Source organism: Rhinolophus sinicus, linkage group LG04 (assembly GCF_036562045.2).
Source record: "Rhinolophus sinicus isolate RSC01 linkage group LG04, ASM3656204v1, whole genome shotgun sequence".
In the NCBI taxonomy this organism is placed as follows: domain Eukaryota; kingdom Metazoa; phylum Chordata; class Mammalia; order Chiroptera; family Rhinolophidae; genus Rhinolophus; species Rhinolophus sinicus.
Genome location: NC_133754.1, coordinates 160,275,329 through 160,804,460, shown reverse-complemented (window position 1 = coordinate 160,804,460; position 529,132 = coordinate 160,275,329). Strand labels below are relative to the sequence as shown.

General features: G+C 46.2%; 3 protein-coding genes, 1 long non-coding RNA gene and 1 pseudogene across 11 annotated transcripts; 3 read left to right on the top strand and 2 right to left on the bottom strand.

The window, feature by feature from the left end:
* Positions 1-71,869: 71,869 nt before the first annotated feature.
* On the bottom strand, positions 71,870-104,364 carry GALNT12 (polypeptide N-acetylgalactosaminyltransferase 12). The gene is made up of 10 exons (XM_019729214.2): positions 103,914-104,364; positions 91,043-91,212; positions 87,697-87,886; positions 85,518-85,703; positions 82,680-82,797; positions 81,095-81,271; positions 78,861-78,992; positions 76,817-76,930; positions 74,667-74,813; positions 71,870-72,314 (listed from the first exon to the last, which is right to left on the bottom strand). Exons 1-10 carry the CDS (start codon positions 104,276-104,278, stop codon positions 72,174-72,176), a joined length of 1,740 nt encoding a protein of 579 aa, XP_019584773.1. The 5' UTR covers positions 104,279-104,364; the 3' UTR covers positions 71,870-72,173.
* On the bottom strand, positions 99,574-103,444 carry LOC109446134 (large ribosomal subunit protein uL6; annotated as a pseudogene).
* Positions 104,365-116,948: 12,584 nt separating the features above from the next.
* ANKS6 (ankyrin repeat and sterile alpha motif domain containing 6) lies at positions 116,949-167,201 on the top strand. Of its 8 annotated transcripts, none has more exons than XR_012495863.1 (16): positions 116,949-117,346; positions 124,165-124,667; positions 128,400-128,444; positions 129,125-129,329; positions 130,296-130,402; positions 132,173-132,321; positions 133,603-133,801; positions 134,760-134,809; positions 137,683-137,886; positions 139,009-139,162; positions 141,090-141,259; positions 147,955-148,138; positions 153,559-153,626; positions 155,480-155,513; positions 155,914-156,030; positions 161,402-163,402. XR_012495863.1 is itself a non-coding variant. In XM_074330760.1 (16 exons), exons 1-15 carry the CDS (start codon positions 116,994-116,996, stop codon positions 161,504-161,506), a joined length of 2,613 nt encoding a protein of 870 aa, XP_074186861.1. In that variant the 5' UTR covers positions 116,949-116,993; the 3' UTR covers positions 161,507-161,529; positions 163,259-163,399. The 8 variants fall into 8 exon arrangements, 5 of the variants coding, with proteins under 5 accessions (XP_074186861.1, XP_074186859.1, XP_074186860.1 ...); XR_012495864.1 differs by having other exon boundaries at positions 163,259-163,397; XR_012495865.1 differs by lacking the exon at positions 161,402-163,402 and adding an exon at positions 157,197-160,462.
* A 54-nt stretch (positions 167,202-167,255) lies between these two features.
* LOC141571157 (uncharacterized) lies at positions 167,256-178,927 on the top strand. Its single transcript, XR_012495862.1, has 3 exons — positions 167,256-168,430; positions 168,520-168,696; positions 175,742-178,927. It is a non-coding gene; the product is annotated as an uncharacterized LOC141571157 (long non-coding RNA).
* Positions 178,928-187,303: 8,376 nt separating this feature from the next.
* On the top strand, positions 187,304-519,690 carry GABBR2 (gamma-aminobutyric acid type B receptor subunit 2; the record flags this gene model as incomplete). The annotated part of the gene is made up of 18 exons (XM_074331530.1): positions 187,304-187,825; positions 303,428-303,565; positions 367,944-368,045; positions 380,246-380,311; positions 386,252-386,452; positions 395,830-396,066; positions 429,849-429,909; positions 442,188-442,268; positions 445,666-445,816; positions 448,835-448,967; positions 461,334-461,441; positions 468,880-469,002; positions 501,638-501,748; positions 506,127-506,351; positions 508,562-508,744; positions 512,134-512,263; positions 514,256-514,373; positions 517,080-519,690. Coding segments are annotated over 18 exons (2,856 nt in total), but the record flags the coding sequence as incomplete, so codon positions are not given.
* Between the last annotated feature and the right edge of the window lie 9,442 nt (positions 519,691-529,132).

The window sequence follows — 529,132 nt, the reverse complement described above, 5'->3', positions numbered from 1 at the left end:
GGTAGTAGGAGATACCAATACATTGGATGAATGACGGGACACAGTCTTCGGTGTGACATCACTCCAGGCACTGTGATGAGATGTGGAAGAAATGAACCAGCCTCAGAATTCCAAAGCCCTTGTGGTGTGTGGCAGGAGGGAGGGCACAGAGCAGACTATCCCACTTGTACGGAGCTTAGCACAAGTCCTGGCACTGGCAAAACCCTCAAATGGTGGCTTTTTATTATTAAGATTCTCACCAGGCACAGCAGTGTAAGATCTTTGAGCAAGAGGAGGCACCACTGAGGTCCGCTGAGACTTGGACACTTCTGAAGTCAGGCAAGCCCCAAGGGCCTTTCTTCCTGATGCACCAAGGAGCCACCTGCCAACATGGGCTGTGGCTCTGTGGTCAGTTCCTGGTTTCCATTTGGTGCCCCTTGAGAGGTCACATCTGCCAAGTGAAAGGTAAGTTGAGTTAGCCCTGCAGAGGAGATGAGATGGGCACAGAGATGGTAACTAAACTTTACTGAGCACTGATTATGTCCCAGGCCCTGTGCTACATGCTTTGCCTGTGTTATCACATTTAATCCCCACCACAGCCCTGGAAAAGTGGTACTGCAATCATCCTCATTCAGAGATGAGGAAGCTGACATTTAAAATGTGCCCAGGCTAATGCGTACAGGCGCCAACACCCATGCTCTTCACCACTCAGTCACACTACCCATCTATAGACAAGAGGATTGGACCCACTTCCTACTCCCCAAAACAAAATCTCACTGGAGACACACAGCACTCAGGCATGAAAAGGTTAATGCCAGCCTAGGCAGTGAGGGCTGGAAGAAAGCTCTGGCCCAGGGCTCAGGAGCCTGGGCTCCAGTCTAGTTCTGGCCCTGGCTACAGAGTGAAGTTGGGCAAATCCTACCCTTGTCTGGTTTTTTATTTCTCATAGTGGACGTAGTGATCGTGACATGGCCAGTGGCTGTGAGTCTCTAGGAGAGAACGTACATGCCTGAGCACTCTGTCCCCTGTAAAGTGCTGTGCCCATGTGAGGGGCCAGGTCGGGGATTAACGTAAGCAATCTGAAGAAAAGGAAGAAATCAGTATGGCAGTAGAAGCTTCAAGATGGGAGTGAAGTTAACCCAGGCTCTGGGGTCTGCTGAGCATTTGGGGAGCAAACAGGGAGAGGGGAAGGTGATACTCTGAGGGACACACACCCAAGTAGTAAGTGGATAAGAACTTCCTGGGCTGGAGGGAGACAAGTGGGCAGGGCAGGACTAGAGTGCTAAGACCTTGCAAGCAGGCTGATTGATGGCTGTGCACGGGGCTGTGAAGGCCAGGTGAAATCATTGGTTTCCCCTGAGCATTTTGGAATCCCAGAACATTTACTGTGCTCAGAGTCCTGAAAAACCTGATCCAACCGTCTCCCTTCTATCCCCATTTTATTGATGAAGAAACTGAGACCCAAAAAGAACATGTAATTTACCAAGTCGCCTACCCAGTGAGTGACAGATTGACAAGTCCCAGAGCGAAGGAGTAAGAGAAAAAGGAAATGGGCAGGTCTACGGATGTTGCAGAGTTCATAGAGAGTCAGAAGCTCCTCAAGGTGATAAATTCCAAGTCACTAGGGAGATAGACCCCTTATGATGCTGCCTTGGTGAATCCTGGCTCTGTTACTTATGAGCTATATGAAATGTGGGCAAATCTGGGTCCTTTCTCCTAGATTGTTGAGAGCACGCAAGGTCTTACTGAGATATAAAGCATTTATCAGAGTATCTGATGCAAGACAATGCTCATTGGACGTTAGCTTCCGTTATTGGTGGTGGTGATATTCCAGCAGGAAGTGTGACTGGTCAGAGAGGGGCAAGACCCCAGCCTCAGCCCTCTCTAGAGCTGATGGCCCCACATGGAACTAACACACAGGCAAAGTACATTCTAACAAAATTAATCGCTTTAGGCACCTTCCTTAATCTGTTCATACTCTCTGTAAATACAAATTCTCTCCCATTTGCAGCCATTCTGTGCTGGACATACCTTATTTTATTCTGACTTACTAACCATGGAGAATTTGCCTTCTTAGTTCTATATTTCTCTATTGCTTATAAAGTACCATATAAACTATCATTGACTTTCTTAGAACTATATTTCCGTATTGCTTAGAAAAAGCCACATCAACCACAATTATAAAATAGTTCTATGATTGTGTTTGACAGTTAAAACCAGAGCTGTGAATTGGTGGCCATGGGCTCAATTTGGCCTACAGGTATGTTTCGTTCAGCTTGCCTGCTGACAAGCTCCAAATTAGCAATATTTGATAATGTGGTGATTTTATATTAAAATCCAGATTTCTAGCTTCTTTTAAAATTTTTGGAAAGCCTGGCAACATGGGACCTACATTCCTTGTGCCAGCAATTGATTGGCATTGGATAGGGGCTTCTGCCTTCATTTAAGGCAATGGTCTCCACTTTGCCATCGTCCCCACCACTCTCTATGGTCCCCCAACACCAAGACTGAGAATCATTTGCCATTTGTCATCACACATTCATTCTGCCTTTTCTTATAAAAAATACAGAAAAGTGGAATAGATTGATTGCTCGTGTCTCTGTTAAAATTGGGTAAAAAGATGATATCGATAGATAGATACAGATGGAAGATAGGTGTGTGTGTGTGTGTGTGTGTGTGTGTGTGTGTGTGTGTGTGTGTGAGGGAGAAAGAGAATGCTCACATCATGCTTTAGGAAAGATGTGGAAGAACATTTCTATATGTTTAATATACAAATAAAGCATATCTACATTGAAAAAAAATGAAGCTAAGATGATATTATGAACAAATCTGGTCCCCTCAGTTATATATGTTACTTGAAGGATGCAGGCATAGCTGCATTTTGATTGGTGGGCTCAACTGTGGTCCATTTTATCAGTCCAAGACACATATGCATAAGGCAGCAGGTTCCTTTACTACTGTGTGCACATTTCATATGTTGTTGGTTCTCTGTGAGTATCTGATAAAATCTAATTCACTGGAATCTAAAGATGAAAGTCCCCAAAGCACATTTCTCCCCTAGAAATGACTGGAAAGAGATATACATTAATATTGTTAATTTTGTACCTACTTCACCTGAGAAGTGAGACCGTATCCATAGGCAGTAGCGCTCTCATTTTGGAGTTGGGCCTGGATGTAAGAACTGTGAATTCAGACTGATGGAGGCCAGGGAGGGTGTCCGGTCTGGAAGCTGGAAGGGGTCCAAATGGTCTCAGCCGCAGATAATGGGAGGGATGGAGGCAGGACGCCAAGCAAGGCATTTCACCTCCTGCCAGACTGACTGTATTTTGAGGTTTTAAGCGATTTTCTTCCATTCAATGGTAAGCTGTAGAAATAGCCAAGAGGAAACTTTGTGTCATACCCACGCTGGTCTAAATTGTTTACTGCGGCTTCAGTACAGTTTGTGAGAATGGGACGTGTGGAGACGTAGGGATCTTTTGTCCCAGCTCTTCCAGGTCTCAGCTAAATTAACTGGCTCTTCCATTTTCCTATAATCCATCCAAGCGTCCCAGAAAACTCAGTCTCCAAACGTATTCTCCAGACTGTCTCGAACAGCTGGAAGGGGCATAAAAATCAGTGAGAAGCATCCCAAATTTGGGTTTGGGAAGAAGTTACCAAGGACATAAATACACGTCCTTTTGAACCTGTTTCTTCAGTATAGGAGGATGACACTTCCATTGTGGACTTGTGGTGAGAGAGTTCCCAGGAGGCACCCGAGGCTTGAATCCTCATCTGATTTCAAGAGCAGAGAAAACAGAACAGCCTTAACTAGCTGACTAGAAAAGAAGTTACTGGACTAACCAAAGAAGAGGGCTGTCTTTTGGGTAATCAAGAAAAAACATGGACCATTTAAACCCACACCTGCCTTCAAGGAAGGACCCTTTTGTTCTGATGAGCACCTTGATGATTTTGGATATGCACAGGGGGTTGAGGGTTGAAAAGAGCAGGTTTGTTCTGCATAAGAGAGAAAGATGAAATAAAAAATCTTGACAATCCTGGAGGGAAGAGGACAAGGAAACAGAGAGGGAGAGCATGTCAGACACTCTTAGATGCCACTTTCAGTGCCTCGTCCCTACCTTGTTTCCCCGAAAATAAGACCTAGCCGGACCATCAGCTCTAGTGAGTCTTTTGGAGCAAAAATTAATATAAGACCTGGTCTTACATTATATTATAAGACCCGGTCTTGTATTATAGTAATATTATATTATATTATAGTAACATAAGACCAGGTCTTATACTAATTTTTGCTCCAAAAGACTCATTAGAGCTGATGGTCAGGCTAGGTCTTATTTTCGGGGAAATACAGTATAACCACTGCCATTACCATTTATGTGCACTCTAGGCATGATCCTCCAACGGCCAACCTGGCCTCTGGAATCTACTCTGCCCACAGCACAGCAGACTTCCAGTGCTGGGGAGTTAACTCTGACCCCAGCAGCTCTCGACCAATGACTGACTGGAGCTAGTGGATAAAGAAACATCAGCTCCCTTTCCCAGTTGGTGGGAACTCACAGTCCCCTGCCCCGCTCACAGCCCCTTGTTCTGTGCCCACACTGAGCACCTCTTGCTTCCCCCCGCAGGCCTCCCTGTGGATGCTGTCATGCTACACCTGCACTCAGTGTGAACAACTGGGAAACGCAGTGGACGTAACACCCCACAAAAGCACATTTTTAACCAATGGAAGCTAGCACATACATTTTTCTCCCTGCTTCTCCCAGATGCCCTGTCCCGAGAAAGTCATGTATATAAAACGCATCTCAGAAGATGGTCTCACAAGACTGAGTAATCTTCCTCCTTCCCTGCCTCACTCCTTTTTCTTCACTTCTGCTCCCTAGGATGTTACTCCCTAATACCACAGAGACACCTAAGGCTGCTGCCTGGGTACTTAGGATAAGATAGGTTACGAAGCTTATTCTCACTTGCTCACACTCATGTATCTTAACAAGCAGTTGTCACTGCCAACTCCTAGGTCCAATTAGGGTGATGTCACCAATATAAAGGACCAGCATTATGACCTGTGGCCAGTCAGGATGACAAGGTCCCTATGGATTATATAATAGCAGAAGAGTGAACATAGCACTGAGGGAAAAATATAAAAATACAAGTGTATACTATCCTCCTTGTCATATGAAAGCAAATTGCTTTTGATTTTTCCCACTGATAGGGATCATGACGGCATTTGCCAGATCACACTGCATCCCAAGTACCACAGGTTATGTTGATATATGCCAGTAAAGATCCCACATCTGGCAGGGCAACTGCAGTTAAGGCTACATCTGGGCAAGTATATGGCAATTCACTATTATCCACCACAACCCATTTGGCTTTTGCAAGGTCCATGCAAGTGAATTAGTGGAACTATAATGGGACCTACCACCGCTGCACCATTTAATTCTTAACAGTGGCTCTAATCTCTGCAGTACTTCTTCGGAAGTGGTAGTGCTTTTTGTTTACTCTAGAGATGGAGAAAGGAAGGTGCTTTCAAGGACTTCCACTTAACTTTTCCTACTAGACTCCACAAGTAGCTGACATAAGGTTTCCGCCAGAAACTAAGTATATTGATCCCAATTACATACTTGAGAAAAGGCCTCAACATATGTGGAAGGCACAAGTAAATTACGTGAACAGGTAGCACAGACCCCCATGTCAGCTACCACTTTGTACCAACATCCTTTCTTCAACTCACACTTCTGGCTTCATGTGTGGTTTCTTGCAACCAATAAACAGAGGAGGAAGGAACTCAGGCTGCTTCACAGATGAGTCATTGTGGTATGTTCGTGCTAGCTGAAAATGGACCTTTGCTGTACTGCAGTAGTTCAGGGATGGCCCTAAAAGACAAGCATGAAGAGAATCCTTTCCAGTGGGTAGAACCATGGGCAGCACACTTGGCCAACCACTTTGATGGAGGAAGATGTGGCCTGAGTTACAAATATATATAGGTAATAGCCAAGGGATGGTAATAGCAGGACTGAACCTTTTCACCCTGTCTCCTGGTGACCCACTGAAACCCTAGGTTCTTCTGGGTAGAGATGCACTTTTCTACGGGAAGAATTCTCCTAGGGGACACAATAAAGGCACTGAACTTGAAGCTGAGACTCCCACCTGCTCACTTTGAGCTGCTCATGCCAATGAGCCAGCAGACAAAAAACAGAGAATGGCTATATTAGTAGGGATAAGGAACCTGATTAGCAGGAGAGGAGTAGCAGCATCTACCTTACGTGGGTAGAGAGGAACACAGGTAATTTCCTGGGGATTTCTTGGTGCCTCCATATTTCATGAGGATGGTAAGTTGGCAAATAAAACAATCAAGGCCACTAAGAGACCAGACCCTTAAAGGATAAAGGTGCAGGTCAACTCATGAGGTGAGCGACTCAGGCCATCCAAAGTGTGTGCAAAACATAAAGGAAATCTAGAATGGGCAACAGAGGAGGGGAATGGGACTGGCTACAGCCAGGAGACTACAGCATATTTTACTAACTCTCTTACCTAGCATCTTTTCAGAGATTTCAGTTGGCTATGATCTTGAAAGAGACTCTGACTGATTGGACTTGCACCTCTCCTCTTATAAAATAAGAGAGAACGTCTTGTTCTCACAATATTGAAGGCCCTATATCATAGTATAGGAGCTGGATCTATTGGGAGAGCATGAACAAACCTAAGTGGTCCAAGGAACGGACTGTATTAGATATCTCTAATGTACCACTTCAAATCCTTTCAGCATTACCTGCCTCTAGGTGGTCATTTGTTCCAGCCACAGGCATTGTTTCAGAGATCAGCTTAGGACAGACTAACCAACCTGACATGCCTTAACTTACACCCATACTGAATACCTTTCTCCTCCTCCTTTTGGACTTCTCCATTGATGGAGATGGAATCCTGCATGCGATGCTGCAGGATTCATTTAGTGCCCGCACATAAGCAACTTGAAAATGCAAAGGAAATAATATGTGGCAAACTTTTGAACAACAGGGGGTGGAAAACAGTGAAGAGCAATTTCTCCCTTCCTCTCCCAGGTGAACTACCCTGAAAAGCCGCTTCTCAAAAGAAAATCCCACAAGAATGAGAAATCATTTACATGTGATACGTATTTGCTCTTCTTCCTTCCCTGCTTCATTCCCCCTTCCCTCATTCCGGGGATTGTACTTCAGAAAACAGCACACAAGTCTGTGCTTCAAGCTCTGCTTTCTGAAACCCAGGTTAAGAGAGAAAAGTAAGAGCTTACAGGCACCATCAAATTAGAGGCCAGTAGCTCTGTGTGATGAAGCAGCAAGTGAAACATTTCCAATGTGGGTGTGGCCCCAGAACATCTGAGGAATTATAAACCCAACGTTCAGTCTGGAGTTGTTTGCATTTCAGCAACGGAAATCTCTCCTGCAATTCCCCTTCCCCCAGCAACAACAACAACAGAAGGCTTCAGTCAAGTTTTCCAAACAGATGAGCTATAGCCAGAACTTAGTACAAACAAGAACGTAGCATCAGAGGTAAGCATAAGCAAATTACCTTTTTGATAATTTGCTTAGATATTGAGGATGACTTTGGGCTTCAAACAGTCACAGAATGGGGGGAAGCAGAGGTCATTTCCAAAGGTCAGAGAGGATTCTAACATCTGACATATGAGCAGTATAGTGTATCCAAAATGAGACATATACAGTCTGTTTAAGTCGATAGACTGTCCCTTCCTGGCTATGTGACCTTAGAAAAGTTACCTAACCTCTCTGTGCCTTAAGTGTCATGAATTGAAAAACAGTTATAATACAGAGTTGTTGAATGCATCAAATTAAGTGACTCAGCTACATAGCTCACTAAGCATTTTTCTATTATTTAGTGCTTTTGTGTGTCCAACATAAATAAAAGGCCCAGATTTATAATCATAAAATATCAGATCTATAAGAGTGCTTGGAAATCTTCAAGCCAGCCTCCACTCATGCCCAGAGAGAGGAAGGAACTTTTGTACAGCCATAGTTAGTCTGGGGCAAAGCCAGAGCCAAATGTCCTGATTCCTATTCAATGCCCTTTTCTCTGCCTTTTGGGGTTCCTGTTTCCCCATACGTTTGGAATCAAGGTCATTACAAATCAGAAAGACAACAGGAAGTGAATGCTTCATTCATACTATGTCCCATAGTCTCTGCATGCTCTGCAAAGTGCTGCTCCAGAAGTGTCACTCTGCCAGTCAGCGTTAGTCAGCCACGGTCCAGACCAGTGTTTTTAACCTGTGCTCCACATACAGCACAATCATTTTGTGGGGAGAGGGTTCAAAGTGCAGATTTGCCTAATCTCTACAAAACACCTACCAAATCAGAATGTCTGCAGGTGGAACCTGGGAACTGGAATTTTAAGAAGCGCCCTTGGTCTATCTCATGCACACTGAAGTTTCCTTGCCGTTGGCCGGAACTGCCACATCCATATTTTCATAGCATCTTGGTTCCTAAACTGGCATTTCTTGCATGAGGACACTTCCCTGTTCAAACATAACCCCCTCTACACTGATGCATTTGCTGTTTCTAGCTCAGACAGACTGCCAAGGCCTCTCTTGGATGGATTTTCCCATTCACCACACCATTGAAAGAGCAAGAGAGCATATGTTCTACTGAGTTAAGACCTTATGATCCATGATTTTGGAGAGGAAGCAGCTCAGAACCAGAAGGGACCTGGCACATAAATCCAAGCCCAATCCAATCAGAGTCTCTGTTGTGCGAATGTAAAGAAATAAGACAGTTAGAGGATCCCCTGGGTACCGTTCGGCTAGAGAAAGGGGCCTATCAGAGTAGATGTGGGCTGCCTACCCTCCATCCTGCTCCTAAACCCTCATCAATACACCACACAATGGCTGTCATTTCCCCAATATCTATAAATAGGGTGTGGTGAATATGGAAGCATTAAAGTTAACTGCTACTTTGTCTCCAGTAGGAGGAGAATTGATAAGCGTGTCCTGGTGATAAGCCAGAAAGGGCAGGACTGACATCTGTCTGAAGTGACAGGAGCTTTATCACTGATTAAGAACTGAGGTGCCCAAATGGCAGGTCACACCTTGCTTTTGAGAGCTCTGCTGGGCTTGACTGCAAAGCAGCTGGGATGGTCCTGGATCAGCAATAGGTGGCAGCTTCCTCTTTCCACAACCTTATAGGTTCAAGTGTTTGGTCAGTGACAACCCTAGGAGGTGTTTGGAAATGTCTGGGTAAGGAAGTTTCTTTTGTCGCAATGAATGGGGACGTTACTGACATTTGGCAATGCAAGAAGCAGTCTGTACAACAAAGAAATATCCCTGTGAAATGCTAGTGGATTCTGGCTTTCAAACTCTTTGACCAAGACCCTTGGTCTCACAATCCCATAAACACAAACTTCTGAAACAAAAGTTTCGTGTGTTCAATATTTATCCTTCCTATATGTAATGATCTTAGGTAGTTTCAACTCTATTTTGTTCTGTTCCATTGGATTAAAAGAAAAAGACAGGCTGATCAAATCCTATTACATATATTTCATAGCCTACAATGGGCCACAACCCGTACTAGGGTGTGATCATTTCAAAACTGTTAATCAGCACGAGTGGGTGGGAAGATGGAATGAATCTTACTGCAAGAATCATTTCTCTGCTCTCAGCCACACCACTTGACTTAACAAATCTCAGGGCTAAAGTGTAAGCCCTGGTGACTTCTGATGAGCTAAATGAGTCTTGCTCTGTCTCCCAAAACCAGATGTCCAAAGAGAGACAAATATTGTCCATTGCTGAGGCCCAGCGTTTTTACAGGGCGCTGCTCTGGGGTAGGCGGCCCATGTGCTTTGCATTTCCCCACAATGGGAACAGATGGATCCATTCCATTCATAAGCTCTTGCTTCACAGTGGACAACAGAACTAGCCACAGTGGAAGTGAGGTGAGGGTGGATTGAGGACCTCACCTTCTCTGAAACACAGCCTGGCGAATGGGCAATCTGGTTCTCCAAACTGATCCATCCTTCTCTGCCACCACATACAAGCAGGCCCAGTTCGAATGAGGCAGAAGAAGAACAAGAGTACATGCCGCCCAGGAGACCAACGTAAGATCAGGCTTGAGGGGTGGGGCCTGTGACACTTGTTGGTGGGATAACCAGCCACCATTTGACGACCTCCTAACCACTAACTAAAGTCAGTCACAAACAAAATACTCTGATCTTAATTGTTTGTGACTAATTCTTCCTCTAATATATTTACCAGACTCTTAACAACCATCATCTCAACATACTACTTTAAATGGTTGGAAAGTCACCACTTTCAGAAAATATGGCCTTTCCTTGTCTTTTCGTGGACAATCAGTCCCTCCCTGTCTTGGTTTATGCTTTTCCTGCTTCCTGGATTTTGAGACTCAGTGTTCTCTCATTTACAGCCCTTGAGTAGAATACCACACATTCCCTCTGCAGGACCCTGGTGCCACCACGGATGCGCATGCCCATTCAGAACCTCCCCACACCACTCCAGGCCCCAGGGAGCCCAGCTCTCCCACTCTTAATAATATGTGATATTTCAAATGTTTCCCCACCAAAAAGCCGACAAAAAAAATGTCGACTTGCCCTGGCCTGAGCAGGTCTCTATTCTTAGAATCTAAACAAGATTATAGCAACCCTCATATATAGGGACCATTATAGTTCCCTCACCACTTATCGTTATCATCACAGCAATCCTAAAGGTGTCAGGGCACATCTTAATATCCCCATTTCAGAGATGAGGAAACTGAGATTCAGAGGGGTTAAGCACTAACTTTCTCAAGGGCAGTAAGATAATAAAGGGCTGGAACTTACCCTTGGGTCTTCTGGCCTCACATTCATATTCCACCCATATTCCGCTTCACTCCACCATCTCAGTAAAGCACCCAGGCTGTCTGTGTTCAGAACTCTGTCACCTACCTCTCCATCCAGGTGATAACATGAAAAGACAACTGAAAGATTTCTCCTTCACATGAGACATCACAGGAATCTTGTGGGAGGTATAAGTTTAAGGTGAGTCCAGGGAAATCCCGACCTACATTTTTCACCATGTCAACACTTGTGCTTCACATATAATATTTGCCAAGAGGGACTGCTGTTGACGTGGGTGCCTTTTTGTTTGGTTGGGGTCAGCTCTTCAGACCCCCAATTCCAATAGCTGCTTATGGTCTGTGAATAGAGAGGAAAGAGTAGAGCTGGCATTGGCTCTTCAGCAGACAAGACCATGTCCAAGAAGGAACAGTGTTCTGGAAGAAGACAGCAACTCATGCAGAACTGTGAAGCTAGAAGTGGGGGTTGACCTCTCTACGAGCTCCGAGTCTATGGTTGTTTGGTGAAGGAGCAAGTAGCCTCTGGACATCAGAAATTCCTGAAAGTGTGTGGGGTATTAAGCCCAGGAAAATGGCTGATGGCTATACTGATCACGAGAGTCATCAAGAAAACGGTGCTTTGTCGATTCTCTTTAGAAAAGTTCAGATGTGTAAAACATCTCAGAAGAGACTCTCGTCAAAATCAAATCAAATAAAAAGTAGCTTTATCTTTTTTACTTTAAAAGGGCAAGCTTTAATGACTATGAAAATTATCAGAACAGCTCTTTGCCCAAATTTTTACATATGTGTGTTACAATGGATTTTTTTGAAGCCAAAATTTCCTCTTTTATGTTTGTGAAACCTCATGAAATGGAACACCTACCTTCTTCAAAAGATACTTTGAAGCCATAAAAAGGTTCATACACTTTGACTCAATAATCCCCTTCTGGGAAGCTAGCCTAAGAAAATACGCTGAAATATGGAAAAAGCTATATGCAGAAAAATAGTCATCAAAGAGTTGTTCAGTGAAAAACTGGAAGTAGCCCAAATATTCAAACAGGAGAGGGAGGATGGTAAAATAAATTATGGCATAAGCCTTGAAGAAATATTCTATAACTATTAAAAATGATGGCTATGAGGTTTATGAAGGAGCACAGAAAATACTTGTGATAAAGTAATGGGTAAAAAAGTTAGGAAAAATATTTGCACATACATGGTTTGTAAACATAGGAAAGGAACATAAAAATACAGTTGCCACACTGTCAAAGTGGAAGCCTTATGGATTTCTACCTTGTTTTCAAATTTCTCTAACATTATTCTATCTCCACTTTTTGAAAAAGTTCAATACCTGAAAACAAAGCAAAGAAAAGGCAATAGATTATATTAATGCTTTCAGTAGGAAGAAACATCATTAGTAAAGGTTAGGGGCATAAGTTAAGATGAGAAACTACCCATCTTATTGCCCAAATTATTAAGTGTCTTTAGAATGTTTTCATATTTTGTGAAATAAATGTAAAATATATGCAAAAAGCAAACATAAAAATATACTTTTGTCCAAGGCACAAAAAACACAAGTTATATTACTGCAGAAACCATGCAGGGTTTAAAGATTCCCTTATTTCTATGTTTTCAGGTTGCTATGGATCTACCTATGAGGGGCTTTTTGTCAAGAAACATTGCAGTGATGCTTAGTATCTTTCTGCATTTTTAATTTCAACTGTTAGTACTCAACGTGCCATGATCAGTTGGAGATGGATGTCAGATTTAGAAAACAAATCTCATTTTCTCCCTCCACTATCCAGGATACTTAGAATCATGGAAGAATTAGAAAGAACCTCAAGGTCATTCAAGTAGACATCTCCTTGACAGGAGCACATGTCCCAGTGATGTGCAGGGTCCCAGACACACTATGTAAGGGTGAATCTGGAGTCCAAGTGCTACCCAGCGACAAAATAAAGCCAATTTACAAAGGTGAAAAAAAAAAAAAATCCCAAACCTAACCCAAATACCTGGGGAAATGCAAACTGGAAATGTAAATCAAAGGAATGTAGCTCTTACCACCATTTAAAAAAAAAAAAAAAGAGGCAGTGAGGAGACATAAAGGCACCTGCTCCAGTTATCTATTGGAATAGTTGCCATAACAAACTATCCTAAAACTTAGCAATTTAAAACAAGAAACTTTTTATTGTATTTCATGATTTTATAGTTCAGGAATTTAGGCAGGGCTCAGTTGAGACATACTTTTTTTCTTCATGGCATCGGAGGGCATTCAGTGGCACTCAGCTGGGAAATGAGTCTAGAGGATCCAAGGATTCCCTCACTGCCCGATGCATTTGGGATGGCTGGCAGGCTGGACGCTGCTGGATCTGCCACCCGCAGCTCCTACACCAGGCCTCCCTTGCATGGCAGTCTCCTTGGCACGGTCAGAGCTCTTTAATGTGGTAGCTGGCATCTCCCAGAGCAAGCATCGAAGAGACCTACACCTAAGCTGGGAGGCTTCTTGCAACCCAGGTCAGAAGTTCCAGAACATGACTTCTGCCACATACTATTAGTTAATCACTAAGGCCAGCCCAGGTTCCAGGGCCAAGAATTAAACTCCACCTCTCAATAGGAGAGATAGCAATGAATTTGTGGTCGTCTCTGGGCTACCTCAGTATCAGTTTACATACATTAAACTGGGAAGAAAATTTTAGGGAGGAAGCAGTGCAGACAAAGGCATGGAGTTCATGCATACATTGCTGGTGATGGTATAAATTGATACAACGCTTTGAGAAATCACCTTGCCAATATGTATGCAATACGTAAAATCACTCATCCACATAGGCCCCCAGTCTCATTCCTGGGCATCTATTTGTCCTAAAGAAGTAATTATAGCAGAGACATGAAAGATTTACTGCTATCTAGCAGAATGACAACAATAGACAAAACCTAAACGTTCAATAGGAGGAGACTGATTAAGGCTTAACATCACTCTGAAATAGCAAGTAGCTATTAAGAATGTTAATTATAAAAGTTTTACGTGGAAAATATTTATAGTGCTGTGTTAAAAAAATATAAATGTTAAATGCTTGTAAACAGGAATCAGACAGGAATAAAAGAAGGGAACAGACAGGAATAAAAATAGTTTCATTAGGGTAATGACATTAAATCATTATTTTTTTCTTTTAGATTTTTTTTTTTCTTTAAAATACAAGGGAACCGAGAAATATGTTAAACAACAAACACCATGGGGGATGCAAACAGCAAAATCCAGACTGTGGAATACTAGCTGTCCAGGACAGATGACCAGTTTTCGTCAACAAGTAAATTACAAGGAAAAAAAAAAAAAACAGGAGGAAGGGGAACCTAAAAGTTTAAAGAGACTTAAGAGACTTGTTACCCAATTGGAATGTATGGACATTATTTCAATCTTGATCTAAATAAATGAAATGTAATGACAACATTCAAGAGACATTTGGGGGGGTGGGTGTTGAGCTCTGGACTTTTGTTCCTATCAAAGAAATATTGTTTATCTTGTTAAAGGTGGTAATGGTATTGTGGTTAGCTTTTAAATCCTTATTATTTAGAGATAAATACAGACATGTTTACAGATTAAATGATATGGTATCTGGGATTTGCTCCAAAAAAATCTGGAAGGGTGGGAAGCAGTGCGTAGGGTAAAGATGAAATGAAACAAGGACATGGTAGGTAAGGCTGGATGATGGTTGGGGTAGTAGTATTACACTGTTTTGTTCTGTATTTCTTTGAAAGTTTCCATCATAAAAAGAAAATTATTTGTTTGTGTATTTGTTTCAATGTCCTTTAATGAAGGGACAAGCCAGGCTACCTCAGAGCCATGAATCTGATGATGGTGTGGAGAAGATGCCTGGTGAGCAGTGGGGCTCTTAGAAATCTAGAAAGAGGTTCTTAGAGACAGGAGACCTAGCCCTGGTCCCAGATGGGCTGCTTCCAGCCTGTGCCCTCTCTGAGTCTCAGTTTCCTCCGCCATTCACCAGGAATAAAGATCTTCCCTTTCACAGTGTAGTGAGGCTCCCCTAAGGAGCCCCAAGAAGCTGTCTGACACCTGCTGTGGGCAGGAAAGCTGCTGGGAACTGTGCATATATTAGGAGGAGAGATAAGGCACAAGCTCCCTGGCCTGTCCTGGTCAGCGAATGGGCATGAGGTGACCTTGGCTAATTGACTGGCTGATTACTGGTCAGGACACAGAAAGGGAGGGCGTGTCTGAAGCCAGAGTCCTGAAGAGGAGCCCAGCAGGGCACTTGTCATCCACCACCCGACAGCAAGCCCTGGGGAGCAGGGATAAGAGCTGTCCTGTCCCCAACCTTTCGCTAAAGAGGTGAGGGGTCTCAGAACTGCAGAAGGCCATGAACTGCTGACAAGCCCAGGCACAGTGTCCGGATGAGAGGGACAGAGAGGAGCCAACTTCAATGACCACCTCAAGGCACAGAGGGAGACTGGGCCTCCAGGGGGCTAACCTCTATATTTCCGGTTCTCTGGGATGAGGCTGCCGGGCAAGAACTCCTGGATGTCTGAAGGAGGAACGAGTGGCCTTGAGAAGGAGGGAAGTCCCTGAGGCTGGGGGAAGCAAGCAGTGGCTATAACCAGGATCAGGACTCTTGACTCTTTCCCAAGGAGGAAGGCGACAAGCCTGGCTTTAAATTCCAGCTGGGTGCCCATGGGCAAGTCACTTCCCCCTCTGACTGGCAGTGCGTCCTCTACAAAGTGAAGACAGTAAGACCTGTCTCATAAGCTTATTAAGCAGATGAATCTAGACTGGCATCGGGAAGACCTTTAACATTCATTCAGCCCCTCCCTCCAAACAGAAGCCCATGCAGCAGCTGTCTCCATATTCTAAGCAAGGGTCTAACTCCAAGGGAGACATTCAGGATTCAGAAGCATCACGGGGGTGGGGGGTGGGGGGTGGGGATTCACCAAGAACTCACTCTCTATAAAGCAGGGGTTCCTCAGTCCTGGCTGCCACTGGCATCATCTGGAGGCTTTCATGCCTGATCCCACCCCTAGACGTTCTGATGTGCTTGGTCTGGGGCGAGGGGATTTTTAGAAGCTTCCCAAGTGACTCCAGTGTGCAGCCAGGGTGAGGTTTCCTGCCATGGGGCTTGTGACACTCCCGACAAAGACCAAGTGAATGAGAAAATCAGCTCTTTCCTTATGGCACTTTAGGGCCAATTGCAGCTGGATGGGGAGGGGGAGGGGTCTTAGGGTCCAACGATTTGGGAGATTAAAGAAAAATTTAACCCCTTGGACACTGGGGTCAACTCTGGAATGCTGTCACATGTTTGGAGCTTGGAGAAATGGCCAAGCCTGGTTTAAGTTTGCTTTTTTAATAACATGGTGAATAGTTCTGTGTTGGGTTTCTCCGCCTCCCCCCATTGTTTTGCAATGACTTTTGTTCAAAGGCTTGAAAAATTTGGTGTACCATGTCCCTCTAATATAGATGTCTAAGAATAAATTAGAAAACATTTGAAATACATTGAAATATATTTAGGAAAAAATGCCATTTTGTACTACAAGGATTAAGGGTCTATAGAAAGACGCCTTTCAGAATAAATGTCAGGCATTCTTTTTGGATGAATAAGTCCCCACAGAGGTCCCATCATGATTGGTCAGTTCATCCCCCAATTCTACTCATAACTGCTCATTGATTCTGCGTGAGGCACTCTGAAATGGAGTTGGGGCTCCAACACATGCAGGGATAGAAACTCTTGGTCCAGTCCTGGGAAATGGATGCTTTCTTTCTTTTCTCAAGCCAGAGGGATCTGGCAGCGTTTTCTCAGACTTCTCTCTTTTCCCCTTGGACTCTTCCTGCCCCTGATCTCTGATCAGCAAGGATTGCAGAGGAGGAAGGAGGACATAGTGCAGTGGTTCTGAAAGTGTGGCCAGGGAAGACCAGCGTCAGCATCACCTGAGAACTTGTCAGAAACACACATTTTCCTGCCCACACAGCAGACCTACTGAATCAGAAATGCTGCAGTGGGGCCCCAGCCATCAGTGTCATAACCAACCTTCCAGGAGCTTCCGACCCACTAGAGCTGAGCACCACTGACTAAGAGCACAGGCCAAACATGAACAAAGTGATTCAAATGCCAGCTCTGCCACTGATTACTTTGGTCAGTCACTTCACCTCTCTGATCCTCTGGTTTCTCATCAGTAAAATCAAAGCGATAACAGCACTTACCACGCTAGGGTTGTTGGAGGATTAAGGGAGTGTTTAACACTGTTCTTCGCAGGGCTGGGATGAGCATGAGGTGAGTGAGGCACCTGTAGTCCTGCGAGTACCTCCTTAAATTCTGCACCCATAGATGGTTCACTCAACTCACCCTCATCCCAGCCCTGGTTTTTGATATTCCAAAAGTGCTCTGTAAATAGCTGCTACTATTTTATATTATTGAGGGATCGGAAATTTCATCCATCTTCAAAGTCTTGTGCAGGCAGAGTTCTGGAGCCAAAGTCTTTAGACAGTTTGGTGTAGAGGAAAGAGCACCGGCTTTGGAGTCCATGGGATAGGATTTGAACTCTAGCAATGCCAGGCAAGGAGAGAGGCACAGAGCAGAGGCAGGGCAAGCCCGGCTTCCCAAGACGGGCTCCTTTTACTGGGCAGAGCTCTTTCTTCCTTCTTTCCTTTTTTCTGAGAGAAGGCAAAGGTCACTCTTGACTTTGGGCTCCCCCGTTTGTGATCATTGTATTTTCTGTATCAGTAGATATTGAAAAAGCATTTGACAAAATCCAACATCCATTTCTGACGAAAAGTTTCAGCAAACTAAGAATCAAAGGTGAATAGACGGGGAGTTCCTCTGCCGAAGCACAGCCACGAAACCCACTGCTAACGTCTTACCTAATGGTAAAAAACTGGCCCCTCGCCCCCTACGATCAGGAACAAGATAAGACTGTCCATTGTCACTGCTACCCGGTGTTGTGCCAGAGGTTCTAGTTCATTAAGGCAACAAAAAGACACAAAAGGCATCCAAATTGGAAAAGAAGAAGTAAAACTGTCTTTATACACAGATGACATCATTGTCGATGGAGAAAGTCTATAGCAAACCTACCAGAACTAATAAGTGAGTTTAGCAAGGTTGCAGGATACCAGTTAACATACAGAAACCAATTTCATTTCTATAGCAACAAAAAAATTAAACATTGAAACTAAAAAACAATGCCATTTATAATAGCGTAAAAATATGAAATACTTAGGTATAAATCTGATGAAAGATGTGAAAAACCTATACTGAAAACTATAAAACACTGCTGAGAAAAATTAAGCAAGACCTAAATAAATGGAGAGATAGCCCATTACTGAATCCAAGGTCACAAAGATTTACCCCTGTTTTCTTCTCAGAGTTATATAGTTCCAGCTCTTACACTTGGGTCTTTGATTCACTTTGAGTTGGCTTTTGTATATGGTTTAAGGCAGGAGTCCAATTTCATTGTTTTGCATGCGAATATTCAGTTGTCCCAGCACCATTTGCGGAAGGCTGTTTCCCCCCCCCTCCCCCCCCATTGAATGGTCTTGGCACCATTGCAGAAAATCAATTGATCACAAACGTGAGGGGTTCTCTCTGGACCCTCAAAGTCTATCCCACCGCAAATATGTCTGTCTTATGCCAGTACCACACACAGTCTCGATTGCTGTAGATTTGTAGTAAATTTTGAAATCATGAATTGTGAGTCCTCCAACTTTATTCTCCTTTTAAAATATGTTTTGGCTTTTCTAGGATTGCACAACTGATTTTTGTAAAGATATAAAGGTAGTTTAGTGGAGAAAGCACAGCCTTTTCAGCCAACAGAGTTCTGGAACAATTCCATATTATATGTCCTTGATTTTTGCACTCTCTTCTGCCTGTGACCACTGCTTTTGGCTCAACCACTGGTTTCTGAAATGCTTCTATTCTTCTATAAGTCCTTTTCTTATTTTTTCTCAAAAACATAAATTTAACTAAATTTCATTAAATTGAAATCTTAGTCGGTGCTTTTTTTTTTTTTTTTTTTTTTTGGAGGCTGTGCCTCATCATTCTATTTATTTCTGAAACCTGGGGTGTGAGCAGCTTAAAAGGAAAAATTAATGGGACCAAGGAGGCTCCTTGTGAATCTGTGTTCCCTGTGCCTTCCCCAGACAAATGGCCTCCTTCCCCATGGCGGGGTCTGGGGCAGGGCCTGAGTATCTGCAAGGCCATCAGGCACAGGGCAGCTTCTCTCACTTGGTTTCTAAAGGCGTAAGGAGCTCCTGAGCATTCTCACCCACTTTGTCCATTAGCATAACATATGTCTACAGGACATGAATCAAGTATCCGTCCCGCTAACCAATGGAAACAGGCCTCCGAGGGTCTGGATTTGGCCAATGGTGGGGCGGGAGGAACCGGGAGAGCTCTGTGAAGCAGCGAGTGCTCACAGTGTGCTCCCCAGGCCAGCACCTTCAGCATCACCTGGGAACTCGCTAGAAATCACTTTCTCAGCCCCCATCCCACACCTGTGGCATCAGAACTCGGGTGGGGCCCAACAACTCGTGTTTTATCTCGCCCCCTTCAGGTGATTCTGAGGCACCTGGGAAATTAAAGCACTTACCTGCTGGCCCTAAATTACCCAGATTTCATATCCTGCTTCTGCCATTTGCTACCTGTTACTTAAAATCTCTGGGTTTCCGTTTCTTCATCTATGCAATGAAGATGATAATGGTATCAGTCTCCTATAGGCTGTTGTTCAAATTAATGGAACAAGCCATGTAAATTATTTAGGAGTCACTTAATAATCATTAGTTTATAAATGTGAATTTACCTTGCCTTCCTTGTTACACTCTTTGTCACGTGTAACAGTTGTATGACACTTCTTAAAATTTCTCAAAGATATGTATCTGATGGCCCTACTCACTTTTATAAGAAACAAGCCAGGTATTATCATCATCTTCATTGCCCATGTAGAAACAGAAGCCCAGGTGGTGAACTGTCCTTCAGGGGTCACAGCGAGGAAGTTATGGACCTGGAACACAAAGCACTTCTGACTCAAACATCATATCATGTGTTCTCAGAGTGCAGGCCAGCAGTGTGAGTTGATGTCGTACGGGGCGACCTGCTCGCTGCACCATTTGTCATGCGGGGTCTTTGCTCCCGCTCCCCATACAAGAACGCAGGATATGGTGAGGCCAAAAAGGAACACCCACGGAGCCATAGGTAGGGGAGTCATACCACTATATTCTCTCTGGCGGCACTATACTCTCACTGGAGGCTGGATCCACACTGTCCGCAAACCGCCATCCACGCTTGCCAGCCCAGCCGCCATCTTCTTGCTAGCCCCCATTCTTCTCTCCTTCTCTTCTCTCTTTCCTTTCCTCGTAGCCACAGCAGTTATATTGTGGCCAATGGCTCACTGGTTACAGCTGACGGCCAACTAGCCACAGCTGATGGCCATGCAATCACAGTTGGCCATTTACTACCTGAGCCAGCACCTGTCTATGTGAGGCCGAGAGCCTGGAAACTACTCTCTGGGGCTCCACCCCCACAGTTGACATAGTTTAACTGTTCTAATTTAGGAACCTGTGTTTGTCCACTACAGGAAGAAGATATGGTTAATGGTGATGCTGTTAGTTATAAAGCCGAACCCAACTTAGTACCTTACTCATCACTGTTTCCCGAGAGTCCTCGTTTCCGAAAGGCGAGAGGCCGCTTGGTGCGGGGGAACTGGCTGACACCGCTCCGACTTCTGGCTGTAACATTTCTTAGCTGAGCACATGACCTTGAACAAGTCACCTTGCCTCTCGGAACTCCCTTTTCCTCTTCTGTAATATGGAGTGTTATCTCTACCCTGCCCCATTCCCAGAACAGCCTTGGGTCTCAAATGAAATAGTGGATGTGGACGCACTTTGCAAAGTGTAAAGTGCCTACACAATCGGGAGACAGAAGCGGCAGAGGTGGTAAAGGAAGAGTTTGCTGAAGACAAATCCTGCCGACCCCGCACCAGCGCTCCAGAGCCCTGTGGTCTGGCAAGGCCAAAGCGCTGTGGGCGGTAGGTGGAGACTGGCAGAGAATTAGTCAGGATGTGCGGTCTGACCCTTTTTAGGGAGCGGCCTGCCAGGGCAGGGGGAGCTCAGAGACCCTGCCAGGCAGAGCCACAGACATATGCCATCACAGGTGTGAACCATCAGCCTTGAAAAACCCACCGCTCCCTGCTTCCTAGTTAGTCAAAGGCGCTGTGGAGTCCACGTGAAGTGAAACAAGTTCTCGTCCCAGCTGCTGGTTCACAAGTTGACCCTGGGCAAGAACTTCACTTCTCTGGGCCTTCATTCAACAACACAACGTGGCTGGTTCTCAACTATTCCACCACCCTTTTTATTACCCCTCTTACATCTACTAATGTTTGCATCCGAAAAGTTTCCTTACCAGGACCCTAATGAAGAATGTTTGCCCTCTGGCAGCTTCAAGGCACACAACTGAGCTTCCAGGAGTCGATTTCCCAGTGGTTGAGTGTTGGAGCCGGGGAACCAGACTCCTGGATGGGAATCCAGCCTGGCTGTGTGATCTCGAGCAACTTACTTAACTCCTTTGACCCTCAGTTTCTCCATCTGAAATACAGGGATTAAAAACATACCCACCTTCCCGGGTTGAAGATTAGTGAGATGATGGGTGTGAAGGGCTCTGCCCACCTCCTTGCAGAAGGTAAGCTCAATGGGAACCTGTGATAATTATCGCCAGCAACCTCAGCGTACCGAGGGACTGTTACCCTGAGTTGATTTCAAGGAAAAGCAGAGACACCTGATACTGTTAGGAGCCTGTGAGCCTTCACACTGGGTTCTGTACTATTTCTTTCAGGCTTGTGGAAGAACTGGAAATAGTCCGAGGACCTCTACCCCCAGGGCCCCCAGCCTGGGAACTACTGGCTGAGTGGAGCAAATCATAAAGCTTGTTCCAGCTTTGACAACGCCTTAGCTATGCTGAAGGTCAGCCAAACCTCTTAAAAGAAATGCACATGGTCCACATGGTCAGTGGCAGCTGCGCCTGTGGTGAGTCCAAGGCAGACCCCAAAAGGAGTGGCCAGAACCCAGATCTTCCCTCCCAGGGCCCCTGAAGAAGTGTCATACATCAGAGGAAAGCTTGCAGCCTCCTATTCAGCTCATTGGGGACCTGAGCCTCCATGTCCCCTCCCACCTCTCTGATCTGAAAAGGCCAGGAAAAAAAGAAATGGTTATTTCAAAGGCTGGGTGAGCTCCCTTTGCAAAAGGGTCAGAGAGCCTGAGATTTGAGTCCCTCAAGGACCTGTTAAGAGCGAACTTTGCCTGTTTCTTTTCCTTCATTTTCCTTTTCCTCTCCTCGCAGGCCTGTTCTAAATAGATATCTTGGAGGTCAAGATACAGGATGGCAAGGGGCAAAAACCCAGCCACCAAAGGGAGAGAGAAAACTCTGGAGCTGGGGGTGGGTGGAAGCGATTTGGGGGGTCAGCTATGCTGGTGATGTCTCCCAGGGCACATGCCACGCTGATGGGCATGCGTGACTAGCCTCCCCTCTGTGGACGCCTTCACACCCATTCTCTCACTGGCTATTCACACCAACCCCGTGAGACCTCCAAGGCAGGGGTTCTCATACTCTTATTCCCATTATACAGAGAAAGAAACTGAGAGCCAGAGAGGAGGTGACAACACAACAAATCAGTGAATTTTTATTGAGCAATTATTAATTTGCTGAGAAGGTACTAGAACTGTGCATGCATTATTTAATTTAATCCTCACGAAAATCCTGTGAGGTAGGTACTATCATTACTATCCCCATTTTACAGTTAAGTAAGTTAAGGCACAGAGATATCAAGTAACTTCAGTTCTGTTGTACACCAGAGCCCACACTTGTAATCATTGGCTATCCTTGCCCTGCCCAAGGACCACACGAGTCAGTGACAGGTCTGGAAGCCAAGCCAAGCTCAGTGCTCTTCCCCTGCCACCCCTCTGCTTCAGTGTGGTCAATGCAAAGATGGTGATTCTAAAAATCAGGTCTACACAAAAGGACCAGCGATGTGGGAGGAAGCGAGCACCACATTACGGAGGTACCTCCCAGCCAAAACCACACAACCCCTTGGTGGGGTGTGAGGGAGTTGTTGGGGCTGGAGGTAGGGTTCCTTTCTGACACGAGCATCTACAGTGCCCGAATGGAGGAACACAGAAATCCATTGGAGTTGACACACAAATTTCCCCCAAAGATTTCTAGGTCCCATTTTTTTTTTTTTTTAAACATTATTACGTTATTCATTCATTCTCTTAAGCTACAATTTACTGAGGGCCTACCACATGCCAGACGCTGTGTCACCTAACAACAGACAAGACAGCAGCCTCTGCCCACCTGGAGTTTAGACTCCAGGGACCTACACATCCCAGGTGTTCCTCCTGGGACTTCCTCTATGAAACCAAGATGTCCCATTCTGGACCTTGGCTTGTTCTCTTTCCCGTCTACCAGCTCCCGGTGCTGGGATGCCTTCTCTGCTATTCCCAACAGCAGGGTCACTCCTTCTGCCAGGCTCCCATGGCCGCTGCAAGTGTTTACATATCTCATGGGCAGTTGTGCTGATCTGCTTTGAATTTCAGGTAGATGTTGGGGGAGTGGGGAGTTCCCCCACAAAACCACAAGCTCATGGACAGCAGGGATGGCGTCCTATTCTGGTTTTCCGCTGCCAGCCATCCTGGCACAGAGAAGATGCTCATTCATTCAGCAAATGTGCACTGAGCACCTACGAGGTGATTCTGCCCCTGGATTTACAACAGAAAACAGAACAGGCCAAAAGCCTGCCCTCATTGACATTCTAGTAAGAACTTCTAGGTGGACAAATCAATGACTGAATGAATATACATCGAATCCTGAAATGTCTTTTTGAGACCCTACACCTAAAAAAAAGAAAAAAGGTGCATTTCAGGACTGTTTGTGTATCCACAAGGCTAAATATTTACCTAAACTAAGTGAGCTCTTGAAGGAACCCTACCTTCCTCTGTGGTGTGAGTGTTTAAAAATCACCGGAAAGGGATTGTGTTAGAATTAATCTTTGCAAGACGACCTTGCTTTGGGCATCCAGAGCCATTATTGAGGTATTAATCTGAGGCTTGGATGAAATAAAATAAACTAAACTTTAGAGTCATAGAAATGATTCAATTTGAGGAAACACCGGGTCCAGGGACAGTAATAACAAAAATAATCACAGCAAACACTTCCACAGCGCAGACTGTGTGCCAGGCCTGGGAGAAGCCCCTGGCTCCTGACAGATGACAAAGCTATGTCGGAAGGAAGGGGGGGGCGACGAGAGGGGTGACCCTGACTGGCGCTGACCCACAGACCGGGCTATTGTTCACTGGGGCTCAGACCATCCTGGATCCACAGCAACTTCGCAGGCCCCATGCCTTTGAAATTCCCAGGAATTCAATAGTGGAAAAGACAAGTCTCCCCAAGGGAAAGGCAATTTAACTCCCTAAAATTGGAAAATTGTGCTCGGGAGAAGAAATTCCTTGGAACTAAGGAGGCTTCTTTACTCCCTGAAAAGAAGATTAAAAAGCATGTTTATTGAACACCTATTATATGACAGGCACTGTGCTAGGATTTGATGTGAATGGTCATTTACTCACTGCTGGGAGTTATTCAAATGAGAGGCCGTAGCCAAGAATGAAATATATAGATACTGTTTGTGCCCAGGGCTGACATGCAGCCAGGATATTCCTATATAACTGTTCTGCTTGTTTAAATATTTACATATTTCTGTTCTAGCTGGTACAGAGCAGCTGCACTGAGACGTAGAGTGCCCCCCTCCCTGCCACACCGACCCCAGGCCCTTTTCCCATCCTTCCCCCATTTCCCTGTGATCCAGCTACTTCGGAGTGACTCCAGCACAGCTGGGAGCCCAGAAGACCTGGCTCCCATCATGGTTCAGCCTGATCTGATTGGCCGGTGACTGCTAATGTTCTGCGTGTCACCTCTTGCCTGGTCCTCCTGGAGCTCCCACACCATAGGGTGTCTCACTTAACCCCAAGCAGCGCTGTGAGGGGACAACTATTGACCCTGTCAGACTCCTCCTTCCAGCTCCTTAAAGGTCACTGCCCTCTCATTCCTCACTGTATCCTGTTGTGAGCTGATTCCAGCCAGTAATTTCTGATTTTTCCCACCCACTCACTACCCCTGAATTGTTTCTCCAGCCTGGACCTCTCTCCTGAGCTGCCCATGTGGCCAGCTGCATGCTGGATATCTCCCTGGGAAGTCCTGCTACCACCTCAAGCTCAAGGTCTCCCCAAATAACAGAGGTCAGCTTCCTTCTTCTTCTGAGACCTTTCCTTTCTCCTCTTCCTCCTCCTCCTGTGGTCCCCATTTCTCTCATTCATGCATATGCATTCACGCCATAAACATTCATAGAGCATCTGTCACATGCCAGGATGAGGAAGAGAGCAAGTTAAATCCTCAAGGAGCCTACAGTCCTACATCAGGTGTCCAAGCTAGAAACCTGAGCATCACCTGAAACTCCTCCCTTCCTCACCCCCAGCGGGAACCTTAAACAAGTCCTGCAATTTGCTCCTTTCCCTCCGTCTCCACTGCCAGGGCCTGAGCCCAGATCCTCAATCTTGCTCATCAAGGTAACCATCAGCCTCCCTCCTGTGTGGCCCTGTCCAGTTCTTCCTCTGCAACACAGCCAGAAGGACGTCTCTAGCACATATCTCAATCTTCCCCTTCCTCAGGTTAGAGCTTTCCATGACTCCTTGCTGCCCTCATGAGAAAGCCCAAGCTCCTGGTCTGACGTTCAAGGCCCATCTTGACCTCTCTTGTTCCAGCAGGGTCGGCCTGGCAGGAGATGAGCTGTGGGTGGTGGAGCCATTTGTTCCCAACCTCCTGCTGAGTCCTTATTAGCCAGGACACATGCACCCAGACCGCCATACACAGACAGAGATATGTAGGCACAGATACACACACCCTCAGAGGCACCCTGAGACATACAAAAGCAAGCCCATTTATATCTACATACACACAGATAGATGTAGTTGCAGATTTAGCAAATAAAAACGTAAGGCATACTTGTGCTAAAAAATAATTTGTTGTTCATCTGAAATTCAAATTTAACTGCACATCCTATATTTTATCCGGTGACCCCACAAATCAAGAAAGGCTTACACAAACACCGACCCCACGCAGAACACAACTTAAACACTTACACATGTGACACACTTACAGTTCATTTTATATGTGAACATGCACTTCATACTATCATGCCTCCAAGACTAATGGGCATCCTGCCACCTGAGACCGAACCATGGCAGGGCCATAACACCGGCCAGCTGTGGAGAGCTCTTCAGGGAAATGTTTATTCTGAGAATAAAGGTCTAATTGACAGGAATTCCTGGACGTCCAGCTTCTGGAATGTTGTGTGCCCAGAGTAATCCCCGTGGAAATCAAGTTTCCATTGAGCACAATGCCCTGACTGGTAGGGACGGCACTGGGGAGAGGGGTCTGTGAGGCCTGAGCTTCTCATTCCCGCGTGTGCTTTCCACAGATTTCCAGAACACAGTTCAGTGCCTAGAAACTCCCTTTCCAAATAGGATCTCCTCGTTTGGCTCAGAAGGTGGCATGGGGTAATGGGAAAGCCACGGATTTGAAGCCAGACAGAATTAAGTTAAAAAATCTCACTTTGACACGTCTGTATGGTGTGTCTTTAGGCAAAGTCACTGAGCTTCTCTGAGTCTCCATAAGCTCATCAGTATAAAGAAAATGTTCCATTAATGAACCAACTCCTCAGGTTATCGCGAGAATTACTAAGTAACATTATGTATGTGGAAGACTTTTTTTTTTTTTAGAGTTTTGGATAACAATTAGTTATTATAAACTCCTATTGTTAAGGACATAAACAAAAATCAAACAAATGTTAATGGCCATTCAATTCAGAGATGGAATGGCCTCTCCAGTTGTAAGTGAAGCACAGAAGAGAAGGTGGTAAAACATTGGAACAATTAAATTCAGGCAGTTAAAGAGGGTGGGAGGAAACTTTGAGAACTGATGAATATATTTATGGTGTAGATTATGGTGGTGGTTTCATGGATGTATACTTATCTCCAAACTCGTCAGATGGTCTACATTAAATATGGACAGCTTTTTGTATGTCAATCATACCTCAGTAAAATGGTTTTAAAAATAATAAAGTCAGTCATTAATATCAATTAAATACTGTAGAGTCACATCCTAGGTTAGGTTCTAAATTCAGCACATCCAGGGAAAATGGCATGTGTTCAAAACATTTTGAAACCCTTAAGGATTATGGATACAATATTGTGCAGATCAAATAGTAATTCTAACGCACACTAGAAATTGAGGACTACTGAAATAGAAAAGGTAAAGACAAAAGGAACTTCTCTATGCCAATGTTTTGGCAATGTCTGCTTTTAAAATGACTAGAAATCCCTAGTGGTGAATGGCGGGGTGAAGAATTCCGGAGTTTCTGCTTGCCTGCAGGGTTTCCTCTATTGTTTTTAAAACATTGAGATTCTCTGTGGTAGACATTAGTGTTGTCCATCAATGTTTCTGGTTATTTTCCACCTTTGAACACAATAGGATTGGATGTCCCTGCTTCTTTGAGGTTGGGGAACCATGTGACTTGCTTTGGCCAATGAAATGTGAAGTGGCATGTGTTACTACTGGTAAGAAGCATTAAAGTGCTGGGAAAAAATTCCTCTTCTCTTTCCCTGTTGCAGTGACCAACAACATTCCAGACGGTGAACCCTGAGGACTTAAGAGAGGCCAATGAGGAGCAGAGACCCCACCAACCTACACTGGATATGTAACATGAGTGAGAAATGAACCGTTGCTGGTTTAAGCCATTTATATCTGGGAGTGTCACTGCAACAAAACCCAGCCTAGCCTGACTAATACGCTTTATAGTTTTAGTACATATTAATGGATTCATTTGTTGCTGTAAAGACTTTTTTGGAAGTGGCATTATATCTTATAGGGGCTGGAAAGTTCTAAGTAAGCTGGGATGTTAAATGAGCCTGATGCAACTTCACTGCAATTATACCTCGTTTCCTTCCAAACAGAATGTGTAGTAGCTTAGCAAGTCAAAACACATACTTGCAAACAGAGTAGCTAACATAATGATGGAAGGGAGTTGATAATCCATTCAGGGAAAACTGGGAGGATTGTACTTGGAAGCTTTGCCAAAAGCTAGGAATGAGATATTGAATCATAGATCAGTGAAAGCATTTAGGAGTGGGTAATAGAAGAAATTAGTATCAAAAGGCTCTGGAGCAGAGGGCTGGGAGGGAGGAAACCAGCGTTTATCAAATGCTTGCTGTTGTGTCAGACGCTGTGCTATAAGCACTGAAAATATAATTTTGTTTTTTATTAGTCTCACTAAAACTCAATGGACCAGAAACTGAGGCTCAGAGAAGTCAAATAAATTGTCCATCGTCACATGGTAGCAGAGCAAGGATTGAAACTCATGTTGGCCTTGATCTTACTCTTATTGGAGGCATATGGAGGCTGAGGTTGGCAGGACACACTGGCCACCATTTGCTCCAGGCATGGTCACAATTTTGTGACAACAAGCTAGCATTTAATTTCCCAATAGCTGGGACATGAAGGTCTGTTGGCGAGGACTGGGGTGTCCAGAGGGCCAGCCCCACACAGGGTGGCCCTGCTTATGACTTCCTGCTCGGCACCCACAAGGGTCCTAGGCTTCTTGGGAGTGTCCTTTGAGGAGGAAGCAGCATCCCAGGCCCAGATGCAGACAGCTGTGTGCTTCTTCCAGCCTAGGGTGACTCATGCTGGGACAAGAAAGCTGCTTCTTTGACTGATTTCACTGTCCCCAAATTCTAATCTGAGGAAAGCTGCCTTAAGCTCCCTGAACTCAAGACTCTGGGAGCCTGGCGCACAAGAGTGGTGGTGGTGACGGGGGACTGATGACATCCAAAGAGAGCAGGGTCCAGAACAAAGAGGAAATTCAGGGCGGGAGATCATGTTTTCTCCCTGGCAAGGTTCCTGCAGCCATCTGGCTGAGGGGGCTGTTCTTCAAACCTCTGGACTGTTTGTTTTTTAGGAGTTTGCAGCTGATTATTTTCATCAATGCCCTACAACCAACTGTACTGGCTCCCTTAGCAGAATACCTGTACAGCCAGTGTGTTCTCTTGGCTGGGTTCACCGTTCCCCTTGCAGGGAACCGGCAGCGTCGCTCTTCTCTTGTCAACAAGTGACCCCTGAGCCAGGACAGGGCCTTCACCACTGGATGCCTGGGTCAGCCCACCAGATGTGCCAGCTGAGGTCAACCAGTGAGACTGGAATGAAGCAAGGGCATTTGGGAGATTAGAAAGCCCCTGGTGGCCAGACCAGCTGCAGTGGCCTTTGGTATTGTCATAGCAGCTCTGAAAAGACAGTGCCAACCTTTTCTGGGCATCTCCACTGTACAGAAGACAGGATGTAAAGATCTCAGAGAGGCCTGAGCTGGGGGTTCAGATGCAACCTCCATTACTCCTGCTGTGTGGAAACTCGGCCTCTGTTTCTTCCTCTGGTGACCAGAGAGAGTAAAGCTTTATGTCTCTGGGCAAACGCATACACATGTAATCATACACGTAAAAGGCCTAAGACAATGTCTGTACGTAGCAGGTTCTCAATAAACACTATTAGTCGCCTTCTTTTATTTCTTCAAGCATGTGATAACTGACCTTTCAGCTCCCCTGGCTCGAAGGACAGGTGAGAGGGCTGGTGGTTCTCGTTGTGGGATGCAGAGAATGGGGCTTTCCCTCCAGAGACGATGAAAATGACCCATGTCTTCAAAGTCACTGCAATGACTACAACTGATCACTTTTTACCTAGAAAGTAAACTCCAAATGGTTTGGTAAGATGTGACCTCGGTTACTCAATATGCCTTCTGTACGTCTGCCCATCCTTGTGGTCAGAGTGACGGGCTAGGGCAGCTGGGCAGGAGAAGAAACAGCGGTTGTTCTGCTCAAGGAAAGAGACAGTCTCACCTACTGTAGGAATCACCCAAAGCTCCATGTGAAAGTCGGGCACCCCCTTAACTGAGAATCTGGGTTATAGCAATTTCCAAACTGAACATTATTTTTCATCCTTTATATTTTACCTTCTCAACACTTCTCACTTCTGCCTTTTGGAAGTGAGGGGATTCCTGGCTTCCCACTTCCAACCCTCTTATTGGGCCCACAGCTGAGGCACCCCCAGCTCTGCAGTGTTCCCTTTTCTCAGGGTGGTGAAAGGACTCAGCCTGGGTGGGCCTGGCAGCTGGGCCTTCAGGGGAGGCTTTGACTCCTTCCTGACACCATTGCCAGCCCTACAGCCCATTTCCTCAGATCACGTAAGTCCCTACACTCTAACCCCAAAAGACTTGAAGCCTTACCCCAAACCTCAGTCCTATGGCTCCCAGACTTCCTCAAAAGACACTCACTGCTCTAGAACCTCCCATAGTTCCCACTTCTCAGCTCCTGCTCACCTCTGGAGCTGCTGCAGGCCCCTCTCTGGACCTCCAGATGCCACGGCTTTGAGCCCAGCCCCAGATGGGACCCCTTTCTGTGTGGCTGCACTGGACTACACCAGCTCATTTGCAGCAGCATCTCACTGCCAAAGACTATGGTGCCCAGGAGGGGGGAGCTAGCTTTGATGAACCCACTACACCAGGACAAGAGAGTTATATGAAAGAGCAAATGACAATATAGTGTGAGAATTGCAGTAGCGATGCACAGACCATGGAAAGGTTATTCCAGAGGACAAGAATCCACTTCATCTCCGTCAAGGGGACGGGGGTCAGGGAAAGGGGTTTGGGAAGGCTGCGTGGAGAAAATGTTGTCCAGCTAAGAATTTAAAGGCAGAACAGGAGGAGAGCAGAGTGGGACAGTCAATTTTTCATTGATTCAAGGGTCACTTCTATCTTTACCATAATTTGTCCCTTTCGAGTCTGTCTACTTCCAATTCACTTCATTTGTACGTCTGAACTAAATATTCAAGGCAGAATCTTGACCTAAGTTAAAAACTCTGGATTTCCTTCAGTAGAATAGTTAGTAAGGGAGCCGAGGATGTGGAGTCAGACACCCTTGGTTGAAGCCTTTCGTCTCCTGATCTTTCAAAGGGTCTCTGACATCTCTGAGCTTCACTTTCTTCGTCCCAGCACCTCACAGGGCAGCTGCATGGCTCAGATGAAACCATGAGTGTGAACCTGCTTCATGAATGGCAAACCCCTCTGCCCACGTGAGAGTTCATCAGGGCAGCAAGACCTCCCCATGGGCTGACCCAGCAACAGCTCCCCAAGAAATCAGGGTAGCTACGAGAAAAAAACCTTAGTCTTCATGTCTCCTCTCTTTGCATGCCTGTAATTCCTGGGTTGGTTGGTCAACATGTGCCTTACAAATGAGCTCTTACCAGGCCTGGCATTTCATACCTGCTTTCTCCTGCCAATGTTTTTCGGTAGAGAAATCCCACTTGTGCAACAAGGACACACACTCAAGATCCCTGTGAATGAACTTTTGTGTGTGCCAGACGGGTCAGTTCAATGGCAAGGTGTGTGTGGTTGGAGGTGTAATTTTTTAAAAAAGGAGGGAGGGAGCTATGTTTGAGGGGAAGAGAAATGCTCTCACTTGCCCAGTGCTGAAGAAACCTTGGTGAAGGTATTAGCATGAAGGTGGTAGCATGTTTGTACACGGTGCTGACCTGCTCCTGACCTCTCCAAGAGAGGCCCAGGGAAGGAGAGCTCTGGACGGGAAACCAGAGCTGAAAGGGGCTTTCAATTAATTTTCAACTACCTTCCATGGGAAAACAGGAAGAGCTTTCAAGGCAGAGAGCTCTCAGAGGCTGAGGTTCTCAGAGTTAATGGAGCCCCACTGACTTTGAGGGTGGGAGGGGACAACTGTGGAAAGAAAAGCCAACCATCGAACTGGCTGAAAGAGCCACGTCCTGAGCTTGGGCTGAACTGAAGGGACAGAGGAGGAGCGTTGGACCTGAGTCAAGGAAGTTCACCCCTGACGATGCATTGCGTGCAGCCCTGGATAAGTCACTTCCATCTGTAGGCCTCGGTTTTCCGTTCTGTGAAGATGTGGGATTGGATTGTGCCATCTTTCCAGAACTGACTCACGTAGTCTCTGATGCAGATGCCAAGTGAAGAAACTCCAGGAACGGGGTGGGGGTGGGGGGGCGGTGACTGGTCACTCGATTCCACACCCTTCCCCTCTCTGTTCACTGGATTTCCCATCATCGTTCACACTCATTTAGTGAGTATCTGACAAACAACAAAAAAAGACAGTGCAAAAAAGACTGCGCACCAACACTTACAGTTTTACAGTGTCTGTTCACTCTTCCCAACAGCCCTGTAAGAAAATAACTACGTTTATTGAGTGATATTATGTGCTGAGCCTTATTCTAAGTCCTTTACGTATTTCATCTTACTTAATCCTCAGCATATTCACGCGAGGTAGAGGCATTATGGTCCCGGTTTCATGAATGTCCCCTTGCCCTGCCACATGTGAGCTGGATCACTGACGGGCTCCTCTAGATACTCAATGACCTGGAGCCTCTGAGCCTGACCTGGGTACTCTCCGCCTGTTTTCACTAGGCCCCTACTTCTTCCCAGCCATCCTTGGCTCTGGTCTCCCTCCTACCGGTGGGGGGCCTTGAGAAACTGTCCTCCTGATGCAGCAGGAAGAGGCCACTCGGGTGGGCTGGGTGCTGAGGGAGATGCTGAGTTACTTTCCACAAGTCTGCTCCTCCCCAGAGAAGGGCTGGCCCACCCAAGTCTCCCAGGGCAGCCTGAACAAGTGTCGGTTTTAGAAATTTGGCTGAACGTTCTTCCTTCCTCACTGGCTCAGAGGATCCGGGGTCATGTCTGCTGGGCCAAGCCCTCCACCTGCGTCCTAGATCCTAAGGCCTCCCTCTCCCGCGCACCCTTCCCTCCCTGGCAGCCCGGTCTCGCCTCTGTTGGCTGCCTCCCATCCACTGCAGCTGAAGTGCAGCAGAGAGAGCTCAGACATGGAATCAGGAGACTGGGAATCAAATCTGTCTCTGGCTCTTACCACGTGCATGACTCTAGATGGGTTAGTCACCTGGCTGAGCTTCCACTTCCTTACCTGGAAACTGGGTTTTTGAAGATGACAAACGGTGCTTTCTCTCAAATCTGGCTTCTCACTGTGCCTCCTCTTGCCACCTCTGCTCTATCTGGACCTGTGTCCTGTCTGTGAATTATTTAACAAATTCATTCAGCAGATAGGCTGCACGCAGAGTACAGTCCCATGAGAAGCTCCACAGAGGTCCTGCTCTCAAGGAGTTCGCAGTCCAGTGGGGCAGGGAGACAATAATCAGGCAATTACAAGATAGAGTCCTGACCATGACAATGCCAGAAGCCAAGAGTGCTGGGGCAATGTGAGGAAAGGCATCTAACTCAGGCTGGGGGTGCCTGCAAAGGCTTCCCAAAGGAGGAGACATCAAACCATGCTCTTGGCGGGTGTCCCTCCAGGTGTGTCTATGTGGTTAATCGCTATGTCCCACAGTCTCATATAATGCCAGACCTGTGGTCACTGCAGGAGAAATTCTAGTTGAATGAATAAATAAATAAATAGATCAGTGGAGGACTGAGTTCCAGAAAGGATTCTTGAGGAAATTCAGAGAGGTGCTGTGGCTGCCTTGAATTCAAACCAGGACTTGGCCATTAGCAAGCAGTAGTAACCTTGGGAAAGTCACTTCATCCCTCTGAATCAGTTTCCCTACCTATAAAGTGGAGAGAACACCCATTGATCAGGATTAATGCTTAGGGAGACTATATGTTGTTTTTATATACTTACAGATATTCCATATTTTGTGGAGATTATATCCATAATGTATCTCTAAGATGCCTATTAGTTCCTCCCAAACCACATTCGTGTTTCACAGAGCTTTCCTTGTTCCAGCCCAGAATGTTTTTGTGTTTTTTGTGTTTTTTTTTGTTGTTTTTTTTATTCCAGGTGACCCAGTCCCTTCTGCAGACAGCTGACGGAGCCAGTGGACCTCTGACCCAAGCTGGGCAAATCAGACTGTCTCTCCCGGGAATTTGGAATACCGAGCCCTAGTCAACTGACATGCATTCATCAAGTATTTGATAAACAGCCTGCTTTAACCCTGCCCTGAGCTTGAACAACGGTAAGTATATTTTAGCTGATGTGCTACAATGCAAGATGAGAATCTGAGAATTTGGGGGATGTAGGACACTGTCCCCCTTTCATGTCCTGTATCACTGCCCACCTCATAGAGCCTTTGTAGACAAGTCTCCTCTTTCTTACAAGGTCAAGGCGGACTTGCTCCTGCCTTCCCCACAGCACCTAGCCTAGTGCTGGGCACTGAGAAGGTGCTCGGGAAACAGGAGTTCAAACGAATTGTGTTGGATTGGAATGGAAACAAACTAGGACTCATGAGGGAAAGAAAGCAAGCTGGTGAATGCAGACAAATCCAAATCATAGGAGGCATATTTTCAGCAATTACAGATGTTTAACTTGTTGCAGAAAAGGCTTGTGAAAACGGGAAAATAGGAAAAGGGAAATGACTTTGTCTGTGGCTAAGAGTTACAGAGACGCATGTGTGACTTCATACCAGGAAAGGCTGCCTATGGGATCTGCGCATAAACTTATTGGGTTGCCTTACAAGGCTCCCTGTTTGGGGTGTGCAAGCAGAGACTGGGTACCACTTAGCAGCTATTCAGGCATTGTACGTGGGGGTTGGATTAGATGACCTGCGAAATTCCTTTCAACTGGGAGTGTCTAAGTTTATGCTTTTATTTGTTGGTGCGCACTAGATGAAATTGTTAGTCAAAGTTCTAATGATTAATAAGACCTCTTGGAAACCTTGGTCATGTGTTCTGGAATAAATAGCAGAGAGCATCCATGGAATAATTGTTATGATTTATCATTTCAGTTTTTATTATACAGTTTTATTAATGTTGGATAAAGTTTTAAGAAAAGCTTTTTTGCCCTAAAACTGTTACTAGGTTGCCTGTCAGCTTCAAAAGAAGAAAAATGACCAATAAGAAAATTGTGTAGTCCTAGTGTTAATCTAGAAGTGGTAAGAAGAAGCAAAGTTCCAGCAGAATGTGTGACATGTGCTCAGCATATGCACATGTCCTGCTTTCGCTTTTTATAGCCTTCCCAAAGTCACCAAGAGGACAAAAGCAAGATGAAGACTTGGATGGCTTGCAGAATCCAGTTGGAACTTGCTGTCTATGTGATACCAGGTGACTGAAGAGGGATAGACAAAATTGTATATGGAATGAGAATTCCCCCTGCTCCATAACAATACCTCCACTGGTCACCTCCCAATTTACTTCTCCTGTCATCATAACAATCTATTCCTTGAATAAGCAGGGCCATTCTCAGAAAAAGGCAGAAATAGAAGAGCTGGAAGGACTCTTTGGGGGTTCCATCCTGCTCCTGTCTTTTTCTTGGGCCTTTTGGCATCTTGGTGCTTGCTAAGTAGCCATCCCCAGGTAGACCCACCATCAAGCAGGCATGTAAATCCATGCCAGGATCCACACACCAAAGTTAGAGAAGCACCTACATGGCAAACAAGAATGACCAAGGATTCCACACTAGATAAATGCCGCGTCGCGCAACGATAGTTGTGGGGAGCGAGGAGGGCGGTGCAGGGTCAAGAAAATACAGTAGTCATGAATAGAGTCTAAGCAGACCAAGGGACCCCCAATGTAAGGACTGGAAGCGCCGAATCGGGCCTCGCATCAGCTTTTATTAGTTCGGTGGGGAAGTAAAGATAATAAAGCTTGTCAATCTCAAGATTGGTGAATCCTATACATCATAATAGGAAACCGATTTAAGTCAGTCACCCTTGCCTGCAGACAGCTGGACCATAAGTCTCAACTTCCCCAAGGGACAAAACCTATATGTATATGAATAGATGGAGAGCACACCATTGAATCACTTCCCGTGCAGGTTTTGGGAAGGAATGCAGCCACAGAGGCTGAGGCTTTCCTTAGCCTGAGGAAGGTGGGGGGCTGTGCCCACCGCTGTGAACCCCATGGGTTCTCCTGTTGGTCCCCACATGACTGCATCTGGCTTGAGTTGTTCCTTCCGTGAGGAATCTTACTCGTCATTGACTGTGCAGTCATCTTTCTGGGACCAAACAGGGAGGCATAAGGTGCAAACACAAAGGTTTAGCAAAGTCGCTGAAAGGATCCTCTTACAGACTCTCCTTTCTTTGGGGGCCGGTTCAAGGAACCAAACAGTTAAGCTGCTGCGTGGCAACAGACAAATACCTCTAACAGTGATTTTTAACCTCGGCTGTGGGAACTTATAAAACCCCAAAGCCTGTATCTGAAACCATTAAACTCAGGATCTCTGGGGGTGGGACACAGACATTAGCATTTTTCCTTTAAAAAAGTGAGATATACTTTACATACTTCTAAAATTTATAGAGCTTAACTACACACCTTGATGAGTGTTTAAACATGCATACACCCACATAGCCTACACTCTTATTAAGATATGGAACATTTCCAGCACCTCAGAAGTTCCCTCCTGTCCCTTCTGATCAATGCTACCCTCAGACCTCAGAGCTCAAGATGTGACCATTGTTCTAACTTTTCTACCTTAAATTAGTTTTGTTTGTTCTAGCATTGCATATAAGTAGAATGATATGGTATGAGTTCTTTTGTGTCTGGCTTCTTTTACTTAGCATACTGCTTTTGATATTTGTTCATGTTTTATATGTATCAGTAATCCATTGTTTAGTTGTATTCCAGTGTATGGATGTAGACAATTTATCTCTCTACTCAGTAGTTGATTTTGGTTGCTTTTAGTTTTGGGTGATTCTAAATAAAGCCTCTATAAACATTCAAATACAAGTCTTTGGGAGGACAGATGTTTATTTCTCTTGGTTAAATACCCAGGGGTGAGATAGTTGGCTTATTTCACAAGTATAGGTTTAACTTTATAAGAAACTTCCAAACTGTTTTCCAAACTATAACATTTTTACATTCCTATCAGGATGAAAGTTCCAGTTGCTCCACGTACTTATCAGCACTTGTTGTTATCAGTTTATTTTTTAATAAACTTTTCATTTTAGAACAGTTTTAGATATACAGAAAACTTGCAAAGGTAGTAAAGAGAGTTCTTATATATCCCTTATTAACACTTATATTAGTATGGTACATTTGTTACAATTAATTAACTATTAATGGCACATTATTATTAACTCAAATCCATTCTTTATTTTGATTTCTTCAGTTTTTACTTAATGTCCTTGTTCTGTTCCAGGATTCCACCCACAATGCCACATTACATTTAGTCATCATGTCTTCTTAGCTTCCTCTTGGCTGTGACGGTTTCTCAGACTTTTTTTTCTTTAATGAACTTGACAGTTTTGAGGAGTATTAATTATTTTTTAGGATGTCCTCAGTTAAGATCTGTCTAATGTTTGCCTTAAGATTAGACTGGGGTTAAAGATTTGGGAAGGAAGACCATGGAGGTGAAGTGTCATTTGCATCACCTCTTATCAAGCATGATGACTTCAATCACCCAGCTAAAGCACTGAGAAAAAAGTCTTTCAATGTGCGCATGTATTTATTTACCTTTTCCACTATTCCTAATTCCTTCTGCAGTGTCCATTCTGCTATTATCCAATCCAGTGAATTTTTAAATTTTCAGATATTATTTGTTTTAGTTCTAGAATTTCTATTGGTTCTTTTTGGTTGTTTCCATTACTCTATTATGATTCCCCATCTGTTTATTCATTATGTCCATCTCTTCCTTTAAATCCATGACCGTGTATTGATCATAGCTATTTTAAAGTCCTTACCTACTAATTTCATCAGCTTATCATTGCTTGACCTGTTTTTACTAACTGTTCTTTCTTCTAGTTTTGTGCACATTTCCCTGCTTATTCATATTTTCAGTAATTTTTGTTTGCTAAATATTGTGGATATTATTTTGAGAGTCTGGATTGTTATCTCCCTTTAAAGAGTGTCATGGTTTTATTTTTCTGGCAGTCAGAATAGCTGTATTCTAAAGATAGAAAGGCAAAGTCTTTCTGGGGTCTCAACTGAATGTCCAGGGTATTCATCAAGGTCTCTCTAATATGGGTAGTCAGAAACTTAGTATGTCAGCTCTGTGACACTACTGAAATCTCTGTTGAGCTCACATCCCTCCAGTAGCTGTTTCTTGCCAGGTCTCTCAGAGTTCCACTCATTCATGTATAGCCTACTACTCAGCAAAACACTTAAGGGTACTCCATGAAAATTTCACATCAGTATTTTTTTAAAGTTCCTTAAATGATTCCAATGTACAGCTATGGTTGAGAGTTACTGAGTGTTAATCCCCTAATTGTGATGGAGCTAGAAAAAAATCCCCTGGTACCGAAGAAAATGCAGAACCACTCAATGTGAACCAGTCCCGGACAAAGTCATGAAGGATGTTGATAAAGGAGCTCTACCCTAAAATAGCTCTTACTTGGGAGACAGAAAGGAACAGAATCCAAGACAAATCAATAGACAAGTTTAGTGTATTTTCTGCCCTTTAAAATAATCAGCTATGATAGTTCACTCTTAATCTATTTGAGTAGTCAGTCTTCTTTAAGATTTTCCTATTATTTAAACTGCAGAAACTAAAGTGATATTTGGTAAAAAGAATTCCTGATGCACAAAAACCATGAGGTGGAAGAAGTTAGATCAATCCTTAATGAATTCCTGTCAATTGTCAGGTTTCAAGCTCAGAGGATATAAAGAGGAATAAGATGTCATTCCTGCCCCCCAAATAGCTCCTAACCTTAGTTGAAATCCCAGTATATATGGAGCCAAATGAAGTACATTTCAGACTCTGATAGGTTGATGGGATGGCCAAGGTACATTCAAAGTGCTGTTAGGAGGATGGATATTTCTAACCTTGGGTCCGAAAGCCTTCACAAAGGAATAGCTTTTGAGCTGGGTCAGATTAAGGATAAAAACGGTAAAGTAGGTGGCAAAATGAAGAAGGGAAGGGTATTCTAGGCAAAGAGAATATGTATATGGGAGAAGAAATAGAATATTGGGGAAAATTTCAGAAGTTCTGTGTAAACAGATGAGGAGTAGAAGTGTAGTTTTTAGAACAGCAGAAATAAGATGCCTTCACTTTCCCCATCAGGTGAGATGAATCAAATTTAGGAAATTAAAAAAAACAACAACAACTTATCAGCAGTTCCCAATGACTTGTAATGGATCTCAGCTTTTTGGAGGCTAGAGTCGATCCTGATCAGAAGTTTAACGAAAGTCTGTCATAGTGGGGGAAATCTGAATAGATAGCGTAAAGGGAACCAGAGATGTCTGACCACGTGAATTTCATCTAAAGAATGCAACCTCACTAAAGTTACATCTTCTTGCATTTTAGCATAAAACTGTTGAAAGGGATCTTTCCACAGTTGGTAATAATTCTCATTGTTTCATGTATCCATAGGTTCTTAGGAAAGGCCAAATCACTAAGTGAACTGGAAAGCTTAAGGATCAAAGACACTTGGCCAAATGTGTTTTAGAGATCTCCCCTGCAGCTGGAAAACATGAGTCTGAGGCTGCCATATACTGTGCATTGTGCCCTTGGGAAAGTATTTCATTTCTTCAGTTACCCCTCTCTATGAAATGGGTACCATTGCCTTCTCACCCTCCTCTATCTTGGGATTCTCAGGAAAGACCAAATGACTTACTCTGTGTGAAAAACTCTTATAAGGTTTAGAGCAGACTCTGATACAAAGGGCTTTATTACTAATAATAAACAAGAAGAATGTGTAACAATGACCAGAATTTCCTGTTGAGACAACAACTTCAAGAAACCATTAAGAAGGTAGGATGTTTGTCAATTCTATAATGAGAGCTATGGGCTGGTATTGTTTCAACAGTCTCCAGGGAATGAAGGGTTTGGTAGCAATAAAGAATGAGCTAATTTGTCCTAAAGATTTCGGTTCTTTTTAGAATCATTTCAGTCGTCCTTTATGCCTTCCCAAGATTTTTCCTACCAGTCCTGCCATGACTGATGAGAATTGAGTATTAGTCAATTGATTTTTTTTCCTTAAAAGAATTTATCTTTCCACATGCTAAGACTCATATAATTCAGGTATGTGAACACCACCCTACTCCAAGGCAGCTCCCAGGCACAGTGCTGGGCCCTGAAGAACATCTATTTCCTCTGTGACCTCAGAAGTTTGTTTCTTTTATTCACCAACACAAGAGGGAAATGCGTGCCTGACACCAAACCAGTTTATCGGAACACTTTCATTCCCCTTCTGTCAGCTTAGGACAAGAGGCTTTCATGTGGGTACCAGTTGGCATTTGTAAATTTGTGTGGGCATACACACTGCCCTTCAGAAATGCAACAGAAGGATTCTTTCTTGTTGGTCTAATAATGCCTGGTGGTGATTTTGATGACCTTTGGGCTGCCATTTTCATTTCATGTCATCACACAGAGTAGCCAAATGCCCTTCTTCATATCCTGCCACAAAGAGCCTGTGGGTTCTGGTTCCAGATAGTGATCCAAAGCTTTCCATTGAACTTCTTCTCCTTCCAAATTTCCACTAAAATAATCAAACTACTACAATAATGGAAAAGACTGCATCACCACTGGAAACTTGGAAAGGGTTCCATCTTTGGCCAGAATTTTACAGGACTTCTCAAATTTTAATGTGCACAGAAATCATCTGGGCATCTTGGTGAAATGCAGATTCTGATTCAGTAGGTTTGGGAGGGGACACAAGAACTTGCATTTCTAACAAACTTTCAGGCGATGCTAATTCTGTTGGTTCCTGGACCACACTTTGAGGAGCAAGGAATCGGAAGACAAACACGAGCCATTCTCTCATAGCTCAAAGGCAATGGTTAAGGAGATACAACTAATGAATGAAAAGTTGAAGAGAGAGCCAAGAGCTACAATGGAGCTTCTACATATAAAAGAAAAGAAGAGAGGACATACGAGATTGGACAATTATGTTCGTGAACTCATCCTAGAAAAAGTGTTGTATACCTCATTGCTGAATATCACTACGGTCACCTTCAAAGCACTCCCCTTGGGAAGCTATGCACTGAGGCCAGTGCCTAGTCCACCCTTCAAAGCAATTGTGGAACTCTTTTTCTGGAATGGCCATCAGAGCTGTTGTCCTATTACCCTGATGTCCTGAATGTAATCAAAATGTCTTCCTTTCAATATTTCCTTTATCTTCAGATCAAGAAAGAAGTCATTGGGGGCCAGATCAGGTGAGTAGGGAGGCTGTTCCAATACAGTGATTTGCTTACTGGCTAAAAACTTCCTCACAGACAGTGCCATGTAAGCTGGTGTATAGTCGTGATGCAAGAGCCATGAATTGGTGAAAAGTTCAGGTCATTTAACTTTTTCACGCAGCCTTTTCAACACTTCCAAATAGTAAACTCGTTTAACTGTTTGTCCAGTTGGAACCAATTCATAATGAATAATCCCTCTGATATCAAAGAAGGTTAGCAACAGCCACATCATTGCAACATATTTGTGAGCTAAATTGTCAGACCTTGTAGACGGAAAAAAATGAAGTTACATGTATGTTTCAACTTTATAAATACTTACAAGTCTAATTCATCCTATCAGTATAGCAAAGCAGAAATACCACATAATTTTGATAGATGACAAAAATCATCTGAGAAAAATTTAGCATTCTAGCATCATCATCATCAAGAGAAGGAATATTTTCTTAGAGTGACAAATGTACTCAGGTAAAACCAAATCTAGCAGGATGCTTGATAATGAAATATTAGAACCATTCTCATTCACATCAGTAACCAGAAGAAAGTCCACTTCCATCAGTGTTATTCACACTGTTCTGCAAATCCTGATCCAAACAACCAAACATAACAATGAAAGTAGGGGTGACATCAGTGAGGGTTATGTTCAGTTTCATGTAATCATGACTAAAACAAAAGACAAGTGTCTTCTCCCCTCACCTACGTGGGAGGAAGCAGATTAGGCTGGCGTAGCAGCAATTCCAGGACTCCAGAGACCCAGGCTCTGTGGCCTTCGGCTGCGTCTTCACAGACGTGGTTCTCATGCTGCAGTTCTGCTCTAGCTGTCCCCCATATTTGATGTCTCAACCTCATGACTATTTTATGCTTCCTTGGTCCTTCCATCCCTTCCCATCTATGTTCGGCCCACATATGCTCTACTAATTTTACCTATAATTTGGCACGCAGCTACTTGCTTTTATTATTCTCTGAGGCAGAATTTACATTTTTAAATAATATAGCAATACACATTACATAAAATAAATTTATTACCTTAACAAATAAAGCTGAACTAGAATAATAAACATAATAACGAGGGAATTTTTTAAATGAGTGATAATATAAACTTATGCTAACAAATATTAAATTGTATCATAAAGGGGCAAGAAATTTAACAGTGTGCTAGCAGCTGAAGAAAAGACAAAATAGATCAATGCAGAAAAGAAAGTTTAGTAATAGTCCCAGCTACATATAAAAAGTAGTAAATTCTAATGCTGTTTTTCCTACACCAATGAGAACAAAAGATGTATTTTGGCTCAATTTGCCAACCACATTGAAAAAAATAAAATTGGACGCCTACCTCCCACCATTCACAAATTCCAGATACGTTAAAACTGTAAAAGTTAAAATTAAACCATAAAAGTATGACAACATATTTATGTACTTAAATAATCTTGGGTAGGGAAAAGACTTTCAAACCTGCCAGCAAAGATGGCACGAAAAATGAAAATATCAATCAATTGAATCCTAATTTAAAAGGTCTGTATAGTGATTTTAAAAGGCCGAAATTTAACTGGAATAATGAAGTAAAGAGGATCTAGAGCAGAGCTAACTAGACTAACTGAGTCTTTCATCAGGTCTGCTGGGAGGGGTTGGTAGATTGCACCAAACTCACACTACGGTTTTGTCTGTATGCCAGCGGCAAGTTGATGCACATATAATTTTTAATTGTTCTAAAAGTATATGGTCAACATGGATGACCCTTGAAAACATTATGCTAAGTGAAATAAGTCAGACCTGATAGGCCACATGTCTTACGAGTTCTCTGTTACGGGAAGTCCAGAATAAGCAAATCCATAGCAACAGAAAGTAGGTTAGTGGTTGGTGGGAACTGAAGAGACAGAAGAATGGGGAATGACTGCTAAGGTCATTGTGTATACAGTATATACAGTGTATACATAATGTACACAGTGGTGATGGCTGCATAACTTTGTTAACATACTAAAAACCATTGAATTGTACGCTTTAAGAGGCCACATTTTATAGTGTGTGACATATCTCAATTTTCTTTTTTTTAAAGTATGTGCTGCAATTTACTACCGTGAGTGGGTTCAGTTCTTCTCAATTGATCCTGTTGTTGTCTCTGTAACATGGTGAGTTAAAAGAACTCCCTTAGGGTATCATTAAGGCATGGTGTTTGAGGAAGACTTACTCAAGGGATCTTTCTACCCTGATGGCCAGCGTGGGCGAGCCAGGGACAGGCCTCTGCACTTTTTGATGCAGACCCCAGACAGGGCCTCTCCCATTTGGATGAGCCATCCATACACCCACTACCAGGGGACATCTAGCCATGCATCCTCCAAACAACCCCCCAAATTCTGCTTTTGGTTTACAAATTGGAGTAAGTATGTGCTGAACCTCCAGTGGGTGAACTTGGTCATCTGTGGTTTCAGAGAATTCCTGAACTTTTGGTTTCTAAACTCATGAGGACTGGGATCTTCTCCCAGAACTACATCCACATCCCTTTCCAGCAACTCTGTGTCAGAGGGCCCTTTGTCCATCAGATAAAGAGGAAGTCACGGACATGACTTATCAAGGCTGGAAGGAATCTTAGAGATTAGTCAGTTTAACTACCTCAACTCCCACCTCCTACAATCACTAGTTAATGGATGAGGTCCAGAGAGGAGGAGTCATCCCTAGATCACCCAACAAATAAGTGAGGAAACTAGAATTAACTTAAATTTCTCTGTCCCAGTTCCCAAAGCACATGTGTTGTATCTCCAATTATTTCTGATGCAACATTGGCCTTAGTAACTCCACTTCCAATTAAATAGTCTCCCACACAGTGAAAACCAAATGGAATGGCACAAGACCAGCGTCAGAACAAGGGATCTTAACCCTTTCGGGATGTTCCTGAGAATGTTAACAATTTGAAAGCCGTGATCAGGGCAGGTTCCTCAGGCATACTGCTGAGAACATGTACCTTCTCCAAGTTTCCTGTGACTCAGTAAATGTAGCCTTGTTCATAGCTGCAGGTGGAATAGGAGGGAACCAACTAACCTGCAGAGGAAATTTCAGTCTTATAAACGGAGCACCTTTCCTCCTTGTCTTCTCTGTCAAGGCAGCAGTTGTTCCTATGATGTCAGATGCCCTTCAATTAAGTATTCATTCATTCAATCCAAAAAACACTTCCTAAATATCTAAAATGTGCCTGGCCCTGTGCCAGACCCTGGGACATGGAAATGGGTCAAACATACATGTGAGTTCAAAGAGTTCCCAGTCTATTGAGAGATGTTCCAATAGGATCAGCTCTGATGGAAGGGGAAGGTAAGAGTCAGAATGTGCATGGAATGCCAAGGAGACACAGGTGAGGTCATGATTCTGGTTTGGGGATCAGGGAAGCCTTCACGATGTTGATGACATTTAAGCTGCATCTGGAAAGTCTTCAAGTGGCAGAGGAGGAGGGAAAGCTCTTCTGACATAAGGAACAGGTGAGCAAAGGAACAAAGCATGAAGGTACACAGTGTGTTTGGGAAAGGGGAGGAGACCAGAGTTTCTGGAACACGGTACCTGGAGCCACGTTATGTTGGCCTATTCCCACTGAGCCTCCATCACTGAACTATGAACTTCTTGGGGTCAGCCCAGAGACTGTGCATTACCCCTTCTAAATTTTCAGCACCTCACTCAGTGTCTGGAACCTAACCAGATCTCAGCAAAATTTGTCCAAGTAAATGACTAAGTGAAAAAAAGAGTTAACCAGACACTAACTATACAGCGGATGTACATCAAATAATGTAAAGCTCACATAAACCTTATGAATTTGGTATTCTTATTATTAATATTATTATCGCCCTTAAGTAGAGGGAATGACTGAGGCACAGAGCATGAAATAACTTATCCAAGATCAATTCTCAGCTAGTAAGAGCCTATCTGATCGACAACCCCAGATCTCTGCCAGGTGAATGTATTCTCTGTGTGACTGCTTACTGTCTGTCTCTCCACTTCACTAGGAGCCAGATATATTCCTAGTCCCTGGAATTTGCTCTCTGAAATGCTCGTCTTATGACAGTGAGGATGAATGATGGGAGAGAGAGCCAAGGGTCATGTGGTAAACAGCCTTGACTACCAGGCTTGGGATCCGGGACTCGATCTTAGAGATAAAGGAAAGTTTCCATAAGCCAACAAATGGGCCCCAGGTCCCTTCAACACTTTGCAGGGAAATGAGCCTCGCATGGACTTAGAAACCAGGACAGATCTCCCAGGAAGAGAAAAATGGAACCCACAACTCCTTTGTCTGTATCAAGGTGGGTACAACCAGGTATACGAGAAGTGATGAGTGAGGCAACAGCCCTGATGGGTTAAGTCTTTCTCCATGTGATAATCTCAAACATCTGGCTCTTTTCTATACTCTAAATTTGGAACAACTAGACCTACACTTCCTCCTAATCAAGATAAGCCTAGGGCTGAAAATCCAGGCAATTGTGCTAGGTCATTTAATTGCCTTCCTCTTGGAAACCTTGAACCAGCCATAGTGAAATTCTCTGGGCAAGACAAAGAATAAAGGTCAACGCCATGTCACATCCTGATGCTTTTTACAGATCTCAGGAACCACAGGAGAAATCAGTTCCAGTCAAAAGAGTTGTGAAATTTTTTCAAAATGGAGTCAATATTTTAAGATTCTCCAGGTCATGGAAAAATATACACTAAGAACATAAAAACAATGCAGGGTCTCCAGCAGCATGAAATTTATTTCTCACTGTTGTCTAAATAAAAACAGACCACTTCAGTCACAGAGCTGTGTTTCTTAATCCACCATTAAATGATCTGTTTTAAAGCTAAATGGGAAAAATACCAGTACAAGTTATTCTGACTTCTCTTGGCTGCCAACAATTTTGTTATTAACCATCCTTTTCTTTTTCAGTTATTTTTTTCCTGACTTTAAAAGTAATACATAGTCATTGTTGAAAATTTTAAAAATAAAGAGGTAAACAAAGAAATAAAAATCACTGCAACCCACCACAAACAAGTTTCTTTCAAGACAAAAATTGAGGTCACCCTGTACATGTAATAGTGTATTCTTTTTTCATTTAGCATTCATCAGTTGCCTAATCCTGTATGCCCAATATTCTTCAAGCATGTCATTTTTATCAGTTATATTAGATTGCTCAGTGTGGATGTGCCATAATTAAATTAAGTATTCACCAGACTGTGGACACTCAGGTAGTTTCCGGTCTTCTGATTTTATTAACAATTGTGTGAAACGTCCTTAAAGTACAAATGTCTTTGGCCTACTCTCTAAGGGTTTTTTTAGGAAGTAGAATTACTAAGTCAAGGGGTAAGAGAAACTTAAGATTCTTGATAGATATTACCAAATATTAATTGGACGTCCAAATGCCAAGGCATGGTTCTGGGCCCTAGGGATACTGCAGTGAACAACAGACAAACTTGGTGCCCCGGGAGCGATATTCTAAAGATGGTACCAACTTGTTTTCCCACCAGCCATGTAAGGGAATGCCTGGCTTCTCACCTCCTCACCAGTGTGATGAACTTTTAAGAATAAACCTTGGGTAACCCAATAGTCAAAAAAATGTTCTTTCAACTATTGTTTTAATTTGCTATTATTTAATTAACATACTTTCCCATAAATGTAACAATCATCTCTATTTATGTCCGTTTTTTTGTATTAAGATGTTTGCCCCTTCTTATTGGCAAAAGCTTTTAATGTGTTCTAGATGTTAACTTGCTGCCTGCCATATTTACAAATATTTTTCATTTGCATTCTGGATATTTATGGTGCTTTGTAACTTTTCATTTGGTGAGTCCTGAGCACCTACCAGGCATGGAGGACAGAAACAGATATGGTTCATTGTGGAACAGGCAGTCCTATGGGGGAGACAGACCCGCTTTATGAGTGAATAAGGCAAAAGAGTGAGGGGACAGCATGCAGGGATCCCTCTGGTGGCTGAAGACATGGCAAGTGTCTTAGGAAGAGCCCTGAGGAGCAGAGGATGACGTGGGTATGTATCCAGGGAGTGCTCTCAGGAAAAACCTACAGGGAGTACGGGAAGCAGAAAGGGAGGGGACAGGGCTTATCACGAATGTGCTCTCCTGGGAAGTCCAACCCAGCCCTGATTCACAGCTGCCTCGGGAGCACACAGCGCACAGCAGATTCTTTCCTTGAGGTGAGGGTGGGGACCCCTTTGTGAACCACCCACCAAATCAGACGTTATTTATGAGATGCTTCTGGAGAGTGGGAAAACGTGGCCTGCCTGGTAGGTGGCTCCCCAAAAGAGGCAGCTGTGAACATCAGCTGTCAATGCTGCTACAGCTGGAGATGCGTGTAGAGCCTGGTAAAGGGGAGCTGGGCACCGATGGCATGTCCTACACCTGTCAGTGAAGCTGAAAGGCAGTGTGGACAGAGAGGTGTGGGGGGGTTACCATCAGCTTTGCAGTCAGCAGAGATCAGTTTGGCTTCAGTGTGGAGACCGAACACAGGGAGAGGGCAGGGGTCCAGGAATGATCCAGTGAGTTTGGAGCGTGCAAAGCACACACTCCCCCACTTTGAGGAGTCACTGTGACCATGAGTTGCATGCCAAAGGCTCTGAGAAATCCTATCATAGAGAAACTTGATTAACTTGTTCAAATCCACATTTCGAAAGAAATCACAGAGGAACAAATGAACAGAAAGGACAGTGTAACAAAATAAAGGGTCAACTCCAGGGGAGAGAGAAAGGCCTGGACTACAGTGATCCAGAACTACAGATAAGTGGGTGTATTGAAAACACATTCAGGAATTAACAACCACAGGACTTAATTGAAGATTGAATGTGGAACAAGAACGAGGGAAATGTCAAGGACGACTCCTAGGTCTAATTTGAGCATCTGGGTGGTGACACATCATTCTTGGAGAAGGAATGGGTCTCACACCAAGTGGGAGGTTAGGTGATTGGGGCAGGGAGAGAGGACCACACATTCTCATATAAATATTACCCTTAGATATTTTAAGTTAATAAATGCCAACAAAATGTGGAGCCATGGGAAGAGCCCTGGACTAGAGACTTGGGTTCTAGATCCAGCTTTACCAGCAAGTGATTCGAGAACCTTGAGCAGATCCCTTCACTTCACTGAGCCTCAGATTCCCCACCGGAAAAATGGAGATAAATCCTGTTCTAACTACCTCACGCTGTCGTCATCCTGATCAAATGAAATAATAGAAATAAAAATGCATTTAAAGTGGTAGAATTCAATCCAAACACAAGAGTATTGTGATTATCGCTAGCAGTCACTAGAGGACATCTCAGCCATAATACCCTAAGGACGCAAGTCAGAACAAGACATGAAGTCAACAGACCCAGACACATAAATTTAGAACATGGCTATGTTATAAAACTAATTACACAGATTCACTTATAATCATTCCAACATTTTTTCAGGCAGGAAAATTTTTGTTTGTTTGTCATTAAGGTCTCTCCCTCTTCTCATTCTTACTCAACTAGGGCTTTCAACCAGGGTCACTCCCACTCCCGTTAAAACCTGCTCTCAAGAAATCATCCACTGATTGGCATTAAAGAGAAAGTACCAATAAAGTCTGATGGGTGTTCTTTCCAAGGGTGTTTGCCCTCCTCGCCAGAGGATCAAATCCTTTGCCGAAGGCAGTAATCCCTAAGGGTAGAATTGCGGGCCAAAATGGTATTGAAGCTGCAATAAGATGGTCACAAGAAGACAAAGACGGAATGATTGATTCATAGAGACAGAAAGAAGCATGGTGGCTGCCTGGGGCAGCGGGGTGGAGATAATGGAGAGTTAGTGTTTAATGGGGACAGAATTTCGGTTTTGTAAGATGAGAAGTGCTTTGGAGATGGATGGTAGTGATGTTTGCACAACATGAATGTACTTGAAGCTATACACACTTAAGAATGGCTAAGAGGGTAAGTTTTATGTGTATTTTACACTAATAATAGTGAGGAGGAGGAGGTATTGAGGAGGTTCAGGGTCACGTCATATAAATTTGTCACAACCTGTAGAAGGCACAACACCAAGAGTGGAGTGTAATGTAAGCTATGAACTCTGGATGATGATGTGTCAGTGCAGGTTCCTCAGCTGTAGCCAATGCAGCACTTGGGTGCCGGAGAGCGGCTGTGCGTGAGCGGGGCAGGAGGTTCATGGGAAATCTCTAAACCTTCCACTCAGTTTTCCTGCGAACCTAAAACTACTCTAGAAATAAAATATTTTTAAATAATAATAATCATAACAATAATAATAATTAAGAGGTATTGAGGAGGTTTGTGATGCTCGTCCTGGTGCTCAGGCAATCACCCTGCAGAAGGAGCTTGTTCACACACACACGTACACACTCAGCCCTGCCTGGCCTTCTCCTGTCAGCTGGGCGAGGAGAGCTGTTCCCAGTCACTTGGGCCCATTTGGGGTTCACTCTGGCGCTTTTAAAATTCAAAGGAATCTTTGTTCTCATTGTGGAGCCATTCCTAATCCCATTTAGCTCTTACATAAGACATACTCTGAATCTGATATATGGGGGGGGGGAGAAACATTACCCATTTTACTCATTTTGAATAAACTAAAAATAACTATTCTCCCCATTTCCTGGATCCAATAAAGATTATTTGGAAAAGACAGAGGAAAGAAAAACATGGACTATGAAAAGGAACCCCAGGCTGGGCAGACAGAAGCCTGACTTCAAATCCTGGCTCTGCCCCTCATCTGCTGTGTGATCTTGGGTGAGTCCCTGCCCCTCTCTGGGCCTCAGGCACCTCATCTTCCAAATGAGAAAGTTGCATTGGAACCTCTGGCCTATGAGATTCCCCTCAACGCTGACATCCTACTTTTCTGTGAGTCGCAAGACAGAAAGTTGAGGCATTTTATTTTTCTAGTCATCCAGTAGATGAATCATTTTTATTATTCAGAAACTTTTCCAAATTAATTTTGATGTGATCCTGTGTGGTAAGAAATAGCTAATGCCGTCTCCTCTCTCTTTCCTGTTCAGTGTCTAAAAATAGTCATTTTTACTCAGTCTCCATTTCCTCAACTCTTGCTAACTCCCCTGCAGTCTACTTTCTGACACCTCAACCCTTTGAAACTGTTTTGTATCAGATTCACCATAACCTCCTGCGGCTAAATCAACAGACAAGTGTCCGTCCTTCACTTCTTCCTCCCACTTCTCAGAAACATTTCAACATAAGTGACCATCGTCTCTTGCTTGAGACACTCTCCTCCCTGGGGGTGAGAGGAAAAATGACTTTGTCTGCCCAGAGCCCTGAGTGTCAACGCCGGGATATGCACCATGACGTTGGTGCCAAAGCCTGGGGCCGCAATGCTGTAGGTACTACGTCACGATTTGCAGGGATTCGCTTTCCCATTGTCTTCATTGTGCCACCAAATTCCAGATTCCCTGGGTGATTCATTCATTCACTCATTCATCAATTTTTTGTCAAGGGCCAATGATTTACCAAGCACTCTATTGGTAAAGGGAATATGGGATAACCAGCAGGACCCCTGCCTCCCAGCATTTATGATTCAGTGGAGAGTCAGGCATTGAGCAGGTAAATACAAGGTGCATTTACAATTACAAACTAGATGAGTTTTCTGAAGAAAAGTACCAGGTGCTATGAGGGATAAGAACCAGGGGGACCCACAGGATGTCAGCAAATGCTACTCGAGGAGAGTGATGCTGACACTGATCTGAAAGACAAGAAGCAGGTGGGAGAAGTGGTTGGAGAGGGTGGGGGTGCTACAGGCCCAGGAAACACCCCCATGGGGGCCTGGTGAGGGGCAGTATCTTGAAAGGGGGACCCAGGCACCTTGGCATTGTCTGAACCAACAGCATCCTGCTTTTACCTAGAGGTTTTGGAGTGGCTTTAGGGGGAGCAGATGGAGACTCTGGAGGAGCTAAACCCCACCCCTACCTGCAGCCACCCCTTAGCACCGCCACTGGGACCAGGTCCAAAGGATGCCATAGCTGTTCCACATAAGGGCCTGTAAGGGGCCAGAGTGAGTGAGAGGGCAGAGCAATTGGATGAGAGGATATCAGGAGGGGCTGGATCCTACAAGGCCTCAGGAGACACCCCGAGGAGTTATATAATGCTTTAGAAAAAATATTATGTCGATCTGTGGAGACGGCGGTACAGGTTGGGGGGAGAACGGTCACTCGTGGGGAGGCCAGTTCTTTTGTGCTGACGCTGCTAATTTTCAACAGACATAGAATTAGAAATATTTTGCCAGAGAGGAAGGAATCAAACCCTTTTCCTCAGCTTCTTTGTGGAGGGTGAGCGGGTGCTCCTATTATCAGGTGGCTCACTGGGCCCTCAGAGGGGATGTGGTCCCGCCTCCCCGGTCACAGATGAGGAAACTGAGGCTGGCGAGGTAAGTGACCTCCTAGGCGGGACCCTGCAGCCAAGCGACACAAATGGGACTCAGACCTTGTCTGCCTGTCTCCAGAGTCCACACTTTGTCCACGTATGGCCTTTGGATGCCACCTGGACCACCTGTAGCTTTCCCAAGGGCTGGAACCCCCATCCCTAGAGGCCCATCTCTGCTCCTTCCCCTGTACCAAGCTGCCTCTTTATGGGTGGCAGAAGAGAAAGTGTCCCCTAAATAAATGCCGTTACCAGACTGCTGTGAACAAAACAATGTCCCTGTGGTTGGGAGTGGCCCAAGGCCATGTGAGGAAAGCTGCCTTCCGAGGACCAGCTGGTGTGGGAGTTGGAGCATTTGCCGGCGGCCCACTCTCCCAGGAACATTAAACTCAGGAACGCGTGTTGGGCAGGAGCCCGTGGGAACAGTCCTGTGCGCCTTTCTCCAGGGGCCGCCTCAGCCACTGATTTTGCTCGTAGCGAAATTCTTGCTCCGCGAACATCTGTATTGTGCAGGGAGCTGGCGCCGGGGCTGGCTGCCACAAGGGCTCAGGGAGAGTCCACAGATTCTGGGGCTGTTATTTCTGACCCCACAGAGACTGAGTCTCCCAGGCTCCACATTCTGACCTTGGAAATCTGGAGCAAGTTAGGGGGGATTCAGACAGATGTTGCTCTTTCCAGTTTCCTGTAGAACTTAAGTGAAACCAGGAGGCATCCATCTCATTTAGGGGAGGAGATGAGATATGCGAGGAAAACAGAGGAAATAAATACATGAGGTGTTTGTTTGCAAAGCAATTATTTGTTCCTTGCTCAGCGCTCGTCAGGGGGAAGTTAACCTCTGGCAGGGAAAGGGGCAGCAAAGCAAGTACTCCAGCAGTTCTGTCTTCCACCCTCACACCTGCCACAGCCCCCACCCTAGGATGCCCACAGCCGTGAGCCTGGGGTTCTCTATACCTGATGCCTTGGCACCCTTCTGAGCTTTTACACGGGCTGGTCCCTCTGTTTGCAATGCCCTTCTTTACCTCCTTTTTCTGGAGAAACTCTACTCAACCCTCATGCACCAACTCAAACAATAACCCTCGTCCTCCCTCTCTCCCGCCTTTCCAAGCCAAAATGGTGGCTTTTTTTCAGGGTTCGCCCAGCACCCTGTAAATGCCTCCACCATGATCTTGCTATGTATATGGACTTGGAGGGCTGCTACACACTCCTCCCTTTAAGGGTATAACTGGGCTTTGAGTGCGTTGCTCCACCTCTCCTCCCAGGGCCTCACCTAGTGCAGAGTACGCTGGGACTCACGGCTTTGCACTGAGCACATGCATTGTGCCAAGGTGAAAGTTCTGTTTCTATGTAAAAAGGGGTAAATGGATTTTGGAAACAACCAGAAATCTTTTCCAAAATAACAACTAACAGAAAGCGGTTTCTTTTCTTTTCTTTTCTTTTTTTTTTTTTTTTTACATATTTTAAAGCTCTAGCATTTTCACTGTATATTTGACCATCCCAACAAACCCATGAGGACATTGAGTCTCAGGTGTGGGAATGTCTTTAGGCAAGGGCACCACAGGCAGTGAAGAAAGGGGACAGAAACCTGACTATGTGGCCTAACTGGGGATTTCAATTTAAAACTTCCCAAACACCAGAGGAAAAGGAAGCTGACTGGGCAGCTATTTATAGGGAGAAGATCTGGGGATCTGCCTTGAGCCCGAGCTCAGTGTATCTGCTGTGTTTTATATCTGTCCCCAAAGCTGCACGAAGTGAGGCTAATGTGCAGAGCAAACAGGTGAGTGGTCAGCTTTCCCCAGGCTAGACCGCTGCCCCTGGAATGCTGTGTTCTGGGGGCCTAGCTCTTAACGGGAACATTGAGAAACTGAGCAATGGAAGGCTGTCTGGGGCCGAGATGGACGAGGAAGAGTCTGGATACCGTGTCCTGTGAGAAAAGAACCACAGTTGAACGCTGTGGAAAAGGGCAAAATCTGGGGGAAGGGCGAAATCGTATCTTCTCGTCTCTGTCTCGGTGAGGACTAAGTGTGAGAGAGGGAGAAGGAACGGACGGCTCTCCGGGACAGAAGGTGGCACTGTGAGTGCCCACCGGCATGTGCCATGAAACCCAGCCTCCCTCTTGGCAAGTTCAGAGCAGCTACTCCTCCCCTTCCTGAGGCTGGAGTCTCCCCGCTCCCCAACTGCAAAAGGTCCGGGGATCCCGCATTTGTCACGTGTCACATCCAGTACCTGGGATGGGTGCCAGTCTTTCTCTGAGACACCCTGCCTGGCGGCAGATTTCTTTTTATGTTTCTTACTACTGTTTTTTGTCTTCTACAATGAAAGACCCTCCCGTTTATATGACATCAGTGTAAAGTGACTTGGAAAGTGACCATTCCCAAGGACCAGTGCAGGGAGGTGGAGAAGGCGGGGTGAGGATGGAAAACAGATGTCTGAGTCCTGGTTCCAGCTCTGGCACCAATGCCCCAAGTGACCTCGAGCACGTCTGCTTTCCTCTCTGGGCCTCAGTGTCCACACGTGCGAGTGTGAAGAGGAGAGTGTCTGTGGGGACTCAGTGGGATGATATTGAACGTGACTGGCCCGGTGTTGACACGCAGAAGAATCTCCACAGTGCTTGTGACTCACCTGTACCTCGCAGGGCTGTTTGGGGTTCAGTGAGAAAACACATGCAGAGCTCCCTGCTCCGAGCCTGGCACAGAGTGGGTGCTCGATGGCTCATGTGTACACTCTGCATGATGGGCTCAGTTGTGTCCCTCCAAATTTCATATGTTGAAGTCCCCACCCCCAGTATTTCAGAATTTGACTGTATTTGGAGAGAGCACCTTAGGAGAGAATGAAGGTTAAGTGAGTTCATTGGGGGTAGGTCCTAATCCAATGACTGGCATCCTTATACAAAGAGATGAGGATACAGAGAAGCAGAGAGGAAAGACCTCATGAACGCAGAGATAGAAGACGGTCGTCAACAAGCCACAGAGAGAGGCCTCAGAACAAACCAATCCTGCTAACACCTTGATCTCAGATTTGTAGCCTCCAGCATCGGGAGAAAACAAACAAACAAAAAAGCCTGTTGTGTAAGTCACTCAGCCTGTGGTACTTTGTGTGGTGGCCTGAGCAGACTAATATACTCTGGTTTCTCCAGATTTGTGCCTTTGTCTGCACCTCTTTGCTGTTCTGTCCCAGTCATGAGGCCCAGGGAATGACCTGGGGGAGCCTTAATGAGCGAGCATTGGAACTTCTTAGAGTTGAATGTGCCTGAGAGTCACCCAGGGAGCTTGTTAAAACACACATTGTTCAGTGCTTCTGCAGTGAGTCCTGAGAGTCTGCGTTTCTAATGAGCTCCCAGACAATGCCCGGGCTGTTGGTCCACGGCCCACACTTTCAGTTGCAAGGGGATGAATGGGTGGTAAATCTCGAGGGGTGAGTAAAAAGAGAAAGTCTGCTGCCCCCTAAGTCCTAGACATAGGTCACAGGTCTAACTCCTTTCCCACCCTCAGAGGACAGGAGCTGCTTTGGCTGGAAGGTGGAGATGTGGGGTGGCAACATTTGACAGCTTGTAGGTGACCTCCTAAGAGGAAATAAGCCATGCGCAGGCTATTTCCTGCAGAGGACCACCTGCTCTGCTGTCAGCAGGAAGGGACGTCCACAGTCATCCAGTCCTTTAGTCCAGTACCTTCTTACACAGGTAAGAAGACCGAGACCCAGACAGGGCATACAATTTGTCGGGCTCAGTGCCAAATGAAAACAGAGGGTCCCTTGTTCAAAAAGTATTAAGAATTTTAAAACGGTAACAGTGCAGCAATAAACCAACTGTGGGGCCCATCTAGGTGCGGGCCCTAGTGAACAGGTCGAATGCCCCTCAAGCTAGCATGACCAAGTCAGAGACGGTCCCACAGCAAGTGGGGAGCTCAGCTCCATTAAACCTTAGGCCTCCTGAGCCCCTCAGCCCCCTGCCTATTCCTCTTTCTATCACATACCTCTGCCTCACTCTTACCCCCTAAGTGTGGCTGGCTCTGGAGGTTAAGCTACTGCCAGGCAGCAGAGGGAAGGGAGGTGAGGGCCTGGTCAGCTCCTTCCACCCCAGGGTCTCTGGTTCTACGATGCTGGGCAAGGAACACCTGGCCTTCTGGCTGCTTTCCCAGACCTGGAGAGTCCTCTGGTTCTGTGGGCATGGCCCTTCTCGGCAGTTCTGTGCCATGCTCAGCTGATGGAGCAGGGCTGGAGACAACACCAAGAAGAGGGAAGAGGCCTCAAAGGCAGCTCTGCCAACCTCACAATTTCACACTGTCTCCGCCCTGGCCACCGGCAGCAGTCAGGGCGAGGTCATTCTTTATGTGAACCAACAGAGCCTGGGAAGTGATTGAAAACGGCACCACTTTTAGGAAGTAGGGAGAAGGAGACACTGAGACAGCAAGTCTGAAGAGGAGGCCACATTATGGGTTATTCCATGGTTCAGGCAAGAGAAGACGGGCTCAAACTGAGGCAATAGCAATGGGGATGGCAGGGAGAGGACTGGCTAAAGAGACAGGCCAGGACTGAAAGCCTTCTGGTACTCCTTGGAAGTGGGGAGTGAATCTGAAGCTGAGCCCTGGTTTTCTGGCTTAATTGCCTACAAAAATGGTGCTGCCAACAAGTGAGATGGGTATAACAGAACACTTGGTTATAACTGGCTGAAAACCTAATCAGACTGACCTCTAAAAAATAGGAAAATAGGACTGTACTGGTTCATATGACTGAACCATGTGAGGGTAGATTTCACTCCTTTAGGCACATTCAGGGACTCAACCCACATCATCAGGTTACTCTCTCCCTCCCCCTCTGGCTCAGGTACTCTGTGCTGACTCTGTTCTTGACAGTTCTCTCCACATTACACAAGATGATCGCCAGCCTCATAGTCACAAGATGGCTGCCAGCACCTCTCTGAGCTACATCCTTCCAAGTTTAAATTCAATAGAAATACGAGGTGTGATCAAAAACTACGGTGAATGCTGCTGCCGAGTGCCATCCAACGGAAAGGCGGGGATCTTCAATATGGGAAGCAGTGCATAAGAGTGTGTAATAAGTGTCAACTTGTATGGTGCAGTCAGTCAGGTGTGAGCTACAGTTGAGAGAAGGTGTGTTTTAAAGTGTGCCATAAATTATCCCCCATCATGACAATGCTCCGTGTCACACATTGCTCCTGGTATATGGCAATTTCTGTAACATAAAAACATTACAGTGTGTTCTCATCCATCTTATTCACCAGGTCTGGCACTGTGTGACTTCTGGCTCTTCCCCAAAGTCAAAATGACCATGAAAGGTAAACATTTTGAATCGACTCAGGACATTGAGGCAGCCACGACAGAGTAACTAAAGGCATTCATGAAAGAGGACTTCCAGAACTGCTTCAGAAAGTGGGATAAGTATCTTCGAGGCGAGGGGGAGTATTTTGAGGGGGATTAATGGCAATGTGTCTTTTACTGTAATAATTTTATTTTTATTTAAACATTCACCCTATCGTTTGATCACACCTCATAAACAAGAGTTGTGTCCTAGCATTTCCATGAAAGTTCTGAGATTCTCTCTGATTGGACCAGCTTAAGTATGTGCTCACCCATGAACCAATCATTATGGTTATGCTAATTGACTTAGACCTGATCCACGGGCTTTGAGGGAGTCGTATAGACCGTAGAAACTGAGAGGGGCAGCGGTATACATCCTGAAGAAACACTGGGGCTCTTGCCAGAGTAAAGGAAATAGATGCCAAGGAGATAAACTACCCCTTCTCAGCTTTGTGGACAGCATAGGAGGAAGAATAGCAGGCAGGGGGAGGAAAAGACAGTGAGTCCAGATTAGAATGTGTTGTGTGCAGAGTTAATGGTACAACCCAAGGGAAGTGTTCAGCAGGCAACAGGGTAGGGAAGGACCCAGGCTTGAGAGAGATCAGTAAGTTGCCAGTGCGCAGGTGGAGAGAGAGAGAGAGGCTTAAGTGCATGAATAATTCCATGGACTCCGGGAGCCATTCCGCACTTAGCGTCAGGAACAGCAACTCTGGTCTAGTGAAAGTCTCCTCCTCTCTTTGCTCTTCCCGACTACGCAGTGGAGCTGCCCCAGCTTCCATCTTACCACACTGGCTCTCCCTTCTTGTTTCACATTATTTTGCACCTTCCTCTCCCTTAGTTGACACCAGGACCTGAACATATCTGATAGTGGTCTGAGTTATTGATGCCACAAAGGAGAGAGATCCATGCCAGGCGTTGGTGCCAGGCCACATAACAGAGCCAGGCACCTCCAGAGCTGACGAGCATGTACTAGAAATCACACAGGCCAACATCTCACTAGGAGACAGAGGACAAGCCCTCTCAATGGGGACAATGTTGATGACTCCTCCCAGTCCTCCTGGCAATGTTCTCCCCAGGCCATGATGCTGGGGGACCTATGACAGCACTGGAGGGCATCAGATGGGGAGAGATTTGTGAAATGTTGCAGTGGGAGAAGCGACTAGGCAGCCACCTAAGTCTTGTGGCATGGTCTGTCTCTGTGTCCTGGTGGCTTCATAAAGATAATAAATGTCTTTAGTGTCACTGCAAGCCGGCATGGTATCTAACTTCATTTTTTTACCTGGTGACTCCTGTGCCATGACCACTGAAAAAAAACCTGCCAAAGTGTGCCTACCCGATTTCCATTCTTCCCTCCTTTCTTACTATCAAAACCTTAAGTTTGTGTAGGATGACAATATGCCAGCTAGAAAAACTGCACTTGTCAGCATCCTTTTCAGCCAAGGGATGATGTGACTCAGGACTGGACAGTGAGATTGTTTCATGTGGATGATTACTCAACAAATATGCATTCTCCTCTCCTACAGTGAACAGAATATAAGTACTTACCCCCTGATGGATTTAGCTACATGACTTATGTGGAAATGTTAGCAGAGGACTAAGCAGAGGCCTTCAATTTGCTTGCAGTTTGGCTTCCTCCTTGCCCTGATGACTTGCTCTGAGAAAAGCCTGCCTGGGTAATGGCTGCTTGTTCAGCCTGAGTCCCAGAACAAGTACACTTGGAGCTGACCTAGAGCCAGGAAAGCCGATCCACGTCTGGAGTGCTGCCCAGCTGAGTCTGGCCCAAATTGGCTTGTTATACTGAGTTTGGGGGTGGTTGTTATACAGCATACTGTGGCAATAACTGACTGATGCAGAGATGGGAAAGGTCTTTCACAGGGCACAGTCTCAGCTAGCAGGATGTTTTTTATCCTGTACCCTTCTCCTTCTCTTGAATGAGACAAACTCTGATTGGAAAGGGTGACAGGAACATGTGAAGCACGGCCATGTGGAAAGACAGGGTGAGCCTCCGTCCCTGATAATGCCACCAAGCTGCCACAACAGCCCTGAAAATGCCAAACTCTGGCTATCTTCTTACACAAGAAAACTAAAGTCTATAATTTGATTAAGCCACTGTTCTTCATTTCTGATACTTACAACTGAATGCAGTTCCTAAATTATAGACACAAGTGACTGTGGGCATTAAAGCCATTCCTGTGTTTGAGATCACTCAGGGAGAACATGAGGGGTCACAAGAGGGCCCCATGGGACCCCAGGGAATGTGGCTCAAGAATGTCGGAGAGGAAGCACACAGAAGTGACTGAGAAGAGTCTGGGGCAGATGGAGAGCTAAGAAATGTGGTGGCCAGAGCTACAAAGGAGAGGCAGTGCCAACAGGAAACAGGGATAGACCAGACCAAATACAGTGGTGAGATGCAGACAAATGAGAAGGAAAACTTTCAAAAGGATTTAGCAAGGTCCTTGACCTTGGCAGGGCTGGGGACAGAAGTCAAACCACACAATGTGATAGCATTGCAGCTCACTCTTGGGGGATAGACACTCGAGGAAGGATGACGCAATGGGAGGAAACTGCTCCTGGGCCAGCTGCAGGGACCATTTCTCGTTCTTGTGCCCAGGTTGAAGTCTAAATTCCTCAGTTTGGCATCCAACACCCCCACGACGTGGATCAGCCAGGGCCTGGCCTTATCTCCTAGCCTCCCTTCCCACGTTTTAATAACACCATTCCTGACCAAGCTGACCTCCCCTTGGACTGCCTTTCCCCTCCCTGTCCACAGCCTGCTCAACCTTTCAAGGTGGCACAGATGTCACTTCTTTACGATGAACACAAGAGAAGCCTCCCACCTGCCTGTGCTCACCTTGAGTCACAATTGTCAGGGTACAAGTGGGTTTCACTCGTCAGGGTGGGAATGCTGGGGTGCAGAGTGTCTGTGTTTCTGGCGCATGTAAGGGGGCCAGTAGCCTTGGTGAGTTGTCATGGGCTGGTGACAGTGGGCCCTACATGAAGCTCCCAGGTCAGGGAGATCACACGGGCATCTTCAGGCCCACATCTATGCCTTGCCATGCCCACAGGGCCGCTTCTGAGCACTCAGGAAGAAAGCAGAACAATCAGCAGAGAAGCTGAGGGCTTTCTTCCCTTCCCTCTGGAAACTCCGAGAATGCAGCTGCTTCCTTTCTCTCGTTTTAGAACAAGAAGACGCAATTGTGACCAAATTTAGAAAACAACCAAAAATTAAAATAAAATATAACCCATATTTTAAAGTCCATTTTGACAGCTCCACCCACTCTAAGGAGTGTCTCTTCTGAGCATCGTGGCTGAGGGACCAGCAGCAGAAGCAGCAGCAAGGCCAGCTGCAATGGCACGGTTTGGGAGGCTAGTGGGCGAAGGGGGACCTTTTCACCAAAGACAGACAGACCTGCCCACCAGGAAATGGGGGGATAATAAGATCCCAGAGGGAGGGCAGGGCCAGGCATGGGGCAGATGGGCCCAAACTCAAGGAAGCATCCTCTTGGCTTCTTGTTTCTGCCGATAGCTGGAGAGGAGGGATGCTTTCGGAAGCTACCAGAGACCAACCACGAGGGATGGGCCCCTCCTTAGCACTATGCTACTTTTAGCACATTGTTCTGCTCTGTTCTGTGGGGAACAGAGGGAAACCCAGAGAACCAAACAAACAGTGTCACCCACCTTCTATACTAATGATAGCAACAAGGTACTGGGTGAGTACTATGTGCCAGGAGCTGTGCTAGGAGGGTTGGGTGGTGGTGGTTGTTGTTGTAATATTGTTGCCAGGCATTCTACATGAGTCATGTTGCCGCAGAAAGAGTATCATAAGGGGGGGTGGTGCGGAGGGGAGGCAGCAGGAAGGATTTTGTGGGCCAGAGTGAAGAAGATGAATCTGTCAGGGAGAAATGTAAGGTCCTGCTTTGCAAGTATGGCATTCAAGAGTCAGTTTTAGTAACGCTGTCAGGAAAGCTACTGCGTCCTTCGGCTGCGTTAATAAAGATAAAGAGGCGAGAGAGGTGATACTCTCACTGAACTCAGCTCCCATGAGCCCAAATGAGACCCATTCTCACTGAGCCTCTTCCCCTACAAACTGGAGCAATAAAATACCTCCTTCAGAAGGCTGCTGCAGAGACTGAACAAGGTGATGTGTGAAAGCCTACGACTGCAGTGCCTTATAAGAAGTGTACCCTTCACAAATAGTCAGAATTGTTGTTAAACCTTGGCATCTCAAATGGAGTTGAGGTTTCCTCCCAGAGGTGTGAAGAATCTGGGGACGCATACCATCTTCATGCATCTGAACCCCTGTTACGGGCAGAGGAAGGAGACTAATTCTGTATTTCCCTAAAGGACAAAACCATGCTCCCTTGGCAAAAGCCAATAGTATTAAGCCAATTTCAGCCAAATAATAGGAATTGGGAAAACGAAAAAAGACTGGGAGGAAATACAGTTGATCCTTGAACAACACAGGGGTGAGGGGTGTCAACCCCCCACCCCACAGAGTCAAAAATCTGTGTCTAACTTTTGACTCCCCCAAAACTTAACTAGTAATAGCCTACTGTTGACCGGAAGCCTTAACGAGAACATAAAGAGTTGCTTAACACATATTTTGTATGTTATATGTGTTATATATTGTATTCTTACAATAAAGTAAACTAGAGAAAATGTTATGAAGAAAATCGTAGGGAGAGAAAATATATTTACAGTGCTGTATGTATTTATTTTTTAAAATCCACACTGTAAGTGGACCCACACAGTTCAAAGCCGTGTTGCTCAAGGGTCAACTGTACTTCCAAATGGTGCTGTTTCTGGGTAAGGGAAACTTAAAAGTGATTTCTTTATATTCTTATGTTGTTCCTAAATTTTCAGCTGAGCATATATTTTTGAACAATCTGGAAAAAGAAAGTGTTAAAGAGAAAAAAAAAAAAAGACGTTTGTCAGGAATGCTGTTTTAGGAACGGGAAACCTACCAAGTGTGACTCTTGTTTCCCAAACTCTAAAACCTGAAATCTATTCCCAATAGAGGCAATGCAGTAGGAGAGCATCCTCTTGGCCTCTCTTGGGCCACCCCTGCCCTCCCCGTTAGAGGACGAGGACAGGTACCTGACAAAGTATCACTGAGTCTGGTTCTGGGAGTAAAGGGACCAACTACTCCAACGGAAGATATCGCCAAGGGTCTCAGAAGCCCATGAGGTGGGGAAGGATTTTTTCAGCGCAGCATTACGGACAGCTGGGTCTCAGTCTCTGGGCAAATAAGCATCAGAGTGTGGCAGAGTTAAGTCTTCCCTCAACTTTTAGTTAAGAAAAGAGCCTTGAGTTGGATTCTAAAAGGCAGGAGTGAGTGGCAGAGGCGGGGGAATGGGGCAGACATTGGAACCGACAGCAGCAGATGTGGGTTCTGGTGCAGGCCTTGTCTCCCCTCGCTGTGTGACGCTGGGTAAGGCCCATCCCTCTCTGAGCCTCGGGGCCCCTCTTTATAGTTGGAAGAGGTTGGGCAGAATGAATTCTAAGCTGTTCTCCAGCTCAGAATCAGCAGCTGGAAGCCACAGGCCTTTAGCCACACTTTCTCAGTCTCCATTGCCCAGTGGACCTCAGAAGCCTTTCAATCCCATTGTTCCAGCCCTCTCTTTAATGAAGCCACATCTGGAGTATATCTCCTCTGATCCCTGTTTTGTACAGTTCTTCACAGCTGTTTCCCCATAAATCAACTGGTTCTGCAGATGAGTTCCCAGAATTGTCCAGAATCTTCCCCAGAAAAGGCAGTTTTATTTCCCTTCAGCTTCTGGTTCCAAAAGGAGCGAGCTGAGCTCAGTCCACTTCAGGACAAACTCCCTGAGCCCTCCACATGCTGTGGCCCCTGGGGTGTTGCAGGGTGGCCAAGGCCCATTCTCTTGTGTCACTCATGGGCACAGAGGTCGAACTGCCCTGGGGGTTCCCTTCCTGGCTCCTCCCAGGGAGCAGTGCCCCCACTCTACAGCAAAATGATTGGACTGAAATGACCCCTAAGACTTCCTGCAGCTCTTGCGTTCAAAGTTTTCCCAGAGATGAACTAATTCTGAGAGGAGAGTTGGAAAGTTAACTTCCCCGCAGATAGAGAGGAAAGGCGGTCTGGGGAACCACCGAGGACTTCCTTTGCTCCCTTGTTTTGCCCCAGACAGCAAAAAGCACAGAATCTGGGACTAATGTGAAGAGCATTCATTCTGCTGGCAGGGTCTTAGATACCTCTGCTGTTTCTGACAGCCGCTCGGGTACCCCAGGACATGTCTGGGATGGGGCAACTTGGAATCTTTAGTCAGTAAATGGTCTCCAAGCACCTGTTCTGGCTGGGTTCTCTGCTCCAACTTTGCCCACTTCATCTCATTTAGTCCTCACCACCCCCTTAGAGTTAATTAGGTACTAGCATGGCCTCTATTTTACAGATGAGGAATTGGGCCTCAGAGGGCTTAAGTGATTTGTCCAAAGTCACACAGCTGGCAAGTGACTGAATAAAATTTATGTGTAGGTTTGTCCTTCTATTAATACAAATCCCAAGCTCTTTGAAATCTATTCATGACAAATGAAGCCAAACATAGGTCCTTAATTATTTCCCTACTAACAAGAGTTTGGACTCAGACTCCATTTGGGAGAATTTTTAAAAATGATTTTTACCAACTGTACTTAGCTTAATTACATGCACTTTACTCCAAAAACCTAATATTACTCAAAGTTTATCATAAAATCAGCAGTCCGCTGTCCTACCCTCCCCACTTTTCCCCACCCTCGCTCAGATCCAACTTTCAAGAGGCCTCTACTGTCAACATTTCCAACTAGCTCTACCAGCATTTGCCTCCATATTTCAAATAATATTAGCTCTGCTTTCTCATGATTTTTCAGCTTTAGACCATTATTATTGACTACCTATTATGGAAAATGAAGGTTCTTACACCATTGCACTCACTCTCTCTCCTTTTCTTTCTCTCTCTCTCTCTCTCTCTCTCACACACACACACACACACACACACACACACACACACACACACACACACAGCCCCTCCCCACCCCAATGGATTACTGTTTTATTGCCTTCAGAGCATCTGGGGCAGCCTGAGCTGGCCTAGGCCTCTCTGCAGGAATGGAGACTAGAGTCTTGACCTTCGGTTAAATGCAGTAGATTTAATGCAAACATCTATCTCACACTCCCTCCCAGAACACCAGTGAAAACCACATCCCACAAGGATGGTTTGACAAACCGAGGGCTGGTAGCCTGGAGCAGAGAAGGTGCAGACACACATTCTCCCTCGTTGAGTCTCTGAGGGGCAGAGACAGCAAACACGCTGGGTGAGCTCCAAGGGGGATCCAGAGCAAGAAGGGAAGCTCCAGGAACAGGACAGAATGGGATGGCCTTTTACAGGCCTCAGGTCCCCCCGTCAGCTACACTGGCCACAGGGAGCTGCAGCCCCCACTGGTAGCGGACAAGCTAGGGTTGGCTTACCATGTGTTGGGGACAAGGAAAGACTCCTACATGAGGAGGGAGTTTGACACATGACTTCTAAAGTCCCTTAACATGCTATAACCCAGTGGTTTGCTTCCTTTTATAACAGTTGGCAATTAGAAAGCAGTGGTGCTTTGCAATCACTCTTGAGTTAATAACTGGAGCTGCCCGATTGACACACCCATCTGGCAATTTTTTTTAGGATGCTGAAATAACTAGTTCAACATTCTGATGAGCAATCAGTTCCACTGACCCTTGCCTTGTAAAAGAAGGTTCGAGATGATTCACAGAGTAATCATAACACGGCAGATGGGACAGGACTCTCAATCCCACGGGTTTTAAGCACTTTGGAGACAGATAAGTGCTGGGTGGAGCAATACTGTAGATTTGGCCACAGACTGTGAGCCTCTCTGGCTTCGCAGCAAGAATCTCAAAGGGGAGACTGAAGAAACACCCCCCAAATCCTGCCTTCCCCTTCTTGCCCATTTGAAAGAGAAAGAGGGCAGAGTGTGGGTGTGGGCAGAATGGAATTATACCTGGACAACCTAGAGGAGCAGGGCCGAACCCCCAGCGGCTGGGCACTTGGAGCTGTTTTGCTCCCTGACTTGGCACTTTTGAAAGAAATGTGCTTGCTCAGAGATGCGAATCCGCTGGGACCTCCCATACTCTCCAAGCAGGACCGACGCATTAATTCTCATGCCGTAACTGGCAGTGTGGGGTAACTGGACTAAGAGTGAGGCAGGGGCTGTGTTCAGGGTTTATGAGCTGCACGACTTGGGTGAGTCGCTTTCCCTCCCCTCGTCAGAAGGACAGAGCACTTACCACTGAGCTCTGGAGTAAGATGCTTGGGAGCAAATCCCAGCGTAGCCATTAATGAGCGGTGTGACCTTAGACAAGGTCCCTAACCTCTCTGAGTCTCAGTGTCTTCACCTTTAAAATGGGGGTGGGTGGAGGTGCAGGAGGGGAGAACTAACACTTAAGAATTGGTAGCTTATTTATCTGAAGTGCTTAGAGCAGTGCCCAATTCATGATTATGGTTATAATTATCAGCAGTTGCAAACAGAAGACAGCAATCTTCACCCAGTTTACCTAATACAATCAAACCAAATAATACCCTTCAAAACAAAACACTAAAGTTGTGTATAAGTGTGAGAAATTTGGTACACAGTGCATTAAACCTTACAAACATTAGGAGACTATACGAGGGCAGTTTTTCTAGCCCCGCTTGTTAAATAAACATTGTGTCTATGATATAACAAGACATGTGGCAAAGTCTTTAGAACTTTTTTTCAAGATAGGCAATAAATTTTATTTTATGATTTAATATAATATAGCAAAGTCAATTTTTGAAGATACAATTTTTTAAAAAGTGTATCAACTTAACACTTTAAGAAAATATCACACTCAGGCCAAATTTAGAACAACTGATTACTAAATGGAATGATGGGTATTGGCAAAGAAAATGCTGTCTCTAACTTGCTGTGGGATCTTGGACAAATCACCTCCATCCCTGTCCTCAAGTTCCCCCACACTGGCCAGAGTGATCTCTGGGGGTCTTCCAGGTCTGCACCCTGTGGACCTATGATTTGGAGGATCTTTTAGACCAATAAACTTGGCCTCAACTATAGCATTGTCATGTTTCCTGAGCTGACACCACCATCTGGTGTGCATGTGAGAGCATGACACTAGTGATCAAACAACTAGAAGCTTCCTTCTCTCTCTCTTTTCTCATTTGAATATCTTGCTACTCAAAATATTGTCCAAAGACCAGCAGCAGTCTGGGAGCTTCTGTGAGAAATGCAAACCCTCAGGCCCCATCCCAGACCTACTGAAACCAGAATCTGCCTTTTAACAAGATGCCAGGTGAAGTCGACTAATCCAAGATGGTGGAGTAGATAAACACCGTGCCTGCTTCCTTCCATGAACACATTAAAATTAAAACGAAATCACAGAACAATCAACCTGGAGCACCATCTGAACTCTAGCTGAACAGAAGTTTTATAACTAAGGATATAAAGGAGAGACATAAAGACTGGTAGGAGGGGCAGAGACGCGAATTGGGCTGGCCCAAAACCTTTGTTGTAGCGGTTGAGAATCAGGAGGGGTATCTCGGCTGCAGAGGTTCCCCCTGGAGGAGCGAGGGATCCCAGCCCCACACTGGAGTATTGGTGCCGGGAAGAGGAGCACCACATCTGGCTGTGAAAAAAGGTGGGGATTCCCACGATCAAGTGGGACGGAAGGCTGCGGGAAACCCACACATCCTCCTAAAGGGCCTGCACACAGACTCACTCATTCACAGGCACTTACTTTGGGATCCAGCGGAGGGATGGTGACTCAGGGGCATCAGAAACATATGGGAGCAGACTGAGGTGTGTGGCTTCAGGTGAGGGCTGAAGGACATTTGCCATTTTCCCTGTGTGGGGCCTCCTCCTATGCAGCCAGTAGTCAGGCGCCATCTTTTCTGTGTTGAGCCCTTCCCCACAGGACCAAATCTAAATCTGATTGGCCTGGTGAGCTCCACAGCTCCACCCTGCTGACTCCCTGGGACCCTACCCCACCCAACTCCCCCAACGCCAGAGCAGCCAGCCCTGCCCACACTGCACTCTTTCTTGGAAAGCTATCAGAGTCTACAGGACCAGGCAGGTGGTGATTGGCCTAGTGTATTCTGAGACTCTTGCTGAGTAGCTCCAGGCTCAGCACTGGCACCAAACCAGAGTCTACATTAACCTGGTGACCACAACTCTTCCCATTCTAGTGACTCCCTGAGACCCTGCCTCACCCAACTCGTGTGCCATATGAGGCTTTATCAGTGGCTGGACTTTAAGGGAGTCGGTTGGTGGCAACAGGCCTCCAGGTGACCTGGCTTTTTGCAGAGCTACCTCAGGCCTGGTACTGGTGTCAGCTGTCTTCAGTTCACAGCGTGAGCTCTCCCACATGCCTCCAGTTTTAGAACAGGCAATGAACAACCGTGGGTCACTTTGTAGCTCCTACTAGGTAGTCCCTGGCCTGTCACAGGCAGTGGGTGACCTGGGCCTGCACCAGAGACCATCCCAAGAGGCCCTAAAACCAACATACTTGGAGGTTGGCTTCAGATCACAGCAGAGCACCACCCAATTAGCCCCACAAGCGGCACACCCAAAGGGCAGTCTCAACAGGCACCAGAGCCCACTGGGGTGAATCCCATTCAGTGGGGTAAGCCCCCTACACAGCAACCCATAAGGTGTGGACATGGCCAAAACCCACAGCCAATTAGCCTGAAGGCCATTCCCACCCACTGACGTGCCAATAGCAATCAAGGCTCAACTATAACAGGAGGGCACATACATCCCACACAAGGGACATTCCTGGAGCACCCAGAGCAGGTGACCAGGGAGACTATCAGGGCCCCATAGGGCACCTACTACATAAGGCCACCCAGCCAAGACTGGGAGACATAGCAAATCTATCTAATACATGAAAACAAACACAGAGAGGCAGCAAAATGAGGAAACAAAGAAATACATCCCAAATGAAATAACAGGCAAAAAATTCAGAAAAAGAACTAAATGAAATGGAGGCAAGCAACCTACTAGAAGCAGAGTTCAAAACAATAGTTATAAGGATGCTCAAAGACCTTAGTGAGAATTTCAACAGAGACAGCAAGCATAAAAAGGATATAGAAACCATAAAAAGTCAGAAGTGAAGAATACAATAACTGAAATGAAGAATACACTAGAAAGAATCACCAGCAGACTAGATGAAGCAGAGGATCGAATCAGTGATTTGGAAGACAAGGTAGCAGAAAACACCCAATCAAAACAGCAAAAAGAAAAAAGAATAAAAAAAAAAAATGAGGATAGTTTAATAAGAGACCTCTGGGAAAACATCAAGCGTAACAATATTTACATCATAGGGGTACCAGAAGGAGAAGAGAGAAAGCAAGGGATTGACAACCTATTTGAAGAAATAATGACTGAAAACTTTCCTAAGTTGGTGAAGAATATAGACATACAAGTCCAGAAAGCGCAGAGAGTGCTAAACAGGATGAATCCAAACAAGTCCACACCAAGACACATTATAATTAAAATGGCAAATGTTAAAGACAAAGAATCTTAAAAGCAGCAAGAGAAGGGCAACTAATAACTTATAAGGGAGACCCCATAAAATTGTCAGCTGATTTCTCAAGAAACTTTGCAGGCCAGAAGGGATTGGCATAAAATATTCAACGTGATGACTTTTGTAATTCAATTGTTTTACCCAGCCACTTTCTTTCTTTTATAATTTGTTTTCCACTTGATTTACTTTGGTTTTTCATAGACATATTCATAATGTGAAAATTATAAAAACCTTAGCTTCATTCCAAATTTGAAAATATTACACTTATCTTTATTGTGTGATAAAATAAGCTAGACATAATAAACAAAGTTAAATATTATTAGAGCTTCTTTCTTGAATTGTTTTTTGAATGGGAAGACTTCTAGAGTTCCCTCAGTATTTGTAATGCTGGTTTTTAAATGGAATTTAGTTTATTTTAATGTTAAAAGAAAATAATCATTGATACCTATTGTATTATAAATTTTGATCAAGAATAGATATTGGATTTTATCAACTCTCTTTCACTATATATAGAAATACGATTTTTGTCTCCATTGGTATGGAGAATTATATTATTATAATTCCTAATATTAAAACATACATTTTGTATATATACTGCAGGGTTCATTTTTATAATGTTTACTATATTTGAAGGAATAAGTGCAATTGGTATATAAAATTTTTTATATAATTGGCAGGTTTTATAAGCAATGACTTGAATATTTTATAAAATAGTTGGAAGTATACATTCTTTTTCTATGCTCTGGAATATTGGAAATATCTGATCTTTGAATTTTAAGTAGAACTCACCTGCAAAACTATAGGCCTAGCAAGTTGTTTCTTAGGGGTGATTATGCTTCAAAAAGTTCCTCTGTTTTTCTCCATGAGAATCTGTTAATTTCTATTTATAGCTCTTATAGTTTCTCTAGTTTCCAAAGATATCCATTTCATCTTAATTTTCAAATTTACTTTAACAGAGCTGAACACAATTCAGATTCATATTACTTGTATTTGTAGTTATTTCCTCATTCATATTTTTATTTTATAAATTTGTGCTTTCTCCTTCATTACTTCATTATTTCTTATTCCCATAGCATTGCTCTTTCATATTCATTAGTTCTACAGCTTGTTTTGTCTAAATCATTAATGTCTGCTATAATATTTTAAAATTTAATTTCTTTTGCTTCTCTAAAGTTAATTTCATTTATTTTCTTTCTAACTCTTTGTATTGTATGCTGAATTTGTTTATTTCATTTCTTGTAGATATAAAGGGTGTGAATTTTCCTTTAAGCAGTGTTTAAGCAGCATTCCTTAGATATTTCCTAGGTAATACGTCAATTTGCTTTTAAGTTTTGTTTTAAAAAATTATTTAATTTCTAGTTAGTAGGTTTATTTTTCCTTTCTGGTGTTATTATTAGTTATTAATATTCTTGCAATAAATAATGTATATAAAAATGTATCTAAAAAATGATGCCAGGTGATTTCATTCACACATTAAAGTGTGAAAAGCACTGCTTAAATAGGAGAAAAAGGAAGGTAGTGCAGGAAATTTAAGTTTTCTCATATATTCAACCCATAAAGAAATCCAGAATTGAGCCATATAAATAAAACAAATCCTTTCCAACTGACATCTAAGAAGCTTTTTACAGGTTTTCAAAAAGGAACCTTCTCAGATAGTAAGTAGGCATCTGACACAGGGATGGGAATCCCTGAACTTGCGTTTCAAATGCACCTGCATTGTCTACATTGTTTCTGACATAATAATCATACTGGTGACCAGAACAGGAGGCCAATTCACACCTTCCAGTGGGGCAGGTGGGGACCCATCGAGGCTCAGACTCCTCACCCATAAGTGAAGGGAAAGCTTCCTCAAAATATTGTAAATTGCTTCCCAGTCTCTGATAATATATCCCTTGATACCCCCTAAAATATCTGTATTTTTCTTGGTTTTTCCATCCTGAAAATTACCAGATATACGCTGATGGCAGGAGTAAGACATATGACTTCTCGAGCAAAGGTAACTTACTGCAGTGCCCAGTGAATGCAGATGCAAGTACACATGTCACCTCCCTGCACTCATGGATTTGGTCAGCGTTAATGTTCTATCTGCCTGGGAAGGGCTGACACCCCTTCACGGAGCTCAGACTGACACTGCAGAAAGGGTGGCAGGAGGTGGGTAGGATTCTTACCTTCATTACAGGTTGAGCAGGGCATCTTGCCTGACTTACAGGTTACCACAGTGGGGAGGGGAAGGCTTGGCCCCACAATGCCTTACATTTAGGAGAGAACTAAGCTGTGCTGGAAGGGGTTCATACCATATTCCTACCTGCTGAGGAGCTACCGTGTTTCCCCAAAAATAAGACCTAGCCGGGCCACCAGCTCTAATGCGTCTTTTGGAACAAAAATTAATATAAGACCCGGTATAAAACCAGGTCTTTATAATATAATATAAAATATAATGTAATACCAGGTCTTATATTAATTTTTGCTCCAAAAGATGCATTAGAGCTGATGGTCCAGCTAGGTCTTATTTTCTGGGAAACATGGTATTTAATCCCATAAAGATAAAATAGCTAAATTATTTAATATTTATTTTTGAATAAATACCTATTGAAGTTCATTATGTTTCACATTTTATAAAGTGCATTTATGAAAACAGAAATTTAATGACCCCATACTATGTGCCAGGGACTATGGTAAAGCCTCAGCTTCTCTATGTTATTTAATCCTTACACCTACACCAAGAAACTGGTTTCATTATTCCCATTTTACAGATGAAGAAACTGACATTCGAGTGGTTAAAATACATCAGACTGACCTAAGCCAGGTCAACTGGAATTCTTTCTGGGTAATTGTTAAACTGAATCCCACACAGAGAGGAATGTGTACAAAAGAGCCCGAGACACAGGCTAATACTTTTAAATCAATTGCACGTGTATCTTCATCGCTCACATCTGATAGGTTGCAAAAACAAAGATCTGCAATGTTCTCATACACTTTTTTAATCTTTCATACTGACTTCTTCACATTGACAAAAATCTCAGAAATGGATCTGGGATCTTTCCCAAACCAGAACTACCGAGACAAACTTTCACAGCAGCTGCTACAGCACAAAATGAATTAAATGACCAAATATTATTAATGAATGAACTTGAAAACTGAATTTACTATAGAACATTAAATTTCTCCCTGACACTAATGTGTGATAAAAACTAAAAATGATATAAACAGGTTTTAAAGTTCAAGGGGTCATTACTAAAAGTAGCCAGCCACATCACAGCGAGGCGTTGCCAAAGTGCACCCCGTGTGGTATAAGTTTCTGTTAGCCCAGTACATCCAGTTGCTCCTTTGAGATTTCAGCTTTGGTTAGTCCACTATGGCTAACACAAACTTTGGAGGTTTGACTGGGGTTGTAACTCATAATCAAATAGCATTCTTTAGTAAATCAACCTACATTACCTCAATGACCGGAAGGAATCAGTTCAGGGTTCCCACTGTCCATCGGTCCACAGTGAGAAAAATCTAACTCAACGTTTCAGTTATTATGAGTTTATGCACATAAAAAAAGTTTATTACATGAGTCTAATCACTACATATGCAAACATCTTCATACCTGGAAATCCTTCCAAATACTGAAATAAAATATTTACTTTTTCGCCAGGGGGAATAAAAAGGCACAACAGTAGAATATACATCTTGATAGAAAAATATTTAAAGTTTTTTAATTCTCTGAATACCAAGAGTTAACATTTTATCATTACCCTTAGAAAACAGGGTATTTGGGAACAATTTTAAAGTTTTCAAAATCAGTACAAAGCTTATTCACATTCTATTAAATCTAATATCACTTTAACAAACTGTACAATGATTTCCTTATGAAGTAGAGTAGCCAAGTTTTTGGTGAGTCTGTAACTGGACTTAGCTAAGTCTCTGTTGGGCACAGAGTCCAGGGGTCCCCCATCTCCTCTGATGGTCTCCTGGGTACAACGACATTTTATAACATGCTTTCCTTGAAGAACCATTTCTGATGTTCCGAGTTGGTGCAGTCTCGTAAAAGTGGTACAAAACTGTCACTGAATGCCTTCTTCTCAGCCTGAACACATTTCTTGGACTGTACGTGAAATAAAGAACCATCCTACAAAAGATAATAGGCATGGGATGTTCAAGAGAATTACAAGCAATTCCTCAGAAAGTATCTTTTTCTTAAATGCTCAGAGTGAGTTTTATCATTTCAGATATGTTTATTGAGCATTAAGTGTCTGCATGCATAAAGGCAACCCAGGACAGTCCATGCATAGAGATGTCCAGGTGTGTACAGACATGTCAGGCTAGCCTTTCCCCGAAGCTCTTCACTGTCCCTGACTCCACTGTCAGGGCCGATGGTGCCACCTGCTGGCTGCTGTGGGGATCGGTCAGACCTTACCTCTCGTCCTTATAGTTTTTCTTTTCCTTCAGGAAAATCAGGACTAAAGATCTTTTATACGATCTCTTCCTTGTCTCTTAGGTCAACTAATTCCATCCTTGGTGATGCTTTCTTTTATGTACTTAAACAGGAAACTTGGCTTCAGTCCCAGCTCAGCTATAGACCAGCTGGGGGAGTGAGGCCAGTTACCAGAGAGGAAGCGGGTTCTATAGACAGTGCCAAATCCCAAACACCAAAAGAAGACCCTCTTTGATGCTTCCCTCTTCTCTTCCTTAATGCCTTTCCCTTTTCTTCTTTTTCCTAATTGTTGCTGAGTTAACTCAGCAAATCTTCCCCTCGGGCCTGGAGTTTCTCCTTCCCCTCCACCTCTCTCTGTTGTAAGCTGTATGCCCCCAAGGAACTTAATCATGGCCAAGCAACAAAGGGGCAGAACAAGTGACAGACCTGTTCCAGGGCAAGAGAGGCCTGAGAAATAAAATTACATGCAAAAAAAAAAAAAATCTCAAAAATATTAACCCTGAAAACCTTTAACAGTGCTCGTAAGTTGCCTGTAGAGTAACAAGAAAGTAAATACAGACCTACCTCCTTTTATTGGGCTTTTTTCCGGGAGGCTTCACAGATATTGGATTTTTTACAAACTCAAGGTAAGACCCTCCACCAGCAAAAAGACTAGGACTCACTGAAGGATCAGATGATGGTGAGCATCTTTTAGCAATTAAGTGTTTTTTAATTATGCACATTGTTTTTTAGACACGATGCTGTATCTTACTTAATAGACTGTAGTGGAGCACCTTTCATATGCACTGGGAAACCAAAAAACCAAAATATCCGTGTGACTCGCTTTATTGAAATATTTGCTGTATTGCAGGGGTCGGGAACCAAACCGCAGTATCCCTGAGGTCTGCTATCAGCACTCCTCCCTCCCTTCTAAAGAGACTGACTTTGCCTTAAATGGTCAGTGAAATTTAAGCTTATGTGTTTAATGACATTGGAAACCAATTTTGTGGTCTCTATCTTGCGTTACTATTCCTTGAGGGCTTATAATGGCTTCTAGTTGAAAGAAAGAGGAGAAGGAGGAGGGCGTTACAGAGGACCACAGACTTTTGGGGTTTGTTCTGAAGTATTTTCCCTCCTATGTTTTTATATCAGATTGACAGCACTATGGTGCTGGGCTTTTCTGGGTAGCCTGCAAACTTCATTGTTAACCAAGACATTTTCTACAGGAAAACGTACTCCAACTTCTAATCATACTTAGAATTAACCCATTTATAAGCAGTCTAGATGAATCTTTCCATCCCTGAAACCAGGCTGGAAATGAAAGCTTCCCATAGAGATAATTCTTTTGAATTATTTTCTTTGGCTTTATTACCTCCAGTGCTTTGTAGTGAGTCAAAGGATATGAGTGACTTATGAATTCCATCATGGGCTTACTGCAAATATAGTGGGGCTAGTGCCTGTGAGGCTTGAATCAACACTCCATTCCAAGTCAACGACTGTTCCGATGGAGAGCCAACTCCATCAGAGAGCTCTTTTCTTGGTGATTATACTGCAAGTAACAACTAATCACTATAGAGCTTCCCAGTTTCGAATGAATATTCCTGGCCGTACATCTAATCATCACACGAGGCTGCTATTAATGCCCCCATTTTAGAGCTGGGAAAAAGGAGACTGAGAGAAGTGGAATGACTCATGATGGGATCTAACCTCCCACCCTTACACTTTGGCGTTTTGTGTCACTTGTTTAAACCCCATTTCATCTTTGAATGCATTTGTGACAGCTCCTCTTCCCATTTCAGCCTGCTGCAGCTCAAGCTGTAAAAGGGATGGAAAGACTGAAAGACAGTGAGGAAAGAAGAAAAGTGTGGTGGCCACTGGACACCGGACACCATGGGGCTCTACCAGTGCGGCCACGGGCTTGTGGTCCCTGTGAAGTTCCCGGTCTCCTGTACGTCGCTGTGTCCCGGAGACTCGCCAAGACTATGCCAGGGAGCATGCTCTCCTTCCATGCTCCCCTCTGCAGCCCAGGCGGCCAGCAGCAAGGAAGGAATGAGACAGCTCACTTACCTCCTGCAAGATGAATTGCTGGTTCTCTGGGGCCTTTTCCTCACAGAGACGCGTGATGAGAATATCCGTTCCTGCCTGTACAGCTACACAGGCCTCTGGCTGGTGGGTGTTATAGCGAATTTCATTCTGGGACGTGTACTCGAAAAACTAAAAATGGAGCACAAAACAGGCATCCGTTATCCTCTGACGTGGAAAGAGGGGAATCGTTGGTTGAGAACCTGGGGTCACGAGAGCATGGGAGCCGGGGTCCCTCACTCTCCCCTCCTCCGCCAATACTAGACTGATCAGTTGGCCTCCTACGTGTCCCCTCAGCACTCCGTCCACCCTGGTGTGGCTCTTAACGAGTGTGAATGGGGGGGGCCTTTTCTCACGCCTGCTTCAGTTGCTAGATAGTGAGGGTGGGGCTGGTGCCTGGGTTACCCCACACCCACTGTGCCTAACTCTGTGCTGGTGTGGAACAGCAGGAAAGAAAATGGACCGGTCCCAGCGCCAGCACTTGGGAGTTCTGTGTGACCTTGAGCAGCCAACTTCCTCTCCTTTTCTTCAGTCCTCTCCTTCTCCTCTCCCCCAAATACAATAGGTGCAACCATGCCGTAGAAACTATGAAGTGATGTGCACAAGCGGGGAGCATGACTGCCACGGGAGACTTGGTTCTTCCAGAGCAATAGATTTCCAACTCTAGTGTCTAGAAAAAAATACTGATTCTGGTCCCATCCTGGAGAGGGAATGAGGTTTCCTTCAGTCTGTGAAGGGGGCTGGGAAACTGCATTTGTACATTTTTAACAAGACATTCAGCCAACTACGTGCTGAATCCCCTCCCTTCTAGGAGATTCTGATACAGGAGCAATACCTCTCAAATGAGTTTCCCAGAAAGCTGATTAAAACAAACAAAGAGACTGGGGTTGGGAGAGACAGGATGAGCCTGAGAATTTGCATTTTTAAGCTCTCAGGCGATGCTGAAGGTACCAGTCGGGGGACCGCCTGTGAGAAGCAGTGCTCTAAAAAGTGCTGAAGAACTCAAGGTCGTAAGGGTCTGAATTATGAAAGTTTACTGTTGACCATCGGGACATAATATTCAAATGGAATTGGGGGAAACTTTGAATCCCCACCCCTTCATCTCTCTGACACCTCTTAGGACAGTAAGGCTTTAAGGGTCCAGAACCAATGCTTCGCTCATTTCCTACATCCTCCACCGGCCCCAACCTGTTGGATCCATCTGCTTTCCTGGGCCGGGGTCCAGTTCTGGTCCTCAGACCTTCCAGGATGTGCTCCCCTGCCCAGCCTGAAGTATAGCAATTAACTCAGACAGATCTACCTGGGCCCCCCACTGGGGTAACTGCCCTACACACCACTTTGTGCTGTGGCACAGCCTCAAAACCTGTAATTCCATTTAAGAATGAATTCTAAAGAAGTCACCCAAAATACAGATCTGTTGGTTTTGTCCTTTCTTTTGACCACAGATGTTAGTGGCAGGGTTATTTATAATCACCAAAACAGGGAGGCTGGGGATCAATAACTAAATCGTAATATGGCCACACAAAGGCATATGGAGAGGCCATTAGGAATGACATTCTCAAAGGATGTGTAATAACACAGAAAAGTATGATGAACTATGGAACACAAAACACATAGACATATGATAACTACTTAAGACACATAATCCAAAGGCTATGCATAAAAAAATGGGAAGTGGGCGGCCGGTTAGCTCAGTTGGTTAGAGCGCGGTGCTCTTAACAACAAGGTTGCCGGTTCGATCCCCATGTGGGCCTCTGTGAGCTGTGCCCTCCACAACTAGACTGAAACAACTACTTGACTTGGAGCTGATGGGTCCTTGAAAAACACACTTAAAATAAATAAAAGTTTAAAAAAAAAATAAAGGAACTATGTTTTAATTATAACAGTGGTTGCTCTGGGTCCTGTCATTTACTATTAGCTTCTACATTTTATATTTCCCAAATGTTCTCTAATAAGCATATATTACTTTCATAATGAAAAATAAAAGCCAATATTTAATTTTTTTTAAAAACGCCATCAATTTCTCCTGATTGCCCTCTTCCGAGGCCCACAGTGGTGACCCCTTGAGCACAGAGCGTCCCGCTGTCCTCCTCCCCCCGCCTGAGGATGTCAATCCACAGAGAAGCAGCACGTACCTGGTTCTGACCCATCCCGTGACAGAGATACAGAACAACCTGGTGTCCCGCGACTTCGTGGTCATTGGGAGGGTTATAGTCAAAGCAGTGATCTCTCAGCCCTTTGTTCTGGAGCTACACAAAACAGAAGGGTGGGATTGTGGTCCAGATTTATACACAACAACAGCTTCCACCCCTGGCTCTGAGGGAGGGGAAACAGAGTGAGAGGAGGGCCTGCCTCAAGAACCAGAGTCAAGGGTAAGAGCTCCTTACATTTCGAGTTTTATTACAATAAAAGTGCTTTCCCATTCTATACCATAGGCAGGAATCATCACCCCCATTTTAAGATGCTAAACCTGAGGGTCAGAGAGATTAACATTTTATGGCCTGAAAGCTCATACCTCTTCCTTGCTCGTTAATTCAGCCTTATTGCTGCACTACTCCAAATACAGCTGGGTTGTCGCCTCCCATATATACCAAGGAGCTCCTGCTAGTATTATGTATCTGCAAAGGACATTCCGATGGAGAGACTCAGCATTCCCCAAATCAGAAGTCCACCATTCTAGACTACAGGACCAGCATCATACAAAGAGCCAATGACTTGTCCAAGGTCCTACGACAAACAGACATTCCTGAGTGTTGAATCCAGGACCTCTAACTCTGAGTCCAGTCTCTCTCCATCACTCAACATTTCCTTATCTAACGTCACCTCTAAGGTGTCTTCTGGCTCTAAACCCCTGTAATCGCTCTAAGAGCAAAACACCATGAAAGGCTCCATGCCTTTTATCACTGAAAGTTGGATGACCAGACATCTTGTGCTCCTGCTATGATGCAATTTGAGGACAAAACACCCCCATGAAGTGTTCTTGCCAAAAAGGTTGATCCGACTCCAGTCAACCCATGAGAACTCACATCCATTTTAAAGAAATACAGGGTGGGGGGTGGGCGGGGGAGGCAGAATTTAAAAGTCATCACAAAGAAACAATCAGACACTCCAAGGGTGAGGCACCCTACAGGACAACGGATGCTATAGCACCAGGGGGGTGAAAAAAACAAAGGAAGAGAACTGGCTTAGATTAGAGAGACTTAGGAGAAAAGACGCAGAGCATACGCAATGTGTAGACCTTGTTAACATCTTAGCGTGAACTTGCCAACTACCCTGAGAGAAATCTGAAAATTTGGGGGAATCTGAATAAGCGCTGGATATTTAATGACACCAAGAAATTATTTATTGTTCATTTGATTAGGGGTGATACTAGTCTGTGGTTTTGTAGAAAGATGTCCAAATTTTATTGAGATGCATGCTGAAGTGCACAGGAGTAAAAGGACATAATGCCTGGGATTTGCTTTAAAAAAGGAAAAATGCGGAAGGGTGGAGCAAAGGGGCAGAGGAAAGGGAAAGCAAGAGAGGCAAAATGTTGATAATTCTAGAATTTCAGGGACAGGGATCTTTATAGCACTCTCTCCACATTCGTGTACCGAACATTTTCATAATGAAAACTGAACTTAATGCATTAATACCCTGCTTGTGTTTATCAACGGTTTCCAGGATGGAACACCAACCGGCACATCCGATCAACACAACAAAGCAGAGGAGACGTCCCTGGTTCACTTGGTGCAGTTCCTAGCAAAAGCCAAAGACGCTGGACATTTCAGCTGGCCTCTTCCCACAAACATTTCTTTTAGGTTTTTTGAAATAACAGAAGTGCTTTCCCTGCTACTGCCTCTGTGGATCCCTGCACTGGGAATTATTAACTGGTCTGGTCACTGAGAGTTTAGGAAATGTGATACGGTGCTAGTAAAAACTAGGACATGGAAATACCAAGTGAGCTTTAGTTTTCTCGTCTATAAAATGGGAGGCTTACACTTGCCCATTTTGAGACTGGGCTCCCAGGGCTGCCATTCTGGACCTGAACCCCAGATACTCATGGAGAGAAGGAAAGGCAGTGGATGAAAAGGGGGAGGGGCCAGCAGTTTCCATGAAGGGGCCTTTCTTGCTCAGGGCTTGTTGATCAGACCTGGGGGTCCACGATCTCCCTGCTTACCACGGGCCTGCCTCACTCACCATCCCAAAGAAGCCAGGCCTGTCTTCAGGCACGTGCAGTTCGGGATAAACGGTCTCCAAGAACCACTTGAAGTCCTTACACTGGAGCTTGGCACGGAGCTGCCGCCTCTCTGTCACGTCCCCAAAGGGCTCCTGAGAAAACAACAAAATGGTGAGCTCCTGCAGGTCACGGTGTTTCCTATCAAAGCCCCTCGCTCCACTGACATTCACGCACTGAGTGAGATTTTACTGAGCACCTACTGTGTGCCAGGCCCTGTGCAGGGCACGGAAGATAAAAAAACACAGTGGCAGCACTCTAGCAGGTGAGACTGTCACACAACTATGTTCCCAGGTACTCTCACTACTGGGAGGTGCCACCAGGTACACGAGGGAAGGACACAAAATACCTGCAGATGGGATCAAGGGGCTAAATCCCGGGCCACATTGGATCCCTGGACCTGTGTGTCACCAATGAACGCAGGATCATAGACCAGGAGATGTCAGTAGCACAAGTACACCACGACATCCTGCATCACTGCTCCTCTCTGAACATTCCTTGCAAAGTATTCTAGATGTAACCATGAATGAAAACCTTCTCATGTGCTCCATATAGTGAAGTCTAAATACATACTTACAATGGTAAAAACAAAATGCTACAACAAATACCTATGGAAGTTCAGTTTTCCAGATAAAACCAAGGATTTAAGGACTTCTGAATAATGAAATAAAACAAGCATCTATTCAGCATGAGAAACGTGCAGCCACAAGAGAAATGCTGAGTGCCAAGGCACCTTACTGCCCTGCACTACGATGTTAAACTATTACAATCGGGTAAGTTAAACGTTTAACAGAAATGGTAATGATAAGGGAAAACATTGGAAGAAAATTTCAGATTTCTGCTTATTTTCCAAAAGTTCATTCTTTGATGAGAGTCACTGTGCCGTCATCTTCAACTAAACAAACGTCCATTTCCATAATCGAACATCAGGTATTCAGATGAAAGGTGAATGCAGTGCCCCTCCAACATATTACTCTTTGGGAATTCTCAGGAAGAGGGAACTGGGGTTTCCAGACTGGGTGACAGGGAAGAGCAGATATTTCTGCTGCAGCCCTGGCGAGACAGAGGAAGCCATGACCCTGCAGCCCAGAGGCAGAAAGAGGCTGAGAGGGGGATGAGGGGTCTGCAGAGCAGAGCAGAGCAGAGGTCCACTGGAGTATGCATGCCCGAGACCCAGTTCTGCCGACATCAGCTACAAGGCCTAGGGCACATTCTTGAAATCACCCTTTCTTTGAGCTTCCGTTTTCCCTTCTATAAAATGAGAATTTCAGAGCTGCCCTGAAGGGCTGCTGTAAGGAACCAGAGGAAGAGATGTTCGTCAAGTGGCAGGAAAAGAGGTCTTGGCGCTGAGCGTCCTGTCTTGCCAAGCAGCCCTCTTGGCTATGGGAACGCAGGGTAAGGGGGCACCCTGTCCTGGGGTGTGCATTGCTGGCCTATGCAGAGGCAGTAGACCTATTTGTTACAATTTATTTGTAACCCTAAGGTCAGTACTGGTAGTGTTTTCATGCATCAGGGACTTGAGGATACACGCAGAGTGGTGAAAACTTTGAGTCCCTCATTGTGTATGCTCCCAGCTGAGGTCGCGGGTCAGCTCTCACCCGGTCAACAAGTGTCCTGTTCACAATCTGTTTAGTGCCCCATTTTTCACATGTTTGTGCTTTGTGTTGGTGATTCCACTGTTTACAATGGCCCCCAGCGTAGTGCTGAAGTGCTGTCTAGTGTTCTCAGCACAAGGAGGCTGTGATGTGCCTGGCAGAGAAAACATGTCTGTTAGACGAGCTTTGTTCAACCATGCGTGACAGTGCTGTTGGCCGTGAATTCAGCGTAATGAATCCACAATAATATAGTAAATAAGCCATCTTGAAACAGAAACACACATAAAACCCAGGTATGCATCGATCAGGTGACCAAAATGTGAACTTGTGAGAGGCCAGCCGGTACCTCACCCTGTATTTCCCCTCGGAGCCATGGTTCAGGATTCCCAAAGCCAGTGTTTGTGGCGGCTATATAGAACACAACTACTGCAAAAAAGGAGAACTAGCTGTGTAATTACAGGCGAAGGAATAAAGTGTTCCCACGCTTGTATCATGAGCACGCAATTGAGTCTCTGTTTCTGGAACCAGGTCTACTATGGGTATGGGGGCTGCTTTTGTTCAGAAGAGGCCAGATGGCATGTGGGTAAGCCCAGGGAACTCACCAAACGGGCGTGGGGGTTTCGATGGTAGTAGATCTCTTTAAATTCATCCATCCACACTTCAGCTGCACGGACACTGTTGGCCAAAGCCTTTTTGCGGGAGTAGGGAGCTTGCTTGGGGAAAACGTGGCCAACGTGAGAACACGGGTGTATCTCCAGGGTCCCACCGCACTGCCAGATCTGCACACAGAGCAGAGCAGAGGCTGGGGTGGGCGAGCAGGAATGAGGAGCCAGTGCCCAGTGCCTGCCGCGAGGAGGCCGGACACGGAAGTCATGACAAACGCTGCCAAGCCCTCACCCTTCATGGGGCAGGAGGCCACTTCCCGCCACACTCGGAACACAGAATGCAGTCAGAGGAAGAAAGCAGACCCAAAGACAAACAGGCCCTCAAATCAAGAGCCCAGAGTCCATGCACTAAAGCTCATGCACTTGACTCACAGGGGCACCCATAGCTGACCTCGCAGGGGACCCATTTACTCATGATGTAAAACACAGGCTAATTACCTGATTTCCTAACCACAGAAGGTAGGAAAGCAGCAAGTAAGAAGAGAGGTTTGGAAGGAGGAAAGGAAGAGCTTCTAGAGGCAGGCAGAGCAGCCTGACACCTAGGGAAAAGGCAGAAAGACCATTAAAAGCACACCCTAAAACTCAACGGGCTGAGTCATCTGGGACCATTTCATGCCGGGGCAAATGGCCGTGGACTCTCCACTGTCCACAGGAAGTATGAGCAAGGATAGCATCTGGTGCTTATGATAGGGGCATGAGTCCTTAGTGGAAGGCCCGATTCTTGTTTATTAAATAACTTTTCAAGCAGGAAACCATATAAAATATCATTAAAATTTTCCATTGAAAAGCACGAACATGGACACAGGTTTTGATACTTAAAGTGCAAGGTTTGGTTAACTGGAAAATCCACTGACATGCTTGGGGTTTCTCAAAGGAGTAGCATCTGTGGGTCACGTACAGCAGAATTGGGAGGTGGGCTCATGACAATAGGCAGATTCCTGGTCCCTACCATAAATTCATCAAATCTGTCCTTCTGGAGACTGTTCCCATAAATCTGCGTTTTAAACACGTTTCCCTAACAATTCTGTGTCAAAGTTTGAAAGTCACTGTGCTCAATAAAGAGGCCACTTCATAAATAGTTAAGTAAATCAAGTCTCCAAAACGATGGGACCAGGAGGAAGGGGCCCGAGTTTTAGCCTAGTCTCTGCCACTCACTCCATGAGCAAGTCATTTCCCTTTGCTGAGCTTCAGTTCCTGCCCCCTATAGGGACAGAAAAGAACTAGGTGACTGCAAAGGCCCTTTCCTGTCCCAAATCTATTAAAAAGTATATATTTTTTAAAAATTCAAACAAGAAGGCAAGCATGTTTATAGGATGCATGTGCCATTATCTTTCAGGATCGCTGGATAAATTGCCAATACGGAGGAAAAGTCTACCAGGCTCTCATAAAATCCTGCCATTCCCAAAGAGAGAGGTGGTGGGGAGGGACAGGGAGAAGAGGGGAGAGAGGAGAGAGGGAGAGAGGGAGGGAGAGAGAGAGAATGGGTTAACAATGAGTCCAAAGAGAAGACTGGAATACTTACCCTAAAGGAGAATTCAAGGTTTTCTCCACCCCAGACTTCCATTCCTGTGTCATAAGACCCCAGATATTCAAAGTATTTCTTACTCACAGCAAACAGCCCACCAGCCATTGTTGGAGACCTAGAAGAGTGTGAGATCCACATTGCAATGCAAGCAGCAGGAAACCATCACAGTTAGTTGAACTACCTTCCCATCACAAGCCCTTCAGCCCAATCGTCCATCTCTAAGGGTGCCCTGAGCTCAGGCTCTGCCTGGTGCTACGCTGGGCCTGGAGGCACCAATGTACCCCCACGGTCCCTGTCCTGGGGCAGGGCACAGACATCTCAACAGGCAAGGACAGAACTCTGTGTATGATAAATGTGTTAACTAAGGTCACCCCGAGCCATGTGGGAACACAGAAGAGGGCATGGGGGACAAGGCGAGCTCAGTTTCCTGGAAGAGGCAGGGTCTGAAGAACAAAGGGGAGGTAGCCAAGAAAAGGAATGGAATGACTCTCCCAGAAGGCACCAGCATGAGCAAAGGCCTAAGGGTGAGAGAAACCCTGTGCTTTTAGAAGCATAGACAACCAGGAGAGACGAAGAGAGAGACCATGGTCCCCAGGAGAATGGCAGGCGCCAGGCTGTGGTGGCCTTGGTCCCACAGTCACCGTGCAGGCACTCACAGATGCCCTCTAGAGGCCAGTGAATAGAAGATCATAATAGGCAAGCGACATTTTAAAGCCCCCCCCCACCCCCCCAAGGCTGTTCCTCTCCAGATTGAGTGGTCTCCCCTCCAGGACCCAGACACCAGCTTTGGCCTGCTTCCTCAGCCAGCCCTGTTTTCTCCCTACCAGCTTCCTCTACAAACCAGCACTGGTTTCATAAACAGCCCGAGGCTTCCATCCTACCACAGCAGAAGGCTGTAAGGTCAACACAGGAAAGAATAAATATGGAAATGGGGAAATATGTAACAGGAAGAGTCCAAGTTAAACATTTTTAGATCCTCCAGCAGCACATCTGGGCCTTGACAAAGCGCTGGCTTTCCTTGCACTCCAATCTCTCAGCCTGAGAAAAAGACAGCCAGATTCCTTGTGGAAGGGAAGGTTCTAGATTATAAAGCACTTTCACGTGTGTTCATGCGAAAAGGCTAGGAAATAGGCAGAGTGGATATGCTCGTACCTATTTCACAGGTGAGGAAACTGAGGCCCAGGGATATTACGGGAGGGGGAGGATAGCTGCCTACAATGTCCTTACACAAGTGTACGAGGGCGGTGTGACCCTGGACAAGATCCTTCTCACTCTGGCCCTCAGTTTCCAAACCTGCTCAGCGAGAGGCTGGGCAGGGTGCTCCCTACGAGCTCCTACAGAAACCTGGGAGTCATCTTTGATTCCTCCCTTCCCCGTTCCCATCCAATTTCTCCCAATTCTTCCATGCAACATCTCTGGAGTCTATCATTCCCTCCATCTTCTCCTGCCCTGGAAGACTGCAAGGCCTCCTAATAATGTCCCTGCCTGCAGCCCTGTCCTCTCCAGGTCCCCCACCACCTGGCATCAGCGTGATCTTTAAAGAATTCAACAGGCAAAGATCACTTCCAGCTAAAATCCCTTCAGTGGCTTCTAGCCTCTCGGGGTGACGTCCAACCCTTTTCCTTGGCCTTCAAGGCTGAACATGACGTGGCCCCATTTCTCTCTCCAGCCCCATCTCTCGATACTGTCTCCACACTCGTCCTACTCCAGCCAGCAGTGGGTCACCTCAAGGTCGGGGCTCAGGTGGAAGGATTCAGAAGCCCAACTACCAAACATGGGTTGCAGAGCTGAGATACCATCTCTGGCTCAATACACCAGCGACAAAGCTGAAGTCTGATCTCCATCTGCCTGACTCCTACATCTGTCTCCCAACTGGTCCTGGACTTGGAAGGCGGGAAAGAAGCCAAACTATTATTTCAACACCTCAAGAATGAGAGCAATTAAACCCCCCTTGAGCCTGCTCTACTCAGACCCTGGCTCACCCACTGGACAAAGGTGACTCTGCCACTCCCAGGCCCACTCACCTCCCAAACCCCCCATCCCCTCCTGCCAGTTCAAAAGGTGCCTAACAGTGTGTCCTCAAAATGTTACATGTGCATTTACCCTAGGACCCAGCAATTCCACACCCAGGTATGTGCCCCAAAGAACTGAAAACAGGGACTCAAACAGATACTGACACGCCAATGTTCACAGCAGCATTATTTACAATAACCAAACGGTGGGAACAACCCAAGCATCCCTCAACAGGTGAATGGGCAAACAAAACGTGGCTGTATATACAATGGAATACTGTTCAGTCACAAAAAGGAATGAAGTTCTAGAGGAAACTGGCAAACATGTTAAGTGAAAGAAGCCAGACACCAAAGCACAAATATTGTGTGATTCCACTTATACGAGGTGCCTAGAACAGGGGAATTCACAGACAGAGAGCAGAAGAGAAGTTACCAGGATTTGGAGGAGGGGAGGGAGGTGAGTCATTGCTTAATGGGGATGGAGTTTCTGCACAGGATGATGAAAATGTTCTGGAAATATGCAGAGGGAATGGTTGCCCAATATTGTGAATGTGCTTGACAGCACTGAGTTGTACACTTAGAAAGGGTTAAAATGATAAGTTTTGGGTTATGCATTTTACCATAATTCTTAAAATATATATATATATGAAATCCAAAATATGTATGTGCATGTGTATATACCAATAGCAAAGATTTTTAATAAAAATAAACAAATGCTCTGGAGGAAGTGGGGGGTGTTAATAGCTAACTATCCCTCCCAAGGGCCTTCACTGACATGTGGGCCAGATGCAGTGAGGCTCGCTCAAAGAAGTCGACCCCTGACCTGATGACATCGACAGGGGACCGCATCCGCATCCGCTCCCTCTGGGGCACCATGTGCCACGTGAACACCAGCCTCCAGTCGAAACCGCCGATCTGGGGCTCCCCAGCGTTCCCCAGGTACTCAAAGGTGTTCCAGTCGATCACATCGATCACAGGGCACACCACTGCAGACTCCTCTTCATGGATCCTGCAAACACCCAGAACACCCCATCTCTCCATGTGGACGGCGCAGGAGGGCAGTGAGGACACAGGAGAATGAGCTCTCCTCACGCTTCCACAAGGAAGGAGAAAGGCCTGCTTGTCTGCAGCCACGTCTGGCACGTGACTATTGTGGGTAGTGCTTGGGGGACGGTGGGGAGCAAGGATCCCTGCCGTAATATAAAACATCCCACAGCTTTAATATTCTGATGCTATCTACGGATATTCCAGCTAAATGTGACTCCCCCTATGAAAGTCAAGACATGTAAAAATCAAAGGTAACTGTTAAAACAGAAGTACATTTTCAATTTCTCAAGACTGCAAAAGGTTCCTTCATTTAATCACAATGAATCATAAAGAGAAAAGAAATAATTAATTTCCCTGCACAGGGATGCACCCAAACCAAAGGGTGGCTTTGGAGTTGGAATATAAATTCTAATCCTGCCCCTTATTTGCTGTGTGACATTAGCTGAGTCACCTAACCTCTCAGGGCCTGTTGCCGCATGGTTAACACTGGAACCATACCTACTCATAGGGTTAATGTGAGGACTCGCTGGGAATGTTTGTAAGATGTCTGGCAGAGAACCTGGAACTATTGCTATTCTTTTCCTTTAATCTTTATTACTGTCAAATATTACATATAGTGGGAAATGCTATAATTTTCTGTTGCAGGTATCAGCCTGTGTGTAGCCTCAGGTATTCTCTCCACAATCATTATTACGAGCTCAACCATCCTTCAGCATGCTTCCAAATTGTACGGTTTTTTTTGTTTGTTTGTTTTTTTTGCATTTGACAGCACACCAGGAAAGATGAACTGAGACTGGACCATGTGTAAACACTACATTTCTCTGGGTTATGTTTTGGGGGCTTTTATCTGGAATTTGACACCTAAAAATCATAAGAGTCACACAAAACAATGGTGTGAAGAAACAGATCAGCCAAACTTGAGCTGTAAGTATTTTTAGAATAAAGCAGTGGGGCCGGCCCGGTGGCTCAGGTGGTTGGAGCACTGTGCTCCTCAGGAGCTGCCATGAGCTGCTGTGAGTCAGGCTGACCGACAACTGGCAACCAATCAGAGAAAGTGGCCTTGAAGACAGGGCCACACTAGGACTTTTCATGACCTAATTTTATGTGTGTGTGTGTATATATATATATGTGTGTGTGTGTGTTTATACACACACACACACACACACACACACTGGGGGGTCCCAAGAAAATGTATACAAGTGGACACTTTGGTCGTATCGCAAGCAGTAGTTCGCCATAATCAGAAGTGTCTGGATGGTGAAGATAACCACTTTGAGCACCTCTTGTAATTGCAGAAGTCAGATGTGACTTGTATTCTCTTTTGTTACCGGTATATATTGAGTATTACAATTTTAATACAGTGTTCCTTTCTTAAAATGTGTATACATTTTTCTGGCATCCCCTGTGTATATAAAACTATATTTTATGGCTCTATTGGCATAAAGACAAACACAATCCAGGTTAGATTCATTATTATGGTATTCATTCCTTCCTTCTGATTTTAAAGGAAATTAACATAAAAACATGTTTGCGGGTCCTTTGAAGTTTCATGGGCCCTAGGCATTGTAGGTAGTGGGCAGAACAGATAAGTCAGCCCTGCTTGAAGGAAATACACCAAGATGTACTTGTACTCTGTAGAAGCATCATTCTATTCAACTGACATTTTTCTTCCTAAGTATTCTACAATAAACGTGTATAACAAGTAGTAATAAAAGCAAACACTCATATAGGACCTTCTACATACTGGCACATTCTAAGACCTGTATGTGTATGAAATCATTTAATAGCCTCCATAATCCAATGAGAGGTAGGGGCTGTTATCACACCCAGTGACAAGGGATTCGCCCAAGGAGCACGTGAACCCAGGCGTCCCATGACCTTTCACACGGCGGTGATCAGTTTGTTTGTGCTTCTGTGCAGTGTTGGGACCCTCCTCATGTGGACGGCTCACGCACCTCTGCAGCAGTGGCTCCAGCCAGCCCTCGTGGCACTCACAGTGGCAGTCCAGGAAGGTCAGCACATCACCCTTCGCCGCGGAAGCCCCCAGCAGCCGGGCACGCACCAGGCCCTCCCTCTTGTTGGCACGGATCAGGCGCACCTTGGGCAGCCCCGACAACTCATTGGCCAGTCGTTCCTTCAGGTGCTCTAGGGAGGCAAGCGGGACAATGGGGTCACCACTGCACAGCCCACGCCAGGTCCTTCCAGAGCCTCCTGACCCCAGAAAGAAAGCTAAATAGACACGAGCCTCCTTTGCCCTGCCACGTGGGACGTTCTCACCTCACCCAGAACCAAGGCTGGAACAACCAGAAGGCTGGGGGAGGCGGGGGTGGCGCAATTCCACGACCACCAAAGGCTGCCCATCAAAACACACACACCTTGCATTGTATGCTTGAAATGGGTGGTGTGGTATGTGGATATATCTCAATAAAGCTAGTATACCCCCCAAATACATTATTCCTTAATTTGTGAACATTTAAAAACAAAAAGCACAAGAACCACTCACCTACAATTTTTCTGAAAAATTGTTTTAATATAAATTTTGTTAATTTATGTGAATTAATCATGTAATACGCTATAAACTTTTCATTTATAAGGAATTATGTTAACGGATTTTTTTTTATAATACAGTGATGGTAACATAATTTTTCTGAGGAGCACATCTCCATTAAAAGAGTAACAGTAGTAACGATAATGGCAGCTCAAATGAGAGGGCCTACTGTGCTCATTGCTGTCTAAGTGACTTATATATAACTCAATTGCGTCTTATAACAGTCCTAGAAGGTAGGTACTACTATTATCCTCATTTTATAGATGAGAACACTGAGGCCAGAGAGGCTAAGTAACTTGACAAGGTCAAGGTCACAGAGCAAGTGAGCTGAGGACCCATGATTTAAATGCAGGGACTTTGGCTTGAATCCACAGATTTAACACTACCTTCCAGCGTTTTCTAGTACAATTTCTCATCCTTCTTAAACAAATCCAATTTGTCAAGAGGATGTGCCCATCCCATGTTGCAGAAGAGAAAGTAAGTCCTTATAAGTTGAAAGGGTGTGCCCACAGCTAGGACTGGCCCCAGGACGCCCCCTCCACACACAGGTTCCAGGACTAGAGGCCCTAAGGTGGAGACCAGTAGACACCCCCCCAGGCAAAATAAAAATGAGAGAATCTCCCCACATCAATGTGAGTTTTGCTTCAAAGTCCTCAATCATCAGTGAAGAGGAAACTTTTACAAAATGTTCCAGGTTGCTTCATATAGTTTGTGAAAATGTTTCCCTAAATATTCTTGCCACTCAAAAAAAAAAAAAAAAAAAAACAGAAAAAGAAAACACTCATCGGTTGGCTGTTTTTAATTCTAAATATAACTGCAAATAAGCTGATGGCGATAACAAGGGAGGTGACCTCCCAAGCAAAGGTAACTACTGCAGTGCCCAGGGAACGCACGGGAAAGCGCACGTGGAGCCTCCCTGCACTCATTATGGGTTTGGTGAGTGTTCATCTTCTGTCTGCCTGAGCTGTCTCCCCACACCCTGGGAGGGCTGACACCCCTCCACGGAGCTCAGACTGACACTGCAGAAGGGGCAGGAGGAGGCAGGCAGGGCTCTTACCTCCATGATAGGTCGAGCGGGACATCTCACCTGCTTTCCAGGTTACCAAGATGGGGAGGAGAAACCCTGGCCCCACCGTGCGTTTATGAGGGAACTGACGGGTGCTGGAAGGGGCTCGTATGGTGTTCCTGCCAGCCACGGAATCTCAGAAATCCTATTTAATCCCCTGAAGATCAAATTTTAAATCTGATATTTGCTTCTGAACGAAGGCATTTCTGAAATATTTTCAGCACCTTGTAGTTTTTTTTGATATTTCATAAAAAGAGACGTTATTTAACCAGCGCTAACAATATGCCAGGCACTGACCTTGCTTTATTTTATTTAATCCTTACGACCACCCTACAAGGTAGGAACTATTATTATGTCATTTATCTATGTTCATAAATAATATTAACATGTTATAAAACAAGGGCTGACGCTGAGGTTGAAACTGGTTATGCTCCTTGCTCAAGGCTGTACAGCTATGAAGGGTTGAGCTGGGAATGAAGCCTGTGCATTGTGAACCAGAACCGCTGCCGACACACACCGATTTAAAACCCTGGAGGAAATGACACAAGGAAATGGAGACAAGTGCCTACTACGTGCTGGCTGACATGAAGCTCTGTTCTAGACATGCTCTCACTTATTCCACACAACTCTCTGACACAGGTGTGATAAACCCATTCACAGATGAGATACTGAGGCTCGGAGAAGACAAATGAGCAGGGACTTGTCCTGTTCCCCCCCCAGAATCCCCAGGGCCTAGAACAGTGCCCTAAGCACAGTAGAAACTCAACAATTGTCCACTGAATAATAAAGAGCCAGCCCGGGACTGCATGTGAACTGCTGGTCCCCAAGGCCTGCAGGGAGCTGACTACCTTTTCAATGGAACACATCTCCTGAGCTTCCGTTCTTCTCCTGTTTGGGCTCTTTTTGATCTCATCTCAAACTCAACATGTCCCAAACCAATCACCTTCCCCTTCCTCTCCCAGATCTGTTCCTCCTGCCCTGTAGCTCTGGGGACGGCACCACCATTCATCCAGAGACCCAAGCCAGAAGCCCGAGGGTCCACTGTACCCTTCAGCCAACCTCCAGGCCACCTCCCTCCCCTCTCCTCTGCTACCACCTGACTCCAAGCCTCAATCTCTCACTTTGATCACCTCTACAGCCCCCTGGTGCCCCCACCAAGCTCCTTCATATGCCATTCTCCACACTCCAGCCTAGAGGGATCCCCCAAACTGCTCTCTTGCTTAAAACCCTGCCTTGGCTCTCCCTGTCCTTAGGACAAAGTCCAAGCTCCTTGGCCTCCTGCACCCTTCCCCAAAGCACTGGTGGGCCCTCCATCCTTCCTGAACTACTGGCAGATCCTACACAACCCACGCAGCATTGCACCGCCAAGCCTTTCCACATCTGTGCCCTCCACCTTGAAACGCCCTCGCTCCTCCTTTGCTGCCCACACTACTCAACCTTCAGGACTAAGATCGACCACCCCCTCCTGAGCACCCAGGCAGAGTGAGTCCCTCTCCTCTGTTTCCAGTAGCACTGTGTGGTAGTGCCCTGTCATCGTAGCTGTGCCCCTTCCTCCTAGGGAAGGGCTGAACACAGGGGGACACAGGAAGCTGGTCCTTACCAGGCCTATTCCACGTGTCCCATGTCACACTCTCACCTCCCAGGCACTGCCATGGAAATCCTCCAAGAGCCCTTGTCAGGGGTTTACCTCTATCGCTGTAATCATCTACAAGGATAACTTCTTCTAGAAGAATGTCTGGGGACGTCTCGAGGACACTGTAAACTGTTCGAAGAAGAGTTGACCAGGCTTCATTATAAAATGCTATGACAACGGAAGTTGTGGGCAAATGATCATACTCGTATTTCTTCTCTTTGCACCTGCAAATATAACACACAACTTCAGGCATCAAGAACTCACTGCTGATTGTAGGTACCCAGCCCACACCGGTGCTGGGGATGGAGCAATGAAGGGGACATAGGTCACAGTCTTGAGGGGAATGGGAAATAATCTGCTGGGATCTTCCAGAGCCCCCCATGTTCCACCAGGAACCCCAGCACATCCCAAGAAAGGCTCTAAAATGACATCCAATAAGCTTGAACTGGGGAATACGGGTTTTAAGCTTTAAAGCAATTTTCAGATTTGAGCAACATACAAACTAAGCAGAACCAGAAGGGAGGGAGATTGTTACTTCTCCCTGCCCAACAGCTCTCCCATCTGTCCACTCTTTTCCAATCCCACTGCCAGGCCTTTGCTCAGATTGTGCCCTCTGCCTGGCATGCCCTTCCTTTCTCCTTTACGTGGCAAGCTGTCTGTCCTCTTTCAAGAACAACTCAACTCTATCCTCCTCAGGGAAGGCTCTGGGACCCCGCCTGGGGCAGTGGCTCCCTGACTCCTCGATTCTCCTCCAGCACTTCGTCCAGGCCTCCATTTCAGCACTTGTCAGTCACGTGGTCTGGTTACTCACGCCCCACTTGAGTCTCTCCCTACCTTCTCCCAGCATCTTCCCTACACTTCATCCCAGCAGTGTCTATGGGAATGGGAAATAATATGATGGGGTCTTCTAGTGCCCCGCTCCCATGTTCCACTGTAAATCCCAACAGATTCTAAGAAAGATTCTAAAATGACACCCAATAAAAGGAATACCAGAAGGACCAGGGTTTGAATGCTGGGTTTGGAAATTCAAGAAGAGGATAAATGCTGAAGACCAGCTACGCTACAGGCGGAAAGGGGAGGCCTTCCAGACAACATGAGTGGCAGACCCAAGAGATGGAGAACCAAGCAGGACAAAGGGTGAAACTAACATCTCCTAACTACCTGCCATACGCCAGGCACCATACCCCTGGGCCATTACCAGTCAGTCACCAAATATTTTCTGATGGCCTACGACAGGCCAGGTAGGCAAAACCTCTGCTCCCACAGCGCTTACATTCAGGGGGATAATAATCAAGTAAGAAAACATCAATAAGTTTAGAAAGGGATTATACTACAAACAAAATGAGGGTGACGAAACAGCAACTATAAAGGGGAGTGGGGAGAGAGATGGGGAGCAACCACAGAGCAGGTCATCAGGTAGGGCTTCTCAGAGGAGGTGACATTTAGGATGAGACCCGAATAATGAGGGACCGAATCCCACAAAAAGCCAAGGAAGGGCCTCTTGTGTATACAACTTATTGTTTTGTAGTTTTTTTCCTTTTATCTTATTATAAAAAATTTCAAACATGTTAAAAATGGAGAGAATACTGTAAGAAACTCCTGTGTACCTTTCACCTGACTTCAACAATTCTCAACACCTGGTTGATCTTGATTCAACTATGTCCTCACCCACTTCCCCATCGCAGATTATTTTTAAGGAAAATTCAGCATATCACAGTGTCCATAAATATTTCAATACATATCTCTCAGAGATAAGGATTCTTGTTTTATAATAAATGCAATATCATTGTAACACCTTAAAAACTAAGCAATTCCTTAGTGCCATCATATCCCTGGTCTACAATGAAAGTTAAGAGCCTAACGGTTGGAAGATATACCATTCTTTCCTGAACCAGTAAGACAGACAAATAACCATAGAAAACACTGATTTTAAGATACATCCTAACTTTAGAAATGTTTAAATATTTTTGTCAAAAAGTGCCTTAGAATCAATGAAATGGGGCACTTTATTTAACTCTCACAACCACTTCCTATGTTAGTATTTATTGTTTCCATTTTGAAGATAAGGCTCAGAGAGGTGGAGTAACTTGGGCAGTTCAGAGGGCCTGTGAGCGTGTACGTGTGTGCGTGGCGGAGAAACTTGTGCCAGGGAGCTTGCCACGGGTCTTGTTATCTTGCTCCTTTTACCCACCAGGAGGCTCAGGTGGGCCATTAGAATCTAAATAAATCCTTACAATCACATCTCCCCGCCTAGCCCTCCCTCCTACCTGACATGGGCAATTTTTTCTCTCCTCCCTCTCAGGGTCTTCCAAGGAGCTCCATGTCCCTTTTCCTAAATGCCGGGACAGCTTCTGCAGCAGCCCAGGCTCTGCTGTCACTGGGGTGGCTTTTCCACATGAACTGGTTTATCTAAGACAGGGGTGTCCAAACTTTATTCAACGTTTTTTACCAAGGGCCATATGTGGTCAAATACACAAACAGCCGGGCCACTCACTCAAGGTGAAGTACATATTGCCTCACCTGGTTTATTTAAGTAAACTAAATATATTTTTGGAATTTGTTACGGGCCAATTAAAAATGGATTGTGGGCCGCAGTTGGCCCGCGGGCCGCAGTTTGGACCCCCCTGATCTAAGAGTCTCTGATAGAGGGGCTTGCTCTTCACAGCTGCCTTTACATTCTCTCCTTGCTGCATGCAGAGGCCCAGCTCTGAGCACCTGAGGAAAAATCAGACAAGGCTGGAAGCATGCCAGCACTGGTGTCCTGAAGCAACAGGGCAGCCCCACCTGCCTGTCAGTGGGACCTGAGCCTTGGATGCCATGAGCTTCCAATTCACGGAGGCAGGGACTTAGGACTGTCCTCCACAGAGAGGAGTCCAGCCTACACACCAGGGGAAGAGAAATAGGCTCTGTCTTTTGAAGGGAAGGATATCAAAAAGTTGGGTATGTTTTAAAACCACCACACACGAACAGAATGCAGCAGAAGAGACAGTATGTGATTTCTAAGACCAGGTCATGAGACACTGAGGTTTTCTCTTTTTTCCCTCCCATGGACCATCCGTCTGGACAAGCCCAGCCGCCCTGCAGTGAGGATAGTCAAGTGGCCTAATGAGAGGCAGAACTGAGGCGTCTGACCAACAGCCAGCACAAACTTTCCAGCATGGGATGTGCCTTCTTCAAAGCAGACCCTCCAGCCCCAAGCAAGCCTTGAGATGATGAAAGCCCCTCAGTGGCATTTTGACTGTGATCTCATGACAGACCCCCAAGCCAGACCCACCAGCTAAGCCATACCCAAATTCCTGACCCACAGAAATGATGTGAAATAACAAATGTTTATCGTTGTTTTAAGTCACAAAGTTTTGTGGTAATACATACACTGAAATAAATCACCAGGAAACTCAGGCCCAAACTAAGAGACATTTTATAAACCAACAAGCCTGTACTCTTAAAAACGTCAGTGTCTCGGGAGACAATGAAAGGCTGGGGAACTGTTTCAGACAGGAGACTAAAGAGACATGACAACTAAATGTCATACTTGATTCTTGATTAGATACCAGATCAGGAAGAAAAAAGTTGGGATAGTTGGAAATATCCAATATTGTATAAATTTCCTGAGGTTTGATAATTGCATCACGGTATCATGACATAATATCCTTATTCTTCGAAAATACATACGGGCGTAACAAAGAATAAAAAACTATTATTTGTAACATACTCTTGAATGTGTGTATTACTACAGTATTCATATAGGAAGAACATATGTCATGAGTAGACCTAGGTAAAGGATATATAGGAGTGTGTTTGCTATTCTTGCAAATTTCTTCTAGGTTTGAATTTTTCAAAATTAAAAGTCTAATGCAAAAAGAAGAAAAAAAATTTAATGTTGCAAGGGGTGTACCCAAATACCAAGCTGATTCTGATCCATAGATATGTACCAAATCTTAGAGACCCTGACAAAGGCCTTCTCCTATCTCATTCTTTTCTTCTTTCACCAAAGCAGCTGCCCTCCTCCAAATATGTTATAGCAAATGAAAAACATACACATGCGTAAAATTATTAATAAGTGTCTGGATTTCATAAGGCCCTGAAAACTAGATGGGGTGCAGAGAAAAGTACATAGCCCACTACAAGCATCAGAAAGAATTAATTGCTTATACTACATGAAAAAAAATGCGTTTTTGTAAAACCTAAAAATATATATTTTTTTAATCTTTAAAAGAAAGTTAAAGGTAAAATTCAGTTTCAAACATACAGATCCAAAGAGAAATGAGTGAAAATAAGGATGATGAAGTTAGGTTTTCAAAAATGAAGTTTATTCGACTTAAAGAACTGTCCTTTAGTGTGAAATCACATCCCCACTGTTTTGGATTAAAATTTATTTCTTCTTATGATGAGAACAAGTAGGAGGGCAGAAAAAGCTTTCCTCGACCAAATCGAGTTGGGACCGTATGTCAGCCCCTCCTCAGTATTTTTGTTTATGTGTTTTCACTACTCTGGGACAACCCAAAGCCCGAGACCACTGTTCCCAAATGTCTAGGTGGGCTCTCTATTTGTGCCCCCTTAAACCACAAGAACACCGGGTACCCCTTTGGTAACATATACTCAGAGCTTTACAATGTTCCTCTTCTCTTTGCTCTCATATCAATACATCTAAGAACTTCTCACCTAAGGAAATAGTCAGAAATACCCTGAAGGAGGCTTGCCATAAAAACCTCTCCTGGTAACATTACTTATAATAGCAAAAAGCTGTACACAATTTCAACGTCAAAAACAAATATTTCAATAAAGTGCAGCAGGACCACATGAAGAAAAGCCCCATGGCCACCCAAAAACACATTTTCAGAGGATATGTAACCATAAAAGAGAATGACCACAGTATAATGTTAAATCAAAAAAAGAGGATGAAAATCTATACAGCATTATACCAAGTCTATACACAACGTGTGTGTGCACGCTCATAAACAATAAACAATAGAAAGAAATATGCCAAAATGTTAACAATGGGGATCTCTGAGTAGGGAGATAAACACTGATTCTTAATTATTCATATTCTTCTGCATTCTAAAATTGTTCTACAATAAACCTGCATTATTTTTATAATCACAAAGAAAGATTCTTTTTAAAAGCTGGGTCATATTTCTTTAGCTCCCCATAACAAATGCCTTCATCAAACAATAATTTAATATTCTGGCCTCTTTTTCTTGGCCTGATAGCGTTTCTTTCTTTAAAACATCCCTTAAAGGCATTCTCCTTCATGACATTCAATGTATGCTTCTGGAATGTCTCTAAGCTTGCTTTCAGGAAAAATACTTTACCCTTTTCCTGACTGTGCATCCTTCAATCAGACAAGGACCGCTATGCATTACTCGGGGTTCCACTTCTGCCTAGGGGATAAAGGGAAGCTCAGAGCCAAAGTCTCTGCTAAATCAGAGAATTTCCCTAACTTTCTGGTATAATCCATGTGCTTTGTGAAGGCAGGGGCTGAATGGTGTTTTGCTCTGGATTTTCGGCATGCCTTGTACTGTATCTGGTAATAACAGTAATGTGTATTGAGTGCTTACTACACGATAGGCAGTGTGCTAAGCATTTTACATGCATTGTTCCATTTGACCTTCACAACAATCTTACTGAGGGGGGACTACCCTAATCTCCATCAGCACAGCACACGTCTAGGTAGTATCTGCATATGAGCGTCTATGTAGCAGCTGGATACGAATGAATGGGTGTGATAAATGCCTCTGGTCTTCTTTTACCTTTGCATTCAGGTGATCACAAAAATGTCTTTAAAAAGTGAAAATTCACATCCTTTGTAGAACAGGCCAGGGAGGTCCTAACATCCATGGGTATGTTTTACCTTCCCCAGATTCCTTTCCCCTTTCTTCTCCTTACACACTTTTAATTCTTTCAGGAACCACGCCTCCCGGACTCTCAATTTGTGCGGTTTTGGCAGGGCTAAAAACACACACATATATATACACACACATACACATACATACACATGTGTATATACACAAGTGTATACTTACACATGTACACTCCCCCCACTGGGAAGGTCACATGCCCCAGGCCTGAAAAATCAACATTTTCCTGATGACATCAGTTTATTCTCTGAATCCACAGCCCAGAACGATCTGGACACAGTTCTCACCGCAGACTTTTCTGTGATAGACGTCAATATGCTTTCTTTTATATTTAAATCAGTTTGCCTTGGGTTTTCAGTCACTTTCAACCAAAAGAACCCTGACTAATAGAGAAAATAACTATTTTTTAAGTGAATATAGGACTTCCACTTCTGGCAACATGGAAAATTAAAATGTCTGGGGAAACCATCCTGGTATAGGACAATCAAAAAATTATTGATAAAATACTTTTAAAAAATCTCTTAGGGGTATCCCAGTTTTGGGTACCCCCTCTAGTAAGAGAGCTGTACTTTCACTTTAATAAAAATCTTTGCTCTTCTACCTCTCCAAAAAAAAAAAAAAAAATCTTTTAAATGTATGTCTTAGCTTACAGAAAAGGAAAAGATATCCTCAGAGTCCAGAAAATATGAATCTAGATATTAGAGTTATCAGACACAGAGCCTAAAATAAGTATGCTGAATACGCTTAAATAAATAACAGAGGACCTCAAATGAATGGCAAAGAAACAGAAGGAGAAGCAAATTTAACTCTATAGCATAGACATCTCACAGCAATGGTGCAAGCCAGTGGACAATGGAATATCATGTTCAAATGCCAAACTATTAACCTAGAATCATATACCCAACAAAACTATCTTCCAAGAACAAGAGCAAAATAAAAACATTTTCTGATAAATTACACTGAAAATTTACAACAATAACCTTCACCACAGTAGTTAGTGCATGGTAAATCTCAGGAAGCAGAAAAAGAACCTTAGAAAAGTCTTTAAGATCCAAAGACCACCATTTAGAAAAAAATGATGGGCAGAAAAAAATGGGACATTTGTGGTTAAATGCAAACAAACAAATATTGCATTTTTCAAATGTGTTGGTAAAAAAAGCAATACAGAATTAAAAGACTGGAGTAAAATGGCATACAAATTGGGAAGAAGGTGATTAATGTTAAAGCATTCTAAGACCCATAATTACTGATTAACTTTAGACCTTGTTGATTTAAATATGTGCTCTCAAACTTACCACAAAAGATTAGAAACATAGATAGTCCCCAACTTAAGTCCCAACTTACCAGTTCAACTTATGATTTTTCAGTTCTATCATGGTGAGAAAGTAATAAGCATTCAGTAGAAACCGTACTTCAAATTTTGAATTCTGATTTTTTTCCTGGGCTAGTGATATGCAATACAATATTCTCTCATGATGCTGGACGGAAGCAGTGAGATGATTTTGCCCAAGTGTAGCCTAATGTAAATGTTCTGAGCATGTTTAAGGTAGGCTAGGCTAAGCTATAAGCATATTTCGAAATACAATGTTTTCAACTTACAATAATTGGGATATAACTCCATTGTAAGTTGTGGACCATCTGTAGATAATATAACTGTCAAATTAGTAGAGAGAGAAAAATGGAATGAAAAGGGGGTAAAACCTCCATTAACTCAAAAAGTAGCATAAAAAAAGAAGGGTAAAACACATAGAAAAAGCATAACAAATAGAAAGCATAAAATAAGACGGTATAATCAAATCCTAAAGAATTAATACGCACAATAAATACAAATGGACATAACTATGTAGTTAAAGTCAAAGACTGTCAGTATGGAATTTTTTTTTTTTTTTAAATAACACAAAATCTAACAACATGCTATTGAGAGACACAGATAAAACATAAGGAGACAGAGTGAAAGTAAAAGGATTGTGGGGGCAGAGCCCCAGAAAGTAGTTTCCAGGCTCTCAGCCTCACATAGACAGGTGCTGGCTCAGGTAGTAAATGGCCAGCAACTGTGATTGCATGGCCATCAGCTGTGGCTAGTTGGCCATCAGCTGTAACCAGTGAGCCATTGGCCACTAATATAACTGGTGTGGCTATGCTAGCAGAGGAGAAGAGAATGGGGGCTAGCAAGAAGATGGTGGCTGGGCTGGCAAGTGTGGATCCAGCCTCCAGTGAGAGTATAGTGCCGCCAGAGAGAATATAGTGGTGTGACTCCCCCACCTATGGCTCCGTGGGTGTTCCTTTTTGGCCTCACCATATCCTGCGTTCTTGTGTGGGGAGCGGGAGCAGAGACCCCGCAGGCCTCCCCGCATGACAAATGGCGCAGCGAGCAGGGTCTCCCGCATGACAAGGATGGAAAAAGGTATTATGAAAATACGAACCCAAACTAAACATGTTCTAGGCTTAAAGTATTGATTCAAAGAAAGGGTGTCACTCTGCAGCCAAAAGGTGGGTTTAATAAGAATAAAATATCCTGCAGTTTGAGGTCTTGTTGGGTAAGCAAAAGAAATATCTAACATCCACATCACGTGTGATGTTTTTCCAAAGATAATCTCGTTATCAGAACAGACAAGCAGGCTACACACTCTTCTACAAAAAGAGAAATGCTAACCAACTCCCTCCTGCCAGCCCCAGCAAAACATACTGTTCCCCCCTCCAAATCAATACATGACTTTTATTGCATCTTTAAAATATCACAAGGAAGTCTGAGGAATCACTCGACATCTTGGTGTTTCTGTAGCTGGACAACTTAGATCTTTCATCAGCTTGCTGAACTGTTCCTTTTTCAGAAACATAGATGCCATCCAAAAATTTTCTGATATCCTTTTTCTTAACTGTTGTGGCTTGTTGAATCAAAGCAGCTGAATTTGATACAAGTTTAACATCATTTCCTTCAAGAATTAACTCATCTTTCTGGGCTTGAGATACTGAACAAGCAATACCTGACCTCATCCGAACCCTGTGGACGTGTTTTTCACCCAAGAAATTTCAGATTTCAACAAGAGGGTCATTCTCCTGAATAACGACGTTGATGGGGAAGTGAGCACACACAGACCTCATCTTGTAACGGAAGCCCCATGTAGTAACACCTTTGATGCTGTTCTGTACACGACCACAGAGAGTGCGAACAGTAGCCAGTTCCTTTCTATTTCCCCACCGTTTGTTAACCCGGAGCCTCTTCTTTTTCCTTCCAAAGAGACTGAGTTCTCCATGGATGTAATTGCAGTCCCTCCGCAGGGTGCCTCTGGGGCCCTTCCCAACAACTGTGCGTCCCTTCAGAGTGACATCCACATTTTCTGGAATGTCTATCGTCTGATTGCTGCGAAATACTAACCAACTCCCTCCTGCCAGCCCCAGCAAAACACACTTTTTTTCACAAACATACTGGGGTCTAACACCATGTCTGGAGGAATTAGAGCCAACACTCCAAAGTGTCTCTATCAGTCTGGCGCTATCTAAAAGTGACCTCTGGAGTAGATATGGTACCAAGGCCTGCAGATGCCAGGAAAATCCAAGCCAAATGGTCCCTTAAGAGCTCCCAACTCCCTGCCTATGGTAATAGATTTAGCCACTGTACAGCAAGTCCTCATTTCACATCTATAGGTTCTGTGACTTTAAGCAAAAGTATGTATAACAAAACCAATGTTACCACAGGCTCATTGGTAAAAACAAGAGTTAAGTTCCTACAGCATCTCATCAACATTAAAACAAAATGACATTTTAAAAAAAGGACATTATTCGAGGAACTGCTGTAATGTAAAGACTTCGGTTAAAAACATGTGTGGACTTATGTACATACTCATGTTTCAGTATGTAAAACACCCATATGTATATATCTGTGGGGACAGAGTCCCAGAGAGCAGTTTCCAGGCTCTCGGCCTCACGTGGAAAGGTGCTGGCTCGGGTGGTAGATGGCCATCAGCTGTAACCAGTTAGCCATTAGCCACTAATACAACTGCCATGGCTACGCTGGCAAGGGAGTTGTTTGGTTGGCAGAGAAGCACGGTGTTGTGCAGGGCGTCCGGTGGGGTCTCTGCTCCCGCTCCCCATACAAGAACGCAGGATATGGTGAGGCCAACAAGGAACACCCACGGAGCCATAGGTAGGGGAGTCATACCACTATACTCTCACTGGAGGCTGGATCCACACTGTCCGCAAACCGCCATCCACGCTTGCCAGCCTAGCCGCCATCTTCTTGCTAGCCCCCATTCTTTTCCCTCTTCTTCTCTCTTTCTGCTAGCGTAGCCACAGCAGTTATATTAGTGGCCAATGGCTCACTGGTTACAGCTGACGGCCAACTAGCCACAGCTGATGGCCATCCCATCACAGTTGATGGCCATTTACTACCTGAGCCAGCACCTGTCTATGTGAGGCCGAGAGCCTGGAAACTACTTTCTGGGGCTCTGCCCCCACACACGGATTGCAACTAGCAAGTGGGGTTGGTTGGGAGAAAAGCAGACGGCAGGTTGCACATCGTGTGGATCCTACTTCCTGTGTCTCCAACCCAGCCACCAGCGAGAACATAGTGGAATGACTCCCTTATCCATGGCTCCCTTGGTGTTCCTTTTTGGCCTCACCATATCCTGCGTTCTTGTGCGGGGAGCGGGAGCTGAGACCTTGCATGACAATATCTTTCAAAATCTATTTCTATACCTGGAAAAATTTTAGGCTACATAGCAAAATGTTAATAGTGGTTCTCCCCCAGGTGGTAGGTTTATAGGTGATTTTTATTGTTTTATTTTTTGCTTCTCTGTAATTGCTAAAATTTCTAGAGTGAACGTGTATTGTTTTTATAATTAAAACAGATACATAATTGCCTTCCCCCCAAAAGAGAAGAGGGGATACAAGTTCTGGATTCTCTTTCAGCTCTGCCCAGATCTGCCTGTTACCTCGGCTTGTCCTCTCAGGTTCCTGGATGCTGCCTCAGGGCCTTCCCCTCCTGTGTGTGACATTCAAGGATCTTAACCACCCCTCGCTTCTTAATTAGAGTCCCCGGACCAACCCTCCCACACCCTCCCACCCCAACTGTGAACTCATAATCTGCCATTCTGGTTTCTCAGGCTAAATCCCAAAACCCTGATTACATCCTCAGCCCTCTGTGAACTATTAAAATCATAAAAGTGAGGCTCCATAAAAGGCCCTGATACTACTGGCCACACCAAAGTTACGCCTCAAGGCCTGGCCCGACTGAGAGCAACACAGATCAAGCTCACTTTTCTCTCCAGCAGCAAGAGTAACCCAACAGGCCTTGCTGCGGGAATTAAAGGCAGGAAGCATTCATAGTCCTTATCAAGCTGCGTTGGGATTAACTTCCCAGGGTCAATGCCACAGCAGGATATATAAGCAAATCTTGATAGGACACAGGGCAGCTGTGTCACCATGGAGACGGGATACCATAAGCCCCACAGGTCATCCACAGTGTTTCAAAGCGATTTCACAACTTGGGACAAAAAAGGAAGCTGGAACCCAGAAAAGAAAAACTTGACAACCAATCCCTGGATGACTCTTAAAAGTGACGTTCTGAGTATATTGTTGGCAAAAGGGAAGGGAGGAAAAACTGTTTAGAACTGAGTACACAGTGTGTTCCCAGGTGTTAGGTGTTTTATTAATTCCTAGGTTGTGTTATTTCTACTCATTCCCTGTTTTGCAGATAGGGAAACAGGCTCAGAAAGTCTAGATAGCTTGCCTAAAATCACAGAGCTGATGAGCAAGAGCCAGGATTTTATATCACATGGGCTGGGTTTGACCCCTGGGTCTGACCTGAAAGCTTCCCCTAGACCTTGACTCAGTGGGCACCCTTGGGAGTTTCAAGGACATAAACCTGCATTCAGCGCCATTTGGCTGAAGTGGGGAAACTGCTACCCACCCCAACAAACAAACTTCTCAAAAAGATTAACAGTGAAAATGCATCAGGCAAAAGCATGAGGCTAGGGAAGAGCGGATCCCCCAAAACAGAGAGGTGCAAGTCCATCCAAACTTTGCAGAGGTAGGGTCTCCTAGGCATTCATGCTCTCTCTGGCCAAGGACCCACAGAGCAAGTCCTTCAAATCCTGAAGTCAGCACAGTGCCAAGGGGGCCAGGAGAGTCACAGTCCCCCCAAGTTCCACTATTTTCTAGCTGTCACCTGTCAAGGCTCAGGGAGGAGTGGCAGGTGCCTGGTGCACACAGCAAGGCTGCCCTGCTGGCTCCTGTGGCCCCTTCTGAGCCCTCTTTTCCTCAGTCTTTAAGGAGGGGCTCAAGAGGCGACCTGGAAGATCCCTACTAACGGAGGAAAGGAGGGAAGGAGGCCTGCCAGCTTGTTCCCTTCTCACCTAGGCAGTGGGCACAATACTCCCAGCGAGCAGCTCCAGTAGGAATTCGGCCTTTGATCACACAGGCTCTGGGCCTGCACCACCCACAGGAGTGAGATGGGCTGGAGCACTGCCAGAAGGTGCCCTTCCCACCCGGCACTCCTTCCTGCCATCCTCCTCTGCTCAGGTGAGAGGGAAGGAGACTTTGCTGCCTGTGACGTGGCCTTTCAGCCACCTTTCACTCACCTGCTCAGGACACCCTCCATTCCGGTTCATTCATGGGCCCAGGCGCAAAGATAAGTGATTGGAGCCTGTGTGGAACCCCAGGAGTCCTTAGCTTCACCAAGGCAGGGGGATATGGGCAGAGCTGGACTGAGGGTGTGATGGGGCCCAGAAGGGAACCCAAAGGGGGAGTCTCATTTTAAACCCGTCTGCTTAGCCTCAACCCGTACTTTTCAGGACCCAACGACAGACCTTCTAAAGGGGTAGGGAGCCAAGAGACCACCTGGGAACAAATTTGTCAATTGCTGACATTTTCTATTTTCAGTTTTTAAAACTTTCTTGCGTCCCTCCCCCCATATGAACCCCTCCACTGCCATCTCCGGAGAAAGACTAAATGAGTCGCGTGATCCCCAGGTATTTGGAAACCCCACTTCCACCCGCCACTTCACAGATACAAAACCTAGGGCCCGGGGACTCGGCGGGCAGGTCTCCTCCCGCCACCTGCGCACTCACAGCGGGTTCCAGCGCTCCGGCAGGCGGCGGTGCAGCGAGATGCGGTCGCTAAGGTAAATGTTGATCTGGTGCAGCCGCAAGCTCTCCTCCTGCAGCCGCAGCTCCTCGCCCTCCAGCTGCAGTCGCACCGCCTCTCCCCGCGCTCCCAGAGCGTCCTCGGGCACTGGAGGCCGCGGCAGGACCGGGTCGCGCCGGCCGGAGCGCCTGGTGCGCGGGGTTTCGGGTTCAGCCGCCCTGGCCCCGCGCTGCGCCCGCAGTACCGAGCCCAGCCCGACCATCGCCAGCAGCGCCAGCAGCACCAGCAGCGACTCCCGGCCGCGGCGCAGCCCCCGTGGGCAGCGCCGCCGCACCGCGTACCCCAACATGCGCCCGCCAGCCGCTGCCAGCGCTAGGCGCGCCCGGAGGCTGCGGCGCAGCCCGGGACCCGGATCCCGGAACCGCAGCACCGCCCCGCCTCCGGCCCGCCCCACCTGCGCACCGCCCCCTTCCCACCCAGCCGGCGCTTTGGACCGCGGCCCCCGCGTCGCCGAGGGTGGCTGTTCTTTACCTTGTCCCCACGTGGGACTTGCGCCTTCCTGCGGAGACTTGCGCCTTCCTGGTTGGGCTGGATGCATTATTAAAAAGATAACGGCGTAAAACCTTTAGCTCAACACCTGGCATATCGTCAGCGCTCAGTAAATGTCGGCTGGAGGGTGCTTCAAATTTTACTGCTACTGCTACTATCTCCTATGACCCTTGCTCAGTCTACTAAGAGGGGTATAGGATTATTAACTCCCTTTTACAGATGACAAGACTGAGGCACAGCAAGGCTAATGGACACCAGGCTGTCCAAGGAGACCTGCAGACCCGGACTAAGACATACTGTTAGGATCTCTTGAATAACAAACCCTCCTCTGGTTCCTACTAGTCGATATTTGTGTTACTGACCCTCAGTTTTCAGGTGCCTACAAGCTGATCAAAACAACGAACTATCCCCTCAGGAAAACACACGCCCTGACAACCATAATATGATCGCACACACCCCAGGCCATCCATTGTTAGATATCCCCAGCTTTGGCTCCAGGTTTTCTTTTGGGGGATTGAGTGAATGAGGGAGCCACTGGGGTGCCGGAAATATTTAACTGGTCTAGACTAAAATGAGACATGAGGCTCTCTCCAAGGTGCAAAATTTGAAAGTGAGCTAAAAAAAAAAACCCTCAGTAGTTAAAATAAATAACATTTTTAAAAATCAAAATAAATGCAAAACTCCATGAAAACAAAAATCAAAATTTTAAACAGTAAAGGCAGACTCTGACCCTGTGTTTGCACAACTCACCTCACTCACCCTAATCCCAGCCCTGATTCTATAGTTTGATTTTGGCAGGGATCACATGGATACATACGTATGTAAAAATTCAAGTTCTTGAAAACATATGCACTTGACTTGTGAAAGTTATGTCTCAATTAAACAGGCAAGACATGAAAACTACATTAAAAGACAGAATGAAGAAGGAAAGAAAAGAGGAACCCCTGCTTCCGGGACAAGCACTGAAGTCCTCAGCTTGACTGGAGAGGGAGGACCTCAAAATGTCACTCCAAATTCTGCAAAGCCTATCTCAAGCCACTGGGGGGAAAGAGAGGTAGGGCTTCACCACTCCAGGTCTTTGCACTTGCTGTTCCCTCTGCTTGCTGTTCCCTTTGCACTTGCTGTTCCCTACCTGGCGAATCCCTACCCGTCCTTCAAGGCCCTGCCAAAAGATACCTTCTGTGAAGACCAGCAACTCCACAGACTTTTAGGCAAATGTATTAGAAGATTACATCATCCTTCTGTGTATTAGTCAGGGTTCCTCCAGAGAAACAGCACTAGTAGGAGCTATATTAAGTGATTTATTACAAGGAACTGGCTTATGCTATTGTGGGGGTTGGTTAAGTGAGTCCAAAATCTGTAGGGCGGGCCATCAAGAAGGGCGGGCTGAAACTCTCTGGCATGAGCTGAAGCTGCAGTCCACAGGCAGAATTTATTATATTCTAGGGCAAGCTCAATTCAGCGTTAAAGGCCTTTCGACTGATTAAATCAGGCCCACCTACATAATCTTCACTTAAAGTCAACTGGTCGTAAATTTAATCATATTTACAAAATAGCTTCACATCTAGGTTAATATTTGATTGAATAACTGGGGATTAAAGCCTAGCAAGTTGACACATCAAACTGACCATCTCTATTAGTTTCCTAGGGTTGTCATAACAAACTACCACAAACTGGGTAGCTGAAAACAACAGAAATTTATTCCCTCACAGTTCAGGAGGCTAGAAGTCCAAAACTAATCAGTCCTGTCAGCAAAGCCGTGTTCTCTCTGAAGTCTCCAGGGAAGAGTCTGTTCCGTACCTTTCTCTGAGTTTCTGGTGTTGCTGGCAATCCTGGGCACTCCTTGGCCTGTAGATGCCTCACTCCAACCTCTACCTCCACCGTCATATGGCATTCTTCTAGTGTGTGTCTGTATCTGTATCCCTTCTACTCTTCTTTTAAGGAAACCAGTCATATTGGCATTTGGCCCACCTCATCTTAACTTGATTACATCTGTAAAGACCTATTTCCAAATAAGGTCACATTCATAGGTACCAAGAATTAGGACTTGACTATATCTTGGGGGCGGGGGTACAATTCAACCTGTAACACCATCATACTTTGTTACAGTGCTCGGTACATTGGTCTGTGTTTAACTCAACCCTGGCCTTGTAACAAAAAGAATGTAGGGACTTAAAAGTATGAGCTGTGGTCACTTTATGTTCTCAGAGCTTGGTCCACTGTCAGACACACAATAAGTGGTCAGTTAATGGCAGGCTTTGTGTCTCACCCTCACGTGCATAGGCATCGGCTTGAATTCACCGAGGAGGTATCTGATGGAGGGCACAACCTGGTTAAGGGCAGAGAGAGGTTACTCCCAAAATACAACAAACGTGAATTCTTCATGTCTCTTTGCTGGAACGGCGTCAGTAGTAATCTAATCTGGGAGTTTTTAAAGTCCCCAGAAACTCCAGGAGACCACCCTGGAAAGTAAAAAGAAGGCAGACTGGGTAGGGCTTCGGTTTTCTTCCCTGAAACCAGAGCATTGACATGTTTATCTGCTTGATACCTTATTAGATTATAGCACCCTCCTCCTTAATTACCTGAGGAACTGGTTACAAGAACAAAGGAAGAGTGTTGTCCAGGCTGACGGCTGGTTAGTGACAGAACAGGAAATAGAATGGAATGAAAAGGTGTGTCAGAAACTGCTGGATATCTGCCAATACCCATTCTTTTCTTCCTTAACAGAATGCTTGATTTTCCATTGGTTTGTTTCTCTGGGCCGCAAATAAAGACTAGATTTCCCAGCCTCCCTTGCATCTGGACACAGCCATATGACTAAGGGTGCTGCCAATGGGCAATAAGTGGTGGTGTCAGATGGGGCTTCTGAGTAATGTCCTGAAAGGAAACTTCCTTACCCTCCCTTCTTCCTGCTGGCTAGATATGAAGACTGAAGCTCAAGCAACCACCTTGGGTCATGAGGTAAAAGTTATGCACTGAGAATGGTGAAACACCATGGCAGAAGGAGCCCAGTTCCCTCACATTGTGGACACTGAACCAATCCTAACAGCCTCCTTCCAGACTTTACGTGAGAGAAAAATAAACTTCTACCTCATTTAAGCCATTGTTTCTATGGGCTTTCTATCTTATGCAGCCAAATCTAATTCTCACTGGTCCAGAGGATTAATTGCAAGAGAATTTCCCCCAAATCTGGCTCTTATAGTGTGGTGGTTTGAAAACAAGGCTGCAAATTCTTTGATACTCCCTCCCCTTGAATCAAGGCCAACTTATAACTGCTTCAACCAATAGACTATGATAGAAGTGAAGCTCTGGGACTTCTCAGGCTAGATATTAAAGGCCATGAAGCATCCACCTTGTTCATGGGGTCACTGTTCTCGGAGACGTGAGCAGCCAGGGAAGAAATCTGACTATCCTGGTACCATGATGCTTGAGAGGCCACAGGTAGACACCCAGTCAAGAGTATCAGCTGAGCCTAACCTTCAGCCATCCAAGCCAGCGCAGGCATCAGATGGGTGAGTAAAGAAGCCATCTTAGAAATGGCTCCTCCCTAGCCATTCAAGTCATCTCAGCTGTGGTCAGGACATCATGGGACATAGAAGAGAGGTGCCCTTTTCAAATTCTTGACCCACACAATCCATGAACATCATTAGATGGTTGTTGTTTTACATCCTGAAGTTTGGGGATGGTTTGTTACTCCACAATCGATAACTGAAACAAGTGGATGATTTTAATCAACGTATTTCAACAGGAAATATTTATTGAGCATCTACTATGTACCAGGCACCATGCTAAAGACTAGGCATGCTATAGTGAGCAAGTGTCAAAGATAAAGTTGGACACTAGTGAAAGTGGTCAGGCTAGATTTTCATCAGAAATATATGACCAGGAATTGCAATAGTAAAGAGGGTCCAGTGTGAAGTGATTTAACTTTGATTTGTGCAGAGGTAACTGGGCATTTTAAGTAGTCAGGGCAGTGAAAAATTACAAAGGGTTGGTCAGTATACATGCTGACTAGGCCAGCCGGGTCTGTGGGCGGGCAATGATCAAAGTTAGGATTCTATCCTCCCACAGAGACTAGGAGGCCTAGTCCTTCCTGATGGTTATATTTTAAGGAAATGGCTTTCAGGTCCTTGAGAAAGACACTCCTGAGTTGTAAGAGACACATATATCTCAAAGGAACAGAGAAAGGATTCACAATTGTAAGTCCTTTTCAGTAAATGCTCTAAGAAAGGGTTGTCAGGGGCCTATGGTTAGCTAGAACAAACAGTGAACTCTTTGGGTAGCCTGGAGTTTTCTAAGGTAGGAACTTAAGCGGGGCTAGTGTCATGCTAGAGATACAACCTTGAGCTGTTAGAAATTATATTTGTGTTTAAGACTTTTAATGTGAGGGGAGGTGGGTGGATAAAATGATTTGTCTTGAGAGTCTAGTTTTTACAGGCCAAGGCTAAGGCCTTTAAAGGTCGAGCAGGAGACTTAGAGGAGCCTGGCTAGAGTTTGGTTAAGGGGAGAGTCTTTGTCACGAGACAGATATTTCTGACATCATGGTGCTTAGAGTATAATGGAATATGGAGATATTAAAAAAGATAACTTATTAGAGTTGTGGTTAAGTGTTTTGAAGAATTACAGGGCGCTAAGAGGGTTTATAATAACAAAGCCTGGGCCAGTTATGGGTATAGGAAGGCTTCTCTGAGGAAGTAATGTTTACATAGATGCCTGGATGTTAAAGTGGTGTCAGAGCTTTGAAATCATATTTCAGGTTAATCTGGAACTCCCTCTGCTGGTGCCCAGGGAAGGGAAAAGAACGGTTTTATTCTACTGTAGAAGGACAGAGTTTGTTGGCTGTTTTTGTTTGTTTGTTTGTTTTGTTTTTTTAACATCCTGGGACGATGGTCCAAAGCTTTTTATCAAACATTCTCTATTCTGAAGGGGGACCACAGCCAAAAAAGTTAAGAAGGAGAAATTTAGTCAAATTTTCTCATTTTACAGGCACAGAGCAGGGAGAGGGTCTCAAACAAGCTGCTGGCTCAGGCAGAGTTAGGATCTCACCTGCCATCATCTTCAACTCACAGCCTCTGGTTACTGCTCCCCCTGGAGGAAAGGGCCCTTCCGTGAGCATCTCCCCCAGGTTCCAGGAAGGGAATGGGACTTGGGGTGAGCCATGCAAAGCAGCTCCCACCCAGGACAACTGGCTGCTGCTACCAGATCAGTAGGAGGTGATTCCACCCACAGAACAGAGTCTACTGGTGGGTGCCAAAAGGCAGGTATGATAGGAAAGACCTGGAGCTGTGCCTTTTGGCCTCTGTCCAGACACTTAACACATTTAAGATCTGTGGTTAGATTAGAAAACAGACAAGGATTACAAATCCTAATGTCTTGGATCGGCTTACCAAATGGGAATGTTTCCCCATAGAGGTTCAGTTGCGGAGAAAAGAGCGATGGAATTAGGCCTTACAACACATGGGTTCAAGTCCCAAGTAACAGATAAAAGCTGTAATTTATTAAGCACCTATATGTGCCATAAACTGTCTAGGCTTTATTTTTCACATACCACCTCATTTCACCCTCATGACAACCTTGCAATGTAGACAGATGAGAAAATCAGCTCAGAGAGTGAAGTGACACACAACATGCAAGTGGCAGAGCAAGGATTTGAGTCCAGGTCTCCTGAGTTTTGATTCAGGATTTCCCACCACACAACTCACTGGCAGGCTGCTGTGACACCAAAAGACAGCTTAGATTGGTGGGTAGGAGCATAGCCTTGGAGCCCACTTGCTTGAGCTCAAACCCCAGTCCCGTCACAGATTGCTATGGGGCCTTAGACAAGTTACTTAACCTCTCTCAACTCATTTTGCTCATCTGTACAGTAGTGGTGATAATAATAATACCTCCTGAGTAGGGTTTTTGGGAGAATTGAGTCATATAGTCCACACAGACAGGCTTGCCGGGCACAAAGCAGGGTGGAAAGAATTTCTGCAAGGGCAAAGGAAAGATGTCCAGTACCTTGCTGCTCGGAAGGTAGTCCTTAGACCAGCAGCACTGGTACCACCTGGGAGCTATCAGGAATATAACAGCTTGTTAACAGAAGTAAAGTGATAAGAATGGTCCCTGCCCAGAGTAAGCACTATATAAATGTTATTAATGATGACAAGTTGGCATCCATAGAGGGCAAATCCAGCTGGGACCTTAATTCTTTTCATACCTCTTACCAAAATGAGTACCTTGTTCTTTGCTTGGGTTTGTCATAAGTTTGGTGCGGGAGGGGCTTATTTGTTTTTTGACCAAACCATCTCATCTCATCTCATCTCATCTCATCTCATCTAATCTCAATCTCATCTCATCTCATCTCATCTCATCTCATCAGCTGCTTGACCAACAAACAGATTTCTCTAGAAGGCACTTTTGATCTGTTGCATTAGCTCCCTTCATGGGGGTCATTACATCATCTTTTGAACTTAATATGATATATGGTAGACGTGGTATTTCAAACATTAGTGGGAAAAAATGGCTGATTCAATCAATGTTTGGGACAACTTGATAACCATTTGGAAAAAATAAAGTAAAATCCCAACCTCACACCTTACCCAAAATAAATTCCACGTGATCAAAAGATATCAAAGTAAAAAAATAAAAAATCCAACTATGAACATACTAGATGGAAAAAACCTGAAGGACCAGTATAGAAAAGATTTATAAATTTGATTACTACATAAAAATGTTTAAATTTTGTAAGGCCCCAAATACTATATACTCAAAAGATAAAAGACAAATCAGAAAGAGGTATTTGCAGATGACATTTACCTAGTGTATGTATCAACAGGGAAATAAAAAGAACAAACAGAAATAAAAATGGCCAGAGGATTTGAATAGACAGCAAAGAAGAGATATAAATGGTCTATAAACATATCAACATGTTCTCTATTTAAAATGTATGTAAGTTAAACTTACTCTGAAATATTGTTTCACCTATCAGATTGGCACAGATTAAAAAGGTTATTCATTTCAGTGTTGGCAAGGCTGTGAATAAACAGACAACTCCCATACACTGTTGGTAGGAATACAAACCAACATAACCTTTTGGAAAGCAATTAGGCAACATTTATTAGAAATGTTAATATTCACATCCTTTTGATTCTGCAATCTCACATCTAGGAATTTATCCAACAGAAATAAGGTCACAAGTGCTCAAGAGAAAAGCATACAGGAAGCTTAATGCAGTATTGTATATAAAAGCAGAAAGTTGGAAACAACCCAAATGTCCATTAACAGGAGATTATAAAATAAAGTATGGCACATCTATACACTAATATACCACAGTTTCATCAACAAGAATGACACCAATTCTAGGTGTCATTACAAATGTGCTTAAGGTGCATTGGTAAGTTAAGAAAAGCAAGTTGTAGAGCTGTACACATAGTATGATCCTATTTTGGTAAAGTAAGTTAACATATACTTAAAAAAAAAACCAACTCTACAGGAATATTCACCAAACCATTAACTGTATTACATTTACTTCTGACAAGTGAGATTCTGTGGCTTTTTCATTTTCATTCAATTTATTCAGTTTTTCCAACAAATATTTATTGGTCACCTATAACTTGACAGGCAGTGTGCTAGATTCTAGGGATACGGTAGTAAACACCCAAAGCCATTGATCTAAAGGAGCTAGCATTCTCGATTTTCACAACATTGGAATTCTTTACAACAAACATTCTTTATCTTATCGGGAAAAAAATGTTAGACATTTAAAAGTAAATAAAAAGATTATTTTACTTCCTAGCAAGCCCACTTTACCTCCCTTCTAATCCTCTGTGCCCACCTCTGGTCTCCCTGTCCCCCGCTCTCTCCAGTGTTACCTCTCTTTTCCTACAACTACCCAGACCCCACCCAGTCTTTGGGCTCAGCTTGTGACCACACCCTCTGACGAATCTGTCAGTGATACCCCCCCACAAACTGTGATACCTCCCTCTGAATTGGCAATGAAAGCTCACAGACCACCCTGTTCTGCAATCATGTGTGATTCCCTAGGAGCTGAGGGGGAGGGGCCCTATCATCCAATACACATAATGCCTGGCACACAGAAGGCACTCAATAAATGTTGGTTGAATGGGGATCGTGTCGGCAGTGGAAGTGCACTGCTCAGGTCGCCCTTCAAGAGAACTTGCTGGGGAACACAGATAACTGACAACCTCCGGAGGCTATGCCCTCAGATCCTCTCTGGAATTCTTGCTGAGGCTCTGCTTCCCTGGGCTTCTCCCTGTCAGTGACCAAGCATAGTGGGGGTACCAGAACCCATCCTTTCTGTTTGATGCAGGACCCCTTAGTAGGCCACCTTTGCTTGGGGACTCCCCGTCGACCTGGCTGCATGGCAGAACTGTATGGCAGTCTGAAGCTCTTCCTATCCAAGCCCCCTCCCTTCCCACTCTCCTTTCCCAGTTGTCAGACCTGCATCATGGTCTGAAGGCTCTCCTTCCCTTTCCCTCTTCCTTCCCTCTTTATCCTACACAACCATTTCTCCCAGGGGGAAAAAACGTCTGGGCATTTGATGCTCAGAGGACCCAAAACAAACACAGGGATCGATGAAAAATTACCAGAGGAGAGCTGATAAATAATAAGAATATAAACACACTCACATAAGAGATTATGAACAGAGATGTGCTGGATCCATGCTTCAGAAACTGTGCACGTGAATCACCTAGGGATCCTGTGGAAATAAAGATTCTGATTCAGTAGGTCTGGGATGGACCTGAGATGCTGTGTCTCTACAAAGCTGCCAGGTGGCACCAATACTGCTGGTCCAAGAACCATACTTTGAGCAGCAAGGTGCTGGAATCTTTATTTGCCCTGCTCTTTCTCCTCCCTGCTCTGAACCTTGGAAGCCCATTGTGAGGACGCCATCAACCGGCTCCAAAGGAACCTCCGATTACAAGTTGGATTTGGCCAATGAGGAGCGCAAGCAGGAGATCAGAGGGCAGAAGGAGGATGAGGTCCGAGGGTTTTATTTCTCTGGCGATCGCTCCCTACTGGGTTGCTGTGGGTTGCTTGTGTTCCTTTACCAGAGGCCATAGCTCCCATCAGGTGGATCTCTCCAGGTTTCTCTCTTGCAGAATTCCGGTAGCTATTCTCTCCCATACCCCTGGGGTGGTAATGGCTTCCTACTATTAGTAGTCTCTATTGGAGTACTGCACCAATCCTTGTGGAGCTTAGTAAACCTGGTCCACACTTCTGGAATTAGTCTTTTAGTAAACGTTCCTCATTTCCTCAGCCAAGGGTGCCTGACACCTGTCTCCCGCTGGGACCCTGACTGCTACAAGCACTGATCAATGCGAGATTTTTAAAAATAATAGCAGAAGACTGGAAATAAGTTCATTGTGCATCATTAAAAATGATTACATTTATAGTACATCTGCTCATGGTGTTACATGCAACCATTAAAAAAATGTAGTAGATCTATTTTCACTTAAATGGAAAGATGCTTAAATCATTTGAAAAAAACAAAACTCCAAACTGCAAGATTCAGAACAGCATGCATAGTATGAACCCATTCATTTAAAAAGTAAAATATGCATTTGTTAAGGCTTGGATTGCAAGTGACTGATGACAACCCTGCTCAAAACAAATCTAGCAACACAACACAAAACAGCAGGGGTGGGAGGGTGGGATTTCTGCCTCCATCTCTTCCTATCAGTTGCCCCTGCTTTCCCGCGTGCTGTCCTCACTCTCAGGCAGGCTGTCTTCAAGTGGGGACAGAGTAACCACCAGCTTGGCTTACCACATCCCAACATCCGGGCAACTGACGACCTCAGCAGAGAGGGCCTCATTCCCAGTTGCTTTAACAAAAAATCCTGGCCTTAAGCAATCAGGACTGGCTAGGACATATGCCAACCACTGAACCACATGGACTGAGAATTGGGGAAAGAGTCTCCCCAAAAGAAAGAGGGTGACTCTTCCCCGAGAAGGAGAGGAAGGGCAGGTGTAAGCAACAAATGTCCATGCTAGAGGGAGTATTTGTTGTGGACATTTGTTATCCTTTGTGGCTGCCCAGCTTCTGAATCCCCTTCCTATGCTGGTGAGTCTCCTACTTTCTGGGATGCCTGTACTGGAGCCTACCTCCCCCTATAGATGCCGAAAATGCCAGAAACACTTTCCCACTCTCCCTTTCTGCCAGGCAAAATACACGACCCAGGCTATTCAGACACTCCCATCTCAGGCTCTGACTCTGAAGCTGGTGACACCAAAAAGGGCCTGTGCAGACACCACCCTGATATAGGGTGCAGCCATGGCATATTGGGATGTTGTTCCTGGTTGTGGGGCCTCAGAGACTGGTTCTCATGGGATCCCCAGAGCTCATGGGATCGGTGAGCTATTAAGAAACCTTGGGTTAAATCCCCTTTCTGCTTAAATTCTTCAGGGGGTTAATTTCTGCTGCTTGCAGTCAAAAGCTTGATTAACATCTATATAAATGTTTGCATTTTTTTAAAGATTAAATGTGAATATTGGTTATCTATGGGGAGTAGGGCTGGGAGAGTGGGGGAGGAGGGAAAGGGGCTTTTTCTTTATGCCCTTTTGTACTGGTGGAATTTATTTTTTACATGTATATTAATTTTATAATGAAACAACTACTTAGTAAAAAATATAAGAAAAGACACCTGAATAAATAGAATAAGACTAGGATTCAATTGCTCAGGATTTTCACAGAAACAAATGTCTTCATTAGACCTTCAAAAGCAAGTCGTTTTCTCTTCTATTGGGGTGAATGGGGCCAAATCCGGAAATGAGTGACAGTGTATACCACCTCTGACACTGGGCCGAAGTGATTTGCTCTATCCCTGTAACTCACCTGCTCAAACATTTTCCATGGCTCCCCACTACTCACAAAATAAATCCCGCTGTCTTTATCCTGGCACTGAAGTGTTTTACAATCTGAGCCCCGTGGACTTTTGAGATTTTTCCTTATTTTTACACTTTGCCTAGAAGTATACTGGCTCAGATCTTAAGGGTATTACCATCTTCTTCGATCTGCCAATATCATGATTCACTCCTTCCTCACATCCTCATCGAGTTTTGCTCTGCATTATACCTCTACATATGAGACTTAGTTATTTAACGTCACATACTGAACACCTATTGAACGTCTGGTCTTTTGCTAGGCTTTGGAGTCACAGCTCACAATCTATGGGAACCAATTACCCTGTATCAGAATGTTAATGTTATCATGATGAGCAGATGGTATCAGCAATTTGCAGGCAACGCTGCTCATTCGAATCTTTCCCTCTGCCTGGATAGCACTCTCTCCAAATGTCAACATGACTTGATTTCTCAATTCCTTCAGGTCTCTGTGCAAATGTCACATTCTCAGTGACACCTTCTCTACCCATCTTATTATAAAACAACATCCCCTCCTCTGTCCTATTGACTTGGATTTATGTTCTTTCTATTTACTGTTTAAATAGCACTCATCACCATCTCACATACACCAGACTTGCTTGTTTGTGTAGTTACAGCCTGTCTCTTTCCACTGTCAGGTCCAGGAAGACAGGAAGTGTATTTTGTTCTCTGCAGCTTTTCCAGTGCTTAGAACAGTTCCTGGCACATAGTAGGTACTCAGTGAATATCTGTTGAGAATAGAAAGAGAACTAGACTACACGTCAGAAGACGTGGGTTCTAGTCACAGCTCTCCCGCGGGACAGTCATGTGGCCTTAACAAGACACCTCTTTCAGCTTCCATTGCCTCCTCTGTAAATAGGGCATGATCTTGCGGCGGCTGACGGGATGGCTCTGAGGGTGAAGCAGTGGGTCTCAAGCTTTAGCTCGCATTAGAATCACCTGGGGGGCTTCTTAAACTACACATGGCAGGCCTCCATACTCAGTTTGTAAGTCAGTAGGTCTGGCGGGAAGTCACAAAGTGCATTTGTAGCAATGTCCTCCATGGTAGCTGATTCTAGAACCACTGTTGAAGAGAGACAAGGTACAGAAGGCGCTTGTAGCCCTAACGGCCCAGCCCAGGTAAGGACTGGCACTACGGGCCCGCAGGACGTTGTGGGGAGACAGAGTAGACCCACCCCTTCCCTAATTCAGTCAACAACTATTTAGGAAGCGTCGCTGGCTAGGTTGGTGCGATGGTGGACCTCAGACCCGGGCCTAGACGTCCGGCGCTCGCCGCATCAGGAAGGCTGGGCAGCCAGTCCGACCTCCGTACAGGAGAGGAAGTCTCCGGAGCCGGGGAAAGGGACAAGCGGCCGCGAAGAAGGCAAAGGTAAGCCCGAGAGCCCGAGCCCTAGACGCTGCTCCGAGCTTCCCGGACCCTGCGGTCCCTTAGCACCCCGCGACGCGGCGGTGGAGGCGCAAACTCGCCCCCAAGCGCGCGCCCGGCACACAGTAGGCGCTCCGCCCCGCTCCCGCGCGCGCCCGGCACACAGTAGGCAGGCGAGCCGGCGGAAGGGGGCGCCAGCGCGCGGTATCCGGGGGGCGGAGTCAGCGACGCCGGCGGGGCAGACGGGCGCGGGCCTCGGGCCGCGATGGGTGAGGGCGGCCTGCCCCCGGCTTTCCAGCTGCTGTTGCGCGCCTGTGACCAGGGCGACACGGAGACGGCGCGGCGGCTGCTGGAGCCGGGGGCAGCGGAACCGGCGGATCGCGGCGCGGAGCCCGAGGCGGGCGCGGAAACGGCGGGGGCCGAGGCGGCCGGGCCCGGGGCGGCAGCGGCGGCTGGAGCGCCGGTGCCTGTGGACTGTTCGGACGAGGCGGGCAACACGGCGCTGCAGTTCGCCGCGGCCGGGGGCCACGAGCCGCTGGTACGCTTCCTGCTGCGCCGCGGCGCGTCGGTCAACAGCCGCAACCACTACGGCTGGAGCGCGCTCATGCAGACGGCCAGGTGAGGGGTGGGGCGCCGGGGTGGTGTCCCCCGGTCCCGGCTCAGGCGGCCGGCCGGACCTGCCCGGCGGCCCCGCAGCCCCGGAAGGTAAAGAGTCAAGGACTCCTTGGAGAGAGAGAGAATTGGAATGGTAAACTTTGAGCAGCTTTGGGATACAACGAGAAGTGGAAGCGCTTTTTACTAACATGAAACCAGAATCTTAGGAACACTGGCCTTTCAAAACAATCTGGACACTGCGAGTAGACTCTTAAGTCTCAGAATCATAGAGGTGTTCATTCATTCCTTTTTTGCAACAAGGGTTTCCTAAGCACCTACCTAGCCACTCTAGCTTGGTGAGGGGGACACTGCGGGACCAGGTAAAGTCCCCACTGGGAGCAGCTCACATGCCAGTGGGAAGGCCAGACTAGGGGACAGGCTTGATGGGGAAAGTTCAGGAAGCTCTGGGAGTAGCAGACCTAGTTTGGGGAGGTGGAGGAAGGTTTCTGGTAGGCATGATGTATCTATATTCAAGTGGAGACCTGAGGATGCCTAAGAATTAACCAGGACAGAAGAAGTGGGCGGTGGCAACCAGGTGATAGGAGGCCCATGCAAAGGTTTGGAAGTAAAAGTGAACTTAAGGCATTGCTAGGGCCGTTAGAAAGATGTTGTGAATGGGAGGGGTCTGGGAGACATGGGAGATGAGCTCTCCCTGGAGAGGAGGAGGCAGATGCTAGGCAGCAGGGCTGAGAAAGGTGAGCTTATCCTAAGGGCACTGGGAGTGATGGAAGTTTCTAGGCAGAGTGAGTGACAGAATCAGATTGTTTGGGAAAGATCACTTTCACTGCAGTGTGAGGATGGATTGAAAGGGTGGGCTAGAGTTAGAAAGACTGGTTAGGAAGGGATTGCAGCAGTCTAGAAAGACTAAATAGTTGTTGTGGTGGCTTGGACCAGAGCAGAGACAGCAGTGAGACAGCGAAGAGATGAGTTTGAGACGTGTGGGCATACCTCAGCGATATTGTGGGTGTGGTTCCAGAGTCTCGTGATAAAGCGAGTCACAATCTTTTTGCTGGTGGAAGGTCTTGCCTTCAATATGTAAAAAAACAACAAAAAACCTTCAGCATCTGTGAAGCACAATAAAGTGAAGCACAGTAAGACGAGGTAGGTAGGCCTATACTCAGACAGCAGGGTGAAAGGACTTGAAACCCTGGTAGAAAGAAACTGGTACACAGTGAATTCTCTCAACCATCTACTTAGGTCCCACCCACCTCTCAGTTTCTTGCAAAAGTTCTCCAAGGAGGGAATGCAAGTCATCTGTTAATTGTAGCGGATAGTGCCAATTTGCTTTCCATACTGGTGTATTAGTTTCCTATGGCTGCTGTAACAACTTACCACAAAGCCAGCAGGAATCGCATCACTCCGACCCCTGCTTCTGTCATCACTTCTGACTCTTCTGCCTCCCCTCTTCCGCATTTAAAGGACCCCTGTGATTCCATTGGGCCCACCTGGATAATGTAGGCTACTGTCCCTTATCTCAAGGTCAGCTGATTAGCAGCCTTAATGATGAATAATTCTATCGGCAACCTTAATTTCCCCTTTGCCATGAAGTCTAACATAGATTCTGGGGATTATGAATGATATGGACATCTTTGGGACCCCATTATTCTGCCTGCCACAGCACTTGCACCAGTTTACCCTCCCAGCTGCAGTGTGTGTGAGTGCTTGTTTTTCTACAGGCTTACCAACAGTAGGTTACCAAACTTTTGGATTTTTGTGTCTGATGGTTGAAAAATCTTAGCGTAGCTGTGATTCGCATTTGTTAAATTGTGAGTGAAGTAAAGCATCTTTCCATATGTATGAGCCATTTGTTTTTCTAAAAGGCATTGAATACACAACCTTCTTACCCATAGTGGTCTCATTGTGACTCGACGATGTTTTATTTCTCTGAGTTCTTTTCCAAGTGTTACACAGTTGTTCTAATCTAATTTAATTTGTATTGTTGGAATAATTTTATTCTGTATTATTTTGAAACATACCGTTTTCAACTGCTCTGTGTATTCCGTTCGTGGGACGGTACTGTAGTTTGCGTAACCATTCTCCAGCCCTTGGGCATTTATTTCTATCAGTCTATAAACACACTTTGAAAAACGCATCCCAGTTAGGGAATGCATGCCTATTCATGTGGGCAGTGCAGTGTTTTATGCTCTTACCGGCAGGTTGGGACCCTTTGTCTTAAGACATCTGATTTCTCGCCCAGAGCAGTGTGAGGTGACGATAAAGCCTTTTGGGCTGTCAACCTTTCTTCTGAGGTTCCGTCTCTCTTAATGGCCCCATCCATTCTTCCAGGCTTTAGAATACCAGGTTAAAGCCTCAGCCCTGGTACCTGTCTGTGCCCTGACCAAAGTCTGCTCATCTGTGTCTGCCATGCCCTCCCTTGAATCTATGCCCTCTCTCCTTCCCCTCTGCTTTAGTCCGTACCACACCTTTGTAGTGGCCTTCCACTGCTGTCCCTCCAGGTGTACCCTCTCTCATCCTCTGCATCGCTTACAGATCCTCCTGAAATGAATGGCTGTGCCTCTCCTGTGCACTGGGGCCAAGATGATTTCATCCAGGCTTTCTGTGTGTCTCCCGGCATTGGTTTTGTTGTTGTTGTTTTAGTTATTGTGCAGTTACTGTGTGCCAAGAATATTACCTCCATTTTACAAATGAGAATCTGAGATGACAAAATTTCCTTGTGAGCATACAGCTAGTCAGCAGATTTGGGCAGTCTGACTGCAGAGCCCTCGCCCTAACCACATACAGGAATTCCTTCTGCCCCAGTGGAGCCCTCCTCTGTCTCCCAGCTTAGCTTCTTCTGGGAAGCCTGCCATGATATTTCCCTGTTTTGTGGCCTCTCGGCACTGGGAAGGCCTGTGCAGTAAGCGCCTGCTACCCCACATTACAGCTGCTCCCCTTCCTCAGTGACACTCACACCTGGCTGCACATCAGAATCACGGGGATGCGTTTCCGCATCAGATCCGTGAGTTCTCTTGTGTTCGTGATTCAGAAGACCTGGTGGGGCGGGAGGGATGGAGGGGAAGGGACTCTGCGTAAGAAGAGGCTCTCTAGCGATTCTGGGAGCCACTGATCGTGCCTCATCTCTGACTCCCACCCAGTGCACAGGGGTCCCTTAGCCACTGAGGGCCTTGCTGAGCGAGGTTTGTGACTGCAGCACTTGGCAGTGCTTCCAGGGTGTCTCAGAGACCCTCGTCGCCAATTTTTGCTATTAACCAAGTTCTGCAGGATGGTCAAAGTCATCTTATTAATTTCATCTAATTAATTTCTGTTAATCTCCTGGGGCAGGAGACTCGGAAGAATTAACCTAAACTCTGTTAACTAATAAAATCTTGAGAGAACTTTCCTTCTTCACCACTTGGTACTGTTTGCTGAAACCGGTGGTCCTTGTGTGATGACTTTGTCACTCGCGCATCGAGAGGCTCTTGGGTTAATTCCGTTCCTCTTTATTCCTCCATTTATCCTGTAGGTGCTGTTTTGGGAGCTATGACATACTTTCTTATTTACTCCTATGAGAATATGGTAGAATATGACAATCCTGTGAGGATTAGAATTGACTCTCGACCTTTAGCTGAGTCAAGACAGAGCCTGGTACTTTAAAATGTATTGTCCCTCAGTTGGCAATCCCGACCATCTGTATTCAGGTTTCCCCTCTGTCCGTGTTGGGTAGTGTTTGAGCTGTCTTCTGCCTCATCTGTAGGTGGACTAATGTGCATGGAGACTTCCTGAAGGATATACAGTCTGTCCATCCCTCGGATCAGGGCGGGCAGGTGCATAGCTGTGCGCCGACATGGTCCAGTTCGTGCTCTTCCTCCCTGAATCTAGATACGCCTCAGAGTGTCTCAAGCCTTTGCTCCCGGCAGCCACCACTTTTGGTGAAAGAGCACCTATTCGTCATCCCAGCTCCTTGTTCCAAAGCTTGTCGTTGGATCAGACCCTGCTCATCCGAGGTCCTGTGCCTGGACTGCAGTTTGGTCTCTTGGAGGATGTTTTACTGTAGGATCAGAAAGAGTTACATGCATGTTTTTTCCTTCTTCTTAAACCTTTACCGAGCACTTACTTTGTGCCAAGCACTGTACTCAGTGCTTTAAATGAATTAACTCATTCAATCCACACAAAACCTTAGGAAGTAGATTCTACTGCCATCCTCATTTTATAGATGAGGCATTGAGGTTCAGAGAAGTTAAATAACTTGCCCAAGGCCACACAGCTAGTAAGCTCCACGCCCAGGCAGACGGCTCCAGAGCCTGTGCTCCCAGCCATAAATCCTGTACGTGACCATTTTCTGCTTGGGGTTGGCCACCAGGAAGCTACTTGCCAAATTTACCTTTACCTGCTAAAGGGACAAGTTGCATGGTGTTTACTTTGATCTGACATCATCCTTGGCCTTTTTACTTTCCTCCTCTTGCCCTTCATTTCTCTGCCTCCCAGGGCTTTGAGTGGTGGCAGTATATGCCAGGTCTTGAAACACAGGTGTTAATTGCAGAAATTTAATTGGCAGTCATAGCAGCTGTTCAGAAAGCCCCAGCTTCCCTGTCTTCAGTAATTACCTATCAGAAACTTAGCATCCACAAAATTATCTCAGCCTTCGCTAAATCCTTTTATATTTTCAACCTAACTGAATAATCTCTTGGGCTTCCCATGAGTTCAGGAAGCATTCTAAATGTCAGCATTTCTGCTGAAATTCAGCCTTTTTCTTCCTCCGTCAAAATGTGTTATACCAGAAGAGTGGGGTTTGCTATTTTAGGGTCCAAGCTCAAGTTTTGACTCTGTCACTTTCGAATTTATGGATTATTGCTTTCCATTCTAATTTTGATTTCCTCATCTGTGAAATGGGTGGTTTATCTCAGAGCTTATTAAGATCAAATAAGATAAAAATGTGATAGTACCTTGTAATCTGCTGTTAGGAATTATACTAGATTTTATCTCTTGCTTGGTGACTAAATAGCGTAATCTTTTAAAATACTCCAGTGGAGGGCATTCCAGTTCTTCACTCATTTCCATTGCCCATCTCTGGTCCTCTCCTTGGTTATGCCAGTCATTCATTCATGCACTCACTTACTCATTTGACAACATCACTGAGCTCCACTCTGGCAGCCCCCCAGTCCTGTCTGTGCAGAGTCTAATCATTGGTGAGTATAGGTGAGCCTGGCCTGAGGATCCTGTGTGGGAGTTGGGACGAGATGAGGTTGACAGGTTTGGCAGGCCTTCGGGCAGTGGGAAGGGGCCGTCAGATTTATGGGTTGGGAATATCATTTTAGGTTTGGGGACTGTCATGGAGGATGGGCAGGAATGAACAAGGCTGGAGACAGGGAGACAGATTGGAGTTGCAGCTTTCTGCATTTGAGTTTATTTCAGCTTGACTTGCCCTCTCTCTGCTCTTGGAGAGGAGACAGATAGGCACAGTGCCCCTACAGCTGGGGGTGGAGTGGGGGCAGTTCACCAAGCTCTCCCTCCACGGGCTGCGCTCTGTAGGCTAAAGTGACCTGGTGCTGTTAAGGTTCATATCCCAGAAGGTATTTGTTAAGTTCAAACCAGAGTTCAGCCTTGGCTCTGCCTCCACAGGGAGGAGGGAGGCCCTGGGTTTGGTTGAGCGACAAAACCCGCTTTCGGAAAGGAGGGGTGCACAACAAGAGATTGCAAAGCTGCCTCACAGGACGCAGAGGTTATGCAGCCATCATGGCCTTGTAAAGCCTGGCACAACCAGCCCGTCTCTTGTTATTCTTTCCTTGTTAGTCTAGGGCCCCTTCCAGCTCTGACACACACAACTCGGAGCCCAGAAAGAGTATGCCAACCAAAAATGCTGAAAAAAGGAATTTTTTTTTGCCTTCTGGAAGCAAAAGAAGGAAGAGATTTTGCTGGCAAGAGGCATCTGTTTCCCTCTTCCTGATATTAGAGAGTTGGTGGGCACATGTTAGTCTCGTGTCCCAGCAGGACCATAGCTCAAGCTTCATTGAGGGGGGTCTGGCCCAGGCCCAATTCTCAGCCCCGGACAGCGGACATTCCTGCCAGCAGGTGGCAGCAGACCTCTGGCGAGACTTGAGAGTCCATCTCTGCTGACCACAGTCACACCACACCTCTTGGCATAGGGTCTGCTGCCTCATCTCAAAGGACCTTCTCTGTGCGTACATTTGGGGAGGGGAGGCGTAGACATGAGTCAGACATGGGTCCTGCCCATGTGGAAATCAGCGTAGGCAGAGAGACAGATTCCCAGGCTGCAAAGCAGAGTAAAAGGACCTTTCTGAGACGTGGGAAGCAGTGTGGTGTAGGGCACAGAGGGAGGGCAGCAGGATTCAGATAGACCTGGGTTCTGACCCTGACGCAGCTCCTTACCAGCTGGGTAACCTTGGCATGTTGCATAATGTAAAATGATTACAGTGATATAAGCTACCATTTATGTGGTGCTTCCTTTGGCCAAACACTGTTTCTAGGTGCTTTGTATATATTACATATTTAGGTATATCAGTTCAATCCTTAAACATTCCCTCTCAGTAGATACAGTTATATCCCCACTTTACCGATGAGCAAATGAAGGCACAAAGAAGCTAAAGTTCTTTCTCAAGGTCATGCAGCTAATGGATGGCAGAGCTGGATTCGAACCTCGGCAGGGCAGTTGCTCCCCTTTGTGGTGGGGCATATGCAGGGCCAGAACAATGCCAGGCATCAGAAGAAGGGCTGTTACACGCACCTCTTAGGACTTAAATGATTAAGGACAAATGAGGATTACATAAGTGTCTCCTTATCTGTGCTCCATATTGAGTGTCGCTAATTTTCCATCTTCCTGGCAGATTTGGGCATGTGAGTGTGGCACACCTGCTTTTGGATCACGGGGCTGATGTCAATGCCCAGAACCGGCTGGGGGCCAGTGTGCTCACTGTGGCCTCTCGGGGTGGCCACCTGGGCGTGGTGAAGCTGCTTCTGGAAGCTGGTGCCTTTGTGGACCATCACAAGCCCTCAGGCGAGCAGCCGGGGACAGGGGACAGCAGGGACGAGCTGCTGGATATCACAGCTCTGATGGCTGCCATCCAGCATGGGCATGAGGCTGTGGTGCGTCTGCTGCTCGAGTGGGGTGCAGACCCCAACCACGCTGCCCGGACTGTGGGCTGGAGCCCGCTGATGCTGGCAGCGCTCGTCGGAAGGCTTGGCGTGGCCCAGCAGCTGTTGGAGAAGGGGGCCAGCCCTGACCACCTCAGCGTGCTGGAGAAGACGGCCTTCGAGGTGGCACTTGACCGCAAACACAGGGACCTTGCAGATTACCTGGACCCACTGACCACCGTCAGGCCCAAGACAGGTCAGGCTGCCCCTCCCCAGCCCCACCCCCCACCATGGTGTCACAGAGCACCCCAAATTGGGTTTCAAAGACTCAAGCCATGGATGGCCCAACTGAAGGGCATGCAGAAATCAGAGTCCAGCCTGCAGAGCAGTGGGGCTTCCGATGTGCTGTGCGTAGGATCAGTTGGGAGTGCCTGTTACATGTGAGGTTCCTGCCCCCCCAGAGAGAGATTTGGTAGCTCTGGGAAGAGCCCAGAAACCAACGTAGCAAGGCCCCTCCTCCCTCACCAGGTGATTCTGAGGGAGGTGTTTCTGGGATTCTTCTAGAACAGGGTCAGCAAATTTCTTTTGTAAAGGACCAGATAATAAATATGTTCGACTTCGTGTGCCATCCAGTCTGTGTCGTAACCGCTCGTTTCTGCTAGAGTGAAAGCAGCCATGTAAATGAGTGGGTGTGGCTATGTTCCAGTAAAACTATAATTATAAAAATGGGCAGGTCAGGTTTGGCCCGGGGACTGTAGTTTGCCAACCCTGCTTCAGAACAAGGTGCCTGAGCTCATCTGTGATCAGTCCCCAGAGACTAATTCACATAAAATTCAGGCCATGTTTGAGGTTTTTTCCAACACCTATTGATGTGTCCTGCGTCCTTTTTCTTTTTGCCATCTTTCTGGCATTTAAAGGGCTGTCTAAACAACCCTTAACACACCTGCCACAGGACACATTGCGTTGCAAAACCTCTAGTTCATCATGAGCAGTAGGACCGTGCAATGCAATGTCACACACAGTGTCAGTACCCGTTTTCTGGGATGCGTCTGACTTCAGTGATAATGGCCGAGGTGCCTGCAGGCTGTAGTGACCGGCTGCAGTGACCGGCCGCAGTGGATATGCACATAGGGCTGAAAGGTGAAAATCTGAAGAGAAGGCCAGCCAGGGACCGTGGATGGGTTGCCTGAATTCACCAAGCTTCCCTTTTGTTGTCCATAAATGGGGGATGGGAGTAACAGCCACCTCACAGGACTGCTGTGAGGATTAAGTGAGGTCACCCCGGCCCACATGGATTGTGTGAGAGATGTTGGCAGCTACCATCACCCTTGTTACGGTTGTGATATTTGACAGGATTGGGTCATGGCCATGAGTGCAGACTTCCCCATCGAGCAGATCTGGGTTTGAGGCTAGTTCTCTACTTTGTGGCTGGGTAGCCTTGGGTGTATGTTCATTGTCCTTTCAGCACTTCCGTGTCCTCTGTCATAAAACAGTTGTAATAAATGCACTTGTAAAGTTCTGTGAGCAATAGTAAGATACCGTGTTTCCCCGAAAATAAAACCTAGCCGGACCGTCAGCTCTAATGCGTCTTTTGGAGAAAAAATTAATATAAGACCTGGTCTTATTTTACCATAATATAAGACCAGGTCTTTATAATATAATATAATATAATATAATATAATATAATATAATATAATATAATACCGGGTCATATTAATTTTTGCTCCAAAATATGCATTACAGCTGATGGTCCGGCTAAGTCTTATTTTCGGGAAAACAGGGTAATGCCTATAAAATGTATATCCAGTGATTGGCACATAGATAGCACTGAGTAAACTGAAGCTATCGTAATAGGTTTTTATTGATCATTTGTTTATTCAGTTATTCTACAAACATTTATTGAGTTCCTACTAAGTACCAGGCACTGTTCTCAGTATCTGGGATAAGTCAGTGAGCAAATCAGATCCAATCCCTGCCCTTGAGAACATTGGTAATAACCAGGAAACAACCTATTAAATAAAGTAGGTTACATAGTACAGTAGGTGTTTAAGTGCCACGGGGTGGGGCAAGGTAGAGGGTTAGGAGTGGCAGAGTGGGGGTGATGCAGGCTGCAGTATGAAGTAGGACGGTCTCAGATGGCCTCCTTGAAGAAGTGACATTTCAGCCAACTGCAGGAACTGAAGGAGTGTGCCACCCAGGCTCTGGGAAAGAGCCTTCAGGCAGGACGGCAGTAAGGACCAAGGCTGTGTTATTAATAAGGACAGGTTATTAAAGAATGATGGCCCCCCACTCCTTTTGTGAGATGCCAGGAAATCCATCACACTGGGGCCTTAGGGACCCGCAAGTCTCTCCCTTGACTTAGCTGTAGGACAGGTTGCCCTGGAGGCTATAACTGTCATTGTGACACCCTCCCTTCCCACACTGTGGGGTTGTGGCTGGGTCCCCAGAGCTACTCTGACATCAATGCAAAAACTGGAGCACAGAGTGAGGAAGGGACCAGCCCAGGGTCACTTGGCATCAGGGGCACAGCTATCCCAGCCTCCTGGGGTCAGGCTAGACTGTTAAGTGATTCATTTGTACCAGATAGTTGCTTAGCAACCAACTCTAAGGCCAGGTGATGCGCTCTTTTCTGTCAAAGGCTCTTGGCATGAGAAGGTGCTGGCCCATAGCACATTAGACTCTGAAACACTTACAGGAACACGACATATTTGTTAAAACTAAGATGCAGAATTATTTTGTAATAGTATTTCATAGGCAAAATCAGACACTTGGTTCTGTGTCTGTACTTCCTTTACGAGCCCTGGAGTTAAGTACTTACCCTAGCTGGGGTGGCGGCTGGTCACTAACTAGTAAAGATAACAAAAATTGCTCTTTGAATAGAGCTTAACCTTTTCTGAAGCATTTTCCCATCTATGTTATTGATCCCTGCATCTGTCATGTGGTCCCCACAGGAGCATATTATCCCCATTTTAGCAATGAGGAGACAGATCACTCTAGAAACATACACTCGTTGTGACATGCTGACCCCAGACTCAGTGCCCCTTGCACCATTGTTCAGCTTCTTCCCAGCTGCCCAGACGGGCTGGTCTGGACCAGAGATTCAGCCCAGAGCCACAGGTTTCCTCTCCTGCGTCTGCTCCCTCCCCAGAGCAACTCAGAGGCGGCAGGAAGTCCTGCCTTCCACCACCAGCGAGGGGACTGGTCATGAGGACGTCTGCTTTCTGACAGGAGCAGGGCCCCCACTAGCCCAAGTGTAGAGGAAGGTGACAGATGAGCAGATGAGGGAGGGGCTGGCATTGGGTGGATGCAGCAAGGCCCAGCTTTGGGGGTGGACAGGGGCACCAGTGTCCTGCACTAGCCCAGCAGCTGGGCTGCGGTTTTCAGCTTGAAGTCAGGTGGGCAGTTGCCCACAGGAAGCTGTGTTTGCAGGTCTTGGGCAGGGGTGATTCTCAGAATGATACGCAGATTGCTTCTTATTTGGGAAGGAAAGCAAAACTGAACGTTGGCTCCCCTGGAGACCACATCCATGACCTTCCTCTGGGCTTAGCTTCTCAGTGTCTCGGGTCCTCGGCTCTGGAATTATCTCATGGTTATCCATTTAAGAGAAAAAAGTCGTTTCTGTTTACATTTTTCACAGGAGTTCAGATTGTTCTAAGACTGCTTTTCTATCATATCTAAGAACAGGCATCCCAAAGTTTGGAATGCCTAAAAACTTTATGAGTATGGGATCAGGAAACGGTCCACTGGTCATTAATGTCATTTTGGCCAAATGACCTCCCCAGATCTTGTCTCCAAATGCATTTTCGGACATTCTTTGATAATAACCTTCCAGAAGGGCTACTGGATTTGTCCATTACTTAGGTCTCTGATTAGATTGCTTTTGAAAAGTAGATCATTTTAAAAGCTAGGCTGCGTTGTTGCACCCTTGTGACTTTCCTGTTACAGTAAACCTTTCGGTACTTAACTTTCAAAATCTTTGTTTACCCAGATGAGGAGAAAAGGCGACCTGATATTTTCCATGCATTGAAAATGGGTAAGTGCTTTAGAAAATCTTTTTGGGTATTTCAAAATTCAGTGCCACATTCTCCCAACCTAATATTTCTGGTCCTCTTCAAGGCCACCCAGAGTATTTGAGAAACAAACAGGCATTTTATTGTTTTCTGACTCTGGTTTCCCCCAGGAAAGTTCCGACCCTAGAGGCTGATTGTTACGAGTATTACGAGTAATTCCAGCCTGCCCTCCCAGGCTCTTCCGCCTCTCCAGCCAAACCTGGTAGTTAGGTCCTGGCTTTTCCCTACCTCTGAAACACCTGGCTACCCACCTCCCCACTTCAGGCTCTTTGTGATGAAGGACTGTTTAGCCTAAAATTTCCTCTTCTGATGCAGACCCCATGTCCAGGGAGCCCTCCCTGATCCTCAACCCCCAGGCAGACCTGAGCGCTCCTTCTGCATGGTCATTGCCCTCCATCAGTCTCCTTCATCTGTCCTCTGACGACATCACGACTTCTCTCTTTTAGTAAAGTTATCTGTCCCGCATCGATTGAGGGATTTGAGAGTGGAGGCTACCTCTGACTCATCTGTGGAACCCCTATAATGTCCAGCAGCCCGTGACAGAGGCAGGCTCAGCACATGTTTGTTATATGAACCCACTAGATATACATGAGCCCGCAGTGCCAGGCCCATGGATCATTAGGGTTCTTGCTTCTGTTTGCAGGAAACTTCCAGCTGGTCAAAGAGATTGCCGACGAAGACCCCAACCACGTGAACCTGGTCAATGGGGATGGGGCGACCCCCCTGATGCTGGCCGCCGTCATGGGGCAGCTGCCTCTGGTGCAGCTGCTGGTGGAGAGGCATGCTGAAATTGACAAGCAGGACAGCGTGCACGGCTGGACGGCTCTCATGCAGGCCACTTACCATGGGTCAGTGCCAGCCCCACTCCCTTTGCGGCCAGGTTGATAGGATGCTCAGGCTGAATGGGCTTCTTGATAGGGGCTTTCTGGTCCTGAGACCCACAGGTAAACCCCAGGGCTCTGAAGACGTTGGGACAGGCACAAAAAATTAAAGCCGCACAGGCTCATTCTTTCCTGTGTTCCTGCCCTTCTGTATCTAGCTTTTCTATGACCTCATCACAGAACTTCACCAGGGGCCATGAAAAACCAGGCAGCAACAATGTTTTATGCCGAAACGTACGCTTTTGTAGATTGATTTCAGTTGAACAGAGTGGTTAGTTTGTTTGAGGTTTTCACATTGATGTGTGAGCAGCCGCCCTAAGTTGTCCCTATTGGAAATGCACATGAGCCATTCATACCATTGGCTTCTCTGAGACATCCAATGGGGACACTTGTTTTAACCCTCTCCTTCTGAACAAGCATCAGCATGCACTGGTGCTTCTGAATCTCTTGTCTTCTGTCATCCCGTTGCCCTCCTGGAGGCCTCCTCCTTGGGGCGGCTGACTGAGAGGCAGGGGTCTGCATGCCGTCATGCAGCTGCTGAGGTCTGCTTCCAGATTAGGGCCCCTTCCTTGCCTGCTTCAGGGGTCCGGAGCGTTTTCCTGCGTCATCTCCAAGTGGTTTGTCTTCTTACTTGACGAGCCTCAGGCTCCACATCAAGCACCTTGGCCAGTGCGGAGCTCCTGATCTGGGTGGGGGCCTTGGTGCCCAAGTGGTTTTGGGGCAGAGCCCTCTGTATTTGTCTTGTTCATGGTAGGAGCACTTAGGCTTCCTCGAGAGTAGGGAAGGTGGAGCGAGACGATTGGCAGCTTTCCATGCCCTTCTTACACGCTCAGACACTGGGCACTCTAGTTACTATCATGTCTTGTTGCCCAGGAGCAAAGCCACGCTTTTGCTTTCAGTGGGCCTAATTCTGACTTTTTCTTTCCTCCCCAGGAATAAGGAAATTGTCAAATATCTGCTGAACCAAGGGGCTGATGTCACGCTTCGTGCAAAAAACGGGTACACGGCCTTTGACCTAGTGATGCTGCTGAGTGATCCTGGTGGGTTGTTTCAGGAAACGGGTTGTAACCCTGCATTGCCTTTCTCTGGCTGGGAAGCCGGATAATCGCCTGTGTTTTAAGCACTTGCTAATTCAAGGGGGAAGACACTCTCAAGCTCCAAGAGCTCACCATACGGCCCTAGGCAAGTCTGTCCCTTGCCAGCAAAGGCTGGGTTAGGGTACTCCCTGAGACCTCTCCCACCACCAGCTCATGAGAGTCTCCAAGAAGGGAAGGCCAGCAAGGTGTGTGTCTGCCTTGGCAGTCCACACGAATCCCACAATGGTGTCTGTGCTCTGGAGCCAGAAACTGAGGGGCTCAGGAGTAAACAGAAAAAAGCCCTTTGCCAAGCAGAATGAGAGACGGAGCAGCGACCCCTCAGCTGAATTTTGTAGGTGGAGGCGGCCTGGTGAAGGGCTCTGTGCCCAGGGTGTCGCCCTGACTAGCCGCACACCTCTCTTGGTCCCGACTGGTGCCCCCTGCTCCCCTTAGCCCTTCACCAAGTGTGGCAGGCCCTCTTCTGGGAACTGGGGCTTCCAGTGAGCCAGTTCGAGGGGCAGGGTCTATCTGTTTATAATCCTGGCGTTTCAGTCCAGATTGGGGGAGAGGTTGGGAGGCCCTCCTGACCCACAGGCTTTGAGCCCTGAGCTAGATCGCAACCTGCTGGCCATGGGGAGAGGACTTTTACCTCCACAGCCCCATGTGGATTTACTCCTGCTGCTGCTCTTAGGTATGGGGGTGACAGGCCACGGTGTCCTTTCTCATCACTAGTATTGCCACCACTACCACCTCTCCCCGCTGCAGGCCCCACACGGCACAGATACTTGGTTCCACTTCATCCTTGGAGACTGTATGAGGGAAACAAAGCCTTACATCCTCTTGTCGAGGGGAGGTGTCCGAGGGAAGGTGACTGAGACCAGGGGAAAGACTTGATCCAGCTCGAGCGTTAAGGCCCTCTGTGCAAATCCAGTGATCTCACTCACGTGCAGAATCAGTTTCCACGACCTCAGGCTGGACGGCACACGCTTTTCTCCGACAAACTCTTCTCTCTCACTGTGTTTCTTCTCCCTTGTTCCCTGCCCATTTCCCCACTCCTTTTCCCCATAAAACCATCTGTCTCTAGTGGACTTTTTTCTTAGTGGGTTTTTTTAAGTGAAGTTTTTGCCTGAAATTTTCAAAGAAACGCTTGCTTATTATATTGAACACTTGGAGAGGAAAAAAATGGTTGTCAAGAGAAGCCATTAACCATGTTAATAGTATGTAGTAATTTCTTCTCAATCTTGTTTGTTGCCTTTTAAAATAACCTTGTTAAGTTAATAATAACTAGTGATACTTAACCACTCTTAAGCATTTGCCACATACCAAGAATTCCCTCAAATCCTCCAGACCCTTTATGTAGTGGGTACTAATGTCACCCCTTTTACAGAGGCACAGAGAGGTTCCCTAATTTACCTGCAATAACACAGCCAGAGAGGGGCAGAGGCATAATTTGAATCTCTGCCCTCTGGCTGCAGAGCTTGTACTCTTTAAAACATACTACCCCGCTGCCTTCCTAGGGAAAGAGGGCTTCTGGTTTTTCTTTCTGATCAAGTGGATTGAGCCCTGCTGGCCTTTTTGCCAGCTTTTGAAGGTTAGATGGAGAGGCAGGTGGCTTGATCCTAGAGTAACACAGGCTCCAGTTGAGTTCTAAGGCTGACAGGGGTCATTATGGACCCACCCCCAGAGCCCGAAAGACATATTTGCAGGTAAAAACGCTACCTTTTGTGCCCATAGACACGGAACTTGTTCGACTGCTGGCATCTGTGTGCATGCAGGTGAATAAAGACAAAGGCCGGCCCAGCCACCCGTCACCCCCACCCCACTCGAAGGTCCGCCAGCCCTGGAGTGTCCCAGTGCTGCCCGATGACAAAGGAGGGCTTAAGGTTTGCCATTTCTTGTCTTAAAGGGCTTCAGACGGGTGGTGGGGTGGAGGGGTGCCTACTACTTCCTCTTAAGCCAGGGCTTACTTAGGTTGTGGGTAGAGGCTGGCAGGGGTGAGAAGTAAGATGGGGTGAGCAGTAGGGAATGGTGGGGCCCGGGGAAAATGGGTGACCCTAACCGCTTAGTGCATCAGTGGCTGCTTTACAAGAATGTAGGTCCTTGTTGCCAGATACTCCCATTTTTTTCAGGAGAAACTAGAAATTCAGATTTTGATGTGGAAACTCCATTTATAAATGTAGGGAATTTTTAAAAAATCTGCATGCCATAGTACTGAGCTGGCCAGACTGAACACCTCCCCTCCCAGGCCATCTGTCTGTGGCCTCTGCTTTAGTATGTAGAACATTTGCCGATTGCGCCATTCTGGGAATCTCCCTGTGGTCCCATAGGCCCCCGTCAGCTCCTTCCTGGAAGCACCAAAACCAAGTTCCAGTTGCTTATTTCTAACTGCAAGCCTAGTATCTTTCTTTGAATTTCTCATCTCCCCATCCTGCTCTACTTGTTTGAAATCTAACTTATTTCCTCCGCCCCGACCCCATCCTGTCTGAGGTCCTCGTACCTCCTCAGATCTGCAGACTTGGCATGCCTTTTGCATTGCTGGCTCATTCAAGCCCCCGATTCTTCCTCACGGTGCTGTCTGCAGAGATCCCTTCGTCCCTGCCACACTGCCATCTCTGTAGGCCGGGCCTCCCTTTGGGTTGTGCCAGTAACCTGCAAGCTGTCACGGGATTATGAGGATGCCCTGGGAGGCAGCAGCTGTTCTCTCTCTAGGGGGGAAGCTATAGGAGCAGATGGCCAGGCCTTGTTATGGACACTCTGGCACCTCTCACGTTGTCACTGGAATAGGTGGAAAGAGGTTGCAGTGTAGCTGTTAAGATGTCTGGTGTTGCATGTGTCCATCTGTCTGTCCCCGACTCACTGTGAGACTTTGAGCCAGAGTCACCCCTGTCTGGGTCTCCATTTCTCAGTCTGTACAATGGGTTGATTAGGTGAGGGGTGGCAATTTGGGTTCACTGCTACCTCCTACCTATTCAAAATGGCTCCTAACAGCGGGGTCAGAAAAGATTTACAGAGCACCAGGGCTTACTGGGAAAGGGTGCTGTGGTTGACTGGTAATGCCTGCCATTGGCCCAGGAGAGGAGAGGGTACACAAGTGTAAAGTGTAGTCATGGTCCCTGAGCTGGGTGTTCCTGGGGCATGACCTCTGCTCTGCATTCTCTTGGCAGTCCTGGTGGAACCGAATGTCCAATCGGTTCCGGAAGCTCAAACTGATGCAGACCCTGCCCCGTGGTCTGTCCAGCAACCAGTCATTGCCTTTCTGTGATGAGCCGGAACCAGCTCTGGACTCCACAATGAGGGCGCCCCCCCAGGACAAGACAAGCCGCTCGGGACTCCCTGATGTGGCCCCCACCATGAAAGACAATGGTAAGAAAAAACTGCAGATGCAGTAGAATTTCCAGAATGGTCAATCCTAATTCCTCTGCCCTATGTCCTTCCTACTTCCCAGGCTGATGTCAGAGGTGAGATGAGGTTGGACTGGAGCAGTGGCTGGTCTGGCAAAGAAGAGACTTAGGCAGGCACACAAATGCTATGAGCCTGGGATAATGGGGGAGCTGGTGGCAGGAGTCCCAGGTTTCTGTCCCACACGCTCTGCTAAGAGACCTGAAGCCACAGATACCCTGTTTCCCTGAAAATAAGACCTAGCCGATCAGTGAGCGCTAATGCATCTTTTGGAGCAAAAATTAATATAGTAAAATACAAGACCTAGTATATTGTATTATATAAGATCTGGTCTTATAGTTAAGTAATACCGGGTCTTATATTAATTTTTGCTCCAAAAGACACATTAGAGCTCATTGTCCGGCTAGGTCTTATTTTCAGGGAAACATGGTAGGTGATTCTCCCACCTACCAAATGTGCTTGGTCTGTGGCACTGAAAGTGTTCTGAAATAGAACAAGATACCTCGGGAGAAGAGGGTTAGTGAGCTTCCTGCTACAGGAGCTTTTCAATAGATTGGATGACTTTGCCAGGATGCTGAAGGAGATTCCCATAGCGATTGGGAAATTGGGTAGATCAGATCCCTTCTAACAGACTCTCCACACCCAGACCAGCTCCATCGGCACCACTGCTTCAGACAGACTATTGAGCTGGGTGCACCACTGTCTGACCCAGCACGGCAGTGGTTTATGGAAAAGCTGAAAACATGCTCTGAGATACATTTTTAATGCTTTCCTTCTATTCAAATATTGAATACCAATTATTATTAAATATTTAATCACCCAGGAGAATTGGTTTACCAGGATGAAGGCCAACCTGGTCACTCATCCTCACGCCGTACACTCATGGGGGGGTCATTTCAGGAAACTTCCATTTGTCTCTCAGGTCCTGCGAGCACGAGAGGAGAAAAGGAAGATGTGTTATTGACGACCATGGTGAGTGTGGGGCTTTTCTAAAAGTATTTCAGGTCTCTTCCGATCATTAGTTGATTGATTAACAAGGAGCGATGTGGGCATTTGTCTTCCTTTGTGATGGAGTTGCTGTCAAAATGTATAACAATGGGTACAGCTCTGGCACCAAGGAGGAGTCAGAACAGGTGCCAGCCCTGAACTGTGGGTAAGGCTGTGCTGGTGTTCTGTAGCCAGAGGTAAGCCCTGGGCACATTCTCAGGGGAGGCAGCCCTGAGGATGGGCATTGAAGGGGCAGGAGTTGATGGGCGCCACTAGACTCACCACTTTGGTTATGGACTGCAGGGAGAGAGGAGTCATGGGATTTTCCAGCCTGAGTGAGGCCTCAGTTTCCTCATCTATAAGCTAGAGCTGTATCAGGACTAGGTTCAGCTGTGAGTAACAGAAAGTCCCCAGATAACAGTAACATAACTAAGGTAGCCGCTTATTTCTCTCAAGTCAGTGATGTTCAGGACTGGTACATTGTTCCATGGAGTTAGGGACCTAGGTTCCGTCTACCTGTTGGTCTCCGAGACATGGCTTCTATTACCAAGGTCACCTCTTAGTCCAAGATGGCTGCCAGAGCTCTGGGCATTACTGCCTCATTGTAGCCAGCAAGAAGGATAAGGGAAGAAGAGATGGCGCCATCATGGGTACATGCCAGGTGTCTTGAAAGAATTTTCCTAACTCACCTATCACTTCTGTTTACATCAGATCAGCCAGAATTTAGTCCCATGGGCACATCACGCTGCTCAAGAGTCTGGGAAATGAAGTCTTTGTTCTAGGTGGTTGTAAGCCCAACTTAAGATCAGGGATGTGTAATAAGGAGGATATGTAAGGTGGGTACTGGGAGACAGCTAGCATCTCTGACTAGAGAGATGCTGTCCCTCATGGCTGTGGGGTTTAAATAAGAGGTCAGTTATCTGCTCTGTGACCTTGGTCGTGTTACCTCACCTCTCTGGGCTTCCTGTTCCTTTTCTCTGAAATGAGGGCCTCCTTCTTGGGGTTAGAAACTCAAGTCCATTGAGCTCTGAGACCCAGTGTGGAGGCCGGCCAGGAGAGGGCAGTGTTGGAGAGGAGAAGGAGCAGAGATGGTCCTGGAGGATGCCCGAGCTGCCCGGGTCCTGACGGCCCCGCCACGCACGTCGGTGTCTCTACACACGGGCTGTGGGAGCTCGTACTGCCGGACATTGGCTAAGACTATTAAATAGTAATCATTCTTTTCAGTGTGAAGGCAAATATGCTGTTACTGAAATTGTGGAAGATGCAGTAGAATATAAAGAAGAAAAATAAAATCACCCTTGATCACACATACGATCATGATTGACATTTTGTGGTATAGATCGTTTGAGTATTTTTCCTACGATTTTTTCGCATCTATGAATATAATGTCATGTTATATGTAATAGTATCAGCACGGCATTTACGAAGTCCCAGCCACTATTTGCAGCCTTTACATATATTCCCTCATTGAGTCTCCCTGACAACCGTGCAGAAGGCACACTGTTATCTTCCCCATGTTGTGCTGAGCCTGGTCATGACCATCTTTTCCATGTCACTGAACACTCTTTGGCCACATCGTATCTAATGGCTTCGTTATACAACATTGCATCGTGGCAGTGGGTCTGACTGAGACGTGGAGATTGGCCTGGGGAGCTTTGGGGTTTCTAGTTTTCTGTTACAACAGCTCTGATGAGGGTATGAATGTCATCGCCTTCCAGAAAGTGTGCAGCGCTTTGGACTCTGACCCGAAGGAATGATAATGTCCATTAGCGGTGGGTTTGCAGTTGGGAGTGACCTTAGTCACCTTCCAGTCCCATCCCCCATTTGCTGGATGAAATTGCTAAAGTCTAGAGGGGCAGCCCTTGTTCACCGACTCTCAGACAAGCTCAGGACAACCAGTGTGGGAACCCAGGATGCCGTCCCTTCTGCCCTGGAGCACTCCCGACCGCCTCCTCATGCCCTGTACTGTAGAGGGCAGCAGACTGCCCACCTGCCCCTTGGTAGATGGAGGCTGGCCTGGGCGCCCTGCTGAGTGGGCGTTTGCAGCCATCCTTGCCGGAGATGCCCTGCTTGGAGGCAGGTTTAGCTGTGGGATGCCCTTCCCCGCAAAGCACCATCTGGCACCAAGCTCAGTCTTTTCTTAATTAAAGTTAGAGTGGACTGTGAATGCTTTTCCTTGACAATCCACCAGTCTTCATTGCGTGGATTTTAAACTGACCCCAAATCACATTTTCAAAATTTAAAATTCAATTACAGTTAAAAATGTCAGCAGTAGGAGGTGTGGCTGGAGAGTAGGATGGGTGTGGTGGGTGGGGAAGGGCGTGTTTGCTGGGCTCACAGCCAGTTAGCCCGGGCCTCCCAGTTCTCTCGTCTCCTGCCCCTGCCTCCTGAAAGCCCCAGCTCTGGGCACACCAGTCTGCTTGCAGTTCTGTACACTTGTCCTGCTCGTCTCTCTCCAGGCTTTTCCACATTCTGTTCCTTCTGTCTGCAGTGCCCTTTCCCAGTGCTCACTGGGCCAGCTTGGACTGGCCTTCGGGCTCAGCTCAGGTGCCCCTCTCCCTGCCGTAGGGGGTACCTCCCCTGTGCTCCCCTACTCCCCAACATCACTTGGCTTCGCCTTGGCTCTCCAGGCCTCTGTCCCTGTTCTAATCTTGCTGCTGTGGATGGATTCAGGAGCAGAGCAGACGTGGGTATTGCTCGCTTGCTGGAAGGAGAGCTGAGAATACCATGTGGGTTTCCGGCTTGGGTGGAGGGATAGATGGTGCGTTTCTCTGAGAAGCAGGAAATACCGGGAATCTTCCTCCCAGATGCGGGAGCCCTCTGGGGCCTTTGTCTAACCCACAGCCTATCTTTTTCAGCTTCGAAATGGAGCCCCCTTCACCAGACTCCCGAGTGACAAGCTGAAGGCAGTCATCCCCCCTTTCTTACCCCCTTCCAGCTTTGAGCTGTGGAGCTCGGACCGGTCCCGGACATGTCACAATGGAAAAGCAGACCCCATGAAGACTGTGCTGCCCCAGAGAGCCAGCAGGGGCCACCCTGTGGGCAGCGGGAACACAGACACCGTAAGTCACCCAGCAGACGTGCTTGGACGGTCACTCACCACTCACTGAAATCGTGATGTGTTGCCGGCAGAAGGGCTCTCAGACCCATGGACGCAGAGGAGTTAAAGCTTTTCTTTCGTTTTGTTTTTTAATGAGTGATACCTTTTGTCTAATGAAAGCCTGTGAAGGAACATAGTATGTAAACAGATTACAGTGTCAGAGTGAAGGGAATAAAAGTGGGAGTCCCTGTTCTCTGTGCTCTCGCTGGAAGCCTGAAGCTGAAGGGAACACAGTTTGAAGACCTGATCTAATCTGACCTTCCCTTTAGTAGGTGAGGACACTGGGACCCAGAGAGGTGAAGTAATTTGCTGAAGATCACCCAGCAAGGTGGGGTGCGCCTCGGACCAAAAATCAGATTCTTGGCTGTTAACTTCCACACTACATAATTGCTCAGGTCCATGACCAAGAGCCAGCACTGGGAGGCAGCTATGTACATGACTGATGTTTTCTTGTACCCAGAAGCAGTGTGACTTCTGTCCTCTGGACCACACTGGCCCTTGGTGTCTCTGTAACATACTAAGGTATCCTTCTTGTGGGAGGTTATCGCCGTATGTGTAGACTGTCCACATGTGGATACGATAAATGGGCAAAGCAAACACGAGGATTTCAGGCCTGACCCGCCACAGTGTGCTGAGTGATTGGAGAAGCTCAGGGCCTCCATCGCTGCTGTAAAACGGGACTGAGCCCTGTGCTTGCAGCTGCCTCCCTGGGCTGACATAGTATCAGATCTCTAGAGGGAGACCAAGAACCTGGCCTCAGATGCTCAGAATGGGCAGCGTGGGTTTGCATTCTGTCCACAATATGGGAAGAGTTGAGTGATGGTGAAAGCAGGGTGCCCTGTGGGGAGGATGTCACAGGGGGGCTCAGCCTGAGCTGAATGGTCAGGTTGTCAGCAGCTAGAAGTGAACTCCCATCCCCTAGTGGACGTCAGCAGGCTGAGCACCGGTCGGCAAGGACGTGCCGGCGGGTGCGGGCATCGGCTGGGGTGGGCTGGCTGAATTCCAGGTCCCTCCCCTCCGTGGGTCTGTGTGTCCAGAGGAAGGAACAGCAAACCCTAACCATGACATTCACCTGTTCTTGCAGACTCCCGTCAGGCCAGTTAAATTTCCATCTCTCTCAAGAAGTGCAGCCTCTCCTACCAATTCTGGAAACTTCAACCACTCACCTCATTCCTCAGGTGGCTCCAGTGGGGTAGGGGGCATGAGCAGGCACGGCGGAGAGCTGCATAACCGCTCAGGTGGGTACCCAGGTGGGGCCACTCAGGGGCGGTGGGCAGATCCCTGGGCGCTGAGGATGTAACCACCCCCGTGCTCGCTCTGTAGGTAGCCCCCGAAATAGCTGCATACACTGTGTCTTCTCGATGTGGCCAAGGGATTTTTCAGTGAATACACAGTTCGGAGTTTCCTTTATGCATTTTCTTGGTGGAAGGGGTAGTAGAGACAGAGGAAATAAAGTCTAAAATGCTTTATATTGTTGGAAATTTTATAAGAAATTAGAAGAAATGCATGGTGTTTTCATGGTGTTTAAAATCCTTGAAGGTTAAACCTTAGCTTCTCATCCTGCCGTTTCATTGAACAGATGAGGAAACTGAAGATCAGAGTGGGCAAGAGATTTGCTCAGGGGCACAGAGCAAGTTGGTGACAGTTAGGACTCAAACCCGAGTGCCCCACAGTTATTTTGAGCTTCCAGCACACTTTCTTGTCCTCCCTGAGGGTATTCAGGATGAACCAAAACCAGCTTTGCAGGAAGGGCACCCCTGCTTTATGCCGTTACAGAAGAAGTGCATGCTTCTTGTGGAAAAGCTTTTAAGAGCAGATAAACCAAAAAGATAATGATGATAATAGTAGTAGTAGTAGTAATAAAAAAAAATAAGAAAGGTAGAGTCTCACCCACTAAGATCGCTAACATTTTGGTGTATATCTTTACAAAGCACTTTTATGCATATTGTATTTATGAAAGTGAAGCAATAATTTACTGAGCACGTAGTATGCGTCAGGCATAATACCAGGCCCTTTAAATGGATCATCCCCAAACAACCTGCAAAGCTGTCATCTCCGTTTTACAGATGACAGAATGGGCTCAGTCAGCCCAGGTCACTCAGCTGTGAATTTGCAGAGGCAGGACCCGAACCCAGGCAGGCTGACATCAGAGCATAGAATGCTCTGTAACGTTTTTCTCTTTGCACATATCACCATATTATGAACACCGTTCTATGTCCATAAGCCTGTATCTATAGCATCTTTTAAATAACCAAACAGTCTTCCATTCGCGTGAGATGTCACACTTTTATATAACCACTTCCCTCTTATTGAACACTGGGGCTGTTGTAGATGTTTGCTTCTGTAGATAGCCATGCTAAGTAATGCCTTCACACTCCTGTATTTGCATACTCAGTTACTTGCTTAACATAAGTACTCCAAATCAGAGTGGTGGGGCCAGTGGGTTTGCCTGTTTTCAAGGCTTTTGGTATGTTTTGCCTTCCAGAATGGTACCGTTTATACATGTAAAATATTGACAGCAGTGCCCGGCACCTAGTAAATGCTCTGTAAGTGTTAGTTATCAGTGTTCTCCCTCAAGCTCCCTCCCTAGGCCTGGGTATTAGCACTTTCCTGTTTTCTTTCATAATAATTCAAGGTTGTTAGTAGATTTGGGGAACCTGGGAGAGAGAACTTGGCAATCAGGGTTCAATCAGGGAAGCTGACATCTCTGAGTATTATGCAAGAGGAAGGCACTGCACAACTGCAGGAGTTGGGGATGTAAAGCTCGGAAAGGGGGAGTTGGAGGGCAAGGGGGGAGCCCTGGCATGGCTGGATGGCCGAAGGTGCTGCTGGGGGTCTGCAGTGGGAATCCGGGGCTGGGGGCCGGCGTCTGCGCCTGATGGAGGCTGGCCAAGCTGGCTGTGGTGCAGGGGTCAAGCTAAACTTGCCTACACTGCGTCTTTACAACCTGTTAACTGTGACACCTTCATCGCCTGCTGGCCACTGCATCACGGCCGCTGTCCAGTTCTCACGCAGAGTCCTCCTGTGGTCAGCCCTGAGCCAGAGCCACACGGGGAGGGCGTCTGGGAAACGGTTCTGGCTCAGCCCCATCGGCACATGAAGCCAGTGCACCCCTGTGGCAGTATGCTGGACCTGTGGCGGTCATTCCTCTTCCTGTTTCCACAGGTGGCAGCATAGACAGTGTCCTGTCCCAGATCGCTGCCCAGAGGAAAAAAGCAGCCGGACTCTCTGAGCAGAAGCCCAGCCATCAGTCGAGTCCTGTTGGGCCAGCGCCCGGGTCCAGCCCTTCCGAGCTCCCAGTCTCCCCTGCAGGCGGTGGCGGTCCGGGTGGCAAGGTGCTCGTTCTGTTTCCATCTCCCCCTGTTAACTCTCATAGATTCTGGCCTAACATGGCCCACATGCTGGGGAACGTGGGTGGTGCCACAGTTCTGGGACAGGACTAAAGACAGGCCCCTTCGAGAGGCCACTCCTGGGCTTTCTGAGATGGGCTGGGGCATGTGGGCAGTTGCTGAGGTTACACTCTGTGCCCTCGCTCGTGTTCACCTCCCACCTGATCTCCAGGGCACCAGCGGATTCCTCATCCAGACTCATGTTGCACATTTTTGCTCATTGATTAGAGCAAAAGAGTTCAGAGTATGGGTTCAGGACCACAGTGCCGGGATTCAAATCTCAGCCCCACACTTCAGCGTGTGGGATGGGGCCTGGCCCCTGGAAAGCCGGAGTAGGTGTCGGCTGTGCACGTTGCCATTAGTGGCACTACTTCCTAATTCATCGTGCACGTCTCGGGTGCATCTGCTCTGGGCCAGGTACTGCTAGCACTGAGGGTCCCGCAGTCAACAGGGGCTTTGGTGACCACTGTCAGGGTGTCACTCCAGACACAAGCAGTCTCCCCTCACTGTGGTAGAGGCTGTCATGGAGAAGGGAGGATGCCCTGCCCGGCTTGAGAGTGTCAGTGACGTGTAACGGAGACCCGAAGGATGAAGAGCCAGATGGAAGGGGCAGGGGTGGGGCAGGGTGAGAGACTGTTCCAGGGTGAGGGGATGGCATGTGCGGCACTCCATAGGCCAGAGTGTGGTAGAGGGGAGGAGCGGAAGGAAGGTGGGTGGGCAGGAGCGAGCCAGAGCCTCCCCTCCCCTCTCTGGCACCATTCCTCCATTGATGTCGCCCTGGAGCCATCACCACATTGTTAGCAGCTATGGAGTTTGCAGTGGCTGAGAAACCCTAAATGCCTCTCTAGAACGGGAAGTGTGTGAGTGTCTTCACAATGCCCACTCCACTCCTGAGCCCTTCTGCCTGGGTCGGTTAATGGAGGGAGCCCCAGAATGTGGGTTCCTAGTCATGAGTGTGAACTGGCTCCTCTCCCAGGTGGTTCTCCAGGTGCCTCCCCTGAGTGATGCAGTGAAGCCCATTTCCTCCTCTCAGAGGACCCCAAATCCAGCCACAACCCCACTCTCTATCATATGTTCTAGAGCTTAAGCTTTCTCTCTGAGAAAAGGTAGATCACCTAAGAGCTTCACCCCCGACCTTTGTCTGGAAGTGCCTCCAGAGACTGATGTTTTAATGGATGAATGAGAAATAATCTTTATTTTATATCCAACCGTAAGAGTTTACACAACTCTGTTATTCAAAGTTCCTTTTGCTGTTGGACCTACATACGGTTCCTTTTATAACATAGCTCCTGAAAAAGTTTCTCTCTCCCCAAAGATTAGCATATTTCCATTATATTGACCATTACTTGTGTAATAGGATCTATGTAATTAAGTTCCTTTTAGAATTTGGCTGTAGAAAAAAAAAGTCTCTATTGATATTTTGATGTATTTTCTTTCCTTAGTAAGAATTATATAATTATTGTATTCCTCTTTTTGCCTTTGCTGCTAGGAAACTCAGCTACGCATTAAAGTAGTCTGGGTTTTGATGTAGTTGTCTTCTCTGTGGCCTAAAATTTTCTGTTTCTATTTTGATGGTCTTATTAGATGTGTTAGATATTACTAGCTTCCTTTAATTGATGATGGAAATAGGTAGGCCTCTAAGTTAGAAATTATATTAATTATTATCGCTCTTGACTGCAGCTCTCATATGTAATCTATATACAAGTATATTCTGTTGAAAGAAAAATGTGCCAAAAGAGGCACTCAGGAAAAGTAAACTGGGGAAACGATGCAGGTCGATGATCACCTGAGTTTCTTCATACAATAGCATGCTGTGACCTTCAGGTTTCTGCCCCACCCAGCATAACTGAATGAGACTCTCAGGACAGGGTTTGGGAACTCTGTTATCCTCCCCAGAGAGTTCTGCAGCCAGCCTAGCCAGGGCTCTTAGAAACCACTGCCCTAAATCAAAGGACACTAGGAATGGGCTTTCTGTCAATGACTCCAGCAGCAAAATGGAGACATGAAGTGCTTCTCAAAGACTCCCTTAGGAAGGATTAGAAATTAGTATTCAAAATATGAGCCTCCTGAATCTGGTATTTGTACTTTGCTTAAAACAAGCACCACTGTGATAGTGGAATATTCACAAGGCATGGCTTCTAGCATGCTCGCAAATCAGCGAGCCTTAGCAGGCACAGAATGGGGAGAATCAGAGTATTTGTCTACACTTTCCAGATCTCTGAAAGCCCAATGGCTTGGTGGGTATATCAGCTTTCTTTTCCCACCCTAAGGCTCAATGTTTTAAAACAAAAAACTCGTGAATCTGTGGGTTGGGAGTGTAGTCTGGACTTAACTAGGTAGTTCTTCTGGTCTGGGGCGATAACTTACACGTCTGGCTGTTGGCTGGGGTGACCAGCATAACTGGGCCATGTGTGTCCACAGCAAACTTGGCTGTGTTCTCGTGGCAATCAAGAATGTTTGATTGAAGCCCTAATCAAGTTGTTTAAGCCAATCAGCACACCCAGTACAGGAGAACACACAGAGTTATGTAGCAAAGGGTATATAGCTCCAGAGAGGAGTGGAGATGAGGCCATTAACACAATCGACCTGCTACACTGGGGACATAGGGAATAGTTCAGCTATTTCAGAACATCCCAAATAACCTTATATTGACCTGCCCCTGCCCCAGTAATGCTGCCCACAGGTCCAGAGTATCGTGTTTCTTTGCCTTTGGTTGGGATATATCTGTTTTGTAGGGATTTACTAATTATCTCGTGCTTTATCAGAACCTTTATTATTGAAGGTCTTTCCTTATCAGAAAAAAAGCAGAGGGGCGAATTTTTAATAATATAGGTAGCTAATTGACAAAGTCTTTCAAAACCTGAGAGGGACTTCTTTTTTGCACTTTGGGATGTAGTTAGTTAGAGGGGAGTTAGCAGGAGAGGTGCACCCATTTTCAGGCATAAAAACTGTTCATCTTAGTCTCTACTATTGTACTCAAGGTATCCAATTTTTAACAAAAGTTACAAGACATACGAAAAGGCAAGAAAATCTACATTCCCAAGAAACAGAGCAATCATGAGAAGAGTGGCCCTGCACTATGGCTCCGGTGTTGGAATGATAATATCTGACAGGGAACTGAAAAGAGCTACCATTAATATGTTAAAGGCTCTAGTGGAAAACGTGAACAACGTGTAAGATTGTGTAACTACTTCAGCAGAGATATGAAAACTATAAAAAAGAAGCAAATGGAAATGCTAGAAGTAAGAAGCACGTAACAGAGATGAGGAAAGCCTTTGGTGTGCTCCTCAGTAGACTTGATGCAACCAGAAAAAGAATTAGTGCACCTGACAAAAGAGAGAACTGGACACGAAGAAAAAAGAGAAGTTAAGGCAAAAACAACAACACCAAACAAACCAGAACACTCAAAAGTTGTGGAATAATACCAAATGCTGTTCCAGATGGGTAATTGCAATCTCTGGAGGAAACGAGAGAAATGGTGGGGCAGAAGGAATATTTTTAAACAATGGCTGAGAATTTCTCCAAATCAATAATAGATGCCAAACCACAGATCCAGGAAGTTCAGAAAACACTAAATAGGATAAATATAAAAATGAATATACCTAGGTAGCCATGTCATATTTAAACTACTGAGTAAGGAACTCTCAAAACTCAACAATAGGAAAACAACCAACAAATTAAAAAATGGGCAAAATACCTGAGTAGATACTTCATCAAAGATAGACAAATGGCAAACATATTGAAAAGATGTTGAACATCATTAGTTATTAGGGAAATGCAAATTAAAACCACAGTGAGATAGCACTATACACTTATTAGACAGGCTAAAATTCTTTTTTAAAGTTTTAAAGATACAAGTGCTGACGAGAATGTGGAGGCACTGCAACTCTTTATTTAATGCTGGTGGGAATGCACAATGGTACAGCCACCTTGGAAAAGTTCAGCTGTTTCTTATAAAACTAAACATATGTTTAACCATATGAGTTGGCTATCTCAATCCTAGGTATTTACCCATGTGAATTTTTAAAAACTTTTGTTAATGCAAAAATCTGTTGGTGAATGTTTATAGCAGTTTTTCATAATCACCCTCAACTGGAAACATCTCATCAGCCAGTGATGAGCTGTGGGACATCCGTGCAATGAAATACTACTCAATAATGGAAGGGAACAAACTATGGGTAGCATGCAGTAACCTGAATGGATCTTAAAGGTATTATGTTGAGCCAGACCCCAAAGTCCACATATGGTGTGTTTCCATATATATGAAATTCTGGAAAAGGCAAAACTATAAGGATGGATAAAGGATGAATTATTTCCGTGGGTTGGGATGGGAGAAAGGATTGATTAGCAGAGACAGCGCTGGGAATTTGGGGGATGATGGAACTGTTCTGTATGACACACAACGCTATGCAGTTGTCAAAACCCATAGAATGGTACACAACAGAGTTATGTCTACTGTATGCAATTCTGAAAAAAAATAAAATCAGCCAGGAACCAAGACGGAATGCAGACCGTGACAGCAGATCTAACTATATTATGAATGACATAACCACACTAGGAGGTGGGGAAAAACTCATATGTCAGGTGGATACAGTAAGGCTAAAGTAAAGACAAAAAGAACCATATGCAAGTGTTGTACTCTTGGTGATCTTTTTTTTTTCTTGCAGGGATATGGGTTAAAGTCTAAAACCACTTTACAAACGTACACTTCTTGCATACATATATACTTTACGTTTATACTAAGGTTGAACAAATAAATAAATATAATAAGCTCAGTTTTTAACTGTCAGAGATTGAAACAAAGGGAAATGCTAGAAAAATCCCTGTGCATGTTGGATAGAAGTGAGCGGTGTCAGTATTAGTATGAATATACATGCTTAGAAGTATATGTTATACGCACAGGCTGATAAGCAATAAGTGAGGGTCTGTGTGCATATGTGGGCTAGTATACGTCATGTATTTCCTTGCTCTGGCCACTGAGAGGACCTAGAAGCAGTGATAGCCCAGTAGCAATGAGAAATCTACTGCCCAGATTTTGTTTTCTAAGTACCAACCTCCAATAAAAGGGACCAGGGCCTTGGAGATATTGTTTATTCCCATAGTGGGTCAGTGAAAAATGCCTGAAGCGTTTTGTGGTATTGAGAAGAAAGGAAATGCTTTTGAAACAAAAGGGGAAGAAAAAAAGCCAGGGTATGTCACAAGGACACCGGAGCCAACCTGAAAGGTTTCAGTGGCCAAAGCTGGAACAATTTGAGCAACTATAAGTAATGACAGTATTAGATTACAGCTAAAGAATAAAATAAATATCCGTGAGCCCATACTGATATCAATAAATAACTGAATAAATGGGGGAGAAGGAACAACTCTTACAGAAAAATTCCAAATAATAAATGTGGAAGGAATAAGGGAATTAGCAAATCACCATTAGAACAGGAGTAATTGTTCTAGACAAGATACACCAAAGAAAAAAATGCTAAAATTAGTGGGTAAAACTTTAAGGAAAAACAATATTTAGCTCAAAATATCTCCCCCACAAATATGTATTAATTAGAAAGGGAAAAATAGTGACGTCACGATGGAGAAAGCTGGCATCACCTTAATTAGATGATGAAGGTTAACACCATCAGTAATAAGATGCTGATACTTTGTGCCTCCGGGTACCATGTGCTAAGAATGGCACATCACCTCTGTGGCCTGCCCAAAAATTCATAAGCAAATCTGATTATGAGAAAATATAAGAGAAACCCACATTGATGGACATTCTGTAAGTACCTGCCCAGGACTCTTCAGAAGTGTCAAGGTCATGAAACAGAAGGCAAAACTGAGGCGCTGTCACAGATCGGAGGAGTCTAAGGACACGTGACAAGTCAAGGCAACGTGGGATGCTGGACCGGACCCTGGAGCAGAATAAGGGTGTTAGTGGAACAACCAGTGAAGTCTGAGCCAAGTCTGTAATTCAGCTAATAGTCCCAATGTTAATTTTTTAGTTTCAGTCATTGTACTGTGGTTATGTAAGATGTTAACATCCGGGGAAGCTGAATGAGGAATACACAGGCACTCTCTGGTATACCTTTGTAACTCTTCCGTGAGTCTAAAAGTATTTCCAAATAAAAAAGACTTTTTTTTAAAGCTAAATCTCTCTCTCACGCACACACACACACACACACACACACACACACACACACGGGGAATGATGTTTTATTTGGTGAAAGGTGGGCAGTGACTGGAAGAGGAAGACCAGAAAGGGACTCTTGTACATTATACCTGGAAGCCACACTGCCATCTCAGAGGGGGTTAGCTGGGACGTAAGGGCCTCCGTCAAGGACACAGTGCTTGTAGGCGCAGAACTGGCTCCATTTCCTGACTGCGTGGGCCACTTTTTCCATCCCACCCCCTGCCTCTCTGCTCCAGGGGAGGATTCTCCTACCACTGTTCTGATAAAGCTGTTTCTGCTTTGCGCGTGCGTGTGTGTGTGTGTGTGTGTGTGTGTGTGTGTGTGTGTGTGTTTAACGTAGATTCCTAGTCCTGATGAGACATCTCATTGCGTCCAACATCACCAGTATTTCCTATTGTGGGTCTCTGTGTTAATCATTTCTACCCTCCAGGTGATAGCTATGTATTTGTCTTACTCTGTTCTGCAGAAACTGGAGACGAGCAAAAGGCCTCCGTCTGGAACGTCCACTACCTCCAAAAGCACCTCCCCCACCCTCACGCCCTCCCCTTCACCCAAAGGCCATGCGGCTGAGTCCTCGGTGTCCTCATCCTCGTCCCACCGGCAATCCAAGAGCAGCGGGGGCTCTAGCAGCGGCACCATCACCGATGAGGGTGAGTTCCCGAGGCCCCGAGACCCCACCCTTTCCTCTTCACCATGGTGACCTGGCAGGTGCCTTTAATTGCCTTAGCCATCTTTCCTCAGGTTTATTTGTTACCAACAAACAAAAACAGCTCTCTGCCCCTCTTCCCTGAGTCTACCGTGTATTTTTTCTTCTCTGTGCTTGGTGAGCTCATAGGTATGCTCCCTCAAATACTTTTTGAATGTCGGGGAGTTTTGTTAATATACACAAACATACACCCATAGAAATGTTTCTCTAACACCAGTTATATAACATTCCCTGAACCTTGTACACATCAGAATTTTTTCAGTTTCGAGTCATGGAATCTCCAAACTGGTTTAAGCAGAAACAAAAACAAAACGTGATAAATGGTGGGCTCCTAAAATGGAAGTGTCTGGGTGTGCTTCAGGCATGTCTGGGTGCAGGTGCTTTGGGAGGGTTTCCCTGCATCTGTCAGGTAGGCTCTCTCTAAGTGGTGGCAAGGATGTCCCCCAGCTGCTCCAGGCTTACTTCCTCTTCCTACTAACTTAGCAACCCCAGCAGAAAGAGTGCTGCTTTCTTAGTAGGTTCAGCAAAATCCCAGGGGTAAAGGTCATTGGCTGACCTCGGCTATATTTATAACGACTTGGGTCATTTGCCCATCCTTGACAATCTCTGTGTCTGTGGGGGTGGAATTGTGCTGATTGGTCAGGGCCAGGTCAGGTGTCTGCCTTTGGAGCCGGGCTCGGGGTCTGTCCTGCCGACGCTGTGTAGATTGGAAGAGGGAGAGAAGTGGTTCCTCAAAGGAAAATTGAAGTGCTGTTTCCAGAAAGAGAAGGAGGATGGGTGCTGGGCAAGCAAACGCAGTAGATGGCCACTGCAACCAGGAGAACTTTGGAAGCCATGTGCTTGAATCACGAGGCCCTCCCTTGGGGATGATGAGGGAAGGAAGATGGAGCGGACAGCAGGGCAGGAGCAGCGGCCCTGCAGTGAGGCCCAGGAGAGAGGGAAATGTCATCCTTTAAAACTGCCATCTGGGAGTTGGCTCCTGGGAGTGGGGAAGCGGGAAGGAGGGTGTGGAGCTTTGATGAGAGCTGGGGCTCAGGCAGGTGCAAAGCAAGGAGTATAAATCAGAGAGGTGAGGAAATCTCACTGTGTGTGTGGGCCTCACCAAGGCATTTGCGGACACCTCACTGCAGCTGCTGGAAGGACATACTAGGCAGGTTCTGCCCAGCAAGTGATAAGTTGAAATCAACTGCATAGGCTGCAGTCCGTCCTGAGTTGATAAATGCATGCTGCCATTGGCATCCCCTTTATTTGGGGTCTGCTTTATTGTTTTGTGTTATCGAGTGCAATCATTTATAAAGCCTCAGATATTCACTAGCAGTCCCATGCCTCCCTAACCATGTTTTCTGTTGTAGAGTCTTAAGCTCCCCAATCATGAATTATCCCACTTCAGAGGCTTTCAGGAGTCAAAACCCCTGAAGGTATAGTTAGGTATTTGTACCCCACTCTTTTCCCTCCCATTCATTATTTAAAAAGGTTTGGAGAGCCCTAGTTGGGATGAAAAAAGAAGAGGACCTGACAATGATTTCTTTTTAGATTAATTTCTTTTCCTTCGAAAGCCTAGTTTTCCCTTCTGGAATTTCTGAGTCCTGAGGCAGTGAGACCCTTGTCCCTTGGGCATTAGATTGTGACAGGACAGAGGCTACAATCCATCCTCAAACAGCTCTTCTTTATGAGGTTTTTGTGGGAAATGTGTGGCCCCGATCGAGGACTGCACGCAGGCCTCTGCACTGCCCATCTTCACACCTGTGTCCCTCTCTTGAGACTCCTCCTGCTGGGAGCCGTGAGGCCTGTGACGGAAACTTCTCAGCCTCACGTTCCTCCCACGCAGGTTTCTGGGGCAGGCACTGGGTGCCACAACCTGTGCTGGGTGTTAAGGTAACTCATAGTCAGTCAGGGGAGTGAGATGCATTCAGCATAATCACAGTAAAAGACTGTAACAGCAGATGGGATGAAACCTGTGTGACCTGCAAAGTACAGAGTACCGTGGCAGGCGCCACTGAAGAGCAAGCCCTCGGGCTGGGCCACCAGGGCTGAGAGGAGACGGGGCATGGTGAGCCAGAGCTGATTGCCACACTTATAGAAAAAGATGAGCTGGGGATTAAACACAGCTATTAAAAGTCAAATTGTAACAACCAAATATTAAAAAAATAGAAGACAAAAAAGGAAAAACACAAAACAAATTACATGTGATTTTCATTTGCATTTCTCTGATGGTTAGTGATGTTGAGCATTTTTTCATGTGCCTATTGGCCATTTGTAGGTCCTCTTTGGAGAAATGTGTATTCAGGTCCTTTGCCCATTTTTAAATTGGATTGTTTGCTTTATTTTTGGTGTTGAGTTGTATGAGTTCCTTATATATTTTGGATATTAGGCCCTTATCAGAGGCGTTGTTTGCAAAAATCTTCTATTCAGTTGGTTGCCTCTTTGTTTTGTTGATGGTTTCTTTTGCTGTGCAGAAGCTTTTTAGTTTGATATAGTCCCATTGATTTATTTTAGCTTTTATTTCCCTTGTCTTTGAAGTCAAATTCATAAAATCCTCTTTGAACCCAAGGTCCACAAGTTTAGTACCTATGTTTTTTTCTATGCAGTTTATTGTTTTAGGTCTTATGTTTAGGTCTTGGATCCATTTTGAGTTAATTTTGGTACATAAAACTGAAAACAGCAAAGGAGCAAGACAAACAAATGAAGAAACAAAAACTCATAGACACAGAGAATAGTTTAGTCACAGACCAGAGGGTAAGGGGGGAGGGGAGTGGTAGATGAGGGTAAAAAGGATCAAATATATGGTGATGGAAAGAGAACTGACTCTGAGTGGTGAACACACAATATATAGATGATATATAGATGATGTAATACAGAATTGTACACGTGACACTTATGTAACTTTACTAACAATTGTCCCCCAATTAACTTTAATAAATAAATAAATAAACAAATTAATAAAATTTTAAACAAATTACATGAACTTATAATTAAATTAATTATATTAAATATAAAGATATGTAGTACTTCAAAGAAAATTATTTGCTGGTTTGTAGTGCATTTTACTGATATCTATGCTCTTGAGATTATATTGTTTTACCTGTATGGTGGCAATATTATATAATGATGTGTTACTCCTGTGCATCTCTTCCCAATTCCACTTTCAGGAACATTACCTTGGTAGGTTGAAATCGGCTATGATGGGGGTATTTACACCATTGAAATCAGCAAACACCGGCAGTCAGTCAGGACTTGATTTATTGTTGCATAGATCATCTAGACATAATCTAGACAGTGATGGGCAAAGTGGTGATTATGCAGGTTAAATGTAAAAGTGTCACGCCTGTGGCCATTATATTGTGAATAGCACAAAAAATTTGAGAAAATATTCTTCGGATTCCAAGATTTGAAAACCATTGTCTTATTCAGCAGTTGTTCACCTGAAGTTCTAGCATACATCTTCGTCGTTTCATTTCATCTTACATGTTCATGAAAACAGAACCGGTCACCAACCTCATGTTGGAACTACACTCATTGGCTCTGGGTACAAGAGTAGGGCAAAAATCAATGAAAGAATTCAGTGAGGTGCCTGAAATGTAATGAAAACATTGGCTATTGGAATTGCTAACAGAGAGTCTTGTATAATTTATTATTATATGTCAATTGTGTGTTACATACTCTTTATTCCAGTAAAACCTATAGTAAATGTATGTACCTACGTACACATGCATACATTTGCCCCCAAGAGCCAGGTGTTAAACACGTACCAGCCCCTCACTGTGGAGGGAGATGGCCTGGGGAAGGAGCAGCTGCAGCACAGGTTTGCTGTCACGAAACTACAGTGGATTATGTCTGGGTAGGAACTCGAGTCACCTCGTACATCCTAGCTCAGTAGCAGATCTTCTGTGAGGGCTTCTCCAGTCCCCTGGGTTGGGTCAGCAGTCCTCTCTGACCCCAGATCCCCTTGTTCATGCCCATCATCGTAGAGCTCACCACCCATGGGAGAAATGGCAGAGCGGGAGGAGTAACACAGGCCCGGTAGCCAGACCCACAGGTTTGAATCCCAGCTTTGCCGTAGACTGGCAGTATGACCCACTCAAGATATGGTCCCCAACCTTTCCGTGCCTCCCTTTCTCATCTGTAAATAAGGACGGTAATAGGGTCTACCTCATAGTGTTGTTGTAAAGAGCAAATGGGTCAGCCATGTACAGGGTGCCTGAGGGTGAGCAACGTGCATCAGCTCTTGACCTCTTCATTAGGACTCCGCAGCCACATGGAACCACTTCACAGCAGGGACCTTTCCATCCTTGCATTCCCAGCATGTGGTAGCCACTGTTGCATGAGTGAATAAAAGCAGGAATGCTGGCCTCCTACCCTCCAGTCCACTCTTCTGTGCCCTGCGCCCACTGCCCCGGGACCTTTGCACTTACTGTTCTCTCTGCCTGATGCTACCTGGTGCTTGTCCCTTGATACCTGCACATCTCGCTGCTTCACATAGTGCTCAGCTGTCACCTTACAAAAGGCCTTCCCTGACCACCATCTGTAAAAGGCCGCCTCCCACCCTCCCTCAGCCCCTCCCAGGCCTCTGTGTTCTTCCTCGCTGCCTTTGGCCTGTCAACCTGCTCGCTGCCTCTGGCCTGTCAACCTGCTCGTTGTCTGTTTCCGTCCCTGTTGAGTCCCCCGGATAAAAGCAGCGCTTCCTGCTTTTATTCTTACTGAACGTGTGAATAAATACTCCTTCAAGCCCCCCAGGCGCTGGTCTGGTTTCCTTTCTTTACTCTCCCTGCTTTGATATCTCGACACCCAGAATCTTCTCTTTTCCCCTGGTCTCTGCCCCTCGGGCTCCGCTGCTCCACTAAGACGTCCTTCCTTCGGGAAGCTCACGGTCTCCACACACTTGTGCCAGAACAAACCCTGCCTCTGGTCTCTAGCCCACCGGCCAGTTCTCTGAAGTTCCTCCTCTGACTAGCTGAGGACTTGCTGGCATTAGCATTTACTTCCGGTGTAGCAACCAGCGGTCAAGGAATCATAATTGAAAACTGTTCTGGATGGAAGGCGGAGTCTTAGTCCCAGCAGCTAGAACTCCGAGAACTTGGTGGTTGCAGCTGTTGGAGAGTCTGCCTGGCCGTGAGCAGGGCTGTCTTCTGTCTTCACAGCTCCATTTGGGGCTTTGGTTGATGCCCAGGGCCTGCCCGGAAGGGAAGAATGTGGCCTCCAGTTCCATATGCAGGCTCGCAGCTACATCTGCTTTCTGTGTCAGGCTTTCTTGTAGAATTGCATTTGAAAAGAGATTACCGCTGCTTTATGAAAGATTTAAGATCACTCTTTTGATATATTTACCAAATTCTAAATTGTGTTTTTCCATATCTTTCTTGCTTGAAGATGAACTGACTGGAATCCTTAAGAAATTGTCACTTGAGAAATATCAGCCCATTTTTGAGGAGCAAGAGGTAAGGATGTTCTTTTTGAGTGTCGGTTTAAATTTTGGTGTAAAAAAAAAATTGTCTAAATATGTAGCTTTTCATTCTGCCGGCCTAGATTGATCTTTTTCAGTGAGACAGCTGAAGAAATAGAATTCGTGTTCAGCACATTTAGTTCAGTTCATTACAGTGAAATCCTGGGGACCTTATGGCTTGTTGTAATAGAATTTTGTAATTTTGAGCACTGCTCTGTCTCATAAAGTTTGTGTCTGTCCTGCATACGCTTGCCAAAGGGGATTGACGGGTAGGCTTTTAGGTTTAAAGCGGGTCAAAAGCAAATCCTAATTAAATATCTGGCATAGGAGTCTGTGTTAATCGGAGAGCATCCCTGTTTGCTTAGAAGCACTCACAATCACATATTTAAAATATTATTATTCTGCGTTTCCCAGTTCTCCAAGTGTTAAACATAGAGTTACCCTATGACCCAACAATTCCACTTCTAGGTAGGTATACACCCAAGAGAATTGAAGACGTATGTCCACACAAAAACTTGTACACAGAAGTTCATAGCAGCATGATTCATAATAGCCAACATGTAGAAATAACCCAAATGTCCATTAATTGATGAATGGATAAGTAAAATGTGTTATCTTTATACAATGAAATATAATTTGGCCGTAGAAAAGGAATGAAGTACTGATCTGTACTACAACGTGGATGAACCTTGAAAACACGATGCTTAGTGAGAGAAGCCAGACACAAAAGGCCACATATGGTATGATTCCGTTTATATGAAATGTCCAGAGTAGGCAAATCTGTGGAGACAGAAAGTAGATGAGTGGTTGCCAGGGAATATGGGGAGGAGAGAATGGGGAGTGATTGCTCATGGGGATGGAAATGTTCTAAAATTGAGTGTGGTGATGATGGTTACACAACTCTGTACTGAAAAATCACTGAATTGTATACTTTAAGTGGATGAATTGTATGGTAGGTGAATTACATCTCAATAGGCTGTTTTAAAAATTCCCGTTTGGGCCAAATAAAATTCCTCGGCAGCCCACGAGCCACTAGGATATAATCACTGGTTTTAGAACATTCTGTTGCCTAGTTTAGTGCAGGACAACTGGCATGAATACAGTAGCAATCACGAGTATCACTCATTGTCCCCGATAAGCTCGAGATGCAACTGAGGAGTTTGTATTTTGATTCAAGAAACAGAGTAGGATGCCGTGGCTTTCTTCCTCGATTTACTTTTCTGCCCTATCCTTCCTGCCTCCTTGGCGTTTTAAATTTGAGCAGTGATTTTTCTCATCATCAAGAAAATCTTTCCTGTTTGCTGATGGCTGCTTGCTTTTGTGTTATTAATGTTCTGTGCCTTCTCGGGGGCTGGCTATGGGGACTGGGTGTGGGGGTCTCTGCCAGGGGTCTGGGATGGAGGGGAAAGGGGAGTGTCCTGTGGGACCAGGACGCGGGTTTCAGCCAAAACCACGCCACTCTTTGATTCAGCCCCTCAGCACCTTGTGAGCTGTAAAGCCCGAGAGGAGCTAATCGTTGTCGGAAAGGTGGGGGATGCCTGCATCTTACAGAACGCTTAGGGGTGGATAAGGGAGCAGACCCTTCCCCACTGACTCAAACCTGGTTCAAGATTTTTTTTTAAATCCAGGAAAGTAAAATGACCATTAAACAAGAGAAGGAAGGATGGCATGTGGGGTATTTGGGGCACAGGCCAGGATGACAGAAATGTCAGGATTTTTCCCATAGAAACCAAGGGCTGTGTGGCTTTGAGAGACCCTTATTCTGAGCCCTTCTCCACCTCGGTTCTCCGTGTCCCTTCTTTCCATATTGCTTCTGCTGGTTTTATTTTTTCATCTGTCTTTCCACAGTCTGCATCTCTCTTGTCTTCTGGGGGGAAACGTGGTGAGTACCGCCATACACCCACATTTTCTGTGCAGTCGCCAATATTGTTAAAAGAGCAGCAAAACTGGAATTCACTTTCTAACAGCAGGACTTGGATTTTTACCCACTTTAGCCGCCCAGATGCTGCCTTGGAGACTTTCCTTCCTTGTTTCATTTTCGGGGTACCTTTCCAAGGTAACCCTATCCTGAAAATCCCAGGGCTAGCGCTGAGGAGAGTTAGTTCTTTATGATATTTTCCACTAAACTTTCAGCATAAAGCAGGAATCAGAACTAGTAAGTCCTAATTAATTCACTACTAATAAGCACTAATAGCTCATAATCATGATATTTCTCTTGTGGTTGGGGAAAAATAGGTGTGGCATCACACTGATGGCAGCGAGTGCTGCTTCTTTCTCCCCAGGTGGATATGGAAGCGTTCCTCACACTTACCGATGGGGACCTGAAGGAGCTGGGTATTAAGACAGATGGATCCAGGCAGCAGATTCTGGCAGCGATTTCGGAACTGAACGCAGGCAAGGTATTGTTCTCAATCTTTTTTGTTTGTTTGTTTTCTGTTTCAAACCGCTGAGAGCCTCGCTAGGATCTTAGGCCCTTGGTATTCCCAAGGACCTTTGGGGTCTAAGTTCATGTTCTCCCGCATACCTAGCAGAGGCTGACCCCACTTGCATGCTTCTCATGGCCCAGTCATTGCTCTCCACCTCCCAGTGTGGCCTGTTCCTTTTCCAGATCTCTCTTCTTATACGGTTGTTTCTCCTTAGATTCAGCTAAAATATTCTCTCCAGTAATATCAACCCCCAGGGCTGGGTATTTGCCTCCAGAACACAATGGGAGCAGAACCATTGGTTAAGACATATCCTGTAGTCATGCCGACCTTCATTTGAATTGCAGTACTTACTCGCTGTGTTACCATGGGCAAAGCATGCACCACTCTGAACCTCACTTGCCTCGTGTGCAGGGTGTGGGTGATGGCATTGTAACCAGGACTAAAATGCCTAGTGGAGCCCCTGGCACACGGACCCGGCAATCAGTGTGGTTATTGTTGGCATCCTGCATTTTGGTCTAATGTTAAATTTCTGTTTCATCAGCTTTAAAGCTGAAGAATAGTAATCCCCTCTCACCCCCATTTACCCAAAGGCACACATGTGCAAAAAAAACAAACAAGCAAACAAAACACATGAAAAAAGCAAATCACACTCACCTTGCAAACATTAGTCGTCCAGTGTATCGGGCTGTTCACACTTCTTTGCCTTCTCTGCCTTTTTCCTTAATATGGGCTGGATTTTTCTGTCTCTCGTTCCAGCAATGTGTAATACTTGCTTATTTGTTGCTTTTTCACACTTTACCTAACAGCTCCCCACTTGTTGAGCAATAGCGCCCTGTCTGGGATTTTGCCACTGTAAATACTGCTGTAGTGGGCATGGCTGCCTCTTTCCTTTATCTTCCCGGGTTTTGTTCTTCAGACTGTGTTCCACAATACAAGGTTATGTCAGAGAGCGGGACTGGTATTACGGTTCTTTCTGTATACTGCTAGGTATGCACAGAAATATTGAACAGATTTGTAGCATCGACAGCAAATAAATATTCATGTAGCACTTTATCATTCACATACATTTCCTCGGTTAATGGGCTCATTTGGTCCTTTGGCTGAGGAAGTACAGGACCCTTCTTCCTCCTACCCTCCAGAGGCCTGAAGTGTGAGCCAAGAAGAGGATGGAGGTGGGGAAGCCATGCTTATACAGGAAAGGTTCTGGATGTAGAGCCAGTGAGGACCGTGGAAGCATGAGAGGGTAGAGGAGCTGGGTGTCCCTAGAGCCTGGCCCCAGCTTGGTAGACGGTAACTACTAATGCTTCCAGAACCCTCCCTCTGCCCCCGGTGGCCATGGCCTCCTTGGCCCAGGATCTCTAAAGGAAGACAGGCTGGGCTGGTTTGAAAATCTTAGGAAAATTAACTGGAATCATCAGAGTGGACGATGTGGCATCTCGAGAAGCTGGGATCCAAAGGAGAGCATTTTTCTTAAAGCTTGTATAGACCGGAACAATTTTTTATTTTCTCTGAAATTCATCACCCCCCTACTCTACGTATTTCTGTAACATCCTATGCTAAACAGGACCCCATGTAGAGACGCAGAAGTGACAGCTATCCATGGTTGTCTTAGTCAGCTTGGGCTGCATAACAAAGTGCCATAGGCTGGGTGGCTTGTAAACAACAGAAATCCACTTCTTGCGGTTTGGAGGCTGGCAGTCCAAGATCAGGATGCCAGCACGGTGAGTTCCCGTTTGGGTCCTCTTCTAAGCTGCACGCTGCTGACTTGTCTCCTCACATGCTGGAGAACAGAGAGAAGCAAGCTCTCTCCTGTCTCTTCTTATAGGGGCACTAATCCCTGCCCTCACATGTCATGTAAGCATAGTCACCTCCCAAACACCATCACATTGGGGGTAGGGTTTCAGCATATGAATCTGGAGGTGGGGGACATAAACATTCAGTCCATAGCAGGGGTCTTCCTTGTGGAGGCCCCAGCTGACCAGTTCCCATCCAAGAAACCCAGGTGCTTCTGACATGCCAAGCCGTGGGAACTGGTTAATTTCATGCATGTCCTTCCCACAGGCATGTGCCCTGCAAAGTCAGGCGATGCCACTGGGGATAGGTCCAAGGGGAAGGAGCGGGTCTGAACTAATCACCGGAGAAAGAAAGGCCATGGTATTCGAGGGCAAACAGTCCCAGACAAAGTCCTGTGGAAGTGAGGACCATGTCCTATCGTGTGTCGTAGAGCCACGGCATGACTGGGAGAAGTTTATTACAAAACCAAGTTCATCTGCTGCTGCACCACCCAGGTTCCAACGAGCGAGGAGGTCCTCAGGCGGAGGGTGGCTTCCAGGAGCCCTTTGGATGCCCTGGGCCTCGGCTGCTCTGGGCTGGACCTGCCGAACCCCAGCTGCAGGGGCTCCTGCCTCTTTCTTGACTGCTACAGGGCATGTGCTTTCCCTTCGAACATTCATCCTTTTTCTTCTGCAACCCAGCCTTGGCCAAGAGAGTACCCATTGTGGCTCAAATGCTCTGGGCACATTTGAGAACCCAGGCGGACCTGTGAGAGAAGGGATGCCCAGCTTTCCTCGCTCACTGTCTTTTTGGCTCTGGTCTGCAGCATGCCGGAGGGTTGTGGAATCACTTTAGTGTCTCCCAAGCACCATTTTAAAACAGAACAGAGTAGAAAATATCAACATTCTTTGCCAATAGGAAGGGTCAAATTTGTTTCATATATTTATGTGTAACAGGGTTGTGATATAAAGCATGTTTCTTACACAGTCAGAAAAAGTTTGAACATTTTAGCCTAAATTAAAAAAACAACAAAACACAATAATTGAAAACCTGGCTTAACCATAAAAAAAAAATTAGTAAAGCACTGTGGGCCCTCAGCTTGCGAGCCATGTAACTTTTGCATAAACCACTCTAGTATTCAAGTTGTGATATGTATGCAAGTCTGCTTATTACTTTGTTAGTTTCACACAGTTTTATATATGTTGGAGAAGGTTCCCAGAAATGATGACCTGAGTTTCACCTTTAGTTGGTCCTAAGCCACTGATCCTTTCTGTTCCCAATTTTATCATAGCAGTGCATATTCATTTTACTAAATTTACACAATGCTACCAAGGTCAACTTTTAAAGAAACCTCGATCTAACCACCCAGAGGCCAATGCTTTTCACATTTGGGAGGATCACTCTGCAGTATTTTGTGCCAAATGTTTTTCTTTATGTGGCTGAGGTATATTTGGATCTGTAAGTTCACATTCTACTTTCTTCGTTTAACATTAAATATATGTAGTTACCCATGTCATTAAGAACTCTTTATAATGTAATAAATTTGCATGGATGTACTAAATTATTTTTTTAAATTCCTACTTATTGGATATGTAGATACCCGAAGTTTCTATGCTAGTGTTGCAATGGGCAGCTTTGTGTCTAAGGCCTTTTGGTTATCTGCTCAGAATAGATGTCTAAAAGTGGAATTACAGAGTCAAAGAGTCTGATTCCAGGTATTTGTTATCGCTTCCTGAATTACTTTCCAGAGAGAGCCAGTGAACATCCCCAGCAGCTGTAGGGGTGAGAGTTTGGTTTGTTTTTTAAATTTTTATTAATTAGATAAGCGAAGAAAAAAAATATGTCTATTTTCATTTGCATTTCTTTAACTACTAGATAGACCAAACACTTTTTTCTACTTTTAATGGCCATTTGCCTTTTCCCTTTTGAGAATTATGAGGCAGGTCCTTTGAAACTCAGGGGTTTTTAAAGGGCAGTTATCATTATCATCTTCAATCGGTTGTGGATACGGGACCGGTCATGGTTTTCATCATCCATGGCTTCCTCCTAAGGTTAGGAGATGGAGAGTGCTGGAACTCTGGCTGGCCCTGACCTCATCTCTCAGGCAATTAAGGCTAAGGTGGTGGTGTCACCCCTCCTCTTTATGTTTTCACCCTCTGTAGTTTGCACAGTGTCACCTCATTCATTATCTCAGGTTGAGCCTCATCAGAGCCCCAGCATGTGGCATTATCCGCATTTTACAGGCATGGGCACTCAGGAGCAGGGAGTCATGCCTGAGACGCCCCACTAGTGAGAGGTGGAGTGGGGACGCCACACCCACTGTTCTGTCCTCTGCCCCACAGCCTTCAGGTTTGTGCAGATGGAATCCTGACAGCATTTGTCCAGCTTATTGAAAATGTCCTGGGAGGACTGGCCTGAAGGGAGACTCTCACTGCCTGCTCAGGTGTCGGGGAGGGCACGTGAGGGCCCGTGGTCTCTGCCTGGGAGTCTGGAGAGGGACTCCTCAGGGTTTGGGTAGTTCATGAGATGAAAGAGAGAGTTTGAAGTCTGGGCTCATTCAATGGACTTTTTCTTTTTCTTTTCACTCCTGGCAAAGAACAATCTGCCAGAGATTATTCATTTTTAATTTGCTTTACATTTTGACCACACTTATTTGTTGTTTTTAAAAATACATGTTTAAAATGTATGTGTGTGTGTGTGTGTGTGTGTGTGTGTGTGTATATATGTTTAATCCACACTGCTGCCTTTTGAGGGCAGGACCTGTAGGCCTCCTGCTGCCCACACAGGGTCTAATGTCAGCAGCAACCATTTGAAATGCTATTATCCCCATTTTATAGATGAGGAAATCAAGGCCCAAAGAGATGAAGTATCTTGCTCAAGGTCACCCAGCTAGTAAAAGGGGTTTGAACCGGGCTGTTTTAGTCTAGTCTCTGTTCTTAAGCTCTGTGTATCACTGCTAAGGTATTCAGTGAAGATGTTCTCGGGGCTTAAGGAAACATCCACATCCCCTCTCTTTCTCTCTTTTCCTGTCTCAGAATGTGTGTGCAAGGGGCAAGGATGGGGAGATCTTGCTGGGGTGAGAAGTGAATCACAGTGAGGAGGAATCTGACTTCTTTTGGGCAAGGGGGCGTAAGCCTGTTCAAATTCTCCCTCGTAGCAGAAAGAAGTTTGGCTCCCACTGAATTCCCTGGAAATGCGAGGGCTGGAAAGACTCACAGAGTGAGGCAGGGGAGGAGACCCCCCCCCCGCCCCCCGTTCCAGGCTGCGTGACCCGGGGCAAGTCAGTCCTGCTTCCTGGGCCCTACCGTCCAGCCTCGCCCAGGGGACTGGCTCCTGGTATCTCGGGGGCCTCTGCAGCCCTTGGCACGCTGTGGTTGTGGGTGCTGGGGGAGAGCCTGACTCAGAGTGTTTTTATTAAACTTGGTACTCTCTCAATTAGGTAATTTATTTTCCCCAAGACGCCCATGGGTTTTTCAAGTATGAGTTGAGCGTTAACAACACTGTGTCAATTGAATTAATGGTTAAGAGATTTAACAAGACTTTCTGTGTCTGTTTTCAATTTCCTCCACAGGGACGTGAGAGACAAATTTTACAGGAAACCATTCACAACTTCCATTCTTCCTTTGAGAGCAGCGCCAGCAACACCAGGGCCCCTGGAAATAATCCCTGTACATGACCCTCCCTCCTGGGATCACCAGTGTGAGCTTTTTGAATCTCAGTACTGCCTTCACACAGCCACCTTCAGCTCTTCCGGGTTCCCTGACACACACCATGCTTTGTCACACCGCTGTGCCTTGGTCACGTTGTTCCCTCTGCCTGGAACCCCCGTCTTCCCTACCCTGCTGTAGTAGTTGGTGGAGTTCGTTGCTGTAACAAACTCCAACCCAGTAGAGACTTATTCTCTCGTAAAGTCCAGTATGGCTGCTTCTGCTTGGCAGGTGGTTTCACACAGTGATTTGGGGACCCAGCTCCTTTCACCTGTGGCTCTGCCATTCCCAGGGCCTCAGAGTCCTTGCTTCTGGGTGGCAGAAGGGGAAAGGGATGGTGAAGAAGACACAGCCATTTCTTAACTGCCTTGCTCTTAACTGCTCATATTCCATTGGTCACCGGTAGTCACATGGCCGCACCGGATACAGAGGGCCCTGGGAAAGGCAGTCTTTGTTCAAGGAGGAGCTCACAGCAACAACTCTATCCTCAGTTGGGGAGTGCATGTTGGCAGACGATTAGCCTCCTCTGCCACATCTTCCCTTAAAACTTCTGACTTGCCCTTCGCCATGCCAGTCACCTATCAAATGAAGCCTCTTGATGCCCTTACGCAGAACCAACCCCTCTAGCCACTGGGCTCCCTTACTGATTTATATATACCTCTGCTCTAGCACTTCACTGCACCTACTGCATACACCGTACGACAGGTGTGCAGGATGTCGTATGTCGAATGCATTTTTCTTCATTGCAAAGACAGCCTTTTCTGTAGGAAAAAAGAGGAGGCTCCTTGTGTGACCTTGCAGGATCGCGTCTCTTTTCTGGCCGTCAGTGTCCCTATCTGTGGTTGGGCAGGATGATGCTGTGATGCTCCGCACCGCTCACCCCATATCACTGCAGGGCTTTCCGCACTTCAGTGGGAGCAGAAGACCCTAGTATAGTACATGGTGGAAGGACTTCAGTGCCCACATTTTCTAGGCAAAGAATTTGGAATTTCTTCTAGACCCCGTTAATGCTACGTTCCTCAGAAGCGCATTGGCCCATGTGGTTTTCCACCATGTTATATTAGAAGGGCTCTGACTTTTAAATGTAGCTCTCTGAGGTGTTTCCAAGCAAGTCATTAATTCGTCCAACCCTTGCTGCAGTTGTGTCATTTGCTGGGTGCCAGGGATCACAGAGATGAGCCAGAGCCAGTCCCCACCCTTGAGGACCTCAACTGGCAAGAGGAGACATGGATGGATGATCCGATCCCAGACTCAAGGGGCAGGATGGTGGTGTGGAAAGAGCTTGCACTCTAGACCAAGCCTCAGAGTTCAGATCCAGCCCCGTGCTGCCAGCTGTGTAGCCAGGGGTGGGTTACTTAGTTGGAGCTTAGAGCCAGTGTGCATGAAGTGCTCGGTCTGCGGGATGGACCCAATAGATGGCAGCCTTCGCAGAATTCTCTTCTTTACCATGAACTCTGCCAGCCACGTGCTGGCTTCTTGAGAGTTGCAACCTCTCATCTCTTCCTCCTACAGCCGTGGACACCCATTCCTACTCCACTGGCTTTCAGCGGCGGTCGTTCCCGCATTGCCCAGAGCCTGATCGTGTTCTCCCTCTGCCTGTCAGTCCAGTGGGTGCTGTTCCTTCTTCATCCTCCCATTCTCTCTCCCACCTGCTGAAGCCAACTTTCCTCCTGAGTTAGCCATCACTGACAGAAGCCTTTATACTTGTTCTTGTGTCCCAGCCTTCTTTACGGAGACACGGTCATTGGGCACCAACTGTGGGCGGCAGCTTAACCTCAGTCATCCGTCCTCACTGTCCCCCTGGAGGCCGGCCTCTGCACATCGGGGAAACACAGGGAGGAGTGAAGCTGCATGCCTGTTACACACCCAGGAGCAGAGCTGACTTAGAACGGATCTGGTGGGCTTCCCCACAGACTCCTAGAGGCCCCTGGTACCCTTTCTGGGCCATGATCCTTTTTCTGGTGACCCTTCGCACCCCCCATGTGTCCCTTTGTCCAGGAGGCTGTTCCCCTCCATGGTGTTTCCCTTGCCTGAAGACCTTCGTCAGCATTTCCCCAACTGTGTTCCTTGGAAGACTAGTTCCACTGAATGTTAATACGTTTTTAATAAAGAAAAAGAGGGGTGTATGTGTGAAATTGGGATAAAGCTCTGATCAAATAGGATTGGCAGACACTGGTTTATAACCCAGTTACATGATCGTCTTTGCTGCAGGACATCCGACAACCTTCAGCAGTGAGTGTCAGGCCTCTTGAAGGGGCCGTGTGGCTTGTAGCATTTCCCATACATTTGATCACAGAATGCTTCTTCATGATGCGCTTGGAAGGTGAGTTCCTTGGATACTAGCAGGGAAACCCTGCTTTGACTGGGACAGTGGCAGCCATGAGGCCTCACTGCCCCTGGGCATGGGCCAAGGGGGTGCTCAAGGCCTTCCGTTGGGTCAGGGGTCTTTGGTAATGGCTTCTCTCCCCAACAGCTCTCTGCAGAGGTGGCCTACTTGGCAGTGAGACACTGAGGTGAGAGGATCCTGGCCAGGACCCTGCTCAGAGGACTCACCGTCCTGCAAGGGAAAGGGCACTGTTTCCCCGCGTTAATGGAGTCCTGCCTAGCACTGGTCGCTAAGGCCTGCCCACAATGGCCAGGGGAAGGCTCCTGCTGCCTTGCTTCAGTGCCAGACGGTTGAATGGAGACTGCTGAGTTGTACTAGGAAAATGTGTAGTTTTTCATTCATCAAATGTTTACTGAGCATCTACCTGTGCCTGCCCCAGGCTGATGCTTTAGATATGAAAACACTTGCCTCTGCCCTCAGGGGACCTACAAGCACGTAAATATAATGTTGTAGTGCCATGTGAGGAGTCTTCCAATAAAGGGGTGTGCTACGTCCAGGGCTGGGAGGATGTCGTCAGTGACACCTCAGGCTTGTCCAGAGCTTGAGCTGGTCTGAAGGGTGGCAGGGAAAAGAAAGGGCACCCCAGGTTGGGGGCTCTGTGTTCAAAGGCAGGCAGCATATTTGTGGATTAAGTATTGTCAAAGGGTAAGTGAGATGCCTGTTTTTCTGATTTCTGATTCTTTTTGTGTAGCAGCAATTTGTTACCCTGGGAAGAGCACTGATGGTAGAGTCAGAGCCAAACCCTACCCATGGGTTTTGGCTCAGCCACTGCTTACTGGATAGCATCAGGCATATTTCTTTTGCTCCTGGAACTTCTGTTTCCCTTTTGGTTACAAGGGACTAGCATTTCCCAAGGTGCTGCGTATCACAGGAAGGTGAAGAAGCCCTTTTCACACCTGTGGAGTTCTGCAAATGAGAAATCTCCAGGATGGTTGCCTGTTTGAAATCCCCTCTCCCCTCCCACCTGCCCCGATGGACTACTCATGCCTGGGTGGCTGAGGCCGGAAGCAGAGGTAGCAGCAGCTTAGACAGCTCTGCTGGCATCGCAGCCCTAGGATGTGAGGGTTGGTGCTGAATCCCCACCCTCCAGCTGTGTCTGACGCTGGGACTCCCAGCAAGGTGGACAGAAAGGAACAGAAAGGCCTTCCAGCCAGTCATGGAAGCTGGCCCCGCAGGCAGAGGGGAAGCAGGAAAGGCCTCCAGTTTGCTCTTGCCTTAGAGCTGCTCAAAGACTCTGCCGTGAAAGCCAGACCCGGGCTGTGCAGCTGTGACATCCACACTGGCCTGTGTTTCCAAGAAAGTGCCTCTTGCAGGCCTGGGACCCATCATGGAGAGATTTTGCAGCTCAGACTGGAGGTACTGTGTAGCACCATCCATGCCCATCTGTCCTTGTCCATTTCACACAAGATAATCACTTCTTATTAACTAGTAGAACCTGTTTAACATGTAAGGTGAATGTTGATGCTTTCCCTGAAAAGTCGATACCAAATTCTGCAGGATTGGCCAGAGATGGTGAATCTGCTCCCTGGGGAGGTGGGTGGTGAGTCATCTCCCCTGGGGTAGGTCTTACCAGGCTCCCCACTGGCCTAGGGGAGCTTTGCTCCTCTGTAACATGCAGCCTAAGAGGGGATTAGACCCTGCCTTAAATCTCAGCCCCTCGCCTGAGAAGCCAATCTCTGTAGGCAATAAGTCACCAAAGCTCGGGCATGACAGAAGGGAAATAAACAGAGTCACCAGTGACGGAAGAGAACAAAAGCCCAGTTCACTTGTCTTCAGTTTCCTTCCAAAGCAGAGACCACCTCTTCCTGCCACTCAGGGCTCTCTCCTCAGGGCCTCTGCCCTGTGGGGTGAACCAACTCTCACCAGTGTAAGGTCCTTCCCAGGTTTCCCAGTTCCTGTTACAGCCCCCTCCCTAGGGCCCACAGACACAGGGCATGGCTGTCCTCTTTAGGGAGACCATGTCCCCACCTTCCAGATGGCTGGGGTATGGTTTGGCCTTAACCCTACGGCCTCAGCAGGGGCACTATCTTTTGGTAAGAGACCAGGATGACATTTTGTTTCAGCCCTGCAGAGTGGGTTCCATGGTCATCACCCCCACACATTTTTTTATAATTATTTCCATATTATAAAGGGACTTGATTCTTTGAAGGATTTTTCTTTGCCAAATGTATATTAAATAATGGTGAGTTTGTCTTCTCACTTTGATTTTGCTCATTGAAGGTATAAAACGCTGCTCAGATTTCTTCCACTGGTAACTTTTATGGAGTCCGCTCTTGTGGTGTGCCAGGCGCTTCTGTAAGTGGCCTTGCTTCCTTCATAATAACCCTGTGAGGCAGCCTTAAAATTCCCTGTCTACCAGTTCGGTGGCTGTGGCACACAGATCTTAATGAGCCTCACCAAGGTCACCCAGTTAACAGTTGGAATGCAGGTCTCCTCTCCTTCTCATGAAGAGTCCACGTCTTCTTCATGCTGTCTTCACGCTCAGCAGACGGAGAAATGTTCAATTGGTATAAGTTCAGCCAACTAGAAAGCAAACAAATCTTGATAGCCTATACGGCTTGTTCACAATTTTTTTGGGGGGTGAGGGTGGGGGAAGAGGCATTTATACTACAAATAGCTTGGAGATTCTCTTTGTTTCTTCTAAGAATTCTTGAAAGTCAGGGGACTGTCTCATCTCCACATTTCCTGGTATTAGAATCTCACGTCGGTGTCCTCAGTCCTTTAGAGCATTTGGGGAGAAGAAGGTGGCGTGGGTCCCAGTCCTGAAGCAGGTGGAATGAAGCCAGTGAGGTTGGTGGGGCCCCAGAAGGTGGAGCAAATATACTGGGGAGACGGTGGGTGTAGGGCCAGCTGTCCATGAGAAAGAATATTCCAGGGACCAGGGCTACCTGGAAGGAAGAGCATCACTCCAGATGGGCCTCCAGAGGCTGGTCCAGCCCAGGCAGCTGAGAGGGGGATTCAGAGTTCAGATGAGGACTGGATCAGGTAAGTGGTTCCCAAATGGCCCAAGGGTGGATGTCAGGTGAGAAAAACAAGTACAAGGCAACGAGTGTACCTGATACTAAATATATTCATTTTACAGGGTTGGCCTTGGGCCTAATGAAAGTCCCTACTGCTTTTGGGAGAGGGGGTGGTGGTGATGGCAGTTTTAGTTTTACTAATATGTGAAATCCAAAAGTCTGAGAGACACTGTTATAAGTCACCTTTCAGGTCCCTTCCAGCCCCATGAGTCTATGAAAATCTACAAAAAAGAGGGGGCGTATTTCCTCAATAAGTTAAACAGAATTATAGTATAACCCAGCAATTCTCCTACCTGTGCGTATATATATAAAAAAAAAAAAATTAAAAATAGGTATTCAAACAAAAACTAGCAGGAAATATTCATAGCAACACTATTCACAATAGCCAGAGTGGAAACAATTCAGATGGCCATCAGGATGAACAGATAAACAAGATGTGGTACATCCACACAATGGAACGTTATTTAGCCACAAAAATAATGAAGTACTGATCTGTGCTACAACATGGGTGGTTTTGAAAACATTATGCTAAGTGAAAGGGGCCAGGCACAGAAGACCCCATATTATATGATTCTCCTTTTCTGAAATGTACAGAATAAGAAAATACATAGGTACAGAAAGCCAGGGATTGGGGAAATGGGGAGTCACTGCTTAATGGGGAGGGGATTTAGAGGATTTCATTTTGGGGTGATGAAAATGGTCTAGAATTAGATAAGGTGATGGTTGTACAACACTGTGGAAGTACTTACTATCACTGAATTGTACACTTCAAAATGGTTAAAATGGCAAGATTCATGTTATATGTATCTTACCATAAAGAAGAAGGAAAAGGGGAGCCCATGACCTAGCCTTCAGTGTGAAAGGTATGTAACCACCCCTGGGTCTTCCTCTTCCTCTCCTTTCCCTCCCCCCCACACAAACGCACACTTTTTTGTCCCCTTCTTCAGAGGGGTCTAGATGGATCGAGCGTCTGGAGCCAGAGCCCCACTCAGAAAACGCTTCACGAATGAAGTGGGGCCACCTCATTCTGGGGGGAGGGCGTGCCCCTGTGGAAGGTGGGCACCTTCTCTGAGGCACCAGGAAGCTTCGTGGGCTCCGCCATCTTGCTGCTTCTCTGGCTCTCATTTCCTGTCTCCACAGGCTGTGGAGCTTCTGCACTTCACTTGCGTGCAGCTCTTTTAGCAAAATAATTGTCTCCACTTCATCACAATCAAAAGCACTCCCTTTGAGTTGGCAGGTGAGTTTTCAGAAGAGCTGCTGTGTTGGCATGTACACCTGCTGCCCGGACTTCAGCTGTTGCTGCCTCCGCGGGTCCCCAGCCCTGTGGACTCCCGCTTACCTGCCTCTGCTACGAGCCTCCCTCTGCCCAGTCCCATTTGTCCCCTTCTCTGCCGCGGGTCCACCTGGAAGCCGGTGCCTGAACCTCATGCTGCAGCTAGTCTCCACTCAGCCTGCTCCCGGGAACCCAGCCTGTGAGCAGGGGCTCTGTAAGTGGTGAGGTTGTGCATGTGGGGAGGAGAACTTCAGCCATAAAGAAGGTTCTGGAACTGGAGGCTGTGCACCAATGCCGTTGCAGCTTCTGTCAGTTGGCTTCATCGGTGAGGCAGCATCAGGGCAAACTGATTTTACAAACTGCTCACGAGGGCTAGTGGTCAAGAGCCTGAGTCAGATGGAATCCTCTGAGGGAACGTCCGTCAGGCCACCTAGGGCTGCAGGCTCTCAGGAGGCCATGTGGTGGTGACAGCTTCCCCAGGTAAGTGGACCTGTTTCCCCCTTGTTGGAACAAGCATTGACACACTGTGGGGACAGAACCCCAGAAAGTAGTTTACAGGCTCTCGGCCTCATGTGGAGGGGTGCTGGCTCGGGTAGTGGATGGCCGTCGGCTGTGGCTGATTGGCCGTGGGCTGTGGCCGGTTAGCCGATTGGCCGCTGGTATAACTGCTGCGGCTACGGAGGAGAGCCGAGGAACAGAGTCGAGGAGAGTGGAGGAGAGTCGGTCGGTTGGCGGAAAGGCGGACGGCAGGTTGCGCGTCCGGTGGGCCCAGCCTCCAGTGAGACCATAGTGGTATGACTCCCCTACCTATGGCTCTGTGGGTGTTCCTTTTTGGCCTCACCATATCCTGCATTCGTGTGTGGGGAGCGGGAGCAGAGACCCCGCAGGCCACCCCGCCTGAAAAATGGCGCAGCGAGCAGGGTCTCCCGCACGGCACACACTCATTCAGTAGATGCTGATGGAGCACCATCATAGGTGCTGGGGATGCACCCGGGAGCCACGCGAAGTCCCTGCCTTTGCGGAGCTATGACCCAGTGGGAAATGACAACAGAAGAGCTCACAGGGCAGTGTGAGCATTGGCTGAGATAATGCAGGGCAAGAGCTCAACACAATGCCTGGCATAGCGTAGGTGCTCATGGGGCATAGCTGCTTTTTTCTTTTTTTTTTTTCAATTACTGTTAACGTTCAATATCATATTAGTTTCAGGTGTACAGCCTGCTGGGTAGACATTTTAATAGCTCATTTTCTCTCCCCACTCCTTGGGGGTGAGGACCACATGAGTTCTTTGTCACCAGTTATAGTGCAGGGAACACTGTGCTCTGCCGGGGTGCAACTCCCTGCAGCTGCAATAATGACCCTAAGCTGGTAGCAGTCAGAGGAGCTGGGTGATGGACGTGAGCACGGGGCAGGCAGGAATGCACCCGACCAAATGAATTGCAAGAATGAACAGGAAATACTTGTTTATTGAATAGCAGTGAACTTAACACACACGTAATTCAGTTTATGACCCACAATTGTATAAGGAAGAATACAGAGCAAAGACAGAATTGGACAAAAAAGCACAAGGTTCAGACTGTATTCTTTAGACCTGTGTAATAGCTCTGTTTTGATCTACTTGCTGGCATGTGCTTGACCAGAGATCGCTTAGCATTCCTGGGTCGTATTGACTATTTTAATTTGAAAAGTTTATTTTTAAAGAATTGCAGAAGTCATTATCAATGCATATATTTTGATGTAACAGGATGATAGTTTCACGTCCTCTCTTGAGAGCCCCAGGATCAGGCATAGCTTTCACTAGAGCCCTGTGGGGGTTCCAGGATGCACAGACTGGAGCTGGAGGCCCAAGGAACCCTCCTGACAGAAACTTCCCACCTGGAAAATCTCTCCAATTGGGCTCCTGCTGACATTTCCAGCGGGCTCTCCAAGCTTCTTGAGCTTTGGACAGCTTGTAAGTGGAGGCCTGGGGGAATGGCACTCTGCATGATTGATCGTCATTAACACTTGAATGGTGCTTTCCTGGCTACAGCCTTGGTACTCAAAGTGTAGTCTTCACCAGCAGCTTTGGCACCCCTGGACACTTGTAACACATGCAGGCATGCCTATGTTACTGAGCCCGAATCCGCATCTCCCCAACGTCCCCAAGGTATGCGTGTGCATGCTGCATTGTGAGCAAAGGTGCTGTCCAGGCTCCTGCCGTGCCTTCATCTCGTCAGTCACAACATCCTATGAGTACCATGATCCTGTCACCTCTTACACGGAGAGGGAAACAGGCTGCAACCAACAAAATGGCCTGCCCAAGGTCACAGGATTGTTAAAGTGACCCAGGCTTCTCATCCTTCCTTCAGACCCAGTGAGCACTTACTGTGGTTTTACGTATATACTAATTTAATTCTCTCATGCATCTGGAAGTGCCATTATCACCACCCATTTTACAGATGAGGAAAGTGAGGCAAAGAAGTTAAGTAACCTGCCTAAAGATGTCACAGCTTGATCTTTAGACTCAAAGCATGTATGGAATTGACCACATAGGAATCGTAAGCAAGTAGATGGTCTGCAGAGCAGGGCGTTCATAATCATCCTGGCATAGTGGACCCCACACCATAAAACCTGGGTTGGGTCCTGTTGACGTCACTGAAGGGTAAGAGGGCAGATCACCTCACCTCTGAAGCTTTGGTTTTTCCATTTGAAAAATGGAGGGTGTAGCAAATGCTATCTGGCAAGGCTGTGGTGATAGAGTGAATGAGGGAATAAATGCTGCAGTGTGTTGTAAACTGTAAAGTGCTGTGCACATGCTAGTTAGTGGGTTTATTCTCCAGGGACCTTGGCACATTGGTGGAAGAGGAAGAAGCTCAGAGAACAGGGAAGTTGCAGTAGGTGGAACTTCGGGGTTGTCATGGGAACCAAAGCTCTGAGGCTGATCAAGGCAGGAAATACCATCTGGTTTTAAACATCAAAAAGCCTCGACTCACACTGGACTTATTTCTGTAAACAGCAGAATTCACATCATCCTGTAGCAGCAATGTCAGCCAGAGCAATCTGGAGATTGTCTTTCCCTTGATTTCGCTGGTCAGATCTGGACAAAGCACCTCAGGTATTCCTTATTCACCAGCTGTCACTTCCAGAGAAACGTGGACAGGTCACTTAGTAAATCTGAGTTTAAATGGAAAGAAAACATGGCTAGGAGACACCCTCACATCCCCTCCCTGACTTTGCGAGCACGAAGGGAAGGCTGGAAAAGGTGCCCGGGGATGGCAAGGGGAAGGCCTGGGACCCCAGTCAGAGCTGACACTGGCAGGGCATTTGGAGAACATCTTCACGTCTTTCCTCCAAATTCTGGGTGATAAAACAGCCGAGAATGGGATGGCGCCTGCCCAAGGTCACACAGCAAAGCAGTGACAACACTGAAACTTGCACCTGAAGTCCCCCAACTCTGAAGTCGCTGTTTCTCCACTTCACCAATCACACCTTCCTTTGATATTCGTCCCATCATCATAGTGTTGCTCCCTGGGAAACATAAGGCTTGGGATTTCTCTGGTTCCCCCTGGGCTCTGTGAGATGAGAAGCAGAACATTTCTCGAGTCCTACACCTCCTAGGGATTCATCACAGGAAGCCATCATTTCTTTGTTGTTTCTGTGGGAGAAACAGGATTTCTGTAAATCACATGAGCCCAAATGAATCAAGGTGAAATGGTAAAAACAAGAGGGCTATGCCTTTGAGTTTTCAAAGGCTAGAGGAATATCCCAGTTTCATTGCAGCCCCCAAATCCAGCAGAGGTCTCCTGGTGATGAGAACGGCCACCACGGGGGCTGCTGGGAATCATTTGAGTAGAGAGCACCCCTGGGAATCTAGGCCTAGGGTGGCCGCTACCTTGCTGTGCAACCTGGCTTGCCCTCTCTGTGCCCATTTTCGTACACCATCAGGCAGGTTTGACGTGGCCTTCCAGCTCTGACATTCTGTGACTTGATGACCATCTTCTAAGAAAGGAAAGGAGCGCCATTCTTACTAGGGACACCCTGATGCCTTGTTCATCAGCTGACATATACCTGAGCTGAGAGACACCAGCACCGGCCTTTCAGCTCCTTGCTGGCTGGGTCCTGGGAGTTTCCTGTGAGACAGGGCTTGGAGGGAAACAGTCTCTGTCAAGTGTCATGGGCAGGGGCATGTGAGACCACTGACTCCAGTCACAGCTTCAGCACCCTTAGCTTAAGCTGACAGGTAGCCACCAAGTGTAGCAATGACAAAGACATATCCAGTTCACCCCACCATGCCCTCGGACACCCAGCCTCTGTCCTGAAGTTCCTTGATCCTGTGTCCACTGACTGGTTCGGAGATGGCTTCATCTCCTGGGAATGGAGAAGGCAGCTGAGGAGCTGGAAAATCTCCTGGCCCTACAGAGCCCCACTTCTGGGGCACGGCTCTGGCTGTTTCTGGGTCCCCTTGTTTGATGGGATGCTGCACCTCCTGGGACTCTCACTCACCCTCGGAGTAGGTGACGTCCTCCCATCCCTTTTCCACTTGCTCAGAGCCATAAGAACTACGTCATAGCTATCTCAAGGAGCCCCTAAATCTCAGCAGCCAGGTCTGGGGATCCCAGGGGCTGTCAGGACGGCACAGTGCCTGAGCTGTGGGGAGGGAAGTTCTGGACAGCACCCTCTGCAGTTTGTTTCCAACCCGGTTCCCAGGGCAGGGAAATGGGGACTGTGGCTCTTCACATTTCCCAGGAGTTAGTGTTTCAGTCTGAAAGAACTTGAGAAAAACCCAATAGAAGCCCTAAAGTTCCCACACCAGATAGCTCCATGTTTCCAGTCCAGCTGAGGACAGAGGCATAGCAATTGTAGCTATTTGAGCCTGGGAACTGACTTAATCTCTCTGAAGTTCTGAATCTCTCAGTCTTCCCATCTGTAAATTGGGGATAATAAATTTATCTTCCTATGGTGGTTGTAAGAATTAAATTAAAAATAAATAACCCGGTACCTAGCACAAAGTAGGTACTTTAAAACATCTAGAACATTTGAAAAGCACTTCCATTTCCACTCTGATTGAAGCTTCTTAGGAAAGGTGTACATGATAAATCTCATTTTCCAGGACAGGGTGAAACTGTAGCTCTAAGAAACTTGGTGACTTATGAAAAATGACAACTCAGCTGCATGTTAGACAAGGGTCTGTCTAACATCTGAGTCCAGAGCTCTTTCTGTCTCTCCACAACCGTGAAATGTATCACTTTGTGAACTCTTTAAAGAAATTATGGGAATGAAAATGAACTTGACACATGCATGTTTCTTTGAGACGTGTCACCTGAGGAAAGTGAGAACTGAGAAATGCCAACTTTCAACTTTTTATTTACTTCCTCTTCTTGCCATTGCCTGAAAGGACCTGGTTTGGGAACCAATTTTGTTACGTGCATCTTTCCTTCATATTCGGCCTTATTATTCCCAACTGTGCTGGTGTTTGCGAAGACAGTGTCTAGCGTGTTCTCTGGGAAGTTAACACCCCGAAAACAAAGGCTTCTTTGGTGGTGAACACTCAGTCGACGGAACAGAGCAGAGAACATCTCCCTGAGACAAAAGCTGAAAATTGGGCCACATAGGAAATCTGGAGAAAAGACCAAGTTTCTTCCTGTCTCTCTACAGTTATAGGCTAATAGAACTGAAATACAGGAAACCAAGAGCTAGTAAGTGGGGACATACTTCTTAGTAAGATGCAAAAAGCCCTAGGGCTAATACTAATAGTAATGGATTTGCCTACAGGTAAGTTGAAGGTCATCTTTTTACTGAAGGTCACAAATTTAACGAGAGGAAGAAGATGTTTGAAATATCTAAATCTGACAATGAATTTATATGGGATTAATAGCTAGATTCTATAAGAAATAATCTGCAAATCAAGAAGAAGCAGTTTCAGAAAAGCAAAGACTTGAATGGTTGACAAGTATATGAAGCGATGCTCAGCCTCACCAGTAATTGAGAGAAATGCAAATTACAACAGCCAGATTCATTTTTATACCCATCAATCACAACAATTAGAAAGTTTGATAATGCTAAGTATTGGCAACATGTGCACCAGGTTACACAGGCACAGCCAGCTGGAGAGCAGTCTGGCAGGTGTTCGGGACGGGTATGTGCCTGCTGAGGTGCCAGCCTGAGGCTTGTGTGCTCTGAGGTCCATTTCTTGCCCTTCACCTGCTGTGCTCTGCATCATGGGGTTCTTATCAGATGACTTCCCCTGGAAGGAACCAACAGGAAGTTGGAGGAAGGGGAAGTCAGGGTATTTCTTTTCCTCCCTCTCAGCCTCAGGTGGCACCTCCTCCAGGAGCTCAGCTTTTGCTGGACAGGTCAGTTATGATTCCAGCTTTATTCAGTGACCTCTCCTCGCGCTGGCCCTTCCACTGGAGAAGGTAGCCGTTTATTGCTGTTGCTCGCCATCCCCATGGAGCTCCTCGGCCTTTCATTCCCCGAGTAACCAGTTCCCTGCATTCAAAGCAGCTCTTTAAAATACTTCCATAGTTCCAGTTTCCTGGTCAGGCTGATTCTCATCCCTGGGATCCAGCAGTCCTAGGTACCTACCTTAGAGCGACTCGCCTACAGGTGCCTCAGGAGGGCTGTGCATGGCTAGCTACAGAGCGGTGTTGGTGAAAATGCAGCGGTGGAGCAGGCATGGGCACCCATCGCCAGGAACGGCTATTTTACAGGGATAGACAGGATATGACATGACCAGGCACACTGCGGGAGTGACCATGTCGGAGGCTGAGGAAGGAAGGGGGATTCGGGATGAAGGAAAAACAAAAACGAGAAGGGTGCTAATTTGAATGAATGGATGATAAATGTGTCTTGAACTGAGGATGTGGTTAACTCAACCTCTGCAAATGAGGTTTAAAAGATGTATAGTATGTCCTAAAAGGATGAGTGGGAAAAGAATGTGACAGGCCAGGCAGAGGGGATAACCTATGAAAAGGAGCAGAGGCCTGGAAATGGCTCATCCAGGGATGAGGCAGGAGTGCTGTGTGGCGGGGGCCTGGGTCTGTGGTCAGTGCCGTGCCTGGTGGCATCACAGGGTGTCAGCTGCAGCTGAGAGATAGTCAAGGTTTGTCCAGGCTCTCATAGTATAGATGGGGAAGCAGGTCCAGAGGGTCAGAGTCCGGTCCAAGGTCACGGCATGGTAATACTGGTGCAGAGCCAAGGTTTCCAAGCCCCTATTTGCGGAATTTCCTCTTCTTTTCTCTCCACTGTGTCCTTCACTCCGTGTGGGACAACGTACTGGCTCTGAGGACACAGCCCCTGCCCTCAAGGGTCTCCATACATGGGAGGGGAAGGGACACAGGGTCAAATAGCCCTGTTGTGTGGCATGGTGGTCTGTATCACTGGTTGTCCCAATGAACTGTGTCTCCCAGTATCCGTGATGTTTTGATGTCCTCTCCCCTTGAATCTGGGCTGGGTCTGTGACTTGCTTTTCAACAGAACATGATGAAGGTGACACTGTGCCAGTTCTGGGCCTAAATCTTAAGGCGTGGGTTTTGCTTTTGCTTCTCAGAGCCCTGAGCTGCCCTATAAAAACTATGGCTACCCTGCTGGAGAGACCACATGGAGAGCCCAGGTGCAGAGGCCACATGGAAAGGGAGCAGTTCCAAGCCTGACTGGAGACATAGAGAATTCCAAATATCCCAGCCTCCTCAGCTGAAGCCCAAGCTCTGGCCAACTGGATGCAGTCATGTGAGTGACCACCAGCAAGACCAGCAGAAGAACTGCCCACCTGAGCCCAGCCCAGATAACAGTCATAAGCAAACAAAGGGGCTGCTACTTTGAGCCCCAGAATCTATGCCAGCAACAGATTCAAAACGTGGTATCGAGTGCAGAGTGAAATAAAATGGAAAAGGACAGAGAACATGGAGGGCCTGAGGAGTGAGAATGAATCTGACCCCAAGGATCTGAGAGCTGAGCAGAGACTAGGAGAAATGATAGAAGGTGAAGAAGATGAGTCTTGGGCATCAGCAGATCCCTTTCTGAGGACCTACTACGTGCCAGGCCCTGGGCGGGGGCTGAGAAGGAGACAAAGGACAGACACAGCCTGGTGGAGAGGCAGCCCTGAGCATCACAATGATGGTGTGAGGTTGGATGTGCTCCGTGGTCAGAGCGTTCAGAAGACAGAGGGGTCATCTCCTCGGAGGGAAGCCTTCACGGAGAAGATGGAATTTAATTTGGGCCCTGAAAACAGGGGAAAACTTTCCAAGTGGAGGGTTTCACGTGCACAAAGGCACAGAGTCGGGGTGTTTGCTGTTAGGGAGCCTAAAGTGGCCAGTACGAAAGCAGATCAGATCACCTCAATGAGAGATGGCAGTCCTGCTCTGTCTTGGTAAATCCCCCAAACACATGTATGCAAAGATATGTTAAAATCAAAGCAAGCCCTAGTAACACTCTGGTTAAGTGAGTTAGGGAGAAAATGAACTCAAAGTGAGTGAGATTTCGCCCAAAGTGTTTCACGTTATCATCATGGATTGGGAAACAAATGCCTAAGAATAGACACACCGTTAAATTTTCACTGATCATAATGTCATTTTCATGAACATTAAAAATGTAGACTTCTGGCTAGAAACAATTTTTTAAAAAAGTTATTTGGAAGGGTGTGGCATCTCTTTTCACAGCCCTTTGATATTCTGCCAATCATTTAGGGCAGGTGGATTGGTTAGGGTACCATAGTAGGAAGTAGGGTATCAGGTAATAGGGTAGAAGGCCCTGGGGGTTTTCAGACCCAGGTTAGAATCCCAGCTTTGCCCCTTTTCTAGTTATAAAGTGCAAAGCACAGGATCGGGCACATGGTAAATGCTCGGTACTTTTTAAATTAAAATTGCTCACGATCAACAATCATCCCCTTTTAAAAAGAGGAAACTGAAGCCAAGGGGCTTACCAAGTGCCAGCCTGTTGGGAACAGTATGCAGTTCTCGTCTCTCCTTCTCTCCTTTTGCACCCCACCTCCCTTCCCTGTCCCGAGAGATTGTGCTATCATGTGCCAGGGATGCTGAAATGAAGAAGATTGGATTCCAGGGCCTAGGACTCCCTTCCGGGTTGTTTCTGGAGGACTTGCAGGGTGACAATAACTCCAATGACCCCCTTGCAGACTCATACCAGCATAAGATGATGTCCAGAGAAGAACATGGAAGCCACAGGGGACCTTGCCAAAAGATATGGCAAAGAAACAACATGAAGCATCTGGTACCCACTTTTAACAAAGAGAACAAAAACAATATGAGAAGCTAGGAAATCAGTAATTCGCTTAACCTTGAAGTTGTGGTGTGGTGGGAAAGACCAGTTGGCCCTGAAGTCCACATGTATAGCCCAAAGTTTGTCACTTTTCCTGTGCTGTCTTGGTCAAATCACTCAATCTTGTTAAGACCCAATTTTCTCTTCTATAAAATGAGCATAAGAATGCATCACAGAATAATTGGTGAGATAATATATGCAAATGGCATTACACACTAGATTATATTGAATAGATAGTCAGGGGGTACAATCCCTGAAGCTGTGCGTCTGTGTCTTCCTCTGCAGAGAGATCTGTAGCTCCCTCAGATTCTCTAAAGGGTCCCTAACTCCCTCCACATAAGTTTATTTTTTAGACATAAGGGTTTTATTTGGTTTCTATTATAAGATTAAATCTAATATTGGAAAAAAATCAGAGCACAGATAAAAAGAAAATTGAAAAGGAAAAGCAATAGTAAACAATAGAAACCAAAATGTAGTAGTTGTTTTTTTTTTTTTTTTAAATCATTTTGTTGTTTTGTTGTTGTTGGACTTTTTTTAATGAACTGAGTCATCCTCTGGCTAAACTTCTCAAAATGAAAATATAGGAGGGAGAATAATAAAAGCAAAGGCAATAAGAAAACAGCAAAGTGATAAAAGAAACATTCTTTTCTTTAATAAAAGGAATACATGTTCATGGAAGAAAATTCAAACAGTACAGAAGGAGATAAAATAAAAAATAGATCTGTTTTTCCCCCTCTATTACCTTTCACCCCTGGTCCTATTAGCCAGAGGTCACTGCTCTTGTCAGCAAGAAACTTTTTATTTGTTGTTTTCCCATTGTGAGTGATTGTATCTGTCTTTTAAAGGAGAAGATGGAATTTAGAGAATTCCCAGAGGCATCTAATTTGCTAAAAGATAATGAACATTGTATAAAAGAATTAAGTGCTTTCCTGGATCCTGACAAAATAAAGATATCAATCAAAGAAACTCCCCAAAGGAAGTCCAGATGGCCATGCAGTTGAACTTTATCATGCTCACCGGCCGGCAGTCTCCATGCCCTTGAAATACCCAGGAAAACCATCCAGTGGAAAGCAACACCTGATACCTATCGTGAATTCTTTATCTAACGGACCGAAAACTGGAGAAAATCCTGTAAAATCGTTACCTTGTTCAGGTTCCCTTTTGAACACAGGAGCAAACCTCCATCGAAACTAATCCTTTAAACATAGATACAGATTCATCCAACGTCGGAGGGTCTCCCGCCCACTTGTGCAGGTGGCTGTAATATCAGGACAAGTCAGTATCACTGATCACAGAAAGTGGATCATCCTATAGCATTTGACAACGTATGTTATATTTCCCAACTTTAGAAGTGGGTGAAAAACAATAGAAGGTGCTGGGTTTTACTAAAATCACCTATGAAATTTGAATGGCTGGACTATTACGACATTGGCAGAGTAATTAAAATATCACCAAAGTCAGATGCCAGTCTGTGTGTGTCCTTTGTTATTTAATATAATATACAACTTGGTTGGGGTGGGGAGCAGAGGGAATAACTGATTTCATTAGGAAAAAACAAATGAAAAGACACTGTTGTCATTCAAAGAGGGAGGCTTGGAACAAGATTGGCGGGATAGGATGTACTGCTTCCTAGCCCAGTGTGCTCCTGAACACCAGGCCATAAATCAGATCCTTGAAAAGCAAATCCTATTTACCCTCTAGGAGGGATGTTATCATTGAAACTTGCTTTGCTGATCAAGGATTCAGCATTAAATTATTCCTATATAACACCTCCTTCCCCCTGCCCCTCTCCCCCGGCAAGCTATACCAGCCACAGGGAATAGAGACCTCTGTGGCTGATTCTAGCCCTCCCCCACAGTCACCTGGCCCTCAGTACCCCACCCCCCCAAACAGTAATCCTCTTCCCCTTGTGAGGAACCTCATGAAGAGCCACACTGAGACGACAGCCCCTGGCCACCTTCTCTCCCCACAGTAGAAACACGTGCAGGTGTCCAGGTAATAATGAATAATGCATACCTATTTATTCAACAAACATATTGAGCGCTTTGGGTGTGCTTATGGTCTCACACATGGAAAGAGACGCAGAAATGTAAATGAACTATACAGTGTAGTGTGGTGCCTGAGAGTCATTCTAGAAGGCGCTGAGATAAAAAATGAACTAGTGTATTTCATCAAATCTAAGACACCATTATTTTGTGTATCACCAAGAAAGAAAAAAAAAAATACTGTCAATTATAAGATGCTATCACTGGCAAGGTGCACCCGGATTCCAGAGATGAATAAAAATGTGTGCCTTAGAATGGATGAAATGTGGTAATTAACTTTTAAAGAAGTGATAAGTGATATCTCTCAGCATGAGCCAAGCCTTACTATGGGAGCTGAGGAAAAGCAGCAATTGTTTTTTTTTCTGGAGTGGCTAGAGGAGGTATCACAGGAGGTGACATTTGATTTGGGTCCTGAAGGATTTTGCCAGTGAGAGAAAAAGTGGGAAGAACATTCCAGGTTGAAGGAATAGCATGAGCAAAGATATGGAGGCAGAAAAGGGCAGACATTTTTATGGGTCAGTGAATATCTTCTAGGTAGTTAGAATATAGAAGGTGTGGGGAAGGAGAGCTGGTTGCTGATGCTGGAAACATTGAAGTCAGATTGTAAATAGCCTATAATCCAGTCTTGGGAGTTTGTGCCCCATAGATAACAGCGAGCCATGGGATCTTTTGAGCTGTGGAGAGATTCGATTAGAATTAAACTATGGAAAGGTTAGTCTGGCAGGGAAGATGAAGCATAAGTTGGACAAGAGTAAGACTTGAGGCAGGGATATAAGTTAGACTGTTGCAACCAGCCAGGGTGGGGGTGCGGGGAGAGAAATCCAAGGGGATGCATGTAATGAAGTCAGACTGTAAAAGGCTAAGGCAACCATACTGCACTGAGAATAAAATATCTACAACCACATACCACAATATGGATGAATCTCGCAAACGTAATGTTGAATGAAAGAAGCCAGACACAAAAGAGGACTGTCGGTGATTCCATTGATATTAAAACCAAGAAAAGGCAAAAGCCAGTCTATGGTGTTAGTAGTCAGGATGGTAATTCCCCTGAGAGATGATGGTGACTGGCAGGGGATCCAATGGGGGCTTTTGGGTAATGTTCTGGATCTTGATGCTGTGTACATGGGTGTCTTCTCTTTACGAAAATTCACTGAGCTGTGCTCTTAAGACTTGTGCAGTTTTCTGTATATGTGTTATATAGTTCAGTGCAATCAGCCCCCTCTGCCCCAAACAATTAGGGCCATGGAGAGAAACGGGAAGTAGGAATCCAGCATGGAGGAATCTGCTGGAACATGCAGACCCTCAATCCCAGAATGAGCTGAGGCTTTGGGAGAATATCATGGACCAACCAAGGGGCTCTTGGAGCAAGCATGGATGGATGATGAAGAGAACGTCGAGCTTTCTCACCTGCAGGCCTGTGATGGAGACACAGTAGACATTTTAGTGGAGTGAGCATAATTAAGGGGGAGACACAGGTGAGAATGTCAGAGGGAGCCCAGATTCTTTCAGTGAGCCCGTCTCTAGGTCCATGAAGTACCTGTGAGGGCAAGGCAGGCAGGAAACTGGATGATTCAGGGCGAGCATCTAAGGACCTTTGGGACATGAGTGAAAGGAAGGCCTGGGGTGGCGGATGCAGCAGAGTTTTGCAATTCCAAGAGGCTAAAAGGGTGACTTCAGCAATAAAGGATTTGGGTGTTGATCCTCAGCAATATTTGGGAATAACATTATACAAATGACGTGTGATAACAGAGAAGAGAGGGGTGGTCCCTAGGAGTGGCTGTGGGCTCACCAAGAACCAGCCCAGCCACAGTCACCTGTATTTGTGGAGTAACTGGTCTACATGTCAGAGAAATGAAGGAGACAGGATGCATCAGGGTATCAGTAAGGGCTCCCACAGTATTGGGCTGCAGGATGGGGAAACTTGGGCTGCAGAAAGCAGACGTTGGGGGAATTTTCAGCAGGTTTAATCATAGGATGAGCACGGGCAGATGGCCCCCAGGATGGGCAGTCACCAAGCTCTGTCTTCTCCTGTTTAACATTTTGACCAATGCTTCAGATTAAGAAAGAAAATCAGATTGTCCAGTAAGCATGGCAGTGACAGAGAGAGATGGCGAATATGAGAGAAAACAGATCCTAGCTAGAAGATGCCCTCAACAGACTGGAAGACCAGGACATAATCACAAGTGGAATGCTTCAATCCTGTCCCTAGGCCCCCAAATGAAACCACCGATGAATAGGATGAGAGAGATCTGGCTTGCTGTTCATTTGAAACAGCACAACACCCCCACAGAAAACACACCTGGGGGTCTCAGAGAACCACAGCTTCCTATGACCCCTAGGTGTGGTGTGGCTGTTAGCAAGATGCAGGTAAACTCTGGACTACAAGGGCAGCAGGGACAGCTGTCCAGAGGCCCGAGCACAGAGGGCTGGCTCTGCTATTCTACGCGCTTCTCGGCCCATGGGGAGGATTTTGTGGTCAGTTCTGGGTACCACCTTTGAAGACAGCCATGGGCAATTTCAAGATTGGTGGCCAGGGAAGGTTGAAGAGTCTGGGGCCACTGCTCCTGAGGAAGAGAAGGCTTGGTTGTGGGTGGGAGTGAGGAAGTGCTTGGGAGCGGTCTGGTGAGGGGCCGCCATGGGTGATGGGAAACACTGTGGACTCCAGGAGCCGATTAGGGTCCAGAATGAATGCTGTGGGAAGGCTGATTTTGCTGGAGCCTAAGAAATAATGTAGAAAAAACCCCAGCAATCAAATAATGGAGTGGGAGCCTCAGGAGGCACAGAGCTGTCCATCTCTGGTGGTATTATCATGAGTTGCATGTTGAATAAGGGCCTGAAAACTAAGGGAGTTAATTGTATGTAAAGTGCTTGGACCAGTGCCTGGCACATGTGAGGGCTTCGATACATGTTAGCTGTTGTTGTGGTTATTTCACCCTCACAATAACCTTGTGAGGTCATTTATTTCCATTTCACAGATGTGGAAACTGAACCTCAGGAGGGTAAGTGACTTACCCAAAATTGCAGCACTAATAATTGGCAAGCCAATATTTGAACCCAGGACTACCTGACTCCGAAGGCAATGGTGAGTTGTTGAACCAGATTTTACAGGATGCTTCCCGGTCTAAGGCTATGTTCCTAAACTGTGCCTCTTGCCTGTATGTGATCCTCTTTGTAAAAGATCTGTTTTTGAAACCTCTAAATGAGAGGGGCTTTTTGCTGCGTTGCCAGTCTGTGTCCTTCTGGTGACCACTCAGTTATGAGCCAAATTTCCGGCCCTTGTCCTCGTGTATTTAGGACCTGTCCAGCCGACATGGAGCCACCCTGCCACTGTTCCCAAACCACACGAGGAGCATGGGTGGAAGAGGTGGCTCCAGGCTCTACTGGTCCAGCCTGGCTTGGCATGGACTCCTGAAGGGTTTAGTCACAGACTCTCTCCAAGCCAGATGCCCTCCCCTGATAACCTAGAAGGAGAGCCAGCACCATCTCTGACTCAGTGGGGAGCCCTGGCAAAATTGTTTGACCTCTTTCTGCTGTTGACCTTCAGCAGCATTCTTTACTTCTTTAAGGCTGTTTCCTCCTCAGTTACATAAGGGCATCTTCAAGGAGAGGCCTGTGGAGTAGAGGCCTGTGCAGGATTGAGGTCAGACAGACGGTTAGAGCCCTGTCACTGCCGCTGCCGAGTGTCATTAGACACATCATTTCATCCATCTGGACCTCAGTCTTGTAATTTGCAAAACTGGGATCCTAGCGTCTATTTTTCAGGCAGTCATGAAGATGAAGGTGATGCATACCAAGGTGTCTGGCACAGAGTAGGTAGGTGTTTAATAAATGGTAGCTATTATTATTACTCAAACTGTGTCACCAGATCACATTTCATGCCTGATACCCAATTTTGTGGTTTAAAAAGCATGCCTTGTGAAAAGGGAAAAGCAACTTAGATTCATTCAACTAATACTGTTTTGAGCCATCATTCATAACTTACCCATTAAAAAAAGAAACGAAAACAAGCAATGTGCTTTTGAAAAACCCCAACTGAGTTACTTGGTTGACAGAAACATTTCAATGTAAACACAAACAAGAAATACACAGGTGATGTTTGCAAAGATACCTTGTGATTTTTTTTTTGGGATTTTTTTTAATGGGAGTTTGAGAAGAGACAGTCCTGGGTAACAGGTCAGACTGGAGACAGGGTGTTGGAAACTGGACCCAGTCCTGGGAGGAGGCAGCTTCAGGAGGGCAGATCTGAGCAGCTGGTACCAGGCTGGCAAAGGGTGCCCAGCCCAATGTAGAAGGGGGACAGACACCAGGAGGAGGCCTGGTTAACCTCCCAGTGTCAGGAGCCTGCTCAGAGGGATGGGATATCCTTCTGGGAGGCAGCTAGTGGATCATGAAGCCCCAAAATCTCCAGAAAGGGAAAAGGTATCATCTCTCAACACAGCCCCAACCTCTGACCTGCAGTTTGGAAACTGGCTTTTGGTTCTTGTGTGTAGGGAGAGGACATGGGAAAAAGGATCGCTAAGGAGGCAGGGTTTTGGAAGAAGAAGAGAATTTAAGTCATGCAGACCTGGGCTGACATTCATCACTTTCTAGGAGTGTGACCATGTTGCTTTGTAAAGTCCCTACTATTTCTCTTGTAAGGTAGATGAACTCGTAAGGATCAGGGTTTACCCATAGCCCTGGGACTTGGCATGTGCCAACGCATTTTATTAAGAAGAAGAACAGTCATTAACCAAGCCATTTCTCACCACCTCCTCTGCCTGCACCTGGCTCTCTTCACCACACCTAGCTTATCATAATGACGTCCTAATTGGTTTCCCTGCTTCCACCCTCCCCATGTGCCAATGATTCTTCACTTGGCAGCCAGAGTGATCCTGTTAAAATATATTAGATCATGTCACTGCTCCATTCAGTACTTTCCAGTGGTTCCCAGTTTGTCACACTGCCTCGGTCCCACCTGATCCTGCCTGCCTTTGACCTTGGGTGCTACTGCCTTTCTCCTTGCTCACTGCACTCCAGCCACACAGGCTCCCTGACCATTCCTTGGACATGCCGGGCACATTCCTGTCAGAGCCTCTGCCCTTGCTGTTCCTCTACCTGGAACGTCATTTGCATGCCTTGTTTACTTACCTACCTCCTTTAGGCCTTTGGTGAAAAGTCACCTCCGTGTGTCCTTCTGTGACCCCCCCCCATTTCAAATTGAAGCCCCACCCTGTTAGTCTCAAACCTCTTTCCTGCTTTATTGTTCATAGCACTTTTCATAAGCTGACATACTAAAACATCCACTCCTTATTTCTATTTACTGTCTCTTTCTCCACTAGAATGTCAATTTTATGAAATCAGGATTTCAGTTTGGCTTGTTTACGCCTCTATCCTCAGTTCCTAGAACACTGCCCAGACACTGCGAAACATTGTTTGAAGGAATGAATGATTATTATAAAGTAGAAGGCTAGAATTCAGCTCTAGAGGAACACGGACTCAAGGCTGGTGACCAAGGGCAGGAATTCAGAACCAGGAAGCACGCCAGGGACCCAGTTGCTCAAACTGGAACACAGGCCAGGGTAGGATCTGGGAACCAGAGGGAGGCCCAGACATCAGAAGTGGGGCATGAGATCGGAGCTTGGCCCGAAGCCAGGCTGATGGAGAGTGAGTCTGCTGCTCTGTGGCTGGTCCCAGGCCACATGTCTTGGGGCCAGGTCACCCCATAAGTGGAGACAGAGGGCCTGAAAGGCAGGTTGCCAGGCAGGGCCTCAATCACTTAGTAAATGTCAAGCAAAGTTATCCCAGCTTTCAACTATTCCCAGATGTAGGTGTCAGCGGATACTCCATATTGGCACAGCTTACAAGGAAAACACAAATGACTAAGGGAAAAAAAAGAAAAAAAAGTGGAAATGCTCATTCAGAAACCTGAGCTGAGAGGCTGAGGAATGGCAGATGCCAGAAGCCTATGCCTAGAGGATGTCTGTGATGTCAAGTGCGACAACAGCTGATCGAGCATCTGGGGATTACATTGTCCTCTGGAGATATATTTTGGTGGAGACGTTCAGGTGAGCTCTGTCCAGGCAAACCCTCCAACTTGGGGCGGAGAAAACCCTAAGTGGAGCCAGCGACGAGGTGTCTGCAGAAGCCTAGAAAGAGGAATTGGGGCAGGGAGAATTTGGCCTGATTTCCCCAGAGCTGTCCAAGGTCCTCTCCAGGAGTTGGGCCCAGCCTCTCTTCTCCCTCGTGCTTCCCGAGAACCTAGCCGATGCTTCAGGGCTGTCCCTGACTCACTCCTGAAGAGAAAGTTTGTGGACATAGTCTGATCTAACTCCTTCAGCATATGCCTTAGGGAACCGAGGTTCAGAACAATCCAGAGTTAGGGCAGTGCCCCTCTTGACTGTTGGAGAAGCTGTTTCCCATCTTTGTTCTCACGGCACTTTGTAGAGAGCTTCTGCTGCGGCAGAGTTCCGGCCCACCCTGGGTAGCTCTGTGGACTTCCAAAAGCTGTAGAACCTGTCTGAGCCTCAGTGCCTGTAAAAGTGTGTATGGTAAACATAGTATTCAATTTAGAGCCCTGTTGTGAGAATTACGTTCATTCATTATAAGACATGGAGTGTTTTGTGAAGGGTAAACTCCCAACCTTGTTACAAGGTCGTCAACATCACGTTGGTTCAAGGTCAAGAATGTCTTTTGATATGATGTCCTATTGTGTCCCCCTCATGAATCATCCCGTTGGATTTTTTTGTTTTAATGACCACGATTCCTATTCTATTCTTCCATCATGGAGAGACACAGGGGGACCAAGGCCCTAGGTCAGATCACAGGACTGCTTTGCTTAAGGTTAGCCAGTGTGGCCAGTGCGACCTGGCAGAGAGGGCTAAGTCGTTTGGAGCGCGAAGCGCGGCCCACGAACGCGCTCTTGCCTGAGGATGTGCTCCCACCCGGGGAGAATTTTAGGGCGGAGCCCTTCAGCAGTGGGTACACGGAGAGGTCAAATGCCTGGAGGGGGCGGTAGCACTCGCAAGGTGAGGACTCCAGTCTTGCCTGGGTTTGGCAAAGCGGCTGCTCAGTCTGGTGGGGAAGAGGGGGGCCCTCATCCAAAGCCCTAAGGGCCAGTGGGACACCCGCGCACCAAGAGGGTGTTCAGGCGCCTACGGAGTCTTCGGCCGCCCCTTCGGGCTGGGTCAGGGACTCCTGGGCACCCTCGCAGAGCTGTAGAGTGTAGGCTGCAGGTGCCTCTAGGACGCCTCCGTGGCGCGCTCGCTGCCCAGACCTTCCCAGCTAGACCTCGGAGAAGCAGTCCCAAATCACAGTGCAGGTGCTGCCAGATGCGCTCGGCGAAGCGGCGGCTGCCACTCCTCGTTTCCCGAACGCTGTCCGTAAGCGCTCAGGTTCCCGGCGGTTCGCCGGCAGCGGCAGCCGGGGCCGCGGAGGGCCAGGGGCGCGTGTGTGCGTGTGCTGGGAAGGCGGCCCTCCCCGCTGCCGCCGCAGCGCCTCCCCCTCCCCCGGCGCGCACGGCCCGTCCCCGTCCCCGGAGGCGGCCCGAGCCGCCGCTGAGCAGCCTCGCCTTCGCCTCCCGCGTTGCGTTTCCTGCCGCCCTCCCTCCCCCGGCCGGGCTCCAGGGGCTGCAGCCGAGCGGCTCCCGGCGGGAGAGCGGCTCAGAGCGCGAACGGGGGCGGGCGGAGGCGGCCCGGTTCTGCGCGGCTGTGCGGGAGAGAGGCGCGCGCGGAGACGCGGGCCCCCCTCTCAGGATTTGCTCGCTCGCTCCCCGCCTCCCGCACTCCGCTCGCTCCCACCCCTTCTCGGCGTGATTGATCCGTCACGGGCGCCGCCGCTGCCGCCGCCGCCGCGGCCGTTCTAAGCCGAGCCGGAGCCCGAGCCGGGGCCCGAGCCGGAGCCGGGGCCGGGCCGGCGCCATTGCGCGGGCGCCGCGGGGAGAGCTTGGCGCGGGGCGGCGGGCCGGGCCAGGCCATGCGGGCCGAGTGAGCCGGCGCCCGCAGCCCGCGGCGCGGCATGGCTTCCCGCGGAGCTCCGGGCAGCCCGGGCCGCCGCCGCCGCCGCCACCGCCGCCCGCGCGCCTGCTGCTGCTCCTGCTGCTGCCGCTCCTGCTGCCGTTGGCGCCCGGGGCCTGGGGCTGGGCGCGGGGCGCCCCCCGGCCGCCGCCCAGCAGCCCGCCGCTCTCCATCATGGGCCTCATGCCGCTCACCAAGGAGGTGGCCAAGGGCAGCATCGGGCGCGGCGTGCTTCCCGCGGTGGAACTGGCCATCGAGCAGATCCGCAACGAGTCGCTCCTGCGCCCCTACTTCCTCGACCTAAGGCTCTACGACACAGAGGTGAGTGTCCGGCCGCCCGCGCCGTCGGGGCTATTGGGGGCAACTGGCTGCGCGGGCGGGGGGTGTTGGACAGAGGTGAGCTTCGGTCCTTGGGCAGAGCCCCGATTGACCTGCCCGTGCCTGCCTGGAGAATCGCGGGCTGGGACTCAGTGCTCACGCCCGGGGTCCCTCCGGGCTTGGCTGGCCCAGCTGCTACCAATATTTGTTGAGCACCTCCGTCCTCTGGGATTGTATGTGTGTATGTATGTGTGTGAGGTGTAGGATAGAAGGCTAGGGTCTCCTTTAGAGAAAAAGGAATGGAGAAGGTGGGAACTGGACCCCCCAAAAGGCCTGCAGTGGTTGCCCCTGCCCAGGTCCCGCTTGTGGGGCTGTGGAGTGCTGGGTGGGAGGAACAGGCATTTGACTGTAAACGGGGCCACTTGGGGCTGGAGAGGCCACGGGCCTGCTCGCAGTCCCCCAAGAGCGCCGAGCGGCGCCCTGAGGTCCGGATGGCTCCGGGACCTAAGGGGCGAGCGCGTGCAGCTGGGCTGGGCGCGTGGTGCGCGCCAGCAGCTCGTAGACCGCACCGCGCGGGCAGGTGTCGGGTCTCCAGCTCTGCAGCGCTGCTACCTAGATGTGGCGGGCGCTGCCTGTGGCTGGAGCGGTTTTTTGAGGAGACCCTTCTCGAGCTAGTTGCTCAGAGAGTGCCCTGAGCAGGTCTCGCCCCGGACTTGCGGGGCTGTCCAGCCGCCCTGATGCTGTTGGCCTGGCGGCTACAGGCGCAGTTTCTTCTGGCGCAGACTTGAAGTACGGACTTGGAGCGCAGCAGCCGGCTTGCCCTCCCGGCATCCTTCTCTGAGGGGAGCCGAAGAGCCGAGAGCCTCCTATCCTAAGTCCTCTCCCCACGCCTTCGGCTTGGGTTCCGACTGAAGCCCCAGCGCGGACCTTTACTGCAGCCCCGGAGGCTGAGATGCGCAGAGGGCGCTTGGAGGAGCGATCGCCGGCCGCGCGAGGTCGGATTTGCGAGTTTTTCCGGACTAAGGAAACCCCTACGCTCCGGCCGCAGAATCTGAGACGCGGCCTGAAGGGGGCAGTGATTTCCTGTGCAGTACACTCGGTTGGCGCTTCTTCCACCGCGCCAAGCCGGGCCGAATCTTGGGCTTGACCCCGGCTTCCCGGGGCTCTACCGGCGCTTCTGCTAGAGCCCAGGTGCAGACTCGGTTGGAGAGGAGGGTCGCGCTGCGGCCCTGATGGTGTAGCCTGGGCTCTGCATCCTTCTCTATCTGGCCCCTTTTTTTGTCCCAGAAAAAAAGAAAAGAGCAGAAATCTGGATTACGTTTTATCCCCCTCTCCGTGTCCCCCCCCCCCCTTCACGGATGAACCAGCCTGCTCTGCGCTGTAAATAAAAGGTGAAGGAACGGGTGACAGTTGGTGGCGGTGCGCGCAGCCTGCTGCAAGCGGAGAAGCTTCCTCTGCCCCGGGAGGATTCAAGCTGGGGTCTGTTAGAGCTAACCTGGCTGTGGAATCATTTTTGAATGACATCCCCATCGCCCTCGTCTTTGCCCGAACATTTCGCGTTCTTTGGGTTCCTTGCCCCACACACGTAAATGAGAGAGCCATGAAATTATACCGAGGCATATCTTCTCGGCACTGTTTATTGCTTCCATACATATATTCTTTTGGAAGGGACACAGGAGAGCCGGTTCTTTGGAGAAAAAAACATTTGTAGACAGGGCAGCCCTGCTTGCATCATCACCCAATAATGTCAGCTGCATAATGTTTTCATCATCAATTTATCCCTTCAGAAAGCTTCCTGAAAGAGGTTTCATAGTATTATAGCTTGTTTGTAGATGCAAAGGGATGGTTTTCAGGGTGTGGGTTGAAGCTTTTACATTTTATTTTTCAAGTGTGTCTTGATGACTTTTTGAGTGAGAGGGCCCAGAATCAAGAGGATGAGGCAATCAGAAGCCTCTTCAGTTCCTGGGAATATGTAGGAAGCATTGGAAAGGAAGGCAGAAGGTTACTATCAGCCTCATGCAAATAGGGATGCATCTGTAGCTGTGCGAAGGGGCACAGAGCCTGGGCTTTGGGGTGGGTTGGACCTGGGTCTAGTCAGAAACAGGTTATCTTCCCCCTGGGTGACCTTGAGTGAGGTATTTAATCTCTCTAAGCCTAGATTTCCACATCTGAAAAAGTGGGACTATTATATATACTCTGCAGGGTGGTGATGTGACGCTTAAGGGAAATAACAGGCCAGAGTGGAAAATGCCTTGAGCTGGCAAGCTCAGTGGCCAATGCTCTCCCTGGCGTGCTGTAAGCTCTACGTAAATGTTTCCTGCCTCCTTTGCTTCACTTTCTTCTGGTGTGCATTCACAAGTAAGACGTTGAGATGTTAGGTGTGATAAAACGGTCATCATTAAGAGATTATTTGTTTTCCTTGCTTGTGAAATCTCATGAAGAGTGAGTAAAGTTATCATGAGAAAAAAAGAATTCTGGCTTACAATCAAATCATTATGTTATCTCCTGCTATGAGGTGTCACATTTGGGAGAACGCCCAGGTGATAGAATACCTAAGTTTTTCAAGTGGCCCATCTTTAGAACAGAGGTCCTTTCTCTCAGAGCCAAAGTAAAGGAAGGATCAGTCTGCGTAATTGCAGCAAAAGCTCCAGTTATCTAAAGGGTGTCTGGGGCCTGTGTTAGTGTCTAGGGCCTGTTTTATTCAGATAGGCTGTCTTTGCAGATTGTGTGTACTCCCTAATCACTTGCTGGCCATGTCACTTGTTCTCTATAGACTTGAACACAAGATGGATGTGGAGAACGGATTTTGGCTGGCTTTGCTGACATTATCTGTCAGTCAATGGCCAGAGACTGTGGGCAGCTAGGATGGACCTTTTTCCACGCAGTCTTCAAAGAGATGGAGGTTTAGCAAGGAATGGGTTAATCTGATCATTGGGACGGGCTTGTCTCTATCAAGGAGGCTCCTGTGTGCATTTATCCAGGTTGACCCTCTACTGTAATTAGAATAGTTACTGAACATTCAAAGCCCCACTCAATGCCATGTGTTTGTAATAATGAAACATCTCAGCAGAGTATCTGCTAGTCAGGACCTCTTTTCTCTGGTGTGCCTCAAATCACTTTAGCAAATACTTTGTTTTCTAAGTAAGATTTGAGTATATAAAAACAAGCAAAACAACTGAAAATACAGGCAAAAAGAAGCCTCGGAAACCATATACGTAGAAGCATGAAAATCACTGTACCAAGAACCTGGGCTAAGATGTTTATTGCATTTTTGAGTATTAAATTTTCACTCTGAGCTTCCTGCCAGTCACGGTAAAAAGGTAAACATGGTGGCTTACATTTCTTACCTATTTTCTTAAAAGACTCGGAGGGACAATATGTTGTTTAAAAAAAGAGCAAGTTTTGCAGGAGCTTCAGAAATGTTCTTCATGTGGTTGTTTCTCATTCTTTGGTAGCCACATTAATACAATAAATAATAATCAAGAAATGAGTTTTTAAAAATGTTGGCTTTTCTGATGAGATTCTTCATTTTAGAAAAATGAAAATTAGAGAAGCATGAACAAAAATACTAATTTCCCGTAATTCCTACACAAAGATAATTACATCTAATAATTAACATTATTCCCTTCCAGTTGCCAGTGTTCACTATTTTATGTACTTGAGATCCTACTCTATGTGCCCTTTTAAATTTTGTTTCATTCAGTTAACATTATATCATGGGTATTGCCCCATGTCCTCAAATCCTCTGTGCAGAGATGATTTTTAGTGGTTGTATATTATTCTGTCCTATGGGTGCACCATAAGTGTTCAATCATTCCCCTCTTGTTGGATTTATATTTTCCCACTTGTTACTATTTTAAGTTATTCTGTAATAAATTTAGGAAAAGTTCAGGAACCAAAGGAGCACAGGCCAGGTGTGTACCTCTCAGGAAGTCTACACTGATGCACGGATCCAGCTGAGAAAACCTAGTGATTGGTGGGCACGTCCTTCTCTTGAACAGCTTTGCCAAATAGCTGTTCTCTGTGCTATAAAAGGACGCAAACAACGTTGGATGGAGGACAGGCTTTTCAAGGAGGTCTGAGTACAGCTCAGCAGGCATTAATTGAGTATCTACTGCAGTTGTTGGTGCTGCAGAAAGGAGTAAAACCCAGCCCTGGGCTCAAGGGAGGAGTTGGTGCATACAGGAGAACAGAGCAAGCACTTATTTGTCATTTTTTCAATTTATTTTATTTTTTTAAAGATATTTATTAAAATGTAGCTAACATACAATATTATATTCGTTTTAGGTGTACATCATTGTTATTCAACATTATGTACCCAAAGAAATGATCACCATGATAAGCCCAGCAACCATCCGACACTATACCATCCTATCACAATATTATTGACTATATTTTCCATGCTGTATGTTACATCCCCATGACTTTATTTGTTTTATACCTGGAAATTTGGACCTCTTATTCACCTTTCCCCCTTTTAAAAAAATTTCAATTACAGTTGACATTCAGTATTATTTTATATTAATTTCAGGTGTACAGCATAGTGGTTAGACATTTATATAATTTAAGAAGTGATCCCCCTGACTAGTCTAATACTCACCTGGCAGTATACATAGTTATTACCATATTATTGACTCTATTCCCTGCGCTTTACTTTACATTCCCATGACTGTTTTGTTAAAAACTACCAGTTTGTACTTCTTGATCCCTTCACCTTTTTTACCTTATCCCCTAACCTCCTCCCATTGATCACCCCAACAAATCTAGTCCCCATCTGACACCATACATAGTTATTACAATATTATTGACTATATTCCTTATGCTGTACCCTACATCCCCATGACTACTGTGTAACAACCAATTTGTACTTCTTAATCCCTTCTTCTTTTTCACTCACCCTCAACCCTTCTCCCATTTGGCAATCACCAATATGTTCTCTGTATCTATGAGTTTGTTTTTTTATTTGTTTTGTTCTTTAGATTCCACATATAAGTGCAATCACATTGCATCTGTCTTTCTCTGTCTGGCACTCCACTCAGTACCCTCCAGGTCCATCTATGCTGTTGCATTTGACAAGAACCAATTCCCTTCCATGACTGAGCAATATTGCATTGTATTTATGTAGCACTTCCTCTTTATCCATTCTTCCATCGACAGCCACCCAGGCTGCCTCCACATCTTGGCCATTCTAAACAATGCTGCAATGAACATATGGATGCACATGTCCCCTCGAAGTAGCATTTGATTTTCTTCGGATAAATACCCAAAGTGGGATCACTGGGTCCTTCTTTGTCTCTTGTTATAGCCTTTGTTTTAAAGTCTATTTTGTCTGGTATACGTATTGCTACCCCAGCTTTTTTTTTTTTTAAATATCCATTTTCATGAAATGTCTTTTTCCATCCCTTTACTTTCCATCTCTGTGTCTTTCAATCTGAAGTGATTCTCCTGTAGGCAGCATGTGTAAAGGTTTTGTTTTTTTATTCATTCAGCCCTCCTATGTCTTCTGAGTGGAACATTTAATCCATTTACTTTGAAGGTAATTGATAGATATGTAGCTATTGCCATGTTATTATTCATAATTTTGATCCCCCCCCCCCCATTTAAAAAAAGTCCCTCTAACATTCCTTGTAATACTCATTCGGTGGTGATGAACTCCTTTAGCTTTTTCTTGTCTGGAAAGCTCTTCATCTGTTTTTCAATTCTAAACGATGGCTTTGCTGGGTAATCTTGGTTGTAGGTCCTTGCTCTTCATGTTGAATATTTTGTACCAATCCCTTCTGGCCTGCAAAGTTTCTGTTGAGAAATAAGCTGACAATCTTATGGGAGCTTCTTAGTAAGTTACTAATTGCTTTTCTCTTACTGCTTTTAGGATTCTCTCTTTGTCTTTAACTTTTGCCATTCTAATTATAATGTGTCTAGGTGTGGGCCTATTGGGTTCATCTTGTTTAGGACTCTCTGCACTTCCTGAGTTTGTATGTTTATTTCCTTCACCAGGTTAGGAAAGTTTTCAGTCATTATTTCTTCAAATGGGTTCTCAATCCCTTGCTTTCTCTCTTCTCCTTCTGGTACCCCTATGATGCAAATGTTGTTATGCTTGATGTTGTCCCAGAGGGCTCTAATTAAACTATCCTCATTTTTTTTAATTCTCTTTTTCTTTTTGCTGTTCTCATTGGGTGTTTTCTACAACCTTGTCTTCCAAATCGCTGATTTTATCCTCTGCTTCATCTAGTCCGCTGGTGATTCCTTCTAGTGCATTCTTTATTTCAGTTCTTGTAGTCTTCACTTCTGACTGTTTCTTTTTTATGGTTTCTGTGTCCTTTTTCATGCTTGCTATCTCCTTGTTGAAGTTTTCACTAAGTTCCTTAAGCATTCTTATAACCATTATTTTGAACTCTGTATCTGGTAGGTTGCTTGCCTCCATTTTGTTTAGTTCTGTTTCTGGAGTTTTCCCCTGTTCTTTCATTTGGAATGTATTTCTTTGTTTCCTCATTTTGGCTGCCTCTCTGTTTGTTTCTATGTATTAGATAGATCTGCTATGTCTCCCAGTCTTGGCAATGTGGCCTTATGTAGTAAGTGCCCTATGGGGCCTAGATAGTCTCCATAGTCACCTGATCCAGGTGTTCCAGGAGTGTCCCTTGTGTCGGTTATGTGTGCCCTCCTGTTATAGTTGAGCCTTGATTGCTATTGGTCTGTAAGTGGGTGGGATTGACTCTCAGGCTGATTGGCTATGGGGTTTGGCCACATCCACAGCTTACAGGCTGCTGTGCAGTGGGCTTACCCCACTGAGTGGGATTTGCCCCAGTGGGCTCTGGTGCCTGTTGAGACTGCCCTTTGTATGTGCCACTTATGGGGCCAATTGGGTGGTGTTCTGCTGTGGTGTGAAGCCAGCCTCCAAGTATGTTGTTCCTGGGGCCTCTTGTGAGGGGCTGCAGTGCAGCCCCAGTACCTGTGACCAGCTGGGGACTACCTGGTAGGAGCTATAAGCAATCCGTTGTTGTTCACTGCCTGTGCTAACCCTGGAGGTGCATGGGAGAGGCCATGCTATGAACTGAGGATGGCTGCCACCAGTACTGGGCCTGGGGTAGCTCCACAAAAAGCCAGGACATCTGAGGCCTGCTGCCTCCTGCTGGCTCCCTTAAGGTTCAGCCCCTGATAAAGCCTCATGTGGCACATGAATTGGGTGAGGCAGGGTCTCAGGGAGTCACTAGAATGGGAAGAGTTGCGATTACCAGGTTAATGTAGACCGTGGTTTTTGGTGCCAGTGCTGAGCCTGAAGCTATTCAGTAAAAGTCTCAGAGCATACCAAGGCCAGCTGCTGCCTGCCTGGGGCCCAAGGACTCTGATAGTTTTCCAAGAAAGAGTTCAATGCAGGAGGGGCTGGCTGCTTTTAGAGAAAGTGCCTCCAGCAGTGTGTGAGTTGGGTGGGATGGGTCACAGCTGAGTCAGCAGGGCAGAGCAGCAGAGCTCACCAGGCCAATCGGATTTAAATTTGGCTTGTGGGGGGAGGGCTCAACATAGGAAAGATGGTGCCTGCCTGTCGGCAGCACAGGAGAAAGACCCCACACAGGGAAAGTGATGACTGTCGTCCAGCTGTTGTTCTGAAGCCACGCACCTCAGTCTGCCCCCAGTATGCCTCTGACACCCTCCCCAGTTACTGTCCCTCCGCTGGAGCCCAAGGTGAGTGACTGTGAATGAGAGACTCTGTGCATGGGCTGTTTAAGAGGATGCCTGGGTTTCCCGCAGCCTTCCATCTCACCCGAACCATCGGAATCCCCAGGTTTTCACAGCCAGATGTTATGGGGACTCCTCTTCCCAGCAACAGTACTCTGGGCAGGAGAGGCCAGTGTGGGGCTGGGGTCTCACTCTCTTCTGGGGGGAACCTCTGTGGCTGAGATATCTCTCCTGGTTCTCAACTGCCACAGGGAGGTTTGGGGCCAGCCTATTTCATGTTTCCACCTCTCCTACCAGTCTCAACATGGCTTCTTTATATGCTTAGTTGTAAAACTTATGTTCAGTCAGACTTCAGAAGGTTCTCTAGGTTGATTGTTGTATAATTTAGTTATAATTTTAATGTGTTCATGGAAGGACACAGGCACAGTGTTTATCTATCCCACCATCTTCATATATGTCATTTTCAATACAAGATAAAAAGTGATTGTGGTGATGGTTGCGCAATTCTGTGATTGTACTAAAAACCATAGAATCGTACACTTTAAAAGACTGAATGTTATGGTATGTGAATTATAGCTCAATATATCTGTTCTTAAAAATAAAAAGACAAAAACTGACTTCTTTTAGGATCAGGCTCACATCCTATAACCCACTGCCCATCATGGTACCTGGTGCTTAGTAGGTATATTGTTTAAGACACTTGTTGCCAGTGACAGAAACTCAATTTTAACTGGTTCATTTGATTGAAAATGCTGGAGTGGGTTGTGTTCAGGCACGGCTGAACCCAGGGACTCAAATGATATCTTCAAAAATCTCTCTCTCCCCCTCTGTCTTGTAACTCTGATTTCCTCTGTGTTTGCCTCATTCTTGGGCAGGCTGTCCCCATGTGGTGGCTCAGATGGCCCCTAGCAGCTGCAAGTTTACACGTTCTTAGTTTAGAAATTCCAGTAAAAAGAGTGTTCCTCTCCCAACAGTTTCAGCAAAGATCCCAAGCTTAGCTCTTAGTCATATGCCCATCCCAGAACCAATCACATGACACTGATGGGCCTGGGACATTCACCGGCCTTTCATGGAGTTGAAACTGACAGTTAACAATAACATGTTTAGGAATTAGATCATACAGTCTAGAGATATAGGCATAGGTTTTAACTAAATGTTTCCATTGCTTTAGTTGTCACGTAGCTTATAGTTAAAGTTTAAGAAAATGTGTTAGTCACTTATAGTCAAAGATTATAAAGTATATTAGGTCCTAGAGAACTTCCTGTAAAGTTGGTTCCAAGAAAAATGTTTGAAAATACCTTGATAATGAGATAATAGAAAAATGTAGTTAGTTAAATACAAAACAATGGTAACTTAAATAATAACAATGGTCACAAAACATTTAGTTTCTGCCTTTTGCTTTAAAGATAGTGTCACTGATGCACAATCATGAGATATCTTGCAGAATCTTGCTAGTTGATATTTTGTGTGGAAGGCCTCGAATTCTGTGTCAGGAAGGTTGGATTTTATTCTGGAGCTGTGATGAGCCGTGGGAGGTTTTTGAACATGGATGTGACATGATCAGGGCTAATAGGAATATAGAGCCTGGGTGGTAGACAGATGAGGCTGGAGACTGAGAAGCCAGGAAGCTATTATAGGAGTTGAAGGGACAGATGCTGAGGCTTGAACAGAGATGGAGAGCCAGTGAGGGGATATGGAGGAGAATGGACAGCACTGAGACCTGGCAGGGCAGGAAGGGCAACAGAGAGGGAACCATGGGGGTGGGGGGTATCTGGCATGCAAGACAGTCACTGCAATCTGTTGTGCTATAGGGAAACGAGGAGAGAGTATCCCTGTGGGGATGAGGCTGAATAGCCAATTCTCACTCCAGAACCTTCATCTCCCATAGCTTCTAGCACCTGTTGTATGAGCTCCCTGTATCCATCTTGGGTACCACTCACCTCTTGGTGACCTTGAGCAAGCCACTTTGCCTCTGTTTCTTCATCTATAAAATGGGCCTAATCCATGTACTAATTGCCTTATAGGGTGAGTGGGGGAACAAATGAGACCATCCAGATAAATAGTCAAATCAATGCTCGGTATACTGAGAGTGCTTGGTAAATATTCACTGCTATCTTTTCACCATTGTCGTTATTCCTGTACCATATGGGGATAATTATGCTGACCTCACAAGGCTGTAATAAGGAATAAATATAATGGATGTAGAACCTCAAAACATGATGTAAATGTAAAGAAGGGCTATCTGTAGTCTTGTTTTCCAACACTGGTTGCTGAGAGGTGTGTTGGAGAAAGAACATGGGAGCATTCAATCTTTATTAATGTATATCTCCCAACACATCTTCCACTGTGCTGTTTATCAACACCATATTCGTCTCTTTTTCCCCTCTGGACTGTAGCTCCGTGAGGGCAGGGCCAGTTCGATTCTCCAGTGTCTTATATGCAGTGGGAGTCAGTGAATGTTTGCTGAACCGAACTATAAGTGAATACATTAGAATCTGCTTTCTGAATTAGCATCCCATAGAATGAATGGTTAGTCTGGATCACTTCCCCAGGTCTTCGCTCTCCCCACCCCTAATACCACAGGACTTAGGTGACCCCATATATCAGGATTAACTTGACTGCCAAGCTGTAGCTGCCCTCTGCATGCTACCACCAGCACCAACCCCTGAGCTTCTCTAGTATGAGGGCAGTGCCCTTGGCCATGCCAGCCCCCGGCCAGTTCCTCAGCCCTAGCCAGGTGCCTGTGGAGGTGGTAGGTGGAACTAACATACTGGAGCCTGTTTAGGAGTTGGTATTGGGCTAAGAGTTGTAGCTTGCTAACTTTATCTCAAAGGGGTCTTTTGCATGTGTTTGGCTTACCCTCCTGTGGGCACAGAGTAACATCAGCTTCTTCACGCAGAGATCTGAGATCTCAGCAGAGAAATGAGCAAACTGGCAGCATCAGACAGCGGTGCAAATAGAGATGCTAAATAAATCATGTATAGGATAGATGTCATTTGTTAGTCAGAGTGGACTAGGCTATCCTATTAACCAACAAATCCTAAAATCGCTGTTGCTTAACACATTAAAATATACACATTGCTCATTGTAAGTCAGTGTATGTCAGAGGTCCTCCTGGGTGGCTCGCCAAGTGGGAGCCAGGACGCTTTTGTGTTGTGACTTTCAGATCTTGTGGCTTCAAGAAGATGGGGGTATGGAGGAATCCTTGGGGAAGGCACATGGGATTTTTAACCATCCTTACTTGGAAGTGATACATATTATTTCTACTTCTCTTTCGTTGACCAGAAATAGTCATGGGTCAACCTAACTTCAGAGACTGGGATATATAAAGGAATGTGTGTGTGCCATGGGCACTTGTCATTCTGGGTCTTTCAGGAAGTAGATATCAAGATGGATTTATAAGCACAAGAGCTCTTGAGGGTAATCCCTGTGAAAGATGAAAGAGGAGGTAAGGAAACCCTCAGACCATGATGCGTTTCTGATACCTGTGAAATGAGAGCGGGAAAGAAAGAGAGTTGGGAAGAGTCTCAGATTAGGGCGCAGCTCTCAGAAAGTTGTGGCCAGCCCAATGGGGTACTCCAGAGCAAAGATTGCCCAATTAGAGGGTTCCCATATTGTCCCAAAAGAGCCAGACTCTAGAATCCCTGCCTATTTCTGTCACTGGTTGTTGGCTGCTTGGGGAGACTGTGTCCTTAGATTAATTTGATGCTGCAATGGCTCTTGAAGCTATGCCGAAGGCTGTTAGCTGACTGCACTCCTCCTGTGGCTTCTCTCTTCAAGGAGACCTGAGTGGCCCACCTCGATGGCTGCCACAGACTCCACCTCTTTCTGCTTCAACACTTTAATGCTCCATGTTCTGATTGAGAACTTTCTGCCAGGCCCTGTTCTAGGTCCTGGGATATACAGAGATGGATAAGACTGAGACCTCACCCTTGAGGGGCTCACTGTCTAAACAGGTGGCCAAGACAGAAACCATTACACATAGTGTGACCCAGCCATGGGCGGGGACAGCAGAGGATGCTGGGAACACATCCCCCTGATGGAGGCACCTGCTTGGTCATTCCCCATGCTCTTTGGGAGTGACATGTAAGTGACTTTTTATTGCTCATTTTTCTGATTATTTATTTTGGTTCTAGGAAGGTTAGAAAATTAAATGGCACAGTTTGCCCAAGGAACATCTGCATTCATCTGCTCCTTTATTTTATTCTTATTCTCTCTGCTTATGTAACAATGTGCAGTGAGGATGGTAAGATGTCTTCCTCTCTGTACCTTCTTAGGAATGAGTAGGTGTGCCAGTGTGAGTCCCTAATGGGGTCGGTGGTCTGGGTTCCGGTGCTAGGTTAGTTGCTGAGACCACAGGGAAGTCTTTGCTCCTCTCTGTGGACAGCAACATAGATTGAGGATCTCTGCTCCCTTGGAAGCGCCAGAAGGGCAGGCACCGTGTGTGTCTGGCTCCCTCGTGCCCCCTCCCTCACCCCACCACCAGGCACTATCTCAGGGCCAGGCACAGAGCAGGAGCTCAATAAATATTTATTGAACAAACAAATAGATCTAAAAGCTCTTCGGTTCTAAGAGTGTTCATGGGTGTAGTTTTAACAAATTGAGGAAGTGCTTTGTATGCCAAGCCATGTGGGGTGCTTTTGGGGGCCCTGTAGTTGTGGCGTGGAAAGGGTAAAGGGTACTTGTTGGGTGTTCCATTAGAAGATTGTGTGCAAAGCTGGTATCAGCCTCCTCTTCCCTGACAAACACACACAGCATCTTCCAAGACACATCAAAACCTAAGAAAGAAGTATTTTTCAGCATCTGAGAACTATTAGGGTTTTAGGAGATCGGTTTATTGGAAAATACTCTAGCCAACAGTTGGTGGGCATAGGAATCAAGTTCTGACATCCCAACTTCTACGTTCAGGGAATATGAGCGCCAACCGAGGCTGGACTGGGCTCTGGTCCTAGCAGCAATCGGGGGAATGAAGCCAAGTCATCAGCCTGGTGAGCCAGAAGATCCAGCAGCAGGTCTGGGTATAGTGAATAAAGACGGGCCCTGGGGTTCCCTGAACAGCAAGATTTATTCCAGGCTCTCTGCTCCTGGGCTGGAAGCTTCTGCTCTTTATCCTTCCATAGTCCTGACTAACTCAGGAACCGGTAAGCTCAGTCTGGAGGTAACCATCTCCTGATCAGATTTGGTCTGGACCCCAACTAAACGTCTAATAATGTTCAGTCGATAACCAATGTTATTAGAACCATGTACAAAGTAAGAGTAAATTAGTTATGAGCTGGAGTTTAAGAGTCTAACAATTCTTGCTTGGATAAAGGGCATGAATGTTGTGATACTCTGTGGGGCTGATTGGGGCATTCTTTTGCCAGTTTTCTGCTTTTCCAGGTTTTTTTTTTTTTTTTTTTTTTTTAACCGTCTACATTGCTGGAAGGATGAAGTGTCATTGTCATCTAGAAAATTAGTGGTAGATCCAAAGTACTGAGCAAATGGATTCATCTGTCTTCATCAGTGCCTACGTTCCCCAGCTGCTGGCTGGAGCAGACCCCTTCTCCTGCCATTTGGCAAGGATATCATCAGTCACGGTTCTGCTAAAATCTAGCCAAAGAAGGACTTTGTGGAGTGATACATTATTGCTGCTTTCATGGCCAGGGTCAGGAGGTGGAAGAGAGAAAATGATATTTTCATACTCTACTCATGATCCACTTGACTTTGTTCAGAGGGAGCTGATTTTGAAAGCAACAGCCATCCTTATAATAATCACTATATTATCTAAATCGCTTTGTTTCTAGAACTATCCATTCACTGAAGCTTTTCTGAGAATGCCCAGAACTGTGTCAGGGATTCTGGCAGATGGGACATATGATCAGAGCCATGCTAATGCTCCCACCCAGCCCAGCGCAGAGTACCCTGACCATGACGGAAGGAGAACTGGCTTGCTAGTCACTCCACAAAGCGTCCCCTGGGGCCCAACCGACCCTTCCCAGCTCCTTGCTGGATTCTGGGAGTTCCAGAAACATTGCAAAGCCCTTAGAGAACTTCTAACCTTGTCATAAACAAAAGCTAAGGGAATGGAAATATTTAGTTGCAAATGTGTAGAAGGAAAATAGGATATAACAGCGACAGTAACACACCTTTATCCCGTGCTCAGCGTGTCCTCATGTCACGTGCTTTGCATCATCATCATTTAATCCTCACAACAAGCGGATGCGGGGTACAATTATGGTCTGCATTTTGCAGTTGAGGCTCAGAGAGGCTTGTTTAATATCACAGCCCACTCAGTAGTGAGCTGGGATTTCCATCTGGATGGTCAAACTTTGATCTTGGCAGTGCTGAGTGAAACAGCACCTTCATGTAGTTAGTTATCCTCCTCCTGGGAAAGCAAGTGGCAAGTATTGTCAGTAGCTGATGCTGATGCTTGTGTGTGTGTGTGTGTGTGTGTGTGTGTGTGTGTGTGTGAATTTCACCGACTGCTTGCCTTTCCCTCTAATTCAGCCCCACCCTCTCCCATTTCCCTGTCCGCCTCCTCAGTCACACACAGCAGACTGTGCTCTCTGCTCCCTTTAAGCTTGTCTGTCTACACACCTGGCTCTGCTCTCTGCTGCCCTTGTGCCTGTAGAACTTGTCATCTCCCGTAGTGTTTCCTCAGGGTGGTAGTGTTTACGTCCCTGTGTCTCTCCTGTTAGACTCGGATCACCTCGAGGGCAGCCGTGGTGCTTCTCTTACACATGTAGCTCATCCTTGCGAAGCACCTACCAGGCCTGGGGCCTGGCACAGCTGTGTACTCAAATGCAAATGGGGAGGCTGCCGAGGCTCGTTGCCGTGCAGCCTGGAGAATGCTGGTGCAGGTGCAGGGGCTGTTCCCCAGGTGCAGAGCACAGTTAGAGACACCGACCCAGCACTCCCGTTAGGTGGCTTCCCTGCCTGATGTCCTGCTGGGACTCACTGTTGTTCTGGGGATGGGAACAAACCACTCCTGGTGGCCTTGGAGGGCCTGCAGAGTGTGCCGTGCCCACTTGCCAGCTTCAGTCTGAGTACTCTCCCCCTCCCCCTGGGCCCAGACACACGGTCCTGTCAGTTTTTCGGGTGAGTATGCTTCCCCCTGCACAGGGCCTTTGCACAAACAGTTCCCGCCACCTGGAATGCTGTTGCCACCACTCGTCATCGTTAGATACCAGCTCAAGTGTGCTTTCTCTACCTTTGCTGATTGGGAAAAAAATCCCATCACATTTTCTTTAAGAACCATGAACTTTTCCTTTCTGGTGCTTCTTACAATTATAATTTTACATTTGTTGGATTGTTTTGTTAATGTTGGTGTTCCCTTGTTCCTCAGGGTACTGTGAACTCTGTGAGTGCAAAGACAGGTCTGTCTTGGCTCACCATAGTACCCAGCAAAGCTTCTAGCACATAGCAGGTGCTTAATAAATATTGTGGAGTGACTGAATGGATGAACGCTGAAGCATTTGTGAGGCTGATCTGGACCTTTATAATACTTGCTCTGCGTCGTCCAGTGCCTGTGAGTGTTGGGGAGACAGCCGGGCACTGTGGAAAGACCATTACATTTGGCATCAGACAACCTGGGTGTGCATGCTGGCGCTGCTACCCTCACCCCCACGCCTCTCTGTTCTCATCTGGGAAATGGGGATCATACTTTCTCAGAGGGCTATTTTGAAGGATGGCATGGAACATTCATGTAAAGCATTGAGCATAGGAAGCCACATTGAGTAGGCACCCACTACATTTTGCTATTTTATTGTAATGTATGTGAAAATGTAAAATGCTATGTAGTCACATTAAAAACTGGATCTTTTTTAAGTTGGAGACTGCGTTTGAGGCCAACAAAAACGTGGGTGATCTGCGTCTGAGCGTCACTGAATGGGTTTTCTAAGTTGTCTCTAAGCCCCATCCATTTTCCGGAGAAGCTGAGGTGCACTGAGAGCTCAGTGGTGAACCTCGCCTGGGCCTTGGGGCTAGGCTGTTGCCCCCAGAGAAGCCCTTGTAGCTCTGTGTTGTCATTGCTGGCTATTGTCCACTGACTCACGTGGCTGCAAGCTGGGCTGCCCACAAGGACAGGCACGCCATCTATTTAGCACCTGTCATGTCCCAGCACCTTGCACTGAGTCTGCAGAGGCTCAGTAAGATCTGTGAGTGATTGAAGGTCTGTGTCCGAGCATCTAACATGGCCCCTGGCACATTGTGAGTGCATAGCAAATGCTTTTTGCATAAGTGGTGCTAAATAAATGTAATATCTCACAATTTTAGATAAAATCATGACTGAGCCTCTACATGGAACAGAGGGAGAAGACATTATCAGGCATCTGTGAGGAACGGATTGCTCCAATTGAATACTGGATTAGAAGGCAAGAAATATCTTAGTGTTCCCATATGATGAGAATGCATTTCCCTTCAGGCTCCAGGGACATATCTTTTAGCTTAGAAGGCAGGGTGGTTCAGTGGAAAGAGCTCTGCACTGGACATGGGTGACCCATCTCTGGTACTTACTAGTGGATGACCTTGAACTAGTCATTTAGCTTCTGTACACCTTAGTTTTATCATCTGTGAAATGGGAATAATCATATGCCTCCCCTACTTCTCCATGGGGGGATAGGAGGAGGGGAAGAGAAATAGATTAAAGTGAAAGGGCTTTAAAAAGTTGTAAAGAGTTACCGATATAAGATACACCGAAAACTAAGCACAGCGAGTAATTAATCCTGGGTTGTTCTCTTAGAGCCTTGGGATGTTACCAGTAACATCTTTATAAAAGATGCAGAGATGTTCATGTGGGTGATACATTCACCTTCCTACTAAAGGAGGGCCTCCTATTAAGTCATAGCATTATGCAAGTGGTCAGGCAGGGGCTGAGAGCGTTTGACTTTAGCAGGATGTCTTACAGAAGCACCTAGAACAAGAGGTAGTTAACATAGCTTCCTCTCACCTGTCAGATGACTTTGCGGGTGTCAGACCCCAGACCACAGCTAAATAAGGGTCCTAGAGTAGAAACTTATGGGCATGGGAGTTGTGAGGGTTGTCTGCTGTGAGCACTGATTTGGGATGCAGGTCAGCAGTGGGGGCCCAGACCTCAAATCAGGGGTTGGTAGGTTTGGGGACTGGGGCAAAGCCTGGCACACCATCTCGAAATATGAAGCGCCCAGATGGGACCAGTGCACAGCAGCCAGGAGTCAGTGGCTGGGAGGCCCACATGCAGAGCTAATAGTACTTATTTTCTCCAGAAGGAGCTTTGTCTCTCCCCAAGCAGATGTGCAAGTATTCATTTGAGAGCTCAGATTTCAGGCAGGGTGGAGATGATGAGTTTGGCTAGTAGGTATGGGGGCCCTATTTGCTCCCCCTTCCCCAGCTACCACATCCTCAGAAGAATGACCGCTGGGCTCCTGTGCATGCTGGGATTTTAGACCATCCAACTGGCTTTGCCCTGGCTGCTCCTGACCCTCTGTGAGCGGTGGCTCTGGTCGGCCCTAATTCTAGCCTTGTGGTGTGACAGTGGAGAAAAAAAGTGACTGGTTCTCACTGAGCCCCTACTATGCACCGGGCACTGTGCTTGGTGCTTTCACGTGTGTACCCGAGAAAGCAAGGTATAGCGGAAAAAGCTTGGTCTCTTGAGCTGAAGAGGCCCACATGCAACTCTCAGCCCTCCTGGGTGACCTTGGGTGGATCGATCGCTTCTCTTGGGGCCTCCCTTCCCTGATGTGTAACATGGAGACTTGATAGCAAACAGCCAGCTTTGTTTTGAGGACTAAATAAGATTAAAGTGTATAGATCTAGTGGCCAGTGGGTGTTTAGCAGATGCCACAGAGCGGGGAGCAGGGTACCCAGTGGGGATATGGCACACTTCTCTTCTGGTATGCGGTCGGGCCAGAAAATTGCAGGACTGCCTTCTGAGAGTTGCTGTGGGTTCTGGTTTCCACGGATGAGGCCTCTGCTGTGTTTGAGTCACCTGGATGGCTCTTTTATTGCACACTTATAAAGCCCGGTGCTTATAGTTCAGGGAGGTGGGTATAACTGGAAGAAGGCCTGCTCTGGTCTACTTCTGTCTATAGACCACATCCTAGAAGCCCCTCCCTTACTGTTAGAAAGCTTCGAGCTTGCTGGGGATCAGTGGTCCCCTTGTCTGAAGAACACAGGCACCTCTTGGAGGGAAAGGAATGAGACTCTGATCCTTCCCTCTGAGGTTTGAGGGGTGGCACAGCCCTGAGCGGGGCCCGCTGCAAGAAAGAACAAAAAGAAATCCCAGGGAAATTTGCTTGGCGTGAGGGCTCAGGTCTTGGGGTGTCGAGGGCAGGCTGGTCTGGAGATGGAAGCTGATGCTGGACTCCTCTCTTCTCCCCTGACACCATGGTCACAGGTGGGGTAGTCCTGGGCATGGTGGCTGTGTGTATAAATGCAAACTGAAGATGCTTACTGTTGAGACCTGTAACCCTCAGTTTCCATCTTGGCTCTGGCACAACTGGCTGCCTCAGTGGCCCCATAGCAGCAGGCTGGAACTGAAGGGAACTGAGGCTGGAAGCTGGGCCTGGTTCAGACGTTGGGCTCATGGGTCCCTCAAGGGGTGCAGATGAGGAAGACTCACCAACCCATCAGCACAGACCATCTGGGGGTCCAAGGAGCCCAGGGCCAGGTGTGGCCGGGAGAACCCCTGAACTGCCTATTTCTCTCATCTTTGAATATTCTAAGAAATGTGACCTTATTTGTTCCCCAGTCTGGTAAAATGTGAAGTGCAGTTAGTTTCTCATTTAGTTCTGATAATAACCTTATTTAGTAGATACTAGCCCAACAAATTAGATAACAAGAATTACAAATTTTATGCAGTGCTAGAGTTTACTATTTCTTTCAAATGCGTCATCCAGTAACAGCCTGGTAAGAGAGAAATTCTTCCATGAGCCCCATTTATAGATGGGGAAACTGAGGCTCAGAGTGATGAGCCCAGGGTGAGGCAAGAAGTAGAGACTTACTAAGTCTGCCAGACTCTGGTCACACTCTGGTCTAGCCAGATGGGGTCTGTGGTCCTGTGGTCTTGACTGGGTTCACCGGGATCCATCCAGAAGCTGGGGCAGTCATCCATCACAGCTGTGACTGAAGGCCCTTCGATCAAGCCCTGGAGAGGGGGGATGGTTATAGATGGTGAGGTGTGTGTATAGATGCTATCAGCTTCACGGATGATAAAGTGCTCCCTATTTCATCTTCCCGAGCACCTCAGGAAGAACTGCCAGAGGTGGCTGTCGGCAAGAGGGAGGCAGGAGCTCAGAGCGGCTGGCAGTTTTGACTAGTATCCGTACTGCACGTCCCCCTCCAGCTCCACATGGGAGAGGCTGAGCTCCATTTAGGAAGAAGCACGAGCACCTGCCTCATGTCAGGCTGTGGCCTCAGAACAGGACTCACACGTGACCCCTGCCCTTAGGAGGTTTACAGGACAGTGTGGGCAACTCATATGCAAGAAAATAACCCTAGCAGAATTTTTCAGAGCAAGCACTGACTCTGGAGCAGGACCACCTGGCTACTACTTACCCGCTTTGTTAATTTCGGGCAAGCCCAGTGTCCAGTAGGGTGACAATCATAGTACCTACTTCATAGGATAGTTATAAAAATTAAATCAGTTAATGTTTGCTGAAGACTTCATCCACTGCCCAATATAGAGTTAGTGCCATACAAGTCTTTGTCAAATAAAAGAAATGGTACAAGACTGATTTAAATCTACTCTTAAGGGAGGCACAAGGAGCACGAAGGGAAGGCACTGACTTCTCCCTGGGTGCAATCTGGGAGGGCTTCACAGAGTAGGTGACCTAGCTGGCCTTGAAGGACAAAGGTGGAAGATGTGGGAGAATGCTGTGGAAGGAGATCTAACAAAGGTTGGGAGGTGGGACTTTAAGGGGATAATGCTGAGCCAGTCAGTTGTTGCAGGCATACAAGTGACCCAACTGCAAGACACATTGTGGAGAGAGAGATGAAAGATCTGGAAAAACAACCATCTTTGGGCCTGCGTTGTCAGAAAGCATATTTTTAAATCAATCAGTGCTCAGCGAGTGCCTCCTACAAGGTGCTGGTTTCTAGGACTTGCTGTCAGCAAAGAGGCTTCCTGTCGGCTAAAGCTGGAGGATGCACCCCTCCACCCCACCGTTCACTTGGGAGCAGGATAAGGGCATCACCAGGGGCATCACCAGGGCACAAGGAAAAGGAGGTGGGTTAAGCGTATTTAGAGTTAAATCTTGGCATTGTCATTTTTTGGGGTGTAGCTCTGGGCAAGCCAGCTATTCCACGGAGCCTGTTTTTCTTTCTGCACAAATGGGATGTGGGCACCTGCCTGGCAGGATGGCCAGAAGGCAAGGATGAGAGGACTTATCCCCAAAAGCCCCAGCTGGGGCTGTGCACACCACCGATGCCTGAGAACATTTACCAGCAGTAGGACCCAGCCTTGTGTGACACGGCTTAGATTCAGTAGTGAGTCTGCCATGAAACCATTCTAATTTTAACAATTGAAAAATGACTCAGGGTCTGAAGAGGGCCTGGGAGTGATTTCAAAGCTTACTCCAAGTTGGGTCTGTAGGTGGACTAATAGATGCAATCAGCTTTACGTTTCTCTTAATGGCTTTCTTGATGAAGGGAAGCAGCGAGTAGCAGCGATTGTACTGGAATAACTGTCGTAGAACCTTGGCAGCCAGAAGCCAGGTTGGCAGGCCTGGCCATGCGGGCTGAGGGCAGAAGACGGGTGTTGACGTCCCGAGGCCTGTCTGTCAGGCTGATGGGCCACCAGTCTGGCTGCAGAGGTTTTCCTTTCTGACATGGGATGAGCCCCAGACTGTGCTGGTCCTGGTGGACCTGTCTTTGAATGTGGCAGGATATCTAGCAAGAATTAGGTATCTACTCCATTCCTGGAGACAGAAAAGCTCCAGGGGGCCACTGTCATTTTGGATTCCAGTGATTGAGCAGACCATCTTGAGAGGATCACGTTTTTGCTGCCCAGCTGGGACTCCGAATGGCTTTCCTTTTGAGACCTGCCAGATTCCAGCCCTTTTCCAGCCTGCCACAGCTCTCTTCTCTGAGCAGTGATGGGCCATTCCTAAAACCCATTTGGGGGGAAGAGATTCTGAACAGAGCAGTGCAGTGGTTTTCTCACACCCACTGATAACGAAGTATCAGACTCAATTATAAAGTACCAGACTCAAGTGTAAAGACTCAATTAGATTTTTATCGAAATGGATCTGTTCTGGGTGTTTAGAGAAAGAGAGCTGTAATGGCTTAGGGGGAGTTGAAAGGAAGGAAAGGATGTGTTCAGCATACAGGCGCACATCCTAGAAGGCTCCCCCCCAGGGTCTTTATGTGGAAACTGGGTTCTCCGAACCTCAGTTTCTTTATCTGTAAAGTGGGGGGAGGGGCACCAGCTCTGTCTCCTCTCACAGGGTAATTTTATGCTTAAATCAGATAATGGTGCTGGAAAGGAGTTGAGAAAGTCAAGATAGGGATATCTGAGATTGTGAAATATTTCTGTAACAAAGCCCAAACCGTGGCAGTTGTCTGAACGAGGGAAGAAGGAAATCATGAAAGCTACAGAAAAAGCAGTGTTATGAAAATAATGGGAACTAAAGTAGGTCTCATTTAGGTTTTAGGAATAAATAGGGCAGTGGATGTAAAGATTGAGCTATCTATTCTTGTTTTTTAGTCAGAATTTACTTTTCAGGGCAGATCATAGGCGGTTGGAGTCTTTCATCCTATATAAGTTAGAAGGCAGAATGTCAGAGATTTAAAGCCTACCAGAACACACAAATAAATATATCCTGAACAGATTTTCTTATGTGGTTTAGATGTGTATAAGAAGCCAGTTTCAAAGCTTTCCGATCTTTGTGTGGTATAAATAATCGTAATTGACATAACAGTGTTAGGAAGAACACAGCAATGCCACAAACCCCTAGCATTCTGACTCTTCTGGAGAAAAGCCAGGCTAGGAGACATCTGGAATAGAGAATATTTTAAATGATACCGGCCCCTCTGCTGGCTGTCGCAGTTCGCTTTCTCCAGTCCAGCTCTTCCTGTTTGGAGCTGTATAAGGTCTTCTAGAAATCTGGGATGTGGGAATCCTACTTTATTATGTAGGTGCCCTGGGAGCAGACATGAATTTGCCTCGTTAGACCACAGCATGTCGTAGCATCAGCCCCACCAGCATCTTTAGCATGAACACATTCCATGGACTTAACCTCTGTTCTAAGCACTTAACGGTAGTAAATCATCTATTTCTCATCAAGGCTTTACGCGGTAAGCATTTTTATTGCCCTCATTTTTCAAGTGAGAAAACTGATGCACGGAGAGGTTCAATAATCTGTCTAAAGTTACATGGCTAGTAACTGGCTCATTCAAACTAAGGTGGTCTGATCCTAGGGCCCACATCCCTATCTACTGTGCACCACCGTCTTTGTGTCTGACTTCTAAAGGGACCTCAAAAGATCAACTGTCCATTCACCTCCCTTCCCACAGATAAACTTATCATTATCCCCATTTTACAGATGAGAAAGTTGAGTCCCCATGTTATAGGTTGAATGTTTGTGTCCCCCACAATATTTATATGTTAAATCCTAACTCCTGCTGTGTTGGTATTTAGAGGTGGGGCCTATGGGAGGTGATTTGGGGTCTTTGGGAGGCTCTGCCCTCATGACTGGGATTAATGCCCTTATAAAAGGGACTCCAGAGAGCTCACTTGCCTCTTCCACCATGTGAAGTTGTACCAAAAGGTGGATGTCTCTGAACCAGGAAGCAGACAGACCCTCACCAGACACTAAATCTGTTGGTGCTTTGATCTTAGACTTCCCAGCCTCCAGAACCATTAGAAATTTCTGTTGTTTATAAGCCACCCAATCTATAGCAGACCAAATGGATGAAGACACCCATGCAGAAGGGAGCCTTGACTTGCTAAGCCACACAATGGGATTGCAGGAGAGCCAGAACTAGAACAGGTCTTCATCACAACAGTGACTTCCTCCAGAAGATTTTTGCCCTGATTTTTGTTTATTTTTCCTTTTTCTGAGAGAGTGAGATCAACATCAACATCTGGCCCACCTGGGGCTCTTCCTTCTCATGCCTATTGTGCTTTGCATTCTCCCCTCTAGAATCAGCACATCCTCCTTGTGTTGCCAGGCTCACCCTGGCAGGCAGGACCCTTCCCCAGCGTGCCCCTCCACAGAGGGCTGTACACGTGTTACAGGTAGGTTGGCAGAAACCCTCACTAGCTGTGATTCCAGTGTGGGTGCTCAGAGGGTGGTCTGAACAATTAGGAAAGGAAGTGGTGGTCTCTGGGGGTCACTCTCGTTTAGCCAAGAATCTGACCTGCTGGACTGACCTTGCTTACTCTGTCAAGAAAGTTACTGAAAGTTACAGTAGACTGGCTAGGTACAGGGAACTGGGAACTTTGCAAATGTGAACTCCACGAAGGTATTTGACAAAAATCTCTTGTAATTTTTCAACTAGGTAGAGAAGATGGTCCATTTAGGTGCATCTGTTGTTTGCATCTCAAACCCAAAAGGTGTTAAAATGCAACTAGTCTGTGATGGTTTTCCATAGGAGTCTGTTCATTGGGCCTTTACATTTTAAATATGTTGATACACACATATATGTATATATACACACATATACACACATGTACATATACACACATGTATATATATACACATATACACACGTATACACACACACACATATATACACACACACATATTTTAAAGAAGGTATATATTCTTCTTTAATCAGTCATTTGAGTAAGGTAGTAGATGTCATATTGGTCAAATTTTGCTGATGGTGTCAAGCTACGAGGAGTAGCAAATATTTTAGATGACAGAACCAGAAAACAAATTTCCTCTTGTTACGTTCACCCCATCGCTTCAGGATTCCAAGATTTATTTTTCAGGATTCGCTGTATCACCTGGCACTTGGGTTCAGGACAGGACCAAGTTGATGAGGCTTAAAGGACTGTAAATGTGCAGAGACTGAGGCCCTGGTTGGCCCTGACTCGTGATCTCTGGAGGAAGGGAGCAGTGGGAGTTTGCTGCTTAGCACATGTGTTGCTATAAATTCTGGCCACACAGGTCGGCAGGCTGGAGTCCCTGGGTCATTGAGGATGGGGCCTCTTTCAGGGCATGTGCCGGGAAAGGCGGTGCCGGTGAGACCATCGAAAGTGGCCACAGACTAGAGAGAAGGTCCTACTGGTGACCTTAGCTTTGTCTTAGGTACCCCCCCTGTCTTCTACAGATGCTTATTAAGACTGCTGTGTGCCAGGCACTGCAGTGGGCGCTGGTGGGTAGTATCAAAAATGGTCTCTGTCTTCATGGAACTGATGAGTCAGTGTCTTCGGTAATATGTGTGTAGTTGGTGCCAGGGGACTATGGGGTGGTGCCATCAGGCTGGCTGTGGGTAAAATCCAGACATCCTGTGGTAGGCAGCCATGTGGCCATGAGCTGGCCAACACAGAGGTATGATGACCAAAAGGAGGAGCCAGGAGAGGAAGGGCCATTGTACGGAATAGTGCATTGTGCTTTGGGTGGTGCAGTTTGAGGAGGAGGTAAAAATGCAGCAGCTGGCCTTGAGGAAAGCACAGGATTTCATTCTTAGGGCAGGGAATTCAGGCAGAGGTCATTGCATGGACAGAAGACAGATTTATAAGGAGAGCAGCTTTGCACTGGGGTAAAGTTTCTCTCTACCACAGACAATGTTTTTGGTAAATGTTATTGTAAAGTATTGCAAAACATACTTGGTTTTGATCTTTTGGGATAGGTCCATTATTTTGGAATCTCAAGCCTCCTTTTCCAGAATGAGAACAAATGAGGATCAATAGATATCATTGAATACCATGAGCAATTTCTGTTTGGGGACTTTTAGTCAATAGTGCGCCAGTGGAGTCCGTCTCCACTATTGAACTTTTCCCAGCTGGGAAGGCAAATGCATACTTACAAGATCATTTGCATCTTTTGAAAAACCATCCTAACGACAAACTTTCATATTTGGAGAGCTTGTGTTAAATGGAAAAAAAAAAGAGATAACTTGTAGTGTTTTTATCTTATTGTAGAAGTCATTTATGTTTATTGTAGAAAAATTGGAAAATGCAAATAAAAAGAAGAGAATAAAAATCACTCACAACCCCACTATTTAACATAATCACTGTTGATATTGTGGCATGTATCATCACACTTTTTGAAAAGCAAAATTCAGATTATCTGCTGCTTCCTACTTGTCCTTTTTTCTTTAACTTTGTATCAGAAGAGTTTTCCAGGCCATTTCAGAACCTCTACGCCCTATTTTTCGGTGGCTTCCCAATATTCCACGAGGCCATGGTTAATTTGGATAATCTTGTGTTTTTGAACATGTGAGTTGTTTCCAGTTTTTTTTTTTTTTTTTTTTTTTGTGTGTGTGTGTAATTTTAAGCGATGCTGCAGCGGACATCCTTGAAACAAAGTATGTGTCCCCATCTTCACCTTCTCCATGATTAGTTCTTTAGACTAAGGGTATGCACAATTTTAGTATTTTAATGCGTTGCTCTCTCTGCCATTTCTGGAGAGCTTTCTTTGTACCAGAGACAGGTGCTTTACTGTGCATCATCTCATTTAGCTTTCATAACATAAATAGGAACTATTATTGTTTTTGTTTTGAGATAAAACGTCTGAGGCTTAGAGAGTTTTAGTAACTTGCCCAAGACCTCAGAGCTAAGACATACAGGGAGGGGATCAAGCCCGCTCAGCCGCCTGCAGGCCCCACACAGAAGCCTTAGATAGCAATGCTTAAGGGTGTGTGTGGGGGGTCGGCTTTCCTGGAGTATATAACTGGGAATTATTATTAAATAAAAACAAACGAAAAAAAGTTCTGCCAGTTGGGCGGTTGATAAGCTTTTATTTTGCACTTCTGTGTTTATCGGAAAGGTTGAATGTATTTCAATGTTCAATGAGCCCTCTGTTTTAGTGAATTGACATGTCATATCTGTTGCCTGTTTTTATTAAAATGGGTAGCTCTTTCCTACTGATTTGTGAAACTGCTTTTTATATATATTAAAATTCTTCTCCACTCCATGTATGTGGCACATATTTTTTCCAGTTTTTTCTCTTTCTTTTTAATATTATGTTATTTTTTTAACATAGGGGTTTTAAAAATTTCACATAGCTAGATTTATTTATATCAATGGTTTCTGCTTTTGGTGTCATGCTTAGAATGTCCTGCAAATATTCCATGGCTTTATAAATAATCCACTTAGGTTTTCTTTTTTGTACACTAATGGTTTAATTTTTTAATATTCAACTCTGGAATATATTTAGAACTTATTTTTTAATGATATGAACCTCTAATGATGCATATATTTTCCCAAATGATTAATCTACTGTCCCAATATTATTTGTTGAATAACTTACTTCTCTACTTAAGGAAATCACACTGAAAATGCTTGCTCTGTTTCTGAATTTTCTTTTTCCCATAAGTATGGGGCTTCTGGGTCAGTGCCCCACTATTTAAATCACTTTAGCCTTATATTATACTTTAATATCTGATAAGGTAAATCCTCTCCATAATAGTACTTCTCTTTCCAAGTATTTTCTTACTGTCCATACTTGTTTATCCTTATGCTAGAAACTTAGAATCAACTTTGTTGAGTTCTAAAAAAAATAATAATAGAGTTGATATTTTGGTTGAAACTTGGTGAACTTAGAGATTGATTTGGAGAAAATAACAAATTTTACAGTATTGAGTCTTCACATTCAGGAACAGGGTACCTCTTTTCTTTCACTCTTACCTCTTTTATATCCCTCTGAAAAAATTAGGAGTTATTCATTCATTCAACAAGTATTTCTTGAGCAGCTCCAGACTGTAGACTTTGTCATATAAATCTACTCATTTCGCTAATTGCTCAGTGTTTTCTATCTTTGTTACTATTGTGAGTGATATCTTTTTATTTTGTAATGGTTCCCCTTCATTACTGTATTTTCTAACTAATCACTGCTGGTATGTAGGAAACTGATTTGTGAATATTACTTTCATAACCAGCCACCTAACTGAATATTCGCATTGGTCCCAATAGTTTCCCAAGGGTTTCCTTGGGTTTTCCAGGTACAGTCATGCTTTTTTGCAAGTAACAATACTTGTGCCTCTTCCTTTCCGATATTTTTACCTTGCTCCTCTGTCCACAGATTGAATTGTCAGTTTTGTGATCAGAACTGGGCAGAAGTCATGAGCATAGGCAGGCTTGGTTGATGGACTGACTGCTGTTTTCCTATTGCTGGGCACGCTGGCTGCCGTCTGTGACAGACTTTGTTGTGTCCTGGAGGTACCTTCTCCGCTCAGGTACTAAGAGGGTTTGGTTTTGTTACTGGAGAAGAGAAATGAGGGCTGAATTTTAAGTGCCTTTTCAGCATCCACGTATGAACTGTTTGCATTTCTGAGTCTTTTCAGCAGGCAAATGGACAACTTTGTGTCTGTAGCTTGACTGTAAACCCTTGAGGGTGGGGACTGTCCTCAGGGTCATCTACAGTCATTCATCCCCAGCCAAACTGAGACCTTGTGGCCGAACAAAACCAACCCAGTGCTGCCCGCAGCAGGTGTTCAGTCAACATGTGTGTTGGAGCCAGACTGGCATATTCAGTCATTGGCCTGTGTTTTAGGAGGATGCTAAAGATTCCTCACAATTTGGAGGTGGGATGGCAGTGGAGCCTCACCTCACCTCACCATGTGCACTAATTAGGAGGGCATCAATATGAGGAGGCATTTCATCCAGGTTTCCAGATGAGGTGAGTATCCTGTTTGCCTCATGGAGGAACTGAATTACAATGCCATAGACATTTAAATTGCGGGCCATAAAGTGCTTGTCAGGTACTAATTGCAGCCTTCCTGAGCTCTGGTATTACCAACCTCATGATTATGCCAGCTGCTGGGTGGCAGGCAGGCTTTCCAGCAAAGCACCTCCCAGTAAAGATGCTGCTGGGATGGGGCACATTTTGTCTGGGGAATTAGACCTGCTTTCTAAATAAATAAGTGGTTAGGGTGCCAGGTGATGAGCAGGACAGTGGTTGGAAGTGCCCCCAGGACAGGATGAGTTGATTTGGCCAAAACCAAGTTATTCTAAAACAATTTGGTTGAAAATACTATGATCAAGTGAAAAGTAGGTTCAAAACGATGAGTTGGCCAAAAGTGAATAGTCCCTAACACTGCATTTTCCTGTCGTGGTAATTTTGGTACACTGTTTATTCAGCAAATATTAACCATCTCCTGTGAGCCACGTATTGTTGTAGGCAATGGGGATATGCTTGTGAACAAAACAAAGATCCTCCATAGAGAGCTTAAGCGCTACGAACAATGCATAAATAAATACTACATCTTAGTTAGCTGGCCATAAACCATGCCAGGTGGTCACGGTACTAGAAAGGCAAAATAAAGCAGATTATGGGGATGAGTGGTAATGACTTAGGGGCTCCCGGGTGAGCTGCGGTGTGTAGAAAAGGCCTCTCTGAGGTAGCATTTGAGCAGAGATTGGCTGGAGGGAGACAGAGAGCCCGTGATGTTGTGATATCTAGGCCAGTGGAAGAGCAGCTGTGGGGGCCCTGAGGCAGCCTGCTTAGGGCATTTGAGACCAGCCAGGATGCCCTTGGGGCTGGAGCAGAGTGATGGAGGAGCTACAGGATCAAGCTGGCAAAGGGGAAGGGCTGGGTCCTTGGGCTTTATGGCCATGGGACAGTCAAGGATTTTGAGCAGAGAGATGATATGATTTGACTTGTGTTTTAGGCCCATTTTCCAAACTTTGTCTTTAGGCATTTTGGGTTCATTTCTCTCTCTCTCTCTCTCTTTTTTTTTTTTTTTTTTTGGCAGAGTAGGCATAATTGGCTGAAAGTGACAGAGATATAAAAGGAGAAAAAGTAGCCAACAACTACCACAAAAACCAGAAAAGAGTTTGGAAAATTGGCAACAGTGCTTGAGGACCTATAAGATGTTAGAAACCCATCTCAGATTATTAATATGGGGAAAGCCACTGAGTAGGACTCTGCACTTTTGACCAGATTGTTGTCTGACCAGATCAGGCCTGCATCTGTCCTGGGGCTGCCGGACACCTCCCTTTGGTCAGGAGCCTGGGTCTGGAGGAATGTACATGGCTCAGACCTATCTTCTTGAGCTGAAGATAAGCACTACAGATGGCAGGGCTTGGGCAAGGGCTTCAAGCAGTGCACTAGGCCTCTTGGCCATGTGAGCCAGTCATTTCATCGTTAGTGCTACTCCTATTTTATAGGCCTGTGAGGCAGGACGGGTTGGACCAAGGGCTTATGTTACGGTGGCTTTCACGGCTTTCGTGAGTAGGCATGCTCTTCCCCTCAGCAGAATGTCAAGGAAATCCCTGTCGTTTGGGGGCTGTGTTGATTGTTGATGAGTTTAAACCATTTGTCAGCTCAGGCTATGTCACTGCATCTGGGCTTGGGAATCCTGTGGAGGGTTGGCTGCACTTCATCCAGCAGCAGATCATTAGTCTCCTTTTGTGTTCCAGGCACTGTCCTGGGCACCAGAGGGAACCTCTGAGCAGAGCTTATAAAGCCTTCCTGTTCCCTCCCTAGAGGATGATGGAGACCAAAACGACCCAACATCATGAACCGTGTAAGGCCCACAGCACCCGGAGGACGGAGTGTCTGGCTGTTAAGCAAAGTTTATAAACCTTTGCTTCTTTCTGAGAGGATTGATGTGGGTGTGTGTGAATAGCATTTGCAGTGGTGACTTGTAGGCCCCAAATGAGGCTTTGTCCTTCCAAAAAGCATTACCATTTATCTCCTCCTCAGCAGGGCTCCTTGTGACCTTCAGAGATAGCAGCTGAAGAACTAACGCTGAGTGTAGGTCAGGCAGGGGCTTGTTCACTGAGCAGTGCTTTATAGCAAAATCAAAGTGATATCGGTGATGACACGAGGTTTCCATGTGCAGTTAGGCCTCCTTTCTTCACGATTTCAGGATAGGAATTGTACTGCGGCAGTTATTTTCACAGAACCAAGGTTTCTACATTTAGACATCAGAAACTGTTTTCTTTTATTATAAACCATTGGCCATTTTGTGTTCCTTTCTAAAATATTTTTATTCCTTTTTTTAACATAACATTTTTTTTTCATATGTGTTCTCATTGTAGGAGAAAAACCAAGAAAATACTTATAAGCAATAACGAATTTCTCCGTCAATCTGCTCCTTTCTGAGACCAGCACTATCAGCATCCCACCTTCTAAGAGGTGGTGCTTTTAATTTAATCTTTTATAGGTGATTCAAGATCTTCATCTTAAGTCTCATTAGTTGCGATCTACTTCACTCTGGGGAGTTAGGTGGGGCATGTCGGATTTTTGCCCTTGTACTATGATTCTTGCGTATAAAAAAAGGGCTGTGTGTGATTATTGATTTTGTTGTGTGTTTTTTCATTCTCTTGGTGCCTGCTAGCACTTTCTGTTGCTGTACGGAAACCTTCCTTGTATTCCTTTTGCCTCTCTCCATGCACCATAGTTTCTTAATTCTAAGAGGCACGTCTTCCCTTGACATTTTAATGTTTTTGAAACTGGGGTGTGTCTTTCCAGCATGCGGAGGAACACATTCTGGTGAAGATTATCATCATCCGTGTGGAGCTAGGTCTCATCTATTTTCCACCTCAGTTGCTATGGCCACTTGTTTCGTTAGAGACCTTCCACTCACTTGAATTTTAACTTGCATTTGGATGCGTACATTAGGGCTTATTATGTGTTCGGAAAGATTACACTGTAATGAAGTAATACAATTATTGGGAATGCAGAAGATTGCCTGTCACACGCCAGGCAGGGTGATCAAAGGCAGCAGAAATTGCCAGATCTCTCAGAACAGATCATAGAATCTTCAGAGTGAAGGGAGGTAGATGTGACCAAATTTTGTGTAACGGGGGAATATCAAGTGCCGAAGATTATGAAAAGCTTAGGACTGATTTTCAAACGAAACTGTTTAGTTTCCATCAATAGATAATTGAATGAAGGAAAACTGAGACTACAAATAACCTAATGGGAAATTCAGATGAAAGCCCCTTATTCTGAAGATTGCCTGAGAATTAGTCGGTCAGTTTGAAAGGTGCTAAAGGGGTCAAGGTCAGGGAATCTGGGTTATGAACAGCAATGTGTCAGCTTTATGCTCTGCGTGTCAGGCCCAGGCAAGCACTGACGTGGAAGAACCTTGAGAATCTTAATCCGACAAAGGCTTAGATTAAAATTTAGAGTATGATACTGAAGGACAAAGTGGTCTGGATAAATCTGTGCTTTTTGTTGAGCAGTAAAAAAATTTCTGTGATTTCACTTAGAATGGAAGGAAACCTGTCACATGCTACAACGTGGATGAACCTTGAGGACATTATGTTAAGTGAAATAAGCGAGTTCCAAAAAGATAGATACTACTATATGAGGTATCTAGAGTAGTCAGGTTCATAGACACAGAAAGTAGAATGGTGATTGCCAGGGTTTTGGGTGTGTGGGGAATGGGGAGTTATTATTTAATGGGTGTAGAGTTTTAGTTTTGCAAGATGAAAAAGTTCTGGAGATTGGTTGTTCAACACCATGAAAATACTTAACATTACTGAACTATACACTTAAAAATAGTTAAGATGGTAAATTTTGTGTTATGTGTATTTTACCACAACTGAAAAAAAGTATATTTGTGTTCTTTTGGAGAAGGCACCACCATCCCATAGTTCTATAAACAAGTAATCTTTGACCCCTCCCTCATGCCCCCAGACCTTGTAGATTTTATCTCCTATTTCTCCAACTTTCACCTTCTTGCTATCTGTTCTATTACAGCCTAAGCTACTATCAGCTTCCCCAGACCGCTGTGATGACCTCTTAAACATAGTCTCATGGCTTTCTTTCTGTCCTCAAACACTTTTCCCGATTGAACTGTTCAAAGTCTGATTGTATCAGGCCCTCAGTTAAAAGCCTTCAGTGTGATTAGGGCAATACAAATCAAAACCACAATGAGAAGCGTTTTCACATTACTAGAATGGCTAGAATCAAAAAGTCAGATAATAACAAGTGTTAGTGAGGATGTGGAATAATTGGAACCTTCAGACACTGCTGATGGGAATGTGAAATCGTGCTGTCACTTTGGAAAAAGTCTGATAGTTCCTTAAATTATAGAATTGCCACATGACCCAGGAATTCCACTCCTAGATATGCACCCAAGATAAATGAAAACATGTCTACACAAAAACTTGTACATGCATGTTTATAGCAGCATTATTATTTATAATAGCCAATAAGGTGGAAAAAGTCCAAAGGTCTGATGAATTGGTAATCAAAATATGGTATATCCATAAAATCATACATTATTTGGCCATTAAAAGGAATAATGTGCTGATATATGCTACAACATGGATAAACCTTGAAAATATTATGATAAGTAAAAGAACAAGCCAGTCATAAAAAGACCACATATTATGTGATTTCATTCATATGAAATGTCCAGAACAGGCAAATCTATAGAAGGAAGTAGACTAGTGGTTGCTTAGAGCTGGAGATAGAGGGGGTGGTTTCTGAAGGGTATAGGCTTTCTTTTGGAGGTGATGAAAATGTTCTAGAATTGATTATGCTGATGGTTGCACATATGTGTGACTATAATAAAAACCATTGAATTGTATACTTTGACTGGGTGACTTGTGTGATACATGAATTATATCTCAATAAAGCTTTTTTGTTTGTTTGCTTTTTAAAGTCCTAAGTGGCCTCCCCGTGTTCTTACGAGAAAGTCCCAAATCCTTCAGTTGCCCCTGGGGTCTTGCCTGATTGGCCTGGACCTTCTTCCCTGTCCCATCTCAGCTGGAGGCATGAAAAGCTGCCTCGCTGGGCTGCATCCTGTCCACCCCACCCAGTCACTTGCTCAGTTGCCCTAGATGAGTTCTCCTAGTTCGAGCTAGTTGAGACCCCAGCTCAAACCTCACCTCCTGGAGGAAGCCTTTCCTGCCTCCGTGTACGAGGTTCCCCATGATATGCACTTACTGCTTCCTGCACGTCTGGGCTTAATTGACTGTGCATGCCAGCCTCCTGTCCTCGGTTTGTTCTCTATGTTCTGTGTCCTCAAGTCTTAGCAATCATGCTTCATAAGTTTTTGCAGAATGATGAATCAATAACGTCTTAGGTGTTAAGATGTATGGTATTCATGTTCTGCCTTCTTCCTAAAATGACTCAAGGCACCTTAAAACAAAACAGAATGAAATTGCAGCTCATGAAATGACTTAATTGAAATATTAATTAAAATATTAATTTTAATTAATAGTACATAAATAAATAAATAAATAAAAATATTAATTAAAATAGTGTGTTCTATAACCAAAAAGAGATAGACTGATCCGTGGAACAGAACAGAAACTCCAGAAGTGTGCCCAAATAAATGCAATCATTTCGTATACAAGAAATGTTATATGTAAAATAATTGAGAAAAGCTGGTTTATTCAACAAAGGGTGTTGAGGATGACCGGTTAATTACATTTAAAAAGTTAGAACGGTAAAACAACTCAATTAAAAAAATGGGCAAGCACAATGGAAAAAACTGATAAATTTGAACACAATATTTAAAGACATCTGAAAACCAAAGCCACCGTTATATTAACTTGGGCTCCCAGGAAAAAGACTCTGATATGGAGAAGTACCTGCAGAAGGTTTATTGGGGAGTGCTCTGGGGAGAGTCACATGTTATCCAGAGAGGATGGCAGGAGTGGGGAGATAGAGAGGCAATAGCATTGCGGTTTCAAGCCTCAGGTCATCCCATGGGGAGCCCTGGAGCTGGAATGGCCCTTAAGCGCTGTCCCAAATTGAGGTAATGGGCCTGGGTCTTTGTTTCCCTGCATTGCCAGTCACTGGCTGCGGGCTGCCCCCTGGGATGAGGCGGTTCCCTGAGGCTGAGAGCAAGTTCCAGTAAGGGACTCAGTTAGGAGCCAGCAGCAGCAGATATTCCCAGCAATGGTGGGGACAGGCATATGGGCCCAGCAACGTGGACCTGAATGGAGCCCTCCAGGATCCACTACAGCCATAAACAACAGCCAGCATGAATATTTCCAACATAGACGTCTTAGGTCAGACGCCCCGGAACACTCACTCTGAGCAGAGATGTACACGCACGGCTTACTGCATGCCGGGGAATTTTCTGGAACACACCTGTGAGGGAATGAGGAGGCAAGATGGGGCTGGCAGAGAAGACGAACTTCCAGGCATTTGAACAGAGGCCTCACCTGATCGCCCAGGGAGCTCTACAACTAGGACAGCCCCCAGATTTGTTCTAAATCGAGGCAAGGGTACAGGGTCTTTATACCCCTGTGTGGAACAGTTACTGGACACAGGACCGCATGGAAACCGGGGTAAGGCAGCTCACTTTGGCCAAGGGCAGTCACTGGAGAGGGTGCAGTTGCGAGGTCAGCAGCCAGCACTCCCCACAGCTGGGGACAGGTGTCTGGGTCCTGAAGAGAGATCTGGGCGGTGTACCACAGACAGCATCCACCCCGTCCGGCGCTTCCGCCACTTGCATTCACTTTCTTTGACTAGTAAGTTCACCCCGTCTGGACGCCTTCTCCAAAATTCTGTGCTCTCTTTTCCTAGGAAACTTCCAAGAGGAAGTTACTGAGATATATTTCAGCTCCCACCACTAGGGCTGGTTTTAGGGGACACCGGATACGCATCATCTCTCTCCTTTGTTATCTATTCTGATTACCACAGCATCTCTGCTGATCTAGGTGGTTCACTAGGTAAGGTGACCTTGAGGGCTGTGGGTCCCTGAACACCGTGTTTTTCTCAGGCCAGGAGTGCTGCACTGTCCACTTACTGTCAAAATTGGACAAAGGACCACTGAGAGATATCTCAGTGGATCACCTAGGGACATAACCACTGGGTGGGTCTGTAGACCTAATAGACTCATTATGACCTGGATCTGGGCCAGAACTCCTTTTATTGGCTATAGCCCATATCATTCCATTCTAACGGTGATGGGGTTGGGGGTGGGGCATAATGATCCTTTGGGTCCCCAGATATCAATATCAATTCAGACCCTGTGTTTAACGATCTTCAAAATGTGTAGGTCTTTCTCTTTCCCAAGTTTATGATTACTGGAATAAATTCTGTGCATCCCTCTGGGGAAGGACTGAGGGAATTGTTATTACAGGTACTTACTGTGGTGTTACAGGGTCCTTCTGCATGGGAATCCCTATCCTCTCCTTCAGAGGTTTTCTAATCTGGAAAACTTCTCAGGTCCATAAAATAGGCAAGGGATTATAATTAGTTTAGTGGGACAGCTGCCTTCAGCCTCCTGATCATCCAGTCTTGATTTTTCACTTTTCGGTGGTATAAATTAAGCAGTACTCTTGTTGGCTGCCTAGCTATCTTTCTCCTAGGAACGCTGTGTTCTGGTAACCATCTTCCTAGCTCTCTATGGAACAGGTCCCTCAGACTGTCCGTCTGATCTTGCCGCTTATTATAATCACACCCACCTGGCTTCTAACAGTTAAGTGCTGCCGACTGGCCTCTTATTAGTTGGGATCGACCCTGTCATCCCCACTGTTGTCAGGGAGTCCAGTCTGTAACAGCATTTTCTGCCCTCAGCTCTGGCCTACAGAAGAGAACCACCACAGAGCATCTCGTGATGCTGCTCCCCTCCACGAGGTACCCCCCCACCCCTACCCCAGCAGAACATGGTCTCCTGGTAGCTTTTCTCGCCTTGGTAGTCTGTCCACTCTAGTATGCTCATTTCTCTACACTCTTTGGTCCCTTCTTCCACCATCCTCATGGGAGTTTTTGCTTCCCTTAGTGTGGGCTAGGAATGCAGGTGGCCCCTAAAAGCTGAAATAGGCGAGGAAACACATTCTCCCCTCGCAGCCTCCAGAAAGAACCAGCCCTAGTGACATCTTGACTTTAGCCCTGTAAGATTTTGGACTTCTGTCTCCAGAACTATAAAAGAATATATTTGTGTTGTTTGAAACCACTAAGTTTGTGGTGATTTGTTACAGCAGCAATAGGAATCTAATTCAGACCTGAACAGGAAATTCACCAAAGAATAAATATAATACAAATGTGGTTAAAATATATGTACCCTGGTTACAAATAGATATACTAGCTATCAAAAATCCAGAGTAAAGCAATAAGACACCACTTTAACCTATCATATTGGTAAAGCTAAAAACTGTTGGTGAGGATTAAATATGTATTTTCATATTGCCGGTAGGAGTGTTGTATAAATTGGTATAGCTTTTCTGGAATGTTATCTGAGAATATTTATCAAATGACTGTAAAATATATATCTTCTTGGATTTAGAAATTCCATTTCTATGACTTTATTTTAAGGTAATGTTAGGAGTATAATCTATGATAGTGAAAAATGGGAAACTCCTAAATATTAAAGGAGAGAGGACTGGTTAAATAAATATTGATATATCTATACAACATTTTCTGTATCCAGTCTTGACATAGAAAAATATTAATGACTTATTGTTAAATGAGAAAGGCAGGTCATGAAGTAGTATGTACAATATATATAATCCAGATTTTATTAAAGTATGCATATAAACTGTCTTAAAGGATATGCACCATAACTTTAATAATGGTTACTTCTTTTTTCAAAAAGATTTTAATTAAAAATATAGCTAGCATACAATATTATATTAGTTTCAGGGGCACACCATAGTTATTCAACATTTATAGACCTAAAGAAGTGATCACCATGATAAGGCCAGTAACCATCTGACACCGTTCTATGCTATCACAATATTATTAACTATATTTCCCATGCTGTAGGTTCCTCCCCATGACTTATTTGTTTTCTACCTGGAAATTTGGACCTCTTATTCCCCTTCACCTTCCCCCCTTTTTAAATTTATCAATTACAGTTGACATTCAGTATTATTTTATATTGATTCCAGGTGTACAGCATAGCGGTTAGACATTTATATAATTTGAGAAGTGATCCCCCTGACTAGTCTAGTATCCACCTAGTATTATACAGTTATTGCCATATCATTGACTATATTCCCTACACTTTACATCCCCATGACTATTTTGTAACTACCAATGTGTACTCCTTAATCCCTTCAACTTTTGCACCCTGCCCCCCAACCTCCTCCCATCTATCACCCCAACAAATCTAGTCCCCATCTGATACCATACATAGTTATTACAACATTATTGACTATATTCCTTATGCTGTACCCTACATCCCCATGATTACTGTGTAACAACCAATTTGTACTTCTTAATCCCTTCCACTTCTTTCATCCACACCCCCGACCCCCTCCCATCTGGTAACCATCAAAATGTTTTCTGTATCTATGAGTTTACTTCTGTTTTGTTTGTTAACTGTTTTCTTAGATTCCACATATAAGCAAAATCACATTGTATCTGTCTTTGTCTGTCTTACACTCCACTCAGCACAGTACCTTCAAGGTCATCTATGCTGCTGCAGATGGCAAGAACCCATTCCCTTCGATGGCTGAGCAGTATTCCATGTATATATGTACCACCTACTCTTTATTCATTCATCCATCAACAGACACCCAGGCTGCCTCCACATCTTAGCCATTGTAAACAATGCTGCAATGAACATATGGATGCACACCTCCCCTCTAAGTAGCGTTTGAGTTTCTTCAGATAAATGCCCTGAAGTGAGATTACTGGGTTCTTCATTGTGTCCTCTTATAGACTTTGTTTTAAAGTTTATTTTGTCTCGTATAAGTATTGCTACTCCAGCTTTTGTTTTTGTTTTTATTTCCATTTTCATGAAATCCCTTCTTCCATCCCTTTACTTTCTGTCTGTGTGTGCCTTTCAATCTGAAATGAGTCTCTTCTGGCAGCATATGTAAGGGTTTTGTTTTCTTATCCATTCAGCCCTGGGGCTTGGGGTAGCTCTGCAAAAAGCCAGGACACCCTGAGGCCTACTGCCTCCTGCTGGCTCCCTTAAGGTTCAGCCCCTGATAAAGCCTCATGTGGTACACGAGTTGGGTGAGGGAGAGTCTCAGGGAGTCACTAGAATGGGAAGAGTTGTGCTTACCAGGTTAATGTAGACTCTGGTTTGGTGCCAGTGCTAAGCTGCTAAGCCTGAAGCTATTCAGCAAAAGTCTCAGAGCATACCAAGGCCAGCTGCTGCCTGTCTGGGGCCCAAGGACTCTCTGATAGTTTTCCAATAAAGAGTGCAATGCAGGAGGGGCTGGCTGCTTTTGGAGAAAGTGCCTCCAGCAGTGTGTGAGTTGGGTGGGACAGGGTCGCAGCTGAGTCAGCAGGGCGGAGCAGTGGAGCTCACCAGGCCAATCAGATTCAGATTTGGCCTGTGGGGGCGGGCTTAACATAGGAAAGATGGCGCCTGCTTGCCAGCTGCTCGGGTGAAGGACCCTTCACTGAAAAAATGCTGACTGTCCTCCATTCCTCCCCCTAAAGCCATATACCTCAGTCTGCCCCCCGTATGTCCCGAGGCCCCCCTGAGTCACCGTCCCTCCACTGGAGCCCAAGATGATTGCTTGTGTGTCTGTGTGGGCTGTTTAAGAGGACGCCTGGGTTTCCCGCAGCCTTCCCTCTCACCCGAATGGTCGGAATCCACTGTATTTTTCACATCCAGATGTTGTGGGGGCTTCTCTTCCCGGCACCAGTACTCTGGGCTGGAGAGGCCAGTGTAGGGCTGCGGTCTCACTCTCCTTTGAGGGGAACCTCTGTGGCTGAGATATCCCTCCAGGTGCTCAACTGTCACAGGGAGGTTTGGGGCCCAATCCGCATCTCCGTCCCTCCTACCAGTTTCGACGTGGCTTTTTTCTTTATATTTTTAGTTATAGGACTTCTGTTTGGCTAGACTTCAGATGGTTCTCCAGGCTGATAGTTCTGTAACTAGTTGTAATTTTAATGTGTTCGTGGAAGCACACAGGCACAGTGTTTATCTACTCCACCATCTTGGATCTCTAACAATAGTGGTTATTTTTGATGTTATAATTTAATTTCATTTTTAATCTATATCAGAAGTCAGCAAACTACAGCACCAGTTTTGTTTTGCTTTTTTGTTTTTAAGTCTGCAAGCTAAGAATGGTGTTTACATTTTTTAAAAAGTTGTTTTTTTGTTTGTTTGTTTTAAAGAATATGTGACAGAGATCATATGGTCTGCAAATACTAAAATATTTACTATCTGGGCCTTTATAGAAAAAGTACTGACCCCTGATCTATATCTTCTAATTTTCTGCAGTGAATACCACTGTTAAAAATGTAAAACAAACAAAAAAGATTTATAAAAATTTCCATAGTGTAGTAGTTTAAAGTAAATAGATCATTGGAAAATTTTAAAAAATACTAAAGGGAGGATCATAAAATGAAGAAATGAACAAAGTAAGTACAGAGAAATGTGTACAAAAGGTCTTGCACAATTGCTAAAAGTAAATCAGAAATTTGGCCCTGTACTCTATAGTGGCCAAAGCCGAATATATACGTGATCCATAATATCAAAACACCCCAGCTGCTCAAGAGAAGTATAATAGTTTTTCTTGTCTGAGACAATACCACCTCTGAAGCTTTATAAAGTGAATTTCTGGTGTGATCAGATTTGGAGTATTTTGCCAGAGGGAGAATAAATTCACTTTGAATATAAGGAAGAATAATTCTCATGAATAAAATTCTTAAATTTCAGGGCATGACATCCTTATGCTGCTCAAAGCCCTTGTCTGCTTCCTTTCTGTTTCTTGTTGGTTTCATAAGGGTGTTCTGGGTGAGTGAGTTGGGGCCCACAACTTGTACGTATGTGACCTGTGATCACTGTGAGCCACAACTGTTACTATGTGTCATTCATGAGGTCACATGTCAGGTGGTCACCTGACCGCCACCAGTCCCAAAGCCAGGGCTTTCTCCCTTCTGCATGGCTCGAACAAAGTGCTCTGCACACATAGACCTGAAGGAGACTGCCACTGGTTCCTTGGAAAAGCATTTTTTAGGATGCCACATTGAAGAAAGATGGCTGTTTGCGCAACAGATGCTGGTTCTGCCTTTGGAGAGTTGACAGAGTGATGGATTGGATCAAGCATTTGTCTGCATGTGGAGGGGCTGCTGTAAGGCAGGTCCTGGTGACACCATCTAATGGGAAACGTTAGCCCATTTTACTTGTGTTAGCAGTTCATTCCAGCATTCATTCATTCAACAACGACGCATAAGGCAGTGGGTCTCCACTGAAGCTGTGCATATAGAGCACCGGGGTAGCTTTGTAATTAAATATTGTTGCCTAGCCTCCACCCAGACTTGCTGAGTCAGAATGTTCTGGAGGTGGGGCCCCAGGCATATGTATTTCTAAATATCTCCCTTGGAGATTCTGATGTGCATCTCCAATGGAAAAACCACTGGTGGTGGACCTTGGGTTTGGCATTTGAATATTGATTTCCTTGCTTACTAGTCACGTGACCATAGGTGACCGACTTCTCTGAGCCTCAGATTTCTCATCTGTAAAATAGATTAAAAGGAACACATGTAATATATGTAAAGTACCTAGCATGGTGCTTAGCACATAGTCAGTGCTTGACAGCAGCTTTTGTGACTATCATGGTCAGAATTATCATTATCATTGAGTTGGCTGAGTTGGCCCTCATCTTGAATCCTGGTTCTAATAACTGAACATTGGTGTGTGTTTTTGTGTGTGTGTGGCCATGCCTTCTTCATATTCCTTTCTCCTAAAACTGGGTCCCTTCCTTATATCTGAATACCTGGCCTGGGGCCTCAAGTCCTGAGAGACTGCAAACTCAAGAGCATACAGGGGCAAAGAATATAAACTAAGAAGAGAGCAGGGGTAAGAGAAATTGACAGGGGTATGCTTTGTGAATTATGCTTGTCAGAATAGTTTTTAATTCCATTTAGAAATATGCTCTCTCTATTTTTCTTGGAAACGCATAGTCTTTTTGGTTTATGTTTTATTTTCCCACCTTTAATAGAGCCATGGGTACAGAGAAATATTTTTTCACCATAAAAAAACAACATTTCAAGTGCAATGATAAATGTCAGATGACACTTACTGTTGGATAAAGACAGAGCGTCATGGGAACATGGTGGATGGGAGAGCCCCGCCTGTCTGAAGGGCAATGAGTCCTCAGCTTCAGCTGATCGTTACCATGGGAATGTGGCCCAGTTTGACCAGATCTACTGATGTTTCAAGAGAAGCCAGAAATTTGGATTTTTAAAATGTTGGCTCAATTTAAAAAAATAGCTCTGTGTGGGGCAAGTAAAGCATATTTTAAGGTTGAATATGGCCCAAGAGTGGTCAGTTTGCAATCTCTGATCCAGAGTCAAAGAATTGCTTGTTCTTGCCAACACCCCATACCCACTACCTGTTAACAGACCTCCCAACTGTCAGTCGATGTTGTCTGGATCTCCCTATAGTTCATCTTTCCATAATCACTTCCCAATGTTCTTCTGTCCTGCTGGGACACCCTCATTCCTAAATGCATTCGGGAAATGGGTCTCTCCTCTGATAGGTTTTCTTAAGAATGGATGAAATGAGTTAAGGCATACTGGTAATTGGCTCGATGTTCTTTGGCAATGGAAAAATATTCCTTGCCAATAATTTCTCTCAACACTTTTTCAGGCAAAGCAACATACGGGGTAATTATTTTTAGATCAGAAATAATTTGGGTGTTATAATGTCAGTGTACGTAAACCTGGTAAGATTATGGGAAGGTTTTAAAATGAGTTTTGAAACTAGTGACATATAAATTAAATGTTGAAGTACGTGCCCACTTATTACTCAAAATATCAGCTCGACTGTTTTTTTTCTTCTCTTTGTAATAGCTTAGCCCAGTGATGGAGCCTGTCAGACGGGATTGCAGCCCCTCGGCTTCTGCTCCCTGGTCCTGCATTTCCTTCAGGTCTCCCTTTCCTAGTGTATGGCAGCCATTCGTTTCTGTAAGCTGGAGTCTAGGGGTCATCCTGTACACCTTTTCTTCCTCTTCAGCATATCTATTCTAAATACTATCTCCTGGATCCAGTTACTTCTCCTTGTCTCTGACACTGCCCTGCCCAGGCCACCATTATCGGCTCTTTGGTGATTGCACTGACCTTCTAACTGTCTCCCTGTATCTGCTTTGACTCCATCTCAGTTCATTCCCTATGCTGCAGCCAGATATGATTTTCAGAACTGAAATCTTATATATCACCCCCTTACTAAGGACGCCCCTTCGCACTCCCCCGCCCCCGGTGGCTCACATTGCTCTCTGGTTAAAGACCAAAATACTTAACATCGCTTTTAAGCATGGATCGAACCCCACATACATCACCACTCTTATCTTTTACTTTGGTTCCCTTGCTCTGTGGGTTCCAGCGTCTGCACCTTGTTTCATGTCTTCATACATGCTGCATAGTTCTCTCTTCATGGACCACCCCCACTGCCCCTTGTCTCCTGAACCCCAACACATCCTTTAGAGTTCAGCTCTGACCCCCCTTCCTCAAGGCGTCTCCCTGTCCCTTCATATCAGCTCCTCCTCTTCTTGTTCTGTGTTCTCTAACAGCCTGTGCTTTCCATAACACTCTTCAGCTTATAATCATACGGGTATTTGTGTAACTCTCACACTAGTATCCGTTTTCATCACTAGTTTGTAAGCTCTGTATTAGCACATTGTTGAGTCCCTGTTCTCTGCCACATAGAAAGCACTTGATAAATACTTGTTGAGTGAATGAATGAGGGTAAAGAGAATAGTTCTTCCTCCCGTCCTGGGCCTTCAAAGGAGCTCACATGTGAGATGGATACTTAAAAAGACGACTATGCTGGAGGTGAGGAGGGCTGTGATGGAGCTGTGCGCCAGCTGCAGAGAGGCCCAGAACGAGGGCACCTGAATGGTGCTCAGCTGTGTTTCACAGTGCCTGGCGAAGAGTGGGCACCAACCACTGCAGTGATTTTCTTGAGCACCCCTACCAGAGCTCCATAGGTCTGTCTTCCTCAGCGACTGTAGCTCTGTGTCTGTACACATTTTGTGTGGGCATGTGAAAGAGACAATTATGGCTGTAAGATGGAAAGACCACTGAATTTAGAGTGTAAAAACCGGAATATGAGACCTGGGACAGTCACCAATGAGCTTTGTGACCTTGGGCAAGTGACTTAATCTCTTCGAGCCTCAGTTTCCGCACAGGTGAAATGGGAATATGGAGCACATGCGGTGTGCTTACATGGTACTTGCATACCACATGCATGTAATGTTAGAACTCAGTTGCTCCATGAGCTAAAGGAAGGCCCTGTGTGTGGATCCCTCTCCCTTCTGATTAGAAAAAAGGATCGTTTAGCTATTTATGATGCTGAAGACTGGCATTTTCCATGGCCTCAGCCCAGCTATTGAGACAAGCAGAGATTTGAGGTGTGTGAGTGTGTGTGTGTGTATGTGTGTGTATATGCATGCACACGCACACATGGCTCCACACTGAAAACCTCTGGGGAGTCCCTTAGGTATGGAAGGGACAGGCTATACTAACAGCCACCAGGGACATAAGGATGTTATCATAATCTGCTGGCTTTTGAATGCATATCCAGAAAGAGAGGTTAGAAGTTTCTCCTTGTAGAGCTGGCATAGAAAAAGGGGGAGAGAGTTGAAGATACCTGATTCTACCTAGGAACCTCAAAAGTTGCATTTCTTTAAATCTTGCTCTAATTTAATTGGTCTTTTCAACCAATATTTACTGTGTATTCTATTTATGTGTCATGTTAATGCCAATGTTAGTTTTATTTCAGCCACTTATTTATTTAAAAAGAGTCCCGTTTTGTAGTAAAGAAAGAGAACCAATTAGAGGATCTTGCCATCTCTGAGGCTATATCAGAAACCCTGGCCGCACTTTAGAACAGCCGAGGAGTTCAGAAAAACAGAACAAAAACAAACAAACAAACAAACAAAAGAACCACTGATGCCCAGGCCACCCTAGACCAATTAGGTCAGTATCTCCGGAGGTGGGGTCCTGGCATTAGTGTTTTTCAAATCTCCCCTGGTGATTTAAATGTGCAACCAGGGTTGGAACCACCACTCCTGGAAACCAAGAGTCCTGGAAAGCCTGGTTGTTCAGACCTCAGAGCCACCAGGTAAGGCCATGTGGCAGCAGCTCTTCTAACCTGCAGTGCCCTGGGAAGGACCAACATCCTCAAAATGTAAACCTGGAAAAGGAGAATGAGAATTCCCACTCACGTAGGAAACACTGGGGAAAGGCTGTAGCCTAATTGAGGAAGATTAATAGGAAGTGGATTTCGGGGTTGTTTTGAAGGGGAGCAGAGAAGAGGGGGGCATGTGAAAAGGCCTGGCTTTCTCATTGGTGCAGGGGAAAGGAGGCTGCTTGGAAAAGAGGACAGCTCTGGAAGCACTGATCCAGGTTTATGTCCTGATTCTGCTGCTTGTGGCGTGAGCGAGTTGCTAAACTCTTGGGGACTCAGGGCCTCACCTATAAAATGAAGTTAATTATGCTCAAAAAATGCCCTACACCTGTGAAATGATTGACTCCTTTAACACCTGAAGTGGATGAACAGTAGAAGAGTCTGTGCTGGAGCTGAGAGCGCCGAGGCAGGATCGGAGGGAAGGTCCATGGCTTTCCGTATCCCTTAGGTTTTAGGACTGGAATGAACTGAAATTAAGCAGATGACACTAAAAATAGTTACTGAACGGCATGGTGTGCCAGGAACCTTTCCAGACCATTGAGAACAGAGATAATACACATACTGTAACAGCTCATTCTCTAAAGATAATGAACTATTTGAACTTATTTTATGAGGGAAACTTGTAAACCTACAGTGGACAGAACAGTATAAGGAACCCCCACATACCCATCACCCGACTTCAACAACTGTGTTTCCCCAAAGATAAGACCTAGCCGGACCATCAGCTCTAATGTGTCTTTCTGAGCAAAAATTAATATAAGACCCAGTCTTATCGTAAAATAAGACTGGGTCTTATATAATATAACATAACATAAGACCGGGTCTTATATTAATTTTTGCTCCAAAAGACGCATTACAGCTGATGGTCTGGCTCGGTCTGATTTTCGGGGAAACACAGAATTATCACCTCGGGGCCAATCTTGTTTTATGATCATCCCCATCCGCTCTTCCCTTCCCTTATTATATTGAAGCTAATCTCACATATTAAGTCCTTTCATTTGTAAATATTTTTATCTCTACAAAATAAGGACTCTTAAAAGACATTATTACACCTTAAAAAAACCAACATTAATTCTTTAATATCAAAATATCTAGGCAGAGTTCAAATTTCCAATTGTCTCATAAATGTCATGTTTTTGAGTTTATGTTGATTGTCCTTGGTTGATATATCTCTTAAGCATCTTTTAAAACATTATAGTAAAATATATATAACATTAATCATTTTAGCCATTTTTAAGTGTACAGTTCAGAGGCCTTAAGTACATTCACATTGTTGTGCTACCTAGAGATAGATCATTGCCACTGTATCTGCAGAACATTTTCATCATCCTGAACTGAAACTCTCTGCCCCGTAAACAATAACTCCCCATGCAACCACCATTCTACTTTCTGTCTCTATGAATCTGACTACGCAATATAAGTGGAATCATGTAAGTGGGATTATATATAGTATTTATCTTTTTGTGACTGGCTTATTTCACTTAGCATAATGTCTTCAGTGTTCATCCATGTTGTAGCATGTGTCAGAATTTCATTTATTTTTAAGGCTGAATAGTAGTCCATTGTATTTTTGTATCACATCTTGTTTATTCATTCATCCATTGCTGGACACTTGGGTTGCTTACAGCTGTCGTCTATTGTGACTCATACGGCTATGTACATGGGTGTATAAATATGTCTTAAGCATCTTTTAGTCTATACGTTTCCCCTTCATCTCCCTTCCTCTTTTCTTTTTCTTTTTCTCTTTATAATGTATTTGTTGATGAAACTGGGTCATTTGCCCTTGTAGTGTTCCCCACTATCTGGGATTTTGCTGATGACCTCATTAACTTTTGGGCTGGCGAAGGTATTTTAAAATTTATCAATTATGTTGTACTTATTCAATGTCAGGCTCAATTCTAAGTACTTAAAAAATGAAAACTGAGTTAACCCTATGAGTGAAGTACTGTACTTTTAACCTCCATTTTAAAGATAGGGAAACAGGTTAAATAGAGATTGAATGACTTCACTTCGGTCACCCAGTTAGCAAGTACAGAACAGGATTCTGCCCTAGGCAGTGTGGTTGGATTATGCTACACTGCTACTCAAGCTATAGGGTAAGTTAGTTAGAAGGAGATCATGATTTTGATTCCTGAGGAGACAGGAACTAAACAAGTGAAAAATTAAAACACACGTGCACACACACGCAATGAAACCAGAGATGGAAATTCAGGTCAACAGGGGGAATGTTACATGACCGCACCTGATTACCTTCCAAATGAGTGAGATATACTGTGAATGTCAGGGGCAGGTAGTGGAAGGAAAAACTTCTTCATAGCTCTCCTGAAGTCAGTATAAATCTAGACTTATGAATCACCTTGGGGTATTTTGCTAACATAGCTGTGAATTCTTATTGTTGGAGAAAATAACCAAAATAGATGGTCACGGTATTTAGCAGAAATAAAGCAAGGTAAATGGCCTCATCTGTCTTCCTGATAGCCCCTGGATGCCCCCTTTGTAAGAGCTTCATATGTTTTTGTGATTGTAAAGTTGATACTTATTTTGGAAACAACACAACACTATTTTGGAAAAATGGAAAAGAAAGTCATTAATCCTACCACACCATCAGGTCTATTTTTCTCAGTCTAGTCTTCCTGTAGGCAGAAATATATAGATATTTTTTAGTCGTTGCAGTGCTTTAAAACCGAGCGTCTTATTTCTAAGTGACTGAAACCTTAATCTCTGGGCTTGTGAATCGAGAGGAAAGCATTTTCCTTCTTTGGCCGCTGTTTATATTCCCTGCTGCAGTTAGTTTGGGGTAAAAGCAAAACCCAGGCGAGGCTGAGATTCTTTTGTAGCTGTGCAATTTCTAGGAAGGACTGTGAATCGAGTTGGAAGCAGCAGGCTGTGATGGTAGAGGCACGGCCCAGGGGTCCGGAGAGCTGTCCTCTTCCTGCCCTGCCACTGTCTCAGTGTGACCTCGGAATGGGCATTTCCAGGGCCCTTACAGGGTCAAACTGGGTGACCCCTATACCTCTTGTGCTTTGACATTCAAGGCTTCTTGGATGCTAATAAAATCATTTTAAAAAACAACACCAAAAAAAAAAGAAAAAAAGAAAGCTACATTTGTCTCTGAGCTGTGAAGGAGGCTTTAAGGTTATGTTTCTGAAAAAAGGAACACATCTTTTATGGGGGAAAAAAATTGGTCAAATTGAGTCCTCCTGACTGGAGAGTTAAATCAGCTAGATTTAAATCAAATCCTCCCAGCCCTGCCCTGTCGTCACTGAGAGATGAATCAGGAGAAATCTACCTTTGAAACTGACCTGGATTCTGAGACATCTATCACTTTTTAATGGACCTTTAGGATGTAGACTTTCCTTTGGGCTCTGTGTTTTCTGTGGATGCCTGTGAATGAGAAAAAAATGATAGCCAGCATGACCCATTTAAAAAGAGTCGTATTTAGGAAAGTGGAAAATAATTCAGACATCAAGAAATCGGGGAATGATTAATATTATTACCAGGTATCAGTTCTGTGGGGTCATCCAAAAGGTGGACTATCAACCTCGAAGAAACGTAAAGATAGTCTAGTCCAGCTGGCTGGATGCTAGACTGACTGCATCTGAGTGCCCTGGGTGATGGGGGGAGTTGTCTTGCTAAAAATTCAGGTTCCCAGGCCCTACTCTTTAGAGGTAGGTAGGGTGAGGCCTGGGAATCTGGATATTTAAAAGCTCTTCCATTGATTATGATGCTAATTAAGCTGGGTTTGGTAACCCCTGATCTAGTCCAAACCCATCTCATTACAGAGGAGGAAACTGAGACCCAGAGAAGGGGCAGGGGAGGAGTTACCTGATGGCAGAATGAGGCCTAGAGAAATTCTATCTAGTACCATATCATATCCCCCTTAATGTGGCAAATGAAGGTGATGTTGAAACGTGGAGATGCATTTTAAAAATACTCTTGAATGGTAGACACATATCCTGCATGATTATAAACATGTAAATATGGATAGAGTGGGGAAGGGGACTTAGTGAAATGAAATCCATACTCTGTAGACCACAACTGTTGGCTGTTTCCATTCCAGTTGTTGTGAACTTGCTTGGAGAAAAAAAATAAACATTTAAAGAATAATTAACATTTTAATTGACAAGTAAGAATGCTGCTCATTCTTACATAAGAGAAGTCGTACTTAAGTAACTGGGATCTCCTTCTCAGTGACTGAACCCTCATACCATGGCTAGCACCCAAGGTAATCAGGTCAAATATCTGAACATCATTTGGGTAATAACTTTTACATTTATTTAACTTGCTAACAAAAGATGGGATGGAAGACCTTATTACCCTCTTGCATTTCTTCTCAATGTAATTAACCTAGTTCTCCCTCCTGTTGGTGGAGTGAAGAAGGGAAAGTAGGTGGCCTATTCATAAAACTGGCACATCCAGCACTCTGGGCATTGAGGGGGGTAGGGCACAATTTTCTTATACTCCTGCCTGGTAACAGGCACAGGGCCAGGTGCGGATTTCATGCATCTCCCAGGCCCCTGTTATTCGCAGATGAGGAAGCGGAAAGTCCAAGGGCTCACAGCATTTGCCAGAATCCCAGAGCTAGTGTGGGGTAGAACTGAGATCAAAACTTGGGGCCATCTGTAGCCAAAGCTCACTACATCTTCTGTGATGGCGCTTGGAACATTTCCTAGGCTGAGCTTTTCTGGAGGAGAGCGGTTGAGCAAAGAGGAAGAGTTGGAGAAAGAATACAGCAGCCTGAGATAATGCTAGTCTGGCATTATCAGGTAAATGTAAAATTACCTAGTCAGGTACTAGAAGGCAGAGAATTCCAGTAGGCATGCAGCCTCCACTTGGTATTCCCAGTGATGGGGAGCTCAGTCCTTTAAATGAAGCCTTCTCCAAGGTGTGAGCTCCATGTAGCCCAGGGACTGTGTCTGATTCTTCTAGCATCCCCAGCACATTACCTCCCGGGTTTCCCCGAAAATAAGACCTAACCGGACAATCAGCCCTAATGCGTTTTTTGGAGCAAAAGCTAATATAAGACTCGGTCTTATATTATATAATGTTAGATGAGACCCGGTTTTATATTATAGTAAAATAAGACCGGGTCTTATATTAATTTTTGCTCCAAAAGACACATTAGAGTTGATGGCCTGGTTAGATCTTATTTTTGGGGAAACACAGTATGAGCATATGTTTGTTCAATGCATTTGGGAAGCATTGCCTACTACAGGAGGAGTATTATTCCTTCTATTGCAACTAAATGTTGTCCGTGCCCCTTCTACTCATGGTAGTTGGCACTTCCTTCTGGGACAGACCATGAGTGGTCCCTCAATGAGAAGTCAAGTGACTTAGTTCCTAGTGCTTGAGGTCACACAACCATTCTGAGCCTCAGTTCTCCTGAAAGTATTAATAAGACAGCACTGCTAGTAGTACTGATGGCTGAGGGCCTAGCTCTGATGCCCATGTGGCTGGGATGGGTGTGGGAAGTCCCTCTTGGAGATCATCCTCTGGGAACCCTGCCAGCCTTGGGACCCTGCCAGCCAGTGGCGGACAACCCATGTTAAGGCACATTGCAATACCGAAAGAGCATCTTAAGGTCACATATAAGTAGGGGCCTGAGGAAAAGGTCATCAAAGGCCAGCTGAGCCAAGACTTTCTATGATATTCTTTCAGATGATTAAATTTAGGGCTTTCGGGGATGTATCAGGTCCCCAAGACCACCCTCAGGCTCATCGATGTGCTAGGGGGACCACAAGACTCATCACAGAGTTGTATTCACATTCTGATTTATTACAGTGAAAGGAGAAAAAGAAAGTCAACCAAGGGGAAAAGTACATGGGATAAAGTCCAGGGGACACCAGGTGGAAGGCTTCCAAGAGCCTCTCCCAGTGGAGTCACATAGAACACACCGAATCCCAATAAATAGGGACAATGCCAGTGCAATGTCTACCAGGGAAGCTCATTAGACTCAGAGCCCAGGGTTTTTACTGGAGGCTGGTCACCTAGACACCCTCTGCCTAGGACATTCCAAAATTGCTTAGACTCTCAGAGGAGTTTAGTATGTTTAGTATAAATCGTATTGTTTGCACGAACATTTTAGGTACAGCAAGGTACTCTCATCAAGGGATGGGGTGCCCCTCCCCAAATCCATGTTCCTGGATGCCAGCCAGGGGCCAACCTGATGAGCGGGCCTTTCTAAGGGTAAGTCTCAGGCCTGCTCCATTCACCCTTTTCTGCACAGAGGAAATGTTGCCCAGTGGTCCTCAGCAGGCGTCCTGGAGCCAGACTGCCTGGGTTCACATCCTGGCCTGCCACTTGCTCTGTAGGTGATCTTGGCTGAGTTATATAACCTTTCTGTGCCTCTGTTTTCTCATCTGTACAATGGTAATAGTACCCACCTCATGGTGTTGGTGGGAGGATTAAATGAATTAGTCTACGTAAAGCATTTGAACTGTGCTTGGCACATAGAAAGTACTAAGTTACCCTAGCTTAGCTGCTATTATTATGACTATTGTAATTTAAGGCTCTGTGGTACTAAATATACACGCTTATTTGCAATTAATGGGCTTCCCAAAGGAACCGGACTCGTGTTAACTGGAAATGTCCTACCCACGCTGTGCCTGGTCCAAGGCAGGGCTGGGGAATGTGGCTTTCACATCCACACAGACATTCAGAGCCTAGGGTGAGGTGGGGACTCAGTTACTGCTGGTCTCCTGAGCAGTGGAGAATTCACACTGGAGAAGATCCTCACCAGGGTGGTTGACGGTGGTGGGAAAGGCTGAAAGGCTCGCGGTAGCCCTCCAGCAATCCGACAATGGAACAGAGTGAACTAGACCACCTTCCTCTAGCTTCTTCCTCTGCAGTGGGAAGAGCACCAGCCCAGCTTCTAGTTCCAGCGATGTCACCAGCTTGCTGAGTGACCTCGGGCCAGCTTCTGCCACTCCTCAGGGCTAGAGAAGAGGTTCCTGAGTCCTCCAGCTCTGAAAAACTGTGTTTCTAGGGGCCTCAATGGAGCTGAATCTGGGTTAATATGCCAGCAAGTTCCAAGGTTGCTGCATTAGAACCCAGGACTCCTTTTAGCCTGACTCAAGCAACCTAGACACGCTTCAGTTCCTGGCCTCCTTTTCCACAGCCTCGTCCTTTCTGCTCCTCGCTGCCCACACTCTGTGTCTGTAACCGGTCACTACCTCTGCTTTGGAGGTCAGGATTTTGGCTGGATCCCTGACCATGTGTTTCTGTCTGCCAGCGGCTGGGAGTTGCAGTGCCCTGGGAAATGTGTTTGCATGGTATCCGCACCCCGACTCTCTCTCTAGACCCTTCTTTTCCCTGCTGAGTGCCAGCAGTGTAGAGGTACAGATGGGTCATGTGCTCTGTCCTCCAGGTGACGGTGCAGTGAGGGACGTATGGCAGGCTGCTTTGGGTGGGATGTGGGGTTGCAAGTGACAGAAACTCAGTTCAAGCTGATTTCAGGGGAAAGAAGGAATTGACTTGGTGAGAATGGAATCGTTCAGAGGCTTTGATGAAGGCTGGCTCCAGAGGCTCAGAGGCTTTTGACAATGATGACACCTGAACTTGGTCCCCTCTCCCCTCTCCTTTTCGATTCTGTGTTGGCTACATTCTCTTATAGCTTTTCTCCTCTTGGTGGGAAGGTGGCAACTAGAAGCCCTCAGCAACGCCAGTAAAAAAGCGATTCCTTTGGCTCTTAGGGCAGGCAGAAGTCCCTAGATTGAGCCTCAGTGGAGCTGTTGGGCTCAGTGCCCTCCTTGCCCCTGTCACTGTGACCACAGGGGTACACTGGCTCTCATGGACTGAGAATGCAGGAAGGATGTTCCCAAGGAAAATATGGGTTCTGTCTCCAGGAAGAAGAGGGCACCGGCAGTGAGTGAATTAGTCTCTTCCTTTAAGGAATTCACTGTCTTCTTGTTAGAAGCAGACACAGAGACAAACAGAAATATAAAAAAGGGCTCCAACTAAAATAAAGGCAGAATAGAGTCTCTGCTCCATTAAAATCTTGATATCAATAAATTTAGGGTGCAAAGATAGAGGAAGCAATGCCCTCTACACAACTGGAACTAAAATACCTGTGTGTGTGTGTGTGTGTGTGTGTGTGTGTGCGTGTGTGCATGTGTGTGCGTGTGTGTATGTGTATATGAGTGTGTGCGTGTGTGTATGACTGAGTGTGCATGTGTGCGTGTGTGTGCATGTGTGTATATGAGTGTGTGCGTGTGTGTGCATGTGTGTGCGTGTGTGTATGAGTGTGTGTGCATATATGTGAGTGTGAGTGTACATGTGTGTGTATGAGTGTGTGCATGTGTGTGTGCGTGTGTGTGTGTGTGTGTGTGTATCTAGGATGGGCAGAGCATGAGGGTGGATTTCATGTAGGAATGACCAATGTCCATCACTGTTGCTGCCCCATCCACAGCCGTTGGGCACTCCCTGTACCTCCCCCCCCCATGCTGCCCTGACAACCCACATTTGCCAGGCTCTTGCAACACGGACTGTCGGGAGTCCGGGGATGAACACCCCAGCTCCATGGCCCCTCAGAAGCCCCAGCAGATTGAGCGCAGTTGCTGACAGCAGGAACCTGCGCAACAGAGGACCCTGCGTTGTTTCAGTCCCTTTCCTGCTTTGCTCCTCCCTTACCTTACTGGTGCTTTTTGGAGTCACCTTCTGCAAAAAAAAAAATCCTCATTTCAGGGTCTGCTTCTGGGAGAAACCAGCTAAGACGGCCTGGATGAATAAGATTTGGATGGATGGAGGTGGCTGGGTGGAGGGGAGGAGGAAACAACGCAGGGAGAAGGAATCGTGTGAGAAAAGTGGAGATGGAACAGTGAGCACAGAAGAGAAACAGTGGATTCAGCTTGGCCTGAACCACACTTTTCAAATCTTTTTGACTGTAATTCATGGTAAGACGGGTATTTTACAGTGTGATACGGTACATTCACACCTACACACACACACACACATTTATATACACACACATATCTAAAACAGAGTCATGAAATGATAACTTCCTGTATGCAGTGCACTTTGGTATTTCATATTCTGTTCTATTTTTTAAAAAATTCCTTGTCAGGACCCACTAAATGAATCTGATGTCTCACTCATACCGTGGGAGCTGCAGTTCAAAAACACTGGGCTAGAGGAACGGCTGTAGGAGTCAGAATAGTGGGGCTGAGGAAGAAAGTTAGCTCTCGCCAACCCTCAAGGGAGCTTGACTATCTGGCTGAAATATTTGCACTTGATTCTGGAACCATAGGAAACCATTGCAGGCTTTTGAGGAGCGGCCTGGTAAATTCCTAGCTGAGCTACAGAAAGATTGTTACCACAGTGTAGAGATGGGCTGGAAAAGGCAAGGAGACTGCTTAGGAGCCTGTTGTCACGGTCCAGCTGGGAAGCTAAGGGCTCTGCCTTAGGGCTGGGGCAGGGGGATGGCGGGGAGGGAGCAGTTGGTGGAGGCAATGGGCCTTGGTGGCTAATAGGACGTGAAGTCTGAGAAAGGAAAGAGGCTTTAGGGGTGCCTGGCTGGCTCTCTGGGAGGAGGGTGGGGCCATTGCCTTCCTTGGTTTCCGATGAACTATTTATCAGGGCATGAAACTTGCATTAGTATTATTCCGGTCTGAGAGTCTGAAAATGTCATAAAGAACTTGTTGAGTGGTCAAGCAGCTTGACTTAATGTGTCCAGGAAGCGGAACTGTTCCCAGGGCTGCCATAAGTGCCAAGTAGCCGTACTGGAGGAGCCTTGCTTGCTGATGGATTTTATTCTTCCAACTCCTCGCAGAGCCCCTCTTCTCCCCTTGGGTGATGCCATTGGGGTCCTCCCAGCCCATCGACCTACTTACTGCATGATTAACATAGAGCCAGGAAGAGGGGCTGCCGGATGGTGCTGTGTTCCTTCTTTCCTTTCATTTACAAAACACCTGGCCAGGAGCCATTGGACTCTGAGGATGCTTATTTGGTTCTTGTTGGGGGAAGCAGATACAGAGACACACATAGAAACATATAAAAGGGGCTCCAACTAAAATGAAGGCAGATAGACTCTCTTTACCCCAGTGTAAATTCTTGTTTCCACTGTTGTAAATTAAAGGACCATAGAGGTATGGATTTATTTCTGGGCTCTCTATTCTGTTCCATTGATCTATGTGTCTATTTTTATGCCAGTACCATGCTGTTTTGATTACTATAAGCTTGTAGTATGATTTGATGTCAGGTATCGTAATACCTCCCACTTTGTTCTTATTTCTCAAGATTGCTGTGGCTATTCGGGGTCTTCGATGGTTCCATATAAATTTTAGGATTATATTTTCTATTTCTGTGAAAAATGCCCTTGCTAGTTTGATAGGAATTGTGTTGAACCTATATATTGCCTTAGGCAGTATGGACATTTTAACTATATTAATTCTTCCTATCCATGAGCATGGTATATGTTTCCATTTATTTGTATCTTTAATTTCTCTCATCAGTGTCTTATAATTTTCTGAGTACAGATCTTTTACTTCTTTGGTTAAATTTATTCCTAAGTATTTTATAGTTTTTGAAGCAATTGTAAATGGAACAGTTTTCTTAATTTCTCCTTCTGATAGTTTATTATTGGTGTATAAAAATGCAACGGATTTCCGAATATTAATTTTGTATCCTTCTACTTTACTGAAGTCATTTATCAGTTCCAATAGATTTTTGGTGGAGTCTTTGGGATTTTTCTATATATATAGTATCATGTCATCTACATATAAAGACAATTTTACTTCCTCCTTTCCAATTTGGATGCCTTTTATTTCTGTTTCTTGTCTGATTGCTATGGCTAGAACAATAAATGGTGCTGGGAAATCTGGACAGACACATGCAAAAAAATGAAGTTGGACCACCTCCTTATGCTATATACAAGAATAAATTCAAAATGGAGTAAAGACTTAAATGTAAGATCTGAAACCATAAAACTCCTATAAGAAAATATTGGAAGTAAATTTGCAGACATTACCCTTAGCAGTATTTTTACTGATATATCCCCTCGGGCAAGGGAAGTAAGAGAAAAAATAAACATGGGATTACGTTAAACTAAGAAGTTTTTTCACAGCAAAGGAAACCATCAATAAAACAAAAAGGCATCCTACTGAATGGGAGAAGATATTTGTCAATGATACATCTGATAAGGGGTTAATAGCCAAAATTAAAAAAAAAAAAAACTCATTCAACTCAACACCAAAGAATCAAACAGCCCAATTTAAAAATGGGCAGAGGCCATGAAGAGACACTTTTTGGAAGAGGACATACAGATGGCCAACAGACACATAAAAAAATGCTCAACCTCACTAATCATTAGAAATATGCAAATAAAAACCACAATATAAGATACCACCTCAGTCTGGTCAGAATGGCTATCATCAATAAATCAACAAACAACAAATGCTGGTGAGGATGTGGAGAAAAGGGAACCCTCGTGCACTGTTGCTGGGATTGCAGATTGGTGCAGCCACTATGGAAATCAGTGTGGAGGTACCTCAAAAAACTGGAAATGGAACTATGTATGACCCAGCAATTCCACTCTTAGGTGTCCATCCAGAGAAATTCAAGACGCTAGTTCAAAAAAATTTATGTACCCCTATGTTTATTGCAGCACTATTCACAATAGCCAAGACGTGGAAACAACTGAAATGGGGTGAGGATGAGGGAGAAGGTGAGGGGATTAGAAAGCACAATCGGTAACCACCAGATTGCCATGGGGATATGAAAGACAGTTTGGGGAATACAATCAATAATGTTGTAAAGATTTTGTAGGGTGTCAGGTGGGCACTTGTCTTATTAGGGAGACCACTTCAGGGACGGTGTAGATGTCTGACCACTGTGCCGTACAGCTGAGGCTGAAGCTGAACAACAATGAATGTCAACTATATGTATATACATATGATCACAGGATATGGAGAACAGCATAAGGAATAGAGTCAGTGGAATTGTAATAGCTATATACGATGTCAGAGGGGCAGTAGATTGAGGGAGGGGGTTATCACTTTGTGAGGGGTGTAAATGTCTAACTATTACATTTTTTTGTACGCCTGAAACTAATAAAAATAAAATAAAATAAAATGAAGGCAGAATGCAGTCGCTATTAAAATTGATGCAGTGTTGTCAGAAGGAAGAAGAAGGAAGGGGAACTAACTTTTTAAACATCAACGATGTGTCAAGTGCATGCTAGTTGCTTTATTTACATTGGATAATTTAAGTTGCGTGTGTGTGTGTGTGTGTGTGTGTGTGTGTGTTAACACAAATCTTTGGGTCACATCCTAGACCTACTGATTTGGATTCTGTTTGTGTGGGGGTGGAGGGGAGAGGAGGGAAGCCCAGGAATCTGTATTTTAATAAAGCCTCCAGGCTATTCCTATGAGTGCTAAAGTATGAGAATCACTGAGGAGGTAGGCCTTATTATCCCCATTTTACAGATGAGAAAACTGAGGCTCCAAAAATTTTAGGAACTCAGTCAAGCTCAGTCTGTTAATACCTTACTCCAAATCCCATGTATGAGACTTACCGATCTACTAGTGGTTCCCTACATCACCTTGGCCTGTCTCACAACCTCTTAGCCTCCACAGTGTGGTTCCTCCCGCCTCACATAGCCTGCATATCACCTACTCTTGCACTCTGCTCTGGAATCTCCTCCAGGAAGTCTTCCAGGATGTTCTCTTGCCCTCCATTTTCTTCAGTGGGTTAGATGTCTCCCTGCCCTGGGTTCCCAAATCATAGCTTGCCCAAAGTCTAGGATGATCCTTGTCTATTTGTGGTACCCCACCCCACAAGAAAGCATCTCTCACATTGCCTGTATGCCCAGTATCTGGAACATGGTAGGACTGTTCTGTCTGTGGTCCCTCAGCACCTCTCATGGAGTGAATGTTAGATTCTGACTGGCAGCAGAGGGGGGCATCAGGGTGGTTTCATGTAGGAGGGCACACTGGGGCTGAGCCTTGCAGGATCAGGAGAACATGGGAGTAAACTGCCACTTCATGCTGCTGGCAGGTTTCCTCAGTGTTGGGTAGTTAGAGCAGTTGGCGTCAGCGCTTTGTCCCTAAAGCCCATTCCAGGTAGTTATAGGTCGTGCAGAGAGGAGGGCATGACTAGTAGTGTCTGTGATTCTATCCTTAGGCTTGAGTGAGGTTGGGGGTTGAAATTAATTCCAGCACACACTACTCCGGCACCCACTGGGTGCTGAAGGTACAGCAAATTCAAAGGGGAATAAGGCCCTGGTTCTGTTTCTAGCAAGGGGACTTCTAGCTGTTTTGAGAAAAATACTATCAAATTGTTTAAATGTTTTGCATACAGTTGGTTGCATTTTCAAATGTTCAAAACTTTAAAAATTATTCAAGTAAAATGGAAGGTTAAATGTTGAAATTAGTGGAATTTAGCCAAGAATCCCTTTCTAATGCAAAGGAGGTGACTATGGAGGAAAAGAGATGAAGAATTGGGGGAGCTCAGAGCTCCTTGCAGGTGATGGAAGAGGGCCTGACCTGTGCTTCGTTTTCTGTCTAGGAGGGAGGAACTGCATGGTGGGAAGTGCCTGGTTTTCTCCCAGGCTGGGGAGGGCAGGTCCAGATCAGCAGGGCACCTCCTGAGGCAAGGCTGTTTTTTATGTGACCTCTGGGACCCTCAGAGAGAGCAGCTGGCAAGCGAGATGCTGACGTTGCAAGTGGGCAGCTGGATCTGTGGGAATGGGCTGCTGGGGCAAGTCTGAGGCTCTCTCCAAAGCAGAGTGTGGGAAATCAGGATTTTCTTGAACCATCTTAAATGGGTCTTGTATTTGAAGTTTTTTTCTCTGCAGATGCCTGTGTGAGAGGAATGGTGGGTGATCAGACATGAGCAAAAATTTATGCCAGGTTAATGAAGTTGTTTTGTAGGAAAAGTGGGTCACTGCAAGGTGTGCTGTTTCTCCTCTCCCCAGGAGGGAGGTCAGTGCTGGTCCCCAATGTCCATTCCAGGGCAATGCCAGCTTCCTGGCAGCTGCCATCCTCAGGGATGTGATGGTATAGGTCAACCCAAGCGTGCAAGGCCATGACAGGTGTCAGCACGCGCAGTGGATAATTTGGATGAATATGGCCTGTTTCTGCCCTGATTGCTGGATGTCTAGGAGCAAGAGGTCCTGCGAGGGGAGGACATGGCTTTGAGACATGACAGGCAGAGGCTCCCAGCCATCTCCATTACTGTGCCCCGGGCAGAGCAATCCACTCCTTTTAGTGCCCATGGGCCATCACAGACTCTTCCGGAAGGAGGAAAGGAAGGACAGCATAAGGGATGTGTAGGAGCCAGCATTGGATAGAGGTGGCGCCCTGGGTCCAGCCCCATCTCCACCCAGCCTCTCTGTTCACTTCCCCTCTCCAGGTCTCATTCTACCCTACTTTAACCTGGCAGGATTGAAATAGATTATCTCCAAGTAAGCTCACAGCTCAGACATGAGTCTGTGACTAGAACTGAACTGTAAGCGTTTCTCATTAATCTAGAACACCTCTTAGGTAACTCTGTAGAGTTATTCTGTGTTTTGTCCTGGGTCTCTCTTTCCAGGTCTTTTCATCTCTCTGTTCCCATTTAGGACTCTTATTTTTAGCTCTTCGTTTTCCTTCCCACCCTTCTTCAAAAAGGATTTTGTCAACAGACCTGAGTTTGAATCCAGGCCCTACCATTTTTGTCTTCATGACCCAGGAAGGTTATTTTAGCTTAAAGCCTCAGTTTACTCATATGTCAAAACAGGAGTAATAATAACAACAGCAACAATAATAATGTCTATTCTCTGGTTAAGTTATTAAATGAGATATTCATGTGCACTCTCCAGTGTATCATCTGGCATATAGTAAGTGTATTAGATTTCTACTGTGCCTGTCACAAATTACCTCAAATTTAGTGGATTGAAACAGATTTATTATTTTATAGTTCTGGAGGTTAGAAGTCCAACATGGTTTTCAGTGGGATACAATCAAGGTGTCAGCAGGGCTCCATGCCTTTTGGAGGGTCTAGGGGAGAATCTATCTTCTTGTTATATAGAGGCTGCCTACGGTTGTCGGCTCATGGTCCCCTTCCATCTCCAAAGCAGTAATGACCAGTTAAGTTTTTCTCACACAGTACCACTCCGATGCTTTCTCATCTGCCTTTCTTTTCTACTTTTAAGGACGCTTGTGATTACACTGGGTCTACCCCCAAAATCCAGGATAATCTCTTTATTTTAAGTTCAGCCAACTAGCAACCTCAATTTTATCTGTAACCTGATTCCCCATTGCCATGTAACCTGTTAACAGGTTCTGGGTATTAGGATGTGAATATCCTTGGGGGTGGGGTGTGTATGTGTGTGTCATTATTTCTTCCAACCACAATAAGCATTCAATAAGTAATAATTTTTATTAACATCACTTCTCTTGCCTTTCCTTTAGGAAGCAGGAGTGAGGGAACACAAGATAAGTGGAGCAAAGTTTCTCAAAATAGCCAAATGTGTCTCCTCTTTTGATATTCGGTATACGCAGAGGCGGTCATTCCTGTGTGTAGATTTCACCTTCCTACCAGACTACTTGCAGCAGAGAGATTGGACTTACCTGCGTCAGTGCAGAGGCCAGAAGGTTGGAGCACTTGGTACAAGAGGAAATTTTCAGTTCAGAGTCAGATGTTTTTAATGGTCATAGCTCTTCAAAGTTGGGATGGGTCACCCTTGAAGGGAGGGAACTCCCTGTCCTTGGAGGTGTGTAAGCAGAGTCCAGGTGACCTAGATGATTGTTGCCAAATGTTCCTAACCACCAGTTTTCCCAGACATAAGTTAGCACTACTTGGCAGATTGGCCCAAAGTACCTTCCACTCCTGAGATGCTTTGCTTCTGAAATTCTTTTATTGCTTCCAAAATTCTTTTTGCTTTTCAAAAACAAAATGAACTGTCTGTTTAAATCCCTGTAGCTCCTTCACCAGGGAATGACTTCTCTCCAAGGGCGTGCTTCAATTTCCTGAGAGATCTTGGGGACAAAAACCCTGTGCTCACCCTGAAATGACCAGAGGGCCTTTCTTTACAAGTTATAGGCGACTCAGGGTCAGAGAGAAGGCTGGGCAGCCCCACAAGTCATTGCTCTGCCCATGGAGGTAATTTCTGATAAATTCTTGGCCTTTCATTTTCACCAAGTACTTTGATGGAAAATTGAAATTGGTTCTCTTTACTTAGTGCATCTTTTAATTTGAACTTAAATTGCCAGTATTTCTGGTATAACCTAATACATTGTCATGCCACTCGCACCATTTTTCATAATGAAGAAAGGTGGGAAGCACTTTTTTCGGTGAGGTTTGCCACCGCCTGCCTTGGAATCATTGTTGGAACATATTTATGATGCAGAAACCCAGCTCCACTTCAACACGCAGAATCAGAATGGGGGGGCATGGTGGGGTGTGCGAGGGAGTTGGGGTGACAGGGGCACAGTGTGGCAAGGCTGCAGTCTGTGTGTGAAGCATGCTGCACAGGTGATTTCTAATGCATATGAAAGTGTAAGAACTGCCATAAATGCAATTAAATTTCTTCTCTTAGCTAAAGAGAGGAAACCTTTACTCCGTCTAAGAAGACCATCTTTTACTTCCTCTTCTGCTCTCATCTCTTCCTCTTGTAAATACCTGCAAACCCCCTCGACTCCAGCTACATTAAACGTGTCTTCCTTCTCTGAATGTGGCCTGAAAGGTCACATCTTGCTTTGGTCAGGCAACTCCTTCTGGCTACTCCGTTCCTTTTATGTCGATGGTCACGTCTGACTTAAAACCCAACCGATAGGCACCTTTTCTGGAAGTCTGCCCTGATTCCACCTCAGGAAGCAGTCACGCCTTTCCCTTTGTTTAAGCTGGAGTATGACAGTTCAGTGAGTTAGGTGGACGGTGCTTGGTGGTATTTCTGGCTCTGTCTCCCACACTGCTGTTCCGGGAATACCTTGATGGAGTTACGCTCTCCCTCTGCAGCGTCCCTGCCATTACCTCATCCTCCTTATCCTTCCTAAGCCCAGACTCTGGCACCTGGGGGTCACTCTCTAGATGGATGTGGAATGAAGGGACCACTCTTCCACGTCTCGCCTCCTCCACTTGCTCTGGTGTGCCCTCCCAGCCTCAGTGCCTGTCCCAAAATGCCCTGCGGTTGCTAGAAGCCCTGGGTGTGCCAGTTCTGTGAATCCCTGATGAAAATAGAGACAGAGCAGTATGCTAATCAGGGAAAGATTGTCTTTATGGAGTACAGCTGATAAGATAATTTGCATATTCTGGTTCATTGTTGTATTTCAAGTAAGTTACATTATTCCTTAAAGGAACTGGGGCCGAGTAGCCTACAGAAAGGAGATTTATCAGAAGATGCCCTTCAGGAGCAGTCTGGGTCCCAGAGAACAAGGATCCTAGGGAGGCGGATATTTTGGGTTCCTATAAGGAAGGGCTTTGACTGTTGGAGCTGCCAGAAACGAAGAGGCTTCCTCCTGAGAGGTAGTAAGTTCCCTGTCACTGGAGGCATTCAAGCAGAGGCTGAATGAGCTCTTGCCCAGAGGTTTGACAGAGGACAAGAGTCATGGCTCTTATACATTTCATCGCCAAGAGTTATTGATTCTCTGGTTTGGCATTTCTTCCTCTAGTTCTGTGATGTCTACATTTTTGGTGGGTATGGAATTATTAGTTTGTTAGTTTATATTTTACTAATTTACTATTTTATTTTACTAGTAATAGTTTATTAGTCTTTTAGTTGCCCGGGGCTGCCATAACACATGACCACAAACGAGGTGGCTTAAAGCAATAGGAATTTATTGTCTCCCAGGTCTGGAGGCCAGAAGTCCAATATTAAGGTGTCAGCAGGACCGCGCTCCCTCTGCAGCCTGTGCAGGAGGCTCCTTCCCTGCGTCTCCCAGCTCCTGGTGGTTCCTGGCTGTGGCCGCCTCACTCCTGTCTCTGCCCCCATCTTCACATGGCCTTGTCCTCTGTGCGACTCTCTGTGTCCTCTCTTCTTAGAAGGACACCAGTCATTGCATTTAGGGCCCATTCTACACCCAGCTCGATGTCATCTCAAGATTCTTAGCTAATTACGTCTGCAAAGATCCTAACTAAGGTGACATTCTGAGGTTCCAGGTAGACATGACTTTTGGGGGGACATTACTCAATCCACTGAAAACAGATACAAAACATTCCACTGGGCAGTGTGCTCACCTTCTAATGCTGTGCCTCAGGAAGTTCCATGTTCTTGTATAGACTGTATACATGTGTATAGACGCATGTGTAGCCTGAAGCAGTGGGAATAATGTTTCTATCCAGGGCCCAACGTGGTGGGACCCAGTTGGGAGGTGAGCTGATGCTTTTTGCCCTGACCCTCATCCTCTGGGCACCCCTGAGGTCAGCTGCTGTCTTGTGAATGCTGATGGGGCCCCCCCTCAAGGCTCTGCTGTGCTGCCCTGAGTCCCTGTCTTTAGGCCACATGGGCCCATGTGGCAGCTATGAAAATGTGCCTCTGCCATCCCCAGTTGTGGCAAACATAATTGACCACAGCTCCAGCTGCGGCCTTCTGAAATCATCACCACTTTTGTGCTGAGGCCATGTTTCTGTGGACTGCTTCCGCCAGCACTGCTCCCAGCTGAAAAGGGACCCTAGGGCAGGCCCATTCCTGGGAGACACGGGACAGCTCAGATGGCGCCTAGGGCTCAAGGACTTCTTATCGGCCTTGGTGCAATGCAGTCTAAGACGCTTCCACTGACCACCCTACCTGCTTGCCCTCTGGCCCGCAGGCAGGGTCAGACCTGCATTGCAGTCTGATGCTCTCCCTGCCTCTCTAGCTGCTGGTCCATTTCTCTTACAGGCACTTCCCCTGATGTATCGCTTGCACATCTAATCCTGTCTTGTCATCTGCTTCTCAGAGGAACTGGACCAGCACAGGATGGATACCTCAGCCTCCCTCCTTTGGAGGGATGCTTCTGAGAACCATTCTAATGGTTCCTCAGTTGCCCACAGCAGTGACCCACTCAACAGCACATCCTGCACCCACTTTTTCTTCTTGCCCATCCCACCCGCCCTACTCCCTGCTGGATCGCCTCTCTGCCCTCCAGCAAGCTCTGCTCCCAGAGAAACCAACACAATCCCAAGATGCTACCTGTTTCTAGGAACCCCAGACTTCCTACAAATCATGCTGTATTTAACATATGGACTCGTACAAGTTTAGACCTGGACACAGCTCCTTGTACAGATGGGACAGCATTGGCCCTGGGGAGACTGAGCCACTGTCCCTGACATTTTTTCTTGTGAGGGGAAAGGTGAAGGGAGGGGTTGTGTGTCCTTCAATTTTCCAATTTTGTCTTGCAGGATTCTAGATTCCCCTCTTATTTCTTTTCTCCTTCACTGTATGGCTTTTGAAGTCACTTCTCTTTTCTATGATCCCCTCACTCAAGCATCACCTTCCTAAGACTGTCTCCCCACACCCTCTCCTTACAAATCCATCCCCAATGGTCAGTAATCAGATCCACCGCTATTTATTCCCAAGGTTTTCTTATGTAGGGCGGACTTCCTTTTTCTAGGGGAGTTTTAGATCAGCTTTCTACCTGCCGCTAGCTCCTCTCTCCTCTATACACTTTCCCCCAAACTGCTCTTGTTTTTCATACTTGCTCTCACTGAGATTTAGAGTTTGTTTTTCTACTTCCAGGTAATTTGAGGTTTGGGAGATCTCTGTCTTCTAGTTATATTGAAAGTGCACATTTTTTTGTTCTTCTTGTTCTTTATTGTTTCTTGGAGGCAATATTGGGAGTTTTGGACATAAATGGAGGCTATTACCTCAACCACCTGGAATCCCACTTGCCCCTGACCTTTTTGCTGCCTTTTTCATGAAACTTCTTGCCCCAGACTGAGGTCCTCTGACGAGCTGGATGGAGCCAGCTCATACCGGTTCACAAGAGCTGATGTTAAATTCTCAGGAATTTCTCAAGCTGGCTGACTTCATGTTGGTAGCTAGAAACTGGCAATGATGGGAGAATTCACACCACGGAAATTGGTCAGCACTACGAGGCAGGGCCCCCACCCCCACTTCCCAGGGGTTTGTTAAACATTAATCAGCGCAGCACTGTGTGCACAGCACTTGCCTGGGCATCTCCTCCAGAGCACAGTGCAGGGCTTTGCACAGAGAAAGCTCCAGTGCATGTTGAGGGAATGAGCGAGACCTACTGAGTATTTTAGTCTCTTCTTGCTCTATGAAAAACCATTCCAAACTTAGGGGCCAAGCGGCCATTTTATTCTGCTCAGGAAATCAGACAGGCCACAGCAGGGATGACTTGTCCTGCTCTGTGACTTGGGAGGACTTGGTCGGCTCGGTTGACTCAAAGGCTGAGCTTAGGGGAGACCGTTGACCAGAGGACTGACACATAGCCTCTCCGTGTGGCCAGGTTTTGAGCGGGAACATCCTGTTATCCCAAGAGAGAAGCCAGGTTAACATCTGCGTGGCCTTCGTCACCTCGTCTCAGCAGTCACTTAGCATGACTCTCATCCTGCACTATTGATCAGAACAGTCACAAGTCCTTCAGACCCAAGAGGAGGAGACATGGACCCCACCTCTAAGGGGACGTCTAGCTAGGAGTTTGGGTGCCATCTTTTAAAACTGCCACACTGAAAAAGACAAGGAGATACATTTATGGAGCACCTACTATGTGCTAGATACTTTATACACATTACCTCCAGTTCTTCACAACTGCTTTGAAGGTATTGTTATTATTTCCATTTTGTAGAGGAAGTAGGTTCGAAGTGATTAAGGAGCTTGCCTAAAGTCACACAGCCATAAATCACTGTGACCTTCCCACTAGGACTTACTTCATTTGTGGAGTGTGCTGTGACTTTTGTTGGGGCTGAGGAGCGGGGGAGGGGGAGACAAGGAGAGATACGACCTGGACTTGTTTCAGAGAGCACAGAATAAACTCAGTCTGGCATGCATACACCGTGGGGCGTTTCAGCATCCAGCCAGCTGTGACTGGGTGTGAGCGGTTGCTTCACTGTACCTAAAAGTCAGCCGAGGCCATGTGTGCTCAAAGTGCTGAGTAATTGCTCTCATCCAGGGTAATTCAGCTTCATAACCTGAAGCCTGAAGTCAGTAGTATGGAGTGCTTTAAATTAGCTGTAAAATTTCAATCCAATTGCTAAACTGCCTAACTTATCAAGTTTGCTCATTGCTAGTTGAATGCATGCATAATTAATGTTTTTTTTTAAAGTCTGGATTAAAAGCTGCTGAAATCAGATCTTTTTCTTGAATTAGATTCAAATGTCACAGGGAAATCTTTGGTTTTATGACGTAACCTACAGCAGCACACAAGTTTACAGAATTCTTAGCTGAGCTCTATATTTGGGAAGTAGATAAGTTAGAGGGCCCAGTTCTTCTAAAATTGAAATTGCATTGTCACTAATTGAGAAATGGGTCTCCATTAATGAGAAATGGGAATAGTAGTATTGCCATGACGATTCTTATCAGCATTAATAGCTAACATTTGCTAAAATATTTTAGAATGTAAGCTCCATGAGGGCAGGCATGCGTCTATTCCATTACTTGTTTTATCCTCAGAGTGTCGAGTAAATGGTTGCTCGCACATAGTAGACACTTAATAAATACTAGTTGAATGAATATGTGAGCTAATGTGATGGGAGCAGCACCCTGTAAGATAGAAACTTTTATTATTCTAATTTTATAAATGAGGAGACTGAGGCTTAGAAAGGTATATTGTCTTTTCCAGGGTCACACAGCCAGGAAGTGTGAGAGTCAAGGCTTGAACCCAGATTTTTGGACTCGTTGCCCTGTGTTATAATCGGGGCCTGTCCTGTAATTCCAAGGACCTTTTTGTAGTTCATTGGCCCAGATATTCCAAGCACATTTCAGAGAAGTGTGTGTTCTCATTGGCTTACTCGTGTATCCATCACCATCAAGGAAAATGTCCTAAACCATGATTGGTTTAGACTAACCGCCAGGACCCCATCGAGTGGCGGCTACACTGGGGGAGGGGGTGAGCCCCAGTGAAAATTGGGGTCTGTTAGGGGAGAGGAAGATGAATGCTGGCTACACAGGAGACCACCAATGTCCACTCTATCCGTTTTTTAGAAATTGGTGGGTAGAGGATGTTGAAGCTATTAGGTGTACAGGAAAAGGATGACCACCCCTTTCAGGTTTGATTTATATTATCGTCTTGAGGAAAAGAAAACTGCCTGTAATTTAAGGCGTGCCCAGCAGTCAATGTGCTTGCTCAGCTTAATGGTTAGAATCAACTTGGGTGTAAACAAGAGCAAGAAGAAATTTTAGGCTCGTCCTCTGATCACTGCTATTCTTTCCTGTGAAAATTACGATTCTTTATTAAAACAATAGCATAAATGGGAATAACCTCTATTTCTTTTTATAAATAAAGGCACACATAATTTTGGAGCACATTTGAAAATATATAAATGTCAAGTACAAATGAATTGCCTCGCTCTTTCAACCTCGACTCAGTTCCTGTTTAGATGAACACAGGAGTTCAGTACCAGGTGTGTATAGGAATTATTTCTTCCCTTACCCAGAATGGTTTCTTAGAATCTGAAGCCCTGGTTCTGACTTAGATTCAGTTTCAAATTTGGCAACCAGTTTAGCAGTGCTCAGAGGAGAGAGGGGCTCAACCCTGATCTTATGTGTGTGTGCTTGTGTATTCCTGGGCTGCACAGGAGGAAGCTGGGAAAGCTGCAGGTAAGAGAAGCTGGCTGGTGAGGAACCCACACTCTGTCATGCAGCAAACCCCTGCCCTTTCCTCTTAGAGAAAAATATCTCGAGCTGTAGTTGGCAGAGACGCTGGAGTGGGGGCAGTGTGTGAAGGCAAATTCCATTTTCAAGGTGGTTTGGATCACACATCGCAGAGAGCAAGGTGTGATTACTTGGAGGAAAAGTCAAGTACAGTGGCGTAGCGACTAGAAAAGCTTTGGAACAGCAATACGTGTACTTTTTATGAAAAGAGAAAGGAAGAAAAGTGTCACCACCTAAAGTGGGCAATTTCACAGCAAGCTCAAGTGTTTCGCAGCCAAGCAGTGTCCTGGAGCTGGTCAAACCCTAGCAAATGCCCAGAGAGGGCTCTGACCTCAGCAAAGGTAATTCAGGGGTAGTTTGTAGCCAGAGGGCTGCCTAGATAATTGGCTACCCTTATTTTAACATTTTATTTGTATCTCTCTTTATAACATGTGGCTTTAAGACAACTGAGAAGTAGCAAAGTCCTAGGTTTGCAGACAGCCCAGACTTCTGGTTCCTTTTTTTCGTCTCACTTTCCTGGTCTTTACCCTCCTCATCTGTAAAATTGGGCTAAAATTAAAGCAGTTTATCCTTGGGTTCAAGGGTGGTTGTTTTAAACACCTATAAGTCATTATTGTTGTATCTCACCTCTTGTAACTTTTCCAAGTGTCCATTCTGATTGCTACTTGTTAATGTTGCAAATGGAAAGCTACATTTTTCGAAAATTCTCTATGTGAGAGAAGCATCCTCATCTGATTAAAAGCCTTTTGGCTACAATCTGCAGAAATAAAAAAAAGGTCTTCAAATAGTTTTTCCAGCAGAAAGTCTGGCTGCCAATGTCCAACTTCAGGCCCAATTGGACACACCATTTTACGACTCCAGGCTCTGCCCCGAATGCCACGTGACCTTGGACAACTGAATTTCTCATCTGTAAAATCAGTTTTTTGCTTGGTAAAATAGAGGGGCTGGACCAGATGGTCCTGTCCAGCTTATTCGGTTTGTGTGTGATTTTCATCGTTGACTGAGTCTTGGCGGTGGTGGTGGTGGTGGGGGGGGGTTGCTGCTAAGAGTCTCAGAAAGCAAAGAAGATGGTGGTGGGACTTCACAGATTGTCAGCTGGCATGCCTCCCCTTCAAAACACCCTGGCTTGGGGCTCGCCTGTCACCTGCCCTGTGTGCATGCTTCCATGTGATGAGGTGGTTGCTGTTTGTTGAGCTGCTCACAGCGTTCAGTCAGGTGTTTAGAACGAGGCTAACAGACCCGCAGGTGGCACAACTTACAAGGCCCTCTGACATGCAGTCGTCCGCATGATTGTTCCAGAGGATTCCTGCGTTAGCCAGAACAATGAGTAAGAGATTGGGGACTAGCTTCTCCCAACTCTATTTCCTCTATAGTTCCTAAACACTTGACATTATAGCCTGTTTCTTGAGTGCACTGTGGCTGCTCTTCCCCAACTCCCTCTCTGGGTCCCAGCATCCTTACCAAGGAGGCAAGAGGCTGCAGAAGGAAATGATATGGGTTGATCGATCCCATCTTTCAACTGCTTGGCTTCTAACGTCCACAGCTTATTCAAGGAGGAAGCCCATAAGTCCAGGTGGGCTCAGAGCATCACGTGGGCATCTGGAATGGAGCCGCCCCTCCAAATTGGCCTCTCACGGACGGAGGGTAACCTACCTAGAAACCCGAATCTCACATCCCTTTGGCTCAGCTACCTCGCCTCATTTAAGCAGGGGGATTTCACCCTGAGGCAGGTTAGTGTTCCATGTCCTCCCTCCTTATTCCCAAGGCAAGATGCCCTCAGTGGTATCTTAGACTTCACGTCCTCATGACTTCTCTGTTGGCTCTGCTCTGGGGGGAATCCAAAAAAGTTCCAGCCAGAGGCCAAAATGAATGCTTGTTGAGTGACTGAATGCTTGTTTCTCTTCCTCCAAAGAGAAAGCATTTTAGATCCCTTCATGATGGATAGAACAGAGTAAGCAACTTTATGCAAACATGCAAGTGGGACTCAAGGTTCTCATATTTGGTGTTTCTTCAGATAACAAATGTAACAGCAAGCACTTCTCTAGAACTTATAATGAGCCAGGACTTTTTAAGTATAGGCATTTCCATCATTGAACTGAAACTTCATAATCCTAAGAGGTAAGGATTGTCACCTCTGTTGAACAGTTAGGGAAATGGAAACACAGAGAGGTTAAGTAACTTGTCTAAGATCACACAGAGAGCAGTAGAGCAGGATTTGAAGCCAGGTTCTTAACTACCTCACTAAGATTTCACCTTGACCTAAAACAGAAGTCAGACCCACTTCCATATCCTTTTTTAAAGTAACAGCTTAATTGAGATATGATTTACATACCATACAATTCACCCGTTTAAAGTATGGAATTCAGTGGTTATTGGTATATTCACAGAGTTGTGCAACCGTCACTATAATCAAGACCATTTTAATCATCCTGAAAAGAAACCATGTTCCCGTTTTCCCCCAATTCCCCTAGCCTTTGTCAACCACTAATCTACTTTCTGTCTGTATGGATTTGCCTGTTTTGAACATTCTCTGTGAATGGAATGATACAATATGTGGTCCTTTGTAACTGACTCTTTGACTTAGCATAATGTTTTCTAGTTCTTTTCTAGAGCTTTGCCTAGACTGCCTGCAATGCCCCTTCTCTGGCTGGCAGGGAACACTCCTTCCACTGCTCTCCTTGAACTCCAGTTTCTCTATTGATGGCACGTCCCTGTTCAGGCTTTGGAGAAAGGTGGACTTGATATGAATCCAGATCACTACATAGTGTGTGTCCTTTGGCAAGCCACTTAAACCTCTCTGAACCTCAGTTTCTTCATCTGTGAAATGGGCATAAACCAGTCTCTGCTTCTGGAGGTTGTTTGAGGATTAAAAGAGATAGTTGCATAAATACATTCCTCCAGCCTATGACTGGCCATGTAGAATATGGATAGGGTTGGTTTTAGCCTGTCTTAACAATTCAGAGGTTCTTTTGAGCCTGTAGTTGTGTGTGAGTTGTCAAAGAGAATGATCCTAACTATCGCTTCCTCTGAGTAGAGCCTTCCAGTGTGCAGGGTGGTTACCATGTTATCTCCTGTGACTCTCTCAGCAACCTGTTGAGGGGGCATCATGGCCACTCCCAAAGAAAGGCCTAAGATCTTCCCCACGACCCCCAGGAGGAAGTGGCAGAGGTAGTTCCTTGTCAAGTCTTTGTTCTCTCTGCCCCATGGTCTCCCCGCACTGCGCTTTAGGAGAGGGGGCCACCTCCTCTCAGGGGCCCAGGCCACATGGCATCTGACGACAGTGTACCATTGGCAGGAGGAGGAGGGATTCCCAGGAGACAGTGTGGGCAATGGGGTGTCCCGTGCGCTCAGACCCCTGAGCTGGGTGCTGACCATTTGGGGTTTCCTTGCCTAAATAGGTGAGTGGAGATGCATGTAAGGATGGGCTCAGGGAGCGAGCACAGGGGTAGGTCTGCAGCATGGCAACTGGGATGTGGGCTAGATTTCAGCCCCCCTGTGGGGGCCTCCGCTAGGGACCTTTACCTATGGCCCAGCAGTGCGTGCTGGCCCAGGTACCTGGTTCCCAACAGCATCGTGGTTCCACAAAGGATAATGCTTCCGGGTGGAGGCAGCCAGCAGAACCTCAAGAGGCTTGGAGGAGGGCTTCCTGGGAGGTACGCCAGGCCAGGTGATGAAGGAGAGGTCGTGCATTGCAGAAAACCCTGCAGAGCAGCAGGCTGGTTGCTCCGCTCTCACATTCTCCAATACACATGGGAAACTGAGGAGCAGTGAGGGAAACAGCCCTTGTTCAATGTCCCACTACAAATCAGTGCAACCTGCCTTCCTGTCTGCTCTTGCTTTGGGCTCCTGGCCTGGCCTGCCATTCATTTTCAATGCATCTGCCAGTGCCCACCCTCTCTGAAGGCATTCTGTGCTTCTCACCTTCGTCTGCCCATCGTCTCCCAGTGGCTCCTGACTGCCTTCCCTTCCTCCCTCTCCCCAGCAGCGCTCTTACTCCCCACTCTGCTTCCCACCCTAACTCTCTCTGTCTTTGTTGCAACCACCTACCCACCCACCTTTTGTTTAACATCTCATTTCTTTTCTACTAGAAGACAGTATTTGAACAATTACGATAATTGAGGTTTTTCTCGCTCTCAGTTCTGCCCAAAATATATCAGTCTTCCATGGAATTGGGGTGGGACACCCGTCTCAGTGGAGGCCAAGTTCAGGTTCCCTGTGGCCTACCACAGGCTGAGAGGTCAAGGTGTCTTTTCCTTCCCTTGTTCTTCCTGCACCCTTGTGGTGAACTCATGTCCCCTGAGACTCCCGCCTTACTGCTGCTAGGAGGTCCTTAACACACACCCATAATATTTGAAGGTTAGGCTAAACCCCCCTGGGGCTCCCCATCACCTTCAGGAGAAAGTCCAGCTCCTTCACAGTTCACATGGCTTCTGCCTTCTCACGTGCCCTGCTGTGTCTGCTTCAGCTCTTGCCGTTTCCCCAGCGTCCTTGGCTGTCCAGCCATGGAGTCACTTGCAGATCGGTGCACCTGCCGTGCTAGCTCACAGAGTGGAGGGAGGAATTGGCCTCTGTGGTCAGGCTGTGCCTTGGAATCCTGGCTCAGACACTTCCCCACACGAGGGCTGGGAAGCTACAAAATCACTTAGGGCTTCAGGGTCCCTGTGTGAAAAAGCCTCAGAGGAGGACTACGGTAGGCTGACTCGTGGGCCATCAAGATGCCATGTCCTAATCCCGGAAGCTGTGACTATGTTACCTTACACGGCAAAGGCACTTGGCAGATATGCTTTCATTAAGGATCTGGAGATGGGGAGAATATAGTAGATTATCTGGGTAGGCCTAATGCCATCATGCCATCAGAAGGGTCCTTAGAGGGAGCCAGGAGAGGCCAAGTCGAGAAGGAGATGTGACAATGAACATGGGGGTTCCGAGTCAGAAGAGATTTGAAGATGCACTGCTGGCTTTGAAGTTGGAGGAATGGGGCCTCACACAGGACACGGAATGCAGCTAACCTCTAGAAGCTGGAAAAGGCAAGGAGCGATCCTGCCCTTGAGCCTCTCAAAGGACAACAGCCCCGCAAACACCTTTACTTTAGCCTAATGAGACCCATTTTGGACTTCGGACCTTCAGAACTATAAAATAGTCATACGCGTGTGTTATTTTAAGCCATGAAGTTTCTGGTAAGTTGTCACAGCATCCATAGGAAGCTCGTGCAAGTACCTACCTCATAGGCTGTGAAGATTCAGTGAGTTAAGATAGGTGAGTTAGAAGACTGTCTGGCGTGTAAGTACTCGGGAAGCGGGAAGCGTTAGTAGTTGTGATTATTGTTGTTATTATCACATCTCTTCTACAATATTGTGTGGCCCACCCGGAATAGCCCCCTCTGATCTCTCCCTCCCACCGAGCCCCAATCACTTGACTATTCTGTTTGCCTTCTTGACGCTGGTCAGATATCACCTTCTTCAGGAAGTCACCTCTGACCCCTCCCTCCCCTCATTGGAACCAGACCACACCTTCCTCATATCCTCACTGCCACTTGTGCTACGCCTCACAACCCCCCCCCCCCCCCCGCTTTGTGTTGTACTTCTCTGTTCTTGAGTCCATCTCTCCCCAAACTGGACCATTCATTCATTCATTCATTCAATAAGTGTTTAGTAAGTTCTTTTTATAGGCCAGATACTGTTCTCAGTACGCAGGATACATTTCACAGAACAGACAAAAATCTCAGCCCTCGTGGAGTTTACATTCTACTCTAGTGAGGAGAGACAAACCAGCAAATCAGTCAGTTCTACAGTCAGCTAGAAAATAAGTAACATGGAAAAAAAGAAAGTGGGTACGCAGGATGGAGAGTGTTCGGTGGTGGAGGTGTTGCAATTTTATGTGGTGTAATCAGGAGGGTCTCACTGAGAAGGCTACATGTAAGCAAAGACTTGGAGGAGATGAGGGACTGAACCATTTGGACACCAGGGTGAAGAGCCTTCAACACAGAGAGAATGGCAAGTGCAAAGGCCCTGCGGCTTGGTGTATATTGTAGGTTGAATTATGTGCCCCCAAAAGATAGGTTGAGTCCTGACACCAAGTATCTGTGAATGTGACCTTATTTGGAAATAGGTTCATTCCAGATATAATTAGTTAAGATGAAGTCATACTGGAGTATGCCATCATCCAATATGACTGGTGTTCTTACAAGAAGACTAAAAGAGACACAGAGAGACAGAGACATACAAAGGGAGACAGGGATGCCATGTGACAAAGGAGGCAGAGATTGAAATGATGCATCTGCAGGCCAAGGAATGCCAAGGATTGTCAGCTGTCACCAGAAGCTAGGAGAAGGGCACAGAGCAGATTCTCCCTAGGGCCTTCTGAAAGAACATGGTCCTGTTGACACCTTGATTTTTGGACTTCCAGCCTCCAGAACTGGGAGGGAATACATTTCTCTTGTTTCAAGCTCCTCGATTATAGTAATTTGTTACAGCAGCCCTGGGGAACTAACACAGTGTGTTGGAGGAGCAGTGGAAAGGCCAGCGTGGCTGAAAAGTAAAGGAGGTGACATTAATGAGTACCTGATCAGGGGCAGGTCACATGGGTTTGGAGGCCCCTGTAAGGACTTTGACTCCAAGTGAGAAGGGGCATCATGGGAGGGTTTTGGGGCCAAGGAGTGCCATGGTCTGACATATGACCTGACTCTGTCCTCGTTTCTCTAGCAAGTCCCCCAGACCACGGCATGTACCTGGCACCCAGCAAATGTTAATCCCTTCCTTCCACTCACAGACGGGAGTTTTGGTTTGGTGGTTTTAAAATATATGCATTGTAGATGGGATGAAGGAAGAGCGACCAGGCTCTTGGAATACGGAGGTTGCTCTGATCGTTATAATGTTTAACTTGATAAAAGAATACATTTTTTGTACCTGGGATGTCTGCATGCATTTTGTTGCTGTTTTTGTTTTTAATGGCAAGACAGTTTTTTCCTTAAAACCTTATAGTCAGTTGTTTTGTATTCCGACTTTAAAAGTGTGCATTTTTAATGGAAGCCCGTAAGGTATTGATTTTCAGATTCTTGATGTGGCTGATGTATCCCATAGATAAGCTTCCATTTCTTCTCCATGAGGCTTTCAGCACCAGCTATCTGTGGGCACGTTGTTATGGGGGAGCATTGATTTTTGCCTAGTACAATATGCCTACTTTTTGAGGAAATGAAAATCATAACAAATGAAAAGCCATTTTTCAAAGTGACTTTGATTCTTGTAGTTTATGATTCAAAACATAGGCCTGGGAGAAGGGATCTAATTTTCTGTGCTATTTATTTGGCTCCCCATGTAAAGGAACGCATTTCTACTGAAGGAGCCCTTAGTAGGCCCACTGACTCTGATCATAAAAAGGGTGGTTTTCATTCTGTAAAGCGCTCTGCGGTTGACAGCGCTTCTCTGGTTCACCCTTCAAGCACTAGCAGCCTTCTGGGGCAGAGGGTTCACATTCCATCTCACAGATGGGGGTGGGGGGAGACAGAAGCTCAGAGTAAGAAGCAGAGTCTCTTTCCTGCGGTCACAAAGCAGGATGCAAGGTGTGTCCAGATTTGATTGGATGTTCAGTAGACTGAAATAAGTCAAGACAAGTGTTCTCAAGGCAGAAATGGATGGGAAGACGTACAATGCTGATGCTATGGTAATAGAACAAGAGCTCAGCACCGGAGTACAGGACAAGGATGGAGCCCCTTGAGTCCTGGTTCCCTCTGTAACCGGCTGAATAACCCCAGCTAACCTGCTCAACCTCTCTGAGCCTCTCTAAAATGAGGAAAATTGTCCCCATGCTGCCACCTCCTCAGACTGCATTCCACAGGAGATAGTAGAGAAAGTGCTTCATAAATTGTGAAGGGCTGTTCATAAGCCAAAGGTAATTGCCGTGCCAATAAGAGCTTTGATTGTAGAGTCCATAACTTCTGGAACATTAATAACTGTAATAGCTTTTTTTTTTTTTTTTTTTACTGAGCCATTACTGTGTGCCCGCCGCTGTGCCTAATGCCGCCCATGAATTATGGTATTTAGTTCTAATTATGGCCCTATGAGGTAGGCTTTAATGTTAGCACATCTATTTTGCAGATGAGAAAACTGAGGCTGGGAGACGTGAAATAATTTGAGTGTAATGCTGAGAATCGCACCGCTTGGTAAAGCACAATTTAAGCTGGGCTCTGCATGACTTCAAAAGCTGTGAGCCTCAACTCCCTGCATTGGAGTGATAACAGGGTCCTGACATGGGCTGGTGCAAGCCGGTGAGTACAGATGGAAACATCTGTATTCGGTGGGAAGGAAGCATCAGGCCCAGTGTCAACCAGAGCCAGTGACTCAGAGGATTTGAACGCAAATCCGAGGGTTCCTTTTTGCCTTTTCTGCTACCAAATTATCATTTTCCCTTTTGTCCCTTCTTGCCCTGGAGAAAATCTTTTTCCCCACACCATATAAAAATCACGGGGTGGATTGGCAAAGAGAAATTGACAATTTCTCAAATGTAATGTGTGAATTTTCCTTTTAATGTGGAATCAAAGAAAACCATAAAAGACATTTTGGGGACAATTGGGAAGTTCTTAATATCAATTTTATCTTAAATAATATTATTTAATGAATATTACTCGTTGTATAGTGGGAATGCTATTATGTGGATAATGTCCTTATTTTTAGGCAATCCATCCCAAAGTCTTAGGGGTGAAGCGGTCTTATGTTTGCAACCTATGTTCACATAATTCAAGGGAAAAAGAAAAAGAAGTAAATGTGGGAAAATATTAATGATTGGTGAATAAATCAAAGGTACATGGATGTTAACTGTACCATTCTTTCAACTTTGCTATAGATTTGAAAATCTTTAAATAAAATGTAGCAGTGGAGGGAAAATAAATCAAGGGCTTGGTGGGGGGATCGCCATTTGCTGACCGCCTTTTGTGGACTGGCTCTGGGCCAGGCACTGGTTTGAGCTCCCTCATTTGTTTCTCACAACTTCTCTATAAGGTAGGTGTTGTTACTGCTATTTGCAAATGAGCCAGTAAAGCACAGAGGGTAAGTAGCCTGCACAAGGTCACACAGCAGGTGAATGGTGAACTGCAGGTGTAGCTCTACCTGAAGCTTTCGAAGCTTGCAGCTAGACCACAAACGAATGCTCCTTCCTCCTTTATCCTTTGCCTCTTCCTCTCCTGGCTCTTTCATGAAGGGCATGCGTACTGTAGAACTTACTTTTTATATACCAACAGGAACCTTAAAGGCTCAGTAAAAAAACTACCCTACACTATTAATCAAGGCCCTCTATCAGAACCAAGGAAAACAGGAACTCCAAGTATCAAGAGCTTCAGGCATTGACCAGCCTCCCCACAGCAAAGAGAGTTCTGGAAAAATAAATGTTGACATTTGATACCACAGGAGCACCAATTTTCAAAGGCACTTTAAACCAAAATTGACTTCACAAACATCAATATTGAAAAATCAGACTTGGATTCTGATGAAATATCGGTCTCTAGATGTTTATTGACTTGGGTAAATGTTGGCATTTTACAGCCCAGAATTAAAATAAGAGAATTTTAGAGCTAGACAAGACCTCTGAGTTCATCCCATTCCCTGCTAAGATCTCTTTCTGGACGCTGCTTAGCTGGACATTGTTTTTTTATGTTTAATTTTCACCTGTTAATCTGTGTTTGATTTTATAAGTCTCCCCCAAATCTTGGTCCCATGGGCACAAGTTCTAATAAATATTTTATTTTCAAAAAGAAGAGCTAGGCCAGGCTTAAACTAAAGCTGTCACTTTATTATGGAGAAAACTGACCTGATAAGGGACGTAACTGGTCTGAGGTCACAGGCTTGGGATCAGAGCTGGGCTTGCAAGCCCAGGGCACTTACCTCTGCACTATACTTCCTCCTCTGTTCCTTTCTTTTTTGGATTCCATCAGTCATGTTGGGTGTAAAGGAGCGAGAAGTGGTTAGCCATGGCTTGTTCACCAGCATATGGGGGGAACCATGTTAATTGGATGTCAAGTGGGGAAGAGAGAGAGGAAGGGAGGAACGGAAGGATGGAGAGAGGGACGTGGGAGGGAGGGAGAGATATATTCTTTTCCTTTGGATGGAAGCATCTTTTGTCATGGTTTTAGGATAAGATGCAGAACAGACCATTAAATTAGAGATGCTATTATTTCATCCTAACATACTTCTATCTGCCTAATTAAATACTGCACACAAACCCCCAACTATTATGATCAAACGATCCCACAAAGTCAAGATTACAAAGAGGGCACAAGACTAGTAATTATGCCAAGGCTGGCTATTATTCTTAAGCCATTTAGAGGGATTTGTGGAGTAAAAGTGATGCCTTTCGTGAAGTCTGAGACCAGAGAGCTGGGGTAGCAGGATCAGTTCTCCCTGAGGCCTGACTGCTGTGGGGAAATGGGTCTCTGACATGGGTAAAAGACACATTTCTTAATAACAGCAAGAATTAGAATAACAGCTACTTTTTTGGGGAACACTTTCTATGTACCAGGCACTGGGCTAAACTTTTTATATACTATTTTTCTTTTAGTTGTCGTTGACAACCCGATGAGATGGGTGTCATTCCATTTTACAGATGAGGAAACCAAGGCTGGTAAGAGGACTAGCTCAAGGTCATGTAGCCTGTGGTGAGAGGAGCCAAACTGGACACAGTTCTCTCTGGCTGTAAGTCCAGGTCTCACATGGCAATCAAGGCTTCCAGGGGATGGTCCCAGCACCTCTCAGCCTCACCCCTCTGCCATGTGGACACACAGCCCTGTTCTTTCGCATCTCTTGGTTCACACTTTGCCAAGTGTGTTCAGTCTTGAACACCTGCCTGTTCTTACCAAGGCTGGTCGTTCAGCCTGAACCCCTCCCCCAGCTGTCTACTCAGGCACAGCTCCCACGCTGAGCCTATCTTCACTGTGAATTTAATGCTTGGTTTTCTGAAAACTTTTTGGGGTAACAAATGACCTGAGTCTTCCGTATTCACCACGAGAGAGGTAAGGATTTCAAGGTAAGGATTTCGAGGTAGTCTAATGGGAGAATTGAGGCCAAAGAAATCTATTTAAGAACCCAAGTTATCTGATTGTGCAAATAAGCCAGAAAAAAACCAACTCCTTCTGCTGAAGCTTGGTATTTTTGTGTGGGCCCCGCCGTGTGTTTAATGCACACACTTTCATTTTGAGTTTAACAAGCACAAGAATGTAACTAGGAAATCAGAAACCTTAGGGGTCCGTCAGGCCCCAAACAAGCAGTGTCCCTAGCTCACCCCAAGCTTCATCTGTACCCCCGCGTCCAGACGTCCGCCTCATGCTGCCTTTTATTTCTCTGTGCTGTTTCACCTCACTCTCCAGACCCTCAGCACCCCCAGAGCCCAACCCAGAGCTGTGGCCCTCTGTGTATTTGGTTTGCAGCAGAGCTTAGTATTCAGATACACACAAGTCTGACAGAAACTTGCAACCATCCGTCGTAAAGAGGATTTATTGTGGGGAGTTGGGGATGTTGTTTCAATGCAGCGCCACAACTCACAGTGATTCTCTGTCTCCCCTATGCCTCCAGAATGTGAATGGAGTGTGGCTCCGAACCGATGTGAGGTACCTGGATAGGAAATGTGGGTGTTTAAAATGAAACACGCCATCAGAGCTCTGCATTTTGAAAGTGGTGAAATTTAAAATGCTTAAATCAGAAACTTTTGTTTAAAAATATGGAAATATATTCATACCTTAAGACCTCACTTATCCAGAGGGCATGGATCCAACCACCTCACCTATCAAGAACCCAGCCTGGATTATGCAGGTCTCTGAACAGTTGGGAAAAGCTTTGACTAAGACTCATTCAATTTTTGAATGGGAGCTCTACTTAAGGCTTACTCTGTGCCTGCTATACTTGTTCTGTGTGCTGTTCTCAGCAACAGTCCACAGCAAGTCAACCAGTGGGTTGTTTGAGCAGAGAGCTAGCAGCAACAAGTGACTACCTGACTCCGAGGGTGGGAGAGGAAATAACATCAGATGAGCATTTGGGTAAACAAAGTCACAGGCCAGGAAATTGAGTCATAGGCCAGGATGTCATAACACCTGACATCCTGTGCATTCTGGGAGCTTCATGTGCTCCTGGCAGGTCAATGACTTGATTTCATAATCATCTTTGAGTTTGATAAGTCACTTACCCTCTTTGGGCCTCAGTCTCCTCCTCTGTAAAATGAAAATAGTGATTCATTGGGTTTCTGTCTGTCAGGTGCTGTTCTTAGTTCTTTACACGTGTCAATATATTTAATTCTCACACCTTACTAAGAAGTATGTGTTGTTTATTAGCACTAAGCAACTGAAGCACAGAACGGAAGTAAACCTGCCCAAGCCCACAGAGCTCATAAATGGCAGCCAGGCTCTGGAGTCACATTCTGGTTATTATCCTGGAAGCAATAACCACCCCTCCCTCACAGAGCTGTTTAGAGGGTTAAATCAAACTCGTGTGAAGGCACCTCCAGTAGGACAGTTGCGGGCAGACGCTGAGTGGTTTGAGTGGCAAGAACTGGGGCTGCGTACAGCTCAGTCTTTTGAGGACAGCAGGGCGTCCACACGGATTGTTCTCGTAGGGTGAGATTAGAAGGAAGGGAAGCGGGGAGGAGCTTCTTTTACCTGCTTGGTATGTTACCATCTTGTTGGAATTTTCTACAAGCGTATGTTACCTTAGCGATTTAAAAAAACTGTTCTTGAGGGAATAGAGAAAGACTTGTAAACAATAAGAACATGTCTAAAACCTGCAGGTATGTCTAAATGTGTATTCCATTTTAAAAACGAGTCTATCAAAAAAGACTTGAAAGTTTGGGCATTTAAAGATACGCACTTGACTTATATAGAAATTCACTCCCGTGGAACAGTCGATGCCATCTCATGGTTCCACTGTGGACGTTGACTGTTGCTGTGCCAAGATGGGCTTGGTCTTCCCTTGTTTCCTCAGTAATTCTCGCATCGGGAGCTACTTCCGTGCCTCTGAGGGTTGTAACTGTCATCCAGTTCATCTGCATGGACATGAATGGTGCATCCCTGTGTGTCTGTGCCTGCTCGGGGCTGGTGTGATCCAGAGGTGAATAATGTCTCAGGAGCCCATTGGTGAGGGGGACAGAGGTGGGCCAGCTACAGAGGGCTGAACTGAGAGACAAGCCTGGGGCAATGATCCATTCTGTGGAGGGATCAGGGAGGAGGTGTCAGTTGAGCCAAAAGAAGAATTTTGATAGAAAAAGCTTCAGGCCAGAGAACTGTTCTGGGCCAATAGAACAACATATACAAAGGCAGAGAGGAGGTTTATTTACCCTGAAAGTCTATTTCTGGGCAATAAAATCACTGAGACCTGTATTAAAATGAGCCAGCCCCTGGATGAACTGAGTTTACTCTCAATTTCTGGTCAAGTTATGTAGGGCTGATCTTTATGTATTTCCTTCCTTCCTTCCTTCCTTGCTTGCTTGCTTCTTTCCTTCCTTCCTCCCTCTCTCTGCCCCCTTCCTTCTTTCGTTTTCTTGGGGTTTTGTTGTAGGCTGCCAGGGAGTTGTTTTAATTAGGTATAGTGAGACCTGCTGACGTGGAAATGACTGTGATGAAGGAAGGAGTTTAGAACTCGCGGTTTCCTAGAAACCGAATGGCGCAGGCCACAGGGGGAAGCACCAGATTTGGTCAGGAGGCGGAGGGAGTGACGGGAAATGTGGGCATGGGCCTTTATTGTGTTTTCCACAGGAAGGAACAGTCTAGGCAGTGTAAACAGCTTAGGATTGGCTAGTTTAAGTAGCTTCAGCAAGCTCTGGAGCTTAGGGGCTGTCCCTAGTTGTCTGGTACCTGGCCTTGGGTGATTAGGGTAGGTGGATAGTGGCCCAGAGTGTGAGAGCCCTGCAAAGTGGTTGGGGGTATGGGCTCTGGATTGGTTTGCATATAAAAGGCTCATGGCTAGTGTTTACTCTCTCTTGGAACTGGCTAACCCTGGGAGTCAGCAAGTCCCCAGATGTCAAAGCATCAGAATGCAGAAAATAAAAGACATAGTTAATCCTCCTTCCTCCATCTCCCTGTTCTTTCCTTTCTTACTTCTTTCATTCTTCCTTCCAACTTTAAAACATGTCACAAAATATTTCCAACATATAGTTAGAAAAAACAATATAGCTTTTAACTACAGCTCAGATTTGAAAAATGTGAATATTTTCCCTCCAGATCTTATTTTTCAAAGAACCAAAGCATTGCAAATGTTGCCAAAACCAACTCTTTGCTCTTCCCCAATTCAATTTCCCCCCCTTCTTCTTTCCACAGAAATAACAACTGTCTGAAAGTTGGTTGTATTTTTCCCATCTCTATTTTTATATTTTACTACAGATGTACATGTCCATAAACAAAATATAGTATTTTTAAAGCTTTATATAAACATCATACTGTACATAACATTCGGTATCCCATTTTGTTGTACTCATTTTAGTTTGTCTTTTAATAGGTGGTTTTAATTGGTTTATATTGTGATTGCGGACATATTTCTACGATCTTATTTTGGGTGTTCCTTCTGCCACCCCATTTTTTTCCCCTGCTGACGTCGTAATACCCTTAACATTTTAGCATACGTTCTAAATTATATTTCTTTTTTCTCCTTAAATCTAAAGCTATTCAGTATCTTTCTCCTCTACTGAATCTGACAAGAGCTGTAACAATGTCTAACAACCCACTAAATATCTCCTCTGTATTTTCTATTGTTTCCTAGAATCTTGGTTCGACTAATTAAAATTTTTTGTTCTTATGTTTGTTTTTTCAGTTGGTAATTAACTTTGCCAACAAGTCTTAACCAATGTCCTTCCTCACCATTGTTTTTTGGCATCTCATTCCCTCTTTTGGGTTCAATTCTTGCTGAGTTCATTCTTAAGTTGTACTCAGTGCATATGGTGGGGATCAAAGGTGGTCAACTCTCTTAATATTTGGATGTTTTAAATGTCTCTGTTTTCTTCTCACTCTTGAATAATAGTTTAGCAGGGTATAGAATTCTAGGCAAACAGTTATTTGCCTTTGGAACTTTGTCTTTCGGATCTCATTGCTGATGAGACATCTGCTGTCCATCTGGTTATTGACTCATTATAAACTGTCTTTTTCTGTAGCTCTTGAGGCCTATGCTTCCTGTCATTTCCACTGTATTCTACTAGTCAAATCAAGTCACAAGGCCAACCCAGATTCAAGAGGCAGGAAACTAGAGTCCACCTTCTGGTGGGAGGAGCTGTAAAGTCATATTACAAAGGCTGTGGATGCAGAAAAGGCTGAATAATTAGGGCTTTGCATTCAATCTGTCACTCTGTTCTATTCCCTTGTCCTGCCACCATGAACATTCAGCTTCATGTGGCCTGCAGTGCCAGGCAGCAGTTGATAGAACTTGGTTCAGCTTTTCTCATGAGTAGTGGAGGCTGTTCCCTATCTGCTTTGCTTCAAACGGTGAGCTTGGCTCTGGTTCCCCGTTGCACTGAATGTGGCTCTTCCCCCTGCATTTCTGGGGATGCTGTGAGTCTCTGTTTTCCCGGAGAATTCTCACCACCAGGTTCCTTTGGTTGTTTTTCACCCAGAACCCATCAAGCCTGCAGTTTCATCTCCACCCACCTTACTGTGGTTTTTGTTGTTTCCCTGAGAACTGAGTCTTATTTTTTGAGTAATGTTATATATTTAAATTTACCATTTTTGTATTTCAGCTGTATCATTGTTATGTGTTTGGTGTGGTGGGGCGGAGGGGACCTCAAAATGTGAATTTGATTTGCAATACCACCTTGGCTGGGATTTCTGTTTACTTTCTTCATAAAATTGTGATTGTCACATTCTTCAGAAAACAGATGAGGTGGTGACAGCCACATTAGAGTGACATAATTGTGATAGGACAAAAGCTCAGACCCTCGGGGTTAGAGGGTCCTTCCAGTGCTTTAATCCTTCAATCCCTGTGTCACAAGTGGGCATCTGATGCCTAGACTTCTCCAGGGATGAATGGCCTGCCACCTCTTCTTTCCCTCTCTGAATAGTCCTGGTTTTTTAAAAATTGTTCCTTTTTAGCTGATGTCTGCCACCTTATAGTTTCTCGGCCCCAGCCCCCCATTCCTGTTCTGGCTTTTCCTTCTGGAATGAAGCAAACCACATCTGTAATCTCTGCTTCTGAGAACCCAGCAGAGTATGGAGGCCACAACTGGGCCCCAAGTGAGTTCTTCTCCAGGCTGAACAGCTCCAGGTTCTGCAGCCTTGATGAGTGGGATTTGATGGCCCTCCTCTCTACACAGGGCCGCCCCATGGATACTCTGCACATTTCCCCGTTTCTCTCATAAGCAAGGCCTGGATGGAGCCTTGAATGAATATTTAGACTGATCAACCAGAAACTGAGCAGTTCTGATCCCTATTTCCTTGATTCTGGGACCCATTCTCCTATAGGTGCATCTGTGAACTATGTCATGAAATCGACTCACATGACTCCTCTGTCATTCATTCATTCACTCATCCCTTGGGTGGACCAAGGATGCAGTGGTGAATAAGACTGCTGTGAATCTTGGGGCCTAGTGTGGGAGCCAGGTATAGTATGACCATGGCCACGAGGGTTAGGTACATGGTGAAGTGAGCTTATGTAAAGGGGGACATAACCAGGTTTGGGAGGAATTAAAGTGTGCTCTGAGAGCACGTCCTCATTTTCTTAACATTTCCAAATCCAGATTCTCAAGAAAGGAAATTTCTGCTTTGGCATATCATTGTTCCTTGACCCACAAGGTTATAGGTCACTGGCTAGCCTATGGCTTGGGTTTACATACCTTGTCCAATTAGCTATGCCTGGCATGTTCAGAATCTTTACACACCATTCATTCATCCATCCATTCACCTGTCCGTTCATCCATCCACCCATTGATCCATTCCTTGGGTGCACTGGGGGTGTGATGAAACAATCCATGGCAATCTTCATTGCTGGGGAAGCTCAAATAGGAGTTACATAGGTCAGGGATGGGGTAGGGGTGACAACAGATGTAGCAGCCCTGTGGCTGGATAGAGAGTGTTGCATAGAGAGACTGGGGCATGAGGGCAAGCATAACAAGGTAGGCAGAGGAGGTGACAGACTGTGCAGGGCCTTGTAGACAATGGGCAGGGTTTTGATCTTTATTGCCATCTTTATCCTGGATTGGTGTGGGAGGGGCATGAGAAAGGTCAGTGTAGCTGCCAGGTAAAAAGTAGGTAGAGATGGGAATAGCCTCACACGGAGTGGATTGGACCATGTTGATGTTGGAGATGGAAAAGAATTGCTGGATGTGAGAAAGACTTGGGAAAGAAGTGGAAGGTAAAGGAGAAGGTTATGTCAAAGATGCACCTGTGTTAGTTTCCTGGGACTGCTATACAAAGTACCACAGACTGGGTGGCTTAAAACCATAGAAAGCTATCCTCTCACTGTTCTGGAGGCTAGAAGTCCAAGCTGTCAGCAGGACCATCCTCTCTCTGAAGGCTCCAGGGGAGAAGCAGTCCTTCCTTGGCTCTTCCAGCTCCTGGGGGCTGTTGGCATTCCTTGATTCCCATCGGCATCACTCTAATCTCCTCCTCTGTGATCACATTGTCTCCTCCTCTTCCAGCTAATCTCCCTCTGCCTCACTCAGGAGATTTACAGCCCATCTGGATATTCCAGGATAAGCATCTCCTCTCAAAATCTTTAACTTAATCACACCTCTTGCCATATAAGGTAATGTTTACTCTTTTACCACACAAGGTCACATCCACAGGTTCCAGGAAGTAGGACATTAACAGACCTTTTTGTGGGCTACCCTGCAGCCTACTCTAGTGCTTAGGTATAACAACTAAATAAGCCAGCATTTATGTGGTGCTGACTGTGTTCTAGGCGCTATGGTCTAACTGTTTCATATACACGGGCTCATTAGATCTCATGGCAGCCCTATGGGATAGGTACTGCTGTCATTCCCTCTTTATAGATGAGGAAACAGAGGCTCGAAGAGGTCAGACTACCCACTGTCAACATCACCACAAAGCCTCAAAGCTGGGATTTGAACTCAGGCAGTCTGGTTCTAGAGTCCTTGCTCCTAATCAGCGGGCCACACTGCTCGCAGCTCTGGATGAATGGAAGGATGGGGACGCTCATTGAGATGAGGCATCCTGGAGAGGCTTAGCGGTGGAGAGGAGGACAGGAGTTTGGTTTGAGACGTGGGGAGCCATAGCCCCTGATGTCCACACCCTCCGTCTCTTCCTTCTTGCTAAGTCCAGCCTCATGTCTGGGTTTCTGAGTATTGAGACTCCACACACAGCTCCCCTGCCCTTTCAGCACGTGGAACAAGCCCTGGGAGGCGAGCCTTCCTCAGAATCACCAGCCCCATTGTCCAGCCTTCTGGCCCTGAGGACTGGCTCCGGAGCCCTTGGTGCCCATGCAGGCAGCAGGCAGTTTGGAGGGCATCACGATGATGCTGAGGTCTATAGGGTCCTGCCAGTGGTAACTATGGAGCCTGGAGCCCAGCTGTGCCCTGGAGCTCAGCAGCCCCGCCTCCTGAGGGAGTGGAACCAGGAGGCTGCAGTTTGCCCTTGCCATCATCCCTCCAACTACACTCTCCGCCAAACACCCACTTTGGAGCCTGTCCTTTAACCCTGGTCTTGCTGCTGCTTAGGGCTTCGGGCTCAGCCCACCCAGTTGGGTTATGGCTGGGAGGGCTATGCACTCTGTTATGTGGGTAAATCACCCAGTTAAAAGTCATGAGACCTGTTCCTACCTCACCTTCCTCTGAAACATGGGTAGGCTTCAGATTACATGGATGGAAGGAAGGGGCATTCCAGGTGTAAGAAATTGGAGGAAATGTAGGAAGCAAAGGTGCAGAGCTGGGAAATATGTATGCAAGATGACCATGATGGAGGGCACCTGAGGCAGGTGGTGGAGGGGCTGGAAGGGTTCAAATTCCAGAGTATCTCGTATGCTAGTGTGGAAGGCACGGACCAATGGTTTTGTAAGAAAGTGTTCTGTTTCAATCACAAAGATTCTCTGCTTGCACATGTTGTTTGTACTTTAAAAAAAGAAAAAGAAAAGTGCTGCCTTCAAATTGAAGGAAGAAGGCAGTGTGTGTGCTATGTGAGCAACCCACACCGTCCGGCCATAAAGGAGAAACAGGCAAGGTAGCTGAGGGTTCACAGCCAAGGGAGCAGAAGAGCACGAGGAGCACAGCATGCAAAGGTGCAGAGTTGTTCCGATTCAGACCAAGTACTACATCCCTACAGGCCTCTCAAACTGGAGGACACAAAACACGAGCACCCAAAACATCTTTCTGAAGCAACGAGTTTATTCCAAGATTTGGAAGAACCAACTGCTTTAATAAGAACCATCTTCCTCTAAAAGAACAGGAGAGGGAGAAGGGCCCCAGGACAAACAGTGCAGTCTCCGAAGTCCCACCCAGGTGGGGGCCGAGTGGTGGACCTGCAGCAAGGGTGGCCTCTCCTCTTGTCCCCCAGGGGGCTACAGGCCATCCTCCAAGCTCACCAGCAATTTGGGGTACAATGCTTCTGAAGGCCACGGTGATGCCAGGTACCCTCCTGATATGAATCCCATGCAGAAGACACCATGGCAGTTTGCACACCTCCATCATCCGCTGGACCGAGTCCTCTTGCCCAGGGCTCCGTGCACACACAAGTGTACTTCTTGTACTACTGCCCGCTGCAGTTTCTGTCCTGCCTCTGTCCGATCTCCCCCACCATGCGTCTGGTGCCCTTGGACTTCAGCATCTGTGAGTTCAGCATTTAAAATGCAGGGAGTTGGGCTTGACCTCCCTGGAGTCCGGTCGTAGCCCTGCCTTAGCTGTCACAACTAAGTGGGCTTCACTTTATTGTGTTTGGACAGCCCCTTTTTGGACAGCCTAAGGTAGAGCTTTCTTAAGCAGTTGCAGTACCTCCTAGCCACACCCCCCCCATCTGTGCCTGGCTTCCTCTGGGGTTCCGCTGCTGCTACTGCTGCTGCTGGGGCTGTGGCTGGCGAGGGAGACCCCAGAGCTACTCGGGGGGGCTGGACTAAGGGTGGGGGTCCTCCACCACAGCCTGAGTCTGGGAGTGTCAGTCTTGGGCTTCGTGCTGGCTCTGGGAGAGGTGGTCCTGGGCTTTGTGCTGGGTTCAGGAGTGACAGTCCTGGGGTTTGGGCTGGCTGGCAGACCAGCAGACTCTTTGGCCTTCTGCCCTGACTCGTGGTTGTCAGGCTGCTGCTCTGCCTATTGGAAACTGGAGCACTCTGGCTGAACCTCAGCCAGGGCAGGACTATGGTCAGGGGAATGGAAGGGCCTTACCTGGATGGTGCGACACTGGAATTTGGGCTTTTTTGTGTGGAGGATCAGGTACGTAGCAATGACGTTGTTGAATGTCTTGTTAGACAACGCGTCCTGGATCTGGTCCCACTGAAAGCCAAGGTTCACCATCTCCTTTGTTACCCAGGGGTCTATGTCATCACTGGGTGGCTCACTATAGGGCCTGAGTTCCTCCTCTTGACCCATGTTTAGCCCCGAGTCCGCATCATGTCTATTCAATTTCCTCTCTCCTAGGGCTTGAGGGTTTTCAGGTTTGTTGGAAGTTTTCCACTTCAAAGGATAGAAAGAATGGTACGGCGTACTTCCCCTGTAGGACCTGCTGGCCCAGTGGCCTCCATGTGCTTCCCTCAAAAGGGAGGGTCCCAGGGACCACCCCATACTGCATCACTCCCAGCCTCCAAATGTCTGCTGCAGGACCATCATACTCGTGGCCCAGGAAGAGTTCTGGGGTAGCATACAAGGGGCTGCCACAGTTTGTGCTTAGTTTACTGGCGTTGAACTGGGTACTGAATCCAAAGTCTGCGATTTTTGGCGTCATTTTACTGTTGAACAGCACATTCTGTGGCTTTAGGTCCCTGTGAGCAATGCCCTTCTGGTGGCAGAAGTGCATGGCTGGTACCAGTTGCTGGAAGACACCTCGGGCCACCATGGGTCTTCAGGTAGTCCAGCATGTTCCCTCTGCTCACATGTTCCATTATCGGGAAGAATGATTCCTCGGTGTCAATCACCTCATATAATTGCACTATGTCGGGATGTTGCAAGGCTTTCAAGCAGCTGAATTCTCGCAGGAGAAGCCTGTGGAGGTTGGCAAAGCCCTGCTGTTTTACAATTTTGACAGACACCTCTGCCCCAGTGGGGATGTGCTGGTACAACTTCACCTTGGCGTAGGTGCCCTCGCCAATGGTGTTCAGGAGCTTGTAATGGCCATTAAGGGGCTCCTGGTCAGCAGAGATGGCTACAAGGTCATGTGACATGGTGACCCAGCTAACTACACTCACTGACGCTACTAACTATGCTCACTATGCTTACTAAGTATGCTAATAGATAATAACTATACTAACCATGCTGACTAAATATACTAACTATATAAAAACAATATTACTAACTATGGTAATAAACAATAACTATACTAACTACGCTGACTAAAGGTACTAACTATATCAACAATATTACTAACTATGCTAATAAACAATAACTATACTAACTATGCTGACTAAATGTATGAACTATAGTAACAATGCTAACTATACTACTGTACTAACAATCTAAGAAAAAAAGAATACTAAAAAAATTTAATGAAAAAAATGAGAAAACAAATTGAGAAAATTAAAATTTTAAAAATGAGAAAAAAAGAACGGAAGAAAAATGGGAAAACAGAGCAAAGAAAAAATAAGAAAGAGAAAATTAATAATAAAAAAAGAAAAAATGAGAAAAAGAAAACAAGAGTGTAGAGGAAAAATAAAATGGGGGAAAAAGGAGAAAACAAACTAAAAGGTCCAAGTCCAACAGGTCACCATCAATCAGCTTCCTGGGTTTATACAGACAAAACCTCAGCCCATCCAGGGCCTTATAAAGGAATTTTTTTTTGTAATTACATCACATTGGTGTTTTATGAGGTCAGAGCCAGTAACTGACCAATCACGGCTGAGGATAAACCACAGTGGTTTTTCTCAATTTTTGGTCTCAAAACCCCTTTACTCTGAAAAAAAAAAAGGGGGGGAAGGACCCCAAAGAGCTTTTTGTTTATGTGGGATATTGAAGACTGATATTTATTTTATTAGAATTTAAAATCTAGGATGCTCAAAAAAAAAAAAAAAAAAAAAAAGACGTATATTAGAATGTTCTTCCCAGGGTAGGGGTAGGTGAATAGTGTTGCATTTTGAAAAGTCCTTAAGATATGATATGTTTTCACTCCCTCAGCCAGGAAATGGTGCAGCCCTTTGAGAATCACTGCTTGGGTGTATAATGAATTTAACTTTTTATGTAAAATATTCATGTAAAATCTATCTACAAGCAATTGTTCTTAAAACCCATCTTCTGCTTATTAATACTATGGGTTAGCCAAGTAGTTCCCTCAGAAATACTTTTAGGTGTCTATTCATTTTGGATACTTTAACATTTTGTTTGTTTTTAATACATGGAACCTTGTTAAAAGTGAAAAAAAGGAAAGTGGTAATAAAAGAAAAATATTGAGGGGATCACTTCATAGATTATATAAATGCCTAATCCCTGCACTATACACCTGAAACTAATATAAAATAATATTGAATGTCAACTATAATATGTATATCATCACAGGATGTAAAGTGCAGCATAGGGAATATAGTTAATGGTATTGTAATAGCTATTTACGATGTTAGATTAGTAGTAGACCTAGGGGGGTTATCACTTTGTGAGGGGTGTAAATGTCTAACCATTGTGTTTTGTACACCTGAAAAATAATAAAAAATAAATAAATAATGGTACCAGCCACATAGTGCTTGCAATGTGCCAGGTGTTGTTCCAGGCGATTTATATGTAATTTACTCATTTGATCCTCACACCAGCTCTAGGAGGTAGGTCCCATTAGCCCCATTTACAGCTGAAGCAATGGGTGCTGTGATTAGTTAAGTATGCCCAAGGCTCATGGCTCGTCACCTGTCATGTGGTTTGAAGCCCAAGTTAAAGACAGATCTGAAAGTGGCAGAGTGTCCTGGTGCCACTCCTTACCAGAGCTGCAGACGGCAGCAGCAGTCTCTAGGCGCCTTGAAGATAAATTAAGAAAAGCAGAAGCCCTTTAACCTGCGGAGGAATCATGGTGATTGCTGACCCTCAGGTTGGGCTTGGAAGTTTCCAGATCACGTTTGTGTGGGCATCCCAGCAGGTCTGTAAGGCAGGTAACTGTCTCCCTGGCAGGTAAGGCAGGGGCCATAACCCCAACGTGGGAAGGAAGTCCCCAGGCTCAGAGCGGTGACTGCTCCCCGCTGCAGATCTGTGGGAAGTAAAAACCAGAATATTCTTTCTGATGATCTTGTATGCTACCCTAGAAGGTCTGTTTTACAAAATTAATTAGCTTTGGGTCAGTTTCTTATCCCAAACTATTTGGGATTTCTAAGTTGCCGTTAAAGAAAGCATGGGTAGGGGAAATAAAGTCTTCTTCTGGTTTTGGTTCCCAGTGCATCGCCTTAGCTCCACCGATGTGCTCAGCACAGGGCTGGGATGTAACATTGTAGACATTATCCTTTCCCATGAGAGAAGGAAAAAAACACCAAACATACAGCTGGAATGTGAAGAAGAGGGAAAGAAGTATAGTTGGAAGGCTCAGTAAGGGTCTTGAAAGAATAATGCCAACTGTGGGGACAGAGTCCCAGAGAGCAGTTTCCAGGCTCTCGGCCTCACGTGGAAAGGCGCTGGGTCGGGTAGTAGATGGCCATCAGCTGTGACTAGTTGGCCATTAGCCACTAATATAACTGCTGCGGCTACGCTAGCAGGTAGGTTGGTTGGCAGAGAAGTGGATGATGGATTGCGGGTCGTGTGGCTCCTGCTTCCTGTGTCTCCAACCCAGCCACCAGCGAGAATATAGCGGTATGACTCTCCTATCTGTGGCTCCGTGGGTGTTCCTTTTTGGCCTCACCAGACCCCGCATGACAGCAACCAAGGGGGAACCAGATGAAAAATCAATTACAACATTTCCAGGAATAAACTACTCTCTAAAAAGTAATTAGAAATATTAAATTTTTGCTCTAACATCATGAATGAACACTGGCTATTGAGCAAACATAGTAGAGAAGTTGTTCCAGGCCAAATTCTTTGCCTGAGAAGGTCCACTTGGATCGTGGTTGCAGCAGGCAAGGAGGACGTTGCCTGGAAGAGTTATTTGCAACCACTGGGGAGCTTGGTCCCTGAAGCAGGGAATGCCTTGGCAGATGAAATGAGGCACATTGTATGAGACAGACCAGAGGGGCGGGATTTATCTATTTACCTGCAACCCATTCTTTCTTAGTCTACATTTATTAGCAGTCTTATTAGCAACAGCAGTAACAATAATTCTGGCAGCAAATCCTTTGCATTTGCTCCATCCTCGAGTTTCCAGAGCCTGCGTCGTCCAGTGTCTTGGTTGTCTCTCCCTACAATTCTAGAGGCAGGTAGGAAAGAAATCATTGTGCTTTCTAGGACAGGCCTACTCTAACTGTGGGATCTAACTACAGACTGTGGCCCTCCATTTTGTGGATCCAGTGGCTCTTTGGAGGTGTTTAAGGAAGGTAGAGACTGTGGCAGGGGCAAGGTAGTTTGCTAAAAATGAAACCAAGCATCTCTATGAGAGATTCAGTTCCCTTTTACGTTTCCCCTCTCAAATTGAATTAACAATTTCGAATTGTTCTCAAGTGCTTGGACGGGTTTGTTTGTATTTTACTATTGTTGTAAGGAGTATTTCCTGAGTGATCTTAGAAAAAGCAGTGGCTCAAGTAAAATCTTTCTAAAACCAACTTGCCAGCCCAGCCAGGGGCCTTCCCTCTAGCTGGATCATGGTATGGTGGGGTATTATTATTATTTTTTTAAATTTATTGGGGTGACAATTGTTAGTAAAATTACATAGATTTCAGGTGTACAATTCTATATTACATCATCTATAAATCCCATTGTGTGTTCACCACCCAGACTCAGTTCTCCTTCCATCACCATATATTTGATCCCCCTTACCCTCATCTCCCCCCCACCCCCCTTCCCCTCTGGTAACCGGTGGGGTGTTATTGGAAATCACATTCCCAGGCAGCTGGCAGGCGGGGAGGCCCCGACACCTCTGTCCTGGCCTGCAAGTTTGTCTGTCTGTGGACGTGCTGAGCATCTCCCAGCATAGCCTCACACTCGGGGGCTCACAGTCTCCCACGGGAGATGTGGACAACCCCGGCAGTGCTCACAATAACCAGCTCTGGGCCCACAAGGAGCTTTCATGGTGTCATAAAGGACATCCCTGACTGTGAGATGCTATGCTTTCTTTTCTTCTCCTCCTTCCCTGTTATCATGTCCTTTTAAAAATTAAATCGTGGTGCCAGAAGGTGTTAGGATTTGTTTGTTCATTTTGTTTTGTTCTTTAATGCCCTTACTTGAGAAAGTAAAATTTGACAACATACAATAGCATTCTGATTTGTTTGTTTTGTTTTTTGGAATTGTGTGTTTCATGGTAGCCAGGAGTCTGGGCACTGCCATTATTGGTGATGCTCCAGAAATGTGTGTGAGGTCCGTGGGCACAAGGAGGAAGTGGCCAGTCCTGTTTGCTGGGATCAGGGAGGGTTTGGGGCAGAAAGGGACACAGAGCTGAGCCTTGGACGGCAAGGTGAGAGGGTGCTCCCCAGGGCGCTGGCATTCTGGGAAGTGGGGCTGGTAAGCAAAGGCAGACAGAGCTGAGATGCGCCTTAGAATAATGCTGCCTGCCAGCTTGAGGAAGGAGTTCAGGTAGGGAGAGGTGAGGCCAGCCAGGTGTCTGTGGGCTGATCTGAGGGGCCGTGGTGCCAGGTGAAGGCATTTGAACTAAGTGCTTTTGGCCATGGAGAGCCATGAAAGCCTTTGAGCAGAGAGGGACGTGGTCATCTTTTCATTTACAGAGATTACTCTGGAGAGATGGTGAACAACAGAGGTCTGGCAGCAAAGGGAACAGGTCTGGCAGCAAAGGGACCTGCCAGTGGTCTAGGGGACAGATGATGAGGAGCACGTGGCAGTGGAGGCAGAGAGGATGGCACGTCCCACAGCTGCTCAGCAACTAGAACCTTCAGGACTTGAGGCTGACTGGATGCTAGGGGTCATGCAGAACTGGAGTCTAGGAAGACTCCAAATTTTCTGGAGGACTTATCGGGGAAGTTACTACTAATACTGATGAAAATATCAACAGGAACAGTGACGATCAGTGTTTACTCAGCTCTTACGTGTACTGAGCCCTGGCTGCACACCATCCCCAGGCAGAAGGCTTCCAGAGAGAGCAGTTCTTTCAGGCTCTGAATCTATAGCCCATCTCTTATCCATCACATCTGCGTTCCACCTTCTGAGACATTGACCATGATTGAGAGGAAGGTGGTGAGTCCAGGTTCGGGCCTGTTGGTCACCCAGGTGGAGACGTGCAGTCTAGAGCTGAGAACAGGCAGCATGGATGGAGGTAGGAATTTAGGGTCATCATCTGCAGGATGGGGTTGATGCTGTACCAGGGGTAAAATCGCTGAGAAATACTGCCTGGGTTTTGCCCAGCAGAGAGAAGTGGGGCTGTGCTGCCTTTCCAGCCCACCACACCTCTCTTCCTGCAGGAGCCCCTGGGATCCTTGAAATGAGCAGATTTCAGGTTCTGCTTGGCCCTTTCTTTTCCTTTTTAATTTTTTTTCTTGAGCTTTTCATTATGGATGATTTCAGAAATATATCGCAGTAGAAAGAGTGGGCTAAACAGCCTCTGTGAAGCCATTGCCCACTTCAGCAATTCCCAAGCACGTGCCTGCCCTTTCCTGGTCAACATCCTAGCATTCAGACCCCTGCGTCCAGACACACTCTACTTTGGACCCATATCTCTGTCCTTCTCTCCGACTGTCTGCTTCAGCCAGACTGGCTGGGCTGGCAGATCCTCAGTGCGCCCTCACAAGGTCTGGTGTGTGTTATGGGTTTACATCTGAGCCTCTTTGGGCTGGTCATGGTATGTCTGTAACCTACGCAGAGCCCGTCGGCATCTATTATATACAGTGTGTTAGGGTCATGGGGCCACATATGCCGCAGGACAGAAGTGGCACCCATCAGCCTGGCATTCAAGGTGCTGTAGACTGAATGTGTGTCCCCCCAAAATTCACGTGCTGAAACCTAGTCCCCAGTGTGATGGTAGTAGGTGGGGCCTTGGGAGGTGATTCGATCATGGTAGAACCATCAAGGATGGGATCAGTGCCTTTATAAATGAGACCCCAGAGAGCGCTCTCTTGTGAGCCTTCTGCCGTGTGAGGACAGTGAGAAGGCTGTCTTCTGTGAACCAGTATGGGGGCTCTTGCCAGACACCAAATCTGCTGGTGCCTTAATCTTGGACTTCCCAGCATCCAGAACCATGAGAAATAGATGTTTGTTGTTTGAGCCACCCAAATGGTATTTGTTATAGAAACTCAAGTTGACTATGACACGAGCCATTTGTAATTCAACCCCAATCAAGTCAAAGGAAATCCCCAGTCCCCTCACCCTGTGTTGAAACTCTAAGATGACACATTTCCTGGGAGGTGTTGTTGTGTTTTAATTTTTCTATTGTCTGTTTGGGCAAACCATAGGGACCTCTATTAGGGCAGAGCTTTTTCTGCCACGGAGGGAAGCCTCGAGCTCTGATTGTAGGTCTTGAGTGGGGAGCATCCATGTTATGGGGGGGGGGCACTGTTGCCACGGCAGACCACTTCATCTGCTCTAGTCTCCTGGATGCCACTCTTCCGCTGAGCCTCCTGTTTGAACAAACTTTTCTAGCTGCCCAATGTACAAAATCAGCAGAAGGGAACTCCTGGTTAAACGGTGGTGGGAGCCCAGAGCCTGCCCAGTGGGGTCATGCCATGTGCTTCGAGGGGCCTCCCCAGGCATTGAGTTAGAAAGCCCTAGGTTGGAGTTATCACCCTCAGGGCCACCCAGGAGCGGGACCCTCCACATTTCTCACCACTGATATAACAATTGAGGTTGCTCTTTTTGACAACATGGCCCAGAGTCCTAAATCAGAGTCAGGCCCAAGAGAGATGGCCCAGGCACGGTTCTTGCCCTCAGGTATGGCCCACTCCCAGGTGGGGAAGCCGGGCTTGTGAATAAGAGACAGAATGGAACCCACAGAGAGGGTGTGTGTGTGTGTGTGTGTGTGTGTGTGTACTGTGACTGGACAGAGGAAACAAACCTGTGCACCCCACAGGCCTGTGGCTGAGGACGAGTATAATGCCACCTCACAAGTTAGCTGTGCTCGTGATCGCTGGATGAGCTTGCAGGCCCACGCCTCTACCAGCCATGTGGCAAACCATTCAAGGCCCTTGAATGTCAGCTGTGTCCACGCCCCTGGCTGGGCAGTGCCACCAGCGCTGAGCAGGAAAGTCCGCCGCCCCTATTCGAGGCAGGTCTGTTACACAGAGACGGGTGACGCACAAGCTTGGGGATGTTTTTTTCTTTCTGCACGTGTGAAGTTGTGGTTTTTCAGTAAACGGCAATTAAAACTAACATACACAAAGAGACAACAGTGGCACGTTTTAATTTATTTATTTCAGCTGACTGCATCAGCCGGCCCCTCCATAAAATTCCTTTGTTGTCTTCTATCATGCACCATGTTAACTATACATCTCCCCCTGTAATTTTACATTCATTCTGTTTCCAGAGAATGTGGAGAATTTAGTGAGAGTGTGGTATCAGGATGGAATATTGCCTGCTTTGTACCTGTCAAGTAGGTGATGCGTTTCCTGAGCTGTGGAAAATTAAGACAGACCTATCTCCCTTCCAATTCGAAAGGCTTCTCCTCTAAGATGCCACTTCCACTCTTTTTAGTCCTGGTCCCTTACCCTCTACCCCCAAAAAATCCTTAAGCAAGATGCAGATAGCAATAAAAAGTGCCTAGTTCAGTGCCTGGCTCTTAAAGCTATATATAAACGATTACACTTTCCTACTCTCCCCAGTCATGTGCCCTCCCCTTCCTCTTGCATGGTTTTATTCCTCCTCACCTCTCTGAGCAACTTGCTGGAACTTTCCTTGCCTGTGCCATCACCCCAGGTGACTCAGGGAAGTGCTGCCACTTTGTCTTTGGTGCCCCCTGGCTCTACGAGGTCATGGGTAAGTGCTGAGACAGGCTGGCTCCAAGCCCAGCTCCTCTTCTGTGTGTCGTTGAGTTGGTTATTATCCTCTCTGAGTCTCTGTTTCCAAGCCTGTAAGTGGGGATGCTGTGAACATGTAGGTACTTGAGAGGATGTGTGTGAAGAGTATAGGAATTGCCTCACGCACAGTGAGCTTCCTGAGTTGAGAGCTGTTATTATTTCCGTTGTTGGTATTGCTGCCCTGGTGGGCACTCCGTTCATGAGTCTTGTCCCTGGCACGTTTGTGTTCACAAAGTTCCTGGTTTAAAAATAAAATTCTGTGTGCTCTGTTGTTATGAGGGAGAATCCAGCACATTCTTTCATCTGTTTTAGAGCAACATGAGTGGAATCTTGGTGGATGGGGGAATCCTGGGCCAGTAGGAGTTGGGGATCTGTGTGATCACCCCCTTGTGTTCCCCAACAGTAGAAAGCAGCACTCAGCTCAAAGGACCTCTACAAGCCCTTCCTGACCTTCCATCTCCTAAAGTATGCGTATCTGGGGACCAAGCATAGCATGGGTGTGGGCCCTCATCACTCCTGCTTGGGGAAGGCAAGTCAGCCCGAGGTTTCTAGCGAGGCTCGGTATGGGGGCCACCCCTCCCTCTGTGGTACTTGCATAAGCCCCACGTTTGGGCTTTGGTGAGCAGAGCTGCCAGTTCCAGTGCCATCATGAGCAGGGATGCCTGGTGTGATGTCCCATCTGCTGCTCTTTAGGGGAAGCGTCTTGACAGAGTCTGTGAAGATTCTCCTCCATCCTGGGAGGCGGCCAGTGGAGGATATGCCTGGCAGAACACAAGTGCGAGGATGGAGACTGGGCACAGGGTCGGGAAGTCCAGTTGTGATGTCAACAGATTGGCTTGAAGTAGAGAGGGGCGGGTCCCCATATGGTGTTTGTCGTGACCATACCACCTGCTTCTTACATGGCAGGGCTGGGGCTAGACCAGGCTTGAAGAGGTATAAAAGTGGGGTGACTTGTGAGGATTTCTCCCCGTGTGGCACTGCCCTGGGTTCTCCATTGTTGTTTAACGTGAAGCCCAAGAAGGGAACTCATAAGTCAGTGCCCACCCCTAAGGCTGCCAGACTTCTTTCATACCTCCAGTGTGTGTCGGGGTGGTGGTGGTCAGCAAGCATTCCCAGGGTGCCTCATGCATGCGGGAGCAGTGGGGCCCCTGAAGAGAGTAAATCTAGTAGCTAACATTTATCGGGTGTTCACTAGGTACCAGGCACTCTTCCTAGAGCTTTGAATTAACTCATTTAACCATCACACCAGCTGTATGCAGTAGGTACTGTTATTATCCCTGTCATGGAGGTGGAGATGGATGCACAGAAAGGCTAAAGAATTGGCCCAAGGTCAGTCGGCTATCCAGTGGGAGATTTTAACCCAGCCACCTGGCTCTAGGTTCAGACCCTTGACCACTATGCTGCAGAGGTAGAGGATGTAGCCCGGTCCTTAGAAAGCCACACTCCAGGGCCTGCCCTTGGCCATTCCACCCCAGAGGGTGCTGGCTTAGCCCAAAGAAAGGGCATCTCACCGAGCAGAGGCTTCCAGGAGGAAGCAAGGTACACTGGGCTTGACCAAGCACAAAGGGTGTGGACACGACTATGGTGACAGAAGCCACATGTGGTCTAAGGAGGTGGGGGCCTGTTGCTGGGTGAGAGGAGCATAGGGTCTGGGGCAGGAGGGTCTGCCCCAGCTCCTGCAGTGACTTGCTGTGTGCCCTGGGCAACTTCTGTCTCTTCTTTCCACTTCAGTTTCCTCACAAATAGAGGGCAGAGGGGAGCTGGACTTAGAAGCCTCCAGCCTCCTGCCTGCACAAAATCTGCCCTCCAGACACAAGACCATTCCGTGCTTCTGTGTAGTCATTATTTAGTTTCATTGTGATTTCTTTTTAGTTTCTTTGTAAAGTGTCATTTGAAAAACGTTTTCCTGGCCTGGCAGAGCACAAAGGTATGGGTTCTCTCTCCATACCGAGGCTCAAAGTATAGAGAGGATGGATTTCTCTCCCATTTTACCAATGAGGGACCTGAGGCCCAAAGAGGCCGTGACACCTGTCCCGAGAAAAATATTATTACCTTCGTGCTTGTTTTTTTTCAAATTGTGGTAAAATATACATAACACCAAGTTGACCATTTTAGCCATTTTTTAAGTGTACAGTTCGGTAGCATTTAGTACATTCACATTACTGTAAAACTACCACCACCATCCATCTCCAGAACTTTTTCATCTTCCCAAACTGAAACTCTGTATCCATTAAAAATAACTCCTCAACACCCCCAGCCCCTGGAAACCACTATTCTACTTTCTGTTCCTATGAATTTGACTACTCTAGGTGCCTTGTTTAAGTGAATCATGCAATATTTGTCCTTTTTTTAAAATTAAATTTATTGGGGTGACAATTGTTAGTAAAATTACATAGATTTCAGGTATACAATTCTGTATTACATCATTTATAAATCCCATTGTGTGTTCATCACCCAGAGTCAGTTCTCCTTCCATCACCATATATTTGACCCCCCTTACCCTCATCTCCTAGCCCCCACCCCCCCTTACCCTCTGGTAACCACTAAACTATTGTCTGTGTCTATGAGTTTCTGTTTCTCATTTGTTTGTCTTGTTCTTTTGTTGTTTTTGGTTTATATACCACATATCAGTGAAATCACATGGTTCTCTGCTTTTTCTGTCTGACTTATTTCGCTCAGCATTACACTCTCAAGATCCATCCATGTTGTCACAAATGTTCCTATATCATCTTTTCTTACTGCCGAATAGTATTCCATTGTGTATATATACCACAACTTCTTTATCCAGTCATCTATCAAAGGACATTTTGGTTGTTTCCATGTCTTGGCCACCGTAAACAAAGCTGCAATGAACATTGGAGCACACGTGTCTTTATCTCTAAATGTTTTCAGATTTTTTGGGTAGATACCCAGGAGAGGGATTGCTGGGTCATGTGGCAATTCTATTTGTAATTTTTTGAGGAACCTCCACACTGCCTTCCATAACGGCTGCACCAGTCTGCATTCCCACCAACAGTATATGAGGGTTCCTTTTTCTCCACAGCCTCTCCAATACTTGTTACTATTTGTCTTGTTGATGATAGCCATTCTGACTGGGGTGAGGTGATATCTCATTGTGGTTTTGATTTGCATTTCTCTGATGATTAGTGATGTTGAGCATTTTTTCATATGTCTATTTGCCATTTGTATGTCCTCTTTGGAGAAATGTCTCTTCAAGTCCTCTGCCCATTTTTCAATTGGGTTGTTTGTTTTTTGTTGTTGAGTTGCATGAGTTCCTTGTATATTCTGGATACTAGCCCTTATCGGAGGCACTGTTTGCAAAAATCTTCTCCCATTCAGTTGGTGGCCTCTTTATTTTGTCAATGGTTTCTTTTGCTGTGCAGAAGCTTTTAAGTTTCATATAGTCCCATTCGTTTATTTTAGCTTTTACTTCCATTGCCTTTGGAGTCAAGTTCATAAAATGCTCTTGAACCCAAGGTCCATAAGTTTAGTACCTATGTTTTCTTCTATGCAGTTTATTGTGTCAGGTCTTATGCTTAAGTCTTTGATCCATTTTGAATTAACTTTGGTACATGGTGACAAATAGCAGTCCAGTTTCATTCTTTTGCACGTGGCTATCCAATTCTCCCAGCACCATTTATTGAAGAGGCTGTCTTTGCTCCATTGTATGTTTTTAGCTTCTTTGTCAAAAATTATCTGTCCATATTTATGTGGTTTTATTTCTGGGTTCTCAATTCTATTCCATTGGTCTATGTGTCTGTTTTTCTGCCAATACCATGCCTTGTAGTACAAGCCAAAGTCAGGAAGTGTGACACCTCCATTATTGTTCTTTTTTCTTAAGATTGCTTTGGCTGTTCGGGGTCTTTTGTGGTTCCAAACAAATCTATTTTTTGGGGTCTTTTGTGGTTCCAAACAAATCTGATTTTTTGTTCTATTTCTTTAAAATATGCCATTGGGATTTTGATGGGGATTGCATAAAATTTGTATATTGCTTTGGGTAATATGGCCATTTTAACTATGTTGATTCTTCCAATCCATGAGCACGGAATGTCTTTCCATTTCTTTGTGTCTTCTTCAATTTCTTTCAAAATGTCTTATAGTTTTCAGCATATAGGTCTTTCACATCCTTGGTTAAGTTTATTCCTAGGTATTTTATTCTTTTTGCTGCAATTGCAAAAGGAATTGTTTTTTGTATTTCTTTTTCTGAGATTTCATTGTTAGTATATAGGAAGGCAATGGACTTTTGTGCGTTGATTTTGTAGCCGGCAACTTTACTGTATTCGTTGATTGTTTCTAATAGCTTTTTGGTGGAGTCTTTAGGGTTTTCTATATATAGCATCATGTCATCTGCAGAGTGATAATTTAACTTCTTCATTCCCAATTTGGATGCCTTTTATTTCTTTCTCTTGCCTGATTGCTCTGACAAGGACTTCTAACACAATGTTGAAAAGCAGAGGTGATAGGGGACAGCCCTGTCGTGTTCCTGAACGTAGAGCAAATGGCTTCAGTTTTTCACCATTAATTATGAGATTAGCAGAGGGCTTGTCATATATGGCCTTTATTATGTTAAGGTATTTTCCTTCTATACCTATTTTATTAAGTGTTTTAATCATAAATGGATGTTGTATCTTGTCAAATGCTTTTTCTGCATCAATTGATATAATCATATGATTTTTGTCCTTTATTTTGTTTATGTGATGTATCACATTGATGGATTTGCGGATGTTGAACCATCCTTGTGCCCCAGGGATGAACCCCACTTGGTCGTGATGAATAATCTTTTTAATGCATTGTTGTATTCGATTTGCTAGAATTTTATTTAGGATTTTTGCATCGGTATTCATCAGAGATATTGGTCTGTAGTTTTCTTTTTTTGTGCTGTCCTTACCAGGTTTTGGTATCAGGGTAATGTTGACCTCATAAAATGAATATTTGTCCTTTTTTATCTGCCTTATTTCACTTCCTGCTTGTTCTTTTTAAAAAAATTTCAAGAACAACTGCATTCAAATAATTTTTCTAAGCTCGGGAAGGATCTGTTAAACATAATAATAATTGTAATAATAATAATAATTTCACAATAAGATGACTACTCATGGAAAAAATAATCATGTTTTTTTTCTGCATGAACATGAATAAACCCTGAAAAATCCTCCTATTCTGTTTGTGGGATTTATGAAGGTAATTTTTCTTTGCCCTCCACCTGGGAAAGGGCCCAGGAGGCCATGCCAGGTGTTTTTGGAGCAGAGTCCTGGGGAGGGGTTGGTGTGGAGGCCACAGGCATCTTATTTTGACCCTGCGTCTGAGCAGGCGTCCTCTCATGCTTTCGCCTTCTCAGCATTGCTTTACTATTTTACAAAGAAGGGAGGTCCAGGATGTGAGCCCCCTACCAGGGTTGGGATGGGCTGCCATCTAGGGTCTGCACCTCCCCTGGCTTCCCAAAAGCTTCTGCTCCTGGAGCTTTGCCAGCCTCATGGCCAAGGGGTCCTGTAAAGGAGATTCCCCAGGATGGATCACATTCCTAAATGCACTGGTCCCAAACTGCTGGCTTAAAATTCACAGGAGCCTGCCCTGGGATACCCCCCTGAAATGAACCCTCCTCCTGGGGCCACCCCACCCCCATCCCCAACCAGCACTTCTTCTATGGGTCTTCAAAAGAATTCCTCTTCCCGGAGCCTCCTGTTCCCTTCTCAGCACTTGGTGCTATCTGTTTTCTGGTCCATCTCGAGCGAGGCTTCAAACTGAAACCTCTCTGCCCCTTTTTCCAGGCAGGGGGAGCTTCACATCCTCCAGGGTCCGGGGGCAGCCCTCCCCGTTGTCTGGGCAGTACCTGATGGATGGGCTTGGGGACCACTTAGCAGGCTCTCAGCCAGTGTGTATTTGTGGGTGGGGGTGGAAGACAGGCAAGAACTCAGTCCTGGGGCTACAGACCTGGGAAGGCACGTTAGGACTTCATACGTGGAAGAGCTGGGTATGAGAATAGGGTGTTGAGATGGGGAAACAGCTATGCCCAAGTTGCCTGTGCCGCTAGGACCCCTGGAGTCAACTTCCAAAGGAGGCCAGCATTGTGCCTGTGGGATCAGGTGGCCTGGGGATGGGAGCTGGGGCAGCAGGCCTGCAGTGGGTGGGTATTGGGGATATCGCCTTTTGAAAGGGCCTCTGAAGAGAGGTGCCTGCAACAGCTCAGCTGCAGAGAGGTGGGAGGATTTGTGACAGCAGTGAGGAATTGGAAGTTCCCCTGAGCTGAGTACACTGGTCAGTGTGATGTGTGGCAGTAGCCCAGCCCTCATCCATCAGGCAAGGGAGTGACCGCCATGTCCCCCGCTGGAGGACAAGAAAGGCACGTAATTAACTCCAGCTGAGTCGCTGCTGATGGAGTAATGCGTGTGCCTGCAGCCCATGGCGGTGATGAGCCCATCCATGCCTGCAATCACCGTTCATCTCCAAACAGGCCACAGACCTCTGGGGGAGCCATGGGGACAACTCTGGCCCGTGTCCCAGGAAGTACTGTCGGATTTGGAGATGTGGCTCCCCAGGGAAACAATGGAGTGGGCTTCCAGCCAGCACCTCACCTGCGTCCAATTCAGTGCTGGACTTGGCCCCAAGTCCCCTCCTGGCTTCTCCACCTCAGTTCCCGGTGGCCCAGGACTCACAGGGCCCTTGGAGGAAGCTAAGACTCCCCTCTCCCTCTGCAGTTTCCCTTCCTCTTGTTCTGAATCTGACCACGCCCCTCTGCCCCTCTTGCTGCCCTGCCTTTGGCTCCTACTGTCTCCCACCTGGGCCTCTGCACTGGTGTCGTCACCCATCCCCTCGCCCAGCCTGTCTTCCCTCTAATAACGTCCTTCAAGTGGCGGCCAACGTTGTCCATCTCAGCCTGAAGGTGTCATCACCGTCTCAGCTCTGATGATGTCATTATCAGGTTTAAGCCCTTTTGAGACGTCCCCAGGGTGTAATAGGTACAGCAGTTTTCTGTTTGGGATGATGACAAAGTTTGGAAATATGTGTAGATAGTGGTGATGGGGACACAACATTGTGAATGCATGGAATGCCACTGAATCGTATACTTAAAAAATGGTTAAAATGGTTTAAAACAACCCAATCAAAACAAAAACTCCTCAGGGCCCCCAAATAAGGTACAACCCCTTGAACTGGTGCTCAGGACCCACGAAAGGCTGCCCCAACCTCCCTTTCCAATCTTACTTCTCATTTCTCCCTTTCACCCACCCCGGTGTCCCACCCCAGAGAACCACTTGCTGTTCCCAAGACTGAACCCACTTTTCCGGTCTCCTCGTACAATTTCAGGATTCAAGTCTATTCCTTTGCTTGGTAAAATAATTCTTGCTACAATATCCTCCTGCAGGCTTCTGTAGGAAAGCTCACAGTGACAGGCAGCTCACTGCTTTACAAGGCATTTTACCCATCTCTAGACAGCTCAGATTGTAAGAGACAGACTTAGGGTTTGGAGTGTGATGGAATGGTTTTAGTCCTGGCTTCTTACTAGTCCTGTGACCTTGAGCTTGTCAGGTAAGCTCCCTGAACTTCTGTTTCCCCCTCTGTTAAATGAGGGATAATAATGGTGTCCACCTCCTAGGGTCCCTGTGAATATTACATGAGATGCATTATGAATAGTAAATGAGATAGTGCATGTAAAGATTCTAGCATAGTGCCTGGCACATAGGTCAGTGTTAAGGAAATGTTAACTGATATGTTTAAGTTGAACTAAAATCTTGCCTGGAGCATAAACCAAACCACAGACTGTTCGGGCAGGAAGGGATTTGAGAGATGAACTGTGGCAGTCATTTGTAGGTAACCTGCCACCTACACGTAGCTGGCTTTATTCTCTCTTTGGTCCTGGTCTTCCTCCCATTCAGGAGGCCATGGAGGTGACGCATTTACTGCGTCCCGTTGGCATCAAGCCTCAGAGCCTGTTAGTTAATGGGGCCCTGAGAGGTGAGCTGCACTGTGGACTCACGGCCTTCCCAGGGGTTCTGGGCCAGGGGAGCGGCCCATGAAGCCTCACACCTGGCCCATTACCCCCATCTCCCAGCTGGCCCCCTTGTCCCCCATGAAGCCTCCTCTCCACGGACTGCTAGAGGCATCTGTGTAAAGCAGTTTCCATCTTGGCACTCCCCATTAAAGCTCTGCAGTGACTCTTGCTTCCTGAAGAACAAAACCACACCTGCCTGATGTTCACGGTTCCCCAGGGGGCTGCTCAAGCCAGTCTGACCCCACCCATCCCGCCTCCTGCCACACCCTTTCTCCACCCTGCGCTCCTGCCACACAGCGGTGCTCCGTTCCTCCTGCGTGCCCCACACGTTCCATGTCTGAGCCCGTGCTCGTGCCGGCCTCTCTGCCTGGCATGCCCTCCTGCCACCTCCTCTCTGCCTCATCTTTCAAGGCTCAGCTCGAGTGCCACCTTCTCCAGGAAGCCTTGGCAGAGTATCTCAGTGTGATTTGAACATTCCTTCCTGTTTGCATGACTGTATCTCTACCATAGTTCCCACTTTTATCTTGCCTTGTGTTCTACTTTTTCTTTCAGTCTTCTCTTTCCCCCATAAAATGATAGATCCCTGGTGGCCGACACCATACCTAACCGTCCCTATGTCCCCAGCACCTACCCCTGGATCTGGCTTTTAATCACCCCTGTGAGTGTTAGTGGAATGAACAGGAGATCTGTAACTCCTGATCCAAACCTCCATGACACCTGGTACCATGTTTCGCTAAATTATTTCTATATCTTTCATCTCCTCTGGGTGGTAAGTCCCCTGAGGGCGGGGACCGTGTCTCACCCATCTGACACCCCTGTACCTAGCCCAGGCCCTCAGCAAATGTTGAACCAGTGCGCCTCTCAGAACGATGCAGGTACATATGTGGAGTAGAAAGGAATGGAGATTGCTGGGTGACATGTAGCCACAGTGCTGTCCCTGCTCAGCAGGTGACTGGGGCCCCCATCCCTAGGGAAAGGGCTGGCAACTTATAATATTTGTGCAAACCTGAGGAAAAGAGCACCCCACCTCCACAGGCAGCACTCATGCGATTTATGTTTGTGACCCTGACTTTTAAAAATGTCACACCTGCATGTGCGGGGGGATTTATTGACAGCTCATTAGGAAACGCAGTTTGTATCTACCAGTCTCTGAAAAACATTTTGTAAATTGGGTAATTGGGTTTACTGGTGCAGAGCAGAGATGTGTGGTATGGCTCCATCATCCTCAAATAACATAGTCTGCAGCCAGCCAAGAATTCAGCGTGACAGCTCAGGGAGAAAACAGAAATGCCAGTTTTTCTCAGTATCCAGAATGGACAGTCTGGCTCTCTGGAGACTTTTAGAAGCAGATGGTCTGTCCATCACCCTGGGGAAAGGGTGTGAAAAACTCAAGATGGCTGAAGTTAATAAGCTCTTTGGGACTGAAATGCGGATATGACTACTTTTATTTTAGGCTGTATCCACCAGCAGGGGCTGTATCTGCCAGGCAGCAGTAATTTCGTCCAGCCAGTATGTATTAAACACCTGTCTGGAGCCAAGCCCTTTGCTTAGCATGGGGACAGAGGAAACAAAGACAGCCGAGTGCAGCAAATCTGAGTTATATCTGGCTATGTCCCTTCTGCTTTGACGTCAGTGTCCTAAATGATAGGGGAAAAATTTTTACACGTATAGCATACTTTCTACCTTTTCCCATAATCTTTTTTGTCTCTCTTTAAACTCTTTTCACCTTTCTCTAATAGTTTCCCAAGTGTTTTGATTTCTTATATTTCAGAAGTTTTACAGCGGGTAATTAAGAATGTTTATTACTCCACGCCATCTAATTGCAGTAACAAACACCCCTATAGTCCAGTGCTTTCATATATTAAGGCTATTTCTTTGCTCATGTCATAGTCAAGTGCAGGTCAGAGGGGTGTGTGGTTGGGTCCTCTGGGAAGCAGATACCCAGACAGAGTGAGAGGCGCCCTGGGAGGAATGTCTGTGAAAGAAAGGGATCAGAGGAAGTCAGAGCAAGTCTTCAGACTGTGGGGTGGATGTGACCTCTGTGAAAGGATCGGGGGAAGGAAGGAGGCCTGGGTAGGAAGCGACTCGGGCCGTGGTGCATCTCTCAGGAAGTCTCAGCCAGACCAAAGGGGCTCAAAGATTCCTAATGGGTGAGTCTTGTGCTGGCCGGAAATGGTGAGCCCCTGTGCCACAGCTGCACTGGGTCAAGGGTTGGGGCTGCCTGGGAAGAGTGAGGCACTGCCCAAAGGCACTGTTTCCCTGAGGCTGTCAGCTTTGTGAGGCTGCTCTCTTCGCAGACAGTTTCTTTCGAAGCAGTGGTGCCTCCTCCGTGAGGGCCACAGGGATTCAGGGTTGGGGAAGCTCCACTGCTTCTAGGTCCTTGGAGTTTCCCACTCACACTGTGGATGGAAAAGAGAGCACGGAGCACATGGAATGGTTCTATACGCCAGTCGTGGCCGTACTGCACATCACCTTTGCTGGCATTCCATGGTTCAGAACTCAGAGGTCACGCCTCGTTGCAAGGGAAGCTGGGAAATGTAGTCTCTCTGTGGGCCCAGGGAGAAGAACAGAACACACAGATATTACAGCATGGGCTCTGGAGCCTGACTCTCTGGATTTGAATCCCAGTTGTGCCCCTTACTCAAATTACTCACCTTTCTGACCCTCGGTTTCTTCATCTATTAAAATATGGATAATAATAGGACATGCTTCATAGGATTGTTGTGAAGTTTGAGTTAATATATAGATATAAATAAATTAGAATAATGCCTGGCCTAAATAAATGCTATATAAGGGGTTACTATGTTATTATTACTCCTCCTATTTCCAAATTTAATTTGTCAGTAAACATTTCTTGAGTAGCTACTCTTTTCAAGAAATTTGTATATATCACAGGGACTTACTTGTTTCTCCTAGTACTTAGTAGATGCTCAGAAGATGTTTTAATTAGTGAATTTCAATGGAAGAACTACAGTATCTGTTTAATTTAGGTGGCCATGGTGCCGGGCTAATTTTTAAGATAAAATTAGCAATAATAAATGTAAAATCTTGTTCTTTGACTCAGAAAGTCAACCACAGAAGAACACAAAGAGGGAGACAAATGGTTGAGAACACATCCTGGGTGTGAAAAGCCTACCAGTTTAAAAATGGCTTTCTGTCTTTATAAAAGCAATATGTGCTTTAAAGAAATTTCAAGTAAAACAACTAGGTACGAAGAAGAGAGTGGAAAAAAATCCCTCAAAATCTCACCATCTTTAACATTCGATGACTCTTATTCCAGATATTTTTTTATGCATATACGTAGAGAAATGGACAGAAATAATTGTATAAAATAAGGCCGTTACTACATGCTATTTAAAATTGATCTTAAATTTTATTTATTTGAATGTAACAGAAGAAAAGAAGGAAAAGTAAAGCAGAAGGAATTGCTCAACATTCAGCAATTTTGCCTTCACCACAGAAAATATTTGTTTCTGAACTATCTAAGGGTAATAAAAGATTATGAAAAGCAGTGAGGTTAGAATCCTGGCTTTTAAACTCCAGTTTTCAATTTTAGATGGTATCGATTAAAGCCCTTCTGTGGAAGAAGAGGAAATTAGCCGTTTTACATCTCCTTTTCCCTCCTCCACCTTGTGGATTTTATGTTACATTATCTTCACATTGCTGGTTGTTTCATATTAAATGGGCCCAGCAGTCACAATCACTCCTTTTCATCACAAGCCCTCCATTCCTGAGATCGACATTTAGATTCATCTTTTGGCTGGCTAGATTTTACCATAAAGTAGTTTCTTTCTTTCTTTTTTTTTTCCTTCCCAACAAAGGTTCATAGGTGTTTTGTTACTAAGATTATGCTTGTTGATTTAGCAGTTTTTACTGACAGGAAGCTCTGTGAGTGCGGAATAGAAGGCATGCAGTCTGAGGCTGCATTAATAGAAATCTATGCTCAGAATGTGTGTGTCAGGGGGAATTGATGGGGGGTGATCATTTCATTCAGTTTCACATTGTGGCTAGATGTGCTCTGAACAAATCAATGAGGGAAAGACAAACAACCCAGCAGAAAAATGGGCAAAGTCACCAGTGCAAAAGAGGAAACAGAAACAGACTATAATCATATGAGAAGATGGCTCATTCTCTTTAATAACCAAGGGCACAGAAATTGAAATGACGTGTTATTAATAAATACCAGATTGGCAAAAATTAAAGTTGGTGAGGATGTGGAATCTCTTAAACACTGCTGGTGGAAGTGCAAATGGAGAAAACCACTTTGAGAAAGTGTGGGAAACTCTGCGCTTCAATGATTCCATTTCCTGGCTTATGCTCCAGAGAAGCTCTGAATGTGCGTGCTGGGAGACACGTACAGAAATGTTCAACTGTCTTGCTCACAGCGGCAACCCAGCAAAACACTGGAAACTACCCAAGTGTCCATCAGCAGGGGAATGAACAAAACAAAAACTGTGGCATATTCATACGATGGAATACTACACAGCTGTGAACATGAGTGAAATACAGTTATATCCAGCCACAAAAATCTCCCAAACATAATATGAAGCCGTAAAGGCAACTTTCAGGCAAGACCTACAGCATGAGTCACTTATACATACATTTAAAAACAAGTGAAATGAAGGGATATTGTGTTTAGGAAACATATACATGTAATAAAGCAGTAAAGAGAAGCAAGGACGGATAAACACAAAATTGAGACTAGGGTCCCCCCCTTGGTTGGAAAAGGGGTATTTGCAGGGTGGGCACACAGGGGCTTCAATGTAAGCTGGGTGTTGGGTATCCTGTGTACTCATATTACTATTTTTCATACCTTATATAAGTTATAGGTATATGGAGGACTGTTTTATATGAATGAAATATTTAATATAAAACAGTACTCTGCCTGGGATTGAATCGTCCCATTTACGTGACCTTGGACAAGTTATTTAACTTCTCTGAACCTCAGTTTCCTTATCTGTAAAATGGAAATAATAATAATGCCCACTATATAATAATGTTGTGAAGCATGAATAGGATAATTTACGTGAAGTTCTGGGCACAGTGACTAACACATAGTGAGTGCACAATGCATGTTGGTTAATGTAACTTTTCTGTATGGGGCAGATAGAGGTATTTGTGGCTATGTCACAGAAATATCTGTCCTCTGGAGCCTTTCCAGAGAATGGCCCACAGATGAGAGGGTGTGAAGCCATATCATATGGGGATGATTAGAAGGAAGAGCTAAGGGTAGTTTAGTCTGAAGACATCTCTTGAAGTCAGGCTGGCTGAGTTCAGGTATCTGAAGATCTTTCATGAGAAGAGAGGATGGTAAGTGTTTTATGAGATTCTAGACCAAGTGTGGGCAACCTGTGGCCTATGGCTCAAATTTGCTGCCTGTTTTTGTAAAAAACTTTTATTGGAACGCAGCCATACTTATTCATTTATGTATAAACGAATGGATGCCTTTGTGTTACAAAGGGTTGAGAAGTTGCAAGAGACCATATGGCTCACAAAAGCCTAAAATATTTACTGTCTGGCCCTTTAGGGGAAAAGTTTGCTGAACTCTGCTCTAGAATGAGAATTTGGAATGGAGAATATAAAAGGAAGGGCGATTTCAAGACCCAAACAAGAACTTTCTCACACTTGGCAGAGCTCGCCAATGATGAATTAGTGAGGGAGTGAGACACCTGCCACGGGAGGGATGTGAGCAGATGCTGACTGCTCCTGGAGTGAGATGCATGGAGGGGACATTGTGTCGGGGGCAGGTTGGACACTTTAGCTTTTAAATTCTCCTTCAATTCTGAAATTCTGCATGGAGTGATTCCCAGTTTCAAACTGGTCGTTATTAACTTGGACATTTTCTTGGCATTTTTACATCTTTAACTCTCAGCAACATTTTCTTTAAAACTTTTAAGTCAAAAAAGTATTTTTACTCCTTAAAAATGGGATTTAAATGAAAATGGATTTTATTCTAGAGTCCCACTTTTTCATTTTAAAAAATTGATTTTTCATAGCCTTTGGATCTATTCCCATTCATTGGTGCCGAATTTTAAGAGTCTATATGTGCCAATTGTGATTTCTCTGTGACACGTCCGTCTGGCCAGGAAAGGGGAAGCCGCTGGGAGTGAGACAGTGGAGGGAGTTTGGAGGTAGTGACTGTGAGCTTAGATGTGAAGTCAATGAAAGAAAAAGAGGAAAAATACTAGAGGGAAGAAGGGAGGTAGGGGAAGCAACCGTTATGGAGGGCCTACTGTGTGCCAGAGCCCGTGTCCAGTGGCAAAACTGTAGGTCAGAGACTGTGGTGGGTCATTAAGCTTTCAACTATTGCGTGGCAATATGAACCGTGATGGAATTTCCTCCTTGTCTGCATGTCAGTTATGGCCATGCCATACCCTCTAGAGTGAGTGGGGGGGAGTTCCTAGTGGGGGTGGTAAGGGAGAATGAGGACATGATAAAGCTCCTAGCTTTCTTCCAGGGTGCAAGAACCTCCGTATAGGGGCTCCAAGAGCAATTCATCAAAAGCCAAATCGCTCCAAGACAACTTGCCATAAATAATTTCTCAGAATCATGGTTTTGCCCAGTGAGCTCACTAAGCACCATCGGACAGACACCTTACGTGTAGATAGAAACGCTTCGGTAGTTCTCTGGCTCAGGCAGGTGTTGGTCCACAAGAAGAGGAGGGTAATCAACAGGCATTAGAGGAACATCTCCAAGTGTATCATTTAGGAAGGACTGAACTGTGAAGTATGGGTGACATGGACTTCCTCCTGAGCCAGAAGGACAGATCCTTGTGAAATGTCTGCAAGGAATCCCTTGGGAAACTCCAACTTCAAGAACTTCCCCAGGGATTTGGGGAATTGATCGTCAGGCAAGCTGATGTGCGGTGGGTTAACTTTCAGGGAGTGGTGGCCTGTCTTGTGTACGCTCAAGTGACGGTCTCAACCAGACTTGCCTGTGTGAGGCTCACCTGCCCTTCCTGAGGCTAAATATGAAAACCACACACAGGCAAGAACCTATGGGGTCGTCTCCTTCATGGTTTTCGTTTTTTGCTACTAGCAAGGAAATCCTCCTTCAAATTAAGTATCCTGTGGAAGCTTGATGCTGTATATAGAATAGATACAAGGAGAGTTGCTGGCCCCCAAATGTCTCTTCTGAATCCTAGGGACTGAGTTTGAAAACCCCCATACTGGTCCACCAACCAAGACTGAGCTTTGGTCAGCTGGGAAGTCCATCTCTTTGGGACACTAATCAGGTCAGGTAAGAAGGTACAGTGTTAGAAATGAGCATGAGGGAGAGAGCACTGAAAATGGGGCAGATCTGTCCATGTGATTTTAATTTTGTTATTCACAGCAAAAGTGCTCTCCAGGGGAGCAGAGGAAGTGTGCCTGGTGCCTCACAGGTTGTTTCCCCGGCCTCAGGTCAGGAGTGCTGATCGGGAGGAGGCCTGGGCTTACAGCTTTATCCTGAGGAGAATGGTCCTTTCTAGAACACTGCTAGCTTGAGCCTTCCCTCTGCCCACTGAGCTGCGTCTCTAGAAGATGGAGAAAACTCTGAACTGGGAATGCTGAAATCCCTCCCCTGATCCTGAAAGGACAGTGGACAAGTCCCTTCACCTCTTCAGTCCTCAGTGTCTGCATCTGAAAATGAGGGTACAGGGCCGGCTAGATTAGCAATGGCCAGCCCTGTTTGGATTTCACACCCCAGCAAAGGCTAAAGGAACGGGGTGGGTGGAGGCATGGAACAGAAACTTACACAGGGTGGAAAACCTTTTATTTTGCCATGTTAGGACATTAAAAACAAAACCCTCTTACTATCTGTAATTTTATTAACATAACAGAAAAACATTTCAACACCATACAAACCACAAAGGATCTTATCTATAAATTAAGAATAGTTCTTTATATGGAACACATTTAACTTGAGGGAAGATCTCACTATAGGATTCTTATTTTTCTCATTTTACTTGCTGTATTAGTTTTCTATTGCTGCTGTAACAGATTACCACAAATCTAGTGGTTTAAACCACAACCACATATTATTGTTTCACCGTCCATTGGCCAGATGTCGAGGCACTATGTGACCCGGCTAGGTCCTGTGCTTGGGGCTTGACGAGGTCACCATCAAGGTCAGCTGGGCGAGGTTCTTATCTGCAGGCTCAACTCATTCAGGTTGCTGGCAAAATTCAGCTTCTTGCGATGGTATGATTGCGGTTCTCATTTCTTTGACATGTATCCCCCGTCATCTTCAAGCCAACCATGGCACATGGAATTGATCCCGTGCTTTGAATCTCTGATTTCCCCTCTGCTAGCTTGTGTGATGACATCGGGCCACCTTTCAAGTCAGCTGATTTGTAACCTTAATTACATCTTCAAAGTCCCTTTTGCCATGTAACATAACGTATTCATTAGAGTAAGACCAAGAGGCAAAGTTCGTGGGGGCCCTCACACCCAGCCTGGTGAAAACTGAGTCCAAGAAACATTTTTGAACATTGGAAGATTCTTCTCACTCAAATACTGGTTGTCAAATATTCTCAGGTTTTTGAGTTGACATATTCAGAAGTTGTCTGTTTGTGAGAAGCCAGGGTGTCATTATTAATACAGACTCTTGCACAGACTAGGTGCTGGGGAAATGTTTGCTGAGCAAACAAGTATTAAGTTCATTGTTGCTAATATTATTTTAATGCAACTTTGATTATGAATCTTGTGGCTCTGTGTTCTCATTGTCATTAGCTACAGATTAGAAAACAAGTTAAAACCATTACCAGAATGTATTAAAATGGAAAATGATTCAGTAAATCATGGTAGAAACAATTAAAACATGAACCGCTCTGTTATATCGGCTTGTGCTCCGCTGAGGGTGGAAAGGATTGTTTTCCGTCAAGGAACGGGGACCATTAAGAGAAAACCCCAAGAAGCAATAAGAACTTAATCTTTCTTCTCTTCCTTCCTCCCTTCCTTCTTCCTCCCCTCCCTTCCCTTCCCATCTTTCTCTCCTGTTCTTTTTCTCTCTTTCTTTCTTGGCAAAACAATTAACTTGCCCAATTTTAAATTTAAATTTAAATATTGAATTCTTTCCTGAAGTTTTGCAGGCTACAATCCAAACTCCCTAGGCAGTCATTCAGATCCCTCCTTTGTCTTAGCCCAGGCCACTTTGCCCTCATCTCTCAGTATCAAGTGCCGCACCCCCAGACCCCCTCCTGGTCCCCCCCCCCCCGTGCTCCCCATAGCCTGGATCTGCCTCTCCCCCAGCACTGAGCACTGCCCACCACGTGACACGGCCACCTGTGCCCCTGTCTCACTGCCTCTACTAGACAGTGAGCTCCCTGAGGCCAGGAACTGCGTTGGACTCATTTTTCTATCCTTATGGGCACCCACCATGGGTCGCAGTCCAAAGTCTCTCAAATAAGTGAGGAAGGAGCAAGAAATACTAACCCACTCTGCTCCTATATTATAATCACTTCAGGGGGAGGGAGAGGGAGCAGAAAGAAAAAGGAGGACAGAGAATGAAAAGGAAGACAACAATGAGGAGACAGATGTGGAAGTAGAAAAGGGGGAGAAAGAAGGTCCTGGGAGAACATCAGCGCGCTCCTTGGGGCGTCCAACAAATCCTTACGCAGCCCTTACGAAGGCTCCCAGCTAAGCTCTGGCGAGACAGACAGCAGTGCACACAGTAAAGTCCTTGCCCTCAGGGGCCTTGCATTCTAGTGGAGAGGTCAGCCAATATGCAGGCAAACAAAACACAGACGGGATGATTCCAGGTAATTTTAGGTACTATGTTAGGGCAATCAATAGGGTGGCCTATTAGAGAGTGACTGGAGATGGGACCGTTTTGGGAAGAGGAGACAGTGCCCACTCCACTGAGGAGGTCACAGCTCTGCTGAGACCTGAATGATGAGAAGCAGTGAGCCATGTTGAAAATCAAGTGAATATTACTCCTGGCAGAGAAAACAGCAAGTACAAAGGGCCAGGGGCAGAAAGGAAATTGCTTTTGATTTCAAGGAACAGAAAGGAGGCAGGGGAAGCTGTACTTGGCGAACAAGGGGGAGAGGCAGGGCTAGCTGCCCTGGTGACTTCTGGCATCCATTATAACAAGGAGGGTTAAGAAGATCATACCAAACTTGTAAATAATACAGAGTTATCATATAACCAGATAGCCTAACACTCAGAGCATTTTCTAAGAGCCGTGCTTAACAGTCAATGAACTAGGGGAATTTAAAGCCCAGACATCTTACAGTTCTCTGAAACTGATTAAGATGTGCTGGTTTTCAATTATTTTCTTTTTTGTCTTCAAAGGTTATAGTTTTATTGCCCTGTAGGACATTAACCAGGCTTGTATCTAATTTAGCAATCTTATTTTTCCATTCACTATTAAAATTCCTAGCTCTCAAATTTTCTTTTGAATCCACTTTGTCACCCTGCAGATCCCCTTATTCATGAGTTAAATATAACAATGACATGTACCCACTGCTGATTTTCATGAGAATGATGCGTTTAACCTTTTGAGAGTTACATTCTGACAGGAGTTTGGGTTTTCAGTGCACGGAAAGCAGGAGAGTAAGAAGGACTAATTTATGTTTTCCAAAAGCCCCTCAGACTGCTAGTTGTCAAATGGGCTTAATTGGGGCCCAGCGGGAACAAGAAGCCCAGTTAGGACCCGGAGCCTCTGCCCAGGGGAGAGATGCCGAGGCTTGAAGAGAGAGGTGGAGGTGGGGAGGTGGAAGTGAGCAGTAACTGATGTCCGACATCCATGCACATTTGTCCTTGTTCATTTCCATGGTGGACCACCGGGATCGGTCGTAGTGGCCCGTTTTCCTCTCCAGTGTGTGAGCTCCTTGGCGGGGGGCTGTGTCCAACTTCTGTTTCCTCAGCATCCAGCCCCAGACTGAACACTGAGCAGTGCTTGCCATGTGTTTGCTGAATGAATTCTTCTCTTTAGATTCACCTCTTTCTCCTCCTCCTCCTCCTCCTCCATCTCCTCCTCCTTTTTATTTGATTGTGATAAAATGTGCATACCATAAACTATGCCATCTTAACCATGTTTAAGTGTACAGGTCAGTGGCGTTAAGTCCATTCACAGTGTTGTGCCGCCATCACCACCGTCCATGTCCAGAATGTTTCCATCACCCAATAAACACTAACTCCCCTTCCCCGCTCTTCCAGCCCCTGGCAACCACCATTCTGTTTTCTGTCTCCATCAGTTTGACCACTCTAAGTACCTCATATAAGTGGAATTGCAATATTTGCCCTTTTGCAAATATCTGGCTTATTTCACTTAGCATAATGTCTTCTAGGTTCATCCACGTTGTAACATATATCGGAGTTTCCTTAATTTTTAAGGCTACATAATAGCCGATTGTATGTATATGCCACAATTTATTTACCCATTCCTATGTTGGTGGACATTTGAGTTGTTTCCACTTTGGGGCTATTATGAATAATGCTGCTATGATTGTGGGTGTACAAATATCTGTTGGAGTCCTTGCTTTCAATTCTCTGGGGTGTATACCTAGAGGGGGACTGCTGGATCATACAGTAATTCTGTTTAACTTTTTGAGGAAGTGCCACACTGTTTTCTGCAGCAGCTGTATCATATTACATTCCCACCAGCAATGCACAAGGGTTCCAATGTTTCCACATCCTCGCCAATATTTGTTATTTTCTGCTTTTTTTATAATAGCCATCGTAGTGGGTGTAAGATTCGTCTTCTTTGAAAATATAAATGCCTATGGAAGGGTGATACCCCAGTCTGAGGCATTTTGGGGCCCTTTCCTCTGTGTGCTCTGAAGGGAGCTAGGTGGGAGCCAGAGGTCCTAGATTTAGAGGGCTCCCAGGGGGAGGACAGCCAGGATGGGGGTACCCAGATCACGCTTCACAGAGCTCGCAGCATGGGCTCAGGGCTGGCTTAAAGAGAGGACCCACGATGGGAGAACTGAAACCCAGAAGGCTTTTCAGGAGGCAGGTTTGTTTGTGTGAATCTACTGTTGGACTCTCGCCCCTGGGGAAAGCTCTTTCTAATTTGAGCTTCTCTTTCTGTGTGTTGCTCCCCAGTGTGATAATGCGAAGGGGTTGAAAGCCTTCTACGATGCAATAAAATATGGGCCGAACCACTTGATGGTGTTTGGAGGCGTCTGTCCATCTGTCACGTCCATCATCGCAGAGTCCCTCCAAGGCTGGAATCTGGTTCAGGTAAGGTCGGGGCCCCCTTTGGCTGGGGTACTGTCTTTGATTGGCAACCAGTATTTCGCAGGAATGGTTCCGTGACTAACATGGTTCCCATGTGGCCAGTTCAGGCCTCCCCACTCTTTCCTAAGTGATTGCATAGCCTCCCACTGTCCCCACCTCCTGGCCTGACCTTCTGGCCTGTCCTTGCATGGCTACCACAGTGGGTCTCTAAAGTATAGCCCTAAAACCACCTCTGTGTGTTTGAAATATTTCAGTGACTCCCTAGCCTGACTCACAGGGCCATCAACGTCCAGCCAATCTGCCTGCCCAGTGTCATCTCGTGTCCCTGCCACTCCTTCCATGCCTCAGTCTCTCCAGACAATCCACCTTTCCCCAAATGCACCCTGGACCTTCAGGCCTCGGAGCCCTGCTCTCACTGTTCCCTTAACCAGATGGCCCTTGATCTACTCCCTACCAAACCTCCCTCCCCCACTGAAATTCTCTTGTCCATTAAGACTGCCTTTCTCCTTGGTTAAGCCTTCTCTGGGGCTCCTAGCCAGTTATTCACTCTACGCTGGCAAATATTACGTATACATTGTAGAATGCTCCACCAGTGAGTCTGTGGTCTGTTGAGGCAAAACTCACCAGTGCTAGCTGTTATTTGGAATGCAAGAGAGAAGAGTACAGAAAGTTGTGACCACCTGGGAAGAGTGCTGACCCATGGGCATGTTTTACTTCTTTGATCCATCCATCCATCCAACAATATAATGGGAAACTTACTGTGTGCCTAGAATTTTGGTAGACACTGGGATATAACGCTGAACAGGACGGACGTGGCCCCTACCCTTTTGGAGCTTACATTCTAGGAGAAAGGCAAGCAGTAAGCAAGTAAACAATTGAGTAGTAGTGCTAAGAGCTACTAGCACTTGTATAATGTGTCTGTCAGGTTTACTACACACCAGACACTGATCTGAGCACTTACATGTGCATTAACTCCTTTAATCCTTGTAATTGCTCTATGCTGCAGGCACTATTATCATCCTCATTTTATAGATAAGGAAACTGAGCCACACAGAGGCTAAGTAACTTGCCCCAAACTGGCGGTTCGTTAAGTAATAGAGCCAGGATTTAAACTCAGGCAGTCTGGTACTTGAGATAAAATGGTGGTAAGGAAACTGGGCTTTGACAGAAGTAAACAGAGTGATGGGATAAATAGTGACTGCCTTGGGACAGTCAGGAAAGGCCTCTTGAAGGAGATGACATTTGAGCTGAGACCTGTACGGTGAGAAGGAGCTGGCTGAATGAAGGGCATCCGTGTTGATGGGTGGAATAACAAATGTAGAGAGCCTGTGATGGGAAAGAACCTGCCTGGCATGTTCAGAGAACAGAAAAGAAGACAGAGGGGCTGGAGCATGGGGGGTGGGCTGTCAGGGTGGTCAGAGTGAGAATGAAAAGGGCAGGTGCTAGACCACAGTGGGATCTGATTTCACTCCACTTGCTCTCATTGACTAAGGACCCCTCTGAGTCTGGCCCTGCTTGTGTGGGGTGCTGGGGGTAAAGGAGAGGAGGGAGCCCGCCACAGCAGAGGTGTCATGAGGGAGGGTGAAGTCCCCGGGAAGGGCCATCTGCTCAGCCCGGGGTCAAGGAAATCTCAGGGAGGTCATGCTGAGCTGGCTATGAAGAAGGAGAGCGCGTTGGACAGCTAGGGACATGGAGGAGAATGTACCTGTCAGAGGAAACTGGGTGTGCAAAAGCAGGAGGTGGGAGTGTGTGGGCGTGGGCAACAGTGAGTCATGCGCTGTGGCCCAAGCAGGCCACGTTGAATGTGGGTGGATGCGAGGGAGGAGGCCAGGAAAGCAGCTCTGTGTGCTCTGGAACAAATCTAACCACTTACCCGGGAGCCAGCACGGTTCAGTGTGCCCTGGGAGCCTGCCTTTGGGCTCCGCAGTGCCCACAAATAGCATGAGACCCTGGGCAAGTCACTTCTCTGCACTTGAGCGTCCTTTCCTGAATGTCAAGGTGCATACAACACACCCTGCTCGTCATTCTGAGCTGCCACTCTGAGCCTCAGTTAGAAGAGACTGACCTCATAGGGCTGCTGTATGGATTAAATGATTAAAAAGGGATTACAACTGTTCCTGACACAGCCTAAGCACTGAGTGTTCCTTGTCTCATTGTTGTTGTCACCCGTGCCTCATCGCCTGCCCCTTCTGGGTTGGACACCCTGAAACTTAGCACCCCCGGTCTTTCCTGCAACACTGTTCCCACCACCTGAGACATCCTATTCTCCCCATGTCCAGTATGTCAGCCCTACCCATTGTTAGAGACCCAGTTTCAATGCTGCCTCTTCCAGGAAGCCTTCCTCACTGCACGATGTAAAGTAGCCCTTTTAGAAATTCCTTTTCTCACTTCCCTTTTACATCTAGCGAGCATATACACAGCTGCCCCCCATGGCCCTCTGCCTCCCCTCTCTTAGGGCTCAGCAGATGCAAGGACATGTTTAGCTGGGCTGTGAGCTCCTTGAGGATGGAACTGGGCTTGAGTTACTCCTGCTTTTCCTGGTGCGTAACGCTTCAGAGACCTTATTAGATGCCTGCCGAATGATCAGAGGGTGGAGGGAGGGAGGAAAGGATGGAGGGACAAAGGATCCGCAGATAGACATTTGGCCTAGATGAGAGAGCCAGCTCTCTGGAAAATCCTCACCCAGAGAGGAATCCAGGGAGCTTCCGGACCCTCTCGTAGCCTCACTGGCACTGTCTGGAATTCTCCATGGGGCTGCAGGAACAAGCACAACGTTGAAAACTCTTGGCTTCCCAGCCAGAGCTACCTGGCTTCAGCACGAGCCTCCAGCCTAGCGGAGTTGACAGGATAGGGAACCGGGTTATGAGATGGAGACTGTCTCAGTTATTTATTGCTGGGGAACTGATCACGCCCACCTTTAGTGGCTTAAAACAACAGTAATCATTTATTATTTCTGGGGGTCAGGAATTCAGACCCACAAAATGGCTTGTGTCTGCTTCATGACGCTTGGGAAGCAGCTGGAAGATTTGAAGGCTGAGCGCCGGCATCATCTGAAGGCTTGACTGGTATTGGAGGATTGGCTCCCAGTGGGGCCCCCTCACGTGGCTGGCAAGTGGGTGCCTCTCCCTGTGGTGTCTCCATAGGGCTGCTTACGTGCCTAATGGCAGGGCAGCTGGCCTCCCCCAAAGCAGGTCATCTAGGAGACCAAGGCAGAGGTAGCACAAAGTCGTTTAGGACCTAGCTTCAGAAGTCGCACGCCATCATTTCGGCCATGTCCTATTGATCCTACACGTGAGCTCTCATTTAGTGTGGGGGAGGGCTGCGCAAGCTCTAGCGGGAGGTGAACCTCACAGGGTCCATCTTGGAGGCTGGCGGCCACAGAGACTCAGCTCTGGGAGGAAGGCAGAGCTCATGCTGCCCTGCAGGAGAGGACTTGATGCTGAGTCCCTTGTCTGCTGGGCAGCGCTGCTCATCCGTCAAAACCCCGGATAGGTACCACCTCCTCTGTGATGCCTTCCCTGATCCCTTTCCTTTTGTTCCTCTCCTCCCCAGCCCCAAAAGTGAAATGTTCCTTCCTAAACAATGCCTTTTGAATGGGGGCCATCTCCCCGAAGGGAGCAAAAATTGGTTCTTGTGGGGAGGGGGAAAAAACATCTCACTCTTTTTGTGTATAAAGTGCAGACACACATACAGTACATAAACAGGTATATAGTATATCTCTGGTATTAAAATTTCAAGAGTTGGGCAGAATTAGGAAAAGAAATTACATTTCTTAGGAGAGTGAAGGTGAAAAAGAAGGCTGAGAAACATGGTTTTACATCGCTCCTATATTGCGTCCGTTATTCTGTTATTAAATGAATTTCATTTTGTGGAAAATAGTTTGTTCTGTGTCCCGGTCTTCCCTACTAGACTATAAGCTTCTTGAGGGCCGGGGCCCCCATTTTCTTAATCTCCTGGTTCCTAGTGTCTAGCGCAGGAGGTCCTCACTGAGTGCTGAACTGAACGAAGCTCAGGAGAGAGGCTAGGAGCCTGAAACCCTCCAGGCAGACTTTCTGTCAGTGTGGACTTGACCATGGGGCAGGGGGAGGGAGGGCTTGGGAGAAAACGCAGGTTGTCAGCCACTTCCACAGAATCTCCTTCATTGTTGACCGGCTCCTGGGGTGATTCTCACGCACAGGCCACCACTGCCCTAAGTGTCTGCTACAAGACACTGGGCTGGATCAAGGGCTCCAGCTGTGCCTGGGTGGGGGACCCTGAGGGGCTGGGAACTTGATAGCACCTGTCAGTTTGGAGAGCAGAATTACGGGAGAGCCACCTTCTCCCAGCCTGTGGAGCTGGGCAAGGCGGATGTAAGAACAGGACCTGGATCCTGACGGGGAGTAGCCCTGAGCCTGATTTCTGCCTCTCCTCACTCTCAGGGGACACAGCCCCATTTATGATGGACCAGACTCTGGGAACTCTCCACCCCTCCTCCCCTCTGGGGAGGCTGGGGACCCTCCAGGGCATAGGCTTACTCGCAGAGATGGTGGAGGGCTAGATGAGTGGGTCTGCCGTCTCTCAGGGGATTCGATGAGTCCCTTAACTTATTCAAAACTGGGCTCCGAAACAGAGTTTCACAAATGAGAAAATGCATGTAATTTGGGTAATTGAAAAGGAGCTCTGACTGCCCTTTAGGGGAACAGTACTGGCTGGACAGAGCCAGCCTGGAATACGTAATCAGTTGTTGCAGTTTCCTGGTGCTACAAAAATAGGGCTGCAAGCAACAGAGGGGTGAAAAATGCATCCTGGCGCTGAAATCTGTTAAATTTAACTTTTGCTTTTGCCAGGCTGCTTGATTCATGGTGGCTGTGCCGATGTTTAAGTCGTGACATGAGTCACTTAGCCCCTGGGCACGTGAGCTCCTCCAACTAGATGCCAGGACCTTCCTAGAGTCCAGGGTCTAACTGCAGGCTCTGTCCCTCTCCAACCTGTCCGTCCCCGCCCAGACTGGGGGGTCATATCTGGGCCTCACACTGGGAAGGACCCTCCAGGGCATAGGCTGGGCGGCATCTGGGAAGGGCCTGTCCGGCCATCGGAGACTGAGCGTGTTCAGACCATAGAACATGCAGGATGCTTGGGAGGAGGAAGGAGTCTTGGCCTTCAGAGCTGTGGGCTCCTTGACAGATACTGCGGGCTCTCTGTGACGTAGGTGGGGACAAGCGAGAACAATGCGTCTGCGTTCCCTGCAAGCAAGCCCTTGTGGCTGGAGGCATCCAGCATGGATCAGGCTGCCTGGCCGCGAAGTAGTGAGTTCTCTGTTGCCCGAGGTTCCCCACGTTTTCTGGTCTCAGCTAGACCTGCTGTTCGGGCAACTTGATACATAGAGTAGGCATAGACCAGGCTGGTGGCTCTCAAACTATGTTGTAAGAATCACTAATGGGGGCTGGGCATGTGCTCCTGTTAATGCAAATTCCCAGCTCTGCTCCCAGCAGGTCCAGGTTAAGAGGTTTATCAAACCCATCAAGGACTGGAGACCCCATTCCTCACCCTCACTGCGTGTCAGTACCAGCAGCTCAGGTGATTAGATGCAGTGGGCTCCAGGGGACTTACGAGGCCAGGTGATCTCTCAGGCCAGTTCCTCTCCCAGACACCGGTTCCTAACGAGCTCTCCTGATCCACAGCACTGCAATGTATGCTGCCCCTGAGGAGGAGACAGCAGGGAATGCCGCGGGGGCAAATATCCTAGTGCCGCCAGGACACAGGCCGTGGTGTGACAAGAAGGCGCTCCATCACCTTGCAGTGCTACCCACCCACTTCCTGCTCCTTCCTGCCGCTGGCCTCATACGGGCTGTTTCCTCTGCCCCCGGTCTCTCCACCTGGCAGGGACGTGCTCAGCTTTCCTGGTGCAGATCGCCTTCCTCTGTGAACCACCCCTCCCGCTCCCCTGTGCTCCCTTACCCACATGCCTTTCCCACGGGCATTTGCTGCCTGTGCCTGTGCTCACCCTGGCCTGGAGCTGCCTGAGATCAGGGCCTGTTCTCCGCCAGGCTCAGATACTCAGTGGTACCTGGGGAATGTTGGCCGAGAGAGTTTTGGAGTTCCTGCCTTCCAGGCCTCAGGCTGGTCCCTAATCATGAGGGCAGATCATCAGAACCTGACACATCTGGAAGGGCCCAATGGCTCTCGAACCAATGGCTCTATAGCCCCTTGTGAAAGAAAAGCTAAGGGAGACCTGAAATGGTCTCTGGCTTGGCATCAGCCTACATTTCCCATCTCTGGGCCTGATGCTTTTTAACTAGTGGGTTTCCTTTGAAATTTTTTTCAGACCCCCTCAGAATCCTATCCTCAAAGATCTGGAGGTGGCTTGCTTCTGACCCTACATTGCACTTTTTTTGAGCCATTCTGCAGACCTCCCACAGGCTTAGTCTCTCCTTCTGAAAGCGTGGGCCTGGAGAAGAAACTGGAGGATTTAAAGCTGGGTGGGAAGGGTAGAGGCAGGGTAGCTGGAACAAGAGAGGGAGGCAGGGCCCAGCAAAGGTACAAGAGCTGCGGCAAGAGGGGGTTTGACCTCCTCAGAGACGGGAACAAAACTCCTTCCTTCTTGAGAGTGAGATGAAAGCTGCCTCAGCTCACAGACAGAAATAGTCTAGCTGATGAAAATAAAGTCAGATTCCTGAAGGGATAAAGGGCTGCTTGCAGGAAAACGCAAACACTATTTCGTCAAGAACCGTATCCCGCAGAGCCTGTCCTTTAAAAGGCAGCCACAATAGATTAGTATGAAATTGTAGATGCATTTCTCCTGGCGCCATCCCAAGCGTCCCCTCAGCAGCCCACCCTGCCTGCCGGCCGGCCTTGGCACTCCCTCAAGGACCTTCCTGGGAAGGAACATTTCAGTCTGTGTGGTGGGGCTGTCTCCTCGGAGAAGCTCAGGCGAGGGGGTGGAGGTCAGGAGGGCATGCAGAGGGGAGAACGTTGACTCTGCATTTGTAGAAGTGTTGGCAACTGTATCCCAGCACATTTAGGACTTGATTTCTGAAAACCCTAAATCATGCTTGGTTTTGACATTAAAAAAAAAAAAAAAATCAGTGAAAACTCTCAAATCAGGCCCTTTGCTATTTCCTGAATTCCAGCATTGCTCTAAACTGTCAGTGGATGCCATTTGTTTCATAGGAACAGAAATTTTGTCAGCGGACTTGATTTTCTCAAGTGATTATCTTATTAAAGCTGTAGGTTGCCTGAGAAATCAAGATTCTTCCTTAGCTGTGGGATGTGGAATTTGAGGTAGATTATCAGAATGGCAGAGCTGATAAGGTCTTAGCCATCATTGGATCCAGTCTGTCCATTATAGAGACTGGGAAATAGAAGCCCAAAGTGGGTAGGACCTTGCCCAAATTCTCACTGTAACAGCAAAGTTGAGCCCCATGGCTCACTCTCAAGTGCTTTTTAATCTATACCATGGTCTTAGTTTATCTCTCTCAGCCTCACTTTTCTCTTCTGGAAAATGGGAATAGCAAACTAACCTTCTGTGTTTCATGCAATTGTGAGAATCAGTGAAGGCTTTTCTTTGTGTGTGTGTGTGTGTGTGTGTGTGTGTGTGTGTGTGTGTGTGTGTTTGTGAAAGCACTTTTATAGACTATAAAATAGTGGCTGCTGTTACAATGACAAGGGCTCCTCTGCTCAGATCAGGCCTCTGATTACGGTGATAAGCGTTTAAAACTCACCTGCTTTGCATCAACAACAAAGGTTGTTTAATCTGTCACTGAGGACGCTGAAACTAAGGCATCAGGTGGGATGGGAACTCTTCAGCAAGACACTCAAAGTCCACACAGGGTCTGACATTCAGTCCCTGTGAGTCAAACAGCAGGCCCACCCACGTGGTGCCACACCCTTGCTGTGGAGTGGGTTCCGGGCTGTGCACCTGATTGAAAACCATTTAGGAGCGGCAGTGTCATTCGGCACTGTTGGAAACTTTGCTGTGGCTGCTATCGAAGAAAGAGAATGAAGGCCAATAATCCGGGGCTGGCCATAGCCATTTCTTGACGCTGGTCTCCAAAGGGGCCATTTAGCATCTTAATAATCTATGAGATGCTTCCACCTTCTGGATTCATAGAAAAAAAGGTGGGGGAGGGGAAGAAAAAGAGATGTTAAGGGCATGCTCTATGGAGAGGGGTGGGAGATACCCCAAGGACTAGAGGCTATGGATGGGCCTTCCTGGCTGTGTCGTTGGATGCCTGGGACACTAAAGCTGGGTTCTGAGAGCCGGTAGAATGTCACACGTAAGATAAAAAGTTGGAAGCTTTTCGTTTAGATACAAATGGGCAAGAGGAAGTATGAGCTGTCAGGGCCAGCAGTACCTGTTGAGGGGCAGGGCAGGCGTGCTGTTGTCAGCCATTCACTCACTCATGCTCCTATTTATTTACTCATTCCCCCACTCAATAAATCCTGTGCCTGCTGTATCCTCTCCCAGGCTCCCCAACAGTGCAAATTCCAGTGCCCACCCCTGCCACCTCAGGACAGGTGGACATGGCAGAGAGGCGGTGTGCTGCAGTAGCCAGAACAGAGGCCTGGAATCCAGCAGCTCTGGGTAATTGTCCCTCCTCTGTGTCTCACTGACAGAACAGGCTTGGGCAAATTGGCCTCAGTGAACTCATCTGCAAAATGGGCCATTTGAGAGGGCCAGACAGGACAGGAACAGTAGAGCAGGGGGAGGCATGTTGCAGACTGTAAGCCCCCTGCAGATGTAAGGTTCATATTGTTACTACTGACGGTTTTGCCCCCTGAGATGCCAGCCGGGCCCTGGGAACTCCTGATGGTTTATAGGTCTCTGTTTGTGTCCAGATTCAAAGTTATGTGGATGAAATGAACTATCGCAGACCAGGAAGGTGATTCAGAACAGTAAAATTAAAACAGAGAACCTGCAAGACAGGCCAGAGAAGCCTATGGCAGCTGTAAGAGGCACACACGCTGCTCTTTTCTGGTGGCATTTTCACAGCAGCAAAGGCAAAGACGGGCATGAGGCTGTCAAGAGCATGGCAGTTCCCAGTCTATTCCTGCCAAGGACCCAACTCATATCTTTCCTGTCCAGCTGGTAAAAGATTCAATTCAAGGTTCTGACCTTTATTTTTAATTCAAGACCCATGGTATCTAAAGTAATATCAGTTCCCAGCGTGTAACTCCAATGGTCTCATTGTTTATGCGTCTTTCACCACCTCAAACCCTTTCTGGGAATGCGCAGAGTGTAAATAATTCATTCTAAATAAATAAATCACCCGCGCGACTCGTGTGAGAGAGATGCTGTTAGTAAGCGCCCCGACCGCAGGTTCCATTGAGTGGAGTCTGGAATTACAAGTTGAGTCTGGAAAGAACTGGAGACGGCGTTAGAAAAGGAACACCCTCCAGGGGGACAAACATGTGAAATGGGTAGAATGCCAACCTCATAGGATTGTCGTGAGGGGTAGAAGTAAATGTGGAGCGGAAAACGTGGACGGGAAAGTCTCGGGCACACGGGAACCAGCTGCTCACCCTCCCCAGGCCCTGTCCTGCATCTAGGAGCCTGGGCCTTGGTGCGCTTGTTAGCGCTGGGAGGCTTCTGCTGTACTGAGGGGTGGGAACCCCTGCCTTAGGCCATGACTGGCATCTCCCGCTGAGGATGCTAAGAAGGGATTCAGGCGCCAGGTGAGGCAGTGTTTCCCAAATGAACCCAATTGGTGGGCTCATCAGGTGGAGGTAGTGGGGGTGGGATACTGGTTTCCTGGTTAAAAATCTGATCCCCAGGTCCACTATCAGCATCTCCAGGGACGAAGCCTGGGAAGCTGATTTTTAACTCGTGACCTGGATGGTTCTTATCATCAGGTAAGTTTGGGAAACACTGGTCTAGAGAGTCTCAAAAGCCGTGAGGTCCACACACCAGCAGCAGCGCCTGGGAGTGTTTTGGAAATGTAGATGCCTGGGCCCCACCCTAGACCCGCTGACCCTGAATTCGTGCTGATCTAAGGCTCCTCTCACCCAGGACTACTTGGGGGTCTCTAAAAGGGAGGCCAGGTGTGTCTGCTGAGTGGGAAGGGTTTTGAGGGTACGTGCGTGTTCAGACCCTTGGCTTAAGGGAAATACCTACTGATTCAGTCCCAGAATCCAGTTTTGGAGTGTCAGAGTGAAAATACAGGTGCTGTCAGTGTTTTCACCAACTCTGGACATCCCTGCGGTCAGCAGGATGGACCACAAGGTCCGTGTCAAACTGTGGTGCAGATGGAGTGTGTCCGGCTCAGGCCTCGGTCTGACACGCTGACCTGGGAGTCTCCTTCAGCCAGCAGACTGCTGACCCCATCGTGGCCAGCAGTGCACAGAGGGGACCCGTGGCTCCAAATAAGGAGCAAAGGAAAGAGCACTGGGTCAGCATGAAGGCCCTTGGCTTCCTCCCCTGGCCCGGCCATCTCCCGAATGGGTGGCCTCCCACCAAATGCTTCCCCTTGCCGGAGCCCGAGCATCCTCTCCTGTAAATGCTCTGGTAATACCAGTGCCTTTCTTGAGCTTGGGTTCTGATGGGCTGGGTTCATATCCAGACTCTGACACTTGTTAACTGGTAACCCTGGACAGGTTCCTTCATCTCCCCCAGTCTCAGCTCCTCATCTGTGACCTGGCAGTGGCACTGCACTAACCCTGAGCTCGTTGGCAAATGAGCTGAGATGATGCCCACACAGTTCCCTGTGCCATACTTCACATTCCTTCTCCCTCCTGAGGACTCCTACTCAAGCATGCAGGCAGCCTCCTGGTCTACCTCCCACGGCCCTGGGACCTGGGGTCAGTGCCCTGGGATTAGCTGTGTAACCTCTTTGCATCTCTTGCCTTCTCTGGGCTACTGTAAAGGGGAAGGGTTGGGCCAGTCAGTGGGCCATCTGACCTTGATAATGCTATGTCATTATTCCTTGTATCCCCTGTGATTCAGAGCCAGCAGCACCTGCCTTAAACCTTTGGGTCCTGCCTATGACTCCTCATTCAGGAGCTCAGGGTCTGGGGCCTGGTTCCCTTTCCATCCCTAAGCCACTTAACCACTTAGAAATCAACTCCATGCAGAATAGTGATAACAGCCTTGAAGTTTGGCCAAGTTCTCAGCTTTGATGTCTTTTAATGTCCACCAGGCTTTCCAGGTAGAGAACCTTCCATTCCACAGGTGAAGGAAGTGACCCCAGACAGGTCAAGCAGCCTGCATTGGGCCATGGCAATGCTGTGATGCCAGCATGTCTGTTAGTTCCCTCTCTGGTCCCTTTGCCTTGTGCTAAGGGATAGAACCTGCTCTGTGCTGCTCTGGGACCTTTGCCTGTGCTGTTCCCAGTGCAACATGCCCTCTCTGGTCCTCTTCCTCCTCTGGCTGAGTCCTTTTTATTGTCTGATATTTGGTTCAAGTGTTACCTCCTCCAGGAAGCCTCCCTAATCTTCCCCAACCCTGCTCCCCAGCTGGAGGAGGTACCCACCCACTCCCTTAGCATTTTCTTCACTCATTTCATCTTTGCCCTTTTGTCAGTATATTACAGTTCTCTCATGAGATTGCCCGCCACGCTGTAAAGTCCTTCAGGACAGTCCCTGCTTGTCTGAGCCTTGGCTGTACCCCAAGGGCCTTGCACAGGACCTGGAGCTGAGCAGGTGCTCAGAAATCATGAATGGACACATCTTGCTGGCCTATTACAAAACTAATCTGCAATCCTTCTGGCCTCCATTTCTGTGGTCTTTGCCGTGAGCCAGGTACCTAAGCGCTGCGCGTAAATTAACTCGTTTACTCTGTACACCAACCCTATGAGCTGGATACTGTTATTCTCCTCATTTCACAGATGAGGAAACGGAGGCACAGAGAAGTTGAGTGTCTTGCCAAGGGATTGCCAGGACGAAGTGGCTCCAGAGTCCAGGCTGGCAGCCCCTCGGTGCGTTCGCTGCCTCTCACACATCCCATTTAACCCTCAAGGCAGAGCAGGCATTATCGCAACTAGGCTTGTTTTCAGAATGAGGAAAATAAGATGCAAAGAGAGCATGCTTCCTACGGTGAGCAGACCTCAGGTATAGGAGTGGGGCTGCCAAGGCCTTGGACGCTCTCTCCATGTCCCCAGGGTCTCTCTCCAGCCCACCTTGGCAAGGAGCTTTCTGCCTGTCAGCAGATGCTGACCCAGGCTGTCGTGACCCTCTCAGTGCAGGCCTGTGTTCTTGTGACTCACTCATCACACGCACGCACGCACGCACACACACACACACGCACGCACGCACGCACACATGCACACACACACACACACACACACACACACACCACTTTTAAACTTATTACTCATCCAGTAACTTGTTATGTATAAAAAAATAAATGGTTCCTTTGAACTCAGAAAATAGATGGACTGGTTGTCGGTGAAAATCAATAACGATGCTAAGCATTTCAAGCATGCAGGGCTTAGAGTTCTACTCTGGGTGGTTTTATAATGAATATGGGTTCCTTTTTTTTTTTTTTTTTAATAGAGCATAGCCTAATTTCGTTTTGAATTATACAGAAGGCTTTTGTTTTGAATCTGTTTACTAAGAAGATTAAATAATTTATTATTTCCATGATGAAGAGATTGAGCCGTATAAAGTAGGAAGCACTCAACTTGAGAAAAACAATCCTAGGTTAGATGACTATTTAGATTCTGTCCAAATGCCGATATAAGCATAATTTTCTCAAATTCCCCCTCTCACCCCAAGTTCCCACAGAAGTTGTTACATGGCCGTGTCCTGGTTACTTCAAAGATGATGCATTGGCTTTGTGTACATCAGGCAATGGCTCCTGGGTGTCGTCTGAAACTCCAGGCCCATTGCTAGAGTAATGAGTATGCAGACCCTCAGCACAGAAAAACAGCTGTGGCCCAACCCAGAAGCCTAGGCTAGCAAAAAGGGATCTTTCCTCATTTCTCAGTTTAAACATCACTTTTCTAGGAAGGCTTTACAGCCAGATCACTGCCTCCAACAGAGACAGCCATAGCACCTGTCTCTCCCTGCCTTGCAACACCATCGCAGTTTCAATTCCCTGTTCAGTGTTGAGTTTGCCTGATAATTGTGAGACATTATCACAATTGTGAGACATTATCACAATTATGAAAATTGTGAGCTCCTCTGTGAGTGTGCACCTGCATCTCCCATTGGCAGTTGGAACCCCAGAGTCCAGGCCTGGAATTTAGGAGAAGCTCCAGGAATCTTTGTTTTTGTTTCGTTTTGAGGTTCTCCCTTTCTCAGTCTCTCCCTTTAGTGTAAGTAGCAGTATGAATTCATGGATCTTTAAAAATATGTTAAATGGTATATAAATGGATGGTATTCCAATCAATTGCAGACATTGTTTTAATGCAGTGGTTTTGCTGCTCTACTTATGTTTCTACCTTTCCTCCAAATTTTCTTGCATTTTGAAAAATTTCAAGCCTGCAAAAACAGTTAAAAGAAAGCACAATGAATATCATATTCCCTTTACCTAGATTCATCAGTTGTTTACATTTTGCCATGTTTGTTTTCCTCTCCCTCTCTTGCCCCCTGTCCTCCCCCACACTCATTTATTTGTTGAACTACTTGACAATAGTTTGCAAACATGACACTTCACCCTTAAATATTTCGGCACGAATCTCCTAAGAACAATTATATTCTCTTACATCACCATAATATAATTACCACATCTAAAAAGTTAACAGTGATGCAATAATATTACCTAATATATGGTCCATATTCAAATGTCCCCAATTGTCCCCTAGACATCCTTTTTGCCACTTATTTGTGGGAGTGGGTGGGAGAGTGAGAAGGGATCAAGGACTCCTATTCCTGCATTGTATTTGTTGTCATGTGCTTACTCGCTTTTAATCTAAAACATTCCTCCTACTTTTTTTTCTTTCTTTCAGGACATTGACCTTTTTAAAAAGCCCAAGCCAGTTGTTGTATAAAAGGTCCCACAAATCCCAAATCTGGACTTGATTGATTCTTCATGATTAGATTCAGTTTAAATGGTTTTGTCTAGAATGCTATACTTTTTATACCGTATTCCTCCCAATGCATCACGTCAGGAGGCCCATGTTTGAACCAGTATTACTGATGTTGCTCAATTTCATCACCTGGTTAAGGTGGTGTTGGCTACGATTATTGTGAAGATACCTTTTCCCCCTTAGTAATTATTCAGTTGTCTGTGGGGTGAGGCTTTGAGACCACGTAAATATCCTGGTACCCTACAATCTTTTGCCCAGTGATTTTTAGCACCAATTGGTGGTCCTTGCCTGAGTCACTGTTAATTACATTGGGGTTACAAACGCTCATTTCTCATCCTCATTTTCCTTCCACAAGCAAGCTGACATTCTTCTCTACAAAAGGGCATTCCCTTTTTGGATGCTTTCTTTCCCCCCTCCTGCCTCCTTCTCCCCTTTCCTTCCCTTTCTGCCCTTCGCTTGGGCACTTAACACTTTACCTGTCCTAGACTCGAAGCAGCCATTTCTCCAAGCATCCCTGATGGGGAATCATATTTAGAAGCCAAGGTCTGGGGGCCAGGTATGCTCATTGCGACTGGGATTCACTGCGTCTAGATTTTTTTCAGAGGACGAGGCTAGCAAATATAATTTTACTGTTTTAAACAAAAATGTTGAAACTTTAATCTGACCACGAGGAGATAATCAGACAAATATAAGAACATTCTGTAAGTCACCTAGCCTGGATTCTTCAAAGAAGTTAATGTTGTGGAAAATAGTAAGAACAACACAAAGGAGAGGGTTGTTCTTAAATGAAGAGACTGAAAAAAATAACAACTAAATGCAAGTCATGAATATTGATTGGATCCTGAATTTTAAAAATGTGCAGGGCATTTTTGGGAAATTGAAGGAATCTGAATGTGGACTATACGTCACATGATACCAAATTACGGTTTATTTTCATAATGTGATAACAACACTGCAATGACATAGGAGGATGTCGTTTTTAGGAAATGCATCCTGAACTATTTAGGAGTAAAGTGTTAAAACGTCTATAAGTTAATGTCAAATGTTTCAAAAACAAGACATTATGTGCGTGTGCATGTATGTATATGTGTGTCTCTGTGTGTATATACGCATGTGTGTGTATACATTTATATGCATATATGTATTTAGAGAGATAGCAAGAGAGGAAAGCAGATGAGGAAAATAGTGAATGGTAAAAGATGTATGGTGTTTATTGTTCATTTCAGCATTTTTGTAGGTTTGACTATTTTCACAATTAAAGAGTTGTGAAGATGTGTGTGTGTGTGTGTCTGTGTATATAGATACCTTTTCTCCCTATGGGGGGGAAAGGGAGGGGGGACTCTCTCCCTCCTCAGTTGGACAGTAAAGATGTGTTAGGAAGACCCTTTCCAGATTTTTCTCCCTGTGATTATATTAGCAACTTGATATACTCTTAAGTGCCTTCATTTTTATTTGTTTTCAGTTTTTAGAGATTGATTTTTTAAAAAAATATATATGCAACTTTTATATGATTCTATAGTCAAAGCTCCCATTCAGCTTCCTCTGTTCTGTTCCATGCCACCCCCATATTAGTTCTTTTTCGTTATCCTTCCAGTGTTTCTTATTGCAGATGTGCACAAGTACGCATGTGTGTGTGTTCATTCCTCTTCTTCCTTCCAACACAAAAGGGAGCACACTATATATGTTAGTCTGTGCCTTGTTTTTTCACTTAAATTTTCCGGAGCTCACTGTTTTATCATGACGTAAAGACACTTCTTATTCCTTGTACAGCTGCATAGCACTTCTTTGTAAGGATGTACTATAGTTTGTACGTAGCTATAGCTATGTACTGTAGCTAGTCCGCTATTGATGGACATTGGGTGGTTTTCAATCGTCTTGGCCATGTATCTTATTTGTGCCAGTGTAAATTGGGGATGAATTCCTAAAACTGGGATTTCTAGGTCAAGGGAAAATGCATCTATAATTTTTCTAGAAAACACATCCTCATTGAATGAATGGGAATACTAATGAATGAACTTGATTAAGAAGAGCAGAAAGTAAAAGGCTGATATCCAAATGGAGACAAACAATTCTAACTAATTCTCTTTGTGAAAGAAGCTGATTTAAAACCCTTCTGGCGATGTTGTCTCTAGTCCAGCAATTTTCATTTTCTCACCTAAAGAAAAGAAGACTTTCTCCTTGGTTTGTAAAGTAAACATGAATTACAAAATCGCAAAACCTTAGAACTGAATTAAAGAGCTACCTTGTGCAGTCTCCTTATTTTAACAATAAGGAACCACAGGCCCAGAAAGAGGTGGGGAGCAACAGATAGATCAAGAAAACCCAAATTCAGTTCAATCCCATCCGATTCAATAAAGACTAAGTGAAATATCTGCTTTGTAATAACGCATACTAGTGTCTACCAAGAGTCAGATGTGAGATTGTACCACAGAGAGCCCCCGAGATACTACATAAAGAGCACAGTGGTTCAGACCCTAGGTGCTTTCTGTCACAGTGACATCTCCTTCAACAGAACTCTCTGAGCGTAAATGATTTTGTTTCACATTGTGTGTGTATTATTTTAGGGCATTCAAATGTAGTCATGATGATAAATTGGATCAGGTGGAGGATTTGACTGGCTGGGTGCATTCTGGCTGCTGACGTGGGTGGTCATGTTTGCTGAGGGTAGTCTGAAACTACAGAATCATGGCGTTGGGAGCATTCTGTTTTGATTCCGAGCAGGCAGCATGGAGCGGCAAATGAGTTTAGCCCCGTCCAGCTGTGGACTTGGGCTGTGAGCCTGGGCAAGTCCCTTTGTCTTCCCTGGTCCTCAGTGTGTAAAATGAAGAATTGGACAAGCCCAGGATGGCAGATAAATGAATGATGTTGGTGCCATTACTTCCCCCTCCTGTGCTTATTGCAGACGTAACTAATTGATCACCCCATGCTCTTCACAGACTTAACCCACTTCTCTCAGTTGCTACTGTCAGCCCCCATTGACGATGTCACATAGGCTTACATGTGTTTATCATCTCTAACTTGGATGGTTACTTAGGGTTACCAGATTGAATACAGGATGCCAACTAAAATTGAATTTCAGATAAAGAATAATTTTTTAGTACAAGTATGTCCCCAGCATTGCTAAATATGGCAACCCTCTTACTTAGACCATTTCTACTTCTACAGTTATTTCTCTTCTTTTCTATGTAATTAATTTCTTTCATTGAGACACTCACCCTTTTTTGGTACTTGTGATAGAGTCCATTCTCCAGTGCCCAGGTGAGAGTCTAGCTCATCCTATGTTGTTTAAATTCATACTATGACTTAATGTAATGGAAAATGGTGGAGATTTGAGTCAATTTTTTGTTTCCGAGGGCCAGATATCCTTCTAAGACTCCTTACTGAACCTGCAATCCTGTTTCCCAGACTTCGTCTTTTGCTTGTCGCTTTCCTGATTTTGACAAATCTATTTACCACTTGTATCATGAACTTATTTAGTATTTTCCTTTAAAATGACTCATTTTTTAATTTAAATGCCATGAATGGAAAACTAGTATCACTTACTAAGAAGATAGTATAAAAGTAAATAAAGAGAAAGCATACCTATTAAGATATGAAATATTAATCTGGGGCTCAGCAAAGCTACCAGCAGTGCCCATAAGACACAAAACACCGACCAATGCAAATTCTCTGCCGATTTGGGATTTGGGAATCCCTTTCATGACCCCAGTAGATGATTCTTGAGCATCTTTTTGAATACCTTCAGTGATGGGGAACTCAGTACTTTGCAGGATTTGGATTCATTCTTGAATACCTTATTATTAACTATTTCTTCATTGTATTGGTCTACGTCAGTCTCTCAGAAACAGTCAGACATTGACTCTGGTTTTCCCTCTGAGACTGTATACAATAAGGTTGTTCTCTTTGTATTCATTTATTCAACAAACATTTCAGTGCTTCTCACGTGATAGCTTGAGTGCTTATTACAGTCTTACTGAGGAAAGCAAAGATGCAGTTATAATACCATGTGGTAAGGTCTGGCTGGGGGTAGCCTAGCCTGGCGGTGGGGGTGGTGCTTCGGAAGGCTTCTTCATAGGGGCACAACCGAGAGCCTTGTGTGCTTTGGGAAATACAAGTCTGGGGTGAGAGGGTGAAAAGGAGCCTGGAGTGGTAGAGGAGGTGTGGTGGAGCAGACCGGGCGGGCTTCGTGACCCTCTCTGTCCATTAGCACAGGACTTGTTTCCTGCAAAAGAGTTTCATTTCCAAGTTCTCATTTTTTTAGAGTCCTGGAGTGTTAGGACAGGCCTTATTCTCTCCATTTCACAAGTCAGGAAATTGAGGCCTTGGGGATTGCTGGCAGACCCGCAGCTGATACATGGAGGAGCTGGGTCTTTATGTTCCATAGTCACGGCTCCATGCTCGTTGCCTTGCGCCCCCACCCCCAGTCCCTCTGGTCCAGGATGACCTCCTCTGCCCCACTGAAGACAACTTCATATTCTTAGAAATCACCTTGGAATATTTTATTTTGATTCAACGTAATTTTCCCGTGACAACATGAAGCAAATCTCAGAGGTCTAGAGTCCAGCATTCTGCTGGTCCTTTCCTTGGTTGTGGGAGGCATTGGGTCACAAGGATAAACCGAACCTAAGATGACCCCTTCTTTTGGAGCCTGATATCCCTGAGATCCAGTCTTCCCACAACAAGGGGAAGAAAAGTGCTGGGAGGCCTGAGGAACAGCAGGGAAGGCTTCCTGGAAGAGGTGGTTGTGAGCAGGCCTGGATGGATGAGTAGGAGCTGGCCCTGAAGAGATGGGAGGATCCCATAGATAGATATACTTACTGCATCCTCTTTCACTGGAAGCATCAAGCTGGGCCCCAGCACACCTTTCTCCCCATAGATGTGATTTCAACCTATCAACTAATTAGAGGTGCTAAATTGACATGAGGAGACATGATTTTTGCAGTGTGGTAATTAAAAGGCAGTTGGCTTCACAGCTGTGATCACACAAGAGCGCTTCTTCCCCTGAAAGACATCAGCTGAAAGCAAAGTGCAAAGGAGCTGAGGAAACCAAAGAGGAGTCTAATATAATTTGTTAGTTTCCTACATTTGTCACCTGCACAGCTGTGAGGGGAAAAATGGAACATGTTACCAGAAGTTTAAGAGAAAATTAAAGACATATATTCTAATTGTGTACGATTAGACAAGCAATATGATCATTATTATTTTTTTTAAATAACAAGCCACTTAAAAATTGCTAGATTAGGATTTAGGAGGCCTGATTTAGAATTATGCCTCTGCGTGGGGACAGCCACATCACTGGGAGCAAACTTTCATTCACTGAGGATTTTCATCTGTAAAATGGGTAAACTCCTCCACTCTGCCTTCCTTGGAAAGGGCCTTACAAGTGAAAAGACCATCATTATAGGAAATCCCATCTAATTCTCATAACTTATAAGTCTAGAACTTATGATCTAACATTAGCAACCGTTAATTGGATACCTGTGCTATTTCTGACTTCACAATTATCCTGAGATGGGTTTTGTCACCCTGGTTTACACAGTAGGAGACAAAGTCCCAAAAGGTGAAATAATGGTCCCAAAGTTGCCGAGTGAGTGGTGGGGCTGGCATTCAGACCCAACCTGTCCAAGCTGAAACCCCCAATTCTTATCTTTATGGACCAAACTGCTTTCTCAGCACTGGTTTGGTTCTTTTGTTTCTCTATTTTACTCCCGTTTTTGACTTAAAGAAAGAGAAAAAGGTTTTGAGGAAGTAATATTTGGCTTTCAATCTTCTTTACATAAAATAAGATAGAAATTCTGAAGAGGGGAGTGAAAAGGGGAACAAAAATCACAGAATGCCACATAACAACAACAACAAAAATTAAAGTATCTTAGCAAAAAAATAAATTATTTTACACTTTACTATTTACAAATAAATAAAAGCTATCACTTAAACTTAGGTGATGGGCAGTTGGATATTGGTTTTGTTATTGCTCCTTAAATTGAACATGCATAATTCATACACTTATATATGTAGTTTATATTTTATAATAGAAGTTTGAAAAGAAAAATGTGAAGAATTTTCTCAAAGAAGAAAATCGAATATACCTATGAGTTTTGTTTCATATAATTGAATTGGACCATTTTGGGAAACAAAAGCATAATAGGCCATGGATGCAGAATCATTGTTTTTCTTTTAAGCAAATTTTATTTCTTTCTTCTCCCTTCTTTTAAATGCCCCAGTTGCTTTCTTGTCTTGTACCTGGGTATCTCCCTAAGGAGCAGCCTCACATGTTTGAGAGAAAACTGCATTGCAAGAACATAACTCCCAAGTTCAAGCCCTAGCTTTGCTACTTGATAACACGTGACTGGGCTTGTCACTTAACCTCTCTGAGCTTCAGTTTTCTTATCTATTAAGTGAGGGTAATAAAGAAACTGTACCATGGGTTTTTGTGAAGATCAAAGTTAGTCTAAAGCAGTAAATGTGCTTTGGAAATTGTTAATCACAGACAGAAAGGAAGCATAGAAGTCTATGGAATGAGAGAGAGCTTGTGAAATCAGTCTCCCTGCTCTGCTAGTTGCTTGCTGTGTGACCAAATGCAAGTGACTTAACCTCTCTGGGCCTCAGTCGCCTCATCTGAAAAATGCAGATCAGAATAGTGTCTACTCATAAGATTGTTTTGCATATTAGATGAGGAAGTAAATGCCAAGCCCTTCATGCAATGCTTGCCCCATGGCAAGTTCTCATTCTGCAATAACTTCAGGGAGTCAAAATATCTGAGCTCAAATCCCAGCTTTGCTCCTTGCTGTGGGGCTTTGGGCAAGTCATTCTACCTCCCTGAGCTTCAGTTCCTCCACAGGGACACAAAGAAAAGAGTGCCTTCCCTACTTCCTTCACAAATGGTTACGACTTCCCAATATAAATATGGCCATGAGAGTGGGTGGTAAAAGCTGAACTGCTCTGTGCCTCTGCGTGATTCAAAACTAAAACTCATCAATAGGAAGGAAAGATGAGTGTCCCCCAAGTGGTTCCAGCCTGGCTTTTTCTGACTGAAGAGGTTTCAAACCTTAGAGCCAATCTATACAAGATGCTCAAGCAGGCCTTTTGTGGGAGTGGGGCTTCAAGAAGCCACCCAAACATTGGCATTCATTTTCCCTCATTAACTTGGGAAATGCTTTACAGCCGCTCCACATCACATTAATCTCACGGGCATCTATGTTGCGACACTTTGTGTCCAAACAGTATTTCTCTAGGGCCTGGGCACAGCGGTGACCTGGCACAGACCTGAAGTGGACCCGAGTTCCCAGCACACATAGCCTAGTGCTTTTGTACACACCCTGGCACTGGCCACAAACAGGGTTTTGTAAGAAGCTTCCTGAGAAAATTGCGTTTCATTCATCTTGGCTGAAAGGAGCCCTAGATGACAAATACCTCCCTCATTTAATTACAGAAACAGTCAGCAACCCATGGAAAAAAGATTAAACTGAGCAGAGAAAAGAGCAAGCCTCAATCATTTCTCCCCTCACATCTGGCCCCAGTTTCTCACCTAGGATTTAGCAAGTAGGGCCGCTCTTGGCTATACTTGCCACCTGAAAAATAATGCTTTATTTCTGCAGAAAAGTTAAACTCAGAAGCCCCAAACCAGGCAAAGAATGAATTGCATTTCATCAAGAATTCATCAGTGGCTGGGAATTTAATCATGATCCTGAAGTTGGGAGGTGTATTTACATTTTTCACCCAGGTTTATATCTGCTAAGAGGAGTGAGACACAACGGCAATTATCTGAATAAATCAGATTAAATGAAACACACACCCACACAAAACTTCTTAATCATTTTCCTCAATTGTTGGAGAGAGACGCATAGAATTTTGTGGTTACAAGGAACCTTTGAAATCTTTGGTCCAATCTGCCATTTTCAGAGATGAGGAAAACAGACCTACAGAGAGGAAATAATTTGCCGTGTTCTCACAGTCACAGAGATGGAAGTAAGCCTGGTTTTTCAGCTCCCTAAAGTGGCTTATAGTTGCCTTAGCTCTCCACTTCTCTCTGCCCATGGGCACTATGTTAATGTTCAATATGCAGACCCTAAATTTTCACAAAACATTTCGTGGCAGGGCAGAGCTTCCCACCTGGACAGAGGTGCTAATGGCTCTCTTCCCATCCCATTCTGCACATTAAGAGTGTATTCCCCAGAATATCCCAGGACCCACTGTGCCCACCATGGCCACCTGCCATGTTGGGGAGACTCTGGAAGCCTTGGGATAAGCTATCTCTTCCCTATGCCACCGGGTCTCAGAAGAAGGAGCAAATCCTGGATCATTGGCCCATCTCACCTGGGACTGATGACCCAGAGCTGGTTGAAGAAAGAGAACCAGGTATGAAGTCAAAGACCAGTTCCATATTTCCCATATTGACCTTGCACAGTTATGTCACCTTTCTGGGCCATGATTTCTTCAGCTGTGAAATGAATGGTAATTCTTACCTCAAAGAACCAAGGGGCTCTAAGACTCTCTGACATTCCAGAAGTTTGGATTATAAATTGGAAAGTGGATGGAGCTGGATTTAGAAAATCCTCCCAAACTTTGCCTCCTGGCACCCTGAACCTTGCCTCATAAAATAACAATTGTGCTAAAAAATAATAAGCAGACATTTTAGTCTCTCTCCCACAATCTGAATTAGAGACCTGGGGCTTCTACTAATCAGAAAATTGGACAGCTATGCCTCTACTCACAGTTGCTGATCTTTGAGGCAACCAAGATTTGTTTTCTCTCTTTATTCTCATCAACGTTTCTGAATCCAGACAGAGCTATAAATTCCTAGAAAACACTGGATGGGAACAGGACAAGAAGGCTCTAGGAGTACATTGCATCTTGGGAAGCAGAGACCTCCCAAGTAAAGTTTTATGGGCAGGAAAGATAAATCCTGGCAGCATCATAGGAGGTGAATTTAATATACTGTGTTAATCCAGAGTGTCAGAAAATCAGGCATTGAGGGTAAAGCTGTAACCTCATTAATGTAGAAGAGCATACTGGACACCAAAATCTGTGCTCAAATACTAATTCTCTAGTTTTCTGAGAAAAAATAGTGTAAATAGACAGAAAACAGGGCCAAGGGCAATACGCAGACTGTGTCTTTTGATAAATCACGTCTGAAAAGACCTTGCTTTTGAGGATGAGTACATTGGAAACACCCAACGTTCCGCCTTTGAAAAAGTACTGCAAAAATAATCAAAGGCACACAATGCCCAGAAAAAGCACAGGAAGAGTCCACCTCTGAAAATGATCTGTTGTAGGATAAAGAAGAACTCTTTCAGCAGATGTTTGGCATCTTCAATCATGTGCAGAAAAACGTGGTCTCCATGAAATAGCCTGAGAAGAGAGAATGGCTGAAAAGAGATATCATAAAAAATAACTAGGAAACTAAAAATGTGAATAACACAACAAAAATATGTTAGGCACAATAAAGCTTAAAACTGAGGCCATTGAAAAGTAATTCAACAAATCCACAGAACAAAGAACCTGAATGGCTAACATGTTTATATGCAGCTACCCAACCACGTTATAGTCAAAGGGCTGCACAGTCAAATACTAATGAAGTGCCATCTTATCCCTGAAAGATTAGCAAAAATTAGAAAGTCAGATAACCCCAAATATTGGCCAGGATGTGATGCCTTGTGCCCTGCTATTGGGACTATAAGTGGTACAGCTATTATATCAGAAACTAATGAAACTGAATATGCACATACTCTGTAATAAAAGAGAGAAAGCAGAAGACAAGGGCCTAAAGATGAAATCATGGAAGAAAATATGACAGATATGGATTTGGAGAATGAAAAGACAACACATAGATAATCAGGTGTTCTGGAGGAGAGAAAAGACTATATATGAATATAATATAAATAATAAATATAGTATATATTACTTATATAATATATATAGTATATATAATATACTATATATTATTTATAACATACATAAATATATATTTTATATATACACACCATATATGTATATATTTATAGTGTGTATGTGTGTGTGTTTTCTGGGTTGAAAGACTTGGGTGTATAGATTGAAGGCATCCCTGTGTCCCAGATAAAATCAAGAATGCCATGGCCAAATCTATCTTGGCAAATTTTTTGAATTCTAAGAATAAGGAAAAAATTTTTCCAGAATTCAGGCAGAGAAAACCAGATACCCTACAAATGAACAACAATCAAACTAGCCCCAGATTTCTCCTCTGCATCACTTTGTAGTTTTAAAGGGGAAAAATGGTAGCCCAAGAATTTTATGCCCAGCTAAATTCTACCATCTAGCAAGGCAACAGAGGGTCATTCTCAGCAAGTTTTTGATCTCTTACTGGTCTTCAGAATATTAAAAGATACTCCAGCAGGTTGAGACCGGAAGCAAGATTAAAATATATCCAGAATAGAGAAGAGTGGATATATAGTTTGAGTATGAAAAGGGACAAAAGAAAACAAAAAGGAAGCATTATAAAGAGTAAGACTGCCAACAAGATGATAAATGCAAGACCAAGTATTTATTATACCAATAAGCATATATATTTAAAATTCATTCATGTACTCTTTTCAAGAAACATACTTACAAATGATCTTAATAGAATACAAATAGAAGGACAATCAGAGCTATGCCAAGCAAAAATAAAGTAAGGGTTTCAATATTAATATCAAGCAACACATTGATTCACTAGTAATATCAAGCAAGATGTAATATAAAACAAAAAGCAATAAAATGACAAAGGATTTATTTTACCTTGATAAATATTTTAATCCTCAGTTCACTCAATGATTTTCTATTAAGTGCCTGATATTTGCAGTAGACAAGGATACACATTGTTGAAAAATAACGATATAATTGTGATGAACATTTATGCTCAAAACAACATAAAATCAAAGCATGTAAAGCAAAAACTACGGAAACACATAAAGAAATTGTCAGAAACAATGGAGAAAAATTTAACAAACCTCTCAGTCTTTGACAGGTCAAGTAAAAAATACAATGCATGTGATAATATAATTGTTTAGTGTGATTATATCTCTTATGCATAAGAAGTCTGATAATGTTATAGTTTACAGCTAGAGACTGAATCTGCTTTTCTAGTAACTACAGAACTTTTACAAAAATTGATTGTGTGATCAATGGTATTATCAATTGATTGTATGATCAGGCCACAGAGAAAATCTCAATAAACTCCAAAAGCAGATGTTGTACATGCCAAATTCTTAAAGCAATGCAATACAACTAGAAATGATAACAAAACTATAAAATAAATTTTAAAGTACTCTCTGAAATAAATCTTTGGTTTAGGGATTAACTCAAAGCCTTAATCAGTCTTTTTAGAAATGAACTTGGTTGTGTGAAATAAGGCAGGAGAGCCCAGAAGGGTTGGGTCTTCAAGTTAGGGCCCTACTGCAAGAGGCCTGGTGTTTCCAGAGCTGAGTGACCGTGCTAGGGGAGGAAGGTCTGGCAGGCACAGAGGAGGTAGGGGACAGCCATGAAGAAGAGAAAGAGCTCGATACTTCTGGCCAAGATGGTGGAGTAGGCAAGTGCTGTGCTTGCCTCCTCCCATGACCACATCAGAATTACAACTAAATTATAGAATAACCACCCTTGAGAACTGCCTGAAGAGTAGCTGAACAGAACTCTCATAACTAAGGATATAAAGAAGAAGCTATCTCGAGACTGAATATTGAATGTTGACTGTAATTGCGAGAGAGAGAGAGAGAGAGAGAGAGAGAGAGAGAGAGAGAAGGAGGAGGAGGAGGAGGAGGAGGAGGAGGAGGAGGAGGAGGGAGAGAGAGAAAGTGTGCGCTCTGGTGCGCTGGTGTTAGAGTTCTTTAGACCTGGATTTGAGTCCTGCTTCTCTCTCTTATTGGCTACGGTGGATATCTCGGTATCTCCCCATTTCTGGGCCTCAGTCTGCTTATTCAAAGCTAGGGGTGTTGAGCTGTATCAGTGGTTCTCAACCCTCACTGGGCATCATAATCACCTGGGAAATTTTAAAATAATACCGATGCTTGGGCTGTATGCCCAGATTCTGATTCAATTGGTTTGGAGTGGGACCAAGTCATCAATATTTTTAAAAATCACCCCAGGTGATTCCAATATGCAGCCAGGGTAGAGAACACCAGAGCTAGATGATTTTGCAGGTTCCTCTAGTTCAGCAGTGCTACTGGGCACCTGCAGTCTTTGCCCATGGAAGGAAGTTTTAGGAGCTAAAGCCAGAGGAACAGTGATGCCAAGCTATCTAATCAAAGTGTGCATTATCTCAAATGGTGCAGAAAATGTCAGTGCCAGTTAATATTTTGCACCCAACATGATTTAGACCTGGGGCATATATTGTACTTCAAGCCCATTGTAAACACAATGGGCCATTTATTCACTGAACAGTAACCACTGTAATTACCTACAGGGCAAACATATGAGGTTGTTCAAGCAACAATTAATTGTGGACCTGGAACTAATGGGACAATAATGGTAAAGTATCAACCAGAGTGTGATTCAGAAATCACATCAGAAAACCAGCACTTTCCAAATTATATTAGATGGGCGTTTTTGGGGATGTGATGGCACATATACCATCCTGGGTCCTGAAATAGTTGCTCCCTGATTTTTCTACTAGCTCCTTCCTCCGCCGGTGACTGCAGGACACTTGAACTGTTGTTTTTATCTTGAGAGAAGTATCACGAACACTAGGTGTGGGGGCAGAGCCCCAGAAAGTAGTTTCCAGGCTCTCGGCCTCACATAGACAGGTGCTGGCTCAGGTAGTAAATGGCCATCAACTGTGATGGGATGGCCATCAGCTGTGGCTAGTTGGCTGTCAGCTGTAACCAGTGAGCCATTGGCCACTAATATAACTGCTGTGGCTATGCTAGCAGAGAAGAGAGAAAGAATGGGGGCTAGCAAGAAGATGGTGGCTGGGCTGGCAAGTGTGGATGGCGGTTTGCGGACAGTGTGGATCCAGCCTCCAGTGAGAGTATAGTGCCGCCAGAGAGAATATAGTGGTATGACTCCCCTACCTATGGCTCCGTGGGTGTTCCTTTTTGGCCTCACCATATCCTGCGTTCTTGTATGGGGAGCGGGAGCAGAGACCCTGCAGGCCTCCCCGCACAACAAATGGCGCAGCGAGCAGGGTCTCTCGCACGACACTAGGTTTTAGGGGACTGCAGAGTTTCTATTTCTTGTACTCACTGTGGGTCCAAAATATCACCTGCAAGCAGAGGTACTGATCTTGTTTGGGTTGTGGGATTCTCTTTGTGAATTGGATGGAAGCCATGGATCCTCTTTTCAGAAAAATGTGTGTGTCTATATGTACATACAGGCCCATTAAAGCTTTTTCATACAGTTTCCTGGGAGTTTACAGACACCTTGAAGTCCCTCCATGTTTGTTCTCTCGAAGTCATAGTCCAACCTCCGTTTGTATGCCTCTAAACACAGGGATCTCACTACTTCCAACGTCAGGCCTTCCACTGCTGGACAATTCTGAATGCAAGCATTCCTCAGTGTGTCCACCTGAGATTTCCCTCCTTGCAGGTTCTTCCCCTCGGTCCTTATTCTACCCCCAATTTTTAAACAGTCATTCTACCCTTGACCCGTCTTGGGATGACGTGTTTGTCTCTGGGGGGGATCTTAGAAATTGGTTCCTAGCTGTCTGGCTCCACATCACATCTGATGGGCTGTTGTGCATTCAGCTCCAACATATGGGAGCTGTTTACGTTGCTGAGTGGACGCGGGAGATCCAAGGATCAAAAGTAATGGCTGTCTGCCTTCTGAGTCAGACCAGGAAAAGGGACAAAAACTCCACTGCCCTGCTCTGCTGCAGTCTTGGGAAGAAAAGAAAGAGTTCCTCTTCAGATGGCAGGAGAGGGAGCAAAGCATCCTCAGCTGGGACCTGAGGGTGTCAGGATGTTGTTTCCCTGGATGCTGAAATTGGATTCTGGGTTGTATTGGATCTGCAACTGCTACTGGGCCAGGCAAGGGTTGCAAGGGTTGGGGGAGAAAGCCAGTGGCAGCAAACAGTGGTCTTGCTTCAGCTGTGCCCTCTCTGGATCAAAGATTTAAATGAAACAACAACAACAAAAAAAAAAAGAAAGAAAGAAAAAAAAAGAAGAAGGAAAAGAAGGAAGGAAGAGAGAGAAGAAGGGAGGGAGAAAGAAATGAAGGAATGGAAGGAGGGAGAGATGACAGACAGACTAGAAGAAACCATGAAAGAATTATTTTATAATCTCAAAGTAGGGAAGGCCTTTCTACCTATGACACTAAACCTGAAGACATAAAATTTAATAAATTCAACCACATTAAAAAGAAATTTCTATATGGCAAAAGACACCATAAGAAACATCAAAAGGAAAAGTACAAACTGGTGTGTGGTGGGGGTGGAGATGGGGGGATAGGAGGATGAGGAATAGCAACTTATATCACAAAGGACTGTTTCTTTAATGTAATAGATCGTTTCTACCAACTGCTAAGAAAAATGATTCAAATTGAAACACAAGCAAAGGATGGGAACAGTTTTCATAAAGAACCTGCGAACTTCTCTTAAGCATAGGAAGAGATACACACCCTCACTCTTAATAAGTTAAATGCAAATTAGACTGACAACAAGGTACCGTTTTCCCACCATCACACTGCAAAGATCAAAAAGTTTGATAAGCACCTTCTATGGATGATGCTGAGGGGAAGGGAGAGCAGAGATCAGAGGAAATGTTATGGAAGAGGTGACATTTAAGCTGGGCCTTGTAGGACAGATAATTAAAATCCAATTTAGCAACTTACTGACACTTAAAAGAAAAAGAAGAAGCAATAAAGGGAAAGATGGGCAGATTTGACTACTGAGTATAAATTAAAATACACACATGAAAAATGATAAAGCAAACAAACTGGGATATTTGCAGCAATTGTAACAGCCTGAGATTGAATGCTACACAAATAAAAGTCTTCATTAAACTCAGTAAGAAAAGCATTAAAACACCACTCAAAAGAAACGAAAGACATGAAAAAGCAATTCCTAAAATAGGACATACTACTAGTAATGACCACCTGGGAAAAAGATTAAACATTATGCATAACCAATGAATACAATATGATTCCAGTTTTGTAGTGATAAATCATTATAAAATTAGATAGAAAAGTGGTTTTATTTCCCTCTGTTGACAAGAATGTGGTGAAATTAGCCCTCTAATTATACTTGGTTAGTGGGTATATAAATTGATACAATCCTTTTTGGAAATAAGTATCAAGTCTTTAAAAACTTGTATCTTTTATCTGGGAAATTTTATATCACAGACTTTATCCTATAGAAATAACCTGAAGTTTAGGGGAAAAAATTGCTGTGCACAGGTTGCTTGTAGACTAATATGGCAGTAATGACAAGTTAGAAACAACCTAATGCTCCCAAATTAGAGATAGTTCAGTAAATGATGGTATTTTCATATACTGGAACATTATGCAGCTTTAGAATGTTTATAGGGAGTTATTAACAGGATGGTTAAATGCTCGTAGGACAATGTGAAGTCAGGGGAAAAAAACAACTGAATGGTGTATGTAGAATAATGTCAAGAATCTTTTTGAAAGAAAAAAATCTCTGTGCATGGAAAAAGGACTAAAAGGAAACAGACTACAATATTAATTGTGGTTTTTTGGGGTTCATTTTTTTCCTTCTTTCTCCTTATTTTGCATTTTTCACTTTACAAGAGACCTTAGAGCTCTTCATTGCCTCATACTTATTAATGGGCCGTGGTGTTCTGTCAGATGGATAAATGGGAGTTTATTGAACCAGATCCCTATGGATGTTCACAGCTTTTTGATATCACAGCCAACATCTTCCTGCCTGATGTGCATCTTTGTAGTAGATTCCTAGAAGTGGAATTACTGGGTCATTTAAAATATTGAGACAAATTGACTTCTAGAAAGGCTGTTCCAATTTCTAGTCCTGTCATTGTGTTTGAAAATTTCCATTTCCCCACATCCTTACTAAGAGTGGATATTAGCGGTGTTTAAAAAGTTTTCCCACTCAGATGAGCGTAAATGGTCTCTTGTCTTTCTTCCCATTCTCCTTATAGCTCCTACTTTTCTTTCTCCTTCCACATATGTTCTCGATACCGTGTTTCCCCAAAAATAAGACCCAACCAGAAAAATAAGCACTAGCATGATTTTTCAGGATGACATCCCCTGAACATAAGCCCATAATGCGTCTTTTGGAACAAAAATTAATATAAGACCCGGTCTTATTTTCGGGGAAACACAGTAGTTGGAGCCTTCCAACAAGGCAAGACATTCCAAGTGTGCTTAGCTGCCCAAGAAAAACAACAACAACAAACAAACTGAGTGATGTGGGGAAGAAATGTGTGAGTCAGTGTCCGGCTTGGACCTCAGTGGGACGAGTAGGACAGGACCTGCTCTTTTCTGCATCGGGGGGTGGGAGGTGGCAAGGAGGGTGAGGGCAGAGAGGTCTGGGAATCACCAGACCTGGTTTGCACTCCAGCCCTGCACTTACTTTTCTGAAGCTCTGCCCTGTCTCTCCCGGGGGAAGGAGAGGCCACTGAATGCATTGACTATGCAACCTTGGAAAAGTCACCTTACTCCTTTGAGCTGTGGTTTCCACCCCTATGAAATGAGGACAATAACCCTTCCCATGGCTTCCCTACAGGGTTCTTGCCAACATCAGATGAGTCATGAATTTGAAAGAGCTTTGTAAACTGTACAGAGAGGGATGCACAGAGAGAGATGTTTTGGGAGGTGCTTGAAAAGCAGAAGTGTGTGACCCCTCCATCTGTGGTTCTCCAAACAAGGCAAGGTTTTCCCAGGCAAGACTGGCCCTCAGCTTCCCACCTCTCTATTTCTCAGTCCCTAGGGAGAGTCACAAAGGGAACTTGACCTCCACGGGGAATGACTCATTGCCAAACACTGAAGAGGCTTTTGCTGGAAGACTGCTCTTTACGGCAGCGACAAATAGTCTAAAATGAGTGTGAAACAGGTTGACGGTGAAGGTGGGGAGGGCCAGCTCTGTGGCCCCGTTAACACAGGACTCTGCAGCGATTTGGAGGGATCGGCTTTTTTCCAATAGAGTCTTTGGCTGTCAGAGCCTGTGGGGCCCTAGAGACACCTCCCCCAACCACATCATTTTACAAAAGGGGAAACTGAGGCCTAGAGAGGGGAAGGGACAAAGTTCAGGGTTTCAAAGCACCTCCAAAGTCATGAAAGATCATTCACAGGAAAGTCAGAGCTAAATCCCGGGTCTGGATTCCTAGTCCAGACTTCCCATCGCTCCTTCTTTCCATCCATAACTTCCTATAGTCACATGGAAACTGCATGTGACCTCAGAGGTTTGAAAAACCCGAAAGCCTTGGTCTAAAGAGGGTAAGATTTCAGCCCCAACTTCATTGAGTGCTTTACGGGTCCCCAACACTGTCACAGACTGCCATCCTGTAGGAAGGCGTTATGGTTCCCATTTTACAGATGAGGGAACTGAGGCTTGCAGACGACGGGTGGCTCCTTGCCCCAGGACACATGCTGGTAAAGAGCCCAGTAGAGGCTGGAAGCCTGAGCCTCCAGACTCAGTGTTTTCTCCCTGGGGTCAGGTACTGACCCTGTGGCACCACATCTGCGTCCCTGCAAGCCGTGTGAGGGCCCTACGCAGGGTTTCAGGGCATCTCAGTGGGAAACCTTTTTTCTGAGGACAGGATGTTGCTTGCTGGTATTGCTGGCAAGAACCCCTCTCGATTTAAATCTCTCAGCCCAGCTGACTCCTCTCTGTGCCCAAGGGCTTTGGCATCCCTCTCCCCGGTGTCTAGGCTGCATTGCTGGAGTGCAGGCCCTGGAAACTTGCCAGGGGCTAACAGCTTTTCATGAGTGCAAAGGAAACTGGATTCCTTTTATGAAACTGGTCGATCAGCAGTGTCAAGCACTTGTGTTCCGGACTGGTGCACTGGAAGGAATGTCAAATGACAGCAATCTTGAAATTGAAGGGGGTTGGGGAGAGGGCTGAGGGCCATCCCACCTTGGGACCAGCTGCTCCTTCCATCCCCCAGTCACCGAGGTTCAAGGCCAGTGCATGGTGGCCCGGAGGCTGCTCCGGCGTTGGAGCAGATGTGCCGATCTCCAGGCCCAGCTTTGCCAAGCCGTGGCTGTGTGACACCTGGCAATTCACTTCCCCACGATGAGATCCCGATTTGCCTTGTGTAAAACAGAGATTTAGTCCCACCTCACAGGCACTGGGAGATGAGACGGTTAAATGAGAAAATGAAAATGAAAGGCTTACGAATGGCTGGTGCTCATTAAGTGAACACTCTCCGTGCCACTAATTCATGGGACAAACTCTAGGAGTGCATACCCATTAACTCAAAAAATAATAATGCAGCCTACAGTGTGCAAAGGTTTCTGATGGGCACAGACCTTGTGCAGTGGAGGGCCAGAGTGGAACGAACATGGCCTTCGAGTCCATAGGTGTCAGGCCTTCTTAGTTGGGTTCTCGACTCTGGCTGCTCATTAGAATCCCTAGGGGAATTTTTTTTTAATACAAAATTTAAATTTTGTAAGTTGGGTTTTGCCTTGTCCTTTTTTCCCACTTTTAACAGTTTTATTGGGATATAATTTATATGCCATACAGTTCATCCATTGTTAGTGTACAGTTTAATTATTTTTGTAGCAAATTTAGAATGGTTCTGCACCCATTACCACAACCCAGTCTTACAGCACACCCATCCCTCGTGCCCATTTTTAGTCATTCCCACCCCTAGACCCAGCTTCATTTGCTTGCTTTCTAGTTTTACCTTGTCTGGAAATTTCATATAAATAGAATTATATAACATGTCCTTTTTTGTGCCTGGCTTATTTCATCTAGCAGAGTTTTCGAGGTTTATTCATGTGCATGTATCAAAAGTTTGTTTCTTTACGCAGCTGAGTAGTATTCCCTGTATGGATAGGGCACATTTTAGAATCACCAGGGGGGCTTTACAAATGCTGATGCCCAGGCCACCCCCCAGAACAATTGCATTAGCTCCCCCTGGCATTAGAACCCTTTCAGGCTCTCCAGGTGAACTCAGCGTGCTGCCAGTGTGGCTGTCCTGCTCCGCTGGCTCAGGAAGTCAGGGTGGAAATGGCAGTCTTTCACGGTGGGAGCCCTGGAGTTCAGAGTAGCCCTGGTCCATGTGGTGCCATGACTGCCCTCAGCAGGCCTGGTGACTGTGCAGCAGGGTGGAGCAGGGGGAGAATGGCCTTGACTCAGCACTGAGGCTCCGCCAGGTAGAGAAGATAAAGTGGGGAGGGGTGAGGAAGAATGAGGGTACAGCTGAGAGGGTGGGCCCAGGATGGAGAGGGTGCGCAGGTCGGTGGCCTGTGGACTTGGAGGGAGAGTAGCTCTGGACGTCTCTGAGCAGCTTGAGGGTGTGGGGATGAGGCAGCTGGAAGGAGGGGAGGCTGTGGTCAGAGCTGGAGGAGGGATCTAGGGGTTGAGGGGCCAGGCCCTGGCTGTGTGTGAGTAGCTAAAGCACAGCGGAGGCAGAGGTCACTGGAATTAGGAGCAAGGAAGTGAGAGGGCAGAATGCTGCGTGACATCCACGTGGGCACTGCGGGCCCAAGGTGGAGGCCGGGCTTGGGGTGCAGATGAAGGCAGTGAGCAGGGGTACCTAGGAGGACCGGCGGACAGCGACAGGGGGACTCGGGCCTCTCCCCCAGTTCCAGATCCTGTCATCTAATCCATCTTCACCAAGTTATTCTTTTGGTTCCCAATTCTGTGATACAACTAACCAGCTAAGTCCTCTTGGACAAATCACTCAGTCTCTCCAGGCCTCCGTTTCCCCTTCTGTAAGATAAGGGAGTTGGGCCAGTTGACCCCTAAGATCTCTCCTAGCTAAAAGAGTTTGTGATGAGGGCTTAGGGAGATCTATCTGGTCATTGACTCCCCGGGATGTGACTGGAGAATCCTTAGCCGCTTTGTGCCTCCGTTTCTTCATCTTGGAAATGGGGGTAATAATAGCACTATCCAACTCTTAGGGTTGTTGTGAGGATTAAGTGTATTTGGAAAGTTCAAGTGCAAAGAGAAGCTCTTGGCTCATAATAAGCACCATGCATGGGACAGCTGTTATCTTTATTATCACCTAGACTGTGGTTCCTTAGCCCATGGCTGGCCCTCATTAGGAGCCCGGCTGTGTGGCTGGGTTTCATGCCTGCCGCAAGCACTGCTCCCTTTCCTTGCCGCCCTCCAAGCAGGCTCGGCGACTCCCTGCCCAGTCGCTGGTCCTCACCGATCTCGGGCCTTCTGGGGCTGACCTTTCCATACCAGAGGCTGCCCCCAATTGTCAGGACCCCCCAAGGCCCTTGATCTGTCCAAGACCAAAAGGGCACCATCTGCAGAACTTCCCCTTCAAAGCACCTGCCCTTTCAGCCCTCCACAGCCCTGCCTCACGCTTTGAAGTTTTTCCTGCTGGCCAACTCACCATCTGCCCCACCAAAGGGGCCTCTGGTCACGTCCTCTAAAGTTACCGTTTGTTATTATGGAGCGGTAGCCTGGGGGACACTCCTGCAGTGGAGGGTAGGGGACCTCGTGTTTGTTAACCCAGGAGCCAACCTTATTAGAGTCATCAGCCTTCCCTGCTGCTCTGAGAAGACATGAGCTCCTTGGCGTGGCTGGTGAGACCCATCTCAGTCCCCTGAGGTCTCCTCCTCTCTCACCCTTTGGTCCAGCCACACCTTCACAACTCTCTGCAGGACCATCCGCCCCGACACCTGGCTCAACCTGCCTCCCCAGGTGGCATCAGACATGACACCGCTGTGCTCCTCTCCTCTCGGGCTTGTCCCTGTACCGGTTCCTTGCACAGTGCAGTGTAACGCACCATCTGCTTCCTCATTGATCACCGACTGCCACTGGACTGCATAGCGCCTGGGGACAAGACATCTCTGTCCCCTCACCCTGCGTGCTGCCTGGCACATGTGTGTTCAGCAAGGGATCTCTGCCCATTAGGCCAGATTCTTAGGGACTTGCCCTCTGTTGCCCTTAGTCTGCCTGCACCTGGGATGGCGAGATGGGGGTGAGAGGGGTGCCGAGAAGGCCCAGTCCTTCTGCTGAGCCACTGGGCCGTGGGGACAGAGAGGAGCCAGCACAGCCGACGAGCCACACTCCCACAGATCTCAGCGCAGCCCATGCTGCTGTTTCTTACCTGAGTCTTTTTTGGTTGTGGCATTGTTTATTGGTGGGGATCCTTCTAGAGATCACAGTGGAAAGTTTACTGGAAGCAGCAGTGACCAGGGACCTGCCATGTGGTTGCTTCTGGGTGGCCTCGGTGTTGGGCATTGGGACCGAACACACTGTGCTTTGTATCTGCGTGACTGTCCTCAGCTGCATCACCCTGGGAGGGTCTCTGCATCATCACTACTCAGAATCCTCTTTCCTGGACCAGGTACTCCCATCCTCTAGAACACTGGTTCTCAGAGTATGGACCCTGTACCAGCAGCATCCGTGTCTTGTTAGAAGAGCAAATTCGAGGGCTCCGCCCCAGACCCTCCTGAATCAGACCCTCTGGGGTGGGGTCCAGCACCCTGGTGTTTGAGAATCCCTGTAGAGGAGGAATGGGCCTCTGTGTTCCTGTGGGCCTCGGTGGGCTCGGCGGGCCTTCAGCCGAGGCCCCTGTGTTCCTGGGCCCACTGTGTCTGAGAAGAGGTCCAAGCATGCCGGCCGGGCTGAGCTATCTCTGGTCCCTGTGCTCGGCTTCGCTCCAGGCTGCAGGATTACATGGGTGGCCCATGTATCCGCAGACCCTCCATCATCAGGAGGCAGCAGGGGATTCCTGACTGATCAGATCATAGTCCCGATGGTCCTAGTGCCCCATCCAGTGCCCCAACTCTTCTGAAGAACTAAAAGCTGATGCTTTTAGGTGACTTGGCGGTCTGCCCTCAGGCAAGACATGTCCTCTCCTTGGCGCTCTAGTGCCAGCTCTGGGCGAGACCCCGCCTGTGGGCCAGCCGGCAGGGACTGCTTCCTCTATATCCATCCGGCCCACACCAACGAGCTGTCTCTTTGACATCTGGGGGGAGAAGGGGGTTCATTATTTCCGAGGGTAGTAGGTATGTGTGACATGATTTGTGCACGATTTTAATAGTTATGTATTGATGTTATTATATACCAGGGGAAAAAAGATTACTAGCCCATCAAAATTATACTTCAAGGGTGTTATTGTTTAGGATAGAAAACATTTAAAAAGTGAGACCGGTTAAAGGAAAATACTAAGCTAGGAAGTACATAGGTGGTGTGCTTATGCAGTGAAATTGCTTCTAAGGGGGTATAGGAGGGACTGAAGTTTTGGGGGCCACTGGGATGGATGAAGCCCAGAGGGCCGCCTGTTCATTTGATAGATGGGGGTGGGTAAGGGGTGGAGGGTAGAACTAGCAGTAATAGGCTGTTCCCTGAAGACCTGGTACAATGCAGATATTCAAAGGGAGAGACTCAAGGTCAAGGTCAAGAATGGTGCCCCCCCCCCCCCCAGGCCTTCAGCCTTCTGAGGCCCAGGCTCCATGGGGCAGACTCTGGGGTTCAAGCAACACTTGTTCCTTCATGTGAGTACCCCCAGGGAGAGTGTGGCTCACCAGCCGGTGCCCTGCCCTACCCATCCCTGCAGAGTAGAAAGAGCCCACCTGGGTGAGAACCACCTCCCATCAGGGTCTGCAGTTTCTAGTGCTCCTGCCATCTTGGTGACAGATCTGGGAGCATACCCAGGGGTTTTGTCCAGTGGTGGCTGCAGTGGCTCAGCCTCTGAAGAAAAAGCAGACCTCCAAGCTGGACGCCTTGCTCTGGCTCAGAGCTCCTGCCCTCAGGAGAGATGTGCTCCTCCGGCGTCCGCTCCAAATAGGTGGGAGACGGCTGCCCCATCTGAGGGAGGAGGAGCTGGTGGATGCTTCCTCTCCAAAACGCCATGCTAGGTCCTCAGAACCCAGCACCCACCCACCACACACCTACCAATTACTAACAGAAAGGAGTGGTGAGGTGCTTGGCTGTGGGTCTGTGGTGCCAGCACCAGGGCTCATGCAGGGCTGGGTGATTGCCACTCTCAGCTTCCCAGGGCTGTGATAGGAGATAAATACGTCCCCCACCCAGGTTGATGGATCCTGGAACATGGGGTGAGTGAGGGCCCAGAAGTAGAACCTGGAGGTCTCGCGGGTTCGGGGTGGTCCTTCTGGCCATTTATGGTGACATCAATGCCCTCACCAGCGACAGGCCTCCTGCACAGCCCCTGGGCCTGGTTCCCAGAGCCCGACTCTAGCCCCTGGAAGGAGCTGCTGCACCAGGACCTTGGGGGTAAGGAAATGTTAATTATGACATAATCTGCTGCCATTTATGGGGTGCCTACTGTGTGCAGGTGATGACATTCAGTCACCCAGCATGGTGCCATCTCTGTTTTGTAGAGCAGACTCACTCAGAAAGGATTAAGGCATTTTGCTGAGGTCTCACAGCCAAGAGGTAGCAGGTGTGGGCGTGCACCCAGGTTTGCGCCTTCCCTTGTGGAGCGGAGACCACGGGCCTGGGCCAGTATCGCTAGCCACCCTTACTGCACCCCCACAACAGAAGTAAGGAGGTGGATATACAGACCAACCAACCCATGTCAAGGGAACTTCCTCACAGCCCCCTGGAATTTTCACCATAGGATTCTGCATTTAATTTTTATATTTCTTATTTTTCCAGATTTGAATCTCTATCTCTCCAAACCTGTTTCTACCACACTTCCCAGGATATTGGCTAACAGGGCAGTGCATCTTGTAGTGTGTAGGTCCCCAGAGCTATTCTGGTAGATTCTGGCTACGGTTTTCCCCCAAGACCCATCTGCCAGACTTGGGTAATGCTAGGCAACGTGAGCAAAGGAGTGGAGCTGGAAGGTGTGTGGAGCCTTCAGGAACCGACGAACAGTCTGTGGGGCTGAAGAGCTCAATATGCAGGGTGAGAAGTGGGAGAACCAGCTGGGAGGAAGGAAGGATGGTGAGGACCCTGCATGCTTCTGCGTTTGTACTTTACCCGTCTGCAGTAGGGAGCCACAAAAGGTTTTTTAATAGGAGGTAAGAGATGGTAGCAGTCCTGAGGGCAGATTGAGGTGAAGAGCCCAGAGTCTGGGAAACCAGCCAGGAGGTTACTGCAGTACTTCAGAAGAAAAATAGTAAGACTAGTTATTTTCTTACATAAAAACCTCAAATTCTCTTTGTTTTTATTTTTGTTCCTTTGTTGTAAAATACTAATGATTGTTTTCTAATCATAATATTGATATGTACTCAACGCAGAAAATTTGGAAGATACAGAGGAGCAAAAAGGAACATTAAAAATTGGCCGTCACCTACCCACTGAAAGGTCATGGTTAACATCTACAGGCATACGTCTTAACAGTTTTTCAATGTATGTAAGTGAGCATGTATAAACAGATATTTGCTCTTACTATAGAAATGGCTTCTTTAATTGAGCAACTCAGCGAGAATGTTTTCCCAGGCCAGCAGATACTCTCCACTACCACATCTCATAATGGCTTGTAGGCTCTGGGCCTGGTGACCCTATGAACTGGCCCATCTGCACACAGCCCCCTCTGATGTGTTTTGGGCAGTGTTTTCCCCCAGTCTTATTTATCCTATAATCTGTGCCATTCCTTCCTGTATTGCAACAGTTCTGCTAATATTCTGTCCATTGGTGGTCTTCTTGTTTTCTAAAAGTTAAGAGATTTTTTTTTTTTCTTCAAAAAAATATTTGCCATGTTGAGGAATTTGGGCTGGGACAGGAGGTACATGTGTATTCTCTGTTGCTGTTTTTCCAGTAACTGTTGAAAAAATTCTACCCTGTGGATATGCCATAATTACTCAAGGAAGCTTCCATTATATAGAAATAGTGGCCAGTTTTTCCTGATTACAAAACAACAGTGCAGTAAACTCATATTTGTATTTTTATGTGAACATCTCTGATTATTTTCAGAGGATAAATTCCTAGAAACAGTGTATGCACATTTTGGAACCTTTTGTACATGTTGCCAAATTGTCCTCCAGAAAGATCAGACCAGTTTAGTTTCACCCCGGTATATGAGAGCACTCATTGCCAACATTGCATGTTTTTCATTTTTGATGCTTGGCAATTGCTATTTTAATTTGCATTTCTTTGATTACTACTAAGATTGAATTTCTTTTTTACCAGGAATCTTTTTCGTTTCTGTTTTTCTTTTTGTAAATTGGCTGTTCATGCTATTGGCACATTTTCCTATTGCATGTTCTTTTTCTTACTGATTTATAAGAGCTCTTTATACAGTAAGGATATCAGCCCTTTGTCACATTTGTTGCAGCTATAACCTCATGTTTCCTGTGACGTTCAATTATGTTTTTATGTTATTTGCTAACATTGAAATTTTAATATTTTATGTAGTTGAATTTATGAAGACCATTTTTTTTCATTTTTAATTTTATGCTTGGCATGCTCTTCCTGTCCCCAGAATTTTTGTAAATATTCACCTCCACTTTCTTCTAGAACTTTTACTACTTCATTTTTCAGTTTATTTGGAATTTCAGCATATGACCTGAAATATCAAACCTTTCTTTCTCTTGCCCCCATAGTCACTCAATAATTCTTCCAGCATTTAATATATCTTTCCCTGCCTCACTTAAAACACCTATGCTAAATTTTGTCTTTAGAAAATAATATACTACATTTTTGTATACATTTTAGACCAGTTCTGTATACTAGAAATATAATGCAAGCCATATATCCAGTTTCCCTGAAAATAAGACCTAGCTGGGCTATCAGCTCTAATGCGTCTTTTGGAACAAAAATTAATGTAAGACCCGGTATTATATTATATTATATTATATTATATTATATTATATTATATTATATTATATTAATTATATCCAGTCTTATAGTAAAATAAGACTGAGTCTTATATTAATTTTTGCTCCAAAAGACAAATGAGAGCTGATTGTCCGGCTAGGTCTTATTTTCAGGGAAACATGGTAATGTGATTTTAAATTTTCTACTAGCCACCTTTAAAAAACTGAAAAGATATAAGTAAAGTTCATTTTAATAATATTTAATAGTCTTCTATTTGGTGCAGTATATCCAATACTTATCATTTTAACATGTGAAACTAGCCATTTCAAAAGCTCAGTGATCACATATATCTCGTGGCTGTCATATTGGACAGTGCAGCTTTATACTATTCCTGACTTTTAAAATTTTTTTGCATTGATCTGTCTATTCTGGAATTGGCATCCTAGTGTTTTGACTATTATTCCATGAAGTTCTGAGTTAGGCACAGGTTAGTGTGGTAGATTCCTTCTCAGTCATTCTGGGATTCAAATTGACTGAATGAAGATCAGCCATCTTTAGCATGTGGCTTCGAAGTTCCTCTCTGGAAAGAAAATAACCATGGAGGAGTATCACATGGAAAGTATTTATGAGCCAGGCCTGACAGTGATGCATGTCACTCACATCCGATTGGCTGTGAATATTATACAGTCCTCCCTTCTTTGTTCACAATTGTCTTTATTTTCACCAATTTAATTTTTGTAAGGTTCCAAAAATACGGTTGGTGTTCTTATTTGAATTTCAGTAACTCTGGAATTAATTCAGGGGACATTTGACATCTTTATAATACTAAGTCTATCTATTCATCAACAAAGAACATCTCTCCATTCAAAATTTCTTATTGGGCCCTCAGTAAAGTTTTGTCATTTTCTTCATATAGATCCTTTCCATTTCCTGTTGGGTTTATTTTCAAGTATTTTTACTGCCTTAGGGAATGGAATTTGTTTTCCTTGATGTTTTTAAAGTGGTTATTGCTGGTATATATAAAAGCTATTGATCAGTGTGTATACATCTTATGACTAGCCATATTCAATTGTAATTATTTCTGGTAGTTTTTCCTCTCTGAATTCCCTTGGGTTTTCTAGGTAGATCACAATACCATCTGGAGCAAGAATAAATTTGCTTCCTGTTTTCCAGAATTACAACATCTTTATCTTCATGATTTCTTATGAGGCAGTGCTGCATAGTGGTTAGAACAGAATGACTGCCTGGGTTCTAATTCTGGCTCAGCTACTTATCAGCTGGGTGACCTTGGGCAAATTATTTAACTTTTTAGTGTCCTTGAAAATGGGCACATAGACCACATGTTGTAAGTATTAAAATAATTAATACATATAAAGCACTTAGGGTTTACAACAGTACCCAAAAAAATACTCAAAATAAATTAAATTTTATTTTTGTTATTGCCTCATTCAATAAACATCCTTCGAGTTATATTTAAAAATTGTGATAATGACATTCTCTCGTCTTGTTCTTGACTACAGTGAGAATGCTGTTTGTAAGGTATGATATCTATTGGAAGAGCAGATATTTCTCATCACGTTAAGGGATATTATATTTTTATTTATTCAGTGTTTGAACCAGTTATGCATGCTGAAAAAATCAGGTGTCTTTTTAGAATCTGTAACAATAGCTATGCAATTTTTTCTTTGATCTATTAGTGTGATAGGTTATAAGCATCCATTTTGTTGTGTCCATTCCATAATGCATTCTTTCATTTGACATGTTTATTGAGTGCCAAGGATGTGTTGGGCACTGTTCTGGGCACTGCAGACACATCAGTGAATGAAACAAAGTGCCTGCCCTCAAGGAGCTTGCATTCTAGTATGGGGAGACAGATGATAAAAACAATAAGCAAATGTATAATATGTCAGATGATGATAAGTACTAGGAAGAAAAATGAAGTACAATAAGGGGAATAGGATATGCCATGAGGGTCGGGGTGAGATCAAGGAGCGCTTCAAACAGGAGGTGAAATTTGAGCAGCCACTTGAAGGCAGTGAGGAGCAAATCACAGGCTACCTGGGAGAAGTGGGTTCCAGAGAAAACAGCATGTGCAAAGGTCCTGATACCAGAATGATTCTGGCGGTGCTGGAGCCACAGCAGGGAGAACATTTATGGCTGGAACAGAGTGGGGGAGGGAGAAGTGGAGCAGTTGTTGGGTGGGTGGGAGGGTGGGATTTTTGGCTCTTACAAGACATTTGTGAGGACTTTGGCTTATACTTTGAGTCAGTTGAGAAGCTACTATATTTCGTTTTTGTTTTATTGAAAAAAAATTCACATAACAGAAAATCCACCATTTTAACCATTTTAAAGTGCACAATGGAATAGTTTTGGGTAATGTACATAATGATGTGCAACTATAACCCCTATCTAATTCCAGAACATTTTTATCACGCCAAAAAGAAATTCCATATCCATTAGCAATTACTCACTTCCCCTCCCCCCAGCCCCTGACAACCACAAATCTACCTTCTGTATCTATGGATTTACCTGTAATAGACATTTCATATAAATGGAATCATAAGGGTGGGAAGTGAAATGGGGAAATGAGTGAAAGTAGTCAAAAGGTACAAAACTTCCAGTGGTAAGATACATGAGTTCTTGGGATGTAACGTACAGCGCGGTGACTATAGTTAACCACACTTGTTTGTATATTTGACAGTTGCTAAAGTATGATCTTAAAACTTGTTATCAGAAGAAACAAAGGTGATGGATATTAACTAGGCTTATTGTGGTAATCATTTCACAATTATACATATATCAAATTATTTATTGTATACTTTGAACTTATACAATGTTATATGTCATTTATATCTCAGTAAAACTAGAAAATGGATGAATCATAACCAAAAAAAAAAAGGAATCATAAAATATGTGGCATTTAGTGTCTAGCTTTATTTGTATATCTTCTTTGGAGAACTGCCTATTCAAAATCTTTGTCCAGTATTTAAATAGGTTATTTGTCTTTTTGCTATTGAGTTATCAGAATTCTTTATATACTGTGGATATTAGATGCTTGCCGGATATATGATTAGCAAATATTTTCTCCCATTCTGTGGGCTGTCTTTGCACTTTCTTAAAGGTGTCCTTTGCACAAAAGTTTTTAATTTTGGTGAAGTCCAATTTATCTGTTCATTTTTTTTCTTTTGTTGTTTGTGTTTTTCGTGTCATACTTAAGAGACCATTGTCTAATCTAAGGTCATGAAGACTTAAACCTGTTTCCTTCAAGGAATTTTATAGTTTTAACTCTTACATTTAGGTCTTTGTCCATTTTGAGTTGATATTAGTATAGGATGTGAGGTAAGAGTCTAACTTCGTTCTTTTGTATGAAGCTATTTAGTTGTTCTAGCATCACTGTTGAAAAGAGCATTATTTCTCCATTAAATGGTCTTGGCATCCTTGTTGAAAATCAATTGACCATAGTAGTATGGGTTTATTTCTGGGCTATTGAGGAGTTTTTAAAAGGAAGAAGGATATGATCTAACTTACATTTTAGAAGGACCATCCTGGCTGCTGAGTAGAAGGTGGTGACTTGAACTAAATAATTAAAACCAATCATTCTGGATCTTATTTACAGTAGAGCTGACAGAGTAGATCCCTTGATAGAATGTATGTATGATGTGAAAAAGAAAGCGGCATCAAGGATGGAGCCAAAGTTTTTGGTCTGAGCAACTAGAAGAAATAAGTTACTACTCATTAATTTGAAGAATGCAGAGGACCAAGTTTTAGAGAGGGACATAAACAGTTAGTTTAGATATGCCTACTGGATATCCAGATGGAGCGGTTGACTAGGCAGTTGGCTAAATGGATCTGGAATTCACATTTACATTACACCGTGTTAACACTCCTAAAATAAACCTATGTTTGTTATGCTGCGTTACTCTTTCAATCAACTTAATTATCTAGGTATTTTTTTCCTGTAAGAGGAGTTGATATTTTACTCTGGTTGTGCCGTCCTTAATCAGGTAGAGTTATCAGAGTTATTCTAGTTTTACAATGTGAATCAGAAAGCTTTCCATCATTTCAGGTGCCCTGGAACAGTTTATAAAATATACAAATTAGCTGCTCTTTGAACATCAGAAATGAATCTGTGAAACCAGCCAGGACTTTCGGTCTCCCACTCCACCATTTTACAAGTTATCTCGGTGGCTTCTTCCGTGCTTCTAGATCACTTTAGGTTTATACTTCTTATGTGGATATTTTCCAGAGAATAGTCTATTTCCTTGAGCTTTTCAAATTGATTAGCATATATTTGAGTGCAGTTTTTAAAATCTCTCTGTTTTTTGTTGCATGCTCTTTCTCATTACAGATATGTTTCCCCACTTTTTTCCTTGATTAAACTAGCTAGTTTGCTAGTTTATTGATGTAACTGGTATTAACAACTTAAATGTAGCGTACAAAAAATGGTCCCATTTCTTATTTTTCCAAGTTAAATTAAACCTGGATCAAGCACTCCACCTGCCAGATTTACCGAGGTTAGCGTCTCCCACTCCAAGCTCATCCTCCATGAAAATAGCCAACATTGGTGGTCTTTCCATCCCCAGGCTGGGAGAGCATGTGTTCTGAGGCCCTTGCTTCCTGCTGCCACTGGGTGGCGCTGTTGACACTGGTCAGACTGTTTACTGCTACTGACCCAGGTCCCTGGGCACATTCCCTGACGTCCTCAAGCTCCTCACTAGGTTCCCAGGTTGCAACCTTTCTGGGAACAGTGTTTTAGCTTCCACAGAGGGCCACTCCCAAGATGCAGGAACACATTATCGAGAGTGATTTGGCCATTTTTCTCCCATGGATCCAGAACCTCTGTTGGCTTTTTCTTCTCAGATGTCCAAACCCCCAAAAATCAGAGAGGGTTTCTTTTAGAACCCTACCCCTAAATGGTTCTATTCCATTTTGCTGCAGAGTAGAGCTCATTCTCCTTAAAACAACACCTTGGTTACTTGGGGGAGGGGGAGTCCACTTGCCTTCCCTTTAAAGATGACTCCCCCTCCCAGAGATAGACAAATTTTCCAGACATTTCTCTTGCTCAAGAATGTGTAAGGAGAACTGACTCTGGGTGGTGAACACACAATGAATGGGATTTATAGATGATATAATACAGAATTGGACACCTGAAATCTATGTAACTTTACTAACAACTGTCACCCCAATAAACTTTAATTAAAATAAATAAATAAAATTTAAAAAAAGAATGTATAGTTTTAAAAAATTAAATTTTCAGTGAAACAGCCGTTATCTTGTTCTTTTGACCCAAAGAACCAGCCCTTGGATTTTTTTGCTCTGTATCAAGTCCCTCCTTTCTAATTTATTTGCTTCTGCTTTTATCTTTATTAATACCTTCTTCTTTATTTATTTGTTTGTTTTGCCATTCTTTTTCTAACTTCTTAATTTGCATACTTATGTTTTACTCTTTTTTAGTTGCCAGCAAATGTATTTAAGCCAATTAATCTATGTTTGATTGCAGCTTTGGCCAAATTCTATACTTTTAGTTAAGTAATATGGCATCCTCATTATAATAAGACTATTCTATAATTGCATTTTCAGTTTAAAATACTAGGCTTCTACTTCTGTAAGTACCAGTATAAAAATGCAAAAGTTATGGTTAGCTACAGAAATTAGCACATTTATTTACTGCCCATTCTCATCATGTCTAATTTTGTATTATCATTTGAGTTATTTAACTTTATTCTTTACATTGTAGGTATTCTTTTACAATTATTTTTAATTTGAGATAATGATTTTATTTTAGAACTATATTATAATAACTATGATTTTAAGATTCAGATTCATATTTATTTGGCTTCAATTTTTATGACATCTTTCATGAATTGGGCCTCTTGCTTTATCTCTCCAAGGCATGGATACATCTTTGAGTAGTATTTATCAGAAAGGGTGTATGAGTTTTATATATACCATGCTCTTCTTACATAGATCCGTCTCTCTCTGTTGCTTCTCCTATGAAATACAGATTTCTATGATCAGAATATTCTTCCTCAAACTTCTCTAGACATTACATCAATGTTGTAATGAAATCTGATGCAATCTGATTTGATTCCTTTGTAGATAAGTCTGTTTTTCCCTGTTTTGGATGCTTATAGGATTCTTTCTTACTCCTTGGAATTAAAAAAGAAAATATAGCACATGTTGGATGTTTGCCTATTTTGTCTAAAATATGATTACCATTTTTTTACTTTATTTATTTATTTTTTTTTGAAGAACTGGGTGTTCGGATTGCAGAACTTTTCTTCTGTTATATCTTTAATGATTACTTTTTTATTCTGGTATCTTTTTAGAAAATCCGATACAATTGACTGTTAAATAATAAGGGGTTGAACTGCACGGGTTCACTTATACATGGATATTTTTCAATCAATGTTTTCTCTTCCTTATGATTTTCTTAATAACGTTTTTTCCTCTTTCTCATTTATTGTAACAATATAGTATATAATACAGATAACACACAACCTATGCATTAACTGACTGTTTATGCTATTGGTAAGGCTTCTGGTCAACAGTAGACGATTAATAGTTAAGTTTTGGAGGAGTCTAAAGTTATACTTGGATTTTCGACTGAGCAGGGGGTTGGCTCCGCTGTCCTCCACACATTGTTCAAGGGTCAACTGTAATTCACAAGTGAGTGTCTGTCATCTATTCTTCATTTTATTCTCTTTGGTGATTTTTATTTGTCCTCCTTGTCTACACTCTGAGAGACTATCTCAGTGTTGTACTCCATCACATCCACTGGCTTTCCACAATTAAATTCTGCTCTTTAATGTTCCTAATGCTTTTTAAAATCCTCATAACATTATTCATTTCCTACCATCATTGTTGTAACTCTGCCAGCTTTCTTTTCATTTCAGTCTCTATTATTACATATTGCATTTCTTACACATCCTAGAGACCAGGTTACCTTTAACCTCCTTGAAGTAAACAATAGATGCTACAATTTACTTCTCATTCCTACAGCAAGTCCTCTTAGAGGTGACATTTCTCCTCCTGTTTGCTTCCTTTACGTTTCAGAAAGTGGTATAGGTTCCACGTGTCTTTTAGGTCTTTCCTGGCCTAGCATTTGCTTGCAGCATGGCTCAGTGAACGTGGGGCCCCCTCGTTGTTGTAGCGAAATGCTGTTAAGATTCTTCACCGTGGCTATTAATCTGAAAGACTAGATGATGAAATTTCACATTGGCAGCCAGGGACAAACAGCAGGAGGCTGTTAGGGGGCCATTTGTGCTGCGGGCATTTCTTCTCTAGTTTGTTGGAACAGCTGCTCCAGATGTGCACTGCTGTTCCTGGTCTCTCCCTTATCCTCCTGCCTGCTGGGCCTGGGAGCTTCCCTGGCCTATCCTGGGAAACGGGGCTTAGATAGGCTTTGTTTGTCTTGGCTCTAAGGGCCCAGCCGCTCCAGAAGGCTTTGGGGCTGCACACGAGACGGACGTGGACTCCCCCAATGGGCTCTGCACCCCTCCTGTGGCCCAGCCTCTTCTCCAGCACTCACTCTCCATCAGAGGTTGCGAGGTTGGTCCTGTGAGCTCGTCTGCCCTCCTCAAGCACCACGCTGCTTTCTTGGGAAGGAGAACTGTGAGTCAGGCTTCAATCTGGTTTCACTGGCACTGTACCTAACAGAAATTCCTCAAAGTTGGTGGCATATTGGTGGCACTTTTTCCTATGTTCCCATGCTGAGGCAGATTCCCCCTATTTTTATACTGCCTTGGTCCTTTCTGTCGCTTTCAGAAGGAGGTAGCTTAGGTGGGAGTTGGACATCTGTGCTCAGCTTTATCGTCTTCTCCAAAAGTTTCAGAGCTAACGTTGCTTCCCATACTTTATATTTCGGTATACAGATATATGACAGTTCCTGAGCATTTCCTTTTCTGTGACCCCCTTTTAAATTCTTTACATGTCCTGGGGACCCTCATCATGTCTGGTTTTATACCTTTTCCTGGGCACTTTTCTTCTCCCTCTCAGATTTCAGTTTAGCATCCTCTCGATCAGATGGGTAATTCTCACCGAACATGGCATTGCCAGTCTTGGAGCAGTGAGTGCCATACCTTGTCGGGGGCTCATCATCTGCCATCGTAAGCCACATCCTGGCCTTCAGTAATATTAATAGACTTTCTCCATATCCTCCTTTCTCTGCCAAGGCTATGACCTTTGGGAAGTGGAAACAGAAGAAAATGTCCCCCTGCCTCCAAGTGCCCACTCTCCTTCCGAAGCCTTGCTTTTCACTAGAGAGCCATTTCGGATACCTTCTGGCACACCCAGTCCCTCCTGCATGAATCAGCAGCCGTGGGCAGCAAGTGGTAGGGGAGGGGGTTGCAGAGGCCCCCCCCATCACTCCTTGGCTGCCTGCCCCAGGAAGACAGCACATCACACAATTTGCCATATCAAGTCTGTGAACAGCTGCCTCCCTAGCCTCCGTGGGGAGTCACCAAGCACCACACATCTGCTCCTTCCGGGTTGGTGAGAAGATTCCTCCCACCATGGTGCCTGCGAATTCCCTTTGGGGATTTCATGGGTGTGGAATACCGTTCTTCTGCAGAAACTCCAAAGTAACCAGCCTTTGTCAGAAGACCCACTACTGGAGTTTAGTCCCAATGGCACTGCCACCACTTCCCTCCTTTCTTGGTCCCAACCTCACGTCATGTTTTCTCCACCTCCCTTCTTGACAGTGTTGCCTCTGATAATAAACCCTGCCATCTAGTGAACTTCAGCCATGGTAGGCTCTTAGCATGTATTAGCTTATTTTAATCTTTCTAACAACCTTAAGGTACGTTGTGGTTATGCCCCCCCTTGATAGGTGAGAAAAGCACTCAGAGTTTCCTTGCTCTCCTGGGGTGGCCCAGCCAGTGGAGGGCAGAGCCATCATTTCAATCTAGAGCCACCTGACTCCAGTTTGTCCTCTCGCCTCTCTGCCACTGCCTTCCTAGAGGGGAAAATAGAAACGCAGGCTCTTTGTTGTGGATTTAGAGCAGGGGTTTACAACTGTGGGCCCATGAGCCAATTCCAGCCCCCTGTTTTTGTAAATAAAGTTCTATTGGAACACAGCCCCAGCCATTTATTTGCACGTTGTCTATGGCTGCTTTTGCAATGTGAAAAGGGTTGAATAGTTGTAACAAAGACTGTATGGCCTGCAAAGCCTAAGATCCTTATTATATGGCCCTTTAAAGAAAACATTTTCTGACCCCTGTTTTACAGCATGGGCTGTGGAAAGCAATAGACCTGAAGTTAAATCCTGGCTCCCTGCTCCCTCACTGTGTGACCTTGGGCAACTGATTCAATGTCTCTGAATCTCATTTTACTTACCCATAAGCTGATCATAATCATATCTTTTGAGTTTATACCAATGGTCAAGAGGAGTGAGATGACATGTGGAGAGGCTCTGCGTATGAAGGGTGCTCAGTAAATGTCAGGTGTCCTTGTTATCTTTCTCACTGTCATGGATGTGTGGTCTTCTCCACTTTTGCTCTGTGGCTTCCTTTCTGGAACATTCCAGCATTTTTGCCTAAGGGCCCTTCATCTTTCCTGACACCCTCTGATACAGATAAAGCACAGCTGCTTCTCAGGCCTCCTCAGAACGCTGGGCAGCGTGTGTATGTGACGCTCACCTCAGGCAGATCAACGGGATGTCCAAGGTCTCATTCATTCAGTCAACCAGTGTTGACTGAGTCAGATTCAATGCCATTATGCTAGAAAACGACAGGGACTTGGCTAGGACCCCAGAGCCTCTTAGAGCTCAGGCAGGGGCGTATGGACAATAACCGTAACCCTGGTGCCTCCCGATTCTGGTCCCCTTTGGAAAATTCCGTTGCACTCTGCACCGTGAACACCTGTTCCCCGGAGTCTCCGGGTACTGCTCCTAGGAAGATACATTATAAAAACTGCCTAGCTTAGCACAGCCTCAAAGCCCCACTCGCAGGCTGTTGGTCTGCTCAGCACTTTGCTGCAGTGTCCACCCCAGGACGTGGCCGGCTCACCTGACCTGCCAGCTCCCTCCTAGGACACACACTCAGCATCTCTATAGGCTGGGGCTGGCTCCATGGGCTTCGGGCCAGAGCAAGGGCAGACTGTCTTTCCTGACCTTGGAGCAACTATTGACAGCTGAGCTCCTCTCCATCAGTCTGTGAGGCTGTGATATTCTCCCCTAGCCACCTGCATTAGGGCCGAGGAGACTCCGTGCTGTTGTGGGGGTGTGGAGGCCCTGAGGAATTTCTCTGTTGCTCCAGAACGGGGCCAAGGAAGTGTGGGCCTGGGAGGGAGGAGCAGTGGGGTGAGCACAGCTCGTTGGAAAATCCAGGAATTCATGGAGGTGGGCCATTTGCAATAGGGCTCAGTGAGCAGGACTTGAGAACAGAGCAGAGGTCAGGAACTTAAAGGGATTCATGCGCGTGGTTGGTGGTGAAAATGAATTATGAATGTACATGACAAAATGAGGTGAAAAAATCAAGATATAAAATTGTTTATACTTTGATGATTTCTACCTAAAAGACATATACCTATTGTATCAGTTAAGGTCCTGGCAAGAAACAGATGGCACATGCAGAGTTGAAGTGAAGAAAGTTTATTTTAGGGGAAGTACTTTGGAAAGGACCAGGGGAACCCACCAGGGCCAGTGCAGCACCAGGGACTATCAATGGTGAGAGTCAGGACCACCCATGAGTCCTGAAGGTCAAGGGGGGGTAGCAGCATTACTGCAGGGAGGAGGGTTCACTTGACAGGGGCTGTATCCAAGCCAAGGAGCAGATGTGGAGAAATACCCTGAGCTTTTCCTCCTCCCGCCCTCTGATTCCTGCTGGGGCCTCCCATTGGCCCTCCGACTCCCGCCAGGGCCTCCCATTGGCCGAGCCTACCTGGAAATCAGAGGACAATGGAGCTCAAGTGATGCCATCCATAAAAGAAAGTCGGGTTCCAGAAACAGAGCATCAGAGGGCAGGCTGGAGGGTATGGGAGAAGGCAACCAACGCAAGAAATTATACTGTTAGGTTACTGGATTGAGAATATGTATAGTTGTATCACTTGCTTCCTTTTTGGAGACTTTCAGTGAAGTTTAGAAATTACTTTAAATTTGAAGTCTTTGAGTAACTGGTCTGAGCTATTATGAGGGTCCTCCCACAAAATAACCCCAAAGCAAGCAGCTATGTTTCTCCCAGCTGCACATGAGCTCTCAGCACAAGAAGCGTTGTCATCTAAAGACTGAGGGGGCAAAGTACTGGTTTGAGTTGAGCATAGAAAGCTTAGGTCAGGTTTCCAGGAAAGGGACTCAAAGACGTGCAGGAGGTTTGGCGGGGAGAATGCCCACAGGAAGGAGTGAGGTGGAGGGAGAAGTTGATACAAAATGAAGTTACAGCAGAGGCCTCAGCTGAGCCCATGGGGAGGTTGGAGCTAGGATGGCCCTTCCGAGGTGTCTCAAACCGAGGCAAGAAGTCTGGGTTTGGGCTGCCATGAGGAGGGGGTGTGACTTTGGATGAGGCTGCTCTGTTTAGTCAAGGATAAACCACAGGGAGACACCCAGCTGTGAGCCATCAGTAGCCAACACTCCCAGCAGCCGGGAGAATGGAAGTTTCTAGCAGTACACCATAGTATTCATTACAGGGCCCTGGAGAACAAGGGAGTTTAGGCTAAAGGGCCAATCAGACTGGGATGTCACTCTGCCAGTGGTCCCCAAATCTTGTTGTGTAACCGGGACCCCAGGATGCTTTATACAAACACAGATTCCTGGTCTCCCTCCCCGTCCTCTCATACCAGAGTCAGAATCTCTCAGTTGGGGCCCAGGAATCTGAATTCCACAAAGCTGCCAGGGAGATGCGATGTGCACACAGGCCTGGGAGCCACAGTTCTTAAACACCCTGAGCCCAAGGGTGATGGATGTCAGGGAGATCCCTAGTTCTGTGCAATGTTTGCTGTGTGGCTGCTCTGTGCCAGGCTCTGTGCTGGCGCTGAAACACCAAGGAACCAGGCTTGGCACTACCCTCAAGCAGCTCCCATCTTGTAGGGATTTGGGAAAGGTCCTGGAAGGGCTGCCGCTGCTGGCTCGTTGGGGTACCCATTCTGTGGCTGCTGTGAAAGACACGACTTTGGGCAGCAGCAGTCTGGGAGGCAGGAAACAAGGTTTGAATCCTAGACAGCTGTGTGTTTGGGGGCAAGTCCCTACCCTTCTTGGGACCCAGTTTCCCCCACTGTCTAATGTGTGCAGCCCTGGTGTGATGTTCTGAGCTCAGCCGCTCTCTCAGACACATGGGGAGTGGGCCTGAGAATGGCAGTGCCAACATGCCCACTGGACAGAGGGCTGTATTTGCAGTGACCTTGAAGCCAGGAGCTGAAGTGCATGTCAGGCATCTGCCAGCCTCCTCTTCTTTGTCACCTTCTGATCTTGCTGCCTGCCCCCTGAAGGTGCCCAGCTCTGCCCTCTTCTCTCTCCCGAATGTCCTGATTGCTTGATTTGTATCCCATATGATCACGTGGAGAAGCCCCAGTGCAGTCCCAACCCTCCAGACCTCCCAGTCTGAGGGAGACACTCAAGTAAATGAGCCCTTCTTGGGTCCTGTCACTGCTGGAACCCACCCTGGGAATCAACGCTTCCCCTTAACCCCTTCCTTTCTTCTCCCTTTACTCAGCCCTCCAGAGTTCAGGAAGCAGAGAAACGCGAGTTTGAATGTCAGCCCTCTGGCTTAGTAATTGTAAGTCCTTGGGCAAGTCAGTTAACCTTCCAGGTCCCTCACCTATAAAATGAGGACATATTGGCATGGGCTTCATAACATTGTTGAGAGAATGCAGGTTACTCCAGAGCCATCCTGCCATGTCCCCTACAGCTGGCTTGCTCCCTGGGGGCTTGGAGTGAGGGGTGGGAGGAGGGGAAGGAGGAGAGGTGGGTTCTGAGGAAGTTTGCACCTATGCCTCCACTCCCCCTGCCCTCACCGCCAACCCCAAATCTGCAGTCCTGGAGGAAGAAGGGGTCAGTGTAGGCCTTCAAATCCTAGGGCCATAGGACATTGGGCAGAATGCCAGAGTGGAGGACAGAGAACCCACTTTGGAATGTCGAACTGGAAAGGCAGTGGCAGTGAAAAGGGCAGTGCTGCCCCAGGGTCTCAGAGAATTCCTTTAGTTCCACGTGAAGTGAGAGATGGACAGTCAGATCCAACTGCCTCTCCATCTTATCGAGTTGCCCAAAGCTGTCCGGTTCTGCAGGGATGAGACCAGGTACCACCTAGCCAGCCTCCGGCATCTGTGTCCTCAGAACTGGGGTACAGTTTCAAGAATCTGTGACCTTCCTCGGGATTCCAGAAGTCTCTTCTGCCCCTCCATCTAATGCTTGAATCCCTCCTATAGCAACCCCTCCTCTGCCTGCACAGCTGCAGTGACAGGGAGTTCATTCCCACTGGGGAAGGGCCTTCCATCTTTGGATCACTCTCTTGTTGGAAAGTTCTGCCTCTGAGGGAGTTGAAATCTACTTCCTGGTGGCTTACCCCACTGGTCCTGGCCATTCCTCTGAGGCCCAGGTGCCACGCTGGTCCCCAAGCCTCGGTGACAGCTCCTGGGATTTGCAGGCTGGGCGTCTTGCAGGCCTGGACTTCCTATCTGTGTGTCCCCCTGCCATCCCCGCAGCCATTCCTTGGTTGGCAAGGAGCAGGGACGGGACTCAGAAAGCCAGGGAGCAATTTTGTGTTCTGCTTCCTTTAGTGCTCTCAGGTGTGATCTCTCTAATAACCCTCCTCTATTTTGGTGTCACAGGCGCACTTTGCATCTTGTTGATTTCCTATAGAGATTTGTATTCATCATCTTAACTGGATAATATCCCTGTTTTATTAATATCCAAGTATTTCTGTAAATATTGGTTTGGTCCCACGAGTCTGCTACAATTAGAGCAACAGGCACTTTGTCACAGGAAAGGAATGAGGTACTGAGGGCTAATTTAATTCCCCCACAGCTCACAGCTCGCTGTAACCTGACTTCACTGACTGCCAGCAGAGCGGTGAGCTCCTTGGAAAATGGGAGACAAAGGAAAGACTGCTGATGGGAGGATCCAAAGGGGAGATGCTAGTGCATTATCGAAGGAGGGGCTGGGGCCTGGTCCCCCCACCTTAGGCAGCGCCCTTGCTGGCCTCCGGGGGTCCCAGACGGAGGGTATGTGGACCCTCAGGACAGTCTCTGATTGGCCAGGGCTAGTGGCCTTGAGCACAGGACTGTGGCGTGAGAGGCGGGGTCACCACTAGCTTGGGAATAAGGGAAGGCTTCTTGTAAAGGGGGTGTTTGGGGATGTGTGGATCTCAAGGTCAAAGCTAATCGTATGAGTTTCCTGTTCTGCTGTAACAAATCATCGCAAACTTAGTGGCTTTAAGTAGCACAAATTTATTATTTTACAGTACTAGAGCTCAGAAGTTCAAAATCAGTCTCATCCAGCCATAATTACAGGACTGGTTCCTTCTGGAGTCTCGAGGGCAGATGCTGCGACCTTTCCTTTTCCAGCATCTAGAGGCTGCCTGCAGTGCTTGGCGCTTGGCTGCATCCTCATCTTCAAAGCCAGCAGTGTGGTTTCTACAAACAAATCTCCGTCTGTCCCTCCCTGCTTCTCCTCGCACTCTGACTCTCCTACCTCCCTCCCTCCCCTGTGGTTACATTGGGCCTCCCAGATAATCCAAGATGGTCTCCCTGTCTCAACAGCCTTCACTTAATCCCAGCTGCAAAGTCCCCTTTGCCGTGTAAGGTAATGCATTCCAGGCATGAGGGAGTGGGCATCTTTTTGGTGGGGGACTATAATTCCGCCTGTCACACTTACGATTCTATGGAACTTCTAAAACTGTGAAAGGCTGGCTCATGGGAAGAGGGAGTAGTGAGCCAACGAGTCTTGGCTACTTTGAATCATCCATCCCTCCCCATGCAAGTAGGTCCAGGGCACGTTCCTGCCCTGCAGTGTGGTTCTGGGAGATGGCCCCTGAGGAGCAAGTGCTGGGCCAGGGAAGAGGGGACTGTGGCCTGCAGGCTCTTCCCTCCCCCTTTGAAGGACTGCTGTAATGGGGAGATGGTGGGGAGGGCTGCACAGGAGGATGGAGATGCTTGGGGGGGGGGGTCTTGCATGCCGGGTCCTGTCTGTCGCTGTCCGGCTCTGCCCGTTTGGGTCCCTCTTCTAAGCCACCATGTGGGCTGGCTAGACACCCACAAGCAGGTGGGACTATCGTAAAGGCTTGATGTGAGTGGCTGAACAGAGTTCAGATCAGAGGACCCCACAGCCCTGTGCAAGGGTGAGAGGGCAGGTCACTGTCCTCAGGGAAGTGCACCCGCCCTCAGGCCCCAGGGGTGCCCACAGAGTGCCACAACACTGTCCCGAGGGCCAAACCCTGCATCGGCAGGCTGTGTCTTCAGGCTGAGGCAGCTGCCCAGCCACGCTGCATCTGCCTCATTCCTGCAAAATCAGCTCAAGACTCGGCATGAATTCTTCTGGGCTCAGAATATTTACCTCTGCAAGCCAGCTCAGAGTCCGCGACCAGGACTCCTGAACCCTCCACTGAGACCCATGAGACTGTTGGGGCCCCATCTGGGTCCCCCCGTGTCATGACACTGCCGCTGTGGCCTTTCCCTTGTTTTCCTGCTCTTGGTAAAACTTGGGAAGTGAGAAAATCCACAGATAAGTTGCTGGACAAGTGTCTGCCCAGTAGAGGGAAGCTAGGGTTCCATTGAGGAAGGCTCACCTGTGATGTGAGGTATGGAAACAGGACAGGAAGCCCGAGCTTCTCTGTGGGATTCTGGTTTGGACCAGCGAGCAGCCAGGTCACAAAGGACCCAAGTGTATTTGTTTCCTGGGGCTCCCATAACAACTTACCACAAACTGGGTGGCTTAAAGCAACAGAAATTCATTCTTTTACAGTTCCGGGGGCCAGAAGTTTGAAGTCAAGGTGTTAGCAGGGAGGGCCGTGCTCCCTCTAATGGCTCCAGGAGAGAATCTTTCCATGCCTCTTCCAGCTCTGGTGGTTCCAGGGGTTCCTTGGCTTGTAGCCGCGTCACTCCGATCTCTGCCTCTGGTTTCTCCCTCACATCTCTGTGTCCCTCTTCCTCTTATAAGGACACTTATTATTGTATTTAGGGTCCACCCAGGTAATCAGGATGATCTCATCTCAAGATCCTTAAATTAAGAACATCTGCAAAAATGCTTTTTCCAAATAAGGTCATATTCACAGATTCTGATAGTTAGGACTTCAACATACGTTTTTGAGGGTCACCATTCAACCTGCTGGCTCTGCAGTGTGAACATGCAGGTGTTACCCACACATGTGCAGTCTTCAGATGGACACAGCTGCATACATATACCCACAGGTACTGCCCATGTGCAAGTATCAAGGATGTACAATAGTTCTTACACGTGTTCATTTATACTTGCTCTTCTAAAAGCATTTCACTTACATTAACTTCGATTATAGGTTATTAGGAGCTAAGTTATTTGTAGAAATCTGAAAACTAGATGGCTCCATTAATCAAAAGGAACAGTTTCTTCAATGAAAACTCATCAGGTTTGGAAAGATGGAAGTGTAATGACACAGCTGTTTCTACAGGAATTTAAATGCATGCCCCAAATCTTTGAAAAACGTCAGAACTTACAGAGGGCCACTTCAACAACTTTAAAATTCAAAACGGCAAAAATGAGGCCAGGTAGAATTTCAAAACACGTGTTGTCCTGGAATTGCAAACATTGGCAGTGAAAGAATCCCCTCTCAAGCATCCTGACCAGATTCTACTTACACCCCTCTGATGACAGGGAGCTCACTATCCACCAAAGCAGCCTTCTCCATCCTTGGAAAGTTCTTTTTGGCTTTGGGCCAAAGTCTGCTTTCCTGGACCATCTACCTGTTGTTCCCCCTCTGCCACAGAAGTCCCCAGAACCAGGTGCCCTGTCTTCTACACAGTCCTTCATGTTGGAAGTTGGCCACCACTTCCTGCCATTGCTACTCTTCTGCCGGCTCATTTTTTAATTACCTTAAATTAATGGAAATTCCTGGGGAGGTCCAGCCCCAGTAAAAGTGACCTGAATTATTCAAAGATTTGAGTGTTTCAAATACCTGTTTATTCTAATTAGCGTTTAACAACAGTGGTGTCCTCTGCCTCTAATGAGCCACATTTTAACATGTTCCATATTTTAATGGATTTTACTTGAATGAACTGTTTAATCAAGTGAAGACACATTTCATGAATGAATAGAAGTAAATCTATAATTATACGCTTTAGTCAGGTAAGAGGAGTGACATTTCAGCACAGTCCGGGGCTATATATAGCCAGAACATTTGAATGACAAAGTAGGTTATCTCAGCTTCCATAGGAGAGCTGGGAATTCTCTTTGCTCTCAAGTTCATTTTGTAACCTAATTAGAATTTTCAAAGAATTGTATCGTGTGTGTGGTGCAGACCTGGTTTTCCGGGTCTTTTCCTGGATCTCTGCCTTTCTGGATGATTCCTCAGCTGGTGCAGTGGCCTCGTTAGGGAAGGTGTCTGGGGAACTGGCCACAGAAGTCGGGTGGCCTGGGGTCCCCATTACTACCCACAGCCTCCACTGCGCATTTCACTTGCTCCGTCAGAGCCTTCCCACCTGGGATGCGTGGTTAGAACCTAGTAACTTGTAATTGTGATAATGCTCTGCCTCTCTCTTCTCCCTTTCTTATTTTCTCTGTCTTATGCCCTTTTCCCTCCTTTCCTTCTCTCCATTCTCCCTCTGACATGGTCAGGCTCTGCTCCAGGTGCCGGGGCCCAGGTGCAGAAGGATCTAGTGATTAAAGATGAGACATAACTATTGGATGGGGCAGCAGAGGGCAGGGAAGGAGGGTCATGAGAGGGTGGGAGTAGGTGAGTTTCGGTGGGGGTCAGGGGCTTTCTGGCAAGTTGGCAACCCAGTGTGGGCCTGGCAGTGCTGTTGCTTTTACCCCTGAAATTTGTGGTTCCCAACTTCAGCTGTATGTTTGAATCACCTGGAGAGCTCTGAAAATGCTAGCCTGGGTCCTGTCCCAGAGATTCTAATTGGCTTAGGACGTAGCCAGGGCATCATTATTTTGTAAAACTCTCCAGGTGATTCTGATATGCAGCTCCAGGGGATCCCAGTCCCAGCCCACATCTTGACTGCAGCCTCATGAATGACCCCGAATCAGAATACACAGCTAAGTTGCTCCCACATCCCTGACCATGGAAACTGTGGAAGACAACAAATGTTTCTTGTTGTAAGCCACTAAGTTTGGGGATAATTTGTTACACAGCCATAGATGACGCATACAGGTTATTAGTTACCCCAGATGTATCCTCAAGTGAGTCACTGCTTGCTACCCTCAGCACCGTCCCTATCCAGCCTCCGGAATCTCTCACCTGGATGATTTGGTTGCCCCTTCACTGGCCTTCCTGTTTCCCTCATGCACCTGGCCCCTCAGTGACCCCACAGCAGCCTGAGTCATCGTTGTAAAACACAGTGCTAATGTGCCACCCCCTCCCTGGCACCTTCTAACAGCTCCCCCCTGTGCTTAGGCTCAAGGCCAGAATCTCTCTTGTGAATTAGGAGGCCCTCGTGGTCTGCCCCTGCCTCTTCTTCTTTCTCATCTCATGCCAACCACCTTCTCCCTCCCTGACCCATCCACTGCTCTCGCCCTAGCCCGGCTCTTCTTCAAGTTTCCCCACTGGCTCGCTTCCCAGCAATGCTCCTCAGCCTGGAATCTTTCTCCCTGCTCTCACCCCTGGCCTGCGTTGACTTCTCCATGACAACGTCTCCCAGAAGCATGCCCCTGAACTTGAGCACACTTGTCCTGCTAGGTACCAACGTGGTCATCTGACGAACGTCTCTCAACCCCACTCGAGAGAGACCCAGGACAGTGAATAGTTTTGCTGATCATCTGAGTCCCAGTGCCACCTCCCATGGTGCCTGGAACAAAACAAATGTCAATGTCAATGTCAATGAATGAATGAGTGAGTGAGTGAGTGAATGAGAGACTGGCGAGAACAAACAGGGCCCCATCCTGGAATGACCAAGCACCAGGTAGCTGTCCAGAAAGGGACTCAAGCTCAGTGTCCAGGCAGTGACTGGGCATGACATGGAATTCCCGCCACGGGCGTGAAGCAGGATGCCAGGCTGGGCCTGAGATCTGAGAAGTTTCTTTGCCAGACAGACATGGGGTGAACCCAGGGTTCCTGAGCTCAGGCTCCTTGCATTGCCTTGCTGGAGGACAGGGGGTGTCCAGGACTAAAGTGAGGGATCTGTATGGACAGGGAGTTAGTTGGCCTTACCTGCGGGACAGGAGCCTGGCAGGACATGCAGATATGGTCCTGGGACCCTGAAGCAGGGAAGGCGTGGGTGTAGAGAATGATCCACAGAGCAATTATTCAGAGTGGGGCACGTAATGCAGTTTTTTCTAAGCCCAATCATTGGGTGATTTCCAGAGAGAAGGCATGTCCAGCCTCATCTGGGCAGCTGATATGTGTTTAGTGAAGAGAGTCAGGCTTCAGAGCAGGGAGGGGACCTTGTAGTGGAGTGGCACGGTGGCCTGCTCAAGGTGGTTACAAGTCTCCCTGATGGAACAGGGTGGACCCACATTACACTTAAAATGGGTCAAATGGGCTGAGTTATACTAAGCCAGAAAATTCTTCCAAATAGTCTGTTCCTTTCCCAATTCCGTTAGCTTCCCACCTTCTCCTCTCCTCTCCTTTTCCTCCTCCCACCGGCCCGCTCTCCCCCTACATCTCACAGGCTGGATAAAGACCGGCTGTGTGTGCCTGATGCCTAGTGTGTGAATGGAAGCTGTGTGCTCAGCCAGTTGGAGGTGCAAGGCCATTGTGATGCCTTCATTGGAGTGAACCAGCTGGGAGGGAGGGGAGTTGTGTGCAGACCCATCGGACCTGCCTTTCATATGGTTGATCCGACCTGACAGTGTTTCCTCCCTGCTCACCCTGAGCAGGTCTGTCCCCATGGCTCTGGGCTTTCTTCCAAAGCCACTGATTCTGCCTGGCTCTTGACTTCTTTCAAAATGTTGGGCTTCCCTAGAATTTGAAGACTGAGTTCAATTGTTAAAATTATTGGATTTGGATCTTCGATTCCCAAAGCTGCACCGGGGGCCTGAGGAGTCATTGGTGTCACCCCTTGTGACCTTTACACTCCTCAACCTCCATGTGCACGACCTCCCTGAAGGGTCCTTGATTCCTGTTCCAGCCACACCTCTGCTCTGAGCCTGAACCACTCTGGCAGTAGCCCCGATCAATGCAACCAGAACTGAACCCAGGACTCCAGGTCTGGTCTGAGGCAGACAGACCAGAGGGTGGTTGTCCCCTCCTTCATTCTAGATGTGATACCTTTTTAAATATAGTTCCCAGTCCAACTCACTCTTTGGGTAATTGTCTTACTCAGTTGACATAGTCTGGTCTCCTTAACAAGGGGGGAAAATATCCAAGCCATTAAAAAAATTTTTTCACACCATAACCAATGGTTTGTTTAAACTTGATCCTGCTTCCTTTAGGACAATGGATCTCAAATTTGAGCGTACAAACTGGAGGATGGATTAAAACACAGACTACTGGGCCCCACTCCAGGATACCTTATTCTGTAGGTCTGGAGTGGGGCCCAAGAACTTGCATTTCTATCAAGTTCCCGGTGATGCTGCTATTACTGGTCCAGGAGCCACACTTTGAGAATCACTGCTTTAGGAACATGCTTTCTGGTATGACTTCATATCCACAGTCCATACCAGTTATTGGGGTGGGGGGGAAGTCAACAGGTCTTACCTCAACGCCCATGCCAGGTTGTTTATTCCTGTGGCTCTGACCCACCTATTTCCTCTGTGTGGTGCCAAATGACTTACGCTCTTTGTGGATTTGCTCCAGTGGCCGGGACCCGGGTTCCCTGCTCTGAAAGCAAGGAGAGTTCTTCCTTAGGTGACCTCAGCCCTGTGAGCTGGCCCCAAGGCCCTGGCTTTGAAGGACTCAGCCCCTCCTGATACCCCTTCTAGCAGCACTGGGGGCCCTGCTCGTGGTCTTCCTTGCTGTCCTGGCAGTCCTGGCCTTCTCTTCCAGGTGACGAGCAGTCTTCTCTGTCCCCTCTCTGCTCATCAGTGCCTAACTCTCCTCCTTCCTCCCAGGATGGCCAGGACCCTTCAGCAAATCGACTCCTGATGGCTCCCTTCCTGGGCCCAATATGGAGATTAGGCTTCCTGTGGGGCCCCACACACTTAAATATGTGTGTGTGTGTATTTTATTTTCTTGGGAATTAAGGGTGGCTCCTTTCTCAGAACATATGTTTCTTTTATAGTGAAGGTGAATGAAAACACAGGCTTCACTTTGCAGCAATGCAGTTTACAGCAAACTGCCAACAGACATTGGCTCCATTGAACAAGACATACCTGCAGTTCCAGAAAGGAAAAAAAAATTATGAGTTTTTGTTTGTTTGTTTTCCAATTTACTTAGCAAATCTTTCATCAGTGCACTGAGTGATCCTTCTATCTATATGTGAAGGTGTGGATTTTTTTTTTCCCATGTGAGGAAGATCAATTACATTATTTCTTTTCCATGCTTTGGTTATTTTAAAATACCATTTACTACTGGTTTCCTCCATTTGCTGTCCTTTAAAAAATCCATTAGAATAAATATTCGAGCTGAGTACAGACTTCTTGCTGCTGAATTTATGGGCAGTGAGAAGCTGATTGCACCGACCATCTTCTCTGACCTGTTCTGGCTCATCAGGCTTCAGGAACCATCCGTATCTGGCAGGATCCAGAAAAGCCAGCCTGCAAGCATGCAGAGAGCCCTGGCCTGAGAGACATAACTCAGTTTCCTCATTTGTGAAATCAGGGGCAGAATGAGATGACCTCTAGGGTGCTTTGATTTTGTTTGTTTTGTGTTCTGACCACCTATAAGATATTTTATCTGCCGTAATGATATACAGCTTTCAAGCACACACTTATATGAAGATAGATACCCCAAACCACTGCCCGCCTTGGCGCCTCACCTCATGCCTGGAAATGATCCTTCCAGCTTTTAGTCATTATAAAGAACTTTAGAGTTTACAAAGCCATTCCACATCTTCACTGCTTTTGCTGGGCCCTGAAACAACCTTCCGAGTTACATGCTGTATTGCCCCCATTTTAGAGATGAAAAGACTGAGACTCGAGAGCTCAAGCAGTTTTCCTAAATTTGGGTCGCACGGAAGTAGAGAGCCAGGGCCTGACCGTGCAGAACCAGCAGTGTGTGCATTGAGCTGTATTGCCTTCCACCAGGGGCAAGTTTGCACATTTTCTATGTTTAATGATAGTTGTGGTTGCACAACATCCTCATGACACACCAAACAGATACGGGGCCCCCACCTGCATCTGGAAAGAATTGGAGGCAGTAGAAATAAACTTTAATGGCTAAGTCAACTTTTTTTCATACGACTTGTTTCCAATCTTCCATCAAAGTAAAAGTAAAAACTAAGGATAGACAAGCTTCACCCTAACGGTGCTGGTTTCATTCTTTGTACAAAACATTTATCACGAAGTATTTCAAGCATTCAGAAAAGCAGAGAATAGCAAACTCCCATGGGCTCGCTACCCAGAACTGACACATGTTCACCCTTCGCCCGTACTCCTTTTAAAGAAACAAAGCACAGCACTTGCCATTGAAGCGCTTTTGTTCCCCTACCGTGGTGGTGGTTGCCCAGTGACCGTCCTGTGACATCCAGCGCCAGACTATTGACAACATTCTGCTATGTACATTGGAACCACAAGTGCTTTTTATCATGGTAAAATAGACATAACATAAAATTGACCATTTTTAAGTGTGCAGTTCAGTGGCATTAAGTACATTCAGATTGTCCAACCATCACCACTCTCCATCTCCAGGACTTGTTCATCATCCCAAACAGAAACTCCGTCCCCATTGAACAGCAGCTCTTCATGGCTTCCTCCCACAGCCACTCCCCCTGGAGCCGCTGCTCTACTTTCTGTCTCTATGAATTTGATTCCTCTAGGGATCTTACATAAGTAGAAACATACCATGTTTTTCCTTGTGCATCTGGCTTATTGCACTTAGCCTGTCTTCAAGGTTCATGTTGTAGAATATCGAAATTTCATTCTTTTTTAAGGATAAATAACATTCAGTTGTATGTACAAACCACAATTTGTTTATCCATTCATCCGTGGATGGACACTTGGGTTGCTTCCAGCTTTTGGCGACTGTGAATAATGCTGCTATCAACATGGCTGTGCAACTCTCTCTCTGAGTACCTGCTTTCAATCCTTTCGGGTACATACCCAGAAGTGGGGTTGCTGGATTGTGTAGTAATCGTATGTGTAACAGTGCACAAAGGTTTCAATCTCTCCATATCCTCATCAGCACTGCTGATTTCTGTTTGTTGATAACAGCCATCCTAGTAGGTGTGAACAAGAAGTGTTTTAAGGATCACCTTCTCTTAAAGAGGGAGAAACCGAAGCCCTGAGAGGGTAAGGGTCACACAGAGAGGCCAAGGTCACAGACAAGTCAGTGACAGAGCAGTAGCTGGAACCTGGGTCCCACGACCTCCACCTGGTTCCTTCTACTAAAACACACACTTCAATTTCCATTGCTTTGTGTCAGAGAGTATACATCCATAACCATGTCCCGATACAGACTTCATATTTATTTGGTTTGGCCCTTACTTTTTAAAATTCAAAATAGTATCAACATTTTAGAATGTGGGGGATCTTATATTTTAAAAATCTAGGTTTCCTGGGGCAGCTGGTTAGCTCAGTTGGTTAGAATGTGGTGCTCTTAACAACAAGGTTGCTGGTTCAATCCCCGCATGGGCCACTGTGAGCTGCACCCTCCACAATTAGATTGAAACAACTACTTGGAGCTGATGGGTCCTGGAAAAGCACACTTAAAATCAATTTTAAAAGTTTTTAAAAAAATCTAGGTTTCCAACTTCTCCCTGCAAAATCAGAAGGTCTGGTAACTCTGGACCACCATTCTGGCATAGCATGATTGGAGCCGAACAACAACCGCCATTTTTAGATGAGACACGTGGTCACCAATTTTACCACAGTCCTCACCACTCTCTAATGTATCCCATACAGGCTGTCTTACTACTGGTTGGTCCTGATAAATAGTGGAGTTTCCAGCCGTCTGGTTTCTAAGCTCATAGATGTTAGTCATTCTGTGTGTCAGCAGACATGTAGTTACGTTTGACATCAAAGGCTGTTCCATAACCTCTTGCTCTATCTTCTACTCTGCATTGTCTATCTGAACATCTTGGCTATTTCTTCACCCAAGAACTGAAGTAATATTGCAAATAAACATTGCAAAATATAAATACTGTCGAAACACATTTGAATAGTCTGATTTGGAGGTCATTAGTGCTGTGGAGAACCACCAGCATGAAAGTCCAGAGTCTTGGATGCTCGTCTGGATTCTTCCAGGAAAGTCCTGGTCAACTTTAATAAGCCCCTTCCTTGTCTAACCTCCTCAAGCCTGTGTGTCAAGTGCGGGATGGGTCTGGGGGATCTCCAAGGCCCCACGGGGCGCTCTGGTTTATAATGAAGATAAAAACCACTCCTTTCCTGTGTTGGCGGAGAAAATTGCCTCCCCCGTTTGAGTTGCTTCCCCAGGACACTCTCTGATCTGGCGCTTCCTGTGGCCACCAGCATACCCACCCTCTGCTTTCTCTTTGCTGACAGGTGAGGAATGACCTGACTGGGGTTCTGTATGGTGAGGACATCGAGATTTCGGACACTGAGAGCTTCTCCAATGACCCTTGCACCAGTGTCAAGAAGCTGAAGGTAGGTGCAGCTGGCCATAGCCTGGAGTACAGGCCGACGAGGACAGGCCTGGGGTTCCCCACATCCCCTTGACTATGTAAAAGCCTCGCTTTGGAGCTGTTTCATTTCATCCTTGGTTTCTCAGACACGGGGAGAAGCTCCCTGGAGCTGCCTCCCCTTGGTTTTCCTCTTGCTTGTTGTCCAGCACTGGCCAAAGGTTTGGGTGCCAGGTGCACGGCCATGGAGAGCTCACTCGGTGATCTCATATCTGTCAACCCAGCCTGAGGGCAAGCAGGGCACAAGTTAGCGTCCTCTCTGTTATGAAGAGACTCAGAGAGAGGATCTATCAGGCCCCAAACCACAGCGTGGCAGTACTGTGGTTGGAACTAAAGCCCAGGCCCCTGGCCCCCTCCAGGGCACTCACTCCAGGAACAGAAAGGGCCAGCTAGAAGTCACCCAGGTATAAGTAGTCCCTCACTGTCATATGTCTGTTCACTAGGCAAACGTGCCAGACCGTCTCCTGGGCTCATAGACACCATTAGGCCTGCGCTTCTTCTCAGGTCACTTGTAGCTGGTGAGGAAGATAAATACCTCTCAGGGGAATCCGGAACTGTAGACCCTGGGAGCAAGGGAGGAAGTGACTTGCCCTGCTCTGGGAGAGGGTTCAGACAAAGCCCCAGAGAAGGGGCAGCATTTGAGCCTGGCCATGGAGGATGAGCAGGAGGGGGACCTGTAGGAGCCCAGCAGGGAAGAGCGGTGAAGATCAGAAGACAGGACAGGTGTGCTCACCGCTCTTTGGAATCATACGATATTCCAGGAGGCTCGTGTATCAGGGATGAGGCCGGGGAGAGATGCTGGGGCTGGAAACCGTTTGGAGCCAATTTCCATGAGCCTTGAATGCCAAGCTGAGAAGTCTGGTCTCTCATCCTGAGGGCAGTGGAAGCTACTAGGGTTTTGTAAGCAGATACAGACATAGTTAAGCTGTCACCTTCTTCTTTCACTCTCTTCCATTCCCTCATGCCCATGTTGAAAGTCATTGATATGGAGTCTCCAGATGCCAACTACTGACGGGTCCCTTCTGTCTTGGGCGAGTCCCAGGTTACACTAGTCAGAGCAGGTGGCACTTCAGAGCTCTTCCAAAGCTCTCAGATGAGAGATAGGGAGACGGAGGCCCAGGGATGGAGAGCAAGGAAAGCAGAGTACCAGTTGTTTGTTGCCTGCTTGGGAGCAGAAACACACCTGCATATGACATTGTAACCCTAAGAGCCTCTGCAGATGAGGAAACAGTAAGGAGGGAGGGCCTGCTGGCAGCCCAGGTAGCTGGTGTCCCATCTGCCCAAGCTCTTCCCCAGCAGGCTGGGTGGTCTGAGGGTTGAGTCAGGCTGTGTGGGGCCCAGAGGACCCAAAGGGGTGGAATGCCTGCTCTACAGAGAGCACCTGGGGTGGAGGGGTGGGGGGCCTGGTGCTGAGCTGACATTCTCCTGCCACATGTAGTGTCTCCCCAGGGTGGACACTTGAAATAGCTTCCTGTGCCTCAGAAGCCCTGCAGAGTTCTACAGGCTTTAAAATTTAAAGAGCCTTTGTGTGTGGAGCAGAAGCACTAGTTGAAAGTCTACAAGAAACTGGGGATGGAACTAGGTGCTCTGCTCATCAACCATCTCCAACAGAAGTGATGTTAACAATTATGAAAGGAGCCACCTGTCTTTCCAGTGCATTCACCAAGCGCCAGGCCCCTGTGCAGAGCCCTTGACCTTCACTCACTCAGTTAGTCCTCCCCAGAGCCCTTGCACAGACGGAATTTTGTATCCCCATTTCACAAATGGGGAATTGGAGGCTCAAAGAAGTTAAGGAGCTCACTCCAAGTCACCCAGCTGGAAAGCAGTAGGTGGGAATTCCCACCTGGATCTGGGCGATACCAGGCCCCAGCTCTCTCCCCTGTCCCGCACAGCTGCAGTTTTGAGAAATGATTCCAATGTCACATAAGCCTGGGAAACAGAGCCAAGGACAGAATGCTCAGTCTGTTGGCAAAGGGCTCCTTCTGCGTGGAACACTTCTCCCAGAACCTACATGGCTCCTTCTCATCCCTCTTTGCTGAATGGTCCCCTTTTCCCAGACATTTCCCTTCCCTGAAGGCTTCATTTAAAAGTCAGTCCCTGTCCCTCCCACTGCCACTTCCTCTTTCTGCTAATTTCTTTTTCTATCTCATTGATGGACATCTGTATTATTTCCTGGGGCTGCTATAACGAAGTATCACAAACTGGACAACTTAAAACAATAGAAATTTATTCTTTCACATTCTGGAGCCTAGAAGTCCAAGGTCAAGATGTCGGCAAGGTCAAGATGTCGGCAAGGTCATGCTCTCTAGAAGGCTCTGGAGCTCTTACATGCCTATGTCTTAGCTTCTGGTGTCACCAGCAATCTTTGGCATTCCTTGGCTTGCAATATCTGCCCCAAATGGCATTTTCCCCCTTTCTCTTCACACAGCCTTCTTATTAGGACACTAGTCACATTGGATTAAGAGCCTACCCTACTCTAGTATGATGTCATCTTAGCTAATTACATCTGCAATGACCCTGTTTTCAAATGAGGTCACATTCTGACGTATTAGGGGTTAAGATTTCAACATATTTTGGGAGAAAACAATTCAACCCATAACATCTGACCTGCTATCCATTTTTACCTAGTTGTTTCATCATCTGTCTCCCCCCACTAGGATGGAAGCACTAGAAAGCAGCGGTTTCTGTCTGCCATGATCACTGTTTTATTCCCCATCACCTGGAACTAAATCTAATTTGCTCAAAAATTTTTTGAGTGTGTCAGTAAAATACCAACTCTGGACAGACAAAGCCAACAGAGGATACAAGGATAAAATACTCAAGAACAAGGAAAACGAACTTCTGGAAAGCTCAGAGAAAAACCAAATCTCTGGTTTACTGTGGGATAAAATAGAGAAGGAGGTACAGAGGACAAGCAGGAAAACTAAACAGCAAATAGCAGAATTAAAATCTCCTTTGTGGGTATAAAGAGCAGAGTTAAGGCCAAGGAAAATAAAAATCAATAATATGGAAGACAAGCTTGAGATGCTTTCCCTGAATTCAGAGGAAATAGTCAAAGAGATCAATCTGCTGTGAGGAAAGATAACAGGTATGGATGCTGAGAAGATCCTGAGGGAAAATCAGGACAAATGAAACAGAACCAAAATCAAAAACAAAATAGGCAGCCCAGTATCAGCAAGCACACCTAGCCCCAGATGTTGGTTTCTAATACCGCTTTCTGTGAAAAGGAGCCAGGGTCCCTTGGAGAAATGGCTGATTCTAGACAAGGTGATCTTGGAACATCCTGTAGTTCCAGAAAGTAAGGAAGTGCTCAACACAACACTACCATGCACTGAGGGGGTGGGCCAGAGGAGTACAGAAGCCAACTGAAAGAGCACCCAATGGCCACACTGGGACATTTGAGCAATAAAATAAAAGTAGTATTGGATTATAACCCAAAGTATAAAATAGATGTCCGTGAGTCCATACTGAGATGAATAATTGAAAAAATAAATAAATAGGAGAGAATAGACAAATCTCCTGTGCCGAAGAATTCCAAATAGTGTATGTAAATATCTCACACTCAAAGAGATGGAACAGAACTACTCACTTGTTAAGTGACTTCCTTCCAAAGAGTACAGTGTGAAGGGCAGTGGCAATAGTTCCACAGTGGAAAACCTGACAAACACTACCTCAGCCAGGGGATCAAGGTCAACATCGATAGTGGTAAGTCCTGTTAATAGGATGTACCCTGGAAATGATGTGGTAAGAAGGGTACTTTACCTTAGTAGTCTTCCCCCAGTCAAACCATGAGAAAAACATCAGGCAAATTCTAGTTGAAGGCTATTCTACAAAGTACCTGACAAATACTCCCAAAACAGTCTAGGTCTTCAAAAATAAGGGATACCTAAGCCAAAAGGAGCCTATGGAGACATACAACTAAATCTAACGTGGCGTCCAGGATGAGATTCAAGAATAGAAATAGGACATTAGAGAAAAAAATGAAGGAAGTCTGAATAAAGTATGGGCTTTAGCTAATAACGATGAATCAATATTGACTCATTAATTATAACAAATGTACCATACTAGCATAAGATTTTAACAATAGAAAAACCTGAGAGAGGGACTTATGGGAACTCTTCATACTATCTTTGCGATTTTTCTGTAAATCTACAACTAGTCTCAAATAAGGATTTTATTGTTTTAAATAGGAGACAAACTTAAGGAGGCTCAAGAGAGAAGTGCTAGGTGGGCCACACAAAATTGCCAATCTTCGACCATGCTGTAACTACAAAATCAACAATTTCATAAGGAAATGTGCAGATGGTATGGGCAGACCAGCTGGCCTTTGCACATTCCAGCAGAATTGGTATAAAGAGACTCAGACTTTGACCCATTATAACACAAGTCTTGAAGTGCAAACATAAAGAAGAAAATCTATAAGTATCTAAGCCAGAAAAAAAGCAAATTTCTCGCAAATACGCAAAAACTAGGCCACCTCGACTCCTCTGCAGCATTTTATCCCAGAGACAATGGAACCACGGGGAGATCTTTTCCCATGTGTGATGCACTAGCCATGTGCCCTCCTAGAAGTTAATCCTTGAAGTCCTATGTCAACCTGTCTAGAAGATGACAAACTCCACAGCTGAGGTCATAACAGCTGAGAAGGGACCACAGGAACCCATGGAAAGAGAATTAAGTCTAAATAATTGTTATAAAATTGTCTACAGATGTAAAAATTCACTTTGAAAGCAAACATACATATAATACAAAAATAGATACTGTAATAAGAGTAATTGAGATATTACAAAAATCCAGATTCCATTAACAGAGCCAAAGGAGTCGACGAGTGAAAATCAAAATGGGTGCTAAACTCCTGGTCTTACGTAGCAGAGGGGGTCCAAAGAGAGCATTTTGCTCCTGAGTTTCATAATTAGAGAAATAATGAGCTAGAAAAGGCTTAGAATAACTTAATGGCAAATATACTATAATGCAAGAGGAAGCTTCCGAAACATGGAAGATAAAAGCAAAGAAAATCTAGTCCGTGTATTGACAGACAGAAAGCAAATGTGAAAACCAGAGAACAAAAACTGTAATTGCAAACCAAAATATAATCATCCTGACCATGAGTTCAAGTAGGTCAAACTTCCTGTTAAAAGGCAAAGACTTCCAGATTGTGCTGCGAGGAACCGTAGCTATTTACAGCAACCAGAGCGACACAGAAAGGTCAAAGGTCAAAGGTTGGGCAAAGGTACAGTATAAGAAGCAAATCAAAATGAAGCAAGAATCCCAGTGTTCATATTAGAGCAAAGAGAATTCAAGGTTCAGCTGTTAGGGAGAGTCATTTTCTATAGATAAGAGGACAATTCACCATGAGAATAACACACTCATGGACCATTATTGCTCTAAATTACATCTCACTAAAATATATAAAGAAAAGCCTGTTAAAAATACAAAGGGGAATTGACAGAAACACAAAAGTATTGCGAGCCGTAACATCTCTCTCTCTCTCATGTTGGACAGATCACCCAAGCGAAAGCAAGTGAGCAAGAACATACAGAACTGCATAATGAGATTAATCAAGCTGATTTAGCAGCTATGTATCAAAGTTCCTCTGAAGAAAATCAGGAAACAAAACCATCTCTGTGTGATGAAGACCCCAGGCCTTCAAGCTCATTCTGGGCCTGTCACGGGGGCCTGTAACATTAACTGTTGCCAGGCCAGGGGGAGGCCACCCTGCAGGGGATCACCCCCAGGTATTTCCTTGGTGCTGCCCTGAAGCAGGTCTCCCCCTCCCCCCCCGTGTGGGGGAGAGCACCAGACTCCAGATGTTCCCCTCTGTTCCCTTCAGTTGCTTTCTCGGTCTTCTCCAGAGCAGTCCCCAACCCATCATTCAGGGTTCAGATTACAGCAAAATCTCCCTATTTTATAAATCAACTGATTAGCAACTTTAATTCCATCCACAATGTTAATTCCCCCTTGCCATGTCACATAGCATATTCGCAGGTTGCAGGGATTAGGACACGGACATTTTTGGGGAGCCATTATTCTGCCTGTCACTGGAAGACCACAAAGATAGGCCTTGAGGTGGACTAGTCCCACCTTTGCTCCATGAGAGAGTCATAGTGGAAATTAAACCCCATCCCAGAGGCGTCTTCCCAGCAGGCCAGTTTTGCTCAGAGACTTGGGAAGGAAAAGCATTATTTTTATCTTAAGGTAAACATAGACATGTTCTTGGAATGTTAAATGTACATGAATTTTTAAAATAAAATAATAAACTTTAAAGAAATTCCATGCTTTGCCAGTGGGCTGCCATGAGCTGTTCCCTCTTCACTCCCTCAACGGTGTGTACCTCCTGCTTCTCTGCCTTTAGGGACATTCTGGTGAGGGGAGAAAAAGCAAAAGACTAATTTTAGTTCAATGAAAGCGTGTTCCTTCCAGGTGCAGAATCAGTCTGGTAGAGCCAGGAGGGACTTTGGGAAACATCTAGGCTGACCCTCTTGGACTTACCCCAGGTCTCACAGCCAGAGTGACCCCTTCCCCCGTGTCTTCTGCCCCAGGTCAGGCCACCTCTCAGCTCGCGTCTCAGCCAGGCTCTAATAGTTCAGTCACCCGGGGGCTCATAGCACCGTATCCCTTTCTACAACGTTGTACAGGGTTTCATTTGATGTGGGTTTTTTTTAGCGGCCCAGTGGAGTAGATAGTGTGGTCTGTGGGGCTGGGCCCCTGAGCAACCAGAAAACTATTGACTATGGGCCAAGACAAGAAGCATAGGTGGCAGGAGTTGCCAGATAACCCAGGGGTCAGTGTCAAGGTCAACCTTGACCTTCTAGCAGGACCTCACACTTCTGCCGCAGGGAAGACAGGCCAGGGTGGCCTTCTGTTTTCTTGCTCTTCAGAATGCGCGCCAGCTATTTTGACGTCTCAGAATTACATTTGCCTCTCAGGTCTTCTCACTTCAAAGTTGCAGGACTTTTCTCCATGAGTTGTTGCTGCAGACTGGATGCTGAGCTCCTGCAGCTCAGGCCTGGTCGGCTTTCTCAGCCCTGGAGGCACTACATAGGGGGCGTGGTCGAGCATTCAAGTTCTCAGGCCAGACCCACATGGAGATAAGGCAAGCACCACCACTTTCCACCTGTGTGATCTGGTGTTTTAGGTTTAACTGCCTAGAAACAGAGCCTGAGATTCTTGCGGAAGTGATTTACTGAGAGTGAGCTTAGGAGAAGGTGAGAGAAGCAGATGAGGCTAGAGGGAAGTTAGGTCAAAATGCTGTCTTGGCGGAGACCCAGTTAGCCTGGCCCCACGGGGTCTCTGGAGCACAGCCTGTCCTACAGAGCTAGTCCCACCTTTCAGCAAGGGAGCTAACGCTTTCTACATGTGCTAGTCTGTCCCTGGCTGCTGCAGGGTGTGGGGCTCCCCCGCACCCTCCCCAACATGGCCTCCGGGGGCCAGGAAGCTCCCCTTAGCTGAGGGCAGCTCCCCAGCAAAGGGTGTGAGTTGTTAGCAGACCACCCTCACCACAGCTGACATGGGTGCACCAGCCCGTACGACCAATGGTGTCTGCTGCATCTGGGAAAGCTTCTGAATTCTTTGGGCATCTGTTTGCTAGTGAAACTTTTCAGCATGGGCATAATAATAGCACCCACTTCTAGGGTGGGACTGATATACCACTTAGCACAACACCTAGAAAGAGCTCAGGAATTGTCATTTATTTGGACTTTGCTAGGATCTCCTGCAAAACGGGGCTTACACATTAGTTCTTTGAATTGAGTCATTTGTGTGTGTCGGGGTGAGTTTATCTTCCTTTAAAGCTCCCAGAGACAAAGGGGTTCTAGGCAACAGATGAGACGGGCCCAGGAAAAAGGAAAGGAAATCCTCTCAGGGTTGGTCTGTGCACCTCTTCCTCGGGCATCCCACCCACCCCAGGGCTGTTTCCTTCCATGTTTGCCCCTTCCCTTAGGGGCGTGGCCTCTTAAGGGTGTGAACATAGGTCTCCATTATGGTTTAGCCATCTGAGAAGAAGTTGTGTTTGTCTGACCTCGGGTCATCTACTTTCACTCCAGGCGGCCCTCTGCAAAGTCAGGCATCCATGGAAGAGCCAGGATTTTTGAGACTCTGTCCTCTGCCACGTTCAAGATTTTCTGCAACCTCACAGCTCTATCCTGTCAATCTCATCTTCAGTGCTGTTCCTGGCTCTCTCCCCTACACTCCCGCCCCATACTCCTTAAACTGTCCCCAAGCCCTTTCAATCACAGAGGAGAGTGTGCTTATATCCCTGGCAGGAAGGTGGAGGGCTTGGCCATAGCAAGGGCCACTGCCAACACAACATTTCTCTTTTCCATTCTCTGGACTTTCAAGAAAAGATACAAGTTATGTAACATTAAAAAGCATGATTCTGGAACTTCTGTGAGAGTTTGCACATGTTAAAAACTTATAAGATCCCCCAAATCCAAAACGTTTCCCTCTACCCCTTAATCTTCCAATAAATTGCTACTCCAAAAAGACGATCCAGGTATATCCGTGCTTTTCATCCTCTCAGGGCTACTCCACGCCCCAGGGATGCACATCCTCCACTCTGAGAAGCACTTCCGGCTCTCTGTACTGCTCTCCAGGACCCCTCTAAGGCTCCCAGTCAACTCCCATCTCCCTTTGTCTTCTCCCTGATCCTGGGATTCCAGGCTCCAGCTGTACTGGGCCCTAGCTCATCCTCTTCCCTCCCAGACTTGGCAGCATTTTGCCCTCTCTTACTCACCATCTAGAATCAGAATGGGTTTGAATAGCTCCCCACATCAGACACAACCTGGCTCTGGATAGATTCTTTCTGCAGGGCCCTCTAATGGTCGGGGGGACCAAGGTGAGAACACTGGTTTTGGGGTGCTGTGCAATCTTAGGGAAAACCTTTAGCTTCTCTGGGAAGGGGTTGACTAGATCAGTGATCCCTTGGGCCCCATACAATCCTAGCAGTCTGGGAACATTGGCCAAGTGGTCCATGCAACTTGGTTGTCAAGGCAACAGGGACACTAAATGGTCCACAAATGGCAGAACTGGTTATTTATCTGTCACCAGGTAGTCAGGTTATCAGCCATGAAGACGTGGGTCCCATGGTCCATTCAAGACATGGAGGTGGTGAGCTGAGTCAGTGCTTAGGCACTAGGTTAGCAGGACGTTAATGCAGTGAGGATACCAGCTACTGAATAAACAGTGTAGGCCAGGCTTTGTGTTTGGTGCTTCACACAGCATTCATTCACTTCATCATGCAGTCAATACCTGTTTACTGATATATGTGCTATGCCCGGTGCTGAGAGATGGGGACCCAGAGATGAATCAAGTTACCCTCAGTCCAGTGGGGAAGAAAGACAGATGAGTGGACGTGTGCCATGATAGAGGGATGTACAGAGTGCTCTGGGCCCACAGAAGAACAAATGGCCACCAAGCTGGATGGGACAGAGATGACCTCTCAAAGTAGGGATATCTGAGCTAAGGCACTAAGGGCGAGTAGCAACTATCCCGGCAGAATGAGTGGGCTGGGAGGGAAGGGCATGCTGGATGGATGAGCCTGCAGAAAGAAACGGATGGAGCGAGAAAACGCATGAATGAATGAACAAACAAAGGAACAAATAGAGAACTGCACATCGGTCATTCTCGCTGCCATGGAGAAGTAGTGAGGATTAGTGAGCAGTGATTGAGACGTAGGCAGGCGTCCGTTGATAAAGAATCTTGAATGGTCTACTAAGGAGCTCAGAGTTTGATTTGTCAAGTTCAGGGAGCCCTGGAAAGATTTTACATGATCACATTTGAATCTTAGAATGATCCCTTATCTGCTCTGTAGAGACTGGGGTGAGCGGGACAGAACTAAAGGCAGGGATCCAGGTGGGAGGTTGCTGTGATTCACCCAGTAGGGAATGATGCTGGCTAACCCCAGGGCAGTGGGGCTGGAGGGACAGGGATGATTTGGGAGCTATGAGCAGACAGAACCAACAGCCCCTGCCTATGGCTTGGAGGAAGGAGAGGAGTGAATCTAAGATGACTGTCAAGTTTCCCACCTGGGGGAATGGGAGGTTGGCGACACCATTGTCAACACAAGAGGAGGAAGGGGCTTGTTGGGGAAGACGATGAGTTCAGCTTGGGACATGCTGAGCTTGAGGCACCTGGGAGGACCTAAGCAGAGGTATCCAGTGGGCAGCTAGAGAAAATTCTAGGCTTGGAGAGAAAGATTTTGGAGTCCACAACACGCAGAGGGGAGTTGTGGCTGGGGTCATGAAAGAGGTTGCCCAGGGAGAGTGATGAGGGCAGAACTGTGTGGATGGTTGGGATGGGATGGACAGAGGGATGAGGCACTGATTCTGAGCAGGAGTGACCAGGAGGTAGGAGGGAACCAGGAGAAAGCATTATGGAAGCCAACAGATGGGGTTCCTTATCATGAATCCTGCAGCCACCTGCAAGGTAGCTAGCATTATTCCTCTTTCAGAGGTGAGGAAATTGAGGCTCCAGGAGAGTAAGACCCACGGTCATACAGCTGGTCCGTGGTGGAGCTGGGATTTGAACTGAGGTCTCTGACTGCAAAATCTAATAAGTGGTTTCTGCTCTATTATGTTTAACAACACAGGGCTTGGCACAAAGTAGATGTTCCATAAATGTTGGATGGATGGATGGATGGATGGATGGATGGATGGATGGATGGATGGATGGATGCTCTTAGCAGCAAGAAACGCTGAAAGATGTCAACAAGCTAGCTGAAAGACCCTGGAGTTTGCCTGGAGCATGTCCACAGAACAGAAGCAGCTGAAAACTTTTTACAGCATGGTGGTGACAAAGGCTTGCCTTGCTTCAACTGCTCTGTTAATGATCTTTTAAAGTCCTTTCAGAGCAAGGTTTATTTTTTTCTTCTTTCCACTCTTGCTTGCAAACGAAGGATGATTTTAGAATCCAAGCCTTTTTTATTTTGCTCAAGTACATGATGAGTAAAATGGCCTCCCAGTCAGCACTTTCCAATTTTGAAAGATGCTAAAAACTGATCTTTAAAAGCATGTTTCTCTTCTTTATGCATCAAAGGGCCCTGAGGCCTGTTGGAGAGGACGGGATGAACGGAGGGAAGGTAGCACCACCTGCAAGGCTAAGCCTCACTGTGGAGGGCAGGAAGTGATGGGGGAAGGGGGACAGGGTGCAGGCCAGGGCCTAGCTGGGTGTCTGCCCAGCACTTCCTCCTCCAGTCTGTTCTTTATGGGGCAGGGCCCAGCCTGGATCCCCACCCCCTAGAAAGCTACCAAGGGCCCCTTACCCTGACCAGGGAGGGAGCCTCAGACAGACACTGAATAAGTGTTTGTTGAATGAATAAATGAGTCACAGGAGCAGCTGTAAACATGCACCTATTCACCACATTGAGATAATAAGGTAATAAATAACCGTTTATAGAACTTTTGGATATAGATTTTCCCTTGAAATAAAAATGGGCCAGGGGAAGGTTATAAAATATTAATACTAGCTACCACTTACTGGGCGTCCACTATATGCCAGAAACTGTGCTAAGCGCTTTATAAGGATTATCTCATCTAGTGTCCTAGCAGCCCTGCAAGGTAGGTATCACCATTATTCCCAGTTTGCAGATGAAGAGATTAAGGCTCTGAGGGGGAAAGGAGCTGCCTGACGCCACCCTTGTTGTTAGAGGTGAGATTTGAACAAAACTCAGAACTGAAAGAGACTCTGAAACTTAATTGGAAAGGTATGTGGGCTCCAGGAAGGTAGAAAAGTCTAGAATAAGCTGAGGGTTGGCTGGATCTCGTTTCTGCAGACACCATCCTGGGAACCTAGGAAGCTCCCTTCTCTCCTCTGGCCTCAGTTCCCCTACATGTGGAGTGAAGAAGATTAGACACTGCGCCTGGCAGAGTTCACCTGCCCTTGGAGGGGAGGAGGCGAGAGGCCCCTTAGAGCTATCGGCTTTAGCATCCAGCAGACTTGTGCCACAGCTTGTGCCTGAGACCAGGGAGGGCTGGCAGCAGGAGCCAAGGGAAGCTGGCCCCAGAGAGGGCCAGGGAATCCAGGCTGGGCTGGGCTGGGGCTGAGGGGTTGCCCTGCCTGCTGCTCAGGCAGAGCTCTTGGCTGGGGAGCCTGGGACGCACGAATGTTCTCTGCCCCCTGGGATGTGCCGATCATCCATTCACCATTACATGCATGTCCTTCTGTCCACAGGGCAATGACGTGAGGATTATCCTTGGCCAGTTTGACCAGCATATGGCAGCAAAAGTGTTCTGTTGTGTAAGTAAAACTTTGATCCTGTCATTTGTGTCTTTGGGGAAGTTCACGAAGCTTTTTCCTCGACTCATTCTCGCCGGCTGGTCTGTGAGTGAGGTCCTAGGACTGGCGTTGGGGTTGTTGGGTGCACAAGTGTTATTCTCGCTGCTCTTTCTTCTTTCAAGGGAGCTAAAGCCTCAGGGTTCAAAACTATGCAGTCGTAGGGGGAACCAGGGACCTCAATTTACCAAATCCACTGTCTAACCTGTTGTCTAAGCCCTGTCTGCTAATTCCAAGTCCCCTTATCTCAGCCATGCTTGATGGAGCCTTGCTATATGCACTGCGCAGAGGGGGGCAGCAGATACCCGGGCAAGACTGAGGTGCCTCAGACCCCTCCCTGTCCTGTAAGCAGGGCTCAGAGTCTTAGGTGTAGAACAACTGTCAAGTATTCAATATCTACCCCTGAATCCTTTGCAATTGTCTGGTGTGTGACAAGTGACAAAGTACTTTTTTTAATACCTTAAATCTCATTTAATCTTTTCAATAACCATGTGAAGCAACTATCATTATCCCATTTTACAGATGAGGAAATAGAACACCCAGAGAGGTAAAGGGGCCTTCCAAAAGCCCTCAGGTAATTCATGGCAGAGCCAAGGTTCCATTCCCGTTCTCTTGATTCTCGATCTAATTCTATGTTTTTTTCATATGATGTTCTAACCTACGTAGGTATAAGAGTTCTAACACAGGAACTAAGTCTCCATTTTGGTTCCCTGGCTCCCCTCTTCCACCCTGGGTCAGGAGAAATGTCAACAGAATGAGGACCCGGTTATGTGAGTCTTCACCTACCCAATAAGCTCTTCCTCTTAAACTGAGGTTATTTGGGGTGTAGTCTCAGGTGATGGGCCACAGGCCTCTGTTCTCTTTGAACTTTTGTCAGTAACTTGGATGAAATTATTAAAAGTAGGCTGGTAGGAATTTTAGGAGTTTAATATATGTTGGATGGCGGAGTCAGGGTACAAAGAACCTTAATAGGCTATAATGTTTGATTAAATCCAAGAAGAATAAATCTAATAGTCCTAACAGAAGTTTATATTAGAACAAATCCAGCCGCCTAGTTGAAGGTCATAGAGGCATAGCTGTGTGTTGAGAGCAAAAGAGACGTTGGGGTCTTGGTTGACTTCAAGGTTACTGAGTCACTTGTGTGAGCACAGCTGCCGGGGAGCTGAGGTGACCTCAGGCTGCCTCTCTGTACCCGGGGTGGGTAGCCCTTCTGCTCTCTGCCTGGGGTGTCCTGCTCTGCTCCTGGTTCATCATTTCCGGAGAGATGCAGGAACTGAGTGAGGAGAGGGCAGTGACTGCAAGCCACCATCGCACAGGATATTTCATCCTGAAGACCCAGCAGCAGTAAAAACTGCCTGATCATCTCTCAATTTACCAGAGAGGACCGAGAAGCTATGAGGCTGGCATTTCAGAGAACCTGGGTGGAGCTGAGAGCTCAGGAATCTGTCTGCTTGAGCTTGAACCCCTGCTCTACTGCTTAGTTGACGAATTTGGGCTTGTTGACACTTTCTGAGCCTCACTTTTCTCATCTGTAAAGTGGGGATGATAATAATACCTGTCTCATAGGATTGCTGTGAAGATTAAATGAGCAAAAACACTTTGCACAGCGTCTGACGTACAGGGAGCCCTCAGTAAACGTCAGTGATCTTTTTTTGGTTTGTTCATGGAAGGTCTCAGGTGTCTGAAGATGGAATGGACCACCACTGGGCTGACAAGTTTACTAACTGATGGACATTACAAGGTTGTATTAAGCATCCCGTGTATCAGTTAAGGGTAACAGCCAGTCTCTCCATATAAAAATCTAAGAAGGAACATGAGAAAAATTGACAAAATGGAGCAAATTGATTTAATGCATTTTATTTCAAAACTCATACGCCCTTGCACATTACCATCTAAGGTCTAGAAGTGGCCCCTTTCTTAAAGGAAAATGGCCCATTTCTTAAAGGGCTCCAACTTGGAGGACATGATCTCTTTTGGGGAAGAAGCTGGGTTCCTCCCTCCCTCCACCCACCATTTCCCCAAGGCCTTGCAAGCAGCTAGCACATGGTGGGTAATAACTCCAGGAAAAATAAGTTAATAAAAATGATCCATAACGAAGCCACGCCGGCACTGGCCACGTCCTGTTTGCAAGAATGCAGGCAAACCTCGTGTTCTGATTCAAGCCAAACCCAAGCCGAGGCGTGCCTGTGATTTCCCTCCACGCCATGCGCTGGGATGATTTTTGAGTGGCATTTCCAGCCGTGGTTTCTACATCAGAACAGATGGTGTGGCTGAGTTCCTCTCGACCCAAAGCCCGGCTGCCTGCCTTCCACACGGCATGGGACACCATCCTACCTTATCATCCCACTTCACTTCTTCCTCTTGGATTTTGGTATTTTGAGATGAGTCTTCTCTTAGAGTTTTTGCTGTCTGCTTCGTTCATGGAGGAGAGTCTCAGAGGTCTGGGTTGGGTATTTATTCCATGTACCAGACCCTCACATGGATTTGTCCTGCAGGACTTTCAGTCTTATCTGGTTAGGAAGGAGTTCTTCTGGCAGGTCTGGAAGGTCCTAAGGAGTCTATTCACGGTCACCTCGCTGGATCAAGACTCAGGCATGTGATGGAGGCAGGGCCCCTCAGAGCAGAGACCCATGGAGACAGCCTTCCTGCCTGTGCGTGTCAGAGCACAAACTGGCTTGGAAACATCCGCATCCCTGCCATCCAAATGCCGCAGTGCAAACTTTGCCGCATGTTGCTGTGTTCTTGAGATTGGAACTGCCACCCAGTGGGAGAGCAGACTCCAGCAAATGCAAGGCCTATTTATAGTCCGGTGGCAAAATGTTCATTTTGGCTCCAGCACGGTATGGGCATGGCTTGCTGCTTTTGTCTTCTCCACCCTCCTCGGTGGTCTAGTCTAAATTCTCCAGCACTCTGACCTGGGTTCTGGTTTTAGCTCTGCCAGCTGTGTGACCTCAGGCAGGTCACTTTACATCTCTGGTCCCTGGCTGCCTCACCTCTCAAATGGAAGCAATGCTCCCTGCGCCGTCTGCCTCATGGGGATGTCGAGAGGCTTACAGAAGGCCACGAATGGAAGATCGTCATCCCAACTGTTAACTGCTTTACTGATGGGAGAGTTTCTTGCTATCCTGTTGTGAACTGTAATATAAAAGGGCAATGTCCTTCTTGCATGGGGAGGGGACAAGGCAAAACAGAACTTCATAAAGAGAGAAAATGGAATTAAAAAATAAATGTTCACATCGTGGTTCCCTGTCTACAGCTAATAAGAACCAGAGCGATTCATGGGACTGAAGAAGCTGAGCTTAGGACAACCCACCACCATGTGTCAGGGCTCGTTTGGAGGCCAAAGGTCCTGAGACCACATTCCTATGAGAGGCAGAGAAATGACAACCAAGGTGGCCAAGTAAACGGGATATGTGTTCTTTCAGTCACTTCACAACCATTGATTGTGTGCCCTCTGTACACCTGGCACTCTGCTCTAAGGATCCTGGGAAGAGCCGACACCACCTCCAGGAACTCCCAATCTGGCAAAGCTGACAGCCACGCACGCCAGCAGCTACATGGGGCCCACATGTCTAACAACCTCAGTTCTTTTGAATGTAGCAATACTGGAATGGATGCCCAGAAGCTTCTCTGCAGTTGCTTTAGACAGTAGATGATATATTTAAGCCCAGTCTACCCTCCCTTGCAGGAGAACCTTTTAGACCCTCATTCAATACCTGTTTGCTTTTCCTCTCCACATATGTTGAACAATCCAGGCTCCGTGTTTTCCAAGCCCATAGCAGTCTAAAAGCAGCAAATTCAGAATGAGGAGAGGGACTAGATGACCCTAAAACATGACTGCCTAGACCTGACAGCTAGAAAGGAGACAAAGCCATAAGAAGTGGATCTAAAGCTCCAAGTGCAGCAGTCTGGGGCCATTTGGTGGGCCAGTCTCCTCTACGCCCAAGAGTATCACTGTGCGTGGCCCATAATGGTGACTGATGTTCAGAATGAAACTACGCGTGACCCAAAGAAGAAGGGGGCAAGAAGGAGCGGCTGAAGAGTTGTTGAATGTAGTGTTGGGCGGGCGTGGTATCCATATTATTTCATTTCATTCTTACGCCAACCCAGTGAATTGGGCTTTGCTTTCCACGGTCTCTAGATGAGAAATGCAAGGCCCAAGATGTTGTGTGCTCGTTAACCAGCTGGTGTGTGGCAAAGAATCTAGGGCTGCTTGACTGTCATCTTTTTTCCCCCCAGAAGATCAGTAGACACGTTTTTATCTTCATCAAAATTGACTCCTGTTCTAAACAAAATGTGTTGTCACTCCAACGGACTGAGCTTCTGTTTTCTGGACAATTCATTCACAAGGAACAACTCCTAATGGGACAGTAGCAGGTCAAAGAACTGTCCCAGCTGATCCCGGAGGTTCGCCTCCTGGCTCCCTGCTCAGCGCTGCCTCTAAATTATAACCTGGTTTCTGTCCTCAGAGAGTAATGAAGATCTGCCTTTGTGTCTGACCAGAAGACCTCCTCAGGTCCTCACTCTGTATCTGTTGACCCTTATTTAACATACTTTCCTAATAAATAGGGCTATCTTCTTGCCTCAACCTTTTAAGATTGAAAAGTCTTCCAAAAAGTTTTGTTTTCGTTTCTTTTGCTAAGAATAGAGGGGAATTTCAAAAGATGGACCTTGAATCTATGACTTAGAAGCTTCGTTCTAGACCCAGTTTTGAGGGAACATGACATTCCTACAAAGTGAGATTTTCTGGGTGTATCTAAGCTATCACAAAGCATGCTTTTCCTGATATCAAACCAGCACAATTAGAGCTAAAGCCAAACAGAGGGGCAGTAGAACAGTCTGATGATGTTTTATTTAAATGGGAGGCAGGCAGTGTGGTTTTGCAGCATGAGAGTCAGCAGACCTAGGTTCCAGCCTGACTTTTCTCCCTGGCTGTGTAACCTTAGAAAAGTGACTTTCCCTCACTGATTTTTAGTTTCCTCATCTCTAAAATGAGGATAATAAACTCTGCCCTGGCCACCTCACAGGATGACCATGAATGACAATCAAATAAGATTCATGTAAGACATACAGATATAAGGGACATTTTTTAGGATGTGAATTTATGTACACCATCTTTTGGTAAAGATTCAGAGAGACTGGTCACTTTGCCAAGTGGCATCTTATATAAACTACATACTTAGATTAAATTTTTTTGCCCCCTTGCAGAATTGCTCTCCCTGGGTTGTGTTTTAAAATTATGATCTCAGCTTTTAGTAAAGATCTGTACAAAAATAGTCTTATGAAATCTGTCTGTTGTAGGGATGCTGTTGCTATCATGCTTGCTAATTTGACATATGACAGTGTCCTCCATATGACAGTGTCCTCCATATGACAGTGTCCTCCTTTTATTTATTTATTTATTTATTTATTTATTTATTTATTTTGGTAGGGTTAAAGCCTAGAAAACATTTTGTTTCCTTGAAGAACTGGTCTGTTTTCTCCTTATTGATAATGAGAGCTATGTAAATAATCTCACTGCCCTTTTCTCTTGCGCTGCCAGGAAGTTCATGATGAAATATACAGCCTATTATGTATACTGTTGGAAACTTTGGTTGACTTCTCTATGTCTTGTTCTCTTTACCTGTAGTAAACATATTATAATGTATATTTACCCAGGCCCTTATGTCTTAATGTTTACTATTTTGTTATACAAGTTTCCCATAAACCCCCTTGGATCCCTTGAGACATAACAAGGAGGGCACCAAGCAAGTAATAGAAAAATTAATAAAGCCTCTGGTAAGAGGAAGACTGAGTCCCTCTCCCCCCCCCCCCCCACACACACACACACTTCTCTCACAGGGCACAAAACCTTGAACAAATGTTTGACTCTTGGTTCCTTCATGGCCAACCCATCTGTTACAGGCATATGAGCAGAACATGTATGGTAACAAATACCAGTGGATCATTCCAGGCTGGTATGAGCCTTCCTGGTGGGAGCAGGTGCATATAGAAGCCAACTCATCCCGTTGTCTCCGGAAGAATCTGCTTACTGCCATGGAGGGCTACATCGGTGTGGACTTTGAACCCCTGAGCTCCAAGCAGATCAAGACCATCTCAGGAAAGGTCAGTACCTTGGTCTGTCTATCTCAGCCTCCAGGCCCATCTTCTTTCATCATCCTGTCTGATTATGTTGGCAAAAAGTGCCCAGATCTTGTTCTGGCTTTTGCTGTGTGTCTTTGAGCAAATCACTTGACCTCTCTGAGCTTCACTTATCCATTAAATTGGGATAGCCAACACTCTAGGAAATGCCCCTCTAGGAAATTGTGGGAATCAAATGAGGTAAGGGTGTTTTGTAAGCTCGTAACACAGTGAACATATAAGGGGTAGAGTCATGACTTTTATAGTACCAACTATAAGCATTGCCTCTCAGGCTCTACTATGGTTTCATCCTGTAACCCTCAGACCTCAAATGTCATTTCTGTCTCACTGATGCTTCTGTCAACCCAGAGAAGAAAGCCCTCCTCAAGTAGACTTGGGGAAACATGTACTGTAGACCAGCCAGACTAGTTTGAACCCCAGTTTTGCCATTTACCAGCTGTGGGACCTTGAGCTTCAGTTCTCCAAGCCATTGTTTCCTCTTCTGTATAATTGTGGTAAAAATACCCTCCTCTGGGGTTAAAAGGAGGACTGATGGCTACCATGGCTCCTGGTACCTCAGTACTGTCACAACTGGGAGGAGGACCTAGGCAGGATGTGTAAGTCCTTGGGGCCACCACATGTTCTCACTAGGGGTTACTAACCCCTGCCCTGCTTATCCAGTAGGGATGTGAGAGAGCCACGCAACGTGGCATATGGAAAAGTATTTCAAACGTACATACACTGTTCTCTATCAGTGTGAGTGTTAGCAAGAATCAGGTGATGGCAGCCCGGCTGAAGATGGCACATCCATTTCTCAATTTTAACTACCAGCCCAAATTCAGTATAGCGGTGCACATACTTCTATTCATATATACATACTTCTTTTCATATATATATACATACTTCTATTCATATATACATATGCATTATTTTTATCCATTATTTAATCTCAATTGGAGCCAACTCAACAAGAATGATGTATTGATTTTTCAAAAGGTGGCAAATCATTAGGACACATTTTGTAAACAACTCTTTAGACCATGCTGGCATCTGAGAGATCCCAGAAAAACACTGGTTAGAAAAGGTTGAAAGAAATATTTTTATACCAAAATCAATGAGTATATGAAAAGGTTTTGAGATGCTGAATAATGAGTAGAAACAACTCATTATATTTCAGTAAGTGTTATGATTAGAAGTGTCAAAGTTTGCAGTTTATTAGAAGATCCTTGGTCCAGGGATACCCTATACTGTAATCTAAAAATAGCATAAAATTTTAGGAAAACACAAAAACTGAGGGAAAAAATTTCATGCAAGAAGACAGTATAATAATTAAACAGAGAGACTTATAGAAGACCAAAGACATGAGTGATTACATAAGAGAACTGTGAAGCTAAGTGGGGATGAGGGCCACGAGAAGGACCTCAAATGTCATTCTAAGGAGTATGGATGTGACCCAGGGCGGGCAAGTCATGCACGGATGTGATCTGTGCACAGGAATGCTTTTTGGGAAGATCATTTTTTTTGCAGTGTTTTTTTGGAAGAAACGTTTTCACTTTATAACAACACAATCTCCTAGGTCACTGACTTTCATTTTTAATTTTTGATTTTTTTGCCGGTGGGGGGGGCAGCTAGTGAGGAGGCTGAGCTAACCCCTATTGTTGTGCCCATGAATGGGACACCTTGTGCTATTCCTGGAGCTGTACCCCAACAGCGTGGGTGACCTCCTCGTGGGCCTCCCAGGATGCAGCAACGCCATCGGAGCAGAGGCAGGCTCCAGGCTCGAGCAGCTTCCAGCAGACGGGTCCCTGTCCCCACAGTCTTTGAGGGAAGAGGCAGCCTCTCTTACATCACCCCGATGTTGTAAGACGATGGAAGCTACCCAGGGACATCTGTAGCCTTTTCACCTCTTGCACTCAGAGGGCCTCAGGTCTCTCCTAGAGATCATTTAGACCAGACGCCTCTCAGACTCTCAGGTCCTACCAGTAGCACAGGACTCACTACTTCTCACTTACTTACCCCCACTGATCGCCCTGGGCCCACATAGGTCCTCTGGGTAGTGACCTTGTCCAAACTAAACAACCCATCCCTCCAGTTGTAACTCACAGGCCCACTGCTGGGACTAAGGGCAAAATCTAAGGGGGTGCCAAAAACCTCAGTCATCAAGATGAAAAAATATTTTCATGCAATATTTTTAATATTCAAAATTAATGCAAAACAAGTCCATGATGAACAAAATATCAAAATTTTAAATAAAAACAAGGTCGTCAGGACTGGGATTAGGGTGAGCAAGGTGACGTGAGTCACACAATTACAGGATCAGATCTTGTCTTTATTTATAAATTACCTATTCAAGTCTTTTACTCAGATTCTCTGCCTCTTTGTCATTGATTTGTAAAAATTTGCTTTATACTCTGGACATTAATTCTTGGATGCTTATACGTATTACTTATATCTTCTCATATTCTGTACCTTATCTTTTCATTCTTAATGAAGTATTTTGATGAACAGAAATTCTTAATTCTAATGCCGTTCAGTTTATTAGTCTTCCTTATGATTAGTATATTTGTGTCCTGTTTAAGCATCTTTGCCCACCCAAGCTCATGAAGATATTTTCCTATCTTGTCTTTTAGAAGTTATGCTTTACCTTTCACATTTAGATATAGAACCCACATGGAATTGATTTTATGTATGGTCTGAGGTAAGATTAAGATTAATTTTTTCAAGATGGATAACCAATTGATTTGGGACCACTTATTGAAAAGTTCATTATCTTCCCCATTCCCTATGCTACACCTTTGTCATAAATTAAATGGCTGTATATAGTGTGGATCTGCTTCTAGACTTTCTAGTTTCTTCCATTGGTCTATTTGCCTACCCCTTAATCAATACCACACTGTCTTAATAATTAAAGCTTTATCATAAGAACTGATAACTGGTAGTGTAAGCCCTTCATCTTTGTTCTTCTTCTTTAATATTTTTTTTAAATTTTCTTAGCCCAGATGTCATTTTCAATTTAGATCTACTCACATCTTTACATTTTTCTATTACTTTTCATTTCTCGCTGCATTTCTGTTCTGTTTATGATAATTTTCCTGCTTCCCGAATAACTCCTCTTAGTCTTTCTTTTACTGTGGGTTTGCTAGAGACAAATTCTCTCCATTTTCGGTTGTCTGAAAATGTCTTTCTTTCACCTTGAATTTTGAGAGATACATTAATGAGGTATAACATTCTAGATGACCTATTATTTTCTTTCAGTACTTTAGGATGTCATTTCATTGTCTTCTGGCTTCCATTGTTTCTATTAGGTCAGCTGTCAGACTTATCCTTGTTCTTTTTAGGATAATGCATACTTTTCCCCCCTCTAACTCCTTTTAAGATTTTATCTTTGTTTTGGGCTTCAGCAGTTTTACAATGCTATGCTGAAGTGAGGTTTTCTTTGGATTTATTTTGAATAGAGTTCACAGAACTTTATAGAAACTTCATGAATCTGTGGATTGATATGTGTTTGGGGAAAATTCTATTATAATACCCCTTTCAGTATTACTTTTGCCTATTTTCTCTTTCCTCACATTCCAGGGCACCAATTATACATATGCTATACATTTTCAACATATTTCATATATCTCTTATGTTAATTTTTTATTTTCTATCCTTTTCTCCTCTCTGTGCTTCAGTCTGAATATTTACTACTAAGGTTTCTTCCAGTTTACTAACCTACTCTCTACTGTGTCTAATAAGCTGCTTCATCCATCTGTTGAGTTCTTAATTTCAGTTATTGTATTTTTCATTTTGATAATTTCCATTTTATTCTTTTTTCTTTCATTGGTTCCAGTTCTTTGGTGATATGCTGTATCTTTTAATTTATGTTTTTGAGCATATAAACCTTGCTATTTTAAAGTCCATGTCTAATACTTCAAGATTTGGATCACCTGTGGGTCTGTTTCTATTGCTTATTTTACTTCTTTACCTACCTACCTCCCTCCCTCTCTCTCTCCTTTCCTTCCTCCTTCCTCCTTTCCTTCCTCCCCTCCTTCCTTTCTTCCTTCCTTTCATCCTTCTTTCCTTCTTTGTCTTTTTAAAAAATTATGTGATCCTATCTCCTTGTATACCTGGCAAATTTGATTAATTAACTTGGATATGAAAAGCTATAGAGGCTATAGGTGGTGTTATCTTTCTCCAGAGAAGATTTGTTTCTCATCAAGCAGGCAGCTAGAATAAGGGCAGATTATCTTAATACAATCAACAATTTAGATGATTCCAGGCTTGATTTTAGTTTTTGTAAGGTCTGGTCTATTTTGGTTCGTCTTTATTCCTGGTCTCAACTGAAATCTTGGGGTGTTTACTGGTCCTGGATTCCAACTCTTGTCTTCCTGATATAATGAGACTCCAAACACTTCTGTTTATTTGTTTAGTCCCCCAGCAACCACTTTTTGCTTGGCTTCTCACCCTCTTGCTTTATTTATGCAGCTTACTTATCACCAAATATGTCAAGTGCAAATGACAGTTTGAATACTGGGTTCACTTTTTTTTGTGGTTCCTTTTCCTCTGAGACCTTGACCTAAAAGACTTTGCTGCCCTTATAGCCCTGGACTACAGTTTTTGTCTTCCTCTCGCCATGGAACTGCTGAAAGCTCTTATCCAATGCTTCCTGTTCCTGCAACTAACTAGCCTTACAAATCAGCAAATGCCTCAAAGGGAAACAGCAAAGAATGTTGGACTCTTCTCAAAGTATTTTTCTTCCCTCCAGAATCTTGGCTCCTCGAGTCCTGGATGTCCTGGTTGCTTTCTGGTGCCTTTGAATAACCCTTTTTATATTTTATTCTGCTTTCCTGAATGCTTTTCATGAGAGCTTTGGTCTGATATAAGCTATTTCATCATAGTCAGCATGGAGGTCTGAAGTGAGATTATTTGGCTTAAAAGTTGGGGGTGGGGGAACAGTCCATTGGGGATGGGGTAAGCATGCCACTGTCTTCAGCTCTTTGAGGCGCTGTTGTGCGTGAGAGGGAGCAGATATGTTTGTTGTGGCTCCACAGGAAGACATAGCATGCTGAATACAAGTTACAGGGAGATAGATGTAAACTCTGCATCCGAAGGAATAGTCCCATAGACATCAGGCATTCCTTCAGTGGATGGCTCTGCCTGAAGAGAGAGTGAGCTTCCCAACACTACAGGAGGCTCAGAAGGAGCTCAGCCAACACCTGGAAGTTGCTATTTAAAAGATCCAATCAGATTGTAGGAGGGGCTTAATCAGTGGTGACTGATTTATGTATTCTTGAAATCTTAGAAGATTTTTAAAAATATGGATATAGACTAATCCCCTAGTGTACCTTCCACATGAGACCCTGTGATTCCAGCATCTCACAAGGAATTCTAGGGTGAAGCTCTGCCAGCTTTACTGCTGCAGGGGTAGCAGTTGGAGATGTGGAAAGGGGTGTGTCCTTCTTCTTTTCTATTCAGTCCATGAGGCCTCTCTCTCTCTCTCTCAGAAAACAGGACTCCACTTGGTTCTGTTGGGATGACAGACCCATAAGGTTTAGTCACATTATGGGTTAGCAAGCTTGTGTGGGCTAGCCTGGGAACCTAACCACTATTTATAACATAGTTTCTGTGGGAAAATATGTTCCCAATTCCAACAACTGCCTTTCAAAAATATGCTGGAGCACAACCTGTCAGTAATTGGGATGATCTATATAAAGTTATTTTCTCAGAAACTTTTAGCATCTCATAAACTTGACCTCAGATAATGAGTAATTATCAGCTTTCCGTGTCAGCTTTACAAAGGAAGGAAGAAGTTCTTCTGCCCCCAGATAATTGGAGGCCTGCTTTAAGAACAACTATTACTTTTGCTCAGACAGTTATTTCTTCCTGCTGTCATTGTTTTGCCCAAGGGAGATTGGTTGCTGGCTTCACCTGGGAAGTGATGAATGGCCTGGGATATAAGGAGGTAGCAAAAACTTCAACTCGGTTCTTGCAAGGACAGTGAGAATGCGGTCACCTTTCAAGGTTTAGCTATCCCTGTGTCCCATTCCCAGGACTCTGCCCCCAGAAATGAGGTAAACAGTCATATTTCCAGTGTTCTCCATCCCCCTCTGGCCCCTTATCCTACATAAAATGAAGAACAGTTTTTGGGATAGAAAAGATACGGATTTACAAGTACATGTGTAAAACGGATATGTAGGGGTTTGTCTTGGCCCCAAGGCCAAATTGAATAAACAATATGATCTCGGCCCCACTAGTATCCCCACAAAAAATAACCCCCATACACTATATCAAGGAAGTTTAAAAATGGCACTCCTTTACCTCCTAGTGAGATCACACCTCAGGTCTGGATCCCTGCTTTAACAGGGTCGCAGAAACCTTGAAGGATGCGTCAGTGGCATGTTCTGGATGGGAAAGAGGTCTAGAAATGTCATCTGAATGCAATCCTTGAGTTGAACACACAGGACTCAAAGGCAGACACCAGCAGCCCTCAGATGGCTCTGCTATGCATCAGAAAAAGCTCCCCGAGCAAAATCCAGGAAGAGAGAAGTCACAGGGGCCACACTTCTTTTATGCCTAGAGCAATTAATTAAAGAAATACACGTTTAAATAATTTTTAGTACTTTTAAAATAGCCAGTAGATGAATTAACCAGAAATAAACCCACATTGCCTTTAAAAATCAAAGAAAAATATAGCCAAATAGTAAAAGATGGAAAAATTACAAAGATGCATTAAAACGAAACATTAAAAGGTGTGACTCATGTCCTGGACCTTTACTCTTATCAGCAGTGGCTGGTATTTGTGGTCACCTGCCATGTGCTGGACAGTGGCCTGGGTCCTTTGCACGCTTCATTGTATGGAACCCTCATGGCCACCCAACAAGGAAGGACTCGGGGAGATAGGTCCCAAGCCCAGGTCACAGTTAACAAACCACAGAGCAGGGGCTGGAGGGCAGGATGGCCTGCTTCCTTATCATGGTGCCAGGCTCTTGCCTCTATGCCTGAGAGGGAACTTCTAGGTCCCTTGGTCCAACTCCTCATTTTTTTGGATGGAAAAACTGGGGCGTAGAAAAGGTCTCTGTAGGTAATGTTTTGGGTTCTGGCGATACCTCAGTGATCAAGACAGATAGCATCCCTGACCCCATGGAGCTTAATTCTAGTTGTGGGGGAAAGAGTTGGGACAACAGACAATAAGCAAGTAAACACGGAAGTAAGAAAATAGCAAGATATGAAATATACAATAAAGAAGATAGAACCAGTGGACAGAGAACACAGGGGGCGAGGGGATTTTAGAAGAGGTGGGTCAGGGAAGCTGTCGCTGAGAAATGACAAGGGTTGACATTTGAATGCCAAGAATATTATGCAAAGATATGGGGCAGAAGCTTTCTGGCAGAGGAAACAGCTAGTGCAGAAGCCCGGAGGTGAGAACAAACTTGACGTGATCGAAGGCCCCAAAAGGTTTAAGGAAAAGAGAGAGCCTCCTAATGGACCGTTTCATGCTCCCCCAGGAGGTGGAAAATGGTGAAGGATGATTGCAGACAGCCAGCCCACGGGGATGTTCGGCGGGTAGGGGTGTGATGAATGGTGAGAAGGGGCTGAGCTGGGCTGGAGATTGCTGTCTCCTTGAAGAACCTTTGGTTTGAAGAGAGTTTCTGCTGTGTATTTTGATTGATGAACAGAATGTGATGGCTGGACGTGATGCATTTCTGAAGAAAACTGTAAACAGGGATAAAACCTGAGTCATTCAACAGGAGCCGAAATAAAAAGGAGCTAGATCTGTTGCTGGGACACCAGCATTCACATTCGGTCAGGCAGAATTCCTCTCCCGCATGGTCCACGGAGGGAGGGTCTTGGCCGTCCCCAGGCTCCTGCGTGAGTGACCCCACTCAGCTAAGGGCAAGAGACTCAGTCTCCAGCCACAGGACTCCCAGCCTTCAATGGCTCAGCGATACCACCCTCCTATATACTAGACATGGCCCCAAACAACTTGAGGTGGTTTTCAAAAAGCGATGATGCCCTCAAAAGTCAAAAATGAGAAAAGTAGCAGGGATGGAATGGGACCAGTCTAGCTATACACATGTGCACACACACAAACACAAGCTGTGTGACCTTGAGCAAATCTCTGGACCTCTCTGTGTCTCCAGCTATGAGGGGTGTGGGGGAGAGGCATGTATAAGTGCATCTAAGGACCCTTCCCAGTGTAAACTGACACTGAACCGATGGTTTCTACTTGTGATTTGTCCCCAAAGAGGGTTTTTCCAAAGACTGAGCTATGAGCTCTGATGACATTTCTAGCAGAGGTCAGAAGAGAAAAGGCCATAGAGGGCTGAGGCTAATGGGCTCCCCAGGGCATTCATTTGGACGTGTAATCCTCAGGGACTAAAATAAAAAGGCACTTTCAGCATTTTGTGACCAAATCAGAATGTTAATATCACCAATGAAACTTTTTATGAAATTCAGTTCAATGGGAGAAAAAAATTTTTCGTTAAAAAATGCTGCTATACTATGGAAGAGGAAAGAGGAGGGGATATGATGTCGGGTCAGAACAGCCCTTACACCGGGGCACCTGGGACCTGCCCTAGGCCCATGTTCTATGAGGGCCTCATTCAGACCCAGTGGGCTCAGAATCCACAGGCCACTGGGACATGCCCACCCACAGCCTGCACCCCGCTCCCTCCGAGACCAGGGCCTGAATACCCTGCCCAAATGTCGGGTGCCGCTTCCCAGGCCCGGGGAGCCTCTTGTCTGGGTCAGTCCTCTTGAGGGTAATCTGTATCTCAGTGGTCAGGGGCTGCTAATGCTGGAAGATGGAGGCGGTGTGGGCTGAGCTTGGCTGGGCTGCAGGGCAAGACCAGCTCCCCCTGTGCTGCTGTGTCCATCCTGAAGCTTTGAAGCACCCCAGAATTCTGAATTCAAATTTGGCCTTTCAGATCATTAAAAAGATATATTTATTGTGGTGGGGAGATAGAAAATACTTTATTGAACAGTTTACTAGCTTGTCTATAACTTATATATTTAGACATATGGTATGTGGGCCTCCACTGGTACTCTAGCTCCAGGCCCTGCAAATATCAAGGGGAGCCCTTGTTAGGCTGCATTATCCCGTCACCCTTACCTTGCCAGACAGGCAGGGTTCAAATCTCAGCCATGCCACTCACTAGCTCTGGTGCCCTAGACAAGTCAACCTTCCTGAATCAGTTTCCTCACCTATAAAGTGGGGGTGAGAATAGTACCCACCAGGTGAGGTTTCTGTGCAATTTAAATGAAATAATGCATCTTATCTCATTTAGAGCCTAGGCATTTGGAGAGTCTCAGCTCTCCACACTGTCACCTGATGTCCCCGCCGGTTGTAACGTGGTGTCCTCCGACCCCTGGTTTTCCAGACCCCGCAGCAGTATGAAAGAGAGTACAACAACAAGCGGTCGGGCGTGGGGCCCAGCAAGTTCCATGGGTACGCCTACGATGGCATCTGGGTCATCGCCAAGACGCTGCAGCGGGCCATGGAGACGCTGCACGCCAGCAGCCGGCACCAGCGGATCCAGGACTTCAACTACACAGACCGTACGCTGGGCAGGATCATCCTCAACGCCATGAACGAGACCAACTTCTTCGGGGTCACGGTCAGTCCCCCAGGCTCTGTTTCCTTAGTGCCCCTTAGAGACGCACCCGGCAAGACGGGCTGTGTCACACACCCTGTGACGTTGGGCCCATTCTCTCAGATTGTTGAAGTAATGTCCTGCGGGCCACAGGATTTCAGGGCTGCTGAAACGGGAGGTGGAGTGGTGCTCTCTGACGCGCTGGGAAAATGCGTCTCTATAACTCATGGATTTGAAAGGCTATAGTGAGTTGACTGCACACAGAGCAGGTGGAATTCACCAGATGGTGAGGTGCGGTGGGCAGCAGAAGCTCTAGACCCAAAGGCAGAGTCCAGTCCTGGACCTTCACTTTCACGTCTTTAAACGTGGAGTTTTCATAATACCTGCCTTGTGGGATAGTTATGAAGATTAGGCATTACAAAGTAAAACTGCTATTTGTTGAATGAGCAACTTGCTCTGAGCCTCAAGTTTCTCATCTGGGAAGTGGGGATAATAGACATCTTGCATGGAAGTTGGGGAAATTAGCAATGATAATAATGGCTAGTATTTCTTGAATGCTTATTATGTGCTAAATACTGTGCTAAGCACTTTATGTAGATACGACTCAATAATGTAGGTCCAATGCTAAGCACTCAATAAATGCTAGCTATTGTTATGGTTAAAATGGTCTCATTGCATCCATGTGCCATCCATAGGAAGTAGGTACTATTATTATCCCCATTAGAGGTAAGGAGCCTGGAGCTCAGAGCATTTAAGTAGTACAGCTCATCAGAGGTAGAGCTGGGATTTCAATTGGGTCTGGCTCTTAATTGCTGCATTATACTACCTTCTCATAATGGACACAAGTGGTAGTTATTTGTGTCTTATGATGATGTATTTGTCATTAACTCTGCTCCCAGGAAATATGAAAAATTTGTCTAAAGTATGATTTGAAATGCTAAAGTATCTTGTGTTTTAAAGAGTCATTTACAGAATCAGTCTTTCTTAGGGTGTGAAGAGGGGTAGCTAAGATGGCTTGATTGGTGCATTTCTTATTAAATGTTCATATTCCTTTGTGCATACGCTCAAGCTTGCACTGTTGGTCTGGTGGGGCAGGTGTGAGTACCTGTGCAGGTACTGGGGGTGTAGACAATGGTGTGGGCACCGAGGTGAGTAAGATGGGCTCCCTATCCTGGAGGCCGTGGTGCAGATGCAGGAGCCAGACCCGAATGCAAACGAGAACAGGAGGTGTTCAGCACCATGGGAGAAAAACAACTGTGTGAGCCCAAAGGGGTTTCTGTGACCTTTGGTGAAAGTGTCAGGGAAGGCGTTTGAAAGAGGCAGCATGTGAGCTGTGCCTCAGACATGCAGAGAGGAGGTTGGCAGTCTGGGAAGACGGAGTGTGGTGAGCAAGAGAGAAACGCATGCCTGTGTGCAGACAGTATTGAAAAGGAGGATGATGAGGCTGAGAAGGTATCCACTATAGCCCAATTCTGAAGGGACAAGCTAAGGAGACTGGCCTTTCTCTTAAAAGCCAAGGGTTCTCAAAGTGTGCTTTGGCCAGCACTAGTAACCCCCGGGAGCTGGTTAGAAATGCAAGTTCTCCAGCCCCACCCCAGACCCACTGAATCAGCATCTCCAGGGCCCAGCAGGCTGTGGTTTAACAAATCCTTTAGGTGATTCTAATGCTCACTGGAGCTTGAGAACCAGCAAAGTGGGCGTTATAGCACAGCCGACATTCGGACTGGAACATTTAACAGCTTCCCTCAGAAGAGTGGTTTAAAAAAAGCTTTTTTTATCCTCAGAACCTCTTGTTATGAAATCTCACATGGTGACTGGTATATCATACGGATGATAGAGGAGCTTCTCCTTTGAACAGAGGACCAGCCATCTGTCCAGGTCCTTCTTCCTACAGCCCCTCGTCACCCGTCCCCACAGCCCCAGGACCCCTTCCTCCGAAAGTCTCCACAGAGCACCAAAGACCTCGGAGAGCCTTTCTCTTCGTGGTACCGATCCAGACTGAGACTTAGAGAGGGGTGGGATTCGTCTGGGGTCCCACCAGTAACACTGCAGCACAGCTGTCTCAACACGTGGGTACAGTCGTCCAGGTTTTCCTTTCACGCTTTGCTTCTTGTTTAGTAGAATGAATTCCTAATCCCCCAAGTTGAAATGGCTGGATAGAGAGCTACAGAATCTAGGAGGCATTTTGCTGTGTCTCATAATCCGAGACCTCGGCATTTTGCCTGATGTGTCTTAGTTGGTGATGATTTATAATGACTTCTCCGTGCTCCTTTTCACCTAAGCCATCATTCATAATCCCTACTTGATGAGCAATTAGATGAGACTGAATCGCTTTACACGGCTGGAAGATGAGTTTCTTTTTAATGGGAAATTCCTTGACACATATTTATGCCTGCCTTGGCTTGTGACTCGTAATTAAGCACATGTCAGAACGGAAAACGGTCTTAAAGATGCTTAGATTTGACCCGCTCGTGTTGCAGATGAATTATCTGATGTATGGACAGGGAGGTTTCAAAGTCTCACAGAAAGACCATTGATTCAGCACAGCCGGGAAGAGAGCTCAGGTTGCCCCACCACCCTCAGCATCCGTCTGTCTTCTCCTCCTCTTTGCACACGTCCCCCTTTAGCTGAGAAAGAGACTGCAACAGAGAAACAGTTCTTCACTTTCCCCCCCTTTCTCCTTATCCCCTTTGTCACCTATTAACAGGTGCGTGTCTCTGGATTGTAGACAGGTTTCGTTAAAATTCTTTTGATCAGAGAAAAAAAGGACGCTTTCTGACAAAATAAAAAGTGTTTTCTGTGGTCCAAGGAGACCACAGAAGGCCAAGTTCAGCCATAAATAAAGAATTAGAAAGGAACAGGGAAGGTGGACATAAATGGAAGCATTTCCTTGTTGCTGAAGGGTTTTCATTACACAGCACACACACTATCCATTTTTCCACTCTCAGGCAGACATTTTATTCTGGGTCACCCTCATTCAACATGTTTACTATACGGAAAATCATTTAAACACATTAAATTAATTATATCCGTGACTCAATTTCAATTGATTCAGTATGCACACTCTCAGCTGGGAGCTGGGCCTGTGGCTCCTGTCTGGCATGCTGAAGAAGAGATTTCTTCCACACATCCCAGCCTGTGAATCTGGCTTAGTTTGGGGCTCAACTCTGTTTTATCTTCTTAAGGCGCTCTCCCCCTGGCTACCATTCTCAGGGAACACCCAGAAACAGGATTCTCTGTCCCTACCTGTGCATGGATGGCTTGGGGGTCCTGCCCACCACGAATTCCCTGAGTGCGTGATTCTGATTTTTAGCCCTGTTATAACCTCTCTACCGTCTGCAAATCTCAAAATGCTTCCCCACCTGGAACCCACGCTTCTGTCAAACATGTGACCAGAAAGTCAGGCTGGAATTGGCTATTTAGATCTCAAAAGCCCAGAGAATTCTGGGAATCCCAGCTCAGCAGAGTGTGTTTACAGCATAGATTCCTAAACTTGTGTATGGGTGAGGATCTCCCAGAGGGCTTCATTAAAAATTCAGATTTCCCAGGCATGGCCCAGAAATTAGGATACAGTGACTTCGCAGTAAGGCCAAGAAATTCGCATTATTAACAAGCAGTCCAGATGATTCTCAAATAGCAACCTTGAGACTTGCTTGGGGCTCCAGTACTGTGCAGGCTTGCATGCGCACACACAACACACATTTTGATTTTAAACCCTGTCAGAGATGTATTAGTTCCTGTGTTCATTCACTCCCAGGAACTCATTTACTACCAGAGATGTACTCAATTCATTGACAAAAGGATATAACTCTTCAAAACATGCCTAGGAACATGTGCTAAGAATTCAGGTGAAAATTAAGAGTGTTAATTTTTGGGGGGTAATCATTTTTAAATTCTTCTCAGTTTCCAGTCTCTTAAAACAAGGATGGTGTCCCAAATCTCAAAGTGGACAAATCCTTTGGGTATGTCAGACCAAAGTAGGATGGCTCTAACCAGCAGTATACCCCCCTTTAGTAAATGTTTCTTCTGAGCTGTCTTTTAAAATGACACTATATTTAGTCTGTGGCACCTATGACAGAGGCTAAATTAATAAAATCTCATTAGACCCTATTGTGAAAATGTAATACTCATAATACTTTTTTCTATCAAGTTACTGAAGTTAGGTACACCAGGTTTGTGTGGAGCTATGAAACATCCAAGAAAATTTGGCGATAGAGAAAAAAATTGAAAGAAGCTCCTAGGGAATATCCTTGGTTGTGAGAAAAGGGCCCATTCTTGCTAAACTATTTCCTGCGATCACTTCCTCATTGCCTCTGGGTGGCCACAGCTGCAGAGGGTAACCCGTAAGTTCCTTTAAATAATAGACCCATTCTCCATTCTCTGCACAGCTTCTCTTGGCCAGCTGTGAGTCTGGACATCTCCATTTAACATCTGTTGAGAGAGGCCGACAGACAGCCTTAGGTTCAGGCATGCCACCTTTGATGGCTGTTCCCTTCTAATTGATTTCACCCAGAAGGTGACAAAGACCAGAAGATGGCAATTTGCAGTTTATTGATCTATTTGCTTTTGTTGCTGGTGAACAAGAATCCAGCCCTCACCAGTGTGTCTCTTAAAGTTTTTATGCAAAATAGTAATCTCTACTAAGTCTCAAGTACTGCTGCTCTCCTCCCACTGCCAATGTTTTGCCTGAAAAACATACATCAGAGAGTAAACTCAGTTTGGTTGGAAACCAGTTACTCCTGATACTTGGAACCATGTAGGCAGAGGAAGCTACCGAGTTCCTTCTCCCAGGGAAATCGCACTGTTCGCTAAAGCTATTCACACCCCATTTATTTCACACCCTGTGTCGCCTTGCCCTACTGTGACCTTGAAGTTGTACAGTTAATTTTTTATCCAAATATGAAACTTTACACACACACACACACAGAGATGAGTTAAATGTCTTGTTAGGTAGAGGTAGCACATCTCCCTTGCCTGTCTGATCATTTGGGGTCCCAGTTTTATTCTCCAATACCGAAAGTTTACCTTCAGCGTTCCCACTAGCCACCCATTTGTCATTTCTGCCTTACACTTGGTGTCATCATTTAGCGTACAGACTATTTTTTTTTTTTTTGGTTGAATTTGAGTGAGATAAGAAACAGAGCACTAGGAACTCCACCAAAAGTAGAGAAAACTTTTTTAATCCAGGATTTGACCCCTTTAGGGACTGCTCAGTTTTCCAGCCATGACTCCAGCCCCTGGACTCTCGTGATTCCACCTGTTTCTCAGTTTTGGACTTGAGGTGATCACTTGTCCGAAGCTCCGCGACAGACCAAGTATGAAGTCTGTTGCATGACCCAGAAAGTGGGGCTGGTCCGATGACCTCAGGCTGGCTCCCGAGGCCACTCACAGATTCCTATTTATTCTAAGGGCCCCCATTCATGAGCCTTTCTTGATCAACAACAAACCCTTCCAGTATGTCCTCTACACCCCACTTGTTCCCACCCCATCCCAGGCCCAGAGAGTTCCAGTGGAATTACATCATCCACAAACTTAACATAGGAGCTGATTTCAGAAGCTGATTTCTCTGCCTCTATTCCCTGGTTAACCAGCCCACCCTCAAACTCAGATAAAACGCTCCATTGCCTGGGGCATGGCAGTGATGAACTGTAACAGGAAACGCAAATTTGAGAAGTCAGTCAAAAAGAGGCCACCATCTACCACTTAGAGCTGTGCCACCTCAGGGAAATTATTTACATCTCTGTGCCTCAGTTTCCTCATCTGTGGACTGGAGGGAAATAAACCTACTTTATAAGGTTGTTGCGAGGTAACAATAGTGTTTAGCACACAGTAACTGCATCACCATTTTTACTATTAGTATTATTACTACTGCTGTTCCAATGGTGAGGGTAGCTGGGCCTAATCAAGCAACATTCAGGATCAGCAAACAATCCTTCTGTACCTACTAAGTGCCGGTCTGCTTCACATATATTGTCTCATGGAATTCTCTCAACAATAAACAAATCTATTAGCTTGTATCAAGGTTGTAGTGGTTTAATAGCAAAACAGAATGGAGTAAACCATGCCTGTCGGTGGGAGCCCTTTTGAGTTCTCTACCTGCAGCCATTCACTCTAGGGATTTGATAGTCACCTTAAAAATGGAAGGCATCTGCTCACAGACCTCCCTTCTGTTCCTCCCTTTAGTCCCGCTCAGCACTGCTCACACACCAGTGGCCCTAAGAATGACCACTCAGCACTATCCACAAAAACTAACTGCAGCAGACGCTGGTGGTGCCTGAGCCAGAGCTCCTGGAATCCGTTTTAGGGGTTTGGTTAGGTTTGCCCACCCCCCAGTGGCTTCAGGTGCCCCTGCTAGTGACTCCGGGCCCGGAGGTGCCTGGGACTTATGCCCCAGCCCAGCCAGCAGCAGCGACTGGCTGATGTGGTGGCACAGCACCAATGCCATTCCCCCTCCACGGGTCCCCATGGGATGAGGCTGAGGCGAGGCCTGCCCTGAAGCCACATCCGAGCTTGGCCTTTTCCCCTTTTCACTCTCCCTACAGGTTTCTCCCAAGAACACATCCTTCATTAATCGCTTGCACACAACCCTCTATCCTATGTGTCTTTGCGGGAAATTGAAGCATTTTCAAGAGGGAATTTTTACTGTAACCTAATTGTTTCCTATGTATTAAGTTTAGCACCAACCCTCCTCCATCACCTCCCCTACCCTGGTTCCAGACTCTTCTCCCTCATATTTCGTTGCCTTTTGCTTGCCACAGTCAGCCTTGGGAGAGCCAGATTTATCTCCTCCAATGAATTAGCAGCTCTCAGAGGTGCAAGGACCACAGTACTTCACCTAACACTCGACACGCGCTAGAAGCTCAGCAAACACTAGTAACCTTGAGTTGACTTCGTTGGATAGAGTCCACATGTGATTGAGAAATTCAGTCCCAGTCTCCTCCTCTGCTGCCTTTCAGGCTTCTATAAACTATAATGCCTTTTCAACCCAGTCAATAATCAGAACTGGCAACGGAAGTATTAACAGAATCTGTTCTGGAATCTGCTAATAGCAATTCCCATGTTCTTGCTATGATAGCTGGTGTCACTGTTTCATCCTAGTGGTGGAACCCCCCCCCCCCGTGTGTGTGTGTGTGTGTGTGTGTGTGTGTGTGTGTGTTGGGATGGAGATGAGGGACTTTCACTGCTTCCTTCCTGAGGCAGGAGAGGAACCCATCCTTTACCTGCCTCCCTGTTTCTCCCATCAGCGTCTCTGAGGCTCAAGTCCCAGGGCCTGAGGGGGAGGGGGAGTTGCTGATTGGTCCTCTGTGACTTGAGACTGTCAGGAGCCTTTCCTAGAGGTAATTGCTAGCAATAGACAACAACTGTAATAGTAATCATAATCCTTGATGTGTGGCTGTCCTGTGTACAGAGTACATTTACAGCCTCTGTCTCCTTCTTTCCTCGACACAATTACATTTGTTAACATAATGCTGATGACAGCAACCAATTAATGAGTGCCTACTGTATCCTGGGCAGCATCCTAAGCACTGTACACTCGTTATGGAATGTGATGCTCAAAAAACCACCCAGTGTGGGGTGTATAATTCCATGTGCCTGGAATGCTTCCCCCAGTGAGCTGCGGCTGGCTCTCCCCTCTGTCACGTCTCTGCACACATCACCTCCTTGAGGCCCTCCCTGACACCCTACTGAAAATTGCAACTCCCTTCATTCTTCTTCGGGATGTGACCCCATCAGATGTGCTACGTATTGTCCTTATTCCTTGTCTGTTTTGTTCTCGGCTGTATCCCTGAGTCTTAGAACCAGATGCCTGGGATATAGTAGGTGCCTGTAAATATTTATTTAGTGAATGAATAATTTAGATAATTAATGACCATGTCATAGATTTAAAAAAACAGGCTGACCAAAAACAACTATTTACTCAACATCCTACAGGTAGCGAGTAACAGAGTTTATTCAAAACTGCCCAATATGACTGACTCAGAAGCCCATGGTCTTAACCATTCAGGTATTCCATAATCCAGCCAGCATCCCCAGCAATTCCTATAGGCCAGATCTGGGCCAGGCAGGAATAAGATGTAAGGTTTGCCCCAAGGAGCTCACAATCCAAACAACATGTGGGATGCATGGGAGAGAGAACAGAACCCATTCTCCCCATGTTCATAGTGGACGATGTTGTGGTCCCCCATCTGCACTGGGTCATTGTGTATCCATCTGCCCCTTGTCACCGGACAGTGAGCCTGTGAGCCCTTTGCCTGGGGCCTGTAATTCTCTCTGTCCCTCCGGTGCCTTGTATAATGCTGGCTTGCCCTTAGTCCATGAAATATATGGTTGTTGATTGAATGAATTAGGAACTTGTGGCTCCGTAAGGCACAGTAGCTACACTGGGGTCCCACGGTGCGTTGGCGGTGAGCCGAGTTCTAAACTGCATCCTAGGTCTTCTGACTCTAAATGTCTCCCACTCTCGTGTTCTGTGTACTCCTTGGCTGCCCTCCCCCCATTTATTTAAGCACAATTACAAATGACTGCAGATAACATACAGCACCAGAAAGAAACCTACTCCTTCTGCTGTCAGATAAATTTGAAAGATCAAAATAATGTGGTTTAGTAATTTGTTTGAATTGATGCTTAGCCTTCCAAAGCTTGCAAGTTTGACTTCCTCAATTCAGGGGGGAAATAGCTGTTTCCTTATGAAAAGCAGTCAGGAGGAGTGTATCATCTTTGGAGAGCTTCACCAGCAGCCCTATGTACAGACTCTGTCCAGGTCCCCGAAAGAAGGAGCCAGTAGCGTGGTGGTCATGGTAACAATTACTGTAATAACAAATGCTATGACAATAGGAATGGCTATACTTTTGGACGCTCACTATAGCTGCTACTATGTTAAGCTCTTAAATGCATTATCTCATTTAATCCTCATAATAACCCTTGTTATGGGTTGAATTGTGTCTCCCTAAAAATCCATATTTGAACTCATAACCCAGAGTCCCTCGAATGTGACCTCATTTGGAAATAGGGTTGTTGCAGATGTAATTAGTTAAGATGAGGTCCTGCTGAAGTAGGATAATCCAATATAACGAGTGTCCTTATAAAAAGGGGAAATTGGGAGACAGAATAGGCATCATACACAGAGAGGGAATGCCATGTGAAGACAATGGCAGAGATGGGGTGATGCTTCTATAGGCCAAGGAACGCCAACGATTGCCAGCAAACAACCAAAAGCTGGGAGAGGGGCATGGAGCTGATTCTCCCTCACAGGCCTCAGAAGGAATCAACCCTACTGACACCTTGATCTTAGACTTGGAAAAACAATTTTGAAGGGCTTCATAATACATCCCATGCATTTCTCTTTGCATGAGGCCAGAATACCCCCTCAGTGTGTGTCAAGGAATGTTAGCTCATGGGCTTGCTAAGCAGGAGGGAAGTCTTCTTCAATCAGAGGAGGACAGCTGACATAAATTTCAGCTGACAAAACGCACGGCTTTGAACACTGATGGATGCCAGCTCTGCCTGTGTGCGTTCATGCAGAGGTTACTCACACACACTCGGATGTGACCCTCTGTGCCTACCTGGCTGATGGCCAGTCCTGCATGAGGAGGTGAAGGAAGCTGGGAAGATCCATTTTCTTAAGGAATTGCAACCCCTCCCCTCCCTTCTTCTCTTTCAGTGGAATCCAGGCTTCCTAGAATTCTTGCTTAAACCAGTGATTGGCAAGTAGAGACCTGGAGTCTGGTCAATTACAAATTGTAAATTGTAGGGATAGGGGTAAGGTGGAGAAAGGGCTAGAGGGGAGTGCCCACCCTCATCTTACTAAGATGCAATAGTGTGAGGTGCTTAGGGGCACAGACTCTGGAGACAGACTTCCTAGGTTCACATCTTGGTTCTATTTGCTAGTTGGGTGAGCTTGAGCAAGAACTTAATCTCTTTGCACCTCAGTTTCCTCATCTGTAAAATGGGGACAATACCTTAGATAGGGGTCCCTGTAAACAGACTTGGAGACAGAGCATTGTGTACGGAAGATCTGTGGGAGAATGAGCTCAGGAAGTACAATGTACGGCAGTGCGGGCAGCAGGATTAGGTAGAGCAAGAAGTTGATCCAAAATGTGGTTGCAACTGGGGCCACTGCTGACCCTAGAGGAGCTCTGGAGCCAGGATTTGGCCCTCAGAGTTGTCCGAATTGAGGCACAGGCCCTGGGCCTTTGTATCTTCTCATCAGCCAGTAACAGGCCATGGCTGGGCCCTGGGAAGGGTGTGCCCTTGGGCAAGGCTCTTCCCCAGGGGGGAGGCTCCTTCCCAGTAAGGGACCCTCAGTAGCCAATATTCCCAGAACCTGGGGATGGTGCTTCTGTCATAAAGAGAGAACCTGAGCACGTCCCCCAGTATCCCTTCTGGATACAACAAGGCCTATCTTAAAGGGTTGTGATGATTACAGAGGTTATTATACAGGTAGAGTGCCTGGGACATGGCAAGTGCTGAATTACTATGAGGACGATGAAGAAGGATGGTGCGTTTGATACCAGCTGCACACAGTCCTGTTAGGTCCTCACACACCAGTAGTTAACTTTCCAGGAAATACTGGGGCTGGTAGGTCCCCGAGTCGTTGCTTCAGTTGCATTCATGCAGCTCTTGCCACCTTGGGGATTCACATTCTCACAATCAAAAGCACACAAGCAAACACTCACATATGCTCACGCATACACCACTAAACATGTGATGTATGGGTATTCATATTCGTTGTATGGATAGCTATTTGTCCATCTATTTTACTGGTTTTCAAACTTGTTTTTCAAAAGAGATTTTACATATCAGCCCAGTATCATTGTCCCTCATTTAACATTTACATTAACATTAAAATTACATTTAACATTACTTTTTTTTTTTCAAATTTGTTCCTTGGAAGACTTTGTTAAACCTCCTTTTTTTATTTAAAAATTAGCAAGCAAGCTTCTGCAGTAAGAATGATGAAGTAAAGCCTTAGTAGGGAACCTGGCCCCAGCCCTTGGGTCAGGCCCAAGGAGAGCAGAGGTGGTGACAGATCCCCTGACAGGTCTCAGAGGTGGGAGAGGAGGTGATCTTAGCTGGTATTCAGACCTACCCTCTTTATTTTAATAGTTGTGCTTGATTTTAATGTGTACTACAAAAATATAGCTAGCATTTAAGGTAGCGAGATAAGGTCTCCTTTTCAGTTTTTCTTTGTTGTTGTTGTTTTTTTTTTAAAGAGGCAGCTATTTAGTAAAGAAAAGCACAGATGGTACGTGGATGCTGCAGAAATCACGAAGGTGGCACATGTGTGATGGAGGTTTCAGAAACAGTGACCTCCTTCTTGCTTTGTCTTTACTTTGTCTTGAAAAGCACTATGGTTGTCCTCTTAAAAAGCTAAGAAATGAATCATAAAAGAGTGGGAAAGAGTGAGAGAAAGAGAAGTCAATCAACAACAGAATGTTGGTTTTTCTTGGCCAGAGTTACCAAAGCAGCAAACAGTACTATGTTCTTATACACACGAGTTTTTGTGTGGCGGGGTTAATAGCCTTTTTGTTTAATGCCCTTTCACAATATTCATGTGTTTTTAGTAATAAAATATGGTGTCAGGCCAGGGGTGGGTGTCCATTAAACAGACAAGAGCCAAGTTGCTTTGGGTGAATCTGCCTGTGGTGACCATTGAAACATAGCCCTCAAACCCAAGCAGCACGGTGTGGAAATCCTTGCGTTCATCCTTACTGAAGCATTTTAATTCTCAAGTCGTTGGCTAGCTTTACAACAGAGGCTTCTACTACCTGCTCCTTGAGGGTAGAGTCTGAGATTCACCACTCTGTTCCCAGTTGCTAACTCATGGTCTGCTTATATTTGACTTTCAACTGATGGTAAATGAACAAATACATCAGAGATATTTTTATAACCACCCCAGTCTCCAACCCCTTCAACATCTCCTCAGGGCTTTACACATAGCAGATATACAGGGAAGACTGGTTAGCTGGTTGGACAGACAGAAGGATGAGCATAGGGAGGGCGGGTGAGTAGATAGCTGATGGCTGAATGGATGAGTAGATGGATGGATGGATGGATGGATTGATAGATAGATAAATAGGTAGATAGATAGTAAGTGGATGGACATAGATGAATGGATGATGGAGGGATAGAGGTAGATAGATGGATAAATGGATAAGTATGTTAAGTGAATGAATAGATAGATGTGTGGGTAAGTGGATGGATGGATTGATAGATGGGTAGGTGGTAGGTGGATAAATGGCCACTGGGTAGGTAGACAAAGATGAATGAGTGAATGAGTTGGTGGGTGGACAGGTGGGTTGGAAGGAGTGAGTGAGTGAACTGCAGGCCTAGAAGAGGTCATTGCAATTCCTGTGTCTGCTTTATTCTAATAAGAACACGTTTCTCTGGGAGGATTTTCAGAGGTAATGGCTCTGATGTCTTGACTCCTTTTCTGTACAAGTCCTGACCTGTAGGAAGTGTTGGCTGTATTTTCTGATGTGAGGCCTCATCTTGTCATCTGATGTGAGGCAATACATGTTTCATCTCAGGCCTTTATTCTTCACTCACACTTCACCCTTTCAGGGATTGAGCCTCATTAAAATCTGTCCTCTACCCGGTTGCTCTTTGAGGAAGTTCCTTGTTAGGGCATTTCTGCTGTGAAACGTATCACACCAACCCATGTGAGTGCCAGCCTGAATGCTAAAGACTGTTATTAGCAGATTTAGCCTAGAGAGGTTTCAGTGTTGTCAGTTCTGATGTTGATAGGATTATATTTTCAAACATCATCACACATCCTCTATGACAGACTTGATTACTGTGATGAACAAGTTTTCTTCCTTTGAGAGATGTTAAGTTGCAGAAATGATTCTGAAAGCATTTGAGAAAAGTGCCAGGCAAAACTGAAGTGAAACTATTTCATCTGGGTGGCTTGTTCAGCTTGCTGGGAGAGAGAGACGACTCAGAGTGGCAGAAAGAGCACTGGACATGGAGTCCACAGACCTAGGTTTGTCCCAAACATCTTAGCAGTGGTGACCTCAGGGATGTCTCTAACCTTTTAATTTTCTTCGGCGAAGTGAGACCGAGGATCAAGGGACCCTCCCGGGGTTGCTCTGGAGATGAAATGAGGGAGGTGCATTACAAACTGTAAATGTATGATGGAGGGATCCCTGGTGGAAGAAGAAAGAAAACCATACCTCATGTGTGTCACATTATTATTTTTAGCTTAAACAACAAAAGAAATCAACTATTTAGTGAAAAAATGAACTATATTACCTATATGTCCAACAACCAATCAAACACCTTTTCTGGGCCATGGTATTTTATTATCAGTGATGGGACCATACCACACAACCAAGAGAAGTGGCTGTTTCTATTTGCCCATTCATTTCTTCTACAAATATTTACTACACCTTCAATATGAGAGTCATGGGGAAGGTCATGCTGTGGATATAGCATTAAGCAAGGCAACGATGGTCCTTGGACCCAGGAGAAAACAGACAATAAACAGCTAATCACCTGAGTAACTATTTAAATATTAATTGTAGAAAGTGCTCTGGAATAAGATTACTAGGTGTGTTGAGGGCATATAACATGGAAGCCTGACCTAGGCTGGGGATCAGACAAGACTTCTCTGAGGAGGCTGAGATTAAAGAATGAATAGGAGCTAATAGGCACAAAGGAAGGAAGGGCGTTCCTGGAAAAGAGAAGCACAAATGCATAAGCCCTAGGGTGAGAGGAAGTATGGCACCTTTGAGAAAACCAAAGAAAGCCAGTGTGGCTGGAGCAGAGAGAGTAGGATGGGATGAGCCTGGGGAGTGGGGAAGGGGTTGGTGGAGGCCAGATCCTGTCTCGCCTGTTATCCTAAAGCCAGCGGGATCTCATGGGAAAATGTCTAGCAAGGGAGCAAACTGAATGCTATTTTTAAGACGCTTTCCCTGGTTGCAGTGGAAGGGAACCGATTAGGAGGAAGCAAGAGCAACTGCAACGATGCTGGTACCCCCCATGGCGATGAGTGCATAGAGACAGAAGCAGGTGGATTCAAGGCGCATTTCAAGAGAAAAATCATGAGACTTGGTTTCTAACCAGTAATGATAGAAAAGAAGGGATGAGCAAGGATGTATTTCTAATGCAATTATGTCCCATTTCTAACTGAATGGTTCTCAAGTTATATACACTGTAAACGTTATTACAGAAAATCAGAGAAATACATCTATATACTGTGCGGTATTCTGTATAATTTAACATCTGGAAAATCTGAAAAGTTGCATGGTGGCTCAGGGAGAACTGGATGGTACAGTCAACCTTCCTAATCCTGCAGAAAAATACTCCATCTATGCAGAGCAAAGATTGGGTCCTGAATGATATTTGGCAAATGCTCATTAAAAACAGAGAACATGTAGAAAAAATATGTAAGATGTTGCCTAACATAGGGTATAGGCCCACTCGAAAAAGTCTTGAGGTTGGAGGCCTTAAAATGCGTAGAGTTAGTTACTGCTATGATTGATCAGTTCTAGACTGTGACTTTAGTAGACCCTTAGTGTAAATGTATGAAAAAATGCAGGAATTTTATCTATGTGTATGTATATGTGTAGATAGATAGATAGATAGATAGATAGATAGATAGATAGATAGATAGATAGAGCCAAAAAAATGTATACACATTTTAAGAAAGGAAAACACTGTATTAAAATTGTGGTCCAATGAATGACGCTAGCATTCATTTGATTAACGCCATCTTTTGAGCGAACGTCACACTACACATTGCTACCATAATTCAATTCAACTTCGAAAAGTAATACATAGTTAACATCTCTTAAAATGTGTACATTTTTTTGGCACCCCTGGTATATTTAGAGGTCCGTGGTATGTAATAAAACGGTGACCTAGATTCTCTCTCAAGCACACAGGATCTTTAGCAAGCTGTATGTGGTGATAGTTAATCCACGTAACCACTGTCAATTCCTTTTCAGTAAGTTGGCACGGTCCCTGCAGTGCGTGCGGGCTCTGCAATGCTTTCTGCAATGTACCAAAAAAATTCCCTGTTCATCCTCAAATCTAGTAATTCTATCAACTAGCTTATGAAGAGCTGCCTCAGTAATCCATGTTTAATGACCCTCGCCCCTGGACGGCTGCCTTGGGAATTTAAGTCTCTTGTGAACAGAGTATCCTGAGGTTGTAAACTCCAGTGTAATGGAAACGTGTGTCCTATTTACCCCCATCCCCACTACAATGGGATGAGGAGCAGGTGTCCACCTCGGCATCCTATCCTTGGATTCATGCTTCCCACCCCAACTGTTATGAGTAGTAGCAACCATAACAGGCAGTGGGATTTACCATACGTCTCCCCGTTGGACAGTCAGTGGACCTCAGCTGGGGCTGAGCTCTGTGCCTCAGTTCATATGTAGGATCTGGGGGATGTTGCCTGGTGTGGTCAGAGAAGCGATTCTTAGATCTCTCAGGTCTCCTGTGACTCTGAAGTAGCGACAGACAAAAGGATTTCAAGATGGGAACTGACATTTATGAAGTACTGAAATTCCTGGGAGCAAGCCCTGCTCATGAGAGAGATGTGACTAGGACCATTTTCTAGAAGAGGAAACCAAAGCTCAAGAGGCTGAGTAACCTGCCCGAGTTAATAAGGTGGGAAGTATGAACTGTGCCCAAGTTCACAAGGTGGGAAGTGTTGGGGTCCAGGTTTCAGGCCTGATGTCAGCCACTTCTAAGGCCCATGTTCTTTTTACACTTCTGTCCACATCCCACGTCCCTTAGTAGAATCCTTTGGAACCTAAGTTAGCTCTGTCACACCAACCATGTTTCTACAGAGCAATCTATACAATCTATCATCTCAATTCCTCCATCCACTTACCGAGTCCTGCTGACTCCATGAAATCCCAAATACCGCCTCCCTTCTCTCCTCTACCACTCATTTATTCTGGCTCTCTTTTGCACTCACCAGATTATTCTTCCTAAATAATCTCTGACCATGTTATTCATTATTAAAAATCTCCAGTACTCCCCACTGCCAGAGAATGCAGCCTGGCATTTTAGGAGCTCTACCCCCCGGCCCTAACCTGTATTTCCAGCTATTTCTCCTCTTCACACAGAGGGATACAAGCTACCCTCCCACACACGCATCCTAATTTCCAATCTTCATCACGGTTCTCCTGGGGTCTTTTTAATCATCTTTTCAATCATTTATTCACTCAATGAATAATTTTTAAGAACTTACTATGGGCCAAGTACCATATTGGGAGCTAGGGATACAGCTGTGAACCAAGTAATCAGAAGTCAGAGAATTTATGACCTAGTGCAAGGAGGCAAACTGTCAGTAATCGACATCTTAAATACGTAAATGATGTAGCATATTAGAAGGTGGTGGTTACTTTTCAAAAATGAAATATAAAGGAATGTGAGGAGGGGAAGGAGGATTGGACATGCCACCAGTGGGTGGGGAACAGGGAAGAGTTTTCAACAGAATGGCCAGAGGAGGCCTCACTGGGAAGGTAATGTTTGAGAAAAAACTTGAAGGAGTTGAGAGAGTGAGCCGTGCAATGACAGGAATAAGAGTGACCCAGGCAGACGGCAGCCATATGAAAGCTGAGGGTGGGAATATCTGGAGCGCTTGGGGTCGGGGAGCTTGTACTTCCAGCCAAGATGGAGGAGTAACGGGGAGTGGATTTACCCTCCTGCCTTAAACAACTAAAAACCCTGTCTCACAATGTTCTGTGAAACAACGGTTTTCTGACATTGGATTACAGACAGCAGAGGACAGGGACCCCTGAGAGAAGGGACACAAAAGACCGGAGCCTTATGATTGCCCGGGTAGCTGCCTGGAGAGTTTCCAGGTCACAGCACAGGGAGGAGGTGGGGGGCCCAAACAGAGCCCAGCCGTCTTGCCAAATGGAGGAGGAAGAGTTAAGAATTTAGGTTTAGAGAGACCAAGGATGCTAGAATTTGCAGGTAGAGCTGCATGGAGAGAGGAGAGCAGTGGGGAGCTGCAGATGGGTCCCCTCACGTCCTCAGCTGTGTACGCATCAGCGCGTGCTGTGTAATAAGGAAACTACCTGAGACCAGGGAAAGAGCTAGCAGAAAGGGACAAGCAGAAGGATCCTGAAAGCAGGGCCAGGAATCACTTATGTTCCCACCAGCCATGGTGGAACATTTTTGGAAGATACTCAGACGGATATATAGTCTCAGTGGTGGGGTAAAATTAACCTTAGACTAAAGATAGCTGTTCCTGCTACAGAGCTTAAAAGCAGGCCTCAAAACGGTCAGACTCTTTCCAAGTAGCTCAATTATGTCCCAGACAAAGCTTAAGAATATTTAAGGAGTATTTTTTTTAATTGAGCACCCAATGAGGAGTCTGACATCTAATCAAAAATGATCAAGCAAGCAAAGAAGCTGGAGTGTGTGGGAACTGCAAGGAGGCAGAGTGGCTGGAACAGTGTCAGTGAGGGGAAGAGAAGTTGGAGCCACTGTCAGAGAAGGCAGGGGGCAGATTGTGTCAGTCGTAGGAAGCCATTGAAAGGACTTTGACCAACTCCGGAGTCAGGAGAAGCTGTCTTCCTTCTTGCCTCACCTACCAAATTGAAAAGTGCCCTTGCTTTGTTCCAAACTCCCTGGGACCACCAAATGAATGGTCTGTCCTCAGCAGGTTAGCCTTGAGTGCATACCTCCTACTAACAGCCCTCACACAGCCCTTCAAGGACTGTCAGTTCAATGAGGAAGCAGGAAGAAGAGGAAAGTGAGAGAAAACGAGCTTCTGAAAGGAGGACTTTTCTGATGTGGAGCAAGGAAAGACCTGAGGACCTGCTTCCGTCTTGCCTTCTAGTAGACTGCCTGCAAGATGGGCGGCCTCGGAACATCTTCCATAGTGATGACTTGTTTGCTTGTTCGATTAAAATTAATAATTGAGTGTCATCTACTTCTAAAGAGAGTTTGAAGCAACTTTGACTAACAGGCATGTATACATCGAGGCTACTGAAATAGAAGTCAAAAATCTAAAACCACACAATGTGCACACAAAATATACACCAAAAACCTAGGCTAGTACAGTGAACTTAATGGGGAATAGAAATGAGCTGGTTGCCAAGCGATAAAGAGAATTACACCTCATTTTCCTCATCTGTAAAATGGAATTAATGATCTCTATCCAGTTTACCCCAGAGAGCTGCCAAACGGATCACCAAGGCTCAGGATGAGAAGTTTCATCCAGGACTCTTAGGGTGCAAGTAATAGAAAACTGTACTTAACCAAAGATAACAGTGGAGTCCAGGATGAAGCTCCTCCATCTCTCCACCTCTGGGTCTGCTTTCTCCTATGACAACTCCATTCTCGGCCTCTTCACCGTTGTTTGTGGTCCCACAACACCAGTTCCAACAAGAGAAAGAGCCCATTTCCCAGTAGCACCAACAAAAATCCCTGAAAATGTGTCCGTTTAGCCTTGATTGGCTAACTTGGGTCATGTGTCCATCCCTGAACTAATCACTGCAGCTAGAGGACAGACTGCACTGATTGGGTTAGTCTAAGCCATGTGATCCAGCCCTACAGAAAGTCAGCTTCATAGAACAAGGCTGAAAGTGGGGCCAGGTGGGTCTCTGTGTTGGTTTTTCCCTCTTCTCCTGTCCCACAGACCCACTTTCTGCCCTTCTCTGTGCCCTGGGAGGCTGGTCCTATAGTCAGCATCACCTGGGATCCTTTGTCTTCAGGCTCAGTTTGGGATTGGCCAATGGGGAGTACAGGCAGGAGATTGGAGGCCAAGAGGAGAGAGAGAGGTCACAGTGCAGCCTCTGCCCTGCTTTGGTGCCCCTCCCTCCATGGCTGTGGTTTCTCCTGTGTGTCTCCCACTCTTACAAAGTTCAGAGGACACTGCTTCTTCCTTTGCCCCTTTGCTCTGAGGTATGGAACAGTTCCTACCATTGCTGATCTGGAGGTTGCATCCCCTTCCCTTATCTGCTGTCTTAGTCTGCAAGTAGTTCTTAAGAAAGTCTCTTCTTTTGAACCACCCAGTGTAAATTCTGTTTCCACCTGTGACCCTTTCGTCATTATTTATTACTTCATAACAAATTATCCCGAAGTGTAGTAGCTTAAAGCAACAATTAACTTTTATTCTCTCAGTTTCTGTGGGTCAGGAAGTCAGGAGTGACTTAGGTGGAGGGTTCTAGGTTGGGGTCTCTCCTATATAGGCAGCAAGATGTCAGTGGGACTGCAGTCTTCCTAAGGCTTACTGAGGCTGGAGATTTGCTTCCAAGATGGCTCACCCACATGGCTGGCAAGGTGATGCTGGCTATTGGCAGAAGGATTCCTTTCCTCACCACATGGACCTCTCCATAGGGCTGCTTGGGAATCCTCATGACATGGTGATTGGCTTCCCCCAGCAAGAGTGATCCGAAGGAAAGCGAGGCTGACACTGCCGTGTCTCTGTATGGTCTAGTCTTAGAAATCACACGCTGTGCCGTTTCTGTGGTATCCTACAGCTGTGGGAGGGGACTGCAAGGGTGCAATTGCCAGGAGGCAAAAATCACTGGAGCCATCTTAGAGTGGCTATCACAGACCCTGACTGACATAATCTCTAAATGAAAATCAGGATACTACTGTTATCCAAAAGGGATCGGTTGCTGAGCAAGAAAAATAACTGCCTACTATAAAATGGACAGCTATAAACCAGGTGGAAATCCTATAACTGGAAGGAATTGTGACTCTCGAATTCAGCAGCGGGACCCATAAGTTGAACAGGGGTCTTAGAAGAGCCACTGTGGGTGGGAGTGAAGACCCCCTCAAACCCAGACCAGAGGTGGGAGGGGAGAAGAGAGACCCCATCTTACCCAAAGGGGTTTCTGTATCTATCTCCTCAGCTTCAGCTGCCCCCGCTCAGCCCTGAAGACAGTTTAAGACACCCACTGTGTTTGCCCTGATCTACTCCTGGCATTCTGCGGCTCCAAGTAGCTTCCTGACCCTTTGTCAGCCTGAGCCAACCAATCGGGCTATCAACACAGCAGCCCTTCTTTCCTTTCCTGTTTTCTCCTCTGTTAAGTCCTGTCTCTTTCCTTCCCAGAATTAATGGAAGATTTTTTTTTTTCAGTTGATGGAAGATTTTTAGGCTTAGCCCATGCAGCCAAGTGAATAGTCCCCACCCCCATGCAAGCCATCTGGGTTTCTAGTGGGGGAGCCAAGCCAAGAGGGAGAATTGCTTCTCAATCAGCCATGCCAGGGGCACCTGTCTGCTAGCCCAACCTGCTGTTTCCAAGGTGGGAGGTGGGAGTGATGATTCATTGGTACTCAGAGCCGAGGGCCATTAGGGCTGGGACAAGCCTGGGAGCCTGTCACATCAGTGCTGCTTGCCATTGCCCTGCCACACACATATGCACTCAAGTGCGTGCATGCACACACACACACACACACACACACACACACACACACACCATTTTACAGTCACATTCAAGGTTTGAAGAGCCTCTAGCCCAACCGTAGCATCTGATGTGTAACCTGATTTCCGTCATTAGGAGCTTGGAGGGTTGTCAGGAAGCCCCATCGCTCAGTTGTAGGGTGCCCACAACTAACCTTCAGATTTCTTCCCAGTCTCAGGAACTCTCATTCTCATGGTCCTGCTTCTGCTGAATTCACTCAGGATTTGGACAATCCCACAATCCCTCGTGTTTTACTCTGCTCGGCCACATTGATTACGACAGCCACAAAAACAAAAGCAAGCAAACCAAAAAGCCCTCCATTTTATGAGAACTTGTGAGGAGTTCCAGTGAGGATTTGGGGGACAGGCAGAGTAGCGTTTGGATCAGAGAATGTCCTCTGAATGACTTCAAACTGGACATTACTTACTGGGGATCAAGTTCATCCTCGGCCACCCCGCCCTCTTTTAGGGGGCAGTTCTCCCCCTGCGGTCTTGCCCTGCCTCCCACTCCTCTCTGGCCTTCTCCTTCTCTGCTGGAAAAATAACTCCCTCCTGTTTTCTCCGGCAGAGTGGCTGGCCGACCTCGACGGCCCTGACTGCTGTCTGCCCAGGTGAACGCTGAGGGTCTTCCCTTCCTCCCAGGAGACTAGTCAAGGTTCCTTCCTACACAAGATCGCTCTGAGCCTGGCTTTCAGACAATATAAGCTTTATCTCCTGACACACTAGGAGAGCCTGTGACCAAAGAGCTTAGGTGACCCCAGGCTAGAACCCCTGCAGCACACCTCCCAACACAGCATCCCTTCTGAATCACCTGTCCATGAGTTCCCAAATCCTGCCAATTTTCCCTTTCCTATTTCTGTTCTGTGCCTTTCAGTCTTTCTACCTAGCCCCCCGGCAGCCTGAGCCCCCTGGCCTCACACCTGTACTATTCCTGTTCCAGCTGTCTCCTTTGAGCCCTGCATCACCCGACCCCCACTCCCCAGGCCAATCGACAGCCCCTCCCCACAGCTTAAAGTAAAGATTCCAACAGATTGCAAATTGCATGTCTCAGACTTTTAGCTCAACTGGTCAGCAATTTGGTTTTCCTGGTGGAGACCAATCTATTTAACAAAAATAGAACATACAGTAAAGCAAAATTAAATATTTCTAATCATGGGGATGCTTGCATCTGCAAATGACCAGGAAAGAGGGGAGGTTGGGGGCAGAGGGTCAAAAAGCCTGGAGGAGGCCTCATGACGCATGGCATTAGAGCTAGCCACACGGCTCCCTTGTCTCAGCCACACACCCAGGAACTCCACTCGCTGCTCCAGCCAGCTCCCCTCTGCTGAGGATGCCGGTGAGGGTTGTCACCACCATCCATCCATCTGCCCAAACTGGACAACCATTCTCAGCTTCTCCACCTTCCTCAGCCCTCACGTCCGGGCCATCCCGAAGCCCGATCGATTCCACCTCCTTCCCACATGTTGAATCATGGACTCTTCTCCATCCGTGTTACCCTCGTCTCTCCCTTGGACTCCACAACGGCGTCTGACTGGCTTCCTTGTGCCCATCCATTTCCCACATGGCCGCCACAATCACTTCTTCCTTCTTCAGTTTTATTGAGGTATCCTTGACAAATAGGAATTGTCTATATTTAATGAGTACAACTTCATAATTTGATATATGTATACATTATGATAGGATAACCACAATCAAGGTAATTAACACACCCATCACTTCACACTTACCATTTTCTATCTTTTTTTTTTTTTTTTTTTGGTGAATACACTTCTGGTCTATACTCTTAGCAAGTTTCAGGTCCATGGTACAGTATTTTTAACTGCAGTCACCGTGCTGTACATTACACCCCCGGGGCTTACTCATCATGAATAATTGACAGTTTGTACCCTTTGACCCACATCTCCTTCTCATCTCCCCATATCTCCCCCAGCTCCTGGCAACCACCAGTTTACTCTCTGCTTCTCTAAGTTTAGCTATTGTAGATTTCCCATATAAGCGACACCATAAAGTATTTGTGTTTCTGTGTCTGGCTAATTTCACTTAGTATGACATCCTCCAGGTCCACCCATATTGTCACAAATGGCAGGATTTCCTTCTTTCTAAAGAGCACGTTGGACTCATTACCCACTGGCTTACAACCCTCCACGGCCCCGTTTGGAACAAAGCTCTGCCTGATGTGGCTCCTGCCGTACTTGCCTCCACCAGCCCCCTGCCCCTTTTAAACCACCCACAGCACCTTGCCCTTCCTTCAGTTCTCCAGAAAGCCATCTTGTCTCCAATCGTTTGCATATACTGTTCCCTCTGCCTAGAACATGGCCTCTCCCATCCTCTTTGCCTGGTTAACTCACACCCATTCTTCTCTGTCCCCTCCAAGCCCTTCCCTCATGAGAGAGGTACCCTTGCCCTATGCTCCCACAAACCTCTGTAACCACCCTTTCCTACCAGTTATCACACTGCCTTGTAAGTGTTTGTGGGTGTTTTGTGTGTTTTTCCAAACCTGTCACCTCCATTAGAGTAGGAGCTTCTGGAAGACCAGGACTTTGGCTTAGTCATTGCAACTCCCTAGGGCCCAGCATAAGCACAACATGTCCCAGAGGAAGCTCTCAACAACCATAGTATGTGGCAACTGCCCCTTCATTTTATATGTGAGGAAATCGAGGCCCAGAGAGAGGAAGGAACATAATTATGGGGCACAGGGAGTTGACAAAACTGAACAGAAGCCCTGCATTTCCCATAATAAGCCCAGGGGACACAGGCCCCCAATACCAGTATCCCACAGAGGCATCTTGATGTCCTGACCTGTGATAACCCTCGGGCCTTCGTGATAACTGTCTCCTCCGCCCCCTTGGACAATGCTTATTTCTCTGTCCTTCTCACACCGTGGAGCTACCTGGGCCCCTGCTCTTGTCCAGTGTGTCTCTCTCTCCCTCTTCTCCTTCATAGCTCTTCCTAAGGGATCCTTTTCCAGTGCCCCCAAAACTAGGGAACCCACTTCATTCAACTCAATTCAGTGCAGTTTAACAAATGGTCCTGCACTCCTGCTCTTTCCCAGGCCTTGAAGAGGAAAGAGCTCCTTCTTGCCCTGGAGGGGGCTCCATCCCCGCAAGAGGTGATTGCAATATGCAGTTCAGGGTAGAGGAAGAAGCCACAGGCACCCTTTGAGGTGAGGGCAGAGCAGGTGCATGCTAGCACCCATCAAGGACATGAGTGGGAAAGGCCATTTTCATTGGGGACTGACATGTGGGGCTTGTGCTTGGAGGGGACCAAGTCCTCTAGGGACACATGGTACATGGAGAGGATGGGGGTCCTATCAGAAAAACAGAAACCCCAATCACTAGGCATTTCAATCAGAGAGGATTTAATATAGAGAAATGTTTAATAGGTGTTGGAAGGAGAAAGAAATATAAAAGGAGCACTGAGGCAGTCCAGAGATACCAACTGCTGAAAGAAACAGTTACCATCCTTAGGGCTAGAGAATGGAAGGAGGCGGTGAGGTTTCCAGAACCCAGGCATCGCAGCCCCAGCATCCCAGAGCACTGCGGAGAAGGGCGTTTTGGGAGCTGAGACAATAGATAGATAACCAGAACAAGCCCCTTCTCTCCAGCTATTCCCATTCTGATTTGAAGCCCCCTACGCCATTTCTGAGAAGAGAGTCTCACCCAGCCCATGTGCAAATAAAAACTAGGCATTTTGCTTTTCCCTTCCCATTTCTAATATGGAAGCCAGAAAGGACTGGCTTTGTCACTGGGGTGCTGGAGCCAGCTCCTGCAGCTCCCCAGAGAGCCAAGAGCCAGTGGTTAAGTGATCAGGAGTTAGTGAGCCAGTCGTTAAATGATTGATAGCTTGAAATCTGCCTTGGTGGGAGTAGGAGTATTTACACCGAGGAAATTGGAAACATTACAAATCAGAGCCCCTCCTTTTTCCCCAAAAAGCCAGTTTTTACACATTTACCGCCACATCCCTGACTAGCTACCTTCCCTCCTTCTCCACCTACCTCCTACTCTACCCCTACTCCTTCCTCTGCCCAAGGCTGATTGGGACTCACTCTCATCCCCTGCAAAGAGCTCGTTTTCTGATCAGTGACTGCTTCTTGCAAAGGGAGGCAAGCTACTATGTGGTTAGAAGCATGAGCTTGAAGTCAAACATGTCTGGGCTGAGTTCCGGTTCTACTGCCTCTTACTTATGTGACCCTAGGCAAATTTTTTAATCTCTCAATCCCTCGGTTTCCTCCTCTGTAAAATGGAGATAATAATAATACATAGTTCATCCCATTGGGGTTGTTGAGGATTTATTAATAAAGGAGAACCCCAGAAAAAAATATATATTGGATAACATACACAAATGTTTCGGCAGAGCTAAAAATAACTTAAAGAATGTTAGCTTCATATGTTCTGCAGAGGGAAACCTGAGAACAGAGATGAGAAGGGACTTGCCCCAGGTTCCCTTCCTAGAAAATGGTAGAGTGCAGCCTGAATCTACATCTTCAGGCCCCGTTTTCATTGCTCTTTCCATTATTCTAAGTTGAGGGGGAAATGTGCTTATGCTTGCACAGATCTCTGGCTCTTACTCAGGAAAACTTGAAGCTGTCAGTAGAAATTAATCTATTCCAAGAGAGAGTATTATTTTGTTGGTGACGATGGTGCTATTTTTGCCTGTATAAAATGTGCCTCCTTATAATATCCTTTCAAAGAAAGTTTTTAATAAAGTTTTCCAGTTATTAAAATAATACATGCTCATTATAAGATATTGGAAAATAATTGAAAAGTAAAAAGAAGCAAAAGCCATAATTGTACAACACAAGAACAACCAGTGTTAACATTTTGACTTGGTAGGAGTGATTTTTATATAATTGTGAACATATATGTATAATTTTTATCCTTTTTTACTTACATCATGATATTAGTTAGGATGTATAACACTAGCTGCTGTAACAAAGATATCTGAGAATCTTGGCGGATGAACACAGTAAAAATGTATTTTTCTCTTATGCAAAGTCTAAAGTAGATGTTTCTGGTTGGTGGAGAGCCTTTCCTCATGATGGTTCTGCTCTGTCTAATGTCCCCACTGTTCCTTAGGCCTTGGAGCTCTCTGATAGATCCTATGAGTCTAGTTAGCAGATGGGGGAAGTGAGGGAGCATGAAGGGTCTTGTGGGAGGTTTCCATGGGCCAGACCTGGAATACCATATGTCACTTCTACCCATATTCCATTGGCTAGAACCATCACATGGCCACACCTAACTGTAAGGGAGGCTGGAAAATGCAGTCTAACCATGTGCCCAGGAGGAAAAGGAAATGGATTTAGTGAACAACTAGCCAGTGTCTGCACAATCAGAAGATCACTTTTTCCAATCTTTTATAACTTTTATAATACAATGTGTAATTCTGTATAATTTGGATCAATTCACCCCTTGGTTAAAACCCTTCAGTGACTCCCCTTGCATTAAAAATTAAGCCCAGAGTCCTTGATACAACCTATAAGGTTCTGCAGGATCTTGCACCTGTCTACCTTGCCAATCACATTCTATGCTCATCTCCTACTCAATTACCCCTTTCAGCCCCGTGGGCATTGTTTCAGCTCCACCTATTCCCCAATCTCTTCCTTGTCTTAGGACCTTTGTACTTATAATTCCCTCCTCCCAGGATACTCTTCCCCTCACTCTTAGCTAGCTTCTTCAGGTCTCAGTGCAAATGCCACCTCCCCAGAAAAGCCCTCTTTGACCTCCAGTCTAAATTATGGTCTTATTGTAGTTCTTTCTTACAGCATCCTCTTCTTTTCCTTTATATCACTTATTATAGTTTATTATTATATATCTGTTGGTGTCTTTGTTGTTGAATACCTGTATCTCCCACCAGACTACAAGCTCCATGCAATCTAGGACCATGTTGATTTTGCCCACTCTTGACCTGGTCCTTGCCTGTCACATGCCCAGGACACGCCAGGTGCTCAATGGTGCTGGTTGATTTAATGCATGTGTCATAATAATTCCTCACATGTCTATCACAGTTGACTTCACTACTGCTGTATTTCTTGGACCTTTCCTTCATTTCTGATATTTCGCTATTCTAAACAGCCTGACGCTTGAAGTATTACTGAAAGGAAAGAGAAGGAGTTGGTCCCACCACTCTTCGGCCACCCATCCAGCCATCTCCTCTTGGTCCCCACGCCTCTCCCTGCCTTAAACCACCACTTGCTTTGTGGCTGGTCACCACTTGAACCCTTTGGGGCATCTGGGCATGACCCCGCAGAAGGACGCCTCTCCATTTACTACCTATCAACAGAAGGGTGGCAGTGGGGCAGATCACACTTCCCATCCTGCCCCTCCTCTTAGTTCCCTGCAAACCTGCTGCTCAAGACTCAATGGCTGGATCAACTTTCCCCAAGGCTTGGGCCTATCAATAGAACTTGCAGTATAGGACAATATTTTAAATAGTATACAAAACATGACTTGTCCAATAGCCCAAGGAGACATGCAGAAAAAAAATATGTTTTTCATCTTTGCAGAATATGTGCGTGGATGTACCCAATTATTTGGTATTTCTCTTTTAAGTCCTGCCATCCCTTGGGAAACAGAGGGTACCTTCTTCTTCAAGCCTACACGATGAGGATCTCTACCCTTTGTGGACAATCTGACCGGCAATCTATCCTCAGTGTTTTCTCAAATTCCCCATTGTTCATTTAAGACCAGTATCGTCCTGGGTGGAGGGCTGGCAGCAGAATGGTCCGAGGTGGGCTTGGATCATCCACACAGATAGTGATATGCTTCCCCATCTGGCGAGCCAACCAGAGTCCCCCAGTGCCCTTCCATCTCCTCAGAGATGTCGCTGCCTGCATGATATGTCAGGGTACATCTTGCTTCCCCACAGCACAGAACAAACACTCAGATGAGCGTGCATGCTCACACCTCCCAGAGACAAACACAACTGTCCAGAGACAAGAGTGGAGTTAGAGTCATATGAAGGAAGGAGATCTTGCCCTAAAGGCACAGTGATCTGCAGAGACTGTCCCTCTGTGGGCCCAGGACTCCCCGTGAGTCAGCTGAGCCAAGTGAGTCCTCACTCTGTCTAACCTCCAGCTCCAGCCAGACATCAGATCATTTCAGGGCAGGACATCTCTGCCCCCTGCTGTGAAATTGAAAGAGACCAACATGGGGCTTGGCCTAAACAATTCATAAATTGACGTTGGAGTGAAATTTACTCATGCTTAGTAGTGACACATTAAAGATGAACAATGGGAATAATTAATTTTTCTAAAAGGAGGCCGATGAATCCTACTGGCTTCTGAAATCGTTAGAGTACATTTTACTCTCCGCTGATTTCTCTGGGGATTCTGAACAGGCATCAGGTGGAATTATAAGTTACCCTTTATTGTATGCCAACGCTGGGTTATGCCCTTTTCATAATTGTCTTCTTTCATTCTCACAAACAATCCTGAGAAGCAGGTGTTGTTCTTACTATTTTTCAAGTAGGAGAATTAATGCTCGTAAATGCTCGATGACTGTCCAAGGTCACACTGATGGTAGTATTTACTCTTGTCTGGTAAATGCTGAAACTTGTTTTTTTTCCCTATGTTATCTTATGCATTCCGAAGATTTCTCTGAAAAAGCAAATGCAGCTTTATGGCTCCCAATTCAACCTGAAATGTTAGTTGGGTGGACTTTTAGGAAACAGACTTCTTTCTTTGATATTAGCAACACCTCTTCCAGGAAAACAAAAATCCTTATAAATTATCCACTTCGGTTTTCCCTCCATTGTTTTGTTTGCATTCCAAATGAGTTTTTGGTCATTCTTATCAACTCCTCAGAAGTTAGAATCCACTATCAGTCTGCATGCAATTAAGAAAATGAAACCAAGCATTTGGTTTCAGGCGTTTCAGAGGGAAATTTAACACAGGGAACTGGTTACAACTTTGTTGGAAGAGATGGAGGAACAAAACAGGTGGGTACCGTCACCAGAGATAAGTATTTATAGAAAGAGCCAGCCCCCTTGGGCTGGAGGGACAAAAAGGGAAATAGTATGTCCATTGCCTCTGAAATGCCTACAGTGGTTTCCATTTTCTTGATTGCTTGCTGATTGATAATGGATAAGAATGACCATAGCTCCCATTTGGAATGAAAATAAAATAATGGGGGCCCAAATACACTGGCCTCTGAGGCTCCTGCTACTGCTGTGTCTGCTGCTCTGGAGACCCTACCATTGGCCACAAAGCAGGCAGGCAGGAGCACCCCCACACTGACAGTGCAGGGCAGCCAGGGTCCCCAGACACCTGCAATCACTCAGAGTGCCTGCTGCTGCCACCGAAGCAGAAAAAAAAATAGCTTTTCCCTTATGCATACTTTCTTATCTCTCATGAATGCTTCTGATTAGCAGAACCTAAATGGAAACCAGCTGGCAGGGGATTCTGGGAAATGTGGTTTCCAGGCTTTGGACCCCTGCAACACAGAGGACATAGAAGAGTGAGTGAGGATGGTGAGCTAACAGACAGATAGGCGTCAGCCACCACCCCGGCCAGAGTCACCAACTCCATTGTTTTGGAATTTAATGCGTCATGTGGATGAGTCTTGAGTGGATGTGAAGATCTTCGTTTACAGTCCTGGGATCGCACACGGCAGAAGCTTAAAGCGAGTCGTGACATTTATATATACATAAAGAATAGGTGTGTGGGGAAGAGAGAAAAAAAAATCCCTACTCAAACTGGGGTTTAAGAAACCAACGCCGGCCCAGTTGGCCTGGCTGAACTACCTGGCCGCAGTGACGCTGGAGCATATGTGTATGTAAATGCCATGATTCTCTAGTTGCTGCGTGGGCTTCAGCCAGAATCCATTGCCTGTGTTCCCACCGCCTCGTCACTCAGACTCCTTCACGTTGCAAGAAAGACATAGTCCCAGTGACCCTTGATAGCAGGTGTCTTAGGTAGGGTTACCCAGGAAACAGATTCTGAGACAAAGACTCACATACAGGAAGTTTATCAGGACACGATCTCAGGAACAAAACCTGGAAGAGAAGAAGTGAAGCAGGATCGGGCAGAGGGACAAGTTGAAATGTGGTACAGCAGCAAGCATAGCCTCAGCCACCCCACAGTGATCTCCGGATCCCAAGGTCCTTCATAATTGTCCTGAATTGAGATGCAAGGGCTAGACCTATGTCATTTCACATTGACCACTGAATGCAGGATGGTCCTCAGGAAGGGGTATAACCTTGACACAGGTCCCTTTGGGTGCAGGGCAACTCAACAGCAGCCAAGATGGTGGCAGCTGAGGAAATGAGTGCCTCCAACCTGATCCTGTCCACAGGGCCCCTGGACAGCACATCCAGGGCGTCCAGTGCTCGGGAGGGCAGGAGTAGAATGGAAACCCACTGCTGCTCAGGCCACAGCTCTCAGCCACCTTGGTGATGTACTCTGAGGTGGCAAGAGAGAATCTGGCCACTGCCCTAGCCTAAGCCTCCGTCACCTCACACATGGGTTACTGGCTGCCAGACTCTCCATTTCTCTGCTTCCTCATTTGCCATGCTACCACTGTGTTTCCCGAAAATAAGACCGGGTCTTATATTAATTTTTGCTCCAGAAGATGCATTAGGGCTTACGTTCAGGGGATGTCATCCTGAAAAATCATGCTAGGGCTTATTTTCCAGTTAGGTCTTATTTTCAGGAAAAGACAGTACTATCCATTCTCTATCTGGCAACCAGAGCAATCGTCTCAAATCTTATCTCAGATCATAGTACTTATTTGTTTAACCTCCTAGGCTCTTGGCTGCGCTCCAGAACCCTGTCATGTCCTCCAGGCCGAATGTGCTCTGGCCCCACTTACCTCCTTGCTCCCTCACTGTGCCCCCCATGCTGGCCCTTTCTGTTCCTTTCCCACCTGAGGGCATTTGCCCTGCCCTGGCTTTTCCCTTTGCCTGGGGTATCTCCCTCTTGCCATGCAGGCCTCAGCTCTTATGTGACCTCTGCGGTGAGGTCTTTCCTGGCTATGCAATAGATTTGCTCCCCTCACCCAGCCACACCCTTTTTATTTTCTTCACAGCACTCTTCACTGACTGAAATTATCTTATTCATTTATTGGCAAACTTGTTTTGTCCGTCCCTCCTAATCAAATATAAAGCTAAGAGCAAGAATCAGCACCTAGAAGAATACCTGGCCCAGGGTAGGTAAATATTTGTGGATGATGTATGAGTGGGCCACGTTCCAATATGGAGGATGCTTATTGAGCAGAATTTCATGAAAATCACCTGACTCATGTGTGGCCTTCCTCATGTCCAATCTAATCAAGTTCAGCTTAGCTGGGACAGTGGTGCTATCCAGTCAGCCATGGTCAAGGTAGCAGAGTTGGCTTCAGCTCTCAAACGGGGTGTGGTGGTAACTCCTTCAGGAAAGAATCACATGACATAGCTTCCTCAGAAGGGGGCTTCACAGAGCTTCCTGGCTTCTTCTCTGGTGCAGACTCTCTGCATAGTCAGTCACCCATCTGTGCGTCCATTATGACAATCAGAATTCTCAGATTTCTCCCATGATAGAGCACAGTGTGGTTTGGGAACTCAGTCACCTGGGGGTTGATGTTTCTGAAAGGTGGGGACACCTTCGATAAAGGCCCAACAGTTTACCCCTTTGCCAGATGAAATCACATGATGTGGAAAATAAAATCTCTTCCCAAGGGTTGGAAAGCTTTCTGGTGTTTAAAATCTTTTTTATTTAAATTCTCTTCTATTAAATGTTTTTAAATAAAAATTACAACTGCCATTTACTGAGTGCCTGTTGTAGACCAGGTGCTATGCTAGGTCCATAACTCAGGTGTCCAGGAACTTGCCCAGGTTTGTCCAGGAACCCAGGTTTGGGATACTCAGACGCTGGCCTCCTTCTGCTGCATTACCTGAGAAATTAAGGAGCTGGGAGGAACTACTGTTACTAAAAATGCTTATTGTACGTAAAATAAAGTATGACAGATCTTACTTCAAAGCTGGACTAATTAGTTTTATTTTAAAAGTAAAGGGGGAAAATAAAACAGAAAAGTACAGGAAGATTCTTTTTCATCCCCACCCCATACTCCACTCCATTTGGTCCAAGCTTTGAATGCTATTCCATATGCTTTTTAACTTAACTAATAAGGATTCTGCAGAATTTGCCCACATTTTAGACGTAGCCGTCTTTGGAATTCTTCAAAGCTTGGCAGGAAATAGGTGAACTAGTTAGATCATCGACTTTGTCAAACGAAGAAACGGCCTCCTTGTCGACCCTTTCTGCATCTTTCCTACCCATGCAAAGTGGTCCATTTGCATAAATATGATCCTTTTGGAAGAGGTTCTGTGTTCTTCAGTCATCCCTAGAAATAAAATCACAGCTCCTATCTCACCTTCCGCTGAAGTGTTTTCACATGCCAGGGAATTGCTTCCCATCTCCCAAATATAGAATACGGCGGGCGTTAGTTTCAAACTGATACTACTCAGAGCTGTCTTCAGGATTTCAAAAAGGTGTCAAAGTGGCCTTAGAAGGTGTTTCTACTTCTAAGAACAGGTTGAGTGATTCTCTTTGTGCCAAACGCCGCAGGGCCTCAGACTTAGGGTTTCCACCAAGGGAAGATACTTTCTGGCACTTTTCTCCTGAGGATTGAGTGGGATCTGAAGTTGTCTGTGCTATTACCTGATGATGCAAGAGCGTAACTGAGAGAGTAAAGCAGTGTACCTTTAAGACCATTTCTTTTCCTAATGTCACATTAATGGAAAGGTAGGAAAGAATTTATTTCTGGATCAGAAACAACCTGCTATAGCATGAAGTAGCATGGCATTAAAATCAAACTCAGGGGTGAATTCTAGCAGCCTCACTTGCAGTGACCTTATATAAGGTATGATCAAAAAATACAGTAAATGTTTAAATTTTAAAAATGTACTGACTCTGGGTGGTGAACACACAGTGGGATTTATAGATGATGTAATACAGAATTGGACACCTGAAATCTATGTAACTTTACTAACAATTGTCACCCCAATAAACTTTAATTTAAAAAAACTGCCACAAAAAATGTATTACAGTAAAAGACACATTGCCATTAATCCCCCTCACAATACTCCCCCTCGAACACACTTCAAACACACTTATCCCATCATTCTTGCCACTTTCTGAAGCAGTTCTGGAAGTCCTCTTTTGTGAGTGTCTTTACTTCATCTTCCATCATGAAAACGCTCCGTGTCACACATCGCTTCTGGTACAGAAATTTCTGTCAAATAAAAACATTACAGTGTGTCCTCACCCACCTTATTCCCCAGATCTGGCACTGTGTGACTTCTGGCTCTTCCCCAAAGACAAAATGATGTGAAAGGTAAACGTTTTGAATCGATTCAGGATATGAGGGCAGCCACGACAGTGCAACTAAAGACACATATGAAAGAGGACTTCCAGAACTGCTTCAGAAAGTGGCAAGAATGATGGGATAAGTGTGTTGGAAAAGAGGGGGAATGTTTTGAGGGGGATTGATGGCAATGTGTCTTTTACTGTAATACGTTTTTTAAATTTAAACATTCACCGTATTTTATGATCATACCTCATATAAAGGGCATAACCTCCCTCAGTCTCAGTCTCTTGATCTGTAAAATCAGGATCATTCCCCTTTCCACTCGGGCTTGTCGTAAAATTCATTGATATAATGTTTGTTAATTTCCTTGCATGGGTGCAGAATTTTAGGTGGACCCTAAATTGGCAAGGAGAGACCACACCCCACCTTTATGTTCCCAGTTTATTTAGCCTAGCATATGGAACCCTGGTATCAGCCAGCAAAGCAGATGTGACAGATGACAGTCTTTAGCCCCTGGGGTTCCTAAAGAAGGGGGCTCAGCTGCCTGTGACACCAGTCAGGTCTCACTGGCTCAAGAAGCTTAACTTTGTGCTGCCTCATTGCCCAGTTATAATTGAGGCTGACGTCACCACCCAAGAAGAACTTACAAGAACATTTTCTGTCCTTAATAAGAAATTTGGACCAACTTCCAGCCCCGCTCTGGTCCCCAAGCCCAACAGCCTCAGCAAAGCCGCACATCTTTATGGGAGGGGCACGGGAGCAGAGTCCGGGCCCCGCTCCACGGGCCTCACCTCTGCCTCTGTCTTTGCAGCACCCTGGAGGACGTTGTCCCAGGGTAACACAGGAAACGTGGTGTTTAATAAATAGCTGTGATGATAATGATGATGTATATCTCGGCTTTAATTCACATATGTTAGCTCCATTATTGATTCTGTGCTCCTCAAATTAACCAGATAAAGTCACAAGCAGTTTAAAAACAATTAGTTTAATTTTGCATCTGCAATGTAGTGGGAGTCTGTTTTTTTCTCCAATATTAATAATTGCATTGTACAATTAATGAATTTCAGTTGAGATCAGTAGTGTCTGGGCTAATATAGCATTTCTCTTTTGTTCCTGTTTGTTTGTTGTGCTTCATTTTTTAGGGTCAAGTTGTGTTCCGGAACGGGGAGAGGATGGGGACTATTAAATTTACTCAATTTCAAGGTAGGCTTTTTAATGCTTATTCTTTCTAGTTGATGAATTCTATATTCAAGGATGTTATGTTTATGCAATGAAATATATCAAAAGAAATGAAAATATGATGTTCCAGATAAGACTAAACAGAGTCAATAGAAAACACTTCTCTGTGAAAACATTAATTTCAACCTATTTAAAATATCTTTTCTCAACTGCATTACTTCTCAGGCCTGTTCAGTCTTCCCACCTGACTCTGAGAGGCTCATGAAGGTGTGGGGATATGTGGAGGTGGACAGTTCTAATACTCCGAGAAAGCTTGCATTGTTTTAGTTTTTGATTGTAGAAATTTTCAAACAGTCTCTAAAATGAGAGAATAGCGTAGTGAACCCATCTACCCATCACCCAGCTTCAACCATTATTCACACTTTGCTAGTCTTGTTGTATCTTGACTTATCCTTCCACCACCACCCCCTTTTTTTTGCTCTAATATGTTAAAGCAGCTCCCAGACATTATCTCATTCCAATCTATAAATATAGCAGTATGCATTTCTACTAGATAAGGAGTTTTGAAACATGACCACAATACTATTATCATCACACCTAGAACAGTTAACAACAATTCTTAATATCCTTTCATTCCCAGTCTATGCTGATCCTCCGATTATCTCAAAAATGTTTCTCTAGTTGCTTTGTTGGAAAATCCACACAAGGTCCACTCTTTGCATTTGGTTAATGTGTCTCTATAATTTCTTTTAACCTGTAATCACCCCACACATACTATTTATATGCCTTTTTTTTTTTTTTTTTTTTGGTAAGAAACCAGGTCATTTGTTGGACTTTTCTACTGTGAGAGTTGGAAGGGGCCTCAAAAATCATGCATACCAAGTTTCTCATGTGATAAGAAGGAAATAGAGGCCCAGAAAGGGGGAGGTTCTTGTCAGAGCCCACAGGGCATCCGTGAGGAGCAGGGCTGGCCATTCCTCGAGGCCAGGGGTGTACAAACTTTTTTCAACGGTTTTCACCAAGGGCCATATGTGGTAAAATACACAAAGAGCCGGGCCACTCACTCGAGGTGAAGTACGTATTGCCTCACCTGGTTTATTTAAGTAAACTAAATATATTTTTGGAATTTGCTGCGGGCCAATTAACAATGGATTGTGGGCCGCAGTTGGCCCGCGGGCCGCAGCTTGGACACCCCTGCTCTAGGCGGACACGTCAGTTCAGCTCAGTGTAGTCATTAACAGGGTGTTAGCAGAACCACCAGACAGTGTTTTTCAGCATCTGCATGTTTCTGGAAGCCATGCCTTCTGTGTCAACTTACTTTGAGCAGATCCGAAAATCATCCAGGGGAAAGCGCAAAATGCAATTGAGTTACTCAGATCCATTCAGACAAATCCCCACTGGATTCAGATCAGTCAGGAGAGGTGTTCTTGGGTACTATTGCTCCGTAATGCAATCTTGCAGAGTTACCCATTTGTCTTCTCTTGGCAGGTAATTGAAATGCACGTCAGCTCTCTGACATGCACAAAAGATGTAATTTTAGGCAAACGTAATTATTTTCCCATTTGTTAAGTCTTACTTCTTCATTGGTTGAACAAAGTGAGCATCTTGGCAAAGATACTTTTTTTTTTTTTTTTTTTTGAGCGATTGCAACTAAATTCCCTTGTCACATTTCCAGTGCTCAAATTATATCATTCTAGGATAATATTTTGTAAAATATTGATTGGCTGATCACAGCTCCAAGTGCATGCCAATATTATTGCTTTTTCCCCCCAATGTTAGGATCAGACACCAACTCCAATTTATTAGCATTTATAAGGAAAGCAATGTAGCAAACAGTAGTTCAGAGGTGGGTTTGACTCATCTGAGCTCAAGCTGCTGTAGAACATCAGGCAAGTGACAGCCTCTGCCTTGATGTCCTCATCTGTCAAATAAAAACATAACCCTACCTACCTTAAGATGTGGGATGAGCTAGACGAGATAACACAGCCAAATATGTGCATACGTTTCTTGCTCAGCAAGTAGTAGCAATTATGATTAGCACTTTGTCAAAAATTATGACATTTTTGTGGGGCAAATCCAGATTTGCTTGGTGTGTTGACACCCCACCCCCAGGTACCTTTTTGTCTGCCTACTACTGTCGCTGTTCCCCACCCCTAATGATATGTACGATGTCAGGTGGGGTAGGGCCTTAGAGATGATCTCATCCCACTACGTCATGGTATAAATGGGGAAACTGAAGCCCAGGTAAGGGCAGTGTTCCCCCCAGGGACACACAGCTGGTTAATGGCTAACCTATGCGGCTTACCTATGAGCCCTCTCCCTTCACTGTATGTGTGTCCAGCTTTTATTGACTGTCAGAGCTGGGCCTGGCAGATGCTCCTGTGTCTGTTGTTTTAAAACAGACATTGATCCTGTTGACAGAGGGATGCTTGGGTCATGTTCACATCAACACAATAGTTAGTTATCCAAATTCATAGGGTCTCAGAGATGCCTTGTCTGCCAGGATGGAGGGGCATTGAATTATTAAATAGGCTGTTCAAGATGGAAGGGCTCCTGGTCATCATCTCATTCCACAGAGGGCAAACTGAGGCCCAGCAGGAGAACAGACGTGCTTGGGGTGGGCACAGACTCACGGTGGGACAGTGAGTTCATTCCTTCTCTTCTCTGGGCTCTTGCTCCTGCTCCAAGAGGGGCTGGTCCAGACTCTATCTTCTGGGACCTTCCGGGAATTTACCCAGAGGGTGAGCCTGCCCCTAACCCTGGGGTTCCCAGTTCCTCATGTCACTGACCTTGCAAAAGGCTTCTAAATGGAGTCAACCTGTTGTTTTCTGCCATTCTGTGTCTCTCTCCCTCACTCCCTTCCTCCCTCGCCTCCTTCCCTTTTATTTAGAGGGGACAGTGGACAGCAGGGTCCATGAGAGAGCTGATTCACAAACAGCCAGCCCCAGCAGTGGGGGTTCCCTTTGCAAGGTCTGCTCCTGGGCAAGTCGCTTCATCTCCCCAAGCCTCAGTCTTCTCCTCTGGACAATGGGATGGCAGTAATGCCGGCCCTGCCTGCCTCCTTGGGTGGGTTTAAGGATCCAATGTGTTTTCCCTCTATAAACTCTCTAGTGCCAGAAAACTAGTCACTTTGCAAGCTAGCCCGCTGCCTGGCTCCTCCCTAGCTCTTGGTAAATGTTTGCTGAATCGGTTAGGGATGTGGCTTGTGGACATTTAGGAACATCTTCACTTACTTCGTGGTTTCCCCTGACTTAAGTGGAGGCAGAATGTCTAGTAAACAGCAGGTAGCCTTGGCAACAGAAATGTGAACTGAAGCTAATTCAGAACGGTGGCCTTGTTTTTTCAGTCTGGAGAAACTATCTTTTTTACAAACTTGGGAGTGCTGGATAAACAGAATTATTCTAAAATAATGTGCAAGGGGAAGCTCCATGACCCCTCCTGAGACTGAGGCTTTTTGAATCCAGAGAGTGTTTCAGAGCCCAAAGAATGATCTTCTTCACCCCCAGTTTCCCTCCATTTGCTCCATTTCTGAGGGTTCCCAGAGTCCTTAGCTCCGCCCATCAGGACAGTCCTGGAGGGTAGGGGTGGTAGAGGCCATCGGTGCCCCCCCCCCCCCAGAGCCTCCGAGCATCTGCAGTTCAGGATAAGCATCGTGTTAAGAGCACCTGCATCTCTCACCCTGTGCAAGTAGCAGGTCAGATGTCCAGGGAGTTAATGCTTCCAGGGGCAGCCCTGAGCCAGGGATAAATGAGAAGTAGAGGATAAATCCCCCAGCATCCTTTCCCCTTGGGTAGAAACTTTCAACAACTCCACGATATGTCCTGCTCTGTCCCCAGATGTCAGCTGAGGACTGACACCTACTCATTAATGCACCTTGTACTGGCTCCCTTCCTTTTCCTGTCTCACCTCCCTGCACCCCTGCCAGTGTATCCTAGGATCACATCCCAAATAAATTATGTGCCTTCTTACCCTTGTTTCAGGCACTATTCTGAGGGCGCTTCCCATGGCGGTAGGTAAGCAGGTATTAGCATCCCGCTGGCCACACACCTTGGGTACAGTGGGGCATCAGCTTTCAACTCCAAGTCCCGAGCACCTCCCCCATGCCATCGCAGACTTCCACTGAAACCACATGAGACGAGGATGAATGCTAAGGGACTGGCTTGTTTTTCCCCCTTAAGAGAAGAAAGAACCCATGTTACTGCCGAAGTCTAAACATGGCTCAGAATTTGCAGCAGGGAAGGAAGTTGAGTGAAGCCATGATTAGAGCCTTGTTTATGCTGTTCTTCGTGAAATCTCAGCATCTGTGCTCTAACTCGTCGCCCCTGCCTTCATTAGGCCTGTTTGTAAGCATCTCGGTGAATGATGATGTGCTTGAATTTCACACTGCTTCTGTGCAACATAAAGGACTCCGACTTTGGAGTTTTATATTTCAGCACCTGATTTGAAGGGATGGGGTCTTCTATCACCCTAACAACATAATGGTCATTCAGAAAGTACCTAGTGAAATGTAGGCTTGTCTTCCCCATTTGCAGACATTAGCTACCATTTGGTCCTCAGGGTAACCGATACGGTTCTATGCAGTGCAAATTCCCTAAGCATCTGCCAGGCACTTTACCACGTCCTCTGGGGGAAACCAAGTTGAATAGAAATGGTCCCCACCACCAGCACCACCAGCACCCCTCCCCAAAGGGCTTTCATAATCTCTCTGGCTGAGTGCCAGTGCCTATGAAAGCAGGAAGAGAATTTCCCAGAACCTACTAGAAAACTTGCGGAGCAGGTTTGACCCTAGTGTGAGACTCCTAAGGCTGATTTTTAATATCTTTTTCCTCTGTCAAGCCTGTGTTGTAGCTCTCTGACAAACTGGGAAGGCCAGTTTGTCAGCTGCCACTGAAAATGAGTAGAGACTTGTCCACCAGCTGGGCAAGGATGTGAGTCAGGAGGAATGGAAGGACACGTGTGAGTGTGGGTTCTTTCAGGCTAAGAGCCTGACCGTGACCCTGACACCTCCCAGCCCTCAAGATCCAGGCCTACATTTCAGGGAGCACAAGATGGCTTGGAAGGCAGCATTATTTCGCAGGCCCTGTGTCTCATTGAGCCTTAGATTCTCTATGTTGAAGGGATCCCTGACTCTCCTTTATAGCATTACCCACTGCTTAGATGCCTCCAGTGATGGGGAACTCATCTCCTATCATGTGAAAAGTATATGAGCTTTGAAGCAGGCATGTCTAATAGTTACTAGCTTGGTACTGTGGCTTAATTTCTCTGAGCCATCATTTCAGCATTTATTTGAAAATAGTAAAAAAAAAAAAAAAAAAAAAAAGATGATCACTTTCCTTGCTTTGAGAGTGATGGTGAGAATTTAATGTCATGAGGCTATGAATGTTCCTGTCTTGGTGACTGTCACAGAGAAAGTCCATGGCAACTGTTGGCTTCCTTCTCCTCTCCTGGGCCCTCTTGACAATGACCCCAGATTTAACCCCTTCCAGAATTTCTTGAGAAAAGTACAATCTTTCTCCCTTAGGACACACTTCACACTCCATACGATGTTATCATTGGTCCATGAAAGCCTCGCTTGTTCATTTGTTTATACTCTTATTTCCCTCATTCATATTTTACTCCCTCCAATGAAAGGCAGAAGTTCTAAGTGTTTAATGCATATGTGTGTACATGTCCTTGCAAAATGTGTGTTGCTGTTTTTCGTGTGTATATTTTGAATTTATGTCAATGCAACTGGATTATATATATCTCTTCTGTTTCTTTTTCTTTTTCACTCAGCACTTTGTTTTGTAAGATGCCTCCATGTTCCTGTGTGTCCACCTAGACCGTGGCTTTCACTGCTCACTCCATGGGGCGCACCCACCCTGCACCCATCCCCTCTCCCAGTGACACACACCCAAGTCACCTCAACTCCCTGCCTCCACAAATAATGAGGGTCCTTGCACATGTCCCCTTAAGAACCCAACTGGGCATTTATTTAGTACAAACGCCCAGGAGCAAACTTGTTTGGTTGGAAGGTGTGTGAATACAATGTGCCTACAATCTGCCAGATGGCTCTTTCAATGTCCCTGCCTGTCTGTACTCCCACCCGCGTGGGGATTTCTGTGTCCCCACCTCCCACCACCACTCAGTGTTCCCAGCACACTCATCTCTCATTGTTTGCCAATCTGAAGGTATAAACTAATATATTGTGGTTTTAAATATCATTTCTCTGATTACTAAAGAGTTGGGGCATTTCTTCTGTGCTTGTTAGATATTTGTTAATTGTCTGTTCTGATCCTTTGACCCCATTTATTTTGAGGGTACTATGTTTTTCTTAGGGGTTTGCAAGAGTTCCTTAATGTAACCTAGATATCAGTGCCTTGCTGGGCTTAGGCTCCACAGACATCTCCCCTTTGGTCACTTGTCGTAAACTTGAGTCCTTGTTGAACAGAAGTTTTTAATTTTGAGGTGGTTAAATTCTTTTGGGGGGTTAGGGTAGAGGTCCTATGGTTTGGGCTTTTGAAGTTTCTCAATAGTCATTTCCTGGCATCTGCATGCCAGGTGCTGGCTGGGCACAGTGTGTGCTGAGATGGGTAAGACGCAGCCCCTTTACTCGGGGAGCCCCTGGTCTAGTGGGGAGCAGACACAGGACCCTGGCTGGATGTGATATGTGAAAAAGGCATTCAGAGAAGGGACATCTGGCTCCACCTGGCAGATTCTAGGAAGGCTAGAAGATGCCACCTGGGAGAGATGGCATCCAAGATGAATTCTGAAGGACCAGTGGGAGTTAGCCAAGGAGAAGAGAAAAAATTTGTTCCAGGTGCAAATAACCTGTTGTGTTTGTATGTGCCTTCATCCCATCAGGTATTAGCTTCTGCCCCTAGGCCAGTTCGGGTAAGTCCATGGACAAAGCTGCCCTTGGCGGGGTTATACTCACAGAGCATTGGGCCAGTGTCCTCCTAGCCTGTTAAAAATCTCAAAACAAAGGTCAATGAAGTCGAATTTATTAAAAACGTAGCAGTGCCATATTGTTGTAAAGGCAGAAATGAGTGTGTGTGAGGATCCAGGCCAAGGAAGCACAAGTCTGGCTTGCTCGGTGCTGCTGAGGGGTGTGGCTTCCATCTGCTCCGACCCCAGTGAGAGGAGAGAGACCCTGTTCATAGTGACCATATGGGGGGCAGCGGGGGTGGGAGGGAAAAATCCCTCCCTGAGGAACGGCTGGCCCTCCTGGAGAAGAGCGGGATCAAGGCCCCAAATCACCGTGTGCCCCTCTCTGAAGAACCACCAGGAGCAGAATCGATGTGACGTGCAGCCTTCAGGCTGAGCCAGGACCTGTGAGGGGAAGCCTCATGCAGCAGCTTTCAGCTTAGAATGAGCAAGACCCTTCAAAGCAGTTGCGGGATCATCAGAGTTGGAGGCCATGCAGATCTCCTTGCCCTGCCCTTTGTGTTAGCGAGACCCAGGCGGGGGTGGGGCCTCCCCAAGACTCCTCATGGAGGTGATGGCAAAGCCAAATCTAGCTCCAAGTGTCCCGTCTTCCTGTCAGAGCCCTCTATGCCCCCTGAGCTTGGGGTTTTGCTAGGGGTCCTAGAATGGAGGAAGCTTATAGCATCTTTGGTTTTCACTGAGCCGAGATCATCCTTTGTTTTACACCTCAAAGTATATGTTGAGTTTGTACATTTGCAGCAACAATTAAATGTTAAAGGACTCATACACCTCTTCAGTTCAGATCTAGAGCCAATTGAGGATGGATGGCCATTTGGGGTGAAGGGAGTAGAGTCCCTGAGGCAGACTGTGGGGACCCAGCTAAAGCAGGAGGCTGGCGTCCCTGCAGCTGATTCTCGCACCCAGAGTTGAGAAGGAGGCAGAATCACTCTGTGACTGACGCTATTTCCCATCCATCCCGTGGACGCTCTCAATCCCACGGCCAGTGAATATTTTCAGACTGGACTTTTTTTGGCAGCCTAATTTTCACCAATAGGACCTATTTTCTTTATATATCATCCAGATCCAAAATTTGAAATAAAGAATGCACTTTTTAAATAGAACAGTTTTTTTCTGTTTGTTTTTTTGCCCCACAACAAAGAACCAGTATGATTCTGCAGGAAAGGGGGCTCTTTGTTTCACAGCATTTTTAGCCTCTGAGAATAGAAAGTGTCAGGGTTAAAGGGCCCTCAGTGTAATCCAGCGGTTCTCAACCCTAGCATGCATTGGGTCTGCTTGGGGAACTTTGAAAAACATCGCCACCCAGGATCCACCCCGCAATCCCCCAGGGGTTCCAATACGATGGGTCCATGTTGAGACCAGTCATCGGTATTTTCTGAACATTTCCCAGGTGACTCTAATACCTGGCCAGGGCTGAGACCCACAGGAACCCCTGCAGTGCAGTTTGCAGGTGGAGAAACTGAAGCCCTGAGAAAGGCAGTGGTTGTCCAGAATCGCACAGTGAGCCAGGGCTTGGGGAGCAGGGGTGCCCGCCCGTGGCCGACCCCATGCTGCAGCCCCTCTCCCTCTGTTCAATTCCCCCACCTCCCGCCCTCCCTAGGAGTCCCTCCAAACTGTCCACAAATCCCCTGGCCCACAGTCTGCAAGGCTGGCCTGTAGCCAAATGAGTGGTTAGCATAGTTTGCACAATGGAGTTCCCAACGAACCCAAGAGTCAAAAGTTAAAAGTGCCGGGTGCCTGTCATGGTCCCTCCAGATAGACTGTGGGCAAGTGGAAGAGCACATGGTCACCATCCTTCCACCTGCAGACCCAGGAAGGGCCCTGGGTAGGGTGCAGGAGACGAAACTCCATGCTGCCCAGGATATCAGAAACAAGACTTCAGGTTCCATTCAGAAACCAACTGGCCGGCAGGAATCAGGCCTGCGTACACCTGGGACATTGTTCCAACACGAGGGCTGTCACCCAGGGCTCTGAGCCCACAGCAGCTGGGGTGCTGGGAGGGGAGAAACAGTACTGAGGGAAAGCTTCCTAGAAGGGGGGGTTGGGTTTGGACATGTTGGTTTGGTAGAGGGAAGGGAAAGCCGCCTTCCAAGCAGAGGGACCATTGTGGGGAAAGAAGGCAGTAAGAAAACACAGGGAGTGTTTGGGGACCTAGCAAATCGCTCGCAGTTACTTTTATCATGACTCAAATAACTACAATTTATTGAACAGTTACTGTGAGTTAGGCCCCAAGCCAGAAATTGCCTGTATTCTCCTCTCTAATTCTCATAGCCACTCTGAAAGTTCCCATTTTATACGTGTGGCCACCTGCTCACAAGGTGCAGACTGCAAGGGAAATACTGTCTGCAAATGGAAATAATTTTTACCGCCCTGGGAGGGCTGGGTAAGGCTGCAGTCACTAAACTACAAAGTCAGAGTTTATGAATGTTTTCTGAATCTTTGTATCTCCAGCCTCCAGCACAGATGTCCAAGGCCACCTTGGTCAAGGACGAGGAAATTACCCAACCTTCCACCCCCTAAGCTGCTGTTTTTGAGGGGTTCTCCATTATGAAATAGCTCGGGCTAGGCCTGGCATGCAGTAGGCGCTCGGTACATGTGAGCTGAATGACTGGAGCCCCTGCTCAGAATGGCTGGTGAAAGTGCTCTGAATTCAGAACTAGGGGACCCAAGTTCAGGCGTCCCCTCGGCCATTGCCCAGCACGTGGCTCTGAGCATGCACTTATCCTGTGTGAGGCTCCTCCCTCATCTGTAGACCAGAGTGAATTATGCCCTATTCATGGTTTGCCATGAGCATTAAATGCAGGAAGGTGTGCAGTGCCTGTGAGCCTCCAAAACTGCCCCCAGGGAGAGATTATGGTGATTACGGTCGTGGTGGGAAGCTGAGTATTATTTTGGTGCCATGGGATATACAGCAGGGCATCGTGTGTGAGTCAGAGGGGTGGGCTGTGAGGCTGGGAGCGTGGAGGGGGGCCGGCCACACCACTTCCCGGCTCCTGATGATTTGTTCCGATCAGCCTGCATATTTCATGTGCTGCCTACCCACGCCAAATAAATAAATCAGGGCCTTTTCTTCTGAGGGGTAGGAGCTGATTGGGGCTGAGACTTCAAAAGGCCAGGACAGGAATGCTGGAGCTCCCAGCAGGGTCTGCTAATGTGACATTTAGGAACTGGGTGACCCAAGCAAGCAACAGCCGCCTGCACAGTGTGACGCCCTGCCCAAATGGCGGGGAGACCTTTGCTGGAGAAGGAAGTGACTTTTACAGCCCTGTTTTCCACTCCATCGTGAAAGGAACGCAGGCAGAAGTCTGGCCAGCCTATGGGATTCCCTGTTCTGTTTCCTGAATGTTTATAAGGAACCACTAGTGTACCTGCCTTTCTACAAAGCCCGAGCCCCAGCAGGCAGTTCCTCTGGGTGCACGCTTGGAATTCCTGATGCCATCGCATTATTACCTCGGGGCATTTTGAGGACCAGGGTCTGCAGCTCTGGGAACCTGTCTGCCCCGCAGGTGGGGAGATGGGCACTCTCCTCTGCAGTTAATACACTCAGGAAGCACAGGTGGCCCATGGGGTGGTCAGCTCAGCACAAAACTGTCCCCTTGCAAGGATCCCACAAGGCTCCGTGTCCGGGAAGAGCATGGAGTGTGGGAATCATCCTAGATTTGAACCCGGATTCTGCTCTTAGTATCAGTGGGGCCCTGGGCAAAGCCACCACCTGCCTGAGCTTCAGTTTCCCCATTTGTAAAGTGGGACTAAAAACACCTCTTCCACTCAACAGTGAGAACTGAACAGAGAGAGGCACATCCAATTCCTAGCACAGATCCAGGCACACTGTGGGGCTTGGTGCATCCCCTCGGCTCCTGCCCGTCCCCTGCTGACCCTGTCTACCGGCTCTGCCATGGGGCTCCGCTCGCTAAGCCCACACTCCTTTCCTTTGGTCCTCCACCTCTACCCCCACCTTCCCCTGGATCTGCTTTATCTGTAGTCACCACTGTCCCCAAATCCACATGCCAGATCCACTGGGCCTTGGCTCAAAGAGCTTGTTGTGCCAGCCTGTCGGTGGCATGTCACATTGCTGGCCAGCTCCATTGTGAAATTGTCCCTTTCCTTGGCTTCCGCAATGCCCACTCTTTCCTGGCATCTGCTCCCGGTGTCCTGGCCATTCCTTCTCAGTCTCCTTGCAATGTCCTTACTCTGCCCGCCCCTTAGGGGTTGGCACTTCCTAGGATTATGCCCTTGGTCCTCTCCTCTTCTCACTTGGTACTATCCCTGGGGGTGTCCTCTCTGTCCCCAGCCCACACCTCTCCTCCCACTCCAGACTCAAGGACGTCTCCACCTGATGAGCCACAGTCGCCTCAGGCTCAGCACGGTCAGACGGGAACTTGTCATCTTGTCCTCTTCTTTGAATCCTGGGTTCCCTACTCAGTCACTTGCTTCACTCCCCTGTTCCCCATCTCCCCAACCCATTGATTACCGAGTTGTCCAGATTTTACCCAGAAAACAAGACACCCTTGTCAAATCTAATTCCCGCTCTCCATTCCTTCTATCACCGCCCTGGTCCAGCTCCCTCATCATTATCTCTGATGATGACCTAAATCCACCAACCGAATAGTATCAAGGATGAAGGTAAATTCAAATGCATCCGTTAGGTCTGAAAATACACCTGAACAAGTGCGTATGAAGGAGACTCTGCTCTGTGTGACACAGCAGAGAAGCGTAGCTTCTGAAAGATGCGAATTCCACCTCAGAAGGCATTAATAGGAATATAATGTACAGAATGAAGGAGGGGATGGTGCCCTGTACTTGTGGCTGAACAGATCAGGCCTAAAGTGTGTTGGTTAGTCTTTGGGCCTACACTCTGTCACACAGACAGTGACATTGTTCAGTGGTGCACGGGGGGGCCTGGGTAGGAAGCAGACATGAATGATGTTTAGTGAGGTAAGGTTGGGGGTTAGTGCCAGGGGACGATCTGTCTTTGTCTTCAACCTCTAGGACTTTCCTGGGACAGAAGGAGCAGAGGTGGTCTGTGTGGTCCTAGAGGACAGAGCCAGAGGACAGGGGAAAGTTACAAAGAGACCATTCCTCTCAGTAACCAGGAAGGACTTGGTAACAGGCAGAGAATGCAGTTATGGGGGGAGTAGGCTCCCCATCTATAGATGTACAGCAAAGGACAGATGACCAGTTGACGAGACAGTGTGAGAGAGAGTGCTCCAGCCCACATCAGGAAGTTTAGTGATTCTACCTGGAAGAGGCACTGGGGAAAGGAAAAGCCTGCAAGAATATAGCCAGGGCCTGCGTGGGAAGCCAGAGCTGGGATGGGAACACCCAGACACAAACACAGGACTGGGATCTAATCAGCCACTATCCATTGCTCCCCACAGACAGCAGGGAAGTGAAGGTGGGAGAATACAACGCTGTGGCTGACACGCTGGAGATCATCAACGACACCATTAGGTTCCCAGGTAAGTCAGGTGGGCTTCTCGGAGGAGGGCACCTACTCAGTTGCTCCCAGGCCTGGGTATTATCTGAGCTCAGAGTCCTTGGCTTCATGGGAAAGAGGGAATGTCTTCTCTTCTCAAGACATATTCACTGAGCACAGGGTCCCCATCACTCACGTGGGAGCTGGATTCCAGCTCCTGGGATGGAACACTGGAATTGGTATGAGTGCTGGCTCTCACTGAGGCTTCTGTGTTTAAACCAGAGGACGGCCAGGAGTAATTCTTTTCAAAGGTTCCCCAGCGAAATCTAGCTCTGTCTCCTCCTCTGGGAAGGGGCTTGGTCTCCATTTGCTGCCCTTCCTAGAAGACCATTCCCTCTCTCCTTTTGCTGGAGAACTCCTCCTCAGCTTCTAGAACCAGATCAAACACCTCTTCTGTGCAGCCTTCCCTGATTGCCCCCCACTGAGCTAGTGGCTCCCTTCTCTTGGCTTCCACAGTCTTTCGTCTCGGCCTTTCCCATGGCCACTCTCACTTGGCAATGAAATTTCTAGGTTGTTGGACTATGAGCTCCCTGACTGAATCCTATTTGACTTTAAACTCCTGGGCAGGGTCTGATACATGTTGGACATTCGATAATATTTGATGAAAGAATGAATACATGATTGATCAAGTGAGTGGATGCGTAGGTGGGTGAAAAACTGAATGAACAGGTGAACATATGAGTCAGTGAAGAAGTGGGTGGGTGGGTGGATGGATGGGCGGGCTTAACCTGTCTTAACCCCCTCAAATCCATTCTGCCCTCAACAGCCAAAGTGCCCTTGCCATCATGCCATGCTGAAGCTGCCCCACCTCTGCTCAGAGCCCTGCACGGTCCCCATTGCTCACGAGGGTCCTCCATGGGGTGGCCCCCAAGGCCTCCATGAAGGGACCCCTCCTCACTTCTCAGCCTCCTATTTCACATTTCCCCAACCAACCTGCTTAAAGTTCTTCAAATACACCAGAACACCACCACGCCTTTGCCCCTGACGGGTTCTCTGCCCTGAATGCCCTTTCCACCTTGTATTCCTCGTGAACAGCCAATGACTCGCCTTCCGAGGCTCAGCTCTCCTTTCTATAGTCTTTCCTGCCTCCATCAGGTGGAATTGCCCTTTACGTCCTGCGTAGGCCCCCCCATGCCTGGTGTTGTCAACCACCTGGACGCTGTCATTGGAGGCAGTTTGCACAGGCTTCAGAGTTAGGCAGAACTGGGTTCCAATTCTGCCAGCTTTGCCTCTTACTAGTTATGAAAGCCACTTAGCACCTAGAAAACTGTTGACCACCCCCACCCCCCAAATGGGAATAATCTTCTCTATCCGTGAGATGGTTGGGTAGATCAAATGAGAACATCGCCATAAAGCGCTTAGCCCGTGGTAAGCATTCCCTATACATGTTTGCTTCTTAGTGCCTTTTTCTTTTTACGTAGCTAATGTGTAAGTTCCTGGAGGACAGGGACTTTGTCTTGCTTATCTTGGAATCACTGTGCCCAACACCAGGCCTGACAGGTGGATGGTGATTATTAATGATGATTGGTCAGTAATGATGATTGGTGATTAGTAATGATGGTGAGTGAAGGAATAGTGGTGGATGATGGAATGGTGAAGGATGGATGAATAGTGAATGAATGGCTTGGGTGAGTAGCGAGAAAGAAAAGTCAGGGCTGCTGCTGTTACTAACACTTCTGAAAAGTCATTACCGCTTGGCTTCCATAATGTTTCAGTTAAGATGCACCATGGGAAAATGCCATTTCGGGGGAAGGGAAGGTGGAGTAAGGAGGAGGGGCTCTTGTCAATTTTCTGAAGTTGTTCCTACACAAACATCTAGTGGTCGCAGCCATCATATAATGTTTGCTCAAACCTCACCCCCTTCCTCAGTGCCCAGAGACGGGCTTGTTTCCAGCCAGGAACTCATGGGCGCCCCCAGGATGGCTCTTGTGTTTGGGAGCCAGAGGCACCTGAGCCAGCTTAATCCAGTCCAGGCTATAGGTGGCGGGAGGGGGAATGCAAGAGGGGGTAGAAGTTTCCAGATGTTGAGCTTTCCCTTCCGGAAGCAAGAAATGGTGCTACCTCTATCTGCAGTGTCTGCTTTTGCCCTGACTTTCCATTCTTGAAGCCATTCCTTAAAAACATTGCTTTGCATGGAACTGCTTAAAGCTTTACATTAACCATGCCAGCAGGTTCCTTGCTGTTTCCGAACCTGGCAGCTTCCCTAGACTGTTTACATGGTTCACACTCCTCTTACCCATTGAATGTTTTCAAACACATTTGAACTTGCTAGCAGAGTTTTTTAAACACAGATGTTCAGGAGAGTTCTCAACCCCTATAGCAACATCTGCCCGTCCTCTGCTCGTCTCCTGGGAAAGGAGACATAACAAGGCTGGCATCCATGGCACAGCCATCGGGGTGGTGTCATTGTGACCCCTGCTGGGTCTCCCCAGGCTCCCAGGTTCGGCCACTCCTGGGCAGCTGGCTGATTCTGCATACCCTCCTACTGTAGGGAAGAGCCCCAACATTTCACAATTCCACAGCAGAAACCTGACCTGAAACAGCAGCTGAAAAAGAAGATTTGAAAGGAGTGAGGCAGGGGTTGCAGAAGTCCCTGCATCCCTTCTCCCAAGCTAGCCATACCTGGTAAAACTAAAACAGGAGAACGGTGCCCCCGTCCACAAAGATGAGTTTGCCCTGCGGCCCTCGGGGTGCCCCCAGGTTCCTGGTGCCGTTAAAGAATGAGCAGGGACAGCTCCAAAGTCACACACAGAGATGGAATCCCACAGTTTCGGTCCAGTCCTGGCACAGCAGGGAGGGGAAGGTGTGCCGGTAGCTCTTGCCTCCCACAGTTAGCAAATCCTATGACAATGGAAAACCAGAAAGAGCTTTTATAACATAATGACCTTGAGGCAGAAAATCCATATATGTCTGTATGGAATTGACAGGCAAAGTGTCCACCCTGGTGAGGGGGTGGTCATTATTACATTTTGGAGCAGAGTCCTTGAGAGCCAAAGCCAAGTTCCTCACCCTCCAGGGACACCCAATAGTACCCACTCCCAGCACCCAGCCTTGCACCTTCTGATCCACTCACTGGTACCTTTGGGGATAAATGGCAATGGTTTTTCAACAGGGTAATTAGACCAAATCAAATTCTAGTCTTCTAATGGCTATTAAATGCATCACAAATCCCTTATTGATTCTATTTAGAGAAAGAAATAAGTCCTGGCTCCGGCTCCCTGCTGGGCTGGCTGGCCAACCACCAGAGCCCACTCACCTGGTAGGCATGTCCTGCCCAGAGTTGGTACACTGGTGGCACTGTCAAGGACATCCAGGCAGAGACGCTCTCGGGGGCCGACTGTGCCCTGGGCTCTGCTGATGTCTTTTCCTTGGCCTTCCAGGGTCCAAACCGCCGAAAGACAAGACCATCATCCTGGAGCAGCTGCGGAAGATCTCCCTACCTCTGTACAGCATCCTGTCTGCCCTCACCATCCTGGGCATGATCATGGCGAGCGCGTTTCTCTTCTTCAACATCAAGAACCGGAATCAGAAGTAAGCTGCTCACGCCCTCCCCTCACATCGTGCTTTCTGGATTGACACACCTCGTAGGAGTGTCACATGCCAGGTTCTCCCGAGGCACAGGAGATGTTTTAGGGGCAGTTTTCTAAAGCGTGCTGCTCAGTTCCTGAGGCGTTATTAGCTGTTTCATGAGCATGTGCTTACGTTTACACCACACACACACACACACACACACACACACACACACACACACAGGCAGGGCTGCTGGTTGCACAGGAGTCTCTGGCCAGATATGTTTGGGGAAGGCGAGGTTAGATAACACTGAAGAATCCAAGTCCATATGCCTTCTCAGAGCTTAGCTATGCGTGTGCACGTGGTGGCAGCCCAGGAGGAGAAATCTAGAAGACAGAGCCCCCCAATGTCTTTGACCGACCCCCCAGAGTCTTAGGGAAGCACCGCCAAAGGGGATCATTGAGTTCAGGGCTGGGCACTTCCCAGGCCTGAACTCACATCATTTCGGTTGACCCTTCAGAAAACTCCCCAGATAACAGATGAGAGCACAGTGACAATGGCTACTGCCCAAGCCACACTGCTGGGTGTGGCCGAACCCATCCCTTTGGTTTCTGGTCTTGATTTCTTTCCCCTCACACATGTCCTTCACTCTCTGGAGGAGAGCAGTCGCTTTCTGAGGTATTCTGGTCACTGGCAGGTGGAACAGGCCACCACCCCAGGCGGTAGGGTTTCCCAAGCTCAGCCAGCTTCTTTGGTTTCCATAGCAAATCCCTGAACCCAGGGAGGAACTGAGCAAGGGCTCAGATCTGGACCAGCTGGCACCTCAGTGCCTGCCCACGGGCAACACGACTCTGCCATCATGCCCAGAAGCCACACTGCATGACCTCCAGGGCTGCCAGGAGCAAGCCCAATTCCAGAACAGCTGTTTTTCTTTTTTCTGTTTGCAAAGGGGAAACTTAGAGGCTGTAGCTTTTTTGTGGTGGTTGTTTTGGTGTTTTGGGTAGCAACTGCTTAGGTCAAACCTATTTCCTGAAAAACAAAGAAAAAGAGTTTTGTTCATCTGTTGTTTTGTTTTATTTATCACCAATAACACATATACTGCCACACACAAAAAGTGAAATCACCTCTGTATACGCCATACGAACTTTAAATGATGAGCATTTGGCACAAGGCCTGGGCACATAGTTCTCAATGTTAGATTCCTTTCCTATGAGCTTCAAGAATTCCCGTTACAACAGTTAGCTGCCCCTATCATAAGACTAAATTCCTTTCATTCCTTAACTACCCCCTCTTGGCCTCCTGGAGGAAATTACAATCATTCTTTCCAAAGATTGGCATCCGTGTGAATTTTTTGACTGGCTTTGCAGATTAAAAAATCTGCAGAGATAGGAATAAATGTCACTGTGATTCCAAATCCCTCTCACTTCTATCTTCCTAAATGCTATCCAATCCGTTAAGGTCCCCTCCTCCAGGAAGCCTGTCCAACTCCTGGCCTCTCCCTTCCCCAGCTTCCTGTGGTAATAAGAATGAAAGTGCTTTATATTATGGTTCATGGTCTGCAAAAGAGCCTCCAGGATCCAGTCTCATCTCAGCTTCACATGTGCCCTGGGCAGTGTGATCTATGCTTTCACAAGTGAGGAAACTCAGCTGTCTAATTGCCTTGACAGGGGTACACCTCTGTGGGGTGACAGGGGACATGTGCTAGACCCAGTGCTCCTAACTCAAAAGCCCGAACATGGTCCACAGTGTGCAGCAGGCTTTTTATCTCTCTACCACTTTGACACATAACATTTTTTCAATGCGGAAGGATTAATAGAACTACCATGTTTCCCCGAAAATAAGACCCCGCCGGACAATCAGTTCCAATGCGTCTTTTGGAGTAAAAATTAATATAAGATCCGGTCTTCTTTTACTGTAATATAAGACTAGGTATACTATACTATACTACACTATACTATACTATACTATACTATACTATACTATACTATACTATAATAATATAAGACTGGGTCTCATATTAATTTTTGCTCCAAAAGACACATTCGAGCTGATTGTCTGGCTAGGTTTTACTTTCGGGGAAACACAGTACGTAATGCAAAAGAAAGTGTCTGGGGAACACTTGACCTTAATTGCAATCTGTAAAAGGACACCTGGACCATGGGGCCCCTGAAAACTTAAGACGTTATGAGCAGATTGTGCTGGAAGAGGCAGGCGCCTCTGAGGCTGAACTCCAGGCGCCTCTGAGGCTGAACTCTAGCCACCTGAAGGTTGTTTAACCCAGTCCTGGCTTGCTGAGCAGCTGAGAGCCACAGCAGGATTCCTGGAGGGAGTGAGAGAGAGGCATGTAGAGTTTGGGAGGATAAAGAATGCCCCCAACAGTAGCCTGGTGAAGACAGGGGTAGGGGATGGGGATGGAGACTCCTGTCCCTCTTCATCACCTGCTGACCGGGGAAGGTGTGCCTATCCACATGTGTGGCCCCCTGTGCATGGAACGGTGTGAGCTTCAGGCAGCCAAAGTGGATGCCCACTCACCACTGGGGACCACAATTGCTGTGCAGCCCTGAGTTCTCTCCTGCAGACCTCCAAGACCCGGTCCACGCAGCACAGGGCAGTGTGGTGGAGACATCTTCCTCCTCACTGTGGACAGTGGCTGAAAGTCAATGTAGAAGTCTCCAGATTTGGCATGTCTTCCTAGCCCCAGCCAACAGAAAACCTGTTGACAACGTTTTTGTGTAAACTAAAAATTAATGGTTGGAGAAGCTGATGCTACAAGCTGTCCCCAAAGAAGCAGTAGGTGAACTTGACCAAAGAGAAAAGAAAACAAACAACTAGAAATGGATAGCTGCCCAGGGTCCTTTAGTGGGGGAAAACAGTCCCTAATCGGTGGCATAGTCTTGGAGAGGGGGCAGTGGAGACCAGAGCTTGTATTTTTCTCTCCTCCTCCAGACTTGGCAAGAATATACACAGTCAGAAAATATTTGTCGAAGTAATAACTACATTAGCAGTTCTGTTAACCATCATATATCCTTCTCTTATCAGGCTGATAAAGATGTCAAGCCCTTATATGAACAACCTCATCATCCTCGGAGGAATGCTTTCCTACGCATCCATCTTTCTCTTTGGCCTTGATGGATCCTTCGTCTCTGAAAAGACCTTCGAAACCCTTTGCACTGTAAGTCATTCTGCATATTCCCATGGTACATGATGTAAGGTTTTCTTGGTGACCTCAATCCTCAAAAACACACACAAACTCAGAAATGCATGAAAATGCATGAACAGGCAGCAGACAACCCATTCAGCTGTTCACACAATTCAACAGGGCAAGAGGGTGTTGCTTTCAGACCGAAAGGGACTTAAGTATTGCTGTAAAATTAAGGTCATGGATTCAATAGGTCCCTGCTAGAAGACAGTCCCTGTAAAATGATTGGCTAACCTAGAAAAGTGAGGGAGATAAATTACCACCCAGAAAAGCATCCACACCTGAGGTCAAGGTCAGGGCTGTTTAAGAAGGAACAAATTCACCCATTTACCCTAATAACAATCACAGCACATGCATATATTAAGGAAGCCCAAAACAGTATAACTTTATCTACTAAATTTTAGAAATATTATATTGAAAATTGATTAACATGTTTTAAATTGTGGTCGCTTAGGTATTATTATTGTAAGGAGTATTATACATTAGCAGTTGGCAGTTGTGTAGAACTAATTCTTGGTGGAAAGTATCATCGGCTTGCTTTTTAAGATGAGGACGACCAGTTGAGATTGTATTCTAGACTTTGACTACTGTCATCTCTCAATACTGGTTTAGCTGTTTGGGTCTCTCTCTTGTCCCAGATGCAATAATTCATCTGATTCCCTGCATGGAGGACCAGAGCTAGAGGGGCCGTCAAAGGATCAGTATTTACCGAATTAATCCAATAGCAACGTTTTTGTTGTTGCTGTTTTCTTTTAAGGTGTTAAGAGCAATGTAGGCCCCTTTTTGCGAAGCTCTCTTTTCGTTTGCTATCTGCTCCTCTAAAGTCTCAGTGTCGCCCACTACTGGTCTGTGATGGATTGGCAGTTGGCAGCCAAGGATAAACAAGCAGACCCCTAAATCACACTGCAGGTCATCCCCATGCCTTGGACTTTTGGGGCTGCATTGGATGCTTATGCTCTGAGACAGCAAGTGGAAAGGGGGGAAAACCCTGGGGTCTCACGTTGTACGTGATGATACGCCCCTGATTCCTGCAGATGTTTAGATTGGACTGACTCTTAACACAGCGTCATATAATTGTTAATGTCACCAGTGTGACAATGTGAATTATTTAGCAATTAAGATGGAACCTTTCGAACTATGCTTACTATGTTCAAAGGTTCCATCTGAGAAGTGGGTGTTCATGTCCCTGATACCCCAGGGGTGCTCAAGCATTTATCCTCTCCGGGTGGACCTGCAGGGCAGGTAAACCCCAAGTGCCCCAGGGCACACTCAGTTCAAGCTTCCTTCTCAGTGTTTTTTATTCCAAGCCCATCACTGCTCCCTTTGCTTTATCCTACTCTTCTAGGGGTTAATAAAGCAAATTTAGGAGGCACAGGTTCCCCATCTGGCTGGCATTAGGGTCCCTAGAGTCAGCTTCCAAAGCAGCTGAGTTGCTCAGAAGTCCTTTGGGTACAGATTAGTGGTGTATTCCTTCAAAATGTGACCCTCTGGCATGAGGATGGTGACTGCAGCACGTGGTCCCCTACATTTCTGCATGACTTTTGGGCCCTGGGATGCCTTGTGATTTCATGGGCACCTTATAAGTCTATGGGCAGCTATCCTGGGCACTGGTGAGAGCTGGGCAAGGGGGTGTTCCTGAGGCACCTGAAGATGCTCGTTAAGGAGAGCAAAGACTCTCCTCTTCCCTGTGTGCTTGGGTAGAGTACAGTTTGAGGAGACCAGGACAACAATTAAAATGCCACCAGCAGCTTGTTTGGCGACTTCTAATTCCCACAATGCTCGGATCCCTCTATGCACCCCTGAGAGCCGAGGAGCCCACCTCGGCCTCCCAGCCAAGAGGCGGGGGAACAGAGCTTTACCTTGTCCCTCCTGGGGACCCCTGTGCCCAACTCCTCGTCACTCGCTGCCCGCCACCTGGGAACATATCTATTGGCCCCAGTTGGAGTGTTGGGTGCAGAGACACTCGAGGCCCAACCCTTGGAGAGTCTCTCCCTGCCGAAAGGAAGCTCCTGACACCCCGCCTTACTCACAAGCCAATGTCGGTTAAAGCACAGGTGCTTTCCGGGATTTGACCTGAATCCACAAATGCTGGGTGACGCAGGCTAGGGAGCAAAAAAGGGACATCCCCCACAGCCGGGTTTTTTCTTTTAATGAAGCCTGACATTCTATTCTGGGATTCGTGCTCATTTGTGCCAGGGGAAGGTTGTCCTGGGAAGCCTGGCAAGGCGGCATGAATAAATCATAAAGTGCTTTACAAATCAGCATTAGCTGCACACACGAGGGCTCTCCGAAGATGTTAGGGCCTGGTTCTCACCACCCCTGAGGATTCATTTATTTGCAGTCAGGGCTGTTTCAGAGGCTCTGCATAGGGGAGCCCACATTCATGACTGTGAGGAAAAGATTCCGATTAACGACTCTGGATTGAATTGGGTCAGCACAAATTGTGTATGGGTCATTTCCTAATAATTCCCAGGATCGCCCAGGACGGGGAACTGAAAGCTCTTGAGTTTAGTCCCCAATGGGTGCAATTTGGGTTGTGCTCCACCTGCTGTTCCAGCGGGTCAGCTCCTTTATTTCACTTGGTGCCATAGACTCTGTCCTCAGGGCCCAGAAGGCTGCGCCCAGTAAACTCTCACCAAGGGGGAGAGGAGGCAGAAGCAGGGTCCTCCGGGGCAGTGAGCACAGACAGGTCTCACTCAAACCACAGCCTGCGTTTCACTCCCACCTCCTACACATACTGGCTCCTGACGGTGGCAAGGGACTTAACCTCTCTGAGCCTCGTAAAAATGAGCATAATGAATGCAGGATTGAGGTGTGGGTTAAACGTGATGATTCAGACAAGCTGCCTAGAACATAAGGAGAGTATGGGAGCGGCAGGGGAGGGGGAGGCATCCCAGTTTGTCATCTTTCTCCCCGTCACAGTGTAATTTCCTGGGGACCTTCTCTGTTCTGTAGGAACTCTTATAGGGTAATGGACAAGGCAGAGCATGCAGCCAGCTACAGATGTGGAGCAATATAAATCACAATTCAATTCAGTCTGTTCTGCTGCCATATGAATGCCACTTTTTTTCTTTTTCAAGTTTCAGTATAGAAACTAAGCACAAAGACAGACCATGAATATCACCTCAGAAAGTAATCTATGACAATCATGAGTTGATGCCTCTCTGGGGACTATTATAACTTGGACAGGGGGCGGGTGATGTGTGAGCACACACACACACACACACACACACACTGTTGGGGAAGCAGTTACACTTAGTTCCCATCCAGGCTCCTTCTGACCCTTTCCAGAATCTTCCCAGCCTGGTTGCAGCAAGTCTTGCAAATAGCTCCAACTACACCATGCTGTCTCCCTGGACACTGTGTGGGTAGTAGAATCACCATAGCAACTTGGCCCCCGTGGGCACAGAGCTGCCGATGAAGACAGTGCTGGGTGTGGGCCAGAGCCCCCGTGCCAGCAGGTTGGGAGTGCCCGCTCGCAGCTTACACACTGACCTGGCTCAGGAATGCCAGCCCCTGGCAAACCAGAGAGGGAACAAGGTGTGTGGGAAAAAGCAAAGCACCCATCTTCCTTGCGGAATCGTAGGCAGAAAGCCCAGCATGTGCATGGAGGGGTAAGGAGGGATTCTGCAGGGAGAAAGAAGGCCCAGGTGGGCCTTGGGTCCAGGTGAGGGCTGATCTCAACAGCTTTGGGGGCTCTCAGAGCATCCTGGCAGCAGTGCCATGTTAACGCCCCAAGCCTGCACCCTCATGAAATTCAGTACTCAACACTCTGGTTTACCAAGGCCAGCTTGCTGCCAAGTGCAGCCTGTCCTTCAAATCCCCACAACCGCCTGACAAGGCCAGGTTCAATGTCCCCACTTTATCGTAGGGAAAACCGGAACTCTATCGTCCATGGCCAGCTGGCAGGACTGAAGTTTGGAACTAGTTCTGTGGGACTACAAGGATGTCTGAGACGTTTCATTCTTTTTTTTTAAAGAAATACTTGATTTTTTTTATATAGATGGTTTATACCAGGAGAAAGAGATCACCTAAATTCTTAGGGATGTGGTCAACATATATCCCAACCAATATTTTTTTTCAAATTTTTTTAATTGAGGTATAATTCATATCACAAAATTCATTCTTTTAAGGGATACAATTCAGGGGTTTTTAGTGTATATATTGATTCATGTTTGATGTATGCCCGAAGTATATCAGAGTGCCTCGTACATAAGACAGTGGTAGTCAGACTGCTTGTATGCAAATCCCAACTGTACTACTTCCCAGCTGTGTGACTTTAAGTTCCAGGGAGAATTATAGGGTTGTGAAGATTAAATGAGATAGTGTATGTAACACACTTAGTGTCTGCTGCATAGTAAGATTCAATAAAGATTAGCCATTATCCCACTATGAATGAATGAATGAATGAATGAATGAATGAATGAATGATGGAACTATGTCTGCATAATTGTGTTCATTTCTGGACACTGCTAAGAGAGATGCTGATAAAGCAAAAGTAAACTTGGGATGCAGAAGAGGACAACTGGATTTGGTGCTGGTGGCCTGGGTGTAGCTTTACCCGTGACGACTTCTGGCCTTAATGTGGCCTTCCTCTGCCAGAATCAGTCAGGGACAGACTCAGGCCTGCCTAAGTCACAGCCAATCTGCTGTGCTTCTGCTGCCTTGAGTGCTAAACAAGGCCTCAGGACAGGCTGAAAAGGAGGTCAGAATGACCAAAGGAGGACCTCTGAGGTTGCTTGCTCAGCCATGAGTCCCCAATCATTGGAATCTGACATAAGAATTAGGAGAAGTCAGTTCAGCCAGGGCTGCTCTGATGACAGCTGAGCATGGCTCAGCTTTCGATCTCTCAGCTGCCTCTGCTGGCTGACAATCCTGACTCCTTTATGTATTACTTGTTATTAAAAGTAATTATGTACAAATATCATAAGTGTATAGTTCTATGAATTTTCACAAACTGAACTCAGTTGTGAACCCAGCATCCAGATAAAGTAACCAACGATTGCCAGTATCCCAGAAATCTTTCCCACCCCTTCCAGTGACTGTCCACACCCCCCTCAGTGTGCACATGTGTCACATGTGTCACCTGCCGCTCCCAGATGATGCTGAGGCTGCAGCCACAGACCAGCAGTAGCAAGGCCTAGATTAGAACCCATGCTTTTATTCTTGTGTTTGTCTCTTGGAGGCTGATCATGTAAGAGAAATGGAAGCACCAAAACCTTGTTCCATGAGGATCATCTGGGGAAAGAAAGGGCTGGGATCTCCACCCTGGAACCTCAGCCAGCAGGGCAGTCCCTTCGCAGGAGCTGGGGTTGGAGTCTGGGTCCTGAAGCTCTCAGCCCTGCATCCTGCTCACAAGAAGTGCATGAATGGGCTCAGGGTGGGCAGCTGCTGGGAAGGGAGGGGGCGGTGAGGACCCGGGCATTGGACTGGGGAGCATGATACCCCCTTCCAGCCTTCCCAGAGATGCTAGGATTTTCTAACTCAAAAGGTAAAGGCTCCCTATGAACACCCAACTGGCCTCCCAGTAAACACAAGTCTATAGGAATCAGTGATAGGTGATGTTTTCAGTTAAAAGGCCATAAATATATGGGGGGTGGGTTGTTTGTTTAACTTGGGGATTTCTTTTTGAGGCAGTTGAGAGATAATGTGATGTAATCATGGGGTTTAGGGGCTATTTCAGCATGTAACCCCATGCTTTTATGGCTTGCCCTGGGAAAATGCTTTGTGATTTCAGAAGGTGGCCAGAAGGCTATGACAGGGGACACCCACATGGTTTGATGGTGGCTGGTGGGTTCAGACCAACTAAGGGAGGTAGCCACAGGACCTAGTGCTGTCAGGGCCTGTTTGGGCCAACTGGGGTCCTAGACAGCCTGCAGCTCCCCTCTTGATAGCAGTGGCCTCCCCACCCCCATCTCCCTGGCCATCGAGGGTCTTCAGTTGTACAGGGCTTCCTGGGCCCTCTGGCTCCCACAGGAAGGGGCTGAGAAGGGTACCAGGGGCCCTCCAGACTCTCCAGCCAAAGGGTAGTTGATATCCTCCCACCCCACACACCTTCAGGTGGCCTCTCCAAGCCTTAGACTTAGTCTTATAATTCATCAACTTCTATGATAACATTTCCCAGGCACCTCCTTTGTGCCAGAGCCTGCGGGCACAGAGCTGGACCTCAGAGATAGCTACCCTCAGGGAGCTGTCTAGATGGGAAGATGTAGGTAATCAAATAACTCTCATTCAGCATGTTGTATGCCCTGATGTAGACAGGCTTAGGGGAGTGAGTGAGGCAAAGGCGAAGGGGCAAATCAGGGAAGACTTACAATAGGGGACCCCTCAGAATGAGCTGCATTTCTTGCGGGAAATCCTAAAAGATGCCTCTCACTTGCCCAAAAATTACACAGCAGCTACAGTCGCTATGATGCACCTACCCTCTCCTTCCTCCCTTGCCCCAGCACCCATACGTCCACCTCTTCAGTCCACAGAGCTACCTGGAGGCACACATCAGCCCCCTCCCAGCACACCCCCACAGCCCCGGTTGCCACTGCCCATGTTGAGAATCTCACACTGCCAGAAAACTCCCAGCCTCTGGTGGCTTTGGCACCTCTGGGGTCATCACCGGAAGGGGAAGAAAGGCCTTTTACCCTCACTCTGCATTATTCTGTTGCCTGAGCCAAGACCACTGAGTGCGGTTGTGCATTTTGGGCACTGCACAAGGGTGTTGGCACCAGGGGTGGTGGGAGCTGAATTTCAGCCTGTGATCTGATGAGGCTGGGAGGGCTTTAGGGAGGGTGTTCTTTCAAAAAGGGTCCCAAGGGAGCGCCTCTTGAAATTCCTCCTCCCAAAAGGGAGGCCTTTCTCTCAGTAGCCCCAAGGATCCTAAGATGCCCCATTGGCCCTGAATAGGATCCCAGAGTACCCTTGTTTGTGCCTGGAATCTCCCAATGCCACCCCCCACCCCGAGTTGTTCCCCCAGAAAGGCTTTGCTGTACTCTAAACCATTTTCTGTGCAGTTCTTACTTAAAGGACCCTGGACAAGACAGGATCTCTACAGCTATTTATAGACTGTGCTCTTCAGGGGTTTATTGCCTTGGGGCACACACCAAATCTATCCACCACCCTTTGTCCGAGTAAGACAAGGCAGGCCCTGGAGACCCCAGGCTGAAATCAGGTCTTTCAGCTCCATGGTACGTGCCTTTCCCCCAACCTCATACATAATGGAGGTCTGGGGCTTGCTTTTGGACCATCTGAGTCTTCCTTCTCTGCCCTCTCACTATTGATAGCCTTGAGTGAATGGTCAGAATTAAACAGAAGGCCCTTTTCAGAACCTTGGACAGCGAGAAAACAGCTTACCCCAGCACCCAGCCAGCTCCCAGGGTGTCATCCTCTGCTGTCTGACTTCCCTGCCTCTGTAGTGACAGCAGGCCGAGAATGGCAGCCCCAGTCATCTGTTAGAACAGACCTACCAGAGAGGCTGTGTGTCCATTTTCCTGCTGATTCCCAAAAGAACAATGAAAGCCCTTCTCGCTGCCAGGCAGCCCTTCGCAAAATCAATTGAACAAGCAGCTGAGCAGAATTGTTCTGGGCATAGATTTTTCTTTCCATTTGGAGATTTGCTCTAATTGGTTTCTTTTTTCCTTTTTCGTAGTTGAGACTAGGATGGGCAAAGCCTGCCTCAAGTTCTTCTCCCTCCCGTGGATGTATGTTTTCAAGGCAGTGTGCAAAGGGGGCCACGTACTTTATGGCTGAGGAGAGAAAGGGAAAGACATTAACATCAGAAGAGTAAACATGTTTAAGACTTTGGGAGAAAAAAGTGAAGTAGCTATTTGTCTTGTGTTGATGAATCAGGAGAGACTTGTATTAGAGGTGACATATTAGAAATGGAATCATTAGAGCACCTTAGAACCTTCTAGTTTATTTGGCATCATAGAGCCACACAGAAGGAAGACACCTGGGACATCATCAAATAAAACCTCCCTCGGTGCAGGAAATGCCCCTACAGCACCCTGATAGGGAGTCCTCCGTGCTCTGTTTGAATATGTGGAGTGACAGGGAGCTCACTACCTCATAGACAGCATATTTCATTTGGGTGGAAGGCACCACCGAGGCCATGAACATCAGCCTCTTTTGCAAATGGATGCTCCAGTTCCCTCTGAGGTCTTCCTGCCATGTGCTTGCTCACCTCGACTTGCACATTTCTGGTGACAAAGAGCTCGTTACCTCTTTAGCTGGGCCACCCAGCTTGATCATCCCTCAGTGCTGGCTTTCGAGATTTAAAGGTGGGCAAAGCAGGCCCTGCCTCCCAGTAGCACCATCTCGTGGGAAAGGCAGACAGGTGATCAGGTACACGTTATCTCAGCATGACCAGCACAGCAGAAATGTGTGTGAGCGCAGAAGTTGTAAGAAGGATGCAGCCATAACCTCCCTACAAGGTCTGGGAGGACTTCTCAGAGGAGGTGCCCATGAGTTTGGATTTTGGAGGACAAATGAGAATTTGTGAAGGAGCCAAAAAAAGAATGGCATTCTAGGTGGAGAAAATAGCTGGTGCCAGACCCAGCAGCATGAGCCGATGTGGGGTGTGGGGAACGTTTAAGCAGGGTGGGATTGCTTGGATGTGAAGTGCCATGTGGGAGTGACAGGAGAGGTGTGGATTGGAGGTCGCACCCTGCTAAGAATATGGAGTTTAACCTGAGGGCTTGGTGAGGCAGTAAAGGGTTTAAACCTGGGGAAACTTGCTTAGATTTGCATTGGAGAATAGTCTCTTGGCGGTGTTGAACGAATGAGCCGGAGGTGAGGGCAGAGACAGGGAGACCAGCTGGCTGGAGGCCCCTGCAGTGGCCCAGTGAGTGGCGATAAGGAACACATGACAAATACCAGACATTGATTAAAAACCTCAGCGCTTTACACGCTTTCTTTCTTCTAATCCTCTCAACCACGCAGTGAAGTCAGAGACATTTTTGTTTTCCCCACTTCACAGATGAGAAAATCGAGGCTCAAAGAGGTTCCAGGACCTGCCCAGGTTCACATAGGTAGTAAGTGACAAAGCCAGGACTTGAACCCATGTCAGTCAGACTCCAGAGCCTAATGTGGAGGGTGCCATGGGAACGGAGAAGAGGGGTACTAACAAGAGGTGTGGGAGTCAGATGGCCGTCAGGCATAGCCCCAGCAGAGGACAGAGCCCACCTGGTGGTTGCATGAAGAGACTCTAGTGAAGGGAGTACATACAGAGGTGGGGGAGCGGCCGTAAGGAAGCAAACACGAGTGCGGAGGCCCCCGGAGACCAGCGACCACAGGAAGACCAGCGTCCTCGGCCTTAGGGGTAAAGAGAGGCATGTCTTTCTGATTCCAGACAGGGCTGAAGCCACATGAGGAGCCAGCTCAGCCAGAGAAACAGCACAGCAGCAGAGGCAGCAGGGAGTACCTGCCCCATCTTCTCTCTGCTGGCACCCTCCGGCTTCCTGATGAGGCCTTCCAGATCCAGCCAGAGGGCAAGGGAGCCCAGGCGGTGCTGACATGGGCCCCGCCACTCAGGGCACAGGGAAGGGCGGGAGAGGAGTGGTGAGGCAGAAGGAGATGGGCTTGAAGGGAAGAGTGAGAGTGGGGTAGGACTCCTGGGGAACTTCCAGGTTCCTAACTTGGGTGACAGGTGGATCACGGCACCCATCCATGAATCAGGAGGAAATCTTGTTGCTCACGGGAAGAGATGATGGGCTCAGCTTTGGCTGTGGAGTGTGAAGGTTTTATGGGACACCTAAGTGTCACCTAAGTCTCCAGTGATGGTGGTATGTGCAGGTCTGGAGCTCAGGAGAGAGCTAGGAACAGGGAAAGAGATAAGAGAATTGTCAGGACACAAAAAGTAGTTGAAGCCTGAAAGTGGGGGAATAACCCAGGGAGAGCCCTTAAATTGGCAGCACTGAACCCTAGGGTCCATTTCCATCTTAAAGAGATGGTGGAGGAGTGGAGAGAAAAATACCACATCCCTTTTGCAAAGGCCACGCCCAGGGCTGACCCTGAACAGAGCCATTCTGGGCTGCTCTGGGGTACGGGGTCCCCCTGGCCTGCTTTCAGAGTCTTTCCTCTAGTGTTGTTTCATCCTTGTCTGAAGAGAGCAATCTCCAAATGGGTGTGAACCCACTGGGATCATCTTGCAGAAGAATATATTACAGCTTTTATTTACTTTTATTTTTTTATGGAGGAAAATAATGGAAGAAATTAAGCTTTACTAACATTTAATACTTGGGTGGACCCCAGGGCCCTGGCTCACTGGGTGTGACTGGTGGTCCTTATACAGGAACTCTCCCAAGAACAGAGTGGTTGGTCAATCCTTTACACCAGAGTGATGGGGCATTGTGTCGAGGGTCCCCAACACAGCCCCCAGTTGAGGAATTCACTAGGAGGACTCAGCATGTAGTTGTACTCACAGCAATGATTCATGACATGAAAAAGCAAAATCAGCAAAGGGAACAGGCTCAGGGGGCAAAGACCGGGGAAACCAGGTGCACGCTTCCAAGAGCCTCTCCCTGCGGAGCCACACAGACTCGCTTAATTTCCCAGCAATGAATTGTGACGACACGTGCAATATGTTGTCTACCAGGGAAGCTCACTGTACCCTCAGTGCCCAGAGTTTTTATTGGGGGCCGGTCACCTAGGCACCCTCTGCCTACTACATACCCAAATCCCCGACCCTCAGAAGGAAAGCAGGTGTGCAGCATAAAAACCACGTTGTTGACGCAGACAGTTTGGGCACAGCGGCCCTGTTATTGCTTGGAAAATGGTGGAGTCCCAAGTCGCTAGACAGGCAGAGTGAAGGGACTCCGCCAAGACACTTGGCTGGAGCACTTTTGGGGACTTCCTGCATGGGCTGACGGCAACCCCAGCCTGGGCAAACCTGCTGTGTCCAACTCCTCTGGACACTGAGGGCCTGACCTGTCTGCTCCAGCCTGGCTGTCTCTCACTCCTAGCACATCGACCTTCCTGCTGTGTTCACCTGAGGCAGGTCTGCACTTCTCATCAGGAACTTAGCTAAACATAGCTGAGCGAGAGCAGGGGGAAAGCCAAAGCCTAGAACTAGAGCTATAGAGCACGCGGCTCTTTTGTCCCCATGAGCAGGAGGCCCCAGAACTTGATGGCACACAGCCCAGGGCTGGGCCATGATGTGGGGCCCAGCTTGGAGTAGGCGAGTCTCCTGGGTGTTGGAGGGTGTCTAGTCCAGCTGGTAAGGGTGAATCTGGGGAAGCTGGGGTCTGGCCATGATAGCAGTGCAGGAAGGGGGTGGGCATCCAGGAGGCTCCTGAGTCCTAACAGATGGTAACCGGCCCTTCCCAGCCTCCAGGGATCCAGGCTGTTGGATCCGATCAGGGCTGGCACTTCCCATCAGGCACCAGCCCAGGGCTGGGGATCGGGGGGCATCTTTGTCCTGGGGAAGAGGCGAGAGCCAGACAGAGCCTTAGTCCTAAGCAGGGACTCGTGGTCCAATGTGGGCTCAGTGTGCAGGCTGGCTTGGCACTGAGTAAGCAGACGCCTGAGGTCACAGCGTGCAGTAGGAGCCACATAGCCTGACCACGGTGGAGGCACCGAGCAGCAGGACCCAGGCAGCTTCGCTCCTCCCTCCTGGGGAGACAGGCTCCTGGGGGAGGAGGAAGGTCAGAGCCCTTTTTCTCTAGTCTTCCTCCCTAAATGAGCAGCCCCTCATGAGGGTATGGAGCTGGCCTGGGTACAGCTGCCATCGGGTGTCCCCCAAGGCCAGCTCTGGCTGAGTCCTGCCCTGCTCTGCCAGTGACGAGTTTGCTGAGCCCTGGAGAAGGCCCTCACAGGCTCATGCATCTGCCCACTCTCACCCTGCAGCTCAGCGCCTTCCTCCAGCCCCTGCCCACAACCTGGGACTCAGGATTGTCATAGAAGAGGTTCCCAGGGTCACCTGGTCTCCTGTAGACTCGGGTGAGGAGACAGAGAAGTCAGCGATTATGTTCACCTCTGCAGGTGTGTCTCCCACATGGAAGGCACTCCGGAAAGGCGTGGCAGAGGGAACACCAGTGGGCTATTCTGTCGTCCATTACTGACCCTTCCATGGTCCTAGGGCTTTGTGCCTCACACTATGACTGCTTCTCTTGGGGCTGTGGTCCCATTGAAGACAGGGTTTGAATTTCAGACATCCTGTGCCCTGGGCCCTGGGTCTGGCAAGTGGCGGACGGAACTAAATGTCTATCAAATTGAAATGTGATTGAACTATTGCTGCCAGTAAAACTCTGATATGTAGAGCCTCTGGCCCTATTACCTAGCGTTCCCCTGTTGGAACATTGTTGGTCCACCTAAGGGATGTTAATGCCTCTGTTTTCTCATGGCCTGTAGGTCAGGACCTGGATTCTCACCGTGGGCTACACCACTGCCTTTGGGGCAATGTTTGCAAAGACATGGAGGGTCCACGCCATCTTCAAAAATGTGAAAATGAAGAAGAAGGTAATCACTCCTTCTGTTTGAGGGTGTCTGCGGTGTTCGCTTATCATTTATTTAGCAAATACTTTTTAGGCACCTACTATGTACCAGGCACTGGGCTATTTGCTGGGGATTCAGAATAAACACAGTCCCTGCCCTACCCACCTCCACCCCCTCTACACCTTCAGTCACCTGGGGAAACCAGAGTTAACACAGCGTTTCCAACGCACAGTGATAAGGGCTTGTCGGGGACATGGGTCCTAGGGTACAAGCACCCAGGGGAGGCTTCATATAAACAGTGTCACCTGTTGAGACCTGGAGGGTGAGCAGGGGTCAGCCAGGCAGAGGCTGGGGAGTTTTCGAGCCCTGTAGAGGGAGCCTCATGCACAGAGGCCTGGAGAGGGGAGGGGTGTATCCGTGTTGCTGAAAGAGGCTCATTACGGCTGGGGCATGGGGTTCGTTGGGATGGGGTACAAGAGGAGGCTGCAGGAGAAAGCAGGGGCCAAGGTGAGGAATCTGAACTTGCACTTTTGGGCAACGGGAGCCTTTGAAAGAAGGGTTTAATGATTTCATTTTCAAAGAGGCCTTTAGAGGACAGGCGTTCTGCCTTCATGTAGCTGGAAAGCATTTGCCACCTGCATGGTTGGGTGGAACCAGAATATTGACTAAGCTTGACTCAGGATACATCAGAAAGAAACTTTCTCCACTGCTGTCCTCTTTAACTCTTCCAGAGGTGCTGTTCTTCCCCTGCCCCTTAATAAAATTTCAGGCAAGTCTCAAACCTTTGAAAGTCCTTTGGTCAGCAACTAGTATGTGGAATCCATCATAATATCCTAAACTTCAAACTGCATTCAGAGGCACAGCTTCTCCCTCGCCCTGCTCAGGCTTGCCACCTGCCCTGAGAGAGAGGGTGCAGGTGGCCTGCTTCTCTCCTTTACCAGCCTGAGTTTTTTTCCCACCATCCCAAGGTTTCCAAACCCTCCAAAGTTGGAGCTTAGAGTGGTGGAAGGGCCAGGAATGACCTTACTTGCCAGCAGCTGGCATTGGGCTTGCTGGGCCTGGCAGAGATTAAGCAGGCCCTTTACACGCTCCTGGGTGTTTTTGTGGGTTTTTCAGAGCCCCCCTCCGGCCCCCTGCCCCCACCCCTGTTACTGGGACTTTCTCTCCAGCAGGGCCCTTGACATGGGTGAAATATTCCCCGTGTTGGCCATTTGTGGTGTTTTCCTCTGCCCCTGGGCATCTGGCGGTTCCCCCACTCCTGGGCTCACTCGCCCCTCCAGCTTTTCCTCCACAAGACCACACAGCCCTCCCCTTGCCTTGCCCCGTGGGCCACATCTGTTGTGCAGGAAGCACTCATGCAGTCTCCACTCCTACTCAGGGGTTGCAGGTTGATCCCACAGTAGCAGCCACCCCTCTTTGTCCCCTGCCCCCAGAGCAGCTGGCCAGCCTGTCATCCCCTTGTAAGCTTCTCAGGCAGGAGTCAGGCACCAGTTCATTGGGTCCCCCAGGCTACAGGGACCCCTGTCAATCAAGCCACCTGAGTTCTCTCCTTAAAGCCTCTCTCTTGGTTTGAGGTCAAGGAGGAACCCTGCCCAACCCCTATCCTCTCACCTGGGGTGAGTCTCATAACATCAGGTCACCGCTTTCCAAAAATCCTCTTCTTGATTCAGCCTCACCAGCAAGCCCCCACCACACACACCTTTTAAACCCCTGATGTGGCTATAACCTGTTTACAGACATCTCCTCTGCAGCCCCTGCTGTGTGGTCTCATCCCACTTCGGAACACAGTATCTTTTGTTCCAGTTCTCCCCAAACTTGCATTTGTCATCCAGCTACCTGGGTTCTGAGCCCTGGCACCTGTGGCAGACAGAAAGCATGCCTGAGTCAGTGGGGCCAGCATGCAAAGCAGGGCTTCTACTGCCTGCTTCACCACTGACCTGCCCTGGGACTTCAAGCAGCTCTCCTCATCTTTCAGGGCCTGTTTCCTTATCTGTAAAATGGGGAATGGTATTGAAATGGCATTGTCTCCTGAGCTATGATTCTGCCTGGTGCCTAGTGGCACCTCTCACTCGTCAGCCTCACCACCGGCGTCTTCACTGCCAGGGCTGCTTTAGGAGCTGCTCTCCAGGTCGGGGTCTGGGATAGCTGCCCCTCTCTGCTGCCTGCCCCACACTGGAATGCCTTAGGAAAATGCAGGCTGCGTTTAGAGGGAGGAAAGTCGCCACCTGCTGCCTGTGCTGGCCTGGAGGGCTCCACCCCTCGCTGGGCCTCAGCCGCATCTGTGATAACTCCCTTCTGTCTGTAAGATGAGAAGCCTCGTCACCCATCCTTCTTAGCCCTGGCTGCATGTTACAGGCAAATGGGAGGCTTTAAAAACTACAAGAGGTAACCCAGCCCAGGCCAGTTGAAACCGTCGCTCTGAGGCTGGAGCTGAGCAGCAGGAGTTTTGGGCCTTTCCCAAGTGATACTAGTAATACATCCAGGGTAGAAGGCCGCTGGTCTAGATCAAGGCTACAGAGCGTGCAGGCTGGACCAGCAGCGGCATCATCATCACCTGCAAATTCTCAGCCCCCACCCCCACCCCCACTCCTAGCCCTAAGAATCAAGATCCTGGGTTGGAGCCCAGGAACGAATCTCTCACCAGCCCTTCTAGTGATGCTGAGGCAAGCCAAAGTTTGAGAGGCACCGAGGGACTTCTGGGGCCCTCATGCTCTGTGGCTCTCCTTAGAGAGAGGCTCTGCCACTTAGGACAACTCCTTCCTGGCTTTGAAGAATCACAGTGTTGATTCTGTTGTGTCAATATGTGATTACTCCATATTGTGATTTGTAATAAAGAACCAGCCCTTGTGTTTCATTACTCATGTGATGGGTGAGCAAGAACACTCTGGCTGGCCACAATTCACAAAACATGTCGAGAAAGACAATGGGAATTCAGTTGTCTGAAAGTTCCCCGGGGAGGCGGAGCTGTGATGTGGCCACACCCCTCTGCGCTGCCTGAGCCCAGGGGCCCACTGCATCCCTGGCGCCTGGGCAAGTCAGAGCTCAGGCTGGGGGTGGGCCCAGGGGTCCAGCATAGAGGCTTGTCTGAGAAACTGCCAAAGGCTGAGTACAGATTTGGTCACCACTTTTGTCTGTTGTGAAAATGATTAAGGCCAGATGAACACACATTCCAGCATGAGGCACTTTTTGCTATAGGCTTTCTAGTTATTCTAGGAGTAGGTTTGCTGTGCTGCATTTATCAACCAAATTAGGGGAGGTTAAAGGTGTAGAAGAGAAATTTATAACTTACACCCATCAAAAACTCAAGTCTGAAACCCAGATTATTTTGAAAGGGTTGTGGCAGTTGCAGGTCAAAACTGGGATTGAATTCTCCATGGTTCCAACAGTTTATATAGCCAAGATTGGTTTTTATTGTTGTGTTTTATTGTGTATTTATTGTTGGTGTTGTATTGTGTTTTATTGTGTTCTTTTTAAGCTTAGATTTTTTTTGTTAAAGTGGGTCCCTTAATTTCTTTTACTGAAACTTGGACATACTAGATTTACATAAATTTGTAAATGCAATCATACACTTTTTTTCATAGTCTTTTTATCCTTTTCTTCTTTCCCTGCTCCCCACCGCCTCCTCCCTCTACCCACAATGGCATGCGCTCCCCAAGTGCACATACATAAACTTCACCCCATATGGCCACATTTTTAAAGACATTAAAGGAAAAGAAGCCTATTAAAGGATGTATTGACACGGTGACTTAATGCTTCCAAATTCAGTGTTTTCATATCATGTTACAGTTTTTTTTCTAAAGACCAATCATAAAATCTTGAATTGGGAAGCCTTATTATTTATTCTGCCTCTTACTAGGACTAAATTGAAACGTTGAGAGGAAAGCAATAACTCAGAGATGAGATCTTCGACTCTGGGGCAGATGGTTGGTTTTTTGTTTTGTTTTGTTTTGTTTTTTGAAGGACAAAGAAAGTTCACTACAAATATGACTTGATACTGTTGCATACGGTAACATCCCTCAGACCTTCCTCTTGGCTCAGCTTCAGGAAAATGTCAAGAGAGGGCTTTAAAAGCTTCACCAAAGCATCAGTCATCTGAGTGACAACAGGAAGGCATGTCTACTGCATCGCACAACTCCAAAGGGCACCATTCACTCTGTATTTCCCTGGAATGATGTCCCTAGAACAGGCAATGAGTTGGTCCTAGCAGCAGGCCAGTCGGAATCAGTAAAAATAGCTGAAGTTTTTTTAAGAAATAAAGAAATGCCCTTTTTGGTAAACCAGGTGTCAGCCAACTTTTTCTATAAAGAGCCAGATAGTAAGTATGTTAGGCTTTGCAGGCCACACAATCTCTGTTGCAACCACCCAACTCTTCTGTTGTAGAATGAAAGCAACCATATACATAAATGAATGGATATGGCTGTGTTCCAATAAAACTTTATTTGCTAGAACAAGCAGTGTGCCAAATTCTCAGTTTGCTGAGGCCTACTCTAAACAACAATGGGAAGTGACATTTAATAATAGCTGACATTTGTTGAACAGTAATTGTAAACCAACCTCTGGTAATCTAATGTGGTTTGTGTAGTTATCATCCCCAATTTGTAGATGAGGAAACTGGCTCAGAGGGATTGGGAAATTTACCCAAGATCACACAGCTACCGTGTTTCCCCGAAAATAAAGCTTAGCCAGACCATCAGCTCTAATGCATCTTTTGGAGCAAAAATTAATATAAGACCCAGTCTTATATAATGTTATATAACATATTATATTATATTGTAATTATATTATATTTTATTATATTATATTATAATTATATTACATTATATTTTTTATTATATTATATTATATTATATTATACCCAGTCTTATATTAAAATAAGACCAGGTCTTATATTAATTTTTGCTCCAAAAGACGCATTAGAGATGATGGGCCGGTTAGGTCTTATTTTCGGGGAAACAGTCTGAAGGCCTGAAAAACAGCTCAGCCAGAGAGTAGGGAGCGGTTAAGTGCAAGTGTGTGTTTGGGGAGTGGTCAGGCCCAGCTCAAATGCCAAGCAACAGAGCTTGGCTGGATTTATCCTATGCATGATGGGAACTCAGGAGACTCTTGAGCCAGAGATGATATGATATAGTCACTGCCATCAGCTGCCATCCAGAAAGCTCTCCCAGCTCTGTGATACTGCTTGCTGCTTCCTCTGCCTGACATTCTCTTCTTCCCAGCTCCTCCTCTGTGAAGCCACTTCCTCTCCTCCAGCGCCATCTTGTAATCATCCAGTACAAGTCTGTGTCTCCTCCCAACCCCGGCGGGTAGAGCCAGGGTCGGTCCGTCTCTGCGTCTCCTGTGCCCAGCACAGGGCCTGGCACTGAGCAAGTGTTCAGGACATGTCTTCTTAGATCATCATTCATCGTCGAATGCTTATTAACCACTTTTTCTATGCCAGGCTCAGGCGGGTGCTCAGAATAGGGCAATGAGCAAACACCAAGCTGCACAGAGCTCACAGCGTAGTAGAGATGACAGACATGAATCAAATGATCACACATATACTATGAAGTGCCTACTCAGAGAGATGTCAGAAGAGATGGCCGTGACCTTAAATCCAGTGAGATGTCCTGCAGCCTTGTAGCAGGCACAGGGAGAAGAAGGTGTGGGGGCTTTCCGGTGGGGAGGGGTAGGAACCTGCAGCCGGTGTTGCCTCATAGGAAGTAAAACCTGAGCCCTGGACAGGAGGCAGTGACCTTCAACCTGTTCAGCAGCGCCACTTTCTTCTGGCCTCTTCCTGAGAGCATATTCATTCACTCCCCACACGTTTCCCAAGAAGGTCCGAGAGCAAGCCCCTGCACACAGCGCAGGATCTCGTCTGCAACGTATGCTCCACGTAGGGCATGCCTGGATGCACACAGGAGAAGCTGCTTAGGCTCAATCTTGAAATCAAGGTGGCGGATGCCAGCAGAAAGGTTGGGGAAAGGGCTTCCAGAGGTCAGGCTGAGAGTGGGCAAATGCCTGGTGGCTCAAACAGCCCCGGGTGAGCAGACAGGCCCCTTCCAGCCTGTCTTCCAAGTCCTAAGCTCCTTGGGCATTTCTTCCTTTTGCCCCAATTTCTTCTCAGGGCTGGCAGAGAGTTACTTAGTTCCCACAGGGCAAGTGCTAACCTGGGCTTCTGCAAAGCATCAGCAGTTCACTGGATGCTTCTGAAAAAATCTTGGAGTGGAGGCTTTGCCAGCACCCTGCCCCCATGTGAAGCAGTTTTGGTGGATTGGATCTCTTTGGCAATGACTCAGAAATACTGTCTTCCTGTTTGTTTCATAGTTCAGCCGCAGGGAGGCCGTTGAGTTTCTCTTTCTCCTTTAAAAGTGGCTTTAATCATTAAAAGCCAGACCTCGTGGTATTTCCTAAGCTTCTGCCTCAGTTTATTTTTCTATAGTCTTTTCCAGAACTACTTCATCACATTAGCTTTTATTTGGGGGAAGGAGGCACATAAACATGCAATGAGTGAAACACAAGTTAGCTTTGGCACTGAAAGCATTTGTCCCCAGACCAATCCCTATCAAACGGGCAGAAAGTAGGGTGGGAATTTCACAGGGTCATAAGGATATCTCAGGCTGCAAAGAGGGCTGGAAGTTATATTTCTTCTTTTATATTCCTTCACCTCAAGTCAATCCGTCAAACTACCTACTGCGTGCCAGGCCCTGCTAGGTACTGAGGGTGCACAAATAAATAAAAGAGGCTTCTCTTCCGTCAGGGGCTTCCCAGTTTACTGAGGAGGGCAGACGTGTATACAACTTAACATAATGCCTGGCCAGTGCTATAAATGGAGGATATGGACTCTGGAGACAGGAGGAACTTGGTTCAAATCTGGGCTTCACCTCTTAGAGCAATATTACAGTGAGCAAATTACTTAGTCTCAGTTTCTTCATCCGTAAAATGGGAAGAATAATAATTTGTGTCTTTATATATGAGATGATGTGTGTAAAGAGGCAGGCAGTGTTTCTTAAATGTTAGCTGTTCTTTTTGTTGTTACTGCTATTACTGCTTCTGGTAATTAAGTACGTGAACAGTGCTATGAGAGTAATTCGCTCTGCTGTGGGCAGGAGAGGGGAGTTCACGGAGGAGGTGACAATGGATCTGGATCTTTAAGGATTATTAGGAGTTTGCCAGATAGAAAGAATAGAGTGTTTCAGACAAAAGAACCAGCCCCTGCAAAGGCGTGAGGGGTGAAAATCACAGCAGGGCCACAAACTAGCAGCTGTCAGACTTGACGATGTGTATAGGGAAGGGTCTACCAAGATCCTGAAAGGCCTTGCATGCTAAGCAAAGGAGCTTGGCTGGATTTATCCTGTGTGTGACAGGGCGAGTCTTAGGAGATTCTCAAACAGGAGTGACAGTCTCTCCCCCGACCCAGCCGCTCAGCTTCTGTCCGGGGAATCTCTCTCACGTCCACTCTCTTCTGCTCTTGCCTTCTCTGCAGATCATCAAGGACCAGAAACTGCTTGTGATTGTGGGGGGCATGCTGCTGATTGACCTGTGTATCCTCATTTGCTGGCAGGCTGTGGACCCCCTGAGAAGGACGGTGGAGAGGTACAGCATGGAGGTAAGCACCAGGCACCACAGGGGGGAAGCCTGCGGGATGCCGCTCCCCACACATGGGGACGGGGAGGCAGCCCGTCTCCTCCACTGCCTGAGATGCACCGCTAGAGAAGAAATCAAGGCAGTCACAGGGAAATCATCACAGGCCCACTCGGGCCCAGATGATCTCTCAGTCCAGAAGTTACATTGCATTTTTATTCTCTTCTTGAAAATAAGTTCCCTGACATGTGCTGCTAGGGAGTAAGCATACCGATAGTTCCTTCCAGTTACTATGTGATTTTCAAAGTGATAAACAGCAGATTTCCTTTCACACATTTGATATCAGAAATTGGTTGTTCAAATAAAGAAGCTTCCATAAAAGTACTGTGAAATGTATATTGCATTTGGCCTTGCCCTTCACTGAATGAGCTTCTTAAAATGTTCCAGATTAGGGAAGTTCAAGATTAGGGGAGTTGTATGTCTGTTGACTTTTCTCTTAGAACAGTTAAACAGGCTTTTGTCGGAGGCAGCCGGCTGAACGGGGTGTGCTGTAGGCTCTGATTTCCCTACGGCATAGCAAATTCTATTGAGAAAACTGGAATTTTCTCCAGTTCTCCTGCTGCATTCATTATTAGGGAAATCTTTTTGTGGATTTTAGTGTGAATTCTTAAACTAAACTGGAAATGGTCATTTTATGTATTGGGGATAGAGGTTTTTATCCTTCTGGGCAAGAAGGTTTTCTAGCAAATAGGATGCCCAGCCTCATTTGTCTGGAGACAGACAGAGGGTTTCCTCGGCCCAACAATCAGCTCATGGCTAAGGTGAACATTTCTGACGGCGTGGATTTAGGAGGGAGATTTAGGGCTGTTTGCCTCCATATCGTGGCCTTAGCTGTACATCCTGGGAGGAAGCAAACCCGACAGAGCCAACACTGGCTGTGCCCGTGGGCTAGGGGGCAGCCGAGGTCACTTGGGAGGACACGCTGTTTCCAGAAGGGAGGTAACATCTGGCCACCATTCATCTGCACAGCTGGCCAAAGAGCCGTCCTGCCCTCCACTCCATCCTGAGGGAATTCCCCACCCACCACCAGGATTTGGAAATCCAGACAGGATATCAGCTGGAGGAAGAGCTGCCATTGGCTAAATGGGCCCCCCAGGCAGAGAGAGCCTGGGGTGATGATAATAATAGTAATGATGATGGTAATGATAGCTTTGTGTGTAAGTTCATTGAATCCTGCAATAACTCTACGGAATAGGTGCAATCCTTAACCCATTCTAATGATGAGGAAACAGAAACCCAGCGAGGTTATGCAACTTCCCCAAGGTGACCCAGCAGGTCAGTGGAGACCCCACTCACTACCCTCACTCCCTCTCCCTACCCTGCCTTTCAACACTTTGCAGTTTTTAGGGGCTTTCATTGGCCTTTGGTCATTGGCCAAAGATCTGTGAAGTGGGTAGGGCAGGGAAGTGTTTTCATATTCTACAGATAAGAACTGAAATTAGAGTCATGGCCGACTGAGGGCCCAGAATATAGAGAGGGAAGAAGGCCAGTCAGGCAGAGCCTGTGGGAAGACCTGGGGTGGGGACAGGTGGACAGAAAGCAGATCTGGCTGGCTTCATGCTGAGCCCAAGGGCAGCCAGCAGACCAGGCGCCACTGCCTCCACTCAAGGTTAAGGTGGGGGCTGAGTATTCACTGGGGGTCCCCCAGGCTCCGCTGTGGTGGGGAGAGGCTGCAGGGCTGGAGTCCGCCTGAGTCAGCAGACTCTGGAAGTGGATCCAGGAAGCCTGCCCCCTGGACCAGTTAAAGATCAGCCTTGTGCAGTCCGATTCATAGAAGTGATGGTTTGCTGTGTCACCTGTCTTACCGTTCTTCCTTCCTTCCTTCCTGTAATAAGTACTGCTGCTCTCAAAGCTCTGTGCATAGAACCCTAATCCTGCCAGACCTTCCAGGGCAATGGTTCTCAAACTGAGGAGCCACAGCGTGACATGGAAATCCTCTCTGTGTAGATGAGGAAACTGAGTCTAGGAAGCAGGAGGGTCCTGCCCTGGGCATCCGGACTTCACAAGGCGCGGCTGCAGGAAAGCCAGCTCTGGCTCACAACCCAGATGCTCTGTCACTGTGTTTCCCTCCAGGTGTCTGCTGAGATTTCTCTCTGAACCTTTTCTGGCCTGCTCTTCTTTTTCGCCTCTTATTTTAGGGTTGCCCTGTCACTCTGTTGCCATGGTAGCAGAACCCTTTGATTTGTCAACCCACAGGCCTGTCGGTTTATTGTCGTTTTTCCACCAAACACCACTAAGCTGTCAGTTGATTTCTGTCAGACCCTCCTCTGTCAGACACAGCATGATGGTTGAACAGTATGCTCCAGGGATGAGGTGTCCTAAATTCTCCTCAAGGGCTGGTTTTTTTTCCAGGACTCCCAGCGAGAGAGAAAGTCTACACCTGGGGGAGATGTGATCAAAGATCTTTGTGGTCTGTTCCGTCTTCCCCTACCTCCCTCAGACAACGTTAGATTGCTCTATACACTCTGAACATTTCAGGATTCCAGTTACAGGCCTTGCTCTGGGTTTCGCTTTCATTCTTTTGACCATGCTTCCCCCCTTCCCGAACCTCTTCTCTGACAAGTAAATGAACTTCAGTGCCAGGCCTCTGTGTTACCTCCAGGGGGACGTGTCCCTGAGTTTCCTGGCTCCACCAGGTTACGTACCTGCTCTTCCCTGCTCCCAGCGTCCTGAACATTCCTCTGTCATGACATGTATCGCACTGTCCATCTCTGCTGCATGCATCCCTGCCCCGCCCCAGCCCCACTGGACCACCAGCTTCTCCAGGACAGGGCCACGTCTGAGCAGTCTCCCCACTGCCCAGCCCACTAACCCCACACACAGCCTCCAATGGGCAACAGAGGTGAGCACAGCAGCCAGGGCTTTTGATATCATGGCCTCTACAGGCTATTGGAAGTGGGGGGCAGATAGTAAACAAACAGATAAATAAGCATGATTACTTTAGATCACATAAATTCCAATAAATAAACAGGATGAAGGGATTGAGAATGAGAGGAAAGACCTGTGGAGATGATTCTCCCAGTGAGAGTATATACAAGTGTCTGGGGAATTAAAATCAGATTCTAAAGTCCTACTGGAGGCATCCCAGTGCCTCGTTCATTTTTATGTAATAAATATTTATAGCATTTGTTATGTGCCAGGTATATTTTCTCTCAGTCTATATCTTGTCTTTTCATTCTTTTAACATTGTTTTCTGCAGAGCAGAAATTTTTTATTTTAATGAAGTCCAACTTAGCAGTTCTTTCTTTCATGGATCATGCTTTTGGTGTTGCATCTAAAAACTCATTGCCAAACCTAAGGTCACCTACATTTTCTCTTATTATCATCTAGAAGTTTTATAGCTTTGCATTTTACACTTAGGTCTATGATCCATTTTGAGTTAATTTTTGTGAAAGGTGCAAAGTCAATGTCTAGATTAATTTTTATACACGTCTGGTCGTTCCAGTACCATTTGTCAAAAATACTTTTTTCATTAAATTGCCTTTGTGTCTTTGTGATACATCAGTTGACTATATTTGTGTAGGTATATTTCTGGGCTCCCTCTTGTTCCATTGGTCTATTTGTCTGTTCTTTCACTCATGCCACACTGCCTTGATTACTATAGTTTTATAGTAAGTCTTTTTTTATGAAAAGAAAAATTAACATTTTATTTACAGACACACCCTTCTATATCAATTACTTAGTTTCTAAAAATTCATAAAAGTTTTGTATATACAATGTGTCTTCAATGAAACAATTCTAATATAAATTAAAGTTGAACATTTGTGAGCTTCTGGAATAGGTCTGGTTTTCTTTAGTTTACAAAAGGAATTAATTATGACCCTTTCTGTTCTCTAACTTAGTAACTCTATTTTGAAGATCTGCCAACTTTATCTAGGCAGTGATTCTCAGATTTTAGTGTATGTAAACGCCATAGGGATCTTGTTAAAAATGCAGGTTCTGGGGTGGCCGGATGGCTCTGTTGGTTAGAGCGCGAGCTCTTGACAGCAAGGTTGCCAGTTCAATTCCTGTATGGTGTGGTGGGCCCAGCAACTAAAGCTTGAAAACAGCAACTAGACTTAGAGCTGAGCTGCGCCCTCCACAACTAAATTGAAGGACAACAACTTGGCTTGGAGCTGATAGGCCCTGGAAAAACACACTGTTCCCCAATATTCCCCAATAAAATCTTAAAAAAAGAAATGCAGGTTCTGATCCAGTAATTTTATAATAAGACTTAAAATCAAATAGTGTCAGTTCTCTTACTTTGTCCTTCTTCAAGATTGTATTAGCTGTTCCGGGTCTTTTGTTGCTCCCTATAAACTTTAGAATCAATTTGTTGATATCCACAAAGTAATTTGCTTTTTGTTTAGAATTGCATTGAATCTCAATAGACAAAGTTAGGAAGAACTGACATCCTAACAATATTGAGTTTTTCTACCCACAAACATGGAATATCTCTCCATTTATATAGATCTACTTTGATTTCTTTCATCAGAGTTTTGTAGATTTCCTCATATAGATTTTGTACATGTTTTGTTAAATTTATACCTGTTTAATTTTGGTTTGGGTGCTAATGTAAATAGTAGTGTGTTTTTAAGTTCAAATTCCAATTGCTCATTTCTGGTATATAGGAAAGCAATTGACTTTTGTTTTAAGCTAGTGTTCTACAACCTTGTTATAATTGCTTATTAGTTCCAGGAGTTTTTTGTTGTTGTTGTTGATTCTTTTGGGACTTTATACATAGATAATCATGTTATCTGCAGACAATTTTATTTCTTCCTTCCCAATCTATACATCCTTTATTTCTTTTCTTGTCTTATTTTTGTATCAGCTAGGACTCCCAGTGCACTGTTGAACAGGCGGCAAGAGGCGGCATCCTTGCCTTGTTCCCAGTTTTAGGCAAAGCATCTAGTTTCTCATGATTAAGTATGATGTTAATGTATCTTTTTTTTTTCTTAAAGAGTTAAAATATCTATGTATCTATTTGGGGAGGTGACAGGAAGTGCAAGTGGTGCAGGGAGAGCCTGGTTCATCAGGGACCTTGTGGGCTCAGCAGAGGAGTTATAACTTCAAAATTAAAGATTATTAATCAGAGAAGTGACATGATCAGATTTGCCTTTGCTTCAGGGTGAACACAGATAGAGAGATGAGGCTGGAGGTCCAGAGATGGTTTTTGGCAATAATCCAGGCAGGAGCTGATGGCAACCTACAGCAGGGCAGTTGCGGCAGGAACAGAGAGAAGTCGTAGACTTAAGAAATATTAAGGAAACAGACATGACGAGATTTGGCGATTGATTGACCCTAAGGGGTGGGGACAGGGAGGCAGCAAGGGCAACGCCCAGATTGCTGACTGAGTGGGGGGTGACAGATGTCTTCCCTGAGGCGGGGTGCAGAATGGGGAGCAGGTTTGGGAGAGAATGTGATGGGTTCATTTCTGAGCAGTTGGGCTTGGAAGATTGGATGCAGGGTCCTAGAGCAGAAGGAAGCACTTGTCCAGTAGATAGAAACTTGGGGGGAAGGGCAGTTAACACATTGAGGAGGGGAGCTGAGGGAATGGTCACCCAGAGAGCGGTACAATAAGAAGTGAAGACATCCTGACTGGAGCCCAAGGAATCATTAAGTGGTGATGGGAACAGGAGGAGAAGCCAGGGAAGGGGCTTTAACGTGAGGCTTTTTCAGAAAGGAAAGGGGTAACCAGGAGAGAGAGCCATCTGTGGACGGGGGCCCAGGAAAGAGCTATCCATGCACAGGGGACATGTGAAGAAGGAAGGAAAGGTCTCCAGAGACACATGCCCCAGGCCACGGTGAGGACTGACAGGTGCCCCACCCCCATGCTGTGGCCCCGGGCTCAGTGCTGCTTCATTGCATCTCAGCTCTTCCTTCCTCTACTTTATAGAGTCTGGTTGGCTGTTTCTGCATTTCAGATATAGCAGGTGTGGATAAATCTGCCAAGTATGTTTTAAAAAATTGTTTCAAAATATAATTTGTATTCTTGGAAAAAAGCGGGGGGTGAGGGGGGAACTCTCCTTTGTTTCATACCTGACCCTACGAGTAGCAATGGTGAGTGGGTGTTGGACATACAGGTCCGGAGTTCAGGGAGAGGTGTGAACTGAAGGTGGGAACTTGGATGCAGGCAACATATAGGTGACACTGAAAGCCTTAGCTGAGAGCACAGGTGGACAGGGTCATATAGATGGAGAAGAGAAGCAGACCAATGAAAGATGCTCAGTCATGCCAATGTTTGGAGATTGGGGAGGTAGAAGAAAGAGCCTGTAAGAAGAAGCCACAGAGGTAGGAAGAAAATCAGATGAGTTTGGTGTCTAGGAGACCAAATGAAGAACGTGTTTCCAGGAAGAAGTTTTGATGGTGTGTCAAATGCTGTTTTTAGATGAAGTAAGATGAAAACTAAGAGTTGACACTGCGTATGTGTGTACATACACACTCACGCACCCATATGGGAATCTTTTTTTTAAGGAAAATAATTTGAAATCATTCCCCCAAAAGTAAAAGCGGTGCATACTGATGATGTGAAGACAGCCTGTGAATCTAGGTGGAAAGGTGGGTTGTTGTTGTTTTTTAGCAAGCCTTCATTCTATACCAGGCCACCACCTACGCCTCCACTTGACCATTCTGAAATGGTTTTGAAACGGAGAGAAAATGGCAAACAGCACTCAAGGTCGCTGAACGTTAAACACTCAGGAGAGCCACAGGGCAGCCACTGAGGCGGCACCCTGAGACCACCTGCCCTCCCTGAAGCCTTCCCCCATCTGCTTCCCAGGCAGGGTGCCACAAGAGATGGGTGTGCAATCCAGTTACCCACAGGAGCCATGTGTGTGGCGTGCACTTACAGAAATGGCAGAAGGCTGTCTTCACAGGCTTCCAAGCTACCTATATCAAGAATTCCTTCTACTCTGGGTTCTGTGGCTTTCTGGCCATTTGGGCAATAATCAAGTTAAGGGCAGTTTGGGACAGAGGAGTATTTCAAACTTCCCTCCCCATCCCATGCCTCTACCCTCCTTTTTGTGGAAGCAAATGGGGGATTTGGAAGTCATGGGCGACATACACCTGGCTTGGAAACCGGTGGCTTATTCCAGCTATGTCTCTATGGAAACAGATGTTGGAAGAAGCAACACATAGAGTTTTAAATAAGTTTACCTCCTTCTATAGTTGCTCTGAAAAAAAAAACAAAAAAAAATCCAATCCTACAGCAGACACTTTCTGAAAACATCTGGTCTCTTCATAAAGCTTGTCCAAATCCCGTCTCACAGTACTCATTTTGAAATAAAGAGACATCAGAACGTCCAGGCTGAGGTGAGTGCTAAGGATCTGGGTCCAGGCTGCTCTGTAGGCTGCACACAGGCAGCCTGGTGTCCCAAAGGCTTTGATGCTGAAGGTCACATTGCAGATGATGGGTCATCACAGCTAGCCCCAGATAGGGGGACTGGTCTTTGTCATTCGTTGTCATCCATGTGGTCATGGATGGCCGGCTGGGTCCCCAGTGAGATGCAGACCAAGTCCCAGGCAGGGCAGTAGGACTCTGCGAGGACCTTGGGGCAGGGGGGGTGTCTGTTAGCTGAGAGCCACCCCAGTTAGCGTGACTCACTCCTCTCAGGCAACGACTGCACCGTCTGAAGTTCTGAGCAGGTCATTCTCCTGTGTAAAATCTTCCCCATCAGCTAGAGGAGGAAGCCAACACTCCTTGTGGTTCAGGATGCCCTCGAGGGTCTGGCCCCATTTCCCTCCCCAGCCTCGTCTCTCAGCCCCCTTTCTCACTCCTTGAGCTCAGCTACCCTGAGCTACTGGCACTTCACAGCGTCACGCTCTCCCTTACTCCACGCCTTTGTATGTGCTGTTCCCTCTACCCAGAACACCCTCCTTCTCACCCCAATATGCCATCTTCATGTAAAAAATTCCTCCTTGACCTTCAAGAGACAACTCAGAAGCATCTTCTCCAGGAGCCTTTGGACCAGCAGGCTGCCTTGGATGCCTCTGCTTAGGCCCCCACCTCACCCTGTTGGTCCCCTCATCTGGTCACAACATTACTAATTATCTATCTGTGCACCTGGCCCCCGGAGTCCATGACCTCCTTAGAGACCAAGGCCATCTGTATGTCCCCAGCACCCACTGGAAGGTCCTTGCTTTGAGTAAGTGCTCGGTAAATATTTATTGAATAAATTATTCCCTTCACCTGGAAACTTTCTCCCCATGCCTCCATATGTCCAACTTCAGCCCATCTGTCTGGGCCCATTAAGCCGGCTTCTTCAAGAAATGTCTTTGCCGAGTTGAGATTTAATTTAATATTACACCTTCACGTTTTATCAAGGGCCCACTTATGGGGCTAACGCTGCCAATTGAAGAATGATTCAGCATCTTCTATAAAGGACTGTTGTTCAGTTTGTGACTTCGTGCCCCTGAGATAAAGATCCACAGGCTAGATCCTCGTGGAACGTAGCACCAGGAAATGGGCTGTGCTCTCTCTCCCCGTGAACTTGTGTCTACTTCCTTCCTTCGGTCAGGCAATCAGGCAGTAACTGAATAAGCCACTCTGTTTTCTTTTTAACCTTGGCTGTCAGAAAGTTGGAACCAAAGTCAACACTGGGCAGCGACCCTTTTATCTCTGGTTCCTCAGATAATCTCTGCTACTGACAGTTTGTCTTTAATTTTTTAACTGTCCTATGTGTTTGGGCTTTTACTGTGTACTGCCTCAGGCCCTTGGGGAGAGGGGGCAAGGTGTAAATTCCAGATTACGTTATTAAAATGAGAACACTAGGTGAGATTTAATTATAATAATATGCCAGAGAGGCATTGTAGGATGTTCATAGACATGCCCCTTCTGGCACGGGTCCTGGCTCAGCCCTGGCTGCAGTCGGCACTGTGGGCCCCATGTGTGGAGAGAAGGGCCCTGCCAGCCACAGCCGTGGTTCAGGAACACCTCCTGTCAGAGGCACCTAGATGTGTGAGAGATTGTGTTTATTTCATCTTCCTTAATGGCATCCCTTGTGCCTTCAGGAGGCACGTGGGCTCCAGAGCCCCCCAGGACATGAAAGCAGACACAGTGCCACACAGAGGACAGCCCTGAGGAGGGAAACTCTAGCCTCTACATGTCGGGTGCTCTCCAGGGGATGGGCTGTTTACTAGAAATTCTCACGTGCCATGGAGCAGAGCAGCTGGAAAATTATCTGAGAGACAGGCATCTTCTGACCACTGTTTGTCTCGGGAAAGCCATTCCTATTCTTGAACAAATACAGCCTTTAAGTTTTGATGCTTTTTCCACACAATCATGTCAGCAGAAAAACAGGCTGTCATACCCACAGAGACTTTCCCTCTTTTTGTGGGAGAATTCCAACCAATCTACCTCTTTGTAAAGGGTATGTAATCCCAGTGCTCCTTCAGCATTTATGGAGCCCATGCTGTGCTGTGCTCAGGTTCCCTTAAGGGTTGCAGTCTGATGGGCAAGATGAGACACACACACACGCAGTGGGCTGGTACCAACAGCATCTTCTCCATGACATGTGCCTCCAGACTCTTGGTTTTAAGTTTGAGTTACTGTACTGAGATACTAGCCTTAGTTTTCTAAAGTATGAGCTGGGATTGAGTTTTGATTTAATGTCCTGAACAGGATGAAAAAGTGAGAAAGAATATGCATTAGTCAGGGTGTGCTAGGTTCTGCTGTAGTAACAACAGAAAAAGGACTCAGTGGATTCAAACAATAAAGGTTCATTAGTCATCATAATACTTGTCCATGGAGGGTCAACTGTAACTTGCCCCCATAGCATCCTAACTCCAGGACACAGCTGGTGGGGCACCTTCTGGGACAGTTTTCATGGCAAAGGGAAAGAGTTCATGGCAAAGTGTGCACTGACTTTAAAAGCTTCCACTCCAAAGTATCACACGTCATGTCCACCCATATTTCATTGACCAGAACATGTTAACTGTCCATGCCTGAGTTCAGCGGGGCAGGGAAAAACAGTCCTACTATGTGCCCGGCGGGGGGGAGGGGAGAAAGAAGCAGGTATTAATGTCCAGCTATTCCTATCTCTGTCACAAACACCACCCCATCTATTAGAAAGTGAGCTCCATGAGAACATAGGAGGAGGGAGGGTTGTACTTTATTCACTGCTGTATCCCAGCACCTGGAAAAGCACGTGGCACATAGTACACACTCAATAAATAACATTAGTTGAAGACTTGAATGAATCTAGCCTTAGAGCAATCTTATGAGGAGATTAATGGATATTCTCTATGAAGTCCTGTACTAGTCCTGCAGACTCTACTGCCAAATCCTATCTTAATCCATTACTTCCGTCAATTTCCACTGCTACCACTGAGATCCAAAGCACCGCCACCTCTTATGATCTGGCATCCAGAAGGGGTGCTGTGAGCCAAAGCTACAGTTGCCATACAATGGATGTGAGGTATGATAAGGTTAAACAAGAACGTTGATTGTTTAAGCCACTGAGTTATTGTTTATTGTTGTTCCAGAACTTTCTAAGCAGCCTCCCTGCTCCCACCCATTGCCCCTCCCAAGCCATTCTCACATGGCAGACAGAAGATCCGTTTGGGTTTGTTGTTGTTTTTTGTTTTTTTTTAGCTATAATTCATGTAGTATAAAGTTCACAGTTTTAAAATGTGCAGTACAGTGGTTTTTAGTACATTCATAAGTTTTTGCAACCATTCACACTATCTAATTTCATAAAATTTTCATCACTCCGAAAAGAAACCCTGTTCCTTCTACCCATCAATCCTCATTTCCTCCAGCCCCTGGCAACCACAAATCCATTTTATGTCTCTATGGACTTGCCTACTCTGGATATTTCATATGAATGGAATCAGGCAACATGTGGCTTTTTGTGTCTGGCTCCTTTCACTTACAATGTTTTTAAGGTTCCTCCATGTTGTAGCATAGATCAGTACTTCATTCCTTTTCGAGGCTGAATAAAATTCCTTTATATTAATATACCACATTTTGTTTGTCCATTCATCGATTGATGACTATTTGGGTTATTTCCCCTTTTTGAATAATGCTGCTATGAGCATTCATGTGCGAGTTATTGTGTGAACCAATGTTTTTCATTCTCTTGGAGATATGTATATATAGATATATAGATATAGATATATACATATAGATATCTATATCTATATCTATATCTATATCTATATCTATATCTATATCTATATCTATATCTATATCTATATCTATATCTATATCTATATCTAGACTGCAGGGTCATATGGTAGCTCTGTTTCACATTTTTAAGAACCGCTAAGTGCCACAGTGGCTGCACCATTTTGCGTTCCCACCAGCCATGTATAAGGGTTCTAGTATCTCCACATTGTTGCCACTTTTTGATTATCGCCATCCTGTCAGGTGTGAAGTGGCGTCTCATTATGGTTTTGATGACAATGACTGTCAGATGACTAATGGTGTTGAGCCTCTTTTCATGTACTCGTTGGCCATTTGTATATCTTCTTTGGAGAAGTGTCTATTCAAGTCCTTTGCTCACTTCTAATTGATTTGTCTTTTTGTTGTTGAGTTGTAAGAGTTCTTTATATATTCTGGATACTAGGCCCTTGTCGGATATATGACTTGCAAATATTTTCTTTCATTCTGTGAGTTGTCTTTTCACTTTTTCAACAATATCCCGTGACACACAAAAAAATTTAATTTTGATGAGTCTAGATATTACTCCTACCCGCCTCCTAGGGCTCTGGGGGCGATTAGAAGGCACAGTGCCTGTGGGAGACTTAGTCTGCACCCAGCGTGTCAGGAGTGCTTGGCGAAAATTAGCTATTATATGGAGCTTTGTTTAGTGTCTGGCTCTTGGCCACACTGCCCCTGAGCCCTGTCAGAGCGAGTCCCTCATCTTGCCATTTTCCTGTGTCTGACTCCTCATCGCTGGGCCCCCTGAGCCCAGCCCAGCATGGTCCTGGCTCAGGAATCTCAGAGGAATGGAATCGGACTCCCAGACACAGGCTGCAGACCCCTCTCCTCTAAGCCATCATCACCAGAGCTGCCGGAGCGAGACTATGAACATTCACACGTGGCGTTTTAATATTTCACCCAGGAAGTCATTTTCTCACATGAGCCAGACACAGAAGGCTCAAAGAATTAAACTGAGAAGAGTAACTCCGGGCTGAGGTGATTTCTGCCAACGATTGTGGAGGATTTTCCTGTGTCCGCTCATCTCTCTTTCTTATCTGCGTCTTACAGCAGACAGGAAGCCAGCTGACGAGAGATCGCATGTTCATACCAATTATTAAAAATACATGGCAGGCTTCTGGAAATGCATTCAGATGCCAAGAAAACGGAATGCATCCACCAACCCAGCATCCTGTGCTGTGGGCTTTGGAAGAATGATGGGTTATCCATAAGCGCTACGATCCAAGGTTTTGATCCCTGTTCTGCCACCTCCTAGCTGTGTGACCTTGGGGGAATGACTCACCCTGTCTGAGCCTTAGTGCCCATAAGGAAAACTCTATTCCTCCCTCATAGGCTTACCAAGAGCATGAATTGGGATAACGTGTTCAAGTGCCGAGCACTAAGCTTGACACACAGTTCAGTCACTGGGACTTCTTTTCTTACTCCCTGACTCAGAACTTCCTGCCTCCCTATGGATAGTAACATAACTACCTGGCCAGCCTCCCAGGGAGGTCTTGAGAAGCAAAGCTGCTGCGTGTGAGGTAGATTTACACCTTCCCGTGCACTTTCATGACTCCTCGCATTACTCCTCACAACCACCAGGAGCAGAGAGAGTTCTGTCCCCATTTTACAGGTGAGCATGTGGGGATCAGAGGCTCTAAGCCAGGCCGGCTGCTCCCCAAAGCTGTGCTTCTTCCATGCTCCGTGCTGGCTTTCACGTGACACCATGGTGGAGCTCTACCCCAGCCTGAGGCCTGTTACTGTCACTATCTCAGGCACCTGTCTGTGATCTGCCATCCTAACTGCCTTTTCGCCCAGCTGTATTGTCCTCACTTCCCCCTTCTGGCATAAGCCAGTTGGATGGGTCTCATTCGCCCATTCCAAGGCAGTCTCTGAACTTAAGCATGTGTGGTCCAAGCGCATCTGTGCCTGCAGACTCCCCTCCTTTATGCCTTCTCATGTATCTGCTCCACCCACACACCTTCACCCCTGTACTCAGGAGGCTCGCAGCACAGCCTGCCCTCTGTTATGAAGATGCCCTCCTGAAGCTCAACTGGACCATGAGGCTGCTGGAGAGCCTGGGACCATTTCCTTCAGTCACCAACCCCACATTTGCTGGGCGCACTATGTGCCAGATGCTGGGGCCACAGCGATGGAGGAAAGCACAACCTCTGCTCTCAGGTCTCTCCCCACCCAGGAGGGCAGATACGTTAACTGACAATGTCCGTGCCGGCGGTGAGTGCTCTACGGGAATCACAGAGGAGGTAGCTAGTCACCCTGCCTTGAGAATGTTTCATGAAAAAGATGGGGGGGGGCTTTTCCCCCCCTCCAAGTCTTGAAAGAACCAGTAGGATTTAGATACTAATTAAAGAAAACAGGAGCTGTGTGAAACAGTCTGGATTTTCCTCAAAAAGTTAAAAAGAGTTACTAAATGCCCCAGCAATTCTACTCCTAGGTATATACTCAAGAGAAATGGGAATGTCTGCATGAATGCTCATGGCAGCATTATTCACAATAGCCAAAAAAGTGAAAACAACCCAAACATCTATCAGCTGATGAATGGATAAACAAAATGTGGTACACGCATTAAGTTCATCAACTTGTTGTGATGCTGTTGCTAACCTTTTTTGTTATCAGAGGGATTATTCATGATGAATTTGTACCAACTGGACAGTTAACCAAGTTTACTATTTGAAAGTGCTAAAAGGGCTGTGTGAAAAAGTTAGACGACCTGAACTTTTCACCAAAAATTCATGGCTCTTGCATCATGGCAATGCACCAGCTCACACGGCACTGTCTATGAGGGAGTTTTTAGCCAGTAAACAAATAACTGTATTGGAACACCCTCCCTACTCACCTGATCTGGCCCCCAGTGACTTCTTTCTTTACCTGAAGATAAAGGAGATATTGAAAGAAAGACATTTTGATGACATTCAGGATATCAAGGGTAATACAATGACAGCTCTGATGGCCATTCCAGATAAAGAGTTCCCAAATTGCTTTGAAGGGTGGACTAGACACTGGCGTTGGTGCATAGCTTCCCAAGGGGAGCACTTCAAAAGTGTGCATAGTGATATTCAGCAATGAGATATGTAGCACTTTTTCTAGGATGAGTTTGCGAACTTAATTGTCCAACTTCGTATTTGGACAATAGGATAATATTCAGCCATAAAGAGGAATGAAGTTCCGATACATGCTACAACATGGATGGACCTTGAGAACATTATGTTCAGTGAAAGAAGCCAGACACTAAAAGGCCACATATTATATGATTCCATCAATATGAAATATCCGGAATAGGTAAATCTATAGAAACAGAAAGTAGGTTAGGGGCTGGGAAAGGGAAATAATGGGCGAGTGATGCTAAAAAGAACGGGGTTTCTTTTTGAAGTGATGAAAATGATGTGATGGAATTAGATAGTAGTGATTGTTGAACAACATTGTAACTATACTGAAAAATAACCACTGATTGTACACTTCAAAACGGTTAAAATGATGGATTTTGTTATCTCAATTTTTAAAAAAACAACAACAGAAAAGGGTACCTGAGGGCATTCCAAGTGAGGAGCTTTCCAAGCAAGGGTAGGAGGCGGGGGCAGCAAGTGTCCAGTGCAACTGGTGCGTAATGTGCTGTGTTTTTCTACTGTTGCTTTCCAGCCTTTGAAGGATAAAGGATTGTCAGCCTTAATCCCTACAGCATTCATTAGGATGTTTTTGGTTCCAAGTGACTCAAACTGGATGCACAGGAGAGGGGATGTATTGGCATCCTGGAAAGGTCCGGAGATAATGTGGACTTCAGGCACAGTTTGATGGGGGATTAGTTCTATTTCTCGTAAGTCTTTTGTCTCTGTTCTTCCCCATAAGACACACGTCATCATACTAACTTCCCACATGTTGTAGAGATGTGGAAAGAAAGATGCATTTCCTCGAGAAAGACCTTAGAAGGTTGCTAGGACAACACAGAATTTGAGCTGAGCTTTAAATAATGGGCAAAACTTCAAGGAGAAGATATTGGAGGCAGTGGCATTCCAGGTGGAGGAAAATCCTTGAGCAGGAATGTGTAGGGTGTGTCTGGGGAAATGTTCAAGAATCAGCCCAGTCTGGCTGCCTGTGGATGGAAAGTCGGTTCAAGGCTAGAGGGAGGTGCTTGGACTTTAACCTGGAAGCAGACGGGAGCCATTAACGGCATTTCAGCAGCCAAACAACATACCGAGCTCTTTACAGAGTTATTGTTGCTTTTCTTAGGTATGATAATACTGTGGTTATGTAAGAATATACACTCATTCCTGCTGAAGTGTCATGGAATCTGAAATGTCTTTTCACATGATTTGGGGGTGGGGACATGTGTGTGTCTGTCTGTGTGTGTGTGTGTGTGTGTGTGTGTGTGTGTGTGTGGAGGGAGAGAGAGAGAAGAGAGCGCAGATATGGCAAAATGTTAGCAATTGTTGACTCCTGGAGAAGGGTGCACATGTGTTCATTGTACTATTCAGCTTTTCTGTATGTTTGAAAAAAAGGTTTTCAGAAAAATTCGAGGAAGGGAGAAAAATGGGGGTGAGAAGACAGACATCTCTGAGGGAGGGACACGCTGGGGAGGTGGTACCACGAAGGCCAGAGAGCACACGTCCCAAGAAGAGGAGCCAAGGTGTCCTGGTGGTGAGACGGCAGAGGTACCGGCCCCAAGGCTCAGGGCAAGTGGACATGTTGATAAGGGAGACACAGTAGCCCCCTGACGGCAGCTTCCAGCCCAAGGGCCCAGGAGGACCTTGGTGCCAGGAATAGAGCTGGAAGACCGCCAAGGAGGAAGAGAAAGAAAAGGAGCCTCCAAGGAGGGTCACTTTTGCTCTCTTAACAATCACATATCTGTGCCACTAGTTTCAGAGCTTGAAGTGACCTAAGAAATCACCTAAACAGATCCCGCTTCTCTCTGAGGGGAAGCCGAGTCACAGACTTACCCAAAATCCCAGAGCCAGGGAGGTGACAGAGGATGAGTTACCAGTTTAAACCAGTTATTGGATGCCTGTTTCTACCTTCCTGCCCTTCCTCTGAAGGCCCTGGGAAGCAACACAGCACAAACAACATGAGGGGACACGAGTTTCATCTGCCTTTCTTCATGAATCCTTTGAAACACTTCCAGAACGTATGTTGTCAGGGAGCTTTTTCTTGGGTAGATTGCCATAGGGTGGTGGGTAATAATAGTAACAGCTGACCCTGAGCCATTCACTCGGGCCCGGCACTGATCTAGGGGCTTCGTACATATTAGCCCATTCAATCCTCAGTCCTACGAGGAGGTACTACATTCGGCCCATTTTACAGATGGCAAGAATGAGGTTAAATAGCTGCTGCAGGTTTCATCATTTGTGAATGGCAGAGCTGAGGCTAGAGCTCAGACAGTCTAGTCCCCAAGGCTGGCATCTTTAACCACCATGCCATCAACCATATCACCAGGTGTGCGTCTCCCATTCTAGACTAGGCACCTCCCCACAGTCTCAGTGACTGGTGGGCTGATTGATTGCTTGGTCTGTTTATTTTGCCATGGAGAGGGTCAACAGCAAATTTTGGCCCCAGCCTCACTGGTATTTTTGCAGTAAGTCAAGGCCTATTTATTACTCATAGAGTATTTTGGGGTCCATGATAAAAAAGAAAGGCAAAACTTCATTTCACTTCTCTGCTATACTGCTCATTCTTTTTTAATAACCCTCTCTTATCAGCCTCCTGGCAGCTTTTGCATTTCCTGTGCATGTTAATTACTTTATTAATTACGTTGATATCTTTGGTTCTGCCCAGCATATCTTGGTGCTTTTTGTTTCCAGTGTGCACCCATTTTGCCTTGTTCATTGGCATACACAGGCCTAGTCTCCGTTTCTAAAAGGGATTCTTTGAGCCTCGGTAAACACATGGCTTTCAATTAGTCGCGCAATCATCATTTCCATTTTCATCTCAGCCACGTCACTAATAGAGTGTTTTTAACATTCTTCCGAATAGTGGCTGCATTGTGTTAAGTTTCTGACATTGTTCCTCAACCCTTGTTCTCTCTCTAGGTCACAGCTCAGAGAAACCCACAAACTAGGACTGAGTGATATGATAAACAGGCAGATATGAGGGGTGGAGGATTGGGGAGGAGTGAACCTGGGGTAGATGGAGATAGGGGATTGTGAGATGAGATTGGAGGGGACCTGCGACCAGATCCTGGCAGGACTTGAATGTTAGGTTGAGAATTTCAGACTTTATCCTAAAAGCCAACATCGTCCCAAAGTATATGACATAGGATATGAATCCCATTAGCTGTCCCAAGATAAAAGAGAATGGGGGGGATTTCATGGTCCAAAAGTTTAAGAAGTCCCAGGAACTACGTATCTGCCTCTTAGAAATGTACCATGGGCTTTAGCATATCAAAGGCTCTGAAAAGTCCTGCAGTGTTAATATTTTGATTAAAATTTTTAATTTTTAATAATAAAACATTTTTATTAGCCTTTCCAAAACTTCTTTGGGCATGGAGCCATTTTTCATGGTGCATGTTTACATTGACATATTCTGAGGAATATAATTTAGGAAGTGCTGCTGGAGGGGGTGAGGCGTCTTGGTGGGTTTTGAGCAGAAGGGAGTGTGCTTAGACTTTGTTTTAGACAGCTGGTTCTCACAGGCGATTGGAATGCGAGAGACTGGAGGCAGGAGGGGAAAATGAGGCGGGCCCTGAACGGTTCAAGTAAGACATAATAAGGATCTAAACCCAAGGTTTCAAATGTTTCAGTGTTTTCTTCCCATTTTATTTCAAGCTGCATTGTTGTCTTAAAATTGGAAAATCAGTGTTGCTATAATAAATCAGAGCACAAGGATTTTACTCAGGCATAAAATCTGAATGAGAAAAGCAATCTGTGCAATCTTCCATCTTCAAAGGAAGCATTTAGCCCAACGGGGTGTTGGAACACAATAGCCATCTGTTTCTGCAAATCACCAGAGTTCATTGAGGCTTTCCAGTCAGATAGACCCAGATTCGGGTCCCAGGTCCACACCCTAGTGGCTCTGTCTCCCTGGGCAAGCAGCTTCACTTCTCTGTGTTTCCATTTTCCCCGTACAGTAAAAGAGAAAGAATAAGCATCTTCTCACAGCTTCAAGTATTGCAAAATCCTTAGCATGGTGCCTGACGTGATAACATAAAAACAAACGTAATTGGCCTTCTGTATTAGTCAGGATAGTCTGGGCTAGGCTGCAGTAATGACGAACCCCTAAATCTCAGTAGCGAAGTGCTTCAGAGGTCTGTTTCTCTCTTATACAAAGCCCACCCATGAATCCAGGCAGTCTCCAGGGGCACCATCTTCCACGAGGCAGCTCAGTGATCTGGGCCTCAGTACAAGGCAGCACGCTGATCTTGTGACAGCTCCTCTAGACGTCAGCCCACCAGGGTCAAAGATCACTTCTTTCTACAACCCATTGGCCAGAATTAGTCATGTGACCCCCACCTAACTGTAAAAGGGCTGAGAGCTCTGTGTGAGCGAGCAGATGGGTTGTCAGGGGAGCGCCAGCTTCTGCCACTCCTTCATTCCCTTTGGTAGGTCCACTGAACCTCTCTGAGCCTCGGTTTCATTATCTGTAAAATGGGGCTGATACTTCCTGTTCTACCTTGCATGGGATTGTTATGGAGCACATGTGATTATATTGGGTTAGTGCAAAAGTAATTGCAGCTTTTGCAATTGTTTTTAACAATTACTTTTGCACCCACTTAATATATGTGAAAAATGCTAAGTTAACATTCGAGGCAGTTACATGCTTACTTTTTGCTGTGCCAAAGCCATGTCGTATTCTTTGGTTCTTAGAAAAAACGCACAACTTCAAGTCTCCTTAAATTTACATTCCTGTTCTTATTCCCCCAACCCTATCTTGTCTCTGGATTGCCAGCTCCCCTCCTCTCATTTACGTGTTATTTTAAATTTATTTATTTATTTCTTTGTTTGGTGAGATGATTAAGGCCACCTACCAGGAGCCTTCGATAGACTATTTTTGGAATTGCACACTAGGTAGCACATCCTGCATGGAAAAGGAGACCCTGAAGTATCATCAGGGACGACAGGGAAGCCACCAGGGCATTTCTCCTAGACAGCAGAGGGAACTCTCAGGAGTTCTGCATCATAGGATATATAGTCCCTTATATCCCTGGAACACCACGTGTGTGTGTGTGAGTGTGTGTGTGTGTGTATCTCCATGTCTCCCAGGCACAATATTCCCTTAAATGTGGACCATGACAATGTGGATGGCCAAGCTCCGCGATGTGGTTTGGCTGCAAAATAAACAATACAAACTCAGGGGACGGCCCTAGGCGAGTAGGGCTCTGGGCGAGGTGCGAGGACAACACTCTTGCCCTATTCAGATCCCCTATGGAGACAGTGACAAGATGAAGTGTGGCCGGGATGGGAGAAGAATAAGAAAGTGTGCCACGTAGGAAGGGTTGGTAGCCCAGCAAAGAGAAGGCTCAGAGGGACACAATCACTGTCTCTAAGCTTCAGAGGGACTGTCCTGGGGCCAAAAGAGGAGCCGTAACCTGCAGGGTCCCAGGAGGCAGAGCCCGGGAGCAGTGGGGGAAGTTCTGGGGATACAGATTTCAGCTTAGGGCTGGCTTCCTTAGGAGGTAGTGAGTGTCTCATCAGCAGAGGTGTGCATGGAAAAATGGGACAAGCTCTTGGCAGGAACTGCACACTAAGGAAGGGAAGTGAAAGAAGGTGTTTGAGTCTCTTCAAGCCCAAAAGTTGTGTGATTTTGTACAAAATAGAATCGTGGAATAGTGTGACCTCAGAAGACATACAGAGGGTGCCAAAAAAATGTATACACATTCATTTTAAGCAAGGAAAACTGTAGTAAGATTGTAATACTCAATATATACCAATAACAAAAGATGAATACAAGTCATGTTTGACTTCTGCAATTACAAGAGGTGCTCAAAGTGGTTACCATCAGCGTCCAGACACTTCTGATTATGGCGAACTACTGCTTGAGCAACATTGACCAAAGTGTCCGCTTGTATACAAGTTTTTGGCACCCCGGTATTTGTTGCTAATGAATATGTGTGAGATGAGTTGAGAACACTTTGAAGTTATAATATATTGGAGCATCGGGTTCACGCTAGAAACTTCATCATTGGTGCAGAGGAGAAAACACTGGCAGGGCAGAAGGAAACTGGTCCAGAAAAATGGGTCTCGCTGCCAAGTGAAGAAGGGGACATGGACGCTCCCTCGGGGCCTCTGTCTGCCCAGGGACTCCCGCACGCGGCCATCGGTGGCAGCAGTACCAATTACAGCTTCCTATTTTAGAGCAGTCTTTGCGACACTGCACTTTTGGGGCTCCCAACCCACTTGCCTCCCTGAATTACAACAGGGAAATGAAATGCATGCATTATTCTCGCATGCATTACCTCAGGCATGTGTGTGTCTGGACTGTGCAGTCTTTTGTCTTCCAGGTTCTTGCTCAATGCTTAGAACAGGTGACTCCAGCATTTCTCAGCGAACCTGGGGCTCAGAGGGAGCACGGGACAGACCTGGGTCAGAGTGCTTGTTCAGAGGCAAGGCCAGTGGCTGTTCATTACATCAGGGCACAGCAGTGTCGACCTGCTGCCTTTCAACCAAATTTGCAGCAAGGAACACGAGAGGGAACACTTGAGGCTCATCCAGGCAGCCAGCTTCCTTGCTCTTTGGTGAGCTGGGACTCCCAGAATCAGCCAGAGTTCCAGGGAGGACATCGAACAATAAAAAGGGCCCTGGGCTAGGAGTCAAGACACCGGACTTAAGTGCCAGCTCCTTGGGCTGTGTGCCCTGGGTTGAGTTACCACCTATTCCTGGGCTCAGTGTTCTCTATGCAAAATGGCAACAAGGCTGATGGCCCTACTAAACTCCTAGGGTTATTAGGCAGATTTAATAACACTGAAAACCATAAATTGAGTGCACAGCAGTGGTGGAGTACAGCAGCTCTGTCTAAGATCCCACATGCTCCAACCTGATTTAGAGCATCTTCGCACCCTAGTTCTGTCACCTCCCATTGCACACCAAGCTGGGCTTGGACTTGACAGCAGGGAGTCGCCGTGAATCAGCAGCCAGGCCGTGCACTAAGTTAGCAGCAGCCCCCGTGAGAGGGTGATGGGAGACACAGCATGGACATGGCCAGGCCAGGCTGAGCAGGGCCAGCTCAACTGCCTTGAGGTCTGGGCTGGGGGGGAGTCCAAAGGTGGGTAGTTCTGGATTTGTGGTTCAAAGCCAAGGTTTGGAGAGTTAGGCAGACCTGGGTTCAAGTCCCAGCTCTGTCACTGAACGCCTGTGTTACCTTGAGCACGTTACTCAGCCATTCTGAGCTTCACTGAACACCCCTGAAAATGGGGGGGTTGTATTAAAGCCCACTCCTGTGGTGACTGTTGGGATGAAATGGACAGCGTGTGTGATATGCTTAGCCCAGAATCCAGCACACAGTAAACGGCCAGTAAGCGTGGGGGGTACGGAGGAAGTACAAGAGGCGGAGGAGATGGTGGAGTTGATGAGAGAGGAGGAGTGAGAAGTCGGACACCGAGGTCTCCAACAGGAGGCAATGGTTGTCCCCAAAGAGAGAGGCAGGAAGTATAAAGGCCTCACAGGGGTGGGGAGAGAGGACCGGGGCAGATTTCAAAGATGGAGGAATGGGTGTGGTGTAAGAAAGGGCCTCCCAAGACCAGGGCACAGCAGAGTAAAGGGCCAGGAGGGAAAGGGACGGATGAGGTTGGTTATGGGAGTCAACAGCCATGGATGAGGTTGGTTATGGGAGTCTAGGCTGGATGGATATGTGGGGTCCAATCACAGAGGGACCCAATGTTCCTTTGTTAAACTCTTGCTTTTGTTTATTCTTAGGGTTTATCTTACATCTCAGAATTTTACTATATCCTGTCGGCATCTGAGGGACATGAGTTTCTCTTGTCTTCAGCCCCTTTTGTGTCTCTCTGCTCTTCTTTCGTTGTTCTATTCATCCCCTGCCTGCCAGGATCATGGCCCCCAGGGCCTTACCAAAGGCCCCACCATAGGGCCCTCCTGTCTCTGCCTGCGGGGCAGACAGCCAGGTGTGTGGGGGTCAGGCTGGTCCCAGGGCTGCAAGAGAAAGCCTGCTTCTGCTCTCAGGTTGCAGGCAGTTTAGCCATAGTCACTCCCACATGTCCCTGGGAAACGGTCCTGCGGATTTCTGTCAACCAGGTTGGGGCAGGAGGGGTCTGGGCATCCTGGGCCTGTTGAGGCGGATGGTTGCAAACCAAACTCCAGTTAGCTGAGCCTGGGGGACATCTGCTGTCCATCTGGTGTTGCCACCAGGGAATCACTGAATGTTGGTTCTCGAGGGACCTCAGAGGGGAAGGGGCTTGCTTGCCAAAGGTTGGTCAGCAGACATTTCCACTCAGTAACGCTGTTTCTACAAAAACCAGATGACCATGTGAGTAGTTAGCCCACATCTCTCCACATCCCACTCTCAGCTGGAGATCGGGAAGAATGGCCTCAAACCCCCAAGGTGGGGAGGCCTGGGGATGTCCTGAGCCTTCTGGCGGTTTTCACCCTTTCCCAGGCCTTTTTAGAGGCAGTTTCCCTTCTCTTCAGCTCCTCTGGTGCCCAACTGCCCCTGGTTCACAGAGACCATCTCTCTTCTACCCCATGGCAAGTCTCAGACCCTGTGCCAGGTTCACCAGCCTTTCCCTGTTGCCCATCAAAGCATTTCCTGAGTTTTAGCAGAAGTTCCAGAAGGTGTGGAAGTCTGTGGGGAAGTAACCGGTGGCCCAACCAGCATCTCTCCTTCCCCCTGCCTCTCTCCTCTCTCTCCTCTGGATTCTCTCCTCCCTCCTCCCTCTCCTGGCTCCTGCAGTGCGTTTGGCCTCCTCAGAACGGTTGGTGCCCATGGCACTCCCCTTCCAGAGCTGGCACTTTCCACCAAAGTGGTGGCTGTCCCTGAAGGGAATTCTCACCCAGCTGCGTTTTCTCCAACACTGAAGTACAATTGGGTGCCGTCCTCACGCACGTCAGCTCTTTTCAGTCACCGCTTAGTCTCTCCCCAGTTCTTTTACCAACTGAAGAAAGAACAGGTGTCACACTTACTTCAAAAATGTCCTTAGAATGAGAAGCTCTTCCAAGCATTCGCTTGACTCTGGAGCAAGGACTGGAGACACGCTGGCCAGGCGGCCCAGACCTGGGATGGTGGCAGACGTGCCGCACTCATGAGGCAGGCCCTGTGCCACCCAGGTCTCGGTTCCAAACGAAGCCGGGAATCGGCTGTTCACATGAAATCACTTGTTTGAAATACTGTGAAATCTAGACATTGTAAACACCATGTAGGTCAGTGAAATACCTATGACCACACACCAGCGAGGACCACGAGTGTCTCTCTGCTCTAGAGCCAAGAGAAGACGCTCCCCCTGGTACCCCACCATCCTAGTGACTCTCGAGGACTCTCTCTGTCCCCAATCATTGGGTCGTCATTTTATCTGGGGAAGTGCACGTGTGGGCACTGTCCTCTCATGACCCAGGATGGTCAGGCTCCCTGAAAAGTGCATGAGGCCACCACCCCCTTGCCTGGCAGGGGCTTCAGACCACGAAGCTGACACCCAGGAAGCAGCAGTGGGGTTGCCCATTCACAATGTGCCTCGTGAAAGCCCCCCATGACCCTGCACCTCTTGGCTTTGGATGAAATGGGCAATACCTGTGAGCTTTTCCTGTTCTGGGCTTGCCAGAGGCTAGGGAAGGCCCACCTCCACAGGGAGGCGAGCAGAGCCGGACTGCAGGGAATGACGAAAGAAGCTGAGATGTGCCCCCCTCCCCTGCTTTGCAGGAACAAGGTCTGCCTTGACGTTGCCTCTGACTTACTGTGTCACCTTAAGCAAGTCTCTTGTCCTCTCTGAGTCTGTTTCCTCACCTGTAACATAGGTATAAAATCCCTCGCTCTTGCAGACTGCCCTGAAGTCAAAAATCCAAGAGAGAAAGAGAAATCCTAATATGAACACATTTATGAGCCACAAAGGGCTAGAAATGTTAGGACCTATTAGGATGTTTGTCAGCCCTTAACTTCCCCAAGACGATTCCCACCCCAGTTATGACCCTTATACAACCACAGAATTTCCTGCTAGATTCCAAGGTCAAACTCAAGATGACTCCCTGAACAGGACCAGACAGGGTTCCTGCTGGCCCACTGCTGTTGCTGGGCCTGGGTTCCTTGCCTTACTCAGCCAGGGCCCGGCCACCTCTCCTACAGCAGGCATCAGGCAGGTGGCTCTGGGCCCATGCCTGCTGCTCTGGAAGCTGCCCCAGGTGGACCTGAGCAAGGGTGCACAGCACCAGCAAATTGGATACGTCCAAAAGCCAGAGGCCTGCCCTCCTCCTGCTCCAGGGGGCTGACGAGTCAGTGCCCAAGACCCGTGAACTGTAAGTCTTGATAAATGTTGGCTGGTGAGCAGCCCACAAGGCTGGCCCCACCTGCGCCAACCTGAATCATGGTCCAGGGCCTGGGACCAGATCAGGACACCTGCATCTGGGTCTCCACTCGGTCACCCACTTGCTATGAGTCCTTTGCCGGGCCTCAGTTTCTCTACCTGTAAAAAGAGGAATTGGACTAATGCATAATCCTCTTAGTATTAGGAAATGGAGAATCAGGGAGGGAAATTTGTGCTGTCACAGTGACTAGAGGACATTCCTAGTGTTTAGTGCCCAATGCCAGGGGTCCTGAGTGCCCTGCACTGAACAGGACGGTCCCTTCCAACAAAGAACCACACCCCCTCCAAAGAAAACAATGCCAGAAGTGCCTCTGTTGAGAAAGTCTGGGGGGTGATCTCACAGGTCCCTTCCAGAGCTGGGATTCTGGAAACATTCACCCAAACTTGTAATCAAACATTTTTAAAAAAAGAAAAGCCTTACCTCGAAATGACAGCTTTCAGCTTTGCTGCCTCAGAGATGTGGGGCTGCTGCTATTGAGATAAGCAGCCCAGCCCCGGAGGAATCAGGAAGGTTCCTCCAGGCTCCAGCACTCTGTGACTCTCTGCAGTTGGAGATAATGGTGCCAGTTTACACAGAAAGAGCAGGTCTTCCAGTCTCTAAAGCCTGCTAAACACACCAGTTACTTCCTTTGATCATCTTGCCAAACGCTGGGAGGTTACAGAGGAGGAAATCATAACTCAGAACGGTTTAGAGTAGTGTTCAAAGTCCCACAGTTGGCGATTGATGGGCTTTGGTTCCAAACCAAGTGCCCTCTCCTCCCCCTGCCCAGGCTTCCTTCATGGGACCCTCCCCCATCTCCCCCAAAAGAGGCGGTGTCAACTTACTTGCCTTCCCAGGAATAGAGAAGCGTCTCAAACCTCTGAAATGCAGCCCAAAAGGTGAGACATCGTCCCCCCTCCCCAACCAACACACTCAAACTCATTTCTATACACATATATACTCACCTATCAATTTTACCATATATTTCAAAAACTCACATTTGAAATTTAAAAAAAGAAGAAGAAGGAATGGCCCAGGGGGAAGGTTCTGAGAGCCAGCTTCCGGGAACTAGTCAGAAGGTGGAAAGCAACCCTCCTTCAAAGAAGCACTGGCCAGGTGGGGCTTGAGAACCTGAGTCACCCAAGCAGTGGCAGCATAAAATGTCCATGGGACCAGAGCCAAGAGGCCCGTGGGCACAGGGGACACCCATGGCCCCCTTCGTGCCCTCCATCCAGACTCCCCGTCTCCCTGCCTGGATTGAATCCCTGCCCAGCCCTGACTGCCCTGGCAAGCCCCACGCAGGACACAGACACACAGGGTCTAGTCCACAGTCAGAACACACAGACAAGCAGTGTCAAGTCTGCCCTTGTGCTAAGCTGTCACTCTGTGTCAGAGGCGTGTGAGTGATCAAGGAGTCTTCATTCTCAACCAAAGATCTGCTAACGTGAAGGCCAAATGTCACTCTGGGGTTTAAGGACCTTCACGGCCTTGCTACCCAATGGGCGCTCCCTGGACCGGCAGCCTCAGCGTCACCTAGGAGCATGTCAGAACTGCAGCATCCAGACCTGCTGCCCTGGTCAGCCTGTTAACAAGCTCCCTCGGTGGTTTGTGTGCTGGCCTTCACTTATTACATCCAGCCACACTGGCCTCCTTTTGTTTCCTAAAATATGCCAAAGTCTGTGCCATTTCAGCTTCTTCCTCCTTGCTGTTCCCCCACCTAGAAATGCTGTCCCCCTAGATTCGCACATGACAGGTCCTGCTCAGCGTTCATGTCTCAGGCTACATGTCACCACTTCAGAAGAGCCTTCCCAGCCTACCTGATCTGAAGTAGGTCCCCCTGCCAGCACTCCTCAAAGCGCCTCGTACCTCTCTTTAGGAACACATGTCACCACTCTACTCATAGCTGCGCCATGTGGATTGTCAACATTCTGTGCCCTCCAACAGACTGCACGCTCCAGGATGGCAAGCCTCCTACCCGTCCCATATACCTGGGCCCCAGCATCAAGCAAGGTGCATGGCACACAGTAGGCATATGAGAAATATTGACCGAGTCAATTATGAATGAGTGAATGTAGGACAGAAACAGTCGTCCTTCCATGAGTCAGGCTCACATGAACTATACCGTAAATTACCCATGGGCTCATTCTGCCAGTGGGTAACTGGGGTCTAGCAAAGGGTGGGGACTTACCCAAGGTCACCCAGCAAGTCTATATCAGGACCGAGGCCTCTGACCTTTCGGGCCTCAACGCCTCAACCAATGCGCAGACCCCCTGCCTGTGCCTTTGTACGGCCTGACAAACCAGAATGTTTGCAGGGGCCACTGACCTACATTGTGAAGAATTACATGGTGCAGAGGGACACTCAGGCCAGCTGCTCTCCTTTCGCTGCACAGATGGGGGAGGCTTTCCCCCAGCAGTTTCTGCATGCCTCCCGCTGAGCAGCTGATGGGCCAGGAGTCAGGTGTGAGCACTTGCAGGCCTCCAGCGTGGCCGCTCTGCTGGACACTGCGCCCCTCAGTCAGGCAGGAAGAGCACTTTATTAGCTTGAATTCAGCTTGCAGCATCGCCGCACAGCCTTCACAGAGCTCCAGGGCTTCAGGGGAGGCCTCTATCGAACGTTTAGCAATTAAGGCATTCCTCCCATGAGCAGCACCTCACAGCACCTCACAGTTCATAGAGCAGGTTTATACGCACTGTCGCCTCTGAATTTGACAGGATGCTTGAGAGAGGCAAGGCAGGTGGGGGAGAGCACACGGTGAGGGAGGGAAGAACAGTGGTTTGGGAGTCAGATAGACCTGGGTTTAAATTTCAGCTCTGACACTTACTAGCTGGAGATTTGGGGCAAGTTACTTAACCTCTCTGTCCCTTGGTTTCTTCATCTGTAAAATGAGTGCAACACCTTGTTGGAGTCTTATGAGGCTTGCAGCTTAGCAACTGTGTAGAGCTTGCAGCTTAGCTACTAGTACATCATTGTCACTCATGCTCTCAGGGCGGCTGTTACTGGTGAGGTCCACCCGCTCTCTCTCTGAGGCCACCTCTCATGGAATTATCCTGGTCGTAGTAGAGTGGAAGCGAGCCATGAGGACAGGGCTCTTGTCAGTCCTGGTGACTGCTGCTTTCCCCGTGCCTAGAACTAGTACCTGGCAAGTGGTAGTGTTTGATAGTTATGTACTGAATGAATGATTACTTTGGTAATTGCCCGGGTGAGCAGCAAGTGAGGAAGAAAAAGAAGAGAAAAAAAGCCAGTTGAAAGTTCTTGTAGGCCAGTATCCAGAGCCAAGGAAACATTTTTTGGCTGATGGAGATGCTGTAGTCCACAGCTGCATGGAGAAGTGGGGCTGAAATCCTGGCTCAGACCCTGATGTGAGAGCCCAGCCTGGCGTTTGCAGGGGTCAGTGCCCTGTATTCCCTGGCCCTGGGCTGCATGGCCGGCCCACAGTGGGAGCAGCGTGAGTGCCCTGCACAAGTACAGCCTGGGCCCTCCAAACCCTCAATAGTACCCCCCACTACACCCCCGTACCCACTGCCCCAGAAGGAGGCTGGGGGGTTCCTCCATGGTGCCTGGAAATCTGACCTCTTTTAAGGCGAGTGGGTGCCTTCTAGAATAGCACAGGATGCTGCTGAGGACTTGGCCACTTACAGCCCCATCAAGCCACAGGAGTAGCTCTGTGTCCCCAGCCTGCCCCGTGGGACTCTGCGCACGGTTCTTTGGCGCCCTCTAGCGGCGTTTTGGTGCACGACAATGACTCCATGTAGGCGCTCAGGTAGTGGCTGGGTTCCCCGCCCCCTGCTGTTGTAGGGTCAGGCCCATCTCTTCCTGGATGTGGCTGCTCACACCACTCTGAATTCCAGTCCAGGCACGATCAGAACAGATTAGACAAAAGGAAGGAGTAAGAGGCATGGCTCTTACAGTTTGCTCTGAGATTCAATGCGGGGGTCTTTTAACTTTATTCAGACTCCCCACTCCCCGACCTGAATCTGAGTGCCATCACTCCTAAAACCACCCCAAACCCTGCCACTCTGATCCGTGTCCAGAGTGCACAGACCTGGGGCTGTGTGAGGGTGACGTTCATGACCAGGAGGGTGTTGAGGCTTATTTCTGCATCAGTGCCCGTGCACTGGGAGATGGGGTAGAAGCATCTCTGCCAACCTTCTCTGAACGCTCGGCAGGCCCTTGGTTTTCTGCTGCCCTCCCAGCTCTGCAGCGGAGGCTGCACTTACGCTTACTGAGATGGATGGGGGACTGAAAGACCAGACGTAAGAAGTAGGATTTCAGGATTCACAAAGGTCAGAGCAGACCAGGAGGGCAATGTGGGGGGAGGGTGGGGACTTCTTAACAAGGTAAAAGGGAGCCGGGCTAGAATGTCATCTGAAGAAAGGAGAAGACAGAGCTAGCAGCAGTTGGATTGAAAATTACCTGGTGGGATCTTAGTCAACCTTAAGGAACATTCGAATCACCAGTGGAAGGTAGTTACTTAGGGAACCAAGGAGATCTGGAGTCAGAGCACAGGCGGACTTGCTTGGTACCCCCTGGAGTGTGGAGCTCAAGTCTAGGCCTGCGGATCAATGGTAAACTCAAGCAGATTAAAGGACCAGGTCGACTTGGTGGGGGAGGTGATGTGTACCTTCACTGCAGCTCTCCCCTTCCTGAGGAAGTGTGTGCAGACTCAAAGAGAGAGCTTGGGAGCATTCTGGCGAGGGAGCCCCAGAGGAAAGACCAATGGGTGGAGGCACAGGAGGAGAAGGTTCTGGTTCATAAAAGAACTGTGCAACTATCTCACCGAGAGTGGAGAGACGGGCCCTCTGTCACTGGGGTATGTATATAAGCCAGACAACCATTGTCAGTCTCCTGCAAATAGAGAGTTTTCACTACATTGAACAAAGGTGTATGGGAGAATCAGTCCTCTACCCAGAGACTCTAAGAGTCCATCATAAATTGTTGCCTTTCATTGTAGAACAACAGACACAATCATCATTAATGGGTTGGCTATTCATGCATGACCATAATGGGCCTGTGCTACCGCATTCTGACGTCTGCTTGGTTGTCAGATATGAGAGAAACCCACGTTCTGCCACAAAGTCACTGTTGACCTTGGGACCACGTCCTTTCTCAGTCTCCTCCATTAAACAATGAAAGGACATCAGGAAACTCCCATCACCCTTGGGAGAATCTAGTACAGCTCAGGGTGGGTCTCAGGGGAGGGGAGATCTCCAGCCCCAGATGCTCTGACTATGGTTCCTATAGATTAGCTTCCCCTGGGGTCTTGCACTAGTACCCACTGCCCCTGGGGTCTTGCATTAGTACCCACTGCCACCATTGCAGAGACCTCAGGAAACCCTCCTCTCCTCTCTAGCACTCCAGCCTATGTGTGCACTCAGTGACCATGGAATCATAGAGGCTAAGCTAAGGCTTTCTGTGGCTTAGGACAACAAAAGGAAAATCAAGCCTGAGAGGGCATGCAACTGGATGATTTGGTTACAAAATGCCCTGAGCTCACAGGCCCCACCACTCCCATGTGGGAGCACCATCTTTCGCCAACTCACAAGTGCCCAGGCCATTGCCTGCCTCAAAGGCTAGACCTAGAGAGCAGGGCCAAAAGAAATAGGATTTCCATCCCCCACCTGCCTAAGGCCTGACTCTCATATCGCTGGATTCCAGCAAAGTGCTCCTTCTTCTCCCTGACTGACCCTGGAAATGCCTCCTCCTTCCCCTCAGGCCTGAGGCTTTACCCTGGGCCTCAACAGCACAATCTCCTGAACACAGTTCTTGGATGAGGTGCCCTCAGTGGAATCTGTTCTAAAGGGAAACAGATTTGCAAAGAAATCTTCAACTTTACTTAATAAATTTGTTGGTAGTGTACGGATGTAGCAATTCTGGAGCTATTTTGTGTCTATTTGTATGTTTGAGCAAATGAGTGACTCTTTTGATGTTGTTGGAAACCAGGGATCCCACTGTGGGAGAAGAAAGATGTAAATGTGGACTAGGGGAGGCAAGCAAGAACCCCGTGGTGTTGGAATTTATAGATAGATGACAGAGAGATAGATAGAGATAGAATGATGATAAGTACATGGATGGATGGACGGACAGATGGATGGATGGATGGATGGAATAAAGTACCTAGAAGTAATGATACTCCAGAAACAGTGAGCAAGCACATCTAATGCCCAAATCTTCTATATACCATCCTCCACTAAAAAAGAAATGGCTGATTCCAAGGCTGGGGCAAGGAAACTACAAGGAGAGCCTGGAACATCTTGTGCCAAGAAGTGGGAAAGTGCTCCAAAAAATTATGGGGACACATTGAAAAAACACAGAAAGCAGCATGAAGGGGTTTTCCATTGGCCAAATCTGGGAGGGGGGAAAATGGAGCATCAAAATGAATAATCATATTAATAGATTATAAAACACAACTAAAAAGGAACCCACAAGTCCATAGTGATATACTTAAATAAGTGAGAGGAAAGGGAAGATCTTATTTACAGTAGAATGCCAAGTATCTAAATGGAATGATAGAGTTAGAAAATCACCGGTTTGCAGCCACCAACGTAATGTGACTCAGGTAGGAATCATCAATGGATGCCGAAACCACTGAGTTAATGTTTGTGGGGGAACAGGATACTCACACAGTCTCAAAGTATCTCCCACAGATTATTTATTAATTACAAGGGGGAAATGGTACCTTTGAAGTGGAGAGATCTGGCAGACATCATCTCAACCGAACAATCACAGTTAACATCACCAATAATGGGACAAAATGCCATCAAGAGTCCCTGAAGTGAAGCACCGAGGAGGCCAAAACATCACTTACGTAGGATTCCTGCCAAGAATGCATACGCTGAAGCCAATCATGAAAACACATTCAGACAAACCTAACTGAGGGGCATTCTACAAAATAACTAAACTGCAGACTTCAGAAGCATCAATGACATGAACAACCAAAGTAGGTGGAGGAACAGTTTAAGATTAAAGGAGACTAAAGACATGACAGGTAAATGTAATACACGGTCCCCGTTTGGATCCTGCTTTGGAAAAACCACAATTGCTTTAAAGGACATGATTAGGCCAACTGGAGAAACTTGAAAATGGATAGTACAGTAGATAATATGCTGTATCAATGTTAAATTTCCTGAATTTGGTGTGTGTGGTTTTGTAAGAGAATCTCCTGGTTCTTAGGAAATACTAGCTATGTAGGGGTAAAGGATCAGAATGTCGCGACTTCCTCTCACACGGTACAGGAAAAATATACAGTATATATTTTTTCATTCCCTGGGTGTCTTTCTCTCCTCTTGTCACCACCTGCCTGATTCTCTCCCAGAGTTTCCCAGTTCTAATTCCGTGCTTGGGTAAGAGTCTCTCTACCACCCCGGTTTGGGCAGAGCAAGCACTCTGTCCTAGGAAACCGCATACGTCTCTGACCAGCATCTGGATTGGCTGCCTAGGGTCAGGTGCCCACTCCTTGCCAGATTACCTCTGGCCCCGCATGCGTCATGCAGTACATAACATGACTTTCACTACTGCTCCCTTAATAGGGGTGGTAGCCAAGAAGTTCTCCTCAGAAAGCTTGGCAGGCCCCATGCTTGATCCAGCCAATAGACACTGTATCTCCGGCGACCCAAGCTAGTCCCAGAGACACCTAAGGCCTCCTGACCTAACTTTGTGCTTCTTCTCATCCTCACTCTTTCAACAAACGTTATAGGTGCCTGCTCTGGGCCAGGTCTTGTGCTAGGCTCTAGGGACACAAAATGCCCCAGTCCCTATTATAGCTCAGGAGCTCGGTCTCAAGAATGCAGATAGCTTGAGCACAGGGCTGAATCATGACCAACAAACAGAAAGCAGTCAATGCTAACTGAGGCCTGAGCCCCATGGGAGCCCTGTGGGGACACAGAGGCAGGAACACAGAAGTGGGGTTCGAAAGGCCCCCTGGACAACGGCACTGGCTGTGGCTCATGGGGGGGGGGGAGGGCTGTCAGGCAGGGCCCCGGCTGCTGGAAGGGTGCCCAGTGCCATCCCTGGGTTTCTGTTTTCTCTCTGCACAGCCGGACCCAGCAGGACGGGATATCTCCATCCGCCCCCTCCTGGAGCACTGTGAGAACACCCACATGACCATCTGGCTCGGCATCGTCTATGCCTACAAGGGGCTTCTCATGGTAGGTGCAGAGCGGGAGGCAGGGTGGGGGAAACACTCCTCTGTCACAGCACAGGCCTGGCGTCTGCCACGTGTTATCTCAATGCCCCATTTCACTGATGAGGACGCTGCAGCTCAGTTTGCCAAAGGTCACTCAGCTAGTAAGTGGCCGAGTCAAAAATGGGGTTACCGGAAAGTTACCCCAAAACCTGTGAGTATGCCTCACAGTTGTCACTGTACCACTCCTGGAATGGCAATCTGTTGACATCGAACGCATGGTCACATTCTGAATGTCACTGGATCCTCTAAATCCGTGGGAGGTGTGGACTCATCCCCATTTTATAAATGAGCAAAGTAAGGCTCAGAGAGGTTAAGTGATTTGCCAAAGGCCACCTGGTAACCTCCAATCCCAGAACCCAGCACTCTTTCCACTCTACTCATCTGTTAAATTCAAAGATCCCGTTCCAAGCCCACCTCACACAATTGCGTAATTTCAAAGCTACAACGGGCTTGAGAGGTTGGCCCCACCCTACCTCGTCCTGATTGATCCTTTAATCTTCTCCCCTAGTCTGTGAAAACTGTGCCTCCACTTAAAATCCCTCCAGCGACAGGAAGCTGCTATTACACCCTCCTCAGATTTTTCCGCAGGAAAGTGAAGCCACCATCTGCTTCATGTGGCCTCCACTTAGAATTGGAAAAGGAAGCCCTCTCCCAAAGTCAAAAACGCTACTCAAATGCCTCCTCACCTGCTGCTGCTTCCAAGAACTGTTAGTGATGGATCCCATGTCCTTCAGGGGGCCACACCAGAAGAGCTGGTGTTAGGGGACCCTAGGCAAAGGTTGTCCCCCACCTCATACTCGTTGAGACCCTCTTCTGGTTTCCATAGAGGTCAGTCGAGGACTACTGGGCTGCCATTTAGACCCCACGAGGTAATGACCCTGGAGGTGTCCACAGGAGGTGCCCAGAGTGGACATGGGCCTGGACGACTGGCCAGAGGTCGTGGTCTTGGAGGAGGACGCACTCTGGAGACATGGTCACCAGGGCTGTCAGAGCGGGTGGTACACACCTGAGGGCAGAACCCTCACCAGTGGGCAAAGTCGCCGGAAGGCAGCCCTCAGGTCCATGCGAGGAAGGATTTTGTATAACAGAGCAGTGTCCACTGATGTGATGGGGGCCCCTGGCAAGGAACGAGCTCCCTGTCACAGGAAGAGGGAAGCATCCATGACTTGAGTTTCCTCAGCCCTTGTTGAAAAAGACTGTGAAACTAGACTCTTTCCAGGATCCCTCCAGCCTCCGTGTCCTTGATCCTGAGACTCTGTGAAATTAGATTATGTGAATCAGATTGGCTCTTTAAACTGGATTTATCTGGAAGGTTTAGCCATTTATTATCTTCCCCACTACTTCCAAAGGTGGTCGGAGATGACTGTATCTCTTCCCGTGAAACTAATACCTGCAATCAGATCATGTCAATAAAACTGTATCTGACAGCACACATGCCTTACCCTTTCCAGTGTGTGCAAGGGACTGTCCTCAGGAGTGCTAGCCCTTAGAGTTTATGACTCAAATCCCACCTCCTAGCCCATGCTGCTCTGGAACCACAGAACCTCAGGACTGGAAAGAGTATGCACAGCCCTATAAGCCCCCTCTGCGGTCAGCTGTTTCAGCCCCACAGCCCACCCTGAGCACCCCCAAGTGTTCACTCACTGCTGCACACCTGCAATGGTGGGGAGCTCACCCCTTCAAAGCAGCCTTTGCCACCTGTGGCTGGTGTATTAGTTTCTTGTGGCTTCCATAACAAATTATTACCACAGACGGGTTGCTTAAAACAACAGAAATTTCTTCTCACAGTTCTGGAGACCAGAAGTCTGAAATCAAGGCGGGGTCATGTTCCCTCCTTGGAGAGACTGCCTCCTTGCCTCTCCCAGGCTGACGGCTCCAGGCATTCCTTTGCTTGTGGCTGCCTCACTCCAATTTCTACCTCTGTCTTCACAGGGCCTTCTCTTCAAGTCTCTCCTCTTTGTCTCTCTTATAAGGATTCTTGTCATTGATTTAGGGCCCACCTGGGTAATCAATCTCATGATCCATAATTTTATCTGCCAAGACTCTTTCCAAATAAGGTCACATTCACTGTTTCCATGGATTAGGATGTAGGCCACCATTCAACCCACTACAGATGGGTTGCTTTTCTAGAAAGTTCTCTCGTCCTCAGCAGAAATCAGCCTCAATGTAACTTGTGCCCAGGAGCCCTCATTCTATTCCTTGAAGGCCTAAGAACAAGTTATACTCTGTTTCCTCCTGACATTTATCAGAGTTTTGCAGCCAACCACCAAGTCCCCAGACCTGCCCATGTTTTATGACTGGTGGAGACTCTCACGATGGTTTGGTGGCCCTTTGGTAATATGGCACAGAGGAGGCACGCAGACCGCCCCTCCCACCCCCCGCCATCAGAGCGCAGGAGTCCTGGCGCCCACCTAGCCCTGCCACTCTCTGCTGTGGGACCCCAGGCAGGTCATTTCACCTTATCAGCCTCTGCTTGTTCCCCTGTAAGATATGGACAGCCACATCCAGTGTCCTTGTGGGATTACAGAGGGCTGCGTTTGAGGAACCAGCACAAACCAGGCTTTTACAGCTGTGGGTTTCCTTCCCTCATTTGGTATCTGGTTCCCCATTTTGAAAAGCAATCTTTAAAAAATAAATCAGTCTGCAAGATAACATACTAAGGAAAGAAGAGGAAAACAACCATGATTATATAAAGTGATTCCAATTACAAAACACCTTTTAACTTACTTCTGTACAGGGCATTTCCATTTGAAAAATGCTTTCACATCCATCTTTTCATTTTGTTTAGGTAGAAATTCTGTGAGATAGGCATTATTATTTTCCCATTTCACAGATATTGAAACTGAGGTCCTGAGAGGTGAAGTGACTTGCCCAGAGTCACACAGCCAATGGGTAGCAGAGCAGATTCCAGATCCTGTGGCCCTGTGCCAGCCAGAGATGTGCAGCCAACCACCACCCTCAGACTTGCCCACATTTTATGACTGGTGGAAACTCTCATGATGGTTTGGTGGCGCTTCTACCAATGGCCTTGTGCTGCCAAACGAAATCAAACCTCACAGCACAGGCCCTCAGTGTGATGTTAAATGGTTCACGCAATGTTGGATGCCGAGAGCTGTAGTGGTGAGGTCAGAGGGCAAAGGGGTCTTTGTGGGAAGGCTTTCTAGAAGTGCCAGACCATGAGCCGAAGCCCCTGCACCAGTCAGCACTCTAGGTCAGCTCTCTGTCCCACCCATCCGCACCACCATTTCTGCCCTGCATCCCATCTGTACTTCCTTCTGCAGCCTGTCCCCCTCCACCCCACTCCACCCCTGCTTAGACCACCTATGAAAGCTAAACTCTCAACACCCTGCTTCAGATCACATTTGACTTCTACCCGATCCAATTCTGTTGGGAGATGTATTAGTTAAGAGTAGAGCTGCAGGAGAGGGAGGGAGGGAGGGAGGGAGGGAGGGAGGGAGGGAGGGAGGGAGGGAGGGAAGGAAGGAAGGAAGGAAGGAAGGAAGGAAGGAAGGAAGGAAGGAAGGAAGGAAGGAAGAAAACACAAAAATATTAGTGGTTAAAGAGCTAGTTAATTTCTCTCTCAGGTAAGCAATCTAGAAGAGGTGTGGGGGCTCCCAGCATCTGAGCTCCTTGCATCTTCTGCTCCCCCATCTTCATCATGCCTCTTTCACATTGTGGTCTGAGATGGCTGCTCATGCTCCACCCATCCCATTCCGCTCATAGGAGGGAGAAAAGGAACAGCCTTCCCTTTAAAGACACTTCCCAGAGCTTGTACACACTGCATGGCATTTGTCCAGAACCTAGTCAGATGCCACACCTAGCATCAAGAACAGCTAGGAGATGTAGTCTCTATTCTTGGTGACTCTGTGCATTGGGGGTTGGGGGGAAGGGGTGGTAACAGAAGTCCCAGACACAGGGCTCTACCTGGTTTAATAGAAAGAAAAGGCTGGACTGAATGAACTTCCAGAGAAATGGTCCGCTTTTACCCCCATGTTGCTATGTGGCCTTGGGCAAGCCCCTTCCTCTCTCTGCACCTCAATGTTCTCTGTAGAATGAGGGGAGGTGGTTGAGCTCATGTCTGAAGTTCCTTCCCACTATGGCTTCCTGTGAGTCTGTATGTGAATCAGGGGTGGGGCAAAGGAAACCCAGCCAGCTGAAACACCCCCACTGTGTACCCCCAGACGCAACCCAAGGCCATGAGTGGGGGACAGATGGTGACAGCCAAAGCCCCAGCCTCCCTCCTCCCAGCGCCCACTTCCTGAGTTCAGTAGCTTCTCAGGGCAGCAAGCCGGTGCGGCCGCATGGTAACGAGCATCTCCCCTTTCTGTTCCCTGCTGCAGTTGTTCGGTTGTTTCTTAGCGTGGGAGACACGCAATGTCAGCATCCCCGCCCTCAACGACAGCAAGTACATCGGGATGAGCGTGTACAACGTGGGGATCATGTGCATCATCGGGGCGGCCGTGTCCTTCCTGACGCGGGACCAGCCCAACGTGCAGTTCTGCATCGTGGCCCTGGTCATCATCTTCTGCAGCACCATCACCCTCTGCCTGGTGTTTGTGCCGAAGGTGCGGGGACGGCGCCGTGGCCGGCGGACCCCCTGGCTTCCGGCCTCGGACTCGCTCGCAGGGCATTGCTGAGTGTCCTCCCTGTTCTGGGTGTTCGGCGTCCTTTGGGTGGGGTTGTGATGATGAACACAATTCACATCACAGAAAGTTTGGAAAATGCACAAACGTGAAAACCAGATTTTCCGGAAATCGCATGTAGTCCCACCACCCAAAAATAATCACTATTAATGTTTCGCTTTGGTTTTTTTACTGTTAATATTTTTTTTTAATTGGGGAATATTGGGGAACAGAGTACTTCTCCAGGGCCCATCAGCTCCAAGTCATTATCCTTCAATCCAGTTGTGGAGGGCGCAGCTCAGCTCCAAGTCCAGTCGCCATTTTCAATCTTTAGTTGCAGGGAGCGCAGCCCACCATCTCATGTGGGAACTGAACCAGCAACCTTGCTGTTGAGAGCCTGCACTCTAACCTACTGAGCCATCCGGCCACCCCTTTACTGCTAATATTTTTGATGTGTTCCTTCCAGTGTTGTTTTCATTGTTAGGCAGTGATGCTTCCTCAGATACAGCTGTGATTATAGCGCATCTATTTGTTTGTGATTTGCCTTTTCACTAAGTTTTTGTCCTTTGTATTTTCCCACATTCATAACCAACATTGAGGGAAAGTTCCATATTTACTTGTCCACTTGATCTCTTATTGGTGAGCATTTTAGTTGTTTCCAGAGTTTTTATATTATGAATAACTTCTCTATAATACATTTTCTTTGATTCCAAATACTCCCTTAAGATAGAGTGGCAGGAGTAGTATTAGTGGAGCAAAAGGAATAACCGTTTTTAACTGCCACTTACAGTTTCAATTCATCTGAAGAGCTGACCTTCAGGACCACCCTGAGAGGTAGTTTTCAAACATTATCCTACCCAACAATGGGAGGGTGAACCAGAGGCCTTGACCTCTAAGGAGCCCCCGCAGTAGGCTGGTCTGTGTAAAGGGAAGGCTGACCTCAGTGGGTCTCAAAAGTAAAGAAAGAACAAGAAACAAACAGAGTTGGGAAGGAGTTATTGGCCCAAATGGGGGAGTGGCTCCCTAGGAGAAGGGCCAGAGGAAAGATCACTCAGGGTCCTTTGTCCCTACAGGCTGTCCGTGGCACCTCCATCCTCCTGGGTCCCCAAGCAGTGTCAGCTCTGCCCTAAATGCCTCTCGTATATGCTCCTTACTTCTCTAGTTGTCAACACCTGCCCAGGCTCCAGGCCAATGCCACAACTCCTCTGCCTGCATGCTGACGTTCTCTCCCTCCTGTAAATGATGCCAGATGATTCTAAGCCCAGCTCTGATCGTGTCACTCTGCTCTGTCAACCTCAATAGGTCCTCATTGCCCTCCTGGGTCCAGGATTGAGTCTCTGACACTGGGCTGCCTCTCAGGACCCTTGGGTCTCCTCTAGGCTCCCCAGCGACCCCTGTCCTCCATCCAAACTGCCCTTCTGCATAAGCACCCTGAGCCCCAGGCCTCCCTGTGATGGCGTATGCCATTTCCTACCCCTGGGAGTCCCTTAGCCTCACCATCCTTCCCGACCCTCTGCAGAGCTCAGCCCTCGTCTGTGGACCATGAAGTCCTGGTGGCCAGGGCCATGGCTCACTCAGCCCCTGCTCTCCAGTACTGAGCCCAGAGTCTGCCTCAAACCAGAGATGTTTTCCAACTAAATGAATAAGATCAGGATCAAATGGCAACCTTTTCTTTAAAATGCCTTTGTCCGCGACAGAGCTTGTCATCAGTCTACGCCCAACACTCATCAATGCTTCTAACAAGCAGAAACCTTCACTTTTCTCCATTACATTGTCTTCACAGCTGTCACCTTCGGGTTTATTTTCTACATGGCACAAGGCCCAAGGCAGAGTGAGGCTTAGCTAGAGCCAGGCCTGAGGGGCCCCAGGTGGGCTCTGCAGGATGGTTGGGATACAGGTGGCAGCAGGGTCAGGAGACCAGACGTCTACTGGCAAGAAAGGAAACCAAGACTCAGGGAGAGGCAGGGGCCCGCCCCGGGTCACACACAAGCAAATGGCAAAGGTGAGGCTGAGCCCAGGGCCCTGGACTCCAAAGCTGTATCCTTTCTGGGGACCCTCCTGCTCCCAGTGCAGCAGCTGCTGGGAGGGACTGGATGGGGAAAAGGAGAGGGGACCCTAGGGTTCTCTTTTCAACCCCACCTTTGTCCTTTCAGCTCATCACTCTGAGAACAAACCCCGATGCAGCAACTCAGAACAGACGGTTCCAGTTCACTCAGAATCAGAAGAAAGAAGATTCTAAAACATCCACCTCAGTCACCAGCGTGAACCAAGCAAGCACATCCCGCCTAGAGGGCCTACAGTCCGAAAACCATCGCCTGCGAATGAAGATCACAGAGGTACCTCCCGCAGCCCTGCTACCCAGGGCCCTGTCCCCCCATTTGAAGCCCTGGGCCCCAGTGCAGGGACTTTCCGAGCTGCTGTTCCCACCACATCTGCTCTAGGACACCCCGGCTTCACGGCTGTGCAGTCCCATCTGCTGTCACTAGGGCTGCAAAAACGAATGGAACATGAACTACACAGAGGCCTCTAGTCAGAATCGGGCAGTTTACTAGCCTAGGCTCTTGGGGTCCAGCAACGCTTCGATTGAAGACACCCCCAGAAAGAAAGGCATTTTTAGAGATTTGTGAATTCCCAGATTATAGCAGTGAGTTTGACAAATTCAGTTTTCCACCTCCTATGTGTCTTCTTTACTAGTCACACAGAACACTTCCCTTCTGACACTCTGGTCACAAAATGTGGTGGGGGGCAGGGGGAGTTGTCCCCACACCAGGCAATTCTCTGTGACACCAGCTGGATGTCCTACATTTCACTTAATTCCAGCACTATCTATCTGGACACAGTGTGAGAACTAATGGAGCGCAGTCCCACAAGACGACCCCACCCCACTTCAGATGCCAACAGCAAGTAGTAGGTCCCCAGGTTACCGACAACTTCTGTCCAACTTAGCCACCAATGGGAGGTTCCCACAATCCCCTCCTCAGGTTTCATTAATTTGCTAGAGCAGTTCACAGAATTCAGGGAAACACTTACGTTTACCAGTTTATTAAAGGCATGAAAAAAGATACAGATAAACAGCCAGGTGAGGAAATTCATAGGGTAAGGTCTGGGAGGGTCCCAAACACAGGAGCTTCTGTCCCCGAGGAGTTGGGGTGCACACCTTCCCAGAGTGGATGTGCTTGCCAACCTGGAAGCTCTCTGAACCCTGTACTTCTGGGATTTTTATGGAAGCTTCATCACATAGGCACGACAGGTCATGAAGTCCATTTTCAGCCCTTCTCCCTTCTCAAGAGAATAGGGGATGGGGCTGAAAATTCCCATCCTTCTAATCATGACTCATTCTTCCCGGTGACCAGCCCTCATCCAGGAGCCCACCCAGAGTCGCCTCATTAGAACAAAAGATACTCTTATCACTCAGGAAATGATAAGGTTTCAGGAGCTCTGTGTCAGGAACCGGGGAACAGAGGCCAAAATATATGTTTTATTATTTCACAAGTACCTTCCTAACTGTGTGCCCTACCCCTCAATCCTTCCCTCTCCCAACAACAACCCAGTAATTAGTTACATCTATATGATGTACTACCAGAGAGGAGGAAGAGAAATGTTTCAGGAGAGAGAGTCTGCTGCAGCAGACCTCACCTTTGTCCTGAAGGTCCCTAACTGGTTCTTGACTACTTTAGAGAGGCCATAACCAGATTCCTTTGTGCCCAAGCCAAACTTCGAATTCTGGATTTATATACCAGGGAGAGGAAACCAATCACCTTCCCTTCTTCACCCCTCCCTTTGGGTCAAGGGTTGTGACTGGGCCCATGGTGCTTGGGCTATGTGCTTGGGCTCTGTGTTTAATAGAGGAGTAGAATAGACAGGAAGGGAACAGAGGAGCGTGTATTGGTCAGGACGCTGCCTAAGCTGTAACAAAGAGTCCCCAAAATAAAGCGGCCCAAAGAAAATATACATTTATTTCTCTCTCACCTAACGGTCCTAAGGAGAGAGGTCCAAATTGGCAGGCAGCTCTGTTCCCCAAGGTCATTGTCGATGAGACGCCTTCACTCTTCTTGTCTGCCACTCCCCAAGGCATCTGTTTTCCTCAGCGGTACAGTGAAAGCTGGGTAGAAGACATGTCCTGTGCTCAATCTCAGGAAGGAAAGAAAGGAAGTCTGTGCAAGCAATTGCCTTTTAAGCAACTGATACAAAATTGTGCATTTTGGTTTTGCTCCAGTTACATTGGCAAGAATTTACACATCACACTTAGCCACGGGGACTCTGGGAAGTGTAGTCCCTAGGTAACAGTCCCAAGGAAGAAGTGAGACGTAGAGTTGCCAGATTAGATATAGGATGCCCAGTTAAACTAGAATTTCAGACAACCAATCATATTTTTAGTATAAATATGTCCCATACAATGTTTGGGATATACTTAAACTGAAAAATTATTGCTTGTTACCTGAAATTCAAATGTGACTGGACATTCTGTATTTTTATTTACTAGACCTGGCCGCCCCTACTGTGGGGGGCTCACAGTCGTCTGCCCCAAAGGTCCTCTACACAGCTTTAGGATGGGGCAGCCCTCCATCAGGCACCGGAGCAAAGTAGGAAAGGTTGCTGATTCTGTTTTACTATCAGGCCTATGACTAGGACTTCTCATCTCTGTGTCTTGACATTCGGCTTCCACTTGCGCACTCTGGCGATGAAGAGGTCACTCACTTTAGGAAACTAAAAAATCTAAGCCACTGTCAAAAACTCTAGAATCCTGGGTTTTTCCTGGAATTGAATCACAATCTGACCTCCTCTTGCTTCCACCCTTTGATCCTAGGCCTGCTGTTTGATTCACATAGAAAAAGGTATCTCTCTCGTCCTCCACACGAAAACTTAGACAGTTTATGGCTGTGCTCTTGACATTGGAACAGCACCTTACAGTTTATAACTTACCCTCCCTTTTATTATAGCAGGATGCCCACTACTCTTCCCAACTACCCCCCACTTCCCAACACACACACACACCTTCCCCAGGCTTCTCAGAGGCTGAACTGCCCAAGTTTTGTATCTGATTCTTATATAATCTGCGGGCAACTGGAACCCATCCTGCCTAACTCCTCTGAAGAAGCCCCAACTGGCCTGGGTCTCCATGATAGTGTGAGTGTCAGAGCTGACCAGCCCTGCAAATCTATCCTCCACCCTCCCTCCAACAAGGGTCCTGCTAGGTATCAATAATAATAATTATAGTAATATTATTAGAGTAGCAGGTTACTCTTACTATGTGTCAAGCCGTGGGGTAAACTTTGATTGTATTATCTCATTTAATCTTCACAAGACCCCCAGGAGGTAGGTTTTGTTATTATCCCATTCTACAGATGAAGAAACTGAGACTCAGTTCTCACCGGCCAGTAAGGAGCAGCCCTGGGTTTTCGCTTTGGCCTGTCCAGCTTCAGAGCCTGCGCTCTGACGCTCTCCCACCCTGCCTCCCTGGGCTTACTTGGTGGCTCCATCAAGGTTCAAGCCTGCATGGACACATCATTGCAGACCCCAGGTCCCTCTCATCACAGCTTCTCCTGAAACAAGAGCTGGCAGGGGCCTTCTGTGTCTCTTCCCCAACATCCAGTGGCCCCTCTTGCTCTCAGCGCCCCCCTGAAGCCAGCCTGGAGCTGCTTCTTGGCTCTCCAGGACTGGCTGCCTGGGCCGGGGCAGGGGCTGGGCCAGGGGCTCAGACTCAGCTGGCGCCTTTGTCTTCTAGCTGGATAAAGACTTGGAAGAGGTAACCATGCAGCTTCAGGACACACCAGAAAAGACCACCTACATTAAACAGAACCACTACCAAGAGCTCAACGACATCCTCAACTTGGGGAACTTCACCGAGAGCACAGGTATGAGGAGGCGGGGGCCCTGGGACATGCTAGGCCTGGGTTTCAGACAACAGCTATCCACCTTCCATTTTACAGATGAAGAAACTGAGGCTCAGAGAGGGGGAGAGGTGGGACTGGTCTGAAGTCACACAAGCAGAGCTGGAGTATCCGGAACCCACGTCTTCTGACCACAGTTCAGTGTCTGCCTGGAGCCCCCCCTCTGCCTAGAGCTGGGCCTTCTGTCCGTAGTCCCCTGGGCTCCGGTTGCATTCCCAGTGTTTTGACGGGGGGTACATTGTTCCTAACAAATAGTCTACCTGTACTTCTCCCAACAACATTTCTCAGTTTCAAACGCACCTCATCAATGTACAGGAAAGGAACGGTTAGTAGGATATGACAGGACACTCAGTCTCCCAACCACCTGGAAATATGCAAGCTGAAGTAACACAAGCCATTGTTTTGCCTACATTTCAGGAAATTTTTAATAGATTACCAGTGTTGGTCAGAGTGTGGAAATGAGCATTCTCCTGCAATGTTCTGGAAGCCAGTCTGGCACGCTCCAAATGTTAGATGTTAAACATCTTAACCCAGCAATTCCACTAGCGGGAGCCTGCCCCTGGGAAACACTCCCACATGAGCAAAGACATAGACACATACTGTTCATCACAACATTATTTTTAGAGGAGAAAAACTGGAATTAACTGAAATGTTCCTCATTTGGGGTAGTTTCGTTAGTTATGATACAAGCAAACAAGGCACATAATATAGCTATTAAACAGTGAGGTGGTCTATTTGTGCAGAAATGGCAAGACAGTGGACTCACCAACACAAGGCTTAAAAACATGAAAAACATGGCCCTAAATAGACCTCATAAAGGAGCTGAAACAAGAAGGCCGAGTGTCACCTTGTTCAACCTCATCTGCGCATGTGCACATCGGGCGACTCAAATTTTTGGATCCTGTCGGTGTGTCAACGAATGACCACGAAAGCACCACTAGTATTAATTTGGGGATCACAAATAAATGTTGGCAAGTAGGCAAGTTTACAAATACTGGATCTGTGAGTAAGGAAGGTTGACTGTACTCCCATGGGTACAAAATGACAGATGCGTATATAAAGTCCCCCACGGCAGGAAAAAGAAAAAGAAAATATTGATGCCCCCCTCCACACCAGATAAATCCAAATCTGTCAGGTGGGGCTGGGTTTCTATATTTTATTTTTCTTTAAATCTCCTCCTGTGGTCTGAAGTACAAGGAGATTTGAGAGCGCGTACATGGCCATGTTCTGTGGTGACACACTGTTTCTTTGGACAAAGACTTCATGCATACACATGTTAGTATGTGACTAATGCATTGTTGCTGGACAAATTAGGATGAGTTCCAACTTTCTGATATTGTAAACAGCGCGAATTTGGACGTCTTGTACGTATCTTCACACAGATCCTGAATCATTTCCTTAGGATGCTTCCCAGAAGTGGCCATTCTGAGTAAAAGATGCGCACTTTCTATAGTGTTTGATCCTTATCAACAGTGCCCCCTCCCAAAGATTATGCCAATTTATATTCCCACCAGACGTTTACTATTATGATTCTTTTCAATTCTTGACCATCTTGTGGAACATGTACCTTGCGGTTTTTTTGTTCTTCTTTGTCACTACGTACCTATGCCCCAGTCAAAAGGGCCTTTAGATTAGAACCTCTCATTTCTAAATTATGCTGCCTGCTATGGGTCGATGTTGTTTCTTTTTTTCTTTTCTTCTTGGAGAAAAGGACCCCCACGGCACACCATACATATGCCCAGCATGGCTTGCCACTTCCATCCCTGGGCGGAGATGTCTCGGCTCCCTGCCTTGGTCCTGGGAGAGCTGCTGCAGAGACTGTGGCTGGGAGAAGACTGAGAATGATGGGCTCTTTTGCATTCTTTTTCCCTAGGCAGCAGCCTAAAAAGATTGCATTGTTGATCTTTAAATATCAAGTTAATAGAATATGTTGTGATATTGTTGTTTTGCATTCAGATGGGGGAAAGACCATTTTAAAAAATCACCTCGATCAAAATCCCCAGCTACAATGGAACACAACAGAGCCCTCTCGAACATGCAAAGATCCTATAGAAGATATAAACTCCCCAGAACAGTAAGTACCTTCTCCAAGAATGACTGCCAAAGAGTATGTGACTCCTGCTAACAGTTTGCAATTTGTACCATGTTTTCACATGCATTATTTCATTTGAACTCCACAGCAATCCCATGATACAGGTCATGTGACAATGCTCATTTTACAGATGAGAAAACCAACATTCAAAAGAGGAAGGTGACTTTGTCAAAGCTCACCCAGTTGCTAAATGCAGGAGATAGGATTTGAACCCACCAATATCAAATAGGATTTGAACTCTGTCCAGTATCAAATCCCATGTGCTCCACTGTGGCCCACTGCCTTTGTTACGTATAAAATTCCACCTTGCTAAGTGTGTTCATTTAACAATGATTTACTGAGACCTGCTATGTGTCAGACACAGCAGTGAAGAAAACAGACAAAATCCTTCCCTACATGGAGCTTCCAATCTGTCTGGTAAGACAATAACTTAATTTACAAAGGAAAACACAGTGTGTTCAATGATACATGCTTTGGTGAAAACTAAGGCAGAGGAGAGGGCTAGGGAGTATAATTTTAAATAGCACAGTCAGAGAAGACTCATTGAGAAGGTGACATCTAAGGAAAGACCTGGACATCTCAGTTTGCTTTGTTTCACCGGCAATTTTTAGTTCTTCCCAGCCCACAGAAGATTAGAAGCAAAGATTAGAAACATCAGCCTTGCACGTTGGCTCCTGGGAAGTGACAAGCAGTGAGGAACCAGCAGAAACAGCTGGATCACCAACTGCAGTGTCACCTGGTGCCATTTCATGTTAGAGCTAATAGCCTCTCAACCCAATTCGCTCCCAGGCCTCACCAGCTTATAGTCCAGAACAATTACTGATGGTTACATGGCATTCGTCAGTGGTTTACCGATCATTTCCCTCCACTAGAGTGTAAGCACCTTGATGGTGAGATATGAGTCCTTCTTTTGTCCTCCGGACTGAACACAGGTGTCAGCCCTGAGCAGGTTCTTGGCAAGTATCTGTTGAATGAATGAAAAGATAAACAGGGTCCCATCACACAGCAGAATGCCATGCTCTGACAACGATAGACAGACGCCTCCCTTGCCCAAGCAGACCTTGCCAGGTGCTCAGACAAGCACTGTTTCCCAGGTCAGTTTATTCTTCAGCTCCCCTTTTCCTGGACTCTTTGTAAACACCATCTTGCCTTAAGGAATAGATCATAGCTGATGTTACACAGGTTCCACTTTAATTTCAAAATGAGATCTCCGACACTCTCATCTCATGAGCACTGGGGAAGTAGTTCTTGGGAGATGTCCTTCTGGTCAACAGGTCCTTAGGGAGTGGAGGCAGCACTGTGTCTGTCCCCATCCACCTCAGAACTCCATCGGTGCCCTGCAGACACTGCAGGGCACACCCTGTTGGAATGAGGCAGCCCCTGGGAATTGAACTGGCCTTCCTCACAAAGGTCTGTCATTTAACAGAAGAAGCCAGAGTCCCACCTTCCCATTTCTGGCTCTGTGTCTGTGAGCAAGTTACACAAACTCTGTACTCTTCCCTCATCTTGATAATGGGACTAGCAATACTGCTTTTACCCATTGGGTTTTTGTGAAGATCTGGGTTTTTTTTCTCACCTGAGACACAAGAGGCCTAAGAATACAGGGACTGCAACTTCCCAGCTGCCACAGAAAACTGCACAAAGCGCAGCTGAGCAGAGCAGGGGGCGGTGACCTGGGCACATTCCCCAAAGTAGCCTTTCCCACACTTAAGTGACTTACTGACCTGCCAGTCGTAGAAGACTAATGAGAAGGTGAGCGTAGAAGCGTGTGGCAGTGAGAAAGGAGTCAGAAGGCAGTTCCCTTTCCATCTGCTCCTCCATCAGCCAGGCAAACGCATGTCCTGACTCTGGCTTTTCTGGCTGCGTCTCGGGAATTTACCAAGATATCTGGGGGCTTAGAGGAGGAAGGGGCTCACTCTCTGAGGGAGTTACACTAAGCAGATAACACTTGAAATGGAATTTGAAGGAAAAGCAGATCATCAGATCCGGAAGCAGAACAGCAGTACTCCAGACTAGGGAGACAGTGTGTGCAAAGGCAGGAAGAGTGGCCACGAGCAGTGTTTTGGGGGAAACTAGCCACCAGAGGGTCAGGTTTACAGTGAGAGGAATAGAAGTTTCACCTGGAGAATTTGGTGGGAGACAGACCTTAGGGAGCCCTGAGTAGCCCGTCCCAGTGTCGAAAAGATAACGCTAGTCACCAAAGAAGCCGAAAGACCTGGAAGGAACCTATTGGAATTGGCCCAGCCAGAAGGGCTGAGGTCCTGGGCAAAGCAGGGGCAGCGGAGCCCACGGAGAACAACAGAGCAGCTGAGAAGCCTTCCAGGGATGGAACCCAAAGCCAGTCCCTGGGGAGGCTTGCAAGAGTAGAGGATGAGAACTGCTGGTGTTTGCAGCAAAGCCCCATTAGAAGGGCAAAGCCTTGTTCTTAGGAATCACCAGAAGCTCAAGAAGCGCTCTCCTTGCTCCTGTCTCCCTGTTTGTTCCCAGGGCAGTAGTCGGCACAGGTACGCCTGCATTAAATACCTGCTAGATGGGCGAATGGTTAGATGACAGGATGGACGGATCTTGGATTTGGAGATAACTGTGCTCCTACCATCAGCCTCTTAGCCAAAGCAAGTCCAAGGCACTTTCTGGTGAGCAGCCAGGGAGCCCCATTAACTCCTGCCTCTCTTTCTCTCCCCGCCACAGCATCCAGCGCCGGCTGTCCCTACAGCTCCCAATCCTCCACCACGCCTACCTCCCATCCATTGGAGGCGTGGACGCCAGCTGTGTCAGCCCCTGCGTCAGCCCCACCGCCAGCCCCCGTCACAGACATGTGCCACCCTCCTTCCGAGTTATGGTCTCGGGCCTGTAAAGGTGGGAGGCCTGGGGCCGGGGCCTCCCCCATGACAGAACCTCATAGAGCAGAGGAGTCAGCTGTAGGAACACTGTCGGCTGTGGCTGCAGAGAAGCTGGGGGCACAGCTGGCCTTGCAGGACTGCTCAAGTGGCTCTCAGGTGGACAGGATGGGGGGCACTTGGCACCTGACCTCGCGCCTTATTTGTGAAGTTTTTATTCGTTCACAAAGAAGAGGAATGGAAATGACTTCTTCCTTAATGTCTGAAAAGAGAAGGAACTGGGATATTTGAAACTTTGCAAAAAAACAATCCTAGACAAGGAGAGAGTCACTAGAAGACTCCAGCTAGAAGTCACTGAACAGCCTTGGGAAGAGGCGAGGGGCTTCTGGAGAAACCACGTCTGCCTCTGCACACACATCACTGGCCGTGGCCCCCCAGGCCAGCCCTTCTCCCCTCTGGGGAAGCAGGTAGGCAGGGCAGCCAGGCCCCCAGCTGCCAGTCCAGCCAACCCCAGCCTTCCCGGCACAGGGAGCCTGCAGGAAGGGCAGCCAGGCACAGCTCTGTGGTGGCTGGGCGCCGAGGGCTGGGCTGCGGGAGCAGGCTGATGCGCATGCCTCCTGGCAGGACCTTACTCTCTGATAAATGCCACACATTAACACAATAATACCCGTTCTGGACCGTGGGGATTTAGGGCACGTCACTGCAGACATGCTCTGCAGCTTTCACCGACAGTCGGTCACGCACCCACCATATGGACCATGTCCTTGTGTTCGTATCAGGTGTTCCCGGTAATAAGGGGGGCCACCTGAGCTAATCATGGAATGTCTGTTCCCAGCATACACAAAAAAGAAAGATTGTGCACTTTAACCTCTCTCGTCAGGGCCCAAGGGCTGGCCACATTGGTTTTCTTCGGTTTTCTGTTGTTGTTTTTTCCCACTGACTTTGTTTCTGACCAAAGTGAATCAGGGGCATCCTTCTAGAAGACATCCCTGTAGTCGTAGGGGAAAGAGTTACTAGCTGAGGGCTTCCCTCGGCTTCCGGAAGGCAGCCTTCCATCCAGACAAGCCGGTGAGCTCTGCCCTCGGGGTTACAGGGGTGATCAGTCAGCACACTGATTCTCACGCATAAGATCACTCTTCCCCTTTAATTGAGCCCCACACATAGAGCACCGGGCTGGGAGACGGACCTGGGTTCACGTCCTCGCTCTGCTGCTGACTCCCTCCATGACCTTGGGTCTCACTAGTGTCCCCCTGAGCCTCAGTTTCCCCCCCTCTAACAAATTGGGGTTGAAATAACACCCATCCTGCCTACCTCACAGGGTCCCTCTGAGAATCAAAACTTGATCTTGTCCAGGAAAGCTTCGTACCAAAAGGTGAAGCGGCCCTGACCCGTGAGGTATCAGGATGACCATGACCTTCAGCCCTCGCGACAGCTGGGTTGTGGCCCAGAGACGCTCCCAGCACAGCCTCTACCAGGACCAGCCCAGCTGGAGAAAGGCTCCCTATGACTTTTGTGACATTCCTAGACAGGTTCATTCTTTGCTAAAGAAAGGCCTGAGTGACAACGTCCAGGACGTCTGCACAACTGAGCAGCTGCTCACTCCCTAGAGAAACCTAATGGCAGCTTCAACGGGCAGGCAATAATCTCTTCCCAGACCACCGCAGTCAGGAATATACTGCTGCCACCACCAGGCTTTGACAAAAGGGCCCATGGGGAATCTTACCATCGCCAACATTTCAAAACACCCTACTTCACGTAGCATAGCTTGCCTCTCCCCTCCCCCAAAGAGAGGTTATGGAGGTACTGTAGCTTTTAGGGAAAAAAAAAATGTTAACCCATCACAGGTCAAGTTGAAGTCATTGTCTGTGTAGGCACTAAAAATCGGTGTTGCCACTCACTGTGTATTACCAGTATTTACTTGTTTTCTTGATTTCACCAAAATCAGATTTAATTTCAAGGGCCACATTCATTTTTCAAAGGGAAAGAGACAATTCATTGTACATAATGTATACACACACACACACACACACACAAAAAAAATACCTGTAGAAATATTATTCCAGCATAGCAGGAAAAACAAACGAAACAAAAGTATTGGACCGTCGGAGGTGAGTGTGTGCGTCTGTGACCCATCGTGACTCCTGAACGTGCACAGTCTTCTAGGTTAACCCACAAAATACATTCTCTGTCTTAATGATACTGTAGGTTCACCCATTTTTTTAAATTTCCCTGCAAATAATAAGACCCACAGAAGTGACTCTAGCTATTTAACGGTCTGTTCTTTTATACGCAGCAAACACACCGTACATTTCCAAAAAGGCTTCAGCCTGAAGGCGTTTTCCAATGATGTTAGTGCACAAACGCTTTAAATTAGACTGGAACTGCCAGAATCAAATGTAAATGAGGAATTTCTTGTACCCCTGTTGCATGGTATCAATTTTTAATAAATTGTTGCAAATTTGTTTTTATGAATAAAAGAGAAAAAACTGTCGCCTTTACTGCCTACACTTAAGCCCCAAAGGCTGGTCAGATCAAACCATATTCCTCTGCCCAGAGACTCAGGGGACAGTTGTGGGCTTGCCCGCTCAGCATTTTTCCTTCCTTCAGAAGCAGCCCTCCCCTGCCTTCTGCTGCCAGTATCAGAGCAGCCCTGTTATCACGTGACCCAGCTTCTGGCCACAGGTAACAATCCAGACCTGAGCTGGGCCAGTACGTTCCTTCCCTAGGATTCCTCTATGCAGAGAAATTTAGTTGGCCACAAAAGAGAAAAATGAAGCCAACGCTGGATTCTCAGTAAACCTGGCGAGGAGCAGGCCTCCTAAATCCTGACCCCGACAGAGCCCTGCTCCCTGCCATCGTTTATGTAGCCCTCCAATGTGATGTAGGACGTGCAAAGATGGGAAATAGGTCCAACGTGGAAGAGGAACTTACTCAAGGTCACCTAGTGAGTCACGGCAAAGGCAGGAACAGAACCAGAATCCCAATTGGTCTTCCTTCCCTACCTGCCTTAAACTCACAGAAATTCAGAGCTAAGAAGGACCTCGGAGGTCTTGGCCAACCCCTCACTTTATAGGTGGGGAAACTGAGGCCCAGTGACAGGAGCCGGTCAATCAGGCAGTCGTGAGAGGGCAAGCCTGGAACCTGGCCAGCCTGGCTTTGAGACCCCAGCTCTGTTCTCGTGGGTCTACTTCCTCACACCTGACCGAGAACCACAGGTAGAGCAACCATGGCAGGGAGACACTATAACACAGAGACATTTCTCTGTTGCCTCAGGTTCTTGAGACGTCTTCGTGTTTCCTCACTAAATATGGACTCAACCAATGAAAACATTTGATCTCTCCTCTTAGCAAATCTGAAAGAGAGATTTGCTCTTTCATGACCTTCATCATTAAAGTTCTTCCTGCTTTGCTTGGCCTTGAGGAGCAGGTTTGTGTTACCTAAAATCTAAAGGAAAGGCCTAGAGAGCAGTGTTGCACTTTGTTCTTTTTTTCAAGGGTTCTCTCCGTCTTCCTTTGGCTATGACTGGCTCATTTCTGAGGTAAAAAGAAAGACTATTTCCCAGCCTCAAAGACAGGCATTCTAGAGTTGAAGCCCTTAGAGAAAGCCTGCCTGGGGGTCTCTTCACCCTGTGCTCTGCTTTGGGGGAGGGTGGGAAGAGGTTTCTGGAAACAGCAAGGCTGGGGCACCAGCCAAAGGCCTAACCTTCTAGGCGGTTCCCTGTGCTCAGCAGCCTTCTCCCTACAAGGGTCCAGTTCTAAAGGCCTAGAAGCCAGTGACAGGGAGAGGAGGTGGTGCTGGGTTTTCAAAAGCAGACTGGTGGCCACTGGCTATTCTGCCTGGCCAGCCGCATTTCTGCGCCTCCTCTGGAAGCACAGCCCTGCTGAGGAGGGAATCAGACACGGGGTTTGCTGAGGGATAGGCTCATTACCTAAGCCCAGCCAAATCAGAGCCCTTCCCAGGGTTTCCTGCCAGAGTTTTCAGGAGGTTTGAAATCTTGCCCTCCACATGGAGAGAAATGAAAAGAGGGAAACTGAGCTCTGGTGACCTCACCTTCACTCCCATGCCTGGAACCCCTGGCAAGTCCCCCAGGTTCTGTCAGTCACGCCTGGTCCGACTTTGTGTGGTCCTGGGTGGGTTTGCCTGGAGATGACAATTCACTGCCTGGTTCCTCCAGACTTCACTCCCAGGATGCCCAAGCCCCCAGTGGGGCATACACTGAGCCCCTGCCCTTTGTCAGGGTCTGTCTGGGCACCAGGGTAACCGAAGTGAACAGGACAGAGGTCTCAAGAAGCTCATGGACTAATGGGGAGACAGACACATAAAGAGCACATGACAAAGCATGTGATAAGCGCCCTAGCTCAGAATGGGGAGGCAGAGAATGTTTCCCGGGGGTTGTAACCTCCATACAGGGCTAGCTTCATGGGCGTGTGACCTGTATAGTCGTTTACAAGAGTCCCATAAGTGACTTAATACTCTGCTGTTGCTGTTTTGACATTTGTAATCACTTGAACAAGGGGACCAGCACTGGCATTTTGTACTGGGCCCTAGAGATTACACAGCCAGTCCTACATGTAGGCCTGAAGAGGAGTAGGAGTTAGCCAGCAAAAGAGGGAAGGGAGCGGAAAGCATAGGGAGGGAACTGGCAGTCCAACTTCTGTAGGATGCTCACACGTACCTGCGGCAGCTGCTCTGGCTGCTCCCAAGGCCAGCTGGGTTGTTGCATGTGAATCATTTACACCGGAAGCCATGTGGCCTCCATCCTGTCCGTGTGTGATGACATGGGTAGTATCTCAACATCGTCAGTCCTAGGTGCAGATTTCTACTCTCCCACTTATCTGGATGTGTGGCTTTGGATGATTCATTCAACCTCTGAGCTTGTGGCCCCACATCTGTAAAATGGATATTATACTTTGTCCAGGGGCACATGTAGGTGAAAGTGCTGCGTAAGCACAGAGCTGATATTTGTTCTTTCCCAGACAAAGCAGACTGTAAAGTGAACGGCTTCGATAAGGGCAGTGGGGCAGCCAGCAGCCATCTAATCTCCTGACAACAGAATGCATCTTAAGTAGGAAACTGTTCGGGACAATATCTTGACACACTCTGTCAGGGGAAGGTGAGATTCTGGAGACAAGGCTGAAAAAAGAGACACGGCAACAGTTCTGTTAGAAAATCCTGTTAGAAAGCACTAGAAATTTGGGAGTGGAAGGAGAGAGAAAGAAGGGGACAGTGTTCAAGTAACATGACAGTGTGGCCAAAAGACTTTTAGGAACGGAGTTGTCAAACATTTGATTTTAAGTCATTTGTGTTGTTATGAAGTAAACCCTCTCCTTTCCTTTACTTCACTCCCTCCTGCAAAATGTCCCTAAACCTTCAATAACGTGTACTATACAAGCAAAAGTCTTGTGGATTTTGGTGGAAATGAAACAAAGGGACAAATTTTATTTGGGTTTAGGTGGAGGCCAAAGTGGGGATAAAAGAAGAAGCAACCACAAGATTCAGAGGGGAAAATATGTTCCCTGCACAAGCAGGAACGTGGAGTCGCAGGGGACCCTGAGCACGTAAGCTCCCTGGAAATTCACAGACACATTGGAAAGGCACTGGAATGGGAAGTGTGAATTCCCTCTAGTTTTCACTGGGCATTGCCAGCCTTGCTGACATCTGGGGTACATATGCATAAGGAATAGGAAACATTTTATCCCATAGAGCCATAAATCTCAAAGCTCCTGAATGCAAAGGTACAAATAGTAGAAAGCAAGGCCAGTAACACTATGATCACCTGGATCACAAAATAAAGTCCACACTCATCGCTTCTGAGAGGGGTGAAATAGGAGAAGCTGCCCTCCTGTAGGCTCAGGTGGTGCTGAAGAGCTATTAGCTCGGCCATCTTTGCTCTCAAGGTCATGGCTGCTCTCTCTGCTCTGGTCTGCCAGCCTGTAACTAGAGAGTTCTGTAACTCCACTTGTGGGGAGTTAGGGCTCTGTGCCAAGAGGAAATACATTTGATTTTTCTCCATCGGAGTTCCACTACCCAGGGCAGTGTTCCTCAAACTTGGAAATGGTGGGGACACACTTTAAGACATGGTGTTGACTTAAATTATTCTTAAAAAGAAAATTATCTAACTATGTTCAAACTAGTTGTATCCTTCATATAAAAGCCAAACAAGTTTATAAATTAAATGCACACAAAATGACAAAACCAATAAAAAACATATTAGCAACACTGATTTAATGTGATAAATGAGCTTTCATGGAAAAATAAGTTGCAGCTCACAAGGCGAGCACAGCACCAACTGCTCCCGGGCATGTGCCTTTGAATTCAGCCTGCCTGGTGTGATGACTCAGTTATCACACTGCTTTTCTTTATTTAAACTACTGTGAAAACTTCATTTATTCAGCAGGCTGTAATGTCATTTGGCTTTCTCTTGGCTCTAACACATCACTTCTCGGTTCAGCCCACCTTTGCTTTTTTTCTCATAAGCGGTTGACAGTGCTGGGAGCACACACCTAATAACACACACAGATCAAATGGTGATTGAATGATGATGCTCATTCAACAATAGGCGAAGTTCTTCGCAGGCATAATCTCATTTAGATCTCACAGGGACCCTAGGGTAGGAACGATTCTTGCCTCCCTTTTGCAACTAAAAAAGCCTTGGGCACAGGGGGTGCGTGCTGTCCTAGGTCCCACAGCTGGAACGTGAAGTTGGAATTTGAACACCCGCAGCCCAGTGCTAGAGCACGCCCTCTTTTCCAGTTCCTTAAACGGCCTCGTCAGAAGTAGCTAGATTCAGATGACCGGAATATGCCCACTTCGTTTCTTTTAGACGATCTTGAAATAAAAACACAATCTTTTTCATTGTTTTAAATGATAAGTTTTGTATTATGGATTTTCACCACCATAAACAACTAACTTAGGAAATATGTACATGGTTCAGACAATTTTGAGTAGCTCATCCTATGTTTTCCTTCTACCCAGAGCCTCCCCAGAGGCAACCACATTCTGTTTCTTCTGAATATTGTTTTCTTGACTCCTAGCCAGAAACTTGATGAGATTTGGAGCACAATCTGTTTCAATTTATAGATTTGCACACCTCAGTTTCATCCATGGCATCACCTGAGGCACTAAACCAGGCAATGTGAGAGGGGGAAACCCTTACTGCACTGAAGCCCACGCAAGCCAAGAACATGGACAAAGCTATACAGAGACAAAACTCTTCCCACGTTGCCCACTGCCCATATTCCCCCACCCTCCACCCCTAACCACTGAATCCTGGAGCATGCAGGCCTCCAAGATCTAGCGGAGGATTCTGCCAGCATCCCAGGGCAAGGTAAGCAAGACAGAAGATGCTCACCCTTCTGGGGAGAAATGCCAGCCCTGTATATGATAGTCACTACTTAGAAACAGCCAGGCTGGCAAAAAACTGGAAAATACCCAAATGCTATCAAAAGTAGAACATTAAAAAACTTACTACATAGTATATTCATAGGGTGGAATATTATACAACAGTAAGAACGAAAAAAACTACCACTACATCTAACAGTATGAATGAATCTAAAAAACATGTACCATGAAAGAAGCCAGACATCAAACAGGATGTACTGTAAGATTCCATTGATAGGAAGTTCAAAAACAAGCAAAACTAATCTATTAGACATCAGAATAGTGGGTACCCTTGGCGGCGGTGGGTAGTGGGGCAGGTGGTATAAGGAGGGCTTCTGGGGGCTGGAAATGTTCTGGTTCTTGCTCTCAGCACTGGTTAGAGCCTGTGTTCACTTCATGAAAATTCTTTGAGCTGTACATTTATGATATGTGATTTTATATATATGGGGGTGCCAAAAATGTATATATATTTTAAGAAAGGAAAAAACTGTATTAAAATTGTAATACTCAATGTATACCAATAACAAAAGATGAACAAAAGCCATGGGTATACATTTTTTGGCACCCCCAGTATACACATATATAAAAATGTAAGTAAAATGTGTATATTACATATACACACATATATATATAAATCACACACCACATACACATATATAACCACACAGAAGTGTATGTATCAATAAAATATACCTTTTCTTGGGCAGGACAAAAAAAATCCATGTAGAGTCCATGAAGATTCTGCAGCATAAAGACAAACAGTATACAACAAACTGAGACTGAACATACTTTGGAGAAAGGTTTCCGGCAGGAAATGGAAGTAAATGCCAAATTTCAACTGCTTTATAGTCTCGAGAAAAACTAGTAAAACCTGGTTTCTATGAGACAAGAGATTATATATATATAAATTGAGGAGACAATTGGCTGAAAAGAAGAAATGGTAGGGAGAGAAGGAAAAGAGGAAGGAAGGAGGGAAAATCCTGGGATCAAGGTAGTGTCAGAAACCCCCAAATCTAACTCCTTCCCTCTCCCAATTTCTTGCTACAATACCCACCCCCCAATAGGGACGAAACCTCATACCATTTTCCCCACTACCCATCCCCACCAAGGGTAACCACATGTCAAGCACATGTTTTAGAGCATTTAGTTATAGAATCTTGAATAAAAATAAGAGAATTTGGACAATGACCTGGATCAAATGAAGTTGGGAGGTCCCTGCTAGCTCAAAAATGTACGATTCCCAAAACTCATACTAATACTAGTAGCTAACATTTATTAAATGTTTTCTGTGGGCTAGATACTGTGTAAGAACTTTACATGGTTTAGCTCACATAATCATGTAATAACACTACACGGTAGGTATTATGATTATCCTCAACTATATAGATGAAGAAACTCAAGCACAGAGAGGTTAAGTAACTTGTCCAAAGTCACACATCTAGTGATTATGGAGTCAGAATTCAAATCCAATGTAACTCCAGACACTAGGTTAGAAGTGATAAAGGTACCACCAAGATTCCTGCCCACTAAATGATGTTGCTACATTTCTTGCCAAGTATACCAAAAACACAAAACACAGAAGTCCAGTTTTTCATTTCTCTGGCTAATTGTGAAAATTAAAAATATGCTCCCATGTTACTTGATTCTTTATAATTTTAAAAGCAAATTTCCTTGAAACTAAAGTTGCTTTTGCAAAATCTGGTTATTTAGAATTTGAAATGGAATATAAAATAGAGCAGTGTTCAATGTCTTCAGTGTCAGGTCATTTCTTTCAACATTCTATAACCAAACGCTATAAAACATGTGCTTGATGTGTAGAACTGAATTTCCACTATGTTAAGTATGCAAAATTTGACTGATGGAGTAGACATTCGTTACAATGATCCTGCCAGGTAACTGGGGAGCCTATTTTAACCTCCAAAATCATTTCATATTTTGAAGTATACATGCAACACTAAACATTGTTTCTGTTTGCCTGATTCAGTATTTTATAGGAAAACTGCCAATGACAACCCTATTTGCAAATGACTTGTGGGTTTAAATGAACCTAACTGCTTTTAAAATTATGTATTTGAAAACCATGTGTTTAATAAACATGAATTATTTGAGCTTATCAATTGAAAATGATATTATTCAAAAATAGGCATGTTAGAAAGTACACAATGTTTTACTGGCCAGAAAGCCTAAAATTGTTTAAACATATTTTCAATAAGACTTTACTCCTTCCTTAATAAGAGAACTAAAATTACCCCACAGTAAGAGAAGGAAAAAATTCAACATGGAAGACAGCTCCAAATACCTTAAAGTATAATGTTCATTAGTGTATATAATAAACCCTTATGTTGACTACAAAGAAATACATGATTCTGTTAATAAAAAGTGTTTCTCTTGCCTTCACTAAATATATGGGTTGAAGGAATACATAAAATATGCTGATTTTAAGGATGTCAAATTACTTACCTGCCTGTTCAGGATATGTTATGGGGCGTGGGAGGGGCGGCGACGGAGGGGCGGGGAATATTTCTTGGTGCCTCTTTCACAAAAAAGCTTGGGAGCTTTAAGTGCTTTCAGAAAAAAGCGTGGGAGCCCTCAATATACCCAAGGGCAGTACACCATGAGGCCACAAGGTGTCACTTTCTGACAACCTCTTGCTTTGCAGCTAACAATCCTCCGAGAAGGAGGGGATGGTGGGGAGGAAGGTTGACTACATTTTGATATTATTACCAGAGTGTATCCATTAGGATATACAGCAATTAATGCATCTAAATCAAGGGGCATTTCCCTCTTAATGTCCCTAAACCTAAAATTCAAATCTTTTTTTTTTTTTCCCTCTTCATTTTCTGGAGCAACCCTGATCATGCTGATATTACTGCAGATAAGGGATACCAACATGAAAATTTTCCATCGTTACCTTTTGGTCTTCACAAACATTCAGTGGGATGTCCTGGGTAGGAATTATAATGCATATAGTACAGATGAGGAAACCAGAGCCCAGAAAGGTTGTCATCAGCCAATGAAAATTCCAGTGGTCAGTTTCCTGATACCCACCATCCCAACTGGGGACTGTACCACCTGCCCCTCGGTCATCACTCAGACGTGGTTGGGAGTAGGGTTTGACTATTTTGCTTTTTGGAAATTAACGCAAAGTATCTTGTATGAAGCTGTCTGATATGGATTTGTATTTATTTATGTACATAAAATTTCAGGGAATTTTCATGGGTGCTCTAAGCCACTTTGGGCTGTGTCTTGGATGGATTTCCAAAGAACCTCACTCTCTTGTTGGGGTGTGCATTAGTTTGTTAAGGCTGCCGTAACAAAGTACAGGTTGGGTGGATTAAACAACAGAAATTTATTTACTGACAATTCTGGAGGCTACAAATCCAAGATTAAGGTGTCAGCAGGGCTGGTTTCTTCTGAGGCCTCTCTCCTTGGTTTGTTGACGGCCCTCTTCTCCCTGTGTCTTCATATGGTCTTCCTTCTGTGTCATAATCTCTTCTTATAAGGACACCAGTCAGGTTGGAATAGGGCCCACCCTCATGACCTTATTTTACCTTAATTATGTCTTTGGAGGCCCCATCTCCAAATTTAGTCACATTCTGAGATACTGGGCTTAGGGCTTCAATATAAGAATTTAGGGGGAAACAATTCAACCTGTAACAGAATGGAAAGGTTGAGAAACCTGCATTGCCCCTTCCAACTCTTTACCATCAGAATGATAGCATTTGTGCCCTTAACCTGCAATGCCAGATTTGGACGCTATGTAGTTCTCTCCAAGAAAGCTCCCTGATCTTTTTGTATGTGACTCTCTTGCTTTCTATAGGAGTAGAGCTTCGAAAAAAGGTTTATGATCGCTATTCTTGAAGTAAGAAATTACATTTAACTGTGGAGCAATTTAAAAACAGGAACAGAGGCTGGCCCAGTGGCTCAGGTGGTTGGAGCTCCGTGCTCCTAACTCCGAAGGCTGCCGGTTCGATTCCCACATGGGCCAGTGGGCTCTCAACCACAAGGTTGCCAGTTTGATTCCTTGACTCCCACAAGGGATGGTGGGCTGCGCCCCCTGCAACTAGCAACTGCAACTGGACCTGGAGCTGAGCTGCGCCCTCCACAACTAAGATTGAAAGGACAACAACTTGACTTGGAAAAAAGTCCTGGAAGTACACACTGTTCCCCAATAAAGTCCTGTTCCCCGTCCCCAGTAAAATCTCTAAAATAATAATAATAATAATAAAAACAGGAACAGATGTGTAACTTATAAGTACATTTTTAAAAATATTTTAAACTATATACATAACTTTAACTGTGGAAAATACAGAAAAACCAAAATGAAAGTAACCCTTACTCCCACCACCTAGAAAAAAATGCTACCAATATTATGCATCATCTCTCTACCCTTATATTTTTTGCATTGTTTGAGACCTTGCACTTCTGAAAATGCCTTTATTATACCCTCATTGTTGACAATTTGACTTGATTTAGAATTCTAGTTCAGATCAATTTTCACCCTTACTTTCATACACATTTTTT

Excerpts from the sequence above, each read along its gene's own strand:
- GALNT12 (XM_019729214.2), bottom strand. The coding sequence starts at position 104,278 with ATGTTGGGGTACGCGGTGCGGCGGCGCTGCCCACGGGGGCTGCGCCGC. Across the intron at positions 91,213-103,913 it reads CCGGAGCGCTGGAACCCGCT|GTGCAAAGAGAAGAAATACG; the intron begins GTGAGTGCGCAG and ends TTATATTTGCAG. Across the intron at positions 87,887-91,042 it reads AGATGATTACAGCGATAGAG|AGCACCTGAAGGAACGACTG; the intron begins GTAAACCCCTGA and ends TTGCCTCCCTAG.
- ANKS6 (XM_074330758.1), top strand. The coding sequence starts at position 116,994 with ATGGGTGAGGGCGGCCTGCCCCCGGCTTTCCAGCTGCTGTTGCGCGCC. Across the intron at positions 129,330-130,295 it reads ATGCAGGCCACTTACCATGG|GAATAAGGAAATTGTCAAAT; the intron begins GTCAGTGCCAGC and ends TTTCCTCCCCAG. Across the intron at positions 130,403-132,172 it reads GATGCTGCTGAGTGATCCTG|ACACGGAACTTGTTCGACTG; the intron begins GTGGGTTGTTTC and ends TTGTGCCCATAG.